Raw genomic sequence first — 523,027 nt, 5'->3', positions numbered from 1 at the left:
AGGCTCACGGGCACCCAAGCCAGGGTGGCGATTCCCACCCCCAGCTCCCTGTCCCTCACCTGTGGACTGTCTCCCTAGAACTCAGCACTGTTTCCAGCTGCCATGTTCACAGGTTTGTCTTGTTGTTTCGTGCTTGTCTCTGGTCCTCTAGAAACCATTGCTGTAGCCTCAGAACGGTCTCTGGCCTCCCCCCACCCCCACCCCGCCCCCTCCCCTCCTCCGTTCTTGGCTGGTGTCGCCCCCATGGCTTGGTGAGTATTCATGAAATTCATACCACCGAACAAGGCCCTGTGTGCGTGCTGGGCATACCTTATCTTTATTATTTTTCTCACTCAATTTTTATTGAAAGATTTTAAGCAGACTCTATCTACATAGAGAGCAGGATGGCAGCTAAGCCAGGGAGAGGAGGGGGGTAGAGGAATGGAGCAAAAAGGAAAAAGGACTCGTGGACACGGACAACAGTGATGATTGCAGGAAGGAGTGTAAGGGGACTAAATGGTCATGGAAAAAATACAATAAAAATAAAACTGCACAAAAAAATTTACAAAGAAAAACAAAAAGAATAAATAGAGAACACTTGAATACCCTCCACCGAGAGTCAACAGGTACCATGGCGCCGTATTTGCTTTGTCCTGACCTCCACGCAAGCATGCTCTCGCAGTTGTCTCCGTGAAACAGCTAAGTGTGCTGCACACCTGGGGAAGGCACCCCTTACTACTCAGCGTGTGTCCGCTGTGAGTACGTGTATTCTCCCTAAGTCTGGGATCACTCTCACACTCAGAAATGAACCATCACTCCATACTAGGTGATGTATAGAGGTCATTTTTACATTTACCCAACTTTTTCAGACCAGGATCCAACCAGGTCTCAGATGTTGCATGTGGGTGTTACGTTTATTTCTTCTTCCTAATAACTCTGTGAGGAAGGCACTAAAATGGCTACTTTACAGACAAGGAAAGTGAGGGTCAGGGAGGTGGAGGAACCTGCCAGATCACGTGACTCCAAGGTGGGAAAATCACGATGCCGTCTTATGTCTCTGGCTCCCAAATATGTCTTTTCTCCCCTCTTCTGCATCCTGCTCCCTTGCACCTCGGTTTCCTGGGAGTTTCATTCCCAGACTTGGGCTAGTCTGGGCCATGCAAGTCATGGGCTGGGCCAAGGTGGAGTGTCGGCCGAGTTACCCAGCCACCTAGTCTTCACTTTCATGTTCCCCTAGCCACACTCGCCGCCTCCTTACTCCCNTCTCACACTCAGAAATGAACCATCACTCCATACTAGGTGATGTATAGAGGTCATGTTTACATTTACCCAACTTTTTCAGACCAGGATCCAACCAGGTCTCAGATGTTGCATGTGGGTGTTACGTTTATTTCTTCTTCCTAATAACTCTGTGAGGAAGGCACTAAAATGGCTACTTTACAGACAAGGAAAGTGAGGGTCAGGGAGGTGGAGGAACCTGCCAAATCGCGTGACTCCAAGGTGGGAAAATCACGATGCCGTCTTATGTCTCTGGCTCCCAAATATGTCTTTTCTCCCCTCTTCTGCATCCTGCTCCCCTGCACCTCGGTTTCCTGGGAGGTTCATTCCCAGACTTGGGCTAGTCTGGGCCATGCAAGTCATGGGCCGGGCCAAGGTGGAGTGTCGGCCGAGTTACCCAGCCACCTAGTCTTCACTTTCATGTTCCCCTAGCCACACTCGCCGCCTCCTTACTCCCGACCTCATCTCTGCTGCTTTCTCAAATCTAGCTGCGACTGGCCGTGACCGGGCACCCCCTTTCTGCCTCCCTTACTTACAGGAAGACCCACTTGCAGCTTGGGGAGACAAACGCCTTCAGCAGAGGATCAGAAGGTGGCTCTCCGCCAGGGGTGGAGGCAGGGCTGCAACCGGAGAAAGCATTCCAGCTGGATACGAGCTCGCTCACCCAGGGAGACTTGAGGAAGAGCCAGGACAGGGGAGGAAAAGCATCTCCCTGAGTCATCCCCCGCTTGCCCTCTGTAGGTCAGAGCGCAGACCCTCCCTTGCTGGGAGTCCCACTCCTTGAGTTCCCTGGGTCGTTTGCAGTGGGCGCGACTAACATGTATGAATAGGCAGCCTGACTGAGTCAGCGTCACGTGGGCTGTCCCCAACCCCCTGTGTGTGATTATTTGGTGAGTCCAGGCTTTTAAAAATGAAATATTCAACTCTCCCCTGGGGCTGGGAACACTTCAATTTTCAGGGCAGAAGGTACAACTGTCATCTAAAGAGGAAGAAGCAGAAAATAACCCCTCTCTTTCTTGTATTGGCTTTACAGGAAAGGAAGATGACTAATAACTTTTTTTTTACTTGTTTTTGTAACTGTATGCTTTTCTTTGTTTCTTTTTCAATGACAGTTGACATTCAATAGTACTATAGATTACTTGCAGCTGTACAATACAGTACACAATTCTGTAACTTACAAAGCGATCCCCTGGCGACTCTAACGCCCACCTGGCCCCACGCACGCACATTATGATATTACTGACTCTGACTCTGAACTTCGCAGCCCTGTGACCAGTTCGTAACTTCCAATTTGTATTTCGGAATTCCTTTTGCCTTTTTCACTCAGCTCCCCTCACCCCCTCCCTAACTGTCCTCAGTTTGTTCTCTGTCTCTGTGAGTCTGTTTCTGTTTTGTTTATTTTATTATTTTTTTCATAGTTACTGTAATATTATTGACTATATTCCCCGTACTGTACTTTACATCCCTGTGACTATTTGTACTTCTTAATCCCTTCGTCTTTTTTGCCCAAATTGCCAACCCCACCCCCATCTGGGAATCACCAAAATGCGCCCCCATCTGGCAACCACCAAAATGTTCTCTGTAGGAGTCTGTTTCTGTTCTGCTTGGTGGTTTTGTTTTTTCGATTCAATTGTTGATAGATACGTACTGCCGTTTTATTGTTCATATTCTTGCTGCTGCTGCTGCTGCTTTTCTTCTCCTTCTTCTTCTCCTGTTTTCGAGATTTCTTATCAATCCCTTCTAGCCTGCAAACTTTCTGATGAGAAATCAGCTGACAGTTTCATGGGAGCCCCTTTATAGGTAAGCAGCTGCTTTTCTCTTGCTGTTTTTAAGATTCTCTCTTTGTCTTTAACCTTTTGCATTTTAATTATAATTACAGACTTCCCCTGCTAGGTGGGTCTTCTGGGAACCCATCTGTATCAGTGCGCCAGCTGGCATTGTTGTGAGAGGCTGCCTTCAGCTTCAGTGAATTGAAGACTTTTTTTTAACACATTTGCCTATTTCATGGTGGATGATTTATGAGTGCACCTGCCCACACCATGCTGAGTGTTCATGACACAGGCACGACTCCTGTGTCCAACCCTCCCACTTCACCAAATTTCTCCTTGAGCAACTTTTTTTGGTTTCCCCACATAAAAAGCTCCTTAAAGAGAAATATTTGGCCCATGTGCAAGAGTTGAAACAGAAAAATGGCAGAAGCACTAAAGGCAACAAAATCAATGAGTTCAAAAACTTTTTTGAGCAATGAAAAAAGTCTTGATACGTGTATTGCATCAAATGGAGAGGACTTTGAAGGTGACTGAAGTTTAAACTTCAAAAAAGTCTTTTTGGAAGAAAATTGAGTTTGCTGTTTTACTATAAAGATGTGTGAATGGATGGGAGTTTTCAGGGCAAGCTGGTTTGTGTGTAGATACTTCTATGGCTCCAAGAGAAGCCGGGGACCCTCTCGCTAGTAAGATCATACATTTTGCAGTTTTCAGTTTTGGGGGGCACAGATTCCCTGAAACCCACCCATGAGCAGCAATGTAAGAACTTCTAGCCCTGGCTGGTGTAGCTCAGTGGATTGAGCACGGGCCTGTGAAGCAAAGGGTCACCGGTTTGATTCCCAGTCAGGGCACATACCTGGGTTGCAGGCCAGGTCCCCAGTAGGGGACACATGAGTGGCAACCACACAGTGATGTTTCTCTCCCACTCTTTCTCCTTCCCTTCCCCTCTCTCTAAAAATAAATAAATAAAATATTTTTTTTTAAAAAAGAACTTCTAGTCTACAGGGCGAAGCTCTAACCAGCTGGCTTATTGGTTGCACTGCAGTTTTGCCCATGAAGCTTTCGTAGGCCATTCAAGGGAGATTTTCCACCTGGCTCATCGGGCCCCCCAGCTGGGATTATGGATGAGTTTTGTATAAAATAGACTGAAACACCATGGCTCAGATAGCGTGAGAACCAGTCTGGCCACGTTGCTTGAGAATTAAACCCTGGTTTTCAGCCATAACTATGACATTCCTGCAAGCAAAATATGTGGACTAAAATAGGCATTTAAGCTGTTTTAAGGAGATCTTTGCTGGATGATTAAGAAAGCTGAGCCCTGGCCAGTGTGTCCCAGTGAGTTGGGAGTTGTCCTGCAAACCAAAAGGTTGTGAGTTTGATTCCTGGTTGGGCACAGGCCTGGGTTGTAGGTTTGGTCCCCAGTCAGGCAGGGTGCGTGCAAGAAGCAACCAATTGATGTTTCTCTCTCACATCGATGTCTCTCTCCCTCTTTTCTTCCCTCTATTCCCCACTCTGTAGAATCAATTAAAAAAAAATTTTTTTTTAAAGAAAGCTTATCATTTCAAAACTGGAAGCTCCTGCAAGGCCTGTGGACAGCTCACGCTGACCAGGTGGGCCAGGCCTTCTACCCACCTGCAGGGTCTGTTTGGACCACCGACACCTCCCTTTATGGTCTGGGGACATACAAGTTAGACATTGTCTGGCTTGGTTGTCTCTGGTGTGTCTGGGATCAGACACAACCCTGAGATCAGCCTGGCACGGCAAAGAAAGCTTCCTAACAGTGTGTGTTTGTGAGCTGACCTCCCCCTGTCCCTCCATGTCTCCTGCTGTGACCATGGCCGTGGGCAGAAGGTGAGGGTTTCAGTGCCATCTCCGTTGGGGATCTTCTTGAATGGGCTGAATTGTGTGTACCCCTCACTCCTGTGTTAAAGTCCTTACTCCCAGGCCCCCAGAATGTGGCCTTATTTGGAGATAGGGTCCCGTGCAGATGCAATTAGTTAAGGTGAGGTCAGGAGGGCGGGCCCTAATCCAGTATAACTTGGTCCATATAAAAAGGGGAACTTTGGACACACACAGAGGCAGAACACCATGTGAATGTAGGCAGACTGGGGTGATGTGTCTACAAGCCGAGGAACACCAAAGGTCCCCAAACCACTAGCAGCTCAGGGAGAGCCATGGAGCAGATGCTTCTCACGGCCTGCGGAAGGAATCGGTTGTGCCAAGGCCTTGATCTTGGACTTCAGACTCCAGAACTGTGAGGCAATACACGTCTGATGTTTAGGTCACCTGGTTTGTGGTGCTTTGTTACAGCGTCCCTAGAAGATGAATACAGAAATGGGCGAGGGCCCACGGAAGCCAAGGGGTCCACGGCCCTGATCAGAGAGAGCAGGTGACTTTGAAATATGCCCCCTTCCCCCTGGCAGACACAGCCCCTTGCTGGGGGGTGTGGCTTTGGGATCAGGTAAGGGTGGAATTCCAGACCCCAGTGGCTCCCGGGCCAGGCACCCTTGTGCAGTGCGTGACTTGCACACACACATACCCAGGAGCTCTGATTTCTCTCTTCTTAGATTGCATCTGCTTCGGCCTCTATTGACTCTGTTGCCCCACACAGGTGGGGCATTTGTCCTGTGTTCACAAATGGCAGCGAGAGCCCCAAGCTGTGGACTATAGAGTTGCTAAGTGCCCCGCAATCTCAATGCAAGGAGGCTGAGCGTGCAGGCCAAGCCTATCTGCAGGGCTGGTGGAGTGGTGCCCCTTGAGAACTTTCTTTCTCTTCTCCCCACCCTCAGTATCAGACTACAAGGAGGAAAGGGGTCATCCACCTTTGGAGCATAGAGTTTGAGGGGAGACATCACCCCTTAGAAGGGATGGGTGCTTTCTCTCCATGAAGCCAAGCTGGGGGTTTCAAGAAAACCCCTAGTAAAGATTAGGGGTGTCTAAGAAAAGGGGAGTGTAGTCTCACCCCACCTGAACGTTTACTGAGCTGCAGGACACACCTGCTGCCTGGGTCTGTGCCTGGAGCAAGTGGGAGTGAGTGTGGGGGGTGTAGCTCTTGGGGGGACCGTTCCAGGAACCTGGGGGTTCTGCCCTCCCCCTCCCCTGTCTGCAGGGTCCATATAACAGGTGCACCTGGGACAGCTCACAAGGCAGAGCTCTGGCATCCTTGTCTCCCAGAACACCTTCCGACTCCCAACAAATAGTGGGGCCTCTTAAGCCGGAACTCCTTCCAGACAGGTCTCATGTCCAGAACCAACCTCAGTGGGGCCACAGGCCTCCCCCTGTCAAAGAACAAGGCTACTGTCAACGGGAGGCCTGACTCAGTGTTTGGCCCAGAACCTCCTTCTGTGGCGATGGCGCCAAGAAAGTGGAGTGCCCCCAATTCCCCTCCCCCGACAGGGTCTGGAGCTGGGTCCACTCCCACCCTAGAGCTCCTCACCCTCCACACCCCAAACCAGAACCGTCCAAAGTTGCAGTGTTAGATGTCCTCAAGTCAGAAAGCAGTAGTTCATTTTTGTTGTCACTAGATGGCGACAAAGGTAAAGCAACATCCACTGGAAACCCTTCAAGGGCAGATCGCCTGTGGCGGAAAGGCAAAATATCAGCCCTTCCTTCCCCAGGCGAGGTCCCTGGAAGAAATCTAGCGAGGCGAGATAAAGGAGACGGTACCAGCTCAGGGCAGGGCAGGGGCCGCAGCAGCCCGCCCCTGGGCAGTTCCTCCCCAGGGGTCCCAGGCTGTGCACAGACGGCAAGTGGTACTTCGCCACAGGTTTGGGCATCTGTTTTGTCTCCAAAATGCTGTTTTTAGGTGAAGCACTGTTCCAGGGCAAGGACATGAGCCTTAAAGGAGGAGGAGAGAACACGCGTCAGAGGTACAGACCCAGAGCTCAAGGCCACGGCCTTTGGGACACCACGGTGGCGCTGGGGCACCGAGAGCTGTGCGCTCGAGCCACAGTTTAGTGTCCCGGAAGAACCGGAGCGTCTCTGTGTGGTCACAGCTTGTGCAAAACAACAGCAGCAGTTCTGCAATGTGTTTGGAAGCTCGTGGAATTATTTCATCGTCTTGCACGGCACAACTTCAAAATCCAAGGTTTTGAATACGGATGAATCTGTTCAGGCACATGCGCGGCGCTGCGAGCAAATTTTCTGCCACCCGTTTAGACCTTACGCGGATGTCAATACACTCTGTACTGCGAACATACCGACCCCGTGCGTTAGCGCCGGCGGGGACTTCAGAGTGGGGGCGCTGCAGGTCATCCTGGGAGAAAGAACGAGGGATGGGGCGGGGCTTCAGAGAAACGCGCCAAGGGGACAGAAGGATGTTTAAAAGGCTGTATTGTTACTCCATTCAAAATGGAAATCGTCTCAGTCCTACAGGAAACAGTGTTTATTCTTACAACATTGGACACCTGTTTCAGTGTTACTAACTCCACTTTTGTTTAATGAGAATTTCAATATACTTAAAATGCACCTAGAAGCACATATATTATACCGACTTCTAGAGAAAAGTTGTTTTGCCCTGAGTGGTCTGGCTCAGTTGGTTGGGTGTCGTCCTGAAAAGCCAAAGGTCGTCGGTTCGATTCCCCATCCCGTCCACGGCTGGGGGAGGTGAGGCTGCAAATGGATGTTTCTCTGTCACATGAAAGTTGCTCTCCCTCTCTTTCTCCCTCTTTCCAATAAATAAATAAATAAATAAATAAAATCTTAAAAATACTTTAAGAAAGAAAAGTTTTTTAAAAAATCTATATACTGTTTGCATGAAAACAGTCTATTAGTTTTGTAATAAGAAAATCTGTATATTTTTGTCAATTTAGCAAAAAAATCAAAATAAAAGTTACATTCAGGGTTTTTTTCCTTCGTTGGCATGAGTTGACTTTTCCATCACCTGCCGGTTCCGGTTACCCATCAGGCAGTGGGCTCCTGCAGGAGACAGTGGTTTGGCAGGGTGGGTACCGAGACACCACGCTCACCCAGAAGTCTGTCTTGCGGCCAGGACCGGCTTTTCTCGGCTGCAGACTTGGGTTCCATCAGAAATTGCTAATCGCGGTTGCCCCTTCAGCGTCAGAGCTGGTACCCAGGTGAGCAGGGCCTGGTGGTCTCTCACTCAGGAAATTCTGAAGAGAAAGGGAGACCGCCAAGCGGCTGGGCCACCACCCACACATTTTAGTAGACACAAATGGACACCCAGTCTGCACGCAAATAGACGTCCAGTCTGCAGGCTGGTCTGCACCTTGCTTTCTTCCCACTCCATTTATCTTGGAGATCATTCCGAGTCAGCAGATACAGATTTACCCTATTCTTGTTAAGTGGCTGCTTACTACTCCACTGTGTCTATGGCAAACATCTGCTGTGTCTTCCTGACCAGCAGCCTGTCCCCTTTTTTCCTGAAATAGTAGCCTACGTTTTCTTCGTCTTCTCCCCACTCTCAGTCCCGTGATTTGGGAGGAGGTGACCTTGACCCAGTTCTACGTGTGGGCTTATGACCCAGACCTGTGCCACAGTCACTGGTTCAGGGATGGACACGTGAACAGGGTGGGGACAATGCCGGTCAGGGCCAGGACTTACCTGAACTATTATTATTGAGGGAAGAGAAGCCCTCTTTTTCCCTGGTGGCCTAGCACCTGGGGCGTGTTCCCCTCTGTGGAGGCTGAGAACACAGCCCAAGTGGAGAAGAGCAGAGACCAAGTATGGGAGAGCCGGTGCCCATCTGATGACAGAGTTGAAGAGTCTGGTTCAGGTGGTACCTGGACCCCCTGCACCCTCCGCATTTTCAGATACAGGAGCCAATGGGTTTCTCTGTTGCCTAAGCCAGTGTGGGTGGGGCTTTCTGAGGGGGCCCTGGGAGGAGTCCTGATGCAGAAACCAGCATCAAGAATGGGGGGTTGCGCCTTGACCAGTGTGGCTCCATTGGTTGGCCACCATCACCACAATGCAAAAGGTCACTGGTTCGATTCCCGGTCAGGGCACCTGCCTGGGTTGTGGGCAGGTCCCCGGTTGGGGGCAAGTGAGAGGCAACTGACCAATCTTTCTCTCTTGCTTGCATTAATGTTTCTCTCCTTCTCTTTCTCCCTGACTTTCCCTCTCTCTAAGAATAAATAAACTTTTTTTCAATATTTTATTTATTTATCTTTTTAGAGGGGAAGGGAAGGAGGGAGGAAAGAAACAGCAATGTATGGTTGCTTCTCATGCATCCCCTGTAGGGAACTGGCCCCTGCCGGAAACTGACCTGCAACCCAAGCATGTGCTCTGACTGGGAATCGAACCGCGATCGTCTGGTTCGCAGGCCCGCGCTCAATCCACTGAGCTACACCAGCCAGGGCTTTAAATAAACTCTTTAAAAAATAAAAAGAATGGAGCATTGCTGGTGGCCACGGACTAGAGAACTGTTAGTCAAGTCAAGGTGGAGGCCCATCTCTTCTTGGCTTTCTTGTTCTGCGGTACCGAAGCGACTACTTCCATTGTGATTCCTCACACCAGGCATTTACCAAATGCCGGGAATTAGGGGCTACGTAAAAGCTGATGAGCTCTTGCTGCCATTTTTAGTAAGATCGTGCCTGAAAGAGACAAACCTATAGGAGCTCCTGACACATACTACGGTACGGATGAAACTTGAGGACATGAAACGAGTCAGTCACAAGAAGACAAAGACTGGATTATCCTCCTTACAGGTGGTACCCAGACTAGGCAGGTTCATAGGGAGGGGGGGGGCACTGGTTGCCAGGGGCTGCAGGAGACGGGACTAGGGAGCGGTTGTCGACTGGGGACAGTTTCCGTTTTACTAGATGACAGTTCAGGAGATGGGCGGTTGCCATGGCTGCACAACAATGTGAATGTACTGAGTACCACTCAACTGTACACTTAAAGGTGGTTAAGGTGGTAAATTTTATGTTATGTGTATTTCCCCACAACTTAAAAAGTACAGGCACAGAAGGAAGTGCAGCTTTATTTATCTGTATTTTTAAAAATCTTCTCCCGAGGATGTATTTACTGATGAGAGAGAGAGAGAGAGAGACATCAATTGGGTTGCCTCCCATGTGTGCCCTGACTGGGGATCCAACCTGTAACCTAGGTATGCGCTCTGCCAGGGATCAAACCCACAGCTTTTTGGTGTGTGGGATGACGCTCCAACCAACTGAACCGCCCAGCCGGGGCGAAAATACAGCTGTACAAGGAGAGATCCTTTCTTTCCGCCCTGGCCTGCAGCCCCACGCGGCTGAGAGTCTGGTCAAGCCACAACGGACAAGCCGAATCATCTTCAATGAGCTAAAGTTACTGTGAGCAAAGGCTGAGGGGCGGAAACTAGCGAAAGAGAAGGTGGGAACGCCAGGGGATAATGGTATTCTCTGTATATGAACGTATCCATTCCTAATGACCCTCTGAAGAAGGTGCTCATCTACAGAGCTGGGAGAGAGGGGCATGGGAGAGTTAAGTGGTAAACCCTGGTGAAATTAGGGACAGAGCCAGGACTGTGGGCAGTCAGTGGCTTGGCCATTACGCCACCACTACATTGGGACGCAAAAAACCTGCCTGGAAGCCCCCCGAAACCCAAAGGGGATTACATGGTGAGAGGCACTGACCTCTGGCTCACAAAGGCTGGTGTTGGCTTACCCACAGGGCGGCAATCTCCAGGCCCTGTGCACCAAGGAGGGCCGGAGGGACCTCTGAGGCCGGTGCAGAAACACGGGGATGTGAAAGCTGCCGCCTTGCCCTCCTTTTAACTTCCACGAACTCCTTTCCTGGGGACAATCTCTGGAGCAGTTTGGGGAAGCCACCGGCCATGCAACATGATCTGCTGCTTCAGAGGTTTACTCAGCAGAGTCCTTTGTTAATGAATTGATTTATTTTAATTTGTATTGAATTTATTGGGACCACGATCCTCTTTTGAGGTGCACAGGCCCAGAACTGAGGGAACCCCCGCTCCTTTCCTGGGCCACAGTGTCCTGGGCCACGTGTCTCACTCGCAGTTGGCTCTGGGACTGGAACAGCTCTCAGCCGAAGGCTTCTGATGGTACCTGGGGTTCTGCTTTGAACAAGCTATTTGTGCTCACTCCCTGGGGTCGCAAATGCGGGCTGTGCGGCAGGGCTGGGCTGAGCACGAGGAGGATTCTGAGGCATGGCCTGGCCAGAGAAGGGGCTGAAAGGAACCGGCAGAGGGCGAATCACATCACCAGCACCGTGTGGCAAAAGAGGGCAGGACGAGAGCATGTGGGACCTTGCTGGTTGGCATATGTCATTGGTTTGGCTCAAGCAAACTCTTTAACAAAGGCTGCAGCAGGGGAGTGTCTTTACCTGCTGGGGAGATGTTTCCCAGCCAAAGGAGCCCCGGTGCAGAGAGAGACACGGGTGACCTTGTCCGAGCAGCGGCTCCGCCCTGGTGGAGAGGCTTTTCCTCACTAGGGAGGAGGCCCCTCCCCCTGCTCCACAGAAAGGGCCGAGTCTTCGCAAAACCAAGGGAGAAGAAGGCCCTTGGAGACCCCGTGGTTCCAAGCGGAGTGGTGAGCCCGTTCAAGGATCCTCATGTGGCCTTGGGGATGAGACCTTGACTGTGAGCAGCCGAGAATCGGCTCTGTGTAGGGGACCACGCCGAACTACAGCCGTGTAACAGAATGTGTTCTGTTACCTGTGCTTAGGTTTTCTTCTCCTTGTCTTGGTGTTGAGGTTTTTCCGTTATTCACTTATGGGCAGGACAATGAATCTCTTACCGTCGTTATTACACACGATCTGTTCCTAGCCCTCTTCTGCCAACAGCTAAGACCTCCTGGGGTCCCATGGTTGCAGGTTTCATTGACTTCAGGTGCCAGTATGGGGGAGGGGCAGGGGCACTGTGACTTCCTAAGCCCGGTCCAAAGGAATGACCTGAGAAACCTCTAACCAGTCTGTACGTAGGTTAAGCCCTCATCCATACGGAAATGCCTTTCCTGACACCCTCCCAGCTCAGCGCCTTCTCAAGCGCCTGTGCATCACCATAGCAACCCACACCCTTCCCTCACCTAACAAGCAGTAGGGAGTCTCCTTCCAGGTGGGAGAAATGGGCCAGCAAAGAAGGCCTTGCCCAATTAGGAGGGTTTTATCTTTGGGGGTTCTCATTCTGTGCCCTTTTTTCCTAAGGGCTTGTGACATCTGGTGCTATACTGCAGCGGTCCCCAACCTTTTTTGGCACCAGGAACCAGGTTTCGGGAAAGACAATTTTTCCACCAACTGGGGAAAGGTTTCGGAAAGGGGAAGGGGAACCTTCGGAAAGGGGAAGGTTTCGGGACGATTCAAGTGTATTACGTTCAAGCTCCCCTCCTCCCCCGGTGAATGCAGGATCCCCTTCAGAGGGCTCTGATTTAGACAGCCCAGCTGTCACTGTCTTCATTCGGTTTTCACCGGAGAAGACCCTGACAGTGCAACTGGTTTATTGGGCATGTGACCCCCTGAAGCTTTGGTGGGCAGCAGGGACACCAATTAGGGCATGTGAGGACTCTGGGAGGCTTGGTCCTCAGGTCCGATCAGGCCCTAAGGGCTGCTGAGTGGCGGCTGGAATGCTGCCGAGGTCCAGCAGGCCACCCCCGGCGCTTTGGCATCATGCCACTGTTACTGTTGGCCTCCGCCATTTATTACAAGAGCTTCCTCACTGATCTCATGCTTCCAGTCCGCCTGGCACCCGATACCCAAGTTGCTGATCCTGAAGCATGCTGCAATCGTGGGGTGTCCATGCTCAAACGCCTTCGAGGCTTCCTCGTGCCAGGGTGACCGCATTGGAAGCTTGCGGTCCAACCGGGCACTGTACCAGGAGCAGCGGATATGGCAGTACCCGCCCCCATGCAGCTGACCCTCTGCCTGGGGAGACAAGAAGTGACCACAGGAAGTGGTAAGGGTCAGAAAGGGTCAGGGTATCCTAGGAGCCCCGAGGAGAGGTGCCAGACACGGTCTTGAGTCACAGGATGCTTTTGATACAGAAACTGTTGGGTGAGCATGGGGCTCACTTTCCCTCTTTTGCTAACAGATCTCCTGCCTTTGAGGGAATGGCAATGGCTGCAGCGAAACACAACCACACTCCCCGGACTTCCTGGCAGAAAGACGTGACCAGTGAGAGATATGTGGAAGTCTGTGGGTTTCCAGAAAAGCTCTCTTAAAGGAGCCCCATCCAACAATCGTCATGCCCTTTCCCCTTTCATTCCTTCTATTCCCAGCACTCTGGTACCAGATGCAATGGCTGNGAAGTGGTAAGGGTCAGAAAGGGTCAGGGTATCCTAGGAGCCCCGAGGAGAGGTGCCAGACACGGTCTTGAGTCACAGGATGCTTTTGATACAGAAACTGTTGGGTGAGCATGGGGCTCACTTTCCCTCTTTTGCTAGCAGATCTCCTGCATTTGGGGGAATGGCAATGGCTGCAGCGAAACACAACCACGCTCCCCAGACTTCCTGGCAGAAAGACGTGACCAGTGAGAGATAAGTGGAAGTCTGTGGGTTTCCAGAAAAGCTCTCTTAAAGGAGCCCCATCCAACAATCGTCATGCCCTTTCCCCTTTCATTCCTCTATTCCCAGCACTCTGGTACCAGATGCGATGGCTGGAACTCTAGTGGCCATATTGTGACTATGAGGGCATCTCGAAGGTGGATGTGCCTGCTGGGGATGATGAGCAGGAAGAGAGGAGGAGGCTGGGTCTCTGCAAACCTCAGAGCTCTCAGTCCGGTTCTGGACTGACCGCCTGCAGACTTCTTTCATGAGAGAACAAGTAAATGTCTTTCTGCTTTAAGCCACTGTTACTGGAGTTTTCTCCTATCATTTGCAGAATCTAATCTGGATGAATGCAGTGTCTGAAGCAGCAGCAGAAGTTGGACAAACGAGTATTCCCCCGGGGGCGGGGGGCGCGGCGGGTGTGGGGGGGATGCTGTGGGGCGGGGTTTAAAAGACCAAAGAGGAACCATGTTTCCTGCAGAGGGAAGAGAACGTCCAAAGGCCGGCAGGAAAACACGCTGGACTTCACCCACCGGCAGAGGGAGCCCCGAATGGTGAGGTGTTCAGGAAGACCCTCTAGTGCTCAGACTGAGGGGCTGGATTCCGGCGAAGAGTGGACAGGCCGTTTTGAGGCTGCCACTGTGGCCAGACAAGAGATGAAATGGATTTGTATCGGCCAGTGGCTGTAGGAACAGAGAGAGATGGGCAGGCCCAGACCTGAAAAGGGAGAATTCCTAAGTGTTGATGGGTGATTGGATGTGGGGGGAGTGAGCAGGAGGAGCAGAGGAGGAGCCATAGCTGAGACAGGGGACAGGGGAGAGGCTGAGGGCTGGAGGCGGGAGCCTGGAGTGACGTGACTCAGCCGGGGAGAAGAGCACAGGCCCTTGGAGGCCTGGGGGTCAGACAGCGGCCAGACACACACCTGGTGGTGCCGCCTTCAGAAATGCCCTTGACCTCTCTAATTCTGATTCTCAACCCCAAACTGGGGCTGTAGTCAGCTGTGTATAAAAGTTCCACCGTGACCCGTGAGGCTCCGTGGGTTGGGCTTCCTCTGCAAAGCAAAAGGTTGCCAGTTTGATTCCCTGTGGCTGGATTCCCGGTTTGGTCTGTCTCGGGGGCTTCCAAGAGGCAACTGATGTTCTTAACCTCTCCCTTTTCCTCTCTCTCTCTCTTTTAAAAAGATTTTACTTATTTATTTTTAGAGAGGGGAAGGGAGGGAGAGAAACATCAGTGTGTGGTTGCCTCTTGCACGCCCTCCACCAGGGACCCGGCCTGCAACCCAGGCATGTGCCCTGACTGGGAATCCAACCGGTGACCCTTTAGTTCTCAGGTTGGCCCTCAATCCACCGAACCACACCAGCCAGGGCTCACTGTTAAAGACAGAACAAAACCAAACAAAACCCGCCTAAACTCTCTGGCTAGTGAAAGCACAATGTTAATTGAACCTGAAATGTTGCGCCTCGGGTTCTCTCCGGGTAGGAGAGAACCTGCGCTCTCGGCGCTCACCGATTCTGGCTTTTCTCTCATCTGTCCTAACTCGGGGCCCAGTCCCCGCTCCCGGGATGGCCCAGAGGAAGCCCCCCGCCACCCCTTTCCAGAGCCTCACTGAGTCGGCCCCCCCGTGAACTTTTTGTTCTTTTTTAACTGAGAGGCTGGGAGGCGCCACTGGCTTGGAAGCCAAGTGTCCCGCGGTCAGCATCGGGCTCTCGGCCCTGCAGCCTCCGGGCGGGGCCGGGACCGCGGGGGTGTCGCTGCTCCCCGCGCCTCCTCCCTCCCTGCCCCACCCTCCCCGCTCCCGCGCGCCTCCCAGCTCCTCCCCGCGCCTCCCCGCTGCTCCCGGCCCCGGTGTGCGGCTGGGCTGCGGCGCGGCAGGGCAGGCGCGGTGCGCCAGGCGGGGCGGGCGGGCGCAGCGGGTCCGGCGCGGGGAGCCGGGCGCAGCCCCGGCCCGCTCGACCCGCGGCCCTCGCCCACCCGAGGCCGGCCTGGGGGGCCCGCAGGGCACGCGGAGTGCCGAGTGCGTGTCCGGCTGGGCCCGGCACCCAGGCGCAGGAGCGCGGGCGCGGCGCGGCGGCGGGGGGGNCTGCCGAATGCAGCAGCAGTACCCCCTGCCTGGTGCGTGGAGGGTCCGGCCGCCGCCGCCCCCGGCCGCCCGCCCCGCGCCCGCCCCCGCAGCGCCCCGGCCGCGCTCCCCAGCGGAGGCGGAGGCCCGCGGTGCGGAGGGGCTGCTGCGGCGATCGGGCTCCGGCTACGAGGGCAGCACCAGCTGGAAGGCGGCCCTGGAGGGTAAGAGGTGGAGCGGCCCTTCATCCTCTGGGCCTGGGACCAGGGAGGAGGGTCAGAGTCACCTTGGCCGGTCTCCCGCAGGGGAGGACGGGGAGCGCGACGCTGGAATCCGGAGGATTGATTTCAGGGCAATTAGATGACACCTTGGGAGAGGGGAGAGATGTAGCTGGGGACCCGCTGTGGTTAGTCACAGCCTTGACCCTGTCTCTGAAGCTAATTCACTCTTTGACCTTGGGAGCAGGTTCTGCACTCTGAGCCTCAGTTTCCTCAGGAGTAAAGGGGGACAGTTAGTCCTGATGGGCATGTTGAGGGGCCGGTGTGAGTCTGTGGTGGTGGAAATGTTTTGGGCAAAGTGACAGAAGCGGGAATCCCCAGAGATGGTGCCAGCGGCAGGTGAGGAGGGGGGGGAGGCACCGGCTGGGGAGGGGCCCCTTAGGCGTGGGGGGAGAATAGCCAGAGGCTCTTTGCTACTTCATAGGTTCCCCTGCCCCTTCCAGGCACCGCAGTGACCCCTGGCTGGCCGCGGGGGCAGCGAACAAAGTGGAAGATAGATTTCAAGTCCGGGAGTTGTTTCAGGAAACTTGTGTTGGCCCCTGGTGGCGCCTGGTGCCTGGCGCGTGGTGTGTGGTTGGGAGGTGCTGGAGTCCGCAGGGCAGAGGGCCAGGCCTCTGGAGGCATCTCTACACTCCTGACACCCCCAGTCCAAAGGCCGAGGATGTGGGCAACGATACAAAGGGAAGCCTAGAGTTCTCGTCACCCAACTCTTAGGGAGGGCGGGTCAGAAAAAGAGGGCTTCCTGGAGTAGGTGACATCTTAGGACACTTGGGGAAGGGAAGGGTGCATCAGACTCAAGGAGTGGCATGTTCAGGGGCCAAGTGGCCAGCCTGTCCCTTGTGAAGAACTGAACTCCGGAATACCAGCACGGGGCGGGGGGCGGGGGGGGGGCAGAGCAGACTGATCGGTCTGGGGGCCCAGGCAGTGAATGGCCACCCAGGCCTTGCTGGAGAGTTTGGACTTTGAAGGACCCACTGAGAGATTTAAAGTGTGGGATGAGGCAGGGGGTTTGTCCTTGAGAAAGTAGGGGTGTCACAGAGGGGTCAGGCCAAGGCCATTCAGTGAGGAAGGTGGGGCAGTGAGCGGGGAGGGGGGGCAAGGGGGGGACATAACCAGCACCTGGCAGGGCAGCTGCCGTTACAGGAAGGGAGAGGTGGGGACCGTCTTGTCAGGATTTGGTCCGGAGGCTGGTGGGCCAGGGATGCTGGCTGCCCTAATAGGACTCTGTGGATTCTGCCCAGGAGGTTGGATGTCTGGGTGGTGATTTGGGACAAAAGCGGCAAAGATGTGGGATTTTGGATGCTGGGTTCCCCCAGGGGTCCCACCCCCTGCCTACTGTTGCACCTTCGGCCCAGCCTCGGCTCCCTACCAGCCTGTCTCTGAGTCTCACGCTCCCTCTGGCCCTGCCTCCTCTAGCGGGTCCAGTGGCATCGGCTCCACACTTGGGGTCTGAGGTCCTGGGGGTTCAGCGTCTGAGGCGTATGGGCTTTCCCCACAGGTGTTTTAGGGTCTTCGGTCTGAGTCCCTGTGAGGAGCCTCCCCTCTGCCAGTCTCCTGGGGGTCTTTTTTATATTTATGGTTTTATTTATTTATTTTTAGAGAGAGGAAGAGAAGGAGAAAGAGAGGGAGAGAAACATCCATGTACTAGAGAAACTTCCATAGGTGGCCTCTTCCACACCCCTGGCCAGGGATCTGCCCCACAACGCAGGCATGTACCCTGACTGGGAATCAAACCTATGACCTTTGGGTTTGCAGGACGATGCCCAACCCACTGGGCCACACCCGCCAGGGCATGAGGGTCTTCTTGGTGCTCCCTGGAGGTCCCCATCAGCTGTCAGAAGAGGAGAGCTCGTGGGCCAGGATGGGTGCTGCTGTGTGGGCCCAGGGCCAGCAGTGGTGCAGCTGTCCCATCCCTGTCGCCCTTCCTTTCCCCATGCAGACGTCCGTGGGCCCCACTGTCCAGACCCGGTTCTGGGCGTCAGGAACGTCCCGGCCCTTGAACAATCACAGATCGGGGCTGAGGCCGCCTGGAGAGGAGCACAGAGTCTGGAGTTGGGTAAAAACCCAAGCTAGGGGTCACCAGGGTTTTTTAAACTTGTTTGAGCCTCAGTTTCCTCATCTGCCGTGCTGGGCAGTATGGTTACCTCTTAGGGCTACACAGCCCAGGGCAGGATGTGGCCTGTGTGCAGGTGACGCCTCCCCAGGCTCCTAGGTGTGGCCCCTGCAGCTCCGGTCGGGGAACTCAGCTGAAATCCTTCAACTTGGGTCTGCCTACCTTGAGTCCACTCCCCACCCCCCAGGCTGGAGTCCGTGTACTGGGCCCAGCCCATGGATGCTGAGGACGCCCACGGTAGATGAGGGGCCTGCCACTGCGGGGGGCTGAGGGTTTTGCCGCCTCCACTTAGCCACACACACCTGGCAAGAAACAGGAGACTTCTTGACCTGACCAGGCCAAATACTCATGGGGCCTGTGCTCCTTTATTAACCCAAGGTGAGCATTTATTGAGCACCTACTGAGTGCAGGGCCCCATGCTGGGGGCTTTCACGACAGCTGTCTCTTACTCCTTGCATCTCCTCTTGCTGGGAGCTGGTGTGTGTTCTGTCTAGTTTGTAGAGGAGGAAACTGAGACTTGGAGAGGCCGAGTGTCTTTCCCAAGGACACACGTGAAAGCCCCTGTCGGGTTTGTCCTCAGGCCTCTGACACAGTGAAAGCCCCCACACTGTCCCATGCAGACCCAGGACCCTGGGCCTGGTGAGGCCAATGGGACGGAATCAGATTGCTTTGGACGAAGGTCACTCGCCCCCTGGGGCTCAGACAAGGCCGCCTCCGCACAGACAGGTTAAGCGAATTGGAGACCTCTTCAGTCAGATGGCTGGGAATGCCGCCCCGGGGCTGAAGACTTCCCTGAGACCCACACTTAGCTTTACAAGCAGGAAGCCAGTCAGCGCTGCTCCTTGGTCAGGTCTTCTGTCGCTGTGGGTATTAATCTTTCCTCCCCGCTCCCCCCAGCCTCGGGGGCCAGGCTGGGAAATGTGGCCCAGAGCTGTGGCCTGGGTTCTGGGACCACTGGCGCTGATCTGGCGAGGAGATGTTTCTGGCATTGGTGGGGGCGGGAGGGAGGGGGGGCGTGGGGAGGTGGCCTGGGGGCATGGGAGGGGCCAGAACAATTCTGCGTATCTCAGACTGTAGATTTTTCTGTGCTCACCGATTCTGAATTTTTAATGGAAGTTCCTTGATTAGGCATAAACCCACAAGTTCCTGATCAAAACCACACGCATGCATTTAGCAAAGTCTCTTCAAAACTGAAAAATTACCAAACGCTGCGTTGGGTGGTCGAACGGCCAAGATCATGCTCGCTGGGCGGCCCTGACAACCCGGAGATGTCAGCCATGAGTCTCCTTGGAGCTGTGGGTCTGGCGGGGGTGGGAGATTTGTCGGGGCCCGGGGGCCCCTTCTCCCTCAGTTGCTCCTTCTAGCATGAGGCTAAGTCATGCATATTCATAAACATAAATCACTGCCCCTAGTGAAGGCCATTGCGTAGAAGCAAGGGTTGCGGAGTTAGACATTCGTTTTTATGGCAGAGTCGTGCCCCCTCCCCAAAGAGACGTGCTAAGTGTCCTGACCCCCCAGAAACCTCAGAATATGGCTTTGTTTGGAAGGACGGGCATTGGAGCCGTTAAGACGGGGGCTGGCTGGAGTAGGGTGGTCTCCTCGTCCAGTGGGACTGGTGTCCTTGTAAGGAGACAGTCACGGGAAGATGAAAGGGCCGTGGGACCAGGGAGGCAGAGATTGGAGGGAAGCATCTGCAAGCCAAGGAGCACTGAAGATCGCCCGCAAACCACCAGAAGGGTGGACAAAGCAAGGGAGGGTTCCTTACAGGATTCAGAGGGAGTGTGGCCCCGCTGACACCTTGACTGTGGGCTCCTGGCCTCCAGGACTGGGAGACAATACGTTTCTGGTGTTTTCAGTCACGTCCATCATAGGGAATGAATACAGCGTGGATTAGGGTCATCCACCCCACGCCGTCCTGGGCGAGGGCAGGCAGTGAACAGTGGGGTCCCTAGCATGTCCTCTCTGTGTCCGCAGTACAGTGTCCAGAGCAGTTGTCCCCATGAGAGAAGGAAGAGCCTCCTCAGTTCTGGTGACAGTGGAGACTCACGCACAGATGCCCCTTTTCCCGGAGAGCAGGTGTGCCCACACGCCCTTCCCTGCAAACTCAGTGGAGTTGAAGGCTGGCCAAGGACATTGTCACTCAGTGTTGCTAGGTTCCCCCGTGTTTTTAGTGCCACTGGGCGTTCTGTGACATGCAAGGCAGTGAGTGGCTTAGCCCTGGTCCAGGGACTGCAAAGGGGAGTAGAGCACAGCTCTCGCCCTAAAGGGGTCTGAGGGCTTATTACCACCACCACCACCACCATCATCATTGTATCTCTTAGCATGGAAGTGGAGTTTCCACGTCAGACACTGTTTTAAGTACCATACATTGAGTTTTCATAAAATCCTAAGTGGCAGATGCTACTTTTACTTCCCTTTAAAGATGAGGAAAATGAGATAAAATAGAAGCTAGGTAACTTTGTCAAGTTACTAAGTCACCCAGAAAGTGGCAGAGCTGGGATTTGAACCCGGGTGAGGCGGGTTAAGGCACCATGCTCTCTCATCCTCCCTGTGCAAAGGGTACGGAGTCAGTGTTCGGTGGGGGGATGGGGAGACATAGAAGGGAAGGAATAGCAGGATACACAGCCATCCTGCTGCAGCTCATGAAGGGGGGGTGTCTGTCCCACAGCAAACTGCAGGTGGGGACAGAGCCTCCTCTCTCATCGAACCTGGGGCCGCCTGCCCCTGGACTCCTGAGAACAGGAGAGGGGACAACAGGATAGAGTTGGAAGCTAGGGAGCAAATACTGGGAGGTGACTGAGTCCACCAGCAGAGGGCGCACCCGAGTGACACCGGGAGGGGGCGCCAGGTCTTCAGCTCCGTGGAAACACAGGTTGACTGGTGGAACACTTCTTTAGGAAGACCTAGACCCCCAGGTCCTCCTCCCTCTCTCTGTATAGCTTCCTCCCAGCCCCTGCAGGAGCCCGAGGCTACGTCTCCAGAGACCGGGTCTCTAGACCCCAACCCATTGGAGAGCAAGCCGTTGAGGAGACGTTTACAGAACAGGCTTCTCCAGGGACTGGGACTGCCCGCCCCAAGAGAAGAAGGCCCAAGGAGGTCAACAGCCGAAGAGCCGGAGGATCAGCCAGCTGGATCAGTCTGCCTGGACTCTCAAGCGCCCCCCCCCCTCCCCCCCCCGCCCCCCGCACAGTTAGAAAGCTCCACTTGTGGTCTCAGAGACAGCAGTGAACTCTGTAGTGCTCCTGCCTTAATCAGGAGCAAATAACCAAGGCGCCCCACGCGTCCCAGGGAAGTCTCCCATATGGAGAAAAAGCAAGTTGGAGGACAAAGGGACTAGACAGGGAGAAATAAACTTTCTGCCCTGCTCCCCGCTCCATAAACCCCATCAGTAGCACCCCCAGACAGACGAGAGGAAGGATGGCATCGTCAAAATAAGGACAGGTCCTGGCTGGTGTGGCTCAGTGGATTCAGTGCCAGCCTGCGAACTGAAGGGTCGCGGGTTGGATTCCCAGTCAGGGCACATGCCTGAGTTGTGGGCCAGGTCCCCAGTTTGGGGCAAGCGAGATGCAGCTGATCACTGTTTCTCTCACACATCGATGTGTCTCTCCGTCCCCTGTCTAAAAATAAATACATAAATAAAATCTTTTAAAAAATAAAATAAGAACAGGATGCTTTCAGGGGGAATATTCAGAGAACAGCAGCCACAAAGCCAAGAATAACCTTGGAGATTAAAAATAATTGTAGAAATGAAATATTCAACAGCAGGCTAGGAAGATAACGTTGAAAAAGTTCTTTCAGGAAACAGAACAGGAAGACAAAGAGGTATCGTATGAGGGAGAAGGAGGGAGGGAGAAAACAGAAAAATAAACTGGGAGGACCAGCCTGAGAGGTCCCACGTTCCCCTGTCCTTTGTAAAGTGCAATACAAGTAAGTTCCCAGAACCATGACTGTGCACTTGGACGTCGCAGCACGTTGAACTGCTGTGGGCGTCTCTAGATACATCCTCTCCGTTTAGGAGCTATTCATCATGGAGGAGAAAGAGTACACAGACCAGCATCGGTCTGTGGAGGTGCTGCTCCCACCTATTTTCAGGCATAACTTTGGTTTAAAACAACAAACCTTAAAAATAAAAAAGGCTAGGGTGGCAATACTAACAATTATTATTATAAAAGGAACCTAGACAGTGCTGGCGAGGTGGTGGAGCAATTAGAACGCTGCGCATGGGCGGTGCTGCTGGAATGTAGAATGTGCAGCCACTGTGGAAACAGTGTGGCGGCCCCACAAGCAGTTGAACGTGGAGTGACCGTGTGATCCAGCAAGTCCACTCCTAGGCATCGACCGGAAAGAACTGCAGACAACCCTGGCTGGTGTGGCTCAGTGGGCGGAGCATCATCCTGCAAACCGGAAGTCTGCTGATTCAATTCCTAGTCAGGGCACGTGCCTGGGTCCCCAGTGACCTCTTGATGTTTCTCTCCTCTTTCCCCCAAAATAAATAAGGTCTCTTAAAAAACCCTGAAAACAGCGACTCAAACAGATGCTTGTACGCCAGTGTTCCCTGCAGCGTTGTCCACAATACCAAAACGTGGGAACACTCCAAGTGACACCCAGCAGATGAATGGATAAACAGTGTATCCGCTCATCCAAGAGAATATTTTTCAGCCGGAAAAAAAGAAATGAAATTCTGATACAGGCCACAACCTGGATGAACCTGGAAAACACTATATTAAGTAATGTGTTTTTCGGACTATAAGACGCACCCCCCCACCGCCCCCCCCAGCCCCGCGCCAATTTGGGAGGAATAATGGTTGTTAATGCTGGTGTTGAGTTCTGTTTACATTTACATTGGCGAACTATTATGTTATTTGTGTTATTATGTTATTTATGTTATTAAGTATTTTACCACCTTTTTTTTGCTTCAAAAATTTTTTCCCTATTTTCTTCCTCTAAAATCTAGGTGTGTCTTACAGTCCAAAAAATGTGGTAAGTCAGACACAAAAGGACAAATTTGTGTATTTCCACTTATATGAAATCTCTGCAACAGGCAAGTTCATAGAGATGGAAAATAGGATAGGGGTTACCAGGCACCGGAAGGAGGCGGGAATGAGGAGTTGATGCTTAATTGGCATAGAGTTTCTGTTTGGGGTGATGAGAAAGATTTGCAAATGGACAGGGGGCGTGACTCCACAATACTGTGTATGTAATTAAGGCCACTAATTGTACGTTTAAAAATGGTTAAAATGGCAACTTTTATGTTAAAAGACTTTTTAAAAGACCCTATGTCTAAAGTCTCCAATGGCTCTTTCACTAAATATCAAATAAAAACTTTAAGTGGGTCCTGGCTGGTGTGGCTCAGTGGATTGAGCACGGGCCTGTGAAACAAAGGGTGGAGGGTTCGATTCCCAGTCAGGGCACAGGCCTGGGTTGCAGGCCTGGTCCCCAGTAGCAGACACAGGAGAGGTACCCACACATTGATGTTTCTCTCCCACTTTCTCTTTCCCTTCCCGTCTCTCTAAAAAACAAGTAAAATATTTTTAAAAATAAAAACTTTAAGTGGTAACAAAAAAATTTTTTTTTTAATGTAAAGAAGGGAGAAGCCAGCGGATCAGGAAAGGTTCCGTCAAGAGGGCGCTGCGGGGGGCGGGGTGGGGGGTGCAGATTTCAAGAGGTGGCGGAGGAGGAGCGGAGACCTGCCNGCAAATGGACAGGGGGCGTGACTCCACAATACTGTGTATGTAATTAAGGCCACTAATTGTACGTTTAAAAATGGTTAAAATGGCAACTTTTATGTTAAAAGACTTTTTAAAAGACCCTATGTCTAAAGTCTCCAATGGCTCTTTCACTAAATATCAAATAAAAACTTTAAGTGGGTCCTGGCTGGTGTGGCTCAGTGGATTGAGCACGGGCCTGTGAAACAAAGGGTGGAGGGTTCGATTCCCAGTCAGGGCACAGGCCTGGGTTGCAGGCCTGGTCCCCAGTAGCAGACACAGGAGAGGCACCCACACATTGATGTTTCTCTCCCACTTTCTCTTTCCCTTCCCGTCTCTCTAAAAAACAAGTAAAATATTTAAAAAAATAAAAACTTTAAGTGGTAACAAAATTTTTTTTTTTTAATGTAAAGAAGGGAGAAGCCAGAGGATCGGGAAAGGTTCCGTCAAGAGGGCGCTGCGGCGGGTGGGGTGGGGGGTGCAGATTTCAAGAGGTGGCGGAGGAGGAGCGGAGACCTGCCGCTGGGCCGCGGGGGTGGGCTGGGTTCTTTCTCGGAGTCCGTGTGGCTGAAACAGGACCAGGCGGAGAAGCAGCGGGAGGTTAGCGACTGGAAGCTCTGCGGGCCACAGAAGTTCAAGTGCATAGCCCCGGAGGGAGGGTTATCCTGCAGGGGAACCGCGGGACCTGGGAATCTGAGCCCCGCGCTGCAGCAGCGCCTCTCCGGCCGCAGTGGGTATCACTCGGAGAACCGGGTGCGGTGCAGCCGGCTGGCCCCGCCCCCAGAGCGGCTCACCACTGGGATTCGGGGGGCGGTAGGGGCTGGCTGCGGCGATTGGTGGTGGGCGGGAGGCTGAGAACTGAACCCTTTCTCTTCTCCTCAGACACCACCACCCGCCTTCTGCTGGGGGCCATCGCCGTGCTTCTGTTCGCCATCCTGGTGGTGATGAGCATCTTGGGTGAGCGTGGGCAACAGCGCACTAACACGATCCCGTGTGTGCCACCTTGTCAGGAGCGTTTCTGATCGGGTCCAGGAAAGTTTCAGCTGCACCACGAATTCTGTGGGGGACAAAGTACTTACAAAACCGAGTGTTAGTTCTAGAGGAGATTTTAGCTTCCAATAATCTTTCCTCGCACCGACTCCACAAGCCCCGTTGACTTGGCCAGGCAGGGAGAGTGGAGGTGGGACTTCGGTTCTCATCTGTAGAGAGAGCTCGGAGCAAACTGGGGCTGGCTTAGGCAGGCCATGCTTCTTGGCGGAGACGAGTTTGGGATAAGGGCCTTCAAAGATCACATTCATTTGCTGAACAAACATTTATTGAGCCTGCTGCGTGTTAGGCCCTGGGCTAAGTACTAAGGGTTAAAAAACATGAGTATGTATCTCCCTCCTGTAGATACAGAGGTGTTATGGTCCTCGGGGGTGGGGGGGGGAGGTTCCCAGAGGAAATACAGGGGTCAGACCCTGAAGAAGGAACGGGGGCTTCCGGGGAGCAGAACAGGCTGAGGGTGGGCCCTGAGCAACAAGCCGTTCAGCAGGGGATGGGAGGGGGGCACCGTCACTGAGGACGGTCACCAGGGAACTTGGCTGCTTTTAAATGGATTCAAGGCCAAGTATGTTGTGGGATCTGAAGGCTTTGCAAAGTGCTTCCAGGGCTTCTGTCTTTCATCTTTGAGAAGCCCCCCTCAGCCCAGAGGTGGGCACCTCCAAATGGGCAAAAAGTCCACTGATAACATCGGTCCCCCCCAAACCCTCCAGTGCAGGGTGTGCGTGACAAGCAGGGAGTTTGTGGGTGTTCGGAAAGAGCCTTGTGACCACCAGGGCCTGCTTACTACAAATTAAATCGGTGTCCTCTGGGCCTGTTGCTAGGTGGGAGGTCGGAGCAGTGTGTACAGGTAGCAGATTCAGATTTCAGTAAAGGACAACAGTCTCCCCAGAGATCCTTGTGGAAAAGCGGTTGAAGCTCAGCCACACCACACGTGGGCCTGAAGCTCCCCGAATAGATACGCCGAGTGTCAAGTCTGATTAATTGGTGTCAGCGTGGCTGGCGATCCCTAAGGGCTGGAACACCAGGGGCCTGTTCTTGGCTCTGTTTTGGTCTACGTTTAATCCATCACTTGAATGAAAACAAACAAAAACATGCATATAGAATTTGTAGGAGATACAGTTCGCAGAGGGATGTTTAATATGACAGGTGAAAAAAAAATCAAGCTGAAAGTGTCTCTTAGAGATGGGCCGACGCGAATGAGATGCGTGTGAAAGACATTGATGTAAGAGCCTGCTTTTGGATTTGAAAAATGGTTTATCCATGTTCTGGCCACTGGGGAGACCTGGCTGGGAGAGAGACCATGTGAAAACAACGGAAGAGCGTGGCTTAATTCCTCTTGGCAAGGGGCGCCCTTTGAGAGCTGATGGAAGCTCTGGGCTTCCTTCCCAGAAAAGGGCGCGGAGGCACAGACTCGCAGGCTCTTCTCTCCGAAGCAGTCTGTGGCCCGTGACCACCAGGAGGCAGTGTGCCGATCCCCGAGGCCCGTGGTGGGATCCCACCGCCGTTCTAGTGTGACACTGTGGCAGCGTTGTAGTGATGATGTGGCGCCCTGCGGGGGGGCAGGGGGGGCGGACAGGCTGGAGAAGGTCCGGAGGGCAGCCCCTGGTGGGGACCATGGAAGAGACCATGGTTTGTAGGCCTGGGTGAGGGGAGGCTGGGGTCCCTCTTTGAGCAGGCGCTAGAAGGCAGCCTGGGTTTGCCCGGAGCCACTCCAGGGGCAGGTCTCGGTCCAGCAGAACCGGGTCATAGGAAGGCAGGTTGGGTCTTAGAACGGAAAAGGAACTTCTGGCAGTTCAGTGGTGGGATGGGCTGCCTTGTTAGCTAACGGGGAGCATGGCAGGCAAGAGGGGCTCTTAGAACCTGCGCACGGTTCCCACCCTGGCTGGAGAGAGAGAACACATCACGTGGCCTCCAAGTCCCTCCCAAATCTGACTTTCTGGGGTTCCGTGCCTCAAAGAGTTCGGAGAGAGAGGGGAGGCCTTAACCCAGGAGCTAAGCTGTCACGCCCCCTCATGGTGCCCCAGCAACCCTCCCCCATTCCTCTCCCCGATGCCTTCAGTCACCCACCTTCCTTCTCCCGGGCCAGGCACTGTGAGGGGCGCTCACCTGGGAAGACAGCACATGACCCATGTCAGTGAAGGGCACCAAAGTCGGGGCAGGCGGAGGGAGCCGTGAGGGGGGCAACGGGGTTACTCATGGGCCAGGCACGCCCCCACCCCATGCTGAGCGCCCCCCTCTCCCCTGCAGCTTCCAAGGGTTGCATCAAGTGTGAAGCGCCCTGCCCAGAGGACTGGCTACTCTATGCGAGGAAGTGCTACTACTTCTCAGAGGAACCGCGAGACTGGAACACAGGCAGGCAGTTCTGCCACTCCCAGGAGGCCTCGCTGGCCGTGATTCAGAGCCCGAAGGAGCTGGTGAGCGCCGGGCGGGGCGCCCCAGGAGATCCGCACCCCTAGGCCTCCGTGTCCCTGGGACACCCAGCCATGGCACAGCCTGGCGTGTGCAGGGGGGCCCCTGGGGGTCTGACCTGTGTCAAGGCCAAGTGGGCTGGTCCAGGATGGTCTGCTTTTGTCACGTGTAAGAGTTCGCACTTGGGAAATGGGAAGTCACATCTGCAGGTTCTCCCAGCCGGGATCAGCCAGGACGGTTTTCTCCACAGAAATACGAAAGAAACACAGTCTATCAGCTGTTTCGGAGCTTGAGGGTTACATTGGCGAGGCAAGGCGGAATCACAGATAATCCCAGAATCACTTCTGGGACACAGGATAATAGCCCCCTACTTCAGAGAAAGGCACAGGAGTGTGCAAGTGGAGGGACAATCAACCTGCATGTTAGGGTTTGTCCCTCGAAGCCCATCGGGTGGGCAAGCCACAGCGTCCTGTGAAACTGGGAGGCTGGCCCCTGGGTTCCTGGGCTCCTGGGCCAGGGGCACAGACCATGTGGCCAGAGTCCTGGGCCAATGTTGTGCTCCCAGAGCCAGGCCCCTCCGGGACCGCTGCAGGCGACTGCTGGGTGCTCTGTGCGAGTGCAGGGCATTCTTTGACCCCAGCACCTCACTGTTGGGGGACAGTGAGGCATGCCCCTCTTGGCGCCTGTCTATCTGGGGAGCCAGTCTTCCAGGCCAAGGTCAGCCGTGGGGAGTGTGGGCAGTTGGGAGACCACGTCTGACTCTGAGCCTCCCCTCTGTCCTCGGCGCAGGAATTCATGTACAAGTTCACGCGGAGGGAGCCCTGGATCGGCCTGCGCAGAGTCGGGGACGAATTCCACTGGGTCAGCGGGGAGCCGTTTGACCCAGACACGTGAGCTGAAGCTTCATCCTCTGGCCACCGGGCTTAGAGGGCCGTGCAAGGCCCGGCCCCCCAACACTTCCCCGGGGACCATCTGGTGTCACGCTGGCCAGAGCCGCCGCCCCTGGGCTCAGCGGGCGTGGCAGGCGCACACTCTGGCCCGGAAGTCCATCCTGGGGGTCCCCGTCTGAGCAGGGGCCGGCCTGCATGGCTCAGCGAGGCTCCACCCCGGGGGGAAGAAGAGAGGGACGTCCCTCTGCAGTGGCCAGGATGTGGCTCCGTGATAGCACCTGGCATCAGTGGGTGTGGAGAGGGGCCCTCTGCCCTGGGCAGCCAAGTTCCACCTAAACACGGAGACTGTGCGGGGAGGGCGGTTCCGAACCCTGTGCACCATGAACGTCAGAGGAGACACCTCTCGGGGCAGTTGGCGGTGGCATCTGTGGGGCCATGGTGTGGACGTGAGTGTGTGTGTGATGGGGGTGGCGGGAGTGTGGTGCCGGGGCCTGGTCTGCGGTGTGGGAGATGGTGGCAGTGGTCACAGGGGCTGGGGGTGGTGATGTGTGGGTGTGTGTTGGGGGGCGCAGTCCAGGTCCGAGAAATGCAGGGAATAAGGGAGTAGGAATCTTGGCTTTCAGTCCAGATTCTGCGGTTGGACCACCAAGCCATGAGGAGGTAGGCGGGGCACCGCTGCTCACCTGATGAGGACACACCTGTCCCCAGTGCCCCCAGCCCCGCCAGCCCTGGTGGCCTGGAGCTGGTGACCAGCCACCTTCCTATGGAGGCTGACTTAGTGTCACCTCTGTCCCCAGCAGCCTCCAGGGGTCAAGGGGCCCTGTTGACAATTCCTTCCTTCCCCTTTGCCAGTCTCCCATTTTCTCTCCCATTCCCACCCCCATCTCAGGTCAGCTCTTAGTGCTACTGAGGAAGCACTTTCTGTCCCCTTAGCCCCCCTTCTGGAAGCTTCCTGCTCCCAGAGCCAGGGAGAGCCCTGGAGAGTGGGGTCCCCTCTGTGCTGACCACCTGGCAACCCAGGGCCTCGGGGTGCCCTTCCCTGACACTGAGGTGGCCCTGCCCCCCGCCTACTCCCTCTCAGGGTCATTCTGATGCTGAGTCTTGTGAAACTCCAGCTTTTGCCTTGGCAGGGGGCTCAGATCAGGGTGAAGAGAAGAAATCTTGAGATGGAAAAGGTGAAAAGGACTGGTGTTAGGCCAGGGAAATCCTCTCCGCACAGGTCCACAAATGCCATCCGTCATTTCCTGGGCCACACAGCCCCGGGCGGTAAACATCGGGGTTATTGGGGTCCACCCCTGCGCTATGAGGGCACTGAATTCAGCTCAAATCTTCCGAGCTCTCCCTGTGCCGCCCAGTGTCCAGGAGCTGACCACCCGGGGACTGGGGGACAGACCGAGGCAGCAGCACCCTCGGGGTGGTGGGGGCCGGGTGCACGGAGTGGGGAGGTGATGGGAAGACCTGCTAGAAGGGTCTTGGGGCCGAATGTCCTGGAAGGTGATCCAGAGCCGGTGGCCAACGCCACGGGGCCTCTGGCCTACTAGGGGTGGCTCTGGGCCCGGTTGTGAGGGCCTGGTCTCTTCTCTCCCCGCCCCAGATTCCACATCGCAGGCCTGGGGGAGTGCGTCTTCGTGGAGCCCACCAGGCTGGTGTCGACGGAGTGCCTGATGACCCGGCCCTGGGTCTGCAGCAAGATGGCTTACACGTGAGGTGGGTCAGGCCAGACGCGGCCCTCCAGCCAGGCCAGGCCTGCCGGCCCCGGGCCCGGGAGCTGGGGTTCCTGGTCTCCTCGGCCCCAGGCAGGTCCTGTAGTTCAACAGGTGAATTCCACGTGCTCAGTAGGGTAGGCACCTGTCCCCACAAGACACACGCACGCACGCACACAGGATCCACAATTAGCCACCTGAAAGTCCCGCATCCCCTCCCGCTGCCCCATTCTGGAATATTCCTTCCTCACGCGGCCCAGGTACTGACACATACCTCATCACTGTTGGCACATACAGCCCTGCCCCGACTCCCCCCAGTCATTTCTCTGCTGGCTGCTGGGGAGGCCGGGAGGGAAGGCTTCCCCTTCCCGGGGTCCCCCACGTCCACCCTCCTTGGGTTCCCAGGCAGGCCCTGCTGTGTCTGAGGTGCTGTTGTGATGGTCACTGATGGAATAAAGAGATGACTGGCCCCCAGAGAAGTGGGCTGCGGTTTGTTCTCAGGCCACGGCTGGGGGAGGGGCAGAGGGGGCTCTACTCCTGGTCCCCGCCTGTAGGGGGCACTAATGAAGCGCACTTGATCTAGTTCAGCAGGTGACAGACAGTGCTTGGGAACTGGGGACAGAAATACGTTCTGTGGCCTCGGTGTGTCTTTAACTTCGCTAAGCCCCTGAGTTATTTCTAGATGTCTAGGTGGGGGGCTCCATCTGGTTCCTTCATTACTATTCAACTCAACCTGGCAAACGTTTATTCGTATTCGCCATGTGCCAGACGCCACACCAGGCGTGGGGATCAACAGCTTTATCCCCCCAAGGAGCAGACAGGGAGCAGAGGAAACAGCTTGGAAAGTACCAGAACGTTCTGGAACATAGTCCTGGGATGGTTCATTGTGTTGTACGGGGGGATCGGTCACGGGGAAGAGACGATGCTTATGTTGGGTCTGAATTTGTACAGTCCTGTGGCCCCTTCCCTGGGCCCCTGGTCTTCCTGGGGAAGAAAGGGGGAGGTGAAGGGGGTGGCGGTTCCCCTGGGCCTGTGGAGGCTCCCATGCACCACCCCTGTCAACACCCACACACCTGGAGCAGGTGGCAGCAGAGACCAGGCCTCCCCAGCCTCCTCTCGGTGCCCCTGGCTGGGGCGCCTGCCTGGGAGCTGCCTGTGTGGATCTGGGTCCTGGCCCATTTTCAGAAAATAGCTCAGAAGGAAACTAGGTCCAGCTCTGCTCAGTCCTTCGCTGTTGGGTTTCAGACAAAACTGCCGACGTGGTTTTGTTGGCCTTTCTGCATGCTTTCTAGATTTTTCATAAAATACGTTTACTTTGTGGTGTCTTAGTTTGCCTTTACTGGGGAGCCCGAGGGGACCTGATGCACCATAGAGAAATTAGGGGGATCCAGGGCGGTGGTGGTGGACCAGAGGGGCGCAGCAGGAAGCCCACCACCCTCCCAGCACCTGGCAGACAAGCCCTCGGAGGGGCTGCAGACTGAGGAAGTGGTCAGCGCTCTTGCTGTTTGGGGAGGTGTTCCTCTCACTCACACCTGTTCTCAGTTGCTCTCACAGTTACTTCCCTCACCGACAGCCTGAGTGCCTTGCGTAGGAGTGACACCTCATATTAATTCTGAAATAAATGTCTGGGGGCAGGTAAAGCTCCATGGGGACAAAACTCGACCTTGGTGGGGTCCCAAGGCCAGGACTTGTGCTCTCGTGTGGCCCTCGGGATCCAGACAGGAGGGACCAGCAACCGGGAAGGAAGCAGAGTGACAGGGACCCACGAACCCATGGCAGTCGGTATTTGATTCTCCAAGGCCTTCTGCTGGAGGCCTTTGAGGCCCACGGGTGACTTAAGCTCTCCTGACCTTGGGTTTGTCTTGGGACCACATGACAAGTCTAAACCTGACTCAAGGCCACCCGTGTTTTAACAGTTTTCCTACCTGGTTCCTCCAGGGGGAAGGAAACATGAGACAGGAGCAAAGCAAAAACACAGGCACGCCTGTCTTCAGAAACGTAGAAAATCCTTCCAAAGGGTATAAACCAGCCAAGCGCCCCCACCTTCCCAGGTGGGCGGAGCACGCTGGGTTTTGCCGGGTTGTGGAGTCCGGTGCTGTGCTCTCAGCAGCCACAGGGGGGAAGCACTGAGTAGCCTCAGCTCGGAGCCCTGGCTGCCGCTCCTTCCCCGGGTGCATTTGAATCCAAAGCCCAGTCCTGTCCCAGGTGTAACCCTTGGGGCCCGCAAGGCGCCTGGGGAAGGATGGAGCGTGCACTCCAGGTCACCCTCAGGCCTCCTTTGTGAAGGTGGAGGTGGGAGGGAGGGAGGACTTTTCAAGGAACATGCACTGGGGTGTGAGCGTCAAGGTGGGCACCAACCGCCCCTTCGTACAGAGGAGGAAACAGGCTCGGAGAAATTTAGGGCCCTGCACTATGTGACGCAGCGTGGAAGGGGTGGAGACAGGGTTCGAACCCAAGCCCCTTCCCACAAGGCTCGGGAAGACACTTGTGTGGTGAGTGTCCTCTAAGCAGCTTCGAAGAGGTGGGGGTGCCGTTGACGGAGAAGGGGCAGCCTTGGGGAAGACGTCTGCGTGCCTGCTGGCGATTCTTTTTCTGGGCACTTTCATCTTCTTTATGTGGTTTCATGTGAATGACCCGCAGGGAGTAGAGTAGGCGTTGCTGTTAGTGACGTCTGTCTTTCTTTCCCTTCAGGGCCCAGCTCGCAGCCTCCCTGGGATGCCCCCCGGAGACCAGCGGCCCTCAGTGACCAGTCCTCTTCCCCAGCACCTCCAGCACTTAACACTGGGCCTCTCACAGGGCCGGCCTGTTGTCTTGTCCTCTGTGGCTCACCAATTCCTGGCATTTGACCGCCCCCTGTCATTGGATTATAAACCCCCAGGGGAGCAGGGATTGTGCGTTGTGGGCCTCTCGGCGGCACAGCTTGCACTCAAAGATCATCGTATGAGTGATGAGAAGATGGTACCCATGAACTGTTTGCCTCCGTGGGGGAGAGAGGCTGCCATCCTCAGAAGACTTGTCTTTTTGGCCTTGATGGGTATGGCCCAATTTTTAGAGGCTCAGCAAAAACAAGCTCTTTAATTTGTTCTGCTTCAATTCCACGAGCTCATGCACACCCTGGGTGGCCCTAGTGGGGGTGGCCCAGAAGTACAGGAGCGATGAGGGGCCATTTCCTCAGTTTCCAAAATGTCTGTTGCATTCTACACACAGCCCAGCTGGTGAGGAGACGGGTTGTACGTGGGGGCCAGGTTCAGGGAGGGTTTCCACCAGTGGATGGCGCTGGCCGCTGAAGGCCCGGGGACATCAGGCCAACCCTGCTGCGTTGGCCTGTGACAGCCAAGAGAGCAGAGGGGTGGAGGTGAAGCAGGCAGCTGTCTCTTCCCTCTTCCTGGTCTGTAGCTGGCTCCCAACTGGGAGTCAGTGTGAGGTTGAAACAGGGACCATCCGGGAAGCCTCCTGCCACAGCCACCCGGACCCCTCTGCTCCTAATGCAGCCTGGGGTGGACACCCATTGGGCCTGGCTCCGAAGGCCGGCCCGGGTCCATTCAGGGGCTCGCTCTTCCAATAAGCAGTGGCGTAGCTCAGGCTGCTGTGCTAAACCTCTCAGACACCTGGCTTCACCTCTAAAAAGTAGAAATCATGCCCGCTTTGTTGTCCTGAGAGGGTTTGGAGACTTGTAGCTGTTAGAATTTCAGGGGCTGGAAATGATCGACCCCATTCTCACTGTCCATGAGGCCCAGAGCGGTTAAGTTACATGTCCAAGGTCACACAGCTAGTGGCAGAATGAGAACTCAGGTCTCGTGGCTCTTCTATTTCCTGTTTATTCTCTTATTACTGCACATATCATGCTTTGATTATGTGTTTCTTTGTTCGCCGTCTATGTGGAAATTAACCTCCTTGAGGGCAGGGAATCTCCTCGCACACTTTTTGGTTTCTCTAGCACCTGGTACATACAGAAGGTGCTCAATAAATGCGTGTTGAACTAAACTGATCTTGACTCCTAGTTCAAGTGCTCTTTTCTCTGCATCATGCTCTCTCTGGTCCTGGAAACCTGCACGTCCAGTTCAGCTGCCCATAATCTATGAAAACTTTTAGATTAAAAAAAAACAAAGATTTTATTCACTTATTTTTAGAGGAAGGGAAGGAGAAAGAGGGAGAGAAACATCAATGTGTGGTTGCCTCTCATGCCCCCTACTGGGGGCCTGGCCCAAACCCCAGGCATGTGTCCTGACTGGGAATCGAACCAGTGACCCTTTGGTTCACAGGCCAGCACGCAATCCACTGAGCCACACCAGCCAGGGCTCTTTCAGATGTTTTTGAGGGGAAAAAAAATACGCTAGATGATCATCCCTCCTTGTGCAATCCATTCAGGTCCATAGTCTAGAACCCGGGTCCATACACTTCTAAAACAAAGTGGAACAGTAACAGTTAACACGAATTAAGAGCTGGTTAGGGCCAGGCACTGTGCTATGCGTCCCACCCACGAAGGGCTCACTTCGTGCAGTGCCTGGTCCATTGTAAGTGCTTAATAAAAAACCTTGTTCTCAGAGGCCTTATTTCTCACGTACACAGTGTGCTGAAGATTCAGACAACACTCCAGGAAACCTGTCTGCCATATATCTCCTTAGCGTTGCAGGATGCTTCCCTCCAAATTGACCAGTCACAACTGGGGGGGGGGGGAGGATATGGAGAAGCACGCATTGCTTCTTAAAAGCTTCATCCAGGAATGACTCATGTCATTTTTCCATGGTTAAAGCAAGTCACTGAACACCTCACCTCAAAGAGACCAGGAAATGCAATCCTTCCACATGCCGGAAGGAAAAGAAAGCAAAAAAGTCTTGGTGCATGGCAGTCCTGGCTGTGACATCCCTTGAAGCATATGCTGTGTGAACCCCTGCATTCAAAGCCCTGGATGGAGCAAAGCTGTTCCCACCGCTGACCTGCATTAGTCAGTGCTGTGAGCCAGAGAGAGAGATCTTTCCTTTCTTAAACCTCTGAAATGTGGGCATTGTTCCAGAAGCTAACACACTCTAATGCCCTATTCAATCTACACGGGGGTTAAAGTTAAAGAAGATAATCATAGGGTAGGCTAATTGCTATCATAAACAACCCTAATGTTGTAGCGGCTTAAATATAATAGAACAATTTAGTTCTCGCTTTTTTGCGGTTTTATCCAGTGTGGTTTTATTGGGAGATGGGAAGTCTCATTCAGCAACCTGAGTTTTTGTCAACTGGTGGCCTCATTGCTCTCTAGGCCCTCAGGGTCCTGCATCGGATCTTCCACCTCTGGCTAGAAATTGGGACAAGAGTGTGGATAAATATCTGAGAGCTTTTTTAGGGGTCAGCTCTGGTCATATTTATCTGCAAAGAAACCTAGGAAATATAATGTAGCCGCGTGCTATAGGAAATGACTTTGGGAAATACCCAGCTAGTCTTTGCAACAAGTAACATTATCCCCATTTTACAGATAAGAAAACTGAGGCTTGAGAGGTGAAGGGATTTCCCCACTTTCATGGTTCAGTTTCTGGGATTGAGCTGGAACATGGCTGACTTCGAAGCCCTGCTCTGAATTACCCTGCCGCTGAGACTGCCTTCTCTCCTGGGGCCTGGCAGGCTGGGGGCGCTCTCCCCTCTCAGAAGGGCTTCCCCCCAGGCATCCACACTTGCCTCTGGTTCTGGCCTTTTTCCTACCAATGGGCCATCAATTCTCTTCTAAGCAGCCCCATCTGCGGGCTTAGTCTGCAGTGGATAAAGATTCTGCGCGAGTCGGTGCAATAAAACGTACAAAGACATTGAAACAGGACAGAAACAGACATGCAAGTGGCTGTCCAGTGGTTTATTGACAAGGGTACCCTTGTCCAGAGTCGGTTCAGCAGTGTGCTGAATTGTCTGAGTAGAAGGGACTGTGTACTGCCTGCAGATCAGCATTTACCAACGGGAATTAGATAGCCTTTTTGTGTTTTTAAAGATTGTATTTATTTAGTTTTAGAGAGAAGGGAAGGAAGAGGAAACATCGATAAGTTGCTTCTCGCGCGCCCCCTACTGGGGGCCCGGCCGCAGGCTGCCGTTCAATCTCCAGGGCGCCTCACACCAGCCAGGGCTGCAATTAGATGGCCTCACAGTAACGGAGGAATGTCTGGCGCCTGGGTCTGTTTCTTCCCTGGAGAGGGAGGACCAGGAGTGTTGGGAGACACTGGGTTTTCCACCCTCAAGCAGAGCCAGGCAGTTTAAGGGGAGCTGAGGAGGAAGCAAATCTCCCAAAGAAAGTTTGTGTGGTCCAGGCGGGACACGGATGCGCGAGGCGCCTTTTTTCCCTCCTAAATCTTCAACTGAGGACATTTTTAAAAAATTGCTTTTAGAGAGAGAGGAAGAGAGAGAGAGAGTGAGGAGAGACAGACAGTCAGAGGCAGAGACAGAGAGAGACAGCGAGAAAGACAGACACATTAATGCTAGAGACCAGGAACTGAATTTAAAAACCTAGGCATGCGCCCTGACAGGGAATGAAACCCAAACCTTGATGATACTCCCACCAACTGAGCCACACCGGTCAGGGCCCGAGGCGCCTTCTTTAAAGCTGCGTGAAGGCAGAAGACAAGGACCTAACCCATAAGTGAAGAGGTTGCTAGGCCACCCAGCCCATCCGTGTTTCATTTACACTTGGCTCTCAGCATTGCCTCTGCTTTTAAATGTGTTAACTATATGCTTAAGCTTAGCTATTATTCTAGGAAAGAGTTGGAAAACATGTAAGTCAGACTCTCTCATACACACACAAGTGTACGTACGCCTGGCTGTTTGGAACAGGCTCCTGGGCGTGACTTCCACTACGTGCCCACAGCCAGGGGTCGTGGCCAAGTGAGACGCGTGCCTGGAAAGCCGGAGCCCCAGCAGGCAGAGCCCGGAGCTGGCCGCCGGGTGAGAGCGCCATCTCCCTGGGGACGGCCCTCCGCTAGGGGCGCCCTGCCTCCGCGGGAAATGGGACTGTCGCGGGGAAGTATGTAGAGTTCTGCTTCGTGCTCAGCAGCTGCAGAGAGCAACTAAGACGATTTAAGATTTGGTATTAGCCCAGGATCCAATATGCTTGAGGGAGCATGTTGACAGCAGTGAGTTTGCATTTTCACTGAAATTTAAAGAAGTTTCCGAAGACTCCGATGGTGAGATCCTTACACGCAGCTGCTCCGCGTTGCCCGGTGGACCGGCTCTTATTGCACTGGGGTAGACGCCGCCTGCTTTTCTCTCCGTTTCCATGGCTCAGGATGCCCAGAAAAACGTTTGTAATTTAGAAATGAGTATGATAGGAAAGTTTTGTACAAATCTTGTGCATGGATTTTGGCATAACTTGGTTTTTGACTGAGATGAATTTAACCCAAATTGAAGCAGGGCCTGTGTCTTTGGATTTCCCTGGTGTTACCTGAATTCTGGGGCTGATCCTGCAATGAAAATGGGCTAAGTAGTTTCTTCACTTATCCAAAAATGTACCAACCACTCACTCTGTGCCTGACCTTGTGACAGATGCCCTAGATACAGACAAAAAAAGAATCCTCACCTGCCCGGAGTTTGTGGTTTGGTGGGGGGGGGGGGGGGAGGAAAATTAGGAGAGAAATTTGACAGTGTGGCATCATGACAATTACGCCTAAGGAGTTGGGAACCTAGACAAAAGACACCTGCCTCACCAGGAACCAGAGGGTAGGGTTCCCGGAGGGGCAACTGGGTGGATTCTTGAAGAACGTCAAGTAGGCGTGAGAAAGCCTGAGGGTCCAAAGCAGGGAGAGGAGACCTGACGAGGTAGAGCTCCGAGGGGAGTGAGGAAGGAACAGGCGGGCGCAGGGTCCTTCCCGAGGCTGGAGAGAGACTTGCGAGGCAGACCGGCCTGCGGGGGTGGATGGGACTGAGGGAGCTCTGCAGCCCCTGGTTCTTTGGGATTGCTCCAGTGCGTTCGAGGAGGGGCGTGGGGGCTTGCAGAGAGAGGTGAAGTTTGCAGCGAGTCGCAGAGGCAAGGCGGTGGGCCCAGGTCCTCGGATGGGGAGGCCCGCCCCCACGCTCTGGGAGCTTGGGCATGGGCGCAGAGACGCGAGTGGATGACCCGTCCACAGCAAATGCGCACAGCAGGGAGCTGAGGGTACAGGTGAGGAGGGCATGGGCTTTAGGCCGGCTGGGAAGCAGGCAAAAGCAGGCGGCCCAGAGAAAGGAGGACCTGCAGCCTGGGGGCCCCAGCCGCGCCGCCTCCGGTCGAGGGCAATGGAAACCAGGGCGAGGGGTGGGGGAGGAGGAGCCCCAGCGGTTGCCGGCGGGAATGTCAAACGGTGCAGCCGCTGCAGGAACTTGGGCCGCTCCTCAGAAAGTTAAGAATTACCATAGGAGCCCTGGCTGGTGTAGCTCAGTGGACTGAGCGCGGGCCTATGAAGCAGAGGATCACGGTTCGATTCCCAGTCAGGGCACATGCTTGGGTTGCAGGCCAGTTCCCAGCAAGGGCCAGTTCCCAGCACGGAACGCATGAGAAGCAACCATACATTGATATTTCTCTTCCTTTCTCCTTCCCTTCTCTTCCCTTCTGAAGATAAATAAATAAAATATATATAAAAAAAAGAATTACCATAGGATGCAGATGCGGCAGTTCCACCCCTCGGTCTATATCCAAAAACATAAAAAGCAAGGACTCGGCTACTATTCCCAAGAGCCAGCACCCCGTGGAGGGTGCCTGGATGAACGGCATGCTGTCCACGCGCACACCGAACGGGATGTCCTTCCGTCCCACGAAGGACGTCCTCATACCTGCTGTACCATAGGTGGACGTTGAAACATTTTTAGGTGAAACAAGCCAAAACAGGGCGAACAGTGTGTGGTTCCTCTCACATGAGGTAGCCAGAACAGGCAAACTCAGAGCCCGAGAGTCCGAGAGCTGTTTGCCACGGGCTTGGAAGGGGGAGTTCTTGTCTAAGGGGTACAGAGTGGCCGAGACGATGAAAAGTTCTAGAAAGAGATGCTGGCGCCGGCCGCACTCCATTGTAAATGGTGCGACCAATGGCACACTTTAAAGTGGTGAAACGACAAATGCTATGTTATGTATATTTTCCCATAAAAAAATGCTGGGATGAATGGGGAGCCACAGGGGGGCGGGGCAAGGGCAGGGGTGGAGCTCATGGCCCAGTGGAGAGTGGGGAGAGGGCCCTGGTGACGAGGCTGACCAGTAAGTGACGGGTCGCTGGGCACTGGTCTGGTGAGGGGGGGGGGACTTGGGTGCCGGGAAAGGCTGTGGCCCTGCACACAGACCCGGGAGGAATATTGCAAAGCTCTTGGTAGGTCAGACAACAGCCTCCCTGTGGAGTCTGGAAGCAGCGCACTTGCCACAGGTCAGAAGAGGGACAGGGTGGTAGGGGACGCACCTGCCCTGCTGCAGAGGGGTCCACAGTGAGATGACCCGCCCAACCCGTCCCCTCTACGGCCACATGCTGTCCCCTTGGCAGATCCTAAATGCAGTGCTGAACATGTTCAGATGCATTAAATACTTCCCGAAGGGCTAAATAACTTCCAAAAGATGTGACTCCTAACAGTAACCTCTTTCATCTTAGAGCTGGTCCGGTTCTAGAATGAATAAGTCTGCCAGGCCGAGGGCGCAGTGACTCCAAACAGTTTAATGTAATTCCAAGACAGAGTGTGATCACATCACTACACATATACAATATGCATATGTGAGTTTACAAATTTTCATTAATAACTCATTTCACCTCAGAGACCGAAAAAATGATCGAAAAGAAACTGTGAGTAACAAGCTATAACATAGTTCACCACACGGGACCCCCCCCCTCACCCTACAGTTAGTAATATTACAATTAAAATAACTATATTCTTCTATAATTTTTCTGTTAAAATCATCTCATAAATTTACAATGCTATTATTAGTTTCCAAGACTAATATAAATTCACTCCATTTTTCTACAACGAAAATGATTATTAATTTAGAAGCACACGACGCCATGATGGAGAAACACAAGCAGTTTGGGAGCAAGGACTGGATCGGTTAAGAATTATTTTCCTCGTAAAACATTCTAGAGCCAAGTAAAATATCCATTCTTATAACATACCTATAATATGAGACTAAGGGGTAGGTTACATGGAAGTCTACGACACATTGGTTTGTCTTTTTAAAAAAGTAGACATTTATAAATAAAAAAAAGAAAAGAGGGACCATTCACATAGGAAAAAAGGGGTTACACGAGAAAATACTGTTGCACGCAACCATTTTCACAAAGAGTAACGTGGATTAACACTTTTTATTACAGAAACCGTACAGTGAAGGAACACAGCAGACCAGAGCTTTCACTGGGTCACCGGGCTGAGATGGCCGGGCAGAGTAAGACCTAGACGAGATGACCTCGGGGAGGGAGCCCTGTCCCTTGGGCTGGTGACGGAGCGTCGCCAGGCCTCTTCCCGGTTCTTGTTCTGGGGGGTGAGTCCTTCCGTCCAGGGTGTCCTAAGCTCGCGGCCGCTGGGAGGTAAACACTTCTACAGATCCGCTCTCTCTCCATCCTAATGGATACCATTTTTGGAAACTACAGTGTCAGATGTGGCAGCTCAATACACGCGGTCAAAGAGAATCGGGGTGGAAAATTCCAGTCATTTGGAGTTGTTGCCTCCCCACTTGTCTATGCCCTTGGTGCTGGGGACCCAGAGAGAGCAGCGGTGCCCTGCTGGGCCACCAGCCTTCGCCGTGGTGAGCTGGGTGATAGGGCCCAGCGTCACCCCCTCCCCCCGACCCGGGGGGTGTCAGCTAGTACGCCTACACTGACTCAGACTTCTAAAACCTCCCCTGCCTCCTCATCCGTAAAGCTATACTTCTCCTATCCGCAATTTGGCTTGATATATATATACACAAACATATATATCAACATCTCTATCTGTACAGCAATTCTCTACTAAACTAGAAACTCTGCTGGCCCACAGTACGACGTCCTGGTCTACTTCATTTGGTTAGAAAGATGCACACACAGGGGATGAGGAGTTGCTTTGGGGGCCAGACGTGATTGTGCCCTGGGAAAGCCATGAAGAAAGTCGCAATGAGCGGTCACACCAGTGAGGACCAAGGTGGAGGCATGGGGGGGTGGGGGTGGGGCAGGAATGCCTGCTGGGAAGGGGGGGTGGGGTGGGGGACGCTTTAGGGTCCACTCAGAAGTCACAGAAAGCTACAAAGAGTGGGCATGGTCAAGTCACTTTTCACTTCCCAAGCTCTCCCTTATAACCTGAGCCAAACTATTAAAATAATAATAATAATAATAACAATAATAATAAGTCCACTGCCCCTTCAACCAAGCAGACGGCTATCTGACAGGGAGGCAGGACCACCCTTCTTCACAAGGTGAAGTGGGCCCTTCTTTCTGGTTCTGGAGAGCACCTGGGCGGCCTGGGTGCCCGGCTGTGGGGAAGGGGGGGTCGGAGCGACAGCCGGCTGGGGACAACGGCCCAACACAGGGCAGGGCAGGCAGTGTGGGGAGACTGGTGGAAACTAGAGAGCAAAGACAGAGCCCTTTTTCAGATCCAGTATAGTTACTTCTGGGTACAAAGCCAATTTCTGTACCTCTAGTTTTTAAAAACATGGTTAAGCCCCCAAGACAATGCCATAGAATTCATTTGGTTAATTAAAGCACAGGAAAAGACCAATCAGAGGAAAGCGGGAGTGTAATCAGGAGGGGCAAGGTGAAAAATATTTTATGGTAACATTTCTAACCCAAAACTGTAATATGGACGTACTGTCGACAGCGTTCTTGGGAAAAAACCCACCACACACAAGACAAACAGTTCCCTGGTCCCAGGTATTTGCAGTGGTCTCATCTGCTACAGGAATGCCCTTTAGTTCACAGCAGGTCCTCCTCACAAACAAAGCAAAGCAAAGCAAAGCAAAACAAAACACCCCCCCCTCCCAAAACAAACCAAAATTCTTAGGGGAGCCCTCATTTCCCAGTCGGTTCCTGCGGGACGCGGGGCCCTGGTTCTGCGGCCTCTCTGGCCTTTTCTGTGGGTCTCAGTGGCCCCCACAGCCTTGAGCTCCCAGCTCTCCTCCAGCACAGGGGCACCCACATCCTCCAGGGAGGAATCTAGGCCCCGCCTCCCGCTGGACTAGGCTTCACGTGCAAGATGGAAGATGCACAGGGTGGAAGGTAAACACATGCTTCTTTTGCATTCATCTCGTTTGAAAGGAGGAAAGGATCCAAAGACAGCAGATACGGAAAACCTAGCCAACGAGGATGGGCACTGGGACAGCCCTGTCGCCCCTGCAAAACACCCACCAGAACGTCACCAGGGGGCCCAGAGACAAGCAGCTGCACCTTCGGGGCCACCTGAGTCCCAGTGTCTCCTACTGCCTAGCGACTGGAAGTCAGTGGATCATTAATAAGTTAAACATTCAAATCAAGACGAAGTCAACGAACCAGGGGTCTGTTCTCCCTGCCCCTTCCAAGGCGTCACAGGGAAGGCCCTGAAGACAAGGGCTGCCGTAGCCTGGCGTGAGGCCTCTGAGCTTGACACGGGCTGTGGACTTACCCGGGAAACCCTTTCGCATTCTCCCAAGGTCTCGTGGGAAGCGGTAGCGCGGAGGGAACGCCGTGCTGGGCCACACAACACGACAGGGAGCGTGGAACAGACCTGCCTTGGGGGGGACATGGCTCCCGACCAAGGAGGCAATCGCTGGGGCTTGAAGGGGTCAGTTGGCAACAGAAATTCTCTTTAGAAAGTACCAGTTCCAATGTAAACTCTAAAATGCTTTAACTATAAAAGGTAGCCAGACATACGCTGAAGGATCCACAGGCAATTATTTCGTGTACACACTTAAAACAGGACTCTCTTGACGTCTCAGAAGGCTGACAGCACTTTACAGGAGCTAAACACACAGATACTTAACATGTGCATTGAGGGTCGCATGTGATTACAATGCACAAAGAACCATCTCTTCCTTGGCTTAACTTTTTCTCGTAAAGGTGAGCTATTTTCAGAATTCACTTCCGCAACAAGGACCAGGGTGTGCGTTCCTCGTTTTCGGCTCCCACCGAGTTCATGGTCTTTGAAATCCCAAGGTCAAGGCTGGCGACACGATGTCAAAAAAGGCTAAAACCAGGACGAGTGCCCACATTTGAGGTAATTATTGCCACAGGATCACAGTTTGAGTAAGATAATGCATCTAAAACCTTCTTCACACAATCTGCAGGCACACTGCCAGAATCCCACCTATCACGTCCATCCAGGATCTCAAGTTCCGATGAGCTGGGTTTGCTCCCCATGGAGGTCAAGTTCTAGATGACCCTAAAACTTGTGTAAATGACCTAAGAATTTAGGCCAACAAGCCCAGAGCCAGTGAAGAAAGACATTTTTAAAGTAAAAAAGAAACCAGAAAATCCCACCCCAAACCACCGAGATGTTTCATTTAACAAGTGATGAGTTTAAAAAAAAAAAAAAAATCTAGTCCTAGGGCTTGTCATCTCTCAACCACGGTCAAAACACTTTGAGTTTCTACCCATCTCAGACTTCGGTGAGAGCCTGCCTCTCCTTCCTCACGCCCAGAAAGAGCTGGCCGGTTCCCCTCAGTTTCCACACTGTTGCTTTCCATGTCTTTGAGAAGGCTATCTCAAAAGAAAACTGCATCTTGCTCTTCTTTCTAAAAAGCAGCTTGTCTTTCTCCTTCTATTTTTTGTTTTTTTGGGGTTTTTTTGCACAAAGAGACAATGTTGTGGACGTCAGACCGACACACGGTATTGACAGACTGGCTGTCTGGTTCCACCGAAGCGAGAGTGGATCGATTACAGAGACCAGAGTCGCCATCAGCGCAGTCAAAAACAGCATTTGGAAAAAATATATATACCTTTAGTATTGCCTTTGTAGAATTAATTATAAGCGAGAAAAACTTATTTTTTTTAAAGAAGAACACTTTTTTTTTCTCTTTACTCCCATAAGAGCTTCTGGGACCAGCAGTACTGAAATAGCTGGTACACTAGAAAGGAACCTGAAACGAATCTGAAATGAATTCTACTATGAATCAAGAGAGACACCTCTGCAATTTCCTCTAGAAGGCAAACTAATTCTTGACCCTCTGCTTGCACGCAATCTGGGACTCCCTCTCCATGCACAGGTGTGGGGGACATTCCTCCAAGGCCCTTCTTTGCACCTACGCACGCGAGACACTGAGGTTAGTGGCTGTGAGCTCTGTCCTGGAGGCGGGCAGACCCCTGCTCGAGGTCGAGGTCCCTCCTAGACTGGTGACCCTGGCTGTGCTGCCAGCTCTCCCAGCCGGCGGCCTCATCTGTGAAGGGACTAATATTGCTGACGTCAGAGGCGACTACGAAGGCGAGGTCAGACAAGCTCCCCTCTGAGCAGTGTCCTGCCCCCGAGTGTCTGGCACTCAGTCCATGGGAGCATCACGAAACAGGCCGTCAGGAACGGGAGGCCGTTCATCGCTGTTAATGAAAAAAGCAAAACGAAGCCCTACCTCAGTCAAGTCCTCCTTAACAGAACATCTCACTAGAAATGTGGAGATTTCAGACCAGTACATTTTTCTTTCCTTTAGCACATGGTGCTTCCCCTTCCTTAGAATGTCACCTTTGTCGTCAGCAAACGGGGTTGGGGGGTGGTGTCCCTGGGGTGGCTACGAGGGCCCCATGAGTTCATGGCGTGGCCCGGGACCTGGCGCATGGAAAGCACTCGACAAATGTGGCCTATTATTTACTCGAGGGATATTGCAAGTTTTAAGACATGCGACAGTCATCATAATGTTCTAATGCAGGGCCTGAGATTAGGGGCTGTCAAAGGCTTGGGGAGCGGCGCTGGACAGACTTGGAAGACCCCTCTGCGGCAGCTCTCACTGGGCCTCCAGGGAAGAGATGCCCTGGGGCTGGCTCTCTGCAGTGTCTGGAAGCTGCCAGAAGGCTGCGGGAAGCCTCCGCGAGGCTGGGCTACGCTGGAAACGTTTCTGTTGTGTTTAAATGTCACTTTGCCATCTTCAATTGTCTGGTAGCTCGACTGAGATTTGACGGACTGGTCTATGGAGGTTAGAAGTCAGAGTCCAAAGGCATCAAGGTGGAAAAGTATGGATCCCCGAGCCCCGATGCTGCGGTGCGCATCGGAACCCCCGGCGCAGCCGAACCTCTGGCAGGCTGCTGGGCCAGACCCGTGACGGTGGCACTGGTCCAGCTCCCGTCTTTGTGCGGTGTCTCCGGTCCCCAAATAGCAGCAGCATTAGGGTTCCTCATCTCTACGTCCCTTAAAAGATGAGTCCAGTTTCGAAATAAATGTAATTAAAACATAAAAGGGTAAGAGGAGAGAGAAAGGCAAATGTGGTGGCATCACTAACGATGTCATTATTGCCCGGAAAGACAGCAATGCCCTTTTGTCGGTATTCGGAGGTGGCTTTGAGACGGGTTCTTTGGCTAAAGAAAGGAGCAGGTTCACCTTGCTCTCCCATTTGGTAAGGACATCTCTGGCCTGCTCCATCTGGAGGGTTCCCCGTCTGCAATCTGTGCGATGCACCAGGAAGAAGGGACGCAGAGTGGGCGAGAAGCACGCTAAGGCCCCAGGGCTGGCATGTCTTCCTGGCAAAATCTCTTTCCTGGTTGCACTGTGAAGTCCCAGGCTAAACCTGCGGAAGGAAACCTTGCCTCTCTGTTGAATTTTCTCTGCTGCTCAGGGCACCTGGCTGTTTTCTTCTGTTTTCTGTCCCAGCAGCCACCGGGCAGGCAGCAAGAGCCCCACAGACCTCCCTGCCCCCCAGCACCAGACAGGGAACCCGGGTGAGAGCTGGGGCCAGCGAGGACACGACGCATTTCATCCGCCACAGCCCACCCGTGACAGCTCCTTAAGCCTCCTCGTCTCCTTCCTCCAGCTTCCAAGAAAAGTCTGCTCCACTCACTCACTCACGCTCACACACCCCAATTCCTCCACCACAAGCTTGTTCAAAAATGAGCGTTTGCAATTCTAAAGGTCTGGTCGAGGGAAAGGCCTGGGAGCCTCGGGGCTGAGCCTGCCTTCCCTCCTCACACCCGGCAGCCTGGGGTCCGGGCAGGGCATCTCCCGGGGTGAAGAGGACATGCCCGCTGGCTCCCACAGCCCGCAGGGCCCTCCCCGCCAGGGCGCAGGCCCAGCCCGGGAGACCACTGCCGCTTCGCCCCAACCCTTCTTTTCCCTCTGAATTCGATCAACCACGTGCTCTTCCACAAAAGTAATTGGCATCAAGCCTCAGACTCTCCCACCCATCGGCCTGCTCACCCCTTCCCTTGGAAACAGCCAAATCCTCACGAGAGAGGCTCCAAGCAGAGACGCGGGCGCACACGCGCAGACGGGCCAGCGGGGAGGGTTGGAGCAGAAGCGCGTGGCTCCTCGGGCCCCAGCCGCCCCGGGCTCCCCATGCCTGTCCTCTGGACTTGCCCCTCACTCTAACGTCGTTCCTTCAGCACACAGGGAGGAAGCCAATTGCAGCGCAGAGAAAGGCACTCCAGGTCACCGAGGTCTAAAGAGGCCCAGGAGGGCATCCCTCCACTTGGGAGCTGGGCTATCGGGACGGGCAGCCCCGTGTTCGCCCTATTTGCCAGGGTGACTCAGAGTCGGGGGGTGGGGGTGGGGGGGCAGGATGGGAGGTGGGGCAGTGCTAACAGCTCATGCTGAGGCTGGCCTTTCCACGGGAGGCTGACCCCACAGCTCCCTCCAGGGGACGAACGAGAAAGGCGGGGGGGTGGGGGGTTGGTGGCCAGGGGGTGCACACTGATGTTTTGCTGCGGGACTGGCCCCGCCCAGCCTCTCCCAGCTGCCTCCCCTTCCATGAAGCTGGCCATTTCAGCCCTTTCTCCATCAGGCGCCCACCGGGTCTAGGCAGCTGCTGGGCCAGGTCAGGGTCCGCCGGCCTCCTCCTCCCTCCCTCCCTCCGCCTTTTTGGGGCTCACTAGTTTGTCCCGAGAATTGCGAGCTATGAAGATGACCTAGAGGGGAAGGGGGAGACCGAAGAAGTGGTTAGTGAGTGGGAGGGGGTGGAGTGAGGCTGGAAGGTCCTGCCTGCCCAGCAGTCCTACCACAGCATCTGGGAAGGGACAAGGGTCTCTGCACTGAAGGGCAGTGGCCACACTCCTGGGGCCCTGATGGGAACCGAGAGGGCGGGGTCAGCAGCTGGGCAGGTAAAGAGCAGGCGAGAGGCAGGCCTAGTTCCAGGCAGATTTCAGAAGGACAGGGACTGAGGAGGAGGGCCTGGCTCTGGCTGCAGCCCGGGAGACGCCTGCTCGCGCCTCTCCCAGGCCACTGGAAACCCGGACATAGCGGTGGCCTTGCTGCCAAGGGCCCCCTCTGGCCTGTGCAGAGCAAAGGAACCTGATTCTCCCAACTTGAATTCCACGGCCGACCTTTCCCGACAGCTCGCTGTGGGACAGAGGCGACGGAAACGGGTTTCCTGATTCCCGGTTCTTTCTTTTCCTTTTTGTCTGGCAAAACTGGACATCGTTTGTCCCTCCTGTCTACTCCCACACTCACAGATATAATAAAATAAGTTTAAATATTAAAGAGAAAACACAAAGACATGTGGAATAAATGTTCATTTCAACCCCCCAACTAAAATATCAACACGATGATAATCATGATGAATAATTTCAATGCTAATAATCAAAATAATTAGTACAATAACATTATCTTTATGAGCAGCATGGAACTTTCATTCCTGGTCTGGAAGAAAAGCAAAGGAAATGTCAGGTGAAACAATCAGAGACTTCCGACTTAGTAGACAAAAATATTCGCTTGAACTTGGAAGGCTGTTGTCTTTCCCGTGAAAGGCCAGATGGAGAAAGGGCCGGGAGTCAACTGTGTGGGGGGCCCCGGGATGCCACCAGTAAGGCAAAGGGAGGCTGTGTCACTGGGCTTGGGACCTGGTGGGGACCCTGCTGCCCCCCGGCTGCAGAGGTCTGGTCTTCCAGGCTGAAGCACCCCTGGGAGGGTACTGGCTCCTGCGGCCTCCAGACCCTGCCCCCGCCGACCCTCTCTGGACTGGCCGACTTCCTCTCCTCTCAGAAGGAGGGCACTCCCCCGCTCCTGGACAGAGGCTGCGGATGGACCATCTCCTCCCGCTGGCCGCCTGGGGGGCTGTCCTGGCTCGAGAGGGTCGTGGCGTCCTTCCTTCCACCCGAAGGCCTGGGCTAAACTGGTTCCAGTTCGGGGACCTAGTCCTTTGTAAGTAGCATGTATGGTTGGGGAGGAGAGACGTCCAGAGTTACTTCACAGTTCACAGCTAAGAGCTAAGGTAACGGTTTGGCTTCCTCACCTTTCACAGTAGATCGTTAAGGGGGGCTGTAGGGTGGGGCAGGGGGAGGGGAAGACTAGGATGCACTGCTGACCTGCACCTCGGAAATCTGGCTTTGGGGTTACCTAAGGACTCAGCACGGAGAACCAAACAAGGTGGACCCCCTTTAAAGCCACATCTCCCAGCCTTCATGTGTGTGCGCTGCTGTGAATGGAGAGACCCTCACCCCCACGAGCAGCAGGTTCAAAGCCTGAGAAAACTTCCAGAACATTTCACAGGTGCAAAGAGGGCGAAGGGCACATTTCTTTGGAAACCTAACTGGTGGTGGGAGTGTTTTCCAAGGGGCAGTGTGAGGACCCTCGGCCACCCTCGTGAATGTTCTTCCCGCCTTCTGCCCACCGGACCCTCAAAACTCTAAACGAAGTGTGTCATGGGGAGGCCCGGGTAACGCGAGGAAAAGGCTTCGGCGGACACAGGTGGACGGTTGTCTGTGGACGGGAGGACCTGGAAGGACGCGAGAGCGCGCAGACAGGGAACCAAGGAGGGGCAGTGCTGAGCGTGCGCAGGGTGCCCGGCTGGGACCAGGCCTGGCCTCTGCCGGCCCTTCCCCACCAGGAAGGAGGCAGGCGCCCGGCGAGGCCAGCGTTCCGGAAACACAGGGGGACCTCGGGTCCCGCAGAGGCCACAGCCAGCCACGCAGGCAGAACTGGGGGCAGCATGAGGTGAGGGTCCGGGTTGGGAGTCTCTCTTGCTCTGTCTCCAAATGAAAGTCAACTAAACCCATCCCCACCACGGGGTTCACCCCCACCATCCATCCCACGCCTCTCTCAACACCTGTGCTGGCTCCCTGACACCCCTCTGCCATCGAACAGCCTAGAAAGACAGCAAGTATAAAAATGAAATTAAATTAAAACAATTTTTTTAAAAAAAGGTAAGACCAGAGTAAAACGTCTCAACAGCACGAAAGAAGAACTGAGACGCTGACTTGCCTCCGCCCCCTTCTTGGAGTTCCGTGGACGCGACCCTCGCACGCTCTGTCGTCGGTAAGGCACTAGGAGGGAACGATGTCAAGTCGAGGCAGCGGGAGCCGTGTGGGCAGCAAGCCCGGGCCCGCGGGCAGGGCGCACCCGCACGCTCGTGCACCTGCACGCTCACACGCCTGGACCACCACATTGCTCGCATGCCTGTGTTGTATCGTTATTTCTTTTTGTGCAATCACACTGAGGAACAGTCTATTGGTATCATTGGAGCTGAACACAAAGCGGAAAATGGGGGGCGGGGCGGAGCGCTACATTCCTCTGGGGGTCGGCGAGGACTGAGTGCCCTAGGCTACGTGACTAGGGGCAGATTCAAAGAGAAAACAAATCTTCACAAAAGAAAGAGAACCGAAGTCTGCAACACACATCATTGATGACAACTGAGGAGTAACATTGCTTAGGGATTTATCCAGAGCGCTCAGAAAGAGAAAAATGTGCCCCTCCGGGAGAGGCTCCCTTCCGCCTGGCCCCCAACCCATCAGTGCTGATGTGCAAGCCAGAATTAGGCTTCGCCAACCCCAGAGTGACCCCAGACCGACCCCCAGATATCAGCCTCCTCAGGCCATGGCCTGAACTTCGAGGGCTGTTGACCCTTTAGAGTTCTGGAAAAATCCCTAATTCTTATGTTCCATAATTAAAAATCTATTGGATTTCTGTATCAGGCATCCCCCGACAGCAAACTCTCAAATGTCACTTGCTGCCATATGAAAATAATCTTTGAAAAGTTCATAGAGGAAGTTCTCCAGAGACTGGGGCCCCTGGACTTCCGGAATCTTCCATCGCTCTCTTCTCCTCCTCCTTTCCAGTTCGGTGCAGAACGGGTTTGTGAGCTCTATTTCTGTTACTGACATTTTTTTTCCTTTTTCTTTTTTTAAAATAAAAAGCATAGATTGCCCCCCCTCCTGAATCCCTTCATTTTTAAAAATGTTCTCTTCTCTGCTCTGAGTCCTCCCACTTCCTAGTTCAAGTTTCACCGGTGTCCGGGCCCTGCCCCCCAGCCCCCTCCCTTGCCCCATTTGCATTGTTTCTGTGCGGCATCTTCAGTATAAAAATCCCAGCTCCCCCGAGGCCCCTCCTCCTTCCCCTCCTCCCCTCGGCCGTGCCCCCCCTCCCCTTCCAGTGTTTATATGTAAGGGTACTGGTTGACCTTGGCGGGGCTCAGTGGGTATCCAGTGTAGACGGTGGAGGCCGGAGAGGCGCTGATGTAGGTCTGGTGGGCGAACTGGGCCGGGTACTGACTCGGGTGGATGGTGGGAGAGGGCAGGACCCGGGGGCCCATGCTCACGGGCACCTGGTGGACGATGCTGGCCGGATAGGCAGTGTGCTGCACCGTGTGACGCGCTGAGCCTTGGGAGGCCACCAGGTGGGCCACGGTGCCGGTGGAGCCCAGGGCCGCGGGCGCCGTGTAGGTGTAGAGGTGGGGCTGGGTGGGAAGGTGAGCCGCGGCGGCCAGGTGGGGGTGCACAGTGCCGTGGCTGGGGCTGTTGTGCGGGAAGGAGTACGGGGCCTGGGCCATCGTGGGAGTGATGTAGGCCTGCTGCCGTCGGTGGCTCCCGGCGCGGTCCGTGCTGATGTGCTGTTGAGCCTGGACAAGAGAAGTACCAGAGAGGGCTGCACTGGGGGTGGGGCTCGGGGGGCGGGGCCTCAGGGGGGAGAGGCAGGAGTTGGAGTGGGCAATGAGGCTGGGGAGGACACGGAGGAGAGGGGAGGACAGGGAGAGAGAGGAGAGAAAGCAGGGGGTGGAGGGAAGGAAGCAGGAGGAGGCCCGCAGCTGGGGGTGTGCTGATCCCAGTCAAATCAGCCTGGACTGAGGAGGAACGGCTGGGCCCGACAGCCCCCAGTGGATGACACACAGACAAAGCCGCCGCAGTGGGCAGGAGACAGTGCCTCTTCCCAAGGCTTCGTTGCAGCTGGGAAGCGGCAGAGGAGTCCCTGTTGGAGGGCCCCTGGCTTCTCTCTTGCTGTGAAACTGTGTCTCCGAAATCAAGGCCCTTGGTAACTCTGCTGTGTGAAGCTGCGTCAGTACACGCAGACCGGGCCTCTCCTTTCTCTCCAGCACAACTCGAGCCTCGGGACGCAGGCACAGCTGCATTGTACAACCCAGGGGCAGTCTTTCACACAAGGGGCTTCTGAGCACAACCCATCCACTTATCCCACCTCGGTGGCTTCCAAGGAAACTGCAGACCTGAGCTGCACCTTTGCTGACACAGGCCGGCCCTGCCCTCAGGGACCCTGCTGTACCTACACACCCTTTCCCAGGACCTCGACTCCTCCCCTTGGTCTGGGGCTTTGGGGGGTGGCTTCCTGCACAGTAAGGCATCACTGAAACCGACCGACTCTGTCGAGCCGCAGGTCTGTCCCTGGGGTCCTGGCTCACTGGGCCAGGACGCGGTGTTTCACACAGTGCTGGGCCAGACCGGCAAGCTGTGGGCCATGCTGATCTAGGCTCCGGCACAGGCCACTCAGCACCGAGCAACTTGAGACAGTCCCTCCACACTGGGCCGGCTCTCCGTGAAGCAAGGACACGGACTTCCCCAAGGGTGACCGTGGAGGAAAGAAAACCCCAGAGGTTACGCAGGGCACTTCCTGCCACTGCCAGAGGGGCTGCAGCTGTGAGGTGGGCTGAGGGCCACCACCGCCACCCTCTCCGCAGTGCAAGGGTGGGGGAGCAGGTGAGAGGGTCCAGGGGGCTCACCTGGCTGAGGTTAAGAGGCTGCTGCTGCTGGAAGTGTGGTGCCGGCCGGTGCTGCCGGTAGGCGACGGCTCCGGACGAGCTCCCTGAAGAATGACCACTGGTGGAGGTCACGTTGCTGGAGGACTTGGACTTGTAGGAGGACGAGTGGTGGCTGGTGCTGACTGTGCCGGGAGGGAAGAAGGGCACAGGTTGGACACTGCCACCTCTCCGGGGCCAGCCAATCACAAGCCGGCCTCCGCACCCCAGACCCCGCAGGGCTCGACCCAGGTCCCTGCAGTTCTGGCTCCGGCCCCGCCTTGCGTGCGCCCACCTGCAGAACTTTCCCTTGGCCCCACGGAAGTCTCGCAGAGCCCGCTCTGTCGTTTTCCAAAAGAACCTCCACTAACCCAAGAGACCTGACATTTCACTAAACCCTCCAGAATCCTTCCTGGGCTGCACACCACGGGAGGGGGGACGTCCCGCGGGAAGTGGACCGCCACCTGTGCAGCGTCGGTCCTGCTGGGAGCACGTGCTGGCAGCTCCAGCCGGGAGGCCCCTACGGGCTGACCGGGCACCGGGGGGGCGAAGGAAGGCGGCTTTCCCGACTCTGACTCTCCCAGGCCCAGGGGGACTCTGCAGCTAAGGGCACGGATAAGCACTGAGCAAGGCCTTGGGTGGGTGGGCAGGCAGCAGAATGAAGCCCTTCCCACCCCTCCAGTTGCTAGAAAGGCTGCCCTCACAGGGGAAACATGGGTCTCTTTACAGAGAAAACAAAGAAGCCACTGGGTTTCCCAGAGACAGCGGCCCTGGTTGCCTTCGACCCACCAGCCTCCCTGAGAAGGACCTTCCGTTTTTCTCTTTTTTTGTTGGAAACATCCCTCAGAGATTCTCAGCTATTCAGGTAGTGGTGTCCCATGGAAATGCAGAGGACAGGTGCTCAGAGACGGGCTGGCCCTCACCCTCCTCACTGGCCTCTGCTGGGGGTGGGACGAGGCAGCTGGATGGCCTCAGTAAATTTTGCCACCGTTTTGTCATAGAGCTCCGGGTGGGATGACCCCGACTGGGGAATCTGGCTGCCCTCCTATGCACCCTCCATCCTTTCTGTTTTGAAAGGCCAAGAGAAATTTAGCACCGGCCACTTAAAAAAAGAATCAATTCCTACATGATCTGCATAAGGTCTACCTTGGGCCCATTCTTAGACACAGTGTCAGGTATTTTTACAGAGTCAGGGCTGTTACTGAATCCCCGGGTGTCTGGGAACACACACACACACACACTTTTGGTTTCTGACACCTGCTCTTATCCCGCAGGTCTGCGAACCCGGATCTGAAGTCCCTGGGGCTAGACAGGTTTCAGATTCAGATGTCAGAAAAGGGATTTGGCACACATTTAGTGTGCTAGGGGCCCCCAGCGGAGCCGCGATGCCGCCCTGCCATCGGACACCGTGTGGGGATATTCCCCAGTGTGGCGTACACACATGAGCATAGCACACACGTGGCTGCGGCAGAGAGACTGTGGGTAGCCCCGTGCTGGGCCAGGCCCGGTTTTTACTACCCACTGCGTTTGCTGTAAACTTAAAATTCAGTTTTCAGAGCTTTTCTGGATTTGGGATTGCAGATGGACAGGGGGGAAATTTCTCTCTTCCGGCACAATAAATGGGCCGGCCTTCCTGAGCGATTTCAACCCCCCAGTCTCAGGCCCTGGTGTTCATGGAGCGGGAGGGCCCCTCGCACGAGGCTGGGAGCACTTCGGGCTGCAGTGTGTACACAGGCGGGGCTCCCTTAGGCTTGGGGGGGCGGCAAGGGAAGAGGGAAGAGGTCAGTGTCCACATTCTCAGCTTTCTAGTGCTTCTTTTCCTAAACCGATGCACCAGCGCTGGGTTCCCTGTGCCGAGTTCTGGCTCACGCTCATGCTTTTCCTACTTCACAACAGAAAGACTTCCCTCGCACGCTCCTGAATGTTAACGTGGCACACTGACTGACCCCCGGTGTGAGGACCCTTAAGGACTCCCAAACAGGGTAATTCTGGAATGGAGAGCTCTTGAGGGAGAGTCCCCTGAGAACAAAACCAACCCATCTTTTAATTTTTTTTTAAAGAGAGAGAAGAGATTCTGAGAGAGGTGGAGGGAGAGAGAAAGAAAGAAGGAGAAACATTGACTGGCTGGTTGCCTTTCGCATGCACCCTGACTGGGGATCGAACCCAAAACCTCAGCATGTGCCTTGAGCAGGAAATGAACATGTGACCTTTTGGTTTGCGGGACGACGCCCAGCCCACTGAGCCACACTGGCCAAGGCCAAAGCCATCTTTTCAAGTAAGAAACGCGGGCAACTATCTGGGATTATTAAATTCAGGCGACCAACTCTTTGCCAGCTCCCCACAGCATCCATCTGTTCAGGAGACAAAATTCAGCGGCGAGCTGGTCATTACAGGCAAGACTCTTCCTGACAGAGGTGAAGTTGGCTGCAGCCGCCTGGGCTGACAACCTGGCTGCACTTCCACGAGTTAGAGGAGACAAATCTGCAGCCTCGGGTTTTGACAAAGGTATTTAACGCACTTAAGTAACAACGCAACATGCAACATGACAGAAATGACACCCTTTGCAAACGCTTAAACTGGGAAATGCACGATGAGTAGAGTCACGAGCCATCGCTTGATAAATATGGGGGTGCAGAAGCAGGAGCGCCCCTGCTCCAGGAGGTGTCTACTGGGGGAGCTGCTGGCCCACCAGGTCCTTTGGTCACCGCTGCCTGGTGCTGCCTCCTGCCCAGGTCTCCACGGAAACACTTGCCAACCCAGAGCAAGCGGGTCTGGGGAGAGAGAAGTCCTCTGTCCCACATGGTACAGAATGACCCAGGACAGCAGGCTGGACAAGCTCCCAAACACCGGTCCTGAATGCTGCTCTTGGCCCTGAGGCCGCCCTGGGGGCAGTACCTGAACCACCCAGCCCAGTGGGCCCTACAGGTGGCAACCACCCCCAGAAGGTTCCCAGGTGTCCTGGGACAGCCTCAGGTGACAGTGGATGAGTGAATAACAGCTGATGAATGATAGCTGCTAACATCCAAACAAAATCTTTCTGGCAGTTCACATCCCTTTCCTTCTAAATGGCTTGGATGGGCTGGTGGCAGTTTGTGGCAGAAAAGCGAACATGCATGTTTCTGCTGGTTTATCCCCCAAATTCTTCCACTGGCAACCCTGAGCCAGGGAGACCCTGAACAGATGCTACCAGATCTGGGGTGAGGCGCTAAGTGTACCTAGAAGGCTAAGTTCTCAGCCCTCCTTTGGGGCCCTGTTTTCAGGACTAGCCTTCATGGGATGGAAGGAATCCTTTTCATCGAGCAACGTGTGAGGGGCAAACATGCTCGCCATGCCCTCTCCTCCCAGTGATGACTTCCGAGGAGATGCAGGAAGAACCTGAGCAGGACTCGGAGAAGGTTCTGTCTTCTCAGGCAGCCCTGGCCCCCGGAGGGACCGATGCCAGCACTTGGTCGGGGGCTCCCCACACCATGTGTCAATCAGACCGGTGGACAAGGAACTGGGTGGCTCTTAGTTTTATTTACCAACCACATCAGAGGGGAGAGCCACTGCAAAGGCAGTGAAGTATTAGCTACAGAATTTAATAATGAAAATGCTGCTTATACAAAGCGATGTTTAGCGGATTCCTCTCTTCGCTCCTGGGACAGAATCTGCAATAACTTGGCACCTGTCCACTCACACAACCAAACTGTCAGAGCGGAAAAGACGATGACAACTCTCTAGAGAGATCCTGGCCTGCTGGGTCCCCACGTTACCTGGCACCAGGCTGTCACATTCCACCAACACGTCGCTGGCCTGGGTTTTCAGGGGTGGCACGATGATGGTCCGGGGGTTCCCCGTGCAGTGGTTCTCCAGACTCCCCTTGGCGTCGAAGGCGTTGGCGTGGTGCGCGGCGCGGTGCTGCACGGCACAGGGGCTGGTGTTGCTGGACGAGTCGGAGTGGGGGGAGTCGTGCACCGTGACGCAGCTGATGACGTTCTTCCTCTGCTTGGAGACCGTGCTGGAGAGGGGCAGGGACAAGTCAGCAGTGCAAGGAGCAACACATTGGACCAGCAGCCCAGAACGGGCCGTGGGCAAAGCCCCTCTCTGTGCCCGAGGGGAGCCGATGGAGTAGAGCAGGAGGCAGGGCAGGAGAAGCGACTTCTGCTTTCCAGAACCCTTGTGGGCAGGCAGGGCGCCCCAGGGTCACCCGTCTAACTGGCAGAGGGGGCATATGAACTTGAGAAAGGGCTGCAGGCGGGCCCATAGGTGCTTCTGGAAACCGGGGAGCAGCTTTGCGTGGGGCTGGGCTCTCCCTGGGTGGCAGTGCACCCTGAGCCACCGGAAGGGGACCTCTCAGCAAAGGGGGGGGGTCCAGAAGCCCAGTTACAGGAGGACACTCAGGAAGAGGGGGGAGCACAGCTTCGACTTGGGGCCTGGAGCTGCAGCAAGCTCGGGCAGGGGGGACTGGGACACCCAGGAGGAACCCAGATGCAGAGAGAGAGACGGGGTAATGAACAGTGAGGTCCTGGGGACGCAGGCCCCATCACACAGCCCCGCCGTGCTGAGTGCGCAAGCTCGGAGCCGGACCGGGCAGCACCCGCAGTCTCTGTGCCAAGAGGGAGCTGCGTGGGGTGGGGGTGGGAATGGGGGTCTGGCCCTCGGAGCAGAGAGGGCACAGCACAGGGTCTACATGAGGTTGGAGGGGCTCCTGCCGGCAGGGGTGGGGTGGGGTGGGGCGGCCCATGCGGGAGTTGCTCTGGACCCTGCTGTTCACCCTGAAACTTAAAGTGCCAACAGTGGGAACTGGCTTTGGAGGCTCTGGGCCAGCACCTTTTTTCCTAGGGGTTTATGTTGGTGAGGCGACTTTGGGAGCCAATCCTGTCCGCCTCCAACCAAGCTCAGACAGAGGCCAGAGGGATGATGGAAATAAAATCTGTTGTTAGCTGTGAAGGTTTAGAAAATAATGGATTTTCATCTATTTTTGTGTATCGATCATCTAATTTTAAGACATTCTGGTTGCCTACGTAAGATGGTCAGTTTCCACCTAATTTGCTAAGAGAAGAAGCTGGTATTTATAGACACCTAATGGGGACACAGCAATCACCGAGGTGTCCTGGCCAAGGTCACGAGGCCAGTCACAAGCCAGCCCCTTTCTAAGGTCAAGCTCTGCCTCCTCTGGGCAGCAGAGACATGGGCAAACTCAGGACCCCAGGCAGCTGGGCAGAAGGTTCGTGGAAGGCTGTTCACCTACAAAAGGCTGGGGGAAGGCTGGGCGGTGACTGGCCCTGGGGCCCTGTATGGCCCTCGCTTGTGACACCTGGGCCAGTAATTCCTCCACTGGCCACACATTCCACCCTCCCAGGTTCAGGGTGCGAGGGAGTGGGTCCCTGCCTAACTGTCTGTGGGCAGGAACAGGGCCCTGCAGCCTGCTGTCTCCCAGCAGTACTTGCGGGGGGTGTGGCCTTGGGCAGCTTGCTCTTCAACCTCCAAGTGACTGTCTGTCTCCTCATCAGTGAAACGTGGCTGATAACGGCAGCTGCACACCACAGGCTTCTCGGAGAGTTCAGAGGGGACGTACAGGAGACGTGCTTCGGAATAGTGCACGACACAACAGCAGTGCGCCATCCAAGTCAGCTGCCGTTATCACTACGGGTGGTGTTACCGCACGGAGCACGTGAAAACAGGTTTGCAAAAAGCGTCTCTAGGCAAAGTACAGGCTATCGAGGTTGCTGGGAAAGTTTCCAGGATAGAAATAAGTCAGAGGATTGATACGAAGGAAATTAAAACTCATCAGTTAAGTATCCCGGTTTCTGCTAGCTGCCGCAGGGAATTCCCATACAAAGGCCTACAGTGCACGTCTGTGCCGGCTGGAGACTGGGGTCTCAGCGGAAGGCTGCGTGAAAATGGGCACATTAACAGTAAAAGCTTTAAAATGGCCAGTCAGAGGGGACAAGGGACATCACAGAGCCTTCCGGGGCAGACTGCCAAATGGGCTGTACAGACGACAATGCCCAGAATGCGAAGGTTGGCAAAAAATCAGCATGTATTTCATAGCTCTTCACATTAATTCTGATAAAATGGATCAATTTTTATTAATATAAACCTACCCCTCCTATTTATAACAGTTTATTTAAATTTTTAGATTTTTATTTATTTATTTTTAGACAGAAGGGAAAGGAGGGAGGAAGAGGGGGTAGCAACATCAATGCGTGGTTGCCTCTCACGCGCCCCCTACTGGGGACCGGGCCCACAACCCAGGCATGTGCCCTGACTGGGAATCAAACAGGCGGCTCTTTGGTTTGCAGGCCAGCACTGAAACCACTGAGCTATACCAGCCAGGCCATTTATAACAGTTCAAATGCAAGAAAATCCATATGCTTGTTCCCCCAAAAGCTAGAGAGTTACCACATGGCTCTGCGGCCCTGCTCTTAGGCACGTGCCCAAGGAACCGAAAGCAGGGCTCAGACAGATACCTGTGCGCCACGGTCCCAGCAGCATTACTCCCAATGGCCAAGACATGAAACTAAGCTCAGGTGAAATAACCAAAGAGCTCATCAACAGGTGAACACACAAAATGCGGTGCAATGGGACACTCAGTCAGCCATAAAAGAGAAGGAAGTGCAGATACGCCCTGCCGTGTGGAGTAACCTTGAAATACTATGGGCTAAGCCCTGGCTGGTGTAGCTCAGTGGATTGAGCGTGGGCCTGTGAAGCAGAGGATCACGGTTCGATTCCCAGTCAGGGCACATGCCTGGGTTGCAGGCCGGTTCCCTGCAGGCCCACTCCCAGCAGGGGACGCACGAAAGGCAACCATACATTGATGTTTCTCTTCCTCTCCTTCCCCTCTAAAGATAAATAAATAAATAAAATCTTTTAAAAAAAAAATACTGTGGGCTAAGTGAAACAAGCCTGGCGTAAAGAGTTAGACAGGGCATTATTCCAGTTGCATGAGGTACCTGGAATAAGCAAAGTCACGGACAGAGAGTAGGTTAGAGGTGACCGGGGACTGGGGGAGGGAGGAGTGTGGAGTTATTATTGCTCAGTGGGTACAGAGCCTGCTTGGGGGGGGATGGAAGAGTTCCGGGAATAAAGAACGTACTTAATGTCATTGAAGTATATGCTTAAAAATAGTTAAATGGCAAATTTTGTGTATTTTTTACCACAATTGTAAAATTTAATGCAAAATACCAAAACCACTGAATTATATGAATTACACACTTTCAGTGAGTTATTCGTATGGCATATGAATTACCTCTCGATTTTGAGAAGGCACTTATTCAGAAACAAAAGAGCACACAGGCCCTGGCTGGTGCAGCTCGGTGGATTGAGTACTGGCCTGTGAACCAAAGGGTCACGGGTTCGATTCCCAGTCAGGGCACATGCCTGGGTTGCAGGCCAGGTCCCCAGTAAGGGACATATCGAGGCAACCACGCATTGATGTTTCTCTCCCACTCTTTCTCTTTCTCTTCCTCTTCCCCTCTCTCTAAAAACAAAAACAAAAACAAAAAAAATATTTTTTTAAAAAAAGAGCACAGGGGTTAGCAGGGGTGGGCGCAGCCCTGAGATCTGGCAGGAGAACTGGTAAGTGGGGCACCAGGAAAAGACCCCTGAGGCACGTGGAGAGCTGTGGGAAGAGGAGGAGGGTGAGCTGCCTGGAAAAGACAAAGACAAGGGGGCCGGCAGCTGTGTTCTGTGGCGGGTGGGGCTGGGGCACCCACCACCAGTCTGTGCGTAACCTCTCGGTAGGAAGATGCTAATGAGCAGAACCCCTGCCCTTCCCCCACCCTGCTACACAGGGCTCCCAGGACCACGGGAGATGGCTGCAGGCAGTGGCCGTACAGCTACAGCCCTGGTTTTGGTCCCTTCTATTGTCAGGAATCTCTTTGCTCCACCCGAATATACTATGCAGATTAGCAAACAAATGGAAGTTGCTAAATGAGGCACTTTAAAAACGAGCACACATTCAACATTATACCATGGATTCTTTAGGCTCATGTGTATCGATTCTGCTGGGATTCATTCCACTGCAGTGTCTAATTATTACTGAGTGCTAATCAATCCCATTATGAATTGGTTAATGGAAAAGAGAGAGAGGGAGAGAGGGGAGTAGAATGAGAAATATTTGCTTAATGGCCTTGACAGAACATCATTTCTGAGGAAAGAACAAAGCCGCCAGAGTTCACAATGGCATTGTGTTGTCATGGCAATAGATGATTTTCATCATTTTAACATGACGGAAAGAAATAAGGAGATAAGAAGACAAGACATCAGCCCCAGCGGAGAAAACAGCGGGATAAGACACAAACCTGTGACATAGCCCCACCGCCTGCCACCGCCGGAGTTCTGTCTAGGATGCGGTTTTGCTTTCTATCTGCTACTCTCAGTCCATTCCACCCTTCTAGGCCAGCATCACAACTCTTCTCCACCCATCAACTTCCCATGACTTTACTTCACTCCTTTGCTTCCGTGGTCCGTGCTCTCCGTAAAGAACGCCACTGTCCTGTGACCACAACACCAATTCCAAAATGTAGGCGTCTGCCGGATGCACAACGACCGTTCCAAGTGCTCTCTCTGCCCGTGTCATCTCCTCCCACGCTCACAGCCAGACTCTTCGAGAAAGAGCGTTACAACCCTGACTTTCAGACTCTTCTAAGAATAATGAACTTCGGATGTGGAGAGCTCAGGCCACTTGCTTGTCTGAGGTCCCACAGCTAGTTAGGGGCAGAGGCGGGCTGAACCCAGAGCTAGCACTCACCCTCTTTTTTGGCTGAACACGTGCACACATGTGCCACACTTTCTGTGCCAGTTCATCCAACGGACACTCCAGTCTCGGCTACAGTACAAAGGCCGCAGCGCGTGTGTGAGCGCAGGCCCCCCTTTGAGGCCCCGATTTTAACCTTTTGGATAGACACTCGGGAGTGGGGTTGCTGGAGCTAGGCCAGTTCTGTCTGCCATTTTCTGAGGAACTTCCATAGTATTTCCCACTGTGGCTGCAGCCATCGGCACTCCCGCCAGCAGTGTGCAAGGGCTGCACTGTCTGCACGTCCTCATGACCCTCACCATTTCTTTCCCTGATAATCACCACCCTGATGGGCGTGACAGCCTAGCTCACTGTGGCTCTGATTCCCATTTACCTGGTCATTACTGACACTGAACATTTTCTCCTGTAGCTGTTGGCTACTTATAGATCTTCTTTTAAGAAATGTCTATTAAAAAAAAAAAAAAAACCAAAAGAAAGAAAAGAAAAAAGAAAGGAGGGAAGGAAGAAAGGAATGTCTACTCAAGTCCTTATCCTATTTTTAAATCAGGTCATTAGATTTTTTTTGCCACCGAGTCATCTGGAGTCTGCCCTAACTCTTCAAGACTGTGCTCCACTATTTCTTCTACCCACCCCTCCTACCCACAAGCACTGAGGACAGAAACCAATGGAAGCTCCTCCTCCTCCGGTTCCTCCAGCTGAGAATGCAGTAATGCAGTGACAGTGGCCTTCCCCAGCACGGGGTTGCTCACACTGACTGCTGTCCCAGCCCAGGGAGATGAGAGCTGCTGGCCCTGCTGCACACCGAGCTCTTCCCAGTCCCCCTCCCTCCAACTAGAAATGCACCCCAATTGCTTTTCACCCGCCCTTCACGGAAGGAGAGGGGCCAGGAGCCGATGCCGCACGGCCAATGTGCTCCTTCGGGTGTAGCACGCAGCTCCCAACTGTCATTAGTGAGATCCAAAAAATATGTGCATTTTAAATTGGATACACATTCCATTCAGATGATGTCACACACCCATATCACCACTGAAGTCATTTTCTCTACACGACTCCCTTCTAAGAAATCAGAGACCGGTCTTTGAGGCAACCTTGAGTCCCCCACATCACACACAGCAGAAGCGCACACTCTTTCTCCCACCTTATGCAAAGGCCCCCCACCTAGCGTGGCCCCGCCCTGTGGTACCTGACCCTCTCCCCCGCCTCCTGCCTCAGCCCTGTGGACACCACTGAGAAACACGGAGCATGTCAGTGACGGCTTTGTGATGTGCTCAAGTGTTAGGACTCACTGCTGGGAGGGTTTGGGGCAGTGCCTCTTCTCCGAAATGCAGGCCTTTGGTGACACCCACCCCCTCCACCCACCGGGGTGTTCTGAATGAAGGGTGCAGTGAGGCTGTCCCAACAGCACATCCTTCTAGCTCCTAAAACCAGGCCTACGTCCGAAACCTCATTCAGCTGCGGGGTGTGTTCAAACGGCAAGAGTACCAGGCGATGAAGCCCCTTCCAAGGGCACCGTGCGTCCGGGCTCTCTGTCCCTTCACTCAGGCTGGAATCAGCCACCTCCACGGCACGTACCCCCTTGGCCGTCCCTGGCCTGTAGACCGACAGCAGGAAGGAGGTGAGTGATACGGTGGCAGGTGGCAGTGGGGATGAAGTCCCCTTTGGGTTCCTTCTGCCCGTGCAATAATAACCGAGCGTGTGCATTTATTCCCGCTGAGAATTGGATGCTAACTTTTTTAAGGCCCAAGTCCTTTGAGCAGCCATTCATCAGGTTCCCGTATCTTTTCTATAATAATTTCTCTGGCTTTGCCATTTAGCATAAACAAACATGTTGGGTCAAACATTTTCCAGAGTGAGCCAGGTAACTGTTTTCTAGTCTAAAACAATGAACGATCACGAACCAATTTTCTCGAGGTGTACATTTTGGCAGCATTACCTGTGACACGTGCAAAGCGGAATGCGGCGGTGCCCTGGTGGGCAAAGCAAACCCCGCCCATGAGAAACACCTGGGAACAGCACGAGCGAACGCGTGAATGACGGAGGCTGGGCGAGGCCGTCCCTAGCTGAGTCAGCTGCAATAAGCCCTCTAGTCACAAGCTTTAAAAATTACCCTCGCAACCAAAAGTCCTACAATGTGGACTCATGGCCTCAAAGGGCAGTTTTGGCACAAGGCAAGGTTACCAGAAGGTTTTGAATAATAAGATGCCACCTATAAACTTTGAAGGGATTTCAAGGGGGAAGAGATGGCTTATTCAGCACAGTGAAATGCACCTTTAATCCAAACCAGTTATAAGGATTGAAGACATGACTGCTTCTACTACTCAGTCCCCAGGGACCCAAATGCGTTTAGTTTGCTTTCCGTCTGTTAGTTTAGTTTGTTTTGCACCTGCTGGGGCTCAGAGACAGACAGCGAGACACCACGCAGCCCCGACCAGGCAGTGGTTGGGGGTGGGGGGTGGGGAGCCCTACACTGTGGTGTAGACGTGCGTGGGCGTGGTGGTGATCAGAGTGGGGGCCGAACAGACCTTATATCTGCTGAACTGACGAATGAAATCAGTTATTTCTGCCAGTAATTAGGACTGCCGCCCATTCTGTGACTTAGAACTTTTATCGATTTGGGCGAGCCGTGTACCTCTCCTGGGCCTCAGTGTCTTCATCTAGGAGATGAGATTAGAATGTCAGGGTCTGTGCACCCCATCCAATGATGCAGGTGGAAACCCCTGGTGAAGGTATGTTACGATCGAGGGACCAGACCTCACTCGCTCCCAGCCTGCCCAAGCTCTGGGGTCCCCCTTCCAAGTGGGAGCTGCTGCCGTCATCTGTACAGACCACCGACAGTACCATATACCAGGGGGCAGGAACGACCACTGTGACCTGGCATTCCTCTGAAAATTTGGGCAACGTGGTACTGGAGATTCAGTGACACCGGTATTAGATCTGAAAAGGTGCACTGACCAGCCCTGACTGGTGTGGCTCAGTGGGTTGGGCGCTATCCTGTGAACAGAAAGGCCGCCAGTTTGATTCCAGGTCAGGACACATGCCTGGGCTGCGGGCCAGATCCCTGGTTCAGGGCACGCAAGAGGCAACCAACGGATAAAAACGTGCATTGACAATTATTTGTCTCATTTTGGCTCTAAAAGACACCTAGTTGGCGGAGGCGTTGCCATCGACGTGGAGGTCACTATCCCCATGGGCACCACAGCCCCGACCATCCAGCTGAGCTGAGGCTGAGACACACAGGGGAGTAGTGATCAGCATTCTGGGTGGAGTTCAAGGGCTGGACTTGGGTAAGTAGCAAAGAGGAACTGAGGTCAGGGACTCGGCAGATCAGAATCCGGGGGCTCAGGGCCCAGGAGAAGTCAAGTTTGGAATCAAGGGTGACCAGAGGTAAGGAGGGAAGTCCCCCCTGTTCAAACAGAACATTGAGGGGCTGAAGAAGTTTCCAGAGTGGCTGAGCCACTCCCCACTGGGCTGCACTTGGGGGGACAGGACTGATGCTCTCCTGGGTGCTCCCAAGAGTCTCGTGCCAAAGCTGACCACCTGTCCAAGGGGACACCCCCAAATCCGCCTTTCTGAAGTCCCTTCTTGGACCCTCGTTGTCTCTGTGATCGGCTGCCCAGTGCTCTTGTTCCCATCTCACGGGGAGTCTCTCCCGGCCCCTCCCCCTAAACACACCCCACTGCAATGGGCAGTCTCACTTCCTGTTTGTCCCCACCCCCTAATCCTCTGGCCTTAAAAAGCCCCTCTCCCCTGCCATCGCCTTGAGCTATTTTCCCTCTGCGTCCTCACTAGTTCCCCACAGTCCTCTGCTAGTTTTGATGGGACTGACACTCTGTTCTGAGTTACAATGATTTGTACATGTCTATCACCCGGCGAACCTCTGGAGGACAGAGGCTGCCCGTGTTATTTACGGAACACCCGCAGTTCCTCGCTTACTGCCTGACGCTGGTGGGCCCGATGAATACGCACTGTGTTCAATTTTATGATATTCTGATTTCTAAGAGAGAATAATCATATTCCCCACCCCTCCTTCTTCTCTTATTCCAAGATGTAGTTATAATAATGGGCTCACATGACACAGTCACGTCTCTACAAATAAAGCAGCTACCGGTTCCTGTTTCAGTCTACTCAGACACAAATACACTTTCCTGTCTTCTTGTTTCCCGTAACACTTTTTAGAGGGAGCAGTCATTCGATCTTTCCAGAAACCACAAGCGCGTCATTCTGTGAGCGTCCTGTCACACCCGTGGGCAGCCGAACCCTTCCTGGTCACTCCCTGGTCTCACCCTGTGGCTCCCTGTGTTCGGTTGCGTCTCTGGCACACTTCGTTATCCTGGGCAGGCGGGCAGGCAGGCGGTCCCCTGCATGTCCCCTGCACGCTCCCCATGACTCTCTGCAGCTCCCTGTCTGGCCCATCCTCACTGCCAGCAGTTGTCCCCCACACGTGCACCTGCCCATCAGCTGCTTCCCTCCCCACCCCCCAAATCCTGAGTCATTTCCATCACGGGCCCCACAGGCTGCGCTTTGGCTGGGCTTGGCGCTCTCAGCCCCGCAGCTCCGGTTGAGGGAGCCCTCACCCTCACCCTCCTTTCCTCAGACATGCTCTTCAGTTCTCTCCTGAGCACGTGTCCCAAGTCTGTGTCAACTCAAATCTCCTGCTTCAAATATGACCTTCCTNTTCTCCGAAATGCAGGCCTTTGGTGACACCCACCCCCTCCACCCACCGGGGTGTTCTGAATGAAGGGTGCAGTGAGGCTGTCCCAACAGCACATCCTTCTAGCTCCTAAAACCAGGCCTACGTCCGAAACCTCATTCAGCTGCGGGGTGTGTTCAAACGGCAAGAGTACCAGGCGATGAAGCCCCTTCCAAGGGCACCGTGCGTCCAGGCTCTCTGTCCCTTCACTCAGGCTGGAATCAGCCACCTCCACGGCACGTACCCCCTTGGCCGTCCCTGGCCTGTAGACCGACAGCAGGAAGGAGGTGAGTGATACGGTGGCAGGTGGCAGTGGGGATGAAGTCCCCTTTGGGTTCCTTCTGCCCGTGCAATAATAACCGAGCGTGTGCATTTATTCCCGCTGAGAATTGGATGCTAACTTTTTTAAGGCCCAAGTCCTTTGAGCAGCCATTCATCAGGTTCCCGTATCTTTTCTATAATAATTTCTCTGGCTTTGCCATTTAGCATAAACAAACATGTTGGGTCAAACATTTTCCAGAGTGAGCCAGGTAACTGTTTTCTAGTCTAAAACAATGAACGATCACGAACCAATTTTCTCGAGGTGTACATTTTGGCAGCGTTACCTGTGACACGTGCAAAGCGATGTGGAATGCGGCGGTGCCCTGGTGGGCAAAGCAAACCTCGCCCATGAGAAACACCTGGGAACAGCACGAGCGAACGCGTGAATGACAGAGGCTGGGCGAGGCCGTCCCTAGCTGAGTCAGCTGCAATAAGCCCTCTAGTCACAAGCTTTAAAAATTACCCTCGCAACCAAAAGTCCTACAATGTGGACTCATGGCCTCAAAGGGCAGTTTTGGCACAAGGCAAGGTTACCAGAAGGTTTTGAATAATAAGATGCCACCTATAAACTTTGAAGGGATTTCAAGGGGGAAGAGATGGCTTATTCAGCACAGTGAAATGCACCTTTAATCCAAACCAGTTATAAGGATTGAAGACATGACTGCTTCTACTACTCAGTCCCCGGGGACCCAAACACGTTTAGTTTGCTTTCCGTCTGTTAGTTTAGTTTGTTTTGCACCTGCTGGGGCTCAGGGACAGACAGCTCGACACCACGCAGCCCCGACCAGGCAGTGGGCGGGGTGGTGATCAGAGTGGGGGCAGAACAGACCTTATATCTGCTGAACTGACGAATGAAATCAGTTATTTCTGCCAGTAATTAGGACTGCCGCCCACTCTGTGACTTAGAACTTTTATCGATTTGGGTGAGCCGTGTACCTCTCCCGGGCCTCAGTGTCTTCATCTAGGAGATGAGATTAGAATGTCAGGGTCTGTGCACCCCATCCAATGATGCAGATGGAAACCCCTGGTGAAGGTGTGTTACGATCGAGGGACCAGACCTCACTCGCTCCCAGCCTGCCCAAGCTCTGGGGTCCCCCTTCCAAGTGGGAGCTGCTGCCGTCATCTGTACAGACCACTGACAGTACCATATACGGGGGGCAGGAACGACCACTGTGACCTGGCATTCCTCTGAAAATTCTGGGCAATGTGGTACTGGAGATTCAGTGACACCGGTATTAGGTCTGAAAAGGTGCACTGACCAGCCCTGACTGGTGTGGCTCAGTGGGTTGGGCACTGTCCTGTGAACAGAAAGGCCGCCAGTTTGATTCCAGGTCAGGACACATGCCTGGGCTGCAGGCCAGATCCCTGGTTCGGGGCACGCAAGAGGCAACCAACGGATAAAGACGTGCACTGACAATTATTTGTCTCATTTTGGCTCTAAAAGACACTTAGTTGGCGGAGGCGTTGCCATCGACTTGGAGCTCACTATTCCCCTGGGCACCACAGCCCTGACCATCCAGCTGAGCTGAGGCTGAGACACACAGGAGAGTAGTGATCAGCATTCTGGGTGGAGTTCAAGGGCTGGACTTGGGTAAGTAGCAAAGAGGAACTGAGGTCAGGGACTCAGCAGATCAGAATCCGGGGGGCTCAGGGCCCAGGAGAAGTCAAGTTTGGAATCAAGGGTGACCAGAGGTAAGGAGGGAAGTCCCCCCTGTTCAAACAGAACATTGAGGAGCTGAAGAAGTTTCCAGAGTGGCTGAGCCACTCCCCACTGGGCTGCACTTGGAGGGACAGGACTGATGCTCTCCTGGGTGCTCCCAAGAGTCTCGTGCCAAAGCTGACCACCTGTCCAAGGGGACACCCCCAAATCCGCCTTTCTGAAGTCCCTTCCTTCTTGGACCCTCGTTGTCTCTGTGATCGGCTGCCCAGTGCTCTTGTTTCCATCTCACGGGGAGTCTCTCCTGGCCCCTCCCCCTAAACACACCCCACTGCAATGGGCAGTCTCACTTCCTGTTTGTCCCCACCCCCCAATCCTCTGGCCTTAAAAAGCCCCCTCTCCCCTGCCATCGCCTTGAGCTATTTTCCCTCTGCGTCCTCACTAGCTCCCCACAGTCCTCTGCTAGTTTTGATGGGACTGACACTCTGTTCTGAGTTACAATGATTTGTACATGTCTATCACCCGGCGAACCTCTGGAGGACAGAGGCTGCCCGTGTTATTTACGGAACACCCGCAGTTCCTCACTTACTGCCTGACGCTGGTGGGCCCAATGAATACGCACTGCGTTCAACTTTATGATATTCTGATTTCCAAGAGAGAATAATCATATTCCCCACCCCCCATTCTTCTCTTATTCCAAGATGTAGTTATAATAATGGGCTCACATAACACAGTCACGTCTCTACAAATAAAGCAACTACCGGTTCCTGTTTTAGTCTACTCAGACACAAATACACTTTCCTGTCTTCTTGTTTCCCGTAACACTTTTTAGAGGGAACAGTCATTCTGTGAGCGTCCTGTCACACCCGTGGGCAGCCGAACCCTTCCTGGTCACTCCCTGGTCTCACCCTGTGGCTCCCTGCGTTCAGTTGCGTCTCTGGTACACTTCGTTATCCTGGGCAGGCGGGCAGGCAGGCGGTCCCCTGCATGTTAAAAATGACCCTCTGCAGCTCCCTGTCTGGCCCATTCTCACTGCCGGCAGTTGTCCCCCACACGTGCACCTGCCCATCAGCTGCTTCCCTCCCCGCCCCCCCAAACCCTGAGTCATTTCCATCACGGGCCCCACAGGCTGCGCTTCGGCTGGGCTTGGCGCTCTCAGCCCCGCAGCTCCGGTTGAGGGAGCCCTCACCCTCACCCTCCTTTCCTCAGACACGCTCTTCAGTTCTCTCCCGAGCACGTGTCCCAAGTCTGTGTCAACTCAAATCTCCTGCTTCAAATATGACCTTTCTATCTCACCAACTGTCAGATTTTGAAATTGCTTCTGCTTCATTTCCAGTCGTGGCAAAGGGCTGTGCGAGGCGGTGGGCCCGTCTTAGGCCCAGTGCTACGAATGTGTGGACAGGCTGCTGCAGGCCGGGAGGCCAGTCGGAGGCTGGGAAGAGCCTCTCTCTTTGTGAGGGGACAGCCAACGCCTGTGGTGCTCCTTGGCTGCAGGCCACAAGGCACTGGGGGGTGGTGGCGGGGACACATAGCACTGACTCAACTCAGGGCTCTTACTACAAAGGACACAGGCCAGTCCTGGCAGACCCACGTGGGGAGTGAGGTGCTGTGCTGGTGTCCCCAACCCCACGAGCCCTCTGGCCACTGGCATGATGCTAGAGTGCTCCATGGACTGCTCCATTGCTTCTCCGAGACACCCAAGGTGAGGCCGAGCCATTAAATGGGAAAAGAGGACACTCGAACGAGACATACACTAGCCCATCACGAAAAACACAGCACTGAGGTCATTACAAAGATGGGGAGGGGATGCCAGGCAGGAAGAGCTATAGCGAGAATGTTTTAATCACTCATATGTTTCACAATGATGTAAAGGGTGGGACTCTATTACCTAATCAAAAGGATTTGTGAGGACCAATCACTGGCATTGTGTCCAACCAGAAATAATTGAAAGGCCAATGTGAAGCTTTGCAGCCAGTTGTGGGACAAGTGCTGACTGGCGGTGCGGCGTTGGGTGGCCGGCCTCCCTCCCAGGCCCTCAGTCCTAATGGGAGGGGCCAGCAGGGTGGGGTCAAGGGGCTTTGGATCTACAAGGTCCTGAGGCCACTGGGGGTGCAGAGGGCCAGGTTGAGGGGCCCATCAGGCAGCCCAACGGTAGACTGCTCTCTGCCCAAGCCTGGCTGGGAAGGGCAGGAAAAGGGGCTCTGGTGCCAGGGTTAATGGTCTTGCAAATACCATATTAAATATTTCTTCTCTCTTCCTGGGAAGCACACAGAGAGTAAAATGAGTTTGCGCTGCTTTGCAATACACAGTAGGGCTCTCTGGGCGAGGAGCCCACTGGCAACTTGAAAGATTGGGTTAATCAGACACAGGGAAATTTCTGATTAATTGGACAATTATTACAAATTCTGAGAGAGCCAAGGCGATATCAGAGAAATATTCTGCCCAACTGGGAATAAGTTCAATAGCCTGAGGCAGAGCTTTCTAAGCTGAGGGTGGTTGGAATACATTGGCATCACGCGTCTGATTTTTTCTCTCTCAACGTGCAGGGCCTCTAACTATTTTTTAAGACCCAAATCATGCAAAATTATTTTGGCGTTAAACAATTATGGAAAATCTGTTTGCCAGTCCCTTGAAATCACCTTAGGACTCTGGGATAGAGCGAAACCACAGCTGGGGGCCAGGAGAGTGGCACCACTATGTTTAATGATGGGAAGTGGCCCAGGGCCACGGGCAGCTGCCTCCCTGTGTGAGCTGGCAGCACGTGGCGCACCTCTGTCCTGTTCCCTTCTGGGAGTCTGCAGGTGACAAGGTCTTACCTGGTGGGAGCGTGCTTCTGTTCCTCCTCCTCATCCGTGTCACTGCTGATGGTGATGACGCTGACCGTGGGGCTGGGGGTGTCGGGAATGACGATGGTCTGCCGCTGCCTCTCCCTGGTAGTGCTGGAGGCCCCGTCACCCCAGCCGCAGGTGGCAGCAGAGCTGCAGGCCGGGCTGCTGTGCACCAGGGCGCAGCGGGGCGGCGTGTTCTCCTTGACGCGCTTGGACCGCTGAGGGGAGCTGGTGGCCTGAGAGGAGGACACCTCACAGGTGGAGACATTTCTGCAATGAGAAAGCCACACACACTCACGGAGGAAGGTCAGCCCAGCAACATCTTCCAAGGAGTAAACTGCCTAGAAATCCCAGCTTTGCAAACCTCCATGGGAAAGTCAGAGGCTGGGTGCTCAGACATAATCTGCAACCAGCTGCAGAAGCGGCCGTCCTGGGGTGCTTCCTTTCAGGTCGTCCCTTTACAGACACGACAGCAGCCTGGCCTTCGCAGGGCTCTGGTCTGACTCTCTGTGCCTGCTCCCAGCAGGACAAAGGGGCCAGCCTGGGCTGTAAGGACAGGAGGGACTGTGCCCAAGGACTGGGCTGGCATGGTGGAATCACACGTAGTACCCAGGATTGAAGGAGTGTCTGCCTCAACACAGCCCTATCTTCAGGGTCAAGGCCTGACTTCCTGAGCTCTGTCTTGTCAACCTCCCAAATGTACACAGGTCTTGTTTGGGAGAGGGGTGGAGGAAATGGCATTTGACTCTTAACGCTTTGGTTTCCTGGCAAAAGGCTGGTTTACCATTTAATAAATGAAAGCACTAAATTCTTGGGAGTTTCTGAATCTAAAGGAACTAAAATGGGTGGTTAGCTCTCCTTCCTCCATCCTCTGGGAAAGGGACATGGCCATGCAAATATCTGTGTATGTATAGTTTTCATTTTTTAAAGAAATTCTTCTGGATGTAGACACCTGAGTCCCATAGGAAGGGAAGCTTACCAGTCTGTTTCAATTGTAATGAAAAATTGAGAAAAGTGCAAGAGAAAAAGGTGTGTTTAAAAAGGGATCTTTTAGCCTTAATTTTGATTTATTTGAAATTCCTTATCAAATTAGCCAATGTAATTTCTGGCAACTTTAAGAAAAAAATACCTTACTTTCCCATCAACCCTTGACACCAAAGCCAAACTATAATGGAACTAAATACTCTAATGTGTCCTCAGAGAGTCTAGTGCCCTCTGGCTACAGGGAAGGCAGAAAGATGAAAATTCTGTAAGGGTGGATCTATTTAATGTTCTACTTAGTTGCCATCAGATATGATGCTTGTTCCTTTTTCCAGGCTGGTAATCAGGTTATACCGGTAAGATTACTTCATGGTTTGTACTTACCATAGTATTTGTTAGTGGTAATATGTTACAATTTTGAGATTATGTTTTCACTACTTCAGTAGTTAAAATATCTCCACTTAGCAATGTTAAAGAAAAGTACGCCTGGTTGCATACTGCTCTTTCAGGCTGTTTTGCCACAATACTGGCCTTAAAAATAGGCAAATACATAACTTCCACTATAGCAACATCGATCTTGAAATGTACTAGCAAGGAGTCTCATAACACTTAACACTAGCTGGGTCATGAGCAGGAAACCGGGAGGGGCCTATCAATTCTGGGAGGCGAAGGGTGCTTAGCCAATGATGCCGCGGTCAGCTCTGCGTCAGAGCAGAATTCCGTGACGGTCCGCTGGCTGTGCCTGATGATGTACGAGGACTGAGGTGGTGGTGGTTACTGCCACCTGATTTAACAGTGACGTGGGGGTGTTGTCACAGGGCTGCCAGACACAAGCATTTTGGATGGCTGCCACTGAGCCGAGGTGAGTTTCCGAGTTGTCAGCAACACCCAACTAAGGAATCTGGAAGGATGGTGACTTCGGGGAGTCAGTTCTTGGATTCATTTCTGAATGAGAGTGTAAAAAGCCAGGCCTAATTTCTGAAGCCTGACTATGTGAGGAGGTAGAAATGTGAACTGTTGGATATTTTATATCCCGGACTTCTCTTAATTATTCTACCCCAGATGAGCAGTTGGGTACCTCCACGTTACTGCCACTGGAGAGAAATGTAGGGTAGTTCTGCAGCTGCAAATTCTTGATTTCATTTTTTTTTTGTTTGAAAATCTATTTTTAAAAGTCAGGTTTACTGAGGTACATGTCCAGTAAAAGTCTCCCTTTTGAAATACTTGATGAGTTTCAATAAATGCACAGCCACGTCAGCCCACTCCACAATTCAAACACAGAATTTTCTACGCCCATCTGTCAACCCCCTTCCTCTCTTTAGTCCCTGGCACCCCCTGAGCTGCCCTCTGTACCCACAGCTTGGCCTTTTCCAAATGGCACATCTGTGGGTCCCCAAGGCATGGACCTTTTGTCCACCTCGACCTCAAAGAGTTCACTGAGATGAGACTGGATTTAAAGGGAATGGCCAAGGTTGCGACTGTTCTGCTAGGATTAACCAAGTTATGGTTTATACTTAAACAAGCAGTTAAAGAGGTTAAATTTCTGACCTTTGATTCAAAAAACCCAAAGCCACATTTTTAAGAAAAGTTATGGTTTCCATAAGAACCTTCAGAGGTGAGTCTGAGTGTTTATTCTAGAGAAGCAAACGGGGACAGAACCACTCACCGCCGTGGCACTGAACACAGACCCCAGAGGCCGGGCGACACCTGCACAGACTCCAGAGCCAGCGCCTCCCTCAAACCCTGGCGCTATACACGTGGCACACTGTGCTCCGCTGGCCGCTTCGCGAGCCAGGCCAGGGGTCCAGGATACAGGCTGCCACCCCACACCGCTAAGAGGCGTCTTTCACTTCCAATCTCCACAGGCCTCTCACCTCTGGGTGACACCACCTACCTTGCAGAGGACTGGTGCTGCTTGGTCTTCCGAGAAGAGGTGGTGCTGGTTGGCTGCTGCCGCATCACGTGGGCCACGCCCACATTTAAAGGCTGGGCTGCCGGAAGGGTCACATGACCAGTCAAGAGCGCAGGCTGCTGCATGATGGGATTGTAATGGCTGCCGTGAGCATGCGTGTTCCTGCAAGGGCGGCGGGAAAACAAGGCTGTTTATTCCATTTACAAACACAGAGCTCATTTATAAGCTAAAGGTTCCTCCCCAGTTTAATGCCAAATTAACCCCCCAAATTGGTTATGCTGCTAGCTTGTGGGATTAGTGAAGGGATGAGCCTAGCCAGGTGAGCACATCCCAGGCGCAGTGACGGTTAAGCACTGTTCTGAAGGAGTGGCAGGAACATAATGGGTTGGTGAGACAGAGGGTATTTCCAGTAGGAGGAAGGCCAAGCACGCAGGCTCCGCTCGAGTTCCAGGGAGAGCAAATAAAATACTTCCTCCAACTTTTAGAGCATTTACAGACTGCCTTGGATGGGTTACCCCACTCCGTGAGATAGGCAGAATATATATTAGTTAACACCATTTTACAAATGAGGGAACTGCCGTTCATGTGAAAAAACACACGCTGAAGACTGGGAGCCGTTCGTTTTCGGTGTTAACATTCTTTTGAATTCCTTCGGTGGCTAGCTCAGTGCTCAGGCACGGAGCAGCTGATCAATTCATTACACGCTCGCTGAATGAATAATTAAATCAACTGAAGGTTGCCTAGACATGGTTAGAGTTTGGTATTAAAATTAATAACAGGCAGACACATTGATAAAAATAGGGGCGTGTAATTTCCCATCCGGAAAAGGGGTTATGTTTTAAAAGCTCTGCGATGCTGGTTGTATGGAGCGCATGGACCTGTTTTCCCGCAGCAGTATTAAAAGTGGTGATTCATGCCGAGACTTGCTCATAAAAGCTCACTTAATACATTAACAAGACATGAAAAGCTATAGAGTTCATTTGAATTTTCAAAATATTATAAAACTTATCTTTGCAACTTGGGGGAAGGGAGTGGGGAAAAAAGGAGGGGGCACTTTTGGAGAGATTGTAACAATTTTGTAGAGTCTTTTGGATATTTACATGGATTTTAGAAACTGATGTTACAGCTTCTTTATTTTGTTGTTGCTATTTCTATAGACATGGCTCTCTTTTTCCCTTTGACACAGGTCTAGCACTGGCACGTGTCTATGGCTTTTTAGCCGTGATTATGGATGTTCTTTGGTCCACATGGGAGCTGAAGAAAAGAAAGTGTGCAGGCTTTAAGTGTGTTCCACCGTACCCAGGTGAGAGGAGGGATGAGGAATGAGAAAACATGCATGAACCGTAAGTATTGCTGAAACCTCATGAGCTGTGAATGCTGATAGACACAGGGAGAAAAAGAGTAGAACATATGTGTGGTCCTTTTAGGAGAAAGAGGGGTGAGGAGAAAAGAACAGTTGGTCGAACAGCTTTCCATTTGGCTGCTGTTCCTCATGAACTGGAGAGGGCGGGTGGTCTCGCCAAGCAGGAACTGAAGCCAGTGGGGGAAGATGGGTTTATTTATTACTTATTGTGTACCAGATGCTGGTATGGTACGTGTTAACTACAGGCCAAGCGCTTCCTATTTTATCAATTTAGCCTCTCAACAATCCTATGAGGACTGTTACCCCCACTCTACTGAAGGAGAAACTGAGGCTCATGGAGGTTAAGTTACTTGGCCAGGTCACGGAGAACCAGAACTGAATCCAATTTTACCTGGACTGAAAGTGCTTCCAGGGAGTGGGGGGGTGCTCATGGGGGGCTGTGATCAGTGAGAAGTGAGTGGGGCTGCGGGAAAGAGCCTGTGTACTCCTCTCACTAGTCAGAAAATGAAGGGGCAGAACAGAGGAAGCTGCAGTCGAGGCTTGACTGGGGGGGCTTACATCTCCACCTCTCTGTATTTTACTGAGAGCTCTTCATTCACAACAGTCTTTTAGGTCAGAAAAGGACCCGTGGGGGTGGCCGCCGGCTGGTATGGAGTCTGTCAAAGGGTGAGGGGGGTATGACCTGCCCCGAGGTGTGGGCTGAATGAGAGACAGTCGCTCAAACACTCTCTCATGGGGCATGGGGAGCTGGAGACAACTGGGGTGCCATGTGACTCTGCACTGGTGAAGGGGGCACTGTGGTGGCGTGGGGACAGTGGGTGTGAGGTACAAGGAAGAGTGGGAAGTGGCCAGAGAAACAGGAGAGGAGCACGTGGCAGAGGTCAGCGAGGGGGAGGGGTGGGGCCTAGAAGCAGAGGGTATGGGGTGCGGGCGGCTATCAGCGGAGGCCTCTGAGCACATGAGGAGCAGACTTGGCGCTGTGAGATGTAACCGTGGACTGAAGAGCTGCCGCGGGCAGCAGAGGGCACCATTTAAAATAAAGCCTGTTCTGTCAAGCCTTCCTGCTAAGCAGGACTTCAAGGCCGGGCCAGCAGCTCTCTGGGTCCGCGGTGGGCCTGCCTCCCAGCCCCAACTCGCCAGCTCTGCCACTTACCTCCAGTCAGCCAGCTGCTGGGTGCCTGCCATGGTCTCGGGGATCACGGTCGCGTGCTGCACCGACGTGTGAGTAGCCACTCCGGTCAGCTGCTGCCACGCGGGGGGGAGCAGGATCTGCTGGGTCCCGCTGGGCCAGGCCTGCTGTAGAGCAGAATATGTCTGCGGTCACCGCGTGTTAGTCACGTGGCCAACGTGCGTGAGCCGTGCATTTATCTACGCTAGACCCTGTGACGGGGGTGGGTGGGAAGTGGAGACCTGGGCTTTGATTGGCTGACAGAATGCAGGAAACCACTGCATGGAGGGGCAGAGTCTACACGGATTGGACAAGCGGTCACCCACATCCTGGGGCCTCCGCGTTTCTGTGCCAGCCTTGCTAGGGAAAGCAGGGTTCGGAGCCTGCCGTTGCACAGTGAGCGCGCCTCAGTACCGCCTCAACCGAGAACTGCACTTCGCCTCTCTCCACCTCGGCCTGCTCATTCACCGTTTCTGATGGCGGTCGGGATGCCGGCTCTGGGTCAGGGCTTGGGGTGGCAGACCCGGCCAGTCTGACACCAGCCCCTAGACTTGAACACCATGCCAGACTGCTCCCGTATGACCGCTGCTGTCGTCGGTGACGAGGACGGCTTGGCCGCAAGGCTGTCAGGTCAGAAGCGCCTCCATTTTCTAACAAGGCCAGTTCCCTCACAGTGTTTCCCAAGACCTTTACTTACAGTGGCCTCTGCTGAATAGAAGTTGGGGTTTTAATTTTAATGTAAATTAAATTGCAGTCAAATTGTACAATTCTGTTCTACACCCTCCATTCCATTCCATTCGCCTCTCTAATATACTACTCTCTTAACTATATAATTTTAATATGTCTTGGTATCTGGTAGAGACATGATTCTTTAGTTTCCTTGTCTGTTCTTGTTCCTTCACCTTCCCATGTGAATTTAAACATCACTCTAACGTAAGAATTGTAGTTGCAAAAAAAATTGCTTGCTTGTATTTATTGGACTTGCCTAAAATTTATATTTACTTTAGGAGCAACTGACATCTTAATCATATTGTCATTTCATCCCTGAATGTGGTAAAGCTGTGTGTTACCTTTATTCCTTTCAAGTTCTCTTTTGTTGGAATAATTCCTAAGTATTTTACAGTTTTTGTTACTAATTCTACCAACCATATCTTTTAATTATTTGTCTTTGCTTTATAGGAATATACCAATTTTGGTCTATTGAGTATATCTATTAGTTTTTCTAAACTCTGTTTAGTTCTCATGGTTTCTCCAAATCTCTGTGGATTTTCTATGTGGACTGTCTTTGTTTTTGCAAGGGATAGAGTTTTGTTTCTTCCGTTCCAAAACTTACACCTTGTGTTTTTCGTTCTGTCACTGTGCTGACAGCACCTCCAAAACAGCATTTAATAACAGTGTTGACATTGGGCGTCCTTGACTTGTACCTAACTTTAATGGAAATTCTAGCTGGTTGACATTTGGCGTTTTTGTCATATTCATATTTGATAAAGATAATGAATATTAAATTATATCAATGTTCTTCCCGCATCTATTGAAATACATGTTTTTAGTTCCTTAACCTGTCCATGTAGCAAGTTACTTAACAGGCTTTGCAGTGTTAAACTATTCTTGTTTTCTCGGATAATCTGCTTTGCTTATGGTGTGCTGGATGCATTCGTACGCTTTTCAATACTGCACTGTTTGTAAACGTGGTAGGTAGTACTTTTGCGTCTGTGTTTATGAGTAAGAAATGGCATGTGGTTTCTGTCTTATAGAATCCTTATCGGATTTGGGCATCAAGAGTGTGCCAGTTTCATAAAGTATGTTGAAGTATGTTTATCATCTCTTCTGTTTCCTGGAACAGCTTGGTTCAGATCAATATTAACCATTATTTGTCTTTTTTTTCTTTCAAATTAACTGCAAATGACCTTGAACACCAGCTTTGGTGGCACCCGGTTTCGTGAACAGAGAACCTCCTGCACTTAGGCCTTCTTTCTACTCCTGCCTCTCGCACTGGTCCTCACGGCTTCCTGTCATTGGCACAGTTTGGTACGAGGTTGTTTAGAAACCACCGGACCGGATCGAGAGAAGGAGCTGTGGCTGGTTCCAGGGCATGGCCGCTGTTTTGTCCTTCATCTGAGCTGCAGGGACCCAGGCCAGTCTCCCCGTCTTGGGAGCCTAGATCTACAGGGGCACGTGCACTGTGAAGGGTGCTTTTAAATCCTTCGTCATGTTTGCATGTGCAACCTGAGTAAGCCCAGACCTAGCTCTGAAAGAAGCAACGATTGGCCTCTTCCTGGCTAAAACAAACATTCTTCATTGTTTGGTTGGGTGGAAGCCAATGGGCCCAGCATTTCCGACTTTGTATCAGTCCTTCATTCACAGCAGAGAAGAGCTTTGCCTTCTGCTGGCTTGGAAAAGTGTCCCTAGGGTATCGTAACCCTCCAGGGGGCTTTAACCTGAAGCTGTAATTGGGAAAGTGAAGCCAAAAAAAAATCTGTGAACAGGATTTTAATTGCTACAGTGTTTATAGAGAGAGTTGCTGGAAGCGAGTTTAATGTTCAGGAGTGGGAGATTTGTTAAATAAACTGATGTGCGCTAAAGTGAAACTCCGTAAGCCGTTTACAAGGACGTGGCAGGCCAGTGTGTCCTCATGGGCACAGGCTTCTAAGACCTACTGAGTGCGAGACCCCTGCCCCGCCCAGGGCCACAACGGGCCTTCCGCTCGTCGGTTGCTGTCTCTCTCTTTCTGCTTGTCGCTTAACCTGTACCAGTGTCAGCCTGTTACAAGGGGGTGCTCCCCCAGGTATTTTCCAATGGTCCCTACAAAGGACAAAAATTAGCTAACTTATAAAAATGAGTAGGGCAGTTGTACAAAAAAGCAATAATTAGACATTTAAACGGATGCCTTCATTTTTCTCTGGGTAAATCTTTAGGTTCCAGGCAAAAACACTCTAAATACTATTAGTTACTTTAAATGTATCCAGAAAATGGGCATCATTCTTTTCATCTAAATATTTAAATCCTTTCAAGGATTTTATGTGTGGACGGTTAAAGGCGGAGTCTTCCGAACCCATTCTGTAGGTAAGAAGCAGACACAGCTACTGCGCCCTCTCCTCCCACCCCCGCAGTAGCCTGGCAGGCCCTTCAAAGGGGGGCGTGTCTCTGGGGCGCCCAGGGGAGGTGAGCTGGGAAGCCGAGGGTGTGATCACACCATCCGGTTTCAGTGCCGTGAGAGTGAGCTCTCCGGGTGCCCTAGCAATGCTGTTTGATGGGGCCCAAATGCAGTGTGATTGTGACAATGCCGCCCGTGGTTGTGCCTCACTGTCCCTTTTTGTCCAAGGTGTTGTGGGGAGTAAATCAAACAGAACTGTAAGGTGCCTGGCACAGTGATGATGTATCTGTTATTAAAGTTCGTGTCCTCACTATTAGCTTTGTATCGCGCGTTCCCTTAACCTCCCACAACACTGCGAAGTTTTCATCACTTCCACCTGCGTGATCTCGGCTGCCATGGGTACCCGTGTGAACAGATGTGGAAGGTGCCAGCTCACAGCTGTGGCCCCACCTTTTCAAGTATAAAGTAAAGAAATCATCTCCAAGGCTTTTTTTGGCTCTAAAAAGTAATTTCTATTTTACAAGAAAAAGATATTTCTTTTGGTGGCCAAGGAATGTTAACTGACATGCCTTAGGTCACAGAGAGTTATTAGTAGAGTTGGGATTAAAACCCAGGCCTCCTATATTAATTTGCATCACAAAGATGCCGCCATCATCATCGCCTCCCCAGACTCCCCCCGTGTCTGAGTTTCTTCTTGGAAGTGTAAGCTAGGCACTGGGAAGGGTAATTCCCTCAAGGGTCAGCCAGAATATTAGAGAGTCTGACGGCTCGAAGCACCTCACTCACTGCCAGGAAGGGACTCCTCGGAGGAACGTCTCTGTGACAGCTTCAGTGCGGGTAATGGCAACTCGAGGGATAATAAAGAATTACCTGGGCGAGCAGACCTGGTTGGATCTGGAGAGGCTGAGCTCCTGGGGCTTGAGTGACGATGGGCACAGCATTTTCCATTCGCACGGAGTAGCCAGCATGCTTGGAGGGGGAGGCCTGCAGCCCTGCTCCAGACAGTGGGTGGGGGTGGGGGGGGAGGGCTGAGTGCCGGGAGCCAGCCCAATGTGGGGAGGGCTCCCCTCCCCTCCAACTGGTCCCTTCTGGGTGGTGCCTGCTCCTTTGGTAGTCTCCCTTCAGTTTTTAACGTCAATTAAAAAAAAAAGACAGCCCCACCAAACGACCATGAATGTGTTCAAAAGCTAGAAGGGGAAGTTAAGGAGTTCGTAAGGCCCAAGGGGAACAGCGAGGCCGACACCTCACGACTGGAACATAAAGGCTGTGACAGGAAGACACACAGCATACGTCACTGCGTCACAGCTGGGTGTGGGGAGAGGACACAGGGGTCCGTTTGCAGTGGCTCTGCCTCTGAAACTGGGTGGCCACGCACAGGGTTCCCCATGGGGTTCGCAAAAGCTTTCTGTGTAAACTGTAACCAAGTACATGGTCAGGGGGAGAGCGTGTGGGTGCACAACTGAACAATCATTGGGGGGTGGCCTGGGAGGTACTTTTCCCACCAATTTATATTCTTCGTGAGACCTGGGGCTGTGTTGGCAGTGGAGGTGGGCGTGGGGCAGGGATGGAGGGTACTTTTCTACAGATGAGCCACAGAGGACATTCCCTGTGAGAAGCCCAAGCACTGATACAGCGTAACAACGGGACCACCAACTAAGTGCTCATTCACAGCCGGCAGGCCAGGGCCTGGATCACTGGCAGGTGGTGAGAGTAACAAAGTCCCGCTGTTTCTGGGCTGGCCACAGGAGGACAAGCCTCATGTCCAGCGACGCCAAGGGCTGTCTCCCAGGGAAGCCCGCCTGACAGAACGGTGTGGGGGTGTGTCTGGCCAGCAGGGTGGGGTCGGGTGAGAGGTGAGAGGTCGGGCCTGCTCCCCCTTACCTTGGAAGCCGGGCGGACACACGATGAGAGCTTGCTGGAAGGGGTCGGGCCGGGCACAAATCTGGGCTGTTCCCGTCTGCAGGGGCAGGCTCCGCTGGGCCACTGCAGCCATGGAGGCTGCTGAGGGCTGGTAGAGTGCAGATTGGTAGTTTAGTATGGAGACTTCGGGATTGGCTAAGGAAATAGTGGCACTGGTGGAGGTGGGAGCCTAAAGGAATGACGGGGATTAAACAAAAATAAACAAAAATGAAAGATGAGGGCAGTGGCATGTTGGGAGACACGAACCTAAATCAAATAAATGAACTCAAAGAAGAACGAACAAACAAAATCCAGGGGCAAAGAGGCAGAAACAGAAGGGGGGGGCGTGCGGTTGAAAAGTCTCAAGGAGAAGCCGTCTGCAACCCTGGGTCTGCAGTCACCTGGGACAGTCACCCCTGGTACTGATGTGCAGGCCTGTCCCCGCCATCTGAGGGGCCCAGCAGAGTGCCAGTCAGTGCTCCCTGACCAGGGGTCAAAACGCTACAAAGTTAGAAGTCAGGCTAGAGCCCTGGCCCGGCAGCTCAGCTGGTTAGAGCATCGTCCCAATGTGCCAAGGCTGTGGGTTCGATCACCGGTCAGGGCCCATACAAGAATCAACCTATGAGTGTATGAGTGGGTGGAATAACAACTCGATGTTTCTCTCTCTCCATTCCTCTCTATAGTCAATAAGTAAAAATTAAAAATTAGGCTAAAATGATTTATGTTGTGCCCTTCAAATCAGACAAATGCACCTTCATCGCAATAGGGAAAGCCAGGTTTGAGTCCAGGACTCCTGGACTCTGCCCTGGAACATGGTGACAGGGGCAAGCTGGACCTGTCTTCCTTCTCTTCCGGTCCCAGCTCTGTCCCCATGACCCGAGGGGCTGTGGGCGCACAAACGTGGACCCAAGGGTGCAGTCCACACTCGAGAGGATGAACCCAGGAAGAGGCCCCTGCAGGGCCAGGGTCCCAGGTACCCAGAGCGTGGCGTGGAAGCACACATCCCGGGGGAAGAGCTTGAAGGAGCCCCCCTCTGTTCGGGTCTAAGGGCAGCACTGTTTATAGATGCCCTCAGCTGGGTGCACAGGAGTCACTGCAAAGGACTACGCTGCAGAATCAGGGAGGGAGGGAGGGGGACATGTGAGCCTGGGGTTTCCTCTGTGAGTGTGAGGATTCGTGGGCACTAATGTCTAGCTGCCAAGCCTGGAAGGCAGACGGAAAAGACCCTGGTGGGTCAAGAGACTCGAAATGGAGATGGGTCAGACAGAGAGTCAAGTCACGTCCTCCCTCCTTTCTCAGAGAGTGGCGCCACTGGGGACTGGACTTCCGCCGGGCGAAGCCAGGCGGTGGAGGGAGAGTAACTTCTCGACTGGGAATTGTCCGTCTTAGCTCTTTTCACACTGGCCCGTCAGCACGGTAGGTGGAGGGTGCCGGTGGCGTCAAAGTCACCATGGTTTACAGGAGGGCTGGCCGCTGGGGGTTACAAGGACTGAAGAATAAGGAGGGAAGAACCCTAAGGGCGTTCTGGGCACATACAAACGCAGAACTACCAGAAGGGCATGCATTTGTGTAAAATTTGACTCACAACAAGGGATAGGCTCATTTTACATGTTTTTTATACCTAGATTTATGCTGCATTTCAGTGCAAAGCAAGTTAATTTGTTTGAGGGTGAGTACCATATGGCATTGTGTGTGTCTGCAGTTTAAGATCTGCGCTGTGATGTTAAGCGTGTCTGTGCAGTGTCACGTGGCTGGCCTCTAGGCATGAGTATGAGGGGAGAGTGTGCAACCCGTGTGGGCCGGTGTCTACCCTTCTGCTTGACGCCATGTCATACTTCCTCCCAATTTTCTCTGTGTCCCCAAGGCCCTGGGGCTTCCCCACACACACATTCCCCACTGTCTGCTCCGCTCCACAGGCCGAAGTCCAGACTCTGTGCAGGCTTTGGAGCCTTGGGCTTCCCTCTTTGGGGCACCAGTGTCCTCCACTGTCCCACCTTCTGGTCAGTCACTGGGCCTGCTGCTCCTTCCTTCGAAATGGCCCTGAAACCTATAGGCTCATGTCAGTCACCCCTTCCCCAGTGGAGGCCCTGACCAGAGATGGTCTGGCTTCCACTTTTCCAGTTCTTCTTGGGCAAAGAGGCCAGAACATTATCTCCAAAAGATGACTCAGTGCATGTCACCACCCCTGCTCACAAGTCTCCGATGACTGTCTTTGGACATTGCCTACACACTTGGGCCTGGCGCCCTGCATTTCCCACGATTTGGCCAACCTTCCCTTCTAAACGGCTCCCCCCTTCCCTCCATGCCCTTGGCAGCACCAGATCAGCCCACTCACTGGGGTGGGGGTTCTGGTGACAAGGACCAGCACCATGGTGCAAGGTGGTCTGGCCATGGATGCTTTGGCCTGAGGGTTGGGGTAGGTGCTGGGAGGAATGTTGGTCTCTCTGCAGGGGAGGCCTCAGAGGGTACTGGCTCTCCCCCCTTAGGAGAGCTTTCAGAAGGCCAGTGGCCCCCAGGGGGCAGCAGATGCCAGGGGACCCCCCGCTGGAGTTGAGGCAGAGGGCGAGAGTAGGCTGGGAAGTACAGCCAGGCCTGAGACCCCGTGTGCTCTAGGAGCAGCCAAGGACGGCAGCGTCCGCGACTCCCAGTGATGGGAGGGGGCTTGTCAAAAGGCAGGGCCTGGCCAGGCGGAGGTGTTCATTCAAGCTTCAGGATCAGAACACATGCACTCCTCTCTTCTGAAGGTGTGTGTGTGCATGCGTGTGTATGCACAGAGGAGTGTTCTCACTGCACACTAAGACTGAAAGAGTTTATGGGGACACCTTTGGGAGAACCGGGAAGACTGGAAGATGGAAAGAAAAGGCTCTTGGACTGCAGAGCTCGCCCGAGCCAGGGCCTGGAGATTAGTCAATTGGTAACTATTTCTTGCATGTTAGCTGCTAGATCCTGCTAATTTTCTTCAAGAGGCTGATCTGTGTTTCCTGGTGCCTCTCAGTTCCAGGGGCTGGGACTCTGGTGGCTGATGAACTGAGTTTCCCCATGACCTGGAGGAAGGACAGGTTTTTCTGTCTTGAAAGGAGGCTGCACGGACCCCACAGTCTGGGGACAAGGGAGAGGGGCCCACGCTAGACCATCGCTAGTGTCCCCGTTCTGGAATTCTTTAGCAGGCAGGTGCCGAACTGCAAGGGTCACAGCATCTCCTGTATCGTATTCGTGCATCTGGGCGGAGAGAAGCGGTAAGAGGAGCCGTCTCAGAAACAACTCCCATGGAGGGAGAGCGCACACAGCCTGCTTGGAGGGGCCGCCAGTCACACCGAGTCCCTGCGGCTCTCACAGGAAACAACCCTGAAGCAAACCCCTTCTCACAGAGGCGGGTGCACAGTAGAGCAATTCCGTCTAGTGACTGGCTTTGTTGGGGAAGGATAGCTCCTGACGCCCACGGTCAGCCTTGCCGCCTTCTCTGCCCCCCGCTTACCTGGTTGTGGACAGTGTTCAGCTGGTTGTTGAAGGTCATGGTCAGGTTGGTGGATGTGCTGGGGGCCACGTGCGTGATGAAAGGGGTTTTGCTCTGGTTCACGGTATCATACATGTTCACCCGACGCTTGCAAATCTCCATGTTCTGGAAACATGATTTGACGCTGCTCATGCAACAGGCAGAGGCGTAAAGGGAGGGAGAAGAGGAAGAAAGGCGAGAGAAAGGACAGAACGGTTAGTGCAGTGAACGAGACAGCTTCAGGGGTCTCATTCAGGTCCGTTTAGGGTGACTTCAGGTCTGGGTCTCCTGGGTTTCTCATGGGAGTCCAGGTCCGAAACAGCCAGGGTTTTTTAGACAAGCCTCACCCCACCCTGGACAGATGGGGGTTCTCCACAGCCCCACAGACCCACCCAATGGCTCTCACTGACTTGACCGCCTACTGCCCATCTGTCTCCAGCATCTCTGCTCATTCTCAGCTTTCAGTATGGCTTCTGGCCCATACATGAACCTGTAAATTCTCTGGTTGGGAACATTGAACGGCACTCAGGACGTGCCTTCTACCTTCCCCAAAGACAACTCCCAAAGCTAATCTTTCCCAGCTACTCCGGGGCACCGGCGCCATCTAGGGGCCAGCTTCGGAACTAGCCAGCCGAGTATCATGACCCTACTGCCCACTTTCTCCCCACCAGAACTGTACATGTAATGAGAACAGTAATAATATTAATAATGAATATAGTGGCCAACAGTGATTGAGAGCCGTGGTAATTCTGTGCAAGACTCTTGCATTCCGTCCTACAGCAACCACAGGAGGGAGGGTTGACTGATGTCCCTATTTTAGGAGCAAGGATGAAGTTTAGAGAGGACAGGGAGTCTGCCAAGGTCAAGAGCTAATGACAGGCAATCACACACACACACACACACACACACATCCTCTTTAACTTCTGTCCTTTCTTTTTGTTTTCTAATTCTTGCCCAATTACTAAAATAAAAATTCTCTTCCTTTTTCTGTCTTCATTGCATTTATGCATCAAAACAAAAACCCTAATTATGGAAGGAAATGTAAAATTGTTGCTGGCGCCAGCTGCAGGCAAAGGAAAATCACAAGGGGCCTCACCCAAGTTCTGGAAAATCTGCCATAAAGTGTTCAGAATTTATTTGCTGTTTCTCACTCACTTCTGTGTCTTGTAAGTAAACTTACTTCTCCTTCAATGCTAATATTCAAGATGACAAAGCAGCCTATAAAGCTGAATTTCAAAGACTTATTTTAACTATAATGTAATGACTATATATAAATAAAATAATTTTCTTTTAAAGAATTAAAAGAAATTAAAACGAGCCCCGGATGGGCCCTGAGACTCCCCTCCCCCTGAGGTAACGATTGCTCACACTAATGGCACGGTGCGCTCCAAGTCAGCATTGGCTGACTGTGGACCCTGGCGAGAGAGGGGACCGTGCCCTACAGTAACCAAAGGCTGAACAGGCCTCCTGGCTGGGAAAGCCAGCACGCCCTGAGCATCTCTAAGTACTAGGCATACCGCTAAGTGCTTTCCCGTGGCGGCTGGAGGAATAAAGCAATAATTCCTCTGGGAAATGTATTGAAAGCGTTCAGTGGTTTTGTGACAATTCAACCACAAGCTTTCAGACTCAGAATTTCCCACCTGGGATGGTCTGGCACCTGCCCTTTGGGTCACTTCTGTCCTGTTCCAGGGACACGGTGAGCTCCTTTCCAAGGCGGGGGGGGGGGGGGGGGGGGGAGCGGTCTGCAGCAGGTGGCTCTGCAGTTTCTCCTGGCCCTGGAGCTCTCCTGGTCTTCCAGTAAGTTCTAGGGACCCTTAGGGGTCGGGCCTGCTCTCAGGTAAGCCTAGGTGTGTACAGAGACCCACCTTGCCTTCTGAGGCCCTTTTCCTGAGGTCTGAGTTGTCAGTGGTCCTCCCGGGACCCAAACCACATGCTGAACGCAAAGCTGATGCTAACGGTCTCCGTGTTCGGCGCTCACCCGTCCAGTGAAGCACCCACTGCTTCCTCAGAGCCCAGATGCACAGGACCGGGGGTGGCCAGCTGTGATGCCCACTTCCTGTGGGCGGCTCTCTGACTTAGTGCAGGTGGCTGATGGGGCACCCCTCCATCTCCCATCCATAGCTGCTTCTCAGTCGTCCCACTCCACCCCTGAGTATGAGAAGACTGATCTTTTGGGGACCTATCCAGTAATCACCAAGCTCGCCTTCCTTCTGTGGTACAGACAGACTCACGCCCACTTGAAGTGCCCCAACCACACTCAGAAACGGGACAAATCTCATAATGGGAGTTTGCAAGGGTTCAAGTCCCTTCTCTGTACTCGAGTTGCTCGTCTCAAACACGGTTCTGAATTAAAGACCCACTGTTTGCTGCAATGTGATCTGACTTGCTTAACATCAACTCACAAAGAACAGAAGTGAAATTAGAGGAAACGTCAGCTGTGGCGGGTGCCACCCCCTCATTTCTTGCAGGCCGGCGAAGGTCAGGTGCAGCCTGAGACTCAGCCCCACCTGAGTCTCCTCGTGGCAGGGCCAGCCTCCATCTGCAAAGGGTTCTCTTGCCCAGCCTCTTCTCACGCTGTCCGCTTTTGCTCCTGACCCCAACTAACGCCCGCTGCTCCTGAGCACTCTGCTCCTCCCTGCAGACACCCAGGGGTGTGGCTTCCACCCCAAGGGCTCCCGGCTGAAGTGATAGCTCTCATTATTCTCTGTTGTGGGCTGATCTTTGCATCCCGCTCCGAAATTCATGTGTTCAAGTAGCAACCCCTATACGTCACAGTGTGACTGAATTTGGAGATGGGATCTTTACAGAGGTAGAATGGGGTCACTAGTGTGGGCCCCAATCCACTTCATTGTGAGGAGGAAGTCACGACATAGACTCGCGCGGAAGGAAGACCGTGCAAGGGCTCAGGGAGGAGACGCCATTGACAGGCCAAGGAGAGAGGGTCCGGCTCTGCCCAACCCCTCGATCTTGGCCTTCAGCACTGTGAGGAAACAGTTTCTGCAGTTTAAGCCCCGCAGCGGCTCTTTGTTACGCAGCGCCTGCACACTTCTGCTCCCTCCCACTCTGGCCACCAGGGCCTCTTCTCTGCCCCTCACTCCCTGGGCCACGGGCGCGGCCTGGCACTTTAACAGGAGACCTGCCCACTGTGGGAAGCGCCAGCGGTCACGCCGATCAGCTGCCAGAACCCGGCTTCTCCGTCACGTCTCACCTCCAGGGGCCTGTGGTCAGTGCCAGCCACGGATTCCCTGGACTGTCGAACCTGAAATGGCCCCACTTCGCAGACCACAGAGTCGCGTGTCCCGCCCCAAATGAGCCATGTGTCACCCATCAGGCTCGTTGGACAATGACTAAAGTAACAACGTCTGAGTTGATGAGACCATCAGTGTCTCTGGACCCCTCCTATCTTTCCTTCCTTTTCAGCGAAGCCCCCAACAGTCATCCATTCGGACTGCAGCGCCCGACTGCCAACATCACAAGTCTGTCAGTCTCTCTCTCCCCCTTGGTGGCCCGGCGAAACTCCAGCCTGGATGAACCCCCTGTTCTCCCCAGCCTTCACAGGGGGAGGCCAGTGACACCCCACTATTCCTGTCCAACCTCCACACTCAACAACTCTACTGCATTTCTCTGTCAGTTTTCTCCGCCTCCTTCTGCTCCACCCACCTAAACTTTTCTGAGACACCTGCTCTCCACAGGGGAAGACAAAACTGTCAGAAGGGCTCCCTCGACTTTCTTCTGCTAAACCAGCGCACTGGCCGACCTCCGCGCCCTCCTTCATCCACGGTGACCCGCTCGGGACCCCAGCCCCTCCCACCGTCTCAGGGAACCTCTCTTTGGGCATCCTTTAATTTCTCACTTGCTACGACCCATGTCCATCAGCATTTTAAATTGCTCAAGTCTCTTCCACATTAAAGCCAGCCCCCCTAGGGCCCTCCCCAGTCGCCCTTCCATTTTTTCCCACTCAGCTTCTTTACCTGCTAAGCTGGCTCCCACCTCCATCACCCACTGGACAGCTCTAAGTTACCAGCAGCTTCCAAGCTGTCAAGTGTGATGGCCATTTCTTCTTGGCTCATGGACTTGACCGGACAGTGGCAGAGAGACCTCTGTTGAACACACTCTAACCAGTGCATTCCCCACTCACAAGTCCTTTGGTGAGTCCCCTCTGCTCTTAGGATCAAGACCCAAACCCGGCCCTTGGGAGGCCTGCCCGGCTCAGCCTGGGGCCCCACTGCCTCCTCTGTCCTCCAGCTCTCGGCTCGGGCCCCCCGTGGGGGAGGCGTCTCCACCCAGGCAGTGCCCTGGCCACTCCTGCTGGCCTCCTTGCCGGTCACCTCTCACCCACCCTTCGCTGTCACTGCTGGGCTGTCCCAAGGGCGGCTCCCTCGTCACCTGCTCCCATCACACCCTGCACCTGCCCTGGGAACTGCACCTGCCTTGTTGTCCGGACTTTTCTTGCCTCTGGACTGTAAGCTGCCGTGGGCAGAGGCCCTGTCTGCTTTGTCCCCCACAGCCCCCAGCACCCAGCCAGCTGAATGAGCGAACCCAGCCCCAGCCAGGTGGCGTCCCCTCTGGAAAGGCTCTGGGAGTGACCTTTGGCACCGAGAGTGGCTCTGCTCCATGGACCCTGCCGTTCTGAGCACCCCCTTCATGCACAGACACCCAGAGTTGGGGCCACCCGGCTCCATCGTTTCCTCCCTTTCGGTGTGAAGCAACCTGTGGCTCTGGGTCCCCACCTGGCCAGAGTCCAGGGCTACCCGGCTCCATCGTTTCCTCCCTTTTGGTGTGAAGCAACCTGTGGCTCTGGGTCCCCACCTGGCTGCCACCTGTGTTTATAAACAACGCTTTACTGGGACGCAGCCTCACTCATCTGTTACGTCTTGTCTGCAGTTGCTCTCAGCCACAATGGCAGAGCTGAGTGACTGTGACAGAGGCCGCGTGGCCGCAAAACCTGAAATATTTACTCTGCGGGGTCTAAAGAAGCAGCAGCCGAGCCCTGGCACAGGGCACCGCACAGGAACCTACTGTGTGCTGTGGGGGAAGTCGAGTAGGTGAGTCATGGTGACGAAGGGGTGGTTCAGGGTCTCGATCGGAGTGACCCTCTTGTCGGCGTCGATGGTCAGCATCTTCTTCAGCAGGTCGATGAACTCCCGCCGGTCGGCCTTCTCCACCAGCAGGTCGCTCCCCTCCAAGTCTGTGGCCATGTTCACCTGGGAGCAAGCAGGCGCAGGTCACCGGACCCTGCTGTGCCTCCCCGACGTCCCTTCACTGCCACTCCATCCCAGTCTCTCAGCCACCCCTTCCTGATCACCGCGGGGTGGGGGTTGGCCCCGTTGAAGGCACTGTCACAGGTCACTACGGCCCACAGGAGAGGCACAGGGAGCCCCCGCTCGGGAAGGGAGAGGTCGCTGCCGGTCTGTGCGAGTGGCCGGATGCACACCCTCCTGCCCCAGTCAGTCAGCTCGACATGCACCCACACCACACCGCGTCGACAGGAGCCAAGAGGACAGGGCTCTGCGGACTGGCTGCAGAACAATGTGAATGCACCTAGTACTCCTGGAAGTACAGTTAAAGACGGTGAAATGGTAACTTGTAGGCTACGTGTATTTTACCACAATTAAAAACAGTAACTGTAACTGAACAGTCACAATAAAATGCAAAAGGCGGACTTATCTAACCTGTGAGGGGACGTCGGGGGCTCAGTGCCCTCCCTGACACCCGCAGGTGTCACGCCTCTGGCAGCGCCCGGAGTGGCGGCCGGCGCGTTCTAGTCCCTGTGCTCACTGGGGTCGCCTCTGGCCGGGACGGGCAGGGCGTCCAAACATGGATTCTTCTTCTCAGATCAAGTCTATATTCTAGGACAGCCTTTAAGAGACTTGTTCTGTAGTGCTTTCTGGGTTTTCCACGACACGCCCTGGAAAGCGTATACTTCCAGGTACTTCAAGTGTACTTCACTCAGGACCACGAGATTTGGTCACACGCACCTTCGGTAGGAGGCGTGCTGAGTGCTCACTGGTCTCCAGCTTTATTTCAGACTTGTCCTCACACTAGAAAGAGCTGCAGCTCTGGCGACTTCTCTGGGCGCCAGGGTGGGGCCTGTGGTCCCCGCAGGGAGCCGAGAGACCGAGTGCGACCACAGAATTGTGTTTCTGCAGTGGATGAGTGAGAGCCTCAACCTCCGCACTTGTGAATGCGCCCGGACTTGGAGACAGGGCCTCTGCAGGTGTGCCCAGTTAAAACGAGGTCACACTGGAATTGGGGGGGCCTCACATCCAACAACTAGCGTCTTTATAAGATAAAGAAGGGGGAGAGTCAGACGCAGAGACCAGAGGAAACCCTCAATAAAGCCACGTGAAGCAGGAGGCAGAAATGGGGGCGGGGGAACTAGGGACACTGAGGGTACCCAGGGGCCACCAGAAACCGGCAGGGAGGCAAGGGACGCTGTCTCACGGGAGTCTTCTCGGGAAGCATGCCCTGTTGGTGCTCTGACTTTGAACTTCGAGCCTCCAGAACTGTGAGAGAAGGAATGCCTGTCATCTCAAGCTGCCCAGTGTGAGGTGCCTTGTTAGGGCAGCCCTGGGAACTACGCAGAACCAAGGGCATTACACTCAAATGTGCCAATGGGCTTAAATTCTTCTCATGAAAATGTCAGTAGGACTGGCCGGCACTATTCCACAAATAGGGACCAATAAGCCGATGCTATTTCTAAAGAGCTGGTGCTAGGTTTAAAAAATGTTCCTCACACCCAGTGGTATTCTTCCTCAGGCTGGCACATCATTCATTGTTCAGGGTCAAGGTCAACCGTGGTAGCTGAGTCGACCCTATCATGGTCTGGCAGAAGCCTTGCTGTGCTTGGTTTTTCAAGGGCGGACGCTGCGTACTCACCCACGGAGCTTACCTGGGCCATGTCATCCAGACAGTTGAAGATGTACTTCCTTGCTTCTTTTGACTTAATCCCCGTCTCTGCTTCATGGTCATCTGGCGTCTGGTCAAGAGAGGCGAAAGCCGATTAGTAATCTGAATTATTTCCCGGTTGCTGTAACTTAAAGCCTAGAGCTTCTGTGTCTCACGGAGGTTCTTTTTCCCCACCTTTCAGGGAAGGAGACTTTGACTCCTGTTAAAGTGGCCTGCACACCAATTACTTTCTCTCTCCATCCTTCACACCACCTCAGTCCCCTCCCTTCCTTCCCACGGACACCTGCTCTGCATCAGGCCTGGAGGATACAGGGTGAACCAGGCACCTGCAGATAACCCCACACTCTTCCCTGAGTTAAGGGGTAAGATTCCACACGTGGAAAAGCAGAAGCCCTCCTCTGTGTGATTTAAAATTTTAATTTTTTTAATGAAACACTTATACACACAGCTCCCACTATGTGCCAAACACTGTTTTAAAGCACACAAACTCACTCACGACTCTGCGTAACCCTCTCGGGCAGGATGGTTAGCAGCCCGTGTCCAGAGGGAGAAACAGGAAGGGAAAGCGTAGGAGCTCGCCAGGGTTCAACGGCCAGTAAGCGGCCGCTGCCGCCGGAGTCTGTGTTCTGTGCCGCCCTTCCAGCTGGGACTGGGGACACGCGTCCACTTCCCCCACTGGCCTTGGTCTGGGAAGCTGCTGTCTGTGATCACTATGGGTTTCGGGACGCACCCACGGACCGCAGGTAATCGGTCCTCAAAACCTCCCTCGGGAACAGCACACGTCGGGGGGCTAAGATCTAGGCTTCGATCCCATGAACAGCCGGACAAGTAGGACTGGACGCTCACCTGAGACACGGAAGTGGGCCCTGCCCCTGCCGGCCTCACCCTCCTCCTCCGCTCTGTCCCTGGGCCTGACCTTGAGCCTCCCACCAACAGCCCGAGGGTGCTCGCTTAGCTTCCAAATCTTTTGTGACTCCTGGCCTCCCATTATCTTTCCTTTGTTTTTCTTTTTTCTTTAAGTTTTTTAAAAAAGATTTTTATTTATTTATGTATCTTTAGAGGGGAAGGAGAGAGGGAGAGAAACATCAATGTATGGTTGCCTTTTTGTGCATCCCCTGCTGGGAGTTGGCCTGCAGGGAACCAGCCTGCAACCCAGGCATGTGCCCTGACTGGGAATTGAACCGTGATCCTCTGGTTCACAGGCCTGTGCTCAATCCACTGAGCTACACCAGCCAGGGCTTTCCTTTGTTTTTCAAGAAATTTTTAGTGAATCTGTTGGGTGACATTGGTTAGTAAAACTACTTAGGTTCACACATACAGTTCTATAACACATCATCTGTAAGTTGTATTGTGTGCTCACCATCCAAAGTCAAGTCCCCTTCTGTCACTGTTTACCCTGCCTCCCCGCTCTGCCATCTCCCCCCACCCCACTTTCCCTCTGGTCATCACCCTTCTGTGCTTTGTTGGCTTAATGCCTTCCCTTCGCTCACCCAGCCCCTACGCCCCACTTCCTCTGACGGCTGTCAGTCTGTGAGTCTGTTTCTATTTGGTTTATTCATTTTGTTCATTAGATGCCACACATTATCTTTAAATTGTATTAGAATTTGGCTGTAGTTTCTGTCAAAAAAGAACAAAAACAAAACACTAACAACCACCACCACCCACCCAGTCTCTTGCAAAAAAAAGCAGCACCTAGAATGAGCATAAGACATGCTGAAGACTAGCATTATTTTCCAGGAAAATACATTAATTTTAATTACTAGGTGTAGATAAAAGTGAAAGTAAAATACATTTCCGTTGAAGTAAAACCACCAGGGTTCCTGGTGTGCAACCGTGCGCCACACCACCTGCCGGCTGCACAGGCGACCGCCTGCCCCGGGGGCCCCAGGATGCCACGGGTGTCTGGGTGGCTCCTCTGCCTGGAAGACCCTCTTCATCCTTTAGGGCCGGCCTCCAGTGCTGCTCCGGGGCCCTCTGCTGCAGGCAGCGTCGAAGGCTCCCGCGCTCCGTTCCCACCAGGAACGGGGTCCTCATTGTGGGGGCCACGTGTCCAGTCTGCCTCCAGCCTGGGAGCCCCTTGAGGCCAGGGGCTGGCTGATCTCTCCCCTTGTGCAAACCAGACAGGGCGCCATGGTTTCCCGGATTACGTTCTGGGGGTTTAGCAATCAGAGGGGGTGCTTCTGAACATTCCGATTCATCCACGTACCCCAACAGCACCCCTCCCCATGACACAGGCCGCCCGTGCACAGCTCCCCACCTGGCGGCCTGCGCCCTGGTTCCCCGAGTGCGGGGTGTTGGTGAGGACGGAGGGAGGGTGCTCTTCCTACCTTCAGCCTCCATAAAGGGTACGGCGAGTCCGTGTCGCGGTTGAAAAACCTAGTCGTCTTTGTCCCTGCGCTCAATAAATATTCAGCCGGCAAGCCCTGTGTTTGTGAGATATACCGAATCTGCAAGAAAAGATGAGAAGGAGGTCAGGGTGTCTCCTGTCACTGTACGTGTGGCATATTAATGGCTCTAGTGCCTTTGAGAGAAATACAATGTTATGGGGAAAGGAAGAAGCAAAAAACAGGAAAAGGGAAAAGAAAGGGGAATAAGGAGAGGAAAGCAAGCGGAGGGGTCACGAGGTCTGAGAGGCGACACGACGACGCCCCCTGACCTCACCCCCGTGACCTCACCCCCTGACCTCACCCCGGTGCCGTGTTATAAGCGAACTGCGGATCCAGATGAGAGGCATGAGTGACTGTGGCGTGTGTGCACCTGTGCTGCCTGGACCCACCTGGTCGTACTCTGAAGCGCCCGGATACAGCGGCCAGCCCAGGAACAGCTCCGCAATGACGCAGCCCAGGGACCACATGTCAATGGCCTCACAAAACGGTAAACCGAGGATGATCTCGGGGGCCCTAGAAAAGAATGGATGGAAGTATTAGCAGCTGAGAAATGTGGGCAGCCATTGTGCTACAAATTCGACAGAAAAGCCTGTCTGCCACACCCAGGGGGCCATTGCGGACACGCCCCCCCAAAGGGCCAAAGTGGTTCTCTCACTGTGTGGCAGTGACTCCTCCAGTCTTGGGCTTGGTCCTCCCCACCAGCAGGGGGCCCGGCCAGAGGGCTGGTCTGTGGCTCTGGGCAGGCCTAGAGGGGCCCACACCAGCTGACCCCGTTACTGTTACACCCCAACCAGGTGAGCTGAGAGCCACTGTGGAGGCATCTGGGAGCTCTCTTCTGCAGCTGAGAACTCGGGGACCAAAGTTTAGAGCATGCCCGGGTTTAACAGAGGAGTTCTCAGGGACAGGCATTCTATTTTCAATAACATACTCCATAAAGCAAGGTGCCTCCACCCAGAATAATGGGATGAAATCCAGTATCCGTCCATACCACCAATCCCTTTCTTAGGGGTTTGTATCCCACTTTCCCTAGGAAATACCTTTTTTATTCACTGGCTTCTAAAAAACTCTCATATTGCAACTACAGAACTGTGTTCATGACCACACAGCCTGGCTATCAGTCAGAACTCCACCCTAAGCCTGTCCCCACTGCAGGAGCGGTGGCCCTTCAGGCGACGGGCAAGGTTCCCTACCGAGGGGACCCGCCCAGACTCCGGGCATTTCACCTGTGGTCAGTCATCAAACCCAGAGAGACCCGAGTGCGTCTTGTTGTCTAAGAATCCGCCATCGTCAGGTCGGGGTGCGTTTGGGGGAAAACCAAGCCCCGAGTAAGAGATGAACGCAGCTCGTGTTCTCAGAGACGTGGCTCCAGGGGCTCCGCCAGGTAGGAGGCGCGTCAGCCCCGCTTCTGAGTCCTCTAAACACTCCCCGCTTGGTTCCACAGCGGAGGCGCCGCCGCTGTCTGCCCTTTCAGCGGCCGGGAGCGGGGAGGAAGGGTGTGACTGGGAACACTCCCGCCTGCCCTGGGCTTTGAGCTGGAGTATTTCCCCACTCTAGGAGCATCCCCCCACCTTGCTCCTATAAATGTGCTCTCATTGCTAGTATTTTTTCTTCCTCTCCCTAACAGTATGGAACAAACAAAACCAAACCCAAAGGGCCTTGTTACAAAGTCTTGAGTTTTCGTATGTGAAAAGGAGTTTCTGCGCGTCCTTGGAGCTGGAGATCAGCACCGTGCTGGTGCCTGTGCAGGGCTGAAGCCTGGGCAGGGGACGCGGTTCTCCCCCAGGCCACGCCTGTGTCCTCCCAGGAGGGTGCCAGGCAAGTGCCTCTGGGCTCCTTAACGGCCCGACCCGTCCCGTCCCCTTCCTGCCGGGCATCTTCAGCTGCCAGTGCCCTACCCGTGCATGGCCCGCTCTGTAGCCCTGATGCCCTGGGTGCCTGGGGTGGTTGTATGTCACTGCCGGACCACCCTGCATCACAGGTCACTCGTGTCCAGCTCGCCCGCACACACCAGGACTTCTGGACTCAGCTGACCGTAATGCGTGACTGACGAGGTTAACTGCAGGCTGTCTCTAGCAGTGCCGTCTCTTTAGTTTATTTACTAAAAAACCCCATCAAATAAACCGCATCCCTTAGGGAAGAAGCAATATCTGAAAAGAACATTCTAGAGAAGACAACATGTTCCACGACAGGTGTCAGAAGCTGCTTTCCTTCCCACCTTTGCTGTTCCAGGGTCAGGTGCGCCCGCCTGCGACCCCTCCAGCACAGACGTGGGCCCTTCCTGGGAGAAGGGCCCCGGTGTTGGTTCAGGGAGCGAGCGCCTCCTTGGCAGGCTGCTGGCTCCAGGTCACGCGTCTCCGCACTTCTGCCCCCTGTTCCTGTCACCTGCAACTTTGCTCCCTGGGCAGCCTGGAGACTCCAGTCTCCAGACAAGTCTTGGGAACAGGCTGGTCTGGTTCCGTGGGGGCATCTCTGGATGTGGCCATGGGGCTGCCCTTCCTACCAGGTTAATCCGCTGTTCTCGGGGTTCTCATGCCCCGAAGCGGGCCGTTCAGAACCTCTGGAAAACGACGTCCCAGCTTCTGCTCCCTGACGCTGTGCCGCACAGAATCTAACGAATGAGCCTGTCGCACAAAGGGCACCTCGGCAATGTTCTTTGGCAAGAACACCAGACAGGGATTTTGTCAGCCAGTGCTCCCGAGCAGGGCCTGTGAAAATCACTGAGCGCCCTTTCTCCATCAGCAAAGGAGACGGCAGCCGTTCATGGGGCCGTGGTAAGTATGGCAGCATGTGTTCCTTGCTGTGACTGTAATGAGCAAATGTCAGGCTAGATGGTGGGGAGACGGAAGAAATGGAAGGTGCAGTCCCGTCCCCAGGGGCCCCATTGCTGGAAAGGCCACTCGGAAAAACATATGACAACTAACGCTGAACACAAAACACACACTAAAGACACGCAGACGCAAAGGCAGAGCTGATTCGAGCTCATAAACGTGCTCTAACACAGCCGTTGACAGAAATATGTAGCCAACGCGAGAACAGAGCTCACCGAACAAAGCCGAGCCTTCCTTAACCCCTTCCCGTCCTGCAGACGATGCCCTGCCTCTTTCTCCCCCCAGGCCAGACCCCCGAGGAGCGGTCTCCTGCCGGTCTCCTGCTGCTCGGTTCCCACTGCCTGCGCACCTCCCCCACCTGCCTTCCACTCGACCCCAGATGGACAGTGACCACGCTGTCACAGCCGCTGACCCGCCTCTCAGCCCCGTGACCCGAGCGTCTTTCCCTGTCAGTGGGACCGTCCTTCCTGTCCTGACACACTCACACCCCGGGCGTCCCGCCTCTCTGCATCGGGCTCGTCCACCTTTGCTGGCCCATCCGCTCTCCAAATGCTACAGGATGGCAAAGCCGTGGGACCCCTTCCTTTCTCTTTTCGGCCTTGCTCCAGGTCACTGTCCTGGGTTAAACTGTGTCCCCCGTGAAAGACATGGTGAAGTCCAAACCCCCGGTACCTCAGACTGTGGCCTTGTTCGGGAACGGGTTACCGAGGGTGTGACGAGTTAAGATGAGGGCACATGGGAGTCGGGTGGGCCCTCAGTCCAATGTCACTGGCGTCCTTATAGGAAGAGTCTGCAGTCTTGACACAGGCACCAAGGGAAGATGGCCGTGCGAAGGTGCATGCAGAGACTGGAGTGATGCCGTCACAGGCAAGGAAGGTGCGGGGACACCAGGAGCTAGAAAGAGCCGGGAAGGGTCTTCCCCTTGAGGGTCCATAGGGAGCACGTTCCAGCCGACACCTTGATTTTGGACTTCCGCCTCCAGAAAATGAGTGTCTGTTGTTGAGTCACCCACGGTCGTATCCATACCCACAGGTTTAAATTCCATTCCTATTTCCAAATGTTTGTCTCCACCTGCAACCTTTCTCAGCTCCAGCTTTACGTTCTGACAGCCTGTCATCTCCACCGGAATGCTGCACAATCCCCGCAAGCGTACGTTTAAGAGGGAACTGTCCCTACCCCCAACTCGTCCCTGCCGTCACCACCTGCTGCTGGTGGGAATGACCTCTGACTCCTCTCCCTCCCAGTTGGTCCTCACCACCCAACCCATCAGTAAGACCAGCTCTGAAGCGTATCTCACGCTGGGCCCCGATTCTCCCCCTCTGCCGCCACCACGCTGGTGCTGGCCACCCCCTCTCACCGGGAGCTCCCTAAGCGGCACTTCCCTCCTCCAAGCCATGCTCTGCGCAGAAGCTGAGTGATCGCGTCACACCACCCATGGCTCCAGGCCCTTCAAAGGCTCCCCACTCAGAACGCAACCGAGTCCCTCCCACGGCCCACAGGGCCCTCCGGGATCAGTCCACTCTCCTAGTTCACGAAGCTCCAGTCCAACTGGCTTCCTTTCAATTTCTCAAATACCGAAGCTGCTCTGGGCCTAGAGCCTTCCTGCAACATTGTTGCTTCTGCCTCCCCTGCTCCCTCCGCTGGCTCTCAGACGGCTGCCTCCTTCTCCCCCTTCAGACTCAGTGTCGTCACCGTGGCTACAGACGGGCCCTCGACACCAGTCAGTTCCCATCTACAGTGCCACACAGGTCGCTGGACAGCCCTCAGCCAATAGCCCGCCGACTGCCTCTTCCTGCTGCTCAGTCCCCGAGGCAGCACAGCGCCTGGCGTTCGGTAGCCACTCAATCAGTAAGGATTTGCTGGTGGAATAAACCTCCATGAAATATAAGGAAGTGCTAAAATACGTGATTCAGATGGAACGTTCTAAGGGAGCCCAAACAAAGGAGAACGGAGGGGCTGGGTCTTTGTGAAGGAATGGAAGCTTGGGCCCGAGAGGGCAGGGTTCAGCCTGCTGAGGAGGGGCGGGCCTCTGTGCGGGCGGCCGCCCCGGGAGCGTGGGCCTGGAGACGGCCGTGCGCCTGCAGCCCAGGCTCCCCTGAGCAGGACCGCACGCTACCTGCAGACGGCTCCCCCGGAGTTACAGCAAGGAAGCCAAAGGGAGCAGCAGGGGGCAGAGAAGGTCTCCGAGAGTCGGTCCCCTCCAGCCTCTCTCTGCTTCACCCTCTCGCACGTCCAGTTTGAGGGTTGGCTGCCGCTGCCACAGGTGTGGCCGAGCCCCGGTCAGTCCTCGCCCTCTGGTAACCCCTCCTGGTCTCTTGTCTTTGGTTTCAACCTTTTCCCATCTACCCCAAGACTCCTCCTCATCCACGGGGATGTATCCTTTTCTCCGTACCCACGATACGGAGAAATCGGTCCAAGCTATAATACAGCTTGTCCCCCCACTCCCCCTTTCGGACTCAAACCCGCACTGCCCACCTTCTCTGCGCTGGTGCGACCGGTGATGATGACACGAACGTGAATCCCCAGACTGGTCCGACAGAGAAGAATCGAGCGCCCGCCGCTGTTCTGAATACATGTCCGCACATCTGCCCGCGCTGACCCTTCCGAAGCGCACCCAGCGATGCTGCACAAGCGTCGGTTCAGCCCCCAGGCCAGGGCCCTCGGGTGAGGAAGGTGCTTCTCTGTCTGGCCTCCAGAAATCGTTAGGGGGCTGGAGGCCATTCTGCTGTGATCTGGGAGATGCCGGGTCTCCTCCTCTGCTAGTCCAGAAGGCTCTGAGCTCCCGGAAGTTCAAAGCCAAGTCTAGAATCTGCTTCCTTTTGTTTGGTACACCTGAAGCACATGCTATGTATGGTGGCCAAGGCTACTAACGCTGAGTGACAAAGACACCAGTCTTACCGATGGTTATTCTTAAGCCAGACTTCGGGTCAAGCTCCCTTTGTTTACTCATGTGCTCGAATGTTCACCCTCCATTCCCTAAGCACCTACCACGTGCCATGCACTGTGCTGGGTGCTGAAGGGGGACAACTAAACCAGGCATCTCCAGGAGTCCACTGTCTGGTCAGAGGCAGCAGTGTCGCAACAGCCCACATGCAATGTGCTGAATGTGTGCCCAGTACACGAAGGAGGGACTGCCGGGGGCAGCGAGACAAAGCAGGGGTGGCCCCCAGGCACAGGGCAGGGTGACCCTGACCCCACATCGCCACTGTGTCTCCAGCGCACCTGGGGCATGGTAGGCGCTCTCCACACATTTGTGCAAGGAACGCACCTTTCTGTCTCAACCCCGAAGCTGGCACCATCTCCCTGGTAACACTTCTGATGACTGGAGGCAGACGACTTGGCCTTTCCGTTTCAAAGCTTGTCTGATTTTTTTTTTTTTAAATCACATTCTGGTTTCTTCCATGGAGGCCGTCTCTGTTCTCATTCGGTTCCGCAGCAGGGAGGACTGCTGGCTTGAGAAACCACCTTTCCCACTGGGCTCGGAATCACCGTCCCGGTAATGACTCACCACCCTTCGTCCGCCACCCCACAGAATCGGAACCGTCTTACAGTCTCCTCATCGCTATTTTGGGACATGAAAAATGCTTGAAACGTACATAAGGTGTCAGACAAAATTTGCACCTGAGGGAGAGCGGAACTGGTCCCTTCTAACCTTCCCATCGCAACACACTGAACATTCTTGTTTTTTAGGGAAAGAGAATAAACAACGGCCATTTCCGACACATCAGTTATTGCAGCTTTGACATTCCGCTCCACCAGCTCTGCTGAGGGTGCACAGAGCCAGCGGGGCATTCCCGGAGCCCGCCCAGGGCACGCGACCCCGTGGGGCAGTGACCCGACAGAGGTGGGAGACCACCCACGTTGAGCGGGGACACACACACTCGGGGGTCCGGGGCTCCCGGGGGGACGCCAGCGCTGTCGGGCTCCGGCTGCACGCCTGCTCCCCGAGGCTGGGCGGAGACGGCACTGAACAGAGGGCTGCAGGGAGCGCCCAGCGCAGGGCCAGCACGCAGCAGGCGGCCGACAACCATTCCACCACTCACTGTGCTGTGTCCAAGGCCCTGTCACAACACGGCACGAAGAGCATCATTTTAAAAGCCCACTTTCTTCTGTACAGGTCGAAACATTAGGCCCTCTTTGTCTATATATGTTAAAGCACACAAATGAAACTCTTCTTGTTTTCATTTATGTATCTAAAAAAGTACAAAGGGTAATAACCAACAACCAAGTACCAAGTACCTACCACCCAGCTTTAGAGAGAAAGCTGCCTGCCCACAGCCCCCCATTCTCTGCTTGCACGGGGGCGGGGGGTGCGACCCTCACTCTGCAGCCCCTTTCAGGGCACCTGCCCTTGCTCCCCCAAGCTCCCCGGCCAAGCACAAGACCAGGGTCACTGTCTTGACCATCTGCACGACACGCTAATAAAACAAGTGCAAGGTTCACAGCCACTCCCAGCTTGGGCAATAAATCTGCAATACTAATCAGAGAGCACGGGAAGGACTGTGCATTTCTGGAGAAATGTTACTCAATTTCTCCGAGTTTTTATTTCGCCATCTATGAAATGTGATTATTAATCTTGCTTTTTCCCTTGTCTCTAGAGCAGCTTATGAAGATAAATTATGGTCGGTGGAATTATAAAGCAGTTTGAACTCCTTGGAAGCAAGACACTCTATTAGCCCACGGTATTTTATAATCACTGATGTTGGAAGGCGTACTCGGATTGAACTGCAGTGGGAAAGCCCGTTCCCACAAATATATGTAGATTGAAGGTAACCTCAGTATAGCTGGGGCAGAAGCAATCGAAATGTAAATTGTATTTCAGATGGGTTGTAAAATCGTACGCTTGGTTCCGCTGCAAAAACAGCAGATTTGGAAATGCTGACACGAACTCTGAGCCACCATTGCAGCTACTGGAGCCGGTGACCCAGAATGGGGGGCCAGGGATTACATCAAAGAAGCACCACAGGGCCTGAGGAACAGCGGGGACCTGAGGACCGAGGACAGGGAGGAGGCGACTTCAGAGAAATTGGCCCCCACGCCTGGAGGACCAGGACAGAGACCACCTAAAGGGAGAGAGCTGGAGAACACCTTGGGCAGCCAATGGGACAGGGAATGTGCCCTGTGCCCACCGGCAGGCTGCCGGGAAAATGGGGAGTGGCACCCCTAGAAAGAGGACTCATCCCATGTCTGGTGACCCAGGAAGGTCCAAGTGGGGCTCTAACGTCGATGGAGGCCTAGGGAATCCAAGGCCAGCCTGAGATTTGATTGTGAAAGACACAACTTCCTCACTGGACCGGAGATAGAAGAGAAATGGCTTTGACTCTGCCTGGGGTGCCAGGTCGGCGAGAAGGACAAAGAGACCCAGGGCTGGAGCTCCCGGAATGAAATGCAGGGTGAGGCTGACCGGGAGCCCACGCACTGTTAGCCTGCACTGGGCCGAGGTGACAAGGAGACTGTCCTCGTAGTGGCCTGAGCACCGTGGACCCCACGGCCTCTAACGCTCTCCCAGAGAGTATTCTCGCCTGGTCGTGAGCGGAGGATGGCCTCGAGGTGGAGAGAGAGCTACGGCCAAGGAGCAAGGCTCTGGACTCAAAGGGGAGTGAGGAACGACACCCCACCCAGGCCTGTGGGTGGTCCCGGGGTGATGTTACCCCAGGGCGGGGGGTAACAGCAGGGATGTTCAGGAGGTTCTGCATCAGGGCCATTGCTGACGGTCACAAAACTGTGAGGGGCTAAGGGTCCTTCAAGACCCTGGCCCACGATTCTGCTGTGACAGTACCTCCAGACGTCCCCCAGAGAAATGCTCGGAACGTCAGATGAGTCCTCGCATCCACGTGGGCCACACAGAATCACAGTTTGGCCTGGACGCTGACATCACTCTCAAGCCACACGTGGACAGTCCCCCTGGAGGAAGCTGGCTGCCTTGATTCAACTGGCCGTCTGCAGAGTCATGTCAGCATTGAGAGCTGTGTTCTTTGTGACCTGTATCGCCAGTATCTTGGCTCTGAACAGGCCGTCCTGGTACGCACACACATCTACTTGTGAATATACACAAATACAACTTTATTTGGCCACCCCATGCTGATCCTTGGTCTCCAGCGCTGCTCCGACTCGCACAGAGCAGTGTCAAAATCTAGCTTTCTTGTTTACACGCCAGAAGAAAAGGCTGGATCTCCAAGGCACCTGCCTATAATCTCCAAAGGCTTCTGATGATACTGGTGCAAACTGGAAACCAGTTCTGGGATGTCCGGAGCATACCCTGATGTCAGCCAATAAACTGCTGGAAAATCGGAATGAGCAATGTCCTAGGAAGAGCTGGCTTGGACCCCACAATGGGTCATTTCGAAGATGCTCACACTGTCCTGTGACTCCTTACCCTCAGGAAGTGTGCTGCACCCCTGTGCCTGTGCCCAGCCCGGTACCTCCTGGTCTGGTCTCTGGTGCCTTTACCACACAGCCCAGCGTTGCTGAGAAAAGCCTGGTCCTGCCCGCCGCCACCCCACAGGACGGTAGCATCACCGGGTGTTGGGCTCAGGCTTTTCGCCAAAGCACGTGGTCAGTCGATGACCGCAAGAGCACCTGTCACCTGGGGAAAGGAAATCACAGGTGTCTGCGTGTGTCTGTGCACAGGGACGCTTCTCACACACACACCGCTCCCATGTTCCCGCCCTGCCTGCTGCCCCCTCCCCGCAGCACGAGGTGGCAACGTGCAGCCTGCGCCCCAGCAGGCCCTGCGGCTCTGGGATGAAGGCGCCTGAACACGTGGGCTGGACGGGCCCTCCACCTGATGCCGAGGGGCTGGGTACCAAGGCCTGGGGCTGGGAGCGTGACCCAGCTGGCTGAGCGAGACAGAGGACAAAGCTCAGACATTCCTTTCAGTTCCTCTGGTCGCTGGTTTCCCTTCTGCTTTGTTGTTAGTCTGTTGAAACTGTGCATTGAGAGCTTCCCCAGGAAGCCTGCCGATCCAGGGAGGCCTGACCCGAGTCGCCCTGTCCCCTGCTGTCACCGTTCGGCTTCCCGAGCCCACTCCTCTGTCCTCTGCCCCGGGAGGGAGTTTGGCCTTTCGGTTCCCGTGGGTCGTGTGGAAATGCAGCACCTTTGCTTTATTCACAGTGGTGATGTGTTACCCCCACAGAGAGCGCAGGCCATGGGAGGCTGGCCTCTCTCACGCCAATCCGTCAACTCAAGGCTCACCCTCCACCCCAGAGAAAAGCATACTAAGAAGGTAACATCACTTATATGCCACTTCATCGACGCAAATGCAAAACTTCTCATTAGTGAACATTTAGCTTTGACTGGCTTGCAGCGAGTACTGAACAGTGTTTGTGGAATGAGTGAATGAACCAACACAAGGAAGAAGCACCCTAAGTCTTCCTGACGGGGTCCCCGTGCCTGACTGGGGGAGGGGCGCGAGGCGTCCCCAGCTCCCAGCAAGTGCACCGCAGCAGACACAAGCCTCATCCTTGCGGAACTTCCTGTCCTGACAGCCCTGCCTCATCGTGTGGCTGTGGGGTGGACACCTGGGGCGGTCTGTACGTCAGACGGCCCGGGGCTGCAGATGGGACCCTGCTCCTCCTTCGAGAGGGAGACTGCACTCAGTGTCACCCACTGGAGACACACAATTGAGACGACAGAAGCCAGAAAGAAACCTGAGCTATGAAAGAGAACCCCGTGAGTGAAGATGCCAAACACACACTGGGGGGCCCATTTCTGCGGCAGCCACCGGGATGCCCCCAGATCTTCAGGGGCCTCCCTCCCCGGATGGTGCTGCTGATGGAGAATGACCGAGAAAGAAGGTCTGAGGCCCACTAATACTCTGCCCAAGCCAGTTTTCAAACAAAGCCCAGAGCCCGTCTGGGCGACGCAGCTAGCTTTGACCCAGGAGGGCAGGACGTGACCCCTCTCCTAGAGGGTCAGGGAGCCAGGCGGGTGAGGCTGGCCTTGCTCTCTGGGGGAGTGCTTCTCCCCAGAGGCCAGACCTGCCGGAGGGGCCCGAGCACAGCGCTTCACCCAGTCCGACAGCAGGAAGCATCACAGAGTGGACTTGACCATGGCCCTCGGGACCTGCCACGGCGGCTGTGTTCCAGCAGGAGCGAGGAACAAGAGTTCGGCCAAACAAAGCAGGCATACCTTCCGGCTCTGCCGCTGAGGGCGGCTTATTTGAGGAAAACCTTCCACTATTCAACTTTTCCTAAAGGAGCTGAAAAACAACAACGAAACCCAAGTTCGCCCACCTTGTGTTTGGGTCACGGAGGAAAAGTTCAGCTGGCTCTTCGCAGCTCCCACTAGGGGGTGCTGAAGGGCAGCAGACGCGCTCTGAGAGGCGGCTGAACGGGCACTCCCACGGGACGGAGGGGCAGCCCCCACTGGGGACAGCGGCCGAACCTCACAGGGGGAAGTCCACAGCAACCGTGGAGCAGAGCCAGGGGGCGTTTTTGTCTGTGGTAGGGGAGCCAGCTGTCCCTAGGCGAGGATCCCTCCGTCCCTTCTCCCCATAATCTGCTTTTCTCATCCTAACAATGGGGCCTCTTTATAATCCAGGGGCTGGGACGCTTGCACATGCCTTCAGAACAGAGCGGGCTTCAGCAAAAGAGATTAAAAGTCCATTTTGTTCTCTGGTGCACTGAACACGACACTAGCCAAGGGAGCTAACCAGGGTGTGGAAGTGGGGAGCTGCCACATGTCAGCTGGAGTTGAAGAGATAGAGAGAGAGGCAGAAAAGGGGGAGGGAGAGAGGGAGGGAGAGAGGGAGGGAGGCAGGCTGAGGCACTCACTCGGTGGGAGCAAGAAAGGAACAGAGCGAGGGAGTGTGCCCTCCACCCCCATCCCCCCAGCCTTTCCTCACCTCTCTGGCTACCTGTCTGGAGGCTTTCCAGAGTCTCACCTCTAATCCTGCCTCTTCTAGAACTCTCCCCCGACTCTCTGTCTTCCTACCTCCCTGCAACTTATCTACGGCCGATTCATCCCTTGCACTCATCCTTGCCCTGATAGTTACTATTTTAAAAAAATGAGCATAACCTCTAATCAGCTTCTCACGGGGACTGGAAGCATCTCGAGGCTGCGGCCTGCGCGTTACTTCTCTCTGCGCACCCCGTGGCACCTGGCACCCTGTGTGGGGCCGGGGGCCGGGGGGTGGGGGGTGGGGGTGTCCTCCACAGACCCCAGTCCTCATGCTTGGGGTGGAAGAGGCTACAGGTCCGTTATCTTTTTCCTACCACCAAGCACCGGTAGCACTAGTAAACGCTCAACACCCAGATGTTCTCCGAACTCACGCGACTATCCCAGGAAGAGGCGAAAGCAGGGATTCCTGACCGCTTGCTTATTTACCTACGTATATATTTACTTTTGAGGAAAGAGAAAGGGTAGGAGCGAGCAAGCTCGTTCTAGTTCTTCTCTGATAAGGACGATTTCCATGGAGACGCCTGAATAGAAACCAATAAAGCTCTATTTATTTTTAATGGGCCAAGCTTGACATAGGATTTGTCTCTTTAAAAAATATTTCAGCTAGGAGTGGTGGGGGAAAGAGAAGAGACTGGAGACGAAGAAAGAAGTAACAAGTGGAAGGTAGAAGAGAGGAGGAGGCAGCTAGGGAGATTTAAAAAAACCAACGACAAAAACCCTACTTAGCAATTAAGTGGATGTTTGAAAGAATGGCGGTGATGATCGGTGTGAGGAGCACGGTCTTTCTTCTGCCAAAGAATAAAAGTTTTGAAATGTCACTTAAATATCGTTTAATGGAGCAGAGTGGCTGCTTCTTGGGTTTGCCTCTGCAAGAGCCGGCGGCGTCATTCGGCCACTCAGTCTCTGCATGCATGTAACTCGGCCTGCCCTGGGCTCCCCGGGAGATCGAACGTCCTGGAGGACCCAGCACCCACGTTCACGCTCAGCTGCCTGTGAGCCACCCGCCCATGGGGGTCGCCCTGTGGGGGCTCCTCCCTGCAGGGGCTCCACCAGCACCAGCCAACTAAATGGAGCTAACCCAGACCCTCCAGGCCTGCAAGGCTCTGACACTCAGCTGCCGAGTTCCTTTTCATTCGGCCTCAAAAAGAGGTTGTTTTTCAAGAGACAAAACAACCCTAAATAACCCCAGAGATCCAACTCCAGATTCAGTTTTGAGGCTCGCTCAAACAGCTCTGCCTGACTCTTTAGCGATGCTTACTTGTGTGGGAACGGAACAGAAGCCCTCCCTCTTCTCGGGTTCCCTGACTTGCCAGGGGCTGACACGCGCCTCCCAGAGCCCAAGGTTTCTGACCCTCACGGGGGACTCAAGTTCAGACCAGGAAACCGTCGTGGTGGAGGGAGGGACGGAGGGTACAGGGCTGAGTGTTCTGGGCTGCAGAGAGGAAAAGCTGATGAAAGAAACGGTACCCCACCCCCCAACCTTGTCTTCCCCCTTAGAATTGCATCCACAGCTTACATGTGGGTGAGCATCATCCCGCACGCACCTTAACATCTGGGTAAATGACTCTGATCTGCAAGCCAGCGCTCAGGGCCTGGAGCTGGTTCCCTCATCCTGCCCACTGAGCAGTCTGGGCCCACGTGCTTCTCATCGCCGCTGCCTGCCTCAGGGTCGAGGACCATTCTCAGCACTGTCTCGCTGGGCGGAGGGAGGGGAAGGCTGCTGCAGGGCCATTTTCTTCCCCTGCGCATCCTGTGCTCAATATGGACAAATATTTGTGAAGCCTCTGTATTTCCCATTAATACCGGGATAAGGTAATTAGCAACGAGATTTTTCTAGGGGAAGCAGCAAAGCTCAGGGGAGTTGGGGGTTGGGGTAGGGGAGAAGCAAACCCCCAAACGGAAGAGCAGAAATGCTAAAAGCTGGCATCTGAAGGTATTATTCAAAAACAATATGGGAAAAGGCAGAATTGTATTTCCTCTGTTCTTCTAAGGGGAAGTTCAGAAAAAGGTCAGAAAGAGAACAATGCAGGCTGTCTATCACAGCAGCCTCTAACCTAGAAAGGTTACTTACGCACTGTGGCCACATTTCTCAATTCTGTAATCACACCCCCCTGCCCCCTCCTCCACGCAGCCCCCACGCCACCGCAGCCTTATGAATTATACATTTCATTTCCATTTGCCGACACCCAGACGTGGTGGCCACCGCCCTGGTGGGGTGGGGGGGCGTGCAGGCTGAGCTGGCCCCCCCCAGGTGCCCAGGCAAATGTTGCATGTGGGTTCTGCTTGTTTGACCTTCAATTCCCAGTTGAAGGTTTTGTTTATTGAACAAATAAGAACCAGTGACCAGTGGAAATTTCCCGAAGGGAAATCACACTGGGGCACCTCTCCTTCCCCTTAACATTTTTATTCAGGCGAGATCTGGCTGAAATGAGTATTCAGAGTGGTCTCGGAGGAGGCGATGGCAACATGCAGAGTGTGTGTGTGTGTGTGTGTGTGTGTGGGTTTAGAAGCAGGAAGCACCAACAGGGCCCACTCCATCCTCTTGTCTGAGTTGGGGTGGCAGGCGGGAAAGGGGGTACCAGAAATGGATGCCACGGCAGAAACTGGAGAGGCCCCCCTCCCCCAGGGGCAGGGTGGGGGCTGTGTGCCCAGGTGCTATTACTATATCCAAGGGGACGCTGCTGTCCGTCCAGGATGCTGCTGCTTGGGGGGTTTTCCTTTCAAATCTGTCAAAGGCATCGGGTTCTATGGAGAGGTGTCACGCCGGGCAACCGAGAGAGCATGGGAGCAAGGAACACCGCGGAGCGGACGGAGGCAGGCTGATGGGGAGGCTCCTGGAACACCAGACGGAACACTCTAAGAGGCGATACAGGCACAACTTTTAAGTTCATTTTAAAAAAATGACTGAGACCCATTTAGGGAAGACAGTTGTGGGGTGGGCCATAAAAACCAGGATATTTCATTTCTGAAGCCGAGCTCAAGAACACAACAGCAAACGGTGTCAGTATTAGGTCTGAACTGCTGCGACCCAAACGGCATTCCCTTGGGTTTTCTGGAAAACACTCTTGGTGTTGGGTCATTTTTTAAACAGGACTGACTGAGGGTACGTGGGGAGCACAGCCGTGACGGTGGCCTCCACACAGTCCCTGCCCCCAACGAGTGGGGCAAACCTGTGTCACCAGGAGGACACTGCAGAAATGAGGCCACGGGACATCTGGACTTGGTTGTAAAAGACCCAGCGGCTGTGTCTGCCCCTCTCTCGGATCCCTCGCTTCGGGAGAAGCCAGCAGCCATGTTGTGAGGATGCTCAAGCAGCCCCGGGGGAGGGGCCCACATGGCAAGGAGTGAGGACTCCTGCTAGGCAGCAATGCCAGCTTGACAGCCCCAAGAGAGAGCCACCCACCCTTGCATGACTGCAGCCCTGCTGAGAGCTGGCCCAGCAGCCTCAGGAGAGACCGGGGACAGAACTGTCCCAGCCACGCTGCCCCCAAGCTCCTCGTCTGCAGAACTGTGAGCTAATACACGCCTGTCATGTGCGAAGCCACTGGGTTTCGAGGCCACTGGTCACACAGCGACAGAGAACTAATGCTCACGTGTGGCCATACCCCTAAATAGAGAAGGGGGTCACACAAAAGCAGCTGGTTCTTTCGACATGCCTTAGTCCAGCCTCCGCCTGGGGCCCTGCACTGTGCCGGACCCTCCACTGGGTCCCTTCCCCGCAGGGGCAGACGCTCTGGATGGGCATCGATTAAACTCCCCCTTGAAAAGGCAGGTGTCTCCGGGACAACGGTGCCTGAGGGGGACTTCTGAGCATCCAAGGGCAGGGAGGGCTGAAGGGATGGAACAGGGCCCCCCGGCTGCATCTCACAGGACACATCCAATGCAGAGACATAAAGTGGCCTACAGAGGATGTAACATTTAAAAAAATTATTTATTAACATCCAAAAATTAGGCACTCTTTCCTCAAAGTTTGGATTTCCAGCTTCTCTGGAAACTCTAAAACTCTGGCAACTACGCATTTGTTCTTGGCAACAGCTGGGCTGAGTCCCTGCCCGCTTCAGCACCACACCTGTGTGCCACCTGCTCCATCCTTCCCTGTTCACCCATCTTACCTGCCTGGCCCTCCCGAGCTGGGGTCGTGACCCCTGGGGGAGGGGCCAGAGGCAGAAAGACAAGTGGAGCAGCTTAAGCATAGTCGCTGTTTTCAGCTGTGTGTGGGGGGGACTTCTGAGGGCTCCAAAACTAGCTTCCTTCTATTAAATAAGAAAGATTTCGTCAACAGCGGCCCCAGAAGCAAGGGACACCTTAGAACTAATGAGGAAGATAAAACAATAATTCCACTTTACATTAAGCAGCACGAGCTTCCACTGGAGAGCTGCGCGTTAGGTTCACGCCACGTTCGTGCACGAAGGTCTTCGTTAGGCAAGGCCTCGCCTGGGAGGAAGCACGGTGCCCGAGGCCCGCTCTGCTGATCTGGCCTTTTCCCATAACAATAATTTACAATAACAGAGGAAAGGAAGGCTCCGGCGCCATAACTCCGGGAGTATCTGCTGGGTCCTTCCCTCCGACGAGATGCAATAATATGACCTTTTTTGGCCTTCTCCCAACTCTCCATGTGAGACAGGATTATAATCAGTCTTCAGAGCGGCTTGCTCAGGAATTAACTAGCCAACCACGGGGTAACTGATGCTGGGGCAGTTCTATGCAGTCTTTGCATATTTTTAGGAGAGAAATGTAATGTTAACAAGCATTGTGCTCTTAAAAATATTCTTTCTAAACAGTCAGGGGCTGGGTGGGAGGAGGGGGGTGTGGTATGCTTAAAATGCTGCCTGAGGTGGTTTCATGTTAAGAGAGCAGGAGAAAGACACTCTCCTGCCTCCTCACCCCTCCTCACCCGACCCCACCCCACCCCACACTCAGGGAACATTACTGAGTGATTATGTGGCAAACTCCATCACCAGCATTTACTGAGCTCATTGTGCGTTCAAGACTCAGCTAGACGGCGATACAAGGTCCTGGTTTCTGTTCTCAAGAAGCTTAGCATTGTCAGTTGGCTAGAGCGTCCTCCTCATACTCTAGGGCTGTGGGTTCAATCCCCAGTCAGGGCACATACAAGAATCAACCAATGATGCATCAATAAGTGAAACAACAAATCGATCTCCCTCTCTCTAAAAAAATCCATTAAAAAAAAGAAGCTCAGCATCTGGTGTACGTGTACAGAAAGATGAGCACAGACAGAGGTCACATGCGTTGGAGGCCAGCTAAGTTTACAGAGAACAATCACCGTCTTCCACTCAGGCAATGTTTATTGAGCATCTACTATGTGCTGGGCACTGAGCACTTGGCAGTGAACAGGAAAGACAGTCCCCGTCCTCATGGAGATTAAACTCTAATGGACTTCAGTAGACTCACTCCGGGCTGGGAAGAAAGGGGGAGGATTCACAAAGGTGGGATTTCACACCACCGTTAGGGATGGGGACACTTCAGGGAGTCTGGAGGAGGAAGACAGCCTGCAGGCCACAATACAGAACAAGTGAAGGAGCAGCAGCAGATGCAGGAATGAGCGGGAGAACAGGGAGGGGCGTCAAGGGCCGGAGCGGTCTGAGTGAGGGGCGAGAGACCAGGGTAGCCAACACTGGGTCTGCACTTCCTGTGCCCCAGCCCTGCGGGGAGACAATAAGCGATTCCTTGATTCCTTCACCAGAAACCAAGGGCATCTGTCTCTAAACATGAGTAACTGGAAAAGATGGTACCGAGGATCGTTAAACGTTGTGAATGGATAGTGGGTTTGGAGATTTTATGGCACAGGTCACACCTCTCACACCGACACTGCATACTGTAAGAGCGTGACACGCAGACCTACGAGAGACGGCCACGGGTAGGTGGGAAGCGAATAGAGGAAACGAGCTACCGCTGCTTCCAGAAGCGCAGCCCGGGATGACCCGACCCAAGTGACAGAGGTCTCCAAGTTTTGTGTGGCAGCCGCAGAGCGTTTCCACCTGGCCGATGTCTGTGGCTTCCAAAAGGTCAGCGGAAGGCAACCCGCGCTCCCATGGGCCTCAAGGTGGCATCTGTAATGATGCAGTGATAGTTTCAGGCATGAGCATACGTGATAAAGAAGCAAAACGGGCAGGGACCTGATGGGCCCACCTGGGTTCCCAGGTTTAATGGCTCCGATCCACATCCAAGTTGCCGCTCCACGAATGAGACTCTATAAGTTAAATATTGTTAGCTTGGCCGGGTAGCTCAGTTGGCAAGAGCATCACCCCGATATGCCAAGGTTGTGGGTTTGATCCCCGGTCAGGGCACCTACAAGAAGCAATTATTGAATGCATAAATAAGTGGAACAACAAATCCGTGCTTTGCTCTCTCTCAAAAACAAAATAATTAAAAACGCATCTCTGGAACTGCTGACTGCATTTAGAAAGAAGTGGACCCCCTGCGGTGGGCTCAGTCACAGCCAAGGCTTTACAGAGCCTGCCACGTGGTCCCCCGGGGCCTCCCCTTTAAAGGCACCCCCTGAGGTCCCCATGGAGTGGGCCCAGTGATCAGTGAGAGATGGAAAACTCAACAGGGAGGACGAGGGGGTTGTGGCTTCTTGTAAGTCCAACAAAATTCTGATATTTTTTAAAGGCTTGCACATCTTGATATTCCTGCTGATAGCAACTCTCGAACCACTCCCCGCATCACCCACCCAATATTTATTTTGGGAGCAGTTGAAGTCAAGAGAAAAGCTATCAAAATGAGTTAAACAAAAGCTGCCGAAGGGATTCCCTGTGAGTGGGAGGCTGAGTAGGGTGATTTCTCGAGCTCTTGCCAAGGCCGTGATTGTAGGATTCTATTAATGCTTCCCTCCTGATCGCATGCAGGGACAGCTTCACAGGCGATGGGAGGGAGCTCGCCTGCATGAGGGGCGGTTGCCCCGGTGGAGGAACTCACCTGGAGAAGGAACTGTCTCTGGGGATGAGAGTCCCAAGCCCGGGGGCTGACACACCCATGAGCCAGCTACTCAACTCGAGGTGCCCAGGAGGTAAGGAGTTAATGGCAATAGCCACACACACAGTCTGCAATAAATGCAAAGCAGGGGAAGACTGGAAGGAAGTGCTGGAGATGGCAAACAAATCAAGGGCAAATGAAGTAACTTGCGATAAATAAGCAAATATTAATCTCCCCTTTGGAACAAAGGAAAGATCTACCGTAAATTAAGTGGCAAGTTCCAGGGCAAAGATGGTTAGTGGAGAGTTCACAGGGGCCTTTCTGCTGGGGAAGGAGGCGCCTGCCCAGAGGCCCGCCCTCCTCCGCAGTGGCTTCGCCTTATCCCACACTGCAGGGTCTTTGCTTTTGCTTGCCCCCACCCCTGGTCCAGCACTCCCTCCACTGACGCGCTCTCTCCTTCTCCCCATTGACAGACGGCTCTCATGTAGAGTCTACACAGCCTTCCTTCATTTCCCAAGTAATTCACAGATCCAATTTAAAACGTATGATTACAGTTGTACTTTAGAAACGTAACTACCCATGGATTATAATTTTGAATCGAGTGCGCTCTCCAGACGGGGCCCTGGAGAACCGAGAGGCACGGTGAGGCTGGGGGCAGGGAGACAGGCACCAGGCCTGCACGATGATTTAATGCTGGATGAGCAGCCCACCCCAGAGAGACAGGAGACACTGCTCTGACACACCACCAGGGCCAGGCTCCCTTCTTTGGGGATCACTGGCCCGCTGCTCCGTTTCCACGCTGAGCTCCCTCTGCTGATGTCTGACTCACTTCGAAAATCCCCTGGGGTCTACTATGCGTTTCGCTGGCTTTCTGCTGATTTCCCCATCCCTCTCTTTTCTTCACTGGCTCCTCTTTCCTCTCTCGCTCCCTTACTCTGCACAAGGAGTGCCCCCCTCGCCCCCTGCCCCCCTCCTGGGGGACTCCTTCACTGTCAGGTACCAGCAGGGAGCCAGCTGCACCTCCTGCCCCTGCCTCCCTAGGGTTCCAGGTCCATCTTCTCAAGGCTGATGAAGTACAGTCGTACCTTGGTACTTAACTGGCTTTGGAACTGGTCAAACCCTGTACCGATTGCATTTTGATGAGAAAAAAGTGTTTCAGCACTCAGTGCTTGCTCGAGACTCGTGGCCTTTGCTAGAACTTGTCTGAGTCATGACATCCCCTTGGGAGAGAAAGTGCTTCATTGTTCGGTACTTGTTGGTTTCAGCACTTGTCATGAGCTCTGGAACGAACTAACGACAGGTACGGGGGTACCACCCTATCTCTATCTGGATGCCTCAAATCGACAGTGAGCCCTCCCCCTCCAAAATGGAGCTCCCTTCCAAACCAGGCCAGTGACCCGAGGACAGCCATTCATTTCTGCACCCCCTCAGTGAGGGCCCCATGCCCACGTCTCCCCTTCCCTTGTTCTCTTCAGTCTCAAGGCCACGCCTCCCGCGGCCTCACCCCGATTACTGCCGATTACTGCCAGTCTCGGGGCTGGGTTCTCTGCCTCTACTCTTCCCCCTTTCCCATCCCCACACGGCTGCCAGACTTGGCTTCTAACACGGCTCCCAACGCACCACTTCCTTTCTTCAGAAGCAATTTGCTTATCGCGAGAAATCCAAGTTCGAACTGTGTCCCTGGGCCCTGGGCAGCCATCCCCGTCTCTCTGCCCCACTGTGTTTCTCTGGGTGCAGTTCGTAACTTCCTCTTCTTTCGGGCCAGAATCTTCGCTTCCTACTCCATACTCCTGTGTGTGTCGCTTCCTCCATCTGAAACGCCTTCTCCATCTTTTCTGTTCAAATCCCCATCCTCCTCCAAGTTCAGTTCTACTCCCCGCTCTGGTAGCAGTGCCTCCACGCCTCCCCCCACCCCCCCGGCTTCTGCTCAGTCAAAAGCCCCACGCTGCGCTCTGCCTGCCCCGCCTGATGACACTCCACAGAGAGGGTCTTCTGTTAGACAGGTCTGCCTCAGCGTCGCAGGTCGTGATCACGCTCGGGTTCATGTCCCTCAGACCTTGTCTGTTTGATGTCCCGCTTTCCTGGTCCAAATCCCCAGGCCTTAGCCATGCTGAGTGTTCAGACCCCACCAGCAGCTTCCTCAACTCTAGATGGAGCCAGGACCTGAGCGTCCTGCCTCCAACTGAATGATCCCTGGACGCAGTCTCCTGCTCGCTAGCCCCTCGCCCTGTTGGCCTCTGGTTACCCAGTCCTGTCTCTGCCCCAGATTTCGTGTCAATCTCCGCCCTGCCCCCCCCCTCCAGGAACTTCTTTGGTGCATTCCAGAACTTTCTTCTCCTTCACTCACCTCCCATTAAACCTGTAGCAGTTTGATCTCTCCAACTAAGCTTCAAGCTCCTTGATGAAAAACTAGGGCATCTTCTCTTCGAGGACACCCACATCACCGAACAGTGTCACCGTATAATAATGGGTGCTGGGCCAAACACAGCTGGCTGACTTATTTCGTCTTACCCCACGCAAGTGGCCGCTCTTCCTCCAGGTGTTCTTTACGAGTTCTGGATCAGCGACCCGAGAGACTCGGGTTCCACATCTGACGAGGCCACTCACCCACGTGCTGGCTGAGGCACTTCAGTGTTGCGTGCCCAGGTCTACTCCAGAGTAACACTGGTGAGGACAGTTCCCACCTGGTCACCTTGTGCACTGGGGGAGAAGATCAGCCGAGTGTCCCTCTACGTGAAAGACCGTTCATTTCATTCACTCACTCAGCCATTTGATGTATGCTCTACCAATGACCGGGCGATTAAACAATGATGAACCAAGAGTTTTCAGTCCCACTGAATTATTTGCATGGATTGACTTCCACAAGAAATGGGAAAAGCAAAAACAAACTTTCCTTCACAGAAACTAATTTCATGCCAACACTTCTGGAACATACCTATTTCATAAAACCGGAACTGGGAGATTCGACAGGGGAGGGGCTTCGGAAGCACAGATGAGGCTTATTAACAAAGGAGACGACCAGAGTTTTGATGCGCAGAGCAAATATGGCGGAAGACCTTGCTTTGTCCACTCCTAATTCTGATCGTCTGCGACCCCCGCTCCTTTCTGCAGAACCCCCGCACGCTGCTGAAATGCTCGCTGACGTTACGTTGGGAAGCTGGTCTCAGTCACAGGGCTGCCAGTCTTTCCCAAGGACAGCTCTCCCGCTGAACCACATGACACAGCAAATGATCCCACTAGACGGCAGCCCCCCGGGCGGCCCGGGGAAGCTGATTCCGTACACCCCAGGGATGTCCGAGGGTAGGAGGGCTGATTCTCCCTGGGAACCCAGGCTGGGTGTGTTGACCAATGGACATATTTCTCACTAAGGTCAAGAGCATGTGGCTGACCAAAACAATTGGGACCGATTCTTTGCTGCCGCCGGGGCAAGGGGGCTGGGAGGGGCTGTCTTTGTCGAAGAGCGGACTTTAATAAGCTTGGTCGCTTTTCTGTGTTCCTGGAGTCCACATTCCCTCCCCGCCCTCCTTCTTTCCCGGGAGTGGCCCTAAACAGCCTCCTTTACATGCACCAGCCAGGCCATCCACACCGAACTCCGCTCAATGCGCACGCTCAGGAACGCACTTCGTGCAGCTGAGGACTTAACGGGCACAAGGGAACAGCAGTCGGTTCTTTCTCTGCTTGTTCAAGTCGTAACTGGTCTTCCTCAAGTCCTCCCTTTTGCCGAATTTCTCCAGGCCCTGAGCCCGGCGGGGGGCGGGGGGGGTCAAAGCTCTGGTCGGTAAACCCAGCTCTGATCCTCCCCCACCCACCACCAGCTGCAGCTGTAGCTTTTGTAGGTCTACAGTGAGACTCCTCTTCCCTGGGCTCCTAGTGTCCAAAGTCAGGTCTCTGGTTAAAACGACCAGCGTGTCACCTCATGGCATTTTACTTACAGCTTTTGCAGGAGGAATCCATTCTCTTCTTATTCCCTCTCCTTGGCCTATACCACGGGCCTTCCTTCAGAGGGCGTGTCCCCAGCCTGTGAACTTCAGGTTGGCTAGAGATGAATACTGTCTCTTCTCTGCCCTCCTTTCCTGCATTGCCTGTAATCCCTTATTCATTTCTTTCTGACCCCTCTTCATACTCCATCATCATACAGGCATATGGCTCGCTCATCTTTACTTAGTTTAATCTCCTCTAAAACAGACCTGCTTACAGCTTCGCAAGACATGTTACTGTATGTTAAAAGCCAACACCTAAGGCTTCAACCCTCCTGTTTGGAATTTCAAGGCTGAGATTCAGAGTTGAAAAATCACCTTTGGATGGGTTATTTTGACACGCAAACTTTTCATCAAGTACAAAGGGTGCCCTGGCTGGCAACACACACTTTCCTGGAGGCTCCTATCTGGGTGCAGCCTCGCCATTCGTGGGTGCTACCTCTGACTCCTGAAAAACCAATGAGGGGAGGGAGTGGGCACAGGGTGGCACTGGGGAAAATCAAAAAGCCTTTGGGGCTTCCAAGGGGATGCAGCAGATAGAGCAGGCACAGAAGGAATGTTTGCACTTAGAGCTTCAGAACAAACTCGAACAGGGTTTGCACGACCCAGCTGAATTTCCTATCGTGTCTACCCCAGGACATCGGTTGGCTTTTCCCTCACACATCCGGATCCAGACTTTGGTCAAATCCTCTCTTTAAAAAGAAACGAGAGATAAACAGTAGAATTAAAACCATTGTTTGCTCCACGCCCATCAGGCTCTGGGCCAGAGGCCGATCTGAGGTCAGTGGACACAGCCCCCTAGTTTGGGCTGTTATTGCCATCGGGCCTGCAGGGCTTTGCTGACGCAGAGGTGGGACCTTGCACCTGTACTCACGTGTTCTCAACAGCACAGGTGCTTCCAAATCCTATTTCAATGGTTGACTTCATTTGCCACTCACGGTTCTTTCAGCCAGTGCTGAGAACGGACTAGGGGCCACCTCTTGCATAGGGCTGGCCAGTTGAGACACATAACAAGGGAAGAATTATTCCCAGGGACAGAAGAGAGCCGTTTCCCTGGCGGATCCGGTGACAGGCCCCAGATCTTGGCAGGCGACAGAAAGCGGTTTGCGTACCAAGGGGAGCTGTGTACAATGCAGGGACACAAACATGGCTGTGTCCTTCCCGGATCTGTTCTTTCGCATTCCAGAGGGCCACGGCTTCTGCCAGCACTTTTGGGGACTTTTGTGGTGTAAATCCTGCCCTGTGGCCAATTGCAAGCCGCCCACAGTTGAATGACTAGCTCTCAGAATTCCTGATCATTTAACCTGCGGCTCCTGAGAACTGGATGCTACACACTTGGGGACCATGAAGTGCAAGTCTAGGCCCAGCGTGAGAGGCTCTTCTTCAGAGTCCCGGGCAGCTGCGCACCGAACCTCTCTGCTTAACCCTCTGCCGCCGCTGATGAGTTCCTCCCCAAACCCGCTCACCCTCGAAGTCCCTCTGCGTGCCCACTGGGAGGGTGCACGATAAATCTCACTGTCTGTGGCGTCTTCAACCCAGCAACCCTCCACACATTTGAAGACAGTCAGCCTGAACTTCGAGGCGCTTCTTCTCCATGCTAAACAAACATTCCCAGGTTCTTCGACCACTGACGTTCACATCGAGAGTAAAACTGCTCCCCCCAGTCAAGGGGACATAACACGTTCCATGAGTAACATGACCAGAAGACGATAAAATGAGACGATCACCTCCCTCGTTTCTAGATGGCACTGCCGTCTGACCACTCACTGTTCCATAACTATCTCCCCCCAAACCTTTCCACCCACCCCATGGTCTCTTAATAGGCTCTACGATTAATTCATGTGTCTCCCATGAACTGATTTAAAAAAGGAAATCCATGCTGGGACCCTATTATTCTCACCAACTGTCACGTGGTTAGCTGGGCTCATGCTTCCGCCTTCTTGTGATCTTTTTCAATGCGGGTTCTATCATTTGGGAGAACTTAGCTACGCTCCCAAAATTTGTGTCACCCACAAGTATGGGAAATAAGCCTTTCATGTCTCCACTGAATTCACTCCCATCGACGGCGCCCTGCGCTGTGCTGGTCCCCTGGTCACCTTCCCTGTAGGTGGGACAAGTCTTTAACCCCGTGCTCCTTGGGTGCGGTCTCCCACCAGCAAACGGCGACTCGGCCCTACCACTGTCTGGTCTGTATTTCTCCATCTTGCTCCTAGAATGTCAAACACGTGTCAAAGTCTGAAATTTAGAACACGTTTTTAGCAGGAAATCGCTATACAAAGCCAAGGACGTGCCTATTATCTCTCCCTGCAGATCTATCCCTTCCAAGAAAGTTATGAAGAAGATAAACGGGTCCAGTTGGCACGCTCTTTCTCCTCAGTCGGGTCACATGGCCACCTCGTGACGGTTCCGGGGTTTCTTATAAACCGCTTGACAAATACCCCCGATTAGAGTCTTCCTGGAAACGAGGACAAGGTTCCCACTCTGGTTCCCACCGGGGTCCCTGGCAAGTTCCTCCCTGGCTCTCCCGGACACACAAAATGCCCTGAGTCTTCCCCCTGATGTCCAGGGCCCTCTGGCATCCGGCCACCACACCCCTTCTGCTCTATTTCTGGAAGCCTCCACCCTCTGCACCAGTTCCGCTAATTCCTGCTAACACCTCCATCGGCCCATAAACTCTCTCCCTGCTTTCTTGCTAATTCCTACCTGATCTTCCAGGTGCAGATCAAGCAGGAAGCATTTCCTCTCAATTCGGGTCCCCACTGACCTTTGCCTCCTTTAGAGAGAATTCACTGAGATGTTCCCCAGCTGTGGATTCAAGACTAATGGTCTTTATGGCCTGGGAGACTGAACTGGAGATCACCAAGCTGAGCCTTTTTTTTTTTTAGAGCTCCGAAGGGAGTTTCCACTCACAGCCCTTAGCAACAGCATCGCCGCAGGGCCACGGGACCCGGGTCTTTTCTGCCACCGAGGAGCTGGACGACTTCATGGGCTCCCAGCCTCCTGAGGTGCAGACAGGAGACCAGACTGAAAGTTCCTGAGACACTGAAAAGTCTCCACAGCTGTAGTCTACTGGCATTATTACTAGTACACACTGAAGGGTACATACCTCACAAACTACCTGAGGGTGAGGAGGGGTTCCCAGCAGGGCGGAGCTCGATGCTATTTATTTGCGTTAGGGACCCCACAAACTTTAAATAATGGCCTCAGGTAAAACCAGGATCCTGAGACATTAGGAACTAACAAACGACGTGTTAAAGTCCACCTGTGAAAGTCCAATTTAATTAGACTGAGGGTAAAGTGTAAGAGGTCATTAGCACTTCCCACATTAGCACGGGAGGAAGCCTAGCGACAACGTAATTGATCAGAAGCCACAAGCCTAGAAACCTAAATTCTGCCCCCTGGTTCCTCTCTAGCTCACAGGAGCCGCTGCTTGACCTTCATTTCAGGAGTGCTCAGAACTTCGGCTTTTCACGCTCCCCTGTCACGCATTTGCCACAGGCCACAGGCAGGCTGCAGAGATGCCAGGGACGCCAAGAGGCCTTGCCCCCACGGGCACCCTCTCTCCTCACCCCTAACCACCCAGGCCTCGCCTGAATGGAAACCCCCTCCCCCCTTCCCCTTCTCCTCTGCTGTTTCCCCTGGTCATCTGCTTTCTTCTGCCCCCTTTCCCAACCACTCCCATAAGCTCTTTTCCTGCAAACTCTCCCCTTTGTTCTTACAAGTGGCCTCCGTCCTCACTGCTGTGTTAGAAGGTCCCTTTTGGAGGACGGCCGAGAGTCACCTCTGCTGGTCGGAAGGGCGTCTGCGACCACGCTGCCACCCTAGACGTCTCTGCGGTCCCCTTCCCCTCTCCATCACCTGCTTATCCTGCCCCAGGCTTTCAGCTCCCTCTCTTCAGCACTTTAGCTCATCCGAAGCATGAAACCCTGACCAATCTCATCTCTGGTCCTAACTGCTCCCGAATTCTAGCCTTTAACCGTCCGCAGGAACATCCTACTGATATGGGATATTGACAACCCAGGCGGATGAGAACCCCTTCTCCGATCTTATTATAGTTACCCTGTCCCCAGCTTATCACCAACACAGTGTAACAATGGTTCCCAAAGGCTTCACATTCCTCTCGGCTCCTTCCCTTAGTCGCTCTTCCTCCTTATCTCACATCCAGGACTTTGTGAAGCCCAGCAGATTCCTTTTCGGCAGCTCCGCCTTCGCGGTGCCTTCCCCATTTTCTCAGCAGACGCCTGGCTCCGCAGGCACTGACCCAGTTCTCCGGGCTTTAGCCTCCCGGCCAAGTGAATCAATCAACTCTCCGCTTAGTCACAATTTTTATTCCATCACCCACTTGCCCAAATCCACAACTGCTCTTTATTCCCCTCATGTTACCAAGCTCATCCCCTTTATTTTTTTTCTCAAATTTTTTATTTAATTATTTTTCAAGTACAGTTTTCTGTCTATTACTCCCATCCCATTCCACCCCCCATCCTCCCCCCTCCCTCCCATGCATCCCCTTTAAATTAGCACCTGGCACTTCCCTTCCTCCTACACGCACAGCGCCACCAGCTTCGTTAACCTGATCCTGCCACTCACTGGTTCAAGAGCGCCCTGCACTCGGTTCCACGCAAGTGCTCAGGACGAGGCCTGTTCTTCCTTAGCTCCGAGACTGTTCTTCAGTGGTTGCTTCCAAACAGACCCTAAGCTCTTTAAAATCAGTAAGCAGTTGTTTTTTTTTTTTTAAACACGGAGATGCCCAGATGGTTCTTTCAATATTGCAATCACTCAATAGGCTGTGCTGATGGGCACTGTTAGTAGGCTGACGGCAATTTCTACAAGGGCTCGCAATAAGGCATGGTCCAAAATACATCAAGAAAAGGAAAGAGAGGACATGAAGAGCGAATATTTACCTGTTTGGGCTCTCCCTCCTCTAATAAAAGAGTCAGGAAGAGTATGAGTTAAATCCGAGTTTTAAATGGGGTGGGGAGGCCAAGCTATTGCTTCACCTGCACCCCCGTGACCACGGGTTCAGGCCCCCGAGTCAAGGAGAAGGGGGGCTGGTTCTCGCAGGAGTGGCTGTCCCTGTGATAACGCAGAAAACCCAGGACTCCCTGGAACCATTAAGGCCCCCTGGCACTTCTGAAAAGTCAAAGGTCAGGTGGCCAAATGTCAGTTTATGTCCTGGCAAATGTCATCTTCTTCCTTGAGGTTTTAACTAGACAGATAAGACACTACAGAATGAATTGTCCCACTGGGTCAACGACCTGCTCGGGGTTGGTAAGGGACTTTTGAAAAGGCAGTCATTCTTTCAGGACACCCCAGATGAATGCTGTTCTTTGTTACATGGCACCAAATACCACGAGACACCTTATTTTTGGTGACATGACGTGCGATTATTGACTGATCTCTTCTATTCCTCTTGACGATGCTGTGCAACAAAACCAGAAATATATTAGGCTGCTTTGCAACAATAGAAAAAAACCTGAATAAAAAAATCCATATCCCTGTCCTGGGTGGTGTGGCTCAGAGGACTGAGCGCCGGTCTGCGAACCCAAGGGTCGCCGGTTCGATTCCTGGTCAGGGCACATGCCTGAGCTACAGGCCAGGTCCCCAGTAGAGGGCAGGCAGGAGGCAACTACACATGGGTATTTCTCTCCCTCCCTCTCTCTCTCTCCCTTCCCCTCATTCTAAAAATAAATAAATAAAATCTTTTAAAAACCCCCTTATTTCTATAGTTATAATCCAGAGTCTACCAACTATTAAAATTCTGTTTCCGAACTTTTATTCTTCATTGCTTATTTGCTGGTTTTCATTGTGCCTAACAGTCAATATTTAGAAGCAATAGTTGGATACCCATAGATATATAGACAGCTTTAAAAAAATTAATTACTTGCAATTTTAATCAATGAGATTGTCAAGTGAAAGGATGTAAGAATATTTGTGGCTCCTGGTGAGATTTGTGCAGTCCTTCTAAACTGACCTTTAGGAGGACTGCACAAATACATAGTTTCAAATTTAATTTTATGATTTTTGATCTATTACCTCTGGGCTCAGTCCCTGCTGCATGATCCTGAATCAGTGAATTAGTGACTACGATTTCAGAAATGGCATTGACTCATTGGCTTTAATAATAATAATAACACCAACAAAGAATGAGTTCTTTAAAAAAATTGCCATGGGTTGCAGGCCAGTTCCCTGCAGGCCAACTCCCAGCAGGGGACGTATGAAAGGCAACCATTCATTGATCTTTCTCTCCCTCTCTTCTTCCCCTCTAAAGATAAATAAATAAATAAAATATTTAAAAAAAAATTGCCAGTCTCAGGGAAAAATATGTACAAAATGGTTAATTTCCTTTACACAATAAAACGATCTGGTTTCCCATGTGATAATTTCTCCCTGCAAGTAAAAACATTCTATTTTACTTTGAGGTGCCTTTTAGGTAAGAAGGAAGAGAGCATTGATTTGCATGTAACACACATTAATAAAAATCAACAGTATCTTATGCAACAATAGCCAGGTAACCTCAGTACGAACCAACTGAGTCTGGTTAATGTTCAATGTCATGGAAGACAGATGTGATTTACTTCTTATGTACCTAGGTGTCTGGTGAGACATCTCTCACCGGAAGCACTGATAAATGTGTTTTATCACCTTTATTTCTTCTCGGGTGACTAGAGGAAATGAACAAATTAGAGCCCAATGCCACTCATTTGGTGATTCAAAGTTACCAGTGTCACTCAGATTTTCTGGGACAGTCAGGTCATCGTTAAAATCGCACATTAGATTGGGCATCAGCTGTTCTCTTGAGCAGAGACAAAATCCAGCTTTGAACTCACGTGGTTAAACACAGCCAAGTAAAAAGGGCTGACGACCGTCTTTCCTTCCTCTAAATGTAATTGTTTACAGTGATCGGTTCTGTCTATATGCCTTTCAAATGTCAGGATATTTTAAAAATAATCAAATAACCCCGAAGGATTCAAGTAGCAGGATCCCTTTAACCTGTTCCTTCCTCTGGAAGGTAGTGAATTTACAGGGCCAAATTCAATTTTCTTGTCAAAAGCAACAAACCCAAGGACAGGCCTTAAAATCCTTTCCTTTGAGTTAATCCCTTTAGCAAACAACGACACTCAAAAATGGAGAGCTTATCGTTCGGGGTAGGGGGTGACCTTTCTAGAAGAATCCCAGAGCCTTTCTCCCACCCAGGGGGGCACGGGCTATTCTCTAGACCAGTGGGCCCTGTGTGTGCTCAGCCTGCTTTTAAGACATTTAAAAGGATGAAGCATAAACAGAAGCCGTGATCTCTCACTTTGAGAAGTTGGGGATCTGGCAGGAAGATTAAACCCAAGAAGGGAGATGGCTGTGCTGTGATTCCACATAATTAAAGACAGAGGTGACATCAGTAAGCCAGTTTTTCTTTTGTACACAAAGAGAGAAAGATCTTAAACACTGTCTCCTTAAATCCAGCCTTCCGAGATTCATTTGTGACCCAAAAAAACACAAGACTAACAGGATCTCCAAAAGTTATCTGTTGAGGATGGTTCATAACACGGGAGACATTTGGCAAATGGAAGGACAATCACGAGACCGCGTGAGCACAGTGGGACATTCCTGGGTCTCACTGAATTGTTTCAGGAGCAACAAAACAAAACAAACAAACAAAAATTAAGAAGTGAAACTGAGAATAATGAAACAGATTATATATCTCACACAAACAAACTTCAATCCCGCTAAGCTACATTAATTACGATGGGAGAAAAGGAGACCACAAACATAAACGTGTATGTTAGTATGGCTTTTAGAGGTCATGGATTAAATATAAAGAGTTACTCAGGTGGGTCACATGGCAGAGAGGTTAGCACCACAGCCAGGCCCAGGTGCACCTGGGGCTGAATTTTAAACTGGGATATTCAATAATTAAGCTTTATTTCCTTCGGTGGCACCGTCATTTTTACCTTGTGTGTAGGGAGAGGCCAAGACAGAGAGAAGCATAGTGCAATTAACAGGTTAAATTTCTTTTTCACTAGATCTACTAAAGAGCTTGGTTTAAATTACTCTCAAATTGCTTTCAGACATTTGGCAAGTGAGAAGTGGCCGAGAGGCTGGGCCGAGACAGTTCAGAAGGCAGGCAAGAAGCCTCTACTTCCAACAAATGGGCAGCTTCCACCACCCGCCCAGCGGGGCGGCCCCCACCCTGGGTCTGTGCCCTCAATTAAGGTCCAGGGTGCCCTCTGCCTGGCTCTTTCTGGGGCCAGAGCCACACCATGTAACTGTCGGTCACTCCTGCTGACCGCAACAGAGAAAGGAAGGGTCTGGCTGTACCTCTGCGACCTCGTGTTCAAACAGATTTTTTTCTCCCAGCCACGTTGAAGTATCTTCTAGTTTTGACTCCAACTTGAAAAATAACACTCCTTAAACCCATCATTTGAAACAGGGAACCAAAGAGTGATTTGCAATGGAACAGTAAGGTGGTTTTATAATGCTTGAAAACAAAGTATTATGACTGGAATTCAGTGAAGTGAAAATTAGCCCGTCAAACAATAATAGTGGATTATAAAAGTAAAAGGTAGAATAATTAAAAGAAATAGTAATTATACCAAAGACAGGTTTATAGAAAACAACAATGGCGAATTTTGTATTTATAGCCTCACCTGAAAAGAGCTGCTAATGTGACGGTTTTCTCTAATATTGTGATTGCTTGGTGCCTATGTTTACCCTGTCTCTATATAAATACCGCAGAGTGCAGATCAGAAACGAAAGCCAATTCAGGACTCTCTACATGATCTACGTGCCAACACGGCTTACTCTCCTATAGTTCTTCCAGCTGAGGATTAAGTTTTAATGAGGTCACCTGACCTCAGTGCATTTATCAGAAATGGGCATTGCCAAACTCCTAGGCATTGAGTGCTATAGTTCAAATGGGCAATGCAAAATTTTTAATTATTCCCATTTGTTCACCATTCATAGCACTAGCTTACAGTGACACATTTGGATTTTAACATTCCAATATCTTGCTCTGGAATTTTATAGGGAGGTTTTTATTGATTTCTTATAGTTTGTCTATAAGACAAACTATAGTGAACAAACAGTTCATTTATAGTTCATTCGCTTATTCATTGAATATTTATCTAGTGACCATGACATATGCCGGGCACTGTTTTGTTATTTTCTTTTTTGTTTAAGCCACTGAGTTTGTGGTGATTTGTTACAGCAGCAATAAAAAGCTAATGCATTTCAGGTGCCTTAGGGATTGGTGTCTTTTTTCCCGATTACGGTTGACATCCAGTATTATTTTACATCAGTTTCAGGTGGACGGCAGAGTAGTTAGACAATTACGTAATTTACAAAGTGATCCCCTGCAAATACTCCTGCCCTCATGAAATTTATATTCTATCTCATAAGGCCTGACATGGCGCAATTATTTCAGCTGGCATGAAATGATAAACTATCTTTAATAGGGAAGACCATTCAAGTTTAGAAGAACCGGGAAACGTCTATGTCATATCAACTAACCATTCACTTACCGTAAAAACACCCATTCAAGTCCTGACTTCAGAACATGAGGACTTCAAAACAATAACTAAAAGTAACATTTTTATTAATCCCGGGGACTAATTAAGCTCATTAAGTCAGAATCACGATCTATTTAATTCCCGTGGGCTGTCTTCTGCATGCCTGCTTCATTATATTAACTCTTATTATATTTATAAAGCATTTACACTTTTACTATTCTCAGTCGTGGTATGATTTAATATTTTAGACCTTGGTATCCTTGCAAAAAATAATGCTAGTTGGAACAAAGCCCATAAGGCAGAATTTATCACCTGCAACAATGAAGACAAATAGTTTAATAGCAATAAATCTGCTGACAACAGAAAGTCCCAGTGGTTAGCACAGTGGTGAGGAGAAAAGCAGTGGTTAGAACCTTTTTTTTTAATGACATAAAAAAGCGGGGACTGGGGACGAGGATGGCGACTAAGTTATATTCAAAACCCGCAGCCATCCCACCTGCTTTGGGAACGCCGGAGGCCGGAGACCGAAGGCCGCGAGGTGGAAACAATCAGAAGCGCTGGCTAGTGACAAACGAAGGCAGTGGTGGCAGGCTTCTGACCTTGACAGTGATGTGGTCCGTCCTCTCTCATATTCTGTCAGTTCTCTCTCTCCCACGTGGAGGAAAAGGGCTTCTGAGCACACTGCCACAGTGCCCCTCTCAGAGCAGCGGCCCCGACATCTGCTGCTTCTTTTTGTAAGAAGGGATGTTGGAAGATGAGGGGGAGGGGAGTCTCCGGGGCCAGAGGGTCTGTCCAGCCATGGGGGGCCCCATGTGGGGCCTTGGGGGCCGGGGAGGCCCCCTCTGGGCCTCTAGGGGATGGAGAGATACAGGCTGAGCCGGGCCCCTATTCTCACACTGTTTGAAGTGGGTCTTTTCTGTATCCTTCCAGCTACAATGGAAATAGGTAACCTGAGGAGTTTCATTTTTTTAAAGATGTCATTTATTTACCTTTAGAGAGAGGGGAGAGGAAGGGACAGAGAGAGAAACATCAGTGTCGGTTGCCTCTCTCACGCCCCCTACTGGGGACCTGGCCCGCAACCTAGGCATGTGCCCTGACTGGGAATCCAACCAGCAAGCAAGTTTAGGTTCACAGGCCAGCAGCGCTCAATCCACTGAGCCACATCCAGCCAGGGTGGAGTCTGTTCTATTCTATGTTTTAGAATCCTCACCTGAGGATATGTTTATCGATTTCAGAGAGAGAGGAAGGGAGAGAGAAACACAGAGAGGAACATCAATGGCTTTTCTCCTGTATGCACCCCACGGGGATCGAACCTGCAGCCTTGCTATGCGCTCTCACCGGGAACTGAACCCACAGCCCTCTGGAGTATGGGACGATGCTCCAACCGGCCAAGGCGCCTGGCCAGGGTTGAAGTAATTTGTTTCAAAATCTTTTATTTCCAGCAAACTGTCTGGCACAGGGTAAAGCCCATTAGCATAGGATGTTCAAAAACCTGTTGACTTTCGGGTTGGAGATACTAACTATAAATGTCACAGAGAAACCAAGCTCAGAGAGCTGACAGTAACAGTGATGTCAATAACGGGACGCCGAGTGGCACATCCTGGTTCGCCGTCTTCCCTGTGCTGTCTCGTCTGGCCCTCAGCGCTGTGCTGGAAGCCGGTCTATCAACCAGCTCACTGAGGTCAGATTTCACTTTGCAAAATGAGGGGTGATTTTTGTGTTTGGTATTTTAATCCTTCTCCGTTATCCCTTACACAGAGCAATATGAAAAAATAAAGGGTAAACAATATGGTATTGATTAGGCAAAGTGACAACTTAAAGAAAATAGACATCCGTGAGGGCAGACAGCCCTGATCCACGCCGGGTGTCCAATCCTCGGCCACACTTGGCCCAGATGGCTGTGAACGAGGCCCAACGCAAAATCGTAAATTTACTGGGAACATGAAGAGATTTTTTGTGATTGTGTCACAATGTATTTACTGTGTGGCCCAAGACAACTCTTCTTCTTCCAGTGGGGCCCGGAGACGCCCAAAGGCTGGACGCCCCTGGTAGAGGGTGAGGTGTGAGCTGAGCCTGAACAAGCAAGGTTGGAAAGAGAACGTGCCAATGACGGGGGCGCTGTTCGAGGACAGGGTGGGGAGAAAGAGCACAGAGACAGGACTCAGACGGGCTGTGTGGAGAAGAGTCAAAATGGACCCCAAGCAGAACGGTCTAGGCCAGCCCCAAGCATCAGACCTGCTACAGACCCAACTGTGGCTCCTTTCAAAGAAGACAAATGAACACAGTAACCATATTAATCAATTAGTGTTCTGTTTTCAATGTCAATTCCCAGAGCAAATTAATTACTTCATTAAGTAGGAGATTCGCTCTTGATTTAGGTCATTAATGGGTATTACTAAGTAAAACCAGATCTGTGTTCCCAAGATGAGAACGAGGTGCTAGACATGAACTTGAAGCTCCAGCCCCAGCCGTGACCTGCCTCCCCCGACCCTGGCCCCCTACCCGGTGTCTCTCCGGACGAGACATCCAAGTGAACTGTCCTTCGAGTCCAGATGCGTCAGCATCTGCCTCTGTCAGTCTTAAAACTAACCCCAGGATGAATGCTTTCGCCTTGACTGTGTTTGCGCTGTGTCTAATTTTAGCTTCGTTGTACTGAAATGACTGATGTGGGGTTATTAACTGCTTTGTCTGAGGGATGTGTGCATCAGATCCATGCTGCTCTTAGAGTCAGCAGGCTGCTGTAGTCTGACTAATTGTGAAACGAGATGGTTTCCTCGCCAAACATTTAGAAAAGACTAGTTCTGTTCACAGTATTACTCTAACCACTGACAGAGGTGTGGCTGACGTCGCTGGCCTCAGGGTTCTGGCCGGCTGTGAGGCGGGACCCTCACCTACACACAAACAACTCTAGAAGTAAGGCTGTGACCAGGGGGCGGGGCTGACTTGAGTTTTCTGGAAGGGACTTTGCGGTGGACACCCAAGCTGGCCATATGAACAAGAGAGGGCGAGGGTGTCTAGTCCAGGGGACAAAGTGTGCCAAGGCGACCCTCAGGTGAGACCCAAATGATGCACTGTCCTCAGGGATGTCTGGACAGGGGGCTGTAGTAAGCTCCTGACTGGTTGTCCTACACCCAGCCCCTTCCCCAGAGGAGTGATCCCCCCACACTCCCCTTCCCCACCACACCTCCGCTCAGGCCGGCCGCCTGGGCCAGAGGGCCACAGGCACACCTCCACCCTGCCATGACCGTCCTGAGGTGACAGCATGCACCCTTCTTCATTCCTCTAAAGCAGAGGTCAGCAAGCAATTTTTTTATAAAGAAATAGATAATAAATATCCCTGGCTGAGCTGGCTATACTCACCCCTGGGGACATATGACAGAAGTGGCCACTGGCACCTGGTAAATGAGAGGATGGAGCTGACCCTGTCCCGGGAATCCTGGAGGCCCCCTCGGCTGCCCCCCTGCCCCCCGCCAGGCCTCCCAGCCAGACACCAGTGTCCTCACTCTCACTGTTGACAGCCAAAGGCCTACCTTGCTTCTGCCCACCTCGCAGGCCCCTCTGCCACCACACCTTTCCTGCTCTCCCGACCAGCCCCTGCGGCAGACCTCCATCCCCGCTCTGTGCTGGAGCCCTGCCCCTGCCAAGCGCTGGGCACACGCGGCGGCAGGCGGGCTCCCGAGGGTGAGCACGCCGATGCAGCAGGGGCGACAGGCAGGCGGAAGAGAACTTGGAGAACGAAGGACCCGGAGGACAGCCCCTTCCTCGGACTCGCTCCAGCCCTTTTCTCAACAGGGGAACTCGCATGCTTCCGTGTTCACTCCACACCTCACTCATGCCACTCCTGGAGCCCAGTGGATACTCCAGGACGCTCACGGGACGGAATGAAAGTACATGTAAACGAACAGTGCCTTGTGTCTGCCTGACACGTGAATGCAGATTTTAGAGGCCTCAGATGTCTCGATGTGTAAAACACCGGGTGTGTTCAGGTGAAGGGAGAGATCTCTAAAGCACGCGATGGCAAAGGAAAGAGGAAATAAACGAGCTGGAGGCTGGCATGCAGGTATGTTTTTCATGTATATATTAATTTTTCTGAGAAAGAGAGAAACCTCAATCGGTTGCCATCAGCACGCGCCCTGACTGGGGAGCAAACCCGCACACAACCTGGGTATGTGTCCTGACAGGGAATCGAGCCCGAAACCTTTCTGGTGCAAGGAACGGCACTCCAACCCACGGGGCCACCTGACCAGGGCTCCCACACAATTATACAACAACTCAACAACTCAGACCATCCTCTGGCCGGGTGAAGTGACTTTTAGAGGCAGGGCACAAGCAGGTGTGAAGATCACACTACGGAGATGGGGCTACTCCGAGTCGACCAGAGAAATGTGAACGAGACTATGAAATCACCTTGGAACACCACGATGCCATGCTCGGAGGTGCCATGCTCGGAGGTACCGATCTTTAAATTAAACCGCTTACGGAACCACCTTCATGGCCCTGGCTCGTCACAAAGGGGCCGCACCTGCTGGGTGAGGATTCCACGCGAGCTTACAAAACCCTGTTAGAAGCACTCAAATTCCTAGCCATTTCATTATTTGTTGTTCTGTGCATGTTAATATTTCTTTTTGTTTTCCTACTGAAGCTTGAAATTAACATGGCTTTTTGTGTATTTCCTCATTTCTGCACCACGTCAGCTCATCTCAGGGACGCACTGGGTTCGCTGGCTGCTGCAGAGCCACATTAAAATGCCCCCAACCCCCTCTCCTCACCCCGCCCCCCACGGACACGGAAAAGGCTGGGCATGAAAATCCATTTGTTTTTTAACCTCTCAGAAGTAGAACATTCAGCTTAAAATAAATATTTAACACCTAGGACGCCTTCATCAAGAATCACTCTGACGGGGGCATTAGTCTTTTTTGCATCTCCAAAGCCAGAATCCTGGGGAGCGGAGCTTTCTGCAGATGACGGTGAGGCAGAGTGTGTACGGGGTAGGAGCAGGCAGGGGAGCAGAGGGGGAACACAGACCTTCCTCAGGGCGAAAGGAGCTCTGAAGACGAATGCCCTGGTTTCTCGGCAGAATTTAGCATACATTTAGCATTTTCAAACCACAGGCTCCGCCCCTCCACCCCATGGGCAGTCCTGATTGACAGAACAGTTTAGCTGGTGCCCAAACAGCTCAGCAGGCTGGGCCCTTGGAGGAAGGGGGCCCTTGGAGGAAGGGGGCCCTCCCCTGGGCAGGGGCACGCTGAAGAGATCTCACCAACTCCGGCTTAGGGACCTAACATTACATTGAGGATGGGACCAAAAAGTCCTGCCTTACTGGCACCTTGGGCTTTGAGGGGATGCTGTTCGAGGGGGGCTCGAGGGGGCAGGGGATGTTTTGAAAGGTACAGACTGTTTCAGACATGGGCCCTGAGCGTCCCCGGGAGCAGGACGATCGCAGAACAGGCCCAGAGCCGGCTGGGAGAAACGCCTCCAACGTGCAAATCATTTTTAACTTCATGTCAGGATTGACTGAGAGTCCTCAGACGGCAGAGTCGTTTTCACGCTCGTGGGCACGTGTGTGTTTAAATGTGCTTCCCGAACTTCCCCACCAGGACGAGAAGGGCTCAGCCCCCCATTTCAGAACTGGGCCACCCGATGAAGCTGGCAGGCAGGCAGCCCGAGGTGGCCCTACGTGGCCTTTCACGCCTGTCTCCTTGCTGTGTCTCCGGTCTGTCCCGGGGCCCAGGACCTCACCCTGGGGTGCCTGCCCATGCCTTTCCCATAGGGAACACCACAACGCCGCACTCAGCCTTCCTCTGGGCTGTGGCTGACTCACTGTGAAAAGCTGCACTGAGTCACTATATAAGATAAAGTGACACTGAGTCACTATATGATAAAGCCTGTCCTCGTTCTCTATTTTGGGCAGACTTTGCACTTTCGGGGAGCTGGTAACACACCTTTCCTGACATAAACGTGCAGGAGAGAGCAGTAAAAGCAGCTCTCTGGTGGGGTCTAGAAGTTTCAGTGGGGCCGGTGTCTTAACTGCCCCATCATGTAACCGACGGGAACACTGAACTGGCGAATTTTGCCCAGGCGTGGCTCTGAACCCTCTCTTCCCTGGCTTGTTCTGACGATGGAAGGGTGCGGCTGCACTGGTGAGCACTGGGACAGGGGACAGGGCAGAGGTGAGTGGGGGAGGGGAGCGAGCAACCCTGCCTTTCAGGGCCATTATTGAAAGCTGATTTCGAAATTTTGCGGTTAATTTTCAGAACACCAGGCACCTCTTCCTATTATAAAGAGAAGCACCAATCCACTTCCACAGCCAAAAGATTTCTGGATTCCTTGCCGTTTACCACCGAGCCCCATCCACCCTCCCCCACGGCCCCGTTAGTGTGGACAGTCAGGAGGTGATTGTGAGAAATGATCTCCAGGGGCTGCTAGACACCATGAAAGAGTCTCATTTTCTGTGACTCCGAATGAAGCTTGTTTTACATGAAAACGAACCATGCTGAGGCTACCAGCAGGGAGCACGTTCAAAGCCCCTCACAAGGCAAGTCCTGGTCCTCCAGGAGAGAAGGTGCTCTTTAAGGAAAGTCTCAGCAAGCAGCCGGCACTCACCACTGGCTGGGAAGACGCCACTCGGCTTGTGAGAACAGCAACCAGCAAGGCCCGGGGAGCAGAACCTCCCAGCGTTTTCTGGCCAGTGACCCAGGGCCCTGCTTCCAGCACAGTCCGCCTCTGGACCGGGAGGTTCGCCAGACCACAGTGGTTTGGCCCAAGTTGGTTCTGCTCTTTCAAGCCCAAGAATCACAACCAATCCTTCAGGTCTGGTTCCTTCCTTTAACTTGCCACCTCTGGGATGGCACATAGCATATGCCATGTTGGGTGCCGATCCCCGAAATGCTGAGGCTCGAGGTGAGGCAGCCACAGCTGCCCCAGTGTCCGCCCTCTGCTTGGTACAGACTGCAGGCCACAGGCTTCCACCCTGGAAGGAAATCGCCCTCTACCACCCGTTAGCTCAGTACTCACGGCGCTCCGGGCCTTCACCGCCCGTCCAGGCCACCTCTCCATTCTCATGAATCACTGTGCATGTTCATTTGTTCATTCATCATCCACAAAGTATCTTCTCATTCATGCATTCATTCATTCATTCATTCAGTATCCCCTGAGGGCCTACAGTGAGTCAGGCACTGTGCTTGGCACCAGAGACACTGAATAACACCCGTCTCTAGATGAGTGGCCTGAAGAAACTGATACTCAGCCAGGGGTGAGCAGACCTGTAAACACACGTGGACAGTGAAGTGTCAGAATGAAGGGTCTGCTGGGGCACCAGGAAGGGGTATGCCGATTCTACTTCCCTCGGGGCCCAGTTTGGATGCCACCTCCCATGGGGAGCCTCCCCTGATCACCCCAGCTGTGGGTCCTTTTGGTGGGCAGGTCATCGTGGGGTATCTATTAAATAATAACTCCTCATTCTCCCCCTTACCCAGGCCCTTGCCAACCACCATTCCTTTTCTGTCTCAATGAATCTGACTACTCTAAATACAGTAGATCACAAGATATTAGATATGGATAAGAGGGATAAGAGGGATCACGCAATATTTGTCCTTTTGTGCCTGGCTTATGACACTTAATATAATGGACAGAAGGATCGTCCATGCTGTAGCATGTGTCAGGATTTCTTTCCTTTTTAGGGCTGAGTAATATTCCATCACCTATACACACATTTTGTTCATCCACTCAGCTGTGGACACCTGGGTGGCTTCCGCCTCTTGGCTATCATGAATAATGCTGCCATGAACAGGAATATGCAAATATTATTTTAAAACATGCTAAGTATGTAAGTATTTTAAATACATCAACAATGCACGAACCACCAAGCCAAAGCCAAACCACTCAGAGCCCCGGAGCTGCTCCGTGCACCGAGGAGGGAGCGGGTAAAGAAAAACCCTTCTGCTCATTGATATAGCAGCATCTCAAGACCTTAGCAGGCAATGGGTTGCTTCTGAATTCACGCCAGGGCTGGGAAGGCTGAAGAAATGAGGGCAAGTCTTCCCCAGACCCTTGTGGTTCAGTCGGGGTGTGGTGACTTGGCAAGTGTCAAGAATGCCAGTCCAGAAACTCAGGTTTATCCCTGGCTGGTGTCGCTCAGTGGACTGAGCGCAGGCCTGTGAAGCAAAGGGTCGCTGGTTCGATTCCCAATCAGGGCACATGCCTGGGCTGCAGGCCAGGTCCCCAGTAGGGGACACAGGAGAGGCAACCACATGTTGATGTTTCTTTCCCTCTCTTTCTCAGTCCCGTCTTCTCTGTCTAAAAATAAATAAAATATTTTAAAAAAAGAAACTCAGGTTTAACTCTACTCAGAAATGTTACATTTTGGTTAATTCTTTTAAAAACGACATGCTACAGCACAACCCGCACACGCTTTCCACATCCACACCAACAGCCCTGTGGAGAGACAGGTGCACAACAGGCCCGAGTTACAGGTGCTGCAAAAGGGAGGCTTTTGCTAGGAACCCGGCACTGGCTCTTATCGAAACTCGGTAATAATTCTAGACAGCTGGGGGCAGGAGGTGTAAAGTAAAAAGAAACAAAAAAAACCCCATAAGTATATAAAGATAAAAGTCCTTCTCCTCTCCCCAGCAGGGGGGCACCATAAGACTCCCAGCCTGTGAAACAGTCGCCACCAGGGAGCTGAGCCAGGGGACGGGCGAATGAGGGGTGAAGCCCCCACTGCCTGAAAGAGCTTCTGAAGCCAAACCACTCAGAGCCCCGGAGCTGCTCCGCGCACCGAGGAGGGAGTGGGTAAAGAAAAAGCCTTCCGCTCATCCTGGTTTAGCCAGGCTGTCAAGAATTAACAGTAAATGACCAGTGGTGAAATTTGTAATGTATTTTTCAAAACTCTGAATGCTCACCACTTTTTACAATTAATCCACCACATTCAACAACATGCTGGTTATTTATGATACGCCAGGCATTGTGAGATGCCTGGGACACGGGACACATTGGTAGGGAAAACGGACAAATGTGCCGACCACAGAACATACAATGATGTTTAAGAATTTTGGTTTGAATTTGAACAAAGGGGGTAGGTGGTAAGTCACCCCCATCTTTGTCCCAGTCCAGCCCCTCCAGATGTCATACCACCAGCCCCCACACCCCCTGTCATCAGGACCGGAAGCCAGCACCTGGGAGGAGACGCCAGTCCCCTAGATTGCTGCACTTGCAAACCTAGGCGCAGGGCGGGTCTAATGATTAGCTCCTCCTGCCCGAAACTAAACACATTTCTAGCTCAACACAGCTCAGCTTTGTGCTCGACAATGTTCTGAGGCAGTTTGGGGGCTGGTGGGTGAATGGGAGAAAAATCTACCTCTGAGATGAAACAAAATCTCCCCAGAGGGGGCAAAGATCGCTCTCTGGGAAGAGCCAGATGCAGGCTCCTTTCGAGACAAACTCCGACAGGGAGTCAAAGCACATCCTGGCCTCAGTCTGCCCTTGTTGTAGAACAACAGTGGGGGCTCTTGTCACCCTGGCCGGCTGTGCGGGGCTGCCAAGGTCAGCAGGCCCACTGGGCCCGGAGGACGAGTCCGGGGGGCTCCTCTACGGCTCTGCTACCTGGCGGTGATTGCCAAGTAGAGGATAACTTGACTTCAGAAGGTCAGATGCAGTTGAGGGCAGCCACAGACTGGAAGACACGGGAAGGTCTGGCGGAACTGGCTTCTCACTCTCTCACCTCCAGAGTCTGGGTCAGATGTCAAGGGCAAGAAGATGGAAGCTAATGGCTGCTGCCAGGTTCTCTTCCAAGGGCTATGTTGGCGGTTGTGTCTGACCCAGCTAGATACCGTACATATGGTATCTCAGAGGGCTGGCTAGTTTCACCACAGCCCACAATTTTAGCACCAAATGCTTCCCCGAATAACATGGTATGGGATAGTATTTGTGCATCAGTCGCATGTATCCATCAACTACTATTTTGAACATCAGAGACGAATTCTCATGCAAAACCACTTTCCCTCCCTCCCACCTGACCAACATCCAGGCAGCAAACTTAAAAACACTACCGTTCATTACTAGGAGCATTCTGCCTATGTGTATTTTTAACGTTACCAGCACAGACCTGAAAAGAAGAGTTAGTGAAAGGACTATGAACTCATGAGCCTCTGGGAGCACTTCAGGAGCTTTGCATACTAAAATATACCGCAATTTCACTTCCAGTTTTATTACGAGTTCACGTCTTATGTGCGGCACCATTGCAAATTGAACCCCCATACTTACAAGGCCAATGAAGAGAAACTCCCAAATGGAATACTCCTAACTGCCACCTGGCAACCGAGGGTGATGGCAAAGGACGAATCTTGAGAGGCCCGTGGAGTGCCGCATTGGCCGGGGACCCCGGGGCCTCCTCCCCAAGGGCTGGGGAGGCCTGCGCTGGTACTGGGGAAAACTTACCCGGCCGGGCACGTGCAATCAGAGAAGAGCGGCCCCACTTTGTGGGTGTGGATGGGGCTCCCTCAGTCCGGCAGCACCACCTCCACAGCACAGCTCACGCACTGGACGGAACCTTCAGGATCTCAGGACTAAGGCAGAGCCAGCGCAAGCGCATGGCCTTAACGTTATTTTCGCTACCTATTCTCTTGTGGAAAGAATGGCTCCCTCTCCAGTGTGGAAGGAAAATAAATATTTCCTGCGAAATAGCCCAGAATTATTCCCACACGATACCATTCATACCCACAAGGGGCACTGACAAAGGTGCCTACGCCACACAGGGAGCTGTCCTGAGACGTTTCTCGCCTAATGAGCCTGGTACAAACCTGCCCGTCCCTGCCCGCCACTGGTTCCCAGCGGCTCTGTGGGTAACGTCTGGCCTGGCTTGCATCATGGGGCTCAGGACTCCAAAGTCATGGCTTGGAGGTTGCTACAGAAGAGCCGGGACTAATTGGGATCTAGAGATTTCTAATTCTGAAATTAGAAAAAGAGGAGGAGGAAAGAGCTGGGAGAGGTGGGTATGTGTGTCCCTGAGAGACACAGAGCGTCCCTGACAGGAGCAGGGACCGAGGGGGCACAGGCCCCAGTGCCTGGCACCTGAGAGGCAGAACAGGAAGCAGCAGAAACGACTGATTTTAAAGGGTGGGCAGAACGAGTGCTTGGGAAGGAGCTGTGCCCGGGGACCCGCAGAGACTGGGGAACACCCGCTGGTCTGGCTGTTTGAAGCAGAGAGACCACATCACCCCAAGGCCCACTCGCTGGAGGGTGTCTGCCTGTGGTTGGCATCAGGAGCACTAGACATGGGGAGCCAGCCTGGCTGCAGTGTGAGATCCAGCCCTGTACCCGGGGTCCAGGGCCAGTGCAGGGACCCACAGCAGGCTCTCTGGGGGTGCCGGCCCCACCCAACCAGGTGTCTGAACCCCACTGATCTTGGCCACACAGTGCTTCAAACAGCTCCTCCCAGAGCCGGCCGAGGCCTGAACCTAATGAGCTCCAGACACAAATGCACTGAGCGGGCTCTGCACCGAAGGAGGTGGGATTAGACGGAGACCAAGACCGCTCTGGGCTCCGCAGTGCTGGGGTTCTGTGGGAAAGGGTCCCGTTAGCCCAAGGGAACACCGCCCTCCTTGATGACAGCAAAGGTCCTGGCGATACACGTGACTGGCCCTACGGTTCTACAGCTTCTGTGGGGCAGACGCCTGGCTCTGCCGCTGATAAAGCGGAGGACCTGACGGCACGGCAGCTGCTGCCAATGCAGCCCGAGTGGAGCCAGCCCTTCGGCGTCACAGTGAATGAAGTTCGGCATCCGTGTCTATGGAGGGAGGGCCAATGGACCGACCTTCTCTTCAAATACAGTCATACAGCAATGCGACACGGAGCCAGTGAGATCCGTGCTCTGGTTTTTGAGGTTCAGCAGGAATACTTGTTTGTGTTGTTTAAACTCTGACTTGGCACTATTGCATGGAGCACAATTTAGGTATGAGAAACGGGACTGGAATGAAAGCCCGGGTGGCAGGAGCGCTGGTCGGGGCTGGGGACTGGCCCGCTAGACGCCTTCCGGGCTCTGCTTCCTGGGCAAGGCAGGTCCCCGGTTTCCGCGTGTGCAAGTGGGGCTGACACGGAGCTACTCTGATGATTAAACGAAACAGTACACATGACCGGGCTCCACAAAGATAAAATTACACTTACACATTAAAAACAAATAATGAATGAAGAACTGTGTTCCATCAAAGAAATCCAGATGGTCTTAGAAATAGAAATACACTAAGTGGTACACTTTTTCCTTCTTTCAGGGAAGGTACTGAATCTACCATAACCAGGTTGTATAAAAAGAAAAGTTTAAAAAAATTCTTACATTAAAAAAAATCAAATTTAAAAAAAGTGAGCCCTGGCTGGTGTGGCTCAGTGGACTGAATGCCAGCCTGCGAACCAAAGGGTCTCCAGTTGGATTCCCAGTCAGGGCACATGCCTGGGTTGCCGGCCAGGCCTGGGTTGGGCGCACGGAGGGGCAACCACACATTGATGTTTCTCTCTTTATCTTTCTCCCTCCCGTTTCCTCTGTCTAAAAATGAATAAATCTCTTTTTAAAAAAAGGTGGGAAGTTTTTAAAGCACCAACACACATAGCTACAAGGAGACAATTTTTTAAAAATTTAAAATAAGTCAGCAGCACTCAGTGATCCTGGTGTGATTTACAATATTACCAAGTATCTGGAACAGAGTTTCCTTTTCAGAAGAGACACGTACATTTAATAATGCTTGGAGCTCATTTCTTTGGCATCAACAACTACCTTGAACATAATTTAGAACCTGGAAATAAACTCCAAAATTCTTTGTGCACGACAAATAGATGTCCTGGAATCCAGGTACCAAGTTCATGAACCCTGGCCACAGACAGCGCTTGGGCCCGCTCCGAGAGCCTGATCCAACACTGCGTTTCCACATCCTGGGCACGCACGGCAATCCTGCTAAGGTGTGCAGGGCAGGTGCTGTCCCCCAGGGTGGGGACTGTGGCCTGGACAGAGTGGAAGTCTGTCCTCTTTGTAAAATTGGGGGTGGGAGTGGGGGTGGTCAGAGTAATTGTCCTTTTATAATTACCTTCAACTGAGAGAATACAAAACGCCAACAAGCTACAGCAGCCAAGGAATGTTTTTCAATATATTAATTATAGGAACATCTCTAAACATCAGAAAAAACACAATTTGTGTCCATATGTACTGAACACGATTCGGTCGCACACACTACTTGGATGGAACATACATGTTCTCCTGCATCTGTGGTGAATGCCCAGCCCAGGCAGGGCAGTGGGACTGGAGGCTCGGTTCTAAAATCCCAAGAGTTAATGACTTGCTCAAGGTCACATGTCCAGCCCGAGGCTAGAATCCAGGCCCTTCGGCTCTGGCCCCGGTATTTTTTCATTACCTGTGTCAAGTCTGGTTACCTGACTCTGCAGTCCTGAACAGGTTAGAACACTGCAGTGGCGGGGGGAGGGGCTGGCACAGGGCCAGCAGGAGGTAGAGGGGGCTGAAAGCTGAGGACCAGAGGCCAACTGGTGTGAGAGAACATGAAAGCACGGGAGGTAAAGAGCCCAGGCTGTACCATGGAGGGGTTTCAGGGTCCCCGGCAGTTTGACTCTCTGAGCCCGTTTCCTCAGCTACAAGGTCAGGAAAACACGTAGCGAGTTCTGCAGAATAGAGGAGACGTGTGTAAAGTTCCCGGCACATAACAGGCACTTAATAAACGGTAGCTCTAGTTATTATTTGAAGAACTCAATGAACAGCGATAACAGGAGCCTTTTAACTTTGGAGAAAAGAGAATTAAACATCTGAATAGAATACAGAAGTGTGGTTCTGTAGTTGGGCACATTTCATTCCACTCAGGATGATAACCCTGAGGATGCAGAAGAGGCTCAGTTGCAGAGAGAGCGTCCATTGGTGGAAGGCGCGTGTGTTTGGGAGTCACACCTGTGTGGTTCAAATCCCAGCCGTGCCACCTGCTCGCCTTGCGTTGCTTGGCAGCTGGTTTTCTGAGGCCCGATTTTCTCATCTACTAAGTGGGGAGGATGATGGTTGCCATGAGGACTAAATGTGGGCCCACCACCTGTAGCAGGTGCTTATCACTTCTTATGAAATACATGAGGGCCATTTCCCTTTGGGTGTGATGGTGAGTTCTCGCTAGATTCCTATGCAGAAAAATGAAAACGTTTCAAGTACGGTGCTGAAATGGATACACGTCATCCTTTGGAAAACTTATACAAGTAGAATATTCTTTACTCTCCAATACCGCGTGACACATACAAACATCAATAAGGACACCTGCGTTCCTCAGAATACAGAGGTGCAGTAGCCAGCATACAGTAGGCACTTTATAAATGCTTACTGCAACTGGACACATGAAAGTGATAATCCAACTCTAAAAATGGGCAACTTCTGTGTGGAGAAAGAGTGTGGTCTCGCCTTGAAGCAATTATTTCTGAACTGAGGAAAGAAATCTGGAACTGAGAAAGCGGGAAGGCACTTTTCTCCCTGGTCAGTAATAATGGAGGATGGTTGGGTCTAACTGTTCTGCATCGTGCAGTACTTCGGGTTCCTCGGCCTTCTCTTTTGACCTGGCTGAACCAGACCATTTTATCGAGTTGGCAGAAATCCCTTTGATCTTCCTGGCTCACGAAACAAACGTGTCCCGTCAAATCCGGCCCCGGCCACTCTCCCACATCACGCTCCTCTCTCCCAGACACAGGTGCACTCATTGGCTCCACGAGACGCCAGCTATGTGACGAGAGGCGGTTCCGTCACCTCGCCCAGTGAGAAACACTCCCATTTCCACCAGAGATACCGTGACTGACCGTGACATGCTACCGCACACCTCAGAGCTCCATACGGTGTCTCCCCCAGAGCAGGGTCACCCCCATCTGTGAAGCCACACGAGAACTTCATTCTGGGTGGCCTGGGTCTAAAGGGCTACATGCCAGGGTTCGGTGGTCTGGACAGGTCCACTGCTACCTGCTGGCCCCTCATTCCTGCACGTTTCAGTGCCGCCCATGGACACGCAAGATCGGGGACAGATGGTGAGAAGCGAGAAGGACAGGTAGGGCCCGCCGTGGCGTGCTGGGAAGATGCTGGGTGAACAGAGAAGGCGGAGGCCTGGGTCCCTGCACCACTGGGGAAACTCCCTGCGAAGCTGCAGAAGGATGGCATTTCCCTGCCCTGGGTGACAGTCATAACCTAACCATTCACAGGTCACCCCATTTGCTACAGCCTGCCATGCTGGGGACAGGTCCCTGAGCTCGCTGCCCCTAGGCACACCCCTGCCTCTGTCTGCGAGGTTCACCATTTTGTCAAGAAAACAAAACGCCTGTCGACAGGTCGTGTGTGGGCTTCACTCCCAGGCACCAGCTCCATGAAAACCCAGCAAAAGAGCAGTCAGAGTGACATGCAGTGAGTCGCCATTCGTACTGTCTGCTGCCTGGTCCCCAGGAACAGTGGTCCTCGTCATTAAAGTGACCGTTACAGCAGCAGCTCCTGAGCACTGGCTGAAGCCCAAAGGATACCTGTGCAGCCAGTAGCAGGTTCTGAGCCACCTTTCCTCCCACCCACCGGGTGGCCTTGGGGGATTCACCACGCCATCCCCTCTGGCCACCCCTACCAGAAACTTGCCTGGTAACGCCAAGGACCGGATGGTGGTCAGGTGGGGAGAAAAACTTCTGTGCACGTGATAAAGAAAGGGATCTAGTTGAGCTCGGGGGCATTGAAAAGTTCTCCCAGAGGCCAGAAGAAAGCGAAGAACCACAGGGCTGCTCTGCTGAATGATGCAGAGGACGGTTTGTCACGACTTCCAGGAGGCCGCTGAGCACACTCCTGAGAGAAAGGTGTGAGCAAGGCAGACGACCAAGAGCCGAGAATTACACCCCGCAAGAAACGTTTTGGCCAGATTACCCCACATCGCGACTGGGGAATAAAATGGCTGCAAAAACAAAACCGTGTCCCACTCAACACAGCCTTAACTCCAACCACAGCGATGGCTAACTTTCCTTGCCGGGTTCTCCTGGAGGGGAGGGCCTGCTTTGGGGCACTGCGGCACCCTGCCTTGCTCGGGACAGGTGCCCAGCAAACGGTTCCTGAATGAAGGGAGAGGGAAAGGCACGGACAGACCGAGACCTGGAAAAGAGCAGACATACTGTGTTGGAGACTGGGGAGGACGGGCAAAAGCTGGGGGTGGGGGAAGGGGGTGACTTGCAGGCTAACAGACACCCAGCAAGGAGAGGGCATGTGGGAAGCCAGGGATCTCGGACTGCTTGTGGAACTTTGGCTGGTTTTGCTGATGGGGGGTGGGAGGGTGGGGAAGCCAGTATGTAAATACACATGAGGCAACATGCAAATTTTCCTCATGGGAAGGTCTGTGAGAATAAAGTGTGATTATGTATGTGGCAGTCCAGAGGCGGGGGAGGGGAAATGCAGAGTCTTCATTGATCTGAGAAGACGGTCGGTGAGAAATCAGACAAAACTCAGGTACTGCGCACTTCCCCTAAACAGTGCAAAGAAAGGGTGTGGCGCAGAGGGCGGAGAGGTAAGGAAGGGTGAAATGGGCGAGGGGGGCGTGGAACACCGGACTGAGGGCAACACCTGGCACCTCCCTGGAGGTGACACTCTACAGGGGACACACCTTCACAGCAGTTTCCTCTCCAGAGGAGTTAATGTCTGTGCATTTTCACGGGCCAGGAACTGCAGGGTGAATTTCCTTTACTCCTCACCTTTTTATACGACCGTGTGAGCGCACCTGCTGTAGGGATCAGAAAGGTTAAGCAACTTGCCCAACGGCACACAGGAAGTCGCTGAATTTGATTTCAGCTTTGCCAACTCTAAAAGCAACCATACCATGTATATTAGCAATACTAAAACACTATACACAGAGGTCTTTTCTTTCACCCCAAAGATTATTCTCCCTTGTAAGACACAGAGTGAGGGGCGGGGTGGCCAGGGAGCGGGGAGCACCTTCTGCCACAGAGGCACGTGGCTGGGCTCTGGGAACCCCTGGCTCACTGCACATGCCACACCTGTTCTCCAGGTGTCAGCACATTCATCAGAGCAATGCCAACCTTCACTTTTACACACCGGGGCCTCGAAGAATGCGAGGATAAAGCTGTTCCTTTTCTTGCCAAATCCGGGGGAAAAAAATTGAGTGTTTTAGCCTAGTACCAGAACAGTGTAAGCCATCCTGCGAATTTTGCTTTTGTGGGAATCCTAAAAATCGGCTCCTATAGCCACTGCTCACACACAGCTCTCCAAGCGGCTCATAGTCTGGCCGGCATGTTAGACAACTCCAGGTCCCCTCACCAGTGAAGCAGAAAGGGCCGAGTCTCAGTGCCTGGTGACATCTTGTCCCATGCCAGCGTCTTGGCCTGGAAAACGTTTCTCTTTTCCTTCTTGAAAGGTAATCCGGGTGGGAGTCGCACAACGCAGGGTTAACCGTCTCAGGGCAAACTAGTCTGTGGCGCTGCGCACACTCACGTGGTGGCACAGCCACCACCTCTGCCTGGTGTCAAATGCTCCCCTCACTCAGAATGATGCCCACACCCCACGCGGCAATTTCGCCCGGTTCCTCCATGCTCCTCTGCCCGCCAACCACCAATCTGCGTTTTGTCTTTTTTTAATGTATTTTTTTAGATTTTATTTATTTATCTTTAGAGGGGAAGGGAAGGAGAGAGAGGGAGAAAAATATCAATGTATGGTTGCCTCTCGTGAGTCCCCTGCTGGGAACTGGCCTGCAACCCAGGCATGTGCCCTGACTGGGAATCAAACCGTGATCCTCTGGTTCACAGGCCCGCGCTCAATCCACTGAGCTACAGCAGCCAGGGCTTGTCTTTATGGAGTCATCGGTTCTGGATATTCCCTAGAAAGGGAATCATGTGACACGTGACCTTCTGTGTCTGGCTGCTTCTGCTCAGCACAAAGGTTTGGACGTGCAGCCACCCCGGCCACCCCGTAGCACGTGCTGGTACTTCCTCTTCATGGCTGACTAGCACTCCATTGCCCGGACACACCGTGACTTGTCAAATATTCTTCCGCTGCTGAGCATTTGGGCTGCTTCCACCTTCGGACTATCGTGCACGCGGTTGCTATAAATGCACATGTACTTGTTTTCAGTTCTCAGTTCTTTTGGGTAAACACCCGGGGGGTGGAACTGCAGAGATCGTGTGGCAGTTGGACGCCAGACTCTCGGAGAAGCCACCTCGCTGTTACCACAGGTGGCCGTGCCATTTCACATCCCACCAGTGGTGTATGAAAGTCCCCGAAACAGTTCTGTTAAACATAGCTAATTTATGAAAAAAAAATTCCTGAAGTGATTTTCATTACTGCTGACCTTTGTGGCTCATAAAAAGCTTCCTTCAGGGATTTACAGACTAGCTTTCCTCTCACTAGGAAGCTAGGACTGGAGAGATCTCTCACCCTCCAACCCCACCATCCAGCGAGGACGATATGTTAATCACCAGAGCACAGGGAGGGCGCTCACCACCCAGCTGGTGGCCCAGCACTAAAACCCAGGACACGTTTACAAAAACAGATGTACGTCTCAAAGTCCATCCAATGCAAGGAAGCATGGAACACAGATTTTAAATGCAGCAGGATTTATAGCCGACGAGGCAACGGAGAGATGCAGAGAGCAGAGTGGCCAAACACTGACCGCCAGAGAGACCTGAGTGAGACCTTGAAGGACGCGTGTGATAAGAAAAACGAGCAGCGGCGCAGACCACTCAGCCCACGGCCCGCCTCCATCTGGTTCATGTCCTGCCTTTGGATGCCACTGCCCGGCTCCGTTTGTGCAGGCGCAGCTTGGGCAGCAGGCACCCTGACGGCGACACGTGAAGAGCTGGAATCTTCTGCCCCTCGCGCCAGCGCCAGTCCAGGCCCTGTCTCATTCCCCAGAGGGCGGCAGGGGGCCTATTTCCTGCAGAAGCACCCCTGCTTCCCGCTATGAAAGGCAATGCTGTCCTGTCTCCTTAGAAGAGTTCCATTTGTGTGGCAAAACACAGCCAGCAATTCTCACGCTGTGCAGGCAAAATGGAAAGTATTTAAGTGCGGTGAGTCTTGCTCTTGGAAAGAAGGACCCCATGAATATGCATAGGTCCCTCCCCGCTTCCTCTTTAGCACCTGGAGCACGAGACCGCGACCACGCTTAGGCTGAGCGTGCATTCCTTCCTCAGCAAGAAGTCAGACTGTGTGCAGAGGAGGCTTCATCGGGCAGCAGGTCGGCCAGGGCACACCCTGCTGTCAGAGGGCAGGGCCGGGACGATGTGCCCAGCAGGGGTCCCTCTGAGCCAGGCACCAGGCGGTCCTTCCCAGGGCGAGGGCCCGCAGCACTTGAACTTCAGTGATCTTATGAACCAGTTGCTCTCCACCTGGCATCTCAGTTTCCCACATCCATCCTGTTTATGTTTCTGGGAGTAAGTTCTCAGGGCAGAGGCTAACCGGTGCCTGAATCCACCGCGACCCCGGTCAGTGGGGCTCTGCGGGAAGGAACTGCCAGCCCCGCCGGCACGCATGCGCACTGAAGCTATGCACCCCCCCACCCGCCGCCCCACCCCGCTGCCGAGTCTCTGCCACTGCCCGTTCATTTCACAGGTGGTGCAGGCACAGTGCTGTCCAGATGTCAAGCACATCGTGTTTCACTTCCACTGGGACAGGGAGGGTGCAACATGCAAAACCGAGCAGAGCAATATGCAAATCCAGTGTCCCTGCAGAACAGAGCACGGGACTCCCAGGGTGAGGGGAAAAGGAACCAGGCTCCCTGAACTCTTTAGGGGACCCTATGAGGGTGGGAGGGTGGGAGGGCGGGAGGGCAGGAGGGCAGGAGGGCAGGCAGGTGGCTGGCTGCTTAGCTCAAACACATCCCTGTGTCTGTCCAGAAAAGCTAGGGGCTGTCCCTCTGCATCCTGGGGATTTCCCCTCAGCCCAGGGTCCTCGATGTCCCCAGCTGTCTGCAATGGGGCAGAAGCCGGCTGGACAGAGCAGGACACACGGGCTGCACTCATGGTTTGGTCACCAGCATGTGGGTGACCCCAGACAAGGCCCTGACTGCACAGTGAGATGCTACAGGATCCACCCGCAGAGATAAGATGAGAGTCACACGCAGCAATGGGACACCCAATAGGTGTCACCGTGGTAACCAAAGGCCCCGGCAATGCAGGCAAGTTTAGTTCACATACAGAGCTATGCACCCAGCTTTCTACATGGCTATTTCCTGTGGGTAAGTATGCACTTTATCCTCTGAAATCTGCATTTTTGAAGTCAAACCTCCCACCCACGTCTCCCACAAATGCTCTTATCTCTAATTCGTTTCTCACATGAGACTCTCTCCACACTGTTCCCCCTCCTGGGAGGGGGTGGCCCACTTGGCACCTCTAACTGCTTTGGAGCCTTCCCGTTCCGGGGGCTTTCTCCCAAATGGGTGTGCCCTGTGAACTGCTCTTCCCGAAGAAGCTGCCGTGCACTCCCCCAAACCAGGGGTGGTGCCTCCAGGGCGTCTGCGGCGTCACACACACGGCAGGTGTGCGGAAGCACGGCACATAAAACGAAGCCGTGAGATGAAGATGTGGTCTTCCTACATGAGCCATGACACAGAATACGGACCTAAAATGTTGGAAAGAATTTTAGTGGCACGTCTCTCAGAGGAAAATCTCTCTTCACCGTTACTGTTTCTGTCGGTGCCCGCAGAACCTCATTTGGACCTGTGCGGCCCCAAACTGACAGTCACACATGAACATATGTCTTTCGGGGCGGCCTTGACCTGTGACAGTAAAGCATTAACCGGTAACATTCTGAAAGCTGAGATTTCACTTAACTGTGTCCCCCGGTGTCTCAGTGAGGTGACATGTGGAGACACCTCATCGACTGCTGATGTGCCCACCTGGATTAGCTTGGGGGAACCCTGGGAATACAAACAGGGATAGGGAAGAGAAGGAAGAGGAAAGGCTAGGTGTAGGAGAGAAGGGGACAGCAGGTCCTGGTGGGAAATAATAATACACTGATGGTCTCCACTACGTGCAAGACACACGGCGGCTGTGTGAAGCCGAACACATGCTTCAGACTTACAGACCTTTGCGGCTCCCGAGGTCCTGGTGTGGAAGGTCACCTGACCCAGCAGGCTGCGGAAACGGCACTGCTGGGAGGTTGAGAGACTCATCCCACCTCGCCCAGCTGGTGGGATGCTGAGACCCAGGCCTGTCTCCATGTCCCTTCCTTAGACTAGGCTGGTGGCGGCTGGTCCTTTCAGCTCAGCTGGTTGATGACATCAGCTCTGGACCTTATAGGGTCTCCAAGCCAGACCCTGGCCCTGGGAGTGCAGAATTTCCATGGAGATCAAATGCATGAATGACGGACTAAATAGATGGACCACACCAAGTCCAAATATTCTGAAGAAAAAGAAATCCCTCTGGTTGTGACAAATCTGGCACCTGACTGGGGCAGGGCTGGACCGAGGGGCCAGGGTGGGGTGGGGCATCCTAAGCCGTGGAGCGGAGTGAGCTCACGGCACGTGGGTGCTGAGCCCCGCAGACTGGGACTTGGAACTCCGGGTCAGGAAGCAGATGTGGGAGCCAGCGCAGGGCCAGAGGCGGGAGCACAGGACCGAGGGAGAGGCCCTGGGGAGTGCCTCCCGAGAAACAAGAGGAACATCTGAGAATAAGGAAGGGCCATGGCATGGCTCTGTGGAACGAGTGCGGAGAGTGCTGCTGAGTGGCATGATGGGCGGGGTCGCTGGCACGGCAATCAGAGTGGTGTGGCCGGGAGCTCGGGTCTGCAGACAGCCGTCTCACTGCTGGGAGAGGCACGGAGCACCCGTGTCCTGAACTGGCCGCTCGGAGCCACAGAGGACACGGTGAAATGACATTTACGTGCCGCTGCCGCTCCTGCTTCTTCCAAGGAAACGAGTGAAAAGCTCCTGTCAGTGGGGAGGGGAAGGGAGGGAGCTGGCTCTGTGCCCAGCATGCAGCCTTGGGCCTCGGCCCAGCTATTGGGGTACACGGTCCAGGTCGTTCTGCTGGGAACCGGCCTCGGCAAGCCTGGGACGGCCGCCGAGGACGGGTACCCCCCCCAAGCCAATCACGTAGAACACAGACAGGGTAACCCACTGCATCCAAAACAACCCCTTTCTGCAAAACCAGCTGCTTCTGCATACAGACCACGAGAACCCCTCAGACGGGAGGCTCGCCGCAGGGACAGGCTGGTTTCAGAAAAGCATTTTAGGGAAAACTGTCTGGTTTCACACTTGAGAATGCTGGCTGTGGCCAGAGTAATGGAAGAGCCAAGGGCAGGGCCCTGCAGGCACTGGAGGCCGGATGACCAAGTTCCACAAAGGGTTCATCTTCGTTCCGGTCTCCCAGAGTCTCGGCATATCAGAGTGTGAATGGTTTGTCACACCTGTTTCTAATGGCCTCTGTCCCTAACTGTTAGTTGGTGGACAAGCCTGTGCCCTGCACGAGGAAACAGCACGCACAACAAAGAAACTGCTCCCATCTCCAGCAGCTGTTTAGCTGCAGACTTGTTTGCATGGGTGCCTGTCCGGCTGTTTCCAGAGATGACCATTGCCATCCTGTTACAGGATGGACAGGGACATCTCTTGGTCCGAATGCAACACAACAAAACAAACACAGGAAGAAAGACTAGGCAGGATAAGGTTTCAGGGTTTGACATTGTCAACGGTTTCCTCAGAGGTCTTTAGGGGTAAATAGACTTTAAATGAAAAACATGTCTTACTTTACTATTATTTTTTGATGTAAGCTTTATGAGTCTCGGGCGATGCACAGATTTTGTGGTGCCCCGGCCGGGATACAGCGAGGCCCCCTTGGCCCCAGGTCACCTGGCAGCCACTCAGGGAGAAGGCTGGCCTTTCTCAGGTGAGAACACCTGACTCCCGGGGCCGCATCTGTTTGTGTTCTGGGTTCACACCTGTGGGCTTTTGTTCGCCAGCATGAGCTCTAACTCACGCAGGGAAGAGGAAGCATCACTGGCGCTCGCTGGATGACAGAGGAGTGGTGCCGACAGTTTGTGCCTCACGTTCTGGCCAAAACGCTTTTTTTTTTCCATGGTGAACGTTTACATAACTAAGGTTGTGACCCTGATCCCCAGGATCAGGACCAGAAGGGGCCCCATACACGGGGAGCTTGTGGGCCAGTCAGCCTGCTGCCACCGAGCACGCACACCCGACACACACACACATCACATACACAACACATCCAACCTACACCCACATATCACACACATAACACACCCACACGACACACCTAACATACACCCACACCAATACACACACATCACATATACAACACATCCAACCTACACCCACACCAACACCCACATATCACACACACAACACCCACCCACATCACATATACAACACATCCAACCTACACCACATCAACACACACATCACACATACACCAACACACCAACACACACATCTAACACACTCACACCCCCCCATACCCATACTGACACAAACAGCGTGCAGATGACACCCCCCCACAACCCCCCCACACACACTGCCTTCCGAGGAGTCTGCAGAGAGCCCCTGGCCTCACCCCAGTCTCGGCCCCTGGGCCCTTCTGATGCCGCAGAGGTGGGCAGTGGGTGCAGGACGTCGGGGCAGGTGTCCAATGCAATACAGACCCAGGAGGCTTCCACCAGGGCACAGTCCCACCCCTTCTGAGACGTCCGTGCCCAGCCCAGACATCACGGCTTCCGGCACAGCAGGACAGGACGCCTGCCCTCAGGTGGAAAACAGTGCACCTGCCTTTCTCCCCCCCTCTCCCTCCCAGCCCGGGGAGATGTCACTCTTCTCCTCAGGGCTGGACACTGTCCCTTCCTGACGCTGGAGGGAACCCACTAAGCACACTCCAAACACACAGGCCCTCGTTAAGTATGCACCTACTGAAGTGAAGTACAGTGCTGAGCCAAAGAGATGAAGATGACCCCGAGAAGCTTGGGGACGCTGGGGGTGTTGACAGCTAATAATGGCAGCAGACCAAACAAGAGCGGTGCTAACCCAGAGGCATACACACTGTGGAAGGAGCCCAGACCAGCGTGATGGCTGTCAACAGGACACAGGCTGTGTGCCAGGCAAGGGGCACACAGGTGCGCTGCTCACGTGACACGCGGCTCGCTCACTCGTCCCTTCCGACAACTCCAGGGATTGCTGTTCTCTCTCAGAAGAGAACAAAGAGCCTCACCGAGGTTTGGGAGGTTCCCTCCAGCCACACAGCTGAGAAACACCAGCTGGGACACAGAGCCCCACTGTCAGGGGACGGCCAAGGGCAGGAGGGAGAACCCTCAGGACTTAGAATGTACGAGTGGCTCAAAGGGCCAAGGAGAACGGGGAATTCGATTCAAGGGGGACACGCTCTGCCCTCGCAGTTTAACGGGAGATGTGTAGGCCAGACAGACAAGGACAGCGGGGGCTGACAAGGACAGCGCTGCCTCCCCAGGGACCGGCCCTGCTGGCCCACCACAGCTCTGGGGGCGGCACTGCAGGGCAGGGGGCACTCCTGCTGGCTTCTTGAAACCTCAGCACGAAGCCCAGGGTCTGGCATAGCTTCGGAATTCAAAAAAATGACCCACTCGGTGCATAAATGAGGGTGACAGCTTCTAGCTCAGCTAGGGCTGCAGGGGGGGTGGGTTCAGCAGTTACTTCAAGGCAGTGCCGTATCAGCTGTGAATTATGCAGAAAGTGGGGGATGCTGATGTCCTCTGTGCCCCCCAACCCTAATCCTTCTGGGCCACCCACTCGCCAGCCCACTGACCCTGTCACGCTCACCAACTACTTTTGGATCTCCACTGTCACCACCAGTGGGACATTAAGGGGTCTGACCCCTGACCCCACAGAGGGCTGTCACCAGCGGCCCCACCTCACCCACCCCGACAGGGCATTTAGTTCACCCCCCAGAGGCAATGGACCCTGGACTCAAGTCTTTAGGAGCAGCAGTTGTCGCAGGATAAAATAATGGTGATGATGAGGAGGAGGATGACGATCAACAGGTCAGAAGTAAACTTCTGGAAGTGACAAGGCTGCCAAAGACAGAGCGTGCTGACGGCTTCAGGGATACACACTCGCCTGCAGACTCATCCCGTTGTTTGGATTAAGTATGGACGGCTTTCTGTTTGCCAATCACGCCTCAACAGCGTGAAAAGAAAAAAGAATTAGCTGTGAAGCTTGTGTCCACATATGTTGCCTGGCCTGACTTGAGAAGGCCTGTTCTTTGGCGTCCCAGGAACCTCCACTTTTAACAAGAACCTGGGAGACCCTGGGATGGGAGGGCCCTTGGGTCACACTTTGAAAGCGGCTGGTTTATACCTTGAGCCCAACAGGGGTCCCAGCCCTACTATCCTCAGGTTTGGGGACATGTAGTTGGCAGCTCGGGAGAAAATTGGGCCAAGTTTCTGGGGCACCAACACACTTCCGTCCCTGGGCCCTTGGTCTCTGGGGAGCTCAGGTTGGCCCGTGTGACCTGTGAAGGTAAAAGGTGTTTCAGTGTCTTTGAAGGTGTGCATCCTCCCGAGTCTGTGCATGTGTGTTGTGTGTGTCTGTGTGCGTCCCTCCTCGTGCTGGGCGTCCATGCACGTCAGCACCTCCGTCAGAGCCGTGTGCTCGCTTCTGTCACCAAGGTGCTCACAAGCACACCTGTGCCTGTGTGTGTCATGTGTGGGTTTACACCGTGTTACCTGCAAGCAAGCATGTGCATGAGTGTGTGAGAGTGTGTGTGTGTGTGTGTGAGCAGAGATGCTCTCAAATACGTACACGACTTCCGACTTCAATTATTTCACAATAAAGAAAGTTTCAATTTTAAATGATTTCACCGTACAGCTCTCGAGTGAAGAGATGGGTAGGGGAGAATTGAGGACAACCTGACAGCCAAGAGAACGTACTGATCACTCGTCCTCCGGAGGGCACCGCAGTCCTGAAAGCTTTCCGCATTTACGGTCGCCTCCCTGGGCAACTGAGAGTGCAGATGGGTCGAATATTTTGCTTTATTTCCTCGGGTGTAAACCAGCAACATTTTCTATTGTTTGTATGAGTAATAATAAAAGACAAATTAATTTTAAAAGTCCACACCTGTAACACATTATCTCACTTTCAGCCTTTTTCAATCAAACCGAACTTCCAGTCAGCCACCTTTTATACAGTATAATCTGTAGAAGCTATGCAATTTTTGAAACTGCTCATGTTTATGGCTTTATAAAGCTATGCCCCTCTTTTGAAGCGGCTTAGAATGCAGGCCCCCCTTGGGGATGTTGCAGGTTTGGCTGCTGACCATTGCAACAGGGTGGGTGCAGCAACGATGAGTTGTAATCTTTTTGCTGGGGGTGGCTCTTTAACCTGTAAAAACTGCAACATCTGCGCAGCACGATACAATGGCGTGCAATAAAATGAGGTCCGCCTGCAATGCGTTCTCGAATATGCCACGTTCCCTGTTGACGGGGGAAGAGATCATGGAGGGTTCCCAGTTTGGACTAAGGCCAAGGTCAACCCACAGGAGAGAAAACTGTCCTCTGGCCACAGACTGAACTCCGTCTTGTACACACAGGCCCTGGTCACAGTGGGATCCAGATGCAGGAGGGAGGGTCCTCACAACTGCATCTGCCGACACCTGGGGGGGAGCTGACATTCTACTGCTAATGACTTGGAGGAACACAGTTCGGTGGGGGCAGAAGGGCCAGCACCGCCATGCAAGGCTCTGACTCTCCTTCCAGAGCCTGTTACCCAGTAGCCGTGGTGGGATTGGAAACCAGGTCTCGAAGACACCTGGGCTTCAGAACTTTCGTCAATAAACAAGACAGCAAACCAAACACACCGCCATTCCCTCTAAGCCGATTCTGTAATCACAGTACCGGAAAGGTTAAAAGCACTGAGTGTTTGCATTTGGACTCAGGGTGGGGGGCACCCATTATAATCTAGGGCCTCTTCCCTTTATTCCTGAATAACCAGTATTTATTCTCTCTTAGCCTCTGGATTCTCTCCAACTGTTTTATTTTTCATTCCAATTGATTAACCTTATTAATATCCTTAACTCTACCCAATTACTCCTTGTTAAATCCAAGTGCCTTGTCAAAGCTGACATGAAGGCTGCCATGGTGAGATGTCACTCACCCACACACTTTTTTCCAACCCAGGCCTTTAACTCCTCCCAGGTGTCGCTGTTTCCCCATCTTCCCTTATTCACCCCAACTTCTGCGCCTCCAGGCGCCCCCGGCCCCATCTCCCATTTCCTTTCAGATCTACCACAGTGCAGCTATAAACCTTCCCTGTTGACCCATCTTGCAAAATCATCCCTTAACTTGAATTTCTTTAACTGGGTTTTCTCATCATTGGTTTCCTAGGAGGTCGATGAGTACCTGCTGAGTGGTCAAACACCTGCAGGACCGAAGCGTGTGAATTACTCTCTAGGCAGTCTGTCTGTGTCTTTGAACTTTCTTGGAGAGACTGGACAAGACGAGAGCTCGTGCCTGGTGAGAGCTCGTGCCTGGTGCCACCCCCTTCATTAGATCTGCTGCCGGACACTGAGTAGGTGCCCAGTGGACGTCTCCCAATGGCCATCTGCTGACCTGAACGGAATTCAAATACAGCTCCACTCCCACCTAAAACCACCATGGAATCAACTTGAAGACGGGCTTTGCAACTCCAAGAATCAGAAAAAAACTGTCAGATTATTATGAACAAGTAGATTACTGGCCATATTTTAAACCCTACGTTTTGATGCTTATTTTTGGGGAGTCCTAGTAATGATCTTGAGTATTTCAAGTTAAGTCTAACAGACAAGGGCACTCTGAATAGCTCAGAGCAGAAACAAAAAATCTGTACACGTTACCTGCTGATGATCGCTTGCCTGTGTGGTATGTCATTTTGTTTGTGTTTCTTGAGGGGGGACTGAACATTTGGTCTTGTTTTTAGTTTTCTGGGCCCACGGAGAGTGGAGGTGCCCCCGCGTCGACGTACCTCCTGCTCTGAAGCAGCGCCTGGCATCCGTGCAGGACCGCATAGGGAAGTGACAGGACTGCCAGGGGGAGGGGACAGTCGACAGGGCTACCTGCCACTCTGCTCCTCCGTGGGTGGGGGGGGGAGCACCTGGAAGGTGACACCATTGTGACAGTCAACCCCTTTCTCCCCTGAGCAGCGTTTCTCAGTGAGTGGGCTTCAGTATGACCACCTCACCCCTGATTCCGTGTGTGTGTACCTGTCTGTGTGGTAGGGGGGTGGAGACTTTCCCAGGGGGCACCCCCTGCAGATTCTGGGGCCCGTGGGTCTGGGGCAGGACCTTGGCAGAAATCTGCTTTTAGCAAGCTCTCCAGGTGACTCTCATGCGCAACAAAGGTTGAGGACCAGGGCAGTCTGACACTGAACTAACTGTGCAACTGACCTTCGAGTTGGAAGGGGACACCCATGCCTCGGGCTGGGAAAACAAAACATGCAGCGCTTGTTTCCCGAGACACACATGCTCAGGCTAGCCTCACAGAATACCTGCAGCAAGAGGTCCCACCCTCTGCCAAGCAGGTGCCTAACCAGCAAGGTAATAGTTCGCACCTGCTCCCGCCCCCACCTCGGCCACCACCTACCTGTCCCGGTAACCCAGACTTTGGACAGAAACTGTTCCCACGTTACTAGGCGGGGATGAGACTCTCAAAACTGCCCCACTTAAAACAGGGAGGGACATATAAGTGTTCTCCCCTTTGCAAGTGAGAGGTTCTGGGGGAAATGCACCCAGCTCATATACTGGGGGACCCTGGGAGACCACGCCCTGGGTCCACTTGGATCCACAGCCTAAGGGCCCCTCTGTACCGGGCAGCTCAAACACAGGCACATTCTCTGAAGATGTAGCTGGAAACACCTTCCTTCTCAGGGCAACAATGGAGGGCTGAAGAGCTCCACCCCACCCCAACCCCTCTCCCCCGAGAGAGGGAAAATCAGCTTGATAAATGCAGCCTGGGGCAGGCTGTCCCACACCGCCAGGACAGACGAGGCACAGCTGGTCAACAGTCAGATGGCTCATGATGGCGGCAAGCTACTCTGGGGCTCCGATGAGGCCCGGTGGCGGGGAGGAGTGAGATGAAACATCATTTTAGGCAGAAAGGCCGGGCTGGTGTGCAGGTTGACCGTGTCCTTGAAGCCAGAGCTGGACATGGAGGGGCGGGGCATGAGGACCTGCAGGATGGACACTTGCATATTTGGCCAAAACCACCACGAAGAGGAAGAGATCTCGTCTTCGGAAGGTTAGGCAACAACCACTGAAGGGTTACAGGAAGCGGGAAGAGGGCACCCAGAGCTCGGGCCTTGGGAGGGAGTGGGGTGGAGTGCAAAGCAGGAGAGCTAATGAGAGCCCACCGGAGATGGTCTTCCTGCATGGCCAGATTTCCTGCGTGGGGACTGCAGGTACCGGGGCACCGGGGACAGACAGAAGCAAAGGAAAACAGAGCGCCTACCTTTTGGGGCAGGGGTGGGAAGTGTCACGTGGGCACCAGGTGAGAGGATGAGAGTGCTTGGGAGTCTCCCAGGAAACAGTGCCCACCAGGTTTTGCTCTAAGCACGCACTGCTTTTTAAAGAGAGTTTTTAAAAGTCTTTTTATAGGTGGCCATGCTCACTTTTTAGCAATTTGAATAGAGCAAGTACCTGTCCACCAAGTGACAATTCGGGCCGACGAAATCGTAAAGGCCGGAGTGGCTCACCTTGGCTGCAGCTCACCCTCTGCTCAGGCTGAGGCCCGGGAAGGAGCGGCCTGTGGCTTGCTGCGTGGGCGCGCCGAAACGTAAAGTGACAGACAGCAGCAGCAGGGAGCAACGGTGAGCCTCGAGGATGCCACCCAGGGCTGGTTTTCAGAGAACCCTGTGCTGCCTCAGCCCCGGCCCATCCTCCTCCATCCACCCCTCCTCCCCCGGCTTCCCCNAGAGCTCGGGCCTTGGGAGGGAGTGGGGTGGAGTGCAAAGCAGGAGAGCTAATGAGAGTCCACCGGAGATGGTCTTCCTGCACGGCCAGATTTCCTGCGTGGGGGCTGCAGGTACCGAGGCACCGGGGACAGACAGAAGCAAAGGAAAACAGAGCGCCTACCTTTTGGGGCAGGGGTGGGAAGTGTCACGTGGGCACCAGGTGAGAGGATGAGAGTGCTTGGGAGTCTCCCAGGAAACTTAGTGCCCACCAGGTTTTGCTCTAAGCACGCACTGCTTTTTAAACAGAGTTTTTAAAAGTCTTTTTATAGGTGGCCATGCTCACTTTTTAGCAATTTGAATAGAGCAAGTACCTGTCCACCAAGTGACAATTCGGGCCGACGAAATCATAAAGGCCCAAGTGGCTCGCCTTGGCTGCAGCTCACCCTCTGCTCAGGCTGAGGCCCGGGAAGGAGCGGCCTGTGGCGTGCTGCGTGGGCGCGCCGAAACGTAAAGTGACAGACAGAAGCAGCAGGGAGCAACGGTGAGCCTTGAGGACGCCACCCAGGGCTGGTTTTCAGAGAACCCTGTGCTGCCTCAGCCCTGGCCCATCCTCCTTCACCCACCCCTCCTCCCCCGGCTTCCCCTTCTCCCCTGAAAGCCCAGGGCCCCAGCTCACATTTCACCTCTCCATGGAGTGGTGATGAGGAACGCCTGGATCCCGAGCAGAGGGCAGTGAGCCAGCCCCAAAGGCTTAAGAAGCCAGGAGGGGAGAGGAAGTGGGTGAGCAGGAGGCAGCAGCAAGTGCCTCCCCAGCAGACGGGAAGATGCACGCACACCTGACCCGAGAGGGAAGGAAACTGCTGGGGGAGGGAGGATGCAGGGACCTAGAAAGGAGCTGCTGCAGCCCAGGAAATGCCTCCTAAAGGGAGAGTGGGCCTGGGCGGGGAGACAGGGAGCACGGGGAGGGGCCTGGGAACCCGTGAGTGGGGCGCTCGGGGGGACTCTGTCTCAAAGGTTATCCACCGGGGCTGCAGGCTGAGGGATGGGGTGGAGGGACTGGCCTAGAGGTTAGCACATCACTAGACAAGGGGAGCTGATTGGTGGAGGGCCGGGTGACAGGCCAGCTGTGCCCACCCACCTGGCTCAGGCTTGCCTGCCAGCCTCTTCTCCGTGGCCTGGAAGGAAGCTTGGCGAAAGCATGTCCTTGACTGGAGAGCAGACACAGATGAGCTGGGATGCTGGTGCTCCTGCTGCGTGCCAGCCTCTGATCTGTGTCACGATCCCTGACTCCTCCTGGGAGTTTGGTTCTGTTTCTTGCCATCGTCCACCTTCGCCGGACTGTTCTGCATCACTCCCAACACAGCCCGTCGCCGCCTCCAACGACCGCCCTGCTTCCCACTGTACCCACTCCTTCCTGCACGCCCACCACGTGCCGGAGCAAAGTGCTTCGCTCACCACGTCACAGCCTGCCACCACCCCGACAACCCCACGAGGCGGTGACCGACCTCCCCAGTTTATGGGTGAGGAACTGGGGCACAGAGAAGTGAGGCGGCAAGCCCGGGTCACACAGCTAAGCGAGTGCCGGGATCAGGGTCAAGTCCAGGCTTCTCACTCCACAGCCAGCGCTCTCATGCTCCCCGCCCCGCCTAGAGCATCGGTTCTCAACCCTCGCTGCACAGTGAAACCCCCAGAAATGCTGTTAAAAACACGCCTCCCCCAAGAGATGCTGATTCGGTTTGTGGGGATCAGGACCCGAGTCAGGTTGCTTTTAAAAGCCCCGGTGATTTTTAACGTGGAGCAGCGGTGGAAACGGGCACGCTAGGCCCCCAGGACGGCACCTGCTGCGTTCCTGGCACTGTGCCCGGCTCGGGCGGGAAGTGAAGTAAACCCTTGAGGAGTGAGTGAAGGAACGAAAGCCGTGCACTTTCCTACAATCTTCCCATCATCTGCTTATCATCCCGACCCCAAACTTGGCCTTTTCTCGCCAGGAGCAAGCCAACGTGCCCTAAGCTAGTCCGTCCCTTCTCGGATCCTGCCTGCACGGATATGTAAATGCCGTCTCAGAGCATCAGGTTGGTCCTGTTACCCAACACCATTCTAATGCCTCGGTGCACGCTCCCCGTTTGGAGATACAGTTGCAGCCTCCTAGTCAGGTATTTAAGACCCCAACGGCCCTGTCCCAACTTGTCCTTTTGGTCACAGCTTCCCCCATCCACAGGTCCTCTGTTCTGACCAGGCAGGGGTCCTTGTCTCCCACCCGTCTTGCGCATTTTTGCCACAGTGACTTCAATAACGCATGCCCCCCTCTCTCCTCCACCCATGTCTGGATTCGACCATCCGTGAGGACCGAACTCCCCTGCTCTGCTTCTGCTCCGCACCACAGCCCCAGGAACCCCTTCCAACTCTGAACACACACGCCAAAGGCCTCCCCTGGCTTCGTTCTGGCTTCTAATCACCACTTCCATGTGCCCACGTGCTAACTTCCCAAGTAAATCCCGATCACTTGAAGGCAGACACCGCAGGCACAGAACTTTATCTCCCTCGCACTGACCGACAACTGCACATTCTCCGTGTGTGCCACTGGGCGGTCAGCATCTCCTGCCGCGGCACCAACAGCCTTACCTGTAATATCTGGATTGCAAGTAGGTGGAACACACAGCCTTGGACACGTGACTGGCGGAGCCAAAGTCGATGACCTTGACCCTGTAGGGTTGTCTGGATGGATCCACCAGCATGATGTTTTCCGGTTTGAGGTCCGCGTGGATGAGGCCCAGGCTCTTCAGTTTCATCAGGGCCGTGGCCACCTGCTGCAGCACTGGGCGAATGTACTTGAGGGGCAAGGGGCTAAACTTGTTCTGCTTCAAAAAGTCATAGAGGTTCTGCTCCAGCATCTCGAACACCAAGCACGTGTGGTTCTTGTGCTGGAAGCACTCGTAGGCCCGGACGAAGTTGTAGTCGTCCGCGCTCTCGGTGCTGAGGCGGGCCAGGATGCTGACCTCGATCTGGCCTTGCCGGGCGTATGACGGGTGGTTCTTCAGGATCTTGATGGCCACTATCTCGTTGGTGCCCCTTTTCCAGCACTTGACCACCTGCCCGAACGTCCCTCGGCCCAGGAACTCCAGGACCTCGTAGGTGTTGGTCATGGAGCACAGCACCTCATGCTGGACCAGCTGGTAGTCGCCTTCGCTGTTGGAGCCGCTGTTTTTGGACGTGGCCGTGGACGTGGTGGCAGTGGCGACGGTGGCCCCGCTCGCATTATTCTGAATCATGGGTGGGTGCTCTTCGATGATCTGCACGCTGCTTGTGTTCTCAATCTCCTCACTCTTACGCTTGAGTCCGCATTTTTGGTAGGTGTCAAGAAGGCTCACAGTGCTTCGACGCATTAGGTTATGTGGTCCGCCGAGGACTTGCCCGGTGACGGACGTGCTGCTTGCTGACGTGACCACTATGTGCCCGGTGCTTCCTGGGAAGATGATGGTCTGCTCGTAAGGTAGGCTCGGGTTCGGGATCGGCAAGGAGGCGCTGACGGCTGTGGTGGCTGGCTGAGAGGGCGGCACGTTCTTGCTCTGGCTGTACGCTTTGCTATGGGGGCCGTACCCAGTCATGTCCCAGGTGGAGCTCGGCTCTACTTTCAGTTTCTTCACACTACAGAAGGCACTTGATTGAAGGGTGTGAGGGGAGAAAACTTGCACATGTGAGGCCATACCTACAAGGGAAAGAAAGGGAAGAAGAAATGGTTCAGTCGCCATGGCGGGAATAAGCTCGGCAGGCTCACCTCCGTTGGGGCCCGTGGCTGGGAGCCCGCAGAACGTTTTCCTCCCACGGCACCAAGGTAGGAAGAGTGAATCTATTCCACCCAGAAGCACATTCTGGTCACTCGGTTTGTGGGCCGAGTCATTTGGTATTCCACCTGCCATGGTCGGGCAGGGGAGGGGACACACACACTTGTAGAATAGAGTCAGGAATGTACCAAAGGCTGAGATACAGAATCAGAACGCCAGAGCTTTGTGCATTATTTACTTTTGTTATGAATATTATGTGTGATGGAAACATTCCTCCTCGGTTCTCACTGGGCTGCACTCCTACCGAAACCGAGGACTGTAGCAGGTGGCCCGGGGAACTGTTACGTGATTGTCACGTGTGCTGTCCTGCACAGTCAGCTCTTCCTTGTCACTGACCCTGACCGCCTGGTCCAGTCGTGTGAAGACACATCTGGCCACACAGGTCCCATCATGGAGCCACTCATGACGTGCCAGTTTCCGGGTGACCCACAACTGCCCCTCGGATCTTATTCTTAAATATCTCTTAAATGAATTCTGTAGGTTTGAGGACATAGGCAGTCCTGCTGATGTTTCCAATTAGATCGTCTAAAACTTTACATCAGCCTTTTAGACAGAAGCAGGTAGTACAATTCTTGGGTTTTATTCACTAACTTTTCCTGGTAAGTGTATGTATCAATAAATTAATTCATCTAGAAAGTATTATTTCATACCAACAGCTCACCCACAATTGAGATAACCTCAAGAATCTGTAAGAGCCTGTCTCTCGAACGGCTATACAATTTATAACTATGGCAATACTAGAAATTAAAGAAATCATAGAAAATGTACTAGGAAAAATAAGGCAACGAGGGAGAGGAAGTTCTTAGAAGTGAAAGTAGAAACAAACACCGCGTGTCTTCTAAGCTGCAGTTCATAACCATCTCTTATGAGGGCACGAGGGAAGTTCAAGGTTTCTGTGCAGCACCAACCTAATGCCCGTGTCTCTCTGAGCCGACCCCCTGCCCCCGCACATGACCAGGGTGGTATTTTTAACGTTTTGCTTTTCACCCCATCACCCTAGTCCACCCTCTCAGAGGCCACCCACCTTCCGCTTTGTTCAGAAGCCTAAGGTCAGCAGCCCTGCTTTCCACCTTTATTCTCCTCATTTCGAGCATTCCTGCATCGACACCCGCCACTACCCCCTCCCCAGTCTCAGAGGAAGGGGCGTTTCTTCTTCCCAGCACTAAAAGTTCCCCTGTTCTCGTGATTCCTCCCTGTCCTCCTTGTCCCTCACTGCCCTCTCTTCCTCTTACAGCTGTCAATTTCTCCAAGGGTCCAAGCCCTTGGTAGTTAGTTGATTAAGTCTGGGCAAATGCACCGATGCCCCCATCTCCGTCTTCGGTGTGCACGGGTGCGTCCCACACCAATGCCCAACTTGGAAGGCCATCGTCTCTCCTTTTACTTCTTCTCACCTGACGTCAACGGTGTATGCTCCCCATTCTTCCAGGTTCACTCCTTCATCCATCTCCTCCTATTCCTACACACGCACTGTGACACTGTTCTTAAAGCAGAATGACTTCCTAATTGCGGAGTCCAGTGGCCTTTGTTCAGCCCCCGGTCCTTCTCCTGGGTCTCTCTCCTCCCTGACCCCTGTGTACCACCTGACCCTGCGACCACAGCTTCCTTCTCGGTGCTCTGGCCTGTGTCCCTGCGAGTCTGTCACCTGCTCCCCAGGGTCTGGTCGCACACTGTGCCTGCTTCCTTTTCCTCTTCCTCCTTTAAAAGGGTGGCCCTTCCAACATTCTGACTCGTTTCTCGGGGGAAGATACCAGCCATTCAAACAGGTTCAACTGTCAACTCTACGCAGGCGACTCCCCCGTGTTTATCACGGGCTGGGCTCTCCCTCCTGCCTTCCGGTAATACAGCTCTGCCTCCTGGCTCAACTCATCGCTTTTACCTAAGAACTCAGCCCCCTCACCCTCTAACCTAACATCCATTTCTGTCCATAAAATGGTCTTCTAGCCCCTTGGTTCCAAGACAATGCATTCCATCCTCTGCTTTCTCTTTAGATCATCTAAGTTTTTCACCTTTTACAAAACAACGCATATGTACCTTTGATGAAGAAGGGGTTAAGTCTTATTACCCTCTCCTTAAAAATCTCTCTGGTATCCATCTCTTTATTTCTGTTCTTTGCCGCTGCTTCCATAGTTAAAACATTTATCATGTTATTAGTTAGACCGAAGCAAGCGCAGACAGACATCTGGTCTACCCAAGCGCGCGCGCGCGCGCGCACACACACACACACACATTCTCTCTCTCTCTCTCTCTCTTCCTCTAATGTGCCCATATTCAGCCACCAGATTAACTTTCCTAGACTATTTCTAAGCACGTCACTCCTCTGTCAAAAAATTTTTGGTGACTTCTTAGTGTCTAGAAGATACACTGGAGGACTCTTTAATTCAACATCACCACATTTGTATTTCAACTACCTTGTTGGCTTCATCTCCAACTATTAACCTTCCTCAACCCTCAACTGTAATTAAGCTATTTTATTGTTTTTAGGCTGTCTCTTCAACTTCCTACCTCCACGCTCTCACGCCACTCCTCCATCCCGCATGCCGTCACCATTTCTCTCAACTTATCCAAAAATTAGACAGTTTCGAGGGCAAGCTTCCCAGATCTCGCCAACCCACAGAGATCACCCCAACTCTTGGTTCCTAGGCGCTCACCATAGGTGCCACCTATTCAATCATGCAATGTTTCTGCCTTTCAAAATCTCTTCTTGTTGAATGGAATCACTTCTCTTTTGTGCTGTTTAACTTTTTACACAGTGAGGTCATGATTTCATAACCAGGCTATATTCTGGGGGCCAACTATAGTTCATACCTTCCATGTCCTTGCGCTTTCCCCAGTATTAAGCTGAGTTTATTTGTTTTACATGGTAGGCACTCAGTTGATGGAATAAAGTCCTAAATGGCCTGGCCTTCAAGGCTATAATCACAGGCACTTAGTAACCTGGACTCACGCTAGAAAGTCAAGAAAAACCTGCCAGTACTTTTCATGCTAACTGACACTTTTTTAAAAAACCAAGCCAGAGCCCTGAATGGTGTGGCTCAGTGGACTGAGGGCTGGCCTGCGTGCGAACTGAAAGGTCGCTGGTTTGATCCCTGGTCAGGGCACATGCCTGGGTTGCAGGCTGGGTCCCCAGTAGGGGGCATGTGAGAGGCAACTGATCATGTGTCTTTCGCACATCAGGGTTTCTCTCCTTCTCTTTCTCCGTCCCTTCTCTTTTCTCTGAGAATAAAAAAAATAACCCAAGGCAGAGGCCAGGCAGCTCCTGTCCTGGGGTTGGTCGGCATTCAGGACCCGTCTGTACTGCAGCCTGGACACGCTTTGACTCCCCAGCACCTGCTCTGAACCCCACCTTGAGCCTGATCCCCTAGCTCTGACGGAGCCTTCCTTTCTTGTTTGGACCCTGATCTCTAACATGTGTGACATGACTGCACTCTCTGCACATCCTTCTGCTGACAAGACTGTCGGTTTGCTCAGCCAGAACTTGCACTTGACCTGTTTCTTTTCACAGCTCTTTTTAGTCAAGCCAACCTCCCCCAACCCTACAATAACACGGAGAATGGTTCTTCCCTCATTATCTAATCCAATATCCATATGGCTCAAGATGTTTTATTCGATACAGAAATGACTAATCCCTTGACTTTTAATAACTTACCCATGGCAGGGGCAAAGCAAATAAGCCTTTTCTTTATCCTTGGTATCTCGATTGCCCCTTAGTCCCCAGTCCTTGAGTACTTTTTGGGGAGCATCAGTCAGTCAGTATGTTTTGGGGGGCATCCCTCCCTAAGGGCAGGCAGTAGAAGAAACACACTGAGAAGGTGCTACACAGAGGAGGCGGTACCCCACTTCCACTGCTTTGGAAGGATTTGCATGGAAAGGCCAGGGTGTGGGAGTGGAATTTTACAGAGGGGAAGAAGACGGCTTATGACTTATTGGGATGGCAGCCAAGGGTCATAAAACTGTGGAAATCGTCACTGGCTACCTCTGGTGACAGACGCCCAGGATTGGAGCAGAGACCTGCGGGACGACAAACGCCCTTCACCATGCTGGGTGTCTCAGCCTCGGGCACAGCTGGTGTGGTCACCAGTCATGGCTGCTCCTCTCTGAGGTCAACAGCTCCCATTCCAAGGAATAGACACAATTCCCATAGGGCCTCCTCTCTTTTCCAGCTTCACTGAGATATAACGGGCATGTGACACCGTGAAAGGTTAAGGTGCACCATGTGATGAGGAAGGGGAGCACCTTCATGGTTTCCACTCGCGTCTCTGTCTGCAGAGTGACCTTCGTATTCGTCCAGGCCTGCTCCCCTCCTTACTGCCCATTTTCTCTTCAGAAGAGGCAGGGGCTTAAGGCATATTTTCAGCCTAGTCCTACAGCAACATCTCAGTTGTTTCGTAACTCATCTCTGCCCTTCCTGCTGGGCTCCTTGGAAGACAGTGCATTTTGCTCCTCTTTGCTGGGAGTCTATTACAATCGAAGGGCGAGGGATGGATTTTGAGCCCATGGGGAGCGAGGGGTGGGAGGGACCCAGGGAATCACTGAGGGGTAAACCTGCGGTTATCACACCTGCTCCTCTCAGGGGTCTTGAGACCCAGACAGGTCCACAGGAGCCTATGGAACCTCCCAAGGTAAGGCCTGACAAGGTGTCCCCATTCTCACTCAGCAAGTCACCACGACCTAGAACTAAAGCTTCTAAAAGTCTGCGCGTCACCTTGCGACTCTGTCTGAAGCAGGTCAGAATCACAACCCTGAATATCAGATTTACACGGGGGCCTTGCGTTGCTTTTTATTGTGGCCGATGCAAGTTTATGGGGATGTTATAAAAATGATCAGCAAAAAGCATTTAAAAAGAAATTTATGAAAATTGAAGACAACTTATACAACTCTATGTAATATATTCCTGCTTGCATGTGGCAAATGAAAAACAGCTCCTATTAAACCGACATTAAAGCATACACTTTGGGCAGCAGAATTAAAGCCGATTATTTAAAAGAAGTCATTTCTTTCTTATTACCACAAAGAGGACAGACTGTCTCTTCTGTGCTCCAAACAAATCCAGGTTCCCCAGCTACTTAGGGTGCATTTCAATGGCCTGAATGCTGAAGGCAATGAAGGTGGTTGACCTTCTTTTGGCTACTTTATTCAAATGCTCATTTTACATTATTTTTTTTTTAAATGCATGTATGTCTGCATTTCAAAGTACTATTTTTAAAACATTTCCCTTCTAGACTTTATCACAGATGCCAACTATGCCCATAAAATGCTACTGCACTTGAGTTCAAGCCCAATTCCTCAGGATTCTTGATTCCCTGGATTTCATTTTATTTATTTATCTATCTATCTATCTATCTATCTATCTATTTATTTATCTTTAGAGACAGGAGAAGGGAGGGAGAGAAACATCAATGCGTGGTTGCCTCTCACATGCTCCCAACTGGGGACTTGGCCTGCGACTCTTGTGCCCTGACTGGGAATCGAACTAGTGACCCTATTGTTTGCAGGTTGGTGCTAAATCCACTGAGCCACACCAGCCGGGATTGGATTCCCTGGATTTCAAACTCTTGAGCAACTAATATGTCCCAGGCTCTGGGCCCAGATGTGTTGTGGATGGGGTGAGCACACATCTGACTTGGTCTGAGACAATCTGGAATCACCCGGGTTCTGCCAGCTCAACTAGTAGGGGTACCCTCTCCATGTTCCTTCTCACAAGAGTCCTAGGAAGTCAAGTGCTGGGTTTAGGCTCCTGCGTTAAGTGGGGAAAAAAAAAGTTCCCGAGCCAGATGTTCAAACCTGGCTCATTCCGTGTGCCTCTTTGTCTTAATGGTTTAATGAGAAATTCTTTTTTAGGGTTGAGGATAATTTCTCCCCCTTAAAAACAGCTACAAAAATCTTCATATTTTTGCTGAAGTCATAACTCACATTTAAAAAATGTCATCTATTAAAGGATTGGCTCATTCAGTTTTTTCTGTGCCCCCTTCCTTGCCTGGTTTCTGCATAATTTTATATTTCACAACGAAACGAACCAAAAGGTTGCCTCACAGCTGAGTAACACTTCCTTCGAATTCTACCAACTCTGCAGTTATCTACTGAGAGATCGGACTCAGGTGAAACTCCGGGGGTGTGGGAGGGTTCAGCCGAGATGGGGAAAAAAATTAAATGGAATTCAATTTCACTGAATTCTATTGCAGCTTGAGAGAAGGAATTATAGGTAAAACAGTGGTACCAGTTTTACCAGTATATAGGGTTTAGCTTTGGTTTGGCAGGGTGAGATCGATTACCACTCAGAGTCCGGCTGTGCAATTAAAGGGAACACAACCCAGAACACCTTATTGAAGAGGTACCAGCTTTCTTACTTCCGACAACCCTTCGGACACACGCTTCTGCTGAATAATGAGTACCCAAGAGAAGCTGCGGATCTTTTTTATTTTTTGTAATCAAGAACTCATAAGAATGAATTCCCATACCTAATGAAATGCTATGTCATTTTATATATCACATTAGGCACATAAGACATAATACAATTATAGAATGTGCCAAAAGGAGTGTAAAAATATATAAATATGCATCTGAATGGGTATTTTTAAACCCCTAGAAAAGGGTTTGTCTGTATAATCCTTGATTAACTTATATAACATGATAATTTGATGCCCCTGGGAGTTAAGAGATATCAGAAAAATTTTTCATTCACACACAAAACAGTATCCTCAAAACTTAATGATAGTCACCCTGCTCATGGAGTTTATATTTCGTAAGGAGTGCAAAGATAATTTCAGGTTAGCCCATTTCTAAATGATACATTTCCAAAACACCGTAGCGTGAATGTCCAGGGGGCTTTAGACCCTCCTCAGTCACAGCCTGTTTACCCACCCGCTGTCGGTGTCACGCGTGTGGCGTGTCCCACCAGGGCACAGTGCAGGGTCAGCCACAAGCTGCACAGAACTCTTTGGCCAACGACGACAGTAACAACACCACTGACTGCATCGAGGGTTTCTATACGGCAAAGACTGGGCTTGGGCAGAGAAGGAGACACGAAGACATTCAAGACATCGGCACCGCTCTAAAGAGCTTATAAATCTCCTGGGGTTGCCAAATTCGCTGAGAATTAAAAAGGACAACCAGTAATTCTAGGCAACAGATGCGCTCGTGTTGCCAGAGCAAACACAGAAGTTCGGGGCAGCCTGGCTGAGGTCAGGCCGGGTTTACAGAGGGACTGGGGTTGGAGCTGATCGGGAAGACGGGGCATCTTTTGAAAGGTAGGAGACTATTCCAGATCCTGCTGAGTGGGCGTGAGGGGGTGGGGGTGGGGGACAGCCACCGATGACCTTGACCTCGTCCACAGGAAGCTTAGGCTCTGCTTGGAATCGGGGACTTCGGGGCATTGACAGAGTAGAAATGCGACCACAGCGCTGGGGCGGTAACCACCCACCTGCACTGTGCACTGACAGCCTGTTGGTCCGGAGTTCTTGCCTATGGTAACTTGAACCTTCTAGAAGTAATTGTTAAATCCCCCCCCGCCCGCCTTACCACCAACACACCCACTTTTACTCCTTGGACCCTCACTTGGTCTTACTGACGGCTGTGAGTTGCAGCTCTCCGTGTAGGAGAGACTCTGGGGCTTACACCCCACCCTGTAGGCTGCAGTGCATTTCCCGTTTCACAGGTGAGGAAGTGGGGCTTGGGGAGAGGCACAGCTTGTCCCGGGTCACTTTGCTATTCCTAGCAGGGCTGGGATTCGAACCGAGGTCTGCCTGGCTCCCAGACCTATGCTGTTCACCATTCTTCTTATTCTTCACTCTTTTGCTTCTCAGACCAGAAGCACCAAGCAGGGAGACAGGCACAGTGAGAGCCAGGAAGAACAAAAGAGGCGGGGCTAAAGGGCGGGGCACCGGCCACCGTCTGCCACCTGGTAAAGTAACAGGCACCCGCAACAAGGACCCTGAGTCACGGACCATTTCTGTGTCCTCTGGTGTGATAACATCTGAGACACAGAACCATTCAAAGTTGTCCAGTGAAATAAAGGCACCCCTTAGAGAGGCACACGCCTCTTCGCTGCTGCACAGAGGCGGAGTGGACAGGGACTGGCCCGGAGCAGGGTGGTCTGGGCTGTCAGCAGGCCAGGGGCGAGGTGAGGAGGGTCTGGACTAGGGATCCGCGGAGGAGACAGAAAGGAAGGAGCAGAAACAAAACACTCTGCAGGGGACAAGAAGCAAGACACGCTGACGATGGGGTGCAAGGGCAACGGGGAGAGGAATCAAGCACCGTATTTTTTGCTGTGTATAATGCACACTTTTTTGCCTAAATATTTGAGGGGAAATAAGGACGCCCATTCTACATGGGTAGTACTAATTCCGTATCTATATAAATGTTTTTAATTGTTTCATGTATGCTTATGTGTTAAAACTGTAACTCTAGAAAGCAATAACGATATCCATATGCAAAATAACACCCTGGAATGTGATAATTGGTTTTGTTTCTAAATATAACTAAATAAAAAATTGAATTAAAATAAAAGGTTTTTTTCCCCCCTGAAAGTTTGGGCTAAAAATGTGGGCGCGCGCTATACACGGAAGCGCAGTGTACACAGCAAAACAGTGCGTCTGGGGGACTGAAGGGGGCGGGGCTTCCGCGGCGGCGCCAGGGACAATGGGGAGCGGAGTTAAAATGCTGTTTATCTTGGGGTAGCTCGGGGAAGGGGTCATGGGATAGCTTTCAACACGTGCGTTACAAGCACTGGCAGGATGTTTAGGTGGAAACATTCAGTGCTCAGCCATTTACACTGAAACCGAGGCAAGGAATTGCCTCATTTACCAAAGTTAAAGTGCCGGGAGCTGCTGGTTATTGACCATCAGCATCCAGTTCCCACCTGCTGCGTCGCCTCTCGAATGCAGACAAGCCATTTTGAAGCCAGAATGAAAATCAATAGCATGGGCTAAGCTTGCACAGGATTAACCAGAGGGGAAGAGGGCACGGTGACCCTGGACCAGTTCACGCATGAGGCCAAGGATGAAGGGTGAAGCCACGATTATTGCTACACCAAGAGGAACAGGACAGATAGACACAAACACAAACAAACCCGAAAGCCCTCAACACAAAGGTTTACGTCCCAAAGAGACAGAGAGTGTAAATGTTGCCGGTTTGCGAGCAGAGTCCAGCTGGAAGGGCTCTATTTTGGACAGACTTCATTTTAGGCCTCAGTAACAGCGCAGAGGAAGCGTTCTGTAGGTACCAAGGCAAAAACCAGCACGGGAGAACAGGTGAGAGGTCGTGCTGGACATGCTGCCCTGGGGTGGGGGGGTGCTCACCGCCACCCAGCTGAACATGGAATCCACGTGGGCGAGCCGTTTCCCAGGAGAAATGGTGTAGAAAGTGGAGCAGATGGCAACTGCAGCCTTGGGGACACGGACACTGTCGAATAGCATGGGGAGGACGGTATGAGTCACAGGGAAAGGTCAAGGATAAAATGATGGCAAACACAATTAAGGAATTGATTCAGGAGGATGAGAAGGAGAAGGAGCCGCTGGCCCCCTTCTCCCCCAGGGTCCGGAGGAGGGAAAGAAGGGAAGAGAAGCCAACGAATCACCTCATGCCCTTTGCTCTTCCAAGAAATGTGGTTCTCCTAAGGACTTTCAACATCTTTTCTAGTATCTTTCTTGAATCTGCACATGCTACCATAAGCTGTATTTTTTTTTCAATTGAGAAAACAATCCATGCCCTCCCATTTGCAAATTCCTCACTCATTCTCCACCTACTGGCTCGTTACTTGTTGAAAGCAGCCCCCCTCCATGTTCAGAATTACTGCTCTCTCTGAAAGTTGCTAACCTCAATACTGCCAGGCCTCTGTCCAGTTCACCGCTCCATGACTCTGCCACACCAGCCTGGACTGAGCCATACATCTCTGTGGGTGGGCCAGCCTTTCACTGTAGTGGGTAAATACACACAGGCTGTAAATTGCATATCCAGCGGCCACATTCCCACGTGTAGACAGGCATGTGAAAACGACCAATCCACTGTTAACTCTGGTGAAGTGGAGAGCGATGCCCACACGACACACACGATTTTCAATTTTTTTTTTTCCTCTAGGCAATGGGTGGAACCAGTGAAAACAAAACCACTCAAAAACTCCTTTGGAAAACAACAGCTGCATTAACTGAGAATCTTAATTATCAAAACAAATAAGCAAACAAACAGACCCCACCCCTCTAGACCAGGGGTGTTAGTTTGCTAAGCAGGCCCAGGAAGTACCACAGACTGGGTGGCTTCAATAACAGACGTTTGTTGTCTGGAAGTTGGAGAGGCCGGAAGTGCAAAATGAAGGTGTAGGCAGGGGCGGTTCCTTCTGAGGGCGGTGAAGAAGGCTCCGCCCCAGGCCCCTCCAGGGTCTGCAGGTGGCTCTCCTCTCCCTGTGGCTCTAACATCGTCTTCCCCCTGGGTGGGTGTCTGTGCCCCTCCCTGTCTTAGTGAATCAGGGCCCACCCTGAGGACCCCACTGTGACTTGACCAGCTCGGTGGCTTGACCCTATCTCCAAATAAGGTCACACTCAGGGGCACAGGGGGTTAGGGATGCAACAGAGGAGTTTTGCTGGAGAACACAATTCAACCCATCAGAACAGGTTTAAGAAAGCTAAACACATTTTACTAATGCATAGTTTTCTCAGGATATACAGTTCGTGATGTTCCAAAAGAACAGTCTTCCTTTTTCCCTCCCTGGAGACGAGACGTCTCATTTTGTGATTTCCCTTTATCTCGCCTCAAGGGCCTAGGAGGGCATTTCAATTAGTCAAATATGGAAACCAGCGAAAGCCAAATGACGAGTCTGAATTAAATTCTGCCGAAGTTTATTTGACAGCACTTTTGCAAGAGGCCATGCAGGCTTGAATCTAATACATATCAAGGAATAATTGTAGTCACATTGGCATAAAAGGGAGTCAGCGGTGACATGTTAATAATGCCGGGATAGGAGGAAGTAAACCAAGTTTCTAGCTCTGATTCTCAGGGTGTCGAACCCTGCTCAGGTAGGACACGAGTGACTGGAACGACAGAGTCGTTGTGGGCTGGTACGGGATGGGGGAAAGTTGAGCGGTTTCCTTCCAGGGGGTCCACCTTGGTGTTAACTAAAGAGGCTCAGGCTCCCCTTTCTCATGAGCCCCCCCAAATCGTTTTCATCTGTTAGTCCAAAGTCTGGAGAGGCAATTACGTTTTTCAACTTGGCATTTTCCTTCTAAATGAGGATCTCAAGAAGATAACCTTATAAACAAACTGGGAGGGATGAAAAAGGCGAACACCCACACACTACAAAAAGAAAACCAGCTTTGCTTCTGGTTTTGGCCCAGAGGGATTCCACGGAAATCCACGTTTTTCAAAGACCTAGAAGGCCACTCATTCTGTCCCCAAAATATTCTAAGGCAGGTGGTTGGTTTCATCAGTATTAACTTTCAGGTGTTTGAGTCACAGATCTTTAAATAATTGTTTTAAAGATTTTATTTATTTATTTTTAGAGAGAAGGGAAGGAGAGAGGGAGAGAAACATCAGCGTGTGGTTGCCTCTCACGTGCCCCCTGCTGGGGACCTGGCCTGCAGCCCAGGTGTGTGCCCTGACTGGGAATTGAGCGGGAAACCTTTTGGTTTGCAGCCCAGCACTCAATCCACTGAGCTGCACCAGCAAGGGCTTGAGTCACAAGTCTTTAAAAAAGCACTGACCCCAAATCTGTCGGCCACTCCCTGTCCCTGGCATTCCACACCCACTCCACTCACTACCGTTTCAAAATCACTACTGACGACCTCAGGAAGGAGTCATCTGGAGCTGGGACTGGGGAGGGATGTGTCTGGCAATGCCAGGTGAGCCTCAGACTGAAATTTCCTATCTGTTGACAGAGTCCAAATCAAGGCAAAGAATCTGGTAGGCTGTTTTTCTGTTTTATGGAGAAAAGAATGAGCTATTCTTATACTGGTAAGGGGAAATGATGTAGTTTACACAGTCCTTCCCCACCCCATGCCCCACCCACAAATGACTGGTCTCTGGAGCTTCCTCAGGGTTCTCCTTCAGCGACGTTTGCAGGCTCAGAATCAGAGCAGGAAACCTCCTTTTCACTCTTTCCCAATTTGGTGTTCTTATTACTGTGCCCCTGGCAAATCTCCTTTATACAAAACAATGTAAATTTGGTTACTCTGTATTATTCTATCACTCTGTGTAAACTCTATTACTATGTGTCCCCTCAAGGTAGGTTGGAGTTCTACCCCCAACCCCCCCGCTGCCCCCTGTGAAGGTGACTTTATTTGGAAATAGGGTCTTTGCAGATGTACCCAAATTAAGGTGAGGGCGTTAAGGGAGTCTTAACCCAACACGATTGGTGTCCTCATAGGAGAAAAGATGCAGACACACAGCGGGAACTCGGCGTAACGACGCAGGCAGAGACTGAGGGGCGCCGCTGTAAGCCAAGGGGTGCCGGACACCACCAGGAGCTAAGGATCGAGAAAGGACTCCACCCAGAGTACGGGCGGGATCGTGGCCACTCTGACTTTGAACTTCCAGCCTCCAGAACGGTGAGAGGATACAATCTGTTGTTTTAAGGCACCTAGTTTGTGGTACTCTGTTGCAGTACTCTGTAACATAATTTAGGATGTAGTTCATTGAAAAGACATGTTTGTACTCAAGCTGAGAGACAGTATTTGTAACGATTGCACAGCCACGCCGGCCAAGTGGCAGGCTGCCTTTACGGCCCGTCTCTGCCGCCTCTAGGTTGCAAAGCTATAGATGTGTCCTCAATCTGACTCCCACGGCTTAGTTCCAATTCCTGCCAGGGCGCTAAAGACCTCCTCTCTCTTTCCTTTTTTAAATTCTTACCCGAGGACACTTTTTTTCACTGCCTTTAGAGAGAGGGAGGAAGGGAGAGAGAGAAGCATCGATCATGTATATGCTGGGACCAGGGATTGAACCTGCAATCTAGGGATGTGCCCTGACTGGAAACTGAATCCACAACCTTTCGGTTATGGGACAACTCTCCAGTCAACTGAGCCACACCCAAGGCAACGCCTCCTCTCTTTCTGCAAATTAATTTGTTCATCGTGACCGATGTGTGACTTCAAAATTTCTCAGGAAAGCGCATGAAAGTTTAGTGTGTCCTCACGAGCTACAGGGAAGGAGTCCCTGATGGCGCTTCCCCGGACCGGCTCTGTCTAGACCATGGCCACTCCCCATGCAACACAAAGAACGTGGGTCGGGGGCCCGGGGCCCGCCTGCTCGTGGCTCCCCAGCCAGCACCTGCACGCTGCCTCTTGCTCTCATCTTTATGAATTTCTCAAACATTTCTCTCACAGGCTCTCTTCCATCTGCAAAGGAGACTTTGCCAAAGGTGTCACGCACACCCAGTGATGCCTGTGATGCCTGTCTCCTGGGCCCTCTTCAAGTCCCCGAGGCCTGCCACCCTCCTCTGAAAGCAGTCACAGAGCCTTTCGTGGATTTAAATGGCACCTGCTGTTTACCACAGTAGCTGTACATTATCGCTCCTTGTTCCCTGGAGAATTTTTTCATTGCTCTCAGCTGCCGTTAACTGACATCTGATGAAACTCGATTGGAGATCACCATGGGAAAAGACGGGAGGCACCCCATCTCCTCCAGGGTGAAGGGAAGAAGAGGTAAAGACGGACAGAGGTGCTGGCAGGGAGGAAGGGAAGGGAAAAAAAAAAGAGAAAAAAGATGGGAGACCAGTGCGAAGGTACAAGCAAGTGAAACTGTACTGAACACACACACGAGGAATGTTGCCAAGTGTTTTGTGCACTGCAAAGCGCAGCAGACACGCAATGGCAGTCTCACCGACGACATCTGGGTAGGTGCCCGTGCATGGACACTGCCCGTGCGTGGACGCTGTGGATGGGAAAGCTGGCTGGTGTGGAATGGACCACGGACCCCCCAAAGTGCGGCCGCGGCCCGTTCTCCGCTGGGTGTTGTGAAGTGGGTTCTTCGGTCTGTTGTAAGGACGTTTTTGTGCTGCGAGCCACCGTCACCTAACCAGTCCTGGTGTCGCTCCCCGGCCACGCCAATGCTGGGCTGTCACACCCAGCTGCGGGCACGGGCTCTTGCAGTGGAGCGCCATCCTCAGGGCACAGACAGGCAAGACGTCTCCTTCCTCACCTGCAGGAAGGCATCTGGGGACCCAGACGGCCTACAGCTTAGCAGTGGCCCCTGTTCTAGGAGCTGTCCCCTCAGACTTCGTCACAGGTGTGGGCTCTGTCCCCAGCTGGCTGCATGGTATTGGCCCCCTTGTGCCTCAGTTTCCTCATCGATAAAATGAAGACAATAACAGTAACTCATAGGATCCTGGTGAGGATGATGTGAGTCAGTGCCCGCAAAGCTCCGAAAGCTGTGTCTGGCCTGGAGTTAGCCCCAAATAAGTGTTCCCTGAAAGAGGCAGTGAGGGAGGCTGGCCCGCCCGGCAAGGCCCGGTGACCGTGGCCCGCGGGCCGTGGGCAGCGGTCTGGCTCGCAGAGATGGAACCCCATGCTCACAGTACTGTAGCACAAGGCTAGGTACGGCTGGCTCGTGCAAGGACGCGACCTGCACTTCCCGAACAATTGGACGCAGGAGACAGGAAAACAGTGGAATGGGACCCGATCGTTCGTTACTTATCTCAGTGCTATTCCCTCGAACAAAGGCCGGTTTGCTCGGGAAGCAGCCATTCCCACGGGCTCCGAAGGGGCCGCCCAGAGCCCACAGGGGTGGCAGGGCTCTCGCAGACTCTGCAGTTTCCCTGCTTCGCCAGGAAAACATGTGCCCTGCGTCTCCATGTGCTGTCTGGCCCAGCGCACCCTCCCTGGTCGTGATCAGGACCCCGCTGCTGCACACACCGTGCCCACCGTGAGCTGTAGCTCCTATGTGAACGAGGACCTCAATCTTTTTGGTCGCACACGTCATCAGTTAAAAAAACAATGCTCCTAATACATGTGATGTTTATTTTTAATAAATTATATACGCACTCGTTTACTACTACAGCACATTTGCTAAAAATACACAAGTAGATGAGATCAAACATACACTTTCTACTATTTCCTTCTGTATCCCAATCATTTGTCCTGAGCCATTCACTTTGAAAATCCTTCTATGACGCAAGTAAAGCAAGCTGAGTAATGGAGGGTTAGTCCTGGCCATCTGATAAACAGTGAGTGCTGCCCTGGCTGGTGGGGCTCAGTGGGCGGGGCATCATCCTGCAAACAGGAAGGTCACAGGTTCAATTCCCGGTCAGGGCACATGCCTGGATTGCAGGCCACATCTCCACTTGGGGGCGTGTGAAAGGCAACCCATCAGTGGTTCTCTCCCTCTCTTGCCCCCTCCCTTCTCCCTCCCTTCCTCTCTCTCTAAAAATAAATACATAAAATCTTTTAAAAAATTAAAAAGAGAAGTGAGTGTCATTTCTGGGCAGGAACTTTTCAGGGCCAGCGCAACCTAACTTGCCTGCTGGGTTCAACCTCCTTTGCTGCAGTGACCAGTGCAGCCCCGGGGGTGAAGGCTCCCGAGCCTGGGAACTGAAGGAGGGTGAGAAGGAGCAGGGGCCCTGGCAGCCCCAGGTGGACAGGGAGCATGAACGTAAAACAAACGTTGCTTGTTTCAAGTCCCTGAGACAGGAGGTGTGGTCCAGTCGGCTGGGAGGGCTGTTTGTCGCTGCACTGCAACGCAGCCCATCCTGACTGGCACTTAGCGCCAAGTTCCTCAGTGTCGCCATCCCTTAACGAGCCTGAATTAGTGAGGCCGAATGTAATTATATTTTAATGCTTGGCATGCTCTCCCTTCAAAGCCAGAGCACACCTTTTCGTAGACAACTTAAAAAATTCTAAACAGTCCAATCCCTGGCTTCCACCCCTATGCCCTGTGAAAACGCTTCACCACAGCAGGGTGTCAAGCGATGACATGGCTCTGATCCCCACGGCTGTGATTCCGGGGGTGCCCACACATCGCCCCCCAAGAACTTTCCTGAACCAGTGCAAAGTATTGGCTTCTCCACCACAAAGGCCTCCCGTTGGGTCTGGAAACTTGGAGACAAGTGGCCTTCTGGTGACTAAAACGGGAAGCTGCCCTGCGCACTGATGGAGTGACCGCTGACCTCGGGCTGGGAGAACTGGCATCTGCCCTCCGTCACTGTTTTCTCCAGGAAAAACGCAGTGTCTGCCCCCTGCCCCCGGGGTGCGTGATGCAAAGGCTGCGTGCTTGGTAAAGGATACTCGAGTTCTGACATCATCCTGACCATGGTATTACTCGTCGTAAGCTCGCAAGCCTGGCGAAGCACATTCTGTACCCTCTTTATCACTGAAGTCAGCAGTGGGTTTAAAAATAAAGCCTGGCTCCCATGGCCAGGGTACCACTGATACTAACTGCCAGCAAACCCCGTTCTGGACTCCTTACTTCTCCTTACTTACAGAGGGCTTTAGATCGAGATCCCTAGAACCCAGGCAGGGCACGCACTTGTCACTCCCCACCTAGGAGGTCAGGTTGTGCTAACCTGTAAACAGAGACCCGCAGATCCTGAGAGAGGGAATCCTCAGACATTCCACAGCCGGGGTTTTAGAGGCCATCTTACTCCTGACTCAAAAGTGATCAGTCTGAAACAGAATTACGAGCGTGTACACACACGTGGGTGGGATCAGATGCTGAATGTGCCAAAACGGAGGGGGAGGATGTTGCGAGAAGTGACGGCTGTCTCAGTGAAGTCTCTGAACGAGAGCCTGCGAGTTTCCGTTGGTAGGGGGGCATTTCCCTCTAGATGCCTGATCAGGTCCTCTAGAGAGAACGTCCCCAGAGCAGAGAACGCTTTCATGGTCTGTAGGCATCCTTAAAAGCACAGGATTCTTTAGGCATCGTCTATAGGCATTCTAAAAGCACAGCTATGCAAATTCTGTGCTCAATAAGCAACCTCGGACCTCTTGCCGGGATTCCAGAAAGGACCTCCCTCCCGGTTAAGGAGGAGGCGCCCTGGTAGGTGCAGGTCCAGCCTCTCTGGCCTGGTCTCACTTTACACCATTCAGACTGACCAACCCATCTCCGTGAGTCACCAGGACTCTGCCCTTTGGGACCTAACGAGCCAAGTTTCCAGATCTGCCAAGCTGAGGATTCTAGAGGCCACAGTGACCATCCGGCAGTAAGCACGGGAGAGAGCACCCCGAGAGGAAGGAGGGGTGCGCTGGGGCACAGAAGCCCTCGGAGGACATACATCAGGGTTGGGGGCAGGTCCATGTGCCTGAAAATTCGTGAGACAGCTGTTTTTCACAGGACCCGAAGTAGTCTGCAGACACAATATAAAATGCAACAGCTGGAGGTAAGACTGGACTGAACCCGTCTGAAGGGGGTTGGAATGCAAGGAGAACAAAGACCCCTGAGAACAGCCGAGCACCCCCATAGGGAGTTGCAGAGGAATCTGGAAAGACAGGCTGGACTCGAAAGTGAAGGAAGGGCCTCGAGTGCCTGGCGTCTGTTTTATGGATCTGTCTATCGATTCTCAGGTGGGCAGCCAGGTGTCACAGGAAGTGTTTGGGAGGGGAGCAGAGGATCGGTCCGGCTTCCGAGGTGGCCGCCAGCTCCCCCTGGGGGAACACCCGGGGATAACAAGGCCCTGCGTGAACAGTGGGCATGGAAAGCAGGGCCACAGACAGGAGTCTGAAGGAGCCACCCAAAGGCCTGGGCAACTGATGGGGGAAGGGAGAGGTGGAACATGATCTGGTGATAATGTGGACGTCATGGTGACAGAGGACAGGCGAGAAAACTGGTCCTTTCTGGCGGCCTCGCTGACTTGGAGGGGCAGAGGAAGGCCAGCTGGGCAGTGGGCCCTCTGAACAAGGGGTTTATGGGGGTGGACAGCTCTACCACCAGAAAGAGCTTGGCCACACAGGCGACCAGGTGGCCACAGTGCTTCCCAAGGGGGCTCAGACGCCCGGCTGCCAAGGACACGTGCTGGCAAAGCCCCCTTTGACCTGCCCGATTCTCGGCGAGTCTGTCTCCAAGGCCAGGGTTGGTCTGAAATACAATCAGCTCTCAGACTGGTCCTCAGAGTCACTGATTTGTGACGGCGCCCTCCCGCCAAAGCTGGGACATAAAAACCTTTATCCCTGAGGGGCCCAGGAGGGACAGGGACCCTTACTGAGCCACAGGGTCAAGCTAAACAGTTCAGCCAGTGAGGGGGCCTGTTGTGACAGGTTAAGATGTTCGCAGGGAACAACCAAATTCACGGCATCCTTCTGATGTCTGGGTGCAGCGGACGCTCCCTGGGCCTCTCACCAGCATCGACACGCTCAGTTCACTCAGCTGCGCTGAGCGGGCCGCGGGCTCAGTTCCCGGTCAGGGCACATACCTGGGTGGTGGGCTCGACCCGGACGGAGTGTATAAGAGAGGCAAGTGATTGATGTTTCCCCTCACACCAAGGTTTCTCTCCCTCCCTTCTCCTCTTTCTAAAAATAAATAAATAAAATCTTGAAAGAAAGAAAGGGGGTGAAGAGCAGAATGACACTGCCCGCCCTGCTCTGCACACATGGCTCTTGGGCCACTTGCCTGGCGGCCTTGACCCTGAAAGCCACGCCCTTGTCTTTCCTTTTTAGTTAAGCTGAAAATGAAGCTCTCGGCTCCCTTTCCCTCCACACAGATCCATTTCCCCCTTTATTCCTCGGCTCCAACTCTGTGGCTCCCACGGGACTCCCACCAAGATCCTCGGTGGCTCTTACCTTGCTAAATGTCTTCCTCCTCCAAAAAATGGTGAATCAAAACAAAAGGTGGCAGCAGACGAATACATTCCAAGGGGCAAATGGAAATCAACGTACGGGAGGTAAGAGGAAATGCCTGTCCATTTCTTGTATTCCCATCAGATGCTAAGATATCTGGGGAAAGGTGGGGGCAGTGGAAGGGAAGCCAGCAGCCCAGAAGCCTGTTTTCACACTTACGCCGTAAAACCCCATGAAGTCACCAGGAGCAGCAGGAGGATAAGCGCTAACACCAGTGAGTTCTCGGGCAGAAACCACCATCATTTCTTCATTTCTCCCCACTGTTCGTTCGAAGGAAGTGTGGCTGGAAACCCCCGCATGTCTGGACCGGAGGACAGTGAGCTGGCACAGCCAGGGTCCTGGCACTTGGGATTGTGGGGCCGGTGGCCCAGGGCCCGTGGACCTGGCCCCACAAATGCAAGGGGCTCAGGGTGGAAGGTTCCTCCATGCCCCTCGGTCCAGGGCCACGTGGAGTGGTTCCCAGCTACGGGACCACAGACAGAAACCGACGAAGAACAAGACAAACCTTTTTTTCAGTTGAGGGCTAAAACTTGGGAAAAGTTATCACAGCAGAGGGAAAACAGAGCGGACGACGGGGAGGTTTCCTGTGTCTCCCAGCAACTCCTTCCCGCTGACTTCAGAGCAGAACCGCACCTGCCCCGACACCAAGGAACGGCAGCGCAGAAAGGGGGCAGCCAGACCTCGAGTCATTCAACCAGCCCCAGAGACCGCCAAACGCTTCCGAGTGGACACATGCAAGCTGGCTCCCGCAGACGAGCTCGGGAGAGGGTCTGGGCTTGTGGAAAAGAGGGCCACACTCAAGGAGCACCGTCCAGGCTGAGCCGTCTTTAGCCCACACGCTTCCCCCGAGCACGAGCCAAGCTGGGCCACAAATGCGCTGAAGATTTCACTCTGGAAGAAATGAGAACACTGGTGGGCTCGCTGACGACACCGGCGCTGTGGACTGTGGGTGAGATAAACGTACTGAATTGGTGTAGAATCCTCCAACGCTGGGAACTGCGCCGCTACAGAGGAGAGCGCCCTGTGTGTAGGAAACGCACAGTGACGTACTGAGGGGTCAGGCAGGGCTGTCCCTCAGGACACGGGCTGTTGTAAATGCTCTGGAACCTCCTGTCCAACGGAGCAGCCACCAGCCACCCAGGTGGGCAACTGAGCGCTTGAAGAGGGAGCTAGTGTGACGGAGGAACTGACTGCGACATGTTCTGTCATTTCAATTTAAATAGCCACCTGTGGCTAGTGGCTGCTGCACAGGAGGGCACAGAAGGAAGGGCCGTGACACCGATAACTCAGCCTCAAATCATTCAGAAGAGGCGGCATTTATGGGTGTGTGTACACACTCCCATGCCAATGAGAAGAGGGAGGAGGTGCGGGGGCAGGCACACGAGGAAGCGAGCTCACGGGCAAGTCTGGGTGAAGGACCAGGGGCGACTCTTTGTCTTATTTCTATGTTTGCAAATTACCGCTGAGTTTAAAAGGATTTCCAAATGAAATGTTTTTTTAAGCGTGTGTGGGCAAACACTTATTTGCTCACCAGTGCACTCTGTCAGGGTCCCCTGGAACTTACTCGTGCATAGGGGGTGGGAACTAGGAAGTTCCAGGTGTTCCAAAGACTGGAACCAACACCACGGGCCCACACAATACCCGGTGTGTCCCCAAAGGGCTGCTTGTCCGGACCCACCACTAGTGCTTCTTCCCAGTGGCAGGACCTTGGCCTCTCCTCCCCTTCCACAGGCCTCCCCGCTCCTTGCACTTGACCCTGGGAGCCGACACAAGCCCATGACCGACTTGACTGCAACAGCCAGTCCAGGGCAGGTTTTTCGGTAACAGCTCTACTGACATACAGTTCGCACACCATGAAAGCCACCCATTAAACAGGAAAGGGTCAGGGGTTTTGAGCACACTCACAGTTGTGCGGCCGTCGTCACTACCGAATTCCAAAATGTTTTCGTCACCCTACACAGAAACCACACACCTGTCGGCAGCCACCCACCGTCCGCTCTCCCTGCCCCTCGCCCGGCACCCACTCATCAGCTTCGTGTCTCTGTGGATCGGCCTGTTCTGGATGTTTCATATAAATGGGGTCACACACTACGCGGCCTTTGTGTGGGGTTGCGTTCACGTGGCATCATTTTTTCAAACTTCATCCCCGATGGACCACGCATCTGATTCCTTCCTACGGCCAAACAACCCACGGAACAGCTGGGCCGTCCGTTTGCCCTCCCGTCAGCGGGTGGACCCTGGGCTTGTTCCTCCTGTGTGGCCGTCACGAACACGGCTGCTGTGAACTTGTGTGTCGGAGCTGTGGGGACAAACGTCCGTGCTCCTGCTGGGTGAAGACCTAAGGGTGGAACTGCTGAGTCGCGTGGCCGTGGCGGGTTTAGCCTTTTGAGGAGCTGCCACGCCGACTCTAACATGGCCTCCTGAAGTCCCCGAGAGTCCCCCCGAGAGTCACACCGCACTGTGGTGACAGCCCACAGGAGGCGATTCCACGGAAGCAGCTGCCCTTCCATCGTTCTGTGAGACACCACAGTCTACATCCAAAGCGGAGCTGGGGCTTGTTTGAGTCGAGGTGAATAAATGAGAGAAACCGTGACCCGCTCGGTGCCGGCCGCGCGCTCAGCTGTGCATCGTCCCGGAGCACGAGCTGGCACCGAGCGTGGCAGGCGAGGCCCGGCTGCGCGTGCCTGGCCCGATGAAGAGGCTCTCTGTGCTCAGTGCAGCTGTGGCCGGGTGCAGGCTGGCACCTCGTACCCGTCCCCTTGCCACAGCCAGGCTGTCTTCGCCGCCGGTCAAAGCCCAGGTGGAGTTATTTACGGCCGCCCACAGGCTGTGCTCCCAAACACCCCTGCCTGCCGAGGCCCTGGCAGAGAGAGAACCTGAGAAAGGCAAGGGCCACGAGCAGTTGGGAGGCAGTCACAGGAGGAAGGTACCAAAGGGGCTGGTCTCAGGGGACCTGTCACCTGTGAGCCCTGACTCAGTCCAGAGTGACTGCAGCCCAGGCCAGCAGCCAGGCCCACCGCCAAGGCAACTGGGGACTCCGTGTCAGGCAAGTGGCCCTCCAACAGGGTGGGGAACAAATGTCTGTGCTCCGTGTTAGGGCACCGGACTAAACTCCCAGGCTGGCGTGCAAGTCCCAAGGCTGCACCGATGCTCTGAGGATGGGTGACGGGCTGGTGAGGCAAGAAGGACTCCTGGAGAGGGGCCGGGAACCTATAACAACTGGCCTTGCATTCAGCACCCTTCAAAGCACAGGGAAGCTCTGCCCTACCCCAGAGCCCAGGAGCCCCTCCCTGGATTTTCCGTGAAATCACGATGGCGGCCGGGTAGCGGCAGGTCCGCAGGTTCGGAGGAGCCAAAGGAGGCAGAGAGAGTTCCCCGTGGGCAGTCGTTCCTACAACCACCTTGTGCGGGCACCTCCTACACTTCAGAAATAAGGAAGCACCGCCCAAACGCAGATGGGCTGGTGCTGTCCTCCAAAGCCCATTTCCCCGGACAGCAAAGAGATGTTTAACTGTCTTGACTGATTTAAGAGGAGGAATCAATACATGCGCCCACTAGCCCTCAGATCCACATCGAGGGAAAGGCCAGGCCTGTGGCTCGACTGCTTCACAAATGTGTGGGGGTGGCTCTCCGGTGGGGGGGTCCGGGCTGAACCGCCCATGCCCCGCTTCCTTGCAGGCACCTCCCCAGCCCCGGTGCAGGAGGAAGAGGCCCGGACTGCAGAGACCCTGCTAAGGCCCGAGGGAGGCTACGCACACCGCAGGGGAGGGACAGAGAGGGCTGTGAGGGTGGAGGGGCAATGGGGTCGAGACCAAGGCTCAGGAGCACTGAGCACGGCTCGGAGAGCAGAGGGCAATAACGCCCAGGCCTTCCAAGCAGCTCCGAGGGTTTGCACAAACTCCCTTCTCTTGGAAACAGACCCACGATTCTCCTTGGGACATTTCTGTCTGTGACTTAAAGTTGCCCGATCCCTCTTGGAAAATGTGTCACTCATCTTGGCCGTGGCACTGTGGGGAGAAGCCAGTGTCCTCAGCCCCCACTCCCAGGTGCCCACAGAACGGGAGGGAAGATGTCCTGGGGCAGCAGCGGCCAAAAATGAACAAATGAATGAACGAACAAACGAATGAATGAATGAGGCAAGCTACACAATTACCCCCCGCCCCACCCAAGTCCTCCATCTAGAGAAACCAACACTTAGGCACCACTCTTGCCCTCCAAGGATTCTGCCACAGCTCACTTCCAGACCCCAGCTGTCCCCTGCGGTTGTCCGCCCTGGATTTGGACTCCCAGATCAGAATGGTTCAGGGCTCTGTGCTGAGACAAGCTCTGGACAAGATGTAAGGGTCTACGACTCAGGGTCCTGGGGACTCAGTATCCGGGCAATTACTTCTGCGAAACCGGGGACAGAAACTAACATTATACAGGTTTTGTGCCTACGTAAAAGCCAGGCACAGTTTCCAGAGTGTATTAAGAATTCTTACAGCCCTGGCTGGCATAGCTCAGTGGATTGAGCACAGGCCTGGGAACCAGAGGATCGCGGTTCAATTCCCAGTCAGGACACATGCCTGGGTTGCAGGCCAGTTCCTGGCAGGGGATTCACGAGAGGCAACCATACATTGGTGTTTCTCTCCCTCTCTCCTTCCCCTCTAAAGATAAATAAATAAATAAATAAATAAATAAAATCTTAAAAAAAAAAAAAGAATTCTTACAACTCAACAGTGAAAAGACAATCCGATTTTTCAAATGAGCAAAAAATTTGAATAGCAATTCCTCCAAAGGAGACGAATGGCCAATAAGCACACACAAAAAACTATGCGCCATCATTCGTCATTGGAGAGTGACTGGGGGAGGGGGTGACGGGGGGATGGGGGTGACTGCTAATGGGGATGGGGATGGGATTTGGGAGGTGAGGAGAAGGTTCTGGAATTGGTAATCAATGTACAACTTGGCAAATACGCAGAAACTCAATGAGTTATGCACTTCAAAAGGGTGAACCTTATGGTATATGAATTGTATCTCAATAAAATTGTCTAAAAAAAGGCACACAGGGACAGACTCATAGATGGAGAGCAGGACATCAGCTAGTGGGCGAGGGGGGGTGGAGGGATTGGGCAAAAAGGAAAAAGATTCATGGACACGGACAACAGTGTGGAGATTGCTGGGGGGAGGGGAATATAAGGGCACTAAAAGGTAATGTAAAAAAATATGATAAAGACTAAAAGTTTAAAAAAGGCACAACGGCAGATACTTTGTATAAAGAGTATCACCCAGTGAACCTATGAAATGCACACCGACATCCCCTTTCACAGGTGAGAAAACTCGAGGACTGGCCAGGAGCAGCTGACCGCCAGGGGTCACACAGCTCGCCCTGTCCCAGAGAGAGGGCTTACACTCAGGTCACTGCCTCAGCAGGCCGCACTGTGCCCCCTCACCACCCTGTTCTTACCAAGGTGGTCCGCTAACTAGCAAGGGGAGAACGGTCTCTATGGAAAAGACAGCACTCCCTGGACAAAGAGTCACCAACGCCAGTGTTAGAAGTCATGCTAGAGGGCACCTCACACGTCCCTTCAACTTACAGATGAGTAAGTCCCGCTTCAAGGCGGTCCACTGACCCGTCCAACAAGGCGGCCAGGCTGGTGGGAATGGCCACCCTCCCCGCCCCATTTCACAGAGGACAAGCTGCTGTATTGTTCGCTACAATTAGGAGTGAATCAAAAGGTAGGTAGGGTTCACCCAGCTGGGGCTTCAGGTCAACAGGTATTCGGCACCCTTCAAACGTGCCAGCCTCCCGCCCAGAGCCGGCTGGAAGATCACTCACGCGGGTGACGGCTCCCATTGTTCTGCGGTGACCCTGACGTTTCTCTCCTGACCCCAGGAGGGCTCTGAAAAGTCCCACCAGGGTGCGCCTGTTCCAAGGACCCCTCGGAGCTTTTGAAGTGTTTGGCAGAGAGACAGGGAGTTTTGGATTTAGCATTCCCGTGCGAGGATCAAGCCTGGGGAGACTGAAGGAACTCCCCTCCCCACCACGGGAAGTGACTCTGTGGGGAAGCAGTTGAGCAGGGAAAGGAAGGAAGGAAAGCTGATGCCAGATGACCCCCCACTATAACTGGGGTCCTGAGTAATGTTAAGTTGGGGGTCTTTTTGATACCTGCTTATTGTCTCCACAGGGATGTCCTGTCTCCAACTTAAAATGTCCCCAGTTGACCCTGGCTGGTGTAGCTCAGTGGGTTGAACAGAGGCCAGTGAACCAAAGGGTCACAAGTTCGATTCCCAGTCAGGGCACATGCCTGGGTTGCTGGCCAGGTCTCTAGTATGAGGTGCACGAGAGGCAACCACATATTGATGTTTCTCTCCCTCTCTTTCTCCCTCCCTTCCCCTCTCTCTAAAGACAAATAAATAAAATTGTTTTAAAAAGTCCCCAGTTGAAATGACTACCCTGGTCTTCATGTTACAAACCTACTTCTTCTGCTTACCCCTTTCCCCACGATTTTCCCATCATCATCCTCCTGGTGATCTGAGTGAAACTCCCTGCTTCCCCTGCCCCCCTCCTCCCCGCTGGGCCGGGGCTGGGCCTGCCGTCTACCTCCTCACCCACACGGCTGGCGCCCACCTCTCCTGCGCATGCTCACGGCGAGCGCCGCCCTGGCCTCCACACGGGTGTGCTCAACCAAGAGTTCAGTCCCACCCACCACTAGTTAAGTCCTTCACAGCAAGCAGTGGCAGAGACTAGTCACACGTGGAAAAGGGAGAGAGGGGAGAGGGATGAAAGGGGCACACGAACAGGTCATAGAGAGGTTATTGAATAAAGGACAGAGCCGGGAAGAGCAGAGCGGCTGGGCCTGTGAGCTGCTCTGCGCGTGTGTTCTGCTGGATGAAAAGGCATGCTGCCGCCGGGCCCCGGCAGCCTCTGCAGATTACTCATCATTTCAGCGTCGTTCCCCTTAACTCTCCATCTGCTGACGGCTGCTGCAGTCAAACAGTCACATTCCAGTGCAAAAACCTGTGACCTGGAACTTGTTCCAGTCATTCCAAGTTAGACACCCTGCCCTCTGCCCCCCGGGGCCAAGAGTCTCCTGCCACCGCCTGCAGCAACCTCCGGCTCCCTGGCTGCCCACCCCACCCCAGGCCATCCTTCCGAGACCAACAGAGCAGCCCTGGTCCTGCGGGACCTCAGGTTTTCTCTCTGTGCCTCTCGGATGGTGGTCATCACCCGTTCAGGGGATCACTTGTCACTTCCACACTTTGTTTAGTCTTGTCTGCCATGGGTCTCTAAGTTCTTGGGGAAGAGAGCAAGCTTCTGCTTCACTGGGTTAATACACTGCAATACGATCTACACAGGCATTAAGTGCCCTCAGCTATTGCTACTTATTGATGTCCCCAAGTCCCCGAGCGGGAGGCGAGCACACGGGACGAGCTCCCAAATGTGCTGAAGGCTGATGGGCAGGCTTCCCTCCACCTCTCTTCTCACCCAGAAATCCCGGCTGAACACCCACCTGCTCATGGCTTAGTTCCGCAAATCTGCCCCTTCCTGCCACGACCCCCTCCACTGGGAGAGCCCCATCTGCCAGAGCAGAGGGGGTGGGGGCGGGGGCAGGGGAGCGGCGGGCACGGCTCTGACAGGAAGCCTCCCTGCAGGACACCCCTCGCTCGCCTCAGGGTTTAGAAAAGTCCTCAGACTTCACGAACCATTCACTTCCCTGTGAAATCAAAATGATAACTAAGTAGAGCTGCAAAAAGAAAACAAATTCTAAATTTTCCTGGGCACTGAGCCAAAGCCAGTGGGGATGCAGTGACAAAGGCCATTTGTCCCAGGCTGGCCGAGACAGTCAGGGGACTCGCTTCTCTCCAACGTGAAACTGTAGCTCTCCTGCCTGCACGGGGTTCCGTCTTAGATTATAACACACTCACGTGCGCTCTCCCCACACAGCACCCTCTGGCCACACTGCTGACGCGGGGGCTGGGCTGGGGGCGCTGGGCTCCAGCAGCATTCGCCAGGCTTCTGCGCAGAACAAAATCTGGTACAAAACACTCCCCGGACGACCTCCGGCCTTCAGAGAAGGTGGTCTAGCCTGCGCGTCCCACCTTCCCGGCATCCAGTCTGCACGTACACACGTCTCAGCATCAACTTCTCGTCCACGTGGACCCACAGGCACAGCTCCTCACCTTCCTCGTCGTGTGTGTTCACCTGCCCCATCTCTCCACAGCTGCGAAACCATCTAAGCTGCTCCGGGCTCTGAGAGCAACAGCAGACAGGCCCTGGATGAGGCACCATTCTGGTAGTAAAGCTTCCTCACTGTGTCTGCGGCCACGGCCCCTTTCACTGAGGACAAGGCCATGCAGACGGGCACCAGCCGAGCCAGGGTGGCCAGGGTGATCTGGCCAGGGTGACCTCCAGTGCAGCCCCCCTGCACTCACCAGAAACCCAGGCACCTGTTTGCTGTTCAGGCCCTAACCCACTGCAGTCCTGGTGTTCTAGACCCATAGTGCCTGACACGGAGGCTGTGAGTCACAGGTGGCAACTGAAACTAAAATTTAAAGACTGGAAACTGAGTTCCTCAGCCATATGACAAGCCACACTAGCCATATTTCAAGGGCCTAATCACCCCATGCAGCAAGTGGTGACTGTTTTGGGGGGCGTGGCTCTGGAACATTATAATCAGTGCAGAAAGTTCTATTGGGCAAAGCTGCTCTGGATAGTGAAATTTACACTTGGAGGCGGCTAAGATTTGTTAAGAAGTCACCCTGTGGTCTTGCAGAAAACAGGCTTCCAGCCCTCGTGGGCTGACTGCTGTCCTGAAGGGCACCTCAGAGCAACGCCCCCACACACCCTCACCGTCTTCAGCTGTCAGCCTGCTTGGTGGTGCTGCCCCCCTCCACTTCCTGACCTCTCGCCTCACATCCGAGTCCCACGGTCCAACGGGAACCTGAACCAGAGCTTACAGGTGGCTCTTCTCTTCTGGAGCATATAAGCCCCGATTTCTCCACGAGCCCTGTCCTTAGTTTGCTAGGGCTGCTGAGGGACAGTGCCAGAGACTGGGCAGCTTCAGTGACAGAAATGTATCACCTCACAGGGCTGCAGGCTAGAAGTTCGAGACCAAGGTGTGTGTCTTCAGGGCTGGTTCCTCCTGGGGCTGTGAGGGAGAACCTGCCCCTGGCCTCTTTCCTGGCTTCTGGTGGTTTCTGGCAATCTCTGGTGTTCCTTGGATTGCAGGTGCATGACCGCAGTCTCTGCCTTCATGTTCACATGAAATTCTCTCTCTCTGTCCAAATCTCCCCCTTCTATAAGGACACAAGTCATCAAGGACTAGGGTTCCCCAGTATGAACTCTTTTTAACTATGTAATTATAGCTGCAATGACCCTTTAGCTAGATTAGGTCACACTCAGGTCCTGGGTGGCTAGCATGTCAGCGAGAAGTTGGCTGGGGGGCACACAACCCAACCCTAAGAAACCTCACAACCTCCCCGGGAAAGAGCTCCCCCTGCCCACCGTCTGCGTCCCACCATTCCGGTAACACGAAAAGGTCTGCGAGGGGCCACGGGCCCCTGGGCTTTGTGGGAGCAGGTGGCAGCCCCAGGCAGGAGCTCACACACGAGGCCACCTCCTCAATGTACCTGGCCAATTCACGCCCCTCTACGAGGCTCAACAAGGCCCACAACCCAAAACGAACACCTGGGCTGTGAAGGACGTGCAATGGGAAAACCATCACAACAGACACGGTCACACACACACAGGGCCAGCAAGGCTCCGCGAGTCTGCTGCATCCGACCGCCTCTCCCCCCAGGGGCGATGCCCAGGCAGCGTGACAGACACGCAGGGCACATGTCTCCCAGACCCAGACTCCTTCACGTAGCGGCTGGGCCGCACGGTTGTCACACAAACCACTGCCCAAGCTTGAAGCGGGGAAAGGGGGCCCCAGCACAGAGCACACAGCTGAGTTATGAGGTGCCAGAGAGTTCTCTACGCACCCAGGCAGCCCAGGAAAGAGAAAAACCAACAGGCTCCTGCGCCAAACTGCCTGCTTGGCATCCAGTTTTGACAATGACCAGATGATAGGTCTTGGACGAGGTAGCTAACCTCCTTGAGGCTCAGTTTACCTCTCTGTAAAATGGGGAGTGTGAGAGCCACCCCACATTAGGACAGGCCCACTGATGGCCATCACGGTAATAACACTTCCTGAGCACTGATTGTGTGTCCACGATACCTCCCAGCGCATGTGAGCAGGGTGCCGTCATCATCCCTGTTTGTCGAGGACAGAGACCCCAGGGCCAGGGCCCTGACTGCAAAGGCACACTCCCAACCACTTCATGGTATGTCTGGTAGACAGTAGGAGCTCTATAAATGCTTGTTCCCTCTGCTTCCCACCTCCACCCCCGCCTCTGGTGTTGTACGCACCATGTAACAACCCACGCTGTGCCACTGCTGGCCACGCCTCAGACTGGCACGAGGATGGAGGGCCATCCAAGTCACTCAGAATAAAGTACGGCCAGAATCTCACTTCTGCCAGGACACCAGGATCTCACCGGGCATGGCCCCCAAATCCTCCTCGATGACCTCCTCCTGCAGAATACTCCCTGTGCACTACCGCTCTCCCCTCGCCATACCACCCTGCCTCGGCCCAGCTGCTCACTGTCACCTGCACTCCCACACTGGGGACAGCAGCGGGGACCTGAGTGGCCTGGCTCTGACTCCCCGCCCCTTCTAACTGCTTAGCTTGCACGGAGGTGGCACCGTCCATGTGGGGAAACGGTGGTCTCCTGGTTATGGCCTTTGGTTTTAACAGAGGCTTCGTCCCTGGGAGTGGTTAAATAAAGACAGATATTAGCACAGTTTTCCGCCCAATTATCCTACTTATAAAAATAGAAGTCTCCTTGGTGAGTGTCTCAAATAGAGCCCTGAATTTCTACAGACGACGTCAGCCTTACCAGGCCAGCTCCTGACGCCCCAGTCGGTGACTTTGTACAAAATCACATCACAGCGGGCAACGGGACAGAACCTGCGATTGTGTCTTCCTAGACCTATGGTAGCATGTGAGCACATGAGAGTGCGTGCACACACACCTACCCACACACGCTCGAACACATGTGCACCCGTTACAAGACACAATGGCTGTGAACACCGATGCACGTATAGGGTTGTGGCACCATCGGCTCCAGCGGTTGTGGCACCATCGGCTCCAGCACTTCAGTGAACCACACCGGGGGAAAGCTAGGTAAGCACGGAGACCTGCTGCTTCGGCCTTTTGGAGACCTGCACTCGGTCGCTACGCTGTCAGGTTCCAGTGAGGGCTGCCGTGCGAAAAGGCTGCAAGAGCCCGGTTTCCTTCGCCTTGTTTGCAATGCCACTCGGTTCTCCACAGATAAAAGTCCACGTGCAAAATGTAGTCTGAAAGAACTAACACAGCCTGCTTCTCTGGAGGACTGGGCATGCCTCCCTTCTCTGGAGCAAGAATTACGGAGGCGACCACATTTCCCTCTTCTCTTTGATCCTGTGAAGCTCCAGGGACCATGCGAGGCTCAGCTACAGTTAATGTAGAAGCCTCGCTGTCTGTATATTTGTGAATCTTTCCCTCCTGGCTTTGAACTTGTGTATTTATTTGTATTTTCCTGGTCTCGTCCTTAAATCCTTTTGTACTGTATTGGTTATTATAGTATATGTGTTTATACTGTAAACCGAATCATAATTTATAGAACAAGGTGAGATATATATAATTAATTAAATTTTCCTTGTTTAATGAATGGATTATCTGGACGGATGGATGGATGGATAGACAGACACGGATTTCTGCTAGGCCAACCACACATACTAATTTTTACCAAGTGACAGGCAATGAACCACACACTTTGAGAAATATCAAGATTAATGAGGAACGACAAAGGGCTGGCGGAGACAGATGCCCTAAGTACTCAAACGCTCCTCAAAAGTGCGGCTGTGCAGATTCTGCCCCGAACAACGGGAGGGCCAAGAGGCTAATTTGTAATAAACACAATTAGAAACTCTATATAAGTACTGAATTTTCCACCCCTATTATCTGTATCGCTCTTGCTCTTCCACAAAACAACACAGAAGAAAGGGAGCGAGGGAGCGAGGAAATGTTTACCACTCTATCTCAAAAGTATACTTTGTGTACTCTCAGGATCACTAAAACTGTTTCCACTTGCAAGTGCAACTATTCTCAGGTGCCAACAATGTTGCCTTTTTTCTTCCAGACAGCAGACACCCAGGGGCACACAGGCAAACACTCAGAAACTCTTAAGCGGTCTCCAACCCAACGCCCGCCCGCCCCTCCGGCCCAGACACATCTCCCTCCTGCCCGTCTCCCTGCTTGCACTGCGCCCCGACGTCAGGCATTTCCCGCTCAGAGCCTGCTCCCCTTGCCTCTCGAAGACACATGCCTAGATGTTTGGGAGACACCTGGAATGCAATGCGCCAGGGAGCTCTTTACTCTCCAGTCAATCTTGCATGTGACAAAATAAAATTATGTTCTTTTGCATTCTAATAACCCCCGACGGCCAGATTCTGCATGGACTCTCCTGGCACGGGACGTCCGTCTCAAGCCTCCTCATTCCTCGAGGTGTCGGCATGCGATCGTCTCCCTTCCATTTCACCTCTCTCCCTTCTGTTCCCAGCCGCATCCCCCTGGGTTCTGGGTGGCTACAAAACTTAGAAGCTTCTCGAAAGCACCCTAAACTAACTTACTGGGACTGCTGCACCCAGTATTTCCTCAATACTCATATCTTTCTTTAGGTTTCTTTTGCTTTTGAGGACAGATTCTCCAAAGTCATCTTCTGCAAAGCAAATCCGATTTCTCACTGAGTCATGTTGCCTCGCAGCATGTAAAAACAAACAATAAACTCCTCCAAGCACGCGGAGAACTGGCCACACCTGCTGGGCTGCAATGTGAGGAGGGGCTTTCCCGAGACTTTTTGGGCTAAAAATGCCTGGACTTCCAACATCAATCCAATGCCACGGCTGTGGGCTGAACTTCTGCAGGTCAGGTATGAGTCACAAAGGGGACCTGGATGGCAAACTAGGCAGATGTGAACACAAGTCTGACCCTACCACCAGGAAACCAACTCCAAGTTCACACACTGTCTATGCTGGGGAGGGCACGGGTGGGCATCTGTCCAAGGCTCTTCTGCCCCCCATCCCTTTAAAGTGCCCGAGGAGGCACGAGTGTGTGGTCTGTTCTGTTCTGAGCTCAACCACCTAGCCCAGGGTGTACACCCAGGGACCTCGCATGTTGCCGAAAGGCTGACTTCTGCGAGCGAGGAGCTCAGAAACCGTGGCTGCCGTGTGGGAACGGAGGGTGGCTGCAGCCGCAGGCACATCCTTAGAGCGGCCTCTAGGCCAAGGGGCAGGTAGGAATTAAAGCCCAGGCTCCACCGCAGCTCCATGGAAGCGGCTGGCTTGTCAAGTCAGAGAGGACCGGCCACCACAGGAGACAGCCTGTACGACCCGCAGTGTGCCGACCGGCCCTGACTCCAGAGTGAACGGCCCACGCCCGGGAGGGGGCAGAGGCAGAGGAGAAAGGGGGAAATCATATCGTAGTGGGAAAGAAACCCAGTGCCATGCATGAGAGAGTCAGCCCGCCTGGGGACCGTGCAGAGAGGAGGGTCTCTCGGCTCAACATGCAGTTTTTTGCAGTAAGATCCAAAAAGCCTTGTACATCAGAGTAACCAGCCTACTTTTTAAGAAATCCTTTTTGGGTGGAGCACAAGAGGGAAAACGTGGAAGTAAAGCTTATGCACACACACGACTCTCAGCACTTCTGAAAATCACCACTTTGGGGGCTGGAGGGTGGGATATTTGTGCATATGGGCACACGCTCACGCATGCACATGCACTAACACGCCCAACATGGCCCCAACCACCCACGTGGACCTAGCAAAGCACAAGCAGTTAAAAAGGTGAACCTGTGGCCTGGCTGGTGTAGCTCAGGGGATTGAGTGCGGGCCTGCGAACCAGAGGATCGAGGTTCGATTCCCAGTCAGGGCACATGCCTGGGTTGCAGGCCAGTTCCCAGCAGGGGACTCACAAGAAGCAACCATACATTGAAATTTCTCTCCTTCTCTCCTTCCCTTCCTCTCTAAAGACAAATAAATAAAATCTTTTTTTAAAAAAAGGTGAACCTGCTCCTTTAATTATGCCCATGGTGGGGTGGGGAAGGTGCCAGCTGAGGAGGCCCGTAAAGCAGATTGCCCCATTTAGGGAGATATGATTCTCGTAAACGAAGACTGGCACTGTTCTGAGACTAAAGGTTTCACGGAATAGCTGAGGGACAGGAGGGCGGTGGCCCTGCCTGCTGGGCTTCAACCTCATTTCAAGGACAGGTGCCACACTGGTGGCGCCATGGAAATACAGAGGGTGGGGGCTGCTGGTGGGGGGGAGGCAGGGAACAGACGCTCAAGGCCCCCAGCTGCTGTCTGCTCCGACTTAGGGCTCAGTCCTGGCTGCCTGCGTTTACCTCTTCCTGAGACAGACCAGCACGCAGTGGAGGGGTGGGGGGGGGGGGGTGCGGGGAGCTGCCAAAATAGGCCTGAGCTGCAGGACTGGAAAGAGGGGATGTGCCACACCAGGCCCTTGCCCTGCAGTCTCCGACCGGTTTAGGAACAGTGGTGATTTTGTCTGAATCTCCCACAATAGAAGCCCAAAGGGCAGAGGGTCAATGAATGGTGTCGTCTGGTTTTAGGTCACAGAAACCCCCCGTTGAGGCTTCATTTTGCATCGAGGGAGAATTGAACTGGGGGTGCCAGGACCTTTTAGTGGAGGTGACGAGGGACAGAGCTGGAACCACGTGCTCCAGACGCCTTCAGCACCCCAGGACCACTCCGTTCTCTCTCGGAAGAAACCGTAAAGGTCACCCCGTCCCACCGTCCCCTTTGTGCTGGACCCCACCCTCCGGCAGCCCCATCAAGAGGTGCGCGTCTGGAACAGCCGAGGAACCCGGTTCCCCAGGCCTGCCCGTTTCTGGGGAGATCTCAGCAGCATCACGTTCTTCCTTGCCGTGTGATTAAATCTGCTCCCAGTGGCTTTCAAATCATTGGTTCAAGTTGAATCCACGACTACCTTCTTTTTTTAAAAAAAAAAAAAATCCATCTGCCCTTCAGATATTGCCGCTATTTTATATAGTCCAATTCTTAATTAATTCCTTCCCGACAAATGGCTCCTCACAGCAAATGCATATTCTCCGAAACGTGCTCTTCCCTTCCCACCTCTCAGGCCCAGACACTTTGGGGAAATCAATCTGCCTCCATCGCCAGGGAAGGAAGGAGTCACCTCGCTCACTCTTTCTCCTCTCCTGACCCTGCCAGGCCTCACAAGGGTGGCGATCATGTTCAAAGTCACATAGTTTGAACAAAATTGTGGCAACGTGAAAATCCAGTATCGTCAGCCTCTAAATTCTTGGATAGTGCCCTCGGACACACACACACACCACCTCACCTATTTCTATAACTAAAATATTTTTCTTCACATACTGACTTTAAAGAGATGTAATCATTTCTTACTCAATATGATTTTCCTGGTGTAATTATTTCCCTCTTCCTATAAGACATGTATTTCAGATATGCTCTCTTTAAAACAAATTTTTATTAGACCCTTTTTAAGGGTTCCTTAGCTTTTGAGTCCATGATTCCCCAGAGCCGTCTTCTGTAAAGCAAGTTTTCCTCACCGAGCCACGCTTCTTCCCCTTCAGGTCCACGGCGGAACTGGGCGGCGGCAGAGAGCTCTCCCATATACCCCTCGCCTTCAACGCGCACCCTCCACGCTCTCAGATATTCTCTGAGGCTGGCTCCAGACCCTGATCTTAACCGATGCCACTCGTTCCTATTGTTCAACATGATCTGAGTTCACACAACACCTTGCAAGAGACATTCTGGAATGCAGCACTTGGTAAACTTAGAAACTTCTTACATGTATGTACAAGCTATCGATCTCACTCAAAACTCCCTAACTCCCAGGCCCAGGACACCTGTACCTAATTTCTCTAATATACATCACCAGCAGTCTCAATAACAACCAAATCTAGGGTTTAAAATCATCCTCCAAGGACGTGGGTACCAGCAACTCTCGGTCATTCATTCGAACGTAAGAAAAGCAATGCCGATCACCACAAAACTAGGCAGGATATGAAATCATCTATTAACATTAAAGAACTTTCCTGGGGGGAGGGAGAACCACCCTCCAATTATGTTTTGCCAAGGGTAAAATGAAAATTAATTTTCATGTGCTAAAGCACATTTTAACTTTAGAAAGTAGAGGTGACCTGGAACTACAAGAGATCCAATCATTCATTCGCTAAGCATTTACCTAATACCAAACGTTTGCCAGACACGGTGGGAGGCACTGGGGATTTAGTCAAAAGCCCATCCCTGCCCTCGTGAAATCTTACTAGAGTGGGTCACACAAGGAAATTAGATGAATATAGAAATCAGGCGATTGAAGCCACAGTGAGATGCCTCTTCACACCCACTGGGATGGCCGGGATACGGGAGACACTCACGGACAAACCCTGAGAACACAACGTTAATGGAAAGAAGCCAAGTGGCAAAGATCATGCTTTATATGATTCCATTTATATGAGATTCCAGGATAGAAGGAAATTAGTCGTTTCTAGGGATAGAGGGGAGGGTGGGACTGGGTAGTGACTACTAATGAATAGGGTTTCTTTTTGGGGTGATGAAATGTTATGAAATTAGATGGTGGTGATGCCTGCATAATTCTATGAATATCCTAGAAACCACTGAACCGCAGACTTTAAATGGGTGAATTATGTGAACTGTATCTCAATAAAGCTGTCAAACATACATACAGAAATCAAGTCCTCATATATGCGAACCACAATCAACAGAAGACAACAGAGGACTACATTGGTAGGCATACACTTGCGAGTTATATAAACTATACACAGAAACCTTTAAACACTAAAGCACACCAAAGAAGGACACATGGAAAGAAAACATGATCTCTGATAAGAAGACTCAACCTTGTAAAGGTTTTACTTCCCCCTAAGCCGTGTAGCAATTTAATGTGATCCCAATGGAAACACCAACAGGTTTTTCTCTGAAATTACACGTTGATTCTAAAGTTCATGTGGAAAACAAAGAGAATATAACAGAGTTTCAGGGGAACTCTGAAAAGGAAGAGCAAAGAGGGAGAACCAATCCTGTCAGATTCGAACCCCAATAATTAACAACATACCAACCAATGGAAAACTATACAGAGCCCAGAAAGAGACCCCCCAGAGTTAGAGGAATTTAATATAAATTCCTGGGGGAAAATACCAGCTTTTTTCATAAATGGTGCTGGAACAATTGAGTACTGGGATTATAGAAAGTTGGCTGTAAACCTCAGAACATACCCTAGTATAAACACCAAATGACTCAACATATAAATGGAAAACATAAAATTTACAAAAGTACCAGAAGGAACTTTAAAACCTTGAAATAGGAAATGTCTTTCTAACTCTTACTCAACAAAAGGAAGTCATAAACAGAAACATAAAGTGGATTACATCAATTTAAATAGACTTGCAAAGGGCAAAGGATACAATCATCAAGGGATCAAAGCATGCATGGGAAAGAAGTATCTGCAACTTCCATCACAGACAATATGTAAAGAGCCCTTAGAAATAAAGAAGCAAAAGGCACTCTTGCTCCAGGGCGTAAGCTGCTGCCTCTCCCTGCTTTCTTTCTCAGGACAGCTTCTTCTAAGTTCTAAGGGTCCCCATCGGACTTGCAATGAGGGGAGCAGAGGGCAGCGGCATGTCGTCCGGGCTCACCTTCGAACCTGTCTCCGAGGCCCCCTTTTCTCTGGCTTCCTGGGGAGCCAAAGCAGCCCCCGCCTGGCCTTTCTCTGGGTGCTTCTCCCACCCCAGGCCCTTCCTTGTTTCACCATCTCCAGCTTTAATAAATGTATTCTCAAAATGGAAAAAAAAAAACAAAACAAAGAAAGAACCAACAACACAGTAGAAAAAAGTATAAAGCTCAAAACACAGCACACGTAAAAATAAAAATGACATTTAAACAAATGAAAAGATGTCTAGCCTCACTTCGAATAAAAGCAACAGAAATTAAAACAACATCAAAAGACCACTTCTCACCTACCAACAAAAAAATGCAGGCGATGCCCTTGGGCAATGCATTGTCCATAGCCTGCTCGTGGGAGAGGACACTGCATGAACCCCAGCAGGAAGAATCTGTCAATATCTTTTAAAAACGACAGATGCACTTACCCTTTGCCCGTACAGCCCAACTTACAGGGTCCTATCGCAGAGATGCAGCAACAGGAGGAGCGTGGAACGACTGTGTATAAGGTTATCTACTGCAAAGGGTTCGAAAATAGCAGGAAACTGGATACAACCCAAAAATACGTTAATGTTTTATAGCCGTGGCCTGTCAACAAAGTGGAGTACTCCGTGGCCATAAAAAAGACTGAAGATCACCCTGGCTCATGTAGCTCAGTGGATTGAGCACGGGCCTGTGAACCAGAGGATCGCGGTTTGATTCCCACTCAGGGCACATGCCTGGGTTGCAGGCCAGTTCCCAGCAGGGGATGCATGAGAGGCAACCACATGCTGATGTTTCTCTCCCTCTCTCCTTCCCTTCCTATATAAAGATAAATAAATCTTAAAAAATATATTATATAAAAAAGACTGAAGATCATCTCTATGAACTAATATCAAGAGAGCTCCAGAACATATTGTGAGAAGAAAAAAGTTAAGATGTACAACAACACATGGTGTGTTAGCATCTGTACAATTAAAGGGGAATAAGATTACGAACACACACACACACACACACACACACACACACACACACACACATTCACACACACTCTGAATCTGCAAAATGAAAGACACAGAGGGGTAAGCAAGACATTAACAAAAATAACGATCTAGGAGGGGAAAAAAGTAAAAAGGGCAAGACTTCATTGCTGGTATCTTTTGATACAGTCTCTAAATTCAATTACTTTAACTTTCGAACATAAAGAAATGTAGAGAGTTTAACTTAACAAATCCTTCCATACCTCTCCTCCGGATTTAACGTCGACACAGGTTTGACCTCTCAGCCACGTAAATGCACTCCCTGCCTCCAAAAAATTCAATTAGATCTTTTCCTAAACGGAAAAGAAATGGAAATATATGAACCTAACGATATGTCGAACTGGTGACACAGTCACTCTGGGGAATACTTTATTTTTAGGGCCTTTAGAACAAGGTTTCTAACCGCACAGCCTTAGCTGGATGCCTTCTGAGGACAAGACAAAAACAGCAGCAGTCTGTCCAACTTTCTCCGGAGTTTCGATATTTATAATAACGTAAATATCAGTATGTTGACACTTTAGTCTTTCATGTATAGGTTGAAGAAGAAATAAGGATCTTCTGTCGTAGAGAAAGGAGTTACCATGATCAAAACGAGGAAACGAAGTGAAAGCATAAGGGAAATTGAAACTAAGTTGAACGTGTCCGTGTGGACTCCCAATTTGCAACGGTCTGTACTTTCTCACTGTGTCCACTGAAATTCCCTCGAAACAGGTCGCCTCTGCTGTGAAAACCACCCGCACTGAGACACTGTGGTCTCTGACACCCTCGTCCCACACGGTCCCGGGAAGCCCGGGCCAGCCACGGGGAACCCGTGACCTTTGGTGAGAGAGCTCTGCACGCATAGGGCGGTGACGGGAGCCAGAGGAAGGGGCTCACTGCCTGAGCTTGCGACGAAAAAGATTAATGATTAAAACATACCAAATCAAAAAAAAAATCCATGACTGTATAATGAGAAACAAAGAAAAAATTCATTTCTCAACATTTAAAATGGCTATTACGCAATGTCTTAGATGGAAAATTAATGATTAAAGGGAGAATATTAGCAAAGATCCTGCCTTTCCAGTTAGAACTATTATTTCAGGGTAACAGACAGCCCCGAGAGACGAGGGAGAGCTCTGTTGCAGACAAGAAATGAAAGAATTGGGAAAACACCATTTCACAAAGCCCGATGAACATGCGTGCCCAGGCAGGAGCCCACACTCGGTGCTGACGGCCTTCGGTCCGAGGCCTGTATGCCAAAGTCACACCACATGGGTCCATGGGGGTTCCGGCTACTGGGGCCGCTGTAACTCCACTAAGGGCGAGTCACTGGGAGGTGAGCGAGGCCCAGAAAATCACCTCTGGGGTGCTGTAGCCAAAAACGATGAACTTGAACCATTGAGCCTTTACACGCAGGAGACACAGGGGCTGCAGCGGGAAGCTCAGGAGGGCCCCACAGAAGGGGCCCCACACACGTGGAAGGTGGGCAATTCTCCCGGCTCCCGGCCCACTCCCTCAGTGAGAGGCTGTGCCGGGCCCACGGACTCGAAGGAAGTCACAGCCAGATGTGCTGCAGAGTCCTCAGTTACAAGCTGATTTCAACAAACTGCCTTCAAAGGACATGTGGGGGCCAATTATGGAAATGTGAATATGGACAAGGAACGAGATGCACTTTACTGACACACAGGGCTGCAAATTGCTCAGTGAAAAAAGCACAGCAGAACAGTAACATATCATTTGGGTAAAAAACCAAAAGTATTTGTACATAGATATCCAAAGAAAAAGACCAGTGGGATGTAACAGGGGTAATTTCCGGAGGGAAGAAAAGAGAGTGCGTGCGTTTTGCTTGCCTTTATTTTCTAGCTTCTTATAATGCACAAGTGGTGTCTCTGTAACGGTACATTGTTGAAAAAGAAGTTAAGCAAGGCTTTCAATCTCACCACTGCTAATCTATAAAATGCCACCTCAGAATCAATGTGTTATCTAAATCAGGGGGCCCTAACCTGACAGCAACCAGACGGCTAAGGGAGCTCACCTGAGCACCACCTCCTGTCTCCACTGCCCACCCCCCTCCGCCAGCAGGAGATGAGCAGTGGGTGACAGAGGCAGTGAAGCTGGGGTGGGGGGCATCCCCTACCCACGGAAAAATTATCTACCAGGAAATGGGTCCCCGGTCCCTGATACCAGAAAGGTTGGGGACTGGGGGACCGCTGATCTAAACTATGCTAAGTGGCCCGTCCAGAGCGTGCAGGATTCTTCAACTTGGGAGCAATCTATAATTTGGAACTTAATTGCTAAAATAATTCTGACAATCAAAGATTTCTCCCTGGGCTATGGCAATGCTGTAGGAAAAAACTACCACGGTACTAGCTAAGGTCTCAGGGGGCCGGGGGCGGGGAGCAGTTTGAGAGACGGAATTAGTCGATTTTTAAAAGCGGTGCCCAAATGCCTCCTCGAGCCCACGAGAGCCCACGTCCCTGTGTGAAAGCCTTGCCAGCGAAGTTCAAGTTCAAAACCTCTGCAGGAGCAAAGGGAGACTAACAGGCTTTAACGCAACATTCCAGTCCCAGGGAGAAAACACTGAATAGATGGAGCTGTTGGCAGAGTCGCCCTGAGACTAGAGATGTGTACCCTCACCCATTCACAAACTCCCCGGAATGGTTTTTTTCTCTTCAGTCATGGCTCTCAACTTCGGACGATACACTGCAAGCGTGATAGGGGTGGCTTTCTCAGGCTTCTCCATTGTCCCTTCATATGAAAATCTGCATAAACAAAACTGCCCTGTCTAAACATTTGCTCACCCAGTGTGCGTGAAGTCGACACGGGCACACTGCCACGTTCCTGTCCTCCTGGAGCCTGTGCTCTCGTGGGGAGGCAGATGGAACACCCCCCCCCCCCCACAGACCCATGAGATAGCTTTTGAGCTATCTCAAAAGCTCTGAGTGCTAGGATGGGGAAGAACAGGGTGTCCTCGGGTCAGAAGAGGGGTGTCTAATTTATGCGACAGGAAGTGACGTTGCGTTTTGACAGCAGAGTGAGTAGGTGCAGCTCGCCCGGCTTGGAGACTGTTGGAAACCGCCGCAGACCTGGAAGACGCCAGGACGGGCATCGGGGGGCAAGGCTGGCCCACCGGGACATGACAGAAGCAGGCAGAGGCAGGGTTGTGGCCATGATACTCAGGATTTTGGATTTTATTCGAAGTGTGATGGGAAACAGTCGGACATCTGAAGTAGAAGTGATCAGAGCTAATTACGCTTAATGTTACCGTGGGAATAGGCTAAAGGCCCCAGAATGAATGTGGGTGCCAAGAGCGGGGGGTCAGGTGAAACCTTATGGGGGGTGAGGCTGGGCTTTGAGGGCCCCAGCTCTAGCCTGAGGGGCGACCCAGCCCAAAGCCTGTTTCTGTAAATCAGGTTTCACTACATAGCTCGCCAACCCGTCTCCGTATTGTCTGTGGTACTTTCACAGCGGAAGGGCTGAGTGATCGTGACCGAGTCAGTCCACTTGGTCCCAAAAGTCTTAATAAAAAAAAAAAAGATTTTATCCTCACCTGAGGACATTTTTCATTGCTTTTAGAGAGAAAGGAAGTGGTGGAGGGAGGAGAGAGAAAGAAACACCCATCAGTTGCTTCTCATAGGCGCCCCAACCAGGAATCGAACCTGCAACCTGGGTGTGTGCCTCGATTGGGAATCAAACCCACACCATTTCAGTGTGCGGGACGATGCTCCAACCACTGGGCCACTTGGCCAGGGCTCCCAAAGCCTTAAATAACTACTATCTGTCCCTTTACATAACAAGTTTGCTGACCACTGGATCAGGAGGTGGCAGTCAAGAAATGGATAGGTTCGCCCTATATTGATCTTCCTTACTCATGGATTCTGTACCTGTGAATGCACAGATTTGCTGAAACTTACTTGTAACCTCAAAATCAATACTAAAGAGGGGCTTTCACAGCCATTCCCGGGTACGTGCAAACTGTGATGAAAAATTTGGGCTGCCTGGTGCATGTGCTCCCAGCTGAGGTCACGCAAGGTTATGCTCTGCCTTCTCGTAGCTTTTATACCTTAGGTGAAGTATACTTTCCACAGTCTAGTTAGTAGCATGTTTTTCACATTTTTGTGGTTTTTGTTGAGGCCTGAAAAAATGGCCCCCAAGTACAGCGCTAAAGGGCCAGCCAGTGTTTCTAAGCACAAAAAAAGCTGTGATGTGCCTTGTGGAAAAATGTGTCCTAGTAAACTCACTCAGGCATGAGCTACCATGGTACAGGCTGCAAGTTCAATGTTAATGAATCAACTATATATTGAATAAGGTGTCTTTAAACAGAAACACACGTAATGCAAGGTTATGAACTGATCGGCCGGCAGGAAGCTAACCCGGGGGAGGGGGTGCAAACGGTTCGGCATTCGCTCATCCAGGTTCGTGACGACTTCAGAGAGCAGTAACCGCAGCCGAGAACAAGAATCGCTCCATGTCAGAGGCCAAGTCAATTAATCTGGGGGTGGCGTCAGTGTGAACTAAAAGGATTCAAGAATGACTCTTGGGTATCTGACGTGAACTTAGCTGATGCCGTTTGCGGAAACAAAGGATTATAGAAGAGGCACATATTTCAGAGAGTTGACGAAGATTTTTTTCCCTTTGTGTTAAGTGTAAGATACCTGTGAACTGTGCAAATACAGATGTCAGGCAGACTGTATGAGCTCAAAAAGAAGTCTAGGTAAACACACAACTTCGGGAGTCACGGGCTCAGAGAGACGGCGCTCAAAGCCCGCGGGGATTGCCTGTCCTCCAAGAAGGGAGCCCCGGCCTGAGACCAATGAGGGAGTCCGCTCCTTCTTGAATGAGCAGCTATGTGAATTTAAGTCTTTCTAGGTGGTTTGATGTGTCTAATATAAAAATACTTTGGGGAGGAATGTAATCTGGTTATATAGAGAGAAAATCCAATAAATGTTCACACCCCTCGGCCCAGTAATTATGCTTTGGAGAACCTACCCTAAAATTCAGACACCCTCAGTGCCACGTGGAATAACAACGACGAATAATTCATGACGGTGAAACCAGGAACAGCCTTAACATCTGGGAGATGCTGCACTGAAAACTCTTTTCTCCCCTCTGACTGCTGCAGATTCTAAGTTTAGAAATTCCAACCCCTCTAGGTGCTTAATAAAGATCCACCGCTATTTATTTCAAGCTTTTGATTTATTTTTTTTTATTTTGAGAGCGTGTTTATTAAAGCTGGGGACAGTGAAACAAGGGAGGGCTTGGGGTAGCAGAAGCAACAGGAGAGCCCGGGCGGGGCTGCTGCGGCCTCTGGAAATGTTCTCGGGAAGAAACGGGGGCTGCTTTAGCTCACTGGGCAGTCAGAAAAAAGGGGCCTTGGAGACAGGGGCAGGGGTCAGCTCAGGCCAAGCTACCGCTGCCCACTGCTCCTGGTGGCAAGTCTCACGGGGACCCTCGGGGTTTAGGAGATGCAGGCCTCCAGGGGAAGAGTGGGAAGGGAAAGGCGTGGGCCTGCTCCTGGGAGGGTGAGTGAACCTATTTCAAGCTTTTTTTAAAAAAATGGGTCAGCCCTGGCTGGTGTGGCTCGGTGGATTGAGTGCCGGCTTGTGAACTGAAAGGTCGCCGGTTTGATTCCCAGTCCGGGCACATGCCTGGGTTGTGGGCCAGGTCCCCGGTTATGGGTGTGCGAGAGGCAACCAATTAATGTTTCTCTCCCTCTCTTTCCCCCTCCCTTCCCTCTCTAAAAATAAATAAATAAAATCTTTAAAAAAAATGTGGGAGGGGTGGGGGGGAAAGGCTAAAAACTGTACTTGAAAAATAAAAAAGAAAAAATGTGTTACTTTCATCTACTAAAACGCACAATGCTTAGGAGCAGGGGTTTTCATCCCTTTTGTTCATCGCTGTGCACCCGGCACCGAGACCAGTCTCTGGCCTACGGAATGTGCTAGACAGACTTTTGTTAAAGGTATCATTTTAACCAGGTAGAATTTATTATGTTGGTATGATGACTTGAGGTGATAGTACCCGGTGAGATTTTCCAAACTGCTATCACACAGCCCCTCTTCCCATTGGTCCATCAGGTTTCCTCTCCTCACGGCTCTGTGGTGCCTTCATCCATCAGTCACTAAGTGCTCAGAAGCAGGGCCCTCTGTCTGGCTTCCCTCCCTGCCCCGCTGATAGGTCTGTCCCATTTGGGCCAACCTGGAAGCTTGTGGTTTGTTTCGACACATGGCGGAGCGCTATGCCCTTCATTGCTCTGTCTTTCAGACCTGCCTATTCTACGCCCACCCTCCTCACCTTTCAAGAAGACCAACAGAAATGAGTTTCTCAAATTTTGAAACATTTATTCAGATTTTGATGGAAACAAAGAACACACACATTTGAAGAAGAACATGTTTAAAAATTTCACTCCCTCCTCCAGGAAGGGACTGGGAACTTTCCACCTTGTAGTGACAGCCTGGTGGTCGGGGGTCCCAGCTTTGGCTCCAGGCTGCCTGGGGTCAAGCTCAGCTCTGCCAATTTTGAGCTGCAGAACCCGCCTGTGTCTCTGCAAAATGCACCTGCCGCGGAGCCTACCTCACAGTGTACCTCCCGGACTCAAGGAAGCGACACGTGCGAAGCTCTGGAACAGAACTGGCAACAGCCAGGGCTCGGTACTAGCTGTTACCATCTTTCCAGGACATGTTTTCCCTCAGAGGTCTCAGCACGATTATTCTCAGATATTTCATGTTCTGGCTGCCCTTGACTGTACCCCTCCTACGTGCCAGCCACTGGGCTGCGTGCTTTGCACTCTTTTATTTGACCTTCGTTGTGTTTTCCCCATCACCGTTTAGGCCCCTCACACCCCTGTGCTCCCAGCAATCACCACACTGCTGTCCATGTCCAGGACTGCATTGGCTCTCATGTGATCCTGTTTGATGACGAGGCAGCGGCGGGACAGAAGAGCCTTGGGGGACTGTGTGTCATGTGAAGGCTCTCTCGCCCCATCAGTCCCCACTGTGGCTGTCCCCTTGCCAAGAAGGATCCCAATTGTGTGTCTCTTCCCTGTAGGCCGCATGGGCCACTCTGACAGACCTGGGACGAGCAGGACAGCCTGCCAGTCAGGACAGGAGCCTGCTCGGCTGTCAGGTGGAGTTCAAGCCCTGGCTCTACTAGTTATCGCTTCTGAGACCTTGGACACATGTAATTTAATGTCTCTAAGCCTCAATTTCCTCTCCTGTAAAGGGAGAAAATCATAGAGCTCTTTGTGTCAGTTAATAACAACACATGATTACTGTGCATATGATACCTGCCCATTCTGCTCTAGGACCCCAGGGCCGAGCTGGATGGATTATAGACGGACTGGCTCCGGGACAGGGAGAGAAAGCAGCTCCCGCAGCCCCAGGCAGGCCCTGGAGAGGACGGGGCCTTGTCTCTGCTGGAGCCGGAGGTGGGAAGGCTGGAGGCTGGGTCTGCACAGCGTCCTATGGCCTCAAGGAGTCAGGGCCACTGGAGGCACTTGAGCGGCAACTAATGCGAATGCCGGGTCTCTCTGATTCGCACAGGCAGGGGAAGTTTTCATCAAAACAACTGCCACGGGATGGTAAACATTGACTGGTTTTTCATTCTGAGTGCATTCCTCTAAAACAGGGGTTCTCAGTTACAAATGCAAATTCTCGAGCCCCACCCAGAGCTCTGAAACAGAAACTGTGAGGGCGGGCCGGCGTGTGTTTTAACAAGCCCTCCAGGTGACGGAGGACGGCCACCGCTGCAGGACCACGCCTCGAGTTCAGCTTCCTTGTGAGAGCAGCTTAAATCGGGCTTTCCTGAGCAGACAACAGGAAACAGGTCTGTTCCACCAACTACGCTTTACGGAGCAACCCTAAGTACAAGACCAAGGTCTGGGGGGCGAAGCCAGAGGACAGCGGGGTATCCCAGCCCCGATTTGTATCAACAGGAAACTAAGTTTCAAGTTGCCTCTGTTGCCCAAGTTTCACAGCCAGAAGTCCCCTTGTCAGCGCCGCCCTCAGAACAGGGCAACGGTGGCCCCCACCATGGACCCCGTACTTGCCAGGGGCCAGCCATGGCCCTCTGGAGGGGAGAGGGTCCCCAGAGCCACCCGGCATGCCCACCTGCAGACCGTGCCCTGGGTCCCCGGGAATCCCTGTCCAAGAGGCCTCGGGCCTACACCCAGGCCTTCCCCGGGGCCTGTGGGTGCACACGGGCCTGAGCACCCCCGGGTCCAAGGTAGGGTGGAGGGAGTCGGAGTCTGGACACACACACCGGGGGCAGAGGGAACTGGTGCATCACAGGCTGAGAGCTTCGTTTTGCACTGTTGTCCCAGGACTCCCCAAAGTCAAGCCCAGCCCAGCCCTTAGCGTGTCAGTCTGTGTTCGATCACAGTCACGCCTCGGTCCTCATCGGCTTCAGAAATCCTCAAACCCTGTGCTCACCGCATTTTGACGAGAAGAAAAAGTTTCAGCACTCGGCACTTGCTCGGGACTTGCCACACGTGCTAGAACTTGTACGAGCCACGCAGCCTCCCGCCCCTCCCCAGCCCCCGCAAGAGAAAATGCTTCATTGCCCGTGGCTCGTTCAGTACTTGTGGTTCCGGCACGCGGAACAAATTCACGGTGAGCACCAAGGTGACCCGATCATCACTTGTGTGGGTTACTATTCCCGACACAGCACACCAGCAGGTTCTAACATGGTGTCAGAACGTCATGCCTGAAAAGTGGACAGGTCTCAAGTGTGGGTCACGTCAATGGGAAAAAATGACTCTGAAATGTACCTTGGCGAGCCAGTGAATAACTGAAAGGGCTCTGAGGTTCTGTGACACGAATCATGAGTGGACTGGGTTGTAGCTTTTCTCAGTTTGTTTTTGTTAATAAGTAGTCCAGGGTGATGAGCTGCAAACTTCTCCAAGGAGACACAAAGAACAACTTCCTAACAGAAGACTGTAAACACCGGGGTGGGGGGGGCGTGTGGTCTTGCCTTCCTCGGGCAAGGGGGGCATCCCCCCTCCTGGGTGGGCTCGGTGAGGCACTGTGGGCTGCAAGGGACCCCAGCCGCCTCCCTACAGGTCTGGGGGAGTAGCCCACTGGCTCTGCAGAATAAACATCACGTCCTGCTCACACCAGCAAGCTTTCTGATCCCAGATCAGTGCATTAAGGGGTGGAAGGAGAGGGAGAAGGAACAAATATTTGTTGAACCCCCGGGGCAGGCATGCTGATAAGTGCTCCACACGTGTTCTCCCTCCCGTGTGACCCAGCAACAGCCTTCCAGCACGGCTTGCCCTCTGGCCTCCTCGTTCCTTCTGCTCTGTCTGGGCCAGGAAGAGTTACCTTGGGCAAGTACCATTGATCCCACTGGTTGCCCTTTCCCTCTACTCCACGAAATGTCCCTTGAATCAGAACCCCTTTAAACTTTTCAACAACCGACTCCAAACTCTCACTGGTCTCCTCTGCTGGTACATTTTGTGCTTACCGTGGCAGCCAAGCAAAAATTACTTTGCAAATAAATTCCATTACACACTCTGCGTATTCACCTTGGTAAGCCAGAATGGGACCTTTGACTGCTTCCGTTGTCTCTTTGTACAGGACACTTCATTTGTCCGACCTCCCTGGAAAGCAGCTGCCCCACAAAATTGACTGTATAAGGTAATGTCCCTTCTTTCAGAAATGTAACCCTTTAAGCAGCCTTAAACCCTTTCCGGGGTAAGTCACGGTCTAATCAAATGAAAGTTTCTTTATTTTAGTCATTTTCTAAAGGACACATTTCTGTAATACATTAGAGACCCTCCCAGTTTCAGTTCACAGAACCTAATGAATATTGATTCATCTCTTCCTGACGGTGCAGGGCATGCTTAATGAGCAACGGTGATCGCGTGGGGCTGGAGCTGGACCCGTCAGGGGTTGGCGGGGCGGGGGGGTGCACATGTGCGCGTGCATGCTCTGTCTCTCCTCGCCCGTTCCCCTGAAACGTGCTTTCCTACAGGAGCGCCTGCTATCAGCCTAGATTCTCGTGAGCAGGTGCAGTTACATAGAACTCGGGAGGATGTTAACTTACTGCTTTTCTGCACAATTTCAAGAACTGACATGCTGGCTTTTGTCAGTCTATAAATTCTTCCTTAGAGAGAGAGAGACAAAGAATACACTTCCACAACCAGCAATGAGCCGGAGCTTTCCAAACTTCCTGACCACGGGACCTTTGAAGGCATCGGGGACGCACCCCACGGAAACGCGCTTCTCCGATGCCGCAGAACAAGATGTTCACGGCGTGCAGAGCCAGCACGGGGTTCCTGCTTCCTACAAGACACCCTTGGGGAAAATCTTTTTGCATTGTGAGTAACCATTCCATGAGGCAACTCAATGAGGTGATATTGACTGATATGGAGGAAAATGGTAAAAATGCAGGAACAAGCCTTGTTTCATCAGGATGTGATCTGTGACTGCAGGGACCCAAGGCGCTTTTTCTACCCCACGCGAAGGCGGGTTCCACTGTCAGTCTTCCCTGAGGAGGGACAGTACAGCCTGTGGGGGAAGGCCCTTGGCCACGCCTACATTCGACTGCATTCTTATCTTCACAAAGTCCACGGCATTCGCACAAGCAAGAGTGAATCAATCATGGTGCCATTTAATTCATCAGAACGGACCAGAGCAAAAGAAGTTAGTTAGGCAAGAATTGCTAAAACAGACCACGATCTTCCAAAACACTACAAATCTGTTCAATGCCGTGTTTAGAAATAAGTGGCTGTAAAACCACAAAATTATTTTGCAGTTTTAAAGGCTTGCTCCTCCTCCTTTTTTTTTTTTTAAAATTAGATCTTGAAGTTTTAAAGTTTGTCCCTTTTCTAGTTGGCCAATACTTTATGCTAGCTGACTTTCTAACGGCCAAGTTGCCCACCAGAGGCTCATGGGTTCAGTGGCTTGTCCTCATGTCCCTCGCCTTTTCTCTTGGCCGCAGAGCCCAGAGGGAGGAGTTACCCCCACTCTGAGTAGGATGTGTAGCCACTCTCGTGACAGCCGGCTTACTCGCCACAGAGAACCTGGCAAAACAGGTAGGGCTCCGGCTGATTCAGAAACTGTCCTAAGCCCAGATGAGCCGATATTACACCGAATCATCAAGATTCTTCTGCGTGCTCACGCCTCTTCTCTCAAGAGTAGTTCAGCTTCCTCAGACTCATGTCCTCTGCATTGTCTTTCAGGGCTGTGGGGGGAAATGCAGGTTCTGAAAGAGCTGCAAGTAGACAGTGGGCAGGGGGGACTCAAAGGGATGACACCTAGATCCAAGGAGCAAGCAGAAGACGACCTTGTTGGGGGGAGGGATGCTTAGACCCAGGCACGAGAAAAACACGAAGGACGGAGGTGAGAGCAAGGAAACCACGAGTCACCAGCCCGGGCTGCTGGAATGTTGCTTATTGCTTAGATACTATATTAAAGGGAGAGTCAATTGCACAAATATTTATGAAGCGCCTAGCAGGTTTAAGGAAGCGCACAGCTGCTGCAGGGGACACTGGATGTGATTCTTGCCCTACAGGGGTTCACAACGATGAAAGCACCCTGAAGGCGTCTTCCTTGTGTACACTGGACTAATGAGTGCATCATTAAAGAACTGTATTCAGCCTCGGTCGCCACCATTGGCTTTTAATGGGGAGAAACCACCGAGAGTGTAGAGGAGGGAGGGGACACAAAAAAGCCCTGTGAGGAAAAAGCTATAGAGACCAGGTCTTTTTCCCCCCAAGTATATGAAAGGTTTGAGAGAAAGGAAATGAGGAAAAGAAAACAGATCTGAATGACAGCAGGTGAGATTTCAGGCCAAGAATTTCTGGACAATCAAGTTAGTAGAATACTGGAATTGGTCCTTGAGGGAGTTCCTAGTGTGGCCTTTTCCTGGAAAACCTTTTTTTTCCTGATACACTGATAATTTCAAGCCACAAACATTCACCTTCCTGAAGGTGGGGGGAGGAACTATCTCCCACTGGCGTCCCCTGCTCTGAGCCCCAGGCTCCTGAGAGGCAGACCTGGGCTGTCTGACTGCCACATCCCCACCAAGTACCGCAGACCTGCCGGGGACACCAGGCACACGTGCCCGGGACACCAGGCACACGTCCCTGCCAGACAGCACAGCCGGAAGTGAACCTTCCAACAGCCGCGCGTGATGCGAAGGCCCATTCCCACCAGCCTGGGGTGCCAGGTACCAAAAATAAAAAGTCTCCAAGCCGCATGTGCACATTAGAAATAGATTTGCATTTGTAGGGAGGTAAAATGTAGGTAACGAAAAACGTAGACAAACTCTTCTGCAAGTTAGAGGTGCTGATTTCTAAGGAAATTTGTAGGAGGTATTTTCTACATTCACAGATACTTTTTTTTTATTATTATTTCAAAGAAGGAAAATACTTTAAGAGAAAAGAGGAAAAGAGGGTCTTCCCTTTATAGCTCAGGAAACATCAGCAGGTGAGAATGAGGAACTGGCCCACACACAATGCAGGAGAAACGGCACTCCATCCTGAGCAAGTGGGCTCACTGTGTCTAGTGTTTTGTTGTTATTGCTTTTGTTTTTTAAGAGAGAGGGGAAGGGAGGGAGAAGGGGAGGGAGAAGGGGAGGGAGAAAAAACGTAGATGTGAGAGAGAAACATCAATCGGCTGCCTCTAGTACATGACCAGACCAGGGACCAAACCTGCAGCCCAGGCATGTGCCCCGGACAGGGAATTGAACTGGTGACCTTTGCTTTGCAGGCCGATGCCCAGCCCACTGAGCCACGCTGGCCAGGGCTCCATATTTAGTTTTGACTTTCGCTTCCCATACCCCTGAACTCCTCGAGGCCAGGGGCCCTATGTAAATGTTTGTTAAATGAAGGCATGAAGTAGCGCCCTGTCTGTAAAGCAGGGTGAGTTAACATGGGCACAGAGTGTCTCACAAAACTAAGTGGGGTCTGAGTCATAATTATCACTCTGAACTTGAGGCACGTCAGTTTCTTTTAGAGGAATAATAAAGACCGTCCTATACTGCAGGTTTTCAATTTCCTTTTTCTTTTTTTCCCCAATAGGGTATTGACACAGGAAATAGACTATTACGAGCTTGGGCCTTTCAAGCTCACACTCCATAGCGGTTACACAAAGTCTGCTGGCATTATTCTGAGTCCTGTCTTTGACAGCAACCTGAAGTGCTGGAATTGTCATAAGACTACCAGAAAACGCTGGCAAATTATGTGTTCAGAGGACAATAAAAAGTGTTCACATATCACACCCTCTTGATCATCCCTGCTTTGTTCCACCTAAACCTCAAAGGTGGTTTCCCAAGATTGGTGGCTATGAGAGGAAGGAAGAAAAAAAGTGAAGAAAAAAACACACACGAAATAAAATAGGAAGACTACGAGCAGCTGTAACTTGCATGAAGCCCCCCATTTCCCTTATAGGAAAATGATGGGCAGGGCATGGTGAGCCCACTGCTGGCTGGTGGGCGGGCGGGGCCTCCCCTCCACGGGGAGCGTGCCCCCCTTCCCTGCCTGCTGCTGGGTTAGGAATGGATCCTGATTAAGGGCAAAGTATCCCTACATCTTTCAGACTTTGGGATACATTCCCAGAGGCGCAGCTGCAGCCTGTGAAACTGTTCTGACTGCTTGTTTCCTCATTTTTTTAAAAAACATTTTATTTATTTACTTTTAGAGAGAGGGGAAGGGACGGAGAAAGAGTGGGAGAGAAACATCAATGTGTAGTTGCCTCTCACGTGTCCCCCACTGGGGACCTGGCCTGCAACCCAGGCATGTGCCCTGACTGGGAATCGAACCAGCGACCCTTTGCTTCACAGGCCCCTGCTCAATCCACTGAGCTACACCAGCCAGGGCTGTTTCCTCATTTTTAAAGTGGCAGAATGTGCCACGACAGAAAGACATTCTCTACCTGAAACCAGCAGTTGCTCGGGGTGTCAAAAAGGGCTCTTTCTTCTGTGGGCGGGGTGGGGGTGTGTGTTTATTGTTGCTGGCGCCCAAACTGGAAAAGGAGTGGCGGGAGATTAATAATTGAAATGTTGCTATCACTGGTTTTTGAAACTATTTGTGGGGTATTCTTTCCCCGGAGGCATCGTGCCTGCAAGCAGCTCAAAAGACAGAGGGATTTAACCTGGAAGATGCCCACGGCAGCCGGGCACTTTACCTGCACTGGTTCCTAACTGAGACGCCCCCTAACACGCCCACAGTCCGATTCCAGGGTTGTACCACAGTCTCCCGAATGGAGGGTAAAATTAACGAGCCTTGACTCATTCCTCCAATGTGACGAGAATGAAAACAATATTTATACTTGCTCATTTTCAAACTATAAAACACAAACACAGGAAGAGATATTTTAGAACATGTATCATCCAATTATTTCCACGGAAGATGATTCAGAAGCCATTTCTTGGTAGGCGTCTTGGTAGGCCCACCTGATGACAGATTTGGGCGTCTTGGGGAAGGCGGCTGCGTAAGCCAGTGCCAATCAACACGGCTCACCTCAGGCCCGGTGGAACACGATCACCTTGGAATGTAGGATCCTTTACTTCGGAGCCTCTGGCGACACCAGCTTTGCGGTTGGCCTCTGCGCTACACACCGAAAAAAGCCTTGCTAAGCAAGCTGACGGAGTAACCCACAATTGCGAGGCAAATGTTTAACCTTCTAAAGAAAATAAACCTTTTTAAAGAAGTTCAACTTAATCAGTACCAAGCCACTGAAAATGAATGTGCTGTTTATAAACCTATCTTTAGAAGCAAATCGTGGAAGACTGATTACACTTTGCCACCCAGTGACCCGCACTATCTCACATGCCCCCCCTCCTTCCACCCCCGTCTGGAAGACAGCATGTCTCCCTGCACATCGGGCAGTTCAGAGGGCTCCACTCCTGAATCCAGGGCTGTACCTCGTAGGCCAACCTGGGGCAACTGCACCCCAACTAAACAAATGAGCACTCTCCGGAGGCACAGCTGAAATGCCTCGCCGGTCATATGTCTGCTGAGAAGAACTCCCCGGTTCGATTTTTTTTAGTAGCTCAAAAACTATTAGAAAGCACTCTTCTGGGACAATTCCCCAGGAAAGGCCCTGCTCCCTGGGGACCCAAACAGGGAGTCCAGGTGCTCTGATTGGGGACATGGCAAAAATCAGGTTCACAGAACCCAGCAGGTGTTGCCAAGGAGGGGGAAAAAGGCGGTTGCTGGAGTCTCAGAAGCACTCATCACTGTAAGTGAATGGAGGTTCCAGCAAGACGATCCTTGATTACAAAGGTCACCTGTCTGTTTTAGGGCATGACCAAACAAACAGTCTCTTGCAATAAGACCCAGGCCTGGACTTGCGCTGAGTGATGCCGAAACTGGCTGAGGAGGGGGGAGGAGGAAGACAAGGAAAGAATTACAGGGATGCACAGGAACTCTGCAGAATCAAAGCACACGAGCAGAGCGATAATTAAGAGTGCACAAACAAGACGGAGGGTTGAACGCGGTGACCAGGGAGATCGCCAGGGACAGGGAGGGAAGGCTTGTGGATAAATAGAACCCATGTGCTCCTGAGACCTTTGAGATCCCCGATTCTTCTTAAACCATGACACCTTGCACACCCACAGCCCTTTATTGGTCACAAAGCACTGAAAGAATACTGTCTGAAGCACAGGAGTGACCAGTCTTAGCCTCAGGGGTCAGGTGTACATTCCACATGGATTCAGAACGAAAAGAACAGGAGCGGAACAAGCCGTTCCCAAGATGGTTTTCTACAAAGTTGACAAAATACACCCCAGCCCACGTACCCAGCCCCTGTGAAAAGGGAAAGCAGCCGGTTACTACAGTTCGGAATTCAATGCCAAGTTCCTTCTCTGATGCTCACCCGGAGCGTCCAGCAGAGGGAGTCTCAAGGAGGTACTTAATAAAGAGAAAATTGTTTCATTTTAACACTCCACAGACAGTGGGAGCATTGACGGGAGCCCCCTCCCAGAGACACAGAGGAACAATGAGTGCCCAACATGGGTTCCCCTGGCGTGTTCACAGAGCCACCGGCTCGCTCTGCTTGCTCCGCTCTGTGTGCTGGAGTGATCAGAAATTTCGTTTTGTTTTGTGCAATGGTTAAATGGACCTTGTGTTCTTCAGAATCAAAGGGGAAAGCCCCTGGAATAACATCTCTCTGTTGCCTTCTAAACAGCCCCTTTGTTTCCAAGAGAGTCTGAAAAAAAATATTTACAGTCCATAGGTTATTTACAGCCTCGTTAGCCAGGGCCTGACTGGTAACTTTATTCCACCCAGAAACCTAATTCATTTGGAGCCCTGAAACTAATAACAGATTTTCTTTTCAGATAAGTCTCTCTCTCTCTTTTTTAAATCTGCCTCTTACAACAGAGATAAAACTATTAATGCGTTCCCTGTTTCACTCGCCTCCACTGTTCCCCGGATTTATAGAAGGATTAGCATCTCTCCTCCCCCCTCCTCTCTGCTCCACACAAACCCTTTCCCCTCGCATTTGCTATTTCACCCACCGAATATCTGAACAAAACCGAAAGAAAGCCGGATGGACTGACGCTAAAAGTAGGTAAAGGCTGCTATTCCAATGATTTCACGAGAAAAGCATTTTCACGACGAAGAGACGGAAAAACCAGGCCCACTTGGGTTTAAAATTCCTCCTGCGACAAGCCCACAGTAACACACCGAAGTGTAAAAAACTTAGTTGATTCTGGGTTGATTTCTGGCTGGAGGCGACAGAACTGACTGAAGGGAAAGGAGAGACAGGGCGTGCAGCGGGGAATGAAGCGCTTTCGCCCTGCGTTTTCTTTCTTCCTAAAGGCAGTCAAGTCAGGGAAAGGGAAAAATAAAAAATACAAAAATAAATGACCCAACGCCAGGTGAAGGTGCGCCACACTGGTTTGCCCAGACCGACGGAGAACAACGTCTCGGCCGCCTCCCCGACTCGAAAGCCTGAACTACATTTCCCCTTACACACGCTCATTCGGGGAGATTCCCGTCTATTGCATTGTTCTGCCCGGGTTTGACACGGACTTTTCCCCTGGACCCCCTCTCGTCACCCGGCCCCGCACATTCCGATTGCACAGCCCCCCCGGAATCGGAGACCCGCGAAGAATAAAGGAGCACGGGGTGGGAGCGGAGAGGAGCGCAGAGGGAGCTGTGAGGACGGAGTGCAGAGGAGACGGGCTGGAAGGTAATCCTCGAGGTGCGGGGGGAGGATGAAAGCCGCGCCGCATCACCTCTATTTATCCCCCATAAATAAAAAGCACAGTCACGGGCCGGTCCTTGCCCGGGCGCCCCCTCCCAATTTCTTTTCTCCGGGCAGCAGCCCACCCTCGCACCCCAGCCCCCCACCCCTGGAAATGAGATGCTGTTCCATTCCGGACCCCGGCCGTTTTCTGGGCCGGGGAGGGCGCCGCGGGGAGGGGTGGGGGGCCGGTGGGCGCCGGGGGCCGGCGCGGGGGCCGCGGGCCGGGGGGCTGCCCGGCCAAGGGCCGCGGGCAGAACAAAGCTGCGGGGGCCGCGGCGGCGCCGGGCGAGCGGGGTCGGCGGGCCGGGCGCCCCTTACCTTCGTACACGGGGGCCATCGGGGCCGGGGTGTCCGCGATTCATGGCAACGGAGAAGGGAACGCGGCGCGCGAGCTCGGCCCCCCCAGCCTCAGTCGGAATCTGCCATCTTGAGCCTGTGTCTCCGCTCTCGGCGCAGCCGGGGCCGCCGGCGCCCGCATCACCGCCTCACTTGGCCGGCGCCGGGGGAGGGGGCCGGGCGCCGCCGCCGCCGCCGCGGCCCGGGCCCTGCGCGGGGGGCTCCGGGGCGGCCGGGCGGGCGCAGCGGCGGAGGCCGAGGGGCCGAGCGGCCGCGGCCCCCGAGCGGGTCCGCGGTGGGGCGGGAGCCGGGGCGGGCAGCGCGCGGCCAGTCCCCGGCCGGAGCTCAGCGCAGCATGGCTGTGCGCGGGGGCTTCGGCAAAAGTTGCACGGGAGGCGGAGGAGGGGCGGGAGGAGCCGGGAGGAGGGGCGGGGGGCGGGGGCCGGGGGGCGGGGAGCGGCGGGCCGGGCGCGAGCGAGCGAGCGAGCGAGCCGAGGCGAGCGGAGTCCGCGCGCAATCGAGCGCCGATGGCACGGATGCGAGGCGGGGAAGGCCGAGCCGAGGGCACCGCGGCGGCCGGGCCGGCGGGGGCGGGGCCGGGGGGCGGGGCCGCGGGGCGCCGCTGTTAAAGGGAGAGCGGGCGGCCGGGGAGGGCAAGGTGTGCACGCAGTTGGGTTTTGATCGGCAGGGGGAGCGACCAGAACTTTGCGCTCGTGTGCGCGCGTGCAGGGGCGGGCGGGGGAGCGAACTAGGAAAGGGGCACCGGGCGGCAGAGCGTCTCCCTCTGGCGCACCTGGTTGGCGCTCCCTGACAGAGGTGTGAGAGGAAGGAGCGGAGGAGTAGGCGCGAACGGGCCTCTGAGGGAGGATGAGCGAGCAGAGGAGCCTGCAATCCTTATGAGGTCAGAGATGCAGAAGCCGTGCCTTCCGTGCACGCTTAAGAAATGCAGCACCCGGTGGCTGCTGAACTCCTGCGGGAACCCGGTTTCCCCGCCGTCCTCAAGTCCACTGTGTCCTTAGGGGCTCTTCCATCACCTGGACAGGTGGTTCCCACCGACCCATTCCCAGGTCTCTGCTCTTCACACACTCTCCGATCAAGGCTTCCACTAACCTTTCTCAAGCCGGGAGCCTCTCCAGGTTCACTTCTGCAGCCCGCTCCTGGATTCTTTGACAGGCCGCCCGGCCATGGCCTACAAATTAGCCAGACTGCACTCTCCTCTTAGGCAATTTGAAAACCGTGGGATGCGACCCAATAATCAATCATGAAATAAATTCAATGGATGGCTTTAAAGAAAATGAAACGTAACAGAATAGAAAATATTAGGATCCATTGCCCCTAGTAAGGGTAACTACGGCTTCATAAACCTTTTGTTTCAGTTATATACTGGACACCGGTACAGTACCATGGTGTACATTGTATTTCCTAATACTGAAAAAAAGTTTAAAATCTATGTGTGGGGGTGTAAAATAATGATCTCTAACGCTGTGCCATTTCCCTAGAAGCAGACCCATGATATTCTCACTACCACTTTTCATTCCCAGCCTCCATAGCCCATGAGCCAGTCTCTCAACGAACAACAAGACAAGCCCTTTCGTACATTTTTCTAGTTTTGCTAGAGGCACATTACTCTCCCTTCATGTCAGGATGACCTTGGACTCTGCCGTCTTCCTTGCCCACATATTCAAGGCCGCATTCCCTGCTGTGTGTGTTTCTTACCCTCATGTCACTCACCTCTGCACATTCCCAGATACCACTGCTGAGACAGGACTCACAGGTCCTCTGGGCCAGCCCTACCCTTTTCAAATGACAGAGATGAGGCCCAGAGAAAAAAAGTTTATTGCCCAATGTTACCCCATATTAAATCTTAGGGCCATGTCTCCTGGCTCCCAGTCGGGTGTTCTTCACGTCACACCATTCCTTCCTCTCTTTCTTCCTTACCCCCTGTCACCCTTCACTGGTCTCAGCCCAGTGCACATAAGCACTGCCCCCTCCCTTCCTAACACACATGCCAGGCTCCTGCTCACGTCTGACAAGGACACAACCTCTGCACTCAGGACTCAGGTCTCAGGTTCCTTGCTCCTTGCTCCTTGGCTTGTAATCAAGGCAGGCAGGCCCTGACTTACCTTTCCAAGCGCATGAGTTCAACAAGTCTCTGCCTCTCCAGCCAGACTGGTTTACTCATGGTCCTCTGCCAGCTTTGCCCATCTGTGCCTCTGTGTCTTTGCCCAGGCTGCCACTTTCCCACCAACAGTGCCTTCTCTGTCTTCTCTCTTTAACCAGATTCTACCTGTACCTGACTCATTTCTTCCACAGAATAGCCCGAGGTAGCACGAGATAAAGACAGACTTGGGTTCAGATCCCAGCTCCTTCACTTAGTAGCTGTGTAAATTTGATCAAGTTGCTTAATTTCTCAGACTTTCGGTTCTTGTGTCTCAATTATGAGAATAATAATAGTAACAACAACAACAACAACAACAATAATAATAATAATAAATTCTTTTCTGGTATTTGTCAGTCTATATCATGGCCTTGTCAATGTAAGGCATGTCCAAATCTTTTATGAGAATTTATTTGAGCCAAACTGAAAATACGTGCTGGGAGCAAGATCTCAAATTCTCCAGAGAACAACATCTTTGTAGTTTCTTTTACACATTTGAAATTAAGGAGGGAACATAAGGAAAGATTACATGGAGGCGAGAGAAAGCAAGGTGGGAGAGTTAACACTCAACAAGATTATGTGCTCTCTTGAGGGTTCATGCCCCCTCCCAGGGGTATTACTTCTGGCGTCTCAAAGGTGTGTTAACCTAGATGCATAAGAAGGATGAACAGAGCTGGCTTCAAAACCGTTCACCAGGATCCGGACTTCTGGCCAAGACGGAGGCATAGGTAGGCACACTGTGCCTCCTCACACAACCAAAAGAAGGACAACAAATTTAAAAACAAAAAACAACCAGAACTGACGGAAAATCAAAGTGTATGGAAGTCCAACAACCAAGGAGTTAAAGAAGAAACATTCATCCAGACTGATAGGAGGGGTGGAGACGGGCAGCCAGGTGGAGAGGACTGGAGACAAGGCAGCAGCTGGTGGACCCAGTGAAGTGGTGGCTGGTGGACCAGGCAGCCCCACATTCAAGTGCGGATAAACCGGGAGGAACGACTGGGGAGTGAGGCAGACCGCACAACCCAGGGTCCCAGTGTAGGAAAATAAAGCCTCAAACCACTGATTGAAAACACTTGTTGGGGTTGAGGTGCCAGGAGAAACTCCCAGCCTCACAGGAGAGTTCCTTAGAGAGACCCACAGGGTCCTAGAATGTACACAAACCCACCCACCCAGGAATCAGCACCAGAAGTGCCCCCTTTGCTTGTGGGAAGCAGGGGAAGTGACTGAAAACCATCAGAGAGCGGAGCAAGCACCATTGTTCCCTCTCATGCCCCTCCTCCACATACAGTGTCACAACCCAGCGACATAGGTTGCCCCACCTGCGCGATCACCTAAGGCTCCTCACTACATAACAGGTATGTCAAGACAAAAAAAAATGGCCCAAATGAAAGAACAGATCAAAGCTCCAGAAAAAATACAGCTAAACGATGAAGAGATAGCCAACTTATCAGATGCACGAAGATAAAGTNAGTGTAGGAAAATAAAGCCTCAAACCACTGATTGAAAACACTTGTTGGGGTTGAGGTGCCAGGAGAAACTCCCAGCCTCACAGGAGAGTTCCTTAGAGAGACCCACAGGGTCCTAGAATGTACACAAACCCACCCACCCAGGAATCAGCACCAGAAGTGCCCCCTTTGCTTGTGGGAAGCAGGGGAAGTGACTGAAAACCATTAGAGAGCGGAGCAAGCACCATTGTTCCCTCTCGTGCCCCTCCTCCACATACAGTGTCACAACCCAGCGACGTAGGTTGCCCCACCTGCGCAATCACCTAAGGCTCCTCACTACATAACAGGTATGTCAAGACAAAAAAAAAATGGCCCAAATGAAAGAACAGATCAAAGCTCCAGAAAAAATACAGCTAAACGATGAAGAGATAGCCAACTTATCAGATGCACAGTTCAAAACACTGGTGATCAAGATGCTCACAGAATTGGTTGAATATGGTTGCAAGTTAGAGGAAAAAATGAAGGCTACACCAAGTGAAATAAAGGAAAATGTACAGGGAACCAACAGTGAGGAGAAGGAAATCAGGACTCAAATCAACAGTGTGGACCAGAAGGAAGAAAGGAACATTCGTCCAGAACAAAATGAAGAAAGAAAAATTCAAAAGAATGAGGAGAAACTGAAGAACCTTCAGGACATCTTTAAAGTTCCAACATCTGAATCATAGGGGTGCCAGGGGAAGAGGGGAAGAGGAAGAGAAGAGCAAGAAGTTGAAAACTTATTTGAACAAATAATGAAGGAGAACTTCCCCAATCTGGCAAAGGAAATAGACTTCCAGGAAGTCCAGGAAGCTCAGAGTCCCAAAGAAGTTGGACACAGGGAGGAACACACCAAGGCACATCATAATTGCATTAGCCAAGATTAAAGAAAAAGAGAGAATCTTAAAAGCAGCAAAAGGATACAGTTACCTACAAAGGGATACCCTTAAGACTGACAGCTGATTTCATAAAAGAAACCTTGCAGGCAAGAAGGGGCTGGAAAGTGGTATTTTAAGTCATGAAAGGCAAGGACCTACATCCAAAATTACTCTATCCAGCAAAGCTATCATTTAAGATGGAAGGGAAGATAAAGTGCTTCTCAGATAAGGTCAAGTTAAAGGAGTTCATCATCACCAAGCCCTTATTATAGGAAATGTTAAAGGGACTTACCTAAGAAACAGATAAAAAATATGAACAGTAAAATGACAACAAACACAGTTATTAACAACCAAACTTAAAACAAAAACAAACTAAGCAAGCAGCTAGAACAAGAACAGAATCATAGAAATGGAGATCACGTGGAGGGTTATCAACAGGGGAGTGGGAGGGGTAGAGAGGGGGAAAAGGTACAGAAAATAAGTAGCATAAGTGGTAGGCAGAAAATAGACAGGGGGAGGTTAAAAATAGTGTAGGGCCCTGGCTGGTGTAGCTCAGTGGATTGAGCGTGGGCCTGCGAACCAGACGATCGCAGTTCGATTCCCAGTCAGGGCACACGCCTGGGTTGCAGGCCAGTTCCCAGCAGGGGATGCAGTTCCCGGTAGGGGGCGCTCGAGAGGCAACCATACATTGATATTTCTCTCCCTCTCTCCTTCCCTTCTCCTCTAAAGATCAATAAATAAACTCTTTTAAAAAAATAGTATAGGAAATGTGGAAGCCAAAGAACTTATATGTGTGACCCATGGACATGGACTAAAGGGGGGGGGATGCAGGTGGGAGGGGGTGTGCAGGGTTGAGGGCAGTGAAGGGGGCAAAATGGGACAACTGTAATAGTGTAATCAATAAAATATATTTAATATTTTATATATTGGGGCGTGACTACCCACCATGACCTGCCCAGTTAGGAATTTATGACCAGAGCACCCTGTGAGGTTAATTTCCACGGAACCCCCTTTTTGTCCACAGCCTTTGCCATAAAGTTATTATCTCTCTTCCCCTTTCCCGTGCTGCGTAATAGAACTTTCCACAGTGCTGGAAATGTATCCATGGGTGGCTGCTGAGCACACGAAATGTGGCCAGCGTGAGTGAGGAGCTGAATTTCAGTAGGCAGGTGTGGCTAGTGGCTCCTGTAACCAGACAGTGCGTCTGTAAACTCTAAGCCCAACCAGTGCAGTAACCAAGCTGACCCTGTTTGACACCGTATCCCCAGCAACGAGCACCCTGCCTGGCACACGGCAGGGACTGCACGGATATTTACTGAATGAATGCTAGCGGCCATTTATGGCGCGCTCACTTGTGCCAAGCACAACCCTAAGACCTTGACGCGGGTAATTTGGTGTGGTCCTCCCCGTATCCCCGGAGGTGGGAGGAGATTAGAGACAGAGTTTGCATGAAGTGCTGGCAGGTAGTAGAGATTCAATAAAAGGTTGTTATAAGCATTATTACGACCTCCCCATGAATATGACCGTCCAACTCATTTTTCTCTCTTCTTCCTCCAGGCCTACAGAGTGGTTCCCGCTTGCCACACACATGCTGTTGGCCCATGGCCCGCCTCACCCTACATGGCTGACTTTCCTCTGTGCAGGTGCCCCATCCCCACAACTGGGTTGGTGGCATCTGGAGACAAGGCCCATGGCATCCTTGTTGACGTCCCTCGGCCCAGGGCACGTACTTGTTAGTGTTGGTGGCTGCCTCCAACTTTGTCCTGTGCTGCCCGCCGTGAGTCTCATCCCCTGGGATACATCCTCTTTTCTCTCAAAAATTGCGCATTAAAATCCCAACCCCCAGGACCTCAGAAAGTAGGTTTTTTTTCTTTAATCCTCACCTAAGGATATGTTTGATTTGAGAGAGAGAGAGGAAATGAGGGAGGAAGAGAGAGAGAGAGAAACATCGATTAGATGCCTCTTCTATGCACCTTGACTGGGGAATCAAACCCACAACCTAGGTATGTGCCCAGACCAGGAATCAAACCTGTAACCTTTTGGTGTACAGGAACTACTTTGCTACCCGGCCAGGGCTGGAGGTAGGATCTTTAAAGTGGTACTTAAGTTAAAATGAGGCGTGGGGAGGTAGTGCTAACCAATACACCCGGTGTCCTTACAGGAAGAGAACCAGCACGCAGAGACACGGAGAGGAGACCGTGGGAAGACACAGGGAGAAGGTGGCCGCCATCTGCAAGCCAAGGAGAGACGCCTCCGAAGAAACCAACCCCACCGACACTTTGATCTCAGACTTCTAGCTCCCAGAACGGTGAGAAAATACGTTTCGGTTGTTCAAGCCGCACCGTCTGTGATGCTGCATTCTGGCAGCCCTAGCCAACTCGTACACCCCGCAGAGGGTGAGTTAAAGTGAAGAAAGATTGCCTGGGTGAACTGAAAACACCTTGAGGGTGGCCTCCTTCCCATGCGCATGGACGTGAGTCCCGGGGAAGGAGGAGAAGATGGGGCCAGAGAAGCTCCCACTTCCTCCTCAGACCACAGCGACTGAAGCCATACCTGTGGCCTGTGCCACTTCGGGAGAAACATTCAGTCGTATTAGCATATGAGGCATCCCATAGACGGAAAATGGTACTTAAATGAGTTCCGGTTTTTATGTGGGTCTTAAATGAGCAGATTGAGTTCGTCTGTCTTTCCCACAGTGACAGCGGACGATGGCAGCAGGCTGCAAGCCCCACAGGGAGCCCCGTGGTGGGAGAGCGTGACAGCAGGATTTAAGGTGTTTCTGCAGAGGACAGGGCGGGAAGGAGGAGGGCCGCCTGGACGTAACAGGGCAGAGACCATCGCGAAGGGAGGCGTGGTCAGCAGTGCTGGGTGCTCCTGGGAGGCGACGTCAGATCCTCCAGGGGGTGGGGAGGTGTGTGCGGGAGGAGCCAGAAGGGGGCACTAGAGAGTACTGCAGGCAGAGCAGGACCAGAGTCACCAGGGTGAGCCACTGACAAGGGTCCAGGAGCTGTCACGTTTGGCTGGAGATGGCACACACTGCATTTCACTTAGTTAATAAACGCATTAGCGCTGAGTGTTCTGAGAAGTTTGCAAACATTAGCTCACTGAGTAAGTTTGATGTTTTTGTGCAACATGGAACTCAAAGTTGCCAAAAAACGGTTGACTGCAGTGCGCTGTGGGAAACAGCAACAAGGCAAGAGCACAGGAAAGGGCTTAGTAACCACCTCTGCCGGTCACCTCTTCTTCACACACCTTCCTACAAAACGGTGCACGTGGCATCTTGCTCGGGGGTTAGCAGAGTTGACATGGGGGGGGGGCGTTGACCTCGTTGGCAGTTAATTTTGCTTGCAGGACCGGTGACACAGGGTCTTTTCCTCATTGATGCCTAGAGTTGTGAAAACGCACACCACCACAGAAGCTTCCAGGCCACGAGGTGGAGAGATTTCTCTTTGGGGGGAATCCATCTATTCAGGTGAGCAGGTTGTTGTCACTCTCAGGGTGTCCGCAGGACGTCTGTGCTCGTATCTTATTTGGACTTCATGTGTGTTGCTGTTTTCTTACCTGGTCCCTATTCCTGTGCTGGCGGACCCTGTGGTTTTGTCTTTGAAGGTCGTGTCTCGGGGGAGGCTGCTCCCTTTTCAGGATCTGTCTTTGGGGGCTCACACCTGCCTTTTGGTCTCTCCTTATACATGTCTGTTTATGTCTCTCTTTTCTATAATGTACTGTCTCATTTTCTTTTTCTCTGTATTGCCTTCCTATCTCTTCCACACGTTACTTCTTCTCTCTCCTTTCCTCTCTTTATTTTTTATGATTCTGTCTCTTAACAAGCCATAAAACAGGCCTATTTGCTTTAGTTATTCCTAAGAAATTACTTCATATGTCTGCATTATACCTCCGATCAGCTTAAATGATACATTTTCTGAATAGACTGCTGTTCAATAACTACAGGAACCCTTAAATGCAAGCTTGAGAGATAGGGTATCACATTGACGGGTATGTGGATGAGAAAACATCACATTCAAATGACGTGACCATTGGCCCTGGCCGGTGTGGCTCAGCTGGTTGGAGCCTCATCCTGCACACCAAAATGTCGCAGGTTCAGTTCCCAGTCAGGGCACATGCCTGGGTTGTGGGCACATTCAGGAGGCAACCAATCAATGTTTCTCTTTCTTTCTCTTTCCCTCCCTCCCTCCCTCCCTCCCTTCCTCTCTCTAAAATCAATAAGCATGTCCTCAGGTGAGGATTTAAAAAAATGAGGTGACCATTGGAGCTCGGCCAGGGGAAGGGAATCCGGTGTGGAAGTGGCCCAGTCAGGGGAATTGGAAACATCATCCACTTTCTGCTTCTACTCCCAGAAGAGAAATGACCAGAATGGTATTCAGCAGAAAGGCGTCATGGCTAAAAGAAAGGCAGCGGCCCCTGAATGTGGAAGAGGCTGGGACACAGATGCTCAGAAGATAGAGCGGTTCTGTTGGAGGTGGTGGGGATGGCAGAGTAGGATGGATTTGCACCCGGGGAGCAGTTCGGAGACGCGGTCCAGCCCCGCAGAGAAATCTCTGTGGCCGGGGCAGGCAGGTCGTCGGCTGGTTCGCCCGACACGCACTCCAGGCTGAACTGGGACGAACGAGGCAGAGAATGGCGCAGAGGGAAGCTGTTAGCTTGGGGGCGGGTGCAGAAAGTAGAGTAGACACGGGGGAGTTCTTTGCCAAGCCTGAGAGACCGGTTAAGGCAAGTTAAGTCCACTTCAGTGATGAATCAGTGGGACTGCGTTTCTGTGCCGTGTAAAGTTTGTATCGCGTAAGCTCCTTCCACTCACATGAAAGTGCTTGTCCCTGAGCGGCAGCCCCGAGGGACGATAGCCGATGACCGGAATGGCAGAGGGCTGTCAGGACAGACTCTTCTCTCTGATGTTGCCAGTGACCTCTCTGAGGTCAAATCCAGTGCCCCTTTTCAGTCCCTCCCCTACTGGAACTCTAAACAAACATTAGACACTGTTTATCCCTTCACTTCTTCTCGAATCAATGGCCTCCCTTGACTTTTCATAAGTCCAGTTAGAAGTGCATGGGAGAGAGATGAGCAAGCACACGGGAATGTGGTGTGGCAGAGGTTCTCAGGGAACCTCTGTTGATGCACTTCTAACATTTGCCTTCCACGTTCCCGGTCCTTCCTTCCCTCTCCCTTTTCCGCACCCAGAAATTCAATTCATCGAATGCTCAGCGACTGCTTACTATGTGTTAGATTCTACAGCAGGAGCTGGGAGGGTAGAAGGGAGTAAGCCACAGCCCCTGCTTTCAAGGAGCCCAAGTTTAAAACCACCAGGTGAAGAGTACGATACAACGGGATGAGTGCAGGGGTCGAAGGATTCGCGTGGTCAGGAGCCAGCACAGAGGGGCAAATGACAAGGAGCATGTTTTATGGGATGGAGGAGTTGGGCCCGGCTGTGCCCAGAAGCGTGAGTTCTGACGGGGGGCGGGGGCCACAAGGACAAAGGCTCAGGTGTCCCAGAGCTGTAAGAAGTCACAGGATTGCTACACACCGCGAACAAGCCCAGGCAGTGGTCAGGGATGAGGCTGGGACAGAGGCGGAGTCTTGTATGTCAGGCCAAGGGATTTGTACTTTATTCTGTACTCACAGGTGTGGGGTGAAATGAGTGCGACTTTGAACCTGTTGGGTTTAAGGTTCCTACAGAAGAGAGTCAGACAGGGATGGGTGTAAGGGGCTGGAGCTCAGCCCAGAGTCTTTCACGGGAGAGAGCGTTTTGCTTTCTGAGTCATCAGCACATAAGGGGCTGCTAATTCACAGGGGCTAGGAGATCACACAGGAAGAGGTTCCGTGGTGGGGTTTCCCCACGTGTGGTGCTCAGGTCACCTGCGTCAGACCCCGATAGGGGTTTCCTAAAGATGCAGATTCCTCGGGCAGAACCCCAAGCCTACCGCTGACTCAGAAATCTCTGGGGGCAGTGCCTGGGAACGTGCATTTTTTCCATCTAATCTCTCCAGGGGACGGGTATCATGGAGGATTTCCACAGGCAGTGGTGTGGAAACAGCCCCTGGTGCGAGAAGCTAAGAGGCTACAGGATGGAACTGGGAAGGGGGCGACCTAGTCATCTAAGAGGTTGTGTGACATCCTGTGGAGCGAGAGGAGCCCACCCAGAGTCCTGATGTCCTGGAGGTGAGCTGACCCTACAGCCACTGACTTGCAGGCTCCTGGGTGACTGAGAGGAGCAGGGTCCCCCTGAAGCCAAGTTTAGCTGGGCATCTCATCACCTGCAGATCATCGCGTCTTAATCAGTGTAAGGAAGAATTGGATCTTCTCATTTCCAGACAGCGTTTTATCAGAGGCCACGTGGAGATCTCTCCCAAATATTTCGACAGCATCTGCTGTACACCTGAAACCAACACAAAATAATATTGAAAAATATTTCAGCAGCCTCAAAGCGTAATTAAAAAAACAACAACAACAACAAAGGCTCTTTTGTCACAGAACCCTGAGGATTTTCACCGAACGTGTGAGGTGAATTTGAATTTTTAAAGAACTTCTTTTGAAACGGGGCGGTGTCCTCAGCCACATCCCATTGGCTGTACGTGGTACAGTTCATCAACATTGAGAAGCCGCTGGTTCGCTTATCCTTTCTCTGGGAGACACGCACTGCCTGGCTGATTTGAGCTAGTTCGGCTGGTTGAGTTAGATATTTAAAGAGAAGACGGAGCAACAACAGAAAGTAAGATTTTAAAACTATTCTTGAATTTCCTTGTGTCCTTTGACATGACGGAGTTGACCCTGAACTTCTGAATGTTAAATCCTCCACCAAGTAGCCACTGAGGCGGGAGGTGGTACGTGGCAGGGAGCGATCTTTCATCAGTGAAGTAGGCCGGTAAATACAGGGTGGTCTTACTGGGCCCCCGAGCTCTGGGCAGAGCTGGGGCCATGGCAGGGGATCGCCGAGGGGGGCATGTGCCAGAAAGAAACGGGTTTGACAGGGCATTTGACACAAGACCAGCGCTGCCCACTTTCTTTACATATGCATCGTTAGGCAATTTCATCGTTGTGCAAACATCAAATAGTGCACCTGCACAAACCTAGGCGGTATAAATTCCACTCTACTACACACCTAAGCCGTATGCAGGGGTGTCCAACCTTTCGGCATCTCTGTGCTACCCTGGAAGAAGAAGAGTTGTCTTGGGTCACACGTTAAATACGCTGCAACACATAGTCACAAAAAACCCTCATCGTGTTTTAAGTAAATTTTCGATTTTGTGTTGGGCCGCATTCAAGGCCATCCTGGGCCACAAGTGGCCTGTGGGCTGCAGGTTGGACACCCCTGCATACGGGACGGCCAATTGCTCCTTGGCTACCAGCCTACACCGCATATTAGTATATGAGTCAACATGAGATCAAATCCAGCACCAGAGAAAGTGATGCAATCAAGAGATTTGGTAAACAGGAGATGGATGAGGCTGCTGCCGGTGGAACACAGCGCACTGTTACACAGCCTCCCTTTTCGTTCTACGGAGAAAGAGTACACTCTGGAATAACAATAAACACTGCAGTACAGTAAACACACAAGCCAGTAACACAGTCGTCACCACCAGGTACTATGTACCGGGCGTGGCTGTAGGTGCTGTACTTTTGGACAACTGGCAGTGCAGGGGTTTGCTTACACCAGCCCACCACAAACCGTGAGTAATGCTCTCACTACAATGCTATGACAGCTGTGACACCACTCTGAGTGACAGGAATTTTTCACTTCCATTATACTCTTACGGGCCCACTGTCCTAGACTGAAACATCATCACGCAGCACATGACTGTACTGCACCTTGTGCCCCCACCCCCACTGTCCCCCCCGCACCCCATTTTCCCTTAGTCAGTGTTCTTAACCTTTTTTGTTCCGTGAACTCCTTTGGTAGTCTTGTGGAACCTGGGGAGCCCTTCCGAGAATAATATTTCTAAATGCATTGAAAAATGTATAGTTTTACAAAATAAACCATGTATTTCTTTATGGACACATTAAATAACAAGATCTAATCACCAGCCTAATAGTTACAAAGTAGCGATGAATATAAATGATAGTCCAGCATACCTGTAACAACTACCAGTATGATATAAAAAAAATCTGTGACTGCTACTGGTAACAAGATCACAGGCACTGCAATTACTCCTGTGGCTGGTTACCTCCAGTCAAATTTGAAGAATTCAGGTTAATGAAAATAATGAACTTATTTTTTCCCCATTCCTGTTCACAGACCCCCTGGATTCTATCCAGGAAACCCTTGTGGGGATGGGACTCCAGTATAAGAATCCCTTCTTTTCTCCTATTCTGCTATTTTCGTGTAGCATTTATTGCCTTTGAACATCATCATATCTTTTCACTTATCTTTTAAGTAGGTTTTTTATTGCCCGATTCTCCTTATTAAAACGGAAGCTCCGCAAAGTCAGGCGTCTGTGCCTTTTCTGTTTGCTGCCGTGTCCCTGGTGTTGAGAGCGGGAGGGTCCATAAACACTGGTCACACGAATGAGAACAAAGGGCACCAGCATCTGAGTCTAGGCAGCGTGGGAAGGGAGTGGTGAGGAGTCTTCTTGACTTCTCTTATTTCCATTTCCCCCGTCTTCTCTGTTTTTTCTGCTCTTTCTTTTACCTTTATAATTCCTCTCTCCCTTTAAAAAAAGTCACCACTTTTTTGTTTCTCTCTCATTCGACCAGTGTGCACAGACAATATACTTGGGACAAGCCGGACCCAGACTTGGTGAGCTCCTAGGGCTCATCGCCACGGGGCAGTGGCTAAGCACAGGGCCTTTAGGTTGACCCAAGTTCAGTGTCTGCCTGTTCATCATCGCTGCCCTCTGCCCATGGGCAAATCTCTTAGCTCTCTGTGACTCAGTTTCCTTCACACCATTCAGGCACTGGTCAGAGGGCTATGGGTCTGGTGCTGCGCTGTCACTTGCGCTCCCCTGGGGAGAGAGACGAGCAAACACATGGGACTGTGGTGCCACAGAGGTTCTGAGGGACTGAGGGCAAGGGCTGTCGGAAGGTAACCCGAAATCCCGAGCCCCAGGAAGTTCAACTGCCACAGTCAAGAGCAGCCCATTAGCTCAGAGTAATTTCAAATACCTTCCAGTGAGTTTTTTGCATTTCCGGAACAACAGGGAGGGAAATTCGAGTTCATGTGCACGGCAGGAACTATGAAATCTCTCTTTATTCTACCCAGGTGTTGTTTTCCTCTCCCGGGCACCCCAGCACGTCACCATATGGACTGACTTCAACTCTCACCTGCCTGTTGGGGCCAAAGGAAAGGGCAAGGCATGAATTTCAGGACTCAGGACTTCAGGGTTCTCTTGAGGAGACGATGGAGAGGAAAGCGCTGTGGGTGCCCCCTTGGGGCTAATTGAACTCAGACTCAGGAGCACGTGGGGTGGGGGGCATCCTGAAGGAAGTGCTGTGCCAGCCAGACCACAAGAGATCATGTCCCCGAGCAGGGTGGGGCTGGGGGTCCAGTGTCCCTGGAGCACAAGGCGTGGACAGGAGGCTAGCAAGAGAAGGAGCAATGAAGAGGGTGGGGTGGAGGCAGGTCAGAGGGCTAAGGAGGCCAAGTTACACAAGGCCTCAGAAACTGCATCGAAGATGTCTAGCCCTGACTGGTGTGGCCCAGTCAGTTGGGCATTGTCCCACGAAGTGAATAGTTGCCGGTTCGATTCCCAGTCAGGGCACATGCCTGGATTGTGGGTTTGGTTCCCTGTTGGGGTGCATACAGGAGGCAACCAACTGATGTCTCTCTCTCTCGCATTGATATTTTCTCCTTCTCTTTCTCCCTCCCTTCCCCACTGTGTAAAAATAAATAAACCTTTTTTTTAAAAAAAGGAGACTTAGAATTGTTCAGAAATGACGGGGAGTTAGGGAGTGACAAGATTGGATGGAGGTTTTGAGAGCCGTTACTGGCTGCAGAGTGTGACGGATCGGGGGGGGGGGGTCACAAGATTAGGAGGCAAAGGATGAGGGAGACCCAGGCCCTGGTGACGGCCACAGGAGATGTGACTGGTTTCCAGAAGACATTCTGGAGCTGGAATTGGAGGACTTAATGACGAAGAGTGTGGAGAGCAGGGGAAGTATTATTATGTCCTCCTCCCTGTGCCCCCCCCTCCAAATATGTTGAAGTCCTAACCCCCAGTACTCAGTACGTGACCTTGTTTGGGAATTGGGCCATTGCAGACGTAACTAGTTAACTTAAGACAAAGTCTATGGAGTCGGGCAGGGCCGATTCAGTGCAACTGGTATTCTTACAGGAAGATGGCTGTGGGAAGACAGAGACCCAGAGAACGCCACGTGAAGACAGACTTGGCGTGATGCGCCTGTAAGCCGGGGAATGCCAGAAGTTGCCAGCAAACCACAGAAGCTAGAAAGCAGCAAGAAAGGTTCCCCTACGAGTTACAGAGGGAGCATGGCCCTGCAGACACCTTGCCTTCCGACCTCCAGCCTCCGGGACTGTGGGGCAGGACGTTTCTGGTGTTCAGGAAGCTCAGCTGGTGGTGCTCAGTGGCAGCAACTCAAGGAAACTGATTCGGGGGGGGGGGGGGGGAGGAGGCGGAGTTTAGCCATGTAACAAAGGCGAATANTTCTCTTGAGGAGACGATGGAGAGGAAAGCGCTGTGGGTGCCCCCTTGGGGCTAATTGAACTCAGACTCAGGAGCACGTGGGGTGGGGGGCATCCTGAAGGAAGTGCTGTGCCAGCCAGACCACAAGAGATCATGTCCCCGAGCAGGGTGGGGCTGGGGGTCCAGTGTCCCTGGAGCACAAGGCGTGGACAGGAGGCTAGCAAGAGAAGGAGCGATGAAGAGGGTGGGGTGGAGGCAGGTCAGAGGGCTAAGGAGGCCAAGTTACGCAAGGCCTCAGAAACTGCATCGAAGATGTCTAGCCCTGACTGGTGTGGCCCAGTCAGTTGGGCATTGTCCCACGAAGTGGAGTTGCCTGTTCGATTCCCAGTCAGGGCACATGCCTGGATTGTGGGTTTGGTTCCCTGTTGGGGTGCATACAGGAGGCAACCAACTGATGTCTCTCTCTCTCGCATTGATATTTTCTCCTTCTCTTTCTCCCTCCCTTCCCCTCTGTGTAAAAATAAATAAACCTTTTTTTTTTTTAAAAAGAGACTTAGAATTGTTCAGAAATAACGGGGAGTTAGGGAGTGACAAGATTGGATGGAGGTTTTGAGAGCCGTTACTGGCTGCAGAGTGTGACAGATCGGGGGTGGGGGGGGTCACAAGATTAGGAGGCAAAGGATGAGGGAGACCCGGGCCCTGGTGACGGCCACAGGAGAAATGACTGGTTTCCAGAAGACATTCTGGAGCTGGAATCTGGAGGACTTAATGATGAAGAGTGTGGAGAGCAGGGGAAGTATTATTATGTCCTCCTCCCCATGCCCCCCCCTCCAAATATGTTGAAGTCCTAACCCCCAGTACTCAGTACGTGACCTTGTTTGGGAATTGGGCCATTGCAGACGTAACTAGTTAACTTAAGACAAAGTCTATGGAGTCGGGCAGGGCCGATTCAATGCAACTGGTATTCTTACAGGAAGATGGCTGTGGGAAGACAGAGACCCAGAGAACGCCACGTGAAGACAGACTTGGCGTGATGCGCCTGTAAGCCGGGGAATGCCAGAAGTTGCCAGCAAACCACAGAAGCTAGAAAGCGGCAAGAAAGGTTCCCCTACGAGTTACAGAGGGAGCATGGCCCTGCAGACACCTTGCCTTCCGACCTCCAGCCTCCGGGACCGTGAGGCAGGATGTTTCTGGTGTTCAGGAAGCTCAGCTGGTGGTGCTTAGCGGCAGCAACTCAAGGTAACTGATTCGGGGGGGAGGTTAGCCATGTCACTACGGCGAATATTTAGGCCACCCTAAGCTTTTATTATGAACATCACGGAGCAAGAGGCGCTGGGAAATACGAACAAAAATTAGAAGGAAAATCAGAAAAAAGCTTTAAAGGGAGTCAGAAATGCTTCAAGACCTACAAGTGGTGCTGGCATTCAGCATGCAAACTCCACAGGTTTGCTGCGTGGTTTAGAGAAGGTGATGGGTGCAGAATTGCTTTGTACACATGAAGGGCTCCAGTTATGTCTCCGTTTTAATCAGATGAAAACCTTAAGGCCATATGTTGGAGTTGCCCACACAAATGGTTCCCACCCACAGGCCTGGTAACTAACATAATGTGCAGAGCTCAGTGCGAAATGAAACTATGGGGCCTCTTGCTCAGAAATTATTAAGAGTTTCAAGTGAGTGACGGCAGAGCATCAGGCCGAGCACACGGCCCTGTGACCTGCACCCATGAGGCCGTCCTGCGTGTAGGCCGTCCAATCCAGAGTAGCGTAGGGGTGGACACGTGGAGGGAAGAGGGGAGGGGAGGGGGAAGGGCTGAGGGCTGAGAGTGAAGAAATGGTCATGGTGTACTGAATGGAGTTCCCCTTCCCCAGGAGGGGACAGGTGTTAGGTACTGATCATAGTAAATACGAAATACATTTAGGCAGTTAGATGGGTGTGGGTGGGGGAGGCCCTTTGGGGCCAAGTCGAGGTATTTGACTATTTCTACAAGTGATGGAGGAGCCCTGAATGTTTTTGAGCAGGAGTTCAAGTTGGTAGAGAGTGGAAAGAAGGATGGGCAAGCAAAAGTATAAGGTTCTGGGTGAGTGCTCACCTTATAAATGGTTCTCCGAAGCAAGATACAACCCCTCTCAAAGGAAGAAGAAGAAACGATAGAACTCCTTTCTCCAGTTGGGTATATGTGACACTCGCCCGTTCACTGAATGCGTGACCAAGAGATGTTGGTCTGTCATTTCAACCTGGTTTAGCACACAACCAGACACGCAGAGAGGGTGGGGCAAAAGTAGGCGTACAGCTGCTCTTACAGGAAATAGTACAGTAAGAAATATGTCGTAAGACAAGAACAAATCCTGTGCCGGGGACTCGAAACTGTGAGTACAAACTAGTCGCCTTTTTGTCTGCTCATAATAATTTGAGGCATTGTTGAAACACCTACACTTTGGGTACGTTTCATCTCTTTACCAGTGAAATGTCTGACCCAGTGCCTAGGAGTCGACAACGTTCTTACTACGGTTTCAGCTCACTGTATTGGGAAGTATATATATTTTCTCTAGCGTATTCTTAGGCCTGTACATGTTCTACTCCCCCATCAGCTCACCCTGAGCCTAACTGCTGCTTTGCATCGGAGCAACACGGTTAGCTAGTCCCGTGGATAAAATGCTAGTTATCGGCTCCTGTGTTCCAACACTTCCTCCTCGCCATGAAGAATACACGTTGCTTGACAGTAATTTCCTTTTATCTCATGTACCTGGGACCAAGTGGCAGTCATTCTAACCCAAATGGCGGTGCCAGGATCCTAGGCTTTCAAAATAATTTGCCTTAGCTATAAAGTCAATGTAGCTTCCGTTTTAAATGCAAGTGCGGACTCTGAGGACCCTCTGGCTCCCACGTTTGGACGAAACGTTCAAACTCCTTCACTAGCACTGCTACTAGGAATGGCGTTGTGATGATCTCGGAAAACGAGAACAGCCTGAATCCTGCTAATTTCCTTTAATCCTCCGTTCTTTCCCCCAACTGTTCTCTAGTCATTCTTCACCCTAACTTGAAAGCAAGAAAAACGGAAATAATTATTTAGAAAGTTTCCAGTCCTGTCAAGATGACAAAAGTTAAGTCGTGTGAGTGCTTAGGCAAGAACAATGGAGAAAAAGAGAGCGCCCAAAAAAAAAAAAAGGAAAATGATTTCTTAAACTCGTGGAGGAAAGAAGGCAAGTTGGCACTGGGAGCAAACCGAATGAAATTACACAGTAGGAAGGAAGGAGTTCAATGCCAGGCCCTTTTTTCCCCTTTCTCAGGTGTGCTCATTCTCATGGATAAGGTTGGTGGTTCAGGACTTTGTAATAAATTTGTATCAATTAGTGGATATTAAGAGAATGTGTAACAATGACTCTATTACTCACTGATACAGGTTCTGGATTTTATATCTGAATATTCATTAGAAGAAAAACCAAAAGCACTAATACGGCGGACGCCATTGCCTGTGTGGAGTCGCTCGGCTGCCGTGACAGGTAAAAGCTACCAGTGTCCTAACACAGCGGACGCTGATTTCTCCTGCAACAGCCAGAGGGGGTGTTCAGCAGGTGGCCTTCCACGCAGTGAGCCAGGGACCCAGGCTCCCCCAACCTGCGTGGGGGACCTCAGAGTCTTTTGCTTCCAGCTGGCACACAGGAGGAAAGAACAGAGGATCCCCCTAGGAGGGTTTTATGGGCCCGGCCTAGGATCGCTGTCCCTGCCTCCTGTCCACACTCCAACGGCAACAACTCAGTGGCATGGCTCCAGCTGAACCCGAGGGCAGCTGAGAAATGGGTCTGTCTGCGCACCCAAGAAGAAGCGGACAAGTGTCAGCAGGTGCCACGCCATCCCTGCCACGGCTGTGCAAAGCAGGACCGCCAGTGGTCCTGTTCTGGCACTGGGTCACAGTCAGAGACACGTAGGTTCCGCCTCAAGAATGAAAATAAACTGAAGTGGAAACCCAGCTGCAGCCATGCGCGAAAGTTTCAAAGAAGAATTTTTGTCTCAAGGCACACGCAAACTTCGGGAGCCTTCTCGCTCCTCCCTGTTCTGCGTGGGCAGCCTCCACGCCTGGTAGCTACCTCCCTCCCCAAGTCCTGGCCTTCCTGCTCCAGGCATCGGAACCTCTTTGCACAGCAGACCACCCAGGCATTTCCCCTCTCTTTCACCCGGACTGCGCCTCGTTCAACCCTCTGGGCATCAATTTCCCCCTCTGTGAAATGAGCAACTTGAACCAGAGGGCCTTCCTGTATTGAACCCTCTATGAATATTTATTAAGTGCATGTTTTCCGATAAAAATGAGGTTGTGATCTTTGTGTCATTAAGAAACAGTCAACGAAATGGACCGTAATTCATGAAACACAGCTTATAGAACTGGAACTACCATTTCTGTCAACAAAGGAATGGACCCACTTTGGGGAAATGGCAATATCTAACAGGTAGGCACGGGAATGCCTACTTCGTTATCATCGTTAGCGGCCAAAGACTGGAACGGAACCAGGTAGGATGCCGGGTGCATGCATCCCGGCGTGGAATATGAGGCAGCTGTCAACAATAATGAATCTGAATTCTCTCCACTGACCTGAGGACAGTGACCTTGATGCTTTAAGCAAGAAGAGTAAGTTTTGGAGTAAGGTGCGTTGTGTAATCCGGTATTTGTAAAAGAAACTCGAAAATCGCTATCTAGGCCACGGTGCAGAAGGAGGCTTTGCACCCTGTCTCTCTGTATCTATTACTACAAAGGCTGGGAGGGGAAACCGCGGCAGAAACGTGATATAAGTCATTTTTAAAAAATTTTTACACATCTTTAGAGTGTTTTTTTCATTTCTTGCAATGGTTGCATGTTTTGGAATTAAAAGAATTTTAAGTGTGATTTTCAAATATTGAAACAGAGAAGCACTTATAAGGATGCCTGTCAATGGGTGTCGATCCTCATGAAATTTAGAGAAAAAGAAGCAAAGAGGAAGAATGCATCCACGTGTCTCCAACGTAAGGTTCTTTTCCCTGGGAAGATGTTTTCCAAAGCAGAACAGGTCTCGTGTGTGTCCCAGGCTCTGCTGTTCCCTACAAAGTGCACTTCCAGACTCTGATTTCGTGTTTAGAAAGCTGTCTCTTTATCGGAAATGTAATTTATCAGTCTCACATATATCAGAAGGTACGTGCCCTACGTGTAAATATTTGGGTCTTAGAAGAACGGACATCTCTCACTCTAAATAAACACATCGGTATTCTGATTTGGTGGGGGAGACAAAGCCAGTCTGTGGTTTGGTTAGGATGGGTCCACCTGCCAGATCCTGACAGCTCTTGGGTAAACTGGAAAGACAGACTTACCCACATCACAAGGCTGAGACGGGGACCCCCGCCCCAACTCCACGAGATTCTTCAGAGACACAATCCGCATGAGGCCGAAAGTCAACTGGCCTGGCCTGCGATCTGCTTGATGGCTTGTCCCAGGCCTGTGTCATCCATCAGCCGCTCTCCTGCCTGTAACCTCTATGCAGGACCCAGAGGTGGAAGACCCTGACCTTTAGGTCAAATTTACCCTCGAACTTGGTGCAGCCTCTGTGTATAGCTTACTGACAATACAAACGGACAAACGAACAAGCAAAACAGAGGCAGACACTGAGGGATTCTTCAGGAATTCCATGAAGCAACGTGGGGGGAGTGGCTAGCCAGTCCCCCTCAGGCACCAGGGATTCGGGGCCAAGAAATGAATCAGATGCCTTGTCTACTGAGACAGACGCAGGAGCCCGAGTTTGCTGTTGACGAGGGCCTTGGTTTCTGAGTTAACTCTGCTGCCAGGGAACAAGGGGGGAGGAGAGGAGGGTGGCCTTCGCTGCTGTCCTCCAAGACAGACGTCTCGGAAGATGAGTTCTTTGAGCTGTAAGCATCATTTGTATTGTTTGAGGCCCAGATAAGAGAACGTGTATAGGAAACAGGCAAAATAATAAGTGAAAAGAAGCGCGATACGACAACTTGGCGCAACATTATCTGACCGACACAAAGAAGGGTCGTCGGCTTGTTCGTCTGCAGCCTGTCTAAGGCGTGTTTAAATAGGCAAGATGTTCAGATCAGATCGCCGGTTGCTAGATGCGTAATTGAATGGTGTATCTGTTATGTGAGTGATGTATTCTGAAATGTTTTGAAGAAGAAAAATAGCATAAAACAGCTCTGCAGGAATTCGATGAGTCATGAGTACATTTTTCAAGTATTCATTGAACACCTACTATGTGCCAGACATGGCTTTAGTGCATGGCATACCTCGGTGATCACCTTTGTCTCATGGTCTTGTAATAAAAGACAAAACAGAGATCCAGGGGAAAAAAAAAAACAAGCAAAGAGTACAAGGGCAGTATGGGATACTGGCCAAATGACAGATTCTTATTATAAATTCTATTGACTTTTAGGGAATGGAAAGATCACAGTGTGCAGAACTAGTCAAGGAAAGCTTAAATGTTGAGCCAGACATTTAGAAAGAGATTTGATTTAGCGATGCAGAGAAAAAAAGCAACACATTTCACCTGGGATGGGGCAGCGTGACAACAGGGACATTCACCAAGTGCTTCGCAGTTTGTGGAGCGTGTGATCCCCCAGGCGGCAGAGGAGAAATGGGCTACACTCGCCAGGGCCAAGTGCTGAGCCCGGCCTGACTCAGCGGAAGGCGTCATCCCTCCTTCCTTCCCCTCTGGCCTTTCTTCTCCCCTGATCAGGTTCACCATTTCACTCCGACTGGCTAATCTGAAGCCCCTTCGTGGGGGGATTTCTCCGCACAGAAGTGGCAAAGAGAACCAGGAGGCTGTATTGATTTAAACCGAGAAACAGCATGATTTCTGCCTATCTTCTGCGTGTATGTGTGTACATGTGTGCCCATGCCAACTAACAGTTGGCGTGAGACGCTTTCTCTTTGAGGGAAACGAGACTACTTTCTAGGCTGTAACCCCGAACGAAAGCTCTGCTTGACTTGGAAGGACTTCACTCTCTTAGCCAACCTCATTTCTCACCCCTTTCCTAACTCAAAGCAAACCTATTCTTCCTCCCTATTGCGTAGAACTCCCCACCGCCCCCAGATCTCATACCTCTACTTGGCTGTACGCCCCCTGCTGCACCCGGCCAGGTCCTATGAGCCCCTCTCAGCCTTCAGGTCAAGCCCCACAGCCTTCATCAGCTCTTTCCCAGCTGTAACTATAACCGATGCTTATCTGTGCCCCTCCTCATTTCTGCAGTGGGCCCCCAATTCAGTGTCCGGTTCTCAACACTGAAAGAACATAGTTAGGGGTGACTGACCCAGCTGGCTTCTCCCAGAGGTTATGCCTGAGTCGATCATTCCGAGGTCAGTCCAGGAGTTGGGCCATAGTATTAGCCCTTTGCCCCACACTGACCCTTACATAAAATCATCTTGCTTGGGTGGTCATTAAAAAGGCTGAACCGATGGAGGGAGCCATCCCAAAGTCCTAGTATTTTGTCCATTTTAACAAATACATTCAGCACCTAGCGATGCAGCTGGTTGGGTAGAAAGTGCTTCATGATGAAAAGGGGAAAAGGAAGGCTCCCCCCACCCCACTGTGATAACCTTCCCTGTCTCAGACAGATCTGCAGACTCTCACCAACTCTTCACCTCCCGCTTTGGCTTTGAGGACGGGAGGGCAGGAGGGCACAGAGAAGAGTTAAGAAAAGGCTCAGCAAGCCAGGCCCCTGGACAGCACGTGGGGTGCTCTGAGTTCCCCTGTGCCCCTCCAGGGCTCAAGCCTCTCCCCCTGGGGTCCTGCTGCCCCCCCCCCCCCCAGCGAGTCCTTTGACCTCAAGCACGGATCTAGATGTGGGAAGCATGCATTGGACTCCGTTTATTTTCTCCTCCAATCATTATAAAAACAATGCTTTCCAGCTAAGACAAAGAGACGGCACGCTCCAACCCTTCTCCTCAGAGTACCCATGATATGCATTCAAAGTGCAGAGCCCGGGGGTCTCCATTGCGCACAGATGATAAATCTCAGTTTATCTGGAATCCGGGCAGTCAGTCACGAAGCTTGGAGGACAAGAATTTTTTTTCTTTAACAGACAGGAGTCAGGGAGGGCAGTCCTTGCGGAGACAGTGGGATTCAAGCAGGCGCTGTTTTGACTCTGTGAGATCCATGGGGGAAAAGATGGATGAAGCAAGCACTCTGAGACAGCCAGGAGGGAAAGAAAGCATTCGGTGAAGCAGGGAGAGAAGAAGGCGTAGAAGGGGAGGAAGAGAAGGAATGGAAGCCAGCGGATGGGGGAGGCAGAGGAGGGAGAGAACAGGGAGACCCAGTGGGCGGGGCCCAGTGTTCACTGTGCTCCCGGGGACGCCAGGTATGTTGTTCTGCAAACCACATTATTAGCTGCCTGCCATATGGCTTCTAAGTTCTGTGGGGAAAGCAAAGGCAGGAAAGGAAATGTTAGTCAGTTGTACTAACACTGAAAAAAAAAATCTGTGGAAATTTCCAAAAGTGTGAGAATAGAAACCTTTGTAGCCAAAAGATCCGGAGCCTTTGTATATTTCCTATATCAAAGCTCCCCACCGTGGTGGTTCTGATTCAGATGGGGTGGTTTCGCACCAGTGACAATTTCTGTTCCTAATGGTGACCGGGAGCCCAAAGGAAACTTCTGAATTTCCAAAGGCAAGATTAATTAGTGTGCGTGTGGTTTGACTAGTGAATGCAGTTTGAATGTTAAGCGTGTGTTGCTGTATTCTAAGTTTTGGAAGACTGTGACTCCAAGTGTGAAAGAAGGAATCACTCTCACTTACCCAGGACGGGGCCCGTCCACCATCCAGTCTGGTTCCAATTTTGTGACTACGGTTATTGTCTGGGAGCCCTGTCATCCTTTTAAAACATTTCCAGAAACAGCCCCCATCCCCTCACCCGTCCTGCTCAGACATTGGCACGACTCATCTCCTAGGTCACCTTTGAGTCTCTCTTCTTTATCTCCACGGGCTGCCAAATTTTTCTGCAGAATCTCTCCGTCTCCTCGCCATTCTCCCAGCCCTGAATGAAGCCTCACTCACTGGCCTCCACTTCCATTCCTTCTATCACCTTCTAGAACAACTTCCTCACCATCGCTTTCATTTGGGTGAGTCTCAGAGCCCAGGAAGGTTTCCCTGGCAGCCAGCCACACCTACCCCACTTGACTTGTCAGCTGCGAATTTCCTGTCACCTTTTAAGTGCACCCCTTCTCCAGTGGGGAGCCCCCACCACTCGGTTCCAAGCCAGAATCTTGTGGATCATGTGTCCTTCTCCCTCTCCCGACAACTATTCATCAGCAAGCCCTGCAGGGCCCACCCAGAGCCTTCACCCAGCTCCATCTTCTTATCTCCATGGGCACCACCCGAGTTCAGGTCAATGCCACCTCTTGTCGGGACTCCTGCGACAACCTCCTCGCTCTTTGCTGTGGTCCCCTGTGACTCCCCATCCGTTCTCCACTCGGTGGCCTGAGACATAATCTTTAACAATTCGAATCAGGTCATGCCGTCTCTCCAGTGGCTTCTCATTGCCCATAGGATAAATATCCAAAGTCCCTGCTGTCCCCTCTGAGGCCCTGCCTGACTTCCTCCCTGCTCCCCGCAGGCCCTCTCCCCACCGCATGGCCTGGCCACCCTTCTGAATAACTTCCTTCCCACCTCGGGGGTCTTGGCTCCAAGAGCACGTCTTCAGAGAAGACCTTCTAGACCTCCTTAAGGACTGGCATTCCAACTTCCTACCATTATTCTTATTCCCGTGGTTAGCTCCTCCCAGCCTTGTCAATCACCATTTGTGGTCACTCTGTTCACTTGTATTTTGTCTGCCCGCCCACTGGGCTCTGAGTTCCGAGAGGGCCTGGACGCACATGCTGACTCACTTCCCCAGCTTTGGCATAAATGCTCAGTATATGAAAGCCAGTACAATTACGATTTTATTACTTTTGTTATTATTCATTATTCTGTTTTATTATTAATCATTATGTGTTTCTTGATGACTCCAGACTTTGCAGGTGGAATGCTCACCTTTCTACCTACTGCCCTCTAAAAGGCACCCTGACTGCCCTAAACCTTCAGTCTTTTCTTGATTGTTTAACCTTTTCTTTTCTTTCTTTTTTTTAAGAATTTATTTATTTATCTTTAGAGAGGAAGGGAAGGAGAGAAGGAGAGAAGTATCAATGTAGGGTTGCCTCTCGTGAGTCCCCTGCCGGGAACTGGCCTGCAACCCAGGCATGTGCCCTGACTGGGAATCGAACCGCGATCGTGTGGTTCGCAGACCCATGCTCAATCCACTGAGCTACACCAGCCAGGGCTGTATAACCTTTTCTCTTACTTACAGAAACTCCCATAGGACTGAATCCCACCTTCCTGCTCCTTCCTACGCCAATCTGCCACAGGGGTCGTTGATCCCTACCCGTATTTCCTCGCTCCCACTTATTCTTTCCCTGTGTTCAACTCTGTCCCCTCAGACGTTTTTGTCATTCCAAATTAACTTCAGAAGAGTTTTTTAGGAAGTTTCCAAAATAACCCCACTGGGATTTTACTCGGGATTGCATCAACTTTAGTTCGTTTGAGGGAAGTCATTATCTCCGTAACAGAAGTCCTCCTAAGCAAGGCCACAGTACATTTCCCATAACTTTAAATGAAAGGGTGTTTTCTTTGTAGTGGTCCTTTGGCATCATTGTTGAATTTCCCCAGAAGGGTCAACAGTATTGCCCTGCCCCCTGTGGCTCAGCTGGTTGGAGCATCATCCAGGAACCAAAAGGCTGCAGGTTCAATTCCTGGTCAGGGCACATACCTGGGTTGTGGGTTTGATCCCCGGTCCAGGCAGGTAAGGGAGGCAACCAATCAATGCTTCTTCCTTGAAATGTTCTCTCTCTCTCTCTCTTCCTTCCTCTCTTTCTGAAAGCAACGAAGGAAAATGTCCTTGGGGGAAGATTAAAAAAAAAAGCATCAACAGTATCAATAGAGTAGGTCTAGATTTTGTTCTCTTTTTATTAATTTTGCCTAGCGTGTAATGAGCTTTGATTTATGAATGCAGGTCTTGCTTCCACTTAGGGTTTTCTTTTCTAATATCTTTATATTATGATATTATTATTAGCAGAATAATATTTCTTCTGGTCCTTTTCTCCCCCTTCTTATTCAAAACTGGATTTCCATTGTCCATAATCTCCATCTGTAGACCTTGGTCATTTTGATCTGTTGGTCCTTTTCTTTTGAATTATGGAATAAAACCCACAAGCTTGCCTTTCTTTTCACTGACCGAATTTCCTTCTGTATCATATCTAACCAGTGATTATGCTAAGTTAATTTAAAATTCTGCTATGTTATTAAATGTTTTCTTTTATTATTTTCACGACTCTGACAACTCCCATCTCATGAAGTTCTCTCATGCCACGCTTACCTTTTATTTCATGCAGACGGTGATTCTTATTTTTCCCTCCATCAAATGTAGTTTAAATGTGGTTTAAAATTCACTTCTGTTTTCTACAGCAATTTTTTGAAAAAAGTATGCAGTTTTAACATTTCTTGAGTGCTATGTGGGTCCTCATCCATGTTATAGAATTACTGCATAGGTCACATTTATTTTTTATTTCCTCTTACTTTATTTTGGAAGGCAGAAAAGATCTACCTTGACTATATAGTCACTAAAAACTAATACAAATCGATTTTTCATGGTTCACGTAAAATCTATTATGTAAAATCATCTTTTAAAATCTTAAATTGGTATGTCGACTAAGACCGGACCCCATGATCCAACAGCCTGATTGATTGGTGTGGAAAGGAGGCCGGGGCTGAGGGATGTCCTACCAGAGACTTAGAATCATACTCGGTCCACCAGGCCTGTTCTAAATGTTTTACATGTATTTCTTTACTTAGTCCTCACAATAACTCGATGAGGTATAGTTTAGCATTATCCCCATTTTATAGAGGAAGAAACTGAGGCTCAGTTAAGTAAATTATCCAATTCTCCAAGCAAATAATTAGTGGAACCGGGATTCGCACCCAAATGGTCAGCTCAGGAATCCACATTCTTAAGTTCTATTTTATTTTATTCTTTTTTCAAAAATATTTTTATTTATTTATCTTTAGAGGGGAAGGAAGGAGAGAAGGAGAGAAATATCAATGTATGATTGCCCCTTGTGAGTCCCCTGCCGGGAACTGGCCTGCAACCCAGGCATGTGCCCTCACTGGGAATTGAACCGCAATCCTCTGGTTCATAGGCCTGCGCTCAATCCACTGAGCCACACCAGCCAGGGCTTAAGTTCTATTTTAGATTGCCTCACTTCTGTGGACTTCCTGTGTTTATGCCTGTTTCTTCCCTGTGCCTGTTGGTCCACAGCCTGCCCCCAAACACAGGGGGCAGGGAGAGACAGGGCAGACAGGGAGGAGGCCAAGAACGTAGGTAACACACACGGAGCCTGTCCTGGGCTTTGCAAGAAAAGTCACTCCCGCTCTCCTCCCTGGAACTTCAGGTTATATAGAGGCCTTAATGGGGTTCAGCCACATAGTCAGTCCTAATGGTCTCAACAGCACCCTACTATCTCAAGGCTGTGTCCTTGAAAACATCCCCACTGTGTGAATGGTGGGCAGCACGGATAGTCTAAGGACAGGGATGAGGGGAGCCCCCAGTTGCTATGATTCTGCTCTTGTGTCAACCAGTGGTCACATCTTCTTTTTTAATATTGATTTTTTGGGGGGGGCATCAATTTGTTGTTCCACCCATTTATGCATTCATTGGTTGATTCTTGTATGTGCCCTCACTGGGGATTGAACCCATAACCATGGCGTATCAGTACGATGCTCTAACCAACTGAGCTACTGGACCAGGGTGAGCCACATCCTCCTGATGACCTCCTTCAACAGTGTCAGTTGAAATTGAAATTGCCAAATCAGCTTTCTCAGTTGTTTAGGGAGTATCCCTGCCACGTCTGGGATGAGCCCAGTTGCCTGAGGGCTCCACTTTTGGGGTGGCCACGCCTCCTCCCTGGGTCTGAGACGCAAACACTACCGAGCATGGGGCTGGAAGGGTGCTTGCTTCTCCGAGGGCCTCTTGCCACCATCACCAGCTGCAGAACTGTCCTCTGACACACACATTTGCCGGTGAGTCTCACTGAGGCCTTCCTTCCTCTGACACACACATTTGCCGGTGAGTCTCACTGAGGCCTTCCTTCTCATTTTGGTCCCCTCCTACCTCAATATCTAGAACATATCCCTAGAGTTGTCCAACACTTACACGGCAGATTTTCGTACTTCTCTGCCATGAAGCAGGGTTTCCACTTATTTTTATTAAAAATTTTTGGGGTCTGTTCAGTGGTTTCTGGGGAGTGGGGGTTGAACCCCTGTGCACTGCTCCTCTCTCTAGATCTCTCTTCTCCCTGTTCCCTCTCTCACTCCTTCCTCTTCTCCTTTGTCTTGCTTTACGCTTCATTCTCATCAGAGGTTCTCTGGATGAGCCTCTTCCTGGGCTCCTTTTCCATCTGGCCCCACACTGCTGACTGCGTCCAGCCTGGGGTCCCAGCACAGGTGCCTCTAAGGCTCCCATAAACGGTCAGCTGGACCCCAGGGACCAGACACCACAAACTGAGCATGTCGAATGTGGCATGGCCGACACTTCTCATGGAATGTGCCTCCTGCATGGTGGGTGGGTGTCTCTAACCTGCCAGTCATCCTCGACCCCTCTCTAGTTCAGCTCCCCTTCAGCTAAAGGATGCTCCCCAGTTCTGCAAGAATAACCGCCCCCCAAAGTCTTTCAAAGCCTCTAGGTCCAGCTCCCCAATATGGTCTGAAAGGTCAAGTGAGATGGGTCATCGATCCTCGCTCCCTGCCACACTGTCCCCACCTTTCTGCACAGTGTGGAGTTCCCTGCCTTCACCTTGCGTGGCCTTGTCCCTGCCTGCTGGTAAATGGCCTTCTGGGGAGCAAGTAATCCCTGAGCCGTAGCATTTGTGACCTTCCTGGTGTACATACTCCCACCACGGCCGATTTCGAACTAACATGATATCCTTGAACGTGGAGTTGGGAGGAGACGGGCGGTACTCACTATTAAGACAGTGTTTCCCTCACACAGATACATTAGGCCTAAGAAAACCCTCAATAATAAAATAACTAGGAAGCAATGCAATTTTAGTATTTGTTATATCTTTTAATATAATTTATTTACTAGTAAATTTAAATAATTTAATTTTTAATAAGGACCAAATTGAACCACCAGCTCCAGGGCACCACCAAGCTCTCTCCCGAAGGCCCCTCCTCTCCATCTGCATCTGGTCAACCCTTGTTCTTCCTTTAAGAGCCAGAGCTGCTTATGTGGGCAACGTGCTTCTGTCTCCATCGTTGCTCTCCCCACGTTGCAACGATCTATTTACGCTCCTGTCTCTCTCCTGTTCCAGGAGCTTCTTGAGGGCAGAGGCTGCGTCTCATTTCTCTTTGTAATCCCAGCACCGTGCCCAGCACATAGTCGACATTCAGGGAATTACTCTTTAAAGAATCAAGGATGCTGGTTCTGCTGGCCTCAGCCTTTCCTCCTCCATCTCCCCTCCCATTCATTCTGGGAAGAGCCAGGTCTCAATGAAAACAGTGCTTGTTGACTGGAGCGACTGACCGAGCAGACGAGAGCATTTGCAAGTGTGTATGTATAGTTTACTCACATACATTGGAGGAAGGAGGGGGCGTGCTCTCCGAATGAGTCCCCAGACATGGGCTCCCCATGCCCATGACCCTCACGTCTCAGGGTAACAGTCTAGAGGATGCAAATTCACCACTCGTGGGAAAGCAATCATTTAAAGCACCTGTACATCTACACCCTTCAGCCGCTCCGACCTAGTCGTTTTAAATTGAGTGAAGAACAACATTCTAAATCATCACTTTGACAGAGAACCAGAACAGCCTCCCAGGAAGTGCTACCTGAACTGAATGAAACGGCGACCGAGCATCTCTCCCACAGCTGGTGTCGAATTAGCCACGGAATGGACCAAAGGGGAAAGAATCTGCATGTATTCTGATGGTACAGATCTTTTTTTTTCAGCGTTTCAGCTGAATGCTTGTCATCTTAGTAACCTAGACTCCAGTTTCTCAGGGTTCTTAGAGTCGCTCGGAGTGTGGAGGCTGCTTACCCTCAAAGGCTGCCATCCCGAGTCACCTAGCGTACCCTCACTGAGGAGGGGCAGCAGTGAGTTCTCTCGAATTGTTATTCTTCACGTCGCTAGGGCGATCTGCTTATCTTCACTGGGATAACATATTTATATCACGGAGTCTTTGTGTTTTCCAAGAAGATTCAACAATTCCATTCAGCAAGAGCAAAATCAGTAGTTGCCTCTCCAGAACAGATTTCAGTCTTAGCAAGATGTATGTTCCACAAATAAATATTTAACAGCAAATCATAACAGAAGGAGGACCAACACGATCGCACATACCTACACTACGCCTGTTAGCCTGGGCCCATGGCTCAGGGCAATGATGTGATTCTGAAAACTAGGCGATTTTACTCTCTCCCCAAAGAAAAGTTTGGTGTCTTTACGGTTTCATCTACTCACTCATACCAGTCTGAAAAGCAACATGAAAAGACCGAAGTAAGTAGAATTTGAAAGAATTTACTTTTTGACTAGATTCAGCCAGAAAAATATTGGGGATTCTTAAAGTCTCCTCGTACAGGGAAACACTATTTCTTGCCTATGTGGGGACACATCTGCACATACTCTGCACATACAGGGACTCTTTGTCGCACGGGATGGTAGTTTCTAGCCATGGTGGACCGGTGTTTCTCACGAGTCTAAGTGGTGAGCTGGTCCCGGTTGATGTTTCGGAAGAGAGCCGTGCCTCATCCTTAGTCTGAAAGCCAAATTATCCTGCTTGCAGAGGACAGCCTGGAGACAGCGTGCTCTCTTTCCCCGTCTTTGAAAAGATGACCGTCTTAGGAGGATTGGCTCCGTCTGTTCTTGATGATTCTGGACTGGAACTGACTTGTGGCATGATTGTGGCTTTTGGACCCTTGCGGAACTCACTTCTGGAGGAAAAATCTAGACATGGTCTACAGACTTGATAATTAATCGGGAAAGGGAAAAAAAAGGAAAGCGATAAAAAGGAGAACTTTTCACTCAGACAAGAGTCACAGGCGTAATTAACCCTAAAGATGGAAATAGCGAATGACCTTTGGCGAGGGCTACTTTCTGAGCATTTCAAACAGGATATGACTGCTTTATAATACTTCAGATGGTATGGGAAGTACCCTATTGTGGATGAGAAATACCCTGATTAACATCAGCAAAGCCTTAAATTAATCTATACACGACAGCGTCTCTGGCCAGGTGGAATATTTCAGCCCCGCTCTTCCCGGCCTGTCCCCTTTAGAGCAATTGCATTTCATAAATTTCAGGGACGTGCCTGGTGCAGGTGGTCGAGACATGGGAACGGTCATAAATCTGGGGCTTGATGGCCCAAAGTCAAGGCTCTCAAGTGCTGGCCTTGGCGCAACTGGAATTCCTGCCATAGAATAGCCTTCCACAGGTGGGAATCCAATATCTTATGTTTATTTCTTATCGCCATCCTTGAAAAGCAGCAGTGTCTAGGAATGTGAAAAGAGCTCTCTTTTCCCAGCTGCCCATAAGAGGCCAGAAGGATGCTCTTTCCAGAGCAAAGATAATGACATTGAAATGTTTCACACTTTGCGGCCAAGGATGAATTCCTGCTGAGTAAATGCGCACGAGTGGGGGGGAGGTGAAATGGACCCCCCATCCCTGAGGTGAGTTTCTCAGAAAGACTGAGAGGGAGGGAACCAACAGCACGCACATTTGTTGTCGTATCAGATGACTGCAGCTCAAATCTAAAGTTTTTCCAGAACTTTTCCCCCCTCTTACAAAAGTAACACAGCCCTGGCCGGGTGGCTCTGTTGGTTGGAGCGTCATCCCCTACCCCAGAAGGTCTCGGGTTCGATCCCCAGCTGGGGTGTGTACAGACAGCAACTGATTGATGTTTCTCTCTCACACTGGTATTTCTCTCTCTCCCCCCCCCTTCCACTATCTCTAAAATCAATAAACAGTTCCTCAGCAGAGGATTAAAAAGTAATAATACCTGTTCACTCTAGATTATAGGACATGCACGCAAACAGGAGGAAGTAAATTTCCTTTGCTTTCTCCATGTGTCCGTGCAAAAACACGTCGCTTGCCTCCTGTTTCATTTTGTGGATGGCACTTTCTGTAGAGACTGGTTTGAAATGAGTAGGAGGGGCATGAAAGAAAGAAGGAGTGGAGGTGGAATGTATCCTGTATTCACACCCCCTCCCCACTTAGCAGGGAAAGGATGGAGACCTCTGGCATTCCTGCCTGACGGATGGTGGCACCAGGTCAGCTTCCCACGGAACACGGAACACGAGCAGTCTCTCTGTCTCACCCAGTGTTTAGAACGTCCGCAAGGAATCTGGCAGGCCACTCAGTTAATCTTCCGAGGAGGGGCCATTTTGTTCGAAGACATTGAATGAAGACCACCACCCTGGGCAAAGCCTTTGGTATCCAGTCCACCAATATGCTGTGTCCAGAGACCTTCCAGTGTTGGGCCAATGATGGCCTTTGGGCAACGTTTAACTTCCCACCTGGAAGTTAAGTCTCCTTTCCTTCATGTGTAAGTCATTCCTTACCACCCCACAAGGACCGGCTGCCCACTGGCCATGGAGCTACACTTCTGGTGCGGGGGCCGAGGAAAATTTATCGCCCACTGGACTGTTTATGGCTTCATGAAAAGTCTTTGAGATGAAAGAATAAGTCCATTGCTCCTTAGGTTTGTCTGAATGTTTAGTTACTTCATAATCCTGCTTCTTTTGAATAGTAACACCCATCAAGGACGTATGGACGATCCTCAGACCCCGGATTCGTTTCCTGAGTCCCACACACCTGTTCTTTTCCTAATTATGTAACTGAAGTCACCTTACCTAGAACTTAAGACTATGGATTTCCCAGGTCTTCTTTATAACTGTGCTCAATGCTAACCAATACTAGGTTCAGTGACACAGAATGTTGACCTTTTTCTACCAAAAGCAGGCATAAATTAGACTTAAGACACTTGGGACTTAGTCTCCCAGCCAGCCAGGATGAATGAGAAGAAGCAAAATGGGGAACTCCCAGGCCCTGCGTCTTTTCTACTCTACACAAGCGAAGTCTCGGGTGCCCAGCTGTTGGCTGAATCTGGTTCCCATGCCTCTATCTCATCCCCTTTGGATGGGCGTTTCCTTTGACGGTTCATGTGGCCTTGACTCTGTTCCCCAGCAGCACCCGCTTGGCTTCCTGGCTATCTGGGATGAAGCACCACAATGTGGGGATGTATCATCCCTTCACAACAGAAGAATCCTCTAAGTAGAAAGAACTAGGCTCTGACTCCACATCTCCACCCAGCATTGTGAAGGGCAGGTTTCCCTTTGAGCCTAGCTTACTTCCCCATGGACCCAATCGCCAAGCTGGGCAATTGCTTTGTTCTTCAGGTCTGGAGCACACGGTTCCAACCTCACCTTCTCACTCAGGTTTGTTGGGAAGGTTAGCTGGTTGGTGCGTTTCGGATTCAGAAAGCTGGGCACTGGGCTGCTCTCAACACGACAGCAAAGCCACGGGATGGAAACACCACTGGACCAGGGCTTGAGTGGCTGGAGTTCTAGTCTCGTCTTTGCCAAGGTTCGCTGAACCTGGCCCGGCCTGCGTGGAACTGCTTGGTCAAGTGGGCACTCTATGGCCCTGCCTAAATCACAGGGTGGTCATCACTATCCGATGAAAGCACAGATGTACCGGTACTGGTAACGGTACCGGCGGGAGAATATGGCCTTGGAAAAATCTGATGCAGGCTCTGGCCTGGGCAACAGGAGGAGGGCTGCTTCATGAGGAAGTGAGCTCCCCGGGCCTGGAGGAATTCAAGCGGAGACCACTGGATGAGGTGCCAGGGATACTAAGGAAATAGATGGCCAGACTAGGTGTCTGGCGTCTCTGCTTGGTTTTCCAAAGACAGTGATTGTTCAGACTTTTCCAAAGACTGATTCTTGGCACTGACCTGGAGTCCTCACCAGCCCCTACATTCTGTCCTCTTGACTGGAGCCTGGTGTCACTGAATGGCGATCTCCCTGGGCTGAGGGCTCATCTCAAATCCATTCTCACCCAGCTGAGCGCCTAAGTCCTGTCTGAACCCCAAACAGGCGTGGCCAATTCACAAAACTCACTGGGAGAAGAAGAGGGGCCTACGTGGTGTGAACAATGAATGTGATCTGGATCTCAGTTATGCCTCCCAGGGGTTTTGATGTCAGAGAACGCAACCATCAGGCAGGCACTGAGACTGTGAGCTGGTGACCAGCGCCCTGGCCTTCTCGTTCCAATGCTGTGAGAATCACACAGGGAGCAGAACAGATGGAGAGAAAAGACACATGTGGAAGAGGGAGAGGGACAGACAGATAGACAGATAGACAGACAGGGAGGTGTTTAGCAAAGCAGCCAGTGGACAGAGGAGCCCCCCTGGGTCGCTCCTAAGACTTACCTTGGCAATTTTCCCGTTTACTAGATAGCCTGACCAAACAGAATGATGTCACTTCCACGAAGAGGCTGCCACTTTTGAGATGTATGACAGTAGTCCCACTCGATTCGTTGGGGGTACGTTTCAAAACCCCCCCAGTGGATGCTTGAAACGACAGACAGTACCGAACCCCGTATATGCTGTGCTTTTTCCCCGATTCATTCCCAGCTGTTCACTTACAGGAGGCACCTGCCGGCTCCTCTCGGGCATGTCCAAGTTGCCAGCCCCACGACTCTTAAACTTGGGGACCATTATTAAGCGAACTCGGGGTGACTCATGCAAAAGCACTGCGATACTTCGACAGCTGATCTGATAACTGCGGTGACTGCGAAGCGACCGATGGGCGGAGAGCGTACAAAGCTCGGCGACGCCGGACAAAGGGATGACTCGCATCCCAAGTGAGACAGAGCAGCATGAGATTTCATCACACTGCTCAGGACAGNCGACTCTTAAACTTGGGGACCATTATTAAGCGAACTCGGGGTGACTCATGCAAAAGCACTGCGATACTTCGACAGCTGATCTGATAACTGCGGTGACTGCGAAGCGACCGATGGGCGGAGAGCGTACAAAGCTCGGCGACGCCGGACAAAGGGATGACTCGCATCCCAAGTGAGACAGAACGGCATGAGATTTCATCACACTGCTCAGGACAGCATGCAGTTTAAAACTCCTGAATGGTTTCCTTCTGGAATTTTCCATGTTTTTTTTTTTTTTTGGACTGTGCTTGACCACACAGGTCGCTGAAAATGTAGAAAGCAAAGCCGCGGACAAGGGGGTGGGGACAACTGTCTTCCAATTCAAGGCTCATCTGAGACAGAAATAGCAGGGACTAACACACCCCAAGCTGATTTTGTTGGTAAACATCACCCAACTGTTTTCCTATTAATTTACCTTGGCAACACCTCTCCATTATGTAATTACGGGGAATTTCAGAGCCATATTTACTTCTATCCCACACACACCTTCTGTTACCTCATATTTTCACCACCAGAGTTGGAGAAAGGACTCCCTTCCAGTTCTTGCAGAAGCTCAAATAACCCTAGTGGGAGATAAGACAGGTCGGCTCTCAATGGTTGGTTGGGTGTGACGTGCAGGGGCAGGAGGCAGAGGAGGTCCCCTGGGAGAAGGGGGGCCGGGGTGGGGTAGCCCCTCTTCTGCAGGTGAGCAGGTCTGTGGTAAGCAGAGTGACCTGCCCACAGGAAATGCAGAGTAGAAATTTCTGGAATAAGCTAGAAAAAAACAAGTATCAAGTGCTTATGGTGAAGGAACCCGGTGGGACAGGTCACGATGCTCTCGAGGGAAGACTGGACGATTCGGGCCCAGGTGGTTCACCTCTCAGAGGAAAAGGGGAAGCTGAGGCCTGTTGGAGGGGAAGGGAAGGCTGTCAGAGGCGGAATGGTGGAAGCCAGGGCATGTGCGAATGCTCTGCTGCTCACCTGCAGCAGCGACCTCAGCCCGGAGGTGGCCCGAGCTGGCTCTGACCCTGACAGGTAGGTGGAGGGAAGCTCTGTAGGAGGCGTTCTACCCTCTTTTCCATGGATTCTGATCCAGGTGGTCTGGGAAGGGCTCCGACTTCAGCATGTAAAAAAAAAAAAATCTCCCACCGTGCTTGGAATGCGCAGCTGGGGGCGAGGAGCACCATTCTCCCAGCGCCGTCCCAAACCAGCAGCCTCACCCAGCCCCACGCGGGGGAGTTCAGTAGAAATGCAAACTCTTCAGCCCCAGCTCAGAGCTCCCAGACCAGAAACTCTGATGGTGGAGCCTGGCAACGTGTGTTTTAATACCAACCCCCCGCGTGTGTCTGAGGCCTGCGGCAGTCTGAGAAGCATTAGAGACGTATGAAAACTCACGGCGCTGCTTCTCCTAAAACCAGCTGTCAGGGCATCTTCCCTCGCTCCTCTCAGATATTCCCCCCACAGCACCCCTGTCTCCCTCGTTCAGGCTGGAACCTGGAGGCTTCCTCTCAGGGCTGCTGTGGAGCAGGTGGGTGCAGAATAACTCCAGGGGCACTTTCCACCTGCGAGCGTTGTAGAAGCCAAGCCCCTGGGAAAGCCCTGGTTTTCTCTAATTTGCACGGAGTCAGGACTTAGTCCACCAGCGGGCCTGCTTTCTGGGCTCTCTCCAGTCTCTCTCCTTCCAATCAGTTGATTTGCCTACAGAACACCCGCTGAAGCCACCGGATGTCCACCATCCCTGTCCTCCACTGGTCTCAGGCCTCAGCCCTACTTCCTGGATTACTGCAGAGGTCCCCTGGCGGGTCTCCCTTGCCTCAGTTGCCTCAGTATCCCCCTCAGTCCCCATCACGTGTCCGTCTGGGCACCACTTAGCACATGTCCCTCCCTCCCCATCCCATGGCCTTTCACTCATGCACATACGTGCAGGCCCACCTGCCTGCCTGAACACGCAGACACGTGTGCATGCCACGAGCCTCTGTCCCCCGGTGCTGTGGTGTGCGGGGGGTAAAGTCCACCCTGCTTGGCCGGGTGTCCAGGGCTTCCTCCTGCTGGCTCCTCCCGGCCGCTGCAACCTTATCTCTCACCAGCCTTATTCGTGAACCCTCTGCTGCAGCCGAACTGGTCTGCTGGCAGAACCCTGATAAGATAAGCAAGTAAAATTAGTGCCAGTGAACCCGGAACAGGTGCAGGCCGCCTCAGGGGTGTCAGGCCGGGACAGCCTCAGAAACAGAGAATGCTCAGGCATCTGAGGGGGCATTCTTGGGCCTTTGAGATAAATAGCACCATGCTGAGGTCCCATAGGGAGTGGTACTAGGGACTTGAGGGCTCAAGCGTGCTTTCTCTCTACCTCTTCCTTTCTTTATGGCATTGCACTTGTTATATTTTTCTTAGTCTAACTTGAGAAATGACTCTGTGATTCCTTTAACCAACCGACACATTTTGTAGAAGATTAACCAAGGGCTTGGACTATGGGAACAAACCTCAGTCGATTTCAGGTGTTTTCCCAGAGGGAGCAGTTAACACCCACCTTCATAACCCAAAGAGCATTATTGCCACCTGGTGGCTGCTACCTGAAACACAGGCAGAACTGCATTTATTCATTCAACAAACACTTCCTGGACACCTACTGAGTGACGGGTAGGTTTTCTCCTAGTCCCTGGGGATACCCCGTTGAATCAGATACAGTTTTTGCTCTCAAGAAGTTTACATGCAGAGTGTGAACATACAATTGATCAGGCAAATTGAATAGAGAAAGCCTGGGCTCTACGGGCAGGACACGGAGGTACAGTTCATCATCCTAGGTGGCCCGGGGCCTTCCTTGGGGGTGACATCCAGTCTGAGTGCTGAGAATGCACAAGCAGGAGTCCGGCCTGTTAGGGGAGGGATAGGTTGGCACACGGCCCACCCTAACTCAGGTAGGCCCAGGTGTAGGCAGTCTGGGGCCTCAGTACGCAGACCAGTGCAGATGGGGAGGGAGCTGGGACCTTCCAGGCAGGTCTGGCCCAGGAAAGGAGGTGGGGAGTGTTCAGCACCGCTTCTAGGTCTGACCTGTAAAAACCTTACACACACACACACACACACACACACACACACACACACTATGATGAGGTCTGTCCGGGAAGTATGCAGCCGCGTATTATGGAAAACAGAGACAGTACTGAAGAAGATGCAAGACACATGGTACCTAGGACAATGACACCTCAGTGCCCTTCAAAGTGGGCACCTTGGGACCTCGCACAGCTCTCTCCACTGCAGCACGATGTTCCTTTTGCTCTGGCGGCAGAAGCCGTGGGGCAAGTTTTGCCACAACGTGTTTCCTGCCAAGACCCTGGGTCAAAATTCGGACACAGTCGTTTTTGGAAATTCCCAGATCAGCTCCTAGTTCTCGCACTGCCCGTCCCTGATCTTGCTGATTGCGGCCCGTACGTGTCCAACATTCTCGGGTGTCCTGCCTGTCGCAGGCCTTCCGGAGTGTGGATCACTTTCAACAGGTGCTCGACCGTCCTGGAAGCACTTGTGCCACATTTCTATTTGCCCCGCACTCACCGCACTGTCCCTGAAAGCCTTCCGAATCACCCGGATAGTTTCCGTGAAGGAACATTCAAGCTTAACACAAAAGTGGATGCAGATTCGTTGTTCAACGCGCTCAGTCACTTTGAATGCGATGGCCACACAGTACACACGCTCACTCAGTGGTGTCTACTGCCCCCGCTGACTAGTCCAGTGAAGTCGTCATTGTTCACGCATGTGCATTCCAGTCCACTCTCCTTGGCTGCCAGGGTACATGGAGGTTGTGTAAACCATTCTCATTACATTGACAATGGCTGGACTTTTTACCGACTGAATATGTCTATATGTTTATTCTGCACCCTGCCCCCCCACTGGCCAGCTGCTTGCCGATGACCCAGCAGAGGCATCTGAGGGGTGGTGGATGGCGGAGGGCGGGGGTGCTCACAAGACTGAAGGAACCTGTCCCCAAATCACTGCCGGATAAGCTGCCAGCAGAACACCCGCATTCAGACTGTTGGTGAGTGGGAAATAGACTTCTATAGCGTCAGGCCCTTGAGATTGGAGCTCCTTGTGACAACCCTTATTCTAGCTGCTCTTGCCCCCCCACCCCCGTGCCCAGGACTCAATTCTTATTTCTATGTTGCCGAGCTGGGGACTGAGATCCTCCCACCTGCTCCTTGAAGCCAATTGTACCTCCTTGATGCTGCTAAAAGTTCTGACCAGCTTCTGCTTTGGGGATCCCCTACACTGGGCTCCACACATGTGTCGCAGCAGCGCCCCCTGCACTCTGCGTCGGTACTGCAGGGTGCTGACTTGCCTGGATACCACTGCTGCCAAGCCCTGTGAGGCTCCTGGATTCTGCTTTCTGGGCAGGCCATCGGTCTCCACCATCTCTTCCCCCGCCCCCCACTCGGGGACTAGGAGGTGAGAAATGCTGTTCCAGGCACTAGCTTGCCTGGAAGCTCCAAGACTTGCCTCGAGGCAGTCAAGCCATCTGCTGGCTCTCCACGTTCCCAGCAGAACTGTGCCACCTCGTCGGCGTGCAGCCGCACTCAGCCACGAGGCGTGCCAGGAGAGGCTCCATGACAATTTAGGAAGTGCTAACATCTGACAAGCTGAGATCGTGGGTGACGTGAATTGATCGAGGGGCTGAAATGTGAAGGAAATAGGACAGGCCGTTGTTCGATCGCAACATCAGGAGCAGCCCGTGCTCAGTAAGCCGTCCCCGCCCTCCGATGAACCACGCAGCACTGAACGGCAGCACCGCCCCAGAGCCCCCGCTGTTGTGGTGGGCGCACCTGGACGCTGCGACGTACAGGTGTTAGACTGTCGTCTGATGAGCTCCACACTCATTTTAATAATGAAACCAGGTGGGAAGGGTTGGCCAGATCCATCATGTCACTCCCCTGCTGAAAGCCCTCCCTCCAGTGGCATCCCTTTCATTCTGGGAGGAAACGGTGCATTTTCCACGTGACCCACTAGGTCTTCAGTGTTCTGACCCCCACCTATCCTCCTACATCATCTGGTCGTACTTTCCCCTCGCTCAACGCCTCCCAGACACACTGGCCTGCTCTGCGTTCTTCAGGCACACACAGCACGATGCCAGGCCCCCAGCACAAACTCAACACATCCATGTCGACGCAAGAATGAGAGGCAGGCAGGCAGGCAGGCAGGCTGTTAGGAGACAGAGCTGCGATTTGGGTGGACCCTGCTCTAGATGCGATCAGATTCCATGAGGCGAGAAGTCTGGCTTGTCTGCAGTCCTGCCCCGTTGTATTCCCATCACCTAGAACAGCATCTAATCCTGACGAGATGCCAATGCATTTATGGAGTCAGCGAAATGAAGTGGGATAAATGAGAGAATGAGTGGCTAAAGGGGGAAGTGGCCAGAATGAGAGAGACTTAGTAGGCAGAGCCAACAGGGCCTGGTGAGGAACTGGACGCGGAGATGGAGGGCTGGGAGAGAAGGGGGAGTCACAGATGAGCCCATGTTTCTGACTTGGGAGCTGAGTGGAAGGAGGTGCCCTTGACTGAGATGGGGACCATGGGGTGAGGGCAGGAGGTTGCTGGAGAAAGGAGGCCGCAGTGACGAGTCTGGTTTTAGACATTTCGAGTCGGCGGCATCTGTGGAAAGACTGCGAGAAGAGTTACAGGGGGCAACTGGATGTATTGGTCTGAAACTCAGGACGGAGAACTGGGCTGCGGAGGAGAGATTTGGGAGTGATCAGCCTGTGGGTGTTATCAATTAACGAGCCCAACGAGTGTATATGACTGCAGTGTGACAGGTGGTGCCGTCGCACAGTGACATATCAAATATGGTCCCCGCCCTTATAACCAATACAAAACCAAGATCTGACACAGACCTTCAAACTGTTTACAAACCCACCCACGTCTCCATAGCAACCTTGAAGAGACAATTCTGCCTTATCACTGGGGTTGGGGGGTGCCACACAGATGGCTGCTGTTTCCCACAGGTCTCCTAACAGGAGATGTTCCTGATTCACGTGGACCCCGCGGACAGTGGCATCGGCAGATTCTACCCTGCCTGGTCCAGGCTGCGTCCTCCCCTGTGTCTCCACCACGGGGCCAACGAGATGGCCGGAGAAGGGAATCAGTCCTTCCCAAACCTCCTTTCCTCTTGTTCTGTCTCTCCATACCCGCCACTTCCCCAAAGCCATTCAGGAGGTGGCAGGAATGACCTACCCGTCAAACCCTAAGATGCTCGGTGACCACCTCATTTGGCCTTTCCGTAACATCCACCGCCCTTGGACATTTCCTGCTTCTTACAACTGTCCTTCCATGGTGTTGGTGACAAGAATCACACGCACTAGTGTTCACGACAGGTCAGGGCTCTGCCAAGCGTGCCACACGGGCACCTCATGCCCACCCCCAACAGGCCTGTGAAGGAGGTACCCTTAGCCCCACTTTACAGATGAGAAACTGAGGCTTGGGGAAGTTAAATAGCACCTCAAGACCCTCCATGCTTGAGATCCAAAGTGGCTAGATTCAAACCCAGGTCTTCTGGAAATAAAAAACTACCCCATTTAAGCACTGAAATAGGATCCCCTTGCTCTCTCTCTCTGGCCATCCCTCCTCCCTCTCTCCAGGGTCTTCTGTTTTTTTATCCCCACAAGGCTGCTCTCGCTGATGTTGTTTTGGGGCCCACGCCTCAGCCTCTACCTGTTCTCTGTGCCCAGCCGTGTCCCCACGGCTTCACCCCATCCACGGGCAGGGGGCTGTTGAAACTCCTGCTCTGCTTTGGATGTCTCTCCTGTCCTCTTCAGATATGGCTGCCTCCTGAGGACCTTCACCCCAGTGACCACCAGGGGCCTCACTGCTGAAGCCACAGGAATTTCCCCTCCTTGCTCCTTCCCCCAGGTCCTCACTGTTGTGGATGGCACCAGAAGGGCCCAGCCAATGGAGCCCGAAATCGAGGCGTTATCCCGAATGACCCCCTCTCCTCCACTGCCGCACCCAACCGGTAACCAAATACTGCTGATTCCGCCTTCCCAGTAACCTCCGACCCCAGGCCTCCCCCGCACCCATGTCTAGGTCTACTGCTGTATTCAGACTGCCCTCTCTTACCTAGCTGAACAGTGGTCTCTTCGCCAGTGTCCCCCATCCAGGTTGCCCCCTGAGGGAGCAGGAGGGGTCACACTGTTGCTCAGGTTTAGGTACGTACACTCTGGTTCCCACTGGCCCTAGAATACAGTATAAACTCCTTGACGTGGCCTGCAGTGACTTATGTGACCTGGAGCCTGGGCATCTCCCTGCCCTCCCTGTTCTCCCCAAGCATCCCATGCCTTTGGGCGAATGTTAGACGTGCCCCCTCTGCCCAGCACAATCTGTCCACCCTCACCTGCTGGGTGGGGTCACCTGTCGGGTCTGGGCTCTGTATCACTGGCTCAAATCTTTCCCCAGGCTCCTGCCACCCGTTTTTCCCCTCTCTGTGTCCTGCCTGTAGGTACTTCTGTCACAGGACTTCCAACACTGATGGCACTTGGATGTGCACCCGTCTGCTTCCCTCTCCTGGAAGCCGAGCCCCTCGGTGGTGAGGTCCAGACCTGACACGTTGGATTCCGTGCCTGTTGCCCAGTGATTGGCCCACAAAGGTCTGCTGACTGAAGGGAGGAAGGAACGGACGAGGGCCCCTCAGGGGACCCCGTGTTCTCGGAAACGGGACCCAGAGTTGCTAAGACACTGGGTGGAGTTGAGGGGACTGGGGCCAGGGGAGGTTTTCCGCTTTCCCAAAAGGGCCCTAGTATCTTCTGCAAGGAGATAAAGCCACCCACAGACACACACCATCCGTTCCTCTGCTCTATCAATCCTCGGCAACCCTGCACCCAGAATAAACAAAGGAACACACTACATCCCAGCTGTGGGCTGGCTTCCTGAACTACGGATAATTACATCAAGAAGTGATTTTATTTTCATTTTTTAATAGTACGTTTTTAAAAACAATTATTTACCTATTTTTAGACAGAGAGGGAGGGAGGGAGAAAGAGAGGGAGAGAAACATCAATGTGTGGTTGCCTCTCACGCACCCCTTACTAGGGACCTGGCCTGATGGGGAATCGAGCTAGAAACCCTTTGGTCTGCAGGCCAGCACTTAATCCACTGAGCCACACCAGCCAGAACTAAGGAGTGACTTTATACACCCAGACACACAGGATTTAAAGCCAGAAGACAGGAGCCTGAGCCTGGCCTCTGAGTGTATTAACTGTAGGATTTCAGTCTTGTAACATCACTGAGCTGCAGTTTCTTCCCCTGGGAACCAAGGAGCGCAAGTCCCGTTCGCCTGCTCCCAGGTGGCTTGGAGGCTGTGATGATGTTCTGCGTAAATGTTCTCTGGATTGGCACGGCGCCCCGCTGTCCTTCTATTCGGGGTCCTGCCGGCGCCTCCCACCTCATGGGACACGCGAGGCTTGGCGCTATCATCTGGGAACCTTCAGAAGGGGAGGAAGGCACCGCTTCGACAGCTGCACGGGCAGGTTTGAAACAGAGGGAACGTGGAGGAAACACCGCAGAATTTATGGAGTGAAAGCTTTTGAGAGAAACACAAGACTGAAGTCAAAACAGTTGACCCAACTCTCGGGGAGGTGTTTGCCTGGAGGTGGCAGGAGAAAAAGACAGACTCGGAGCAGGTTGTGGCAGAGGGGAAGAGGGCTGCAGGGGTGTCCTACCAAGTTGGGGAAGTGGCGAGGCTGCCTGTGCGGAGGGCCGCGCCTCCCAGCACCTGTGAAATGCACGTCTTTGGGCTCGCCAGTGCCACTTCTACGCAGGTCACTTGGGATACCCACACACAAGGCCACAGGGATACGTACAAGGATGTTCATGGCAGCCTCCTTGGCAGTTGGGAAAACTTAGAAGCAACTCAAATGCCATTCAACAAAGGGCAGGCTAATTACAATAGTCCCATAGGGTAGAATCCCAAGTAGTGAAAGATGTAGTTACCTCTCTAGGTATGAGTGCAGAAAGACAGGCATGTCACAGTGGAAAAGGCCATTTGCAAAACAGCATGGCTATGATTTTGTTTCCATAAAAACAAAAAATACACCCATGTTTATATATGCATCAACAAAGGTATGTTTTATACAGCTCTGTGGAGTTGTTTTTATTTGTATTTTTTCTCTGTCTTTTTAAAATTGTATTTATTTTAATTATTGTTCAAGTGCAGTTTTCTGTCTTTTACTGCCATCTCAGCCCAACCCCCCCCCACTGCTCCCCACCTCCTTCTCATTTCCACCCCCCTTAGTTTTTGTCCATGTGTCCTTTATACTTGTTCCTGTAAACCCTTCCCTTTTTCCCATAAAATTTCCTCCCCTTTCCCCTCTGGACACTGTTAGCCTGTTCTCTATTTCAGTGTCTTTGGTTATATTTTGCTTGCTTGTTTGTTTTGTTGTTTAGGTTCTTGTTAAAGGTGAGATCATACGGTATTTGTCTTTCACCGCCTGGCTTATTTCACTCAACATAATGCTTTCCAGTTCCATCCATGCTGTTGCAAAGGGTAGGAGCTTCTTCTTTCTTTCTTGTTTTTATTTTTAAATTTTATTTATTTATTTTCAGAGAGAGGGGAAGGGAGAGAGAAAGAGAAAAAGAGAAACAGCAATGTGCAAGAGATACATTGATCAGTTCCCTCTTGCACACCCCCAGCCAGGGACCTGGCTCGCAACCCAGGCATGTGCCCCAACTGGTAATCGAACAGGCAACCTTTCGGTTCACAGGTCAATGCTCAATCCACTGAGCCACACCAGCCAGGCTGATTATTTCTAATAGACATATTATTTAAAAGAAAATATTTTGGAGAATGAAGGTCTAATGTTTAATTATGGTAAATATCATTGCAACAGTCTACCCTTCATTCTGAAAATATCCTGGGCAGAGTGGCCCTGCCCTGCATCATTGATATCAAAATTACAATAGAACCTTTTTAAAAAAATGCTATAAAGATTTTATTTCTTTATTTTTAGAGAGAGGGGGAGGGAGACAGAGAGGGAGAGAAACATCAATGTGTGGCACATTCCCCCCCTGCGGGAATGTGGCCCGCAACCTAGGCACATGCCCTGACTGGGAATTGAATCAGCAACCCTCTGGTTCGCAGGCCAGACTCAATTCACTGAGCCACACCAGTCAGGGAAAAATTTTAATACATCCTTAATCATGTTACTTTCCTGATGAAAGTCCTTGATGTCTCTCATACCTGATCCTTCCACTCCATCTCAGTTAACTTGCAGCCCACAGTTCTCTGAGTGTTATCTATGCTCTGAGACAGGCGTAGAAAGGCTGCGATCATCTCGCCACAAGTCATGTGTGACTTGTGACTGGCTACACACGTCATGTGTGACTGGCTACCACAAGTCATGTGTGACTTGTGTGACTACCAAACTACCAGTCGGAGGAATGAGCGAGGGAGCATGGTGTCTGCAGGGGAACTAGCAACCCCTCTGAGCTGGTTGTCAACGTTCCGAACTGTCTCCGTGAATGAGGTGGCAGCTGTGCCAGGGGTACGTACAGGTGACATGTCCACGGGGTGTTGTGAGGAGCACACTCTAGAAGCAGACACTAGAAAGAGGGATGATACTGGATTCTTTGCTAGGCAGTTAAGGGACTTTGCACCAGTCACTTCCTTTCTGGGTTTCCCCTTCCTCCTCTGTAAATAAGGCATGGGCTTGGTCAGCATTTGTCAAAGCGCATTCCTAAGAACACTGCCTCTGGGATGTGCTGATAAATATCCCTTCAAAGGGACTCCACGGTCACCCTGGCTGGGTGGCTCAGTTGGTTGGAGTGCCAACCAGTACACTAAAAGGTTGCCGGTTCGATCCCTGGTCAGGGCACATACCTAGGTTGCAGGTTCCATTTCCAGTTGGGGTGCATGCGGAAAGCAACCAAATGATATTTCTATCTCACATCAATGTTCTTCTCTCTCTCCCCCTTCCTCTCTCTCGAAAGAGAGAGGTGCTTCCGGGTGCTTAACCAGCACTTCTCATTTTTATTTCACCTTTGAATCTTAAAAGAAATGGTTTTTTTCTGACATATACACTGCTCCCAATAATATCAAAAGCCTTTCCAACGATGAAGCCCACGGCCGTGAACTTGCTTCCTCCACGCCAACTTGCTACCCTCCACGCCCCATAGTATCATGTTCCACATGCTCCTTATAGACGTGCAGCTCCGTTTTGTGAGGGGGGAACGCACGGACCTGGTAAGAGCTCAGTACAGGCTGATTGGATGGAGCAAAGGAGACCTAGCACAGGGGGAGGGGAGGGGACGTCTGAAAGGGCTGGGCTGGAGCGTAGGGCACTGGGGTCCAGATGGGGTGCAGCTGCTGGGGGACACCTAAGTGGGGATGCAAACCAGGGAGGCAGGGCAATGATCAGGGAAAAGGGAAGTGGCTGGTCCTGGGGTGGGTCACGCTCTTATTTGTGTTTGTAGCTCATCTATGGCTCTGGATTTAAATATCATTTGTAAATTGATGGCATCCGTGTTTGAACACGAACTTTTGTTAGGAGAATGGGCTTTGGAGTCCTACCTACCATGCCTCATCGATAAAATGGGATTAAACTTTACTTCAGCGGGCTGTTTATGAGGATTAAGCGAGTCAACCCGTATGAAACACTGTTAGAATAGTAACCAACGCACCGTTAAGTACTTCGTAAACGCCATTGTTGTCACTCACATTGTCACTTACAGTGTCAGCCGAGATTACTCTGTGACTGGACAGCTCCACTCAGGTGCCTCCCCAGTGTCTCAAACTTAACAAAACCCAAGCTGAACGTCTCGATTTTTCCAACGAGACTGCATCTTCCCCACCTCAGTCAATGGCAGCCTAGACGCCCATAGATCAAGTCGGGAACCTGGGAGTGGGACACGTTCCCACCTTCCCCTTCCTGTTCCATCCACCAGGCGATGCTGCAGGGTCTGCGCCCAAGTATAGTTCAAAGTCACCTCCTGCCCACCTCCACCCCGCCACACGCCGCACATCTCAGGATGGACGTAACAGTCTTCTCAAAGGCCTCCCTGCTTTCCCTCCTGCTCCGTCCCAAGGGATTTTTTACACGTAGCCAGAAGGACCCTAACACGCATAATGACGACCCTGTTAAAACCCTAAGCAGCCTATGCAATGAAGCCCAGCTTCTCCCCGTGGCTCTGTGCTGCCTGGCCTGTCCACACCCTCGCCTCTTCCTGGCTGCTTCCCCCACCTGGACCACCACACCCGTCCCACTACTACAGGTGTCTGTCACACAGTGACTAACAGGCAGAAAAGGATCCCGTCTCCTGTAGCCAGATAAGCTCAGAGCTGGAACAGAGGACCCATACAGGAGTCCGTGGACTTGCTCTTGGACCCTTAAGAAATCCTTCCACTCAGGATGAGAGCGCTAACCTAAGGCAAGATTCTGGGTCTGATCCAACAGCCAGCCACCAACAGCCAGCTACCAGTCACCTCCGACCCCAGAGAGGTCACGAGGCCCTGGGAACCAGTGAGCTTTGGGAGATGGATGTCCTCAGGGCAGCCGGCATTTTCCTTCAGGCTGAGGTCCACCTCGAGTTGGTCTGGGATGTACAGAATCTCTTTCCTCACATCTTCCTTCCGTTATAAATTCATCCATTTCTGTAACGATCACTTGTCAGAAGTCGAAATCCATGGTTGAACCATTTTGTTTCTCGGCCAACAAGGGACCCGCTGGGCTGCTGCTTCCCAGGGAAGTCAACGTAAACGTTTAGTGCCAGTGCAGTCATCAAGAAAATGAAGTTGCTGATTCACTGCCTTACACAGAAACCCTTTGTTTTCCCTCCCCTTCCTTCCTCTTTGCAAGCAAACGCTCTGAGAAAGAGCACACGTCGGGGACCCACTTGATGTGATGTTCTCTTGGTTGCCTCTCCCTTCTGCCACCTGCAGAACCCAGTGTCTGTGACCGAGAGTCCTCTCTCCGCTGAAGGACACCCCTCGAGGGTCCCTGAGGAACCATGGAAGCCTTGGGGTTTCTCAAAGTGGAAGTCAACGGCCCCATGCTGACGGTGGCCCTGTCTGTGGTCTTCGTGGCCCTCCTGAAATGGTAAGTCACAGCTGGCACATCCCAGAGACTGTGATGTTGTCAGAAATGGCAGCCCCAGAGCCTTGCTGGAGCCAGGGGGGGGACGTGGGAGTGTGATTTTCTTTTTTTTCTAATCAAGAGGGAGTTGAGTATTAACACAGCTTCAGAATGAAAAGCAAACAGTCAGGTTAATCTTTTGCTAAAATGCATGAGACTGAGGTGTCGGGAAGGGCTGGGGATTCAGTGACTGAGAGCGTTACGTGTAATTAAGTTGGAGAGGGATGGAAAAAGACCCAACTGGAAAGGTTCAGGGAGAAGTGTGTCCTTGCACGCCACCCTGTCTTCTCACCGAGGGCATCTCAGATCCTGTCCGAACGTGGGATTTACGGCAGAATCAGCCTTCTGGCTCACGTTACATTAAAAACACAAAGGACAGCGCGGCTCTGTGGCGTGGGGAGCTACTCTGTGGGAAGTCACCGAGAGGGATTTCTGCAGGTTGAACGACAAGGTGGTGGAACTAATTTCCTTGTTTTCTAACACTATCTGATAAAAGGAAATGGACTCCTACAAACCCAGCGCATGCAGGACTCCCAAAGTCCCAGAGACCCTGAAAGGAGCTCAGATCTGAACTGGCAGTGGCCCTCTGTGATATTGTTCATTCCACGGGTTTTCCGAGGTGTGGCTCAATCGAAGGCCCCGCCATAGGTAACTTCCATGCGTATTCGCCTTGTCGATTAAACTTATTATAGCTCTTCAACCATCAGCGCCTGGATTTAGGCGGCTCTGGTGTTCGAGGGGAAAGTGGGAAAAATAAGAAGGAACTCAAGTTTGAACAGAATTTCAATCTATGTTTCCGGCGGTGGGAAAGCCTCCGCTGGATTAATGACTGGGAAAGCACTTTGAAAAGCACCAAGCATTATGCAAATGTGAGATATCATTCTTGCGGCATTTGCATAGCTGAAAATGAAATTCACGTCTGACATTCTGGGATGATGGAGTTACTGCTCCGAACCTGGCTCTGAAAGGCGGCGGCGGCGGTCCCAGGGCTGTGTGGCTTTTTAAACCGGTTTGATTATCTTTTGAACTTCCCTGTCACACAATGTAGCTGATCTCGCCTTGAGAAGGGCCACATGCAACCCATGCAACCGGCAGCCCTCCCGCCACCCCACGGCATTAATCCATCCCACCGGCTTTCCCTGCTCAGCGCCGCGCACGGCACAGGGCCTGACAGGTGGGAAGGTGCTTACTTAGTAGACGGCAGCCACGCTAATGAACTATCACCCATGTCGCCTAAATGCAGAGGACAATGAGCCTCTGGTGCTTTAGGTATGCTTTACATTTCTCATCAATATTAATTCCTCATCAGTAGCTATGCTGGGACTGTGGTTCTCAAAGCGTGTCCCACCTGTGTCCCCCAGGGGGTCTGGCAGCACCCACGTTTCTGTCATACGCTTTCCTACATGTTTGCTCCTGTCTTTTTAGTGTCTTTTTCGTGTCTGTGTTCTTACTCCCAGCTCAGCGCCTGGCAGATCATCTGGCCTCGATAAATGTTCGGTCGATGAATGAGCGAATCGCATACATTAATGTGGCTCTGGTCATGGAAAGGGCCATGTGTCCTGGCCGATAAGCTGCTGTAACTGGGTGTTTATAATCGGCGCAGATCAGAGAGCCATGGACAATAACATCGGCCCCGCTCGGCCAGGCAGCTGTGCATTTGTAATGTGTTCCCGGGGCCACATTAATAACCCGGGTCAAAGACACAGAGATTAGATAAAAAGCATGAAGCAGAGGTGGTAAATAGGAAGTGACAGCTGACTTCCACCTGTTATCACGGAAATATTTATTGATCTGTTCGTGTGTGCCGGGCGGGGAGCGCGGCCCCGGGACAAGGTCAGGAAACAGGAAGTCTGGATCAGATGCCCATGGAAGCAGTGGGGGGGGGGACGGACATGGAGGTCCTAGGGTAAGCTCAAGGTCTTGAGAGAATATTCCAGAAGGAGAGGAGCAGTGGGAGGGAGTGGCCGTGGCCGTGGCTCTGGTGCCCTTGGGTCTGTCCCTTGATTCAGCTCAAGGAACGGCCTTTGGACTGTGGACCCTCCTCCTCTAGGCAGGACTAAGTAGCCACTGAGCATCAGACACCGGCTTGACTGAAGTGGGGCCTCCCTGCTCTCTTTCTCCAGAGGGGACATGTGGGAGAGAGGGGGTGCTCCGTGAAAGCCGTGAGGAGACACCGTGGAGGGTGGCAGGTCCTGAACACATTTAAACTCCTTCGTCTCTCCTCTAAGAGTCAGGGCCACCATTGGGCCAGGTAAGATCACAATGAAACACCTCAACTCTGAGGAGATGAAATTGGGAGGGACACCAGGGTGGTTTCCTGCCTCTTCGACCAGCCAGTGAGCTCCTTCAGGGTAGGTCCCCTGTTGCATTACAATTCTGGAAATGTCTGCCCATGGCCCATTGTTCTTCTAGCATTTGGTTTCATGGGGGTCAGTTAAGTTGGAGAGGGATGCGCATTTGATCAGCCGGCATCCAGGATGTAGGGTTTGGCTCCTGCGTTCTTCAGTGGCCGTAATTCCCTACGCCCCGCCCCCTCCTCGCCCAGCCTGACTCCCCAACATCCTGCGCTGTCTGCAGTTCTCTGCAGGGTCACATTGCTGCAGGTGCCTTTGCCCTGGCCCAGGGTCACGCTTGGAGGGCCGCCCTCTGCTCTTCTCTCCAAGGCTAAGTTCAGGGCATCACCTCAGGGAAGCGTTTCCTGTGGTTGTACGCCAAGGCGCGTACAAGCCCCCACTCAGTGCTGCAATTCTCGTGTCTCTCACCCCCTCTCCTTCTCTCACAGTGCCTGGCACAGGCTTGGCTCCTAATAAACGTTGGCTGATGGCTCATTCCAGCCTCTGATCTCTGCTGGTATTTGTCTTGCTGGTTCCTCTCTTAGTCTTTACTAAGAGAAGACGAAAGCACAAATCTTTGGACCACGCGAACCAGCCCCTTTCCGGAAAGCCTACTGTATCTTCATCTTGGACCCGCTTGGCGACGACTTAGTTCTAATTGCTGCAGGTGGACCATCCCCGCTCACCTTGTAGAGCAGCAATCGGGGCATGTACTTCATCAATAGACACGTCTTAATTGTTAAGTACACTTTGATGGTTTCCCCAAAATGGCACCTGGTGTGACTTTTTTCAATGACGATTATCCAAGCTGGCAGGTAAGGGGCAGAGCCAGCGTAGGTCAGAGTATAAGGAGGTCAGAACTGGGGTGTAGGATATATTAGCCAGAAGTCCAAGAAGCGCAGCAAATGTGATTAACACGCGTGAGGACACAGTTTAAACTTTCTGTATAAAATTGCCTGAAATTCTTACTCCTGGAAGAGATTCGTTCCATAAGAAATAAGTTGTTCAAATTGAATATTGCCAGAGGCATCGTTAACTTCTCGTGCACCCGAGCACTGGCAGCTGGATTCCTGGGAGAAAGATTTCTTTCTCCTCTGAGAAAGAGTGTAAGGAAATAACCCCAATATTACTAATGTTCTTTTTTCAGGGGTGGGATTATAAGTAATTTTTGTTTCTTCTCTTAGTCTTTTGGCATCTCCCATATGCCTTTCATGGGTATGAGTTGCTGACCCAAAAAGGGAAAGAAACTTGAGCAAAAACAGTAGGAAATTGCTTCCCTCGAGTAGTGCAGAGGGCAGCTTTGGGCACGGAGGTTTGGGGACTGTATTCTCACTACCAGGAGGGTCCCATGTTCAGGGGGTTTGTAGTAGTGGGGGAGTATCTTGGTTGATGAGACAGTGAGAAAGGTAAACGGAAGCTATTCCATTAAGTAGCTGAACAGTGACAACGAGTGTATATGTGTACGTGGTGGAGGCCGGGAAAGTAGAAGGGCTTCTAGCAGCATTTAAGCATCAGGATCCCGAGACCCAGAGGGGCCAACCAAATAGGCAGTAAAGCAGGAATCAGGGTGACAGAGGATTCTGATCAAGTCTCATTCTGAGAGCAGGTTGAAGTAAAACGTGACTGGGAGTTATTAAGACTTCAGACTATAATGGAGGAGTCTGTCACTGTACCTGAACATTTCTTTCTCGGAGAGCTTGCCTCACATGTGGGGGACGTGGATTTTGACTCTAGACCCACGGGCAGTCCCAGTGTGTATTTAAAAGGGACCTTTGCTCCCTGGGATGCAAAGATGGCTCTGTGATCCACCCCATTAACAGACTAAAGTACAAACATCACACGATTACCTCAGTAGGTGCAGACAAAGCATCTGACAAAAACGTAACTTCCTTTCATGGTTAAAAACTCTCCACCAAATATGTAGAGGAGGAATGAGTGTATCTCGACATAATTAAAGGCCCTACAGGACGAGCCCGCAGCTTACATCGCACGCAACAGCGAAAAGCTGAGAGCATCGCTGCGAAGATCAGGAATAAGACAAGGATGCCCGCTCTCACCATTTGTATTTAATATAATGCTGGAAGTCCTAGTCAGAGCAATTGGGCAAGAAAAAGAAACCACAGGGCTCCAAATCGGAAACGTGGAAGTAAAACTGCCTCCGTTTGCAGGTCACAGTGCCACGTGTACGCGTCTAGGATCCTAAAGACTCCACGAGAAAATGGTGAGAGCGAATTAACAAATTCAGTACAATGGCGGGCTACAGAATCAACATACAAAAGTCCGTTGCGTTTCTACATACGTACACCAGACTCTCTGGAAAAGGAATAAAGAAAACAATCACGTTCACAATTGCATCAAAAAGGGGAAAATAGAGGTAAAAGATCTGTACACCACAAATGATGCCATTGATGAAGAAGACACAAATAGGCGGAAAGAGACCCTGTGTTCGTGAGTCAGAATTAACATCGTTAAAATGCCCACACTACCCAAAAGCACTTACAGAGTCAATGCAATTCCTATCAAAATGCCAATGGCATTTCCACAGAAATAAAAAAAAAATCCTCGAAGTTGCACAGAATCAGAAGAGACCCTGAATAGCTGAAGTGACCCTGAGAAGAACAGAACTGAAGGCACATTCTGATTTCAAATTCCAGTGCAAAGCTCCAGTGGTTGAGAGTCTGACATTAAAATCATATAGATCGATGGAACAGAATAAAGAAAGCACTTAGAAATAAACCCATGGATACACAGTCAATTAATTTTTGACAAAAAAAAAAGCCAAGAATACAAGGGAAGGGATACGCTCTTCAATAAATAATGCTGAGAAAAGTGAGTACATACAGGCGAAGGAATAAAATTGAATCCTTATCTTTTGCCATCCACACAAATTAACTTGAGATGGATTAAAGACTTCAATGTAAGGCCTGAAACTGTAGGACTCCTAAAAGAAAACATAGGGGAAAAGCCCCTTGACCATGGCCTTGGCCCTGAAAGGTTCTCTAGTAAAGAAATCTGTTTCACTTCACTTACCCTGGGTGCTTCCTAAGCTTATTTAATTAAGGAATGCCACACAGGGCCATCATGAGAGGGGCAATCAAGACCGTCTGGGACAGTCCCTTGAAAAGATTGGTCAGACGTGTCAGCAGCCAGGCAGCTGCATAGCCTGGTGGGGCTGGAGAGGCTGCTGAACTAGAGGAACCAACCAGGAAAATTATCCCTTTGCGAGCTCGCAGGCTCCAGGTGGATGACGTCAATGATGTGGTTCGGGATGCACAGGGTACAGAGTCTAGACGGCAAAGCAGGGCCCATGTCGGGGGCTGGCTTCAGTTCGACATCCAGGTGAATGCATAGCCCCAGCTGTCCAGCCGTGGCCTTGGGAGGTGTGAGTGCCCCTCTGGGTCCATCAGGAATGCTGCCAAAGCGCTCCCCACGAGGTATGGGCAGCTGACATGGATGCCCACGGAGGGCCTTTGCAACCTAGGCTGCAGACTGTTTCCTCTGGTGATGTTCTCACGTGGGCAGATTGTGCTGAACCTAGGCGCTGCTGCGGAAAGCAAGCCAGATAAAATACCCATGATCCCCTTAGCAACTGTCCCCCTTCTGCCTGACCCCCTACAGCTCCTCAGTGACACTTCCTTTAGCACTGAGAGTGTCCCAGGAGCCTGGAAATACACCCACCAAGCAGCTTTTAGGGGTCTCGCTGTAGTTTTGTGCACGATCCTTGCTTCTGCTTGCCTCTCTGTCCAGGTCCCTCGTGCGCCAGTCAGAGGTGACTTTGGAAAGCAGGAGGGCCTTGGGCTGGGGCTTGAAACTCAGGGAAGAATTGACTTAGAAGAGAGTGGAGGGAGACCGTCTCAGGTGGAGAAGCGCCACAGGGTGAAGGCAACATCGGGGTTTGTAACATTTGGTGGAACACAACATCAAGACTGTGATTAATGAGCACATTTTAGAAATACATGTTAAAGACCACAGATAATTCCCAGTGTCTCAGGATCTCCGGCGAAGGATCCACGCTACCTCCCCTTTTAATTTTTTTGCGCTTTTGTCTCGGCTGTGATGGGCACTTTGGTTCAATAACTCGGTGATGAGCTTGGAGATAAAAGTGAGCCTGCCTATGAAAACGAGGTCTGTGCTTCCTTGAGGACCATTTTCACAGAATATTATTTTTTTGTTTCCTCCCTTTTAAATCGTCATACACAATATCCCTAGCCTTCCCCTCACTTTATTGATTTTCCAGAACAAGAGTACGAGGTGTGACTATAAAGTAACGTGACTGATTACTCTAGTATGAGCACCAGAACTTACACAGCTAAATGCATTCTGTGACCTGCAGAGGCATGTCCCTGATTGGCTGAACCTGGGATGCAGGGATGCCACTCTCAGAAAACACGCCCTTAGCCCTTTTCTTTGGGAATGGTCCTTGGTGTCTAGATGTAGCCTTCTGACAGCCCCCGGAACAACAAATCACCATCTTTGTGGGAAGTGGAGTCATTTTTAAAAATGGCCCTCATTTGGGCACAGAGGCGATTAGGATGGAGTACTATTATCAGTCCAAAACAAAATGGTGTTATCAAACAAGAAGATGTTGTTGTTTGCTCACAGGTTCTGGAAGCCTGGGAATTTTGTTGAAGGGCCACACTTATTAGGCAGATGGTCATTCTTATTTTGTTTTTGTTTGTTTAAATATATTTTTTAATCCTCACCTGAGGATATGTTTATTGATTTTAGAGAGAGAGGAAAGGACAGAGAGAGAGAGAGAGAAACACTGATGTAAGAAACATCGACTGGTTGCCTCCCGTACGCACCCTGACCTGGGATCAAACCCGTAACTATTTTGGTGCATGGGACGATGTTGCACTCAGCTGGACCACCCGGCCAGGGCTGTTCATTTGTTAGTTTGAAAGAAAACAATAGCAATAGTCTTACTACTTACGGTCATGCTTTTTCTGATCTCAAGCTTCTGGTAGATTTACTCATTGGGCAGAGATGAAAGAAGAATCTCGTTCATCCTATAAACAAAGCAAATCATCAGATTTATGTCGGTGCCTCACTGAGCTGCTTGAGTAAGTGCTTGGTGCAGCATTCCCCGGGCGGGCAGTGGCTCTTCCAGAAACAGGGCTGTTGCATAAGCCCTTCCCTCCACCCCTGAATTTCGTAACAACCACGTGCCACAGAGGGTAAGTGCCTGATCTTCGGGAACTCCAGTGTCGCAGGAACTGGTCTCTGACTACGACCGTCAAGTGCATCTGAACATGGAGATGAGGCTTTGGGGAGAGAAGGGACAGGGGACAGGGTTCACACTGTCGGGGATTGGAACTTCAGCTTTTTTTTTTATTGTTAAGTACAGTTGTCTCCATTTTCCCCACCACCACTTACTCCCACCACCCCCACCTCCCACCCTCAGTTCTAACCCCCCTTTGGCTTTGTCCATGAGTCCTTTATACATGTTCCTTGATGACCCCTTCTTCCCCTTTTATCTCCTCTTCCCTCCCCCTGGTTAGTCAGTTGGTTCTTAATTTCAATGTCTCTGGTCATACTTAGCTTGCTTGTTTGTTGTGTTGATTAGGTTCCACTTACAGGTGAGATCATAGGGTATTTGTCTTTCACCACCTGGCTTATTTCACTTAGCATAATGCTCTCCAGTTCCATCCATGCTGTTACGAAAGGTACGAGCTCCTTCTTTCTTTCTGCTGCATAGTATTCCATTGTGTAAGCATACCACAGTTTCTTGAAAAATACATTTGCCAATGATACCTCGGACAAGGGTCTGATCTCCAAAATACATAAAGAACTCACACAACTCCACTACACGAAGTCAAATAATCCAATTAAAAAATGGGAACTTCAATTTTTAAGAGCCAATTCAGACCTGGTTTGCCAGAAATATTGATGCTGCACAACTTCCTGGGGGGCGGGGTGTAGTGGGGCAGGAGAGGGTGTCAGCTGGGTGGGGGATCTCCAGAACCAGAGACTCGGTTGTCCCTGGCTTCCTCACAGAGGCTGGTCCTGAGGCATCCTGCAGGGCCATCCTAAACCAGCATGTGTCCCCGCAAAGGTGTGCTCGTTAGGTTTCTCATGGGCACAAAGCCATTCGGGAACATATTCCGAGAAAGAGGGCGGCTTTTTTTTTAAAACTCTCAAAGGTATCTGGAATAATGGTATCAGAAAATGGTCGGAAAGCAAGACCAACCCCTATAAATAGTGGCTCCACCAAATTCCTGTTTTCCAAGCACTACACCCAGATACCCTAGGGAGGGTCAGAGCTCCGCCCCCAAACCAGCCGCTGCCTCCACGCTGGGAGCTGAAAGGTGCCTCAAATCCTCCCTCCCACCTGCACACAGCATGCTCCCACTTCCCAGCACACTCTGCACACCACAGTCCCTGCTGCCTGAATGCCTGTCCCCTCTACTGAACTCAATGCTATCCATCCTTCCAGACCTGGTTCAATGTTGCTCTTCTGGATGGTCTTCTTAACCCCGCCAGCCCTCAGTGACCCTGCCCTCTTTGAACTCCAGTAGCTCTTTTGGTTTCTATGGCTATCTTGGCACTTACTACATTATTTTATGGGGTCTGCATGTGTTCTCTCTTCCTAGCCCAACTCTAAGCCCCTGAAGGCAGAGGCTGGATCCTAAGCCAATGAATGCCTGTGCATAGTAGCTGCTCAATAAATCATGCCTCAGGAAACTGAGATAGCAGCCCTGCTTCCAACGATCACTGTTACATGTGCACGCATGTAAGCACACGCACAGGAAAGGGTGGAATCTGTTTCCCTCTGACTTGCACCCTGGTGGCGCCGTGTTCTGGGCACCCAGCAGGATGTCTTGCATGTGGCTCATTGAAAGAGTCAACAAGTTACTTCTTCATTCACACGCTCACCAAATGCTGAAGGTTTTCTAGGCTGTGTGCTGGTAACACCTCCTTGAGCTGCAGTGGGTAATGTTCCCATGAATTCAGACAAAGGGACTGTCACCCCGATGCCAGAGGAGGGGATGGGGCAGAACGCAGCACACAGCCATTTGGAAGATGTGCTGTATGGGAAAGCACAGAGCACTCGGGGTCTGAGCAGTGTCCTGACCACAGTGCGGGGGGATGGGACGCAGCCAACCCTGCACAGAGGCTGCAAAGGGCAAGCACTTCCTCTTCCACTGTTCCGCTGAACACTGGTCCCCACGGTTTGAAGCGATGATATCTAGCTCTTCACCACTGTCCACTGTTCCTACCATTTCCCCACAGGCCCCAAGTTCTTCTGTCCAAACAACAACGTATCATTAAGCAATGCCTGACTTATTTTCCCATTGTAATTATTCAAAGACAAGCCGATGGAAGCTCTGCCAGTGAGAACAGCTGATCAATGTGATAGCTAGCATTCGTGTACCAAGTTATAATTCCACTCCAAAGCCAAGAAGCTTGACATTTTAGTTAACCTGCACAATCTCAGTGTCAATAAATGCACCATTTACATTAGGCTCTTGGAAATGTTGAAAATATCTCAGGTGCCCTCTTCCTACCTACACACATCAATAGGCATCTGGGGACCTCGAACTGTGAGCATCCTAAAGCCATCGGCTACACATTGATGGGTTTGAACTCTGCCTGTATAAAGAGAGTGACCAAAGCTGGACACTCTGTGTGCATCGTCTTGTAACAAAAGGGGTCACCGTGGGAGGTAACAGGGAAGGTCTCAGGTCTCACCTCCCATTTGCCCTTCAGCTATGCAGTGGGGGTTCTCCTCCATTCTCCATGGAGACAACTCTTTCCAGGGTCCCCAATCAGTCCCTAGTTCCTAAATGGAATTCACTTCCCAATCTCTCTTTAGTGCTTTGTGATATATTTTTTAAATCCTCACCCAAAGATTTGCTCATTGATTTTAGAGAGAGAGGAAGGGAGAGAGAGAGAAACATCAATGCAAGAGAAACATTGATCAGTTGCCTCCCACATGCACCATGAAAGGGGACTGAACCCACAAGCTAGGTATGTGCCCTAACCATGGATCAAACCTGTATGGAAGGACACTCCAACCAACTGAACCACCCTACCAGAGCAGTGCTTTGCCCTATTTGACTCTAGTGTTACTGTTGGGTATATTCCAGAGCCCTCAGGTGTGTAAAGAAAGGTAGGAATAATTGTTGAGCACCTTGATTCTTATCCAATGGTCTCATATTAAAAATAAGAAATGAAGGACCAGAGAAGCAAAGTAAGTTGACCTGTATTAGTCAGCTATTGGTGCCGTAACGCTGTGTAACAAACCATCCCAAATTCACTGGTAAACAGCAACATTCATTTTTCTCATAGTCTGTGAGTAACTCTGCTCCAGGCTGTGAGTGGGGTTCAGATCCATTCCACAGGTACTTGTGAGGAGCCCAGGCTAAAGAGGATACTTCTGGAAAGCTTTACTTTAGACCAATCACAGGAATGCAAGAAACACAAGAGAAATGAGCAATATCTCTTGAAGTCTCAGTCTGAAAGTGGCTGGATGCCACTTTTGTCCTTCTTCCTTTGATTAAGGCAGGTCTCAGGCTCAAGCCTAACATTAATGAGGGTGTGGTGGGGAAGAAGACTCCACCCACTGTAGTGGGAGGTACTTCAAACCCAGAGAACAAAGGGGGTGATGTAAGATGTAAATACAAGGAAGACAGGAAGAGATGGGGGTGATCATTCAATTCACCACATACTCCAAGATCACACATCTGGATTCGGATCTCGGGCAAAGCAGGAGGAGACCATGAGTGAGAAGAGAAGACGAAACAAACAAACAAAAAAAAACAATAAAAACAAACCACAAACAAAACTGGAAGCCAGTGGACATTTGGATTTGTGTTGTAAATGAAAAAAATCAATGATCTCTGAATAAAGTACAGAGATTGCTGGAGAAATTGCCAGCTGAGATGCTGACGTGGTGGGTCTCGTTGGGTCTTAGGAACCAGCACTTAGAATGCTAAATGCAAGGGTACAAGCTCAGTGTAGTGGCTCAGCTTGGACCCGGGCAGAGCCTGGGGATGCCCCCCGAATTTCTAGCTGAGGAAGCAATGGCAAAGGAGGCCCGGGGCTGACTTGTGATGAGGCTACCACACTCTCTGAGAAGTGCTAATACTGAGTCAGGGGCTGGGATGGGGGAGGGAGAAGAAGCCAGTTGGGAGAAGGACCCCAACTCCCATCTGGAGAAGCAGAATCGAGGGAAGGCATTTCTGAGGCCCAGGAGACCAGAAGGATCCTTCGGATTCCGGAAAGAGCCTGAATGCAGAAAGTGCGGTGTGTTCGCCCTACCCTGAATTGCAACAACCAGAGGGCTCCCTTGCAGACTGTGAGCTATATTGTTTAAGACAAATTGTTCTACACTCCACAGTAAATTTATGGATGCTGCCGTGCCAAGAAATAGCTGTGGATGAAAAGATAAATAGTCCCAGAATTCTTTTAAATATTCTCATGGGTACTAAAGCCCTCCTGGGTTATTAAAGAGAAAAAATCTGCTTTAGGATTATGTCTCGCCTTTGCAGAAAATGCCCGTTGGGGCTGGCTGGAAGAAGAAGGGGTGCAACCCGGTATCACCAGGCCTGTTACACAGAGTGGATTTAACTTCGGCTTTCAAAGATAAAGGGTGACTTTTCTCTCCCTTCCGTGTTCCCCATCACATGAATTTGCACCCTTTCCTTATCGGTGGATGGGAACAGGAAGGTGCTCTCGTAATGTGAAATCAGCCACAAAATTTCATTTCCCCTTTCCCTACAAAAATGGTGTGCTGACTAAAGCAACTAGAATACAGCTTAGTTAGCCTAATACTAATAGCCAGCCAAGAAAATCCCCCCCAAAACCCAGCAGACAAAAGGCAAAAACAAAGCACAACATTCAGAGCGAGCCAGGAAAAGAAATCTTTGTTTGAAAGTGCGTCTCCTTTCCTTAAGGTTATTTTCTTTCTATCTCACCTCCTCTTGGGCAGTGGGGGAGACCCCTCCCCACCAACGCGCCCACCCAGATTACTCTCTTCAGGGCTGCGGACAGCTCTGATGGTATGTTTACTGGGCTGAGTAGCATTCCCTACCCTGCCCCCGCCAAGATTCAGGTCCACTCAGCACCTCAGAATGTGCCTTCTTTGGGAATAGGGTCTTCGCAGATATAACCAAGTTAGGATGAGTTCGTACCAGATTAGAGTGGTCTGTAATCCATGACTGATGTCCTTCTAAGAAGAGGGAAGGTTGGACGCAGAGACACACTGAGTGAAGATGCTTTGAAGACAGGGGCGCGGGGAGAACACCTCATGGAGATGGAGATAGGGGGATTCGGCTGCAAGCCAGGAACACCAAGGCCTGCCAGCAACCACCGGAAGCCAGGGAGAGTGAGGAAGGATCTGATCAGAGCCCCAGAGACAGAGACAGAGAGAGGGAGGGGGGGGCCTGCCCACACCCCGATTTTAGACTTCTGGTCTCCACAACTATGAGGATCAATTTCTGCTGCTATAAGCCCCCAGTTTGCTCCAGCGACCTTAGGACACAACCGCAGTCTCCTTCCCTTCCTGGGCCTTGCTGACCCAGGACAGACCCATCAGAGGCCTGACTAGAGGCTCAGCCCCTTGGATCAGGCAGGTCCCTGAGTCTCAGTTTCCCCGTCTAGATAACAGACGTGACAAGAAGGCCAACGGAGATTAGAAGCCACAATATCTTTAATGTGTGGGTGCGAAGCAAGTGCTTAGTAGATGTTAGTTAGTATCAGCCACATGGTTTCCTGAAGGCTGTAAATTCACTTTTCACCCAAGTTTGAAGTTTCCCAGATTTTACTTTTCCGGTAAAGCCGAGGAGACCCTATCTGTTCCCCCGGTGATGGATGGCGGCACCTGGCACGGTGCCTGGCACCAAGCAGGAACTGAACACGTCTTTATGGAATGAAAAATGGCACAGCTACATCTTGTTTCAATACCTCATTTTAGGAGGAAGCAGCACACAGGCTTTGCAAGGCTTAGAAACCAGCTTGAAAAACCCAAGGTGAAACTCTGCAGGAGCAACGTACTTTAATTAAATTGGTTCACACTGGGGCATAGGTGTTGTGGTAGCCGGCCTCCAAGATGTCCCCTAAATGACCCCTGTCGCCGGGTATTCACACCCTTGCATAGTCCCTTCCCCCACCGGACCAGGGTCAGTCAGGTGACCAGGAGAAATCAGCAGAGGTGACAGTATATCACTTCCAAGGTTAGACTATAAATGACTGAGACTTTTATAACCTAATCTTGGACTCTCTCCCTTGCATTGCTTGCTTAGAGGGGAAGCCACCTGGCCTGCTGAGTCGCCCTAAAGAGAGGTACGCACAGTGAGGTCTGCCAACTCTTACATAAGTGGGCACGGAAGCGAATCTTCAGGCTCTGGCAAGTCTTAGATCATTGACTGCAACCTCACGGGAGACCCTGAGCTCAAACGACCCAGCTAGTCTGTCCCCACATTCTTGACCCTTGGAAACTGCACGATCATATAATAAATGCTTGTTGTTCTAAGCCACTTGGTTTTAGAGTAATTTGTAATGTAACAATAACTAACGCAGGTGACAAGAGAAGAGTGTCCAGGGCAAGCCAGGACTAGGACAAGGAACAACAATCGCATGACCGATTATATGGTTCAGGAGGCAGGCAAGAAGCCAAAACCCAATGGGTCAACCACGGGGAAGGCCAGGCAGGTTCTGTGTCCTTGCATATCCAGTCTGGAGCCCAGGTTGGTGACAGCCAGAACCAACTACACCCATGAGCAAAGGGCCCTAAGACTCCTGGTGATCTGAGACTGGAGCTGTTGACTTTTGACCTTGTTGTAGGTCAAAACCAGTTGGACCTACAGTTGATCAAAGGCCCACGAGTGAACTTGGCAAGAATCAGGTCCACCCAGGGATCTGAGGGTTACAGCAACCAAAAAGATGCAATGGCATTACAAATATGTTTGAAACACTCACAATCATCTTTTGTTGTTTTGACTGCCTAAGTTCTTTAAGTCATCTGCTAGGCTGGGAGACAGAATTGGGTTTCCCAGGCCTGTTCCAGGCTATTGGGCAGGTCACAATGCAATACAAAGATGGAGATATTGGCTGGGTCTATGAAGACATCATCAAATCCAACTGGCAAATATTTTTTGAATACCTTACTAGGTTAGATACAGAGGAACTCAGAACTGTTCTGCGTATCCATCACAAGTACCTCAGGCCCCTGCACACCCACCTCGCCACTAAGAGATACAGCAACTCAAAGAAACAGCCCCTCCATTCTCCACATGGGTCAGGTCTTCACTTTAAATTTGCCTGTTCTTGTTTCAAACGGACTCACTGGCTAATCTGACCAACTGATTGGATCCCAGGGAACAAGAGTCCTGTGAAGGGCATCTGCCTTTTCAGCCCACGGAAGTGAGCGGAGCAGGGCTTTCTGCACTGCCTGCCTTGCAGCAAGGTTTGCTTCTGGGCCCTTTGCTGCTCCGCAAAGGTCAAATGAGACACAGGACAGGCACTAGCGGACAGCACAGACTCCAGAACCAGACAGCCTAGACTCACCTGTCAGCTCTGCTACTTATTTGCTGTGTGACCTTGGGTGAGTTACTTCTTCTCTCTGAGCCTCTGGTTCCCCACCTGCAAGACGAAGGTGATCACGACGTGGAGTGTGGGGAGGAGTAAATGAGTTAACACGTACGAAGCACCCAGAGCAGTTCCTGGCCCCCAGAAAACATTCAGGAACTGTTTGATAGTATTATGAAGGACACCCAGGCATGATAATGGCAGGTCATTTAGTGTCTACCTGGTGCCAGGCACTGTGCCCTCTCAGGGCTCCAATTGTCATTGGGGTTCACCCAAGGCAGATGTCGCCTTCACAACAACATCTTCAGGGTTCTTTAAGGACTTCATAAAAACAAAAGGATTAACGACTGATGGCTAAGCCCACATAATGGAAACAGAACTGGGTCCAGTACATAATGAACTTAGGCAGGATTATAGTCCTACAAACAAGTCGCCAGTTCTCCTGTTCTTTGTTTGCAGTCCCTCTGCATTAGGGACCTGGTGACCAAGGAAACGTCTCCATGGGCCTAGGATAGTCTGGGTGGGCCCCTGGAGAAATGGGCAGAACAACGAGGACTCGCCAGGTGGGGAAAGAGGGTGGACACACCAGGCAGGGAAAAGCATGCACTGGGACCAGGGATGAAGTGAGCAGGCACCTGGGGTGTGAGATTTAAGGGGGCACTTCCACTCAGGGTCTAGCAAGAGCAGGGTCTGCACTTGCACATCCCTGAGAGAGAGTGCTTCCTTAAATCTTGTACCTTCGATGCCTCACTTGCCTCCCCTTTAGTCCTGGTCCGGAGAACAGCTCAGTTCAAAAAGCCTGGAAGGGGGAAATGAGCTGGCATACCTGGAAGGTCCAAGGCCTGCCAGATTGCTGGAGTCTAAAGGCAGAGTACAGAGACCACTCGGAGTCAGGCCGGGGCCAGGTCACCAAAGGCCCCGTGGCCACATCCAGGAGTTTCCTATTTGGTCTGAAAGTGACCGGGAGCCGATGAAGAATACTGAAATGGCCACAGTGTGGGCAGATGTGCACGTTAGCAAGATTCCTCTGGCAGCAGCGTGGATGGTGGATGGATGGATAGCTGGGGGGAGACCTGGAGGCTGGAGGCCCATTCAGGACGCTGCTGTAGATCCGCACCCAAGGGCGAGGCAGTGGTGGCCGGACATAGGGTGGCGCCAGTCCGAAAGAAGGAAGAATCCACTGGAGATGTTCTGAAAGCAGAATCCACAGTCCTCAGGGATTGACTGCGGATGAGTATTGATGGGAAAGGTAGCGCTGAGGTTTCTAATTGGTGACCAGTGAGAAGCCATGGGAATTATGAGGTTAAGAATGGTATGTGGAAGCCTGTTGTCAGGGCCTCCCCAAACCCAAGGGAACCCCCATTTCCCTGTTTGTTTTCCATGGGATACACACTCTGGGGGCCAGGATGTGTCTCACTCACCCTTTGGAGGGTACCCATGGTCTGCGTCACCAAGCTAACCTGAGTGGCTCCCAGACCTCATCGCCTGGTCCTGCTCACTGGCTTCCATGTGGTCTTAGGGGTGTCAAAGCCCATTCAAAGGCGGCTGTGCAGCTGGGATCAGACAAACCACCCATCTGGACCCAAAAGGTCCCACAGCTCTCACTTGGCCCCCATGACCTTCGTTGGGGGCTGGAGACGGATTAGGAGGCTGGCCCAGGCTGGCCTGGGGCTCTGAGCGGCACAGCGGCGGAGAAGGGGGAGGCAGGGGGAATGAGGGCCTGCTGGGAAACTGAACGCTTGAGCAGCCTGGGGCAGAGCCTTGTAAGACATGATTCGAGATCAGAGTCAGCCAGAGACGGGGTGGGAGGGTGGCCAGGGCTCTGGGGTGCAGCCCAGAAATACTAACGAGGTTATACTGGGGGCAGAGGGAGGTGGCCAGTGGCTCCCCAGTGGCCTCGCCTGGAGCAGGGGAAGTGCTGAGGCTGCAGGGTGGCCTTTGGGGACATGCTCTGGGCCTAACTTCCTCTGACCCAGGCACAGCCACGCACACCGATCAATCCTGTGGTCAGCTGAAGTCCCCAGGTTCTCTCCTACGAGCTTCAGTGAAACAAGGTCTCTCCTCCCTGCACTTGAGAAGTTTGGAACATACCTGCTCAGCACACATTCCCCCACCTTCTTGTAAAGATAGAGCAGATGAAAAAGCAAGCCTGAGCTCTTTGAAACGTTAATTAAAGGCACCACAGTTTCCTTATTTAACTGAGGGTTGCTACCTCATTTGGGATTATTAGCAAAGCAAGCCGGCCTTTGTTGTGCTTGACAAAGTGATTAATTCAGACCCTAGGTGAATTTTGGCTTTCTCAACATCTTTTGATGTGCTAAGATTCCCCAGTGAGGACAAACACCATCAATTACTTAAACAAGCCATTATCTTGAGAGCACAATTATCAGGGAGGCCGGGTCTACTAATTGGCAGGCGGAGAGACAGAGATGAACTCTGGCTCCATGGCCTGGACCTTGCCTATCTCCGGGAGGGTGAGCCCTTCAGTTGCCTCAAAGCTCCCACTGCTGTAGGGCGGCCTAGTTATTTCCCCGTCTTTGCAGAAATGCATCTTGGGTGACTTGTGTCTCTAGAACCTAGAAGCTGCCCGTGGCTCTCCAATGAGAGCATCACTCTGGTGGGCAGAGCCACAGAGCTCAGCGTCCCAGGGAACGGGAAAGAGGTGAGCCCACAGAAGCAAAATCCTTACTTGAGAGGCATTAGCAAGAAATTCTTTGGCTCCCTGTTTCCCCTCTCCAAATTCCCCAGCTCCCAGGACAAACAGGCCGAGGCAGGGGCGCTGGGGGATGTCACACTGCGTCTGGGCTTAAATCCCCTGATGTGGAAGGAATTCGAGGTCCAGATCCAAGAGGCCACTTTCGCTTTTAATTCAATAAACATATGAAATGACATTTAAATATATTCACATTTAAATTTACAAATTAAAATATAATATATTCACACTTGAATATATTTTATTTAAAAACGTTTATTATGTATATATTTTTAAGTGCACTAAGCCATCACTCTGTACCCCCGGTCTTCCCCTCCACCCCACCGTCTCCTAGAAGAGAGGTTCTGGGAGCAGATTTCAGGCTGTATTTATATATGTCCCTGGTTTTTCAAGTGCCGGGTAGGGAAGATTAGTCTAGCTAAATTCAGTCAAATACTTAAAAAGAATCCAGGAGTGTTTCATGAATCTGAGTCACTTAACTGGGTTTGTGACATAACTCATCTGCTTTTAGTTTTACACTGAGAAACTACTCTTTGCTCTACCCTCCTCCCTCTTCTCCGCTAATTCTCACTGGCACAAAAGGGCCAGCCCGCTCCCAGCATCCTTCTGTGACCAGCCATGTGACTGCGTGGCACAGAACTGAGGAACGAGGGCCGAGGTGGGGCCTGGCTCTGGGCCTCATTCTGAGTGCCCGGCCTTCTTAACCACGCACACCAACGCCACACCTCCTGCGGCCCTTAGTCCTAGAAGGTTAGAAGGTATCACTTGGTTTTCTCGGGGTGGGACAGCACTGGAAAGCACACTCGGCTTAAGGCACACACAGTGCTTCCTCCCACATGAATACCCCCCACCCCCACCCCAGTGCCTCCTGGATCGCCAGAACCTTCAGGCTGCTGTGGGCCGCACTGCCTTGTGTATCACGCCAGCGTCAACACCTCTGTCCTCACTTTAATGGTTTTCTGGAGACTGATCCCCCTGTGGAGGGCCCTATTTTTTTAAGGCTGGCTTTGGGAGGAAATAATTAGCATGAGGACCACTTGCCATTCTTTCCAGGCTCTACAAATACCAACCAATAGTTGGACAGAAGTGCTCTTAAGTGATCAAAATGCAAAGTGTGTATTTCAACAGGCACATCCTCTGACACGTGATGCTTCTTGGCGGCAAGGATCGTAAAGTAAATGCTGAATTGCTTGCTTGTCATTCACTGTTGAGTGTCTGTCTGGTCCACGAGGCTTGCGCCACGTCCCTGCAGCATCCCTGGTGCCCAGCACCGGGCCTGGCATCTAGGAGATGGGCAGTGAGTATGTGCTGTCCCAGTGAGCCTCTTCATCTGTTGCGTGTCGATGAACATGAACCCTAAGAGTGATGAAGGAGTTTGGTGTTAGGATATCCCCCTCTCATGTGGGAAAAGTGCTGTCGCAGTTTGGAATAAATCCAATGTCAGCTACAGACCAGCTCTCTTTAGTTCTGAGAGAGGAAGCACAAGACAATAGATTCATTTGATCTGCTTCTCCACTTGCATGCTGAAAAGGAATGAGGTTCCCTCCTTCTTCTCTGACCATGGTGTTAAGCTATCAGTCGAGTCGGGGAGACCTAGACAGAGTGCATGCTAAAATATGGCCCACTCAGACCATCCTTGGCCTAGGGACCATCTGTAGCAGGTATGATCAATTTTAGGGGGTTCATGGACTTTTAAAATTTTCCATTGTCAAGTAAAAATTTCCATTTTTACCCGGAGTTTTTATTGATGGAAGTGGTGATGGTTTTCATTTGTGGTCAAGATATAAAGTTTGCTTTTAAAATAAATGCATCCATGTTTATTCAATGGAAATTGGAAGTAAAATAGCACAAGCGATTTGCAGATAACGGCAAAGGCTGTAGAGACGCTATACGAATGACTGAATCGAGAGGAGTAATGTTTTGAAACCAACTGAGATTGATTGACGCAACCGGCTGTCTGCTGCCCCGAAAGGCTGGGGTAAAAACGGGGACGTGTGTCCACTCTCTGCACTGTAAAGGCCATCAGCTGGGTGACGTCATTCTTTTTTCATTGTAGAATTCTCTTTAGAATAGTTATCTGTTGGCTGTTTAGATAGTGGGGCCACCAGAGCCCGGTTTGGTGGTGCCCACGGCGGGTGACACGTCGTCCAAGCTCCTGGCCTACCTCCTTCCCACTCTCCAGCGGCTGTGCCGCCCAGTTCTCCCTAAACCGGAAGCTCTGACAGTGTCCATCCCAGACACTTCGGCTTTATAGTCACACACCAGAACTCCAAATAAAACCAGGATCCACACACAATATCACCTGGTGTGGTGGCTAGATCGTGGCCCCCAAAGATGTCCAGGTCCCAATCCCTGGGACCTGTAGAATGCCACTTCCTGTGGCAAAAGGGACAGTGAGGATGGGATGGAGGATCTTGAGCTGGGGAAAGTGCCCTGGATTACCTGGGTGGGCCCTACGTGTCCTCACAAGGGTCCTTAGAAGAGGGACTTGGGAGAAGATGGTCACAGAAGACGACGTGATGACCAGGAGCAGAGATTGGAGTGATGTGGCCAGAAGCCATAGGAATAAAGAGCCAATAATTCCCTGGATGTTCCAGAAGGAGCATCCCTACCTGATACCTCAACTGCGGGCTAGTGAGTCTGACTTTGAACTTCTGGCCTCCAGAACCAGAAGGTCATAAATTGTGCTGCTTGAAGCCATTAAGTTTGTGTTTATTTATTACAACGGCCACAGGAAACTAATACAGTCGGGAAAGATTCATTTACTTAGAAGAATTCCTCCACTTTGGGGTAGGATTCACCATATTGATCTTTTATGTACAGTACTTACAAAGGAGTCGATGAACAAGTTTCGAAATCTATTTAAGTTTCTGAATAGGCATTCATGTGGTCAAAGAACAAAATGTGGTATCATGAAGTATCCCCAAGAAATATAGAGAAACGTCTTCCTCCTTTTGTGGACCCCCAGATGCCATTTTCCACTAAAAGGAACCAAGACTCCATGGGAAAATTTCTGGTCCAGGTTTGGGGCAAGAAATGAGCAAGACAAACCTGAAACATCTTGTCATTTAAGAAAGTAAGGAAGCCGTTCTGTCCAAAGTACTCAGGAACAAAGATATATGCACTCAACCACCCAAAGGGGGGATAATCTGACAAGTAAAATGATCATTGCAATAGAGCAAAACATGCCCAATATATTTAAATCCATGAATTCATCATGATACAAAAATGGGTGTCACCATTTTAGGATGTTATGGAATCAATTCTTTACACATATTCAGGAGTTTCCCATTAGAATACAACAGACACTGAAAATGCTACATTTCAAAATACATTTGATGCAGCTAGAGGAAATTTTTAGCTTTAAATGCGTTCATTAAAAAATAAAATTATATTGAAAATAAGTGAGCTAAATTGTTAGGAAGTTAAAAAGAAACAGCAAGCAAAGAGTAAATCCAAAGAAAATAGGAGGAAAATTAAAATAGAAACATAACAATAAATTACAGAAATGGCAAAAAATAGAAATGACCAACAAAAGCAAAAGCTGATGCTTTGAAAAGATTAATAACACAGACAAAACTATGGCAAGCCCAATCAAGACAAACTTTTCTAAGCAAACCTAGAAATAGAAGAAAATGTCCTTAACCCAACCAAGAATATCTTTCAAAAATCTATAGCAAGATCTCACACTGAGGTTGACACATTCAACACACTCCTATAGAGTCAGGAATACAAAAAGGATTCTTTCTTTTACTGCTTCTTTTAAATATTGTACTAGAGGTCCCAGCCAATGGAAAAAGAAAAGAAAAAATGAGACAAAGGATTAGAAAGAGAACAAATAATACTTGCACAACATATAACTGTCAGCATAAGAAATCAAAGAGATTCCTTGTGTAAGTAAACCAGCAAGAAAGTTTACAAGGATCACCCATGACAAGACCAGCACAAAAAACAATTCGCGTTCCCAGACATGCGCAGTACCAACCCACCAGATGTACGCCAGATGATGTCCAGCCCAGATGGCAAGTGAGAGCAAGGGCTCGAGGGCGTGGGCCACAGGAGAGCGCCCGCAACGAGCGTGAGGACGCCAAGACGCCAACTGAGGGGACCTCACGTAGAAACTCTGTATCCGAGGAACCTCTTGCCTTGATGTGCAGTGGAAGCGATTTCTGCACTGACAGTTTCTCCAGCTGTAGTTGTGGGGAAAGCAGGGGGCAACGAAGAAGGAGATAGAATTTGAAGTCAGCTAGTAAGGCTGTAGTTAGTTATTTTCGAAATGCAAACTGTTCAGACTCCATCTGCTTAACTCCTCTCCCTGCCCAGCCAGGTGCTTGGGGTCAGCTGGCAGTCACCTACCAGTGACTGCTCATATTCCAACTAGTTCATAACTCTGCCTGCCACCTACATGAACTGTAGTGGAAATGAGCGGGGGAAAGGAGGAATCATTTCAAAGTTGAGAAATATTTTTGAAATTGGAGAAAAAGGGATGACAAAAAAAATTCTCTCTAGTAGTGAAAGAAATGCAGACATGCAGGTGCATTGGTGTGTCTCTGAAATTAGGGAGAAATTTTAGGAGGGTGTTTGGTGCCGTGGGTGCACTGACGGTGACACTGGCTGGGACAAACGTCCTGGAAAGCACTTTGGCATGAGCGTCAGCCTGTAGAACTGGTGACTCATGGGAAGTTTATTGTAGAAGCATAAGAAGTGAGCGGGAGCGCTGAAGGCACCTTGCGTATTAACCAAGAATAGTTCAGTAAATTATATGTCCACAAGAGGCACGTCATACTGCCGTAAAAACTGCCCAACGTGGCCCCAGTGTTTTATGAAGTCGCTGACAAAGCCTCTGATGGCTGTGCATGTTGCACGTATAGGGGAACCATGTGAAAACAAATTGCTTCCCCAAAGAGCAGGGCAGCTGGGATACCCAGCCCACCGGGGCTTCCCCTGTTCTTGGAGCATCGTGATTTTTCATCCCAGGAGAAGTGCTATTTGCCAAAGAAATCTCTCACCATTTCGAAAACATCAATGGCCTCTGAGCTTTCCAAAAGCTCAGAGGCTAGGGGTGGGGAGGCTGATGAATGAATCGAGGAGCTGGTTGTTTCCAGACACACAGGAGAGGAAATCCAATTCCTCTCTGGCTGCTCAAGAGACGCAGAGAGCCGAGTCTTGGAGGGCAGGTTCTCATTTGATTACGTTCTTCTTTTGCTCCAAACCTCAGTCAGTTTGACCATCTCTTTAATACATGATCATGAAAACATCCCCTGATTTATTACAAGGGGCTTCTTTGGCTGAACAATGGGCTGACCACTCTCTCTCTTTTTTTAAGATTTTATTTATTTATTTTTAGAGAGAGGGGGAGGGAAGGAGAAAGAAAGGGAGAGAAATATCAACGTGTGGTTGCCTCTCGTGCACCCTCTACTGGGGACCTGGCCTGCGACTCAGGCATGTGCCCTGACTAGGAATTGAACCGGCAATATTTTGGTTTACAGGCCCGCACTCAATCCACTGAGCTACACCGTCTAGGGCTGGGCCGGCCATTCTTGTTGAATGCATCAAGAAAGGGCTTTGTCTTGCCCTAGCGGGTGGTTCAGTTGGTTGAAGCATCGTCCCGTACACCAAAAGGCTGCAAGTTCCATTACTAGTCATCATGTGTATGGGAGGCAACAAATCAATGTTTTGCTTCCCTCTCTCCTTTTCTCTCTCCTCCTTTCTTCTCTCCCTCCCTTCTTTCCTCTCAAATAAATACATCTTCAGGTTAGGATTTTTTTTAAAAAGGGCTTTGCCTTGGGGAACTTCTAGGCTTTGAAAATTGAATCTTGTTTTGACAATGACCCATGATACGCACTGTATTTTGAGAACGGACAGTACAGGGTGCAAGCTGGCATCACAGGACTTGTATCCGGCAGCAGTAGGTGACTGACTATGTCAGCTGTCAGAGACCAAAGGTGGTGCTATACCTGAAGCTAGAACGCACACTTTTCATCGTCATTTTCCAGCTTAAGTGTCCTTCCTGTGAGCAGTGGTACAAGTCCACCTGCATGACTCGGTGGAGGGTGTATTCGCATTCACCAGGTCCAGGGGAAGCCGTCCTAGAGGTCCCAGGGTGGCTGTGAATTACCTGCTTTCCACAGCAGCGTCCTCGGCCACCTGCACTTCTTCCACGGCACAGGAATGAATGGCACATTTTGATGTACAAGGGCAAATTTCTCTCACAACGATAACTTTGAAAGTACCAGGAAAAGATTTTTAAAAAATCCTCTTTCATTGGCTCTCTGAAACTCATTTGTGGGTACACCCGGTCTACCCATTTTCTAGGGCTTCCATAACACTGTACCGCAAACTGGTCTTACAGTGCCAGACTCTGTGATCCCTCAGTTCTGAGAGTTCGAGAAGTTCTAGAAATCCAGGCAGGTACGGGCCACACTCCCTCTGAAACCCGCAGGAGAGATTCCTTGCCCACCTCCTCCAAGCTTCTCATGGTTTGCTGCTGATCTTCGGCATTGCCCGGCTTGCAGCGGCCCAGTTCCAGCCTCTGCCTTCCTCTGTCAACACGTGGCATCCTCCCTGTGTCCCCATTCACACGGCTGCCCTCTTACAAGGACACCAGTCAAAATGGACTAGGGGTCCACTCCACTTCGGTACGACCTCATTTTAACTGATTACATTTGCAAACACCCCATCTCCAAATCAGGTCACGTGCTGAGGTACGGGGAGTAAGGACTTGGACTTCTCTTCTTTGGCATGACACAGTTCAACTTTTAACTCTTGGGGTCCATAGGTTCTGGGTTGAGACCCTATTGAGAGAGACAGAGAAGACCCCTGGACCAGGGAATGTGAAACAAGGGTGCGGAGAAGGGAGTTAGAGGGAGACAAACGAAACCTGCCTGGCAATTCTGCTCAGAAGGCTGGCGGCAGCGACCCCTCCCCGCTGATCTGGGTGCACAGACTCTCGTTAAGGATGGCAACTCCTACCCACAGACACTCAAGGTCTGCACTCGAGTCCAGGCTGCAACTCGAAGTTGATGGCTACCTCTAGAACATTCTCTACTGATGCCATTTGTCTGAAAATGTCTGAATTTTGTGCAGGGACACACAAGCAATATTTTCCTAAGTGGAGTTACATAATGAGGGCATGGGCTTGCATAATAATTAGCATGTGTAATTAGGCACAGACTTCTTGTCCTTTAATTAGACCATCAAGACATCTAATTACAAAATTAAGATGTAATTACGTGGCCCAAGATGACATATTTCTTTCTACCCATGAGAGTTTACATTTAGAGAATAATTCTCAAAAACTGATGAAGAAATGAACTTAGAAGCCAGAGCGGAGATGCTGAGGGAAGTATTGGGCGGACTGGTCCGTCTCCTTTGGTCTTTCTTCTTAGGTGTGAGGGGCAAAATTGAAAATATCATAGCTGACTTGAAAGAATAACTCTGACACCCTGTGTACACACGCTAATGAGGACGGATATGGCAGTGACTCACCCATGTGATTCGCACGTGGCTCTGAGTGTGGTCTGTAATGACACTTGAACATGGACGTCAATGTCTCGGGGACTCCTTCAAACCCGATAATACAGCCATACAGTGGAGACTTTGGTGGGGGGAGCTGGGAGCACAATTCGCCTTCCTTCTTTGCCCTGGCGCGGTTCGCCCTCGTGGCCACTCTAGAAGCAGACCCATTGCTCAGAACAACGCAAAGCCACACGCCCCCTGGGTTGGCCTTTCCCTGAATACGGGAGCATTCGATGACAAGTTTGTACCTTAAGGGCTCTTTATGGGACCACAAGTGGGAAGGTCAGAGGCTCCAGCAAACAGTGATTCTTGCAGCAATGTTTTTTTTTTAAATTTTTTTACGTTCTAGTACTGCTCTGAAGTCCAGCTGTAGCCACCCTCTCTATATTTTCCCTTGTCCCTAAATTACCGGTAAGATCTGGCTGATCTCGGCATGATGCTAAACACCCAGTTTGACTCATTAATTTTTCTGAACTAACCGAACTTTTGACCTAATTAGCTGGCTGATCAGGGGTTCCAGCCATATGCCCAGGTTTTTCTAAGCCAGTTCTGCCTTTCACGGTGCTATCCCTCCGTTCCCATAAACTGTTGAAATATCCCAGTAATTCCAATGTTTTGACAACCACCCTGCACTTCTCAGACTGCCGCTTCCTCCTGGAAAGTGGCACAGAAATCTGTCGGGCCACATTTCCTGATATTTGGTTAAGAAAATATGCTTCCCATATGGTTTCAGGCCATGAAAACAAAGACATAAAGAGGTTGTTAGTGGCGGGTGAGGAGGTCTTGTCCCCATGATGTGTCCCCTCCGTCCCCGTTTTTATTTTTCTCTATTAGGCCAAGGAATGTGCTGAGGGACAAATTGCATGCAGGGGTCCATTCTGACCAAGAAAAAGACAAATTTACACAGGGAACTTATTTTTGCAATTGTTACTTTTTACCCCTTGCCTCCTCCCATCCAAGTACTAACCAGGCCCACCCCCGCTTAGCTTTCTTTACCCCTTGCCTTCAGAGGCAATTCTTTGTGGCAGATTTAGAGGCAACGGGCTGAACTAGGAAGTGGCGTGTTTTTGTTTTGTTTTGCTTTCGTTTGTTTTTGCTGCTATTATTGTTTTCATTTTCTTTTATTGATTCCAGAGAGGGGGAAGGGAGGGAGAAAGAGAGGGAGAGAAACAGCTCCCTCTGTGAGAGAGAAGCATTGATCAGTTGTTCTTGCATGTGCCTTCACTGGGGACTGAACCTGCAACCCAGCCATGTGCCCTGACTGGGAATTGAACTGGTGACCTTTCGCTTTGCAGGACGACACCCAAACCAACTGAGCCACACAGGCCAGGGCAGGGGAGTGGTGTGTTTTAAGAAGCAATTTATTGGTGGGCACTTTAGCGGGGGAAGGGGCACTTGGACTATATCATCTCTCAGGAGTCTTCCAACCGTAAGATTTTAGGATTCCTTGATCTCTAGCTGTTACTCAGCCAGGAGGGATTCACTGAGTCCGACACTGCTCACTCACCTACAAGCTGCCTACCACTTCGGTCCTTAGATGTTGTCGACTGGAAACATTTTTCTCCCCACACTTCCAGAGGACTCAATAATTCTGACACCACACACGGCCAAAAGCATGAACACAAACTGCAGTTTCCCTGTTTTTCAAATTTGCTTTCCCCCCGCAGGTATTCCACCTCCGCATTTTCAAGGCTGGAGAAGTTGGGCATCAGACACCCTAAGCCTGCTCCTTTTATTGGAAACCTGACATTTTTCCGCCAGGTAAGGGCTGTCTTCTTTGTCTTCTAGCCCAAGCCAGCTTTACCCATGAAGCCCTGCTGATCTCCAGGCTGCCCACACTTGGAGTGGCCTGTACGTGAAGGCACTATGGGATGGTGACGATTCATCGCTTATCACTCATTAATATGTACGGAGTCCTGCCATCCACTCATTCACCCCCAAATCCATGTAGTGAGTGTCTAAAGGTGCCAGGCCCCCAAATGGGGGAGAAGTAAAAGTTACTTCTGGCCTCAAGGGCATGCACCAAATACTCGCAGACAATACCAGATCAGATCTAGCCTCGTGCTAGATTTGGGGGGTTGTCCTTTAGAGGAGAAGGGGGAGCCATCAGGACTGGAGGGCTTCCTGGAGAAGGGGGAGCAATAGACACAAAGAGAAGCACACACAAGCCAGGTAGGGGGGACAATGTGTGTGATGCACCTATGTGAGAACAAGGGTACACGCGGCTTGATGAACAGCCTGGAAGCCGAAGATTGGGGCGCCCTGAGAAACACAGCTGTGAGAGAGGAGGCAGGGAACGGGGGTGGGCTAGATTCTGACAGTCTAGAAAGGCAAGTGCAGGACCATTCATGCGTCATCACTTGTGAGTAGGAGAGGGACAGCAGAGTGGATGACTACCCTGTCAGGGAGAGGCCTTGGGTCACATCTGTAGAAACCTAAGTGTGAAGAGAAGACTTGGCCCAGGGTGATAATGACGGTAAAAAGAGGGGGATGTTGGGGACAAAATTAGCACCTCCTGGGACTAACGAGGTGTAGAGCATCCGAGGCAAGTTGAGTCAAACGTGCCGCGAACTTTGGAGCCAGGGTGACAGGGGCAAGGCCACGAATGGTTGGAAACAAAAGGCTGGAAGGGAAGCTGGTGTAGTGAGATGTACCCTCAGGACGAGCCAGTGGAAATGTCCACGTTTGTAGATAGAGGCACAGGGCTCTATCTTCTGAGGTTACTTCCCCCCTCACAGTGGGTTTTCTCAGAAGCCACATGGTTTATTCTGCTAACTCACGGGCTGCCACCAGAGCCAGCATGGGACAGCCACAAAGCCACACAAAGGCAGGAAGGATGGCATTTAGGCCAGTCCCGATACTGCGCCTCTCAGGTCTCTCTAGGATTCCCGCCCCTCCCCCAGCGAAGGCGGCTGGACAAACCACACTGGCTGCCTCTGTCCTTCCCTCTTTCTCCGTGTTTTCTCTGCCCCTTTCTCTGCCCAGCAGCCTCTTCTGCCCTCCATCGTTGTTTCTCTCGTCCTCATCTCTATCTGGGGGGCGGCCAGGTCACAACTTTAGGCCCCCGGCGATCTCATCCGGGCTTCCTGTGAGGTTTCTGATGTGAGTGGGAAGAAATCTCTAGGTGTCACAATAGAACAACAGGTCAGATAGGGATACATTCATTCCACGTAATTCCGGGGTGGGGGATGATCAGTTGCATTGAGTCAAGGAATCACTTTGGTAGTAACAGTGGGAGGGAAACTAGCTAACTGTCCGTAGGAGGAAAACACAGCACTCTAGCCTCTGGAAAAGGTCCACGTTTGCTCGGCGTTAGCTCGTCATCCTTGTAGGTACTCACCCTGCCAAGTTCCTTCTAGAACACAGTACTTTCAATGACTATTTTTGTGTTCATGTGTCCTTCCCTTGATCTACGCAAGCTTAGGCCATGAAAGTTGATTTAGTGAGAATGGAATGTATTTCCGTCAAGGGCACCCCCCTCTTTGACCTCCCCAACTCTCAACTCTCACCCCCGCCCCATATATCTGCCTGTATTGTCATTCCTACAACATGCGCCTAGCATTTTCCGCTCCCCCACCTCCCTCCCGACCCGTGCGTATGTTCATGTATGCTGCATTCCCACAATGCAATGGGTCGAGCCATTTCTAACCCCTCCCCCACACAATCCCTCTGTGTGTATCTGCATAACTCCATGCTTACACACAACTCCACCCCTACAACACAATGAGTCTAGCATTTTCTGAGCCTCCACCCCCATCCCCCCACCCCGTGTGTATCTGCAGGTGTACTCCTTTCCCACTCCCAAATGTGCCTAGTGTTTTGTCCTCTATAAAGTTGCTCTAAGGTTCTTAAGATCCGGAGTTGTTGATTTTAGTTGAAATTTAACTTGGATCACAATAATTCAGAATTTGCGATCATTTGGATAGACCCAGCAGACGTTTACACATAAAGTGGCAGGGAAAAGAGGCTTTGCCAAAAATAATAATAATATAAACCCAATTGCAGAGGTGAATGTTAACACAGTTGAGAAAGCCACCAGTTTTCAAATATTTTAGCAGCAATTATACACAAATAGTTTAAGTATAAATGGTCTTTTCTGCCCATTAAAGCAGAGCTGATGGAGACTTTTCCTTGGCTCTACATAGATATATTTTAAAGGTGTCCGTTTATTCTAGTACTCCAAAGTACTTGAAGGCAATATCACTTCAATTCTTTCTTCATTGTTGATGTAACTGCGCTCTCGCCGTTCCAGACTTTTTCTCCGAATAAGTCTGAACACCGGGCATTTGGTTGAATCGTATTCTCACTCACGTGCTGGGCTTTCTGCAGGGTTCCTGGGAAAGCCAGATGGAGCTCAGAAGGCTGTACGGACGTCTGTGCGGGTAAGAGGGGAACTCCATTCTTCTGCCACGTGTTTTGACGCTTGCGTGTCGCAGGGTGTGGAAGTAACAACAAGACGGGAAGGCGCCTGTGTTTCTGTCTTTTGCGGATCCCTAAGGGGGTGCCCAGCAGATAACGCCCCTAGAGAAGACCCCAGCATGGGACAAGGGGGCATCGGAGGGCCTGGAACAACACCACTTCCCAGCCTTTCAGACCCTGACCAGCAGGGTCAGGCCCTGGGGGCTCACACCATCTCTCACAACAAAAGGTGCATGGGGGTGAGCTGCCATGGGGCCTGGTGGCCCTCCATGCCTGGGCCTGATTTGCCCTGATAATCCATGGCAGGTCTTTCCCCATGAGCTTATGTGAACCCTGCTCACACCTGTTTTCTTCAACTCTATACGTAAAAAATAGTGTCAGCCTTGTGACCATTGCACCTACCATCCAACCCAGTACACTTTTGAAAGTGAAGGGGGGGTGCTGTTAATTATCACCCCAGGACAACAGTGGAAACTAAAACTGTCCTGGATACGCTAGGGTGTAGGGGCACCCTAGTTCTCAGCCAGGTAAAATAGTATAGCTTTCCTTGATTTTTCCTGAATTTTCCCTTTTATGCTTCAGAGTATGCTCACCACCCATTTTTTTAAAATGACATTCTAGAATCTGGTGAACAAACTCACACTCAGAGCATTTTCCCTGTTCAAGATTTCACAGACTTGAATCAATTTATTCTCGGCACGTGTCTCTCCCCACTGGAGCCTTCAACCGTTCAGTCTGTCCTTACTCAGCTTATCCTCAGCTGCTGGCTGATTTTAGCAGCTCTTTCCCAGACCTTTAGGTTGGATATAACTTTTCCAGTGCAGTGAAGTTCTGTCGTGTTTCCAGTGTATGTTCTCACAGAGTCCAGGGGTGTGTGAGCCCCTCAATCCTAAGATACATAATCTTGTTCTCCCAGCGATGATTTTCGAAAGGAATTGACTTATACCCTGTGTGAAAACAGCCTTCCCCAGAAGACCCACGCTTTGGCCAGTGTCTCCTTAACCACTCTTTGGTTTGCTACATGACCCCACGAAGGTAATAAACTATGATGTTAGACTATTGAATAGATGCTCTCCATATAAGATTATTATTGCTGTATAACAAACTAGTCTAACATGAAGTGACTTAAACAAATTATTATTTTTCTCATATGTCTAAGGGTTGGCTGGAATTGACTGACTGGAGCCAGCCTTGGCTGGGAGGCTGAGCTGAGCTTCCCGGTACGTCTGCAAGGCGGCTGGGGAAGAGGCCCAGCTAGGCCAGCTCTGCCCCATATGTCTCCCAGTCTCCTGGGAACAGCTGGCAGGCCAGGGCAGGCTCTTCTTGTGCAGAAGGCCAAGGTCCAAGAGTACAAAGCTAACAGCACAAGAACATTTTAAGTGTCTGCTGTATCATGTCTGCTAACACTGTGTGGGCTAAACCAAGTTATATGGCCACACCCAAAGTCAGGGCAAGAGGTCACGTGGCCAAGAATGACACTGATGGAGCAGAGAGGTGTATTCCTCGGCTGAAAGAATGGGAGGTGGTGCATAACTTTCAATAAGAGGCGACTCTACCTCATGCTCTAAGATTGCTTTTAGGTTGGTCTTGTCTTTTCTTTCTTTTCTTCGTTTTTTTCCTTTTCCTTCTTTTCTCTCCTTTTTTGGTATGTATAGCTTCTTACTTTCAGCATGATACTCAATAAAGGCTCAAGGGATGGAACTGTTTACCATTCTCTCTCTCTTGTGCTGTTCTATGGCTCTGTAAAAGTTCTGGTTCCATCCTTCCCTTCCCAATAGTCTCATTCTGCAGCTGACTTGACACTGACCTTGTAGACTGTCTCATTCCTTTCTGAGAGATAGCACTGACTCAGAATGACAGTAAGCTTCCCCAGAATTAGTAAAAGGCCTTCTTGAGTCTGAATTCTACGAACCACTTCCTGGAGTACTTCTTGTACAGAGTTTCAGAGTAGCGTTCTTGGGTATTTTAAAGTAATTTTAAAATCTCAGATGAGGAGTTTAAAGGGCACTGTAATAACCAGTGGGTGGTGGGTGGTGTGTGCGTGAGCATATGAGAGAGAGAGAAAGACAATCCATTCCCTTGACAACAGAATGTCCAATCAACTTTTCCCCAACTTGAACTAAGTTAACACAATTTATATCCCTTTCAGGAAAACTGAAATCAAAGAGAATGGTTTCAAACGAGGTTGTAGAACTAGAAATTGCAGCATTATCTCCACTCTTTGTTCCCAGCTTTGGTGAGAAGGAAAGAAGAAAAAAGAAAGGCGATAGCATAATGTCTTCATACACAGCTATGACCTTTTTCGGCTTTAGAAAAAAAAAGATAAGCCATAAAATGCTGACTTCCTCTGAAGTGTGTCCACTCCTGGATTTGGCAGCAGCCTGGTGGAGGGGTGGAGCCTTGTTTGAGCTCTGTAATCTAGATGACACTCAGCACGCTCACCTCTTAAAACAGAAGGGCCAACTCCTTCCGGTCAAGATGGTGGCATGGGTAAATGCGGTACTTGAATCTTCCCACAACCGCATCAAAACTGCAGTTAAACTACAAAACCACCATCATTCAGAGCCACCTCACATCTAGCTGAATAGAAATCCTACAACTAGGGATTTAAAGAACAACCACATAGAGATTGGCAGGAGGGGCGGACACATGGAACTGGCTGGTCCCACACCCGCGTGTGGTGGATAAAAAAATGGGAGGAAGATCTTGGCTTCAGAGGTCCCCCCTGAGGAGTGACGGGTCCCAACCTTACACCAGGCCTCCCAGCCCAGGGTTCTAGAACCAGGAAAAGATGCCCCCCATATCTTCTGGCTGAGGGAGACAGAGGGCTTCTGGAGTCCCAGGCGGTTCCTCTTGAAGGCCCTGCCCATGGACTTACTCAGACTCAGTCTGTCTGAGCTCCAATTCTGGGGCAGCAGGTAGCAAGGCACCAGAGACCTACAGAGAGGAATTGAATTGTCTGGCATCAGGGCAAAAGCTAGGGGGTGGGGGCGGTGCACCTTTCTGCTAGATGAAAGTGCTGGCTGAGACCTTTATTCCTTTCCAGAGACCCCCATTATCCTCACAGAGCTGGCAGGTGGGTGCCATATCTGAGTTACCATCAACCTGGCTCACACTGTTCACCCTGCCCCTGGTGACTCCCTGAGACCCCACTCCACCTGATTTGCAGGCCCACTCAAGCTCCCTCCAGTGGCTTTTACATACAAATGGCCTCTCTTGCCTCATGCTTTGGACTTTCCTAAAAATCTCTCAAACAGCATCTGACCTCTGCATACCCTGTACCTCTTGCTAAGTGGCCCTAGGCCCAGCATTAACGACAGCTGGCCTCTGTTTACAGCTTGTTCTCACGTGGGCACCTCCAAGCCCAGCACAAGTAGCAGCCATGTGGAGATCTCTTGTAGCTCATGCCAGTGGTCCCAGGCAGGACACAGCCAGTAGCTGACTTTGTACCTCCCAGGAGGTCCCAAAACCAGTGTGCCCAGTGGACAGCATCAGACCACACCGGAATACAATCCTACCACCTCCATGAGCAACACACTCAAGGGGCAGACCTGGTGAGCACCACAGCCCCAGTGAAGCAAGTCCTGCTCCGTAGAGTCAACTCACGTACAGCAGTTCCTCCACTGTAGTCAAGTCAGTCCTCAGAGCCCATCAGCCTGGGGGTCAATCCCTCCCAGTGACACCAATAACAATCAAGGCTTGACTACAGCAGGACGGTGCACACAGTCCTCACAGAGGGGCACCTGGAGTGCCCTGTTTGGGTGACTGGAGAGGTGGCACCGCTGGGACCTACAGGACACCTACTACATTAGGCCACTCTACCAAGTCCAGGAGATGTAGCGGCTCTACCTAATACACAGAAACAAACATGGGGAAGCAGCCAAAATGTGGAGACAAAGAAACAGGTTTAAAAAAAAAAAAAAACAGGAAAAATCTCCAGAAAAAGAACTAAAGGAAATGAAGGCAAGAAAACTACCATAGATACAGAGTTTAAAGCAATGGTTATAAGAATGTTCAAGGAACTTGTGAGAACTTCAAGGAACTTAGTGAGAAGTTCAACAGCATGAAAAGGACGCAGAAATCATAAACATAAACCAGTCATAAATGAAGGATCCACTAATTGAAATGAAGAATAAGTGATAGGGAATCAACAGTAAGGTAAATTAAACTGAGAATCAAATCAGCAATCTGGGATACAAGAAAGTAAAGAATATCCAATTAGAACAGCAAAAGAGAAAAAGAATCCACAAAAATGAAGGTAGTGTAGGGAGCCTCTGGGACAACTTCAAGTGCACCGACATTCACATCATGGGGGTGCTGGAAGGAAAAGAGAGAACACAAGAAACTGAAAACCTCTTTGAAAAAACAATGGCAGAAAACTTTCCTAACCTGGTGAAGGACATAGACACACAAGTCCGGGATGTGCAGAGAGTCCCAAACAAGATGAACCCAAAGAGGCCCACATCAAGACACATCATAAAAAAGTTAAATACAAAGAGGGGATCTTAAAAGCATCAAGACAAAAGCAGTTAGTTACCTACAAGGGAGTTCACATAAGACTTCTAGCTGATTTCTCAACAGAAACTTTGGAGGCCAGAAGGAGTGGCAAGAAATATTGAAACTGATGGGAAGCAAGAACCTACCACTCTACCCAGCAAAGCTATCAATTAGAATCGAAAGGCATATAAAGAACTTCCCAGACAAGAAAAAGCTAAAAGAGTTCATCACCACCAAACCAGTATTACATGAAATGTTAAAAAGAAGGGAAAACATATGAACAATAAAGTGGCAATAAACATATAGATATCAACAACTGAATCTAAAAAACAAAATAAATAAACAAGCAGAACAGAAACAGACTCATAAATACAGAGAACATTTTGATAGTTGCCAGATGAGAGGAGAGTTGGAAGGATGGGTGAAACAGGTGAAGGGATTAAGAAGTACAATTGGCTGCTACAGAATGGGGATATAAAGTATAGCAGAGGGAACAGAGTCAATAATGTTCTAATAACTATGTGTGGTATCAGATGGGTATGAGATTTATCTGGATGATCACTTAGTAATAAATTATATAATCTCTACTCATTAGGGTGTACACTTGAAACTAATACAATATTGCATGTCAGCTATAATTGAAAACTAAAAAATGATTTCAGAAAATAGTATAAAACAAAAGTGTTGACTTAGTCTATATTTAAGGTCCTTTCTAGCCCTAAAAATTCTTTTGTTACACCTTAAATTTTAGCAAAACAGTTTCACCAACCGGGAATGTCAAGGATGGACTTTGTGCAATGAAAGACCCTTCCTTTAGGAAATGATTTGGTTTAAACTGTGTTAATTTTTAGACAACATTTATCACCAGAAAGTATTATCTATCTCATATTGGTCCTCTTAAAAGCTGAAACAGTGGATCATTCACCATTTGGCAAGTGAAGTCCCGCGTCGTTGCTTCCCCAGAGAAGTGTATCGTGTGTTTAGATGACAGGACATAACTGTATGGGAAGGAATGTGGACCTGAAAGTCAACTACACTGACTGTTTGGTGCTTATCTGGTTATCATAACAACTCCATCCTAGTTTGGGTCCCGAAACTGGAAATTGGCTCCTTGCCCATTTTTCCTCCTACTCAACTGCTATGAGGAAGATATTGCAGGAGAAGCTTTCTGTCAAGAGGGGTTGAGAATATTAGTGTTTATTAGACCACCACCATCATCACCATCACCATCATCACTACCACCATCATCACTATCACCATCACCATCACCACCACCACACCATCACACCACCATCATCACCACCATCATCACCACCATCGCCATCATCACCTCCACCACCATCATCGCCATCACCACCACCATCATCATTACCACCACCACCATCGTCACACCACCACCATTGTCACACCACCACCATTGTCACACCACCACTACCACCACCATTGTCACACCACCATCATCACCGCCATCACCATCATCACCTCCACCACCATCATCGCCATCACCACCATCATCATCACTACCACCATCATCACCGCCATCACCATCATCACCACCACCACCATCCTCCCCACTACCACCACCATCATCACCACCACCATCACCTCCACCACCATCATCGCCATCACCATCACCACCACTATCACCACCACCAACATCATCACTATCACCTACATCATCACCATCACCACCATTAAAAATTTTTTTTAAATAAAAAAATATGTCCTCCCTTGGTGAGCAGCTTTTATTTTTATAAACAATAATGTAATGAATATTCTTGTACATACGTTATTGTTCTCTTGTGTCAGTATGTCTGTAGGATAAATTCCTAGAAATAAAATTATGAGGTCAAACATTATCTACATTTTTATTTTGATAAGCGTTGCTGAATTGCTCTCTTTGTGGGTTATATTAATGTACACTCCCATAAGTGAGTGTATGAGAGCACTGGGTTCTCTCTGGTCACAATGATAAACCTTTACCTTTTGATGGTAGTTTTTATTTGTTTTATTAACAAGAAATGTAATTTTTTATTTTTACTTATTTTTATTGAATTTATTGGGGGCATGTTGATTAATAAATTCTATAGGTTTCAGGCATACAATCCTGTACCATATCATCTGCAGGTTGCACTGTGTGTTCAGCACCCCAAGTCAAGTCTCCTTCCATCACCTTTAGACCCCCCCTTTACCCTCTGGTCATCACCATCCTGTTGTCTGTGTCTGGGAGGTTTACTTGTTTGTTTAGTCCCTTCACCATTTTCACCTGGCAGCCCAACACTCCTCCATCTGACAGCTGTCAGTCTGTTCTCTGTATCTAGGATCTGTTTCCATTTCATTGGTTAGTTTATTCTGTTCATTAGATTCCACATATGGGTGAAACCACATGGCACTTGTCTTTCTCTGACTAGCTGATTTCACTTAGCGTGATGTTCTCCAGGTCCACCCACGCTGTCACGGAGGATAATTTTTATGGCCAAGTAGTATTCCCTTGTGTAAATGTACCACAGCTTTTTTATCCATTCTTCTACTGATGGGCAGTTGGGCTGCTTCCAAATCTTGATGACTATAAAAAAAATTACTGCATTGAACACAGGGATGCATACAGCCTTTGGGGTTTCTTCAGATATATTCTCAGAAGTGGGATCCCTGGGTCATAAGGCAGTTTCAGGTTTAATTTTTTTAGGTAATTCCGTATGGTGTTCCAGAGCGGCTTCTCCAGTCTGCATTCCCACCAGCAGCGAACGAGGGCTCCCTTTGTTCCATATCCTCACCAAGACTTGTTTGTTGATTTACTGATGATAGCTATTCTGAAACGTGTGAGGTGGTATCATATTGTGGTTTTAATTTGCATTTCTCTGATGATTAATGACACTGAACATCTTTTTATATGTCAACTGGCCATCATCAGTAAGTCCTTTCAGGAGAAGTGTCTATTCAGACACCTTTGCCCATTTTATTAACTGGATTTGTTTGGTCTTGAGTTATATAAGTTCTTTGTAAATTTTGGATATTAACCCCTTATCACAATTATCATTGGTGAGTATGTTCTCCCATTTAGTGGGCTGGCTTTTCATTTTGTTGATGGTTTCCTTTGCTGTGAAAAAACGTTTAGTTTGAAGTAATCCCATTTGTTTATTTTGTCTTTTGTTTTCCGTGCCCCAGGAGATAAATCAGAAAACATCATTGCTATGAAAATGTCTGAGATGTTTACTGCCTACGTTTCCTTCTAGGATTTTTAATGGTTTTGAGTCTTACACTTAAGTCTTTAATCTTGATGGTAGTTTTAATCTGCATTTCTCTAACTATGAGGCAGTTTGAGCGTATTTTCATTTGTTTAAAATCCACTGTATTTTGTTTTCTGAAGAATTCTTTGCTACTTTTCCATTGGGTTATTGACTTTTTCCTAATTTATCTGTAGAGGCTCTTCATATATGAAAGAAAATCACCCTTTATATTTAATATGCATTGCAAATATTTTCTCCTCTTTATCATTTCTCTTTTATTTTTATTTAGCATTTTTTTCCAATCAGAAAACATTTGTTTTTGTGTTGTGGAATTGAATCCATTTCATTGTGTATCTTACTCGGAAAAGCTTTCTTCACCAAGGATTTTTTTTTGAACTTCCATTTTTCTGGTTTTTATTTCTTAGATAAAAAAAACTTGGATATTTGATACATCAGGAATTTATTTGAGGGCAAGGGTAGGAGTAAGGATCCACCCTTATTTTTTCCAGATGGTGATGCTCTATCTATAAATACACCCTTTTCCAACCGACTCGAAGTATCACTCTTATCATTTATTACTTCCTATATGTACTTCCGACTTCTCCATTACTCTCTCTGTTCCCACGCCAGTGCCTCACTGAGTACCCTTCTCCAGGTATCACACATGTAGCCCCTTCTTGTACCCAACAGCAATAGAGTGTTCTGAGAACATCTTCCCAAGTATCCGAATCCGCAGCAATCTATCTCCCAGCGGACTGGGGGTCCCTGTACTGAAGAAATCAATTTAGCAAACAAATCAGCCTTCAGTATAAAGGACCCGGCACTTAGATGCAAAGTTCATGTCCACAGGAGGTAGAGGTGTCCCATATGCCCCCCACCTGGAGGTTTATAGCACCGTTTTCGATTTAATGAGCTAGCAGCATGAACAAATAGCACCTTGTCTGCAGGCAGTGAGGAAGTTGAGAACTTTGGGACGCACATGGAAAAGCACGTGGCATCAGCAATGGAAAAGATAAGGTCGTTTCAGTGTTTCTTTTTTTTAAAGCTCAGACTCTACCATGCGACTCCTTGGGAAAGTGCGTGCTCTGGAAGAGAATAGGGTGTAAGAATTTCTCACGGAAGCACCCTTCACCATCATCCTTTCGTACTATTTAGATGAGGTTAAAGAGCTGCGTGGAGATGGTCTACTTCAGTGTCGTCTGATGGCCACGTCATCAGCGTGTGGGAGGTTTGCCACCGATCAAGAACTCTGGGAATTAAAGGGCTCTGAAGGACTCGGCCTGTGGCGTCCCAATGTCACATGACTGCTCTTTGACTTAGAAGACACAGGACAGCTGAACACACTGGACTTGGAAATGTAGCTGAGGACGGACTGGTGTGGACCGCTGTTGATTTGTGTAAGAAACCACAAGTGTTCAGACTCTTGCTGGGCAGCGGACGTGGGGAGACAGTTCTCATTTTTAAAGTGGACCGAGTTCAACAGACTCACACGTGTTGAAGAACAGCAGAACTCTCAGGCAGAAGCCACAGTGGCAGAAGGACCTCCCAGACACTGACGCCCAGGACTTGAACTTGAAGTTCCTGTTGCGGATGTGGAGTGTGTACCTTAGAAAGAGGCTTGTTTACTAGGTATCTGACCTAAAAAGTTGCAACTCAGTCTCAAGAGGAATTGATGAAAATTAAAACACACTGTGATCACTGAGAGAACACAGTATTCTTGAAACTATGGAGTTCGGCACAGAAATCCTAAATTATCTTAACATTTCCATGAGGCCCGACTGGGGGCAATATTTGGGTCCCTGAACCTCACAAAAGTTGAATCTGTCATGAAATTGTTGAAAACAAAGCTTAGAAGCACCAGTTCAAGTAATGTGGCTCTGGGACCGCAACAATATGAGACCTGCCGTTACACATTATAATGATCGAGAAGCAATGATTGAATATCAATATTCTCACTGTTGGCCTGTAAGGGCACATTTTAAAATGAATGTTTATTAAACTTTTACTGCCTTTTGGGGGGCACATTATTATATAAAAGACAACACCCTGACATGATGGGCTGATTTTTTTTAGGCCTTAAAGAATAGGAAGAAGAGAAAAAAAAATAAGAATAGGAAGAAAGTTGTTTGCCAGAACACATATGATGACAATTACCACCAATCCAAATGCATAGTCCAATGGGTAGAGTTATCAAAGGAAAAACGGTCCCCAGATGAACAGGCAATTTAGACCAAAGAGGGACAGAGGGATTCGATTAGAGTCCCATTTTCCCTGAATGAACCTTTCGTGCCCTCGTCACCTGGCCTGTCCCTGTCACAGCCTCTTACACCAAATGCGAGGTCACTACAAAGCTTCTGTTTGTACTTACAGTTTAGGGCAACCTTTCTTCCCAGGCCCTCCTGAAGTTCGTCCATGTTTTTCTGAATTTCTGACCTCTTCCTTTTCCTTCATTTCACGCCACTTCCTTTCCCCCACCCTCAATTTATGACAACTGTCAGTGATGGTTGCTGCACAGTTGAACGACTAGTAATGGCCAAAATCAAGAGCCTATATGAATTCCTCTTGTTTGGGTAGAAAAACACCAAACGGAGCACGCCAACTCACAATAAAAGCCTGGGGTTCAAGTTCCAGCTCCAATTCTCTCTCTGCCCCTCAGCTTAATGGAATTAGGCCAATCGCAGCTCCCCTCAGAGTCTCAGTTTTCTCAGATGTCAAATGAGGGCATTTGGACCAGATCAGGGACTTTGACACTTTGTTTACTTATGAGCTTCAGTAAATAATAGATTTTTGCCTCGTGATCCAGTACACGCACACACAGACCTGAAACACAAGTTTTACAAAATAATATCTTACATATTACATAAGAGCCGCTCTGATCTAGTCTATTCTATTCTTTCATGAAAAACAAAACAAAACAAAGGCAAGCCAGTCACGCCCCATTAAATTGGTTTCATAACCACTCGGGAGTCAAAATGAGCAATTGGAAAAGCCAGAGGCCAGATGCCATCCGAAGTCCTTTCCAGTTTGACACAAAAGGACCCAGACTGATGACTCACCCCCACCAGTCCACACTGGAACGTTTGTATGAGCCCCATTGTGGTTGAAGATTCTGATAAACCTCTGACAAAATCAGCAGAAAGCCCTCCCCTGGCAGCTGTAGTCAAACCTAAGCCGAAACACTGTTCCTCCGAAGGCGGCCTCCTACACCTGCCTGCCTGCGGACCCAGGCCCGCGCCGGCTGCACCAGAGCACCTTCCGCCCCCTTCTTCCAAATCATGCGTTGAAGTGTTATTAAAATCCTTTCCCAGCCTTATCCCAGACTTTCAAGCTAAAAAGCTCAGCAAAATAGATTAGTTGACCTTGTGAAACATCTCTGTGATTTTTGCCTGGAGTATAAACATCGAAGTAATTCTCGCGGATATCCTGCCTCAGCGAGGTGGCCAGGGGGTTGGGCAGTAGGAGGACACGACCTGGAAACTGGAAGTGGCCCCATTCACTGGGGTGGGCGGGGCAGGCAACACTGACCAGGCTGCGGGTGCTGACAGAGCCGGATCCAGCCGATGAGCAAAGCACAGCATTTAAAGGGGAAGACACTGACACTCCCCATTCCAGTAAACACTGCCCACTGTGGACAGTCCAGGAGAAAGCTGCCCACAGAGGTGCCCGCTGGGCATCAAACGTCCAGTAAAGTGGGAATCAAAAAGGCCTGCCTGTGGACATTAGGGCCCAGTGGCAAGGTACTCTGGGTCCTGAGAAGTGTCAGCAGGGCCTCAGGGCGATAGGCCCAGGGGACAATTCACCTGCAGACACTCACTCCTAAGCCTGAGAGCTTGATGTGAAGCCAAGAAACCAGGCCCAGTCCCCATTTTCAGCTGGGGACAAAAGGTCCACCAGGGCCAGAACAGATGGCGGCTGAGGGTGCTGTGGGGTGTTCGACTTCTGGGAACAGGCTGGGGCTACAGGTGCGGGGCGAGCACCCGGCGGGGAAGAGTGCGCCACCTTGGAGGCTGGGAAGTCCGCCCCAGACTTTCCGTTCTTCCTCCCTTGGTGTGTGTCTCCAAAACCCACCCGCACATGAAGCTTGAGCTGGCCGGGAGCTCATTCCCATCGGTGTTGCTCAAATATGGCAGCAATGACTTCTTTGCCCCCAAATGACAGCCCAGCACAGGTGTGTTCCCAAACAACAGAATGTCTCAAATTACAATCGCATAAGAGTTCTACGTCTAATAATAAATTCCACATTTAATTGCATCATACCCGCGACAAACCCAAGTGGTTCGACCCAAATGCAAAGTAGAGTGATGTAACACAGTCCTGAATCCCCGTGGCCAAGGTGTGCTCCCATCTGCAAGCCGGTCCGGATAACGCGCAGGGGCACTGAGCGTCTCTCTGCAGCCAAGAACTCTCTGCACGGACCATCTCAAGCACTGGACACGTGTGGCCCGTTCTACGGCTCCTAAGCCTAATTCATCGAGAAGGCAAATGACATCCCTATTTTCTCCAAAGAGCAGAGTGAAAACCATCTTTCATTTCACAATTCTTAAAAAAAAATAGATCATTACCAAATCCAGAGAAGCACCTAACTCCCTGTTCGCACGGAGCACCGGTTCTTCTTCGATGACTATTTTGTGAGCAGAGACACTTGTTCCGAACAAGTTCTTGGAACTCTTGAATGATGAAAAAATACCAGTTTTCAATCTTGTTGCTCACACTGGGCAAAAGGCAAAGGCGTCTAAGTGTCCAAACCAGATTAACTGCAGATACATCGCATACATTTTCCAAAAACAAAAGTCAGAGATCATCACACATCCGTCTGACATTCTTCTCAGTGTGGAGTAACCCAAGTTTATCTTTAAATGGCCACCCTCTCCTTTCTTCCTCGGGACTCATCTCTCTTAGAGTCTGGGTTGTTTCCTACACATTCCACTGACTCCTGGTCTTACGTGCAACATTTCTAAGGCTGTGTATATCAAGTAATTCCTAGTCAGGTACCGCTAAGTTTCTGATGCCAGGATGTCTGGGCATGAAACACATACTTTAGTAGTTATAAACTTAACTACTGAAATAGGTTCCTTGATTTTCTTCACATCTCAAGACCATGCTCCTGACAACTTCCCCCCGCTGTTGCCCCCCAACTGCAAGAATTCTGCAAGCTACTCTACCAAGTTTTCCACTCTGGGTAAGGCTCTTAGCTGACTGGCCTGTTTACTCTCTGACATGTCCTCCAGGCTCCTCCACATTAGCCGCCACGGAGACACTGTTAGCATACGATGCTAAAGTTTGGCCTCTGCTGAAAGAGGAACTTCCTAGCCTTTGCCCTGAGCCTATGGCTGGTGGATGGCCTGTCACCGAATCCCACCAGCACTTCTTGATACTACCCAGGCTACGGGGAAGGTGGTCATCATGCATATTGATTGAGATCACTGCCTTCTACATCAGGACCCCTCCTGGGGAAGGAAATTCCGGTCCTCCCCAGGAGACCCCGCCCCCTGAGCCAGCCTCTCCATCGCTAATGCTGCGCCTGGGGCATGTTCACCACCAGAGAGGCAACTTGTGAACGAGTCTTCCACTTTCCTTTGAAGGTTAGTCTGCTAGTCTCCAAGTTCATTCTGTGGTTCACTGCCACAGAACACAGGACGCGCCTTATAATTGACATTGCCCCTGGATCTTTCCAAAGACTTCAGCCTCAACATTCTTAACTGCTTCCCCAGTTCCTACACTTCTCTGCCAGAGTTTGGCCTCCCAGAACATGCCAAGGGCAAGAAGCCTCAGCTCTCTGTCCTCCTTGCCTGGGAGCCCACTGTGATGCTTTATCTCCAGCACTGATTGGACACCTAGCATCCCAAGTCCTGCCCTCCTTCATCCATACTTGTTAATGAGCACCACTCAATGAGAACCCAAATGGACACCTATGAAAGTTTTATCTGGGTAGGTAGAATGATGGACCGAACAAGAGGGACTCTATGGATGATGGCTATGGGACTGACGGGTCCCCCATCCCCCCATCAGATCCAGGTGTTCAGGATGGCATAAGGGACATTTGGCTGGAGGATACTTTTTTTAAATTATGGTAAAATGTACACAACATACACATACAACAACTACAAAATACACACCACAAATTTACCACCCTACCATTTTTTCATTTTCACTGAATTGATTGGGGTGACACTGGTTAACAAAATCATACAGGTTTCAGGTGCACGATTCCACCACACATCGCCTGTGCACTGTACTGTGTGCTCCCCACCCAAGTCAAGTCTTTGTCCACCACCATTTATTTTCCTAAACCCTCCTCTACCCACCCATGCCCTCTCCCTTAAGTCATCCCACACTGTTGTCTGTATCCATGAGTTTTTTCTCTCTTTTTCTCTTTTTTACTCAATCCCCCACCCAGACCTTGCACCCCCTCACCAACAGTGGTCAGCCTGCTCTCTGTCTGTGGTTCACTTTGGTCATTAGATTCCACATATGAGTGAGATCACATGGTACTCGTCGTTATCTGACTGGCGTATCTCACTCAGCTTAATGCTCTCCAGGTCCATTCGCACTGTCACAAAGGGCAAGATTTCCTCCTTCTTCTTCTTTTTTTACCACTGAGTAATATTCCATTATATAAATGTATCACAGCTTTTTTTATCCACTTGTCTACTAATGGGCACTTGGACTGCTTCCAAATCTTGGCTATTGTAGTGAACACAGAGGAGCGTATATTCTTTCAAATTAGTGTTTTGGGTTTCTTTGAATATAGTCCCAGGAGTGGAATCATTGGGTCATAAGGCAGTTCCGTTTTTAATTGTTTGAGGAAACTCCATACTGCTTTCCGCAGTGGCTACCCCAGTCTGCATTCCCACCAACAGTGCACAGGGGTTCCCTCTCCCCCACACCCTCTCCAGCACTTATAAAGTGTGCAGTTCAGTGGCATTAAGTACATTCCCATTTTGTGCATCCCCAGCCATCTCCAGAACGCTTCCTCTGGAAAGCCTGAAGCGCAGTGGCCACTCAACACTCCCTCTCCATGCCTCCTTTCCCCAGCCCCTGGCAACCTCCATCCTCCTTCCTGTCTCTGTGAGTCTGGCCGCATCTGACAGCATGTGCCCTTCTGTGCCTGGCTCATTTCACTTGGCGCAGTGTCCTCGGAATGCCTCCATGTTGGAGCCCGTGTTGGCATTTCCTTCCTTTTCAAGGATGAATACTATTTGACTGCTCATGTATGCCACATATTGTTCATTCACTCCTCTCGCCTTCTGGCTACTGCAAACAGTACTGCTGCGATCGTGGGCGTTCCAATCTCCCACGGCCCTCATGGGTCTCCCGGGTCTACGAGAAGTGGATTCTCTGGAAGTGGAATTGCTGAATCATACGGTAGTTATATTTTCATGTTTGAAGACCCACCATTCTACGCTTCTGTAGAGACTATACCACTGTACATTTGGAGGACATTTTATAGCCATGCTTTGCTGTTCTCTTTGACCGTGGCTGAGTAGCCATTGCTTCCTGACTTCAAGCCTTGATAGTGAACTCCAGGAGAAGTTTAAACCTCTCGTGCTCTGGAACCCAACTGGTCCACGTGAACCACACATTTCTGATTGGAATGCACGGCGGTCTTACCCCAACTTCCTGTTTACTATAAGCTAGTGTGCACATTCTTTACCAGACAAACCCCGTTATTGACAAACATATACATGGCACCATGAATTCAGCTTGTTTTAATAATTCCCAATAGCACCCCCCGCCCCAGGGCCCCTTCTTGCCTTACCTCACTCTCTGCTAAGCCTTTACAGTTTATGTTGTTTGCTTTTCCATTCTGCTTTCAGCCCTCTCCGAGGTCCTTTTCCCCCACTAGGTCACGGTGGCCTTTCTGTCTCATACAAATTGAGTCTTCTCTGTCTGGGACTCGTCCACTTCTACTTTCTCATTCTCTGGGCCTGCACTTCTCCATGGCACCAGCTTTTTCATCTCTGGGAATCTTACCTCAAGTGATTTGTTAAAATCATGTCCTTGCCATTTGCAACTTATTAGCTTTCTTTCTCTGTGTTTCTTTAGCCCCGTCTTTCAGCTGAATCGCAGGCCTGTGTCCCAGCTTATTTACTGGAGGAGACCTATTAAATTCCCTTTTGTGCCCACAGTCTCTGCACCGGGCGTGCGCTCACCGAGAGAGGCTAACTAGCTCCATAGCCGCCCAAACAAAAGAGATGGCAGGTGGCCTGTGGGGGAGAAAGCTTAAAGACTTTGGTTGGAACAGAAAAGGGGAGAGTAAAGGCCAAGGGTGTGCTAGGGAGGTCTGACATCTGGGTCACCGATAGGGAGGACAACCTTGGCAGTGGCAGGAGAGGAGACAGATCTAAGGAACGGTGGCAAGGAAGTGGGGCACTTGAAGGCAGTCAGTTGTGCAGAAGCTCAGAGTCACAAGGAGAGGGGGAAGGGCGGACATTTGTAAGCAAACAATCAACCATTCTAATAGCCCGGGGGAGTGATCACAGTGATTTGAATCATCAGAAACATAAGGAAACAGACTCATAGATACAGAAAACAGACTGACAGTGTTGGAGGGGAGGGGAGGGGAGGGGAGGTGCTGGGTGAAGAAGGTGAAGGGACTAAACAAATAAATTCATAGGCGCAGACAAGAGTGCGGTGATGACCAGAGGGAAAATGGGGTGGGGGTGGGGGAGGTGGAAAAGGGTAGGGGCGGGAGAGCTGATGGCGGAAGGAGACTAGACTTCGGGTGACGAGCACACAATACAATATACAGATGATACACTATAAAATTGTACCCCTGACACCTATGTAATTTTATTAACCAATGTCACCCCAATAGATTCCATAGAGATTTTTAAAAAATAAAAAATATATAAGGGAAAGAAAAAGAACATTTTACATAGGACATGGCCTGCAACAGCGGAATCGGACAATTCATTGATTACAAGGAACCAGAGATGAGTCACCATTAATCACTGACCCTGGCTCTGCATTCTGGAGACTGCATGGTGGTTCCGCCACAGGGAAGAGTTGAACAGGACAGAGGGAAAGACAGTCCCATCTTTGCCACAGTCAAATGGATGAGACAGCGGGTCCGAGGAGGCTCAGGAACCAGGCCCTCTAAGGCGACCCGCACATTAGGAGGAGAGGATTTAAGGCCCGGGCTGGGCTTGGAATGCGGAACCTGGAACCTCCAGCCTCCCGGCCTTCAGCCACGTAGTGTGGCATTTCCCACAGTGGGTCCTTTGGGCCACCTCCAGCGACAATCATCGTTACATGGAAAATAAAAGGGGGATGTCCCCCCGGTCAAAGGCTGAAAACACTGCGCTGATCAAAGAAACACAGGCCTCTTCGCATAATAACCCGAAACCTTTCATGTAATAATGAGCTTGGGAGACGGCCCAGTGAGAAGTTTAGTATCTGAGGGCAGAACTTTGTTTGTTTGTTTTCCAGAGGGTCTCTTGGGGCTTTGAGAGAAAACACTGATCCAATACACAGCAACATCTCATCCTTAGAGAATTCCACGTTTAAAAGAAAACCATTGACAATAGTAGTTTACTTCACCATCGTGCATGACCGATGTTGCAACCAATAATTACTCATTTCCTCCATTCCCAGGTGTGTGTGCATGTGTGTACGTGTGTGCGTGTACATCTGTGGTACCAGGGAGCACCGGGGACGCATGGCCACGTCTCGCGTGTCTCTTTGCTCCTTTTACCCCAACTTTCTCGCATCCCGCTTCCTGTCCCCAACCAACAACCGCCCCATGGCACTCAACATGCATTTCTTGGTACATGTTCTTGCAAACTGTCTATTCCTGTTTCGTCGCATTATCTTCGGCGCATGCCCACAGTAGTGCCATATCTCACTTTATTCCTTGGGGTTGCTCATTGAGCGCCATGAAAACCCACCATGTCTCTGTCCCCACTGAGTCTGTCACTGCCTGTCCCTGCACAGTGCATCCCCACCCACTCTCCTAGAAGGTGACACCCAGTGGCTCCCAGCAAACATTGCTACACGGGACATCTTTTTCAAGGGCCTTTCTGGACCTGTGCACAAATTCATTGGGCTACGTATCCTGCTTTTATGACTGTGAGAGACATCTGTCTTTGTTCCCTGGGGCCACTTACGTAGTCAATGTTATCAATCCGTAAGAGTTTTCCAGTCCGCTATGTGGTCTTGTCCCTTTAATGCGTAATGTGACTAACCCAACAACCCTGCGAGTTTGGCCAGGCTGATCCGTGATCCTCAGTTTATCCACAGACATAAGTCTCTTTAATCAGAGAATGACAGTTTAGTAAGAGGTGGGTTCTCCTTACTCACCCCAAACCTTTCTGTCCCACTGTCCCTTATTGGTCCCTGGACACTCCTAACACTCCTCAGGACATGGGCCCTGACAATGGGTCACGTCATTAATTGCTGATTGTCCCGCCCTCCTGCTAGAAAGCAAACTCTGGGAGGACAGGACCTCTTTCTCCTCTTTGCTCTGATTTTCCCAGGGCCTGACATATAAGAATGCTCAGGACATAGTTGTTGAATGATGAGAAGAATCACACAGGATAGCTGCATCCCCAAGAAAACCTCCAACAGGAAGGTCTTGTTTTTGCTGATCTTGGTCATTAGTATTATTTCCCTGGGACGTAAGGAAAGGAATTGGGGGGAGCGGAGTCTGTCAGCCTAAAAGCAAAGCATTGGATGAGGGGTCTGTACTCTTTCCCCATCAGTGCCCCGTCAAGTTCAGTAGTCAGCCCATAAAAGCACAGTGGATTTGCTACCATGTCAGGCCACCTTGGGATCCACAGGAGAAGGGAGGGTCTGCTCCAATGACCCGCTCGCCCGGCTCCACTCACTCGGGTCACACATTGGATTTTTACTGAGCTGCTCCTACCCCATACCTCTTTCCCTGGGGGCTGCCCTCTCCCCTAGCCGTACTTTTCGGGGTTGGCCTAGGGTGCCAGAAGGAGTACGGGATTAGGAGCCAGATCTGGGTTCTGTCTCAGCTCACCTTTCCCAGCCAAGGGACTAGAACCATCATCCTTGCCTTAAAAAATACACCTGCACTCCCGCCTACCTCACGGGTCTGATCTGAGAAAGGAGCTCTCTTCACCCTCTGCTGGTGCAGTCTGCCCAAGGAGCAGAGGTTCCAGTCCTGGCTCCTCCGCTCCCAGACGGCACCCCGGGGAATGACCATTTCTAGAATCTGCAGGGTGACTTTCCCTGGCCTTTCCCGTCTCCTTCTGGCAACGTGTCAGTTCTAAGATGATGTCATCCGTCCTGGGGGCACCCACACTATCACCTCCCCTCTTCGGACCTGCTTTCCGACCTGTGAAACGAGGGGCTTGGGCTAGAATCATCCTCTCGAAGCTTCCTTCTGTCTCTAAATTACTATGATGTGTGCTTTCACGCTTCTTCCTCTGCCTCCTGTGTCACCCCAAGTGGGTCCAGAAGTCTTTTGCCGTGCAATTCTCCTTTCGTTAGAGTTGCTCACGGGGGCTATGAAGAAAGGCCACCTGGCCCAGGATGGCGCCTTTTTCCCCGTGGCCAGGAGCTCCTCCCTGGCTGTCCTGTCTTTTCAGGACAGGTTCCAGCTTTTGTCAAGCCCGTCAATTCATATTCTGCGTTCACATATCATTTGGGGAGAAGAGATTTTGCCATGTACTGTCACACAAATATATGTCTTACATGTATTCTATGGATTAGGACCCCGCTCCTCCCTCCCCCCCCACCCCCACACAGTTCCAGGGCCTGAGAACGCACACGCCTGGGCATAACTGTGTGGGAACCCATGCTCGGGTTGCCCCCGTGGTGCCATCTAACTGTTTATTTAGTGGCACGATGCTGTTTGCATCAACAACTTTGCCTTATAGGCTGTTCTTCATGTTTATGCTTCTTACTGTGAAAAAAATGGCTTGCCTAACATCTGTTCTGAATTCATTTTTTTCTTTATATTCTATTTATCTGTTCCCTATTGAATTCAATTTGCGCCAAGGACAGTCACCGGAATTGGAATCTCCGGTGTCCTTCACGATTTCTGTACACTTCAATACATCTCTTAATTACTCTCTTTTTACCGTTATGAGGGATATGTGTATACCCGCATTTGCACAGGCAGATTGGTTTGTAGCTTACCTCTCTGCCTGTCCCCCTCTGGGGAATACGTTTTATTAACTGAATAAATTAAGTGGGCACGTATATCCAATCGAGTAGACAGGTTTTTCGTTATGGGTTTGTTTCAGATCATTTTCCCCCCTGGCCGCCCAATTCCCTCCTTTCCCGCCCAAGCTCTGTTCTAGAAAAAGCTTTACTTCGCTTGACAGAGTGATAACTCACCAGGACTTGGAGGACCACTGTGTTTCACAGCTGAAGATGCTCCGCTGGGCTGGTTTGTGTGAAATCAGACCGGAATCCTCATTAATCCCTTACTCTCACCACGTAGAAACTCACGACCAAGCATATTTCCAGCTGCAGCCGGGAAAGTCCCTAAAGAAGGGTGGAGAGACCTGCTTTCCTCCCCACCCCCCATCCCTGGGAAATCTACCAGGGGCGCGACTGTGACCCTGAGACTCACCACGGGACTGGCGCAGAGTCCCGAAGGTCTAACTCCAAATGCAGTGCTCTATCTGCCATCAGTTCTCGGGTCATTCTGGGAGGGGCGTGCCCTCCCACCCCCTTTAGGACTTTTCCCACGCTCATCACAGGGCCCGTGCCCATGTCTTCCAATGGCACAAAGACAGAGAGGACAGCTTCTGCCACGTCCGGAAGAGCGCGCCGCGGGCCCCCACCCAACAGGCGTCTCGGCTTCGCTCTGGGTACAGCGCCGAGTGGACGGCAGTGGGAGAGGCCACCCCTCCCTTCCGAGAAAAGTATCGCTCATGTCTCTCTTCCTGAAGAAATCTGGCATCTAATGTAGAAGAGACACACAAACATAAGGCAGGGCTCTGTCCTCAAATAATTCGCAGGGCAGTAAGGAGCCGGTCAATAAAGAAAGAAGAGTGAGGTGCAGATCGACAGAGGAATGGAAAAGTGCCGTGGAAACGCGGGGGAGGAAGGGGTCTAAGAATGCTCCACGGGAGAGGGGGGACGTGTGACCTGTCAGAGGCCTTTTCGAAACGAACGAGTTGAAGCCTGGAGGGAAAATCACGTGCAAAGCTGGAAAAGGACTGCCAGTCTGGGGAGCCACAAATAACTTTTTACAGCAATGGATGTCTGTGGTTCCTAAACTGTGCGCCAAGGCACCCCAGGGTGCCACGGTGAATTCGAAGGGCTTCCTGGGATGCTTTAAATATTCGTGGGGGGGACACAGCGACATCTGATGGTGACCAGGGGAATGACTTTCAATTTATGTGTATTCTTTTTCCAAAGGTCCACTAAGTTGTTAGAACATGAATACTTACTAAGTTGTTTGGACTTAATTGCGTAAAAAAAAAATAAGAGTGTTAGGGTCTTATTTTGGCCTTTGGAGGCGACGACAAATTCCTGGGTCATTAAGCGTGCAGTGAACTGAGAAAGTTTGGGAACCTTGGTGGAGAGAAATGAGGCAGGGAGAGAGGCTGTGAGCTCTGGCAGGGCCCCTTACTACAGGCCGAGAGGTTTGCACATGTGGCTTCAGTGGAGAAGTTTCCCTGGAGTGGGACGACCTGGTCAGCTCCCGTTTTACCAAGTTGAGTTTGCCCGAGAGCCCCCCTGTGAGGCACTGCGGTGGTCCCCATGAGAGAGACGGGCCTGTGCCCAGCAACATGGGGACAGGAACTGCACTACAGCACATCCCATGAACACCAGGGAGCTTCCACTGCATGCCCAACACAGTCGCAAATGCCAGACATCAAAGATAAATGAGACATAAATGCCCTGTGTTGAAAACACTCACAATCAAGTGGGAAGGCAGGCACAAAAACAAGCCATCACAATGAGCCCAGAACGTCTAAGAATTAAGGAGGCAAGAGAAGAAGAAAAAAGAGTGCTGTTCCAGGAAGCCAGGGGAACAGCATGTGCAAAGGCACCGAGGTGAGCAGTGGTGGAGGGTTTCAGTAAGTCAGGGTGATCGGCGAAGGGGGATTCGGGAGGGAAGAGGCCGCAGAGCAAGGCAGGGGCCAGGTGTGAAGGGTGTTGCTTGTGGTGCTGAAACTCCCAAGGGGCTGGATGGTGACCAACCACTGAAGGGTTTCAAATAAATGAGTGGTACAATGGGACTCACATTTTACAAAGTCCCAGGTGGGCACACTGAGTTGGGGCCCACATGCAGACTGGCAGCAGATAGGAAACTTAAGCCAGAATGGTGGAGACGTACAACCCCGAGCGGGAGGTCTGAAATCCAGCCCAGAAGCGAGGGACAAGAGATCCACCAGTATGAAGACAGCAGGAGAACAATGCTAATCAGACCCCAGGCACCCCAGAAAAGGGCGAAGAAAGGGTTCATTCGGTCCATCAGCCTCTGGAGGGGCTGTGAGTTCAGGGTCAGCATGAACTTAGGAGGCTTCCCTGTGCAGGTCATCCACACCCTGCCGGGCGTGACAGCCGGGAGTCGGGAGAAAGCAGCTCCCAGGCTCCAATGGCCTCTGACTCTGTCACTAGCTCCTCCAGAAGTGTCCCTAGCGGCTCAAGTCTGTTCTGCCACACAGCTCTCTCAAGCCACCCCTGCTCTAATGACAGCCTGGATGGCATGGAGCCCCAAGGAGTCAAGCAGGACCAGATCCCCAGGACTCCTGGGGCCATGATCTGTCCACAGCAGGATGCGGGCCGCCCAGCCCAGGGGCAGCGCCTATGAAAGTCAAAAGGCCCACGTGCTCCCAGCACCGGACTTTTCGCTACACTTTGGGGAAGCTGAGGGACTCAGACACACAACTGCGCGCTCCAGGAGGCAATGGCCACCTTTCCCCACTGAGCTTTCTGACACTTGCACATCTAAGTCTAGATGAGACTTAAGGCCAGGACAAAAGTTACCCTTTCAGCATCTTCTACCTACTGGGAGAGAAAACTGCCCCTCAGGCAAGGATTTATCAGATGCCTGGTGTCTCCCAGTTGTCCCAGTTGCTGGAAGCCCTTGTCAACCCCTCAGTCTCTACCCGGAAACAGGGTCCCCAGATGCAGTCCTGCCAACATGGGGCAGGTGCTGGCATGTCACCTGGTCTCCCGGGGGGATGCTCCTCCTCCAGCTTCTCCATCCTCTGGAAAGTGGACCCAGCAGGTGTGACCCACTTACCAGAGGGTGCGGGGCCCTTCACTTCGATGGGGAGTTTATTGCACCTAAAACTCGACCGCACATCAAGCAGTCTCATGTTTCTCACCTGACCCACATCACGGCCTCTTTTACCAAAGAAACCAGCTGGGGATGGCTGTGGTTTGCTTGAGGTGACAGGGCCTTGAACGCAAGTGTCCACAGCTGCATCACTGCCAACCTCCACCCTGACATCTGACAGACACAGTGGGGACAGTCCGGTGACAAATACTTTTCATCCCTCTTTTCTTTTTCTTATGGCAAACGCCACGTGCGCTCCTTGTAAACCGCTAGAACACGAAGGAGATACACAGGCAAAGAGCGCTGGTCCCTGGTAACTGCCAGCTTCAGACATGTGCCCTGGGAGCTAACATACCTTCCTCCAAGCTTTGTCCAGGGCCCAGCGCAGCCCCCGACACAGAGAATGTGCCCAGTAAATGGTTGTTGAATGAACTAATGGCTAGAGACACTGCCATTCATTTGCAGAACTGCGTGGACCACTTCCCAAGGTGCTTTTCCATTCAGCTGTGCACCCCGCATGCCCTTGCGTATGGGTGTGCAGGTGCCTCCCCCTGAACAGCTTCTAGAACTCAGTCACCCGAGATGGGGCGGGCCTTCTGGAACAGAGCCAGGCAGCCCCCCACTCACGCCAGCCGTCCGCCCTGCCTCAGTTCCCAGAGGGCAACTGTGAACTATTTTCCTTGAACTGACTGGTCATTTCTTTTACAAAACCTCTAATTGAACAAGTCAAACAAGTGTTATTTTTGTCTGCATAATATTTCACTGATTTGTCTCCATTTTCTCTTGAATACCGTTCAAACTGGGTGCTTTGGGGCTGTATAAGCAAATTCTTATGTGCATATATAAATATAAATGAATAACCGGCTGAGAATTTTTTGCCCCGAAAGGTGACTGTAGACACATTCGAATTAGAGGAAGCAAGAACTTACCTTGCTCAGTGTGCTCATGCGGTTGTTCTAGTCCCTTGGGCAGGAAGCAGCTTTGAATGCCCACCTTTAAAAGGCTGCGTACAGAGCTGGAGCCTGGCTCTTCCCTCCCGCACGTGGACGCAGCCCTAGGGCTGTCCCGGGGAGGCCGGCCTGGGAGAAGGGACCTGCAGGCAAGAGGACAGTGCAGCCAATGCCAGGGGCCCAGGCTCTGGGAGCTGCCAGACTGGGATCATCCCCATCTCGGGGAACTTACGTAAACTCTCTAAGTCTCAGTGTTCTGTTCTGAAAAGTGGGTATAATAACGACCCCATGCATGTTTCTTTTTTAACGAGGATTAAATGAGGTGATGCAAGCACCGCACTCAGAATGAGGCCTGGTAGGTAGTGAGCACTCAGCCCACCCTCAAAACAGCAGTCACCACTGCAAGAAGCATCCTCCACCCTCCCCCACAGACTGGTTTCACGGAGACAGGAGGTTCCTTCACACCCCACAGACAGTAGACTCAATACCCAAAGACAATGACCTAATTTCCAATCCCTAGGAATGAAAGGATTTAAAGCTACAGCAGCAAGCTGCAGAGGTTCCCAGTTGTGCTCCCATATTGCAGGGCCACGGAGGCTGAAGTGAAGGGTGTTTATGGAGTTTGCATATGACAGTTTCCCGAGCGAGTGGCAGAGCTGGGTGACCCGGGACCCAGCCTCCTAGGCTCCAGTGCATGTTGTTTTGCAACACCCTCCCCAACCCCCATCTCAGGAAGAGATAGCGCCATACAGTCGTGCCCGTGTGCACACCGCAGCCAGACCCCCTCAGGGAAGTCCATCCGGAGAGGCACAGGGACATCCCAAAAGGAAAGGGGGCCACCGTATTAGGCCTTCGGGGTGACAGTGATGGAAACCCAACTCAAACGGACTTAAGTACAAACTAACTTAAGCTTGGAGGATCCAAGGAAGGCAGCAGGAGGCAAACTTCCTGTGTGCTTTCTCAATACTCTCTGCTTCTCTTAATTCCCTGCTGGGTCTGTCAGCAGCTTCTGCAGAGAGTTCTTGCCGTGGGCGAGCAAGATGGCCACCAACAGCCCTAGACTCTTCTTCCCAGGAAGACAGAGCCTTGCCCCCAGCGCCCATGCAGACATCCCATGAAAGGAGTCTGACTGGGTCACGTGTCCGCCCGTGGACCAGTCACTGTTGCCAAGGAGATGCAATTCTATGATTGACCACACCTGGCTGGGGAGGCCATCCCCAGGCCAGAGGGGCAGAGTGCTATCACTGAGAGAGACCCCAGAACTGCATGGCAGGGGAGCAGGGCAGGGCTACCTCGTGGAGGAGGAGGGCTGGGTGGACAAAGCCTGTGCAGCCAGCCCAGGAGCTGCCAAGAAAGGCCTGGAAAACGAGCTTCATTTACATGTTTCTCTTTCCAAGATCTTTCCAGGAGCTCCTCAAACGACTGATCAGCGTTTGTGTAAACATAAATTCACTGGATTACACAATTTACATGTAAAACGGGGCCAGTTTTCTCACGAGGTGCATAAACCAGCTCTGAAGCAATTCTGAAGGAGTTGGGACCAAACGGTTTTTAGCATTAGCAATATTACTAGAAAAACACACGAAGACTCCCAAGGTGCCCACTGGGGAGGACGACGTTCATTTGAATGTAGGAATATTATTTTGGGTTTTTTGAAAACCCAAACTATGTGTGTGAAATTATTTTGGCAATAACTAAATCAATATAAATATATTATCAAAATACGGTTGCACCCCAGCGCAAATGTTTTCCTTGTATATTGAACTAAGAATTTAAGGTAATAGGAATGGTGTAAATTCTAAGATGATGGGGTATAGAGCAGGATTTTTAATTTGGGGTTTGGAGTCCCTGACCGGGTTATTTTTATCACATCAGGATCCCCTGGGGAGCCTGTTACAATGAGAAGAGACGGCCCCTTCCCGAAGGCTCTGGTCAGGTGGGTCCAGGTGGGGCCGGGCATCCTTATTTTCTGGACGGTTGGATGCAGCACCGCCCTTGGGTAGTATTCTCAGCTCGGAAGCAGTCTTCCTGCCTCAGAATCCAGAGACCCTGTTAAATGCAGATTCCTGGGCCCCGCCCAGGCCTACTAGGCCTGACTTGGGGAAGACTGGAGATACGATTATATTTATTAAGCTCCCAGTGACTTTTCTAAAAACACTTCTTTATTCTGAGACAATTATAGATTCACAGAAAGTTGCAAAACAAAAGGCACAAAGAGGTCCCAGGTATCCTTCACCCCGTGTCCCCAATGGTCACCTTCACGGAACTAGAAGACATGATGGAAGCGACACAGGTCCAATCCACAACACTTATTCGGATTTTATTGGGTTTACGTGCACTCGTGTGTGTGGGGGTGTGTGTAGCATTTAAGCAATTATATCACGTGTGTAGCTTTGTGGAACCGCCACCACAGCCAAGATGTGGAAGTGTCCCCTCACCACAAGGCTCTCTCGGGCCACCCTTCAGAGCCACACCAACCCGTCACCACCCCTTCCTAACCTCCAGCCACTAATAATATCTTTCCTATCGCTATCAGTTTATTATTTCAAAATTGTTATGCAAATGGGATCGTATAATATGAAACCTTTTGCTCAAAAGGAGGGACAGAGATTACAAAAGACTGAACAATAAACTTTCACAATAAAAGAACATGAAATCTTTCTAGATTGGCTTTTTTCATTTACATAACTCCCTTGATAGCCACCCAACTCACTGCAGCAGCAATCAGCTGTGGTCTTTTTTAGTGCAGCATAGTATTCCATTGCATGGATATACCACTGTTTGTTTAACCATCTGTCCACTGAAGAACATTTGCGATGTTTTCAGTGTTTGTATGTGACAAATAAAGCTACTATGAATTATCACATTCACGTTTTCGTGTGAACATGAGTTTTCATTTCTCTGGGATAAATGCCCTGGAGTGCTATTGCTGGGTCATACATAGTAAGTGCATGTTTAGTTTTATAAGAAACCACCAAACTATTTTCCAAAGAGGCTGTACCACTTTACATTCACACCAACACATGAGTGATAGTTTCTCCACATGCTCACCAGCATTTGATGTTATTATTTTATTCTAGCCATTCTGATGTGTAGCAATAGCTCACTGTGGTTTTAATGTGCATTTTCCAAACAGCGAACAATATTGAACATCTTTTCACGGGTTTACTTGCCATCTGCGTCTCTTCTTTGGCGAAGTACCTGTTCACTTCTTTCGCCCACATTTTATAGACTGCATACTCTAGATACAAGTTCTTTGTCATATGCATGGTTTGCAGATATTTCTCCCAGTGTGTGGATTGCCTTTACCTCTTAACAGGGTCTTTCAGGGAGGAAAAAAATTGGACAAAGACCATTTGATTAATTTTTGTCTGTAACAAATTGTACTTTTGGTGTCGAGTCTCAGAAGCATTTGCCTAGTGCTAGCTCCCAAAGATTTTCTCCTATTTTTTTTCTAAAAGTTTTATGTTTTACACCTAAGTCTGTGGTCCATTCTGCGGTGATTTTTGTGCAAGGCATGTGGTCATTTTTTTGGCCAATGCACGTCCAATTGCTTCAGCCCCGCTTGTGGAAAAGGCTTTTCTTCCTCCGTTGCTTTGCTTTTGTGCCTCCGTCAAAACCCAATCGAGGAAACTTGTGTAGGTCTATTTCTGGGTCTACTCTGTTCCAATCATCTAGGGGTCTATTTCTCTGCCAATGCCACTCAGTCTTGACTACTGTAGCCAAGTCTTAAAATCTGGTAGACTGATCCCCCCCCCACTTCATTCTTTTTCCAAACTGATTTAGTTATTTTCACTCCTTTGCCTTTCCATATGAATTTTAAAATAAGCTTGTCTATGCCTACAAAAATTCTTACTGTGATCAGTATGGAGTGTGCTGATCCATGAACATAATGTATCTCTCCATCTATTGAGGTCTTCTTTGTTTTCTTAATGAGCATGGTCAATGGCATTGTGTTTTAAGTTCATTGTTAGCAAACAGATGCTGTGTTGATTCTGTGTTCGTGTGTATGCTGATCTTTTATCCTGAAACCTTACTGAACTCATTTACTAGTTCAGGATTGGTTTTTTTTTTTTATTTCTTACAATTTTTTATGTGGACAATCATGTCATCCAAGAATGGGGCAATTTCATGAATTTCTTTCTAATCTTTATTCTTCTTATTTATTTTTCTTGCCTTACTGCACTTGCTAGAATTGCCAGTACTATGTTAAATATCCTTGCCTTCTTCCCAGTCTCAGGAGAAAGTACTGTCTTTCCCCATTAAATGAGAGCTTAGCTGGTTTCTGTAGTTTCTCACAGATACTTTATTTATTTTTTAAAATATTTTATTTATTTATTTTTAGAGGGGAAGGGAAGGAGAAAGAGTGGGAGAGAAACATCAATGTGTGGTTGCCTCTCACGTGTCCCCTTTGGGACCTGGCCTGCAACCCAGCCATGTGTCCTGACTGGGAATCAAACCAGCGACCCTTTGCTTCACAGGCCCGTGCTCAATCCACTGAGCTACACCAGCCAGGGTGTAGATACTTTTTTTATATAGTTGAGGAAGCTCCCTTCTATTCCCTGAGAATTTCCAATTCATGAATGAGTGTTGGATTTTGCCAAATGCCTTTTTTACATCAACTGAATGATCACATAACCCTTCTTTTTTATTCAGTTTATAGAGAGAGTATATTGATTTTTTTTATATATATATATTGAGCCAGCCAGGTATACCTAGAGAATACCACTTGGTTGTGGCATATAACTCTTTTTTACATTGCAATACGTAATTTGCTGGCATTCTTTAAGGGCAGGCCTGATAGTGACATATTCTCTTAGTTTCCCTTCATCAGACGATGTTATTTCTTCTTCTTTCCTGAAGTATATTTTCACCAGACATAGGACTTGTGATTGACAGCTCTCATCTCTCAGCATTCCTTCTCACTTCCTTTCGGTCTCCATGGTTTCTGATGTTGTGCCGTCCTTTGAATTGGTATTCCCTGCAGACAACACGTCATTTCTCGCTGGCTGCTTTCAAGATGTTTTCTGTTTGGGGTTTTCAAAAGTTTAATGATGTGGCATATGTCGGCATGCATTTCCTTGGGTCCCTCCTGGGGGGGGGGGACGGTGGGGGGCGTTCACACAGCGTCTTGAATCTGCAGTCTGTGACTTATGTCAGGCTGGAGGATTTTTAAGCCATTATCTCTCCAAACCCAGAGAGGTGACTTTGGAGCATATTTTACGTTTAAGAAGCTCTGCTCTCGAGTGGGCTTCCGGGGTCCAGGAACCCCTCAGACTACATAAAAGGCTGTTAACGTCCATTTTTCTCAGGAGAATGGCCACAGCTTTCACTAGATTTTCAAACGATTCCACAGCACTCCTCATCAATTTTATGAAAGGATTGCCTTGCGGCCTTATTGTGTTATTTTTGGTTTCCTTGGTTAAAAACCAATAAAAACTGGTCAGTATGCTTTCTTCCACCACACCTGCTGAACTCCTGCGTCCCAAGATTTCCCCCGCCATTTGGGGAAATAGGATCACTCAGGTGAATATTTTGAGCGCCCAATACCTGCCAGGCGAATCTTGTTTTCATTTTCCCCCTGGTCAGTGAGTTACAAAATTAAAACCTTGTTCGGCTCATGAGAAGTTCAGCATAACTAAGAATCCAGACTAAATTTTGCTGCTTTCACATTTTACGACTTTTTAAGCCGGAGCTGCATGTGCCAGCAATCAAATTATACCCCAAAAGCGTAATTTCACGGACAGCCAACGGGGTCTCATGCAGGGGGCCATGTGTCGGGCGTTTGGTCAGCTCCGCACAGCTGGCAGCCGAGCGCTCAGGCTCATCCCTGGACAGGTGCCCCACTGTCTTCTCTGCAGGGGACCCCTCACCTGCCTCTGCCACCCACCTTCCTGGAGTAACTCCTGCTCCTCGTTCAGAACTCAGTGAGAGGATCACCCGCTCTGGGAAGCCTTTTGTCTCTTCTCCCAGCACGGAGCTGGGCGTGCCTTTAAGGTTACCCAAGTGCGCCAGACGTCCCCCTGTGTGGCGACTTCCGAGTTGTCACTCCCACCAGACAACAAGACCCCTGAAGGCTCTCGCTTTCCTCTCCCTCATACGTTAGTAAATAAATACAACAAGGCATGGGCTTGTCCTATCTAACTGGAGGCACCAACCGCCTCCAGTTACGGTTCGCCAGCTCCGGCTGACCGGCCGATCCTTCCCCCCATGTCTTCATTCATGCCCAAGAATCTGGAGTTTTTCCACAGACAGGTGTGGCGACCAGATGTGCAGCCCTTCGCCAGCAGTTTAATCTCTCCCGAATTCCCACAAATATTCATTAATTCACTTCGGACATTTTCCAAGAATCAATATATAAAAGTCATTCATCATTCTCCCCCGCCCGCCCAGAATAACTGTCTTCCCCTTTGGGGGGCGCTATGGATATCACTGACCTCTGCTATTTTGCTGGATCTGATGAATTCCTTATGACGGCGTTCACGTTTTCTACCAGGCTATGAGCTCGCTGGGGGCGGGGAGTCTGCCTGACCCACCCAGGGACCTGCAGGGACTGGTTCAAGGTGGGAGCCCACCGGTGTCTGTGGAATGAGATTTAACGTTAGATCATTCCAGCGACACTATTCCGCATGACCAGCAGGTACCTTCCCTCATCTTCTCTGCAGCGCTACTTCCTATTTGTCTTCCACCCTTCACTCCATGCCGCCGTCAACTCCTTTTGGCAAGGATGACACGGGCAGGCAACCACGACACATCCGAAAGTAATTCTTTCATTCCTCCCAGGTACTATCTCGGCCGTCGGATGTTCATCGTTATCTCGGAGCCGGACATGATCAAGCAGGTGTTGGTTGAGAACTTCAGCAACTTCACCAACAGAATGGTATGTGGTTTCCTTTCTGCCTGCGGGTGGATGGGGAGTGACTCTGAGACGCGGGGACTGCGTGTCACAGCGCACGGGGACACGGCTGGGCCTCTCACTGACTCAAACTGCACTGCCCGGGGAACTCGGGTTTTCGAGACAGACACACCAGTGCAACGGAATGACACTTACATTTCAGAAATGCTGCAGGGCAGCTAACGCTCAAGGAGAGGTCGTGGTTCCTAAAACTCCTAAAACCGGGAGGGGGGCTTAAAGCTGCATTCAAAGCCAGAGGAATCCACAGGGCACAGGTCAAGTGAACGGCAGAAGACCCAGCAACGTTCATAAATATCAGAGAAAAGGCAGAATGTCGAGCCTCTTGTGCTGACATTTCTCCCAGAGAATATAAAAACCTTAAGGCTGGAAAGGAAGGATGAGCCACATTCCGAGGAAAATTTGTTCTCAAGTAGCCGGGGGAGCCTGTCAGGGGGCCCCTTTATGCCAGTTCAAGTCTCTGACCCACTAAAGGACGCACACACTCCATCTTCTTAGAAAATACATTTTCTACTTTTCATCTCTTTGCTGAGAAATCCCAAAGAATGGACAAGGTGACAGAAAGTGGCAGAGGTCAGCGTTGTCTGTATTTTCCAAAAGGGGGAAGACAGGAATTCTAGCAGATAACCAATAGCATTTATGTTGATTCTTTTTTTATTTTAAGATTTTATTTATTTATTTTTAGAGAGAAGGGAAGGAAGGGAGAAAGAGAGGGAGAGAAACACCAATGGGTGGTTGCCTCTTGTGTGCCCCCTACTGGTTGTGGGGCCAGGCTCCACAACCCAGGCGTGCGCCCTGACTGGGAATTGAACCGGCAACCCTTTGGTTCACAGGCCTGGTGCTCAATCCGCTGAGCCACACCAGCCAGGGCACGCTGATGTTGATTCTTAAAAAGAGTCTAAAATGAATTAATAAACACTTACTGGTGAGAATCAGAGACTCACTCTGTGCCAACCTATTTTTGTGTATGTCAAATTAAACTCATCTTCCATTCTTATAGGGATAGTAGGTAAGGTAGTTGGTAGTCGCTCTTTCATTGGTTATCTGGCAAACTTGCACATTGGCCATGTGCCCGGCCCTGGATAGGTGATGGTTATAAACGAGATAAAGGACTTGACCTTGTCCTCAAGGAGCTCACCAGTGACAGAGCAAGACAAGCAGAGGGACCGGTACAGTGTTGTAGGGGCAGCGCTTCTGCTGTGGAAACCACTGTGCCATCCAGGAAGGGGACAGGCTGGGAGATCTTGGGGCTTGAGTCTTAAAGAAATTTGCATAGCCCCCCTTACCCGCCGTGTTCTATACTAATGGAGCCACTCGGAGTGTTTTTTAAACCTCACAAGAACTTATGAGATTGGTCCAGTTATCGTCTCTGTCGAACAGACACGCAAACTAAGACCTGATGAAGTGACAACCTGGCCCCATCCCTAAAAGGAGGAAGAGCAGGGATTCACATGCCCTCTCCTGGCTCACGCCCAGGGCTCGTTTCACCGCCACGGCTACAGCCGCTGCCGTGGGTGATATTTCTGGTCAGTCAAGGTTTCACGGAGCAGTTGGCTGCTCACCCTTCCAGCCCTCGAGCATCACACCCAGTCCAGACACTGCACGGTTCCTTGAAGGAGGTGACCAGGAGGGACGGTGAAAGGACCTCAGAAGTTTACTCTGCTGCCTCAAGAGACTCTTCCCCAATCGCTACGTTGTCATTCCCCGGCTCCAAGTCCCCTGAAGGTCTTCTGTGGCACCGGGCTCTCAGAAGGAGACTGATGGTTAAATACAGTTGTACACTGTTGCTCAGAGCAATGATTAAGGAAGGGGGGGAAGCCTGTACGTCAAAGGGCCCAGTATCCCAGCAGGCAGGGAAGGTGTGCCGAGAGCCTGCCACGGTTCTTGATGGGATATGGCCACCCCCTGTCTACCTACTGTTTCACGTGACATCCAGATGTCACCAGGGCACAAGACCCTGAGAGCTGACAAGCAAGAGGGCTGCCGTCNGGGGGAAGACAGGAATTCTAGCAGATAACCAATAGCATTTACGTTGATTCTTTTTTATTTTAAGATTTTATTTATTTATTTTTAGAGAGAAGGGAAGGAAGGGAGAAAGAAAGGGAGAGAAACACCAATGGGTGGTTGCCTCTTGTGTGCCCCCTACTGGTTGTGGGGCCAGGCTCCACAACCCAGGCGTGCGCCCTGACTGGGAATTGAACCGGCAACCCTTTGGTTCACAGGTCTGGCGCTGAATCCGCTGAGCCACACCAGCCAGGGTGTGCTGATGTTGATTCTTAAAAAGAGTCTAAAATGAACTAATAAACACTTGCTGGTGAGAATTCAGAGACTCAGTCTGTGCCAACCTATTTTTGTGTATGTCAAATTAAACTCATCTTCCATTCTTATAGGGATAGTAGGTAAGGTAGTCGCTCTTTCATTGGTTATCTGGCAAACTTGCACATTGGCCATGGATAGGTGATGGTTATAAACGAGATAAAGGACTTGACCTTGTCCTCAAGGAGCTCACCAGTGACAGAGCAAGACAAGCAGAGGGACCGGTACAGTATTGCAGGGCCAGCGCTTCTGCTGTGGAAACCACTGTGCCATCCAGGAAGGGGACAGGCTGGGAGATCTCGGGGCTCGAGTCTTAAAGAAATTGCATAGCCTCCCCCACCCGCCGTGTTCTATACTAATGGAGCCACTCGGAGTGTTTTCTAAACCTCACGAGAACTTATGAGATTGGTCCAGTTATTGTCTCTGTTGAACAGACACGCAAACTAAGACCTGATGAAGTGACAACCTGGCCCCATCCCTAAAAGGAGGAAGAGCAGGGATTCACATGCCCTCTCCTGGCTCACACCCAGGGCTCGTTTCACCGCCACGGCTACAGCCGCTGCCGTGGGTGATATTTCTGGTCGGTCAAGGTTTCAAGGAGCAGTTGGCTGCTCACCCTTCCAGCCCTCGAGCATCACGCCCAGTCCAGACACTGCACGGTTCCTGGAAGGAGGTGACCAGGAGGGATGGTGAAAGGACCTCAGAAGTTTACTCTGCTGCCTCAAGAGACTCTTCCCTAATCGCTACGTTGTCATTCCCCGGCCCCAAGTCCCCTGAAGGTCTTCTGTGGCACCGGGCTCTCAGAGAAGGAGACTGACGGTTAAATACAGTTGTACACTGTTGCTCAGAGCAATGATTAAGGAAGGGGGGGAAGCCTGTACGTCAAAGGGCCCGGTATCCCAGCAGGCAGGGAAGGTGTGCCGAGAGCCTGCCACGGTTCTTGATGGGACATGGCCACCCCCTGTCTACCTACTGTTTCACGTGACATCCAGATGTCACCAGGGCACAAGACCCTGAGAGCTGACTAGCAAGAGGGCTGCCGTCTAACTGATAAATTAGGAACATTCACTCAACACACACGTACAAGCAGAGAGCACCGATACACTTGCTCTAGCTTCAGTCCACTTCTCCGCTAAACCCTTTGTCCAACCTCCCTAATTTTTCCCAACCCTGTTCTAAGGTCTCTAGGTCCCGAACTCAGAATATGGCTCCAATTTCTTTCTTCCACTCAACACAGTGCCCTCAGGAGAAAGTTCAAGTTTCCCTGACAAGATTTTTTTTAAAGATTTTATTTATTTATCTTTAGAGGGGAAGGGAAGGAGAGAGGGAGAGAAATATCAATGTATGGTTGCCTCTCGTGCGTCGCCTGCCGGGAACCGGGAACTGGCCTGCAACCCAGGCATGTGCCCTCGACTGGGAATTGAACCGTGATCATGTGGTTCGCAGGCCCATGCTCAATCCACTGAGCCACACCAGCCAGGGCTCCCTGACAAGATTTAAGGGCCTCTGTACTGTACGGGCTTTTCATATCCTCCCATCTCAGCTCTCCCTGCTCCCCACTACAAGCTCTCACTCCTGCTGGACCGGACCATTTTCCATTGAGTCTCTCCATTAACCAGCGCCCCCCGCCCATGGAAAGCCCTACCCCAGTGCCTTTGCTCATGCTGACATTCCCTCTAGAACTGGAGGCAGCATAACAGTGGGGCTTGCACTTGCTAGCAATGTGAGCTTGAGCAAATTACTTAACTCCTGTAAGCCTCCCCTTCTTCCTTGGGAAGATGGGGACGTGATCTACCTTCCTGGGCTGCCGAAAGCTAAACGAGGTCACACATATAACTCCTGCATTCCCCGCACTGGACGTGCACTAGCTGCTCTTCAGAGGAGACCACCACGTCCTCGGTACCCAGCCGAACCCTAGCTGTCCTTCCCGGCTCTTCGCCAATTTTGCTTCCTCCACGAAGCCTTCCCTGCTTCAGTCCACACTTACTTTTCCCCTTCTCTGAACTCTTATACTGGTTATCGTCAGCATCGCTCACGTTCACCACTGATTCTACGTACCACTCACAGTAAATGAAGGCACGGCTTCCACCGGAACTCGATCGTTAGCTCTTGAAGGCTTGCCCCGCATGTTTGCACCCCGTGTCCCAAACACCTAACGACTACTCAGCATCCAGTAAACTCTTGTTCAAGCTGAACTGAATCTTCACCAATGTGACACTGTCCCTGGAAGAAGCAGACACTGCTGATAACTGGAGAGCTAATACACACTCTCTTATCCAGATCACTCAGAAACACAGAGACAGAGCCCATCGAAGATCAGATGTCTAGGAAACCCCAGCATTTATGTACTTTTCCATCTGGGAACGTATCCACTTATCTTCAGCTTTGTTTACGCTCTTTAATCCAACTCCATCTTGAGGATAAAACAACCCTCAGCGACTCGATTTCTTTTTTAACCCATCTTTAGAGTGAGATTTCCTCGCAGGTTTTTGAAAGTCAAATTAAATTGGGGTCTGTGGTTCCCTCTTCTCCAGATGCTCATTTATCTGCTCAAAGAACTCAAGGAGACCAGTGAGGCGTGGTTTCTCCTCATGACACCACGCCGCCTTCCCCCTAGTAAACCATGTTTACTGAAGTGTTCTGCGATTCGGCTTTATTACACACCCGTTCAGTACGCATTCAAGGCTTCCTCCGTGCAAGTGTCTACCAAATGGTCCCCCGCGACACAGGAAATACCTCAGCATATTAGTTCGATACACTAAGTGAAAAGCAACTTAAATAACACACGGTTTCATTGTCCGCCTGTGGGAGGCCAGGTCCGCTCGCGTGTGGGCCCCCGCCACCCTGGCTGCAGGGCATGTGACCGTGGGGAACTCCGTGGGGAACTCCCCAATGGATGTGGCCATGGAGCAAATATGTATTGAATTCAGAAGTTGCTGAACAAAATTGTTTTTTCAAACTCCAGAACACTGGGCTGGACAGGCTGTGGGTCAGACCGAGGATGGCAGGTCTTACAACACTTCCCCACTCACGCGCTTGGAGGGCCCTCATTCCACGGAACGACAGCTTTGCCCAGTTTCCAGATGGACTCCGAGGGCCTCTTTCCACGCCCGCAGCACTTCCTGACCTTGCTTGGTGGCCTGGGACCGTTAGACCCAAATCCATCTTCTGGCATTGTAGAACCTGTTGTCCCAGCGCCTCGAGACTTGGTTATTTTTACTGGGATATCTTTTTAAATTAGCTCCTCTTTGCTATCGGGCATTCAACAACGCCACAGAGGAGACTCTTCCTTCAGTATCTGCGGAAACTGAATCGGGGTGGGGGGTGGGGGGGACGTGACTCAGCAGACGTGGTCACAGTCCACAGGGGCGTGGTGGGGAGCTTGCCATTCCTGACCTCCCCTCAAGGTCCTACGCTTGGGCAGGGGGGGGGCCTGTGGGAAGGATGACGGAGGTAAGGGGGTCCGTGGCCCGTGTTAGCGTGGTCTCGTTAGAAGGGGACAGGGAGGGGACGCTCTGAGCTCTGGTCCAAAATGACAACCCAGAGTGTGGGCTGGGCTGCAGACCCATCCAGGTTCTGCTGCCTGTGTGTGGAGTGGAGGCAGCAGGTGCTGGGAGCTCCCTGTGTGGGTGTGGGTACCAGGCCCGAGGTCCTCCCGGGCAACCAAGGATCACTGCTTCAGGCCCGGGTTTGCTCACACTCTCAGCTCACAAGAGACACACCTACAGCATGCACTGGCTTTGTGAGTGGTTTTACCCAGAACCACAGGAATCCAGGGGCCTGGCTGCCCCCGGGCAGCTTCTCCCAACATCGCTCTTGTCCTCTCACCGCATGGACATCAGAATGACAGGCCGAGCCCCCGCGAAACCACCAAGCCCTTGGCACGAGCAAGGATGACCGAAGTTTGGAGGCAAATTGGTCACCAGAAACCTTACTGCATCTGCGGCAGCCCCTCATGGCAGCAGAGGCGGTAGGCTCATTACAGCTCACCGGCCAGGAAAACCGAGCGGCGCTCCGGGCGGATCCGGCCACCTGTGCTGGAGCCTCGGGGACCTGCCTGTGGGCATCTACCATGGAGCGAGGGGGACCCAGCAGGCTTGCCACAAAACCGCCCCCTCCCCCGACACCTGCAGCTGCTGCACACCGACAGCTCTGAAAACTTGTGGGTCTCGAGTTTCTGATCTCTTAAAGGAAACACTGAGTCAATTAAAGCCTTCAGGTTTTCAAACCTGAGCAGTGAGATTTATGTGGTGGGAATGGTTTTTCCTGAGTGCCTTAGGAATGCTCTCGTCGCCTCAGTCAAAGCTTGAACACTGTTTTTTCACTCTGCGAATCTTTTATTTACTTTTTAAAAAATAGCTTGGTTTTTATTCTATATTTTTTTCCATGACCAACTGGAGAAGGGTCAATGCGCGTGGTAGGTCCACAGCTGTGAGAGAGGCAGACCTGCTTACTTAAAACCCAAACAGACGGGCACAGGACCAGAAACATGGGTGTGCGGCCTCGCCTGCCTGACCCCCTGCTACTGCGAGGGGGGTCTCCTTGTTTCCTTGCTCTGCACGGGAAACCCTCCCTCCTGGAGGGGCTGCCCCCTGGAAGTCCCACGTGACAGCCAGGATGACATGCCTGTCCCCCGCAGGCCTCCCCTTTCACTCGCCTAGGCCATATCTGGTCATGGCTGGCCCTGAAAAACCTCCAGATTCGGGGAGTCGTGTTCCTCTACAAAACACTTAGCCTCACATTTTCAGCATGGTGGGTAAGTGTGAACTCTAACATCTTTTTAAAAGTGCTGAGTGCCTCGTGAAGCCTGAGGAACGTAGGAACCGTGCTAAGTGGTACTGATTCGAATGCTCAGATGTTCTGTCAATGCCTGGTGGAACATTTTTAAATTTCAAATCTTGCTGAAAACGAGCTCCTATTTTTCGGTCTTACAAGACCCTCGGTTCAGCAGGAAGCCATCTTTATCTTTATGAAACAAGAAATAAGGAAAATCTTACTCTTAGGCTTTCTTTCCCGAACTTCTGTGTGGTGGCAGAAGCAGAAATAAATGTATAAACCAGGAGATTAATATCTAGGATTTGGGGGAGAGAACAGTAAAAAAGGCAGTTCTGTTCTCTCACTGGCCATAGTCCTGAACATTCCACGGAAGTCCTGACACCCCCTCTCCTTCTGCGCCCCAACCTCCTTGTTGTAACACCTCCTTCTCTTCCATTTCCCCCCTCGTGAGCCACAGCCCCGCAGTACAGGGAAAGGCACTTGGCTCAGATTTGCAGAAATGAAATTAGAGTCCACCTTTGCTGCCTTTTATTAGCTCTGCAACTCAAGCCGGTCCTTGAACTCCTCCGAGCCACGGTTTCCTCTTGTGTGAACCATGAGTGTCAGACTAGCTAAGCACGGGGCCCACGGGGGTCCCAGTTCAGGTGGCAGTCAGCGCCGACAGGTAACCACGGAGTCCCACCTGCATCCCAGAGAGCCCTTCTGAGCTTCGGAGGCAAGGGGTCCCTCTTAGGACCCATCAGGAGAATTTCTTCTCCCAGCCAAGTACAACAGGTGCTGTATCACAGACACCTCGCCCTTCTGTGAAAAACTCTGCTGAGAGCTGTGCAAGATTTTCCTCAGAAGATAAGACTTAGCGAACCTTCTCACCCTCCTCCCTGGTCAGGAAGACTCTTGCCGTCTGGCACTGGGCTAATGGAGACACAGATCCAAGCCTGTGTTTCCCTCTCCTCGGAGGAAATGCTGGCAACTCTATCAGACAAGGCTCTAGAACGTGCCTGTTCAGATTAGAAGGGCCTTTCTCCCACTGCAGACTGGTGGGAGTTGCAGACGGAGCCCACGCTGAATTTAACCACTGGGTGCCCCCCGAGCCAGCCCCCCACAGCTGTGGACACCTTACTCGGAGGTCACCCTTGAAGCCAGTCACAGTCAGAAGCAGAGGCAGCGAAGACCACGAGACCTTTATGACCATGTCCTACCAGCAGAGAGCAAACGGGTGAAGCCTGTCCCGTAGGTTCTGAACTCTCTTTCAAAGCACCAAATATAAGCCCTGGTGGGAATGTGTGTACAGCTACAGCCACATGTTGAAAACAGCCTGTGTTCTCAGGTATAGAATTTAGGGTTCTCCACGTGACAGAATTCTAGAGCTCTTATTGGTTAGACTCAAATGAGGGGTGGGCAAGGTGCTTCATGCCCAGGTGAGGACAGAGCTAGGCAGTGCCAGGGAGCATCCTCATCTCTGCAAGTTTATAGGTGTGGTGGTGGACCTGGCCTTCGTGAGGCCACGACATACCTTCTGCTGTTAATATTTTTGCAGCCTCGTTGACATACATCACATTATACAAGATGGTGATAGTCACACAGAGCCACCAAAGTCCTGGAGTCTCTAAAGGCACCTCACTGTGCTTACCTGTCACCTGCAGCCCACGTGGCCATCTGAGAATGGCTGACTTCCAGGCCAAGGCGCCACAGACATCCCACAGGCCTAGAGTCGACTTTCTCGAAGGTTCCAGGACCCAAGAAAACGCTTCCGGGCCATGACTTCCTACTCTGTCGTGCCTCTCAATGCCTTTTCATAACAGCACGCACACTCGGGTGCGGCAGAACTGTGCCACATGCGCCCAGCAGCCCTCTGGGAGGGCTCGGTGCGGCCTGCACGGCCTCCAGGTCAGGTGAGGACCACTGGCCTGGCCCCTGACAAGCACCTGGTTAGTGGTCACTCTCTTCATGGGGCCACAGAAGGCCCACGGGTTGGTTTTCTTTAATAACTTGCTCCTCAGGATTGGGTCATTTTTCAAAGTTTAAAGTTCATGCTTAGCTGGTCTAATAAGTTAGATGCTGCTTTAAGAGGTCTTAACTGAAGGGACAAACGCTGTCCAAGGGAAGCTCAGCAGGGAGGCCGTGAGGCCGCGACCGAACCATTCCCCGTTTACCAGGACAGGGCGTCCTAACTGCTGAAGAACCACCCCCAAATTAATGAAATGATGTGAACAGGATGTTCTTCCTTGTAAGGTCAATGAATGTTGGTAAGGAGCCACCCCATGAGCCCCGTGAGACAAGAATCCCATTCTGTACTAACACGGCACCTGGCACGTAGTAGGTGCTCAATAAATACTCTCAACTTGCTAACACTGTGGCAGACAGGATTTTAGTGGAGGGACACGCCAACTGCCAAGTTTTGGCTTTGGGTTAGAGTAGGTTTTTCAAATTTTTTTTTTTGACTGTGGCCTACGGTAAGAAACATTTCACATCATGACACAGAATCGATCTCTCTCTCTCTCTCTCACTCACACACACACACACACACACACACACACACACCTATCTCAAATAAAAGTTTTATAGCAACAAAATAGCCTGGTTTTATAAAACATTCCTTTATATCGCTACCCAGTTCTATTTCTTATTTCCCTTTCTTTTTAAAAACGCGGCCTGCCACCCACTACCCTGATTTTTCACTGATTACACCGGGGCCAGGGCCTGCTGTCTGGACACCCCTGACCAGAAAGTAACCGGCGACAGCTTTGCTAAGACTCGGGATGCAGGGCAAAGCAGACAGACTAGGGGCCAGAAAGCCCTGGTTCCCTTCCTGCCCCAGCAAATTCCCCAGGCCCGTTGCTCATGTCTTTGCAGGGGAGCCCTCTGCATCTTTCAAGGCATCGCCCCTGTGCAAAGACAGGCCGAGCGAGGGGAACAGGGAGTCACTACCCTGTAGGCACAGAGCATCCTCGGTCTGCAAGAGGGACGGGTTCTGTGGATGGACCCGTGGCGGCGGATGCCCAGCAATGCGCATGAACCTAACGCTACTGAACTGCATGCACCCTTAACAATGGTGTAGACAGTGCATTTTACATTATGTGCATTTTGCCACAATTAATATGTGTATGTGTGCAGGCCAATTAATTTTAACAATACCAGGAGGGATATTCTGGAGAGGAAGTCTCGGGGTTGGACGAGGTTTTAAAGGTCATGCAGATCAACCCCTTGGACACTCAAGCCTCCTGGGTGGAATTTCCAAGAAGGGGCTACGGTCCCCAGCAATGCGGGGCTCACCACTCAGGGCAGGTTACTTTATCTTTAAATAATTCTGCCTTTTGACTATTGGGAAGTTCTTTAGATGTGCGGAACCTTCCCCTTCGCTTCCCCAATGGAGCTCAGTTCTACCCTCCCACGCCACAAAAACAACCTAAATCCCCCTCCCATCTCACATGCGTTCAATACGTATTTTCTGAGCGCACACTAAGTACGGATCACCCAAGTCTCCTCCTTCCAGCCAAACGTTCCCAAACCTGCCAACTATTTTATGGGACATTAATTCACGTCCGCTCTTCTGAAATGACTGATTTGCCGTTCTCCCTCTGGCAACAGGACATCCAGAAATGCAAACATTTCTCTCACCAGTGCCCCGCAAAGTTCCCACTAGAAAGTGGCGAATTCCAATGGCAGCTGTGGGCCAAGGACAGAGCACTGTCACAGCGGGGTGGTCGGGAAGAGGCTGGGGGCCGCGTCTCTCCTCTGGGTACAAGATGAAAAAATGTCTTGGATGAAGGATGGATGCAAAATCCAATCTATCTTGACTCTTTAATACATTCTGTTTCGTCAGACCACCCCCCCCCCCACCAGCCACCCCCCAGCTCTCCCTGGAGTGTGGCGCTTTACTCATGTAGTGCTGCCCAGCCCCGGGTGTTTGCCAGTAAACACACATAATGTGCGCTTTTCTCCTTTGGCTCTGGAACCCAAACGAGTGGGTGATGCTCCCGAAAGTCCACAAACCCATACTTCTGTATGGTGGCCAAGGCACTCTGAAAGAATTTCATTCTCAGTGTGGAGAGGTATTATTCCTCTGCAGAAAAACAGCCCAGCCACTTGGTTCTAATATATAATTAAACCCCCCTAGATACTTCGCAGTTATGTTTTATAGCTTATTTTGAGTGCTCATATTTTATCAGAAAATTATAATTTTCCTCTAAATAGGAGTTTTTACAAGGCTTTTGAATTATGACGGCTGGCTTCATGTTTCAACTATAATTAAAACAGTGAAAAGAAATAGTGAAACCATACATCACACGCCGTCCTGCAGAGTCCTTGGCCCTCAATCACCCTCCCACCATCCCCCCCCCCACACACACACACCCTGCAGCCTCAGGGCTAGGGGCACTGTGGTCAGCTGTGGAGGCCCCCAGTTTTGACCCCTGGATGGGAGTAGCTGGTTGTACAAAGACACAGAATAGCCTGGAAAGAGGGGGTGAGGAGGCCTCACTGTTTGCCTGCTTGCAGACTCAGCCTGACTGTCTGTTCCTCCGAGAAGCCTTCCTGCCCATTCAGTCCCCTATCATTCTCTGGCCTTGCCCTATCTTCTCCCTTCGTAACACACCCTTTCCGCTGGACAGTAATCATATCTGCTGGTTAGTTTATGGGCTCATTATCTGCTTCCCCACTAGACTATTGACTTCCTGAGGACCAAAGCAATGTCTTCATTATTCAGCCTGGGAGAGCCAACCCCTTGGTGCTATCAGAGAGCCGACAAATGTTTGCTGAATGAGAAAAATGAATGAATGAAAGAAAACACGGAAATATCATGGCAGTTCTTTCGGAAGCAGCTCTGTTGAGAGATGCCTCTGAAGGACTCTCCTTTTCCCCCTCCCCTCTCCCTCCACACTCCCCAGCCCCTATCACCCTGCCTCCGCCCAACCCAACACACACACCAAGGACCCAGACACATGAGTCAGCCAACTCCCGCCCAACCTGACCAATCCAACCACACAAAACCCCTTGCCACCGAGCTCAGACGTGGAATTCCATCCCAGGAGAGACTGGAGCATCCTAAGGAGCCTGCCCTTTGGTCCCTCGGGGAACACGCACTCTGTGGGGGGGGACTGCAGAGGCCACAGAACCGCTGAATGACTTATACAGTGACGACAACATTGTCCCAGGGCAGAGCTGGGCCATCAGAGCTAATCCGTCTGCTGCCCAGGCCTTCGGCCACAGGTCTTTTGATCATTAACCCTGAGTCTCTATATTCTTCTTCTGCATCTTTGCAAAAGGAACCTCCTCATTTGTTGGTCACCAGACCTTTAACTACAGTGTGTAGCGTGGACCTGTACTGCCACCGAGGTGGCTCAGGCTCCCCTTGTGTCCTAACCCTCTGCTTGTTGCTGTTCACCAGGCATTGGGTTTGGAGTCCAAACCGGTCTCCGACAGCATCCTGTTCTTACGCGACAAAAGATGGGAAGAGGTCAGAAGTATCCTAACTCCTGCTTTCAGTCCTGAAAAGCTGAATGAGGTAAGACACAGGATATGCGGACTCCCTTCCTTGCAGAACAGGTTTCTTCTCTCCACAGTGATGGAGAGAGAGCTGGTTCACACGGCATCCCTCACCCACTCGGCACCATCAAACGCCCCACGCCCTGGGGCCTTCAGACCTCCCCATTCTGCCAAACACACAGGATGTCGGAGTGTCTTCTGTCTCTCCAGCTTCCCGTGTTCCCAGCTGCCATGAATAGATGGACTCAATAGGCATTTATAGCCACCCCCCTCGCCCTGCCACTGTTTGTCTTGAGACTGCCCCATGCGCTTTGGGGGACTCAGGAGAAAACTGGAGCAGGGCTCCTCCCAATTTCGTATAGAATCGATCACCTGGTGGTCTTTGTTAAAGCGCAGATTCTGATTCAGAAGGTCTGGGGCAGGGCCCAAGACATTGCATTTCTAACAACCTCGCAGTGGGTCCCGACGCTTCCAAACAGCAAAGCACTCTTTACATAGGGAGGAATCAGAGAACAGCCTGAAACACAGGTGAACTCTGAGTCAAACCTGAAGCCGGAAAGAGACGGCCACGCGTCATGGAGGAGGAGTAAAGGGGTGCTCCGGGAAGAACTCTAGGGGCGCGGGCACGCCCTGGTTATCCTTCCCGGCCAAGTCAGAGGGAGGAGCGGCACCCCCAACACACCACCAGCTCTTTAAGGCCCTGGGTTCCCTCCTCCCCCCAGCCAGTGACCCGCCCTTCCCACCTGTTTGTCCTTTCTCCTGGCCAACCTCTGTCACACCTGATCCTACTCGATGTCCCCTCCACTGCTGATCTGGTTTTGGCTTCTTCATCTACGTGGGAGGGAGCCCTTAAGCCCTTCTGATGTGAAGTGGCAAAGGGACTGCCTCAGTGTGAGTCCCGGGTTCATGGGCAACTCCAGGGCAGGTGACCTTCCAGAGGCACCCACCACATCTAGCGGCTCCAAAATGCCTGGGCTTGCAGTGGCCTGTGTGCCGCTCAATAAAATGAAGCTACTCTTACCTTAAACTCAAGACACTCACCCACGTCGTTCAGTTTAATTCCTATAAACCTTCTGACGTTTGCCAGAAGAGGAAAGGGTCCCCTGCGTCATAATCAACCCCATCCAACAGTTAAACTCACTCAGAAACCAGTTCGTGTTTCCGCCGCAGCCCTTGGTATCCGAGGGCCGAGGGCCAGCTCAGCTCACAGCGCCACCCCCCACCCCTCAGCTCTTAGAGCGATGCACCAGGCATCGCTCACAGGGCCTCCTATTTGCATCCACACACATCCCTGTGAGACAAACACTACCTTTACCACCTACTTTACAGATGAGGACACTGAGGCACAGAGATGAATAACAGCCCCAGGTCACACAGCTAGTAAGTGGCAGAGACAAGATTAGAATCCAGATTACTCTAACCCCTCTGTCTGACTGCTTCTCTCCCCTCCAGTGGTTCTGAAGCTCCCCGAACTGCCCCGGGGGTAGCCTGGCTGGTGGGGGAAGGGAAGGGAAGCAAACGGGGCCTCTGTGGAAACCTGGGGGCGGGGGGACGGTGGGAAGCAATACTCCTATATTTTCTGCCCAAGTGTGGAACCCAATGAGGCATGGAAACAGGTTTCAGACATCCTGGGAATACAAACTTCTCCTTCCTTACCAGTACAGCTGTTTGAGAAACGTGGCTCCGCCATCAGGTCCCGTGAGCTTGCCAACGCTTCCCCCAGAGTGGGGAGGTTGCAGCCTCCCCCGCGCAGAAGGGCGGCTGAGCACTATCCGGATCTGATCCAGTAGGGCCTATCTGCGCATGCTCCGAGCCCCCCTCCCCGCCCCCCGCCCCCTAGTCCCAGGCCCTGGTCTGATTAGGGAGGGCGCGGAGAGCCGCAGACAGGTGGGTAGTGTAGCTCGGAGGCAGTCCTTCTGGGCTGCAGGTACACAGTGGAGTCACCTGGGAAGCTTGGAAAACCATTGCTCCCTGCGCCCCACATCTAGAGCTTCTGATGAAACTGGTTTGGCTTGGAGTGCAGCCTGGGGTGGAGGCTTTTGACTGCTTCCCAGGTGATTCTGTGTAAACCCTGGGCTGGGGACCACCACCACCAGAAGTTCCCCGCGAGGAAGCACAGGAGGGGAGCATCCTGCTTCACTCAGCGGCGGCAGCCGCGTCATCCACCGAGGTTTCATGGGATAATTCGTTGGAAGGAAGGGCTTGCTTCTTTAAAAAGCTGCAGAGCACTGTCGGACGAGTGGACAAGTTGAAGGGAGGCACCTTCCTTACAACTAGGCCCTAAGATGTTGAGTTAACCAAAAGAAGGGGAGCGGCTTCCGTAGCCCACACATGGTCCGTCCTATTTCTTTACCCCGCGAGTAAGCACTGGTATGGCCACACTTCAGATGTGGAAAGAACCTCCGTTGTTTTTTTAAAAACGGGTGAAAAAAATGTAAGAAAAGAAAAAAAGTTTTCTTGACAGCCTTGAGCTATGTTTCTCTGGGGGAAAAGATGAAGCTTATCACAGTCTAGATTTCTTTAGCACCTTACAGGGCATATTCCAGAAACTGATACGATACTGTTTCCCAAGGAAACTTAGTGCTTGCTTTGGGGTTCCGAAGCATGCCCTTTGTCTGGTTCAGAAATTGAAGTCTTCGTGTCTGAATTTGTTGCAGAAAATAGAACTCCTCGAAGTGGTTCACAGCACTAGGGGAAAGGGTGTCCAAGAATAGAGGAAATCTCAATGATTCCCTGGGCGTTGCTTCATTTCTAGACCGTTGTTTAACACAGACTACCAGTGACCTTGAAACGCCATTGAAAGTTGTCCTTCTACCAAATATAGTTCAATTTCGTTTCCTGGGTTTCCGTTGGAAAGGGTGCCGTGCGTGCCAGGGGCAGGGAGATTCACCCTCCTCCCCCACCCCCCGGGGGAACTCAGACCTGCTGAGTGTAAGGTTGCTGGGGACCATCTACGTGGATGCACGAGGAAACGTTGTCTGCAGATCTGGGGCTCGGGAGATAAGAGAAGGAGCAACAGTCATCAAAAACGCAGACGCAGGCCAGGTCACCTGGAGCCTGAGAAGAGAAAAGGGTGCCGAGGAGAACCACACTGAAGTGAGGGGCAGACGAAAAACCTGCAAAGCAGACTCGGGAAGAACAGCCCGAAATAGGATTCTGGGAGAATGGGCAATGGGGAAGTATTTCAAGGAAGAAAAGGGTGTTAAATGCTGCTTAGATAAAGGAAGCATGAGGACTAAAAAGTACGTGACAAGAATAATATTTTTCCAGCGTTAAACCCCGCGAGCGTTTCATGCTTCATAATTCGTCTCCCCTGTGACTTTCTCTCCCCCACCAAACTGGTCAATGGTGCTCGTTGCTTCGTGCAGAACCAGGGAGTTGCTGCTCAACTGGGGACTGTACATCAGGCTTTCTTTTAATTTTTTCATTAGATTTATTGGGGTGACATTGGGTAATAAGATCGTATAGGGTCAGGTATAGATTTCTGAGACATGATCTGTATGTTGCGCTATGTGCCCACCACCCAGAGTCAAGTCATCTTCTGTCACCATATTGTTGGCTCCCTTTACCCATGATGGCCCCCTTTCCCCAACACCCGGCTTATTTGATCCATACCAAGACAATAGTCTTGGAAGCCCAGCTTTGTTAGCCCAGTACAGAGTTTTCTTAATTCGAAAGCAACTTCCCTTCGCATACGAAGAGCGAGGTTTGGGGCCCTGAGGGAGGACTCTATTCCAGGATGCAGACAGGGTGGAGGCTATGAGAGGAGGCTGGTTTCTATCCCAGGGAGGATGGGTGGAGGGAAGGAAGAGGGAAGAGCAGGCTACCGGACATTACAGTCCCTCACTGCTTCCCCAGCCTAGGTGACCCTCACCCCAGTTTCTGGATGCTTCCCTGGACTTAAACCTCCTGTTGGCCTCTGACCTTAGATCACAGGTTCTCAAACCCAGGGCTTGTGCCCAACGGCAGCACCAGAATCATGTAGGACCCTTTTTAAAAATCCATCATTCTAGCCCTGGCTGGTGTGGCTCAGTGGATTGAGCACTGGCTTATGAACCAAAGGGTCACTGGATCAATTCCCAGTCACATGCACATGTGGGCCAGGTCCCCAGTAAGGGGCACCTGAGAGGCAACCACCCATTGATGTTTCTCTCCCTCTCTCCCTTCCCCTCTGTCTAAAAATAAGTAAATAAAAGCTTTAAAAGGAATTATGTGATTCTAGCCGCCCGAGGACCTGCAGAATGAGGATCTCTAGGGGAAGGTTCGTGTAAGGGCCAGAGCGGAAAGCACTGGTGCTCTGTCTTCCTCCGGCTCTCTTGTCTGACCATCTCAGACCCGTGGCTTCTCCAGGTCCTTGGGGTCTGGGCTGCAGAATCTCGAACCCCTTCCCTGCTTTATTTTTCTCTGTAGCACTATCACCAGCTAACATTCTTTTTTCTTTATTGTTAACTGCACAGCACGAGAGGCACATGTGGGCACTCAATACTGATTTGCTGAGTGAATGAATTCATGGATGGATGAAGGATCAAAGAACCACCCCAGTCAGGTGGCTCAGTTGGTTGGTGCATCATCCCTGTGCACCAAAAAGTCACAGGTTCAATCCAGGTCAGGGCACGTACCTAGGTTACAGGTTCGATCCCCAGTTGGGCATGAATGGGAGGCCACTAATTGATGTTTCTCTCTCACATAGATGCCTCTTTCTCTCCCTCTTCTCTCCCCAACCCCTTCCTTTCTCTCTAAAATCAGTAAACATATCCTTAGGTGAGGATTTTAAAAAAAGAATCAGCCCTGGCTGGTGTAGCTCAGTGGATTGAGCACAAGCCTGCAAACCAGAGGATTAAGGTTCGATTCCCAGTCAGGGCACAGGCCTGGGTTGCAGGCCCATTCCCTGCAGGCCATTTCTCAGCAGGGGACGCACAAAAGGCAACCATACACTGATGTTTCTCTCCCGCTCTCCTTCCCCTCTAAAGAGAGATAAATAAATAAAATCTTTTTAAAAAAGAATCAAAGAACAAGAAAGCTTTCTACAGTGGGCTATCTGTTAAAACTAAGATAAAAGAGAAATAATTTTATCAAGGAAAAACTAAATACAAGGATACACCCAATTGTTGGCTTTCTCTTCAGCGAGTTGCCGGTATACACATGAAAACAGATAAAGCAGGTCACAAAGACAGGAAGAGGAGAAGGAGGCCATGAGTAAGTTTTCCTGAAATAACTTTGAATTATCAGTACCTCCAGCCCTTTCTGAATCCATAACTAGCTGTCGGACTCTTATTATCAAACTTCAGAGCTTCTTCTTGAAATCAAGGCTTGTTTTCCCCTGGATGTTGGAGGCTTTTGTCCTGTAGGACCACGGCAGCCAAGGCCCTTTCCTGTGCCCGAGTCAGTAATAGTCACTAATATTCCAAAGGCACCGGCTTTTACCTCTGTGGTATTAGGGCTGCCTGGATCAATAACACTCGAAAGTTACCTGAGAGTCAGCACTATATCATGAATCCATATTTTTATTCAAAACAACATTGGTTTTTGGCTTAAGCTGTAACAGGGGTAATATTTACGGAGAGAGAGAGCCAGTGGACATTCAACTGATGCGTGCATAATTCCGGAAGGACACACCGAGGTCATAGCCCGGTGACAGACAAGTTACTGGCAAACAAGTAGAAGGACGGCTAAGCAGTGCTGGGGGGGGGGGGGGGGGGGGCGGGGGGAGACTGACTGTTTTATCAGCAAAAATTTTGCCAGATTAACCTGCCAGAGTTTTCACCCTGTCCCCTTAAGGATTAATTTTTTAAAGGGGCAACTGGTAGATTTACTTAGATTTTTAGAGTCTTTTCCTAGATTCTTTACCAAAGACTATTTGTGAGTAATCCTGGGAGTGTGTCAAATTTCTTATGGCACAGGAAGTAAGTAGATTTAAGTTCATGGGGAAAAAAACCGGGGCTCATTTAATTCTTCTCTGAGGGAGATATAGAAGTCACAGGATTCCCTGGGGACCCAAGTTCACACCAATATTTCTAAATTTTATAACTCGTCTGAAAGAGGGAAGACTCCATGAAATCTACATATTTGTCTATTCTTCTAAATCCTTCTGTGTTGAAAAATATTAAATCAATTGGAATAACCTGCTAAGACTGTGTTCTAAGATTTCACATGTCAGCACAAAAGTGGCAGCTAACCCTTCAGCGTGAGCAAGAATAAAATAATGCATCAAGGAGAAAGGTGTTTAGACTGTACTTACATGACGGTGAACTTCAAGCTAGGGATTACTACCAAGGAAAGGATTGGACATCACTGAGGACCCAAGAGGCTCCGCGGTCATACAATTCAGTAACACACTGCAGACCTTCTTCTTAGAGATTCCTCAAGTACCTTAACATATGCAGGGTTTGAAGGGATCTGCAGGAGGGATGTCTGTGTACCTTTGTCTATGCTGGGCTCAAGGAAGTTTGCAAGAAGTGAAAACATGGGGAGTCAGCATCACAGTGGGTGTTGAGAGAAATGAGGCAATTGGGCACCTTAAAAAGTGCTTCTTTTAAAAAATATATATTTTATTGATTATGCTATAACAATTGTCCCATTTCCCCCCTTTCATTCCCCTACATCCTGCACACCCCCTCCCCCTACATTCCCCCTTTAGTTCATGTCCATGTGTCGTAAGTTCTTTAGCTTCTACATTTCCCATACTATTCTTGCCCTCCCCCTGTCTATTTTCTACCTACCGTCTATGCTACTTATTCTCTGTATCTTTTCCCCTCTCTCCTCCTCCCACTCCCCATTGCTACCCCTCCACGTGATCTCCATTTCTGTGGTTCCCCTCCTGTTCTAGTTGTTTGCTTAGTTTGCTTTTGTTTTAGGTGTGGTTGTTAATAACTATGACTTTGCTGTCCTTTCACTGTTCATATTTTTTTATCTTCTTTTTCTTAGATAAGTCCCTTTAACATTTCCTATAATAAGGGCTTGGTGATGATGAACTCCTTGAACTTGATCTTATCTGAAAAGCACTTTATCTGCCCTTCCATTCTAAATGAAAGTTTTGCTGGATAGAGCAATCTTGGATGTAGGTCTTTGGATTTCATGACTTGGAATATTTCTTTCCAGCCCCTTCTTGCCTGTAAGGTCACTTCTGAGAATCCGCTGACAGTCTGATGGGCACTCCTTTGTAGGTGACTGTCCCCTTATCTCTTGCTGCTTCTAGGATTTGCTCCTTCATTTTAATCTTGGCTAATGTAATTATGATGTGCCTTGGTGTGTTCCTCCTTGGGTCCAACTTCTTTAGGACTCTCTGAGCTTCCTGGACTTCCTGGAAGTCTATTTCCTTTGCCAGATTGGGGAAGTTCTCCTTTATTATTTGTTCAAGTAAGTTTTCCCCTTGTTGCTCTTCCTCTTCCCCTTCTGGTACCCCTATAATTCGGATGTTGGAATGTTTAAAGATGTCCTGGAAGTTCCTAAGCCTCTCCGTGGTTTTTTGAATTCTTGTTTCTTCATTCTTTTCTGTTTGGTTGTTTCTTTCTTCCTTCTGGTCCACTCTGTTGATTTAAGTCCCAGTTTTCTTCCCATCACTATTGGTTCCCTGTGCATTTTGCTTCATTCACTTAGTGTAGCTTTCATTTTTTCATCTAATTTGAGACCAAAGGCAACCAGTTCTGTGAGCATCCTGATCACCAGTGTCTTGAACTGTGCATCTGATAGGCTGGCTATCTCTTGGTTGCTTAAAAGTATTGGTTCTGGGGCTTTGATCTGTTCTCCCATTTGAGCCATATTTTTTTTGGTCCAGTCTCACCTGTTATACAGTGAGAGGCAAAGCCTTAGGTGTTCACCAGGATGGGGCACCCAGGTGCTGGGTTGTGACACTGTATGTGGGGGCGGGGTACAAGAGGGAACAATGGTGCTTGCTCCGCTCTCTGATGGTTTTCAGTCACTTCCCCCACTTCCCACAAGCAAATTGGGCCCTTCTGGCTCTGGTTCCCGGGTGGGTGGGCTTGTGTACATTCTAGGACCCTGTGGGTCTCTCCAATGAACTCTCCTTTGAGGCTGGGAATCTCTCCCTGCACCTCAATGCCCACAAGTGTTTTCAATGGGTGCTTTTAGGCTTGATTTCCCAGCACTGGGGCCCTGGGTTATGCGGCCTGTTTTGCTCCCCATTTTCATCTGGTTTATCTGCGTGCGAATGTGTGACTGCAGGCAGCCAGCCACCTTGCGCGCCTCACTGGGTCTGCCCGCTGCCACCCGATACCCAGCATCTGACAGCCACTGCCAGTGCACCTGGGTCCTCCAGCCACCACTTTTTCCTGCTGCAACCCCTCTCCTCCGGCCACCAACTGCACCCCTCTTACCGGTCGGGATGAATGGTTGTCCGACTTCCATACGGTTCAATTTTCTCTCAGTTCTGGTTGGTTATTTTTCTTTCTCCATTTTTGTTGTCCTTCATTTTGGTTGTGCGAGGAGGCACAGCGTGTCTACCTACGCCTCCGTCTTGGCCGGAAGCCTCTCCGAGTGCTTCTTGAGCAGACACCACCAAGCGCCAAAGTGGGCGGACCGTGGGTATTGACGGACCCAATATAGCGGCCGGCATATCCTCAGTCGTCAAAGCCCCATAGAAGGGGTGGACATTTTCTCATTCACCCACAAAACTAAGCTGGTGGTGACCCACGGAGAAAACATGTATGAGAACTGGCGACTTCATACACGAGAGCCTAACGCTATGTGGGTGCCTGTGTTACTCAGGAGGGAATGAACCAACCCTACATCTGTGCTTGGCGACTCGGTTAAAGAAAAGTCAGACCAACAGGGGAGGCTGGTCTCTCTCACAGTCACCGCGAATCCAACTCGATGCCTAATTTTTCACTTCCACCCAGATGTTTCCTGTCAGGAAGGCACAGTCAATAATGTATGAGCCTTAAAGGCGGAGGCAGATGTGGTTATTAATTCCCTCTAGGCCTCTCTTGCATTGGGGAAGACGTATTACCCCAGCATGCCTGCAATCTTTAAAAAATAAAGTTGATACAGCCAGCTTATGAGTCAACGCACAGCTACAGCCATTTCAGTCAAAAGTCTTTGCAGAATTACGGTCATCATCACAGTTTCGTTTGGCCTTTAAATTTTCACTGTAAACTTTCAGACAATCACGCACAGGGGCTTCTAAACAGAACCCAGTCTTCCAATTATGTTAGAACATGCCGCTTTCTCTTGGCTGTATCAGCCTCCAGCAATCTATCTGTAATATTTGCTTCTATTTTTCATCCTTCCAAGTAATAAAAATGAACATCATTATAACCAACTGCGGCCGTGGTGATAAATACCTTGGAATCCAGAAATACATTGTCCCTGCCTGACCAGTTGCCCATTTTCCAGAATGTCTGCGTATTTATCTAGCAGCCAGAGACCATCATCCTGCAACACAGTTATGTTCCACTGACACCTAATCTCCTAATTAAAATCGATATAATGATGGACTGTTTAAATTCTGGTTAAAATGTTCCTTTTCCATTTGCATTTAAAAGAAAACACACTCCTCATCATGGGTACCCCATCCTGGGTTCTAATTTGACTCTCCTTTGCCAGAATTATAATGTCACTCTGACTTGCCGCTGGTTAAATCTAAGAGCATCTTCATGTGCCTCCCAGCTTGGCTGTTGCCTGGCAACGCCAGCAGCCACCTCCTCATAGGGTGAGCTCCAATTGGTCAAACTCTTGACAGGAGCCACTGACTTATTGGAAATGACACTTGATTATTCACCTAGATGGCTAGAAATTGATATATATCAGCAGGAAATTTTGCATAACATAAGTCACGGATGTTTTTAATACCTGAGTGGTAGAAGGAGGTGGTGAGTTTTTTTAACCGGTATTAACTTTACATTCATTAGTCAGCAATTGAGAGCACTTTGGTGTATTAGCTTTTCTATTTTTTTTTAAATCAGCAATATGGTTCGATAGCATATCCCATCCCTATGAGCTGACCTTTATTTATTTAGAAAATCGCCCTCTGATATCACTTCCAAAACAGCGTCGCCCACAGGTCTGAGAGTGCCAAGTGGAATGAAGCATTCAATTCATAAAATTCAGCCAATATTTATTTGTTCTTGTCTTGAAGGGGTTTATAATCTAGAAGGACAGCAAGGTGCATATATTCCCACATTATGTGCAAGTCATGGAAGACAGTCACAACTCGCACCCTCCTTCAAGCCTCAGAAACCACTTTGGGGGGCAAGAGCGGGGAGTACTGTACCTGAGCCCTGGAGAGTTGGCTGAGTTTTGACAGAGGGGGAAGGTGGAGTGAGCTGCAGGAACAGAGGCATCTGGACAAAAAAGCACAGGGTGTGTTCGGGCAATAGGGAGCGTAAATTGACTGGAACACAGAGTCCATGGAAGGACTTCGTGAGAACAACCTGGAAAAGTAGGTTGGATTGGTCATTCTGTGCCGGTGGTGGGGGAGGGCTTGGGGCCAACCTCATGGGAGTGGGAGGAGCTATTACATTCTTGAAAGTGGGGGTCTGAGGAAAAAAGGGTTCCAATTCAGCCATTTAGCCTCCAAGAGGCCAGATGTCCCCACATCCTGTGGGGCAAATGCTTGAGCAGATGAGGAGAAACTCATGTCCCACCTCCGATGTCTCCACTTTTCCATGACTCTGAGGGTGTGGCTCCCAGAAGCCAAACTTTGATCTCAGGGTTGTGGACTCCACTCGGGATCTTTTCTGAGTCTTCTTTCATGTGTGACAAAGGAGCCGCCCAGCCCTCACACCATCAATGTGTGGGATTATTTCACCTTAGAATGATAAAGTGACACACAGGAGACCCTCCCCTTTCCCGCCCACTCAGGAAGTGTTTCTCCCCAGCAGCCACCCTGTATCCATTCTCCCACCTTCCCAGGGCTCCAAAGGCTTGCTGGTGTTCGTTTTTCAAGTTCATGGCATCAGAACTGGATTGAGTGACATTATAACCCAGACATGTATTAATTAAGGAGCAAAACGGTCGTGCATCCTGACGTTGAAGACAAGGGCAATAAGCCAGGAGCCAGAGGACCTGCTGTTCTCTCACTTTTGCTCAATTATTTGAGAATAAAAACCACCAGGGTCTGCCTTTTAGGCCTTTCTGTCATTCTGAAATCAAACAGACACCAAAAAAGGGCGTTTTGGGGAGATGTCACATGCTGGAGCAGGTAGATGGGCCCAGCGATCCAACCGTGACTGCCCTGAACTAGGAAGTCACCTGTCCTGTGCCTGGTTCCCAAGCCACTGTCTCTGCCTGGTGTTTAGTGACCTCCTTGGAATCCCAGAATGTCCACGGAAAAGGACTTTATAGCTCATTGCAAATAGCCCCACGTTTGGGGCTAAGGACCCAAGTTCAAGTTCAGAGAGTCACACAACATGCCCGGAGGAAGAGGTGGAACCTCCTCGGGTCTCGGCCTTCCCCCAGGGCCCGTTCCCAGGAACCTGCTCCACGTTCACACAAAGGGCACCACTGTGTGCTCGGGTTTCTTGGATACTTTCTCTGTCAAGGCCCTTGGGGGATATTCAGGCAATCAGTCATTGCATAGATATTTCTAGAGAATCAACTGAATGTGTTGCATTGTGGGAATTCCTGAGAGAACAAATACTGAGAATGTCAACAATATGTGACAACCTATTAAGAGTTGCCACCAGGCAGTGACATTGAGAGAGAATTAGTTCTCTATTGCTGTGTAACAAATTACCCCCACACTTAGCAGCTTAAAGCAAGAAACCTTTACTAGCTCATGGTTTCTGTGGGTCAGGGACATGGGCGAGGCTGAGCTGGCTTCCCGTCTCAGGGTCTCTCAGCACAGCCAGGCCGCCAGCTGCGGTCTCATAGGAAGGCGTGACTGTTGAAAAAGGGCCTCTGAGTTTACTCACATGGTTATCGGCAGGATTTGGTTTGTAATGGGCTTTCTATGTCCTTCGGCCAATGGGGGATCTCCAGAGGGTCTCAGCAGAACATCACTCAGACAACAAGCATTTTTAGAAGGCCAGTTTGGTGACTACACACAGGGTGGATTAGAACATGAAAAGACAGGCAGCAAGGAGTCCAGGAGACCCTTTTGAAAGAAAGTTTTCATACATCTGTGTGCCAGGCACCGTACGAGGTACAAAGACTACAAATGTGCTCAAGATAATTGTCACTGTTCTAAAGAAGCAGGATGGCAACCACATTCCAGGTGACAGAGCCTGAAGTGGAGTGGTACCTGGGGAAATAAAGACCAAGAGACAGATGCAGGAGAGGAGTGATAACACGGCAAGGCAAGAACCCTCGGACCCAGTGGGTGCCATCCCCAGCGGGTGTCGTCAGTCGGGAATAAAGGAAGAGAATGACACCCAGCCCCCAAAGCAGTATGGGAGCTTGGGTGTGCCCCAGGGGACAGCCACCAAGCTTGGAACTCTCACCGCCTTCCAGTGCTAAGCTTTTGCATAGTTTGTTTCTAAAGTTTGTCCCAACTCCTCGAGGGAGCCATTATTATTCCCATTTTGCAGATGAAGAAATAGATTGGGGGAAGTGAGGCCAAACACAGCTAGGAAGTGCCAAGGAGAGGAAACCCAAGACTTGGCGGTGGTTTTCAGTGTGTGCTCTCCCCCGGCCAAGTGTATATAACAAGGTCAGAGTCTTACCCTCTAGGAAAAAACTCCAATGACGAAAGTCGGGGGGTTGCCTTCAAGGACAGAAGACAGCCTTTGAGCGGGAGAACTTCCCGGCCCTTCTGCGTCACCATCCCATAAAGCGTCTCTCTTGCCCGCGCAGAAAACCCTCTCTGGCTTCTTGAATTACCTGTCGCCCTCTGTCTTCACCTGGACGCAGGATTTCTCAGACACGGTCAGGAAAGATTCTGTCTGTTTCGGTTTTACCTGGGCCATTGTCCCTAGACGGTATAAACTCCAGGTGAGCAAGGACTTGGGGAATTTTTTTCCCAGGCTGGGGAGGGTACTTTCCCCTTATTTGACCAAACAGCTGACCAGTCGAACACTCGGCGTCATCTATAACGAAGATCGCCAGGGTGAGAGGTTAACAGAAGCAAAGCAAGCAGCTTTCTCTGCAGGTCTGGCTACTGGCCTGTATGTACCCCCCCCTAAGAAGACATCATTCTTCAAAAGCCTGATCCCATTCATATTTGAGCTGAATGTATGTGCAACATAGATGCATTGTGGAAAATGGGAAAAAAAAACCCCAAAAATAGAAATCACCCTTTATGCTCCAAAGATGAACCGTCAACAACCAAACGAGAGTCTGTTGTTGAGATGTGTGTGATGGTGGTAGCATTGTGTTCCCCTGTGCGTGTGTGTGCGCCAGCCGCCTATACCTGCTGGTCTGCAAATAAGGGGGAAACTGCGGGCTTGTGGGCGGTACAAAGGTGATTGCAAGCCCAAGTTCGCATGCAACTCGTGGAAGGGTAAATACTCTGCAACTGCTCGTGAATGATGCACGGAAGAACACCTGAGGTGAGGGCGATTGGCCAGCCCTCGCCTGCCTTACATATTTTCCCCGCATCGCTTTTCAAAGCATTTTCTCTATTACCAGCCCCATCTTGCATCACATGAACCCAGCTGAAAATGTCATTATCCATTCAGCTCGACAAACAGCAGGCAGAGTGTAGTAGAAAATTACAATCACGCCAGCCGGCAACAAAGAATCCTAGTCGCAAGGACACGGAGGAATGGCTGGTGGGCAGCTGGTCCGCCCCCACCCTTTGCACCGTCCAGGCACACGATTAGATGCAGTTTGGGGTGAACCCCTCTTTCCACACAGAGCATGCTCCTGGAGAGACGTACTTAAATCAAATTTTATGTTGCATCCCGCTTTGGTACATTAAGAAAGCTTCAAGCTTGACTAGCTAAAAAGACTTCCTTTAAACAGTAGTTTTCTTTTTACCATGTTACACTTCCTCTAAACTAAATCCGAAAGATATTTTTGAGCCTGGGATTTTACTGGGGTGGAGTTCCCTTGGACGCCCAAGTTTATTAAAATAATGGAAGGACCGTAGCCAGGGAAGCCAGTCATAGAAACGCAGCTTACCACATTAAGGTGGTCTGGGTCTCCTGGAGAGTGGTGACCCTCCACACACACTTCTGTGCTGATGGAGTGTTAAATCGATGGGTTGTGAGAATTTGGAAAAGAATTCAGTAGTCATGAAGAGTCCGTCAGAATTACTGAGCATAAATCAGAACTGTCATCCTTATTATTTTTGGGGTGGACTGTAGGACAGGCAGGCAAGGGAAAGTGCCCCTCTGTTTCAGCAAATCATTCAATAAAGTGTTCCCCCCGTTAGTGTACCCATAAGATGCTGCCTGCCTGAAAATGTGCTTAGGTCCATGCCCAGCTGGCCAAAGAGCCAGAGACTGTGGTGATCACCAATTCTGCAGCCACTTGAAGCAGCCGGCTCGTGGACGGCCTCCGGCTCCATGGCTTGATCCTGATGAAGGCTTAGAAGGCACTCTTACCAAAGTTCAAGTAGCCACGTTGCAGGAGATAAGGTTGGAACAAGTGAGTTCACCCCTCAGCCTGCCCACCCTTGGCACAAGCAACCCAGTGCTCTAAGCCCCGATGGCTTCCTGAGCAGAAAACCCCCTTAGCCAGGATTTCCTTCTCCAGATACTTCCTTCAAGTCTCAGCAACAGGGGAGGGCCTCAGAGGCTCTGCTACCTCTCCGCTGGCTGTGTTCAGCTCAGCTGCCCACAGGTGCTGCCCAGCCACCGTCTCTGCCCTGGGTGCCCTTGAAGCCCCGAGCCCAGACCCCAGCTTGCTCACTCCCACGCAGCTCACTCCCTCTGGCTTCTCGGGACCATCTCCTTCAGGGAAGGCTCACACAGCAAGCAGCTGGGCCCCTGGTGACATTGTTCTTTCCTGGCGCTCCAGAGCACATGGGGCTGGCCTGGAGGGAGCTGCGGGAGGGAGGGGTCCAACAGAGCCACACACCCCTCAAACCTTGGCCGGCGAACCCCTAGTCTGTCCCGCTCTGCCAGACTCCTCCAATCACCTCAATGTTTTAGGGAAGTTAAGAGATCCTTCTGATCAGTGCCCTGGCCGGTGTGGCTCACCTGGTTGGGCTTCGTCCTGCAGACCAAAAGTTGAGGGTTCAATTCCTGGTCAGGCACGTGCCTGGGTTGGTTGGGGGTTCAGTCCGGGGCGCATGCAAGAGGCAGCCAATCGATGTTTCTCTCTCACACCAATGGTTCTTTCCCTGTCTTTCTCCCTCCCTTCCCCTCTCTCTGGAATCAATTGCAAAAAGAGAGAGAGAGAGATTGTTCCAGTCAGAACACACGGTAGGACAACTTTTTATAACAATGTACATAGAGTAAAAGCAAAGCCTTCCAAATGAATGAACCCTAAAGGGTCAAAAGAATCTATTGCACACGGTGATGACTCATGGAAAAAGACCCCGTGGTTTTCACTGACCCGAACCTCAGTATTTACCTGTTTTACGTATCTTCTGAAAAAGTCAACATAACGCAACTTTGTGATTGATGAGTAAGGAAATGGTCTATTTACTATCTATGGGGTTGCTGTGTTCCATTTATGGAGCTGCCTCTGATCGGTGATGTTGAGAGAGACGGAGGGAGGGAGGGAGGGGAAGAGAGAGGAAGAGAGAAAGTCAGATTTTGCCTCAAATATGACACTATACCTTCTAATAAACAGATAACATTTTTAGAACTGTTCCCAATGCCTCAAATTTGTCAGCAAAGAATGGGTCTTATGTTATCATTAAAATCCATTCATTCATTGATTCCTTTACTCATTCATTCACTCAACAAACAGTTACTATGTGCCAGGCACTGCCTGTGGGCTAAATACACAAAAATGGGCAAAACAATCTCCCATACCTGGAGAAACTTATATTTTTGTGTCAAAAAGGTAAAATGTAAACATAAGCAACATTTCAAAATATGTTTTCCAAAAGAAATGCTCAGAACAGTGTATCACGGCCTGTTGCTTTCCCTATGATGGTGTTCTAGGGAATCCATTGCACTGGATACAATGATTCTTTTCAGCGTTTCCACCCTGGCTTTTCAAACAGGAGAGAACGAAAGGTCACGTGGGTGCCCATCGGGCTCTGCAAGGAACTCCACCCACTCAAGCCGGCCTGCTGGGGTTGGAGTGGCGGGCAGCCAAAAGTGAGATCCAAATTTGTTGGAACTGGATTATTAGTTACATGAATGTTTATGTCACCATTGTCTCTCTCTCTGTGTGCTGAATTAAACAAAGAAATTCAGCAACTGTCCTGTGGGTGGGCCTACAAGGCCTCTTGACGTCGAAGCTTCCACTGTACTGGAGGGTTTAAGCAATTTAAGCGGAAATGAACGACCGTCCACCGGAAACGCTCTACGAACGGCTTTTGTCTTGAATAAGCAGGATGGAAAGGGGAAACTTGCAGCTCCTTTGGCTACTAAGATTCTATACTTTAGTGGAAGATCTCAAGTATAATTGAAACCAAGTAAACACGGATTGGGGCTAATTCCAGAGACGGTACATATGGATTGCGGTCTATTTACTCTCTAATGCTAAGCAAATGTCATGAAACCAAGTACAGATTGTCATTTCTTTCTAAGCACTTCATCATCATTTTCATAATTATTTCACAGTATTTACTCCAAATCCTTTCTTCTTTTTGCTTCAAAAAAAAAAAGCCCCACAAAAAACAGATTGCTTAAGCGAACATAGATGTGTACGGCTATTGTATTTCATGATATTTGTGAATTTTAGCCCTTTCTCTGAAATCTTCACTGCAGGGAAGTTACCTTCAAAACAGTGCCCATGTCACAGGAAGCGCCACACATAACTTCTTTATCTGCAGTTCATTTAGGTAAGGCCCCCTACGCGGTGCCCTAATTACACCTTTGTTATCTGCTATCAGGTGACGCCCCTCATCAGCCAAGCCTGCGACCTTCTTGTGGCTCATTTAAAACACTTTGCAGAATCTGGGGACGCTTTCGACATCCAGAGGTAAGGACTACATTTACAGATGAGAAACCGCATTTTTGAATTGCTGCTTCTTGTAACTGCACATAATTGCTGGACAATTACCTCGGGACCAGCAAACTATGGAAATGCTAGATGCTCCTGAAAGCATAGGTGGACTGACTAATAAGTAGAAATGAAACTCATGTAAAATGGGAAGCGAAGGTGAACACAGCCCGGGGAGACGCAGTGGGTGGAGGGAAGCCTCGGGTGGGCTTGCTGTCTGACCTCTGCTGACTCAGGAGTGGGCAGAAAAGACACGGTTCTGAGAAAAGTGTATGCATTTCTACTTCCAGAAAAACTGGGGTGCTCCGCTACCTAGAAGCCATGACTTAGCGGTGGACACCAAACGTGAATGACAGATGATCTGGCTTTTCTCCCAGGTGTCCTGGGCTCAGTTAGGGCAGATTACGGGGTAAGGCGAGGGTGGCGGATCAGCCAGAAACTGACTTGTTCTCATTACCATTGCTAATAAAATAATAACATGAACATCGCCAGCATTTAAATGGTACCCTATTGTTTAGAAAAGTCTCTCTTGTACACATTCTCTCCGGTCGTGAGGTTCATGCATTGGCCAACCCAGTTGTTGGCCCTTCTAAAAATAACCTGACTCTTCCCTAGGAGATTAAAAAAAAAAGACTTCATTCTAGTTTAAAATGGCCATTTGGGGGGCAGGTTTCCTAGGACCCAAGGGGTTCGCTCTTCTCACGCTCCTGGCACACACGTTCCCGTCCGTGTGTTTCTGAATGCAGCGTGGGTTTGGGGTCATACTGTGATACGCTGGTGAAGCTGGCCGCAACGGTTCCTGTGTTTGTTGGAGGGAGAAGGGCCCTGGTGTGTCGCTTGCTGCTCTTGTGGAAACGGTGACCCCTTGAGGAGGGGACGGGGGACAAAATTAACACACCTAGATGACCAGGTTGTTAACCCATCCATCACAATTCGCTGGGTATCGATTAAGCATTAGTTGCTGGCTCTGAACAGCTTTGGGGAAACATGCCTAGGCTTTGGGCCCACTGTCTTCCCTCCGTCGCAGGGAGGAAAATTAATCTTGGTGTTGGACTGTGTCTGGTTGGTTACAGCTGCCCCCCACCCCCATGTCTCTGTTCAGATCAGCCCTCATTGATGTTCTATGTCCCCTCGGATGTCCGCTGCCACTGCTCAGAGGGACTAATCCCAGCCCCTTTTCCCCACCCCCACACTCTGAGCAGGTGGGCAGGGAGGAGGGGTCATGCCTGTTCAGGGATGTGGTGGGTGGGCCGATGGCAGCGTCCTTTGGAAATTCAAATGACTTCCTCTCCCACAGGTGTTACAGCTGCTACAGCACAGACGTGGTGGCCAGTGTCGCCTTTGGCACCCAGGTGGACTCGCAAAAGTCTCCCGAGGACCCCTTTGTGAAGCACTGCCGGCGTTTCTTTGCCTTCTCCCTCCCCAGACCTCTCCTGGCTTTAATCTGTACGTACAGCACCTGCGGAGGATGGTGGCCCTGGGCTACTCCCAGATGGGCAGCCCCTGGGACACGTGGATGGCTCTCAGGACCCAGCCTCTGCCACTAGGGAAAGGTACTCTGGGCGAGGAGGGCATCTCTGGAAGTCAGACCTGCAGAGGCCTCGCCTTCCCAGAGCCAGCAAGCCTCTTCCTGTCACCAGCCTGGGCCACTTCTCCCCAACGCAGGCAGCCCTGGCCTCTCTCACCGCCGGCTGCAGGGAGAACAGCAGCCAAGCCGGCTGCTGAGAGTTTGGCATTCATTGCCTCAGTTAGTGCTTATATTCACCCCGTGAGGAAGATTTTCTTAACCCCATTACACAGATGGGAAAACCGAGGCTTAGGAAGGCACAGCCCAGGCTGGATCCCGAGGCCTCTCTGGGCCATATTTCTCCCCACCAGCAAAGTCCTCTGCAGAAGACTTCTCTGCCTGAGGCCCAATGCACAGCAAACCAGATGGCATATGTGATGGGCAACTAGCAGGCTACCTTTATTTATTTTTGGAGAGGGGGGAAGAAAGAAGAAAGAGAGGGAGAGAAACATCAATGTGTGGTTGCCTCTCACACACCCCGTATTGGGGACCTGGCCTGCAACCCAGGCATGTGCCCTGACTGGGGGTCAAACAGGCAACGATTTGGTTCACAAACCCGTCCTCATTCCACTGAGCCTCACCAGCCAGGGCTGACGTGTCATTTTTACTGTTATTAATTATTGCCATAATTTCTAACCTTTCGCTGGGCCAGGAAATTGTATCCATTCCTTGGTCAGTTTCATTTCCGTTTCTGAGTCAATGTCTGTCGGAGCCCCTGTCCTGTCCATCCACTCAGCACTGAAACCATAGCAGGAGTCGCAGAGTGAGTCAAGCAGCCCCTCCTTTGCCCCTGACCCCCCTAGTTCAAGGAGCTGCTCTGGCTGAGTTGGCCCCTCTTGCCATGCACCCCAGGGCGGTGGTTCCACCGTCCCACATGGCTGCCCCCTCACTCTCTGCCACTCTGAGCCTGCCTCCCTGCCTGCCAGGCCACGCTGGCTCAGACTCTGGCTCTCGACAATGGGCAGAGCACTCTGAGAACTTGTGGGTCCCGATCGCCCTCCCCAGCCCGGCTTCTGCACAATGTCCACACCCAGCAGACCCCCCCGTGAATGCTGAGAAGCTGAACTGAGCCAAATCCCCGTCACCCCCAGGAGATGACAAGTGTCCCTGACTCAGGTAGCCCTGTCCCGAGGGCATGGCAGCAATGGCCCAAGCTGCACACGGCCTAGCAAGGGAGGCCGCCACCGGGGATGGGGCCAGCATCCTTGTCAGCAGCTGTTAGCGGCAGCTCCTCTTCCCTAGGGACAATCAGGTGGTAGCTCTGGGGACAATTACCCAGTGGGGGGGGAAATGCAAATGACCAGAAAGTTAAGAAAGCAGATCAGCCTCCACCACTTGCTAAGACTGGAAACAGGGCCTGCGATCTATTATTCTTTCTCTCCCAGAGAAATGGTGAAATAAAAAAAAGCCCAGGTCCTCCTATCTTGGACCTCGGAAATTAATTCATAAGCGTGAGATTGGCTTCTCAAGGGCCCGATGGAAGGAGGATTCAGCTGTATGAATGTGTATTGAGGGCTTACAATGTGCATGAAGCAGCGAGGGGTCCAGAGGTGGGATGAGATACAACCCCCGCTTCAAGAAGCAGCAACGAGGAGGGGAAGACAGGCCTCCACGTGACTGTGCTTCAAGGCCAGGGTTTGCTTCCTGGCAACAGGCATCTAATAGCCTTGGTTTATTACTGCCCCCTTTTCAACGCCATTTTTGTTTTTCTCTTTCAAGTATCATTTCCATCCATAATGGTCCCACTGGCCCGGATTTTGCCCAATAAGAACCGAGATGAACTGAACGGCTTTTTTAACAAACTCATTAGGAACGCGATTGCCTTGCGGGACCGGCAAGCGGCAGAAGAGGTAACGTGTTTTAATGGGACACGGCTTCAAAATGGAACGGAACCTAATCTGGCATAGCCGTCTCTTTTCTCTCTCTTCCCTCCCCGTTCTGCCCGCCACACCACGCGGTCCTGTCTTGGTCTGGAGCTTTCCAGGGGGCGGGAGAAGGGAAGGAGAGAGGTGGACGAGGGGCAAACAAGAAAGAGAGAGCGAGGGCAGGTGGGAAGCAGGGTGGGGAGCAGCTCAGAGCAATCTGCCCACACTCTGAGGTCAGCAGAGTGAAGACTGCCCTGCAGAGCCATGGCCACGACCCACTGCAGGCATTGCCCCCCCCCCACCTCACAGGTTGTACCCACACTGGAAAGAACTCTCTAGGTCACTGTGCCCATGTGTGCTTTTCATCAGATGCACTCCTTACACTGAACACGGCAAGGACGGAGCTTCGCCATGTAAGCAGCACCCGAATCAGAGTTTAGGCAACCGCCACCCACCTCACATGTCCTTTCGCCTTAGAGGAGGTCCCTATGAACTCTGAAGCTGGGGGGGGGGCCTTCCTGCTCATCTGAGACCCAGGCGTCTCTTTCCTCCTTACAGACTTGCGCTGTGATCGGAGGTTCCTGCTCCAGACAGCAGGGGGTTGGGAGCACATCCGACACAGCCTTCCTTGGGATGTATTTACTGTGCTGCATTTTTATCCGTGGAATTATTCATTGCGTACCTAACCTGTGCTCAGCACAATACCAGGCTGGGCTGGGCTGGGGCTGGGGCGCAGGGTCCTGCTCTGAAGACACTTCTGTTCTTGGCACGCAGTAGGAATTCGTTGATGGAACTAACTTGGCTAAGAAGGGCAGTGGGAAGGTTTGGTGTTAAGGAAACTAATTTCAATATTGGATGTGCTGGTGCATACGCAATGCTATGCTTTGAGGTCCTACTGCATTCAAGAAAGTTGCTTAAAAGAAAGAACACGGCCGCAATGCCTTATCCTGAATTGACTTGGGCACAGGGTAGCTTTGAAAGGGTTTCCTCAAAGGGCTGGGTGGCTCAGAGGGACTGACAAGGAACAGACGTGGGGTCCGACTGGGGCAGCCTTGGCCGAGAATGAATTGGGTGGAGGAGTGGCCGGCTGCACAAAGCAGGCTTGGGTAGCAGCACCTTGCCCAGCCCAGGTCTGTCCCCCAAGGGGACTGGGCAGCAAATGTGTCCAGGGCCAGGAGGTGGGGAAGGCATATACAAGCTCACAGCCCCTGGGCCCACACCACCATTGACTCCACTTCCCGCCCCTGAGGGGTGGGAAGAAGGAGCCAACTGGCATCCCTGGCCAGGCTCTGCAGCCTGGAAAGATAGCACTCACCTGGGTTCAGGTTCCCCAGGGGAGGAACCTGGGGAAGGAGAGTGAGGGAAGCTGGCGTTCCAACCTCACTGCTGCTTATAAAGGGCTTCCCGGCAAGTGTGCGGTCACTCACACACCCACACCCCCTCAACCCCACCTCCGCCTGAAACCCATTGGCTGTGGAGTCCAGCCTGAAATGCTAAGACCGTTGCCCCGAATGGCTTACTAAGGGGTGAAGGGTTATTAAAGATCCAATTACTGTGATTGCCTCGAGCTTTTCCTTTTATAAACTCCAGAACTCTGTGTTCCAAACAATGAGCTGATCTGAGGGAAAAAAAACCCTCCCGACCACAAATCCAGGACTGCCTGTGTCAAGACAGAGCTATACGGTTACTAAGAAAACTTGCTTTAAACCCATCTAAACTCTGTAGACATTCCATCAAGCAGATGTGTGTTTGCGCAGTGGAAAATGCGGCACAGATGTTAAAAGGTAAATATTTTTCTAAGCTCTAGCCGATGGGTGGATTAGACACCTACATCTATCAGGCTGCGTATTTTTCTTGGATATAACCATAAACCAGCAGTGTTTCGGTCCTAAATGGGCAGTGTTCAAACAGCCTCCGTGATGCAGTGCAAATAAAAGAAAGCCATCTGCGCTAATGCTGCTCTCTAGAGAGCAGCCCTCCCTGGCCTCCGTAGCTGGAGGTTCAGGCAGGTTTGTGTACGGCTCGATGGCCCTGTAGCAGTCTGCCTCGGCCGGGAGGAGAGGAAAGGATGCCAGCTGCGCTCCGCCCCTGGGAAAAATCCAGCGGTGTGGGTGTGTTCGTGCCTCCCTGCCTTCATCGCCCTCAGCCCACTCCAGCAAAGCCGCAAGCCAGCCTCGGGGGTCACAATTGTACCCCACACCGAGGAGGTTCAGACACGCCAGCTGAGAGGCCTGTGGTTGTTCTGGGGTCCCGGGTTGGCATCCAGGAAATGGAGTCACAGGGGGGGTATCACCTGCCCTGCAAGCCGTAATGCCCTGCCTTTGCCTCATGGGACCAGAGCTAGCAGTGGGACCCCCACAGCCTCCCAAATGGTGACCTGGAAGCAGAAAGGAAGCTGGGGTTAGCCAACCCTTGAGGAAGCCGTTTGGAAAACAGAATTAGCAGGGCCAGCACAGAAAGAGGCAGCCCAGTGGTAGCCATGCTCATGGCTATTCCAACCTGAGCAGGCTGGCAGGACGTTGAGGCCCTGCCTCCTTAGTCTCAAGGTTCTAGATGCCCAGACTCTGTCCGGGGACCTAGGCCTGTGCCCTGACAGACTCAGCTGTGAGTCCTGCTGCTATCTCTAAGGTCACCTGCCAAGGTCACCAACCTGGGAAGCGGGGGGAGCTTCGAAGGTGCCTGCTCATGATCCAAGGCTCCTGCCCCAAATGGCAGGTAGTTGGAAGCACACCCCACTCCGTCTTCCCCAGGATGCATTTACTGTGCTGCATTTTTGCCTATGGAATCATTCATCACATCCCTAACTTGTGCTCAGCCCAACACCAGGCCTGGGGCGCAGGGTCTGGCCCTGGGGACATTTCTGTTCTCACAGAAGGAAAACACAACCACGTGTGAAATAACAACAGTCTGAAAGGACGGAATGAAGTGCTGATGACCGTTCACGCAACAAAAATCCAGAAGCCAAATAAGCTGAGAAAACGCTACCACGTGCAACGCACTTTGAAATTATAATAGTTTGTTGGTGCTTCTGATACTCTCCTTTTGCTGTTTAATCTCTAAACTTCAGAAAAGAGTAACATATTGTTTGTCACTCGTCACATTAAAGAGCTTTTCAAAGAGAGGATGTGCCAGGGATGCGCTCATTCAAGGCCAATGCAATGTGTAAATGCTTCTATGGTTACAATTAGTGATAGTGAGACTATAAAGAATATGCAAATTGCTGATAAGGAAGAGAAGGGAAAATGGTAAGGCAGCTCTATCCACGTAAGTGGGGTAGGGGATTACTGAGGAAAAGAAGGGACCCGATATGAGGAGGCTAGGCTAAGGGATGCAAAATGCAGACAGGAGACCTTGGAGAAAAACTTCTCTGAAGCCAGTTCCCCTTCCCCCACCCCCATCAAGGGTCTGTTCACTTCCTGCTGCCCGAGAAAAACATGGCCGCCCACAGAGGCCCTGAACTGTGCATTAGTGAGCAACCGAGCACATGCTTCAATTTAAATCTCTACGATGTTTTCATTGTTTTATTGTTGGAAAGCCAACCAACCAAGCCAACCAACCAACAGTACACACGTGGATAAAGTAAAACATAAAAGCCCCCTGGTTTTCTCATCTCTTCTAGCTCACTGTGAGCTGTTGGGTGTGAATGTTGCTAAAGATTTTCTCTGCATGGACAAATTTATGTAATTACGTGCCCTGTACATGCACTGTGTTTACAGGAATGAGATTCCACTGTGCGGATCGTTCTGCAACTTGCTTTTTTACTCACCAGAGTAGCTTAACATCTTTCTGATCAGCCCACCCTCACCTGAGGACATGCTCCTGGATTTTAGAGAGAAGGGGAAGGGAGGGAGAGAGAGGGAGAGAAATATCGATGCGAGAGAGAAACATCGGTCTGTCGTCTCTCATACACACCCTGTCCGGGGACCAAACCCACAACCTAGGCATGTGCCCCGACTGGGAACTGAACCCTTGCCCTTCCTGTTCATGGAGCAATGCTCCAACGTACTGAGCCACACCAGCCTCATCCTTTTTGATGGCATCGCAGTCTGCTCTTAGCTGCACCAGCCTGTGAACCAGTGCAGAGGGGTCCCGGGTTCTCCCCACTTCAGATAACCCCACAGGGAGAATCCTTCTTCTAGCCTTTAAAGGCTGCATGGACACTTCTTCCTCTGTGCGCCAAGAAACTCCGCTTATGTGACCCTGGGCCAAAATGTGCATTTTCTTCTTTTGCCCCTTAGCGGCGGAGAGACTTCCTCCAACTGGTCCTGGACGCCCGGCATTCCGCCACCTCCGTGGGTGTAGAGAGCTTTGACATCGTCAGAGAAGTCTTCTCCGACGAATGCTCAGCGAGTCCGTCCCAGAAACACCAGCCCAGGCTCCCGTCCAAGCCCCTGACTGTGGACGAGGTCGTGGGCCAGGCCTTCCTCTTCCTCATCGCTGGCTACGAGATCGTCACCAACACCCTCTCCTTCGCCACCTACCTGCTGGCCACGCACCCCGACTGCCAAGAGAAGCTTCTGAGCGAGGTGGACTATTTCAGCGAGAAATATGTGAGTACGAGTTGGGTCCAGGGGCCCATGTGAAATCCACGTGACGATTGATTTTTGTGTTTGTGGAAGTGAAACTTAGTTTCGTAACTGCCTTGCTAAAACCGCATTCTAAGTTTACAAATCACAGTAGGGCCAGCGCCCACCTTCTCCATCTCTCTGGGTTAGCAAGTAAGGTGGAGTGTCCGGAACAACAGACACAGGAAAATTCCACACGTGCCCTCACTGTTCGGGCAGTCCACGAAACCAGGCCGGGCAGAGGGAAGCCGCAAAGTCCTTGTGGGTCAGGGTCAAAGGTCCGGGGCGGGGCTGAAGGTGTGGTTCCCCAGTGCTCCGACTGTGGGGTGGCTGTGCTCAGGGGGCAGGTGGGACTCAGAAGCTGGAGCCGAGTGGGGACCCAGGAGTGGGCATGAGGAGGGTCAGGAACACAGAGGAGGAGGGCTCTGGGTGGAGCCGGGGAAAACGGAACTGCTGGTGCTGAGTAAAGCCGCTTTGACTGGTCATTTTTGCCTGGATGCTTCTGTGTGTACTGCTTTGACTTACGGGCTGTTAGAGAAAATCATTTTTTTTAAATCTGTGCTTTCAAAGGAAGAGCACCATAATAGAATCCTTCGAGTGGCATTCTGATATACTCACTACAGTCACAATTTTGGAGGGGTGGCCCATTTCTTATCGGAACTATTAGAATTCTTCTCATATACTGAGCTGAGAACTGCTTCCCAGAAAATTCCACTCCTTTATCCCGCCGGGGAAGTGGATGCAAGGATAGCCTTTCTCCCTCAAGGGCATTAACTGCGTTACTAATTGCCTCAGCTTCTGGCTCACCGTGAACTTACGGTCAAGCTGAACTTCTCCAATGTTATGACAACTGCCAAGGCAAGCTTCCCCAATCCACTGCTTGGGTTTCTTCGGAGCCTAGATGCAAGCGTTTGTATTTATCCTTATTACCGCTCGAGTCAGTCAAAATAATTTTGAATCTTGATTCTGCCATCTGTCATATGAGCATTTGCTCCAGCTTTGTGTCATCCGAGACTTGCTAAGCATGTCTCCTATTTCATCCAAGCCATTGATTAAAATGTTGCACAGGACAGGGCTTCCCTCCAGGTTGACATTGATTCATCCATCGATATTCTTTGGGCATGGAGTCTCAACAGGCCATGAATCCAAATTGCCCTACTACCCACTCCCACCACCTGCTTCACTGATAGTTGTGTGGGAATTTTTAATTGAGGGGGAGGAGGAGGGGCCAGAGATGACTGGGGAACACACTTCAAGAGAAATAACAGCAGCTGAAGGGCACACCTATTAGGATGTATCAGCGGGCAGGTAACAAAACCCCAAATACAACGGATTTTAAGGAGGCGGGTCTTATTAGGACAGATAACTGAGCAGCTCAGGAATAGATGTGGGCTCGGGCAAGTCTTTTTTCCAGGCCCATGAGGTGCTGAGGTCCCAGGTCTCCAGCTCTTGGTTGTGCTTCCGTAGTACGGGCCCCGTCCTCAGCTGTGCCCCAACAGCAGCCTGCCAAGAACGTCTGGATTACAGGCTTCCTTGCTCATAATCAATGGAGCAAAGGGTGAGTGTAGCCCCAAGTTCTCAGCAAGAAATTTGAGGCTCACTGTGATGGGGATGTGTAGGTCACTGCCCATTCTTGAAGCAACTGTTGTAACCAGGGAATTGGAGGCATGGATGGGCTTAACCCAATCAATCAGATGCCCAGAGTCTATCACACTCGTTACATGACTGAGAACTTGGGAGAGCACCTCCCAGAGGAGGTTCTGGCTGCTATCCCAAGAAGGCAACAAAGACTGGTCTCATAGCCCTGGCCAGGTAGCTCCGTTGGTTGGAGCATTGCTCTGATACACCAAGGTTGCTGGTTCAATCCCTGGTTAGGGTACTTTACAAGAATCAACCAATGAGGGCATAAATAAGTGAAACAGCAAATCGATGTCTCTCTCTCTCCCCTCCCCACCTCTGAAATCAAATTTAAAAGCTCAAAAAAGATTGGCCTAAATAAACCAAAGGCAGGTCAGACTCAGGTTGACCTGACTAAGGTCAGGTCAAAGGCAGGTCAGGTCTTAAAGCCTTTTAAGCCTCTGGTTGGTGCCCAGCAGTCGGCAGACGTGACAATGGGTCACACAGGTGCAAGCCATGGCCATCCCGGGTACACTGCCCACCTCCAGGGAACTCACTCACCAATTGAAAAATAAAAACAAAAATAAAAAAGAGGAACACTAGAAAAGAACAAAGAACAATGAGAAGTTACATCTGTTAAAGCAATACCTCCCTTCCAGAGAAAACCCTCCAGGCACTAGGTGACAGCAATGATGATGTCTAGGAGGCGTGGTGTCATGTAGAGAGTGTCCGCCACTCCCCCCCCCACCCCCCGCCAACAGCATCATATCTATCCAGTCGGTCCTCTCCTGGGAGGACATGTAGGCTCCCGGTCAAAGGCCCTCACGAGCACCACCCCTCACCGCCCCACCCCTCACCTCTGACGTGGCCCGAACTGGCCATGACCTAAGGAGGATGACACTGTCATATTAAGCCCTGGCCTCCTTCAAAGCCCTCAGCTTAGGATGGGGGGCTTGTTTCCCCACAGGACCACTTTCGGGTACCGAGAGCCCACGGACCAAGAAACATTCTGGTGGGTAAAGTTTTCAAACGTCAGCAAACATAAAGCCATCTGGGAAGATTGTTTAAAAGGCTGGTTTCAGGGCCCTCCCTCTCAGAGATTCTGATTCCATTAGTCTAGGCCAGGGCCCAGGACTCTGCACTTTAGTATGAATGTCCCAGGGGATTTTGATGCAGGTGGTTCCTACTTTCACCCCCCTGAGTAGACAGCCTTATGCTCTCAGGGTCCAGATCCCAATTCTACGAAGAAACAGAGCCCAGAGCCCTGCCCCAGCCACGCAGGCCCCCAGGCCATTGTCTTTCTCTAGGTAACAGTTGAGGCTGTCCCTGAGAAGTAGCGATGCGGTGTGTCTTTTTAAAACCATTAATTTGGTAGTCACAACAGTGTTAACAGGTGCACAGCCTTGCATGTGGTATGCACTCGATAAATATTTGTAGGTTCTCTTTGTTTCTTTATTCTTCCTCCTCCTCTCCTTCTCCTTCTCCTTCTCCTTCATCCTATAATCAGAGTTTTGTTAATATGGACCATCTGTCGAGACATGGAAGTGCAGATGATATGTTCACACATTTGATATTTCCCTGAAAACGTGCATGTCAGGAGTGACGCGTTGTAGCTTCCTGCTGGTTTTCATTCAACAAATATTTCTTGAGTGCCCGTTCACGCCAGACTCGGGCTCCAGACGCTATGCCCTCGGATGTCCCGACCCGCCTCTTCCATGCTGTCCCTGTCCAGCCCTGTTCCTCATTAGGTGGCCTTCCCTTGTACTCGTCAGCGACGTCTCCGGATTTGAGCTCCACAGTTTCTTGCCCCCGAATCACATCCTTTTACAGCCATATTCCAGGAGAATCTCATGAAATCTATGTCCCTCTTTCAAAAAAACAAATAGTATATATGTGCCCTGTATCCATTAGGATTTTTTCTGTTGGCAGTGTTGAAAACTCAGACCACATTGGCTCAGGCAGTTTATGGCCTCCAGGTCAAAAACTCTAGAGTAGGGCTGCCTTCAGGTACGGCTTGGTCCTGGGGTCCGTGCGCTGTCACCGGGACCCAAGTTGCTCTCTCTCCCCATCTCTCAGCTTTCCTCACACTCTATTCTCAGACAGGATCTCCCTGAGATCTCAGGATGTGGGACAGCCTGACCCAGGAGAAGTACAAACATGAAACCACTTTGCATTTTTTTCTATTATTTCTCTTCCATGTGCTTTGATGAGTCTCCTCTCTCTTTCCTTGATGATCCCTGAGACAGACCTCAAGTTTCTGGTCACATTTAGGCACGAAAAGGTCCAGGCCACTCTGGTCCTGTTTAAAACTTCGGTGTCCAAGCAAGTGCCCTTCCATCCCTTTCACTCAGGCTGACCTGTGGCCTGAGGAAGCTGCTCTGGGGAGGGAATGCTGCCTGTTCGCCCACCCTCCCTTCTCTCTTCCCCTTCCCCCTTCTGGGCCCCCTTCTTCTCCCAGGCTTGGGGCCCTGAAACAGATCTCCAAATCCTGCTTCACTGGGCTTCTCCCAGTGCTTTCCCTGTGGTGGCCTGTGGCGTGCACAGGACACCAGAGTTACTCACAGGGCTCCTGGGACCTCCCCACGGCACCATGCCCTGATGGGGGAGGGGCTCCAGTGCCCACCGCCAGCTCCTGCCCCACAGCTTCCCGGCGCTGGGGTCTCCTGGTAGTAGTCAGCCTTCTTGAGCAGCGGTGATGGCTTGCACAGTGTCCACCTGGGCCACGGGCCACACACATCTTGGCCGCATCAACAGTGGCTGCTGCCTCTGCTGACCCCTCTCTCCGCCCTGACATCTTGCTCCAGTTACTTTTCCTGTGCTCAAATGGGCAGAGAGGGCAAATGAGCAATCCCGTTCGGTCAGCCCATAGCCACCTGGAAAACAGACCACCAGGGTCAGGCAGCTGCCCCCAAGCTCTGTGAGTGGTTCTACCTGAGACCCCCCTCCTTGGCTTGGGACAGGGGAAGGACCCTCTCTTGGGCTAATGACTCCTGGCTCTGACAAATTTTCTGTACATCCCTCTCATCTCTTCATTGGCTGAGGCTAAGGGGTAGAGGAGAGCAGTGTAGGTCCAGCCTGAAACAGCAAGAGTCTCCTTCTTGGAAACCTCAGTGAACTGAGGGCCTCACTCGAACCCCTCAGATTTCCAGAGCATCCCCAAACCTCTGTTATTGAAGTGAGGTGAATGGCTGCTTAGTGGACAGAAAGCCGTGTGTCCACCCATGTATATAGACTCCGTGGTTCCCAGACTAGAAACTTTCAGACTTTTGTCTGGCTTTCCCCCCTCTCGTTCCACCTCAAAATGCAGCTTAAAACCTTCTTTCTCGAGTCGTCCAATCTCTTGGAGGGCTCTCCCCTTTGCCCGTGTTTTCTCAGTCATATGGAAGGGGAGGTGTGTTCATTACATCCAAGAGTTGGGAATGGAAAGATCGGTGCCCCTTGCACCGCTCGTAAAATTAAGGAAGTGCACCGATGATTTAATAGGACGTTGGTAATGTAGACGCCTCATTGTGCTCTCTGATATCCAATTTTGAAAAAGATGCAAGGAAAAAAAAAACAACTTCTTTCCATATAAATTGTTTTTGCTATAGCTTTCGCACTTTATGTTGAAATTATCGACTTCTGATCTGGCTAAACCATTCTCTTTTTCTCTCCTTGGTGCTGGACCGTGCTAGCCAAAATTTATGACCCATTTTGCTGCTGCTTAATTGTTGTTATAAATCTGTGCGGAACCCAGTTGTAAATTTATCACAAATTGGACTGGGTTGATAGATAGCCACTCTTTAGGATAATTTGAACATAGCTACGCCTTAGAAGAAAGGCCAGATTCTTAAAACTTCTCTTGGAGAGGTGCTTTGTAACCATTATAAATATCTAATTAAAATACAACGTAGTCTTTGTCTCTTAAGGATAAAAAGAACATTCCACGCTGAGTATTTCGGCTGATTAGCTCATGCTGCTGATGGGAGCAAGGTTGAGGATTTGTTCTTTGAAGCAGCCAGAGGATCTCAAAGGGAAAAAAAAGCATATTCTTGGGCTACGTTTTTAAAAAACTTGCCTGCATTTGCCTCCAACTCGCTATTTCATAAATGCACATTCTTTGTCACAGGGGGAGAATTCGTTGAAAAAATAATGTGATAGCTTAACACACACGTATCCTCACTGTAGGGGGACACATGCCTCCCAGTTTGGGTCCCACCCAGGGTGGAGTTTCAGGGTCACGTTCACACAGGGAGCAGAGCGCAGCGGGCTTTAGGACGCAAGTAAAGAACCAGAAGTGGCTTTTCCCCCACTGGGAAGGGTTCCCGCCTAGGTCTGCTCTGGTCTTGCTGTCCCATGATTCAGGAGGAAACATGTTTTCAGGGGTCCCCCAGCCATACAGGGGTTCAAAAGACGCGTCCCTTTCCCACAGATTGTAACAGCATGATGGAGAGCAAGTTAGCGAGGCCCAAAGAAAGAGGGAGGAACAAAGAACAACTCACAGCCCTAAAGTCGAACTAAAACACAGAGCTAAGCACTGGGACAACGGCAGGGTGCTATGTGGGGCTGGGGACTGCAGTGCCAGCAGCAGGCGGAGCATCTCAACCTCTGGCCTGGGAAGCCTGTGAAAATGCAGGTGCCGACTCAGGGGGCCTAGGGGGGCCTGAGATTCTGCATTTCCGGCAAGTTCCCAGGAGATGTGGGTGCTGCTGGTTCACGGCCCTCACTGTGGTCAGCCAGGTTCTAAACCTACTTTGCCTCTCTCAGTGGTGACGAATGTAGCAAGTATTTATTTACTTTAAAGATTTGATGCATTTATTTACAGAGGGGAAGGGAGAGAGAAAGGAAGAGAAACATCAGTGTGTGGTTGCCTGTCACGTGGACCCCGCTGGGGACCTGGCCTGCAACCCAGGCACGCGCCCTGACTGGGAGTTGAACCGGCAACTCTGGTTCACAGCCCACGCTCAACACACTGAGCTACACCAGCCTGGGTACAAGTATTTATTTCTCATGATAGTTACAGTACTGATGTTCTACAGTGATTTACCCTTTGTGAATAAATTAAGTCAGTTTCAAAATTATTCCAAAAATATTGATACCACTATCATGTTATTGAGTGAGAGAGAAAGTGATGAGGGAACGGCCCAGTCCTGGGTGTCTTTATTTTATTTTTTAATCCATACCCAAGGATATGTCCACAGATTTTAGAGAGAGAGGAAAGGAGACAAAGGGGGAAGGGAGAGAGAGAGACATCAGTGTGAGAGGGAAACATCAATCTGTTGCCTCCCACACATGCCCCGACCAGGGATCAAACCTGCAACCTAGGGGTGCACCCTGACCGGGAATTGAACCCACAGCCTTTCGTGTATGGGACAATACTTCAACCACTGGTCCACCAGGGAAGGGCAATCCTGGGCATCTGTAGAAGTGTATGGCCACAACCCTAAAATTATCTGGCTTCCTTAAACAATTTTCTCCAGGGTAAGAAGCTAGGGAGAGCTTCTGAGGTGACTGAAGGTCATTTTCAAGGCAGAGGACGGCAGCCACCAGAGCCTTCTCCCAGTGTGCACCTGTGTGCAGGGGCCGTATCACAGCCCCCAGGCACCTGTCAGACTGGGTCTTTCAGGCAGGGGCCCCATCCGGACCAGAAGCTCCCCTGATGAGCCCTTAGTGTAGACGGAAGCTCCAGGTGCCAATGAGAGGCCATGCCAACGTCCTGTGGTCAAAGACAACTCCCCGGATGCTGTTTGCCTGGGCGCAAAGTCTGCACTGTTCTCACTGCAGGAGCAGGAGCTGCAGTGCAGGACCTCAGAACGTGTCCAACCTGTGCACTTCCTGGCCTTCGTTCTGGGGGGCCTGCCCCCAGAGAAGTAGATTCCCTCACCCTCCCCGGCATCCCAAAAACTAACAGCAGAGCAGAGAAGACCTGACTCTACATGAGGGGCCTCTGTGTGTGTGTGTGTGTCCCCGGAACTCTAGCTTGGGTGTGATAACGGGCAGACCTGCTCCCAAAGCACCTTCCTGGGAAGGAAAAAGGAAGACAGGGTCCGAGGTACTTCTGACCCCATCAGTAGACAACTCAAGAGTCCCCAAAGCGGGGTGACCCGTCAACCTGGATCAGGTGGCAGAGCCCCAGATTATCATCACACACAATAATATTTGTGATCCAGGTCACCTGCCCATTCTCTCCATGGGGACGACTGGGGCTACCTCTCTGGCGCCACCTGGGCGGTGAATGTGTGCCACTCAGTGCCAAGAGCTTCCTCCGCCACCACCCAGGGCTCCACTCTTGCACCCTGCCAGCTGACACTCAAAGCCCATGCCCATGGGAGCTCTGGGGAAACTGACCCACCTTGACTTTGAACTGCTCCCCGAGGCCTTGGCCGTGGCAGCCACACCCCCAGGCCTTGTGCCACCCAGGAGCTCAGAGATCCACAGCGGATCCCTGCCTCTGGGATCAGGCGGGAGGCGGGTTGAAGGGCAGGAAGAACTCGAAGGTGTTTTTCTGGGCCACCAGGGTAAATCAAGTGCGGCACTTCAGCACTTGCAATTTTTGGCAATTAATGCTCCGAGGCCCCCTCCGTCTTGAGTCCCCGCAGAGCAGTTCTGTCACGGCAGAGGGAGAGGTGACCTGCAAAGAGATGCTCCCCCCCGGGAACGGGCCACACCAATTACCATGTATCTGGCGCCCTTCAGGTGGCAACGCAGAGTATTTTGTACTCAATATCTAGGCCTCTAGAGAGGCCAAGCTTTGCTAAGCAAATAAGCTGGTGGGGTCAGCTCACATCCGTCCAGAAAAGCAAGAATTAAAAATAAACTTGGGCAAGTGAGCTCCGCAGGTGAAGCTGGCGTTCTGCGGGACCACTTGGCAAGGAACTAGAGTCTCAACTGAATGGCCCATTTATGTCACGACTGCTCCCACGATAGGGCTCTTAAAACATCAGAAGGAGGGGTTTTATTCCCAACAATTCGCTTTTAGAATGAAGAATGCACACATGCACTTAACAAAAAAATGTCATGGAACTCTATTCATCAAGACCACTTTTCCACCAGTGGAGTAGAATGGTATCGGCTGCGGCCAATTTAAAGACCCCGGCCCCCCCGCCCCACCCCTCCCCGCCGCCCCAATCGATAAATAAATAAAGACTCCTGCTCCCTCAGAACTTTTGCTATCAACCCATCACTGGGCTTTAAATTTCACGATTAGGGTGGGGTTTTTTTCTTTTGTTTTAACCCATTACCCATCATTAAAATGCCACTCCCATTCCTGCCCTGGCCAGGTGGCGCAGTGACTTGGAACACCGTCCCGTGCACTGAGAGTTGCAGGTTTGATCCCTGGTCAGGTCACATCCCTAGGTCGTAGGTTCAATCCCCAGTTGGGGTGCGTGTTAGAGGCAGCCAATCGGTGTTTCTCTCTCTCTCCCCCACCACTTCCTCTCTAAAATCAGTAAACATATCCTCAAGTGAGGATTTTTTAAAAAGCCACGACTCTTGGGAGGGGTGTTACGCTCGAGTCCCCACAGGGCCTCTTGTCTGCTCGCACATGGCATATATCGCAGGGCCTCCACAGTGCCCAGCCTAGGAGCTCGTAATGAATAAGTGCTGAGTGGGTGAAGAGACTACCTAAAAGCCTGGTGGAGGTGGGAAGGTGTGGGGAGGCGTGGGGAGCTGCCCGGGAGAAAGCACGTGGTTACTGCGTCCTGGCAGACGGGAGTCAGAGGAGGCCACTGCTAGGGTGGAGAAGGCAAGTGAAGGCAGCACTCAGCAGTCCCTACAATCCTACAGTTGGGTTCCCACAGGACTCCCGTGGGCCACTTCACACACACACACCAGTTCATGCCCAGACCTGTCACACCAAGGAAAGAAAGGAACCAGGGCCCTTGGGCTCCGAAGGGACCTTGGAGACCATCTAGGACAGTCTCCCGTATAGGACAGGTCTCTGCAAGATCATGCCACTCTACTTGAATGCCCCCAGGCACAGGGAACTCACTACCTATGGTCCTGCCATTATCCTTGATAAAGGTCTTCCCACATCCGTTGAAGTCTGTCCTTGCTCATTGCCCACCGACTCACCCTCATCTACTGCTCTCTCAGTTTGCTGTATCTGTCCACTAGCAGTCAGCAAATTAATAGCTTCTGCCTGGGGCAGGGCGCAGGGGAACAGAGCAGCTACTTCTACCCTCACGAACAGCCCGTCCCCGGGCATCTCAGAGACGGACGGAGGAGAAAAATGGAAAAATCAGTAAAGAATAAGAGGCCTTTCTAAAATGTTTGCTTGTGGTCCAGACATTTCATTTACTCTTGAGTTTTCTGGTAAATCTGTCTTGCCCCAGGACGGTGGGGCAAAGTTACCTTTTGCGTTGGGCGCGTGCGTGTGCTGGGCCTTGTACGTTATAGCTGAATACGGTGTGAAAATCTCAACCGCGTGAGCCTGTGTGGCCAGGCATATGAATGTGGCAGATCAGAAAGGAGAGTGGACTCCCCTGTGAATTGCAGTGTGTGAGGTTTATAAAGCTAAGCACTTAGAATTCTGTCTTTAAAATTTAAATATTGAGATTGGGTCTCCAGGAAACAAGAGGCAAATCCTGTTTCTCAATAGCTTAATTTGATTTCCCCCCTCCACCCCACCTCCTGCTTTTTGGTAGCATAAGTTGTTTTTCAAAGCCTCATTCCTTGAATGTTCCCTATAGAAGGAATGTAATTAAACTCCACTGGCCTCCGCCTGCTGGGACCAGGCTGGGGCCAGAGCAGCAGGACGCGTAAAACCGATACCCCGCAAAAAGAAACCCTTATTAAAAGATAAGAAGAGGATCAACTTGCCTCTGGTTAGGAACAAGAACCTTTAAAAAGCCACCCAGGCTCTTTGGCAATGGGCTTATTCTCAAAGACATTTTAATTAGCAATTTAAGGCTAGAAGGAGGGGGATGAACTCCTCACCTCCTCAGCTATATGTGAGAAGTTCAACTGCAAGAGATACTAGTGCAAGTGGCTGAGAAGAAGGGAGGTCCAGGGTCAAGGGTGACTCTGGAACAAGAAGAAACTTTCTCATGACACGGCACAGTGAGGTGTGCCAGCCTCGTCACCCAGTATGTTTGGGGTCCCCCTCCTTGGGAGGCGGTTCTCGTCCCTCCGAGGGGCCAGGCGCTCACTACCCTGCTGGTAGCAGAGTCATGCTGCTGTCGCCAAGGGAGCGGCTCCTGATCATACACAGACGAAACCTCGACCTCTCTGACCAAGGAGCACTGCACCCCGAAAGGGAGGGCCCGAGACCTGCGTGCTGGCCCCAGCCCTTCCAATTGCGACGTGGAGGCACTGAGCTGCCACTCACTGGCAGTGCGACAAGGACGACTGGCATCGTCTTTGCTCCTCAGTTTTCCTGTCTGTAAAATGGGGGTGTGAGTGCACAGCTCATAAGATCGTCATGAGGATTAGGTAAGTGAATCCACGTATGATTCTGGGCACAGTGACAGGTGTACATACATGTGCTACAGTCACCTCCTCTCTGTGCCTCAGTTTCCTTGTCTGTGAACAGAAGGGATGGACTGGACTTCTCTGCTGGCAGTGGTAACGACCCCTGGGTGTGTGCATGCCAGGCCCTAAGCTAAGTGCTTTACACATACGTGTTCGCTGGATCCTCTCTAGAACTTTCCGAAGCAGGAGCTGTCACTGTCCCCAATGAATCAGTGAGGGGAGAGAGGCTTCGCAGTCAGGGAGCTCCAAGGCAAGCCACCCCCACAGGAGAGAGGGGTTTTAAGGAACCAACTCGTTTGATGGCGGGGGCTGGCAGGTCCAGGGTCTGCAGGGCCAGCCAGCGGGCTGGAGGCTCAGACAGGATTCAACGCCAAGGTCTTGAGGAAGGCTGTCCTCTTCTTCAGGAAATCTTAGACTTTGCTCCGAAGCCTTCCACTGATTGGATGAGGTTCATCCGTATCACCACAGGTATTCTTCGTCACTGCAAGTCAACGGGTCTTAGGTGTCAGCCATGACTACAGAGTACCTTCACCACAGCACTGAGGGTCATGTTGATTAATAACGGGGTGCAATGGCCTAACCAAGTCAACACGAAAGACCAAGCAGCACAGAGCCTTCGAGAAGATCACGTGCTGAAGGCAAACTCAGTCCATTCTCCAAGTTCACGGACCTTCTTTCTTCGTAGCCCACACAGTGCAAGATCAAGAGCTCCCAGGCAGCTTCAGGCCTGCTGGTCCTCTGTCCCTGGAACATTCTGGAGACCGAGGTGTCTCGCCCCAGGGCCGCTCTCTACCGCCACAGACATGAATCTCGTTTCCTTTCCCACTTTTTATCTGAAGCTGATCTTGTCTCATTCATCGGAGAACGTTCTCCAGCCAGCCCAGGCTTTCTCTTTGGGCTCCACGCCCCGGGACTTTTTCACGCGTTGCATTTCCTTGTGGTTCACTTGCGTCATGTTCTGTGGTAGAGAACAGGAAACGGGCCTCTGAGCTGTTTGTCTTGCAGACTACTGGCCAGCCTGGCCCTGCCTCCATCTCCCTGGGCCTCCACCGAACACCAGGGCTGATGCTCCCCTGCGGGGGGGCCGGCTGTTCCTTAACTGCTGCTGACAGCCATTTGCATCCCAGTTCAGAAAAGTCCTTGGGACACAGCGGGAGCTAGGGAGCGGCTTTGCATTCTGACGCTGATGCAAAGGGGCCCCCTGCCCTCCGTCCCAACAGGACACTGACTCCTGAGACCTCTGCTAGCCAGCTGCTCCCTCACCCCCACCCCGCCCAGTTCCCCTAGTCTCCAGCTGAAGAAGGCGGAGGTTGTAGAGAGACCCCAGCCAATCTGGAGGCAGACACTGACTTAGGCAACCAGAGACCTGACAGCCCCTTCCCCTATCCACGTGGCCACCCACTCCAGGGACCCACGTACAGATCAAGGCCCCCCAGCAGTCTTACACTGAACATGGACAAATGGCAGGTGCTCGGGACCCAGCAGCAGAGATTCGGATCTAGCCAACCGCCAGCAGCAGGGCTGTGGTCACAGTCCTTTAAAAGCCCCAGGCGATTGTAAGGTGCCGGCAGGGGAAGAACCACGCCACACTCCCGGGAGGTGTATATGGTGACCACACTGAGCGACACGGCAAACTCTGTAAAGACTCTGCATCATCACCGGAGCCATTTTTTGCTTTGTAGGGAAGTCACTCTCCGAGTCACCAGGAAGACGTGGGTTTTCTGCGTCTTCAGTTCCGATCCGGTTCAGATCTAGCCCATCCGCAGAGCCAGGAACCGAAGGCCCCGCAAGGCCCTCCAGGGCACTGCTCTTGGAATTACCGTCCTTAGACACGACGGACAATGCAGAAGCCAAGAGGTCATCTGCTCTGTGCCCCGTGTCCGGCAGCCCGAGGGGCTATTTCTCCATCTCATAGACAAGACAACAGACACCGTGCCAGGTCTCCTCCCAGGCCACACATTATCTCAGAATTCCGGGGGCTGTTTCTGGCTGCCCGGAGCCTCGGTCTCTCTGTCTCTCTGCTTTCCCTCCCTCCCTCCTTCCCTCTTCCTCTCTCGGAAAAGCTCATTTAATGGTTCCCCAGCCTGGCTGCAAATTAGTGATTTATAGACCTGAAAGATGCTAATGATAGCGGTCACCAGCACCATCATCGTAACCGTAAACATTTATGGGGCACCCTAATTAGTCATCATAATTTTTATGTGTAAAATAAATAGGACCTAACTCTATAAAAAAACAGGTCCTACTAACTGAGAATATTATGCAGATTAGAAATCTCCTAAAGCATCTAGTGGAAAAGTCTCAGCTTCCAAAACACACACACACACACATTTGGTGGCTTTGTTTCCAGACTCAATTCGCTGAGGGTCCCTTATACAATCTCAAGGGGTGTTGCCCACCTTCCCGGCTCTCAGCCTGTGGCCAGAGGCCAGTTTTGACTCTGCGGCCTGTGTTGGCTACGTTAAGTTCTGCGACAGAAACACCTGTTTCCTACTCGTTTTTATCCAGGGGTGATTCTTTGTAATCAAGTATTCAGTATCAACGGATATTGATAATAATTATGGTGGAAACACTAAGAAGAATTGCTTTTTGTTGAACACATGCTCTGTGTCCAGTGCTGAGTGAATTCTAACAAGCAGTTTGACATTTCCCCCCCGTTTGAAAGGTCAGGCGATTGAAATTCAGTGATTAAACCAGTGGCTCAGGGGGAAGCAGAATCTAGGTTAGAATGCAGGTCCACAAGCCCCGACATTCCTAGGCGCTACCTTGGGAATGACCTTGACATCTGTGGTCGTAGGTTCACGAGCTTGGCCAGTGTCCAAAGTGGTTTAGCACACGTTTAGACACACTCATGACCACATGTTAGCACTGTGAGCGCCAGGGCTCTGTCAAGGTGTTGGGAAGTTCCCCAGGTCATTTTTTCCTCCAGTTTCAAGTGTCATCTCCCTGCCCTATGCCAGTAGGGACCTGAGGACATTGTTGGGATAAATGGCATTTTTACTTTTATCATCAGCTATGAGGAACTAAGAAATCCGAGCAAATCGAGATGTGTCTGTACCATAAAAAACTAAATTAATTTACTTCAACAGCCAACAGACAGATCAAACAACATGAAAGTCTATAGCAAAGGANTGTTGGGAAGTTCCCCAGGTCATTTTTTCCTCCAGTTTCAAGTGTCATCTCCCTGCCCTATGCCAGTAGGGACCTGAGGACATTGTTGGGATAAATGGCATTTTTACTTTTATCATCAGCTATGAGGAACTAAGAAATCCGAGCAAATCGAGATGTGTCTGTACCATAAAAAACTAAATTAATTTACTTCAACAGCCAACAAACAGATCGAACAACATGAAAGTCTATAGCAAAGGAAAGAAAGAAGGAAGGAAGGAAGGAAGGAAGGAAGGAAGGAAGGAAGGAAGGAAGGAAGGAAGGAAGGAAAGAAAGAAAGAAAGAAAGAAAGAAAGAAAGAAAGAAAAGCCAAAACTATACTGTTTCTTTTTCCTTCACATTTGACAAATTTACATTCCCTGTCTGCCCTTGGGTGTCTTAAAATAAAATTCTATCACTATTTCCATGTAAAAAAATGTTTCCACATAAAAATACAACATATCAGGAATTTCTCTATTCATCTGTCTCTTGGGTTTCAGGCAGACAGTTTCTTCCCCGGGGAATAATTTGTATGTTAAACCTGTCATCTATTGCCATATGTAGTAGCACTGTTCTCCCTGTCCCTCGAAATTCTGCTCACTTAACAAGGTCTGTGGGTGTCCTGACAACCAGGCGCCACGAGGTTTCTGGTGACACAGGCCTTGATTGAGCGAAACAAACCCTGTCCGTGGCTGGCCTCTAAACCGTGTCCTGGGGAATGCCCCCATCACCGCCGTTCTTCTGCACAGTGGAATAAGGGGTGAAAACATCCCCCGTGCCTCCCGATCTCATTTCCCATCTCAAACGCCAAAGCCTGTGGAGATGCAAGACAGGCTTTTTCTGATTGGCTCATTCCTTCCCACGTGGACCTGAGAGTGGAATGAGAAGCGAGCTACGCGTTTAAGCCATCCCAGCGGGCGCTCCACCTTGGACAGAAACTCTCAGACATCAGATCCTCCTAGTTGTCCTCGTAAACAGAGGCCTCTCCCTCCTCAGCTGGGACAACCAGTGACCAAGAAAGCAACAGGTTTTTCCCCTTGGACTTTGCCTTCCTCAATCATTTTGAGAACGTCGGAGTCGGCAACCTTAGGAGTTTCCTATTCTATCCCCTCCACCTCCCTCCTCTTCCTTCCCCTTCCCTTAGGCCGGGTGACACACTTCTGCCTGGGGACCCCTAGACACGCTCACTCGGCTATCGCCACCACGAGTATAGGGTTCTCTTTGTCATCACATCCAGGCACATAGTAGATGCTCCATGTCAGCCGAATGAATGAATGAATGCATAAAAGCTACAGTTGAGAGAATGTTAGAAATCGTGCCACTTAATGCCCTTATTTTACAGATGAGAAATCTGAGGCGAAGGACTTTCTGAGGCCAGCGGAGGTTACTTGACCTCCAGGCCAGAGCTCATTGCGCTGTGTGCTCTAACAGCCTGTCCCCTGCTCCGGGAAGATGGAGTATAGACAGTGCGGCCCTGGCCTTGACCCTGTGTCTGTAGTGGGGGTGCAGGCACAGTGTGCCCCAGCACACTACCCCTTTGGCTCCTCCCTCCACGTCTGTGTTTTCTCTTCTGGATGAACAAAGAGCTCTTTTGTCATTGCATTGGCCTCCCCTGCCTTCCTCCCTGCAGTTTCTGCTGCGAACAGCCTGGCTGCCCCTGGCCTGGCATTCTTCAAAGATTCCTCTCGGCCGTCTGGCCCCTGTCCTCCCTGACGGCTCTGCTCTCAGGACCACTTCGGGGATGCAACATGCCCTTAGCAAGATTTTACCCCTCCCTCCTTGAGCAGACACTGGCATTTCTGCCACAAACAGAATTACACAATTTTAAAAAAAACCACAAATGCTAAAAACCAACACAAAAACTGGTGGTGTACCAGGAGCCGTTAAGAGAAGGACAGTCATCAGTTAAAAAATTAAGCACCTCAGCCTGAAGATAAGCCATCTATCTCTATTACGCTCTGAATATTAAATGAGCCAACCGGTGGACATTTCTACAGCTATGCTATAGCAAAGAAACAGTAGGAAGTGGGGTTTTTCTTTTTCCCTTTGTGTATAATCACCCAGAAACAGAAAGGCCCAGAGATTAAAAATCAAATGCTCTCCCTCTCGCTTATCCAGTCAAGCTGACCCTCGTGACGCAGTTTTTGTCGGTGGGAAACTACCAACTTCTGAATGAGAGGCAGGAGTGTTTTCTCCTGTTATTTTGCCGCCAAGCTGTGTTTCTCCTGAAAGCATTAAAAGGGAGGAAAGTGACCCGGGGCCGCTCGCTGGGATAGTTCTGGAGAATTCTAGACAGACCGTAAGTAATTCAGTAGGTCACCCCCAAAGACCCTGGCTCTGCGTATCTTGGCTGCGGCATGTGGGGGAGCCAGAGGTGATCAGCGCCACCGAAATGCAGAGAAAAACTCTTATCAGAACATGTCATTTTTTCCCTAAATGTCATATATACAAATTTTATTGGAGCGTGATGACAGAGAGTGAATAACTTAACATAAATTTGCATACTATAATCCAGCTGTTAATTTATGATCATATGAAAGCGCAAAGTTTTGTAGTTGGGGGCACTTAAAAAATCTTACGTTTTGGAAACTTTCCCTCCAGGCTGCCGTTTATTTATTGCTTACCTAGGGCCACCACGTGAAATACCGTTGTCTGGGTAAATTTGAATTTCAGAGAAACAGTGAATTATTTTTTTAGCGTAAGGGCGTCTCATGCAATCTTTGGGACATACTTATGCTAGGAAATGATTCATGGCATATCCGAAGTTCACACTGGGCTGAATGATGGCACGATCATTTGATAAATCTGGAGATTCTAGTTTTACGCGATAAACACTGTAAGCCCCGCTGGCTTTTTGCCCGCAGGGAGGGGGGCCGTTGTTTGGGGGAGGGTACCAGCCGCTGGGGCCTCGGTACCTCTGGGCGGAGTCAAGGGAATCAGATTGTGAAGGTGCCAGCGGAAGGGGGGAAACTGAGGCAGGCAGCAGCAGGGATGGTAAAGCCCTGTTTTTCAAACCTCTTGGACACAATCCCTCGTCACAGCGCAGGAAAGTGAAGGAGGAGGTTTTTTTAAATCCGCTTTACAAAGAAGGGAGCGTGTCAGATCAGCGAGGAGACTTTCCAAACCCATTTCACTAATTCGGGGCGAAACTGGGAATGAGACCTCGGTCTCCCAGCTCCCCAGCCTGGGCTTTTGGCTTTGCTCACACACACTTCCAACCATTCATTCTCCTGCTCTCCGAGTCACGGTACGCATGCTGGGATCCATTTTTAATTTTATTCTACATAATTGTATCCCTTCTATACCGTTTTACCAGTTCACATTTTTCTAAAATTTCCAAGATTTACATCATTTCTGATCTAAACTGAGTATATCGTTGCTTAGGGCATCCACTTGACGTAGGGTGGCTTTTAAGTTAAGCCATCTTGGTAAGTACCATCTGATCTTCCGCGTCTCATCATCCTCCAGCCCAGAGCCTTGTCTCAGTATACTGGCACCTCACTAAGTCCATACCGGGCACCCTTCCCCATTTTCTCTCCTGGGTGGGCACTTTCAGAGACGTAAGGAAAACGTAGGAACAGAAACTAGTATTCACTACCATTTATTCTCCCTATTCTCCCAAGTCTATCAAGTTAGTAGAGTACCTATTACAAATATTCCCTTGTACAGTGAAAAGATAGGCCCAGAGAAGTTAGGTGTCTTTCTCAGGGTCACACAGCAAATACAGACCTCAAGTGTTCCTGCTCTAACTTTCATATTCTGTCATCAGGACAGGGGGCACTGAGCTGAGATGCCTGCAAACAAGTACACTGGCAAAAAAAAAAAGACATACATAAATCCAAGAGCCACCTTCCTGTTTTATAGATTTTTCCCATATACACTTGTAAAATGCTTTCAAAGCAAAGGGCTGTCCTCGCCATGCAGCCTAGGATGGCTATGAATGAGGCCCAACACAAAATTGAAAATTTATTTAAAACCTTTTTTTGCTCATTGGTTTTTGTTAGTGTTTGTGTATTAATGTGTGGCCCAAGATAACTCTCCTCCTCCCAATGTAGCCCAGAGATGCCAAAAGGTCAGACCCCCGTGTAAGACTTCCGGGCACCTCACAGTCACTCCGTTTACCACCCTCTCGATCCTCTCCATGGCAGCCGCTCCACAGGTGGTTTCTTTTCTGGTTGTGAGAGACAATTTCCAAAGGCGTGCATGGCTGCCAGAGCAATTTCCCAGAATGCCACGCTTCCTCCCCTGCTCTCTCTTACCAAATGCAGGGGCTCCTTCCAATATTTTCATCAGCTCAGTGGTCACCCAATCTACAAAGAGAGGGGCACTGGGCTCCCTCCCTCCTTGCACCCTGTGGGACAAACTTGCCAGGTGGTTCCTGCCTGAGCCCCCCTGGCTTTGGAAGTGGTTCTCTGCCCCCCCCACCCCCCAGGGGTGAGCAGGGAGGAGCCACAGCCCACCGCTTCAGGGAGGTGTGAATCGAGGGCGCTCATAGCAGGATTCGCCGACGGCATTTGCAGGTCCCACGGCCCTTCGCCGATTTTGCCTTCGCCCACCCTAGATGGAGCCAGGCTGCCGGCTGAGAGCACAGGCTGTGGGCCAGTCTCCCCGCCTCAAAGCCAGCCTGAACCCCTCTACCACCCATGGGGCCCTGAGCCTCAGTTTCCTAATCCGTTAGAAGGGGGTAATAATGGCACCTGCTCCGTGAGGCCAGGGCTGGTGAACTGGAGTAACACGGGGAAGCCCAGGGCCTGGCAGCTAGCGGCACTCCGGAGACACTCATTCTTATTGTGCTGTGGCTGTGGCAAATCTTCCCATTGTTCCCATTCAACAGATCATCTCAGACACCTTAGGGAGACACACGTCGCTTCCATGTGTCTTGCCTCGCCCTGCCATCGAGCCTTGGCGCCACCGAGCATCTCAGCCCGTGCATTCTGCTCCCCCAGCAAACAGGGTTCCTTCTCCGCCACTCCCGAGCCGCCGCCCCGCATGGCTCCTCCCGGTCACTGTCTCTTTCAGTTCAGAACTTTCTCTAACCTTCCTTTCCAACAAAGCTCTCTTTTGCCATCTTGTTTGCCCGGGATGCTGTTTTCTGCTTAGGGGCCAACAAAATGATCCAATAACTAGATCTGAGAACCTGCGGACTTAGAGGTTGCTGGTTGACCCCAGCAAGGGTCGCAGGCAGGACCCATTTCCGTGCGCCCAACCGGGTTTATGTCCCACAGGGAGCATCGGCCTCTGAGTGTCCCCCCGCCGTCAGAGCACCCTCTCGGCTTCCTTTCCTATTCGCCTCTGCCTGGCGTGGTCGCGGCCACAGGCTTGCACGCCCGCCATCCACACTGTGTGTTTCTGGCAGTCTCCACCTTTCTTCTGCCCAGGGAGCTGCCCAAAACCCCCCTCTGAGCCTCTGCTTTCTCGTCTAGAAAATAAACATTCAACGAAGTGATAAAGTGAAACTCACCCTGTGCCTGCCCCACAAAACTGGGTCAACAAATGTTCATGGGGCTGTGGCACTTTCCAAAGATGTCACTGGTTCCGCTCTCTGCCCCTCCCCTCAGTCCAGGCTTCCTCTCCCTGGTCCCCACCACACACCCACATCTCCTGCCCCCCCTCCAGCTTCCTCACCCTTCACCAGGGGTCTTGACTCAGGGGAGACACAGAGGCCCTCTGGACCTCTGTCTGCAAGGGCAGCAGCTGGCGTCCGGGGCACGGACAGGGTGCCTTGCCCCAGCACGACACTCCTCTTCCCTGCATGCGGACACGGTGCCACCTCAAGGGGAAGGACACGCCGGCTCCATCCAGCCTGACAGCCAGTGCCTGCTGGTGGCAGGGCTTGGAGTTAGAGGGGCAGCTGGGCTCTGACCTGTTTCCTCCGCGGCACCACATGACCTGCCTGTCCTCCAGGGGCGCCCAACCTCCGTAGGTCTGCTGGGAGGTCACCCCGCCACTTCTGAGCTTGACCCCCACGACCTCTTATTCTGGACCCTGCAAGGCTGGGAGGCTGTCACCCCAGGAGCTGGTGGGGGCCCATCTGCAGCCATCCTGTGATGGGTAGGAAACAGGGGGCCTCACCCCGCTCAGGGCTGCTCTCTGTCCCCAGGTGCCCTAGCTTCCCTCCCTGCCACCACTACAGCCCATGGATGTGAACTTGACATCTGGACCTATGATCCTGCGAAAATACCTCCAGCCAGCTGGTCCTGCCCCTCAGGGTGTCCTTGGGTGACTCTGTTGCTCTGGCACCTGGAGGGAACCCGTCTGCCCCCACCTTAAGGTTGGGTTCCTATGAGAAGCCTCATGACAGTGCAGGAGAAATGGAATGAGGTCGTTTGCACGTGGCCCGTTACAGGGAGCAGGAGACACGGGAGACAAAAGAAACAAACGATTCCTCAAGATCCGTGGCCAAAACAAATTGCCGTAATGAACACGTGCCACTGCCACGCTATTTGGGCTGCGACGTAGTTGGCGTGAGGCAGAGAGGCGTGAACTGAAGAGAGCACGCACGCCAATAAAACAGCGATGATGGTGCCGCTGCGATGGAACTCGTTTCAGTTTTGTTCCGATACCTTGTTTAAGTGCTTTTATTGTTTCTGTGTGAAGGAACGCAAACGCCTTCTGAAAATTGCTTCGGCGTAAGCCTCACCTTCTCTGGGAAGACGTCTTTCTGATCCCTGCAACCCCCACCCCAGGCGGGTTCTGTGGCCCCCACAAGGCTGCCTCCGGCTCCCAGAGAGCCCACGGTTTCTCCCCTGCGTGGGGTTGTGGGGGCAATGGTCCGCTGGGCTCGTCCACCTGCAGTGCCGAGTGCTGCCCGAGTCCCCCCCACCCGTAGGACAATGCTACGTCAGGCACGGGGTGGCCCCGCAGCCCAGCAGAATGACCGTCAGGGTAGAAAGAGGTGGTTTGCAAACATCAGGGGAGCCCCGAGGTTGCTTAGAGCACCTGCAAGGCAGGGGAGATTTCTTGTCCAATAGGAGCTGTTAGCGAGAGCCCTCAAACACACAAATCTACTAAGGGCATAACTGAGGATTTTTCCTCGTGGGGTGGGGAGTGGTGGCTTGCCCTCCTGTAGCTGCAGCCGCCCACCTGGGGTTTGTCTCCCATTAAAAGGGCAGCCCAATAGCAGAGGTTTAATTTCAAAAAGTTAACAAGAGTGGGGCCTGGGGTGAGGACTGGGGTGAACCCCTCCTGGGGTGCAGGCGGCTCTGCCCAGATGAGGAGCCACTGCCCCTGAAGGGGTCACCCCTAACTGAAGCCTCTGCATGATGTCTCAGGGGTCTGAGGGCTCGGTTTGCCCAGTGGATGGGGGACAGGAGGAGGGAGGCTTTGGCTGGGAGCTCCTGACACCCCCATTCCACTAGAGATGGAGTGTGTGGGCCTCACTTCAGGGAAGCCTCCCTGTCACCTTCTGTCCCCTGCCTTCAGGCTTTGAGGGGGCACATGTGGGGAGGAGGACAGAAAAGGCAGCCTCTATCTCCCCTTCACACCCACCTCAGGGAGCACAGCCCTCCACATCAGGTATGAGGGGGAGGGTCTGCCAGGCCACTCCAGAGAGGGGACCCCCTGTGAGCCAGCTGGCAGCCACCCTGCTGTGTGGGCAGCCCCTCACCCCCGGCACCTGGGGCCCAGCCTGCGCCAAGCAGGCAGAGGCTGGGCCACCAAGGCCCAGCTGCTTTGGGCAGAGATCGGGGGTCAAGGCTCTGAGACACACACTGTCTGAGATTTAGTAAGTCCCCTCCCACCCCCGAATTTCATTTAAAAACAAAAAAACAGAAACTTTTCTCCCCAAGAGCTTCATTCCTATTTATCCAAACACAGCCCACCAGCTCCACGGGGAAGCGAGACACGCTTCTGTGTGCCCACGTCAGTGGGGAAGCTCCCCCTGGCCACCGCTCTGGGCCTGCTTATCCCGAGCTTGTCCTTATAGAGGCCGTTCTCGCCCAGGGATCCTTTTCACCAAGAGCCACCAGCTACAGAAAAAGGAACAGGGCTGACACTGTGTCAGGTGGGAGAGGGTGAGCGGTGGCCCTGGAGACAGGCCTGTGTGAGGCCCAGCTCCCCGGTGCCTGGCCGTGTGGCCGTGGGCGGCCTGCCTGGGCTCCAGACACCTCCAGCTCCTCCTGTGCAAAGTGGGCTCTTGTGAGGATCAGACGAGACAACGGGGAAGCATGATGTTCAGTTCTTGGCAAAGGGACATTATCAGTCCTGGGCGAACACAGCAGTTCCCACACAGAGGCGCGGGAAGGCAGACAAGCCACCTAGAGACACCTCTGGCAGAGGGACCAAAGGAAATACACTGATAGGCTTTGAAGGGTGCTTGCTGGGAAGGGCCTGGGGGCCAGATCCTCCCACAGGCTAGCCAGGACGGGGTCCATCATTCCCTCTTGAGGGGTTAAGGTTAATAGGCAAGTGAGTCAGGACAAGCCTGTCCTGGGGACACAGGATTTGAAAAACCTGGCGTCCAGTCCACCAGATCAGAGTCTGGCCTCAGGCAGGCTCTCGGCCCCCACACATCTGCCTTCTGTCGGGCTCCCGAGTCCCTGGCTGGGTGTCTGCCTGTAGCCACATGGCCTTGACCTAATTCTTGCCCCAGGAGGGGGCCAGAGTCAAGACCGTCTCCAAGGCCCCACCCAAAGCTCAGCTACAGGTTTTATGTCCTAGAATCTTCCACCATCCTCTGATGACAGGCGTAGGGTTCTAAATTCTCATCAGAACGATTGTTTCTCTCTCCTGGGGTGAGCCCGTACTTGGTGGGCTCACAGGGTCTCTAACCAGCACTGTCAGAAACAAATCTGATGCTTAGCCTCCCCAGCTCCCTTCTCGGAGCAGAAGTAGAAACCGAGCTCCGCAAGAAACCCCTACACACATGGCTCTTTACGGGGAACCCTCACTGCACCCCTGTGAGCCGGGACCACTCCGAATCTCACAAGTGCGGGTAACTCAGCCTGGGCAAGGTTTACTAACTCACCCGGTCTTCTGTCTAGATCTGACGAATGCCACAACCCCACTCTTCTGTTTTGATAGTGAAATTCAAAATCTCAGGAGTTAATCATAAAAGAAGAAAAATGAACGCTGGCCAGGTGGCTCAGTTGGTTGTAGCACACCAAAAAACTGCGGGTTCAATCCCGATTGGGTGTGTTTTAAAACTTAGCTGGTTTATGGAATTGTTTTCTTAAAAAGAGTAACAGGTGAGAATTTCTGTGCAACAAAGTGAGGGCAAGTCGCCCGACCTCTCTGGGCTGTGGTTCCTGGTCTGGACGTGGGAGCTTCGACCTCATGGAACTTCCGAGTCTCTCTCCTTCCCTTCCCACCATCCTGCCCCTGTCCTGCCAGATACCTGCCTGCTGAGAGGTGACCCTCCCCTACACTGGCAGACAGACGTAGCTCACTTCCGGCCATTCGCTAAAATCTGGTACCAGACACCGTTTCAGGCCGTTAGACAGCCTTCTTGAGCAAAAGAGTGTTTTTCTTTTCTTTTTTCTTCTTCTTTTCTTTTTTTCTAGCTTGCCCTCCCCACTTATGCCCTGAGATATAAAAATGGACTGACCAGGCAATAGGGAATTTAAAATGAGCTTGGGGGAAAAAAAAAACAAAACTAAACCAAACCCTAAACCCAGCTACAATAAATCGTATCACAGTGGAGATCTCTATCTAACCAGAAAATGCTCTGCCCAGACAATGGCTCATTTATTTCCGACAATATTCACTACAACAGCATTCCTGGCCAACAAAAGGATTTCTACAGGTTCTCGGAGTTGCCTGCAAAGGGATTTAACCTACATAGAAGAGAGAGCTGTTCAATTATAGATTCCCAGGCGTGAGGGAGACCTTTGTAAATAAATTGTAAGGTGGTCTGCTGAAATGCGGCTGCCTCCCCAGGGCACCCGGGCTCCTCGCAGTATGAGAGGGAGGCACCTCCCTGCCCCGGGGGCGTCTGGGTAAATATTTGGGTAAATATTTGGGGAGCGCTGGCTGCCGCTGCCTGCTGCAGTGGCCGCTGTTGCAATGAATGGTTAGCAGAGCCGGCTCTCCGAGGAAATGGTCCCTTCCTCCCAGGCCCTCAGATGATACATTTTTATAAACATCCAGGCAGGCAGCCGCTAACAGCTCCTGGGCTTTGCAGACACGTTTCAGACTCCCGGCCAGAGAGACGGAGCATGGGCGCTGAGGAGAAGGCAGGAAAACGGAGGGCGGGGTGGGCTCCGGCCTGGGCCTTCTAAATTTAACCTGCAGTGGCTTTTAGACCAAGTAGATACACAATACATTCCAGTGCTTAAAGCTCTTATCTTCGTGCACCATTTCCCAAGTAGTAAGCGACGCGGGCCCCTGTGTAGTCGGTTATCACTCCCGTGCACACAGGCCGGAGGACGAGGTCGGGAATGCTGCGGAGGGGGGTGGGGGGTGGGTAAACAGAGCAAGTTGATCCCTCTCCAAGTGCCTGTGTCACTTGTGACATTTGTTCAGCCTGGCAGAGAGATCCGAGATCTGCTNGGGGGGGGGGGGGGGGGGGGGGGGGGGGGGGGGGGGGGGGGGGGGTTGTGATGAAGCCGTCCATCCCGGGTGTGGAAGGCACCATGGAGTCGCCCTCGCCCACCTCCTATTGGTGAGGGATTCGTAAATACCCTACAGCGCCCTCGTCAGACGCTCCACAACAGTTCTTGGAACTCTGCAGGGGGCGCGGGACTTGCCTGGTTCCCTGCAAAGTTCTAGCCATTTGAAAACCGTTCCCTACATTGAGTCAAAATCTTTCTCTCCGGGACTTTCCATCGGGCCTGATTCTGCCCGAGTAACTACAGGGGAGACGATGTCCTTTCCCTTTGTCACCACCTGCTGCTCAGACATGTGACAGTGCCCTCAGGTCTCCCCTCGGTTTGCTCTGTTCCCCGGACTTCATCCAGCCTGCCCCCTAGGAGAGGAGCAGCACCCTCTGCCCCATCCCCTCTCTCCCTGCCCCTCCTTCGACCCCACTGACACTGGCATTGGCCTCGCCTCTGTCCTCCAGCTCACCTTGCCTACTCTTTAGTCCCCTTGGACATGTCCCGGAGATCAGGGACTCTGTCCAGTGTTCCTTCCTTTCCAGTCCCTCTGTCCCCTTTCCCTGGACAGTCCTCACGGGTCAGTCCTCAGCACCAGGCCTTTCTCTCCCACCCCCACCTGAGAGCACCCGGCCATGTCCCCGGGACCCTCAGGGCCCTCGACACAGCCCTGCCAGAGCCAGCTCCATCTGGAGGGGACAGACCCCGCCTGGCCCATCCCATTTTGGTCTTTTTGTTGGCCACCCAGAAATGAAACCCGGGACCACTTCTGTCTCCCCTTATCCCCAAAGACCCCCTCCCCTGGCAAGCCTTCCCTTATTACAATGAATCCACACGCTAGACTCCGCACCCCAATCCAGACCAATGAATGTCGAGGTCTCTGCGGGGGAGGCCCTGGCATCGGCAGGGAGCAGGCAAGACAGAGTCACCATTCACGTCGCTTCTGTCCTTCGATCCCTTTCGCTCTGACAGCAGACACGGTAGTCGGGGCGCACTGGCATGGACTGTTGCAGTGGTCTGTCCCGTTTACCTCCCGGTTCTTCCAGCCACCCAGCCCACACCTCGTGGTCGGGTCACAAAATACCATGTCCAGTGTCACTTGCGGTCATCAAAAACCTTCCACAGCTCCCTGTTACCTACCATGATAATAAATCTTTGAATGAAGGAGTAGACGGACAGTGTCCCAAATACATAACAGGCTGTATGGTAAGAGACCGTATCTTACCTCTCCTTCCCGCTCCCAACCCCACAGCTCTGCCAAGGGCATATCAGGGGCTCCGTGACTGCCCGAGAGGGAGCGGACAGAAAGAACCTCTCTGTAAATCAAGTGCTGAGAAAGCAGGCTGGGTGATGTCACTAACATTTACTTAAGGGCTTATTTCTTTAAACATCATATGTAATCAACTGTGAATGATGGAGGGCAATGGAGAGAACAGAATCCTAAATATTAAAAAAAAAACAGCAAATAATTCAAAGACTCAAATATAGTTGCTTTTTGAATGTGTTTTAGGCTGATGAATGTCTGTGTCCCATAACTGGGACAATCCTTTAAAATTCGGTAATTAAGCCCTGGCTGGTGTAGCTCAGTGGATTGAGTGAGGAAGGCCTGCAAACCAGAAGATCGCAGTTTGATTCCCAGTCAGGGCACATGCCTGGGTTGCAGGCCACTTCCTGGCAGGGGACACACCAGAGGCAATCATACATTGATGTTTTTCTCCCTCTCTCCTTCCCTTCCCCTCTAAAGATTAATTAATTAATTAATTAATTAAAAATAAAATTGGGTAATTAGATGGGCCTTCTTTGCCGCTCCCCCCGCCCACACCCCACACACATGCAACTGTACACGATGTAGGAATAAATAACTCAGTTCCCAAAGTAAGGTGCTATTTTTCTCTCGACCCTTCCCTGGGATAGAGAGACTGGTTAGGTTTCAGCACACTGGAGGGGCTGGGCAGAGAAAGGAGGGGCAGAAGCCGCAGTGACAGGAAATAGAGGGGATGGGGCTTTTAACAAGCTGCTGTTCAACTGACTTGTCATTAAAATGTTGGGCAGTGTGTACAACCAGTTTGCAAAACCATTCAAAATGTCTCCTACAGCTGAACGCTCACATCCCTTGGTGCCCAGCAATGTCAGCCCTGGGTATGTGGGTAGCCAGCAGAAACACGGACACAGGTGCACCAAAGCCACCTATGAGACCGTTTGGTTTACTCAGAATGACCCCCAAACTGGGCACAACTCAAATGCCCATCACAGTCCAAAGGACTGGATTGTGAGCTACCGCACGACGGTGAGCGCACACACAGTGCCCCTCCGCATGGGCCCGTGAGCGAATGTCAAAGGCACAAGACTGAACACAAGAAGGCAGATGCACATGCCTACGTGCTGGACATTCTGTTCATGTTAGGTTGTTTAAAAGGCCAAAGTTCCCTTCCAGGTGGGATGTCGGGAGAACGGTCGCTCCAGCGGGGGTGCTTCAGAGCGCTGGACGTGTCCCGTGTCTTGACTGGGACTCTGGTGACACAGGAGCGCTTGCTCTGGGGACATGCACCGCGCTGCACTTTCGTTTGTGTTGCATTTTGCTGTATGTGTGTTGTTCTTCCGTAAAATGTACGAAAGGAATGAAAGGAAGGGAGTCAGGAGGAAGGGAAGGAGGGAGAGAGCAAGGAAGGGAGGCCTAGGCAGCAGGGCGTGATGGGAAATCCTTGGAATCCGACGGTCTGGATTTGGTTCTGACTCTGCCGTGGACTAGCTGTGTGACCTTGGACAAGCCACGGACCTCTCTGAATGTCTATGTGCTCCATCAATAAAATAGGCAGAAAACTGCCCTCCCTACCTCACAGTGCAGTTGTGAGGACCGAGGGACAGAAAGGGCGTGGGAGTCCGTCCGCAGGCAGCAGAGAACAGCAGGAGGCAAAGTGCTGTTACTGTCACAGATCTCTGAAGACAGGAGTTCTCTGCGGGGTCGGTGCTACTGATGGAGCTCAACCCAGGGCCATGGGCGACGAGGGCCAACACGGGTGTGAGTGTGTGTGCACACACATACACACATGGGCTGGTTTCCATTCTTTGACTCCATCTGCTCGCCTAATCCCCCAATGGCCTGGACCTCAGAGCACAGAGAACTTGGAATGAGCCACGTGTTTCTGGGATGTGGGTCCGATCTCTTCCCTTTTCAAGTGGATATAAATAGATGCTACATACACTTTCCTCATTGCCTTTTCTTAGGTATGGGTGCATGTCTGCATCTAAATCTGCCATAGTCTTTACATTAGCATGTAGAACTTTGGGGACATTGGCTAGGCAAGCCAGCAATGTTGAGAGAAAGACCACCCCCCCCAAACCTCTGAGCCCGAAACAGCTCCTTCAGACACATCTGTGGACTCTCAAAGCCAAAAAGTCAGAGCTGGGGGGACCTTAGCACCCCACTTTAGAGAATCAGTTAGTGAGGAGCCCAGGCCTCACCCTGAGGACTCAGGGCTCACCTTGGAGACAGGGTACAAGGGGGGGAGGCCTTTCTTCTGGGTCAGTGGACAAAAAAGGCAAAGCCAAAGTCACCACACTTTCCACAGACTGGTTCTGTTCTTATAGTCTTACGTCCCCTGGAGAGTCAGAGGGAATGGAAGTCTCGATTCTTCATCTGGCCTCGTTACCCTGGCTGTCTCCGTGACAGAACGCCATCTCTTCAGCTCCCCTGCCTTCTGGAGGGCGGGGGCTGCCATGATTCAGCCCCCTTCATACACCCGCAGCGTCCGGCAACACGTGGGCGAGCACTTCTCAATACTGTTTGTGCCACTGTTGCTACCATTTGAGGGGAACAAAATTGACGCCGCCCCCACTTTTGTTGCCTTCAGCAAAAAACGTTAATTTTTCTATTAGGTTCCTGAATCTCCAGGAAAAGTCTCTTTGAAAGCAATGACATTTTTATTTTCCCGTTCTCACGTAAACTCCACATCCTGTCAGGGGGGGATGGGGGTGTAGGTGTGAGTGACTCAGGGTGTGTGTGCGTGTGCATGCACGTGTCTAGCTTGCAGAGAAAATGGTACACAAAAATCTAAATGTAGCGAAGCGATATTACTAGGAGAAAGCAATATTCTCTTATTTAAAAGCTTTATCCATAGATTTTTCATCCAGTTCCCTTCACAGGTTTATTTATTGCATTTCAATGTTGGTTTACAGATCCTAAACTATATGACTGAAAGAGAGTCAAAGACGCTTAGAAATAAAATTAGAAGCTTCTGTCCATTGAAAATCAAAAATAGATGAGAAAGTCCCCTTGAAAATGAAGGAACTCTGAATTGAGAATATAAACCACAAGGAAAAGATTCCATTTATTTTGTTCATTTTTATTTTTCCCAATACTTATTAAGCATGTAATCAATATTTCCCAATGTTAAATATTAGTAAATATTTAATATTCAATATTTATTTTCAACCTCCTAAGGGCACCATTATTCTATGACATAAGCTGGAGCCAATTTGGCTGGATTTTAGACTTGCCTTCCTCCAACACATCCTCACAGCAGGTTAATACACAGTAGAGGACCTTTGGGAGAAACACACCCCCTTCTACTGAATATGCTCAAACACAGGTATCGTCGGCTTGCTCCGTACATACAGTTTCCAGAGACCTTTCACCTTCACCAGCCCTGAGGGGCAGGTGGGGAACTGTTGTGACCCCAGCTTACACACCAGGTGGCCTGTTGACGTTGCCTTGGCAACTGGCCCAAGGCCATGGCTAATGGCTGATGGATCCAGGATAGGACCCCTGGCTGAACCTGGTGACTGCTCCGTGGCCTGGCCAAGGTCAGGGACAGAGGCTGCAGAGGCTTCCCCGTTGCACGTGCGGCAGGGCAGGCTGACGGGGAAGAGTCCTTCCGATTCTAACTCAGAGTTATCTGGCCTGAGCAACAGGCATCAGGGGGCACCTTGGGGATAACTTTTGAACATTATCTTCAAGAAGATACCGGAAGTGCTACCTGGCCCGACATGAGAATATTCCGCTCAGACCCGCCCCCGCAAGTTCTCCTGACACCCGAGGAGAAGTAGACCCTCCTGGGCGCTCACCAGCATGGACAGAGGGCCGGAGCACGCCCGGGGCAACGGGACAGGACCTCGCAGCCCAGGGCCCAGCCTCCCGCCTGCCAGGAAGCTGCTTCTATGTTAACCATTTGCGCTGCCCCCATCAGCCCACTCCTCCCAGGGAAAGCACTTCCTAGACTAAGCCTCTTTTCCTTCTCCACTTCACATGAATTCTCCTCCACACCATTTTTTTATCTCTAATTTTTTTCTCCAAGGCAAAGAAACATATGTAGCACCCATACAGCATAGCTACCTCTTCCACCGCCTTTCTAGACAACCCCCTCCACACAGTGTTGGCTGCTCCGGACGTGGCCCAGATGGCTGCCCCCGCGTGGGACACCTTCCTGCCTTCTGTGCCTGGAGAGCTGCTGTCTGCTGTGTACGATCTGGCCCCCCTCCCACTCGGCCAGACCCACACAGCCCTTTTTAACTCTTGAACACGTCTCGGAGTCTCCGGATAGGCTGTTCCACCTGCATTGTTACAGGCATTTCCATTTAGTATTTTCACTTGTTGGGAAGGAAAACTTTCACCCACACAAACTAGAAGAATTGCACGAACCCCTGGGGTATACCCATCCTCCGGCTTCATCCAGTGTCAACTCATGGCCACTCTGGTTTCATGTGAGTCCCCACCCTGCCCCACTTCCATTTGTCATCTGGAAACATGTCACTGTATACAGAAAAGGGCTCTTTTCCGAAACATGACCTCCATACCACCATCACGCTAAAGCCGTAATTCCCTAAGCATATCGAATACCCGCTCAGGGTTCAAGGTCCTGCAATTGACTCATTTTTTTCAGACTGGTTTGTTTGAACCAGTGTCCAAATCAGCCCACCTGCTTTTCACTGGCTTATCCGTATTCACAGAAAAGACCCCTGTCCACACATCACTTCCCCCACAGCCTCGCGATCCCCGAGTGCCGGGATGGGCGTTCCTTGTCTGTTCTTCCGCCGCTCCCGGATGTCCATTCTGCAACCCCCACCACTGGTCTGCAGCCTGAGATAGACTGTGAGGTCCCCTGGGCGGGTCAGTGGGTCTCAAGGTGACGCCCCCACGCCCAGCACGGTGCCTGGCCAACGGTAGGTACCAGCCCTGTAGGCGCTGAATGAGTAAGGTGATAAAAGAGCCCCCAAATGAAGCTGTAGGTCCCGTCCCTAAGCCCACATTCAGTATAACGATTTACTTATTAGTCTGTTTCCCCGTGAAGCAGAGACCTAATCATTTTGGATTCCCAGCACCTGGCCCAGCACCTCGCACACAGTAGGTGTTCACTGAGGGGCAGCTGATGAGTAGCATTTGGGTTTCTACTCCAAAATCTGTGTGACTTGGGATTCATGGCCTTTCCTCCCTGGGTTTCATATTTCTTGCCTCTACAAAGAGGAATCTGGATTCACGATTCCTAAGGTCCTTTTGGGTCCAAGTTGCGGTTCTGAGTAGGGGCCCAGCCTTGTGGGGAGTCCCCATTTGCCATACATTTGCTGCCCTCTGCTGGCAGGATTGGCTCAGAACCCCTTTGTTCCCAGTTTTCCTGAAAGAACTACACAGGCAGGTAGAACAAGGTCCCGGTGGGTGGACTGGCCTGCAAATAGGACAGGGACATACATGCGCTTGCCTTGCCTGGGTCCCAGTAAAACATGGCGGCCTGAGCCTCCCTCCACCCCACCCTGCAAAGAAGATCACTGGGGTGGGTCGCAGACAGGCGGAGAGACTAGCCCTGTGGTCTCACCCCACTGGCTGTGCATTAGAAACCGGGAGCAGAAAGTCTTCAAAAGAAGAGATGGGGCCGAGGCCCCACCACAGACCAACATCCCGGGGGCGATGGGCGAGGGCTGGGCCCACGCATCCATTTGTATTACAAGCCATCTGCTGCACCTAAGGTTCGGCCGCGGCAGAACTCCTGGACCAAGTGGACGTCTGTCTGTCTGCCTGTACGAACTGAGCCGAACGCTCGGGAGCATAGTGCAAAGCTCACTCAGGGGAAGAAGAAACGAAGACTTTGGTTTTATAGTGCAAATTTCCCTTCACCTAATCTGAACACATTTTCTTTCCAACCGGCCCCACCCCCGCAAACCCTCAAAACCTTTAGACCCCTGTGTCAGAACACTCTCAATGCAGCAGGTCCTCCAAAAGTGACGCTTCGTTCAATGACACTTCACAGGGTGAGGGGCAGAGAGGGACAATGCGGCTCCAGTGGAAGTTGCCCAGGGGATGTCCAGGCGCCCCGACACAGGGTGCTGTTATCTGTCGCCTTCACCCCCAGCATCTCACCAGTATTCCCCTACTTTTCCTAATCTGATGGGTGACAAAGGGACTCTCGTTGTTTTCATTTGTAGTCATCGTTACAACTCATATCTTTTTCTGTGTTTTGCCTCTTCATATCCTTTGCCTGTTTTCCTAAATGCGTCTCTCCTCAGCTCTTTGGGGTTTGCTACTATTGATCCTTTCTTTATAGATGTTGCAAACTTTTCTCTCTTTTCTGTTCTCTTCTTTTCTCGTTGCTATTTCACTATTTGTCTTTTCACTTTACGAGGGACCAGTTAGTACCTACAAGACTCATCTGATAGCGGTCTGGTGGGCGTGCTGGGAGGATGGAACAAGGCAGCATCTTGTGTCAGCTCTCCTGAATGACTGCCACTGATGTTCTATACCTAAACTTCTCTGTACGACAACACTCAAAGACCCTCGGCTCCCTGCGGGGCCTGCTTATCCTCGGCAATGCACGGCACCACGAAATAAACACGAGAGTGTTCTGCTCCACAGAATACGTGCAGTGCTCACCAGATGCATTTTGGGTGTGGCCAACTTCTGATTTTGTGGGGTTTCCCCTTAAGTGTTTGCTAACATCGGACAAGACTCTGAAGTTCACAGAAAAGACAGAAGGCTGTGTGGCTTGGTCTAACTTGATGCTCTTCCTTTGTCACGATCTGTCAGGCGGCCCCTGAGTTCTGCAGCCTCCAGGAAGGTCTGCCCTACCTGGACATGGTGATCGCAGAGACCCTGAGGATGTACCCACCGGCTTTCAGGTAAGCGAGCCCAGCTCCTCCCAGCCCCAAACCTCAGTCTGTCACCAACTGCGTCATCACCAATGCTGGACTCACGCTCCTGGAGGCAAGTCTGAGTTTTTCCCCCAGAGGCACCAGGAGTAATGCCTTCCACACAACACCATAGCAACCAACATCTTAGGGCGACCTTCCTCCCCAACCCGCGCCAGTGTCTTTGGCCGCCCAGTTCCAACGACTTCGGCTGTTCCCCCTGCCCATTCATTCGTTCCTTCATTCAGCAACTCTGTTGAGCATCCACTCTGTGCTAAGCACTGGGAAACCAGCCAGCTACAAAACAGATAAAACCCATGCCCTTGGAGTTGACATTCCAGAAGGGCCATCCAAGGCCTGGGATATGCCCCCCTGTTCCCCCCAAAACCCACATCTGCCCCGTCCTTGGAGCTCCCAGGCCAAGACTCGCTGCTCGGGGGAGGCCTGACTCGGTCACACCGCACTCTTCCTCGCTGCCTCCCCTCCCCAGCACTTTCGCCTCTGACTATACTTCACGTTACATTCTTGGACACGTTTCAACCACTCTGCAAAATGCCTCCAGTGTAAACAGCCACACTAGCTTGTAGGAGCCTTGAGAGCAGGAATGAGGCCACCTGCTTCTTTCAAAGTCCCCTAAACAAGGTTTGTCATGGAGCCGGGGTCTTACCTCGGGTCACCAGACTCAGAGGATGAAACAGTGGCCAGACTTCAGGCCTAGAAACAGAAGCAACACGAAGCGTTGAACTCTATGTCAAAAATCCCGTCCACATTTCTGTGAATTCCCACGCCACATAAACTTTGTGCCATTTTAAAAGAGAAAACGTGGATGATTGGAAGGTACCTTAAAATTATATTCCAAAAACATCACTACAGAGTGTGATTACAGAGACTGTCCAATATGTTCAGACCCAGAGCAAATATAGCGAATTCCAGGCATGTGGGTGAGATCACGTAGTCCCCAAGCACACAGGTTTCTGCCACCTGGTTTGGGAACAGCAGGATGGGCAGGGCCCACCTTGCTCCCCTGACATGGGGGTTAAGGGTGACTTTATGGGCCTCCCTTGGTTTGGAGAGAGCGGCAGAGCAAACCACATCCAATCCCCGGGTTTTAGATGATTTACACCCAACGTCCTTCCAAGGGTATTGTGGGCAGCTGCTACCCATGTTAAAAGAAAATTCAAAATAAGCTATTCAGGGATACAGCAGAGTAAAGACCATCAGAAGGAAAGGAGCCCCAATGGGGCCCTGGAGAAAATGGGGCCCTGGTAACCTGGGTCGGGCCTTCTGGGTGTGGGGGTGGGGTGGGGGGCGGGGGGGGCGCTCCTGGCCTGGACGGAACCTGGGGGAGCTGAACAGTCAAATCCTCCAGTGGGAACAAAGTGCATAAACTCATCAAAGACACATCATTTCCTGGATCTCAACTCAATCACGGATTCATCCCGTGAGACCTTGAAGAGATGACGTGTTGAGTGACAAAGGGAACAGGCTCTTGAACACAAAAGGCCAGGGCCATTTCTCCAGTTCTCTGGCTGATGCTTCTAGGCAGCGCCGTGTGAAAGGAAGCGGGGGGAGCCACGGCGCGGGGGAAGCGCTGGGGGCCCAGACGGATGCCAGTGTCTCTGGACGAGTCGGTTAAAATTCCCTCCTGCAGTTGCATACAGTGCCGGGGCTCTATGACGCAATGGCTGTAGGCCAGAGATGTTCAACCTTCTTCCTCTTGAGGCACACACAAACTGATTACTGAAATTCTGCGGCACACCAAAAAAACATAGTCTTTGCTGATCTGACCCCCAAAATAGGTGTAATTTTGATTCATTCACACCAGATGGCTATTGTTTTGTTGGCTGTTGTCCTTTTTTTTTCATTTGACGACCTAAGGGAAATGAGGTCATTGCCCCTGACTAAACAGCAAGGTATTGCATGTTTTAAAAATTCTTGCAGCACACTGGTTGAAAAATCTCTGGCCTAGACAGAGGGTAAGACTGGCATGGCCCAGCCCTAAGTTTGCTGTGTGACTTTGGGTTAGTTCTGCACTGCTCTGTGCTGCTGTTTCCAGAGTGTTCAGTGGGCAGGCGTGCCTGCTCCACCTGCCCACGGAGCGTGGTAAGAATCAATGGGCCAGTCCCGCCCCTCTGAGCAGCCTGCCAGGTCGGGTAGGAGTCGAAGAGCAGCAGGCACTGAGCTTCGAATCAAGGGGCCAGCTTCCAGCTCTGCCCCTTGGCCAAGCACGGTCTCCTGGGCCTCGCCTTCCTCTGCAGCTTCTCCGTGGGCAATTTTAGTCATGTCAGCTCTGCTGATTTCTGTTATCCAACAAGAGAAACGAGACCAGCAAACCATCCTCATTCTCGCCCAGACAAAGGCCAGTTTGCTTCAGCCCAGGCATATGATTTGGGGTGAATGTAAGGAGACTGATGATTTTATTCTTCTATTCTTCGATTCTATTCTTTTGGTTTATTCTATTCAATTCTTTATTATCCCTTTAACCTCAGAAAAAGCCTGTCAGCTTTTCCCAAGCATCGACCTGACTTCACTGACACCCTCAACTATTAAAAAAGAAACAAAACACCAAAAACCTCAGAATGGCCCTTATGAAAAAACATCATTCTTATTGAATGGTTATGAATGTGAGTTCCAGATCTATGCGGTATAATTCGGAGATTTTTCTGGCCTTGTATGCAGCCTAACCTAACCAGACAGAGGGCCAACTGCGTGCAGAGGGAAGGGCCTGCTTTCTGGTTTTTAGCGAGTCTTGCATCCTGGTCCAGGCTACCTCCGATAATGATGAAAAAGAAGGGATGTCAAGGAGTCTTGTTTGGTCCTGTTGGAACCAAGGTTGGACACATCAGAGCTGCCCGCCTTCCTACTCTGGCTGGGGCACCCGAGCTTGCTTCCAGCTGCAGGCGCGTATTAATCGGGTTAGTGACTAAGGATCTGAGTGGGGCCCCACAGCCCTGGCCTTTCACGCTCCTGCATCTTACATTAAATGCTCATAACAGACTGATGAATGCTTTAAGGAGCTTCAGGTTGCTCTTCATTTCTTTTATAACTATAATTAGTAGGATAATTTTATCTCCTCAGAGACAGTTAAGGAAGCACAGTCCTACCACTTGACGTAAAAGCCAGTGTAGGTCATTTTTAATTTAAAAAATAATTATTTATATTACCAAAATAATATACTTATGCAAAATGGAAAACAAAACCCTAACCAATACAGGAGGATTCAAATAAAATGTTGGCATCCTGCCCTGGGTGGGTCGCCTAGTTGGTTAGAGCATCATTCTGATATGCCAAGGTTGCAGGTTCGAACCCCAGTCAGGGCACATACAAGAAGCAAGCAGTGAATGCATAAGTGGAACAACAAATTGATGTTTCTCTGTCTGCCTGTCTCTCTAAAAATCAATAAATTTAAAAAAAGAAAATGTTGCTACCCCTGGTCCCCTGTCATCTTCCATCCCAGTCCCATCCCCTAGGGGAGACGGTGGTAGTAGTTCAGGTACTCTTCCAGAAAGTGTATGTTCATATACAAACATAGATAGTCTAGCCCTTAAAAAAAAGCATAAATGGGATTACGCCATGGCCATTTGATAAAATAAACAATCTGACCAGAAGTTTTCTTCTCTAGTAGAAGTTATCCAAAGTGACATAGACAATGAATGAGGAACAGATTTGCAAACCCAAATTTCTTTCAGGTAAAGCGATGAGGCAGGTGAGGGTAATTAAAAGGCTTGACTGTGGGCCAGGGGGAAGGAGGAGGGGAGAGTGTGGCCCCTGGCCGTGCAAGCCCCCACCACACATGAGCCCTTCAAAGGCACGTGTGCGCCCCAAACACCAGACATAAAATGGGCTCCCCGGGCTGGGTGAAGGGACTGGGCAAATGCATTTTCACCAAGGGCCAAGTGAGTCTAAAAAGCCTAGAGACTTCGGGTCCTGGGAGTGGAGATGGGTGTGGCTTGGTCACCCCCAGAAGAGGAGAGGGCCCCCTCTTCACCTGCTCCCCAATCTCATGCCACACATCAGACTCAGACCCGCTTTGTCTCAGCACCCCCCACCCCAGCTCTCTCCTCATCTCTACTTCGCATCAAGTGGGAGTGACCCATGTGTCCCCACAGGTTCACACGTGAGGCGGCGCAGGACTGCGAGGTACTAGGGCAGCGCATCCCTGCGGGCACTGTGGTAGAGATGGCTGTGGGTGCCCTGCACCATGACCCGGAGCACTGGCCATGCCCCGAGGCCTTTGACCCCGAGAGGTGAGTATCACCCCTTCAAATGGGCCCCTGAGGGACAGGAGTGTCAGCGGATTAGAGGTAGCTGCAGGAAGACAGGGATTTGGTAAAGATGTAGCCCAGTTGTGCCCAAACAGCCAAAAGCCAAAGCAATCATATGTTTGCAAGGCAGAGTGTTCAAAGGAACTAATTATACCATTTCCCCCTGTGGAATCCTGAGCCAGCGTTTCAGCGGCACTGTATGCAAGGAACAAGGCCATTTCAAATGGGTGTCCTCTGCTTATTCAAACCAAGTAACAGCACCTAGGGTAGTGTTTCAGGAAAGTCCCAAAGCATCACTTCCTCTTTAGAAATTGGAGCTCGCTCCGAAACAGCATCAACCCAATTTCTCCGGAATTCCTGAGAACAGCTGTGCCAATGTGGTGGACCTGGATCCCCCTCCTGTCCTCTGCATGGGTTTGGTCCATCACCTAGACCCGAATTCGAGGCTCCCGGATTTAAAATGTCTGCACGGGCATCAACACCCTTCCTCAAAAGGATGCATTTATATCCCTTCCTGTGCCATCTGGCAAGGGGAGGGCTGGCCGGGCAGCAGGGAGGTTTCCACCTTTAGTGCTTCCACCTTCCTGGGGAATGCACCCCCACTCTACAACCCTACCACGCAGGCATAGGGCAACTGTGCACGGTGGGGCCTAGGTAAACACCACAGCCTGCTGCACAGCAGCTCCTGGAAATACGGTAAAGATCGAGCATTACAAACAGCGGCTGCAGGGCTTACTTACAGCTTCACCTTTGGAAACAAAGATTGCATTATTAGGTTGGAAAAAGGTGGATCCAGGGCTCTTTGGGTCCAAAAAAAGTGCAGAGGCAGTAAGAAGTGAGCTGGCTCTTGCAAAATAGTGGCTGTCACCTAGCTTTACTGTCACAGAGTATATGTGGCACACTGCGCCAATTGGTGGCAGTTTCTCCAAGGATGAACTTCCCCTGGTTCGAATACCACAGCCCCCAATGGTCTGGTTTCACTGCGTGAACCAGAAAGGCAAGTGTGGGCAAGTGAGGCAGCTGGCAGGCCTGGCTCCCCAACTGCTGAGGAAGACTAGTGCCTGAGACTCTTCTTAGGACAGGGGTGATGGCTGGCGTCACCCTCCGGCTGATGGAGAAGTTGGAGCCAAGGGTCCAGGTAAGGGCTGTGGTTTCTCTCAGACTGTTACCTTTCTGGGTCACAGTGAGCCCACAGGCCTATTCACAGCACAGGGAATTGTAGGAAGGCAGGAGGGCTACCCTGACTTTCCGGGTGATGCTTTTAATTCAGCAGTGCCTTTTGCAGGAAGGGAGGAAGGATTAGGAGCTACCAGCTCCAGAGCTTAGAGACAGGACCAAGAGAAAACAGGACTCGGCTGACTTCAGCGAAGGTTAGACCCACTTGGTAGGAGTGTCACCTCTGATCTAGGGGACCCTGAGCTAGACCCAGTGGCTGAAGAGGCCCCGGAACAGAGGTGGGTGTCCTGCACCAACCCTGACTGCACTGTCCCACAGGTTCACGGCCGAGGCCTGGAGGTGCCGGCAACCCTTCACCTACCTGCCATTTGGAGCTGGTCCCCGGAGCTGCCTCGGGGTGCGGCTGGGGCTACTGGAGATCAAGCTGACACTGCTCCACCTCCTGCGCAAGTTCCGGTTTGAAGCTTGCCCTGAGACTCAGGTGAGCCCCCTGCAGGTGAGCCTGGCTGCTCTGGGCTCAGGGCTGCTCACAGTTCTCTGCACTGAGGTTGACTATTACTACTATTATTATTGTTATTATTACCATCATCTGTACAGCAGGGTTGGGAGTCATGATGCTCTAGCTCTTCCCTTTTTGGCAAAGAAACCCAAGTAATCCTGCAAAGTAGATTTTATTAGTCCCATTTTTCAGATGAGGACCTAAAATAAGGTTCAGAGATAAGTAAAGCCCTGAGGTCACACAGTTGGACTGCAGTCTTCGTGAGGACAGGGAGAAGTCTGACATATCCACTGATGGATGCCTCAGCACCCAGCTTCATGCCAGGCACACGGCAGGTGCTCATTCATTCATTCCACAAACGTTGAGCAAAAGAATGACTAGCCAGAGAGAAGCAACTGGAGTTCGAACCAGATCTTGCTCACTCCCAAGCTCTCCCTCTCCTCCACACGCAGCAGCCTGTCTGCACAGGGTTAGTGTTCCCTGCACAACTGCAGGAGCATCGCTCTCCTCTGTGCCTGGAACTCCTCTGCATAGCTGTAGACCTGGACCAGAGGGCACACGGGACAGGTAAAGACACAGTGACATGTGATGACAACTTGAAGATCCAGAGAGTGGCATGGCTCCACACCCCAAATAAACAGGGAGACTGGGGCAAGCTGTTGGTCCAGGTGGAATAATGCATTCAGTCGGAGGACAAAAAATTGAGGTACCAGATGTGAAAATGTCTACCGATTCCTTCTGAGTCAAGACTGGGGAGAGGAGGGACGAACTGGGAGCACAGAGCCAAACTGAGAGAGGTGAGAGAGCAGAGAAAGAAAGCAGGTCCTGACTGCCCGTATGTGTCTCTATTACCCTTGATCTTGACATACAGTCCAGCAAGCAGACCAATGTCCCAAACTGCTGCTTATGCCTGGCACTCCCCAGCTCAAGAACCAGCCATGAGTCCAGAGCCTGCTGGGACGAGGGAGAACTCACCTGAGCCCATTTTACAATACATCCCCCAGCCCAACTTTCCACTCTGAGAGAGTTTCACCTGCTTGGGCTGCTGCCCTGCCCTGGAAACGTCATCTCTTCCACTTCCCACCCCCAGTCTAACCCCATCCTTCACATCCATTGGCAGTGCCTCAAATCCCAAAGTGGCCCCTGAGAAGTTCTGCTCACATGGTTTCTCCCATTCCTAGCCCCACCTCAGGTGTCACTTCCTCCAGGAAGCCCTCCCTGTTTGCTAGCCCCAACTGATCTCTTTTTTTGAAGTCCAATGGTGTTTCAAGTTTGTCTAGACCTGCACTAAGACAGAAGCTGCTAGCCACACATGGCTATTTTATTTTTAATGATAGAATGAAATATAAACTTCAGCCCCTCTTTTGCACTAGTTACGTTTCAAGCACTCAACGCCACATAATGCTAGAGGCTACCGTACGAAATAGCACGTCTAGACCGTCTGGTTTCTTGGTTATAAAACTGGCCTTCCAACTGAACTATAATCCTCAAAAGGCCTGGTGATTGCTTCTTTTCCTCGAAAGGGTTCACATTAGCCATCATTTTACACACAGCTCAAGGGGATACCCTGATCCTTGAGTACTTCGTTGGCCTTTCTTCCAAGACCCCAGTCCACCACTGATTTACCTTGTAAGCCAGACGTAAGGAAAGCTCTTGGAGTAGCAGCGAGGCCGGACCACAGCACGTGGGAGCAGGGAGCAGCATGAGGCCACTCCCCACAGCCCCCAGGGGGCTGTGCAGTTTCTGGCTGGGCAGCAGGAGGGGGGTGGAAAGATGAAGAGTTTGAGGCTTTGCTTGCCACTTTCTACTCACATGACCTTGAACAAGTCACTTGTCCTCTCTAAACCTCCAGTTCTCAATTTGCGAAGTGAGCCACTACCACCTCTTAACTTGGGGTTCTTGGGAGAATAACATGGGCTCCACGGGGTCCTGCTGAAAAGGCTGTTGCGCTCACTCCTGGCCCAGCTATCCCTCAGTCCTCAGCCCATTTTCCACAACCCCACGCATCAGGCCCAGTACTGAGGAAGTTTTCCTGTGCATGTGGTTAATTGTGATGGGTATCTTAATATCCTCTGTTTTAGGTTCCACTGCAACTAGAATCCAAATCTGCCCTAAGTCCAAAAAATGGCGTCTACATCAAGATTGTCTCCCGCTGACACAATCCATTATTATAAGGATATCTTCTAATTCAAAGAAAGCCCTCGTGGAAATTCAGATTGGGAGGTGGGGGGAACATGACCTAACTGAAAGAAGTGCCTGGGCATACAAGTATAAAAGAAGGTCATTTACATAACATTTCCTAAATGCTTAATAAAAGTTTGTTACACTGAGTTTTGACTTTGCAATGGTGTTGGAGCGATTGGCCCACCTTTCTCAATAAGGAATTGGTGATACATAAGCAAAACCATAGTTTTGACAAAACGACTGAGAACCTGAGGTTTTGAAGGTAGTCCTGGCCTCAGGGTGGAAGAAATCTACAGCACAGGGGACACAGGGACACTCTGGTGAGCTGTCCTGACGGTACCCAGCTCACGGGTGGCCTTTTCAGCTTCTGGTGCTTTGTGGTGTTTGACTTAGTGACATCCATCAGAAACTCAACTTCAAAAGTGATTCAAAAGTTTTATTATGCTTTAATACTTCTAGGTCGGGCAATACCAACTTTGTTTCAATGCACAGAAAAGTGATAGAGGGTGAAGTGTACTTTTTCTTTTTAATAGCATCATTTCTTCATTTTGATCAAAGAATCACAAACAGTGGATTTTAGTGAAAGTAATTATATGGCTGAGAAGTTCGAATTCAACAGAGAACTTGTACACGGAATCCCAGATCTGCCACCAGCAGCCACACGGTCACAGCTGCTGATCGTCCCACCTCCCTGTGCCTCTGTTTCCTCATCTGTGAGGCAAGGAGGCTGACCTGAACCCAAGACCCTTCCCCTAGCTGACTTCTGAGCAGTGTTAAGGGACTTAATGCCATATAGATAACAGACGGGAATCTGTGAACACGGATGTGATACTCAGACACTGACCCACCTTTAGAAAGTTCAGGCTGTTTCAGGTGAGCTAGTGAGCCAGGTTGCTACAGAACCGTGGCTGGGAATGCTGCCTCTGCTGTGAGGTCCTCCCCCTCCAGCCCAGAGCACCCCATGCTTCAACCAAAGGGCTCCCCTGGAGCGTCCCGGAGAGAGGAAGGTAGCCTCATTTCCCAGCACGGCCCCAGCCCTGGCTGCTGCACACCCACTAGGAAGTCCCGCTGGCCCATCACACAGCCCTCTCACACGCTTGCTGCTGCCACCTGCTCATCTGTGCCCCTTTGAGATGCCCAGTCCAGGGCTCAGACTCACTGGAAAAAGTCCTCCATTCCCATTCCTGGGGACCCATCTGCCTGTCGCTCTCCAATCCTGACTCCCCATGGCCAGCACAGAACCTCATCCTGCCAAAGGGCCCAACTGAGGACCTGGCACCCCCAGCCCATCAGCTCCATTGTCTTCTCTCACCTTCTCCATCCAGGTGGTCACCACTGTCAGACACAGCAGTGAGGCTTCCTAACGTGCTAAAATCACTGGACTCCCAGCCTTTATACTTCTTCAATCCACACCCCCCCGTGCTGTTTAAATCCCACTGTTCACACACAACACCAACAACATGAAGCAGGAAGTGGCAGGACATGGTAATGACTGGGTCCTCCACAAAACCCTTCATGAAGTTGTATCCTAGCTGGGCCCTCATGGCTTTCTTGGCTTTCTCTCTCATACACACACACATGCAGATGCATACACACATGTATGCACCCTGGAGCCCTCTCTACATCTTTGCATTAACACCCTGAGAGTCAACGTCATTTTAACTTCTTCCCCTCACAATGCCCACCCACACCTGTGCCCACAGGAACAGCCCCCCTTACCCCCATGCCCACCCTACTGCCTGGCCACGTGGACCCCATTTCTCTCTTGAATTTCCAGTCCAAGTTGTGGCTCTTCCTGACTTGCTTTCTCAAAGGTCAGCAAACCCACTGCGTCTGCAGTCTTCATAGCTTACTTGGCTTGTTTGAGCATTTGATCACCTCTCATCCCAGGTTTCTCTTGCCATCCTTCCTACCTACACTTTCAAACGGGCCATTCCCGCCTCCCACTCCTCAGCTGGCAGCAGCCAGATGGTTAAAAGCATGGGATCAGTACATCTACACCTAAGACTTGGCAGGCAAGAACCGGTTTAATGGTTCTCTGACACCCCTCGGGCCTCTGACCTACATGGTAAGAACGAGCAACCTAATCAGAAAGCAATGCATGAACTTTCAGGATGTGGGGAAATATTTAAGGAGGCTCTGAAAATCATACCATATACAACTAGATAATGCAATAATGTTGTAGCTTCTTCGTTTTTCTGGTTATTTAACTCAGTTCTCTTCTGGCTTGATTGGCTGACTTGTATCAAGTTCCCAATCACTCCTTCCCCATTCCAAAGATGGAAAAGGAGCTTGGATCTGAGAACTACAGGACAAACCAACTAAATTGCAGGCATCCTGTGGAGAATGAACACACTGTATTAAGAAGGTGGAGGGAAGAAGGGTGCAGGTATGGACAGAAGCCAGTTGCTGAGGACTAAACCTGGAGAACAATGGGTATAATGCCCAGGAAGGGGCAGATGGCCTCATAATATGGGGACACCTTGCCAGCCCCTCTGCCCCTGACCCAGAGCCAACCAGCGCCTAGTAGAGACTCCATAACCTGCTGTGTGTGGAGGATACACCCACCTCTTCCATGTCCACAACACAGTCTGCTCCACAGTGATTCTGAGCATTGTGGGGCTTGGAACTAATATGAATGGGGGAAAGGAAATATACCAAGATGTAACTCTTGCAAATTTAACTGAAATGTATGACCATGTGACTATATTGTTGGAGCCCCTCCTAGGGCTCTGGAAGGGGCCCCAACAAGTGAGGGCCCTTAACTTCCAGCGTCATCAAAAATCTAATGCAGCCCTGGCTGGATAGCTCAGTGGACTGAGCGCAAGCTGCAAACCAAAGGGTCGCCAGTTCAATTCCCTGTCAGGGCACATACCTGGGTTGCGGGCCAGATCCCCAGTAGGGGGCACACAAGAGGCAACCACACATTGATGTTTCTCTCCCTCTTTCTCCTTCCCTTCCCCTCTCTAAAAAAACAAAAATTAAAAAAACTAATGCAGCACCCCCAATGCCAGTAACAGGGTCTCTGTTATATTCCAACACCCAGAAAAGTGCCCGTATCCAGCAAGCACTCAATACCCAGATATTAAAGAATAGGCTTCAGTCATCACCCATGTGCGATAAACATTATTTTATTTCCATACTCCACTGTGACAAATGCAACACGGGTATTAAAATCCCAGGAAGACATAAAACCCATAAGCGGAGGGTGTCCAGTGCACTTAGGAGATGCTGAGAGGAACATTCACAGGCTGAGCCCATGACCGAGGGTAACCGTCAGGGGCTCAATGACACCCCACCATAGCCACTTGTCTGATAACGTAATACATGGAGCAATTTCAACACCAGACGCCCAGGAGCAGCATGAGAGCTGCTGAGATTAGAGCCAGAGCAACAGACACAATGACTGTTACCTCCTTAGCCCAAAAGACAGGTTTTCCTGAACCCTAGGCTTTCGGACAAAAAATAGAACAACATGCCACTAAGATGCTGCAAAAACAGATCACTGGAGACAGAAATTAAAAATTAAAACCAATCCATAAAATAGTATCTGGAAACTCTGTACCTGGTGCCAATCAGCAGCAAAGTCAACAAAGAGTAAAAAATAAAACGCTACCCTAGTAAAAAAAGCAATAACGGGCTCACCTACAGGCACTGCTGGTCAGCCCACTATTGAGCTAAAAAGTACGTTAAAACCAAAAACTACTGTCAGCAAGAGATTAAGATTATAACTTCATCAAGAAGTCAACATTAAACAGTTCATTAAAAGTGTTTTGTTAAGAAAAAAAGTAACTTCAAGGACAACAAGCCAAAAATCCTTGTGCTCACTGCCGAATACCAAAGAGAGACGCCAGGGAAAAAAGGCTGGAGGCCCCGGCTACGGGCTGGGGAGCAACCCTGGCTGCAGGCTGGGGAGTGGCCCTGGCTGCAGGCTTAGAAGTGTACTGGATGATGTACTCTGGGTAAATCTGGTGCTTCTCAAAGATCACAAAGATAGAAGGGTCGGACATGCTGTTCACACAGCTGTCGTAAAAGACGCTGCCCTGGCCCTCCTTGGCTGGAGGGCGGAGAAAGGAGGCGTTGCCTCGGGTGAACTCGCCCACCAGCACCCGAGCCAGGAACATCATGGAGAACTTCGTGTTGGATTTGCTGTAGTGGTGGGAATACGCGGCATCTCGGGCGAAGTAGCTCCCTGCAAGGACACGCACAGGCTTAGCTGGACACCGAGAGGACAGCTGCAGCCGGGGAGGAGAGGCTCCAGTGTCCCGTCAACCTGGCGATGCCAATGGCCTCTGCTCCTCTGTCACTGCATCTCCCTCCTGCCCTCCCTCTACCCTCCCTCCTTCTTCAGCCTTCCCTGTGAAGGACCTCAGAGGGGACACCAAACCGAGACAGAAAACTCCTTTCACGTTCTGAACCTATCACTCAAATCATAAGGCTCTCTGGGCATAAGAGTACTTTAACTCCTCAAATCTGTTTCCTCAGCTATAAAATGGAGCTGTCACGCCTAACCTCACAGGGCTGGTGTGGAAAGTGACCAAGATGCCCTGCGTGGAACCACTCTGGAGACACCAGCAGCCCAATGTATAGAATTATGAACTTTGTCTAATGGGAACCTGAGTTGGAAGCTGTCAGCCACACATTTGGATTTACAGCCATCCACTGGCCCTCGCCCATCCTGACCCCAGATGCCATCACATCAGATTAAGGCCAACTGTGGCCAACTGATGCACTGGAATGGGGACTGTTGATCATAGTATCACAACATTTTGAAACTTTCTGCATTTAGTGATAATCATGTTGTGATGACAGAGATACTGTCCTTTTGCAAGGAAGTGTTAAAGGGTGAAGGACCATGACATATGCCACCTAATTACAAATGGTTCAATAAAAATAGGGGAGGATTAAGCCAACATAGCAAAACATTAAAACAGATGAATCTAGATAAACTTGCACAGGGATTTATGCAGGAGTTTTTAAAATATTGTTTGTGCAACTTTCCTGTAAATTTGAAATTATTTCCAAATACAGTTTAAAAATAAGCAAGAGACAGGACAACACTCAGAAAATTCACCATATGGCTACAATGGCGTATTTACATGAGTGTATCTGAGGCGTTCAGATTTCCATTTGAACAAAGGAGCACAGGCACAGGGATGGGTAGGCACCCTCTTCCCTCTCCCGACTCATGCTTACCATCTCCCAAGGCCTCCACTCCACAGGGGTGCAGGGCCATTGCTTGGGGAAGCAAAACCGCAGCCTAAAGCAGGGCCGCCCATGCTCACACCTTGGGTCAGGCTCCAGTTGCACACAGAGTGAGAAGAAGGATGCTGACAGCTGGGCATCCCCACAGAGGGCCAGGACTATTCCTCAATCAGTATCGACCAGCACATCAGCTTACACTGTCTCCCCACCCTCAACCATCAGTTGGCTTTAAAACAGTTTCCGGAGCCCTGGACAGCACAGTGAGGCCAGGTCCTGCTGGTGGGGGCTGCCCTCACCCTTACCTTTGCCATAGTTAGTGCCATGAAGACCACAGATCCGCCAGTCAAAGTTCTGCTGGCAGATGGCGTCGACGAAATCCTCATCAGTGCCATGGAACAGCTGTCTCTCATCCACCAGCTTCCCTCCATTTTTCTTTTGCATCTGCCCTTTCTGCCTAGAATCACAGGAGAAAAATATGTGCTGGAGGCAGAGGACCAAATACAGGCTACCTGACCCAAGAACACACATTTTATTAGAAATGTTCTGAGACCAGGACATATGGATCCAGATCTATGAAATCTGAGCCACGGGCCAGGGAGGGAAAAGGTGGAGCACAGAAACCAGATGAAAAGCAAAGGGAAGCCTTTCCCTCCATAGCCACAGGCCTCCAGCAGCGACCCGCACTCCCAAAATAGGAAGCCTTGGGAAGACAGGCATGCGTTGTCCCTACCACTCTGTTTCCTCGAGAAGCTTAGCCAGGGGAGCTTGAGGATGCTGTTCAGTGGAGGTCCATCCGTCTCCCCTCCCCTGTAAGTTATCCTGATTTCATCCCTGGACCCAGAGCACAAGGAGACTGCTTCAACCTGTTGTGGGGGCAGGCCAGCAGAACCCTAGGCCTGCCATGGTGACCTGCTGCACATCTTCACATGGACAAGTGCTCAAGAACATGCTGGTTCTCAGGCACAAAAATGAGGCCCCTGCTCTCTGTCTGACAGGACAACAGCTTTATGTTGCCTGGGGTGTGGGTGGCTTATCCTGGACAATCTCATCAATCTTTAGGGAGAGAGAATACAAGCATGAGTACTGACTTTACCACTATGGAGGCCTCATTCCCCTCGTCTCTCTGATGGAACATGCAGCGCTAAGTTATAAATATGATGAGATGGGTAAGAAAGTAAGGACATGGTTCCTGATTCTGGCAGCACTGGGTAAGCAGTGGCTACTACCTGGGATTGTCCCTGAAGCCCAGAGCATGTTTACTAAGTTGCTAGCCTACTACACATAGGAGTGAGGGGATAGAGTCACCAGCATGTCAAGAGCAAGCCTCTGACGTACCACTGGTAGACTTCCCAGAGAGCCAGGTTCTGGATGCGCTCGATCTTCTGAACATAGTAGGGCAGGGTACGGTTAAAGAGACTGTAGACCTTCTGATATTCTTCTGAGGAAGAACTGAGGGTGACCAGCTGCAAGGGGCAAAGATTTTTACATTACCATCAAAGTTGGAATATAGATCAATCTCTTCCCAAGGTCGCTCCTAAAATGCTAGAATTGCTGATGTGAGCCCAGATGGTGGTCACCACTCCCCGCTCTGGCCTGAGAAGCAGTCTCCCCAGATGCAGGAGGAGCACAATTTGTGTTCACTATGAAGCCTGCCTGAAGGCCAGGAATGCGACGCTTGCATCAGCACCGCCATATGTGTCCCCAGGACCCTGCTCTTCTGACCCCACACATAGTCTACAAGACCAAGCTGGTGGCGATAAAGGTGGAAGGCACAGTCTGGGCAGACGGAGGGCAAATGCTGCCATGAGCAGCGGTGCTGTGTGAATGCCCCGCACTTTAAACACTAATGGAAAGGCCAGGCTGGCAGAGGAGCACATGGCAACTCAGGAGCATGGCCAATGAGACCTCCTCCCAGAGCCCACCCCTCCCTCAGTCTCTTGTTCTGGAAAAGAGTATTTCTGATGGGCCAGGAGGGGCCACCGACCAAGGGCAGCCGACTGTCACATGGAGTGACAATGCACAAATTCCTGCATTTGCAACCTTGACCATGTAATCAGCCTCCCTATTCCCAGTGCCTTGAGGCTTTAGCCAGTGACAGACCATTTAAGGATCTCTGGGGAGTCCCTCTATACCATCCCCTTCCCCCACCCCAAGTGCAGCCTTACAGCAATCACCTCAACACCCCACCCCAAAGATGCTATGATTAGGCTTTGGCATGTCCATGGGTCCCCCCCAACTCAAATCCTGACTCTGGTTTCTCTGCTCCCATCTCATGGAAGCTGCCAAGCTCCTCTCCCTCAAGTGTGGAAGCCAGCCCTGCTCCTTCCAAACCAGAGATCCTCATGGGCTCCCTTACCTGACACAGCTGTTGCTCGGTCCAATGACCAAGGCACTCCACATCATAGCCCTGACCTCTCTCCTGTCCCCCATTTCTCTGCACACCCTACATCCAAGACATGCCTGACACCCCATGTCCTGACCTGGGCTACTTTGCACGTAGTACCCATCCAACCTGTATGTTCTCCCAACTTTGCTTGACAAGCACCAGCCATCCTTTAGATGTGGACCCAGTGACACCTTCCCTGATCCCCTCAAATCAGTCGCCTCGTCCTGACATCTGAGTGCTGCTGTCAACTCACCCAGCCCTTCCCACATCTTGCCTGCGCTGCTGGTGTCTGAAAGTTTGGCAGAGCCTGACAAGATGAGTCCTCCCAGGGCAGTGACAGTCATGTTGCAAAAGCTGGTCTGCAACATGCTTGGCAAGAAGCCAGCTGTCAGAGGCCAGTCTGAGCACCCCACGTGGGTGGGGTGGCGCTGGACCGTGGCTGGGTAGTCTACGGAATTCCACGCAGCTCCCAAATTTTGACAGGACCTAAATGAGCTGCTGAACTGACTGTTCCTTCTCTTGTCTTGTATTACCTAGCATCTTCTGACAGAAGTTTCCACTCTAGGTGTCCCTCATCATACTCAAACTATCCCGTTGTTTCTTTTCCTTTCTTGTCTAGTAAAACTAATACTTATTGGCTGAGCCCAGCTGTTGAGCTTTCTACAAAATTTTCCTCTCTAGAAAATTTCCAGCTTATTGTCCTCTATCCATAACACATCCTCTCCTCTCACGACCACAGTCATGTCCCAGGTAAGAGCCAGGTGGGCTCCAGCCTTAAAATCCTTAAGACCTGAAAAGCAAAAACCCCACACATACCTCTTCCCCCCTCCCTCACGAGCCCTGGCCTCACAGCTTCTTCTGTGGTGGAGAAAACAACAGAGTCGCTCATACTCACCTATCTCCAAGAACACTCTCCTCCCAGCCCAAGGAAACGCGAGTCCCATACCTTAAAGCCGGAGTCTGGCAAGGCTGAGGGGTCCCAATGGTCTGGGATGTTCTTTGGGCCTTGAAACTTGACATTGCTATAAAATGTAAACAAAAACACTAAGACATTTAGTTCTCAGACACAAGCAGACCACCACAGGTGGCCTCCACTAGCCAATACCACCAGTCCCGAGTCTCAGCACCTCGTTTATAAAGGAAAGGAGAAGGAGAGGGAGCACATGAGCGCACTATCCACCTTATGAGAGCACTTCATCTTTGCCTAAGTGGCCCAAACTGAGACAGTGAGGCCTGAGGGATCCATTTCTCACCTGTATCCCAACTCCTACCAAAGCGGAGAGAGAATATGATTAAAGCAACACACACAGACCCTTATCCATTATTTTGAAACTCAAAGAGCTCTAAAACTTGTAATAAAGAGCTCTGAATTATTATTACAAATAGCTTCAATGAGGTGTAACCAGCATATAAAAACAAAATGTGAAAATTCATTTCGCAGTAGAACTTTAACTTGAACTGATGAGAAGCTACTTGTGGTCTCTACAGATCTTTCCTAAAGTGGCTATGCATATTTTTTACTGCAGAAATATTAATTGCAGTGTGTCAAGCCATACAAGCAGCACAGGATGTTTCTAAAAACAAAAATAAGTAAAAACTGAGTTCTAAAAGACATGTGGTCCAAAGAGTTTAGGAACAAGGACTGAAATATTAACTCTAAATCATTGTCACTCAGTTTCAGAATGCTCTGTTCTTCCTACACTAGATCTGCCTTCTGTTTCTGCCGGCATGAGACCTTCATCCTCAGCCTCAAAGAACTCCCACAAATAACATTCCCAGGAAAGCAGCACAATTTAAAATAACTAAGCAAGGCCCCATGAGCAATAATCATCCAGAAACAGACTCACAGAGTCTGTTGAAATTATCAGGTACAGTATAAAAAAACTATTCTGTATTTAAAGAAATAAAAGAAAAACTAAAATCATGAAAGGAACAGGAATCTATTTAAAAAAACCGGGAGGATCTGAAAAAGAACCAAACAGAACTTCTAAAAATAAAAAATACAATCTTTGATAGTAAGAGTTTAATGGTCATGCTTACTAGCAGATCAGATCACCTGAGAATGAGCGAGCTGAATGACATGGGAAATGAAATTCTGCAGAAGTGAAGAGACACAATATAGGGAAGAAGCTGAGATGTGGAGAACAGTGAGAATGACTGAATCTGGTCAGGACCTAACTAAACTCCAAAGAGAGGACAGAGAACAGTGTGGAGGAAATATCCATAGAGAACTAATGAGATGTGCCAACTCACATGTTCAAGAAACCCAAAGAATCTCCAACAGGATAAATAAAAACACACACCCAGACATGCAATAGTGGAAATCTGTAACATCAAGACAAACAGAAAATCTTAAAAGTAACCAGAGGGGAAAAAGAGTAATTCAGGCAAAGAAGTCCAGTTACACAGCTGATTTCTCCAAAGCAGCATGAAAGCCAGAAGACAGTAGAGTGGCGTTGTCAATGTTCTAAGAGAAAATACAACCAAAATTTCCATACCCAGTGAAAATATCTTTCAATATTGAGAACAAAATAAGGACATATTCAAACAAACATAACAGTTTTCCAACAGACCTTCATCTAAGGAAATTTGATAGGGCAAAGAAAGTGATTAAGAAATTTGAGTAAATTTAATGAAGTGTTAATACTACAAAATAACAATGCCTTATTACATTTAAAATAACCTAAGTTGCTGTAGTTTTCAGAGAATAGCTTTTGTTATTTTAAAATTTGTTCCTAAGTATTTTATTCTCTTGATGCTATTATAAATATAATTGTTTTCATAATTTCTAAAAATAATTAAAATTAACAAGTCAAGAGGAAGGTAAATTATATTGAAAAAAATTATATCGAAGTCCTTATATTAGAGTTAACAGGAGAGCAAAAAAAGTGACTGACTTCCAGTGTGGCCTTAAAAAAATAGTAACAATGTATAACTTCTAAATTAGTGGAGGGTAAAAAAATGAAATAACAAAAAATATCCCAAAGAACATAAGAAAGGAAATAATAAGACCCAGTCACATGAATAAAACATTTCTATGGAGGATGGAAGGACAGTAAGGAACTAAACCCAATATCTGATGTGTAAATGCCATTTTGAACTTTCCATTAAACAACTGTGACCCTGTTAACTGTTGTATAATGAATAGAGAACTTGTCTCTGAAAATGACCAAGCCTAAGAGTCCCAGATGGCCAAAGACACCCAAGCAGACGGGCCTGCCGGAGTTCTGACAACTAGCTCCTATCACACCGGTTGAAGGAAGAACCACACACTCCACTGCATCAACCTGTGTGACTCTCAGGTTACAGCACAAGCAGATTTTGAATCACTCACATCTTAGTCTGAATTTGATTTAAAAACCACAAAAAACAAAACGCCACTTTTGGTTCTGACAGTGTGGCATGTGCTCATGGCCCCTTGCAGACTAAGTTAGTGGCTAGAAGAGATCCAGCCTCAGAAACACAGTCAGACACGGTTCCAACGGTGCCTAGGGTAGGCTCTGGAGACGGAGAGAGTCGGAAATGACTTCCAGAAGCAGGAGTAGTCAGAGCTGACTGAAATCCTAAATCCACAAGCAATACACAGAGGAGACTGACACATTTAACTAAAAAGATAAAGTCAGTATTTCTGGGTGGTAAAATAGTTCATTCACAAAGCCAAAAAGCAAATAAACCAAGGGAAAATATTTTCAATTTATATAAAAGAACAAGGGCTGATATTCCTAGTAGATAAAAAGGCTCTTCTATTGAAGAAAAATACCAAAAGGTTGATAGAAAAATAGACAAAAAGACAAGAGTTCACAGGAAGAGAAAGGCAAATGGCTCTTACACATTAAGAAAAAACAGTAAGCCTTACTTACAAGACAGAGCAAATTAAAATGCACTGATATAACACCCCCCCACCTATGAGAATGGCAAAATTTAAGAGTTTAACTGCTCTGTTGGCAAAGTCAAGGGAACTGGCACCTCTTGCATTCTGGGACTGGTGCATAATGGCTCAACCCCCACAAAGAGGAACTTGCCCTGACCTGGTCGAGCTCTAACCCGATGGCCCACCCCCACAATACGACACAGCACACACACCAGACCACCCTTTGTGGCATTACACTTCTAACAGAGAAAGATCGAGGTCCGGGCCGAGACACCACACACACAGAGAGTGCTGGGGCATTCAGTTCACAGCCGACAAATCTCTTTAATGCTTTAGCCAGCTGAGCTTTTCTGTCCGCAGCAGAGCACACCCCAACTGATACACACAGCAGCTGCCTAGTTCTCCAAACGCCAATTACCTGGTTTGCTTCACCTTCACATCCTGAGGAGATATGTATTTGGGTCTTCGACAAACCCTCCTCAATGTGCCAAAGGCCAGGTTTTTCTGAGTAAAATCTGGAAAAAATACACACACACACAGAGGATGGCAGTGTTTTATAAACAAATTAAATGGGTTGAAAAGGTATTGCAAATGTACAAAGCCCAGAATCAGTCTGTTAAAAACAAGGCAGTTTTACTCATTTCAAATATTCATAATAGGAATCCTTAGGAGACTGGGTTTAATGAATACATGAATGATTAGTAATTGACATATCAATTATACATGAGTGCTTTTAAATTGTTCCTTCCAATCCTGTTTAAACTATTATTTTGCTTAGCAATTTTCCCCAGTTTGGATATAAAAAAGCTTCAGCCCAGCCTGAGACTGAATTATCACATCTTGAGCCAGTGGGATTTAGAATTAATATAATAATTTTACTCTTATGACTTTTCTTTCTTACTTAGAATAAACTGACTCTATAGTAGTATTTCTCAGCCTTGTAAAACCTGTACCATCTTTAATAAACAAATTTCTTGACCCATATCCATCCCTAAGATCCTCACATTCATCCTGAGAGTTAAAGGGACACCAACCTTTGGGTTGAAAAACTACAGGTACCTCCTACAGTCAGATTACATGTCCCCGCCTACCAAGAAAACCCTGTCAAGTCTGACTTTATAAACCTAGAGTACAATATTTTTTTATTTAAAAGGCATTTTAATATTAATTTGTCTCTATCTATAACTTACCTCACTGCATTTGAGGCATATGTCCCCTAAGCTACTGCCCAGGTGGTCGTCAAGACCAGGCACTCCTGGGGGTCACCCCATACTCTAATGAGAGCCCAGCCTGCAGACCCTGCTACTACCACCCCTTCTGTTACCCACTGCTCAACCTCCCAATATACTCTGCTAATAAACATGCAAACTTTATTAACCTGTTGACTAACACTGTGTTGAATCTTAAGTGGGATTTTTACTAGTGAAATTAAAAGTTACTCAACATGTGGACTGCGTAAATATGCAGATCTCATCCTCTATCCTCCCACGGACAGAACGAAGTGAGGCCTTTTCCCTAACACACCCTTAAAGAGGACACATGAGGTTAAGTCCCCAAGCAAGTCCTGCCTGTGCAGACTCTGTCTGACTGGAGCCAGCTGACAAATGTTAGAATTCAGCCTCTGGAATCTTGCTATTTGTCTTGAGTCACTTCTGTGACAGGGGTCCCTAAAACAGCTGAATCTTCCCTGATCCTGCAGAACAAGTCACTTGGCCTATTATACATTTCTTAAACATATTTGTTTCCTAATAAATATTTAGTTCATAAATGTGAGTGGCAGATTTGGGTCCAAAACTTGCTTTCATTATACCTTGTAGTGAGGTTGTGAGGATAAAAGTTAACGAATTCCAAGCTTCTTCTGTGGCTACTGGTAGCCAACAACAATGACGACGGCAACCACCACCACCACACTGTCCACCCAGGTGAGCCTGAGGCAGTCGGTGGTGAACATGCTTTTCCTGCAGTCTGTAGTCAACTGCATGTGTGTGCTCCACCCCCATCTGACTTTCTGTTCTGTCCCCTGGAGGTGCTGGGTTGAGTGAAATCAAAGTTCCATCTGACAACGTGCATTTGTTTTGATATTCCCCAGGTATTTCAACAAATTATTTCAAACTAGCAATCAGATGGGTGATTGTTATATAGACCTGATATTCAGGGCAGTCCTCACTTTTATTATGCTGTATCTCTCTCACTGTCCCTTTTGGGGACCCTGTGTTTATCAGACTGGATTGGTTGGTGCTTGCCCACAGATGCTCAAGGTGGTAAGCAGTCCCCACTGAAGAACAGTAGACACTTAGGACCCCTGTGAGGCCCACCTAGGCAGCAGCCACTCCACCTTACACCAGTGCTACAAACCATAAGCAAAAACAACTGGCTAAAAGCAAGTAGTTAAAGCGGCTTTAGGATAATTCACTGAAGACCCTTTACTGTCCTCCACATAGAATAAAGGTCCACAAAAACAGAGAAAACAGTCAACTGTGTTTAGAAAAAAGCCCACTTTAACTCTTTTTAAAAATGCCGATCTTTCAGAGGATTCAGAATTTAAATGTCAATTTAAAGGCAAAAATGAATCAAACAAGGCTAGACTGATAAATACACCTAGGAACATCTTAAGAGAAGTTACCAAAAAAACTAAAACTTAAAAAAAAAGTCTTCACAAAATTGGTCACTTGAAGACCTGGCCAAAAAGTGTCTAGCCTGCTTCTGTAAAGGCAAAAGGGACAAGTCATTTAAGGCCCATATTCAGGTCACTGCGAGCACACAAAACCATGCTTCCCGGCAACTTTTCATTAAGGTATGTGTCTACCAAGCATTTAACCTGACAGCCCATCAATGTCAAAGGCACCTTTTAAAAAGATATTAACATTGCCACACCGGGAGGTATAAGGCAAAGTTGCACAGCAGAATCACTATGACACTTATCGGGGACTCAGGTTAATCCTCAAGAGGCAGAGGGGCTTGGCCCTGGCCAACAGGACAACCTTCAGTGTGCAAAGGCAAACCCTGCTTGTACCTCTACTATTTGGGCTCCTGTCCCTTCTTTGGGGTCCTCTTCTCCTACCCCTACCCCACACACACCCCCTCAGGCAGCTTTTCTTCGATTCTGCTGGACTGGCATCATCTGTTTATATGTCTTGTTCCCCTTACAGACAGGAAGAATTTCAGCAGCAGAGACCAACCTTCCTTTTCTTTCCAGGCCCTTGTGCATACAAAGCTCCTCCAAGGTTAATGAAGGAAAGGAATAGCCAACAGATGGCCAGGCCCTGCTGGGTGAGGGCAGAGTGTCAGTAAATACCTCTGAAGTCTAACTCGTATTTGTGTTTTCCAGCCTGGAACTTGAGAATGGCTGCCTGGCTGTCAGACCCTGATGCACAGTATGCCTGGTAGGCCTTCTCCACATCGCTGCTGCTAACAGTAGTCGTGGGGTGCTCCGTGCCCTGCAATGTGAAAAACCGGATACTTCATGAAGACAAGAATCTACAATGGTGAAGACATATACTGGTGCTGTCCTTGCCACAAAGCAGACATACCCATGGTGGTACTGGCATCACGGGGGAGGCATGAAAAGAGCAGGGGTATGGCAGGAAAGGGAGGCACAGAATAGAAGCCAAGACAACTCCTCCCTAAAAGCTGCCTGGGAAAACAGGAGATTATAAATACGGGTGCTGCTAACCAAGATAACCACCGTGGGAGCAGTGGAGGAGAGGGCACTTGGTTACTCATAATGGACAACACAGTATTCAAATGAAGGTAAACATTAGCAATGAATTCTCAGATGCTGCTACACTGGACAGCCTGAGCAATGCTGCCTCTGCTGCATCTAGTCTTGTGCCCACCACCCTTTAATCAGAGGGCGGTCCTCCTTGTTTTCTTTTTTTGATCCCTCGGAGAGCTCTTCTATTTTTTTCAATTAACCATTTTCATCTCTCATCCTAATTGCAATTACCTACAAGACATCTAAGATTTTGAAATGGACAGAGTTTGAATTCTGGCCCCAAACCTGTTTTCTCTATAATCTTAGCAAGTTATTTTAACTTCTCTAAACCTCAATGATCTCAACTCTACAATAAGAGTAATAACAGTACTTAAATCATACATCATTACATAACAGTATCACACCATCAGCAAAAGGTTGGAAAATAATGAAAATAAGGCATGCAGGGCACACAGCACAGCACCCAGAACAAAAAGCAAAGGTACTGCAAAAGTGTCAGGTGGGTGTCAGGATACACAAGTCTGATCTTTGAAGAGGGATCTGGTCTGAAGAGAGATACAGAGTTCACTCAGTGTGGGCAGTACTGTCGGAAGAGTCGATGTAATCACCTGTGCAAACACACAATGGGGGTACCGGCTGGACCCTAGAAATCCCAACTTTCAACAAGGGGAGTAGAAAAGAAGCCCAAGAAGGACACACAGGAGAAGCAAGAACATCAGGAGACTGAGAAGGAAGTGTGCGGCACTCTGAGCAAAGTGCCATGGGATTTGGCAAACTAAGCCCTCTGCCCCTTGTCAGTGTCTATGGTTCAGTGAGGGCTGTCTGGTTGGGTCCCACCTCCTGAAGGCACTCCTGAATAGTGACCAGATGAACAGTAATGGGAACAGAAGTCAGATTCTGGAAAGTGGAAGAATAAATGGGGATCTTTCCTTCCAAGCAGATGGATGTGTTGTTCAGGTACCAAAGAGTCAGAGTAATTGTGGAGCTCCTGGATCAAAGCAGAGGAGATCATAGGAAAAGGGAAAATGGAAAAGGTGGACTGACATGAGAAGCTTGTTGAGAATAACCCAAAGAGGATTCAGGTCAGGGTAATGCACCCTGGAGCCTAACACTTCAGGAACGTCAAGTTTAACGCAGGAAACTTCAGTGGGCCAACAACAGTATTTCTTTCATACACAAGATTAGGTTATGGGTTTAATCGTGTCCCCTAATCCCTAGTACCTCAAAAACGTTACCTTATTTGGAAACAGGGTCATTGCAGATGTATTGGGTTGGCCAAAAAGTTTGGGATTTTTTTGCTGTAAGATGATTCTAGTAGTGCTTAGTTGTCTTTAACTTCATTTGAAACAATTTTGTTAGACTGCATTGTGACAGCTGTCATTATCAGTGCATTTTTTTAAAAAAGTATCAAAATTGGTGAATTTTTGTGTAGCCATTTTAATACTGAAGATGGAAAAAAATATCCAACATTTTCAATATATTATGCTTCATTATTTCAAGAAAGATAAAAACATAACTGAAAAGCAAAAAAGAAGATTTGTGTAGTATATGGAGAAGGCGCTGTGATGGATCAAATGTGTCAAAAGTGGTTTGTGAAGGTTTGTATTGGAGATTTCTTAATGGGCGATGCGCCACAGTCAGGAAGACCAGTTCAAGTTGACAGTGATCAAATCGAGACATTGAAAACAATCAATGTTATACCATGTGGGAGGATAGCCAATCTACTCAAAATATCCAAATCAATAACGTCACTGGTAAAAATGAAAAACGTGTCTTTTATTTTATGGGAAAAAAATATGGACTTTTTGGCCAACCCAATAATTAGTTAAGATGTGCCCCTAATTCAGCATGACTGATGTTCTTATAAGAGGAAGGCCATAGGAAGATCCACAGGGAGAACGCCGTGTGATGACAAAGGCAGACTGGAGGGATGCACCTACAAGCTAAGGAACACCCAAGTTTGCCAGCAGACCACCAGCCCTACAGGTTACTGAGGGAACATGGCCCTCCAGACACATTAATTTCAATTTCCAGCCTCCAGAAATCTAAGATAATAAATCACTGTTGTTCTAAGCCACCCAGTTTGTGGCACTCTGTCATGGCAGCTACAGGAAATTAACACGGTGGAGGCAATTTAGACCTGAAATTTGGGTTACATCCTGAGGTCAGGCAGAAAGAGCCTAGCTTTTCAGAGAATCAAGAGAAAACTATCTTGAACTGGCAATTAACAGAAAACTAAGAAAGAAATATAAATACGGGATGAGAACAGAAGTGCATGAGAAAGGAAGGGCTTGAATGGACAGGTCATCTTATGAGGTGGTCCCACTCACAGTACAAACGGACCACGTGGCTGAACATCACCGAGTCTTCATGTGTGCATCTGTCCCCACCAGCGCGTGGTGCTCCATCATCCCACAGTCATTCCCAGAGATCCTCACTGTTCTATCAAGGTTACACACTCTAACTATACTGCATTAAGGAGCAGTGGCATAGAAAAGGAGACTATCCTCAGCGTGGGCTGTTTGGAAGAGGAAGGCCCCTATTTCCCAAGTGACACCAGGTTTGGAGCTTGTTTCCCTCAGAGGGAGACAAATCTGCAAATGAAACAAGAAAGATGATCCCACTTGCTAAGTGTTTCTCATCCACAACGTGTCTTTCCATGCTGTCGCCAGATAAACTCAGTTCCTGGAGAGTGACCAATCCATCACCCACTTCTCCTCCTCAATGCCAGACACGGCCTCTCTCCTCCCGCTACTGGCCAAACCAAGAGTGATGCTAGAGAGACTACCTGACCAAATCCACCTGGAGAAGAGGTGAGTGAAATCCTAGGATGCTTGAAGAGGGGAGACAAGTGAGGACAAGGACGGATGTAAGAGCCAATGAGAACAGGCTGGTGCTTGAAGAAATGGAGGCAAAGAGTAAGGCTCAAGTCACAAGGCCACCACTGAGAATGACCACCTCCAATTGACCAACAGGCCTAAAGCAAGAATATCTCTGTCCTTCAACGAGCCAACACCTATTCCCAAGGACCTGTGAGGTGCAGGTACTATGCTTGACATGGCACAGAAGTGACAAAAGAGAGACAAAGCTCCCTGACCTCATGAAGCTCACATTACAATGTTTCAGATCATCTAAGTGAATCTGAGAATAAAAAACTAAAGCTTGAACATAGCGCTTCATGACCCCCCCAAAAGTACAAATGTCCACTGGACCACACACTCCAATTTCCATTTTGCAGAAACTATTCCTATAGAAATGGTGACCTCCCTATACTGTGTACCTCTACAGGTGACCAGGGGACTCCCATTAATCTGATCCATTCATGAAAATCTTCAAATAACTGACAGCAGCAGTTTTTTGAACCAGATTCCAAATCAATACCTCAAATAAACCCATTTTCTTATTCTCACCCACCTTCTATAAAGTTGCTACTATAGCCCTGGCTGGCATAGGTCAGTGGATTGAGCAAGGGCCTGAGAATCAGAGGGTTGCTGGTTCGATTCCCAGCCTAGGACACAAGGCCAGGTCCTTAGTGTGGGGCATGTGAGAGGCAACCACACACTGATGTTTCTATCCCTCTCTTTTTCCCTTCCCTTCCCCTCTCTCTAAAAACAAACAAAAATTTTAAAAAATAAAAAATAAAGTTGCTGCTACAGATAAGGTGGAAAGCCAGTTTTGAAAAGCCTTAAACTTTATCTGCAATCTTAAAACAAGCACTCCTGCACACACAGGCACTCAATCCAGAGTAATGTGCTCCACAGTAAGAAGTATCTTCCTACCCCCATTTAACAAAACCAATGAAGAAATGTGAGATCTTACTACAACTTTTAGTCTTTCTTATCTCATGAGCCAACAGACATTGAATTGTTCAAAGATGAAACCTCAGAAAAATGAATTCCAAATTAGCTATTTTTGCCACAATTCTCTCCAAAGCAGATGACTGAGGGTCTCTGGAGATCTTTGGCTTTCACCGATCCCCCAGAACAATCCTTGTGCCCATGTCTGGAAGGGCTCCTCCATATGGATCCTGAGGAAACACGTGCTCTCTTCCCACCACACTTACTTGTTTTCCATATTGCTGCCAAAAACCAAAGTCATCAAGCCAGTACCAAATCCACTCAGTGGTGAGGATGAAGTGTGGCGGTTTGGTGACTGAGGAGGCTGTGGAGAGGCGGCGGGCCTGAGCAATGCCAAATCTCATCAACTTAAAATGCAGATGCTCACTGTGAAAGTTACCACCCAAATCAGTACACAGGACCCTGCAAAAAAGCATGAGAGATACACTTAAAATTCCACCAGCCAAATGAACACAGGCCTCTTACTGTCTACCCATCTCTTCCAGACGCACGGCTGGTAGATGTGAAGAATGACATGACACGTACATTAAAAAAATGTTTCTAAGGCGGGAGAGAAGGACTGCTTTTTAAAATCCATTTTGCTATGCAAAAATAGTAAAACCAAGGTAATACAGAAAACTCATTATCATGACATTCCTTTCACTATATAGAAAATGCTGATTAAAAAATTTTAATACACTGCTGGGTTGGCAAGAAAGGGAAATCCATTCACCAGAATAAAAATACTTGATGTATGCTGAGTGTTTACTGTGTAAGTGCGGCCCTCTCGACACTGGGATTTCTAACTTCTAGTCTCCAGAACCATGACAGAATAAATTCCTGTTGCTCACCAAGTTGGTGGTAAACTGCTAAGGCAGTCCCAGGAAACTATTATACCTGCATATAGACCTACAGCTAACTTCTAAATCGAAGCAATAAAAGACAGAAAACAATGGAATAATCTTTAAAGAGCTTAAAGAAAACCCAATAAAACTATCTTTCAAGAACGAGAATGAAGATACTTTCAGACAAACACATTTGTCACTAGACTCATAGTAAGGCAACTTCACAGGCAAAGGCTAAAATTTCACAAATGATTACCTCTCACTTTTCTGAACTAATCAGTGAAGATACATACACATGATCAGTCCCAAAAGCAAGTAATTCAGAACTCACTTCTTACCATCACATCTTTCCCTCTCAACTTCTCCCCGAAAGGAGAAGACAGTGGGGGAACAGAGGCACCAAATCTCCAGTACAAAGACTAACTTCCAATTCCTAGCCCAGAGCTTTCCACACCCCCACCAGGCTGCTTACTTACTAAGTGTGTGAGTGTGTGAAAGCCACCAACACTAAACTGTGCTGTCTAAACGTCCCACACTACACACAAAAGCCCAGGCGCAAAGCAGACATAAATGATGTATTTCCTACCTCTCTTTATGGGGATTGCTATATGCCTCTTCAATAAGCTCCATTTTGTCCAAATCCTTCCACCTGCCTCCATCCAAGAATTGCCATCGATATGGCAAATGGAAATGAACTTTACAGCACTTATCTGAAATAAAAACACAAAGAAGACATTTTGGCATTAGACAGCATGATCTAGTAGTCCCATGGGTCTCAATGAGTGTGGTGCTGCATGCTGACCTAGGAACGTTATGGAAATTTGTGGAGGAGCCTTTTTTAGTACAGTCATATCTAAGCATTTAGAAATTAAAATATTATGTATTATATACATTTCACTTTTATGTCTCCCTTTTCAATAGGACATTACACTGATTTTTCAAACAATGTGTGTTAGCAGGTTCCATTATATATGTATTTATCTCATGATAGTAAAGAAACTGATCGTGAGAAGGTCAAAGGCTCCACCCCTGCAGGTGGCAGTCTGACTACGCATTACTGCTATTCACCTGGCAGGTGGACAGGGAGCAATCACACCAGAAACAGAGCCAGCTTTATCTCTTTCATCCCAACCCTGGATATATTTGACAGCAAGTGCGTCAGCAGCAAGTATGGTTCCAGCATACATTGATCGCTCTGGGTGCTAACATAACTCAGCCTCTCGTCAACACGCCCTCACACCCCTGAAGGTCTTTATACACGACACTGCTCTGTCCCTGCAGGTGTACACAGACTGAATGGCCCAGGTCTATGGGTTTCAGCCGACTGCTCCCCCTACACCTTCCCTGTGTTCTCCAGGGCCCAGCTTGCTCCTGGCACTTCAATATGCCCTGTCTTGGTTCATACAGAAATCTCAACAAGAATGCCCCCCACACCCTCTCTCTACCTTTCTATATGCTCTAGGAGGTTCTGGTACATCCATACAGAGGAATGTTAAGAATAAAAAGAGAAAGGAAAGAAAAGTAATGGAAGCCCTATCCACTCTGCTATGGACTTGCTTCTAAATTATTTGCTATTAGGTAGCAAGACACCTAACAAGGTACAGAATGACACTTCTGCGGTGGAAAAAAAAAGGGCGATATTTTGACTACATACAAATCTACGCACATATTATTCCTTGCAAGGGATAACTGGGTGGCCAGACAGTTATAAGGAAAGATTTCTGCTGTTTTTTTGCATCTTCTAAATTTTGAACCAAAGCATGCATTATGTACTCCAAGAAATTAAACTTCTGGTTAAGTGATAAAAAAGACCTAACAGTGTGCTTAGTGCACCTGTGTATGAAGGAAACAAGCTATGTATGTATATACACTTGTGCATATTTAAAATCTTTATGAAAGTATTATTAAAGGAAGTGGTAATAATGACTTTCAGAGAAGATCTAGGTACTGGGGAAAGAGATATGAGGGAGACATTTCTTAATGACTGTCCTTTGAACATTTTAAATTCATCTCTCAAAATAACAATGAAACTTGGCTCATTTGACACTTGAATTTAAATTAGTTGAAAATAATCTAAATTCTCTAAAATTTTAAGCACTCTTTCAAGTCTCAATACTACTCTTTCCCAGAGATTCTGTGGTGGTGGTGGAAGGGCCATGGAGGAAGGTGAGAAAGGCAGGCCTGGGGCCAGGCCATCCAGGTGGGAGAGAGCACCAGCTGAGAGGACGGAGACCAAGAAGAGAGACCCCAACCAAAGGAATCTCCTCCGAGTTCAGCAAGGCTGGATACAGCCACACTGGGGACTCAGGACATCCTGCCTTGTCCGGAGTTAGAGCCTCTTGAACTCCTAAGGGTGTGTACAAGAGTGATAATGAAGGGCTCAGCCTGTACAGATGAGGTCATAACTGTTGTCCAGAGGTTACAATCAAATAAAATGCCTGGTTTTCTTCTGAGGGGCAGTAAGGGAAATGATCCTCCATAATGACCCCTGCTCAGTTGCCACCTCGATACACCCAGCACAGGTGAGTCCTAGATGTTCTGAAGAAAGGCTCCCCCTTACAAAGGAACCTTCAGGGAAAGCGCACCACCCACTGCCTCCCAGGCTGATGCTTCACTGAGGAGGACATGGGGACCAAGAGAAGGCATTGTGGTCCAATGGCAAGTTCAAGCCTTTTGGTTCCTAATCGGAGCTGAGCGTGGAGCCATGGCTGCTCACAAGCCAGAAGGCGCCAGGAAAGGAGGGTGTGTGCAGGCCACCACAACCACAGTGGCTGGCAAGAGGTGAGTCCCTGCTCAATGATGGAGGCATGAAGTCCCTTCTCTGGCACGTCTGCCCCGGTCCTCCTGTCCCCTTTCTCAGTTTCCTTCCCTTCTGCTAATATTCCCCACCTCGTTGTGGCATTCCAGAGTCTAGGCTTTCTAGAAGGTGAGCCACAGAAATGAAATCAATTTAGCAAAGTAACCATATCTACATTCCCCTTCTCCCTAAGGCCCTTGAAATGACAGGCCACAAAGAAAACAAATACAAAAGCACTAGAAGACTATAAACTGTCCCATAAAAAGCCTGGATTTTACAGAATCAAACTGATAGAGGAAAAGGAGAGAGAGAAGCACATGCAAAGTACGAGGAAGAGAGCTACTGCAGAAGTGGAAAGGGCTCAGGGGTTTCCAAACTCAAAGTTCAATGTAACAAGGAGCAGAAGACATCCAGGCTGTGGCAGTGGGAGTCACTGGGACCCACTAGAGCAGGCACTCCCTCGGCGCCTTGCTTGCGCTCAGCAACCTTGTTATTTGTTCCATGGAACGTGTGAGTACAGATACAAGGGCTGCAGAGAGAGCCATCAAAGTCCCCAGTCCTACAATGCACCCTAGCAGCCCACTCACCAAGCAAGATGTGCTGCCTCATCCCCATTAAGCCTGGCATCAGAATCAGCACCCAGTACAGGCACAGAGATTCTCAGTACCAACATGAGCCAAAAACCAAGAGTCACCCATCGCCCTGACCAGGTGCCTCTATAGGTTGGAGTGTCTTCCCATACACCAAAAGGTCGTGAGTCTGATCCCTGGTCAGGAAACATAGCTAGGTCACAGGTTTGATACCTGGTCAAGGCATGAGGGAGACGCAAGCAATCTGTTTCTCTCTCACACTGATGATTCTCTCCCCTCCCCTTCCTCTCCCCCAAATCAGTAACTATATCTTCAGGTGAGAATTTAAAAAAAAGGTCACCCATGACAGAAGGAAAAATTACATACAGGCAGCTAACAGAAAATATCTAATAAATATCTAATAATAATTATTAGAGAAAACTGATCAAGAATAACAGACCTAAATATAAAAGAAGAACCTATATAACTTTTCTTTTAAAAAAGGCCCTGGCTGGTGTGGCTCAGTGGATTGATGGTGGCCTGAGAACCAAAGGGTTGCTGGTTCAATTCCCAATCAGAGCACATGCCTGGGTCACAGGCCAACTCCTCAGTGAGGGGCATGCAAAAGGCAACCACACATTGATGTTTTTTTCCCTCTCTTTCCCCCTCCCTTCCCCTCTCTCTACAAAATAAATAAATAAAATGTTTTGTAAAAAAGTAGGAGAAACACTTTTTGTGGGCTTGAAATAGGCAAAAATCTTAAGGTACAAAAAACACAAACCATTAAAAAATATTAAAATGACTTATTATATTAAATTTTATATTTTTCAAAAAACACAATAAAGAAAATGAACATGGAAGGACAGACTGAAAGGATACATTCTCAGTATCTTTATCTGACGATAACCTGTATAAATATTCAACTCTTTCAAGTCAATGAGATCAAACCCTCCAAAATGGGGAAAATCGTATAAATCACAGAAGTCACAAAACATCACATACTGTATGATTCCATTTATATGAAACATCCAGAAAAATTCAAACAAATATAATGTAAATCTATAGTTGCCAGGAGCTGGGAAGGGAGGGAAGAAAGGGAGTGACTGCTAATGGTTACAGGGTTTCTTCGGAGGTAATGAAATATTTTAATTGACTAAATATATTGACTATGATAATGGTTGTACAATTATTTACTACACTAAAAACTATTAAATAGGTGAACTGTATTGGTATGCAAATTATGCTCAATAACTCAATAAAACTATGATATAAAAACAAGCAAAAGATTTAGAGATTCTTAACAGAAGACATACAAATAGCCAATAAGCATATGAAAATGTTAAATACCATTAATCATCAGGGAAATGAAAATTAAAACTACACTGAGCTATTACTACTCACTTATTAGAATGGCTAAAATTTAAGTGGCTGACAATACCAAGTGCTGACAAAGATGCAGAACAACTGAAATGCTCATACATTGCTGGTGGGGAGATCGAATAGTATATCTACTTTGCAAGACAGTTTGGCAGTGTTTTATAAAGTTAAACACACATTTATGACATGATCCAGTAATTCCACTTGCAGGTCTTTACCAAAGAAAGCAGAAACATATAGCCACACAAAAACTTGTAATGAAAATTTATAAAAGCTTTACTTGTCAAAAGCCAAAAACTGGAAACAACCCAAATGTTCATCAATATCTGAAAGGGTAAACAAATTGCAGTCAATCCATGCAATGAAATGCTACTCAACAATGAAAGAAATGAACTATAAATATTCCAGCATGAACAAACCTCAAAAAAAATGTTGAGTGACAGAAGATGGTATAGGAGAATACATGCTATATGATTCTATTTATATGAAATTCTAGAAAAGGCAAATTTAACCTACCACAACAAAAAGTAGATCAGGAATTTCCTGGGGTCAGTAAACTGGGGGGTGAGAATTAACCGTAAAGAGGCATAAAGGAATGGTTCCATACCTAGATTACAGTGATGGCTACATGGGCATACATATCTACCCAAACTCAAGAGTGTACATATAAAATGGGTATATTTTATTGTGTGTGCAAATTAGACCTCAGTGTTGACTTTTAAAACATACATATATGTGTATGTATGGCACATACTCCTTGACTTGGCATTCCAGTTCCAGGAATCTATCTGTGGAAATGCACATGTGTACTCAGACGTTCAATGGAACATCACTCTAATCGAATACCACACAACTGTTTTTAAAAACAAGGTGAAATTACACATACTAATTAACATGGAAAAAACCTCCAAGACACAATGTTAAGTGAAGGAAGCCCATTAAATAATACGTGTCACATGTTCCCTTCTGTTGAAAAATATGCAAACAAGTATTGTGACCACACAGCATGTGTTTACACCTTTGGGGAAGGCTGAAGGAGGACTTCAGACTTTACTCTGTTTTATTAGACTCTTTGACAAAGTCAAAGTATTCATGAACTGCCTGGGTAGTTTATAAGACCAAAAATGAAACAAGAAGTTGTGGTGGCTGTGTTTTAAGAGGAGTCACAGATTTTGAGAAGGAATCATTCTTCAGTCAAAGCCAAGGACAGCAGTGAAAAGAAAACAAAGGTTTAGCAAAAATATAAACACAGACACAGAGACAAGAATTGCTGCTTCTGATAAAACAGGGACTGTAAAGAGAAAATCCCAACTTAAACAACTGTCCCCTAAGTGTGAATATGGGTACCTCCTGCTCAGGAAGGGCCTTCCCGGTGTCTAAGGCATCTCTAAGTCCACCGCCACCCTTTCAAAGGACACTGATCTCTGTTCCCACTCAACTGGGAATCTGGGTCTCATGAATACCTGTAACCTCATGCTAAAGCTGACTAAGGATTCACTCGCTGCATAAACCAAACAGTTAAAGCCCCTAAAATTCAGCTACAGTCTGATTTTTAGAAACTCAAATAATTCCTTCCATCCCCAACTCCCCAATAAAATTGCTTCAGAACTGGTGTGGCCAAACGCCACACCAGCTCATGATTAAGAAGGCCTACCTTCTCTGGATGAGAAGAGAACTTTATGGGTGGCCTCAGAGCCAAGCTCCAGGAATGAGAAGCAGTTATTCTACCCATATGTGGATCAAGGAGTTTCCTGTGACTTACCTCGAAAGCCACAACTTTTCCAGATATGAAACAAGCAGATCTGATCATTTTCTTCTTGGTTAGTAATGGATGAGGACACAGAACCTGAACTGTCTCTTCTCTCTATAAAGAAACACCACAAAGATGTATCAGCTTCCATGGAAGCTTCATTTATGAGGTTGGAGTAGTTCAAGGCACAAAGAAGAGAAATTCCTCCTCCTGTAAAGAGGATCCACTCATCTCTCTACACAAGAAAAGTAGGCAAACAATCCACAAAATCCTTTAATGCTTGGGATGAAAGACTCCCACATACAGGTGGGCCCTCTGCTTTTTAGGAGCCAGGGAGTTCAAGGCCAAATATAAGATGCCAATGGGAGCTCTTTTCTCAGCTCTGGCTGTGCACTCAATTCACTAGGAGACCCGTTTAAAAACAGACATGCCCAGCTCTGCCCCAGACTGACTCAATCAAAACCTCCAGAGGTAGAACCTGGGAAAAACTACAATCACAAACAGTGAGATAAGCTTAAGACTTCATCTGTATCTAAGGCAGTGATGACATCAGACAGCAAGTGGAAGGCTGTATTTTGTAAACTGCATTTAATTCTAATAGCAAATACTTCTTAATGAACTATCAGAATCAGGTATACATACCAAGGAAAAAGCAATAAATGGAAAACTTCTTAAAATAAAATTTCAATTCATTTTAGGTTAATTATAATAATCTTCTATAAAAAGGGCATGTAAGTGATTTCAAAGTTTACTAGTAGCACTACAATGAGCCTTTACCTAATAGTTACTCTTAATACTCCCCAGTTACGACAATTTAAGCAAGCATATAGCAAACCATCTCTGCTTACCATCACCTGTCATTTTGTTGTTTGTCTTCCCTTTTCTTTTCATGGGCCCGCCAGACATCCACAGGTTGGGCCTCAAATCTTATACCTGTGGTGTCCTGGAGGTCACCTTCCTCTGTCCCCAACCCTTGCTAACAAGGCCATAATCCAACTGAACTCTTTGAGATCTACTTAAAGCAAAACCTAACCACTTCTAGGCTTCATAGTATTGAAAGAAACTAGCCAAAATTAATCAAAGAAAATGTAAAAAAAAACCCATGTATCAAGGATAATTGTTAAATATAAAAATCAAGTTAGATTAGTGTGATTAGTTTCTCTCTAGGGAGTGCCGACACCCAATATTTTACAGAGGGAGTCTATTAAAAATTGAACAGCTAACAAGTGGGTCTGACTGTGCATCCCTCAGGGGAGCTGCGTCTCATAGTCACCAAGACCTAACCAGGGCCCAGGACAGTGACTAGCACACAGCAAGCACTGAAATTTGTTCAATGAGACAATGGAGAACCAGAATGACCACCCAACAGCCAATGATGTGAAATGCGAGGGGCACCAATGCATCACAGCCTCTGTTATGTCATTTCCCACACAACAGGGACTCAAGAAATACTTACAGAAGCCATCTCTGCTAGGAATTCCCTCATGTGCCTGTCACTAAGCCTGACATTCATTTAAAAAATAATTATTATTATCCCAGCATGCTCACTCTTTCAACAAATGCCTAAGTGTCTACTGTGAGCTGGGCACTGCCCAGGTGCCAAAGATGAGCAGTGAACAAAGCAATTTTACAATAACTAAAAAAAATTCATTTATATCAAGAAGAGGGCCAACATTAAACTATGCTTTGTTCACTCATTTAAAAATCAAAATAGAATGCAATACAAAGGACACCCCTAGGTTGTGAAGCAGGGCATTCTTAGCTTTGGGGTCCTACGTTGAAAGGCAAGCTCTGCAGGGGGCAGAGGGATGGCTACACAGAGACGCAGTCTCCCGTCTCAGTGCAGATCAGACCCAATAGGAATTATTCCCTGTCAATACCAACTGGCATTTTTCTAGATTGTCTTGATTGTTTACGGCCATTTCAACTCATCTCTTCACAACCCCCACTAGCTAGAAAGGGATCACTAATAGCATTTTAGTAAACAAAGCACAGACTTCTCCAAAGTCACACATTCCATTTAATAGCCAGCTGGAATCCAGGAGCCCCAGCCCAGGCCCTTACCAGAAGTCCTCTGTGGGCCGGGGGCAGAGCTCCTATTCTTGATGTCATGAGCATTTCTATAAATGGAAGGCAGCCTGTGCACCAGCTCTGCGCTCATACCGAACTTCTGCAGTTTTTCCAGATTCTCAGAATTAGAGAGATTATGAGATCTCTTACAGCCTGTGCCAAATTTGCATTCACTCTGTAAAAAATACTGGCAGACATGGAGTTTGATACATTTCTTCTGAAAGGAACAAGAGCCGTGGGGTCCATCTCCTTTGTTGTAGTGAAGGCAGATCTGTTGACAGAGGAAAGAGCAGTTTAGAAGACCTCGCATGACACCATCTCCCTGACCAGTCTACTGGTTGGAAGACCTAGCCACTGCCATGATTCCGTCACCCACATAAACCTCACAGCCATGAGAATATCCCTCACTCTAGAGGGATGACTGTTAACATATGCACTTGGCTAACTAAAATGGAAACTGAGTGGACAGCAAACTGCTCAGAACAAGCACTACCACTGGGAAAATCCAAAAAACTTGAAGCTGATCAGAGCTGCTCCTTCACAGGAGACATTTTAATGTAAATCGCATAACAACTCCTAACAACCTTTACACTCTACCTATACCCTTTCCCCCAGGTCCACCAGCTCTCCCCTACTCAGGCCCCAGTTTCTCCCAACTCTCTGTTCTACAATTCAGGGTCAAAGAGGCTCTGAGTGTTTAAAGTATCTTAGAGAAGGCCACACAGAGCCCTTTATTTCTTAAGGGAGCAAACAGACTCAGCAACAGTAACCAGCTTATCCTAGGTCACAGAGCAATCTACCACATCTGGCACACACAATGGCTTTTGAACTGTGTTGTTGGCAACTCAAACTTGAATTTGAATCAGCTGCTCCTTCTGAATTCCTGGAGATGCAAACCGGGCCAGAGACCACTAAGGGCCCACCCACACAATTCACAGCTATTACAGTGAGCAAGATTCAGCAGGAACCTATGGATGGAACCCCCAAAGGGAAAGGGCAGAGAAGGCTGCACCCTAACCTTGATTCTGCCACTTTACAAGCTTCTTTGGGCAAGCCACTCACGAGCTCTGAGATTCAGTTTTTCAATCCATAGAATGAGATAATCCTACCTACATTGATGGGCTACTGTGAGGATCAAACGGTAAATACATGAAGTGGCTGATATAATGCCTGGAACACAGTGGGTACTCAATTCATGGTAGTGGCCTCCAACTGGTCATCTGGTAAGGGGACTGGCCTGATAGAAGTCCTGGCACAAATGCCACACTGGGTCCAAATTTATGGTCTCAGCTCCCATTTGCTGGCACTGTGTTCTGAACCAACCTGTACACCCAAGCACACAGAGTCTACACACTCCAGACCGGTCACCTTCTGATTCATTTTTCACACCACTGACAAGAGGATGTCTCCAAAACATGAATGCCCACTCTGCAAGCACAAACCTCCGCCAACCCCTGCCCACTCCTTCCCTGTGACATAGAAAGCTGCATGAATGAGGCTCTGCCCATCCATTTCTTTTTCTCCCCTCCCATTTCTTTTTCTCCCCTCTCCAACCCTAAATCCAGGTTGTGCTGATCTACATGCTGTCTCTTGCCCGTGCCAAGCTTCCTCCTCTGTCTCCCTCTTTCCAGACCTTCATCCTTCAATCATCCTTCAGCACCCAGTGCAGGCACCATCTACTCCAGGGCACTTTCCCCGGCACCCAAACTGTGCCCTGAAGACCTGGGCACTGACTTCTTTAGAGCATCAAAAACAGCACTTCATAATTATCTGCTAACTTGTCTGTCTGACCCAGGAAACACACCTCCTAGAAGGGCAGAAGGGGGTCTTTTATCTTCTATCACCAGTGCCTGACCCAGAGGATATTCAATAAACGTCAGCTGAATTAAATAGATATTAATTTTCAAAAGGCAAAAGAAAATAGTTAATGCCTATTAAATGCTAATCACTATGCTATGTAGCACCTTTTTTCAAATGGATGATTTTAACTGAACAACATGGAAGCATTTTCGTTAAAATATGCCAATCTCATTTCTGTTGCCTCATTGCAGGAATGGTGTCAGAGCATCCCATATAACCTGGCTGGCCACAGGAAGGCACTGCTCAGATGTGCTGCAAGGCATAACTAACTCAGAGCCCAGCTACTACTCTCCGAAGCCACTACCTGTTCACAAAGGCCACACTCCTGCGAGATGCTCTCAGCCAACAGTAGAGCATGCCATTCTGGGGAGGCACAGACCACTTCCAACAGCAAAGTCTTTAGCTTAGAACTGCCTGTTGGCCAGGCAGAAGCTTTCTTGGAAATGAGTTATAATCAGGGTATCTCTCTGACCAGTCCCCTTCCTTCCCCCTCTCCTGCCACAGATGTCAGACCTACATCACTGCCTGAAGGCTCACCCCAACTACTTCTGCTCACCCTCTAATCCCATCCTGGTGTCTGCTTCTAGGAGGACCCAAAGTCTTACATAACCACTGCAGTGAGCTTTGAAACATGTGGTTACCCTGAAGGCAACGTAAGAATTCATATCAACTAAAGTTCAAAATCCTGGGTGCAACTGAATTAGTAAGGAGCATATCACCTGCAGGTCAGCAGCCCGAGAAAGCTTCTCCACAGACCCAACTGGGTCCAGTGATAACCTGCATGGTTCTAAGTCCTGCTAGACAGGGAGGGCTGGCTGGAGTCCCTCATCTTCTCAGCTCTGTAAATAACGTTTTGCTGCAGCCACTGGCCAAAAAGACTCCCCCAACCTCATAGAAGCCTCAGAAAGGAAACACAAACCCAACTGATACAGAAGGGAAGCAGGCTTCAAGGGCAAGGTTAGCCCAAGGTCACAGAGTCGGGGATTCCCCTCCAGGAAGATCCCAGTGGTCAAGATGAAGGCCTTGGCTTCTCTTCTACCATAATATTTCCTATCTTCCAACTTTCTGGCCTCTCTCAGTTCCTTGCTCACACACCTACCCAGTCCTGGAACTTACCTCTGGCAAAAGCCAGGGATCATTCTGAAACAAAAGCTGGCAGAGCTCACTGTAGCTGAGGTGGTCAACACCGTGAGTTTTCAGCACACTCATGTTGTGGTCCGTTGTCAAGCTGTGATTGTTCTTACACTTCTCCCTATAGAGGAGCACACAGCTGGTGTCACAGATGAACTGTCTCTCCACAAAATTCTTATGTTGAAGTCCTAACCCCCAACACCTTAGAAGTAATCGTATTTGGAGACGAAGTCTTTAGAGTGGTTATAAAGTTAAAAAGAGGAGATACAGCCCTGGCTGGTGTAGCTCAGTGGATTGAGCGCGGGCCTGCGAACCAGACGATCGCGGTTCGATTCCCAGTCAGGGCACATGCCTGGGTTGCAGGCCGGTTCCCTACAGGCCAACTCCCAGCAGGGGACACACAAAAGGCAACCATACATTGATGTTTCTCTCCCTCTCTCCTTCCCCTCTAAAGATAAATAAATAAATAAAATATTAAAAAAAAAAAAAAAAGAGGAGATACAGAAGGGGGACTTGTAAAAAGGGATTAAGACACAGACTCTCACAAAGGGAAGACAATGTGAGGATATAGGGAAAAGGTGGTAAGCCACCTTCTCTTCACATATAAGCCAAGAAGAGAGGCCTCAGAAGAAAGCAACCCTTTATGTCTAACTTCTAGCCTCCAGAATTATGAGAAAATAAGCTTCTAGTCATTTAAACCCCCCCAATCTGTGGTCACTTGTTATGGCAGCATAATCAAACTAATACAGCTGGTAAAAATCAGTCTTTAAGATAATTTTACAAGAACATTTTTCTCCAATGGGTCCACTGTTTAAAGCTATGGGAAAAAAACCAGCACGTCTATGCAACAATTAAACATAAAGCTTATTTACGAAGAAAGAGATAGTTATGTATGAATTCTAAAACCCAGAACAGCACCTCTCAGCAAGAATCTGACGAGAATACAGGGCCATTTTCTGAAGAAGAGTCATAGCATACCAGTCACTGGACACTTAAAAACAGTGGCTAAATAAATAAATGAGTGTGGATGCCTTATGGCAGGGGTCCCACCTCTGGGTAGTGGACCAGTACCTACTGGGCCTGTTAGGAACCTAGGAACCCAACTACACAGAAGGAGGCGAGCTTGAACATAATGCATTTGAATGATTCCAGAGCCATCCCCCAAGCCCCAGGACCACAGAAAAACTGTCTTCCATGAAACAGGCCCCTGGTGCCAAAAAGGTTGGGGACCACTGCCTTGTGTTTATACGTGCTTACACACACACGCACACACACACCCCTGAGGCCCAGCCCTTTCTCCTCCCTCCTCCATGTTTTCGATCAACAAGCCCTTACTAAACCCTCATTGTGAGTCAGGCACTGGCACCTCGCCCCAGTGATCCACACTTGAACTGACTGCCCAGGGCAACATAATCCGGAAGAGTCAGGCTAATGCCCAACTCAAGCACTGCTGTAACTCATACATCATGCTTATCATAAGCATCTCAAAAGAAAACTGAACCCTGATCAAGTCCCTGAAACCTCTGCCATCTCAGTAAAAGGCAACTTCCCTCTTCTACGGTGTAAGTCAAAAACTTTGGCATCATCCTGATTTCTCACCTTCTCTCATCTAGTGGAGGTTAATGACATGAAGATGACTGTAAAGTGGAGTAGGAAGTACAAGGTCAGCTGTGTTCAGAATATATCAGTGTGGACAGGAGGGGCACCTGAGCCTGACAAAAGTTGGGAAGCAAATAAGAGAGGGCCTGAGCCAAATTATTAGCACTGAGGAGGATCCAGGCAAGGAGAGAAGGGAAGAACATTCTAGGCAGAGGAGCTAATAAGCAACGCTGCCAGAGCCAAATCTATCTGGTCATTATAACAACAGCTATTAAAACTTCTTGGGCATTTACAATGAACCAGGGATTGCACAAATATTTTATGAATTAATTTAGTCCTCGAAAACTCTATGAGGTAGGTGGTATTATTATCCCCATTTTGCAGGTGATGAAACTGAGGCTCAGATATAAAGTTAACTTGCCCAAGATCACCCAGCTAGCAAGGAGTAAAGGCAGGGTTGGAAAAGGTAGCCTTATTTATGGGCTTAATCACAATGCTTACTGCCCTGAAGCTCAAGATGGAAATCAGGGACCCTCCCCAGATGTCACCAATGAGCAAAAGCAGCAGTGAGGACCTATTTCTGAAAAAGTTGACCTGTAGTTCAGGAAGACCATTAGAGTTGCAGAGAAAGCATAGAAAATAAAACCAATCACATACACTCTGCCTACATAACTCCAACAGTCTGAGAAGGTGCGCACAAGAAACTCTTGTGAGAAAAAAAGAGAAAGGTGAAGAATAAAGATGTGGAGTCTAATGAACAAAATAATCTAAAAAAATAGAAACAGAAGCACGGATACACAGAACAGACTAACAGCTCTCAGAGAGGAGAGGCAAGCATTGGGGGCTGGGTGAAAAAGGTGAAGGGATTAAGCAAAAAAAAAAAAAACAAACCTACCCCACAGAGACACAGACTATAGTATGGTGAGTATCAGAGGAAATGGGGGTGGGGTGGGGGAGGTAGAAAAGGGCAAAGGGGAGATAAATGGGGGCAGAAAGAGACTCTACTTTGGACAGTGAGTGCACGATGAGTGCACATGCAGTACGCAGGTGCTCTGTTATTGAGTTTCACACTTGAAACCTGCATGGTTTTATTAACCATTGTCACCCCAATAAATTCAGTAAAAAAGAAAAAAAAAACTTGGAATCATCCAGGCCAGTAATACCAGGTGTCCAGATTTCCAGAGAAGTAAAATTTAACACCAAATTTTGGGAAGTAGCCTAAAAAGAGGGCTGCCCCCTTTATCTTACCAAATACAGACATCAGCATTAGCAAGATCCACCAATTATCCCCATAATTCGATCATCCACCCACCATTTATTGTGTCTGCCTTCCTCTTCAGCTATGGCTCCTCATTCTGCCCTGAGGAGCCTGTTCCCCACCAGTCTCTGAAAGCCCAATTTCCTCAGGGTTCCACCCTCAGACCCCACCTCAGATCTGACCCACTTCTAAAGCCACAGCCTATACCACCCAACAACTCCCTAACCAGGCAGTCAGGGCTCTCTCCCTGGCTGTCCCCTCGAGAGTCAGACCTGTGGGCACACTTCCAAACAAAATCCTCTCCTGCTGGCTCAGCTGACAGTAAGAAAGGAAACTAAGAGTCCTCTCTCAGTCAGCAACTAGAAAACTGAGTCAGCACCTCTCTCATATCGTCACTACACTCTCACCAACTTCCCAGCTCTCCAAATTTTTCACACATTCATCTCTTCTTCTTAGGGCCTTTCTTGGGCCTTGGAATATTCTAATCTAGGTATTTCTGGGCAGCTGCTTCCAGGTGGACATTTCCCAGCCCCACCTCCCCATCTAGGTGGTCCAGAGGATGTAGGTGGGAGAATATCTACCACTTCTAGATCTGGCCCATAAAAACCTCTCTCCAGCCCTCTACTGTCCATCTCCTCCACCTGCTTCCTGGAACTGGCTACCCAGAACAGCCTTAAGATCCATAGATTGAGGAGGGCAGAATCTAGGTCAGCTAGCCTGTGTTCCCAAATGACTGCTCGGATCAAGAACCCTACCTCATGCTATCTGACCTGACATGAGCAAGAAATGTCTACTGTGGTAAGCTAAAAAAAAAAAAAGAGGGAAGAGAAAAAAGAGGAATTCTTTTAGATGACTGGGCTAATTCCTAACAGGTCTCTGTCACATACTCTTATAAACAAGCATCCACATCAAGATGCAGACCTGATGGCTCCTCCCTCCTGCCATTTCACAGGTTCCTCTCACTCTCAGGGGAGGTCCAAACTCTTTAGCCCAAAACTAGTCCACCCATCTCACTGAGCACCTGCTGTATACAGAGTGGTAGACTACCTGCCAGGGCCAAAAAGGGGAACCTCCGCCTTCAGTTTCCTTCAGTTTCCGTTCTGCTGCGGGGATAGGGTAAGGGGCATGTTGGTATGAGAAAAGAAACCAGAACAGTGTGGTGGAGACAAAGAAAAGGACTCAAAAAGTAAAGTGATATTGCAGCCGAGGCCAGAAGGATTTACGGGGCAAACCAGGAACCGCATTCCAGGCAGAGCAAAGGCCACCAGGTGTGCAAGGGCTGGGAGTATTCCAAAAACCAAAGGGTGCCCTGGAAGGACAGGGCTGGACATTGGCCACAGCCAGGTCCCCAGGGACTGCAAGGACGACTGTGTGGAGCTTGCATTTTACTACAAATGCCACTGAAGCCTCATCAGCTGTGGGGCTGAGGGAGCCGCCAGTGGCGGTGGTGTGGCCCTCAAAGCTCTAGAAACAGCCAACGTTGTGAGGCAGGAGACAGCCCGGGGAGAACTCCGAGACTGCATCGCTGTTACTGGCCAGCTTAGCATCCGGGTTCCCAGGAAGCACCTTATACCACTTAGATAGAATGAATAGTAAACCTCGGCAGGGAGGAGGAGGGAGACAGGTCTGACACGCTAACTCAGCAGTTCTGAGCCTGGCTTGATAATACTGCCAAGTGTCCAACGTCACAAGAAACACTATGTTAGCAAGAAAGGAGGGAAATCCTTGAAATTCTACATAGTGTTTCCACTATCTGGAAAGAAGGCCTTGAAACTGTTTTCATCCCAGGGCCTGAAATGTGGGAGGGGGTCCGCGGTGCCCAGAGAAGCCCATAAAAACAAGTCTGGGTAATTGTCTGCCTCTGGTCACACTATCTGTTTTAAGAGGAAGTCCCTGATGCTTACAGAAAGAGCCCCTAAATAACTTTGGAAAGAGGCCCAATTTTAATTAACTGCCTCCTGTCACCTATTCGTTTTACAACAAGATGAAGAAATGGAATCTGGAGCAAGATAAGGATTCTGGTTATCAGACCCGCCCCCCCGCCCCCGCACACCTAAGTTTGGACAGTCACGTCTCCTAGGAAAGCTGGCACCACCTTTACTCCTTAATCAATAAGTAACTTTTTTTCCTCCTATCCCACCAACTACGTAAGACCTCAGAACAAAGGACTTGCATGCTCTCTCGCGCGCTCTCTCCCCACCCCACCGGGGCTCGGGGGGCTCGGGGGGCTCGGGGCTCTCGTGGCGCTCTGGCCACCGGGCCTCAGGCCACCCAGGAGCTGGCCACCCTGGTCTTCAGCCGCTCTTACTTTTGCCGCCCTGCTCTGCCCTGAAACTCTGCCTTTCACCCCCCCACTCTACCTAGTTCCGTTCCCTTCTGGGAAGACGGATCGCTAGTAAACTGGTCACACGCTAACAGATTCGCCCATCTGCAAGTCTTTACAGGCGTCAGCAGGTCTCTCCCGTCAACAGTTGGGGAGGCCAGAGGCCAAAGGCGGCCTATTTCTTCAGAAGGGTCCTCCCTTCCCGACCCCACTCCCTCGGCGCCCACCCGACCCTCCCCCGTCCCGCCGCTGCGCCCCCCGCCCCGCTCCCCGCGCGCTCGACCCCGCCCCCCAGTCGCTCAGAAGGCAGGAGCCCGGAGGGCTCGGTTCCACCGCGTCCCTCCCTCACACGCTGCCGGGTATTCAGTGGGTGCTCAATAAATGTTCGCTGAGAGGAAATAAGGGGGAAGGGTCGCCCAATCGCCTCCCCAAACTTCAAGGACGCAAAGCGGGCCGGGAGGCGAGGAGCCCGGGGTCCCGTCCCACCCGACACCCGGACCCGCCGTCGGGCCGCGCGGCGCCTTACCCGGTCTTGAGGAACTTGCAGGCCCCCAGGACCATGAACTTGCAGAAGTGCAGCTCCCCGCAGAGCCCCAGGCAGGTGGGCTTGAGGCCCTGGTGGCCGCGACACAGGCGCAGCGCCGAGACGGCCAGCACCACCCGCTCGGAGCCCGAGGAGGCGGCCGCGCCCCTCGCCCGCGTCGCCACCGCGAAGCGCCGGCCCTCCCGCAGCAGCCGCTCCAGCTTGTCGGCGCCGAAGCCGTCTCGCAGGCGGCGCCGCAGCTCCTCCACCTCCAAGGCGCCCCCGGCCGCGCACAGCACCTGGGTCACCTCGGCGATGGCGGCGGTCAGGGCCATGGCCGAGGCTGCGGCGGCCGCGATGGGGTCGCACTGCCCGTCGGAGCGGCCGCTGGCCGGGCGGATACCGAAGGGTGGAGGCGCCAGCGGGAAATGAAACCGAAAGCCGCCGGGGCCCGGAGGAAAAGAGAACCCCTGCTGGCTCGCCACGCCCACGGGCCCGCAGCTGAGCGGGGCCCGGCGCCTTCCGGCCTCCGCGCCCCCGGCTGAGGCGGCCGCCCAGCTGGACCAAGAAATCATCCTCTCCGTCGGAAAGTCGCAGGCGACGTGACCGCGCGCCGGTTCGCGGGTCCCTCGGAGCGGCTGTCGGGACGCCGAGAGGAAACGCGCCTCACGACGCCCTTCACCTCGAAGCCGCGGGGACGACGCCCGGGAGCTCGCGTGGCCACCTCTCCGGAGGCCGGCGCGTGCGGGAATCCCGCTGCCGCCCGCTCCGCAGCTTCCGCGTCCCCCGCGGCGGTCGAACAGGCGGTGACGCCCCCCTGGGAAGCCGGCCGAAACCGGCTCCGACGTCCACCTGCGCCGCCGACGCCGTGCGTCGGCCGGACCGCGACCCTGGGCCGCGGCGCCGCAGACGAGGATCACTCCGAGACGCCCGGGGAACTGAAGCGCGCGCGACCTTCGCCTGGGTTTCGGCGGCGAAGCCCTCATTTTAGACACAAAAGAGTGTAGTCTTTTAAAAAAAAAAAATCAGTCCGCGTCCCCACACTCTTGCTGGGTAAAGAGTGTATCGAGGTGATCAGCCATTCCGAGGACAGGGAAACGGTGCGGATGGAAGAGACTTTTCGGAGCCGAAGAATGGCTGTTCACATTTTCCGCGTGCGTGACCTTTGACCCAGCCCCTTCCTCAGAGAATCATCTAGAACTAAAAGGAACAGTACCGAAGTTATGTGCCCAAACGTTTATGTGGGGGAGGTTGGGTGCTGGGTACTGGGGTTGTTCGTTATCCCCGAGATTACCCGGCTCGAACACCCGTGTATTAAATCTCCGTTTGTTGACCGAGAAGGGACATCGACGACGTGTTAAGTGAGAAAAATCTGTGTAGAAGTGACGGCATCGAGAGCGAAAAGAGAATCCCGTCTCTGTGTGTGAATGTGGCGGGATATTTTTGAATGTGGCTGGAGAAGACCGAGGAAGACAAACGCTGTGCTGTTTGCATTAATGTCGGTTGCACGGAGGAGCCCGGGGGTTCTAGGGAAGTGGAAAAAAGAAGATGAGAGGTGGAAAGATTGCGGTGAACACACAGTAGTAGAGTAACTTGGACATAAAATTTTATATTACTACCGAAATGTAAAAAACCTGTTAATGTGCAGATGACGCATAATAGTAACATGAACAAATAGAAGTGAGGGGCAGTTTTTCTCTTTGATTTTTTTCAACTTGTGTAGAAAGTTTAATTTTTGTTAAAAAATTTTAACTTTTAATTGTGGTTTTAATATTGCTCAATAAAATAATTTTAAAAAAAATAAAGATATCAGTGAAAATTCTGGGAATAAGGACCTCAGAAAGTTTGCCCTTCCATACAAGCAATGAGAAACTGGCGAAAATGGTCAGAATTAATGTTTTCGGATCTCTCTAAAGTAGTCTGTCCTGCAGGAACTCACTCAGCGTTTAGTCAAGAGAAACAGCAGAGCTCTGACGGGCGTGGCCCCCTGGGTTGAAGTATCCTCTTAAAATGAAAGGTCACCAGTTCGATTCCCCATCAGGTTGTGGGTTCTGTCCCCAGTTGGAAGAGGATTAAGAAAAGAAAGCAGAGAATAAGAAAAACTGCTGAATCTAAGTAAGAATATCAAGCTTTGTAGCATTCCACTATATTCTCTCCAGGCCTTGAAAATTAACAGCCCGCATTCCTGGTACCTGGTTCCAGACACAGCAGAACAGAGCTGGAGCCCCTGCAAAGCCTCGGTCCCAAATCAGTCATTATTTGACCTGTCTAGTTGTCCCCTGGAAGATGTCCTAAAAAGGCTGCATTTATCCCACCTTGCTGGAGCTAGCCCAATCCTGATGACTTCTCCCCATCGGTGGTGTTCCATTTAAATGTTTTAACATCTTGACTGATTGGGGCCATGGATAACAGTTGGGGCAAACCAAAAAGATTAAAAGTAAAAGCTGAAGAGCGAGATGCTCGTTGGGGCTTTGCAAAGCTCCCAGCTTCTCTGGGAATCTTCTCTGGGAATCCGCCTGACAGCGGATTCTCATTATTCTGGGTAGTGGTAGTTACATTCTATAAAGTCATCATAAACACTGAATTAGAGAATGTTAAATCATTGCTCTTCGTGAGGTACAGGGTTAAGCTTCTGTGAGCATCTGGTCACATTTTTGACAATATGGATTAATGCACAACCTCGTTATGTGTATGTTTCTGTTTAAAGACACCAATGTGTTTTGCTGATTCATTAGCATTGAACTCCCATCACTATAGCTCATGCCTGAACAAAGCTCACCTAACATACAATTTTCTCCATAGCATACATCACAGCCGTCTTGCTCTTGGGAACACCAGACAGCCCTTCACCACAATGCCTGGGGGTCGTTTTAAACAATGAAATTACCAACAAAAAGCACAAAAATGTGAAAAACATGCACTGAAATAACCACAAAAAGAACACTTGTTTATTTGATGGGAGGTGAAACAAGAGGCAGAGTATCGCCTCACTGTGTGTGTGTCCTTGAATGATCATGAAAGTACACACACAGTGATTTGGTTTACGAGTAAATTTTAGTGCATACACACATTTGCAAATACAGAATCTGTGAATAAGGAGGGTAGACCATAAATACTGCTCAGAGTGCGTCCCTCCTCTGAGCTATCAGATCCCTGTACCATCACCCACCAGACATTAGTGAAGTCCCTCGAGGCAGCAGGTTCAGGGGCAGAAGGAAAGGCCCAAGCCCTCCTGGCTCTCTGAACCTGCTGCACCTGGGCAAGTGGCACAAAGTGGCTCCACAGCAAAGCTTGCGGATGAGTGCACAGACAGGGTAAAGGGACCCAAAGGCCCCTGGGCCGAGCAGTGTCCACAGCACACTCTGTGTGCTGGGGTAACAGGCGTATCCCTGATGGGCAGACGTAATCCCCACAGAGGGGAGAGGAAGTCTGTCTGCACTGCTGACGAGGCTAGACGCTGGGCAGGGGACAGGACGTGAGCCCACACCAGGCTGCAATGCTGTCACTGCTTTCACAGTCTAGCACTTCTTGAAGAGTTTATTTTTATTTATCTTTAGAGGGGAAGGGAAGGAGAGAGGGAGAGAAATATCAATGAATGGTTGCCTCTCGTGCGTCCCCTGCTGGGAACTGGCCTGCAACCCAGGCATGTGCCCTGACTGGGAATCGAACTGCGATCGTGTGGTTCACAGGCCCGGCGTTCAATCCACTGAGCTACACCAGCCAGGGCTATGCTAGCAGTGCTTTCTCACTCCCTGCTCTGGCAGAAGGGGACCTGTCAGTCCCACTGACTTCCCCAGAGCCTAGCCAGTACCTGACATCAGTAAACATTTGAGAAAGTTAAGTCAGCAAATATCAACCACACTCCAACCACCGACATCGAACTGTATTCATCCCTGGGAATTTGCTCTGGACACGGTAGGGCTAGAAGCCTTGCCCCCCAACTTTGTCCGGTCTGAGGTATAAGGATCTTTTCAAGGATCGTAAGTGGACCAGTGACTGTAAAGGAGCACATTTCTTATGTACTGGGCACAACTGATCCAGTCCAGGGAATCTAAGCAGGTAATATGGTAGTGAGAAAAAAATTTTTTGAAACATGGATTGACAAACTTGACTGAGTTATTGTGTGTATATGTATAACTTGACCCAGTTGTGTTATGGGTTGAATTGTGTCCCCCTCAAAGTTCAGATGTTAAAGTCCTACCCCTGAGTACCTCCGAATATACCCATATTTGGGTACAGGATCTTTTAAGAGATAGAATTAAATTAAAATGAGGTCATTAGGGTGGACCTAAATACAGTATGACTGGTGTCCTTATAAAAAGAGTAAATTTGGCCCTGGCTGGTGTAGCTCAGTGGATTGAGCTTGGGCTGAAAACCAAAGGGTCACCAGTTCGATCCCCAGGCGGGGCACATGCCTGGGTTGCAAGCCAGGTCCCCAGTGGGGGGCCATGTAGGAGGCAACCACACATTGATATTCTTGCCCTCTCTTTCTCTCTCCCTTCCACTCTCTCTAAATAAATAAATAAAATCTTTTAAAAGAAGAGTAAATTTGGACATACACTGAGGGAAGACAGTATGAGAGACACAAGAGAAGATGGCCACCTACAAGTCCAGGAGAGAGGCCTGGGGTCGACGCTTCCTTTTCAGCCCTCAGACAGAATCAACCCTGCTAATACCTCAGTCTGCAGCTTGTAGCCTGGAGAGTGATGAAAATACAAATCTGTTAAAAGAGACTTTGTTTGAGGCAATTGGTGCATGGTGCCGTGTGCAGATGTTTTGCTGAGTTGTGTACACTGGAAACCTGTATGGTTTTGAAAACCAATGTCAGCCCAATTTAAAAAAAAATCTGTTTAAGCCACTTAGTTGGTGGTACTTTGTTAGAGCAGCCTTAGCAAACAAACACCAGTAGTTACCCCCCAAACCAAAGAGAACAGGCACACCCCTACCTCCCGTTGGCAAAACCTCAGAAGGGGTCAGTCTTTGGAGTGTCATCAAAGCCCTTCCCAACCCCACAGACTGGCCAAAGTCTACCTTCATCCCCCACCTCCAATACGGCAATTGACTGACACTCTTATTCTTGACTCTTATTAACGCAGACTTTGGGAGAATCACTGCTGGTAGTTACTGCAGATTATTAAAGGCTGTATCCTGGGAGAACCCCTGAGCCATTCCTTCCCTGCACATCACATAGCCCAGGAATTGCAACAGGCCAACAGCACCCATGAAGGGTCCTGCTTCATAGCTCTGAAAATACTGCTCAGTGGAATCAACTGAGGAAGCACCTCAGGAAGCACCTTTTTCTTTCCTTTAGGCATAAATATCCTTTCGTAATTAGGTACCACCAAATTAATCTGTTTTGTAGTTTTATTAACCCTTACTATATTCTGTATTAAAGCAAGCACACCTATATAAAGTTTACGAAGCAATTACAGTAACGTTTTAGGTTTTATGTTTCAAGTGAGCTATATAAATCACACACTTTAGGTCATTAAACAAAAACCTATTCTAGCTTTTCTTACTGTAAAGAAACTCCAAAGCTCTATGTGGATGAGTTTGTACAGGTCTTAATAGTTGACAGAAAATGGAATTCTAAAATTGTACAGGCTTCTTTGCTCATCGTTCTGCTTTTACCTTTTACCCCGTCCCTTCCAACCCCTCCCCATCCCATCCCATCGTCAGAGAGGAAGGGAGAGGGAGAGAGAGAAAAAGAGCAGGGGAATGAAGCTTCTTTCTCCTTCCTTATCTGGGTTGCTTCATTTACAAGAGCCATGGGGCAGACAGTGATGGCATGAGAGGCTGTAGCGTGGGAACGGCAGCGGCAGAGTAGCTGCGTTGTCCTACAGGGCCAGGGCCAGGGGAAGGGGTGCACGAGCCATGGCCTAACCCTGCGACTTCAGGGATTCATGATAGGTTCATGTAGTCTAACGGTATCACATGTCTCTTGTTTATAGCTAGTTCTTCATTAGATGGTGGGATCCTAGAAGATAAGCAGCATTCTTTCATTACGTGCCCAGCCCCTGGGAAAAGGGCAGACTCAAACTTCGGTTGAGTGACAGAATTCCGATCCAAAACGGATGCCTACAAGTAAATTTTTAGACTATAAACCATTCCTAAGGACCATCTATTCCTTTTTTTTAATTTTAAAAATATTTTATTTATTTATTTATGTATGTATTTATTTATTTATTTTTAGAGAGGGGGGAAGGAAAGGAGAAAGAGAGGCAGAGAAACATCAGTGTGTGGTTGCCTTTCGCCTGGCCCCCACTGGGGACCTGGCCTGTAACCGAGGCATGTGCCCTGCCTGGGAATCGAACTGGTGACCCTTTGGTTCACAGCCCATGCTCAATCCACTGAGCTACACCAGCCAGGGCCCATCTATTCCTTTTTAATAATGGAAAGTATAACACAATTAAAACTGAGAGAAAAACAACTCAGAAAAATAACACGGCCTTTAGACTTTTTATTGAAATCTTAGTTCTACTTATTTGCTAATTAGTGTGAAGCTGGACATTTTATTTATTGTCTCTGGCCTCAGTTCTACCTGTAGGATGGTAGTTACCTACCTTGTCAGGTTGTGAGGAAGAAATGAAAATACACCATGTCAACAGCACTCAAATGGAAAATAAAGATAATGAGGGTTTCTATTCAAAAGCTTGTCTGCTGCCAAGCACCCAATTCTTCCAACTCTAAAACTAGGGGTGTGTGACACCCCACGTTCCACAGACTCACTGCCTGGCAGAAACACAAAGGTCAGGCTAAGGTCTAAGGAGTGTAGGTCCTGAAAATCAATTCCTAACACATGAGCTTGATGATGAAGGGCAAACATCCCAAGGGCCACCACAGGTGGCATGTGGATTTTTACAAAAGAACAGATTTGTTTGGGTTTAGTGTTCAATCGGCTGGAATAAAGCAGGCCAGGAAGAAAGAGGTGTGAACAGCTGCTGAGGTGCAGCTCAGTGGGTGCACTCCGGACCACCCACTCTTTTGCAGGTATTAGTATTCAGGAAGAACAGAGGCGGTTGGTCCTTCTGTCGCCAGGGTTTCCATCAATCTGCATTCGGGTGGGATGGGATGGGAGTAATAGACAGAAAACTGTACTTGAAAAATAATTAAATAAAAAAATTGGGAAAAAAAGAAAACTAAAAAAATAAAATAAAATAAAATAAAATTTTTCAATTTAAAAAAAATCTGCATTCGGGCTTCTTGCCCAGAGCAGACCTTTCACCCATTTCCTCCCTGCTCCCAAGCTCCTCTTCTGCCCTGAGTGCTGGCTCCAGTGCTCCTCCCTCCTCTATCACTTAACGTGCCCAAGGCAAGGCCTCACCACCCTCAGCTTGTCCCATACCTGGCTCTCAGACCCCGCGAGAGCACTATGTCCAAGATGAACTCATCTGACCGAACGTGCACTTCCACTCCCACTTTCCCTCGGCAGCCAGGTCACGGCACGCTTCGTTCCCCCGGGCGCTTCACAGATAGCCCACACTCCTGCGGGACCGGGGCTTCGACTTGCTCACTCCTGCAGCTCCAGTGCTAGAAGGCCTGGTGCGCTGCAGACAGGCGCTGGGCAAGTATTTGTGGGGTGCCCAGGCTGGGGACCACAAAAGCTCTCATGTGTCCTCTCCAGTGGCACCCGCCAGCCACAACAGAGCCTCATCTTGCTAACGACCCTTTGTCATCCTTCTCTTTCACCAATGGCTTCCCCAGCAATCCATCTAATAAAATGACACGTTATTTTTCACATTTAAATCTTCAGAAATAGTAAGGAGCCTAAGTTTGATACAGCTTTTTACACACCCCAATAATTCTCCCGTGTTCAATAAGTAGAAAAAGGGAACAGAAAGTCAGAATTGGATATAGAATTCAATTTTTTTTCTTTCAAAGACACATTTTATACAATTTTCAACATTTATATTTTCAAACAAAATGAGCCAAAAATACACCGAGCGCTAAAAAAATCAAAACAGAAGTAATACAATTTTAATTTCAATATTTTAAAATACAGAAATTGGAAAGTAAGGATACCAAATACAACTTTAAACAAGTCACTTGTCCTCCCCTCTAATAACCAATATAAGCTATTTAAAGACTTACAAATTTAAAACAGAAGCAAAATAAATACTGTACACTTTCCCTGCCTGCAGGCAAAAGATGGGAAATACTGTTACGAATTGAAAAAAATGCTCTTAAAGCTTCAGCACCCCACTTCCCAGCCACACCCCACTCTGCAGTCACACCGTGTGCTTCTGTATTCAAAGGACACACGTGCGCACACACGCGGACTGCCTACACAAACAGACAAGTCACTACTCTGCAGACACCCCAAATAAGAGAGGGTAACAGTCCCCGTGGACCACGGGCATTGAAAATCAGTTAAGGAAAGTCGGTCAGGCTACCAAACATCACTACAAAACTAATAAATACCATAGCCAACAACTGTCCCCTTTTCAAATGTCACAGATTGGGAACCCCTAAAATCAGCACTACCCCGCTGTATCACCTCCCTCTACCCCCATCCCCCCGCAAAAAAACCTGCTGAAGCACTGGCAAAGTTAGACATTTCACAGTAAATGTGAACATTCCTATTATATAATCTCTTGAAATGAACCTTTCACCCTCTTTCCACAGCATGAAACTGTTATGGCTTCATTTATATTAAAAGTAGAAAAGTCTTTTGGGAAGGAAACACAGTCTGCGGAGGTGCGCGTGTATTTCCCGATCAGTGCTATTTCTTACCTGACAGCCGCGTGACCTGCGTTTGCAGTCAGGAGCTGTTTTGGAAAAACTGAGGTTATAGATTTTGATTCAGTCTAACCATAAATGTAAGGCCCTTAGTTTGGTTTAGGTTTCTTTTGCAAGATAAAATAACCTCGGGGTTCACGTAGCAAGTGGCCCCTCAGGTCCCTGACTATAATGTGGAAGTTATATGCATGCTTTGTAAAAATAAGAGGTTACTTATGAGTCTTCGGGGGAAGAAATGACTCTAGGCAAAGAATGAATTCCTCACTACATATCCACTTAATGCTGATAACTGTTACCAACCAAAACCTACCACAGAAATATGAGTATGTCCCGGTTATTTTATTCCTGCAAAATATTATATATTCCAGCACTTATGATCATTGTTTTGGTGAAAAGTATCAGGGGGAAATAGCTGACATTTTGAAAAGGAAATGGCCAAACTAAAAGTGAGCGGAGAAAAGATTTATCTGTATGATTAAGTTCCACTTAGGACTGCTTTCTGAAATAAGGAAAAGTGAGTTCAGAATGTCACTGGTCTTGCATAGGTAAGCTACTTGGAGGTCAAGGGCTACGTGGTAGCCAGGGTTTCTTAGTGAAATAGTGCAGAGCAGATCAGCGTGTTGGAAGAATCACTGAATACAGTTTCAAAAGGGGGTTAACAAAAACTTGGATCTTGCACTTGTTAAGTCAAAGCTTCAGGGCACTAGAGAGGGCACCGACGGGGAGAGGGAGGCTCTGCACAGGTAAGGAAGTGCTGTCTCCCACTGTCCATCAGAGAGGAAAACAGCACTAAACAAGAAAACCACAGTCAAACACGATCAGCTAACTGCTTTGGAAATAGGCATTTGCTTCTTCGTGAGTTTCGTTTTTAAAATTCCGCTTAGGTAAGGGATATAAAATATTGGACTTTTATGGCACGGTGCTCACTGACTGAGGAACAAAATAAGGGCAGGGTTTTTCATAAGGCTACAGTAGGAAAATTACTTTAGTCCAACAGCAATGTAGTGAGTATATTTCCTTTCCTTTCTTTCCACCTGGTTTCTAGTAAGCACAGCAACATCATGCACCCCAGGAGAGAGGAGGCTGCGCAGCGTCACGGAGCAGGGGCTGCGGCAGGAAGCGCCGCACCAGAAGTCTAGGATCCACTGTGACCCCAGGCAAATCACTGCCCCATCTGGGTTTTGTCTCTTATCTGCCAGCAGCACATTTTTCCCTAGTGATCTGATGCTCAGCCTTCTCCAGGTTCCTTTAGATGAAGGTCTAGAGCATCTGCAGACGACTAGTGATCTTTAGCTTCTCTTTTTGGAGGGAGCAATCAGCTTAAAACTTCATCAGTAAAGTAAATTTTTGAAAAATTTTCAGACGGGTATCATTAAGCTTTCACCTCAATGTGAAATCATAAAATGCTGACACACTGCAATGGTTACCCCTGGCAGTGGGACACTGGCCGTGCAGTTACTCATGAACTCTTTGGGGAACGTCTTGTTACTACAGAAAGCATCTCTTAAGAAAAGTGAAAAGAATCTTCCCCTTCGAGGATGTTCCATCCTGTCTCCCTTCCTACGCTACCACAGCGGTTTCTCTCTCCGCCCAGCAAGCCAGGCCGGTCAGCCACACCGAGCTGTCTTCGCACCTCCCCGTCTCCAGATCCACCTTGTTTTACCCGCTGGGTCCAGGGGTTGGTGCTAAATCATTTTAACGCCACAGCTCATTTTACCTTTATCTGGTGCCTGAAGAGTAAGCAGACTGTGGAGCAGTACCATCCTAATTCCTTTCTGAGAAAAACCTCAAACTATCTTCCAATTCTCGTAAGTCATCTTAATGATCACTTGAGGATAACGATTACTTCATTGAGGACAAACATTATCACTCTTATCTATAAACTATTTCACTTTTCTTTCACTTCAAGCACTAATTTTGATAATAGTTCAGCACCTTGTTAGAGAGTCTTCTTGTTAGAGATTTTTTTAGGTAGCATGCTCTGGGCATATATTTGATATGAAACAAATTTTATGAGAAATAACAGTTTTAATTTAAAAATGCATATAAATGTGCATTTGTTAATTATCAGTTGTAACTTAACTAATGATACATTAACTGCAAGTATGAAGTGTTAATAGATTAAGGAATGCTTTTCTATGTTTTTCTTAACTGCATTTTTTTATCCAAAATAACAAATGAGAAAACTAAGACTCAGAAAGAGTAAGTGACTTATTCAAGGTCACACAGCTGATATAAAAATGGCAGAACTTGGACAAAAATCCAGGTCTTCTGTTCCCTCCAGGCTCAGCCACGACCCTCTACTGCCAACATTTAGTTATTAACCTTTAAGTTGTTCTTTAAATTTTAAAAATTAAAAAATTTTTACTTCCACTTCTACATAGCACAGTATATCTCAGTTGAAACTAATGAAGTTATGCTTTCTAAAAATGAACAGGCCCTCTTTTGCTTAAGTTCACTTAGAAGTTAAAATAATACTGCCTATTTCCTGGAGAAGATACGGGCAAGGGCAGAGACCACACTTCAACTTGACATTTCCCTACAGTACGAAGTGGTGCTGGGCACAAAGTAGGTGTTTGATAAATACCTGCGCATCTCATAAGAATAAATACAGTAGAGTTCATTAAAAAGGCAATCATTGGAATTATTAAAAAACAGAACAGTATTCAAGGTAAGTATTTAAGTAGTAATAAAGGTGGGCTTGTTTCTGAGTTTATAAGATTTCAGTCAGAATTTTCAGTTTTGTAGGCTTTAAAAATTAACTGATGCTTATGAAGTTCACTGCATTTCTAGGATACTAAACTACTACAATTCATTAATAGCTTTGTACTGTTTACATCATTAATCAATACTGGAGCATTATCTTGTGTGACATTGTGAATTACAGTACAGTGGATAGTAGGTTAACAGAAGTTGCTTATTGGAATCAAGACAGGAAAATTATTATCTACTATTACAGTTCATATGGCATACATTAAATCATAATTGTTTTACATATTCGTATTTGTTTATAACTAGCTAAATGCCACCACTGCTGCCTTCCCAAGCGGCAGTATCCTCATCTGTGCAGTAGTATCGTTCATAAATGAGACCGAGGGAAAGACAGGAAGCTGCAGAGTCCAGATACTGGCGGCACGAACCTCAAGGTTCAGTCATTTCCATGAGATACAGGGATGCACCGGAGCCAGTAACTGTATGAGACTAGGGAAGTCACTGGGCCTCGGTCAAGGCCACCTCAGCCCCCAACCGCTGCGGAAAGGAGCAGGTCCGAGTTAATGCTGGGTGAGAGATAGTGTCAAGGACGGTCAGTGGGGACTGAATTTTTACCAATTCAGAAAAAGATACATGTATTCTTTTGTTTTAGTGGTTATCTTTATTACCTTACTGAAAGCTTTTTTTTTTTTGACTTAGCCAGTTCAGGGGCTAAAATGTCCAAAAATGAATCCACAGCACCCTTACTTACAGGTTCCGCATGCTGTCTACTTCAAATTAGTATTTACTGGCCTGAGTACAGCAGCTGAACACTGGCCACAATTTTTAACTCATAAAAATAAATTGTTTTATTTTCATTTTTATGGATGGAGAAAAAAATAGGGTGGTTAAAAACACTGATACCTGTGAAAAATGTAAGGAAAACAAAAAAATGGACCCAGATCACCATCTGACTGAAAAATAAATTTTAGCTCTTATTTCTTAAACCAAAACAAAAACATATTCTATAAACACAAAAATGGTGTCTGCAGAAACCCAAAATGTCACAGTAACAGACTGTGTGGGGAAGGTGGGAGAATGAGTCAAACCCAGATTCTGCCGTTGTGAGATCCAGTCACCACACAGCTGACTGTGCCCACCCGCTGACCGGTTTCCGCACAGTGCAGAGAGTTTAAGGGGGCCGCTCACAGCTAGGATTTCTGTACAAATGATTCCTGACGCCCAGACAGGACCTAGACTTTGATCCAGTTGCTTGGACCAAAAAGGCTATTTCATATTTATTCCATGAAATATTGGAATGAAGACTGAATAAGAAATATCTCTTTGAAAGTACACATTTGAATGCAATTGTGAAAAATGATGCTCTAGTTTTTTTTCCTTAACACTACAAATGATATTTAATATAGAAGAGAAAGTCCTGCTACTTGCTGAGTAAAAAAAAGAATATCCATAATATGGCCATATTTATTCTCCATAAAAATAAATTTGATCTTACTTACCTATATTTCCTTTGTAGGAACTTGTAATGCTCTATTGTCAGAATCGGCAATCTCTCCACCGTCTGCCCCACCCCCCGAAATCACTTATTTTCAAGCCACGTGAGAGAAAAAGGAAAAATATTCGCTATTATTACCAACTGACATTTAGTAAAAATTGTGCCTAAAGGAGATACACGATAACTTCAAAGGTCACCCACTGAACTCAATATGCACCGGCTAAGTTAGGACAGGAGGAAGAAACTGCAAGAAGCACCCATTTTACTCCAAATCCATGTCTTAAATAATTCTTCAGAAGGTTAAGAAATAAACTAAACACACACACACACACCCCAAAAGATCTACTCCAACTGTTCGATTCTACACAATTAGTATAATATAGGCCTATTATATTACGGCTTATTATGTAGAGTTGAATAGACTAAGTCAAATCTTATTTTCCAACAAATCAGGTACACAGAACAAACGTGTCATAAAATATAACCTTTGTGGCAAGTGTTGGTCCTGCCCCCCAACACCAGCAGTTTGAAGAAGGCCCTCTGTAGTTACAAATGCATTTGAAAAACAAGAAGTACGACAATTTAACCAAACTTAGAATACTCTTCCCACAAACAGGAGAAAGATATTAAAGCTGTTCTCTTTGGGACCCAGATCACCAGCAAAAATGAAAATGCAAGAAGCCTTTTTGATATTTAGAAAAAAAACTGCAATGTCCAACGAAATGAGAAATGTGGGTTTTTTTACACAGCTCTTACACGTCGCTGTGAAAGTGTTTCCCTGCAAAGAGAAGAGTCTTGTCCGGAGTGCAGAGGGGAAGGCGGGACAATAAGGTCATCAACCTGGATAACAGTATGCACCTTGGATGTTAGCAAAAGCGAAGCTAATAGCTTATAAAAAACATGAAATATATAAAATAAAATGATTTTCATATACATCTTAATTTAAAATAATTAATGCATCAAATCCCTGTTTAAGACTTTAACCTGAATATCAAATTTAAGAGTCTAGACTAGTTACTGTTACTGTGGCTCTTCCCCACATGTAACACCCATACTATCAAAAATAATTTAAAAACCTTCACATTCTTAAATCTAAATTAGTGAGATATTTCTCCAGAAATCTTCCAAATAAATAGCTTTAAAAAAGAAAGAATTTAAAAGCTGTTAACTTTAAAAAAAAATCTGTTAAATAAATTATTGATAATTCTTTACCCTACCACTGAAAATAAATCAAGATACTACCAACAACAAAATGAAATTCAAGCCCTGACAAGAGACCCTTTCAGTTCAAGGTCTCCTTTTAAGGTTCTACCCTCCTTCTTCCTCTCCCCCACCAGGTCCAAAATGGTTATTGCTGAGTGGGTGTGGCACAGTGAAATTGCAGCATCAGGTTCGACTTGTTCTTCAGGCAGTGTTCTCCGCCGGACGCGCACAGCGGAAGCTCCAGGCTCCCGCGCCCCCGAGACCGGTCTCCAAAGGGAGAGTGACCCCCACAGCAGCTGCGTCACACAAAAAAACGTGCGTGGCCATTTCTGTTCAACTTAAGGATCTTCCCAAGACGCTGCTTGGCTGTCGCCATTCCTTTTTTTGGACGTTTACCTATAAAACACCAACAATCGTGTAAATAATGATGAAGTTATACTGGGCCCCCAAGACCTGGAAGACTCAAAGGGAGGGCTGTGTAGTAAGCAAGTCTCTCACGTGTTCTGAATGGGCCACGCCACACTCCTGGAACTCCGCCACTTAAACCCCGAGGCCTCCTCACGGGAGGGATAAGGCCCACCTCCCTCCCAGGACCCCGACGGCCCTCTCAGTCTGACCCCCACCCATCTCTGCCCCATCTGTCCCTCGGCAGCGTGAACCAGACGAAGTGCTGTTTCTCCCCTTCGTGCCGAGGGTCTTACTATTTCCTTCCCTCTGACACTATCATGTGGCCTCCCCCAGCTCTGCACAGCTAACCCTCTACCGTCTCTCTCAGGATCTACCCCCTCCTCCCGAAAGCCATTCCCGATCCTTGGGTGACTCGGTAGCCTGCCGTCCTCACAGACACCTGTACACCTGTCATCACTGCGGTGTCCACAGTGCGTCGGGCCGTGAGCAACCTGAGTGCAGATGCTACCTCGGTCCGAACTGCCACAATCACCATTACACAGGGTCAGAATTACACTTAACCTACAAATGTGTAAAAGTTACCTTTTGTTGCCTGGTTGCTGATAGGTGGTGGGTTTGATGCAGGTCTCTTGGTGGGGTGAAGGGGCACTGAAAAGGAAGTTTCCCCAGCTGGCCTTTCTGGGCTTCCGCTGCCATTACTTATCTGGCCCGCCCCCGACGCCACGCTGGAATTCTGCATGTACTTCCCATTCTGAGGACCCGAGCCACTGCTGTCCACAGAACTCCTGCTTTGCACCTTCTGGCTGGTTTCTGATGAGCCTTCCTTTTTGATGCACTTCTGGCCTCTATTTAGATCCTAAAGAGTGAAAACAAGGCTGAATTATTAGGGTTCCTTTAAGATAAGTGATGCATTTAACTTCTCTATGCATGACCACGCCAAGAAAGAAAAGAAACAGACTACTGAACTTCGGGTTTTTTAAACATGTGGTAGCACAGACTACCCTTCATGATGGCCATCTCATTCCAAAACCTAGCAGCTCTGAAGGACTCAAGTCTTGAAGTTGCATCATAACTTAAGTCAAGAAGCAAGCCTTATATGTGAACGGGAGTAGGGGGAGGGCAAAGGCAGAGAAAAGAGAGAGAGGAGAAAGGAGCAGGAGGAGAGAACATGAATGTAATTTCAACAAGCCATCCTAAACTCAGTGAGCCTGTGCTGTGGAAGGAAGCCAAGGCAGGAGGTGCAGACCTACTGCTTCCTCAGCATGTCACAGCCCCCACACACCTCTCATGATGTAACTCACTATCTTTTTACTTTTTTAATTCGCACCCAAGGACATGATTTCGTTGACTGGAGAGGAAGGGACACACATTAACAGAGAGAGAGACATCAATGTGAGTGAGAAACATCGATTGGCTGCCCCCCGTACGCACCCTGCCCAGGACTCGAACCCAAAACCTAGGTATGCGCCCTGACTGGGGATCAAAACCACACCTTTTGGTGCGTGGGATGATGCTCCGACTGAACCGCCCAGCCAGGGCACACATTATCTCTTTCAGAGGTTACTTCTGCAAGGGTCATCTCTACTGTATTTAAACTATTTGCTAAAAAAACAAACAAATTCCCTAGATCCTGAGCCCTAAATCTGGTTTTTCTGTAATAATTTTTCCTTCAGTCTCTTCAGATTATTAAGTGAACTGTCAGGAAACAAACAAACAATGCTATTGATTCAGTGGGTCTTGAAATCAACACAGAGGGTCATGACCAGAATTAAACAGAAAGAAAAAGGCAGACAGGAAAAGAAAGAGCCTACTGCACGGGTGAAGTTTCACAAAACTAGTTTTAACTATGTGTGTGATATAAAATATATCTCTGATTCTTCTTGTAACCTTATTTTCTGTATATCTCCGATTCTGTGGTGGTCAAAAAAGTTTTAAAAATAGCATTGAACACAGATGTGCTCTAAATAAGTCTTGCAAACATGCTTGCGCATCAAGAGACCCTTACAATTCGACATGCCTCTAAAATCTCTCTCCATTAAAACAAGAGATATTTGTCTCTAAGGGGATCATGCTAATCATCTATCTTGTTTTTTCTTTAAATCTTCACCCAAAGATATGTTTACTGATGAGAGACAGAGAGCGAGCACGTGCACGAAACAGCGACCCAGTCGCCTGCCTCCTGTACGTGGATCGAACCAACAACCTACCTATGTGTATCTTCTACTTCTTTATTTCCAAAGACAACTACAAAACCAACAGTTAGATTTAAGTAACAGCTTACTTCTAATACTGACCCCTACAGTGAAGTTACGAACTGCACGCAGCTGCAGTGAGGCACTATAAAATCATGCAGTGAATAACTGAATTGTAACAGTTAAGGGATTTTGTACTTGACTCTGGAGCGTATTTTTCTATTAAAAGAAACTACTACTGACAAAACTTTATCTTAAAGAATAACTTGGGAGACTTCCGGGCCAAGATGGAGGCCTAGGTGGAAACACTGTGCCTCCTCGCACAACCAAGTTTAAAGACAACAAAGTTTTAGTAACAAAAATGCAACCAAAATACAAAAAACTGCACTGTACTAAAGTCTGACAACAATGAACCATTCATCCAAACCAGTAGGAGGGGCGGGGTCAGCAACTGGCGGAGAGGGGTCCGGGCAGGAAAAAGCAGTCGGACCAACCCAGGCGCATAGGCGGTGGTTGGTGGATCCCGGGCATGGGGTGGCAACAGGCACACCCAGTGAGGGTGCAAGGCGGCTGGCTGACTGCAGTCACACATTCACATGCAGATAAACCAGGCAAAGGAGTGAGCAGTGGGACAGACCGCTAGGGCTGGGGCCCCAGCAATGGGAATTAAAGCCTAAAAGCACCAATTGGAAAAACTTCTGGGATCGAGGTGCCGGGAGAAGCTCCCAGGCTCACAGAGAATTTGTTGGAGAGACCCACAGGGTCCTGGAGGGTGCACAGGCCCACACACCTGGGAGCCAGCACCAGGGGGGCCAGGTTTGCTTGCGGGAAACTGCAGAAGAGACCGAAATCCTAGAGAGAGTAAGCAAATGCCATTACCCCTCTCTGACCCTGCCCCCCAAAACAGCATCACAACCCAGCCACTGGGTCACCCCGCCCTGGTAAATACCTAAGGTTCTGTCCCTCATACATAACAGGCTCAAACAGACCAAAACCTTATGGCTCAAGCAGAAAAAGACCTCAAAGCCCCAGAGCCAATACTTCTAAGCGACCAAGAGATAGCCAACCTATCAGATGCACAGTTCCAAACACTGGTGATCAGGATGCTCACAGAACTGGTTGATGTTAGTCACAAATTAGAGGAACAAATGAAGACTACACTAATTGAAATGAAGGGAAATGCACAGAAAACCAATAGTGATGGAAAGGAAACTGGGACTCAAATCAAGGGAGTGGACCAGAAGGAAGAAAAAAAAGACCAAACAGAAAAGAATGAAGAAACAAGAATTCAAAAAAAAAAAAATGAGGAGAGGCTTAGTAACCTCCAGGACATCTTTAAACATTCCAACATTGGAATTATACGGGTACCAGAAGGGGAAGAGGAAGAGCAACAAGTAGAAACCTTATTTGAACAAATAATAAAGGAGAACTTCCCCAATCTGGCAAAGGCAATAGACTTCCAGGAAATACAGGAAGCTCAGAGAGTCCCAAAGAAGTTGGACCCAAGGAGGAACACACCAAGGCACATCATAATTACATTAGCCAAGATTAAAATGAAGGAGAGAATCCTAGAAGCAGCAAGAGATAAGGGGACAGTCACCTACAAAGGAGTTCCCATCAGACTGTCAGTGGATTTCTCAAAAGAGACCTTATAGGCAAGAAGGGGCTGGAAAGAAGTATTCCAAGTCATGAAATCCAAAGACCTACAGCCAAGATTGCTCTATTCAGCAAAGCTTTCATTTAGAATGGAAGGGCAGACAAAGTGCTTCTCAGATAAGGTCAAATTCAAGGAGTTCATCATCACCAAGCCCTTACTGTATGAAATGTTAAAGGGACTTATCTAAGAAAAAGAAGATGAAAAATATGAACAGTGAAAGGACAGCAAATTCACAATTATTAACAACCACACCTAAAACAAAAGCAAACCAAGAGGACAGCTAGATCAGGAGCAGAACCATAGAAATGGAGATCACATGGAGGGTTAGCAATAGGGGAGTGGGAGGAGGAGAAGTGGGGAGAAGGTACAGAGAATAAGTAGCATAGACAGTAGGTAGAAAATAGACAGGGGGGAGGGCAAGAATAGTATGGGAAATATAGAATCTAAAGAACTTGTCACACATGGACATAAACTAAAGGGGTGGTGGTGGGGGAAGGGTGTGCAGGGTGGAGGGGAGTGAAGGGGGGGAAATGAGACAACTGTAATGGCATAATCAATAAAAAGAAAAAAAATTTTAAAAAGAATAACTTGGCTCTTTTTCTTATTGTAAAAGCAAGTGGTAAATATTTAGAAAATACAGACAAGCCAAGTGAAGAAAATTAAAAAAAACACCCGTAATGCTACTCCTCAGAGTATGCTTGGGGTCTAGGAGGTTTGGGGACCCCACGCTGCCACATGAGAATTTTGATTCTTTCTTTAGCTGTCATTTTCCAAGGTTTGCAGCAAAAGGTCACCTTGATTTCCTTGCCTGGTGCTGTTGGTACCAGTTTTGCTTTTTTAAAAAGCTAGTTTGGGTTCACTTTGTTTGATATGAGCATCCGTTTGCTGGGCCCCTAAGACACAAAGTGTCTTCTCTCTTGGAGTCAATAAGTGGTCTGGGGGGAGGGGGCACAAATCAGAAGAAAATGTCAGCAGAAGTCAGTATTCATTCATAAGGACCATTTTTCCAGGAAGAGAATCTATCACTTGCCTCAAATTCCCAAAGAAATGGAGCATCTAAAAATGTTCAAGCAACAATGTCAGAGATTACAAAGAGACGCTCTGGCGCTTTTCTTCCCTTTCATTCTAACGGGACGTAACCTAAAGGTGCAGCAGTCAGTACTGTCTAACTGCTTCCTTGAATAAACTCTTCTCTTCCAGATCATGGTCTATGCATGCTCTTTGTATTAGTCATTATATCAGAATCTCTGGAAATGAACAGTTGTTCAAATGTGCATTTAGTTGTAGCTTTTTACCTTCCCAGACCTAGTAGTTGGTCACTAGTTGCAGTTAAAACAAACGAACAAAAAAACAGAGTTAATGACGTTAATGACAATTCCAAATCTCCTTTTAATGTTTCAAACCTTGAATATACCTGAAGATTAAATCTGGAAGATGTACCAAATTGTTTAGTCCAGGAAGAAGCACTCAGGTCCTGCTCTTCGGTCTTGACATGGTGTCCTAAGGGGAAGTTTTAATTAAATTATCTTCACACAAACTTGATCTTACAGAACAAAGTTAGCCAAATGTTTAAAATTGAAAGCTAACTGTTGGCATTTTATTAAAAATGGAGTATGTTAATTCTTTAAATATTTATTCATATATGTTCACTACATTTCTTTCCCTCTCAAAAACAAAATAGTCACCAGCTCACTATCTCACACGTTAATTCTTTCAATTCTCTCAAAGGCTGTCTTTATACGACAGGTTTTATGCCTGATGCTCAAAGATCCTGAATGAAATTCCACAGCCATCTGTTGTAGACGTAAAACCAAATGCAGTGCCCACTCTGTAAAAATGATGTATTTTCCCATAGAGAATAAAGGCATATGTTTGTCTGAATTTTGCAGTATTTTCACAGAAGGTTTCTTTTCAAGGGACCAGACAGATTATAGGGAGACTGAATGGTAGAGTGGAAAGGCATATAAGCCCAGATTTGCATTCGAGTTCTCCCCTTACCAATGCACCTTCAGGCAAGTTATTTAATCTCTCTAAACCTCAGTTTTCTCTTACATAATAATAAGCACAGTCCTGGGGTCAAATTCCAACACCAGTGAATACTAATCATGTAAGTATGGGGAAGTTAAATTAACTTTACTAAGCCTTACTTCCTTTACCTGTAAAACTGCATTACCAACAGCAAAATATGTTTCAAGAATTCAGCGAGACGGATGTCAAACCCCTGGTACACAGGGGACATTTCACTGCGTGACAACGAACACAGCTCCTGTGACTGGTATTTGGTCTGACCCTAACACCAGCTTTTCACAGTGCCCCACAGCCGTCTGGGGAAACAAAATTTTCCCCTCGGGGCCAGAGAGGAAAACTCACTGTGGCGTCGCTGAGGTTGCCACTGAGCCTTCTCTCTTCCCCAACACTTCCTCTTCAGGCAGGAAAGACAATATCCTCCACCAGGAAGCTCAAAACCGCTTTTGAGCACAAGGTGTGCTCCCACAAAGGAAACAACGGGTGACTGCTCAAGCCTAGCAGACCGCTTAAAGCACCCTGACGAAAGGGAATAATGCCGTCCTCAACAGCAATGATAAAATCACGCTGGTGAACATGACTCTCAATCCCAGTTCATTTACATTTTGAGTTCTTATAGTTGCACCTTATATAATTTGTCAATGTTATGTATTTTGGGGCCAGTATGTTCGGCACCATTTCCAACTAAAAGCGTGCAATAAACAGTTCTTACTGATAATCTCAAACCTCAACTGGCATTATAGAGCCATTAAGCTGGGGGTCAAGGGTCACTCTGTTAGAGACTGAGTTTGCTCCTTACCACTTCCCACTGGTTTATCGCAGCGATACAGCTGCCTAACCTCGTGGTGACTGCTGGGGCAGCTGCCAGCATCCTGCAGAGCGTTCCTTTCTCGGTCACAGCCTGTGCTTTGTACCCGCCCTTGTAAACAGGTGGCGTAGTGCAACCCCGCCATGGACAGCATGCCCTGGACAGCCTCCTCCTCCGTGCTCGTTGAGGTCGGGCATTCCCTACACAGCAGGAAACCGAAAACACGGGAGCCTGTTAAGTCTAATGACATTCTGGGAAACCGTGAAACTGAAAAAACGTTTTCGTATTCTTTCTATCACAATGTCCGGAGACTACTACCGCCAGCAGGCCCACCTTTTAACTGGAGCTTCACTTCTCGGTGTCTTCTGGCTCTTTTGAAGGAAGTTCCTCATCACATTAGATTCCTCCTTAAAGTTTGATGATATTTTTTGTTTCTTTTCATCACCTGAACTTTCAGACTCTTCAGTGGTGAAATTATTTTTCTGAGGTAAATTAAACGAAAGCAAAGTGCTATAAGAAATCTAACCAAGTCTGTACACAGTAACAAAAAATACATTCTCCAGGGAAAGTTAGAATCTTTTTTTTTAATCTTCACCCAAGGATATGTTTTATTTATTTTACAGAGAGGATAAGAGAGCGAGAGAAATACTGATGTAAGAAAGAAACACCAATTGGCTGCCTCCCATATACACCTCGACTGGGGATTGAACCACATCCCAGGCATGTGCCCTGACCAGCAATCAAATGTACAACCTCAGTTCTACAGAACAACGCTACAACCAACCGAGCCACCTGGCCAGGACAGGAAAGCTAGAATCTTAACCATCATGGAATTATTTCTGCATTTCTTATGAAAAAGTGAAAATCTCTAGTAACTACAGTAACATAATTCCAGAATAAAAAACACACAGTACAGGTTTTCTTTAAGGTAAAATGAAATATAACCTATGAGAAACATATCAAACAAAGCTACATTTATCGTGTCAATAGTCACAAGGTGTGCGTGCACGCATGTGTGTGTGCGTGTGTGTGACTATCACTACAGGGAGAGATCCTGTGCTTCAAAGGTCAGAGACACAGGTGAAGAAAAGTGGGTGCTCATTTTTACGTGAAATAACACACAAGTGCCAAGCTTGTGGGCATACCAGTGCAGTGCAATCAGGTCCAGAGTCTTCTGAATCAGAAATATCAGAATATTCCGATGATCGGTTCCTGAGTTCTGATTTCACACTTGTATAAAACCCTGAGAGGGAGGGCAGAAAGAGAAGGCCATGAACAGGGTGCTGTCTAAAGTCTGTCCAGCTTCCTGTCTTCGTCTCTCCTGCTCTGTCCTCTTTTCTCTCTCATCTTCTTCATTCTTTCTTCCTGAGGACTTTCTCTTCAGTTGACCAAGACACAGATCAAAGTGTATTCTAAAAACATTTACAGAATTTATTGGACATGATTATAAATTTCTTATTTGGAAATTTTAAAAATACATCTTCCCAGAAAATAAAGCCTTCAACACTAAAATAAGCTACAAAAAGCTTTTCAATTTCTCTTTTGCTGTGTTGCTTCCAATAGATAACAAAAAGATAACCGTCCTAAACCTAAAAAGCACTCACATAGACAGTGAATTCAACAAGCTCACACACCGGGCCTTGCCGCTGCCTCTTTCTTGCAGGGGCAACACCACAAAGCAGCCACCGACTGGCCACCTTCTCCCAGCACATGGGCAAATGCAGAGTTCCCAACTACAGCAATACCACACTTACCTGAAATTTGCAGGAATTAAGGTATTCAACACGGATGAAATAATGTTAATTATCTGGAACATTTACTTGTCGAATAGCACAATATTTAACTACTTCCTAAAATTGAAGATCCCCCAGAGGAGGAGGTATTATTTGACACACTGATGATGATAACCAATTAACAACCAAGTGGAGGCCCTCTTGTGAACAGGTAATGAAGGAAAACAATACGTGGATTACTAATAGCTTCAGGTCCACCAATTACACAGGTCTCCTAGTTCAGAAAACCATGTAAATATTAGCTGAAATTATTAGTGAAATCACATTCAACTTGTGACGGTTTTACTATTTGGAGCAGAGGCCCACACCATGTAAGAGCTCTTGTGTGACTCTTGTAAAGACGGTCGCCAGACGAGCGTGCCACTCACTTACGTGCACACACCCTAGTCACTAAGAAAGCCTTCCCCGGGCTCTACAGCTCGCTGGGCACCCACAGTCAGTTTCCCCCAAAGGAGAAACTACTCAGAAATATTGCAGATTCCTTGAGAGAGTATCGGAAACAAAACCGTCAATCCTAGTACAAATGTAAGAGCTTTAAAATCAGCAAGTTACTTCACAGAGCAGCACATTAGCAATCAACACATCTTTGCAATGACCACCAGAACAAACGTACTGGCAAGTGGTTTTTGAGATTCTTCATTCTCCACGGCCTCTATTTCTGAACTCTCTTCTATCTTCATTTTTGCCTTTTTTGTCCTTCTCTTATCCTCTTCATTTTCACTATCTACTGTATAGAGACTTTGATCTGCGAAGAGTTGTCTTTCATCTCTGTATATAGAGGGAGAAACACAGTCAGAAAACAGTGTGACCGGCCAAAAAGCACCCTCTACCTGCTTCATTTACGAGAGCGTGGAGGGCTGAGCCACCTCCCCTCACTTCAGTGAAGGAACCACCCGGACTGGACGTTCAGTAACCAGGGGGGAACCCCCACCCCCAAAGCTGACCGGCTGGATATTCTGATCTGGTTCACATACTTAATTATCCTTCCATTTGTAAGCAGCAGCCGTAGGTCATTGTCTTTTGCTCTCCACTCCGGCACCGTAGAAGACGGCTGGAGATGTTTGTTGAATTTGCCGTTCAGTTTAGAGCTCAAGATGTCCTTAAGATGTAAAAACAGGACTTAATCTCCGCCCTCAGACACACCTGCTTGACTGAAGGCACACAGTGTGCCACGGCCCCCGCCCTTGGCCCTGCATCCCAAACTGGTCCAGGCAGCCTCTGGGGCTGGGGGACAGGCAGCGTGTGCTCCTAAAACCAAACAGTTTCTAAAACCAAAGGGGCAAAGTGGTTTCTCTCTCCTAGAGCCATTAGCAGTAACCGTATCCTGAAAGTAGGACATAAAACTTGCATACAGTGAATTCAAAGACATTCCACTTTCCCAGGAAGTGCTAGCTGAGTCCTTCCCAGTTACCCTGCCTCTGACCTCATCCCTGGTCTTCCCACCAGGCACTGGCAGCAACTCACAGGTCACCACACTGCTCTCACTAGGAACAAAGGCCACCAGGTGACAGAAAGGCACACGGCAGCTGGTTTTTAATGCATAAAGAATATTTCCTTTCGTGGTAACTTTTTTCTGTAATAATAAATAGAACCTCTCATAACATGCTAACTCTTCTCTCAGATGGCTACAGGTTAAGGGGGTTTAGAACAACAATAAAATCTTAAAATAGTATAAATGAAGTTATACATCATTTAAAATATTCAAGAAAGTTACATTTTTCTATACAACTTTTAAAAATTGTAGTTCGGAGATACTGCTGTTTTGTTCATTTTAAATGATTGCCTATCCTCTACTTAAGATGTAACATTACGGAGGATACAGGTCTCACTGTGAACTCATTGCCATGTATTGGTTAGATGACCGTTCCCCGCCCCCCTCCCCTTGTCTATCAGGCCAGCATTCCTTAAACTTTAACGGGTTTATTCTAACAGTCATCCACGTGGGTGCTGTTGGGCCAGGGACAGGCTTTTGGCACCTGTTCTTCCCTCTGCTGGCAATACTGTCCCCCAAATCTGTGTATCCATCCAACTTCTTCCCACTCAGTGAGTGTCAGTTCAGAGGCCACCACCTGAGAGGCTCTGGGACCTCCTGAGCTAAAGCAGCCAGCCACCCCAACCCCTGTATTCTAGTGCTCTATTGTTTTGGCTTCATTACACTTATTGCCAGAAACTATACTGTTTTAACATACATCCCTGTCTCGAATCCCTCCAACCTGCACTAGGATGGAAGCTGCAGGAGCAACAGGGACTTAAGTGCTGCTCACTCTGGGATCTTCTCTAGAGCCTGCACGAGCACACGGCCTCGGTGAACGCTCGATCAACACGTCAGAGAACCAGGGAGACCTGGTCACCCTACCCCCGCGCTGATGCCCAGGAGGCTGAAGCACTGTCCCTGACACTGGCCCAATCACTGCTGACCCTACAATGTGAAGGGAAGATTAGATAACAGGAACGGACAGGCTGTTCTCTTCTTAAAGAACGTGAAGGAACAACCAAGTCTCTCTGTAATCGCGAGACACAGTACTTGCCTCTTCCCACGGACACATCTCCAGTCTCCTGAGGACCTCCCGGGTGTGGAGCTCCAGGATGTCTAAGTTCGAAGGGGTTCGGACAGAATGATCTCGAAGCTTCCTCATCTTCCGTCGGGAATGGTATGGGGAAGTCGCTTCACTGGAGGATCGTGAAACTGGACACACAGTAGGAATTCCCTGAGATTTAACTGGTTTGCCATTTTCCTCCTTTAAAAATTAAATTCAGAGTATTTTTATAACAGGGCTACACACATGCCTGACTAGGTAATCAGCCATACAAATATTTTAGAAAACAAAAAATGTTCAATTATATCAAAAAGACCAAATCATAAATTAGCGGCTTTACTGACGCCTGTACTTCCTTCCCACCACCCCGCCCACGTAACAACACACTGGGAACACACGGCCTTGACCACTTGAAAGGCTGTGCGGTAATGTAGTGCACACCAATAGCACCATTTGCTGGCCTAAGAGTGACTGGTAGTTAGTCAGGCTGCTTCCAGCTCTTCCCTGTGATGCGCACTCTGTCTCATGCATAGTTGCAGAAATCAATGACTGCTTTTTAAAGCAAAGCACACACCTATGTAGTTTTGAAAAGTTAAATTTTTGTAAGCATATCACGAAAAGTAGCAATCTACCCTCCCCCACCCCAGGTCCCATTCTCCGGCAGCAACCACTACCAACTTTTTAAAAACTGTAGTAACATACACATTATTTTGTAGCACATATGTGGTAAGATACATAATTTACCATTTTAGCCATTTTTATGCATAGAATTCGGTGGCATTAAGTACATTTCACATGGTTGTCCAACCACCACCATCCACCTCCAGAACTTGAACATTTTCCCAAACTTGCACTCTGTACCCATTAGACAGTAACTCCCCATTCCACCTACCCCCAGGGTCAGGGGGTCATTTGCCTCCAAATTTCTAAATAACATGGATATACCGGCATTTCTAGCTTTTTTACCTCTAGCTATATGACTACATTCCTACTATGCAAAGCAAGGTCTTAATTCTGGCATACCTCTCCTCAGTGCGCACATACTTCCCCTTCCTTTGAACTCAGTAAACATGATTTGCAACCCAGTGCCATATAACACGTTATTGTTACATTTCCCTTCCTTTACATTGTTTGATTTTTTTTTGAATTTACAACTGCCACTCTCCATCAGCTTGCTTTCTATCTACTTATCACTAATTAATTCCCAAATTCTCCACTAGAAAGACGCAAACATTCAAACCCAAGTTTATATTTTTCTTTGCAGACACCTCTCATGGATAGGATAGCCAGATAAAGTATAAGACATCCAGTTACGTCTGGATTTCAGATAAGCGACAAATACAGGCCTTTCAATCTCCTGATCCGTCACGGACTTGGCCGCTCTCTGGGCCTGCACACGTTGCCTGAAACCCTTCCTGACCTGCTCCCCTTCCCCCACGTCACACTGCACCCCTACCACCAGCCCTGGCCCTCACTTCCTATCCTTTCTCCCCTATTTTTTTCATAGCACTTGTTAATCCCTACTATACTCAAATATTTATGGCTAGCCTCTTACTAGTAAGCTCCATGGGCAGGGCTTTGCTTTGTTTGTGGCTCTGTGCCCATCCCTGATGGCACAAAGCACGAAGCAGGTACTAGGCACTTGCGGGAAGAATGAATTCCAGAGATCCTTCTTTTCTTGTTTACTCCCTCTTTGGGCGGGGGGGGGGGGGGGGGCAGCACACACTCTTAGCTTCCTGATAAAGGGCAACATGCGAGGTACATTTTTTGAGCTCTTACCTCTGACATCTTTATTTATTTTACCATATTCGATTTATAGCTCAGCTGAATACAGATGTGTATGTTGGCGCCCCCAAGCCCCAGAATGTTAAGGGCTTTGCTCCATTGTCTTCTGGTTTGCTGTGTTATTGTTGATAAACTTAATTCTATTCTCATTCCTCATTCTTTGCATACAACCCATACTACTTTCCCTAACACTTTTTCAGATGTGCTTTTTGTTACATGTATTCTGAAATTGGACCGCGATGTGCCTTGGCTTAGGTCTTTTTCACCCACTGCACTGGACACTTTGCAGGGCTATCAATCTGGGAAGACGTGCCCTTGAATTCTACAACTTCGATGGTTCCTCTGGTAATCCCTCATTTTCTCTGCTCTGTCTCTCTGGAGCTCCTATTATTTTGGTGATGACTTTATACAAGGACCTTCTAATTTTTCTGTCCTATTTGGGTCTTTTTAAAAAAAATTATAGGAGATTTCCCCAACTTTATCTTCCAACAATTCTACTAAATTTTTTTCTATTAATTTATTCAAGAACCTCTTTTCCTTCCTCTTTGAATGTTCCTTTGTGACAGCCTCCTGTCCCTTTCTCATAGAGGCAGTTATTTACTAATTTCTCTCCTGAGACTAGCAATTATATTTGAGTTTGGGGCTAAAGACTTATTTATTGGTTGTTTCTTCTGAGTAATTTTTTCTGCTGTATTTTTGTCTTTGTCTTCAAAACTCTTCTTAGCTCTCTATGCATTTTTTTAAAGATTTTATTTATTTGTCTTTAGAGAGGAAGGAAAGAAGAGAAGGAGAGAAATATCAATGTATGGTTGCCTCTCGTGGGTCCCCTGCTGGGAACTGGCCTGCGACCCAGGCATGTGCCCTGACTGGGAATCGAACTGCGATCGTGTGGTTCGTAGGCCTGCGCTCAATCCACTGACCTACACCAGCCAGGCCTGCATTTTAAAAAGGAAGTATTATTAAAGAGCTAATGTTTTCAACCAGTGGTGCTAAGAAAGCAAAGTAAACATTTGCAGGGAAATGACTTGACTTATGCTATACACTAAAATTCAAAGGTGGCCATTTACCTAGGTGTAAGAAGCTTTTAGAAAAAAATAGAAAGTATTTTTCATGACCTTGGGGTAGACAAAGATTTTTAGAGAGTACACAAAATAACACTAACTACAAAAAAATAATTGATAAACTAAATTTCTTTAAAATTAAAAGTTTCTGCTCATGAAAAGACACCATAATGTAATGAAAGGATATGCCACAGGCTGTGGGTAAATATTAGCTTTTATATGTATAGATGAATGAATGCATGCCAAATGATGAAGAACTTGTATTCAAAATACACAGTATAATGAACTACAAATCAATAAAACTACATACTTTTTTAAACAAAAACTTCAAAGAGATACAACATAATATTTACATAATATTTACTTCCCTTAATATTTAAGAGAAGATATACAAATGCCATAGACATGAAAATGTACCTGTCATTAATCTTTAGGAAAATGCAAGTTAACACCGCAATGAAATAATATTTCATACTCTCTAGAATAGAGAAATGAAAAAAATAAAAAAGACAGAAAACAACAGATACTGGTGAGGAAACAAAATAACTAGAATGCCCACACATCACTGATGGAGGTATGAAATGGTGTAACCACTTTGGAAAACTGGCAAATTTTCACAAAGTTAAAATTCACTTACCCTATGGCTCAACAACTCTATTCCCAGGTATTTATCCAAGAAAAATGAAAACATACATTTAACACAAAAGACATGTAAGAGTGATCATAACAGTTTTATTCATAATGGCCAAATCTGCATATAACCCAATCGCCATCAGCAAAAGAATGGAAGACAGACTGTGGCACGTTCATTCAATGGTGCACCACTCAGCAACGAGGAAGAGCTGACACATACGACGACGTGGATGATTCTCAAAAGCGTAATGTGAGTGGAAGAAGCCAGACACCAAAACAGTACAAACTGCATGACTACCTTTATCTGAATTTCAAGGAGAAGCAAAACTAATCTCTGGAGACAACAGAGGTCAGGAAGACTGACTAGGAGGAGGCCAGAATGGACTTCTGGGGGAAGAGAACTGATTTGTACGCCAATTGGAATATTGGTTATACAGGTGCACACCTTTGTCAACTCTCAGATTGCCCTCACGACCTGCACATTTCACTGTGTGTAAAAGAGAAGAAGCTAACTGGGAGCTCTGAGTGGGGCTTTGGTCACTGGTGGCTTCACCACTGGTCAGTAGCAGTGAACCTGCTTCCTGGCCAGACTGCCGGTAGAAGCCAAGGAGCAGCTGCAGCGTCCACTACGTGCACTATCGCTTAATCCTTTTCAGTTTGAAACCCATGTCCCTCCCTGGGCTCAGTGTTCCCTCGTCCACAATCTCAAGTCCGACCTCTCAAAAATTGAACCTCTAGTGTTCTGCATGTGTGAAGGCAGGAATTTGGAAATCAATTCATTTCTTAAATATATCTTCAATCAATCCTGTCTCAGTGCTACCTCCACCCTCATGTTCAGAGGGTCCTTCAGAAAAACTCTGGTAGATTTTTTTGAAGATTCCGTACAAATTAAGACCTGTTCCTGGTCTTCCCCTACTGCCCACACAGGTCTCAGCTCTCTGGTCTGCTAAATCAGTTACCACTTGTACATTTCTTTTCCAGCTTCCAAAATCCAGTTGGAATCTTCATCTTTATTATGCTCTTTGTCTTCAAAGATGTCTTTTTTAAAAAAAGATTTTATTTATTTATTTTTAGAGAGAGAGGAAGGGAGGAAGAAAGAGTGGGAGAGAAACATGAATGTGTGGTTAACTCTTGAGTGCCTCCTACTGGGGACCTGGCCCACAGCCCAGGCATGTGCCCTGACTGGGAATCGAACTGACGACTCTTTGGTTCACAGGCCAGTGCTCAGTCCACTGAGCCACACCAGCCAGGGTGAAGATGTCTTTTTTAATTCTTTTACTGCATCATTTTGGTACCAAGAGTTAACAGTGGTAAGCATTCATGTTTAATCTACCAACTTTAATTGGAATACTCTTCATTTATGTAATTAAAGTGAAACTGTTAAGTCGAGGTATATGCCACTTAGAAAGCATAAACTAATCTATTCCTACCATCAGGGAGAGAACAAGAAATTTTATTTTTGCCAACTTGATAAATGATCATATGAAATCATACATTATTTGACAAAATGTGGTTGAATTCTTTTTCACATACTGAGACTATTTTTATTGGATTAGCCAATTTTTATTTTTCTTTAGTGAAATACCTGTATGTTTTCTTTGCACATTTTTCTACTGCCCATTTGTTGCCTCCTGTGCTGCCTACCCTTTGATTAAAACAAAATACTATGTTGACTATTTTTGTCCATTTATTCTTTCAGGTGCATTCACCATTTAAAATTTATAATATTAATTTGCAATTGACATATTTCAGAGATGACCCTCCCATTTATCCAAATATTTTTACTTCCCACAGTAAAGATTTATAGTATTTCATACAAACCCACAACTTTCTCGTTGAGTTTCTTCTTAGTCTGGGTTGTTACATGAGATTTGTATATTTATACATTTACATACATAAGATTATATTTGTGTCTTTTGATTTAAAATCTATATGCAATTACTATCACTCTTTATAATTAAAAACAATTTTTTACTATTATAAGTGGACATATTGAGAACAACATACACTATTCTATCAAAGGATGTCGAACCCAGCATCTTAGTAGCTATTAGGTGCATCCACTTGCCAGTCCCCCAACACAGACCTAATCTGAGTTGTTCAATTACCGGTTAGCCTCCATTCCTCCACTTAATTTCCTTTCAGTTCAAGCTAAACACTAACAGAACCACCTTCTTGAATAATTACTTTAATTAAAACCTGCTTTCTTTAATTCCTAAAATAGCTCCTAATTGATAAATTAAAACACATAATTTAAAATTCTGTGGGCTTTTATCAAAGGGTATTTGCCCAACAAACGTGGTGTAATATTTTCAGTTGAGTGGTTCTCCTTGCCCCACCCCATTGGTATCTTCCCTCTTTCCAACCCAGCTGCACCTGGCTCCACTTACCTTACATTTCCTCTCTTCTTCCAATGACTAAAAAGCACATATTCATCTCTGCATAAATGAAATGAACTTGATCTGAAAGGTTTGTTTATTCTGTGCTTCTGGTTTTTGGAGTAACCTGGAGTAACCTGGTAACCTCACTTCCTTACCACTTCAGTACGATACAACCCTCTAAATTTCTCTCTAGGACTTTAAGAACCTGGGAACCTGAGATTGTTTCTAAGACTTAGGTCATTCTGGGTTTTTTTTTCTTTAAGTGCATAAGAGCTTTCAGATGTTCATAGTGTGGAGGTAGATCTATCCGCTTCTCAAAGCATATAGGAACCACGAAATAGATGATAGTTTCTACTCTTACCTCTATTGCTCGAATGACTTTAGAAAGTTCTTTAATGAGATGTCCAGGTCTAACATTGTCTGGAATTTCAAAGGCATGTTCGGATACAAGCTGCATGTGGATTAGCAAAGACAAAAATAACCAAAGTTACTTACACTTACTATGTAAAAAACTAATTTATTAAACCAATTTTGGGGTCCTCCAGATTTTACAGACATAGCTAAATACTAATAAGCCAAGTCTCAGAGGACGCACAGCTCGTGCGATACCTTCTAAGGAGATCCTCTCGAACTGAGTTCAAGATGAATTTGTCACACAGTGAATTTTGCTTTACATTGAGTAGGTACTCTAGACCCAAAGCAGTGCTACCATAGTTAGTTAAGTAACTAATTAAGACTAACATTTAATTCATAATGCTAACACTTAATTCATAATACACAAGGATTTGTAAGTAGCAACACAGGCACTGAAATAACCCTAGTCCACTGGCACAAGAGCTGTGCGACGGAAGCATAAAGGAAGGCCACACTACTTCCCAATGGAGATCTGGGATGGCCTCTTGGGGGAGGTGAGACTCAAATGCAAACAATCAGACCCCATTTTAGTGAAAATGGAAAGCTTCTGCTTGAACCCTGACCTCCTTTTTTCCACCCTTACACAAGTCTAGCAGAGGGGTGAGGGCACAGGCGCTGCAACCACAGAGACCTGCACGTGCGTCCTGGCTCCGCCAGGTATCTTGGGAAAGTGTTCACACTCCTTGAACCTCGGCCACCCCACCTGTCAAATGGGGGTGAAGGTAGCACCCAGACCTCATATCGGTGCTGTGAGGATGAACTTAGTGGTGGATGTAAAGACTAAGCACAGTAGTTAGCCGCTATGAGAGCTCAGTTATTCTAGATTAACATGTTCATTTCCTCATCAATATCCTAAATACACTTGAATTACTTTTCCAGCTTAAAGAAATACTGAGGCACTTTATCCTCATAGAAACATACACCAGTACATCTGTATATACTGTATAATAAACTGCATGTTGTATTTAAAGCATGGTTTCTATTCCCCCTACTACAGCTCCTCCTGCCGCATAGCCTGAAGATTCGTTTTCCTGATCTTACCAGAAAAAAAAACCATATTTCACCAAAGCAAACTACTTACTTCTTTTTTCATCCATAATTTTAAAGCAGTGTGCAGTGCTTTCACGCCCTGTACTAAGTAAGTTTGAGGCTGGAAACCGTCTTCTCTCAGTTCTGTGGGCAAGGAAGAGGCGTGGAAAGGAGGTGAGTGTTCCGGAGATAAAGGCATTAACTTTAGATTTCGAGAACCACCACATACAAAACTGCATCACTTCCAGATTAGCGGAAAGGGAAAGAAGTGAATAAACGACTGAAAGGGCAAGAAAGAAAAAAATCCCCAAATTACATTATATGTGATCGCACTAAATGCTCAAGTTGAAAGCAAGTTCCCAAACGTGACACGCCGAGGGAGAGACAGGTCGCGGAATGACAGCAGCAGGAAGCCCCTCACACGACGTCCACAAATGGACAAAACCGCACCATTTCAATGTGTGACGTGAGTGCTAAAGCAGAAGAGGAGGATTATCACGGACGTCGGGTAGGGGTTCTCTCTCGAAGGGAAGGAGGCCCATGGAAAAATAGGAGTCGTGACCAGGGTACCGGTGAGGCTAGCCCCTGCTGCCCTGGGGCAGAGGCGTTCTGAGTGACAGCCTCGAAATTCTCTAAATTGTACAGGAGTGTGTGCGTGTGCGTGTGCAATCTATACAACTGACTGCGGGCACACGAGATGTCGATGTCATAAAGGTAAACGCACACACTCCCCACAAATGTCCCTTTCCAAGTCAATTATCTAAAACTCATTTAAAATAGAGCAGAGGTGGTCTCCAGCTCAGGCCAGCTGAAGCAAAAGTGAAAGACTTTGTTCTTGCCCGGCGGCTACTCTACTTACACAAAGCCCAGGCCTCACTGTTTTACTGTCACTGACACTGAATTCAGTTAAGAATCTCATGCAAGCCACCCTCATTCACTCTATCAGATAAGCCTGTAATGGCCTGAGAGATGGCAAATAACAGGCCACAAGAAGAAGTCAAAAGGTGGGGGATGGAAGGACAACAGCACAGGAGACCACCACTCCTGATTCCAGGACGAGTGCCTAGGAGACCGCCCTGGTGTGGCGGTCCTTCGGCTCCGCCCTCTGTGGGATGGGACCGACACACTAGCACTGCCAAGTACCCTGTACTGATCTGGCTGATGGAATTAAAAACACTTTAACACCAACCTGCAAATATCCTTGTACAGTAATCTTTTTAAAATTTACTTTAATGTGTAAGGTTGTTTTCAATCAGGCCTCGATGGTCCTGAACTCTCGGAGGCCCAACACAAAGGCTAAATCACTCTAAGACTAAGCAATCTGCTGCTCTGGCTGCAAGAAGAACAGCAAGGTTTCGTCTTTCAGATAAATTCTCAATTTGTTCTAAAAAGCTGATTGATGAGCCCCTCTCAGACATCAGGGCGAAAGCCTCACCCCAGGGGTGTCTCTGTGTGTGTGTTGTTGAGGAAAGATGGTAGATGTGCTCTGAACACAGAGTACTGAATCACCCATCTCTAATCTGGAGGGTTCGGTCACTGGGTTGCATTTCCAGGAAGCAAGAAGATTTCTAGGTGTTTTTGTAAGTATTTAAAAGTGTTCCTATTTCTCTGGGCTTCCAGTTGGACAGGAGACTGTGCACTTTAAAGTCTAGAATCTTACTGGAAACTACAGATGGCAACTCTATGGTCCGCTGTGACATTCCTGCAGCCACAAAAAGTCCCTGAAAACACTAAAAGACTTATATAAGAAAAAGAAGATGAAAACTATGAACAGTGAAAGGACAGCAAACTCACAGTTATCAACAACCACACCTAAAACAAAATCAAACCAAGAGGACAGCTAGATCAGGAGCAGAACCATAGAAATGGAGATCATATGGAGGGTTAGCAACAGGGGAGTGGGAGGAGGAGAGAGAGGGAAAAGGTACAGAGAATAAGTAGCATAGAGGGTAGGTAGAAAATAGACAGGGGGAGGGCGAGAATAGTATGGGAAATGAAGAAGCTGAAGAACTTATGACACATGGACATGAACTAAAGTGGGGGGATGTGGGTGGGAGGGGGTGTGCGGATGTAGGGGAATGAAGCAGGGGAAATGGGACAACTGTAATAGCATAATCAATAAAATATAACTTTAAAAAAGATTTTATTCATTTATTTGTAGAGAGGGGCCGGGAGTGAGAAAGGGGGGGAGAACATCAGTCGTAAGTGCCCCCCACCCTGAGGACCAATCCCACAACCCAAGCCTGTGCCCTGACCAGGTATCAAACCAGTGACATTTCGCTTTGTGGGATGACACCCAACCAACTGAGCCACACTGGCCAGGGCTCCTTGTGCAACTTTCACATGGAAAAAGAAATAAATGTCTGGAATAGACTTTATATTTAACCTGTTTATATCGGTTTCTGCTTGGAATTAATCATAATAGTAGCACTATTTGCAAATGGACTGGACAAGGTAGACAACACAAAACGAGATAAACTGTGTTCTCATGGGCACGAATGCATGACAAGCCAAAACAAAACAAAAAAAGGATAAAAGAAGTGATACCAGTTTCCAACTTAACTGCTCAAAGGTTACTAATCCAAAGGTGAAATACGAAACCTGAACTTCTACAGAGAAAAGGTAGCTTTCAAGTTTAAATAAAGGGGTAACCGATGCCCAAACAAACACTGTTCCTCACCCACAGACACAGACACAGACACAGAGCCAGTACGGGCTGGTCTGCGCTCACAGGCGCCTCCTGCTGGCCGGCATGGCAGCACTACAGTAGCGGCACAGGCACCGCCTGGTTCTCTCAGGACATGAAAACTATGTCCTTGATTGTAAGAGAATGACTTGGGAACGCATGTTACATAACAGTCTCTTGGCTTAAGCTGCACTTTTGCAAGTGAGGCACTTCTGCGTGCCTGACAGTGCGTGCAGGCCACTGGAGTGCCAGGTGAGATGAATGTTTCCCAACATTACCTGTTCTGATCCAGCAGTTCATGGATCTGCTTTTCTAGGTCTGTGGATTAGAGACTCTGATTTGCTTTAAAGGTTCTTAACAGAGCAAATCATGCATTTAAAAAAGCAAAATAGCCCTAAGATGGGTAGCTCAGCTGGTTAGAGTGTTGTCCTGACACACCAAGGCTGTGGGTTCGATCCCCAGTCAGAGCACACACAAGAAGCAACCAATGACACATAAATAAGTGGAACAACAAGTCGATGTTTCCCTCTCTCTCAAATCAATCCATAAATAGGTAAAACAGAGGCAACAGCAACTCTTTCAGTGGCTTTTAGTGAATTTACTAACACCATGCATCATGTCACACAATAAAATGGACAGGTTATTAATTACCTTTCAAGGTTTCCAGCAAGTTTTTGGCTACAAACCAACATATGGCTTCAAAAAAAGGGAATTTGAAAAGATCTGGTGTTTTTAGCCTTTTTTCCATCTCATAACACCTATAAAATATAATTTGAAGAGATTTAATATTAATATTAGCATTTCAAAGTTAAATGAAAGCCACCAAGTTCAGGAAAATAAAATAAGCAGGCAACATGTAAGACCAATCAAGTGCTGTATATTTCTTACTATGACATTTGGGTAAGACTAAATTGTGATCTTATCCAAGTCTGCCCTGAACAAATTTGACAGTATACTAAAGAATTACACTGGCCTTCAAAAAGATCACGCGGTGGGATTTTTGTCCTAGTCTTAACGGAAGGACTTTCACAAGGGTTCTGCTATGAAAAACAAGACAACATGTTTACGAGTCAATTCCACGTGCTGGACAGCATTGCGACGCCCACTCAGGTTTTCCTTAGTCTCCACTAAGCATTCGAGCTCAAACCCACACACAGTGCTGTCAAGGGGAGAGGACAGGAACCACGGGTTGCCACAGTGTTCGCCGTCTGTGGGGGTCCTCAAACAGCCCACACGCCAGGGCCCCTCCTCCTCTGGGGATAGCTCAGGTGCAAAGAGGCAAGATCCACACTGAGCAGTGTGGGAGCTCACCTGGCTTAAAGCTTCTTGTAATACCGCGACAGACGCATCACATCCAGGGCTCTCCACGGGCAGGCCACGCTACAAGAGTCCCCACACGCAGGAAAGCCCTCCTACAGTGCATGGCTCCCTACCGACTACTTCCGGCTCTCCCAGCCCCGACTACGTGGCTTATCAACCAGGCGTCACTGCCACAGCAGGCCTCCCAGGGGCACGGAGTGCACCAAGGTCAATTCTCACACAGAAAGGGGAACAGCCATTAACCCTTTCTCCGCCGCAAAATCAAAGAGGGTGGTCTGACCGCCGTCCTGACCCAGGGCAGCTGGACTGTGCCCAGCACCACAGGTCACACTGAGTCTGGCTGGACCGCGTTCACCTCTCTCACCGTAAAAACCGCCAAAGGGGAGTCCATATATTTTTATAAAGTTCTGAAATCTGGGGAGACATTTAGTCTCAGACTGCAGAAAGTATTCTTTTTTTAATTTCCGATTTGAAATGCATCAAGGTGTCTTCCTGTCAAAATTTTAAAGCACCACTTTTGTTCAAAGGTCCTACTCTTATCATTTCTCAGGGCCTATCTCCACGAGATGTCAATCGAAATGTGTTGCCGAAACTTTGAAACAACGTCCTAATTAAGAAAGGACAAGAGACGCTTTAAACCCTGACGACACTGACCTGAGCTGCATGCCGATGTTCAGGTTATGCAGGAAGTTCCCCCCGAAAGCCATACAGTCCTGAGAAGTGAGCACAGCATGAATCCATCCTGAAACGGGCCAGAGTATACAAATCAGTGACTTCTCGGTATTTAAACCAAACAAATGTTTATCTACCTGTGAAGTAAGGAGCTCAAAAATATCACCATCGGTTTACTTCATACTCCAGTGGCAGGAAAGTTAATGTCTATAAAATCTACGAATTCATCCAAATATTTATTGAAGGCTTATCATATACCAGTTCTATACTGACTCTGAGGAAACAAACGCATTGGCCTAAAATCACAGTACAAGATAGGGAAGGTTTCTGCAAAGCTGGGGTTGCGGCCATTTTAGTTTTTTTAATTTTTTTAAAAATCCAACTTTGTATTAAAGGTTTTTACTCCAAATCAAGTCAAATCTGGTTAGAATGAAGCACGCCCATTGAAGTGAATTGAACACTGAGACTGGCTGAACGCGTCGCTCCGCTCGTCTCTGGAATGAACGCGCCCCCTCGGGACAAGCAGAGCAGGGCCCTGGGACCCCACCGGACACCCATCCCTAACAAGGGGAAGGGGGGGTCTCCCACAGCTCATTAGGGAGCGTTTGGTTTCTATAAATGCAGATGCTGGCAATCAAAATGTCTTATTTTCCCATAAAAATATTTTCAAAGTGAAAAACATTTCTAAGAGATGATGTCTAACTTTTGAAAGAAATGTCCACAGACTAAACACAGACTTCATGTAGGCATACATACAAACAAATACATTTGGATGTAAAAAATAGCTGTTAAAAAAGATCCCATTTTCTTCATATTTTATCATCTTTTCATGCCTCACTGTGCTATGACACAGTATCAAAAGACTGACTTTCAAGCTGCGCCCATTTGTGTGCTCAAAGGCACAAAGCCTTGAGCTTGACCCTGAAACACCAACGAGAAGTCTGTCGGCTACAACCCCTACAGATCGGTGGTTATCACAGAGTCCGCACTGCCTGTATGGGAAACTTTAGGGGGCTTCCTTCAACTGTCACAATGATCAGGGGCATCACTGCCATCTCATGAGTGGGAGCCAGGAGTTCAAGACGCAGGACAGTGCCACACGGCAAGAAACTGCCCTGCGTGACCGAGGACTCACAAATTTCTGCAGGGCATTCATTTAGTACAAAATCTGCCACGAACTGTCTGAGCCTAGAAACTACAACTTCATTATATATGCAAGCAGAGCAATTTTTGCATGGTTTTGGCATAATTTCCAGGAATACAACTGTTCTGTCAACTGAAGAAAATTGTACTTTAGTTTGTGTGGGACTTTATCAGTGGCCAACTACCTTGGGGAAAAACTGCAATGCCCGTAACGGTGGTTCTCCAGGTCTCCAGACCACCAGCAGCAGCAGCAGCAGCAGCAGCAGCATCGGTCAGGAACTTGTTAGAATGCAAATGGTCAGGCCTCACCCCAGACCCACTGAATCGTAAGTGCTGGGGGTGGGAACCAGCAATCTGTGTTAATACACCGCCCAGGAGACCGTGATGCCCGAGGAAGTCTGAGAACTACTAATCGACACCGACACTACAGAGTCTGAGTTGCCAGTCAAACGCCTGCACTGGTTTTCTGGCTTATTCCTCTGTTTCGCTTGGTCGCCTAAGGCTGCTGTGCCTGAGCAGACACATTTTGAAATAGTGTCTTATTATAAATTACTGTTTAATCTCTTCTTTATATGCTAGTTAGGTCATTATACATTTTTTTAATTATTGGTGTTGGAAGATATAACATCAAAAACATGAATTCAAGACTCTGAAGAGGGCATAACTAATTATTTGTTATAAAAGGGAGCACTGGGAAGAAGATTTAAGGAAGGAGCTCAGTCCATTCGCAAGGAAAATACTGATACTTATCTACATTCATGGATTCTGGTGGTGCCAGGCATTTACTAAAAACCAGAGGCACAGCAGGAAAGCAGGGCCCGTGGGAATGAATCCCTGCGAACTCTGTAGCCTTTAAGTCACCCAGACCAGACCAACAGCTCCCACCCCCCCGCCTGGAGAGCCCTGCGTCCCATCATGCCTGCGAGTGACACACCTGACACCTATACTTCCTCAGGTCCCTCAAAACATACTCCTCTCTGTCACAGGACAACAGCCCAGATTCTTGCTGCTGGCTTGGCCTTTCACGGCAAGCAAAAGTTAAAGGGAACTTCAACAAAAATTTTAAATTTTGTGCAAAGGACATTATCAAGAAAGTAAAAAGACAACCCACAGGATGGGAGAAAATATTTGCAAATGATAAATGTGTCTGCCAGGGTCTACTATACAGAGCATATAAAGAATGATTACAACTCAACAACTAAAGGACACATGACCCGACTTAAAAACGGGCAAAGGATTTCAACAGACCTCTCTCCAAAGAGATACTGAAATGGCCAATAAGCATAAGGAAAATGTTTGGCATCATTAGTCACTAAGGAAGTGCAAAGCAGAACCACTGTGAGATACCACTAAATGGCAAAAATAAAAAAGGTAATTACAGTGTTGGTGAGGATGTGGAGAAACAGAACACGCCGTACACTGCTGGTGGGAGTGTAAAAGGCCGCGGCTGTTTGGGGAACAGTTTGGCAGTTCCTCACGTGAAACGTCAATTCAACCATATGGTCCAACAATTCCACACCAGGTGTATAACTGAGGAAAATGAAATACTTCCTTCCACACAAGGACTTTTACACACATGTTCAAAGAGTAGTCAGGAGGTGGAAGCAGCCCAAATGCCTGTCGACTAATGAATGGATACGTGAAACGTGGTGTATCTGCACAATGAAATGTTAATCAGCGATAAAGGGCACTGAAGTGCAGACATGTGTCCCAGTAAGGATGAGCCTAGTACACATAATGTTGACGTTGGCTGCAGGCTGCATTAAAAAGGCCACATATTACACACACACACACACACACAGTCCAGAGTAGGCAAAGTCACGGAGACTGGAAGTACAGTAGCAGCTGCCAGGGGCTCAAAGGCAGGGATGGAGACGTGACTGCCAACTGACATCGGGCTTCTTTTTAAGGCGACAAAATCAGAATTAGATGGTGGTAAGGTTACACCACCTTGTTAATCTACAAAAAACCATAGATCTGTACACCTCAAAAGGGTGAATATTACAGTATGTGAAACTTTATCTGAACAGAAATCAAAATGAAGGCAAATGACATAAAACAGCGAAANCACACACACACACACACACACACACACACACTGTCCAGAGTGGGCAAAGTCACGGAGACTGGAAGTACAGTAGCAGCTGCCAGGGGCTCAAAGGCAGGGATGGAGACGTGACTGCCAACTGACATCGGGCTTCTTTTTAAGGCAACAAAATCAGAATTAGATGGTGGTAAGGTTACACCACCTTGTTAATCTACAAAAAACCGTAGATCTGTACACCTCAAAAGGGTGAATATTACAGTATGTGAAACTTTATCTGAACAGAAATCAAAATGAAGGCAAATGACATAAAACAGCGAAAGAAGACACACCCTAACTATAAGGAAAGCCTCTAAGGGACAAAGGAGCGAAAAGCCCGCGATCTCAGGCTGTGCAAAGCTACTCTCCAAACACGTTAAAGCTGGAGTTTCTGATTAAAAGCTGACCCTGTGTGACTGAGGCTCAACAGTGGGGAGCAGGGGGCACGACTAAGCCTCACCTGTGGGAACGAATAAGGTGTGGCCCTGCTTTACCACACATTTGTAGCACTTATCCACCTTATCTCCGAAGAACACCTCGCTCTGGGTCACAGACGAACTCCAAGACTCGTAGAGCGCCAAGTTTTCATCTGTCGGCTTTATCAAATAAAAAATCTTCTCGCCCTAAAAGACAGCAATCACACTGGTTTTGGAAAGAAAGAGCCATTCTTAGGATGGCCTACTCAGATGCACTTTCCCAGTAAAATGACCGAAACAAGAGAGTTATCACATTTTTAAAGCTCAAAAAGGCATTTTTCACATACCTAATCAATAGCTAGTGCCCTGCAGAAGCACCTTTCTTCACAGGAGCACAGGCCCCCCCTTCCCAGGTCCAACGAGGCGTCAATCAAGTAGCATCAGAGAAACAGTTAGAGAGAGGAGCGGGGACCATCACAAACATCCCACTGATCTCATTCTCAAGGTCTGGAGTAAACATATGCTAACAGGCCCCAGGTTACAGAGTCATCCGTTTCTGCAAAGGCTGCCCTTTCTCCTGAGAGCTACACTATGACGATCATTTTTAAAGACCTGCAAATCAACTTCCTTTTAATAAACTTATCCTTGGCTCTCATGGAAAAAAGAAACAGGAGCTGAAGGACACAGGGCCACATGCAGTACAGAGCACTGCTGACCAACAGGCATTTAATATAGACGAGGACTTGGTTCCAGATCAGCAGTGTCCAACAGGTTGCCCTACGACGAAGGAAATGTTTCATATCTGTGCCACCCAACACAGCAGTCAGAGGCCGCATGTGGATACTGAGCACTTGAAATGTGGTTAGTGCAACTAAGGAACTGAATTTTAAATTCTATTTTATTTTAATTACTTAAAATTTAGCCACACATGCCTAAGTGGCTATTGCTTAAATAGCACAGTTCTAGACAAAGCAAGGTGAATATAAGCTGCCAAGAAGAATTAGGATTTTTAAAGACCTTCCTGACTGATAAGCTATCCAACCAGCTGTCCTAGCCTAATCTTAGGGTCAGAAGCAATGACTATTACTGTAATTTTGCTCCTTCTCTGGTACTGATTCGGGGATTAAGTGATAACTGAATAGGGAGGAAAGACAAAAGGCTACAAGAGACCAGTTTATTAAAATCATGGCAAAGCAAATGATTTTAATCTTAATCTAAATATAGATTAAGAACTAACAGCTAGCTCCTCTGTTACTTAAGATTAAAAAATCATAATGCTTACCAGGAACATGATAGGTCCTATTTAAAAAGTACAAAAGCTTCCCTCTTTGCAAATGCCATTTGCATGAATGCACCCTGCAAATACAGGACTACGTGTTTTTGTCAATAGGAGAACAAAGAAATACCGGCGTCTTACCCAGAGGACATGGTACCAAACCGAAGTCCCACCAAAGTCGATGTGGAAATCCGTGTAGCTGTCTTGCACTCCCATCAAGCAGTATTTTTGAACAAACGGCTTGGGAAAGACTGAGTCGTCTGGCCAATAGTTTTCTACCCAGGAAAGTTTTCTGGCTATGTCGGGGACCTCCACCAATTCAGACATCCTTTGAAAAAGAAACACACACACACACACACACAGACACGCCCACATCATGCATATTAAAACTTCTTAAAATGGCATCTTCCATCTCAACCCAGACCAAGAAATTAAACGAAACTCAAGGTTAACAACAATACTTTAAAACTCCCTGTATTTCTAAATACTCTGAGCATGCCAAAACAAAATTTACCACATTGGCACCACTGGGCCATTTAAGAAGTCGCAATTATGTTTCTCACTGAAGTAAACTTATCATTTAACTGCGCTTCGCTAACACTCAGAAGACTAACCCCAAAATGTTCGGAACTACTCACTTTGTATCTGAAAATTCAAGGCTGATCACATTTAACACTTTTGGTCTGTTGGGATTCGTGAAGTATTTAACGTAATTGTGAAGGGTCATTTTGCTGTCGGCCTGCCTTGCCACATCAATGACATCTATCACTTTGTCACCACCTGCGGAGAAAAATTGTAGTCTCATTACTGGGCTTAAAAGTTACATCAATAGATGCCCTAACCAGAAATACATAGCCCAGACGAAGTTTCTCCTGTGCCTTGCATTTTTAAGACCAAATGGAACTTTTGAAAAGGGGGATGGTTTTTGAAGGAAAGAAAGCAATTGAGACAGAACTGCATAATTCACGATGATTGTAAAAATGTACGCATTTACAGGCTTTTTACATATCAATGATTCCCTGCCTGCAGCTCTCACACTGACGAAAATGCAGTAGCTGGTGTGTGGGAGCTGCCACGTGGCCCGGGCTTCCCCTTCCTCAGGCACAGAAGCGGGGGCTGACTTTTCCCCCTTTCGCTTCCGTAACACAATGACTCTAAATCCATCATTTTGAAAAACCGATCAGTCACTGGGGACCGAGGGAACTAAGACAAACAATGTCTGTGTGCCTGCTAGTGTCTTCTCCTCTGCTACTCTGCTTCAAGAAAAAAATCAGTGGTTAGGAAGCAAAAATCAGTTCACATTCGTGCCCGTTGGGATTAATTTGCAAATGTCCTGTAACACCACGAGGTGCTGCTGACACACTGCTACACTGTCACCCTAGGAAGAAGCACAATCAGTTTTACAATGTCCTGCAGGATAAGACAGAATTCAAAATATGGAAATCATCAATCTGAAATAGAAAACAAATAAATGACTTTCCTTTTTTAATGTAACTTTATGTAAGTTAAAAAATACTGTCTAGTAGAATTTATTTTATACTTAGGAGGCAAGACCATTCTGTTCACTGAAGGGCTTTGCAGTACTAAAAAGTTAATTATCGAACAGTTTGAAGATTTTTCCCTATACTTACATTACACTTTATTTATTCACAGTGGTATCTAGGCAAACAGTTTTAGGTTAAGACTCAGCCTTGTCCCCTAATTTATCAAATACTGAGAATTATCTGAATTTCCTCTGTGAAACAGTTATCTGGGAGAACAGTTACAAGGACGAGCTCTCAGAGTTCACGCTCAGGGGAAACACTGTAATGGACGCACAGTTTTGAGTCAAGCTAGATTTGAGATCTAATCCTCAAATAATCTCTAGCTACTGCTGACAAGAAATGACATCTCCACGTAGTCAGCTCTTTCTATAAATACCATGAAGAGAATAATTAAAATAACTAAAAATGTCAACAGTATTGCAATAGATGAACAACATTCCCCTCTTTTCTTATGCCTTTCTGGGCCTCAAAATAACAAATTCGGTCCAGACATCACTAAATGGCGATATCACCAAGCCATAAACACAAAAAGAGGTTTAAAAATATCTCTTCTTTTGCATGGCTATTCTCTCGAGAGCAGGTCACTAAAGCAGGGTCCAGAAGTCTTGCACCTGAATCTCCACGGGGCTGGGCCTAACCCAGGTCCCTGCTGCCTTCCCAGTGTCTGCAGTGACCCCCGCAGTGATGGCTTTTCCTAAGCAAGCACCAGAAAATAGGACAAGCAAAAAAAAAAAAAAAGGCAGCAGGGTGAGTCTGAGGATACAAGAATAGGCAGAATGTTTCATTCTGTTTTTCTCACAATTCCAGGTCTGCTGAGAAAAAAAAAAGTTTTCAACACAGGCGATATTCAATTTCACCTTTCCTGACCCAGGAAACTGAACAAAATTAACTGCTTTTCACTTGACTTTTAATATCATTAGGGCAATGTCACTTTTACTTTTACCGTGTTTTCCAAAGTTCGTACCTACATGACGTTCCACATCGAGAACAGAGAAAGTAGGTGCAGGGAGCCTGAGTCCTAGGTCGTCTAACTTGGGGACCATAATCGGAACTTCAAATCCATGCTTCTCCAGATACCTCTGTGTCAGCTGGCTGCCATGCATCTTCACAATGATTTCATCGGCACTAAGGAAAACGGGAGAGTGAGATGTCAGCTCTGTTCAGTTCAATTCAAAGAATCTCTGGTAATGGGTTAATTCATATACTCTACTATTATCCAATAACAGTGGTTCTCAACCTATTGTAACTAATTCTCCTTTTTTGGAGAAAATGGTTTTTAATAAAGCCCCTTTCAATGTAAACTTCATAATTACTCCAATACAGATCATTGAATATATATTATATATAGTGTATCAAATACCTTAACTATAATGAGAGAAACAAATCAGTTTATAGTAAAATATATATTTCAATATGCAAATGTTCACATAAACTACACTAGAAGCGATAATAGAATAATAGGATGCTTACAATTAGGTGCAATGAGTAGTTGGATTTAAAAAAATTAACAAGATCAGAAGCCACTCAGCACTTTCCGGAGGAACAAAACCGGAGACAAACGAAACGCACATCAAAGAGCGTGGCTAAGTGGCTACAGTGCGCACACATGCTGCTGCAGACCACACAGCAGCTAGGGAGTGATACAAATGTTTGCACACGTATGGATGAACACCCAGGAGTATAACAGACTAAGAAATCAAGTTACAGGAAATAGGCATAACATAACCCTTTCTATCCTTTAAAACTTAGATGCGTATGTATATCCATGCATCTCTCTATATAAGTGTTTTGAATGTCATTTATGTAGAAAAGGGTCTCAAAATGTCTTTAAACAGGGGAGAAGGAAGTCTTAAAACGGGAGAAGGAAGATGGCCTGTTCGCTTTATTTCGTACACTTCTGTGTCCATCACATCAAGTATGTGTAATTTAATTAATAAATGATGTGAAGGTTTATGGAGTTGACAAACAAAACCAAAGACTGTCACCTAATGGTAACCACCATTTGGACATTGGAGACCCTCTCTATAACCAGCTCTCACTTGTGTCCACTGAGGCACAGGAGGCCCAGGAACCCCAGGCCAGGATTTTCAACACTGCGCTTCGGATCACAAACCCATTCGAAAAAAATGAAAGCTATGGCTCCTCCCCCTGGGGGTGGGGAAAAAGCACATTCCCACATGGACGCTAAGGTGTTTATACAGTTTTGTAGGGGACCCACAAGCCTCTCTGAAGCCAGTAAGCACACGGCCCCACGCTGCCAGCTCCGGCCCCCGGCTCTCAGCAAAGCAAGGAAAACAAACACATTTCTCCAATGACTTCGAAACTGATAAAGGAGACTATTGGAGAACAGGGCCTTTAATATCGCAAAAATCACATGGAAACCACGATCCACAATGTTTTCTTTCTCCCCGTAGACCTGAGGGAGCCGACAGTAGCTACTTACACTGCATGTTTCAGTTTAAAGACGGAGGAGGGAGAGAGGAATCCTAGAGACTGCTAAGAAATAGCAAAAGATTTACAGGATCTGAAATAGTTCCATAATAGGTTGCATGTGTGTGATTTAAATTTAAAGTGCGCTTCCTCTCTTTAACAAGCCTGGATATGATTTTGTGTAAAAGCTTATTAAGCATCATCACTTTAAACAGACATCCGGCATTGAGTAGAAAATTATCTCCAGCATGATTAAATGCTGTGCAACAGGGGTGTCAAACTCATTTTCACCTGGGGCCCCATCAGCCTGGCAGTTGCCTTCAGAAGTCTGAAATAATTTGGGGACTGTATAAATATAACCACTCCTCGACTGTTAGGGAGGTGAAATTACATTCGGCCCTTTGGAGGCAACCGCGAGGCTGATGTGGCCCCCGGTGCAACTGAGTTCGGCACCCCTGCGGTATAAGGCTGCTGATTCTCCTCCAGCCAAAGGTGACTCAAACGTTCCCCGTTGTCTGTACAAAATCAGGCAGCCCAGTCCTGCTGCCCCAGGGAGGCCGAGCAATGGGCATGGGTATTGCCGGTAGGCCTGGAGCAGAGGCAGATGAGGAAAAAAAGAAACACAGAGTTTGAAAACGGGACTAGGTGAGGTGGAAGAGAAGCGGTAGCTGCTATTGCGAGGGGCCGAGTACTTGGAACAACTGCCTGAAATGCTGTATCCCACGCTCGCGTGGACTGGGACCCTCAGGTAACAACGTGTTTTACGCAGCGGCCCAGCACACGCACAGGTAACAAAGTGCCATGGGAGCTCTATGCTCAGTCAGTCCTCTGACTTGCAATGTACCGAGGTCCTCTATTTCATTCTGTTTTAAGAAGTAAAAACTTTATTGAGAATAATCATGGCTTGTACCCTGACATTTAAAAACACTGCTTTATTTAGATAATGTCAGTTTATCAGCTAACGTTCTCAACTTCTCTTTGGCCAGACCAGGTCTGCACACCTTGGGAAGACTCGCGAACGTAACTCCTTCACAAAGGTTCTGGTTCCGGCTTGCACTGGTCTGGAGCCGTCATCAATCTCCGTGTAGTCGTGCCGGTGCCAGTTCCTCCTCTTCTTCACTGCGTTTTCAGATACAAAAAAGAAGCATTAGGGTACCTATGATGCTACGTGCTTTCCAGTTGTTATACAATCAGACGTAACAATTATTAAGCACAATAAAAACACTCACATTTTTAATGCATTTCTAGGCTGAAGAAGTAACTACCTATAGAACTATAGTAACTAGTAACTAACTATAGAACATAACTACCATACGCAATTAACTGTGGGATTTTTTTAAACCTACTCTTTTATTTCAAAGTAATTTTTAAATTCAATCAAGGAATTCAAATTAGCAGACGGAGCCCTTTATAAGATCCACATTTACACCCACTATAAAATCTCACAATTATTTAAAATGATGATTTTCACTAGGATGTTAGGTCATAATAGAATTTTTATGCATCATCCAAATCATTCTCTCGGAACAGGGCCTTTGACCCCACGTCGGAACTCTATTTTCACCAGCACAGTTCCTCTCTCTGTGTCAGATTTATCCCCCTAATAAGCACCGTTGCAGTGACAGAAGAAGAGCTGGTGACTGCCTCACAATTAAAGAAAGACGAGCAGCCCCACAGAACAAACAGCTTCGTCCTGACTTCCAGCGCACAGCCCCGGGAGGCTGCAATCTCCAATGGCCACGGCAATCAAGCAGGAGACCTGACTGACTGCTAGTTCGGCCGCTACTCACTCTGCCACCTTGGGCAGGTCACTTAACCCACCTGGCACCAGTGTGCGAGTGAAGGGGATGAGCTTTCCAGCTGGGCTGAGGGGCCCTCAATTAAGGGGACGATGGAGAAGAGGCAGAGGGAGGCGCTCTGGACCACATTCCTCTTTCCACCAGGGTGGCACCACCGACACATCTTCTGTGTAGCACTAATGCGAGGTTTCGGCTTTGTTAATACATATATATTTTTAAAGTCTGAAAAGCACTCTTAAGCCTAAAACCCCCACAATTCTGGGTAACGTACTGATGTCTGCCACTTTCTTAGAATGCATCAAAAAGTCAGATGAACAGATAGTGAGGTAGCTACATGGACAGACACGTGGTAAAGCAGGTAACACCAAGTGTCCACAGCAGAGTCTCTCAACCCTTCCTGCACGTTTGAAGGTTCTCCTGACAAAATGTTGGGTGGAGGAAACAACCCCGTGAGTCTTCAAACCTCCACCTTACAAAGATGGTAACATAATAATGCTGATTCCTCATGCAGAGAAGGAGAAGTCACACTAAGTAATGAACAGAGGTGGAAATCAGACTTAATTCATATCCAAGAGTCTAAAACAAGATTCCCAAGTGGTTTATAGCAGTCACACCCTCACTGTGGACGACAGCAAATTCCATTTTTGAAAACCAAGAATCATAAAGCAACCTTAGCAGAAAATCCTATTAAGGCATCCTTTGAGAGTGCGTATTTTCCCTGATTTAAAATCACTACTAAAATTCAAGAGTATTTAATTCCCGCCTTTTTTCCTCACACATACATATATAGATACATACCCCCATTTTATTTTCAATTGGGATCACAATGTTTGTTCCGCTTATCCTTTTTATTATGAGCATTTTCTCCTCATTAAATATTCAAAAGCAACTTAAGGCAGCTTACAATTATTTAAAGATATAGCTGTAGATGCATCATATTATAATCATTTTTTTTATTCTTAAGCATTTAGTTCATCCTGAATCTTCCTTCAGAGTTGAGATTAACATTCATACACATAAATCTGTTCCCACCATTAACTCCTTGGGACGAGTTCCTAGAAATGCTAGAAGAAAGACTAAATTTTAAGGACACTTGCTACATATCTCAAAACTGCCTTCGGAAAAGTGGTAGGTAACTCACATTCTTACCAGTGTACAAGGTGGGATCCCCCAAATTCAGACTTTATTTATAAAAAAATCATGTGTTCATTCTTGCATGTTTAAACTCCAGTCACCTTCAAAGTACTCTCCATGTAATGCAATACATCCAGTGAGACATTTTTTCCACCACTCAACACAGTTTTTGAACTCATTGATTTCTATATGTTTTAGTGCTTCTGTCATTTTTTGTTTCACCACCGCTTCTACATAAGCAAAAGGCCTCCCTCTGAGGACTTTTTTCATTCGGGGAAACAAAAGAAAGTCGCTAGGGATGAGATCTGGTGAACAGGGAGGGTGGGAGATGGGGGTCATGCCATTTTTTATCAAAACCTGCTGAACACTCAGTGTAGTGTGGGCAGGTCTACTCAATAATTACCCATCTTGAAATGGGCAAACCCAAGAATCTTCAAAAACAAAAAAAATTCACTAAAGCCAAACGCAGCCTCTCACAACAACGCCAGCTGGCACACTGATCCAGATGGGTTCCTAGAACGCTCACCCAGCAGGGGAAGCCTGTACTACAGGGGCCTGCTCTCCAGAAGAAAATTCCAGGGCTTTTTTGGTTCCTCCCTCTCTTATATAAACAGCCTATTTCAAAGCCCTAGGTCAACAGTGAGCATCATTATTGGAAAGAAAGGAAAGGCTGCTCGTTCGATAAGTAATTACGCTACCACATTCGCTTCTGCTGAACAGATTAGAGTTAGAGCAGAGTGGGACTGAACGGCTCTGGGTTTGAACTCTAGCTTTGCCAAACAGCTACATGAAAGAGCTCCTAGACCATTTTTCCCATATCACGCTGCTATAAATATCAAAGGAGAAAACACAGGTCAAGTACTTACTTAGCACAGTGCCTGGCACTCGAAAAACTGCCAATTACTGTTTCCTTTCAAGCGTTCTGACTTGCAGAATGCTAAATAGAGGGCTACAACTGTCCCATTGGGCCAACATGTTTGACACAAAAATAATCAGCTACTATAAGAGTTAGCTTAACTTCTTAAAGGAAGGAAGCCAATAAAGAAACATTTCAATAGTGTTCATAGGGAAAAGAGAGCAAATTCTGAATCTATATCCCACACGCAGGAAGAACACTGAGCATATACGCTTAACTGGTAAACTATTTTTTGATGCCTGTCCTCAAATAGAGTTCTTCATTCCCGTAAGAGGGTCAAGTCCACGTGCACCATATTAAGAGTGTATTATACTACTGCGATGGTACCTGTAACAATAAGGATTCCTGGGGAATTCGAAAAGGGACAGAAGGCCCTGTGTGGCAAGCAAGAAAGGCTTACTAGCAGAGGGCGAGGGACCAAGCGGATTACCCACATTGGGGGTACACGGGAAGGAGTGGGCACGGCGAGCCTTAAATCAAGATGAAGAGATTACTGATACAGATACTGATACAGCTTGGCCCTTTCCCTGTGGGTGCTCAGAGGTGGACTTCTGCCCAGGAGACAGCCAATGCCCGATCGTCTGTCACTCAAGGACGAGAAGCACACGAAGGGCCAGGTAGTACCGCCTTCTCTCCGATGCACTGTTATTCAAAGTGCAGGCTATGATCCGTCACAGATTGTGAAGTCAATTTAGTGATCACTGGCAAGCTTTTTAAAAAATTAAATCAACATGAACAAGTATAAAGGACACATGGACAATAACTAAGGTGGGGGCGGAAATGGGAGGGAGGTGGGGAGCACCGGGGGGGCAGGGCTGGGAATATAAGACAGAAAACTGTACTTGAACAAGAATTAAATAAAAAAAAAATAAATAAATAAAAAACAAACTAAGCAAACCAGGAAAAAAATTATATCATATTAAAAAAATAGAGTATATCACCTGTAGCAGTGTCTTAAATACATTATTCTGCCTCATAGTAACCCACTTACTAGTTCATGAAAATTAAATTTAAATTATTTCATTTGAGGATGATATACTTAAGTTCTAAACTAAAACTATTATCAATTTTAGTTCTGTTTTTCTTCTTCAGGTAACAACCCAGTATTATTTACTTTCTTCAAGAATTATACTCAATCAATAATTATATCAAGTGATATACTACCTACTTCAGTGCTATACAAAATTTTTTAAAAACCTTTAAAATATTTATGACAAGAAATTAGCCAGTTATGCATGTAACAATTCTACCAACCTGCTAACCTCAAATTTTATAGCAGTAAAACAGATATTCTGTACTTTACATGCAAATATTTTAATGCATTCATATAGTTTAAATTTCTAAATCTCTTACAAAATTGGTAAATTAACATTTCTAACAAAACATATGAGCAGTCAGTTGCCAGTAAGTCTTTTAAAAAATTACTTGCCCATGACCTCAGAACAAGATTTCTATTTTTAAAAAAAGTACCACAAAAAAGGCTACATTCAAAATAAAGAGCTTATATGTATGGGTTACCTATATCTGACCCAAGTGTTTCTCAAAGCATATTCAGGAAAGGGTTCCTTTCTCTTCTAAAATGATTAAGTCTCAAGTGTCTCCCTTTAGTTTAGTAGACACAAAAACTCTAGTTTCAGTCTAAATTTTAAAGAAAAAAAGTAGTTCCATATTCCAAACATATTCCAAAGCTTTTAAAATCTCAGCTCTCACAGCTGTACAATAATTATTATTTCAAGCTATTCTTCTGAAGCATTTATCAGGATCTAAAAATAAGTATCACCTTATATGTGCTGCTGGTTCCCTCCCGAGGACCAGAGAGCCCCACCCCCACCCCCGGGCCCCGCCAGCCCCGGACGAAGAGACCAGAGAGCCCTGGGCTGGCCCTTCTCCCCTCTCGTTCTTCCTGTGGATGGGACTGGCTTCCAGCAGAGAGGGCGGCTGGGGCAGGACCCCAGACCTTACTCCACTTGATGACTGGATTGGGGAAACACATGTTTTATTTTAGTACATCAATGCCCTAATTTTCTCCCTAAAAATACAATGCATGTGTGTGCATCTGAATAAAGTCTTCCTCAGTACACTAGCACAAGGTATTACCGAAAGATCTTTGTAAAAAATGTATAAAAATAAAAACCGTTAAAATCAGTTTCCAGCCCTGGCTGGTGTAGCTCAGTGGATTGAGCATGAGCCTGTGAACCACACGATTGTGGTTCGATTCCCAGTCGGGGTACATGCCTGGGTTGCAGGCCAGTTCCCAGTGGGGGACACATGAGAGGCAACCATACATTGATATTTCTCCCCCTCTCTCCTTCCCTTCCCCTCTAAAGATAAATCAATAAAATCTTTTTAAAAATATCAGTTTCCAGATTCAGAAAAATTTTGCTATACCACACTTCTCAAATTGAAAGCTTTGAGAATATGTACTTGAGTTTGGGGGCTTTGCACTGGGAATCAAGAATAGTATTTTCCCTTAATATTTTGACATATTTAATAAGTTAATAATTCAGACAAAACAACATTCTCAGTATCTTCAGAAATATCTTTCCTATAGCCCCAGGTAGGTGTGAATAACTAATCACAGTCTCATTTAAAGTATCACGTACACATTAAGTACTGAACTTCAGTTTTCCTTTGAGCATGTAGTACTTACTCAAGGAGGAGCCATGCAGACGGGCACAGTTGGGACAGTGATACAGGTCAATGTCGACAGCATGATGTTCTTCCACTCCAACGCAGCTAAGGTAAAGAAAAATACAGCCAATGTGAAAACAAATTTAAAATCTTTACTTAACTATGTTAGATTGCTTGGCATTTACCTGAGAAATCACACCAATTTCACCAACGTTTTGTCGAGCACAGAAAGCACACAAGGATAAATTTTACTCTCTTCCCCACACACTTGCGAAACCGCTGTGGAGCAGAACACACCCGACACACAGGGAGCGAGTCGCTGTCAGACGGGGCAGAGACGCACTAGTAAGACCGATGCACCTACAAGCCAGAAGAACCTCAACCAGTATGTAAATGCCACCTGTCATGAAGTTAATGTTTGTGTCCCCCCAAAATGCACAAGCTGCAGCTGCAAACTGCCAGTGTGGCTGCATTTTTCAGAGATTAAAACCTCTAAGGAAGTAATCAAGGTTAAGCGGAGAGCGGGACGTCTGATCCCATAGGATTGGTGTCCTCATAAGATGTAAGACAGACACCAAAGAGCTGGTGCGCGCACGCTCGCGCTCTCGCTCTCCGCCCCCCCCCCCCCACTGCATGCACACGAAGAGGAAAGGCCACATGGGCACACAGCAAGAAAGGGGCTGTCCACAAGCCGGGAAGAGATCCCTCCCCAGAAGTCAACACTGATGGACTTTGGTCTGGAACATCCTGACTCCAGAACTGTGAGAAATTTCAGTTGTTTAGGTGTCCTAGTCTTAATGTATTTTGTTATGGCGGCCCGAAAGAATATGACACAAACAACTTCAAAGTGTGGCTGGAGGTATTTACTATACTTCACAGTACAGTAAAGTCGTCAGCTAGAGGTGGGCAGTGCATATGCGTCACATCACTGCATCCTAACGGTTCCGCTTTAGGTCGCGGAGCCCTCATTAATCGGTTCAGTTAGCTTGAGGTACTGTATTCGGAATATTCCATCCCGTGGAGTACATGGCAGTGGCGCTTAAATACAAATAAAGCTCAAGCGAGCCAACTAGGGACTGAAAAAACTATCGGTGACATCTTAAAAACAGGAGTAATTTATTTTAAAAAGACCCTAGTAGTTTTGCTACAACCCAGGTAATTTACTGGGGTAAAATTTGATAAGTGTTCGTACTTGCAAGAAGTTACAAAACAAAAACTCAACTAAAACTTGCACTTGAAAAAGAAACAAAGCAGAACTAACGCAGAATTGAGGAAGTCTTTACGGACCACCCAAACAGAGTCCCCTGCAGTTAACCCACACTAACAGACCCACCAAAAAGCGTACTTCTTGCAGAAGGGAAATGGCCACAGAGAGGTCTGGGATGCAAGAAAAAAGGGAAAGAAAAAGCTAAGAAAAGTCATACATATGTGAGTAAACGTACATGAATACTAACGACATGAACAAAATAATGTCACGTGAGGCCACATGTAAAGGTCTGAAACACATGGCAACATTTGAGTCAGAAGAGGACAACAGGGTCACAGGGTCCTAAGACACTTGTACTGGCAGGAGAGAGAAGGTTGATTAACATCAGATTTCAATAAATAAGTTGAGGGTGCCCATTACAATTTCCTGGGAGACCACTAAAAGAACAGAAACAGAGAGTGTAACTACTAAACTAGTAGCAGAAAAAATGGAAAAAGGGTAATTCAAAATAAAGGGAAAAACAGACAAAAAACTTCTACCTCCAAAACAAAACGGAGGTAGAATTTTTAAAAGATTTTATTTATGTATTTTTAGAGAGAGCAAAAGGGAGTGAGAGAGAGAGAAATATCTATGTGCAAGAGAAACATCAGTCAGTTGCCCCTCGCACACCCAGAACTGGGGACCAGACCCACAACCCGGGCATCTGCTATGACAGAATTGAACCTGCAACCTTTCGGTCTGTAGGGTGACACTCAACCCATTGAGCCACACTACTCGGGGCAGGTAGAAATTTTAAAATATCATTAATTACATTATATGCAAATGGACTGGAAGCTCTAGTTAAAAGACTTTATCCAGACTTCCGCCAAGATGGAGGCATAGGTGGAAACACTGTGCCTTCTACCACAACCAAATTTGAATACAACAAAGGTTTGGAGAACAAAGACACAGCCAAAGAACAGAAAATTGAATAATACAGAAGTCCGACAACAACGAACCGTTCAACCGGGAAGGTAAGAGGGGCGGAGCCAGCAGCAGAGAAGGGTCGGGCGGGAAAGATCCCCCGACCTAGGCGCGCAGGCAGCCTGGACCCAGTCAGGGTGTGGGGCAGACTGACCGTGGTCGCACATTCGCACACAGTGAGATGGACAACGCAGGCCCCAGGGAGCGAGGGCTGACAGCAGTGGCACACTCGAGTGCAGTGGGACGAAACGCTCGGGCCGGTGACAGGGGCAACTGCAGACCTGTGGGGGCTGCAGCGGGAGGCGGCAGACAGGACGCCATTGCTCCTCGTTGACCCCGCCCCCACATATAACGTCACAACCCAGCGACTTAGTTGCCCTGCTCTAGTGAACAACTTAGGGCTCCGATCCTGCTACAAAACAGGAACGAACAGCCCGAAAGATGGCGCAAGAACTCAAAGTCCCAGAGCAGATAACTCTCAGTGACCGAGAAATTGCCAGCCTCTCAGAAGCACAATTCAAAACACTGTTTATCAGGATGCTAACAGAACTGGTTGATTATAGTCACAAATTAGAGGAACATATGAAGGCTAAACTAATTGAAATGAAGGGAGATTTCCAGGAAACCAATAGCGATGGAAAGGAAACTGGGACTCAAATCAATGGAATGGACCAGAAGGAAGAACGAAACATCCAACCAGAAAAGAATGAAGAAATGGGAATTCAAAAAAATGAGGAGAGGCTTAGGAACCTCCAGGACATCTTTAAACGTTCCAACATCCGGATTATAGGGGTACCAGAAGGGGGAAAGAAACAGCCACGAGTGGAAAACGTATTTGAACAAATAATAAAGGAGAACTTCCCCAGTCTGGCAAAGGAAATAGACTTCCAGGAAATCCAGGAAGCTCAGAGAGTCCCAAAGAAGTTGGACCCAAGAAGGAACACACCAAGGCACATCATAATTACATTAGCCAAGACCAAAATGAAGGAGAGAATCCTAGAAGCAGCAAGGGATAAGGGGACAGTCACCTACAAAGGAGTACCCATCAGACTGTCAGCGGATTTCTCAAAAGAGACCTTACAGGCAAGAAGGGGCTGGAAAGAAGTATTCCAAGTCATGAAATCCAAAGACCTACAGCCAAGATTGCTTTATCCAGCAAAACTTTCATTTAGAATGGAAGGACAGATAAAGTGCTTCTCAGATAAGGTCAAGTTCAAGGAGTTCATCATCACCAAGCCCTTATTATATGAAATGCTAAAGGGACTTATATAAGAAAAAGATGATGAAAAATATTAACAGTGAAAGGACAGCAAACACACAGTTATCAACAACCACACCTAAAACAAAAGCAAACCAAGAGGACAGCTAGATCAGGAGCAGAACCATAGAAATGAAGAACACATGGAGGGTTAGCAACAGGGGAGTGGGAGGAGAAGGGGGGAGAAGGCACAGAAAATAGCATAGATGGTAGGTAGAAAATAGATAGGGGGGAGGGCAAGAATAGTGGGGGAAATATAGAATCTAAAGAACTTGAGACACATGGTTATAAACTAAGGGGGGGAGAATGGTGGGGGAGGGAGTGTGCGGGTGGAGGGGAATGAAGGGGGGGAATAGAACAACTGTAATGGTATAATCAATAAAATATATTTTTAAAAAAAGACTTTATCCAGTTGACTTAATATAATTTACCAGTTATAGGAGAGATGCATAGAACAGGGACACAAAATGATTAAAAGCAAAAGGACAGGCAAATACATACCATGAAAGTTGTAATCAAAAGAAAGCACAGCTATATTAATATTAAGCCACATAGAATCCAAAGCAAAACATGTAATGAAATAAATGTGTTCCCTGATAACGGTAAAAATTTCAGTTCATCAGGAGGTTGTAATAGGAACACCTGTACTGGGAGATTTGACAGCTTTCTTGGTATCCGATAGAACAAAGAGGCAAAACTAAAATCAATGAAATACACAGATTTCAACCACAGGATTAAAAAACACGACTTATGTTGAGAGAATTGGACTGACAGATGCAAAAAGGTGAAACTAGACCACCAACTTACACCACACACAAGAATAAACTCAAAATGGCCCTGGCTGGTGTAGCTCAGTGGATTGAGCATGGGCTGTGAACCAAAAGGTTGTGGTTCAATTCCCAGTCAGAGTACAGGCCTGGGTTGTGGGGCAGGTCCCCAGTGCGGGGTGCACGAGAGGCAACCACACACTGATGTTTCTCTTCCTCTCTTTCTCCCTCCCTTCTCCTCTCTCTAACAATAAATAAATAAATAAAATACTTTTAAAAAAAGAATAAACTGAAAATGGATTAAAGACTTAAATATAAGTCATGAAGCTATAAAAATCCTAGAAGAAAACATAGGCAGTAAAATTTCAGACATTTTTCATAGCAATATTTTTGCCAACATAGTTCTTCGGGCAAAGGAAACAAAGGAAAAAATAAACAAATGTGATTACATCAAAGTAAAAAGCTTTTGCGCAACAAAAGAAACAATCAACAAAATGGAAAGGGAAACTCACTGAATGGGAGAACACATTTGCCAATGAAACATCTGATAAAGAGTTCATTTCCAAAGTGTATAAAGAACTTACACAACTCAACACCAGAAGAACAAACGATCCAATTAAAACATAGGCAAAGGACCTGAATAGACACTTCTCCAAACAGGACAAACAGATGCTCAATGTCATTAGCCGTCAGAGAGATGCAGACTAAAACCACAACAAGATACCACCTCACACCTGTCAGAACGGCCATCATCAATAAATCAACGAACAACAAGTGCTGGCGAGGACGTGGAGAAAAGGAACTCCAGTGCACTGCTGGTGGGATATGGACTCATGCAGCCACTGTGGGAAACAGTACAAGTTTTCCTTACCTGCCTTTTGACCCCGTGATCCGGCTGCTGGGAATATATTAGAAGAAACCCAAAACACTAATTCAAAAGAATCCAAGCACCCCGAAGGTAACTGCAGCCGTATCTACAATAGCCAATGTCTGGAAGCAGCCCAAGTGTCCATCAGTAGATGAGGGGATAGAAAAGCTGTGATACATTTACACCATGGACTACTATACTTGGCTGTAAAAAAGAAGGAAATCTTACCCTTTGGGACAGCATGGACGGACCTGGGGATTACTATGCTGAGTGAAATAAGCCAGCCAGAGAAAGACAAGTACCATCTGATCTCACTTATATATAGAATCTAATGAACAAAATAAACTCACAAACGAAACAGAAACAAAGGCATAAATACATGGGACAGACTGACAGCTGTCAGAGGGGAGGGGAGTTGGGGGGCTTGGGTGAAAGAAGGTAAGAGATCAATCCAAAACAAAAACCCCACATATGCCTACAACACAGACACCAGCATGGTGACAGCCGGAGGGGAAAGGGGGTTAGGCAGGTGGAGGTGGATGAAGGGAAGATACTCGGGGCCTTTGCACTGGGCAACAGGTGCACAATGATGCAGTGTGCAGAGGGTGTTTTGTGAGGCTGTACAGTTGTACACCTGAAGCCTGTATCATTTTGTAAACCAATGTTGCCCCAATAAGTTTAATTTTTTAAAAAATGACCTGATGGGCATTTATAGAATATTATATCCACCATGCATTCAGACCTTCATAACACCAAATACAAAAATTAACTTGAATGGATCATATATCTAAATGTAAGAGGTAAAATTATAAAATTCCTCAAATAAAGCACAGGGGCAAGTTTCCACATTCCTGAATCAAAAAATGGTTTCTCAGATCCTACACCAAAAAGCAGAAAGGACAAAAAAAAAAAGATAAACTGGGCATCACACTACAGTCCCGAAGGCTTCTGTCTCCACAGCTTAGTTTGGTGTGAGATAATCAGCTGAGTTTGGAAAGTGGCAGAAAGGTATAAGAGAAGAATGGACAAAACGGTTGATGTGAAGAAAGGAAAGACCAAGAAACACAATAATGCCACTGGGCAGAGCGGGGAGTCCCCCTGAGATCGGTGACAATGAAATCCCAGGGAAACCATCTCTGCACAGCCAGGTGACTGCTTTGTTTTCCAGCGATGGTCAACCATGTGGCGCAGACCCAGAGGAGACTGGGTCCGTCCACGGCAAAAGACTGGGAAGGGAGTTGAGGATATTTTACAAGGGAGTTAATATAACGACCAACGGTAAAATCTAAGCTGGACAAAAGGGCATGGAGACTGCAGAGGGAGTGAGAAGATGGCTAGATGGTCTGAGGGATCTCTACGTGTCCCTAGCACTGACTCAGTGGGAGCCTGGGGCATGCAGTCAGTAACGTGGAGATCATGCTCAAAGGCGAATGTTCAGAATTGAAAATTTCAGAGGCGGTGGAGTCTGAAACTGGGATGAACACAAAGTCAGTAATGGCAGATGGCTACGGTGCAGCAAAGGAAAAACCCACTGGAGGTAAGTGAGAAGATGTGTGAGAGGCATCACTACGATCGGTGACCCAGAGTTAAACCGAACTGTCCTGGAAAGTGAGGTTCACTCGTTGTCAACAGGTGCTGCACTTGGACCAGAACTGCCACTCAAGGCCACAGAGGCCAACGTGACACTTCTTCTAGACACCACGGTCTGTCTTGTCCTACGTCAACTATGACCACGGTCCTCATCCTTTAAAAGGGATGGCTACACCGAGAGAACTGAGTGAGAAAGTAGTGTTAGATGCGTCCCGGAAAACCTCAAGCAGCATCTATCATAGACTCGTCCATGCAGATCTAAGATATGTCACTAAGGGTGAGGTATGGAAGGAAGAGAAGATCCGGACATCCAAATCCACCAAAGACACTTTGGGGAAAACTTAGCTAAGAATCCTCAAGAAAGATCTATGGATATCCCCCTCCAGCTTCGAACCTCTTCACCCCAGCCTCGCCCCGTGGGCTCTGTACCTCCTTCTGCCCAGTGCAAGTCAACGGCAAAACACGTCCAGCTCACACTCCTTAAAGATGTCAGAAGTTAACAGTGAAGTGGGTGAGTTTAGTAAAAACAGTAAAATTGATAAGTTAGTAATTCTGAAAAAAAGTCCTTTAAATTAACCACTAAAGTACCATTTTAAAAGATCAAATTAAACATAAAAATTAAATGTTCCTAAACCAAAAAGATGATTTCAGATCTTTGAAGGGCACTAATACATTTCAATCTCTCTCTCTGAGGGTGGAGTACATTCCCCCACGCCTGACCCCCTCGTAAAATAATTTCAGGATCACTGGGCCTTTGACAGAAGAACAAACCCAGTGGGGCACACAAAATGCAGAATTCTGAAAGCAAACTTTGTAAGAATCATTTTCAATCTTTCTTTAGTCTCTCCCACTCCATTTATTTCTCTTGTGAAACTCTCCTTCATAAACAAGTTGTCCCACTTTTTCCTAACAGCAAAATGTTTAGTGTTTGTCAGAACACTGTGTATGGGGGGGTGCTCCCCATAGGGGTGCCGATCGGACCTCTGCTGAACAGCTTCCATCAACTGCCTCAATGCCTTTTGGTAAATGGGACGGTGACGACTTGAGCGCTTTCCATTGTCTTTATCTTCTGAAATTGTTGCTTAGCCAGCATGTTCTGACACTTGATGAGAACACAACTGAATTAATGACTAACCAGAATTCCCTAGGATCAGCCAAACACTCTCTTTTCCCCTCAGAGAAGGCTCCCACTTACATTCTCCACTCTTGGCGCTGGCACAGCAGGGCGGCCGAATCCTCCAAGACCTGACTGCCAGTGGGCTGCCCTGGGCAGTCAGTCCTCTCGCCTCAAACGCTCTCCCCATTCTTGGCCGGCAACCCCGCCCAACCCAGGGTCCTCCCCCGCAGCAGCGCTGCAGCAGATTGCCCCATGGAAAAAGTCCCAAAACATTTTACTGACACACATTTCCACTCATTTACGTCTGATATTCAGCTATTTTATATACACTTGTTTTCTGAACTGAGCTCAAGATGTCTCTCTGCACCAGGCACAGGCCCCCTCACCAGGATGACCCCCCGTGACTTCTGTGGGTTGCCTGTGCTGAATATTTGTCTGCTACAGATACGTGGTGGTAAAGTTACAAGCAACTTTTTAAAAAGTCTGTTCAGCGTGAACTATGTAAGAATTGGAAGTAGAAGCTAACGGCAACAGTTGGTAAGAAGGAAAAGATCTTTCAATATATGAATTAGATATTTTAAAACTTTGCCTTCTCACCCAAAGCACCAAGCTACTGGATTTCCTCCTGATGAGAAGACCGTGTCTTTGTGTGACCCCTGAAGCCCTACACTAACATTATCAAGGCAGGGGTTGGGGGGGGCAACCTGCTCGTCATATCTCCTCTCCTATTGCTGAGCTCTGGTGTGAGCCGAGGTCTTGGGACAGGCAGGCAAGGCCTGTCCAGCAGAGTGACATGCCACCAGGTGAAGAGGTGTCAACTGCCTTCCACGGGGTGTGGAGTTTGGGGCATCAGAAAGGCTTGGTTTGGTTTCTAGCTCTGCCCCTGGGGTGGGGGAAGCAAATGTCTTCATCTCCCCGCGCAGGAGTCCCCTAGGATTAACCAGGGCAGGAAATGTAAATATATAAAACACAGGGCTTGGCACAGTAAATATATTAAGCAATAAATGGCAGCCATCAGTATTACTGTGTTTCTATTAGGTACCAGGCACAGCTCGTAGAGCTCTGGGCTCATTATTGGTAAAATAAGAGATCTGAGCCTCAACAGAAACTTGGCTTTAGGATTAACTCAGTATTTTTCTTCAATGATGTTTCTTCAGAGAACACTTAATTAGACATTCCAATGGTCATTCTTTAAGGAGGAAAAAGAGAGAATCTGTTTTTAATTTCTGATTAAGTTTTGATTAAGTCGGTCTGCCCGAGTTAGAATCCTGGCTACTTCACTTAGCGGCTGCGTTACTTTGGGTAACTCACTTTTGCCTGTTCTTTGCCTCAACTGTAAAGACGGAGATAATGACAGTATTTCTCTCAAAGAATTATTAACAAAATTAATCAGTCCACATAAAATGCTCAGAATGAAACTGTAAAACAACAGTTTCACTGGTTGAAAGCCTTGCCGTCCCTACCAGTGCCGGCTCAGGAGGTCGACACCCCCCCTGAGGGTCCCAGGACGACAGCGGGCGTTTTCACGTTGGACGCGCAGTGCTTTGGTCCTGAGGTGTTTGACTGCCGGGCATCAGCTGACGTAAAAGTTTACAATTGTATACATAAAACATTCTCAATGAATCAAGCCAGTGATTTATGGTTACGTCCGTGGTTCAGGAAAAACCCAGCTCCTATTAGTTTCTTGCTGACACATAACTGTTTTCATAAAATCAAGTGTTTTTCTTTATAAGTTGAGTATCACATAGTTCAATTTGTGAAGATGTTATATTTGACACATTAACGTAATTTATTGGCACATTATGTGCTTAACTATATTTAACAAGGGTTTTAAGTAAAGTACAAACTCTGAACCAAATTCCTTTGATTCGTAACAATCTTAGAAAATGAGCTACTTTTCCTGCCTCCAACAGCTGCCTCACAAGCCTCCGCCTGCCCCAGGGCTTCCCGAGCCATCCCCAACCAGCGGACTCTGCACATGGACCCCAGGAAGGGTGACGGAGGGAGACACGACAACGAGGAATTGAACAAGGAACGTGGGAGTGAAATAAGGGAGTGGAAGACCCGACAGGTGTGCTCACCAAACGCGCCCCTGAAAGAGCTGAAAATCCTGCTGACAAGCTTCTAATGAACTTTGTTCCAAGAGGAACATGTGAAATATAGACACAGATATAATTTGCATGCTGATACATTACATTCTTTGCTTCTTGAGCGCAGAAAACATGCTTGTTCTACTTGTCGCTGTCCACCTGACACGGAAGCATTACACACAGTGAGCAATGTAAAGCCCAAACAGATTAAACGGATCTTCATGATTAAGCACATATGAACTATTCTCTCATGAAGGTACGAATATCTATTAGAATGTCCTAAGAAAAGGTGTTTGAAATTTCTGAAATAGGCAAAAAGCTAAACATACGTGCTTTTCACCATCCTGGGTCGTTCTACTGGCCATTCAGCGCTCAGGCTATTACGCTTCTTATTCCTCTTCAGCAACGCACTGGTGCCTGTGCAGCCCCGCACAGGGAGGCCCCCAGGGAAGCTATGATGCCCACGGTGCCAGGGAATGGGCTATTTCATGGAGACAGATTAAACTTCTATTTATAACCAGGGAAACAGCAGAGAAGGACCACCCCAAGTGAATGTGCTGTGAGAATTTAAGAACTCTGAAAATCAGGTTGGAGGAGAAAAAGCTTGCCAAGATGACAAAGGATAAGCAGCAGCAATTTCATAGAGGTTTGCCTGGTAATGTTCTTTATTTAATAAAGGACAGAATTAAAATGTTATGTAATCAGTATGTATATCAGTGTGTCCAATACTGCCTTCAGGTATTTTTGACATAAATTCTACCTAATAACTGTGACAAGGAAGAAGAAACATTACACAAAAATTTGCTGAAGCAACCTATGTCTAGAAACACGTGAAATGCTTGATGAGTCCACTTCCTTGTTGTGAAATGCAGGACCTAAGGAATTAACATTTCAAGAAAACTTTTTCTAAACTTTAAAACTCGGTCTTTCTGTGGCTCCCACACCTGGCTGAGCATCAGAGCTTTTACAAGCGGCTATGAGGCGGCCTCTCAAAAGAATGAGGCAGCTCTGTAGGAAGAGATACAGAGAGATCTCCAAGATATGCTGTTAAGAAACAAAAGCCAGATGCAGAACAATCTCTATCATATGCCCCTCCCCCCGTAACCCACCACCGACACGTTTGTAAACGCGCAGTGCACGTCTGGCACGATATGTAAAAAAATTGGTAAAAAGCAGTAGCCCCGGGAAACAAACCCAAACGGATGCAGACTACGGGAGAGGGAGGATTGCTTTCCCCCACAGACCTTTCTGGGGCAGCTTTTTTACCGTGCATTGCATATTTTTAAAAAGACAAGAAAAACACGTCTTGAATCCCACCTTAGATCTACAGGGAAACGTTAATAGGCAGGGCCCAATAATCTTTAGTTTAACAAGTTCCCCAGATGATTTTTTTTGCAGCCGGCTTGGCAGAGAAGTGGCCTTTGAAGACAGGTTACGCTAAAGCCCCAGCGCAGAGGCTGGCACAGTCCCTCACTCACAGTGATGTCCACGGAAACTCTGCGACTCTAACTAGACTTCAAGTTCTTTAAAGGCAACAGTGATACCCACTAACTCAGAATTTCCTACCCCCAGATCTACCTAAAGCTGATTACAGAGAAGGGCTCACAAAGCAGTCACTGACCGACACAAAGCAGGGGTTCTAACCACCGCAGGGAGACCGTACTTTGGGCTACCATCCAGGAGCTTGTTCAAATGTGAACTTTGCAAATAAAATGGGGCAGAAAATGAATGTGAGGGTAAATAACTGATAATCGTTTGAAAACACTATTCTGAAATGTCCATACATTTGCCAGTTGGGTTCAGCCACGGGTATAATCCTGCTGTAAATAAAGGGTCGCCCTGTTCACTGCAGACTTACATATCATGCCCATGTCCTATTTTCCTTCCAGGTGGCTCCTAAGTGTCCCTATCACAACTGGATTTTCCAACTAAGGTATCTATTAAAAGAACACACAGATTAAATCGATTATCAACAGAAATAACTACATTTTTAAAAGATGAACCAGACTTGTTTCAACCCAGTTGACAATTTTACTTCCCATCATGAGTATGGGAAGGAAAGCTGTATTTTCTAGGGTCTAAGACACCTACAGAAAATTTAATATATTCAGGGCACATTCATACCTTGGGGATAAAAGATAAAAGCAAATCACAATGTTTATATTGAGGACACTGAGCGGTGAGCCAGCTACAAAGGACAGGAGGCAAGTCCAGCTGATCTCGTTCCCTAATAACCTTTCTCTGCTGGAAACGGTCTTCAGTGCTGGGACCTCGGGGGAGAGACCGCACTGCCCCCACGCCAGGAGGAAGTGTTCACGCTAGAAAACTCTCTGTTGGCGAAGAATCGAACGCAGCATTCTAAGGGGGGGCCACTTAACCTCCAGAATCCCTACTCTTTGTTTCTTTGCTGCACTTTCACTTTTATTGGTCACTTCCCTCTTTCAATGACCTAGTTTTGCTCAGCTGTCGTGTGGGTCCATCCCTGGGAGGCGAGGAAGTGACTTCCTGTTGCCGTGTGAACTGGCAAGCAGACGTGCACCTGTTACTCACACACTGCTGTGCTGATCTGCACGCCACAGAGCCAGCAGCCAACGCTGCACTTTTTGAAGTTAAAATATCACGGTGACTAAAATCTGAATCATGTTATTGGGGGGACAGTGTTATTTAACGAAACCTTGTAATATGGTGACATAGTAAGTAACATACATTTGATCTTCATCCCTAGTTTCTGGCAAAAGAGTGCCTGAAACCCTTGCACATAACCACCTAAGTGACGGTGAAAGGCACATCTCTGTTATTCACAACCGGCCCCTTTCAACCACACCGGGGTGTATGCTAATGCGGTGACTCTGAGTGGCTCCTAGATGGCTTCAGGGCGGGGCTGGTTGCCAGAGGAGCCCACCGGTGAGACAGGGTTAGGACTTTCAGCCCCAGCCCCCTAACCACTGAGGTGGGGGGTGGGGCTGGGGATTGAGTTAATCATCAATAACCAATGATTTGATCCATCATGCCTAGCAATAAAACCTCCATCAAAACATTAAATGAAGGGGTTCAGAGCGCTTTGCAGTTGGTAACGCATCCTCCTGGCAAGAGGGTGGCACATCCCAACCTCCAAAGCGACAGAAGCCCCTACGTGTGGGACCCTTCTGAACCTCGGTTTTGTGCCTCCCTCTAACGTGTATAATATCCTCTACAATAAACTGGTAACAGTAAGCAAAGTGCTTTCTTGGGCTCTGTGAGCCATTATAGCAAGTTATCAGACTACAGGGGCAATCACAGGGACCCCAATTTGTGGCCAAGGCAGACGAAGGAGCTTTCCTGAAACTGTCTCACAGGAGCTAAGGTTATTCCCAGAGTCCACGGTCCAGTAGGACTGGGAGGTGCTGGTCTGAGATCGAATGACTTCATTTTCCAGCTGGACTCCCCCAAGAGCTCAACAAGGTGACGTGCACTTTGCATATTCAAGCTGGGGGTGCAGCACAGGTGACAGATACAGCCGACCTCAGCTCCTTCTCCTTCCCTTGTCATGAAACACCATGGGGAGCGGTCCACCTTGGAAACATGTTTCAGAAGTTAATTTTCCAAGTCACCAGCTGTGAAAAGTTGATTGCAAATTTAACGTTTTTATAATTACAATTGTTACAAATTAAATTTACAAAATCAAAAAATGTTTTACAATTTTACATTTGATACAAGCTACCAGTAAGTCACGAGTACAGTAAAACCATTCCCTTAACACCACAGGACACCAAATCAGTGACAGCGTTACCAAGCATTTCTCACACACAGTATTGGGACACACAGGAGTAAAAAAAGCCAATAACCGATTAACATGCCCAAACTTTTTAAACTGTCTTTTTAACCTCAAGGGAAACCTATAAACAATGTTTGTCTCGGATTTCCCTTATGACGATATACTTAACTGTCTAGGTTCGAATCTAAAGACTGAGTACTCTTCCACTAAAGAGCTGACACCTTGTCAAAATACACAATCTCCAAAAGAAGCAAGACACAGCCCATCTGTATACCAACCATCTGGTTATTGCCGCCTGGGTGAAATCCTCTACAAGCCGGGACTACCCTCACTCCCCGGCAAAGCTTCTGTCCCCGGGGAAGAATTCAAAGCCGCGGTCCAGCATCGGGAACACTCTGACTTCAAAGACGCTAACCTTGCCTGCCTGACCCACATGAGTAGTAACTGCAAAATCCCTGTGCACGGCTTGCCTTCATCCCTGGCTGGGCCCACCCTACTGTCACCAACATATCAGGATGACAGAGTGGACAATTCAGGAAGACATGTTGTCTGATTCCCCACTGAAACCTTAAGTTTTTCTCCAGTTGAGAAAACACAGAAGATTAGAAACAGCAGTGGGGGCTGCCCAAGCAGATCTGAGGCAGCCAGAAAGTACGGCGAGGAAAAAGACGAAGCGCTGTCAGTAAACCCCCACTGGTCTGGGGCGACTTCATGCACAAACGGTCCACCACACGGCAACAACCATGCTGCGCAGACAGCTACCCTGCGTAGCACTTCCCCGTCCAAGTTAAACGGTGTGGCATTCTAGTAAGAAGAGTATAATGTGTCTGCCCACAGCCACCTAAAAATAGTTGACATATAAAGGATTTTATCTCCTGAGTAACTTTCCTGAGGACACTCAGCCACATTTCACAAGTAGAACCTTCACTTACAGAAATATCTTATTTAAGCAGATCATATCATTCCCCAAAGATGGCAAAGTGGTTTAGAAGTTTTTTACATTCTGATTAATCTGGGGAATGTTGCAATTGCTCCCATGCTAAAGGTCACTTATTATGGAATATTTCTGGTGGTTTTGGGGGAAAAGGCATTCAAAAGAAACAAAGGAGGGGAGAAATTAAAACAGCAACAGTTTCAAATTAAAATCCCATCACACATAAACTTCAAGGCAAGACACCTTTTAGAGGCAGCAGGACTGGAAAACTATGAGGAGAGGGGCAGCTTTGAGAGCCTCGTTCCCAGCGCGTCCGCACAGACACAGAAGAAATGGAGGCGCACTTACGACACTGGCACTGATACGCAAATGTGACTATCGTGTAAAAAATCTGCCAGCTGCCATTTAATAAATGGAATCCAAACTCTACTTTCAAGTCCATTATCTCTCGCTATGACCTTTCTTCTCATTAATGACTTTCCACTGGCCTCGTTCTCCCAGAAGCAGGTCCTGACACACAAATCTGAGTGCAGGTGTTCGTGGGGGAGGTGGCCCCGGAAGCAGTGACTGGGAAGGGAGTGGAAACGTGAGACAGGGAAGGGGCCAGAGAGGGTATGTAAAGGGGCACAGACCCCTCTGGGAACATCAGGAAGACTGTGCACAAAGGGCTTCAGCACGGTCCCACCAAGGAAGAGGAAGCTGGCATTTACCCTGTCTCCCAACAGACAACCGTAGAGCCAGTAACTGCCCAGAATTTCCAGTCTGCCTGAAGTGTAAGCTGCCAAGCTCCTGTAGCCTAGGAAAGCCCTCGGGCCAAGTGCTTTCAACAGCAAGTCTTCCTGAGATAAAAGACAGACACAGAAATAGAGATGGAAACTCAGAAAGCCAGGGGATGTGGACAGAGACTGCTACACGTGTAAAATCCCGGTCTAGACAACCTGGTACCTGTATGCACTTAACCCGTTCGTTCTCTGCACACACGTGCTCAGTGTCTGCTCACTGTGTCCCTCACCCTTCGCTCCAGTACTCCTCATTGGCTTCAGGACAGTGTTGAACAAGCATAAACATTTATTATATAGTGAGGAAAGTTATGATAGGTAAATAGGTATAAGTTAAGTAATAATACTATGTAGTATGAAAAACTAGTATTTAATACTTAACTCCTGAACAAAGGTTAAAGACAAAATTGTCCAACTTGATGCAGAAATCCATAACTGATTTGTGTAGGAGAAGAAGCATTGCTGGACCTCATCAATTCTCCAGGGAAAAAAATAATTTCTAGCAACGTATCATGTATCAGTTCCAGAGACATGCATCAGATCGATGGGCTTTCGAGACAAAATTGGTCTCACCACCAAGGAAGCCACAGCTTGGCTGAACTGTGGTGGGCCGAGCTACTGGGAATGGCCTGTAAGACTGGACAGTTCTGTAGAATAAAATGTGGGGCGGGTGGAAAGAAGGCAGTCTTTTAGACAAAAAGGGATTTAAATATTTTAGCTGTCTTAAGAGAATTCCCACCAAGAAAGCAGCACTCATCTTTAAATGAAGGAAGAAGAAACCACAGTGATGACCAGGGAATTTCCAGAGACTTTTGCTTAAGGGAAAGTGTTACACTAAATTACAAGTCTGTATCTCGGGACGGGGGCGGGGGACACAGGAAGGTGTAGAGGTGGGTAGAGAAGGCAGCAGTACAGAGGGGGTGTCTGAGAATGGTCAAGGCGAACAAAAGAAGCTAGCAGGGAGGAGAGATCAAGCCTAGAAGAGACACCTAGAAGGCAGTGGGGAAGAGGAAAAGGAAACACCAGCAGATCTGGAGAGCAGGCCACATTAGGTCCATAGTTTAGCCGGCGGAGACCTAAGGTTGACAATTACATACCTAACACGAGAGCTCAGGTCCTCAAAGGAGATAAAAATTTAGGGATCAGCCACATACAGATGAAAGCTGAAGTCACAGGGTCAGATAAATGCTGGGAAAAGAGACCTGTTGAGGATCGAACCCTGGGGTACTCCGGTGTGGAAAGACCAGGGAGGTAAGAAGGGACTGGCAATGAGGACTCGGGAGGAGAAGCAGGGAAGCGGGAGGAAAGCCGGCATGGGGACTTCCTAGAAGCCAAAGAGGGTGACGCTCATTGGTAACTTCGACCCGCGCTGTTACAACGGAGAGTCAAGATGAAGCCCAATCCCAGTGCATTCAGACAGAACAGGACCTCAGTTAGAAAAAGAGGCCGGGGGAGGACCCCTAAACAACTGGAGATAGCAGTTATGGGCACTTTTTAAAATAAAGTTTGCTATGAAGGGTGCAGAGAAATAGGGCTGCACCTGAAGGGGGACTGTCAGGTCAAGAGAGTTTGTGTGTGTGTTTTTTAATAAAGGTTATATACTATTTGCATACTAATAAGGTTAAAAATGGTATGGAGGGGAGTAACTGGGGAAGCATGTCTTTGAACAGATGAAAGGGGATGAGATCTAATACATATAAAGTAATTTCCAATGACTTAGCAGTTTCCTTTTCTTTCTGAAGTTACATTTCCAGAAATTTCTTAAATCTGAAAATAGACCTCTCCATACTAGTAAGCAAACTTCAGCAACTGTGGCTCACATATAAATGGCTGAATGCAAGATGCGTAGCACTAACACTTCAAGTAAAATGACTAACCCTGGCTGGGTGGCTCAGTTGGTTGGAGCTTCACCCCACACACCTAAGGTTGCAGGTTTGATTCCCAGTCAGCGCACAGGCCTAGGTTGCAGGTTCAATCCCCGGCTGGGGTATGAATGGGAGGCAACCGACCAATGTTTCTCTCTGTCTCTCCCCTGCCGCTTCTTCCCTCTCTAAAGTCAATTTTTAAAAAATGACTAGAATAAAGTTATAAAGGGAAAAACTTCAGTTAGTTCAAGACTATATGCTATTCTGACAAAACAGATGGGCTCCTTTACTCATGTAAAGATCCCTTCTTTCCAGTGGGTGCAATATTAATAAGTAATACTTAATAAACTCCCGAACAAAGATTATAGACAAAATTGTCCAACTTGACGAGGAGACCCACAACTGACTTGTGTGCAAACCTTCTAGCTACTCTGCACTGGTCTAGTTCAAGGCCGACTGCAGTGCAGAGCTTCGCACACCTGGAGCAAGAGCCGCCACGTGAGCTTGCGGCCCACCTGGAAGACGGCACGTCTGAGAAACCCATCTTCAAGTCACCCAATCTTGCCATACAAACTGAGGGATGTGCTGAGGTTGTGAGCCGTTCCGCACACCTGCTGGGCAGGCAAGGTCACCACTAAAGTAGCAACGAATCCAGAGGACCCCAGCACTGTCATCACCATGACAATGGCTGGACCTGAAGGCATCAGGTCCCAGATGGATTATCACCGGCAGCAGGACCTGCTTCCGAGAACTGAAGGCTGGGGCAGCTCATCCTGCCAATGGGACAAACTCCACGGGGCCTCTTGCCTTGTACAGCCACCCACCTCCCTGGGTTAAGGTCTTTAGTCCTTGACACCTTCCTCCGTCAAAGAAACCTATGTGCTTCCCCGAGTCTGTTATTACCCTCTCATCGCCCACTGTCACCCTCTGACAACCTCACACACGCACATTTTGTATGAGAAAAACTCTTTAACTCAGTATGTATATCTTCTCTCAAATAGCAAAACATGTAATAAGCACCACAAACACATGACCTAACAGACACCTCTGTTTAGGACAAAACTAAATTTGAGAAAACCAAAATCCTTTTAAAGTTGTTTCAAAAAATACTACAAGTGTTACATTGATGTGGCAGAAGCTGCAGTAATGGGCGAGGAAGGCCCGAAACATGACCGTGGACGTGAAATAAAAAATCACTGACATGGTGCCAAGGCACAGGGGGCAGGGGCAGAAAGGAGAGAAAAGTCACCCATCTCCGAACACCACTGAATTTCAGAGTCCTAAGAAGCTTGTACCGGCCTCCCCTGTCCTGTCCGAGAAAGGAAAGCACCTCTCAGAGACTGGAGCTGGCGAGTGAACCAGGTGGACGGTGGGGGCCAGGCGGGGGCTGACAACAAGCCCCCTGTGAGGGCAGGGGGCGGGCAGAGAGTCTCCCTCTGTGTTTCCCCGGGGAACACTCCTGGGCACACTCCCGAAGGGAAGGGCAGCCCCGGCAAAGTGAGGCTGACGGAAAGAGCTGTGTGAGAGGCGCTGGAGCTTCCGGAGGATGCTCAGTTCCAACGAGGGGTTAAGAAAGGAGAGAACTGAGAAAGCGCCTTCGGATCAAGGGGTCGGTCTCTCCTGCCAGGGGCTGGAAGCCCACAAAGGCAGAGGCAGGAACAGGAGGTTGGGGACCGAGTCCAGCGCTGACCACTTGGCCTTCCGGTGGTTGGAAAAGCCGGTTTGAGGAAAGAAGTTCCTGAATCACAGAAGGGCCGCTGCTCCCCCCGTCACCATGGGATCAAGGGAAATGTTGACCATCTGACATCCAGAACAGTCTAGCAAAACACGAAAAGTGACTCAAAGAACCAGGCACACAGAAAATTAGCCTTAAGAGAAAGTACTGGAATAAGAAGAATGTAGAGAGGAAGATGAGTCAGACCCGTTTCAAGTTATATTAAGTACAAGGTCTAAAAATCCTCTCATCTGTGTATGGTGTAAACGTACCCCAAGATTCCTTCATAAAACAGTCAAGTGAAAAGGACCGGCCACACGTCCATGCGCAGTGTGTGACAGGTGAGGCACCCTGGGCGTTCTTTAGCAAAGCTTATAAATAAAGAAAGAGTTTTATAATTAAATTATCATCATGTTCAACCACTAATGAATAAATGAATGGCTGTGGCATTGCTCCATGGCCGCAAGCATGACCGAAGGACCGACCAGACATTGTCTGCTTCCCGATGAAAGACTACACCACCCACTTAAGATATTCTTGGAGGAAAAAACCTGAATCTGACCAAGCTTCTCTGGATTCAAATACCAATTTACAAGAAAAAGGAGAACACGTTAAAAGATGCTTCAGGGCCCCCCTGGCAGGTGTGGCTCAGTTGGTTGGAGCGCTGTCCCATTCACCAAAAAGTTGTGGGTTCCATTCCCAGTCAGGGCACATACCCCAAGTCTCAGGTTCAACCCCTGGTAGGAGAGCATACGGGAGGCAACCAATGTCTGTCTGTCTGTCTGTCTGTCTCTCTCAAATCAACAAACATATCTTCAGGTGAGGATTAAAGAAAGAAAAGAGACATCCAATTATTGGATATAGTGACTAAGCATTACAAAAGTTAGAGAGTCTGTCCTCCCTAACTTATTTTATCAATTTAATGTGATACAAACAAAATATCATCAGGCTCTTTAATAAAACTAGGCAACATGCTACGAACATTCACATGAAAAAATAAACCTGCAAGAATAGCCCAAAAAACAACTTTTAAAACAAATAAACACAAGACTGGAACTAGTTTTACTAGACTTAAAAACATCCTATAAAAGCCTCAGTAATTAAAACGGAGTGGTGCGGTACAGGGACAAACAGATCACTGGGATAGAACAGAAGGGGAAGGAACGGACCCAGGTGCATACAGCAGTTCGGCATGTGATAAAGGGGGCGTGTCAAATTGGCAGGCAAAGGGCCAGGGCAGGGGATGTAAAACAGAAAACTGTACTTGAATAAGAATTAAATAAAAAACAAACAAATTAGCAGGCAAATGGGGACTTTTTGATAAATAGTGCTGGGGCAATTGGGTAGCCAGTAAGGAAAAAAATAAAATCATTCTCTTATTACATACTATGTACAAGAATAAATTCCAAATAGAGACCTAAAAGTTAAATAAATAAATAAATAAATAAACAAACAAAATGAAACAAGTACTAAAAAAAACAGAGGCAAAATACTCTTTAACAACTTGTGGTAGAGTAGGGTTTACTAATAAAAGAGCCAATAAATAATTGATAAATATGACTACTACATAAATATATTTTTACAAATTTGCATGGCAAAAAAAATCACCATGGACCAAAAAATGAAATGACGACAAACTAGGAGATAATATTTATATATGCCACAAATGGCTAATATCCCTAATACAGAAAGAGCTCTTAAAAGTTAGGGAACAAAGGACCAAAAACCTGATAGAATCAGAAAAAGATATAAATAGATGATTCTCAGAAAGAAGAAAAATAAGAATGGAAATGACCACCAAACATACACAAGTTTGCTCTAGCTTGTTAGTAACTAGAGAAAGGCACATGGGAACATGGACACCATTTCTCACTGTGAGACTGGCCATGATGAAAACATGAGAGCACACCCTGAGGTCGAGAACGTGGTGGAAGAGGCGCCCTCCTACGCCTCCGGTGGAATGCAAACAGGCCCACCACTCGGAAATGTGGGAATCCTAACAAGACGACATCTACACTCATCTCTGGGCCAAGTCACCCCACCTCTAGTCATCTAAACTGAAGATGCGCTCCAGCAATATGAAAGTATATATGCACAAGATGATTCATTATAACATTGTTTGTAATTGCAAAGTATTCCAAACACCTGAAATGTCTGTGCCCAAGAGAATAAATGAATAAAACAGGGGACAGACACATGAAGGCGCACTATACAGCTGTTAAAAAGACTAAGGAAAATCTCTATGAACTGACATAAAGTGACTTCCAGTATACACTATTAAGCGAGAAAAAGCCACATGAAGAGTATTTATCATAAGCTACCCTTCGTGTAAAGAAAATAGATATGAGGAAAAAAACACATGCACCTGCTCATTTATGGGAAAACACACCAAAAAACACCACATGGGAAGGATGAACCGGAAACTGAAGAGACTGATTACTCAGAGGAGGTGGGTGGGAATGGAGTGCAAGGCGCAGGAGGGATGAGGAGGGCACGCCGTTTCTGAGCGCACCTTTTCACACAGCTCTGACTTCTTAGAATGACAGCAATGTGTTACATACTCAAAATGCAAACCACCAAGCGCAACCAACCACAATGTGGGAAGACTCCAAAATACAACACGAACAGTAACAAGTCAACCTCCTGCATTACAAATAAGTGATACAACACATTAAAGTGGGGGAGAAAAGAACTATCCTAACTTTGGAAGATAATGTTTGGACTAGTATTATCAGACTAAAGACGAAAGGAATTATAAACAAATACTATACTCTGGTTAGCAAATTTGTTTTAAATTACCAAGAGTTGGCAATTCTAGAACCACTTTATGTCCTCACGGAGAACAAATAAATCCATTGTATATAGTGAGGGCTGGGTTTCTCACGACTGTACAAAGGTTACAAGGAAGGAAGGAAAGAAAGAAGGCTAAAATGGGCACCGAAGTATCGGATGGAATCACAGTTATCATTACGAAAACTTACGGGTTTTAGTGTATATGGACAAATGAAACAGAAACAAACACAGATGTGTGTGCACGTGTGTGATTAGTGTATTTCCTAGCTCTGCCCACTGAGAAGGCCCCAAGGCAATGAGCCTGCCCAGCACCAGAGCCTGGTTTCTAAAAACCATTCTCCAATCAAAGGAACTGGGGCTCACACAAGCATACAAAACTCATACAAGGTACCATTAGTTCAACTATAATAAATGGGAGAAGAAGAATATTAATATTGGTGGAAAAGTAACAAAATGTAACTTGCAAAAAGAATCAGAAACTTGGCAGCAGCCACAAGATCAGCACAGGCCAACTGTTCGAAAGCTGTGCAAAAATTCTGGAGGGGATCACTTTGTAAGTTATATAAATGTCTAACCACTGCGCTGTATGCCTGGAACTAATATTGAATGTCAACTGCAATTAAAAACTAAAAAAGGCTGCCCTGGCTGGGTGGCTCAGTTGCTTGGAGCATTGTCCTGCACACAAATAGGTTGCGGGTTTGATCCCAGGTCAGAGCACGTATAGGAGGCAACTGATCCATGGTTTTCTCTCTTACGCTGATGTTTCTCTCAAACTCAATCTCTCCCCCCACCCCCCGCACCTCCCCTCTCCCTCCTTCTTCTCTAAAAATCAATACAAAAGCTGTGCAAATTATTGTGGAGTTTCAATTGCTGAAACCTAACAAAGCTCACTTTATAATCAAATCCCTCCACACCTAGTCTATTCTTACTCGTGAGCCCCTTACTAAGGGTCATCAAACATAAAGGCATTCTACCCCTTAGATGCTCAGTAAACTCAATGTCATGTCCAAGAACACAGACTATGAGAGCATACCAGGCTGAAATCTGCCCCTAACTGAGAGCTAATAAAAAAAGACTGATGAGAGAGCTGTCGGCATGTCTAGGCAGACTGGGTAAGAATCCCACATCACAACACATTTTGTTCCAACAGTGAAATCGGTTATACATGTATGAAACTCTTGTAAGTGAAATCTACGAGGCCAATGCTTAGTATATATACTCTCCTATGACTGTCAAATCAAAAGAAGATATCAATGGAAAAATATATTAAAATATATAGAAAAATTCAATAAATGGTCTTTTTGTTCTCTTGTGGGGAGATGTGTGTTCACCTAGTAAGTGTATGTTATAATACTAAAAGACTTCATCATTAAGGAGAAATGTATCTAAAATAAATTTCAAAAATAATTCCCATCCCTAATTTTAACCAATCAAAGTATACTCCGATAAGAAATCCCTAACAACAAGGATGAAAACAGAGTTAAATTTTAAAACTTTTCAAACACATATTTTATAAATACTGTTCCCAAGGCAATTATGATTATTAAAATATTTATGGTAAAGACAATTTTAATAAAGAACAAAACCAAAAATGTTACAGATACCTCTCTGGACTCCCACTGCATCTGTTCCACCTACGCACCAACCCCCTCCACCCCCCACCACAGAGACAGGCTGGGCGGGAGACAGACCGAGTAGCCCCTACTGGCGGAATGCCTCAGATCTGAGAGGTTAGCTCCCCTGAGTTCAAAAGCTGGCGCTATGACCTCTGCTAGCTTTGTGACCCTGGGAAAGGGACCCTCGCTAACCCTCAGATCCCTCATGTTAAACGGGGATTACAATAACACCTACCCGGTAAGGTGACTATGAGAGTCAGGTGAGTTAATACATCTAATGCAATTAGAACAATGATTAGCACTTGGTAGAAAGCATTTAATAAGTGTTTGACTCAGTTCCTGGGACTCCTAGCTGAGTAGGAGTAGCTGAGAAAGTAGCTACTTTCAGTAGCTGAGAAAGTCCTACCCAAGAGCATTTTTCTAGATAAGAATCCTCATAGCTCTTCATTTATTCAAGCTTCAGGAATAAAATTAATCTATGACATTTATAAATTACCCAAGCTGACTCAAACTTTTAAAATCGTCTCTCACCTGGATTAGTACAATAGCTTTCTTACTGATCTACCTGTCAACCTTGGCCTCCTTCAGGTCTATTCTTCATGCAATGGCCAGACTTAACCTTTTAAAGGTTAAATCAAATTATTTACGCCTCAAAGCATACCATTTGCATAAAATCCCAAATATTCTTGTGTTTAATGTCTCCTTCCCAAGGCACTTTATAATCACATCATATGAAAGTGGCCTCATACTAACTCAGCCCGCTCTGTCTCCTTCTCCAACACACACGCACACACCACTGCACATACCACCGTCCTGCGGCTACCATGTAAGTTACATAGACAGCAAGTAAGTTACAAAACAGCAAGGACTTTGTTTTGTTCATGGCTATACTCCTAGCACCAAATACAATTGAATGCCCAGCCATCAATCCCATGAAAGTCAGGATCAAGAAACAGAATAAAATACAAAATACTGTATGTATTGGTACCAAATTGGTAAATTTGTAGTTGTTTAACTTTTAAATAATTAAAGTACACTTCAAGCATTAAAATAGAGTTTTAAAAAATCTTCAGTGCACACACACAGCTCAGTGAAATTTTTACATCTGTATATCGTCACGTAACCACCCCCCAAGATCAAGGCACAGAACAACATTTCCTGAACCTCAGAAGCTCCCTTGGGCCTCCTCGAAGTCGATTACTCTCCAGAGGTAAGCACTAGCCTGACTCCTCTCACCCAATTATGCCTATACACTTGAACTTCACATAAGTAGAATCAAACAGTACACACTTTACTGTCTGGCTTCTTTTATTCAACTTTATATCTGTGAGATTCACCCATATGGTTGCATGCATGCCTCCGTTAGTACATTCTTTTTTAAAAATCACTGATGAGAATTCTATTTTATAAATACACCACAGTTTATCCAATCTTCTGTTAATGACAATTACATTCATTATTACAATTTGCAGATAATATAAACCATGCTGCCATAAATAATCTTGGGTATATCTTCCTGGTGGAAGTATTCATCTGCAGATTGGCAAAGTTTTTGCTTGGCTGGGTTTTGGGGCAACAGGGTTAATAATAATAAACACCTTACACTGGTGAGGACGCAGGGAACTAGAAGTGGGCACTGCTGGTGAGAGTATAAAGTGGAACAACCTTTCTGGGGGAATATCTGGCTGTAGGGGCACAAGAAGACTAAAAATGTCCGAGCCCTGTGACTAATCATTCTACTTCAAGGAAACTTCGTATTGAGTACTTACACATGCCAGATCTTCTTCTAAGTGTTTTATATATAATAACTCATTTGATTTATTCTAAGGAAATAATTAGGGACACTTGCAATGGTCTGTTTAACATGCCAACCATCCATCAGTAAGAAACACAAAAAAGAGTAGTAAACAAGGTAAAAAACTAACAAGAGGAGAATGGCTTTAAAATGTTTTTACTCCTGAGAAATTAAACATTCTGCAGCCACTGAAAATGTTGTCAAATAACTTTAAAGATATAGAAAAAAGTATACATGTATATTAATGAAAAAAGTGAGGTAACAGTGGAATGCATAAAAGGAAATCCAGTTTGTGCTTCATCTCTGGAAGATATAGGTACTTTCTCGTGTGCCTGATACTTTTCTATATTTCCCATTTTCTCTATAGTGTATTACTTTTTTTAATATTTATTTATCTTTAGAGAGAGGGGAAGGGAAGGAGAAAGAGAGGGAGAGGAACATTAATGTGTGGTTGCCCCTTGTGCGCCCCCGACTGGGGACCTGACCATCAACCCAGGCACGTGCCAGAATGGGAACTGAATAGGCAGCCCTCTGGTTCACAGGCCCGCACCCAATCCACTGGGCTACACAACTGGGGCTAGTGTATGACTTTTGTCAATCGAAAAGTACATGCCTAAAAAGTCTAACAAACCAAGGTGTTGGCAGTAAAATAGAAAAAGACATTAAAATACAATTTAACTAGGGTAATGATGCAGTTTTGCATATTAGTGTACTATGGAAAGACATCTACCTTGACATTAGGGGGTGGGGCATCATCAGGAAAGCTCTTCGTTGTCTTACTTCCAAGGACTCAGAGAGGAAGAACGTCATCTCTAGGTTGGAAGGAACTTTCCCAGGAAAACCCTGTAAATTCCTCAGCTCACAGCCCTAGGCCTAGGGTATCAATTACACATTGTACACGGCAAGTGTTCTTTTCCCCCCTCACGTATAAAAAAAGGATTGGGAGGGGGTTCTGGAATATTAAGGAGACAAAGTCCAACAGCCTCAAACCTGGAGGGGTCTGGCTCTATCCACGCCGCTGAAAAGCATCAAGGAAGGGCCCTCCTTCCCCATCAGAATAAATTAAGGCAAAAACTTTTCAGGTTTTCAGATGTCAGGAACCCCAGGCAGAATACACCCAAATTTATATCAAACTTCACTGATTGCTTGAGTTTAAAGAACTCTACTTGAATAATAAAATTATCAAGAAATTATCCAGGTAAAGGCAATCCTCTGTGCCCACCCACCTCTTCTTTCTTCCTCCTGGGCAAATGGACCACCCCTGGAAACCAAGGGAAAGCTGAGGATAGGAATGAAAGCTACATCTTAGTACTTTACAGGCCAATTCTCACATAAGTGATATTTGTTTAATAACTAACACATAAGAAGCATTTTGTGGTGTTCAAAAAAACCACACTCATTTCATGGTACAACAAACATTAAAGTAAATATTGATCACAGGAAAAACACACAGACCCCAAATTACCAATACTTCATTAAGAATTAGCCCTGGCTGGTGTGGCTCAGTCGCTGTGAACCAAACAGTCATGGGTTTGATTCCCAGTCAGGGCACATGCCTGGATTACGGGCCAGGTCCCCAGTAGGGGGCGCCAGAGAGGCAATCATCTACTAATGTTTCTTCCCTCTCTTTCTACACCCCCCTCTGCTCTCTAAAAATAATAAATAAAGCTTTTAAAAAATAAAACAAGAAGTTAAACTTGCCACTAAGACATTGCTTCAGCATAGCAAAGCAGTATCACTAAATTTTCTAATTTCTGACACCTGAAACTGCATTGAATTCTCAAGGACTGCTAGAAACACACACAACACCCTGGGTTCAAAAAGTCTATTTCAGAGTCACTTCCACAGATTATGAAGTGGCACAAATTTATGTGACAAAGCAGAGCACGTTTGCTTTGACCTCACTCTCCCTCTTTTGCATATGCCCTCTTCATTTTCCCTTCAAATTCTCCTGTTTTCAAGTTTACACCTAAATGCACTGCAAATTTCTCTATGAACTACCTGGAGCTCTTCGTGGTTATAGTGTTAAGTAGCCCAGATAACAGAAACAAAATTCTACCTGACACTTATTAACCTATCAAATCTCCACATTGCCCAACTGAACTAATTTCTTATGTAGCTAAAATAGTTCTTTGAAATATAAGCATTTACATAATCACCAAGGATTCTGGCTTTATTTTACATGAAATCTAAACTTTTCGATAATCTTTGCTCTGGTTGCCTAGGGTATGTTACAGGAACAGAAGGATGTAGAAATGGAATTGGCAAGATCTGGTGTGTTCACATTTCAATTTTACATACAATCGAAATGTAGATAAACATCAGTTTGGAGCAATGAAAAAAACTGGGATAATTTATTTTTTTCGTCATCCAAGAATATGTTTTTACTGATTTTTTTAGAGAGAGAGAACAGAAGGGGGACTGAGAGGTAGGGAGGAGAGGGGGAGAGAGGGATAGGGGGATAGGAAGCTAGGGAGAGGGGGAGAGGGAGGAGAGAGGGAGAAGGAGAAGGAGAGAGAGAGAAACATCGATTGGTTGTCTCCAGTACCCATCCCAACCAGGATGAACCAGCACCCTCGGTATGTGCCCTAAAGGGAATCCATCTTCAACCCTTTGGTGCACGGGACGACGCTCCAATCAACTGAGCAACCCGGCCAGGGCTGGATAATTTATTTTTAATTACATGTGTCAAGGTTGTAGCAATATTCCCCAACCACAGATCAGCCTGTTAAAGATTATCTGATATAAAAATAAAGACGCTTTTTTTACAGGCACAACATGTTGAATTTTTCCTCTGTTGTTGCTGGCAGAACTGTGCAAACTGAAAACCGATGAAAACTAACGGTACTTGGAATTTAAGTAAAACTAACTGCACCTAGCATTAAACACCGAAAGAACGCTGTAATTTAAATGGTTTTCTCTCCCAGGGCCAGTAGAGGGAGACTAAGACATCTGGCCTGGTCGTGTAGTGTTTCTGTAAAATTGGGGAGGGGGGGAAGCAGAGGCTGTATTTAAATGTCCTGCTGTCAATCAAAGGACACTTCCTACAATCACGGTCACCATATCTGATGTTACCCGTGAGCGTACTCTTGCCAAGATTCAACACCAAACGGTGCTCGGGAAACCTGCTTCATCTAAAGGTGACCGCAGGCTTTCCCACAACACCCAAATAAGGACTTTGGGAGCCCAACCCCAACTAGTTTCTTTGTTTAAATGCCTGCGAATCCCTCCCACGCCGGAGTCAAGAGGCTGTGGCGCCGCCCTTTATTAGCCTCACACTTTGATTACAAAACACACGAGTCGGCGGCCTGGCGGCGGAGGCGGCCCGAGCTCTCACAAACGTCAAACCCGAAACGCAGGCGGCGGCTGGGGCTCAGGGCGACGCTCTCCGCCCCCGCCACCCGAGCCAAAGTACCCACCGGCCGGTGAAAGTTCGCCCGCACCGGGCCCCGGGCGCCAGCCCTACGCCGTCTGGGTGTCGCCAGCCCCTTGGGCGACGGGAAATTTCACTCTTTGTAAAGTTTGAGCTGCGGCGCGAGGTCGACGCGGAGGGTTTGGGACCAGAGGCTGTCCCTTCGGGCCCCGCTGCCCACTCCATCCGCTCTGCCCGCGCCAGGACGCGGTGTGCTGGCGCTCTGGGTGGGGGTCAACCCCCGAGCCGACCCGCCGCCCAGCCCGGGACCCGGGGCCCCAAACTTCCGACTGGCATCTTTTAAGTCCCCGACAGTGCCTCATCTGTTGCTCTGTTTACTCCGTGGAGCCCCGCCGGGCTGGCGCTGCCGACGCCCCCGTCCCTGCGCCCCCGGCCGAGGAAGTTTGATAAAGACCCAGAGAAGGGGGCGCGACGGGAATCTGCCGGGGGAAGGAACAAGGGTGATTTCTGAAGACCCTGGGCTGAGCGACCCGGTCGCTGCCGGGAAGGAAAGCGCGGCGGCCGGCGGGGCACGGCGGCCGGGCGGGCAGCGACTCCCGGGCGGGCGGGGCGGCAGCGGGGCTGCGGGCGCCGCGAGGGGCGGCGGGCCCGGCCGGCGCTCCGCCCGCCACCTGCGCCGGAGCCTGCCCCGGCCGCGTCTCCTCGCCCCGGTCTCCGCCTGCCAACTTCTCGGCCGGCCCCCTTTGTTCCCGTTTGTTGTGGCGACTCTTCGCCCGGCCGAGCGATCCCACCAGCCCCCCTTAGCCCGCCCGGCGCCCGGCGAGCCCGGGGCCCCGCGCGTCCCGCTGCCCGGGCCGGGGGCTCGGTGCCCGGGCTGCTGGGCGCTCGGCGCGGCGCGGCGGCCGGGCGGAAGAGGATGCGGGCGGCCGCCCGGGCGACGGCGGTTGGCCGGGGGCCGGCGGCGACGGCGGCGGGGCTGGAGGGGGTTTATTTACCTGCCGTGGAACCAGTCCTTGCAGATATCGCACTCGATCATGAAGCGGTTCACGTCGTACGGCTGCCGGCACACACAGTACACCGGCGGGGGCGGCGGGGGCGCCGAGGCCCGGCCCGGAGCCGCCACCGACACGGCTGCCGCGGCGGCTCCCGCTGCTGCTCCCGCGGCCACCGCCGCCACCGCTCCGGCCATCTTTAAAAAACACACACACGCTCGCTCGCTGCTCCGCTCGCCGACTGGAGCGAGCGCAGCCGCCAGCCAGCGCCGCCTCCTGCAGCAGCCGGAGCAGCAGCCGAGGAGGCAGCGGCGGCGCTTAAGTGCGCGCGCGCGCGGCCGCGGGCCGGAGCGGCGGGGGTGAGCGGCGCGCGCCCGACGCGCGAGGCCCTGGCCCGGCTCCTTCCGGCGCTCCGCGCCGGGGCCGTGCGTCTCGCGCACGTCGCCCAGCCGCCTGCGCGCGCGCCCCGCTCCCCTCGCGTCGGCCGGGCGGAGGGACCGGCTGAAGGGCACGCGGGAGGGGGAGGCGGAGGGAACCAAAGGCTCCCTGAGGACACGCAGGGTGGCGCGGGGCGCGCGGACCCGGGAGGGCGGTGGGTGCGGGCGAAGAGCCGGCCTCGGCGCTTTCCGAAGGAAAGCGAGCCGGGGAAGTTCCTGCGCAGAGAACAGCTGCACACGCTGCGTCTGTGCTCGGAGGAGGGGAACCGAGGAAGTTAGAGCCCCAGCCAGGGCCGCCTCCGGACGGGGAAGAGTCTAACATCAATTAGCAGCCGCCCCGCGACCTCCATGGGACCAAGCCGAGGGCTAACAGCACGCAGAGCTGGTTTTGCCCCGCTGGGGTGCAGGAGTGTGCTGGGGGTGGGAGCGTGAGGGTCATACAAACTTTGAAAACGGCCCACCCGAATTCCCACAGACCAGCTCAGAAATCAAAGTGTGGATGGAGCCTCGAGGTGGAGGAGGTTGTTCCCAAGAGGAGTTCTTTAATGTCTGTGAGCGGAGAGGGACCAGCCTTGAAATGTGGTTGGTGGAGAAACAAGTGGAGAGGAACCCCGCGAGTTTATAAATTACATGATTTAGATGCTAATGCTTTTGTCTCGCAAGTGTAGAATATAGGGATAAATTCTAAATGACGGTGACACCTCAGAAAGGGATACTGCAAAAAAATAGAATAATATGGCACTTGCCATATAATATGCCATTAATAAATATGTTTGAATAAAGAATGGGATTTATACGGTTATAAACAGGTAACAAATATTGCCCAGAGAGAGGTTACTTTGAAACCATGAGTATGCAGATTGGAAAGAATGCTAAGGATTTTTGAATCAGATATTTGTTCCTGAATTTCCCAAGCATTTCTATCATTGGGAACACCCCATAGCTCCCATCTCGCCCAGACCCAAGCAAAGTATCGCTGATGTATTCTAAACTTTTTAGAACGTGTTTGATTAATTATTTTTAGAGAGAGGGGAGGGGAAGGAGAAAGAAAGGGACAGCAACATCAATGGGTGGTTGCCTCTCCAGCACCCTGCGCTGGGGGCCTGGCCCACAATCCAGGAATGTGCCCTGGCTGGGAATCGAGCCAGCGACCCTTTGGATCCCAGGCTGGCACCCAATCCATTGAACTACACCAGCTGGGGCCTATTCTACCCCTTCTAGGGTTTAAGTAAGTGAGTAATTTGCCTAAAGCCTCAGACCTGAGCTGAAGTTAAAGTTTAACTTTCTTAATTGTGTATCCAATCCTTTTTCTACCACACCACAGTTTGGTACATATGTTATGGGGTGGGAGGGGGGAGGACCACCTGGAAATCAGAGTTGACTGCAAAGTGAATGAGTTCGAAACATATTTCTACTGGAGAAAAAGGGAAGTGTAATTTTGACCTTTGCTGATCAGAGGCATGGTGGAATGATGCATGGAAAGAGCTTGCATTATATAAGCAGTGCGACCTTGAGCAAGTCACTCCATTTCTCTTGAACCTGGATCCTTGAAGAGCTGTTCAGAAAAAAAATGGATAATAATATCGTCCATAACTACTTCACAGAGGTTTTATAACAAGCAAAAGAGAGCACGATGTCATTTTCAAAGTACGTTGTAGGAGATGAGCATTCGCAGGAGACAGTACAACAGGGCGTCAGGAAAGAGAAGGCAGCCCAAGCTGCCATGTTGGACACTGGTGAGGCGGGCATCCAAATAGGGAAGCCGCCTGGGGTGGGGTGGTCTCACCTTCCTGGAAAGGCCACCTGGCCTTGGGATGGCAGCATGGGTTGGGGAGGGGGGAATAGTGCAGCCTGGCAGAGGAGGGGGCCAGCAGTGCTGAGAGGAGATGGGTTACCTTCAAATTACTCCATTAAGTAAATATACAGCAGCACCCCTCAACCTTTGTCCCGGGGTTTCACTTGCCACAATCTCAGTTCCCTACGGTCGACCTTGAACGTATTACATTTACAATTCCAAAAATAAA

The 523,027-nt window shown here is 49.8% G+C and overlaps 4 protein-coding genes and 2 long non-coding RNA genes across 10 annotated transcripts; 2 read left to right on the top strand and 4 right to left on the bottom strand.

Moving 5' to 3' along the window:
* Positions 1–48,833: 48,833 nt before the first annotated feature.
* Positions 48,834–214,254, bottom strand: HIPK2 (homeodomain interacting protein kinase 2). Of its 5 annotated transcripts, none has more exons than XM_037049080.1 (15): positions 214,019–214,254; positions 157,737–158,820; positions 93,486–93,609; positions 93,037–93,156; positions 90,693–90,779; positions 88,820–89,004; positions 83,783–83,945; positions 80,290–80,497; positions 79,279–79,400; positions 75,300–75,439; positions 72,766–72,945; positions 69,879–70,160; positions 55,407–55,651; positions 51,640–51,800; positions 48,834–50,529 (listed from the first exon to the last, which is right to left on the bottom strand). In XM_037049080.1, the coding sequence occupies exons 1-15, from the start codon at positions 214,035–214,037 to the stop codon at positions 50,068–50,070; spliced, it is 3,582 nt and encodes a 1,193-aa protein (XP_036904975.1). In that variant the 5' UTR covers positions 214,038–214,254; the 3' UTR covers positions 48,834–50,067. The 5 variants fall into 5 exon arrangements, with proteins under 5 accessions (XP_036904975.1, XP_036904977.1, XP_036904974.1 ...); XM_037049082.1 differs by having other exon boundaries at positions 80,290–80,416; XM_037049079.1 differs by having other exon boundaries at positions 75,300–75,442; positions 214,019–214,253.
* LOC118989088 (uncharacterized) lies at positions 212,833–221,204 on the top strand. Its single transcript, XR_005066948.1, has 3 exons — positions 212,833–213,643; positions 220,114–220,199; positions 220,722–221,204. It is a non-coding gene; the product is annotated as an uncharacterized LOC118989088 (long non-coding RNA).
* Positions 221,205–223,876: 2,672 nt separating this feature from the next.
* LOC118989085 (uncharacterized) lies at positions 223,877–308,690 on the bottom strand. Its single transcript, XR_005066947.1, has 3 exons — positions 308,417–308,690; positions 269,486–269,561; positions 223,877–224,944 (listed from the first exon to the last, which is right to left on the bottom strand). It is a non-coding gene; the product is annotated as an uncharacterized LOC118989085 (long non-coding RNA).
* TBXAS1 (thromboxane A synthase 1) lies at positions 261,924–401,200 on the top strand. Its single transcript, XM_037049077.1, has 13 exons — positions 261,924–262,183; positions 288,982–289,075; positions 291,644–291,696; positions 322,405–322,501; positions 335,013–335,129; positions 351,966–352,054; positions 353,373–353,521; positions 355,362–355,492; positions 359,746–360,057; positions 392,830–392,921; positions 397,040–397,177; positions 398,690–398,852; positions 400,952–401,200. The coding sequence occupies exons 1-13, from the start codon at positions 262,095–262,097 to the stop codon at positions 401,024–401,026; spliced, it is 1,599 nt and encodes a 532-aa protein (XP_036904972.1). The 5' UTR covers positions 261,924–262,094; the 3' UTR covers positions 401,027–401,200.
* Positions 401,201–404,167: 2,967 nt separating this feature from the next.
* Positions 404,168–439,170, bottom strand: PARP12 (poly(ADP-ribose) polymerase family member 12). The gene is made up of 12 exons (XM_037049076.1): positions 438,173–439,170; positions 432,452–432,587; positions 429,470–429,746; positions 427,418–427,519; positions 421,499–421,622; positions 420,295–420,490; positions 415,812–415,953; positions 412,935–413,031; positions 409,592–409,667; positions 407,595–407,722; positions 406,562–406,713; positions 404,168–405,246 (listed from the first exon to the last, which is right to left on the bottom strand). Exons 1-12 carry the CDS (start codon positions 439,153–439,155, stop codon positions 404,879–404,881), a joined length of 2,781 nt encoding a protein of 926 aa, XP_036904971.1. The 5' UTR covers positions 439,156–439,170; the 3' UTR covers positions 404,168–404,878.
* Positions 439,171–448,128: 8,958 nt separating this feature from the next.
* KDM7A (lysine demethylase 7A) lies at positions 448,129–520,840 on the bottom strand. Its single transcript, XM_037049075.1, has 20 exons — positions 520,570–520,840; positions 491,111–491,196; positions 485,613–485,730; positions 483,146–483,306; positions 481,276–481,417; positions 480,779–480,965; positions 479,406–479,568; positions 475,702–475,789; positions 474,379–474,485; positions 471,094–471,185; positions 469,960–470,049; positions 463,730–463,939; positions 462,176–462,300; positions 461,815–461,969; positions 460,554–460,651; positions 459,742–459,890; positions 459,400–459,608; positions 457,990–458,075; positions 453,309–453,582; positions 448,129–452,714 (listed from the first exon to the last, which is right to left on the bottom strand). Exons 1-20 carry the CDS (start codon positions 520,761–520,763, stop codon positions 452,620–452,622), a joined length of 2,829 nt encoding a protein of 942 aa, XP_036904970.1. The 5' UTR covers positions 520,764–520,840; the 3' UTR covers positions 448,129–452,619.
* Between the last annotated feature and the right edge of the window lie 2,187 nt (positions 520,841–523,027).

Source organism: Sturnira hondurensis, unplaced genomic scaffold (genome assembly GCF_014824575.4).
Source record: "Sturnira hondurensis isolate 20B ecotype Veracruz unplaced genomic scaffold, ASM1482457v3 Scaffold0006437, whole genome shotgun sequence".
In the NCBI taxonomy this organism is placed as follows: domain Eukaryota; kingdom Metazoa; phylum Chordata; class Mammalia; order Chiroptera; family Phyllostomidae; genus Sturnira; species Sturnira hondurensis.
This window is presented reverse-complemented; position numbering and strand designations above follow the sequence as displayed.

Excerpts from the sequence above, each read along its gene's own strand:
- TBXAS1 (XM_037049077.1), top strand. The coding sequence starts at position 262,095 with ATGGAAGCCTTGGGGTTTCTCAAAGTGGAAGTCAACGGCCCCATGCTG. Across the intron at positions 289,076-291,643 it reads ACCTGACATTTTTCCGCCAG|GGTTCCTGGGAAAGCCAGAT; the intron begins GTAAGGGCTGTC and ends GGCTTTCTGCAG. Across the intron at positions 322,502-335,012 it reads GCAACTTCACCAACAGAATG|GCATTGGGTTTGGAGTCCAA; the intron begins GTATGTGGTTTC and ends GCTGTTCACCAG.
- KDM7A (XM_037049075.1), bottom strand. The coding sequence starts at position 520,763 with ATGGCCGGAGCGGTGGCGGCGGTGGCCGCGGGAGCAGCAGCGGGAGCC. Across the intron at positions 470,050-471,093 it reads AATTATGGATGAAAAAAGAA|CTTGTATCCGAACATGCCTT; the intron begins GTAAGTAGTTTG and ends ATCCACATGCAG. Across the intron at positions 460,652-461,814 it reads ATCTCAAAAACCACTTGCCA|GGTTTTATACAAGTGTGAAA; the intron begins GTACGTTTGTTC and ends CCTCCCTCTCAG.
- HIPK2 (XM_037049078.1), bottom strand. The coding sequence starts at position 158,863 with ATGGCGACTGAACCATTTCTTCTTCCCTTTCTTTCCCTTGTAGGTATG. Across the intron at positions 72,946-75,299 it reads CAGCAGCTGGCTGACTGGAG|GAACACGCATGCTCACGGCA; the intron begins GTAAGTGGCAGA and ends CCGCCCTTGCAG. Across the intron at positions 50,530-51,639 it reads AGCCTCTTAACCTCAGCCAG|GCTCAACAGCACATCAGCAC; the intron begins GTGAGCCCCCTG and ends TCTCTTGTCCAG.
- PARP12 (XM_037049076.1), bottom strand. The coding sequence starts at position 439,155 with ATGAGGGCTTCGCCGCCGAAACCCAGGCGAAGGTCGCGCGCGCTTCAG. Across the intron at positions 407,723-409,591 it reads TGCCAGACTCCGGCTTTAAG|CTGGTCACCCTCAGTTCTTC; the intron begins GTATGGGACTCG and ends TGCCCCTTGCAG. Across the intron at positions 406,714-407,594 it reads CTCTGGGAAGTCTACCAGTG|GCAGAAAGGGCAGATGCAAA; the intron begins GTACGTCAGAGG and ends CTGTGATTCTAG.